This window comes from Misgurnus anguillicaudatus, chromosome 24 (genome assembly GCF_027580225.2).
Source record: "Misgurnus anguillicaudatus chromosome 24, ASM2758022v2, whole genome shotgun sequence".
NCBI lineage: Eukaryota > Metazoa > Chordata > Actinopteri > Cypriniformes > Cobitidae > Misgurnus > Misgurnus anguillicaudatus.
In genome coordinates, this window is record NC_073360.2 from 48,671,326 (window position 1) to 49,175,597 (window position 504,272).

Consider the following 504,272-nt stretch of genomic DNA (forward strand, 5'->3'; position numbering starts at 1 on the left):
GGAAGTGAATAGCTCCAGCTAGTATACTGCTCCCAATAAATGACAAAATAACGCGAACATTTTCCTGTTTGTGTGTTGTGGTTTGTGTGGTCACACCGTGTACAAATAACAAGGTGGTATGAGAGACAGCGGTCTTTTGGCAGTATACATGCTGGGAACTATATTCTCAGAAGGCGAAGCACTGCTACTGGGTGGAGTGATTTGCTCACAGCACACGAGAAGCCCCTGGTGAGGAGCAGAGAGTTCGGTCAGAGTTGTGCAAATCACTCCACCCAGTAGCAGTGCTTCGCCTTCTGAGAGTGTGGTTCCCGGTGTGTATACTGTTAAAAGATAGCTGTGTCTCATAAGACCTTGTTTTTTGTACACGGTGTGAATATACAAATCACACCACATAAATAGGAAAATGTTCGCGTTATTTTGTCACTTATTGGGAGCAGTATACTAGCTGGAGCCATGCATTTCCAGTCTTTGTGCTAAGCTAAGCTAGCGGGGGCTGCGTCAGACAGAGTTACAGCACGCACGGAGATGAGAGAGGTATGTATGGACTTATCTAACTCTGGGGGAGACGGTGAATAAGCTAAATTCCCAAAATGTGGGCGTGTTCCTTTAAAAAGTTAAGGGTGTCCACCAAAAAAATAATTCTCACAGTAACTGTATTTTCAAAACAGACAGTTTATCTGTGTAATACAAATTAAGATATTTAAAAGTTCTCAGCTGTTTTGATCCAAACAATGTAGATGAAAGGCAACCAACATTGAGGATACACAAAGATAAAAGCATGAGTGTAATCCATTTGACCCATGAGATTAAATTCAAGTCTTCTGAAGCAATACAATCACTTTACTCTTTATAAATATAAAATGCAGTTGTAACACTCAATTTAAAATCACATAAAATAAATAAGGCCGTAAAGTGAAACCTAATTTGTCTATACATTATGGCAATGGTGATTAATGCAATTCTATGCTAAAAGATATGACATTTTGTATGTGATGTTGATGTACACTAAAATGTGTTATGATTTGATACTGTAGTTAATAAATCTCATAAGTGACCATATTTGTTCAGAACACTTGAATTAAAACACGCGTAACGTGGATTACATTAAAGGACAAGTTCGGCCTTTTTACACTTAAAGGCCTGTTTTCAGATTGTTTATGATGAAATAGAACGGTTTTGACTGAAATTTCGACATATGCGGCTGCCCCGAGAATTTTCGGATGTTTCTGTTTTACCTCACAGCTCTACAATGGGTTTAATGGTGGAACAATCCTTCCTAAAATGCATTAAACTTTCGTTTACAAAGAAGTGAAACTCACCGAGTGGTCAGGGGTGTTCACTGGTATGCTCACACAAAAATCGCTGCAAAATATGCATTCCAACAGGTTTTATCGTAGTTTTTGCCAACTCCATTGACTTGTATTAGATGTGCTGTGAGGTATTACTCCGCGCCGGGAACTTTGTCTCTATTCTTGAAATGAGCAATGGCGGATTAGCGCCACCACCTGGGCTGGAGTGTCTATTATCCAAGCTCTAAGCAGAAGAATATACGGGTGTGAGGCGTTTGGAAAAATAGGTCCACAAGTTAACAACGAATGCTAAAACAGCTGTTGGAAAGCATCTCCCGCAGCGAATCCCGTGTGAGCACACCAGCGAACACCCCCGACCACTCGGTGAGTTTCACTTCTTTGTAAACGAAAGTTTAATGCATTTTAGGAAGGATTGTTCCAGTGCACCATTAAACCCATTGTAGAGCTGTGAGGTGACACAGAAACAGCCAAAAATTCTCGGGGCAGCTCCATATGTCGAAATTTCAGTCAAAACCGTTCTATTTCATCATAAACAATCTGAAAACAGGCCTTTAAGTGTAAAAAGGCCGAACTTGTCCTTTAAAGGTGAATGGTAACCAAAAAGTTCCATCAATGTATATACATAAACAGCTGATAACTTTCTGCAATATCGGTGTTCTAAAAATGAACAAATCAATCAAGTTTGGAATGACATTATGATGTATAAATGCCAATTTTCTGTTTCAGCTTGACTACCCCTTTAATGACCTTTAAAAAAATAATGAATTTAGTTCCATAATGCTAGTGCTATGGTGATGAAGGTCTAATTGCAGAAAATGCTTAACCCATTAACAACATATACTTAAGTTTACTAGAATCTCCAGCCAGCCCCCGATTTAAAGGAATACTCCAACGTTTTTTAATATTTCACTATGTTCTTACCTCAACTTAGACGAATTAATACATATCTATCTTTTTTCAATGCGTGCACTGTACAGCACGTCGTGAATGTGTTAGCATTTAGCCTAGCCCCATTCATTCCTATGGTTCCAAACAGGGATGCATTTAGAAGCCACCAAACACTTCAGTGTTTTCCCTATTTAAATACTGTTACATGAGGAGTTACACCAGTAAGTATGGTGCCACAAAATAAAACGTTTGTTTGGTACCAAAGGAATGAATGGGGCTAGGTTAAATGCTAACACATTCACAAGGCGCTGTACAGTGCATGCATTGAAAAAAAGGTATGTATTAATTCGTCTAAGTTGAGGTAAGAACATAGGAAAATATTGAAAAAACGGTGGAGTATTCCTTTAATATCCCTGTATCAACCCGTTCATAAATTCAAAAATGCCTTTTGCTCAAATGGGATAAAACATAAAATACCACATACCACACACAACGACGCAAGGCGTGCTGGGCAGTTGATCAACTTCAGATGGCAGACACGTCTCACCAACCATCACGAACATCTTGGCCTGATCTTCACTGAAATGTTTCAGAAGCAGCATCACACATCCAGGAAGATAAGGATCTAGATGCTTCGCTTTGGCACTTTCAATGCCTTCTCCGATGCCCTCCATTTTGCTGTTCTTCTTGTCATGGGACATGAGATATGAAATTACTCTTTCACATTTACTTGAGATGGCTCCTTTGTCAACATCCATATCTGTTAGCTCTTTGAAGTGGACCATTATCCCGCACTTCTCAAACAGATATGGCCACTCTTTTACCAAAACAGGGATTTCCATTCTACTTATGTCGCTTCTCTGAGTGTAGAAAGTAGCCAGCATTTTTTCTTTAATACTTTTGGTGTTCTTGCTTTTGTTTTTGTGCATGTTCTTTAATTCTTCTTGTGCACATTTCTGAGTCTCCTCAGTTTCACCCAGTGGCAGCCGTTTTGGTTGCCAATTTGTGCACCCATATGTGTCCACTCTTCTTTTCTTGGAAGGTGGGTCTTCTCCGTCACTTGTGCTGGACGTCTATCTTCTCAGGTAAAGTGAGGTTTTCCCTCTTTTCATGTTGTCAAGTCTAGCCTGCAGCTGCTTGGTAAGGGAGTCATAGCCACTACCAACAACTTGATCTTCAATAACATCTCTAAATGACAGAGGATATCTTAAAACAATCTTCCTGGCAATTTCACAGAGATGTTTCTTCCCTGGTGCAGGGCAGATGGTTAGAATCTCTCCTAACATCAGGCGAATCATTTCACGTCTTTCACGTCCTGTTGGCCGCTCTTTATTTTCAAGCTTTCTGGTAAGTTCTGACGGCATTTTACTCCAGGGCATCTCAAAATTGAAGTGCCAGTTGTTATCCACTGGAGTGTTTCTATGAGGAGTTGAGAGTTCACTTGAGCTTGAGGAAGACTGTGGAGAGTTGGAATGATCTGTACTGTATTCACCTGAAGAGGGCAGAAAAACATATTTCAAAATACTTCATTAAATGTTAGCATTCACTACTGGCCTATGACCAGAAGACATGCCAGAACTCTAGTACATTTTTGATGGAGTGTGATAAAACGACAAAAAAAAAACAGCTACTGTATGTGAAACACTAATCTATTCTACCAGGCTTAAGATCGAATTTAAATGATAACGCATTTTCATTTGTAATATTTATACATCACAGTCTAACCCTAAGCCTGAACAATGCAATATCCCTTTATTGTGTTGTTCAGGCTTGCTTGTCTCAGATCAAATGACAGTAATAATTAGAAAATACGCTGTGATATTTTAATTAAGCCAAAACATTTTCATCACACATACTTGTAGATGGATGGTCTCTGCATGGCATTGTTCCTGTGTGTGTGCTTAACAATCTTTCTGGCTCAGCTCTGGTAGGCAGATGAGGAATCTCTTTGGCATCCTTTTCAGCTGGACAGAAGACAATAGGATTTAGGCCTGCAAAATCTTTCAAAATCACTTTGCAAAACTCAAATCCAACTGATCCATTATGTTGTGAGGATATAATATGTGTTTACAACTTACAATTAAGTATACTTACAGAAAGCTTTAAATGTCGCAATCAATTTTCGAGCTTCAATTGGCCTGAGGGTATTAACAAGATCTGCCTCCTGGACATATTTTAAATCTTCAACGGTTTCCACACCCAGGGTCTGAAGAGCCTCTAACAGCAGGTCATTTGAACTTGAATTTGGCAGCACAGAGTAAATGAAGTCAGAAAGACCACTGTCTACATCATCCATCACTAAGAAAAGATAGTCAGACATTGTAATTCAGTGTTAGCCCCAAAAAAATATCTAAAGTGCAATTCAGCCCAAAAGGAAAATGTAATGTATTCTTCATTTCTTAGCTTCAGAGGCAGCCATTTCATGATCAGCTTTAAACATTAGCCTCATGTGTGTGTAGATTTGTTTCTGCATCTGTGTGAAGTGGTGACCGTTTTATCACTAGCTGTTTTTAACTACATAAAAATATGTATGGAACTCTGTTATTGAAAGTTAAATTCTAGCATGTAATTTCAAGCATTTAAGGACCTCTTCAGCCATACTCAAGTCCTGCACAGTCTACTGTACTCATCCTTACATTACCTAGTGCTCACACAGTCACAACTCAGCATTAAATTCCCTACTCAATATCTACTTTGCTATGTTTGAGAGAAATTACTCGAGTTCCACAAAAAGCATAAGCAGGCAATGGATAGTAATCCAACAAGAGCTCTCCATTTATGCACATCATGCCTCCACATGCTGTGTGAATTTCATACAGTCCAAGCTCAGGTAAATACTGTGAGTAGTTGTTATCCGGGGGTATCTGTCAAAATTTGATTGATTTATGACCCCTTTGACAAGGGGGCGGGACTTTCAATCAAAAGCTGTACAATCTGTCTAGGTTTGAGAATCGTATATCAAGGGCTTTAGACAGCGAGTATCCGGACCGCGCGTGTTTTACGATGTGTCAATCAGCTCGTTGTTTTTCCTGTGTGTGTGTGTGTGTTTTGTCAAGCGAATGTTTTATTGCTGTCAAAAATAAGTTTATAGTTTTAGACTGTCCAGGTTCTGTCACTTTTTATGACCGCGGTCTCTCTTTTCCCATCCGTACTCACCAGCCGTCAGCCCCCACTGCGTATCTCACAGAGGGGTCCGGTGTTCAGCGGACCTGTGTGCTGATTTAGACGAAAATCCGCACATTTCAAACCAAACAAAATCCTAGCCGCTTCATGAGATCCGCGAGTCCCCCCACGACCCCCGCTCACCACGCCCAGGCGCATCAAAGCTCGATCACCGGTGGTGATAGAGAACGAGCCGAGCGCGCGCCCACATCCGTCGTTCCAAAATAAACGCAATAAATGCAATTCTGTCCGCTGTTGCAAAATAAAGATTTATTTTAGATTTAGGGGTTTCTTGAACCAAGTCTCTGATTAAAACATGTGAATGCGCGCACCGACGGTGACAGAGAACTTACGCTGATGCGCACTTATATCTGACCTTAATAAACTTTTAAATATTTTAATACGTTTTCATCCCATCTTCAGGGTTTGTTTTTATTAATGTCTACTTAAAACCATGTGTGAATATGTGTATATTATACAACGAATCTTATCATGTATGCTCTGACAAAATAAAGCATTATTTTAGATTTTGGGTGGTGCGGACACATATTTGTGGCAAGTGCTGTTGAATATAGACGTTCGTTTTGTCGGGGGTTTCTTTGAAGTCAATGGGGAATCGGACATTTTGGATGTATCTGGTTGAAATTGGATCTGGTGTTTTCTATTGGTCTGTTTCTTTGGTGTCTGATCAGACACGGTGTTTCGTGGGCTGGTTTGTGGGGGTCTGTGTGCGTGTGAGATAATTCACAGCAGGGGCGGATTGTAAACTAGTTAGAGACTTTTAAAACCATGATGGTAAAATGTAATATGGTCCACTCTGAAGAAAAGTAAAGGTTTATTTTAGATTTAGGGAATTCTTGAACCAAGTCTCTGATTAAAACTTTTGAGTGTAACGTCACAAATATTTAATATATTCCGTATACGTGTATAGTTTAACCATTCCCTTATGCCATAACCTTAGGCGCCGTCAATACTTCATTCTTTAGACTAAAGATAATTTATTTTAACCTAAATAAAAGTTCATTCGCACCACGAAGTCCGCGAGTCCCCTCCAAAGGTCGACCACCGGCGGCGACAGAGAACGCGTCGGCTGTACGTTCATATATTTCGTTAAGAAACTTTTAAACGATTAAAGACATATTCATAGCATCTTCAGGGTTTGTTTTTATTATTGGCTTCTTAAAACCATGTGTGAATATGTGTATATTATAACGAATCTTATATTGTATGCTCTGACAAAAACAAAGCACCATTTTAGACTTTAAGTGAAGTGGCAGCGCGTATTTTATAGCCTACTGTTTAATATAAACGTTTGTTTTGTCAAAAGTTTCTTTAAAGCCACGCAAAAATCAAATATTTTGCATCTGTCTGGTTGGACTTGGATCTGCTGTTGTCTATTTGGCTGTTTTTCTCATCGGTCAGCTTGCAGAGGCTGCTCTTGTGATCGTGTGTGTGTGTGTGTGTGTGTGTGTGTGTGTGTGTGTGTGTGTGTCAGCGAGGCAATTCACAGCAGGAGAGGGTTGTAAACTAGTGAGTTAGACACTTTTAAAACGTGTTGGTAAAATGTAATATAGACCGCTCTGACAAAAACTAAAGGTTTATTATAGATTTAGCAATTTCTTAAACAAAGTCTCTGATTAAAACATATGCGCGCACCGGCAGTGGCGGAGAGCTTGCGCTGGTGCGCTCTTGTATCTGCCGTTGGCAACCTTTTAGACGTTTTGGGACATTTGGGTCCCTCTTGTGGTTTGAGTTCATTAATGTCACCTAACATCCAAGTGTGTACATGTGTATTTACGATAAATGTAACACGGTACGCATTGTCAAAATAAAAGGTTTCTTAAACATGGTATTCCAGTGCGTGTTTTTTGTCTTGCGAGTGCTCGTCATATTTGTTGATGTGGGGGAAGTTTGGTGTCTGGGGCGTTCGGTTTCTGGACGGTTGGTTTTTGCCGGTGGTCTCTCATTCTCGCCGCCCGTTGTCGCCCGCCCGGTGGCCCCCGGTGTGTCTGGGCGGTGGTGGTGTTCGGCGGCCCGTGTTGTTCCTGGAGCTCCGTGTTGGTAAAATAAGTGTAATACAGCCCATTGACAAAAAGTAAAAGGTTTATTTTAGATTTAAGGTGGTCCACCAGCGCCTTTATGGCAAACACTTCAGGTTCTAAAAGTTTGTAACACCAGGAATTTGTTTAATGAAATATACAGTACATGTATAAGCAATGCACCCGAGTCCATAATCTCCGGACGGGTCGCCAATATTCTTTTCTTTAGACCAAAGGGTATTTATTTTAACATAAATAAAAGTTTATTTGCATCACGAACGTCGAGAAACTGTTCATGCACCGCAATCTATTGTTCACGCGCATTAAAGGTTGATCACCGGTGATGACCAGAGAACGAACCGGGTGTGTGTTCATATAAACTTAATAAATGTAATTCTGTCCGCTCTGGCAAAATAAAAGTTTATTTTAGATTTAGCCATTTCTTTAACCAAGTCTCTGATTAAAACAAGTTACTTTTGCTTAGGGCAATAGGCACATGCACACACATATCTGTGGTATTAAAAATAAGGTTTTTAAAGTTTAAGAAATTTAAACCTTGTACCTTGTCGCGTTCGTGTCTGTGTGCGTGTCCGTGTCAGTTTATGTATGTGTGTGTTATGCGATCGTAGAGTAGGGCGGGGGATGTGAGAGACTGTGAGGGTGTGTGTATGTGTGTGTGTGTGTGTGTGTGTGTGTGTGTGTGTGTGTGTGTGTGTGTGTGTGGTTATCACGTGGTGGGGGTCCCAAATGATCAATGGCAGGATTTTTATGTGACGGACAGGCCCTAGGTCAGCCTGTGGGGTTAGATACAACTTAGGTTAACATCTATCAACGCATAATAAGCAAACATGAAATTATATTATACCTATGCATTGTTACTCATGTACACACTTGCATATTTTTCTTAAACAAACTTTTGCTTTTCAAACTTAGTCAGTCTTCAGACTTTTGTCTCTTCACACATTTGTTCAAAGTTTTTCTTCGCTAGTGTCAACCCGTGTCTGAGATTTTGTAAACTCATGTACATACTTGTGTATTTTTCTTAAACAAACTTTTGCTTTTCAAACTTAGTCAGTCTTCAGACTTTTGTCTCTTCATACATTTGTTCAAAGTTTTTCTTCGCTAGGGCCAAATCCTGTTTGAGATTTTTTTTTGTAAACTCATGTACACACTTGTGTATTTTTCTTAAACAAACTTTTGCTTTTCAAACTTAGTCAGTCTTCAGACTTTTGTCTCTTCACACATTTGTTCAAAGTTTTTCTTCGCTAGTGTCAACCCGTGTCTGAGATTTTGTAAACTCATGTACATACTTGTGTATTTTTCTTAAACAAACTTTTGCTTTTCAAACTTAGTCAGTCTTCAGACTTTTGTCTCTTCATACATTTGTTCAAAGTTTTTCTTCGCTAGTGTCAACCCATGTCTGAGATTTTTTGTAAACTCATCAGATGTACATACTTGTGTATTTTTCTTAAACAAACTTTTGCTTTTCAAACTTAGACAGTCTTCAGACTTTTGTCTCTTCACACATTTGTTCAAAGTTTTTCATCGCTAGTGTCAACCCGTGTCTGAGATTTTGTAAACTCATCAGATGTACACACTTGTGTATTTTTCTTAAACAAACTTTTTTTATTTCAAGCTTAGACAGGCTTCAGACTTTTGTCTTTTCATACATTTGTTCATAGTTTTTCTTCGCTAGTGTCAAATTGTGTTTTTTTTTTTTTGTAAACTCATCAGATGTACATACTTGTGTATTTTTCTTAAACTTTTGCTTTTCAAACTTGGGCAGTCTTCAGACTTGTTCTTAGTTCTATCTGCTCAGACAATATTTTGCTTTCATCAATCGTCTTGTTTTCTTTGTAAGCGACATCATATATCTGTGATTGTTTTGTGAATACAGATTGTTTCATTTCTATAGTTTATGCAACATTTTGGCAAACTCTTAAAATTAGTGCTAGATGATTAAAACAACAGCGCAAAGTATGTTTTAGATTTACTTACTAAATCTTTCACGACGAAACAACGATGATAGCATTATGTCTGAATCTGTAAACTTGTAACACCACCAACAGCTCGATGCACACAACGAAGACCGCAAAACAACAAAGAGTGATTATATTAAGATGAAATAGTTTGGACATGCAGCCTTAAAATGGTACCAATAGATTAAAAACATTGCCAATTTGTAGATGCTTGCATCTTAATATAATCACTCTTTATTATTTTGCAGTCTTCGTTATGTACATCGAGCTATTGGTGGTGTTACAAGTTTACAGATTCAGACATAATGCTATCATCGTTGTTTCGTCGTGAAAGATTTAGTAAGTAAATCTAAAACATACTTTGCGCTGTTGTTTTAATCATCTAGCACTAATTTTAAGAGTTTGCCAAAATGTTGCATAAACTATAGAAATGAAACAATCTGTATTCACAAAAACAATCACAGATATATGATGTCGCTTACAAAGAAAACAAGACGCTTGATGAAAGCAAAACAATGTCTGAGCAGATAGAACCAAGAACAAGTCCGAAGACTGCCCAAGCCCGAAAAGCAAAAGTCCAAGAAAAACACACAAGTATGTACATCTGATGAGTTTACAAAAAAAAAAAACACAATTTGACACTAGCGAAGAAAAACTATGAACAAATGTATGAAAAGACAAAAGTCTGAAGCCTGTCTAAGCTTGAAATAAAAAAAGTTTGTTTAAGAAAAATACACAAGTGTGTACATCTGATGAGTTTACAAAATCTCAGACACGGGTTGACACTAGCGATGAAAAACTTTGAACAAATGTGTGAAGAGACAAAAGTCTGAAGACTGTCTAAGTTTGAAAAGCAAAAGTTTGTTTAAGAAAAATACACAAGTATGTACATCTGATGAGTTTACAAAAAATCTCAGACATGGGTTGACACTAGCGAAGAAAAACTTTGAACAAATGTATGAAGAGACAAAAGTATGAAGACTGTCTAAGTTTGAAAAGCAAAAGTTTAAGAAAAATACACAAGTGTGTACATGAGTTTACAAAAAAATCTCAAACAGGATTTGGCCCTAGCGAAGAAAAACTTTGAACAAATGTGTGAAGAGACAAAAGTCTGAAGACTGTCTAAGTTTGAAAAGCAAAAGTTTAAGAAAAATACACAAGTATGTACATGAGTTTACAAAATCTCAGACACGGGTTGACACTAGCGAAGAAAAACTTTGAACAAATGTATGAAGAGACAAAAGTCTGAAGACTGTCTAAGTTTGAAAAGCAAAAGTTTGTTTAAGAAAAATACACACGTATCTACATGAGTTTACAAAAAATCCCAAACAGGATTCGACACTAGCGAAGAAAAAACCCCGAACAAATGTATGAAGAGACAAAAGTCCGAAGACTGACTAAGTTTGAAAAGCAAAAGTTTGTTTAAGAAAAATACACAAGTGTGTACATAAGTTTACGTAATCTCAGACACGGGTTGACACTAGCGAAGAAAAGCTTTGAACAAATGTGTGAAGAGACAAAAGTCTGAAGACTGACTAACTTTGAAAAGCAAAAGTTTAAGAAAAATACACAAGTGTGTACATGAGTTTACAAAAAAAAAATCTCAAACAGGATTTGGCCCTAGCGAAGAAAAACTTTGAACAAATGTGTGAAGAGACAAAAGTCTGAAGACTAAGTTTGAAAAGCAAAAGTTTGTTTAAGAAAAATATGCAAGTGTGTACATGAGTTTACAAAAAAAAATCTCAAACAGGATTTGACACTAGCGAAGAAAAACTTAGAACAAATGTGTGAAGAGACAAAAGTCTGAAGACTGACTAAGTTTGAAAAGCAACAGTTTGTTTAAGAAAAATATGCAAGTGTGTACATGAGTTTACAAAAAAAAAAAATCTCAAACAGGATTTGACACTAGCGAAGAAAAACTTTGAACATATGTATGAAGAGACAAAAGTATGAAGACTGTCTAAGTTTGAAAAGCATAAGTTTAAGAAAAATACACAAGTGTGTACATGAGTTTACAAAAAAAAAATCTCAAACAGGATTTGACACTAGCGAAGAAAAACATTGAACAAATGTGTGAAGAGACAAAAGTCTGAAGACTGACTAAGTTTGAAAAGCAAAAGTTTGTTTAAGAAAAATATGCAAGTGTGTACATGAGTTTACAAAAAAAAATCTCAAACAGGATTTGACACTAGCGAAAAAAAACTTTGAACAAATGTATGAAAAGACAAAAGTATGAAGACTGTCTAAGTTTGAAAAGCAAAAGTTTAAGAAAAATACACAAGTGTGTACATGAGTTTACAAAAAAATCTCAAACAGGATTTGGCCCTAGCGAAGAAAAACTTTGAACAAATGTGTGAAGAGACAAAAGTCTGAAGACTGACTAAGTTTGAAAAGCAAAAGTTTGTTTAAGAAAAATACACTAGTGTGTACATGAGTTTACAAAAAAAATCTCAAACAGGATTTGGCCCTAGCGAAGAAAAACTTTGAACAAATGTATGAAGAGACAAAAGTCTGAAGACTGACTAAGTTTGAAAAGCAAAAGTTTGTTTAAGAAAAATACACAAGTATGTACATGAGTTTACAAAATCTCAGACACGGGTTGACACTAGCGAAGAAAAACTTTGAACAAATGTGTGAAGAGACAAAAGTCTGAAGACTGACTAAGTTTGAAAAGCAAAAGTTTGTTTAAGAAAAATACACAAGTGTGTACATGAGTTTACAAAAAAAATCTCAAACAGGATTTGGCCCTAGCGAAGAAAAACTTTGAACAAATGTATGAAGAGACAAAAGTCTGAAGACTGACTAAGTTTGAAAAGCAAAAGTTTGTTTAAGAAAAATACACAAGTATGTACATGAGTTTACAAAATCTCAGACACGGGTTGACACTAGCGAAGAAAAACTTTGAACAAATGTGTGAAGAGACAAAAGTCTGAAGACTGACTAAGTTTGAAAAGCAAAAGTTTGTTTAAGAAAAATACACAAGTGTGTACATGAGTTTACAAAAAAAATCTCAAACAGGATTTGGCCCTAGCGAAGAAAAACTTTGAACAAATGTATGAAGAGACAAAAGTCTGAAGACTGACTAAGTTTGAAAAGCAAAAGTTTGTTTAAGAAAAATACACAAGTATGTACATGAGTTTACAAAATCTCAGACACGGGTTGACACTAGCGAAGAAAAACTTTGAACAAATGTGTGAAGAGACAAAAGTCTGAAGACTGACTAAGTTTGAAAAGCAAAAGTTTGTTTAAGAAAAATATGCAAGTGTGTACATGAGTAACAATGCATAGGTATAATATAATTTCATGTTTGCTTATTATGCGTTGATAGATGTTAACCTAAGTTGTATCTAACCCCACAGGCTGACCTAGGGCCTGTCCGTCACATAAAAATCCTGCCATTGATCATTTGGGACCCCCACCACGTGATAACCACACACACACACACACACACACACACACACACACACACACACACACACACATACACACACCCTCACAGTCTCTCACATCCCCCGCCCTACTCTACGATCGCATAACACACACATACATAAACTGACACGGACACGCACACAGACACGAACGCGACACGGTACGGCTCATATGACATTAGATATAAGTTTACTCAGACACCTCTAAAATGTTTGATTTTTTTCAAATGTTTAAATTTCTTAAACTTTAAAAACCTTATTTTTAATACCACAGATATGTGTGTGCATGTGCCTATTGCCCTAAGCAAAAGTAACTTGTTTTAATCAGAGACTTGGTTAAAGAAATGGCTAAATCTAAAATAAACTTTTATTTTGCCAGAGCGGACAGAATTACATTTATTAAGTTTATATGAACACACACCCGGTTCGTTCTCTGGTCATCACCGGTGATCGACCTTTAATGCGCGTGAACAATAGATTGCGGTGCATGAACAGTTTCTCGGCGTTCGTGATGCAAATAAACTTTTATTTATGTTAAAATAAATACCCTTTAGTCTAAAGAAAAGAGTATTGGCGACCCGTCCGGAGATTATGGACTCGGGTGCATTGCTTATACATGTACTGTATATTTCATTAAACAAATTCCTGGTGTTACAAACTCTTAGAACCTGAAGTGTTTTCCATAAAGGCGCTGGTGGACCACCTTAAATCTAAAATAAACCTTTTACTTTTTGTCAATGGGCTGTATTACACTTATTTTACCAACACGGAGTTTTAGGAACAATACAGGCCGCTGAACACCACCGCTGTTCAGACACACTGGGGGCTACTGGGTGGGTGATAACGGGTGGTAAGAATGAGAGACCGCTGGTAAAAACCGTCCGTCCAGAAACTGGACGTCCAAGACATCAAACTTTTTTCACATCAATAAATATGACGAGCACTCGCAAGACAAAAAACACGCACTGGAATACCATGTTTAAGAAACCTTTTATTTTGACAATGCGTACCGTGTTACATTTATCGTAAATACACATGTACACACTTGGATGTTAGGTGACATTAATGAATTCAAACCATAAGAGGGACTTAAATGTCTTAAAACGTTTAAAAGGTTGTTAACGGCAGATATAAGAGCGCATCAGCGTAAGTTCTCCGTCACTGTCGGTGCGCGCATATGTTTTAATCAGAGACTTTGTTTAAGAAATTGCTAAATCTATAATAAACCTTTAGTTTTTGTCAGAGCGGTCTATATTACATTTTACCAACACGTTTTAAAAGTGTCTAACTCACTAGTTTACAACCCTCTCCTGCTGTGAATTGCCTCGCTGACACACACACACACACACACACACACACACACACACACACACACACACACACGATCATAAGAGCAGCTTCTGTAAGCTGACTGATCAGAAAAATAGTTAAATAGATAATAGCAGATTTAAGTTTAACCAGATACATGTAAAATATTTGATTTTTGCGTGACTTTAAAGAAACTTTTGACAAAACAAACGTTTATATTAAACGGTAGGCTATAAAATACGCGCTGCCACTTCACTTAAAGTCTAAAATAATAATTTTTTTTCGTCAGAGCATACAATATAAGATTCGTTATAATATACACATATTCACACATGGTTTTAAGAAGCCAATAATAAAAACAAACCCTGAAGATGCTATGAATATGTCTTTAATCGTTTAAAAGTTTCTTAACGAAATATATGAACGTACAGCCGACGCGTTCTCTGTCACCGTCGGTGATCGACCTTTAGAAAAGACTCACGGACTTCGTGATGCGAATAAACTTTTATTTAGGTTAAAATAAATTATCTTTAGTCTAAAGAATGAAGTATTGACGGCGCCTAAGGTTATGGCATAAGGGAATGGTTAAACTATACACGTATACGGAATATATTAAATATTTGTGACGTTACACTCAAAAGTTTTAACCCTCTAGGCGCCACGGTCGACTTTTGTCGACAAGATGCGTCACTGAATGTAACTGCCGATTTTGTCACATAGGGTGTCAAATTTCGTTCATCCTCCCCTTCCACTAGATGGCAGACATGTCATACTTTATACCCGACTCAGAAAAACATCATGCTTCTATACAAACTATTAGAGCAAGAGCGCATTGAAGTGCGCAACAGCAAAGCTAGTGTGCAAGTGAGTCATTTTATCAGAGCGATAACCTCAGCGAGTTTTTTCAATACATGATCATATAATGGCATTAAAAAAGCTTACCTGCAATGAAGTATTGGGTCTTATATTCGCTGACAATGATTATGAAGGGGAATATCTGCCTTCAGAAGATGCTGGTGATTCATTTGGTGACCACGATTCAGACGCGCCCCTGCTTTGCAATCGTGCGGCTGGACAAAGTGAAAGTGTAGCTAAGTTATACACCAAGCACATGATGAATCCTTTGCCCAATGTCAGTGGTGGGAATGTTACACGGGGTCGGAGAATTCATCGGGTTAGCGGGCGTGTTACAGGTGTGGGGAATGAGGCTGGAGGTAATATGCGCGTCCAGTCTTTTTACCGTGCAAGCAATGTAGAGCGAGCTGCGTCTTCCCGACGGGCCCTGGGAGTCTGTCGGGCGAGCGGACGACTTCCAGTGCTCCGTCCCGTGCACACAATCACGGCGACAGTAAAGGCAATAGTCCAAGCTGTGCAAATTCTCTCCACTCGGGGCGCATGCGAGGAAGATCTGATGGGTCGTTCGCGAACGAGCGGCTCTAAGAGCTGATTCTTTGTAGCGAACGAGCAGAGCCGAATCTTCAGACGCATGCAGGGGAGCCGGCTCTTCTAAGGGAGCCGAGCCAGAAGAGCCGAATCTATGAAAAGAGCCGGACTGCCATCACTAAAATGTAGAGCCAGTGCTTGAGCCGAAAGAGCCGAATCAAAGAGCCGTAGCAGGAGCAGAGGCGGAGTTACATTACACGGGGCAGAGGAGCCATTATGCATAACGTTAGTCTATCGGCGCGCAGATCAGTTTGTTTACTACCTACTATTTACCTGAGCATTCAGTATTGTGCAATATAGCATACAGAAGGTGAGGGACATTTTGGGGGGAAAGAAGTGCTGCATTTTATCATTCAAACATGTGACTTTTCATGAAAATTCAAGATGGCTGCCACATATGACGTCATAATATGCAAATTTAATGATTAAATTTAATTAATTTTTATTTCCCTCCATAAAGTGTTTCATCCTTAATATTTCTCTAATTTACAGAAAGTCTCTATCTCTTATCACGTTTAAGATATAGCCTTTTGAAAGTAACATGTCAAAATTAAATGTTTTAGGAAAAAACCTCTGGCGCCTAAAGGGTTAATCAGAGACTTGGTTCAAGAATTCCCTAAATCTAAAATAAACCTTTACTTTTCTTCAGAGTGGACCGTATTACATTTTACCATCACGGTTTTAAAAGTCTCTAACTAGTTTACAATCCGCCCCTGCTGTGAATTATCTCACACGCACACAGACCCTCACAAATCAGCTTCTGAAACATTGTGTCTGATCAGATACTAAAGAAATAGACCAATAGAAAATATCAGATTTAAGTTTAACCAGATACATCTAAAATGTTTGATTCCTTATTGACTTTAAAGAAACTTTTGACAAAACGAACGTTTATATTCAACAGTATTTGCCATAAATATGTGTCCGCACCACCTAAAATCTAAAATAATGCTTTATTTTGTCAGAGCATACATGATAAGATTCGTTGTATAATATACACATATTCACACATGGTTTTAAGTAGACATTAATAAAAACAAACCCTGAAGATGGGATGAAAACGTATTAAAATATTTAAAAGTTTATTAAGGTCAGATATAAGTGCGCATCAGCGTAAGTTCTCTGTCACCGTCGGTGCGCGCATTCACATGTTTTAATCAGAGACTTGGTTCAAGAAACCCCTAAATCTAAAATAAATCTTTATTTTGCAACAGCGGACAGAATTACATTTATTACGTTTATTTTAAAACGACAGATATGAACGCGCACTCGGCTCGTTCTCTATCACCACCGGTGATCGAGCTTTAATACGCCTGAACATAGTGAGCGGGGGTCGTGAAAAGACTCACGGATCTCATGAAGCGGCTAAAATTTTTTTTAGTTTAAAATATACAGATTTTCGTCTAAATCAGCACACAGGTCCGCTGAACACCGGACCCCTCTGTGAGATACGCAGTGGGGGCTGACGGCTGGTGAGTACGGATGGGAAAAGAGAGACCGCGGTCATAAAAAGTGACAGAACCTGGACAGTCTAAAACTATAAACTTATTTTTGACAGCAATAAAACATTCGCTTGACAAAACACACACACACACACACACACACACACACACACAGGAAAAACAACGAGCCGACCGACACACCGCAAAACACGCGCGGTCCGGATATTTGCTGTCTAAAGCCCTTGATATACGATTCTCAAACCTAGACAGATTGTACAGCTTTTGATTGATAGTCCTGCCCCCTTGTCAAAGGGGTCATAAATCAATCAAATTTTGACAGATACCCCCGGATAACAACTACTACTGTGAACCATGAGGAGTTACAAGGAAGTGCACATTTTGATCCATTATTAGCATAAGTTCGATTTGTGCAAACTCTGTTGACACGCCAGGACCTATGCAAAGAAACAATCCCTTTCTGTATAGAGTGCCTTTCCACTGTATCTCAGTAGATGCTTCAAGAGCACACTGATCAGGCAAGCTTGCTTCTACTGCACTGCGTACTGCATCACTGTACAACTCTGCATGGAAAGGGGTGGATTGTTTCACTTGCAAAGTAGGAGCAAAGACAGAACTTGAGTTTAGATATGTTTGCAGAAGTTGGTGGTTATTTGCAAGTGTCTGGCACACATTTTTAAAATTCTGTGTTCTTCTCACACATCTTTTGAAATAGGAATGCTTGCTTTCGAATCTCATAGTCCACAATCTTATGAGTGGGCCAAACTTGAGAATCAAAGCAGGGTAGTGGCCCATGTAATGGTGCTTTGGTTTGAGTTTATGATCAGGAAACATCTCCTTTCTTGTTTCTAAATACTCCACAATGAGAACATTGAGCAAAGCAACTTGAGAGTGAGATATTTTAGGGGCAGATATTAATTCCACAAGTTCTTTTAGCTGGACTGTCAGCTGCCATATCGGATCATCTGTTTCGGCAATCTTTTCACCTATTATAATAGGAAGAAGCCTCAAGAGAGACCAGTTTTCTGCTGCCTGGCCACCTATTTTAACTCCCTTTTCAACAACCTCTGAAGGAGTAGAACTGGCATCAGATCCCTGATAGCTGAACTGCCTGATTCTCAGGTTTAGCTGACTGTAAGTAAAGAATTTCTTTACCTTCACAAAGTGCTTGATGTACATGGCCAAGTCATATGCCACAACTCCTTCAAACACATCATGTCCAATACAAGGTGGGAGGCCAGGCTGGCTGACATGAAAGTAAGTGAGGGAATTGAAAACCGAATCAAATTTTACACCCCTGAATTCTGTCAGGGCACCACTTCTTATCTGTTGTACTGCCTCATTGTAGTTTAACACTGTTCGAGGTGGTGCACCTTTTTGGAAATCATGGAACTCACTTCTAGTTACCAGGCAATATCTACAGAAGTAAGTGGATGTACTGAAGTTCTCTGTGAAACCTCCAATGTTGTGAGACCCCAAATTATCTCCAGCAATGCAAAAAACTGATGCCTTAACAACATGCCCAGATATCACAAGCCCATTTGTCTCCAACTCCTTGATATCTGAAAGCAGTGTGGAGAACACTTTGTCGTGGCCAAAATATTTAAAGTGTTCTTCCCTACACAAAAGCACAAGCTGCAAGTTTTCAACACTGGAACGATAAAATGGGTCAAGGTTGGCCAGTGTAAAGTAAACCCCAAGTATCTTGTATTTTTTTTTTGCTGACCCAAGAGGATTAACAACCTCGAAGGCATCTTGATACAGTATGAGCTTTATACTTATACCCGACTCCCTAAACAGTGCATTACTCTTGTAAACAGATCCATCTCTCACATCACTTAGAACATGTGCAGAAGTGTCATCTTCATGCTTTGTACATTCTTTCCACACAATTGGGTCTTTTAGCAAAGCCTGCAAAGTCTCTTTTATTGGGATATACTGAGCAAATTGTTCCTTTCTATTATGATCTGTGCCTAAACTAATAGTTTGAGGATGCACATAAGAGAAGTTTGTCTGAAAATATTGCCTTCTCAAATACCCAGAAGAGAGTGCAGGGCTACAGGATGCATGCAAGCTAGAATCATTTAAACTTGCCAGAACATCTTTTATTTCTGACTCTGTCAGTCTTGTATTAGCTTGGAGGACACCTTTAAGCTGATTTCTTGTGTACTGGTGACACACATCACTGAGACTATCTACTTGTTCCACAATCATCTGAATAGTGGATGAAGGTACAAGGTATTTGGCCTGTAACTTCATGTAAAACATACACAAATTTCTCATATATAGCCCTTTCATATCTGGTGGGTCCAGGATATCCTCAGGCTCGTCAATGCTTACATCTGACGGACTTTGAGCAACATCAAAAGACTGGCTTGGCACAGAATCAACAAGATACATAGCTGACACGTGCACAGATGCAGCTTTTTCATGATTTCTAGAAATGTGTGCCGTAAAAGAGGACCTCAATGAAAAGGCTTTGCCACAGCCTTTAAATGGGCACTTCACCTCTTCTTTCTTTGAAACATGCAACTTTAAATGACCTAAAAGATCTTTCAGATCAATGCATTGTTTCTGGCAATGTGGCTTTTCACATTTCAGACCCTGTACGGTTTCACATTGTGACACAGATGACCGCCTATGTTGGCGCAACATATGACTTTTAAAGGAATTATACTTGATAAACTTTGATTTGCACCCAATTACACAACAGGCATATTCACCATGTGCTTCATTTGTGTGTAATTTTTGATGATTTACATACCCTTTCACTGTTTCCATAGAAATGCCACATGTAGGACATGTGAAAGCTTTTAGAACACTTGCCATATTGCAAACTTACTTAATGTTTGAGCTTGAAGGCTTCTGACTGATCTCAGTTCCAGAAGTTCCAGATAGCTATTGTTCCAATTCCTGGTATTGAATCAAAAAACTGAAAAAGAAATGAAAAAAATTAGTTTGCATAATGTTTGTGCAAAATTACATTACAAAAATTGTAATACAGCAACATTAATTTTCTTTATTTACTTGAGTCTCAGATTCAGTCACAAAAAATATGTAATTTAGGCATTTCTGAAACAGTCACTCAGTGTTAAGCCTTTAGAAATTGAAATAAAGTGTGTTTGTTTCTTAAACCTTTACAATGTGACTATCTAGCACCACACTACGAGTATTTTCCTTATGTTATTTTAGCTGTAGAGTGCTATATTAATTACACTAAATTTGCTGACTTTTTTTGAGAATCGTGGATGCTTTTGCTAGAGAGTGCTGTTAGTGTACCATTTGAAACCAAAGTCAACGTTGACTTATCACTTTAACCCAAACAAGTATCTTTTTCTAATAATTTTGACCATGTTTTGGGCCAGTTAATGCGCAGCATATTTGAAAGCTGTCGCTAGCAGTGGTCAACTTTAGTTAGCTAAATTTTGTAGTTAGCCAGCCACGTGCCACACAGTCACGGCCACAAAAATACAAGCCAGCACAAAGGTAATGTTCTCATAAATGCAACGTTAAATTGCGTTCAGGTAAATTAATTTTAACACAAAGCTAAACTGCATCTGCAACCTAACTAATGCAACATCTGACATACATTACTTGTTTTGTTTTCGGTCGTCAGTCTTAATGTATACTCTAGCTATGTCAGTACTGCGTTGAATTTTTGAATGTGTCAGTAAATATTTTCGATGTTACCTCTCACAAGTGTTGCTTCGTCGAAAACAGCAGAGTAGTTCACCAGCGCGCCGCCGTCTTCATCATGTCGCGCGCTTCTTCCTGCGTGCGCCACCAACGTAGCAGAGGTGTCAATTCTGATTGGCTTAAATAATTATTGCCGTGAAAATGATTCGCTGAACACAGAGGTTTTTGATTTGTCTTTTGCATTGGTTTTTGTAGCTTATTATTTAAATTGCAACGGTCTTTTTTTTTAAACAGCTAAACTTACCATACCAACTTTATTTGTTAAGCACTATACAACAACCAAAGTTGTCCAAAGTGCTGTACAGAAAAATAAACATAAGTACAATAAACACGCACTAGGGATGCCACAATTCTCAATACAATATTGAACCGGTCGGTTCGACCCCCACGGTTCAATTCACGCATGTGATTTGCGGTTTTTCGGTTTATCCATTCAAATCTGTCCGTTTTATATTCCCTGTACTTCAGTTAGTGTGTTGCGTGCCCGCATGATCTGCGCGCTGGGATATAAAACTTAAACGCCTTCCAGCGAGTTGATATCCAGTCACTATGCACTAGCTGCTTTAACTGCTTGCAATGCTGGTGTCAGATTTCATTCGCGCAGTCACATGGTGATCACGAGCAGAAAAATCCGACAACAAATAAAAGCAGCATTACTGTCTTTTAATTCTGTGGTGTGGATTAATTATTTGCGCGAGTAGATTACATGATACAACATCAATGTAAAGATGCAAATTCGCGCGGGGCAATGCGAATGACCCAAATTGGCTTTTTTTGCCGCAAACGCGCGTTATTTGCCTCAAACACGTCTTCCGCGGAAAGTTCAACTCCAGAAGAGAATTTGCATGATGCTAAAAGTAATCTTGAGTAAGGAACGCATTTTTGGTTTCTACAGACAGCATGATGTTGGACTTAACAGTAGTGCATTAAGGTATAGCCATCAAAGTTTTATTTACTCAGTACAGGTATAAAATGGCCAATTTATGTTTACATGTGTTTATTTTGTAAATGTAAGAATTCACGTGTTCCCCAGTTTGATTAGGATATCATTTTTATATATCTTTATTTAATAATATCTTATATTATTTTATCAATACACTAGAAATGTGTATACACTAGAAGTGTGTTTTTTCATTTACATAAAATAAAGAGATTTGCAATTAAAACTAGTTTTTTGCTTCTTATCATCTCACTGTTCCTGTTACCTAAGCATAGAAAAATTTAAAACGATTTAATAGGCCAAGTCCCCTGCTAAAAAAACAGCATAGACCAGCATAATTCCCATGCTGGTCCATGCTGGTTTGTTGCTGGTTTAGCTGGTGGTCACCAGCATATCAGCACCAAAACACACCATATGCTGGTCTTGTTGGTATGACGAGCATGGGATGCTGGTGCTGGTGCAGGCGCTGGTTCTGGTTTGTTGCTGGTTTGTGGTCACCAGAAAACCAGCACCAAAACACAACACATGCTGGTATGCTGTTTTTTTTAGCAAGGTCATGAGAACCGAAACCGAACCGAAAACCGTGGACAAGAATCGAAAATTGTATTGATCCGTGGACTAACTGTATTGTTGCATCACTAATACACACACAATAAAAGCATTCAAAGTAACAAATTAAAACAAGCAAATAAAGTCGACATCTTACTAGGTCTCAAAAGCCAAAGAGAAAATATGGGTTTTAAGACTGGTTTAAAAAAAAAAGAAGAGGCCTGCAGCTGCTTAACACAAGTATATACTTTTAACTAGGATATCTAAATTTTTAACAGATCACTGATAATCTGTGACAAGCTAAGGGGTGTCAGAAATTAACACAGTTGTTACAGTATTTCATGTGTTAAAAGAGGCCAGCAGGTTAATAAAAAAAACTTTATTTTTACAGTTAGTTTTGTTAAAATTATCATTGAAATCTGTTTAAAAAACAGATATATACTGTATTCCATTTATACAAAGTTTCTCTGTTTAATTACATTACACATGTCAATTAACTGTTTTTTTTTTTGTAATTTTAATAAAACATTTCTGTAATTTAAAAAAACAGGGAAAACACAGTAAAATGTATTGGCAAAAACTGTAAAAAAATATATTTTTTTTTACAGTGTATAGTACAACAAACAACTAGAATTTGTGTTCTATAGAAACAACAATGCATTAGGAACAATTACAAATCAGGAAATGCAAACAGGATCATCTATAAGAATGTTAAACACATGCTAACTGGCTGCTAAGCCACTAGCAAGTGAGGTTAACAGCTGGAGTCCTTGCATGAACAATGCAGTCAACTCAGAAAGAGTTTTACCTGCAAACCCAGATTGCTTACATCTGCCCTTAGAAAGTGATTTCCTACATTTCAAATAATAAGGTGGAGGTCTGCCCCTGCCCAGTGACCAGCATTTCTCCTCTGTATGGCCTATTTTATGACAGGAACTACAAAGCCTGTTCATTTTACCATCGGGTTTGTAGCTTGGTTCTCCTGGAGCTTCTGGAGGTCTGTGACTCTCTAATGCTTCATTCACATCATGCGGTTCTGTTCCAGCATGTTGATGCATCACCCCAATTGCTGAAATAGGAACACTTTTCTGGGTTCTGGAAAATACATTCTCTTTAGTACAAGTAGCATCTTTTTTAGTCCCATTGCTGTTAAGCGTTTGGGGAGACTTAGTGTCTCGCACAATTAGTTTAGCCCTTACATCTGCAATAATGTCTTTATACTTCTCACACTGTTTATCCAGGGCTAACTGCTCAGATGATAGTTGATCTATCTGAGTTTGAAGATTTTGGATCTTTGCCTCTGACTTTTTTAATTCAGCGTTTTTGGTTCTCAATTCATCACTTTTAGCATTCAAGACTGAGTCAAAAATTGCATTATTTTTACGTAGCTGCTTGCACTTCATGAAATTCAAAGCCTCAATTGTTTCAGCATGTTTGGTTTTTCTTTGTTCACTACCAACTGTGTGCCACCATGTAAGAATATCATCAGTGGTAGCATTGTAATTCAAACCCTTTTTATATAATTTAGAAAGTGTAGGTTCAACTTTCTCGCTCCATAAAGCAAACAATATATCATTACTTAAATTAATCCCTTCCATCCCTGAGGAGACAATCTGAAATAATCTCTACTGTAAAATGATGATAGAACTATTTAAGGTCCTTCTCATTTCTGTTCCATACAAATCATGCAAATGGAGATTTTACTAACCATGCCATGAAACAATGAAAACAGACTTACCCACTGTGTGGTCAGAAGGTCTTTAACACATTCACAGGATAAACTGTGATAAAGTCCTCATTCAGTTGATCAAACAAAGTACAACTCAGAAAACTCACTGCAAGGGATCCCGGGATTCGGCCCCAAAACTTGTAAGTTACCAATACCATTCTGATGCTGATCATAATTTATAAAATTATTATTATATTTATTTAGAATTAATTATATTCACATAGGGAATAAGGTGTAATTCTGAAGGTGCTAAGGCAGTTCCATACAGCTGGGCATAGAGGCATTCTCCTTCTAACTTAAGTTAAAGTTAGAGGTTTCTCCAAAACACATTGAAAATAAGAGGATCCATCTATGTTTTAGGTTGAGGTTACTCCATCTAACCTTAAAACGGGGAGGCAATTACTCCAGAAATATTTTCAATAGAGGCAATTCTCCTAATCTATGCCCCCTTCAATACATTTAACTTAAACCCTGCAAATATAATAAAGATTTGACAAGTTTTAGAATGAATAAAGATTAACAATTTATTTTGCCAGGCAGGTTACACTTAAATCAATCATTTGGTTATTCAAATCAACCAATTACAAATATATCAAAACATTCATTAAAAGATCAGCCTAGAAAATGAAACAGTATACATAAAACACAATCATACCTGGCAATTCAAGACACACAGCAGTGTGGGAAGATCTGACTACAGAATGCTTCCATTATGTTTTAATACACACACAAAGTGTGGGAGCTTCTGGGTACAGAATGGCTCCCAGAATGTTTTGCCAGGCCACCTTTTATACACAGCTTGAGAAAACTACCAAAATCTAGTTTGACCTGTACCAAGTGATACTAAAGAACACCTGGTCAAACTAGCCAGGAGTATCTTAGCAACTGGTCAAACTAGCCAGAAATATCATGGCAAAACCCCACCTCTACAAGAAATGCATCTTCTATCCAAAGTTCTAAAACCTTAATCCATCTGATCTTAGACTTATAGAAATTAGACCTTTTTACTCATCGCACCATGACCTTTAAAATAATACTAAACATTAATATAAAATTACAATCTTAGAACCACAAAATATGTATACATTACATCATATATTTCAGCAGAAACTCAGTGATATGAGCCTAAAGGCTAACAGTGCAAAAGCCTTTGTGATGAAGAGATTAGGAGCACCAAGAGTTTCATGTCTGTAACCAGTTCCACCTAAGAGTCAAATTTGGGTTAGCAACACCACTTGAGGTTTAATTGTTTTATAGTGTTTCTTCATAAATAAAATTAAAGTTGATTATTTAATATCCAGTATTACATTATATATGATGTTTGTTAATGGGGTTTGTTTGATAGGTCGACACCTCTATAGTTATGCACACTTGACTAGATGTTCATCTTAAACTCTTTTTATAACAACTTGGTTTTTATTTCATGTTTTAAGCATTATTTATCAAATCATCAGAATACAGACAGAAATAACAACACAAACACAATATATACACAACAGATAAACACAAAGTACAGATGATAAATGATACAGATGAAGATTAGAAAGAAGAAGAGAAAGTCAACTCTTAAAATCTGATGGACACTTCACACAACTCTCTGTCGAGCTTTGACATTGTTGCTGTTTCTCTTTATTTACACGACTGTCAACCTCCAGGACTTTTAAAATAAAGCATCACCTTCATTTTCTTACTGTTTGTGTGTGAACTCATAAAACTGTCAGTGTGTCATTATATTATACTACATACATATCAATACATTCATCTCTTACATTGACATCAAATATTCAGAGGAAATAGATGAAATGTGTTTTTGTATTGTTGTAGCTCATGTGTATGTGATAAACAGATTGTTGACATGTTTATTATGTTGAAGATTTCATTTCTATCACTGACTGACAGCACTAATAGTTTGTTTTTCTATCTCTTCATCTGACACTGATGATGATCTCATATCTGATTGACTTTCTTTTTTATTTTTATTCAGGACTGATCCACAGATGATGGTATAGATGTTTGATCTTCAGTATGATTTGATGGTGAATAAGACGACACAATAGTGACATCACTTCCTCTTAACCGTATGAGTTGATTATTCAGTACAGGATCTGATCTGTGACTTTATCCAAATCTGACTTTGAAGTGTTGGAGGTAAATCTTCATCCTAACTCAGCTTCTGTCTACACATTTCCTATAAGAGCGATTTATCAGTCAGTGTAAGAGGAGCAAGAAATCTCATAGGATCATAAACTGAAGTAAATACTGACAAGATTCCTCTTCTTCTACACTGTTGGGGTTTTTAACTTCATCTTAAACTGAAATGTGTTCAAGTTCAGCACAACATTGAAGACTCGCAGCTCATTTATCTCTAAATCCAAATATTGGACGTCTTTGCTTTTGTGTTCTTCAGGATCTGACTGCAGGACTTTTTGATGATTATCTGATCAATTACAAAAAAGTTGAGACACTGAATGAAATATAAATAAAATCACAAAGTTTTATAAAATGATAACCTTGACATTTCAGGTTTGGTCTATCGCTGTTGATTATCTGTCAGATGCTTTCTGAACGGCAGAGTCGAACTGCGCCATCTAGTGGACAAACACAAACTTTATAATAAATTTACAATAAAACACAACACATTATATGCCTAATTCAAAATAAATGCAAAAACAGAACAGTAAATTCATACTCAGTGAACAGTACATTAGGTCATTATTATAATTTGTACAATCTTGAGGTAAAATCCTGGGGCCTCATTTATCAACATTGCGTAGAAAATGTTCTATATTTGTACCTACGAATGAAATTTAGTATGTGTGTAAGTAAAAAAAATCGGGATTTATCAAACGTGCGCACGTGGTTTGTATGCACATCAGTAAGTAATCCTTGATGATAAATTCCATTTGTTCTTAAGCACCATGCTCGTGCACGTTGATGGTCATTTGCATTCCGAAACACCTCGAATGAAGCATATATGGTGACAACACGTCCCGTTATAAGTCACGTGGTTGTGCTTTTTCCCTCACCGCAATAATGGCAAAGAGAGCGAAAAAGAGAAACTTTACAGACACAGAAACTTGGATGAGGTTAAATCCTTATAACACATACTGTTTGGTTCACTTAATGCGCGAGGAATGACTAACAAAAGAAAACAAATCTGCATGGGAACATGTTACCAGTGAGTTTAATTACGTTGGGTACAATATGAGAACACTCCTAGAAATAAAAAGTGGTTTGACATTAAATTAAAAAACGCGTCACAGCACACCAACGTGAAATCAGTGCAAATGGAGGAGGACAGACAATGACAGAACTTTCCACCTTGGACAGCAGCATATAACCAGCATCAACGGCGCGATCTGAAACGCCCTCCCGGCGGATAGATGATTTCCCAAGTCTTCCAATAACGCAAGATAAGTCATTGCACTGCATTGTCAGCGCTTCATTTATAGTGGTAGACACCAATTTGACAACAAATCACAAATAAATCATTAACTTCAACAATGGTTTGCTGTTCCTATACACAAATCATTTTAGCACCTGCTTGTGGATAATAAATACACACTTCTTTACACACTGGGGATGATTCTGTGTAGTATCACTATTCTAGCACTAGATGCTCTGCGTACGGATACTCAGAGATGTGCGTATATTTACACACATTTCTACATATAAGTGCAATTTGATAAATTCCACACTTTGCGTAAAACTGTTCCTACGCACACTTCTGTGCATACGCACGCTTAATAAATGAGGCCCCTGAACTCCATCAAAGACGTCTGAACGTCAGGTGTTGTTCTAAAAATGACCACTTGAGGCGCTTTGGAGGCATTTATGCGCTTTGGTTGCTACAATACTAGCTATAGTATTTTACAAGCTTGATAGCATTGTTTGTCTCGTGAATATACAGCATAAATTGGTGACAAGGATAAAGTATGTGAGAGGAGGAAGACTAGATGAGTATAAAGCAGAAAATGAGTCCTGGGGTCCGTTCTTCGTACGTGGATTACTCGGTTAGCTGGATTTGATTGTTGATGATTTGGCTTGATCTTGGATTATTTGGTTCTTCAAAGCTCATCCTAGAGTTGCTGTCATAGCAACCGGTCCATAAGATTAAACCTGCTCGGGAGCAGACTTATTTCATGTAAACAAGATTAGTTTGTACCTTTTTAAGCGGATGTGATACGGAAAGTCTGACGCAGTTGTGTATTCTCCATTATACGAGAAATACGAGAAGAGCTTTTCAAATTCAACACGTAATTAAAAAGGATCGATTAAATCTTTTAGCGATGTTATTTAACAAATATATAATATAACAAATATATTTTTTCTGTGCTTGTGCGACTTGTTTTTGTTTAACAAATTTGATTATCATTAAATGAATGACAAGACAAACATGCTGATCGCTTTCATTTTAAATGTATTTAAATTGTCATTAATAAAAACAGCAATCAATCATACCCAGCACTAATATATGTTATAATATGTACAATAAAGAATATTACTCGGTGTGAAATAAGTTTCCTTTGAATAAACTCATCTCTGATTTTAGTTTTGTCTTTAGATTGTCAAGTAGGCTTAAGGGTTCTTTTAGTAATTTCTATCTGTTATATAAACTCTGAATACAAAGATGTTACTCTGTCCCTTTCCTGTGACAAAAATGACAATAACCAAATAAGTTTTTTGCACATATTTTCACATACACTGTAATAAATTTGCTGTAATTATGCAGCTGGTTGCCAGTAACTTACTGTTGAAGATAAAAACTGAAAATGTTTCATGTTCATTTACAGGGCCGGTTTTTGCTATGGGCAATGTGGGCGAACGCCCAGGGCGCAATCTATGTGAGGGCGCACGGGCGCCCTAAAAAAAAAATATCAAAACCGCTCATTTCTATGTCAAGTTAGTGCTCGTACCATGAGAAACACAGTTGTGTGCGTTTCAGAAAAGGCATGGGTGAGGGGGGCGGGGAATCAACTTGCGACTGCAAGTCCCTCGCTCGCCTTAAGGGGGGCGAGTGAGGGTTTGACTGATCCCAGGCCAGAGGCCACAAACTGCTGCGTCTGCTTCCAAATAAATTGTATTTTTCATTCCTAAAATTAACATAGACATATACCTACGAACATGTAATTAATTGGGTTATGTGAAAAAAATTCTGTAGAGTCATCTAACTTACGCGACTCACGTCACGTGACTCCGGTTGATTGACGGGTAAAACGGACGTTGTTGTTGGCAAAATGTAATGCAAAGTTAATGATGTCGAGTCTTCATCTTCATCATCATGGATCAAATTAAAAGACCAAAGTAGCCATCTTGCCCGGTTCAGGAAAAGAAGATGAGGAGAAACGGTCAAAAGATAAAGGTATGCCGATTGCTGTGACGTGAGTGACAGTAGGAAATAGGCTATTTATATTAGCCTCGCACTCTTGCTAATATGTTGCTATTAGCCACAGAATACGACTGTATTTGGTTTTAGTTTTGCTGAACTAGCAACTATTAGAATTGAGGCATCATGCCATACAACTAAATTCACTCGATAGGCAACACAGTCTAGACCTCCTGACTGTGTAATTTTTTATTGCTTTACGCTATATGTGTCAACTTAAATAACTTCTAATATACATTGACATGGCATTTTGTAAGCTACAGTGATATAGCTTTTTAAATAATTTGCAGTGTATGCTTAGTTTATAGGATGTTAACAAATACTAATAAAATGTGTGTTATGGTCATTTTAATTGGGTAACTGATGCATGTGTGAAATAAGTAACTTACATAATTGTATCTTAATTGTAAATTCAGGGGCACTTCTGAAATATTTTAGAGCTAGAGCACCCACTGGCCAAAATGAGGAGTCAGATACTTCCACAGCAGCAACTGTGTGTGTGTGTGTGTGTGTGTGTGTGTGTGTGTGTGTGTGTGTGTGTGTGTGTGTGTGTGTGTGTGTGTGTGTGTGCATGAGTGGGTGTTTATACTGTATTACATGTTTTTCTCTGTTCTTGCTACCTTTTTGTATTTAAGATTATATATAACAAAATAATACATGTTGGTGGCGGGGTTTGGGGGTAATTCTTTTTTTTCTGGGGGCGGCCAATGGATGGTTCGCCCAGGGCGTAAATCTAGCCAGGACCGCCACTGTTCATTTAACTTTGAAAAAACTCTTGCCAGTAAATAATATGAATGTAAAATCTACAATAAGTTACTGGCAGCTAGTTGCCAGTAATACCCAGTAATACTGTAATTTCTACAGAATTTTTTTACAGTGTATATTTATCTTCTTTACTTCACTTTTCTGTGCAGATGCAGGACTTTCAGTTAATGTGGATTCCTGCTAATATTCTTGTAGTCAGAAATCAGTTATATAAGAATAATGCAATTAAAGTAAACTTATTTAACCACTTGCATAAAGTTTCTCTAAAGGACTGTCATCTGAGAGGATTTCTTTAATGTTGTGTGCATTGCTCAGAAAGAGTTGCTCTTTATAATCTTTTGATGTATAATAACATTTACATTCTGTTACTGCACATCATACTTCAATTAACACATTCTTGAGAACTGCTAAAAGTGTTGGTGTATTATCTACAACTGCACAAAATAGAGGACAACACAATCGTATAGTACACTACAATTCAAATTTTATTAATCAGCAATCAAAGTGTTGCATTGGCTGTGGGTTTAAGAAAGAGCAGCTGCCTCCAGAGATGATCTGTACAATCAATCAGTTTAAAGACATCACTCCTGCCAGCACATCACATGAAGATGCAGGACCACCACCTGTTTTTATTCTGCTTTTTAAGTTGCTGTTACAAACAGACAAAATAGCATTTAACTGTTTTTAAAAGAGACTTAAAGTACTTTAGGAGCATCAAAGTTTAAATCAAGCATATAAAGATTTCAAGATGATATTTTTACAGAATATTTTACATTATTTATGGTGATTTATGTACAAAAGTAGCTTTAACTGGGATTCTAAATTCAGTGTCATAAAAAGTTCACAACCTCTCATCAATAGCTCTCAGACTGCAGGGGTTAAAAATGGGCGTGTTCATGGCCATTGCAACAACCGGCCAATCACAGCATTGCTGATCAGTGTTTCTACTATCGATATGCATTGACTTTTCATGCAGTGCACAAACGCGCAGTCATCTCAGATAATTAAATCCTGCCATACTAATCATCAACAGCAGTGGTGTTCAAAGAACCGGATAAGCGAGATATAATTAGCGAGATCTAAACATCTCAGATGTCTCATTTGATCGTGGATGTATTAATCGACGTATGAAGAACGGACCCCAGGACTCTTCTACTATAAACTCATGCTGTTGTAATAGATGCAGTATGAAGTTTATCAATGTCTTACTGAAATAGACAAAGACAGATGAAAGCAGATGTTGCTCTTTCAGTATTGATGATATCACGAGCTATGTGATCCCAAGTGGATTTCAGATTTGTCTTTTTTGGTCGACATACTGCATTATCTGAATGTGGATCTGCAGGGGAAGTTAAAGATGGTGCCTGACCTGGTGCAGTGTTTTCACATTTATCAACAAACTCAAAATGCATCTACAAAAGAGTTAACAGATTTTCCATCTTTGTTGAAGTGTACAAGCAGCAGAGGTTGTAAACAAGTGTACTGCACTGTATGCAACACTGCTTGAAAATCTCAAACAGAGTTTTGAGGACAGATTCTCATCAACACATTCACTGCTGAATCATTGTTTAAAAGTCCCTTTAGTGGAAGATGAAGCAGTATCTCAGCTTAAAATGATTGAACTTTCTGAGTATGACAGACTTAAACGTGTTCTAAGGGAAGAAACTTTGGAGTTTTGGAAATATCTCAATGTTAAAAGGCAGCACTAAAACTATTGTCTATGTTTGGGTCAACTTACATCTGTGAATCACTTTTTTCAACACCGAAACAAGTGAAATCAAAGCATGGCTCTGTCCTGACTAACACACATGTGAAAGAATTACTACAAACTGAATACAAGCCAAACTTATCAAAGATTGTGGAAAACAAGGAATGTCAGGTCTCCCACTGAGTCAAGTAAAAAGGGAAAGGCTGATACAAACATTCAAATCCATGAAAACTATTGTGTATGTAATTACAAATTCTAATAAGCAATTAATTGTAAAGTCCTTGTGAGAGACATTTGTTGTGTGGCTCTTTGAAGTAAATGTTACTTTTTTTGGCTCATCATGCTGAAAAGCTGAACTCCTGGCACTCCTGGCATTGTGTTGTCCCGTGTGAAAGGAACAAATGACTCGGAGGACCCGAAGATGCGACAGGTGAACTAATCAATTCTCTTTCCGGCACAGAACCAATACATGTCACGCAGGCACACAAAATGAATGAATCACTCTGCAAGACAATTCATTCCTGAGTCATACTAAAGATTCGTTCAAATTGAAGGAATCGTTCATGGACGACCCATCACTAGACGACAGGCTGTACAGCAGCTTTGAGGAAAATGAAAGTTTAAACTGTCAAAACTTTAAAACGCATGCAAACAACACACTTTCAGCATAAGGATGCAATTATCCCTGATAGCTATGTGTTGTATATGCTGCTTGATGGGGATGTGAAGACACGTTGCGTTGTTAGGACCAGAGAATGTCCTCATAGAAAATACACACATCTCTGTAGAAATCCAAATTGTCCACGGATCTGGGGACTAGGGTGGACATTCATGCCAGTTCCACCCGACACGTCCCGAACATGTTTTCGGGTACGTTCTCCAGAAGTTGCGTTGGTCGACCACATACGTCATCAAGGTTTAATATTTCAGGTTCAATTTCAGAAAAGCAACCGTAACATTTCAAGGTAAGAATGAAACTACAATGATTGTATGTCTTTGAAAGAAATAAATCTTTATTTTCTAATGTATTTTAACTGAAATGTGAGAACTTCGATGAAGTATGCGATCGTATCCGGAAAACGCACCCGAAATCCTGTTCAGGATGTGTCCGGCGAAACTGGCACGAATGGCCACCCATCTAGCAATGGCAGCGTTGGCTTAATTAGAGGACATTTTCAATGGACGAATCCGGAGAGAATGAATTTTTAGGGATCATAATAATTTTCTGGCCCACGATGATAACTGGCTTATTTCAGATTTCCAAGGGCTATACTCTTGGAGCTCTGCGCTGAGTTGGGTCAGAATTTGGAAATAGAGACCGTGAGGAGCCACGCATTACACGTACCTTTAAAGGTGCTAACTCAACTTGGTTTCCTGGTAACTGGTTATTTCTAAAGAGAACTGGCAGACCGCTCAGGAATAAGCCAGTCGTGTTTGAGCAGTGCAATGCCAGCTGTATGGGACGGGATGGGACGTAATTTGGAGGCTGTTATAAGGCCCTGGCAAGGTTTCCCACATCATACTGGCCTGAGGAGTGCTGCACAATGTCGCGCACAAGCATGGCACACCCATTAGTGAGGTGGGGGCACCACCAGATGACCCTGACCCAGGACCAGTATATGTGCAGCACATTCAACAAGCTTTTCAGGATCATCAACATGTAAGTGCAACAAATAGTACTCAAATAGTTCATTTGTTGACCAATTCCTTTAATGAATTGCTTATTTCTGTGCTTATATATGATGTTTGTTTGATAGGCCGACACCTCTATAGTTATGCACACTTGACTAGATCTTCATCTTAAACTCTTTTTATAACAACTTGGTTTTTATTTCATGTTTTAAGCATTATTTATCAAATCATCAGAATACAGACAGAAATAACAACACAAACACAATATATAAGCAACAGATAAACACAAAGTACAGATGATAAATGATAGAGATGAAGATTAGAAAAAAGAAGAGAAAGTCAACTCTTAAAATCTGATGGACACTTCACACAACTCTCTGTCGAGCTTTGACATTGATGCTGTTTCTCTTTATTTACACGACTGTCAACCTCCAGGACTTTTAAAATAAAGCATCACCTTCATTTTCTTACTGTTTGTGTGTGAACTCATAAAACTGTCAGTGTGTCATTATATTATACTACATACATATCAATACATTCATCTCTTACATTGACATCAAATATTCAGAGGAAATAGATGAAATGTGTTTTTGTATTGTTGTAGCTCATGTGTATGTGATAAACAGATTGTTGACATGTTTATTATGTTGAAGATTTCATTTCTATCACTGACTGACAGAACTAATAGTTTGTTTTTCTATCTCTTCATCTGACACTGACGATGATCTCATATCTGATTGACTTTCTCTTTCATTTTTAGGACTGATTTCAATAAAAAGATGTAAAGATGTCTGATCTTCAGTATGATCTGCTGGTGAATAAGAAAACACAATAGTGACATCACTTCCTCTTAACTGTATGAGTTGATTATTCAGTACAGGATCTGATCTGTGACTTTATCTAAATCTGACTTTGAAGTGTTGGAGGTAAATCTTCATCCTAACTCAGCTTCTGTCTGCACATTTCCGGTGAAGGCTTTTGATGTGAGCACTGATAACAAAGATCTGAGACCTACTACAAATAAAACAAACATAAAACTATGCTTACTATAGTTAAGTCATGCTTGATTTTTTTAAGGACAATTCATCTCATGTGCATTACATCTCATGGTGCTTTCATTCTTCAATCATTCATGTCAGTACAGTCTGCACGCAAGCGACATCTCGTGGACTTTGTTTGTATTGCATCAAATGAGTCATTCTGGACCAAACCTGAACTCAAAAGTAATATTTAATACATTTATAAACTGATGATTTTACCTTCTGCTGATGTAAAACATTTCTGTTAGTGTTGATGTAAAACTAAGAGTAAACACAAGGTGTCAGAATTTATGTGTGAAACAGGTCGAGTCATTCACTGTCTCTCTTTCATCTTTCTCTGAATATCTCTCTCTCTCTGTGACATGAAATAAACATATTCAATAATCTAAACTTTACTGATATTAATTGTACAGACATCAGTTGTATGTCGTCCTGATTACAGTGATGACCGTAAAGATGAAATGAGCATAATTTACAGTTTTAATACAGTGACATAAAGTTTAATAAAATGATAAACTTGACATTTCAGCTTTGGTCTATCGCTGTTGATTATCTGTCAGACGCTTTCTGAACGACAGAGTCAAACTGCGCCATCTAGTGGACAAACACAAACTTTGTACTATAGTAAATACTGACTTTAATTAAATAGTCCTAACTGATTTACACAGCACTTTATTTCATTATATTAATATTAAAACAATCAAATACCTGAACAGTCTGTGAACAATCATCCAGAATTCTCTCAGTTAGACTCCTGAAGATTGTGTCATGGGTGGTCTCATCAAGGAAAGGTCGAGATTGAAACGGGGGTCACTATCATTTTAGGCAATCCATGTGTGCTAAAACACAGTCTCATTTTCATGATGGTAGTTTGTGAAGTTGTTACAGGATAAATTTCCAACCATTTGGAATGAGAATCTGCCAAAATCTTTCTCAAGGGTCCTGTATAATCCACATGTGTGACCAGCAGACATCAGATGATCACAGACAGAACGCTCGTGTCGATGGTGCCGGCCGGTGATCAGACCCACACTCTGTGTCTGAGCTGTGATACGAGACAGAGCTGTGATCAGACCTCATATCTGATCATGTGACAGTCTTTGTGTCTGTAATGTCTCTCCTTACACACTTACGCGCTACAACCTGCAGGTTAAGGACACAGGTGCTCTTTCCTATGATGTTTGACGCAGTGCACTGATACAGGCCGGATGTGCTGGTGATGATGTTTCTCAGTGTCCCTGCATCTGATCTGAGAACAGCACCATCAGTTATCTTATACATTTCATTCATCTGCACATTCAACACACACTTTAGATTTCAGTGGAGAAAATAAAGAAACTGTGCATAATGTTTCTATTGTCTATGACACACTGCAGAATAACTGTAATAACACAAATGTCCTGTAGGTGGCAGTGGAGGCGGAGTTTTCCTTTACATCTTTTAATGTTTAATGTCTGATAATTATTCTGAAAAGTAAAGTTTTCAACCATACTGATATTGGACATTATTTACCCTGCTTTTATAAACACACTTTCATATTTTGCTCTTGTAGATATACAGTAATATATAATACAGTTCTGAAGGAAACACCATAGTATTACAATCTGAGTAATATATGGAGTAATATATTTAGCATATAGTAAGACACAAAACTCTAATTTCATATCCATTATCAGCAATAGGTATCACCATAAAGAAAATTAACCATGGTTTTATTAAACATGTTTTTAGAAGATTAGTTGATTTTTTATTAGTTGATATTTATATTACCATAGTAATTTACAGTTGTAATATAGTGACATAAAGTTTAACAAATTAATAAAATGATAAACTTGACATTTCAGCTTTGGTCTATCGCTGTTGATTATCTGTCAGACGCTTTCTGAACGGCAGAGTCAAACTGCGTCATCTAGTGGACAAACACAAACTTTATAATAAATGACTCTGCAGCTTCATAATATTGCATACAGTGGATATAAGTTTAGTTCAACTCAAAGTGTTTTGTGCTCTTTCATGAAGGAGAACACCTCACACATTAATACTGAGAGGAAACTATATGATTTAATATTTGTGTGCATTTTGTTTGTTGTTGTTTCAAGCTGCGTCATTAAGCCTGATTTATTTAAGTTAAGTGAGCATTAATTACATTCGCAAATCATGAGCACATTACAACAATTGGCGATTAACTAAGAATAATAGTCAAGTTTATAATTGTTAATATTCTGAAATAAGACAGTCTTGATGACGTATACAGTATTATGCTGCAGCAGCCCTAACTCAGCTTCCCACCTCCGCCATGATGATAGGATGAATAAGCGGATTCCACTCCACACCGATCATCAAACGGATTAATATAAGGTTTATAAAAACACATTCAGTTATTGTCGCGTGTCTAATTGATGTTAAAGCTGGAGGATTTTCAGAGTGTGAATTGTAAATGCAGGTGTGTCGAGAAGCTTCACATCTTCTAGGTATGTGACAAAATGACGTAATACGCATGAGCGGTTTGTTCCCACGGCTGTGTTCCTAGCAGGTATTCAGCGCCAGACGCATTGGTGACTTAGGAAATCTGTCATATCTTTGCTTTGTGAATACCTCTAAAGCCCATATACTAGTGACATAAATTACTTCCTCACGTTGATTCTCACGTTCGAATTTCCAAGATAGCTGTCGTAAGAAGAAAGTTATAAGCGAAGCAAAATTTCTCTCATGTTTGGCGTTGAAATCCTCTATGAAGGCGAGTATTTTTTTGTTTCAAACCAAATACTTTTGATAGAATATACATTTAACTTAAATTAGGTAAAGTTTGGGATTGATTGTAACATTCGCATGTGCTTTTTTAAGATCCGCGAGTGACGTTGTTGTCAAAAGCAGAATCGCCCATTCAATCATATTGGCTTCCAAAACTTCTCCGTTTTCATCAATCCGTGCATTATTTTTCAAAGTAATCATACAGAACGAAGGATTAGAATCTCTAGATTACATTATTGGCATAATTCTGTCAAACATATAAATAAATACATGCATGCAACATGCATGCATTTATTGATTTATTAATGATAAATAACATAATCATCAGTTAATGTATTAATAATATCTGACCATTTAAATTGCTCGCCAGCATTATTAGTCAATTAAGAAATATTAAAGAAACAATGAAATGTTTCTTTAATATATAAAAATATAGCTTTTACTTGAGAGGGCTTTGATTTCATATGTAAGGGATAATGTAGAGGCAGCCGGTAGTTATTGGGAAACAAGCCCCGACAGTGTGATCAGGACCCGACGCGAAGCGGAGGGTCCTGTATCACACTGAAGGGGCCCACCTCCCAACAACTACCCGCTGCCTCCACATTATCCCGCTTATTACACGGCTACTTGCCACATAAGAAATAAAACTGGACATGAATATGAATTTGAAACATTTTATTGGCATATTTGTTTTAAATTAACATTTTTATCCTTCCGCGAAACTTTGCACATTTGCATAAAATGATCGCAATACCTTATTAAGATCCTTATTAAGAATCTTCATACTTGTCTCCATTTTTCTCTTTTAGCCAGTCTTTGAGAAGTTTTAATGCCCATTCTGTATTTTTTTGTGTGTTGGCTTCGTAGCTGTCATGCTCTATTTTGTCAAGTTCAGTCTCAGTAAGCTGTCTGTCTCTTGTCGTGTTTGTCGAGTGTTTGTCACAAGATGGCGCCAAATAGACAGTAATCTGTATTGATGTTTATTGGCGCGGAGCGATTTTACTCGTGCAAGTAGTCCGGCTATGCGTTATTATTTTGGAGCGGTTATTATTCGAAAAGAACGAACCTGCAAATGTCTCAACTGACCAATCAGAATCAAGCATTCCAGAGAGCCGTGTAATAAGGAAAGATGTGCGTGGATTGATGCTCTCGGTTTCATTAATTAGTGGTTAATCAAAAATAATAACATTTATTTATATATCTTTTAAAAAGATGTCATCTTGTTGGGCTTTTAATTACCTACAATGTGGCGTTTGAATTATGCAAATAGACCAAGAAATGAGAAAGTTATGATATTTTAAAGTGTTTGGTCAAGCGGAAGAGGTCACAGTTTTTCATAGTTTTATCGTTTTAATTGGGTACAAAAATGCCCCATAATTTTCGAGTTAAAAAATTACATAACTTTCTTAATAATTATCCGATTTTAATAGTTTAAAAACCATGTTAAAGTTCTTTTTATTATCTATCATATGGCTATAATTATATATGAATTTTCTAGTATTTATATTTTTTTGTCACATACCTACATCTTCCTTTTCAGGACCGATTTATTATTTATTTGATAACGTTTACGTTAGTTATTTTAGCGTTATTTATCGAATGTTTTGGCTGTCTGTGACTCTTAACTTAATTTGTGTTAATATTGTGTTAATGTGGTAATGTTGTGTAACGTTATTTGAGGTGACGCAGCAATTTCAACACTCACTCATTCATTCATCTGAATTATAATATCTGTTTATTCACTTTGATTTGAAGTTTATTTTGTGTCTGAAAGTTATTTTCATTCAGTATCAGTTGTGGAGATCAGACTGATCAGATTCATCTCTGCAGCTTCATCATGGATCAAACACAAACATCAACACATGAAGATTCTTGCAGGTACTTTATAGAAACACTTTATTACACAACATTTATATTATAGGGGAATATTTAAGTGTTTTTTACGAAGGAGGATTAGGGCCAAAAATAAAAAATAAAACCATCTCGAGATTAAATAAGTCATTAAAATGCGAGAATAAAGTCATCATTTAACGAGAAAAAAGTCAGAATAAATATAATTTCGAATTTAAGGAGAATAAAGTCGTTATTTAACGAGAATAAAGTCGCAGATCTGCAAAGCAGATACCAAATTACATACCTGTCTTATTAATAAAACAATATGAAGGATATGTGCTTAGAAAGGCAATTTTATGGAATCTCCCTCATATAAAAGACAATATGGGGGGAGATAATGTGAACGAACAAAATTAGGTGCACACCTTAATAAAACAGACATGCAATGAACAGAATATCTTATGAATAAAGGGTTTTGTTAATTGGGTATGGTAAACCCTTACGAAATTAACCATGATTTTAATGTGGTAAAAGTATAGTAACCATGGTTTTTGGTGTATTGATTACTATTAGCAAAACCATGGTTTTACTACACTAGCCATGGTTTAAAGTCGCCATGAAACGGAAGTAGCGATTGCCTTATTTTCCCTGTGGTGACGTATATTTGAATGAAACGGCTTTTGAGATGAAATAAGGCAGGGCTGGATTTGAATTTGTCCATCGAGATCTGATTGGATCGTTTGAAGTTGGGTCGTATTGCTAATCGCTGCGATCCTCTCCCGGACCCCGCCCACCTGCCATACTTTAGACCGGAAGTGAAGAGAGATCGTTTTGAGGAGGGGAGGAGAAATGCAATGAGTAGGCTATGTTTCATTTTAGGCTTGTTCTCATGAAAGCAAAATCTTTACTAAGTGCAGACCCTTTATAACCCTAAAAGACAACATCAACATTGAATACACAGTAATATTCAGCAAACATTTTATTAATAAAACATTCTGTGTACAAGCAAAAGATCCCAGAATAAGAACACAAACCGCTAAAGTGCATGTTTGTTTCCTTGAATGAAAACGAGCAATTCTGGGCTTTTCTGCGTGACATGCTTATTAATAATATATTATAGTGTGCAGTGAATTTAGTGTATTTATATCACTGTCTTAATGCAGTAAACAACGTAAAGAATAGGCCTAAACTGAATTGACTTACTGAATTAACGACTTTATTCTCGAAATTATTTTATTCTGACTTTTTTCTCGTTAAAAATGACTTTATTCTCGCATTTTAATGACTTTAATTTCGAGATGGTTTTATTATTTTTATTTTAGCTTGGCCCTAATACTCCTTCGTAGTTTTTAATTATGATCATCTTCAAAAAAAAATAACAGTAATGTAAAGTATTAAATCTGTTGTGTGTTATAGTTCAGATCATCAGAAGAGATCAGATCCAGAGTTCAGTTGTGTGTCTATGAAGAGTGATGCGTCTATGAATCGGCCAATAAACTTTAAGAATGAATCAACATCTCCTGCTGTCAGGTATAAAACACTCTGAAACATGATTAAAGCTTTTATATGATGATTTGTTTTGTTAAAGAGATGATAAATTATTCTTGTGATTGTGTTTAGTAAATGTTATCTTCGTTATTGAACAGCACATGTTCACATAGAGACACATCTGTACAAGTTCTCTGTTGAATTGTTTAACTGGATTATTGTTGTGTGTTATAGTTCAGATCATCAGAAGAGAAAGAGATCAAATCCAAAGTTCAGTTGTGTGTCTATGAAGAGTGATCGGTCTATGGGTCTGCCAAGGAACTTTAAGAATGGATCAACATCTCCTGCTGTCAGGTATAAAACACTCTGAAACATGATTATAGCTTTTATATGAAGATGTGTTTTGATAAAGAGATGATAAATTATTCTTGTGATTGTGTAGAAAATGTTATCAGAGATCAGATCCAGAGTTCAGTTGTGTGTCTATGAAGAGTGAACGGTCAATGGGTCTGCCAAGGAACTTTAAGAATGGATCAACATCTCCTGCTGTCAGGTATAAAACACTCTGAAACATGTGATTATAGCTTTTATATGAAGATGTGTTTTGTTAAAGAGATGATAAATTATTCTTGTGATTGTGTAGAAAAGGTTATCAGAGATCAGATCCAGAGTTCAGTTGTGTGTCTATGAAGAGTGAACGGTCTATGGTTCTGCCAAGGAACTTTAAGAATGGATCAACATATTCTGGTGTCAGGTATAAAACACTCTGAAACATGATTATAGCTTTTATATGAAGATGTGTTTTGTTAAAGAGATGATAAATTATTCTTGTGATTGTGTAGAAAAGGTTATCAGAGATCAGATCCAGAGATCAGTTGTGTGTCTATGAAGAGTAACAGGTCTATGGATCTACCAAGGAACTTTAAGAATGAATCAACATATTCTGGTGTCAGGTATAAAACACTCTGAAACATGATTATAGCTTTTATATGAAGATGTGTTTTGATAAAGAGATGATAAATTATTCTTGTGATTGTGTAGAAAATGTTATCAGAGATCAGATCCAGAGTTCAGTTGTGTGTCTATGAAGAGTGATCGGTCTATGAATCCGCCAAGGAACTTTAAGAATGGATCAACATCTCCTGCTGTCAGGTATAAAACACTCTGAAACATGTGATTATAGCTTTTATATGAAGATGTGTTTTGTTAAAGAGATGATAAATTATTCTTGTGATTGTGTAGAAAATGTTATCAGAGATCAGATCCAGAGATCAGTTGTGTGTCTATGAAGAGTGACGCGTCTATGGATCTACCAAGGAACTTTAAGAATGAATCAACATATTCTGGTGTCAGGTATAAAACACTCTGAAACATGATTATAGCTTTTATATGAAGATGTGTTTTGATAAAGAGATGATAAATTATTCTTGTGATTGTGTAGAAAATGTTATCAGAGATCAGATCCAGAGTTCAGTTGTTTGTCTATGAAGAGTGATCAGTCTATGGATCCACCAAGGAACTTTAAGAATGGATCAACATTTCCTTCTGTCAGGTATAAAACACTGTGAAACATGATTATAGCTTTTATATGAAGATGTGTTTTGTTAAAGAGATGATAAATTATTATTGTGATTGTGTAGAAAATGTTATCAGAGATCAGATCCAGAGTTCAGCTGTGTGTCTATGAAGAGTGACGCGTCTATGGATCCACCAAGGAACTTTAAGAATGAATCAACATATCCTGGTGTCAGGTATAAAACACTCTGAAACATGATTATAGCTTTTATATGAAGATGTGTTTTGTTAAAGAGATGATAAATTATTCTTGTGATTGTGTAGAAAATGTTATCAGAGATCAGATCCAGAGTACAGCTGTGTGTTTATGAAGAGTGAACGGTCTATGGGTCTGCCAAGGAACTTTAAGAATGGATCAACATATCCTGCTGTCAGGTATAAAACACTCTGAAACATGTGATTATAGCTTTTATATGATGATGTGTGTAACGAGCGTAAACCGGTTAAATCCAAATGCTGGTTTTATTGAAGGGTAATCCACAATACAGGCAAGGGTCATACACCAGGCAACCAACATCAAAGGCAATCCAAAATCAGTAGTCAATAATCCAGGCGTGGGTCAGGGCAGGCAGAAAACAATCACAGAACAATAAACAGGCACAGGTCAAAACACAAGGCAGAACAGATTAAAGGGATAGTTCGCCAAAAATGATATTAAACCCAAGATTTACTCACCCCCAAGCTGTCCGAGTTGCATATGTCCATCGTTTTTCAGACAAACACATTTTCGGATATTTTATAAAATGTTTTAGATCTTTCAGTTGATTAAATGTAATGTTACGGGGTCCAGCAATAGTCCACGGCCTTCAAGTCCAAAAAAAGTGCATCCATCCTTCACAAATTAAATCCAAACGGCTCCAGGATGATAAACAAAGGTCTTCTGAGGGTAATCTGCGCGGTGTTGTTGTAGAAATACCCATATTTAAAACTTTATTAACGAAAATAAATACCTTCCGGTAGCGCCACCATCTTAGTCGCATCCGCATTCAGGAGAGAGTATTAGTGTAGTGTACGCACTTTTCTTAGTGACATATTACAAATTCGGAGGACGGGGGAACAGAGCAGCAGCAGAGTACTCCCAAAAGTGCTATTACGCCATAAAATATAGTTCCTCTTTTAAATCCGCTTAGAAAAGCGCTACGTTTTATTTTGTACCACCAAACTTGCTCGTATAACTACTCGTCTTAAATAGGAAAAACGTTGATGTGTTTGGTCACTTCTAACTTTATCTCTGTTTGATACCATTGAATGAATGGGGCTAAGCTATATGCTATCGAAGAACACAGCGCGCTCCAGCACTTACGTGCACGCACACAGATGATAGAGGGATGTATCAACAATTCTTAGTTAAGGTAATAACATATTTTAATATTGAAAATGAGTAGACTATTCCTTTAACAGCCGACAACTCTGATTTGTGTGCCAAGTGTTAGGTTAATCTAAGCACGCCAAGAGCCCTAAATATGCCTGAAATAAAAGTAAAATTTGACAGGTTGCCATGGGAACAACGTTTGAGATATTAAAAATTCCTTCGCAATTTATCATCTACTATGCCCCGGCATCATGTTGCCCACTTTTGGTGTCAATTCCATGATTTTTCTAGAAGGAGTATTTAAAAGAACATCGCATGGAACTGTCAAAAAAATCCAGCTTTGTGACTGACACACTTCCTGTTGCCTGGCGGTGGCGCTATACCCGGGAGTCACAATAGGCACATCGATGCGATCGGAATCTTCAGACGAACAAACACCCCACGTGTCATTAAAATAAGACATTTTTTGCCTTAGATATTAAACACTTCCTGTTTCTCTGATTTCGCCATAAGTTTGTCGCCTCGCCATGACAGAACCGTTCGAGATATCAAAAATCCCTTCGCAGTTTAGCAAGTACAATTTCTCGGCATCATGATCACCACGTTTTGGTGTCAATCCCATGAATCCCCTAGAAGGAGTATTCAAAAGTTCACTGTATGCATTTTTGAAACCATCCAAAATGGCCGACTTCCTGTTGGGCGGAGCTAATAGGTTTGATGGTGAAAGTTGTTCGGGTCGATGGGATCTATATGCGTACCAACTCTCGTACATGTGCGTACATGTTTGCCCGATTTGTGCACCAGTATTTTTTTTGCATTACAGGGGGCGCTACAGAGCCCTACTGCCACGCCTGTGTTCCAGCATTTGCCCGGTCCTAATGGCCGACGACTTTGAGGTCTGTGCCAAATTTCTGTTGTTTTCGAGCATGTTAAGGCACCCAAAGTGCATGCCAAGTGCTTAAATATGGCTGAAAATGAAGGTAAAGTTTGACGTGTTGCCATGGGAGCAGCATTCGAGATATCAAAAATCCCTTCGCAATTTAGTCCAATGTCTCAGCATCATGTTCACCATGATTGGTGTCAATCGTATTAATTCCCTAGGAGAAGTATTTAAAAGTTCATAACTGACACACTTCCTGGCGCCTGGTGGTGGCCAGTGTTTGTCAAGTTACTTCGAAATAGTAATTAGTTACTGATTACTGATTACGTCCCTAAGAAAGTAATCCAGTCACTTCACTGATTACTTATTTTCAAAAGTAATTAGTTACTTTACTAGTTACTTTACTAATTACGTTTCAAAAACATGATGCACGACCTGAATATGCTACAGTATAAAGCAACAGGTAAAAACCTTAAGCTTCTTCTGTTGCATCTCCAAGGCAACATTAGTCTTTTATAAACCTGGGTTGCTGTCATGAAACATTTAACGATTACCCTTACCTGAGAGAACCATTTAAGGGATTATACTGTATGCAACACCCTTAAATTATTCTCTTACAGTAGGTAAGGGGAATTTACCCCTTAAGTGTCATACTTAAGGGAAAAACTTATGCGACCGGGCCAAGACCTTTCTGCCTAATTCTATTCTTTCTGCATATTCCATCATCTAAAATTGAATCAAATGAAACATTCTCTGCTTAACCTCTCGACACGCACTAATTCGTTTTTTTTTAAGCCTGCTAACAATATCTATATAGCTGACTGTCTACAAACATTAATAATATTAATATCAACATTACTATACATCGTTTAAAAGGTCTACGGGTTTAGCATCAGTGTATGGTCTCTGTTTTGAGATACATATGCTCTAGTCTAGCATAATAAATGTAGTATTTTGTTACAGAAGTCCAGATGACAACATACAAAATATAAACGGGACTTCTTACCTTATAACGATCGCGAGTCGAATCCGGTCTGTTTCAGATATGTGAATAACCCATGAAATCAGTCTAATAAAATTCATCAAATGACAATTTTTGTCCACAAATGCGTATAATCCATGAAATATAGTAGTCTGTTGTTTACATCAGATTACGCGTGAACGTGTATGAAATGGAGCCGCAGCGGTCACGTCAGCTTATCCACAAATGCATATAATCCATGAAATACAGATATATAGTCTGTTGTTTTACATCAGATTTCACCTGAACGTGTATGAGATGGAGCCGCAGCGGTCATGTCAGCTGGGGGTTCAGATTTTTTTCAGTAAGTTTCGCATTCCTGTGCCAGCTTGCTAGGTGTTTACTTAGATTTGAGGTGGAATTTTTCGCCGTGGATAAAAGTTTTATTCCTACGCAGAGTGTACAGCGGACGCTGATGTTTTTGTCACCTTTAACTGGGTTAAACTCAAAGTAATGTCGGTACTTCCAAGCATTAAACGCTGCATAGTCTTGTTCTCTTCCGCGCTCCATATTGTCTTCTCACGTTCAACAATACACTGACTGACGGCGCGGCGCTCATACGTCATTGTCACTCGACTCGCCTCACGACACGAGAGAGTCTCACGAAGCAAGATTAAAAAATAACGCAGTAACGCAGCATGCTAACGGGGAAGTAACAGTAATCTAATTACTGGTTTTGCAATTGTAATCCCTTACTTTACTCGTTACTTGAAAAAAGTAATCGGATTACAGTAACGCGTTACTTCAAAGTTACTGCCCATTACTGGTGGTGGCGCTATACCCGGGAGTCATAATAGGCACATCGATGCGATCGGAATCTTCAGACGAACAAACACCCCGCATAGCATCCCAATAAGACATTTTTTGGCTTGGATATTAGACACTTCCTGTTTCTCTAAATTCACCATGACTTTGTCGCCTCGCCATGGCAGAACCGTTTGAGATATCAAAAATCAATTTAGCAAGTCGCATTTTAGCAAGTCCAATGTCTTGACATCATGATCACCACAATTGGTGTCAATCCCATGAATCCCCTAGAAGGAGTATATAAAAGTTCATCGCATGCATTTTTTAAACAATCCAAAATGGCTGACTTCCTGTTGGGCGGGGCTAAAATGTTAGAGGGCGAAAGTTGTTCGGGTCGATGAGATCTATATGTGTACCAACTCTCGTACATGTGCGTACATGTTTGCCCGATCTGTGCACCAATGGGTTTTTTTTGCATTACAGGGGGCACTACAGAGCCCCTGTGCCATGCCCGTGTTCCAGCCTTTGCCCGTTCGCAATGACGGACGACTCTAGTGTCTGTGCCAAATTTCAAGAGTTTTCGAGTATGTTAAGGCACCCAAAATGCCCAAAAGTGTTAAAAAATAAATAAAATAAATTTGAGCGAAACCAATAGGGCTTCGCACCTTTTCGCACCTCCTCGGTGCTCGGGCCCTAAATAATAATCTGAGCAAAAACAATAGGGCTTCGCACCTTTCGGTGCAGGCCATTCTGGCCTGCTCCTCGGTGCTCGGGCCCTAAATATAGCTGCGAGCAGCGATGGCGGGCCCTCGCACGTTTTTTTACCGCTACACGGTGCCTCCGAGAAAACGATGCACGGTGGGCAAGTGCATCAAGTGGGTAAATATGGGTGGACTATTTATGTTGTTACTGACCCATTTGGGGACTGTAGGTAAAAGAAACCCCACATTTTGGACAAATTGGGGCGCTAATGAGTGACTTAAGAAGCACACCTATGTCTGACCTGTTTGTCAACACTTAACAGTCGCCAACTCTGATGTATGTGCCAAATTTGAAGTTAATCTAAGCACGCCAAGACCCTTAACCCTCTGGGGTCGGACCCTTTTTGGACACAGTCAGAGGTTCTGACATGCTCTCACATTTGGTCTTTTTTCAGTTGCTTTAAAACACATTAATGGCTAATATCACATAACACTGTATTCAGCACAAACTGTGCTATAATAATATGCAAGATAAATGTATGTACATGTTTGTATTTTTAAGTAAATGATGTTTATGCGTGGTTAGTAAAAAAAAGAAAACATCAAGTTGCTGAAATAAGGCCAAGAAACACATCCTAAACATTTGTTAACAAGCAAAAAAGTTATCTACTCTTGTAGAGTAGAGAATTTGCTACAAAAAGATGTAAAAACCATTTAACCCACTCATTCACATGAAAAAATACATTGATTTAACTTTTGTAAGACACTTTTTGCTGTGTAAAGGCAATATGCAAGGGAGGGTCAATGGTCATGAATATTGATGTATTTCACACGTGAGGAGACCCAACCCCCTAATGGCTCAGTGAGGAATGTTGGGACAAAAGAACTGTGACTGTGGGGAGACTTAAAGAGAAAATCTTTTGCTTGTAGTTTAAAAAAAAAAAGGTTAAAATAAAGTACAAAATACTTTTTTAGTAAAATAAAAGTCTTATAGGGTTGCAAAAAATGCTAAAAACATGAACAATACAATAGATTTAAGAAGCTTTATTGTAATTATAAATGAAGAAGCTTCATTGTAATTATAAATAATAAAGTAACAATATGTATACATGTAACAATATTCTATATGACCAGTACAATATGGCTCTAATTAAAAGAAAAGGATTCTAAATGTCAGCTGTGAAAGTTTGGTGTGCATCTAAAAATACTTCCAAATATTAAAAAATAAGGTATACATTTGTAAACCATCACACACTGTAACTCTTTGGGAATGGAGTTAAATGTTGTCGTCCCATTGTTCAAAACGTGCGAGTACCAGACGAAGTTGGTGTTGCAGACACATTCCTGAAAACATATCTTAATTAATATCATGTATTTTCAAAGTACAAAGCAACACATCAGTATTACTAATATTGAGAACTTTTTTTAATAATTAATAGGGGTGACCCCGAATAGTTGAAGATTCGATGCATCGGAGAAGCCGGATTCGACTACCAATCTCACAGTCGTTTCTACATTTAAAAGACAAAGCTGGCAATTCTGGCAATACTTTCGTTTTTTATTAATTTCTTTATTTTATTTATAAATCACTCTGGGTTATCTGATGTATCTATTTGGCTTGTGTTTTGTTTTCGTGCACTTGAGGCATTTTGCACATTTGTTCTGCACGTTGTTACTTCTGACCTTATTTTATTTAAAAAATGTATTTATTATAAACGTAAATTCTGATATAATTTAAGTCTGTACATTTTGGATTGTTTTTCGTTCTATCGATGTTGCGCTATTTCGTTCTGGCCATGTTTGCGCATGCTCTGCGTCTCATATTTAGAAGTTCATCGAACGAAACATTACAAAACGGATGTTTTTCGACGGGTATAAGTTTTAAAATGTATTTAAAACCGAGTGGTTATCTATTATGGTCGGTGTTCACTTTCAAATGATAGCAAAGAGATTCCTGAAATAATATCATCAGGTCTTTCTGTATCTAAAGTGAATACAGAGATGATCAAAGTCAAAGCAAGCAAGCATTTCTGTGCTAAACAATAACGCGTAGTGTCTATAAAATCATTAATTTCAGGGTTTATCTTGTTAAAAATTAACGTTTAATGAATTGTATACAAAGCTTAGTTTTTATCATTTACAGTAACAATCACAAATGATTTGTCATTTGTCTTTTTTTTTGGTCATGGCTTTGACGCGCTTAATCTCCAAATTAAATAAAAATACTAAATTGTAGCCGGGGTTTCCAAGGCAGGATCACCTTTGTTATTTTTTAGGTTTAGTTCTCAAAATGTTTTTTTGTGTGATGTTCTGTAGATCGTGGCATTAAAATGTTATGAGGAATAATTAAACAAATGTTGCCTTACATTTTACCTTAAAAAAAAATATATATATATATATATATATATATATATATATATATATATATATATAAATGCATCCACAGTCAAATATATACTGTTATATAACTCAGGCAGTAAAGCAGAAAATAATTGGGTACAGAGATGCGCTGTATATGTTTGTTAACGGGCCATTACCGGACATATTTATAGCTAAAAATTAACACATGACATATCTCCGGGCACATTTACAGCACATCAATACTAGGCTACATCGAAACATTTACACCCGAACAGATACATGCATATTTGCGCATGATGACAATCTCCGGGCACATTTACTGTTATCATGTAAGCAACATGTCAGTAATACAAATATTGTGAATGCATAAGTTCTATGTTTATGCGTAGTTTTATGCATTAAAAAAAATCAAGCAACACATCAGTAATACTAATATTGAGAAGAAAAAAACCGGTAAATGTAACTTACACTTTATGAATTTCGGGTTCGTTTCTGCATGCCCCCGTGCGAGTAAATGACGATGAAGCCACGTTACTAAAAAAAAAAAAAACATTATTTGTATCATGTATTTTCGGAAAATACAGATATGTTTATATATATACATCTTGTATTTTCCAATTTACTACGCAAAACATCAGTAAAAGTCTACTAATAAAACAGAAAAGCCCGCAAATGTGACTTACCCAGTATGAATGTCCGCCGCATTTCTGCAAATGCCCGCTGAAGAGGAGAGTGATGCTGCCACACAAAAGTTTTTAATAATTAATATAATGTAATCTTCACAGTAACAAACTTATAAAGCAATACTAAGGCGGTAAAGCATAGTTGAGATAAGATAATTGGGTACATAGATGCGGTATATCTTTGTTAACGGGCCATTACCGGACATATTTATGGCTAAACATTAACACATTACGTATCTCCGGACACATTTACAGCACATCGATACTACATCGATACATTTACACCCGAACAGATAGTCGCGTAAACAAGACTTGTTGAGGCATAAACACTAGTCAAAATATATTCTAGTGATATTGTTTTATGACATATTGTATATTCACATCACACCATACAATCATACTGTTTAACGCATGACATATCTCCGGGCTCATGTACAGCACAATGTTACACCCGAGCAAATAAAGAAGCCTTATTGATAATTCGGCATGGACACTATAGTTATAGTAGTGATATTGCTTTATAACATATTCACATTACACTAATCAGCATACGGTTTAATGTAAGAACTATCATTTTAATGTAAACAAGTTGCCAATTACGAGACGTTTCTATAAAGTCATTATGAATATCTGCGTGCAAATAGTCAGTATACAGTATATAAAAGTTTACATCACACAACATTTCAACAAATGTAGGTAAAACTTACTCTTCAGAAATTATATCCTCAGCTGGATCAAGTCGCTCTTCAAAATACAAACGTTCATCGTCGGAGTCCTGCTCTTCGTCTGAAGAAACAATGAACTCTTCCTCGCTGTCCAGGAGCATCTGTATAGCTTCCTCACCTGTAAAGCGTGTCATCTTCCCAGCGCGTTGATAAGTGAATGAAACTATCAAAACTCGCTGCTTCTTAAAGCATTGTTTGGGGGCGTTGATCTTGTTTGCATAGCCCGCATCAGGTAATTTCCATATGAATGGCGCGCACATGGTAGGTGGGATTACATTAGCGCTAATGAGGTCGAGCCAGAAAAACTGTACCTCTCTTTACTTACATGTTGATTACACAAACAGACAATGAGTTCTTCAGATTTTAATTACATCATGTAAAAGTAGACATTTCAGGCTTTCTTTAGACATATGTATCATGTTCGTGTGACAAGTATTGGCGGAGTTATCAGTTCATGTTTGAAACGTGTTTGAGGAAAATGGTCAAGGAGACAGAGATGTCGAAATGCACTCCCTGTTTATTTTCTTTATTTGCCAAAAGCACACAGTTTTGTTGTTATTATGAAGGCACTCACATTAAAGTAGAGACTTCACAGTTTCGAATGATGTATTACATGTATGTGTATGATTATGAATGACGGAGTATTTTAAGTGGATGTCACAGGAAACAGGAAAAAATGCGTCAAACGCGGCCCCGCGTTTTTGGACCCCAGGGGGTTAAATATGCCTGAAATAAAAGTAAAGTTTGATACATTGCCATGGGAACAGTGTTCGAGATGTCAAAAATTCCTTCGCAATTTAGCATCTACAATGTCTCAGCATCATGTTGACCACTTCTGGAGTCAATCACATGTTGTGGAATTTTAGCCGCATCAAATAATACTCACTAAGAGTGAAAGTCAAGGATCACACAGACACACTGTCGACAGAATTTTCTTTGTCTGAATTTAATATTCTGCAGAATAGGCTCTCACTCCCTGGTGCTAGAAGCCCCAAGAGCCCCGATTAGAACGTTGAACACACATTTATAGTAAGATGCTGAAACACGTACAATCATCTGTTTCTACGTCATCTAGAAGATAACCTTCAGTTTGTTAAACATCTTATCATATAGGACTGCACATGATGGTACATGATGTTTAAGTTCTTGGACATTGTACTTTGCTGAAAAGACAGAAAGAGCATAATTCTGTACGTTAGCAGAAAAACATGATCTCCATATGAATCACAATTTATGAGCTTATGATTGTAATTAAAAAATTAAAAATATGATGAAAAATAAAACACATTTATTTAAAAGTTTACCGCATCCAACTGTAAGGCTTAAATATGCCTTTAAAATAAGAGTAAAGTTTGACAGATTACCATGGGAACGGCTTTCGAGATATCAAAAATCCCTTCGCAATTTATCATCTACAATGTCTCGGCGTCATGTTGATCACTTTTGGTGTCAATCGCATGAATATCCTAGAAGGAGTATTTAAAAGAACATCGGATGGAACTGTCAAAAAAATCCACCTTTGTGACTGACACACTTCCTGGCGCCTGGTGGTGGCGCTATACCCGAGACTCACATTAGGCACATCGATGTGATCGGAATCTTCAGATGAACAAACACCCCGCTTGGCATCACAATAACAACTTTTTCACCTTAGATATCAGATAATTCCTGTTTCTCTGATTTCGCCACAAATTTGTCGCCTCGCCATGGCAGAACCGTTCGAGATATCAAAAATCCCATCGCGATTTAGCAAGTACAATGTCTCGACATTACGTTCACCACGTTTTGTGTCAATCCCATGAATCCTCTAGGAGGAGTATTTAAAAGTTCACTGCATGCATTTTTTAAACAATCCAAAATGGCCGACTTCCTGATGGGCGGAGCTTTAATGTTAGAGGGCGAAAGTTGTTCGGGTCGGTGTTTGTTTTTGCATTACAGGGGGCGCTACAGAGCTCCCCTGCCATGCCCATGTTCCAGCCTTTGCCCGGTCCTAATGGCCGATGACTCTGATATCTGTGCCAAATTTCAAGAGTTTTCGAGTATGTTAAGGCACCCAAATTGCTCCAAAATGTAAAAAAAATTTAAAAAAAAATAAAAATAATAATCCGAGCAAAAACAATAGGGCTTCGCACCTTTCGGTGCAGGCCATTCTGGCCTGCTCCTCGGTGCTCGGGCCCTTATAATAAATATAGCTGCAAGCAGCGATGGCGGGCCCTCGCACGTTTTTTTACCGCTACACGGTGCCTCCGAGAAAACGATGCACGGTGGGCATGTTTATCAAGTGGGTAAATATCAGTGGACTATTTCATGTTGCTACTGATCCATTTAGGTACTGTAGGTAAAAGAAACCCCACATTTTAGATAAACTGGGGCGCTAGTGAGACACTAAATAGACACGCCTTTATCTGACGTTTTTGTCAACACTTAAAGGCGGAGTCCATGATGTTTGAAAGCCAATGTTGATGTTTGAAATCACCTAAACAAACACGCCCCTACCCCAATAGAATCTGGACCTTCTGTTGATAGACCCGCCCCACACATACGCAACCGGCATTTGATTTGATTTGATTGGCTATAAGTGTGTTTTGGTAGTCGGCCCGTCTCCTTTTCCAACGCGTTTTTCAAACATCGTTGACTCCGCCTTTAACAGCCGACAACTCTGATGTCTGTGCCAAATTTAAATTTAATCTAAGCATGCCAAGAGCCTTAAATATGCCTGAAATAAAAGTAAAATTTGACGCGTTGCCATGGAAACAGCGTTCGAGATGTCAAAAATTCCTTTGCAATTTAGCATCTACAATGTCTCAACATTATGTTGACCACTTTTGGTGTCAATCGCATGAATCCCATACGAGGAGTATTTAAAAGAACATCACATGGAACTGTCAAAAAAATCAACCTTTGTGACTGCAACACTTCCTGGCGCCTGGTGGTGGAGCTATATCCGAGACTCACAATAGGCACATCGATGCGATCGGAATCTTCAGACAAACAACCCCCCCGCTTGGCATCACAATAAGAAATTTTTTGCCTTAGATATTAGACACTTCCTGTTTCTCTGATTTTGCCACAACTTTGTCGCCTCGCCATGGCAGAACCGTTCAAGATATCAAAAATCCCTTCGCAATTTAGCAAGTACAATGTCTCGACATCATGATCACCACGTTTGGTGTCATTCGCATGAATCCCCTAGGAGGAGTATTTAAAAGTTAAATGCATGCATTTTTAAAACAATAAATACTGCAAATGGATCCTCAGCCTCACGGTGCATCATTACAGAAACAATGCAAATTAAAACTGCAAGCAGTGATGGAAGGGCCCTCGCACACATGACACCGCCCGCCGTGGCATAAGAAAGGGAACAGTAGTAAAGAGGCATTTAAGCATGTAAACATAGATGAACCATTTAAAAGTGTAGTATAATGTGCCACATTTCCTGTTGCTAATTACAAATGACAGCGAGGTAGCATCGTGTAAGATAGCATGAGAGAGAGAGAGAGAGTGAGCGAGTGTGTGTGAGTATGAGTGAGTGTGTGTGAGTATGAGTGACTACATGTAAATATTGGCACGTAGATGTGTTCAGTCCAGGACTCTTATCAATCATGTGAAGTTTGGGACAAATCCGACATTGCATTATCATTGTAAACATGTTACTTCCTGTTACCAGCTGGTGGCGCTATGACCATAACTGACTATTGGCATCATAAGTGACTATCAGTGATGGGAGTAACGCGTTACAAAGTAACTGTAACTGTAACTCCACTACTTTTAGCAGTAACGAGCATGTAACAAAGAATTTTTTTAAATCAAGTAACGCAATTACAATTACTGAAATTTAAATGAGTTCGTTACTCGCGTTACTCTATTTTGTAAAAAATAGACAAGACATATCTGACGTCGCAGGACCGTAGTTGGCGGCGTAATGAATCATTACACTTCATAATAGCTGACAGTGCATTTAGAAAGAACATGAAAAATCTAAACGGGACAACATACCTTTGTTTAAAAATTGTGCGCAAGTCATAATCCATCCGTTCTCATGTTTGTAAATTATCTTCACCAAGCAATCGTGACAAGCAGTATGACATCAACTTGCATTTGTAGTCCACAAAGGTAATAAATCTAAGAAATGTTCATATATTCTTAGATGTTTATATCGGCTTCATGGAAGAGAACGATCCGCGATTGTTGTTTCCACTAAAATATTCACACTGCGCTGTACACCGTGTTAAAACTCCATAGTATGTGTGAGCTCGCTTTTAGTTTTAGTTTCAGTCTCTCTCTCAAAACAATCCACGTAGCCTACTCCGTTTTCTGATTAAATATCTTCCTTTAATCCTGTGTATCATTTAAATCCAACAGAAAACAAACAATATATGACCAAAGAGCGCAGTCCCTGTGTTCCAATGCAAGGGCTGCACCCTACTAAGCATGCGATAAAATGTGAACACTCGGCCTTTCAAGGCGCTCAGAAGTTTGCGAAGAGAACTGAAATGAGACGGTCTAACCTTCGGAGGACCCATAATTTGCCTCATCTGCTGCACGCGCCTGTCAGCAGGACACAGCGGAGACGTTTCTAACTTATAAAAAATTAATATGAAATCAGAAAAATTATAATTTATTTTAGAAAATATGACATGTTGACACAATTGTCTCCAAATTTTTAAAGAGACACTACACAATTTTAACACATTATATATTTTTGTAAACATGCAGAATATTTGTCTAAATGGTCTAAATGATATACATAAATAAACTAAGTTTACATATTAAGATAATTTCTAACAAAAATATTCAAAGGTTGAATCTAAAGCAAAATAGGCTCCTACAATAGCCCATCCATATCATTTTATTGTTTGACTGTTCAGTACTGTTCATATTTACATTTAAAAAGCAGACATAAAAGTAACTTAAAAGTTACTTTTCTAAGTAACTAATTATTTTTGATATACAGTAACTGGTACAGTAATTCAGTTACTTTTAAAAGAAGTAACTAGTAACTGTTTTCAGTAACTTGCCCAACACTGGTGACTATTGACATGTAGATGTGTTCAGTCCAGGACTATATTAATCATGTGAAGTTAGGGAAAGATAGGACATTGCATAATCAGTGTAAACATGTCACTTCCTGTTGCCAGCTGGTGGCGCTATAACCATAAGTGACTATTGACATGTAGATGTGTTCAGTCCAGGACTCTTATTAATCATGTGAAGTTTGGGACAGATCAGACATTGCATAATCATTGTAAACATGTCACTTCCTGTTGCCAGCTGGTGGCGCTATAACCATAAGTGACTATTGACATGTATATGTGTTCAGGTCAGGACTCTTATCAATCATGTGAAGTTTGGGACAGATCGGACACTGTATGCCTGAGTTCCAGCAACCTGTTTCATAGCGAAACATCAAACTTTGGCTGGCCGAAACAGACACAAATTTTAATATAGAATCAAATCCTTCGCAATTTATCATCTACTATGCCTCAGCATCATGTTGACCACTTTTGGTGTCAATTGCATGATTTTTCTAGAAGGAGTATTTAAAAGAACATTGCCTGGGACTGTCAAAAAAATCCAGCTTTGTAAATGACACACTTCCTGCCGCCTGGTGGTGGCGCTATACCCGGGAGTCACAATAGGCGCATTGATGCGATCGGAATCTTCAGACGAACAAACACCCCGTGTGTCATCACAATAAGATATTTTTTGCCATAGATATTAGACACTTCCTGTTTCTCTGATTTCACCATGACTTTGCCGCTTCGCCATGGCAACACCGTTCGAGATATCAAAAATCCCTTCGCAATTTAGTAAGTCCAATGTCTTGACATCATGATCACCACGTTTGGTGTCATTTGCATGAATCCCCTAGGAGGAGTATTCAAAAGTTCACCGCATGCATTTTTTAAACAATCCAAAATGGCGGACTTCCTGTTGGGCAGAGCTAAAATGTTAAAGGGCGAAATTTGTTCGGGTCGATGAGATCTATATGTGTACCAACTTTCGTAAATGTGCGTACATGTTTGCCCGATCTGCGCACTCCTGTTTGTTTTTGCATTACAGGGGGCGCTACAGAGCCCCCGTGCCACCCCCGTATTCCAGCCTTTGCCCGTTCGCAATGACGGACGACTCTGACGTCTGTGCCAAATAAATAAGTAAAATATAGCTGCAAGCAGCGATGGCGGGCCCTCACACGTTTTTTTTTCGCTACACGGTGCGTCCGAGAAAATGATGCACGGTGGGCAAGGGCCTCAAGTGGGTAAATATCAGTGGGCTATTTAATGTTGTTACTGACCCATTTGGGGACTGTAGGTAAAAGAAACCACACATTTTAGACAAACGGGGGCGCTAGTGAGACACTAAATAGACACGCCTTTCTCTGACCTTTTTGTCAACACTTAACAGCCGACAACTCTGATGTGTGTGCCAAATTTGAAGTTAATCTAAACACGCCAAGAGCCTTTTAAAAAGCCTTAAATAAAAGTAAAGTTTGACGCGTTGCCATGGGAACAGCGTTCGAGATGTCAAAAATTCCTTCGCAATTTATCATCTACAATGTCTCGTCATCATGTTGACCACTTTTGGTGTCAATCGAATGAATATTCTAAAAGGAGTATTTAAAAGTTCACTGCATGGAACTGAAAGGCTTCAAAATGCCTTTAAAATGAAAGTAAAGTTTGACACGTTGCCATGGGAACAGCGTTCGAGATATCAAAAATCCCTTTGCAATTTATCATCTACAATGTCTCGGCATCATGTTGACCACTTTTGGTGTCAATTGAATTAATATCCTAGAAGGAGTATTTAAAAGAACATCGGATGGAACTGTCAAGAAAATCCACCTTTGTGACTGACACACTTCCTGGCGCCTGGTGGTGGCGCTATACCCGAGACTCACAATAGGCACATCGATGCGATCGGAATCTTCAGACGAACAAACACCTCGCATGTCATCACAATAAGACATTTTTTTGCCTTAGATATTAGACACTTCCTGTTTCTCTGATTTCGCCGTGACTTTGCCGCTTCGCCATTGCAACACCGTTCGAGATATCAAAAATCCCTTCGCAATTTAGCAAGTCCACTGTCTTGACATCATGATCACCACGTTTGGTGTCATTTGCATGAATCCCCTAGGAGGAGTATTCAAAAGTTCACTGCATGCATTTTTTAAACAATCCAAAATCGCGGACTTCCTGTTGGTCGGAGCCAAAATTTTAGAGGGCGAAAGTTGTTCGGGTCGATGAGATCTATATGTGTACCAACTCTCGTACATGTGCATATATGTTTGCACGATCTGTGCATCAATGTTTTTTTTTCATTACAGGGGGCGCTACAGAGCCCCTGTGCCACGCCTGTGTTCTAGCCTTTGTCTGTTCGCAATGACGGACGACTCTAACGTCTGTGCCAAATTTCAAGAGTTTTCGAGTATGTTAAGGCACCCAAAATGCCCAAAAGTGTTAAAAAAAAAAATAATAATAATAATAATAAATATAGCTGCAAGCAGCAATGGCGGGCCCTCGCACGTTATTTTACCGCTACACGGTGCCTTCGAGAAAACGATGCACGGTGGGCATGTGCATCAAGTGGGTAAATATCAGTGGACTATTTCATGTTGCTGCTGATCCATTTAGGTACTGTAGGTAAAAGAAACCCCACATTTTAGACAAACAGGGCGCTAGTGAGCCACGAAATAGACACGCCTTTATCTGACGTTTTTGTCAACACTTAACAGCTGACAACTCTGATGTGTGTGCCAAATATAAAGTTCAACTAAGCACGCCAAGAGCCTTAAACATGCCTGAAATAAAAGTAAAGTTTGCGGCATTGCCATGGGAACAGCGTTCGAGATATCAAAAATCCCTTCCCAATTTAGCGTCTACAATGTCTCAGCATCATGTTGACCACTTCTCGTGTCAATCGCATGAATCCCATACGAGGAGTATTTAAAGGTTCACAGCATGTAAGAGTCAGCCTTAAATATGCTGGAAAGTGAAAGCAAAGTTTGACGCGTTGCCATGGGAACAGCGTTTGAGATATCAAAAATCCCTTCGCAATTTATCATCTACAATGTCTCACCATTATGTTGACCACTTCTGAAGTCAATCACATTATTTCCTCAGGAGGAGTATTTAAAAGTTTACCGCATGCAGATGTAAGGTTTAAATATGCCTTAAAAACGAAAGTAAAGTTTGACAGGTTGCCATGGGAACAGCGTTTGAGATATAAAAAATCCCTTCGCAATTTATCATCTACAATGTCTCTGCATCATGTTGACCACTTTTGGTAACAATCGCATGAAAATCCTAGAAGGAGTATTTAAAAGAACATCGCATGGAACTGTGAAAAAAATCACCTTTGTGACTGACACACTTCCTGGCGCCTGGTGGTGGCGCTATACCTGGGAGTCACAATAGGCACATCGATGCGATCGGAATCTTTAGACGAACAAACTTCCCGCATGGCATCACAATAAGATATTTTTTGCATCAGATATTAGACACTTCCTGTTTCTCTGATTTCGCCACAACTTTGTCGCCTCGCCATGGCAGAACCGTTCGAGATATCAAAAATCCCTTCGCAATTTAGCAAGTCCAATGTCTCGACATCATGTTCACCACTTTTGGTGTCAATCGCATTCATCCTATAGGAGGAGTATTCAAAAGTGCACCGCATGCATTTTTTAAACAATCCAAAATGGTGGACTTCCTGTTGGGCGGAGCTAAAATGTTAGAGGGCGAAAGTTGTTCGGGTCGATGAGATCTATATGTGTACCAACTTTCGTAAATGTGCGTACATGTTTGCACGATCTGCGCACTACTGTTTGTTTTTGCATTACAGGGGGCGCTACAGAGCCCCCGTGCCACGCCCGTGTTCCAGCCTTTGTCTGTTCGCAATGACGGACGACTCTAACGTCTGTGCCAAATTTCAAGAGTTTTCGAGTATGTTAAGGCACCCAAAATGCCCAAAAGTGTTAAAAAAAATAAAAATAAAAATAAAAAAAATATATAGCTGCAAGCAGCAATGGCGGGCCCTCGCACGTTTATTTACCGCTACACGGTGCGTCCAAGAAAACGATGCACGGTGGGCAAGGGCAACAAGTGGGTAAAATATCAGTGGGATATTTTATGTTGTTTCTGCACTGTAAAATGTAATAGCTGAGCTTACTAAAAAGATTAAGTAAACTTAACTTATTTAATTAAGTTTGTTAACCTTACTTAGTTTAACTAAGTAATCCCAACTTTTTTCTATGCAAACTCAAGTCAACTTGATTAAACTTAACAGATTAATTTAGCTCAACTTAAAATTTCAAGTATTTTCAAAAAGGATGACTGCACAGTAGGTGGCAGTAATGCTCCCAAGGAGTAAGTGGTGGCTTAACTGAGTGGTTAACTGAAGAAGACGACAACAGCACATGGTCAGATGAGAGCATGAGGAGGTAAGTTTGTGCTTATATATCATTTTTTAATTGCTACGTTTTTATCGCAATATTACAATCACAGTTTGTAAACAGTAATATTTTGTCGGTAATAATAAAACTGATGCATGCTATTTGATCACAATTAGCAATCCAACAACTGCTAATCATGTAATGTTTAAAGATAAACATTTTCGTTCAACAGACATAAGTAACTAATATGCAGAGGTAGATTAAGTAAAAATGTAATTATATAAAAAGTTAGTTAAAGTTAAGCCTTATAGTAATAACTGCTTGAGTAAAAGTAAAAGTATGCAATGGAAAAACTGCTTAAGTAGTGAGTTCATAATTCGTGTTGGTGTGGTTTATAATAATAAACTACATGAAAATGCTTAGAACTGCTTATAAAAGGTAAAATAGCACATTTAAAGTAGGTGCTTTCAAAATTGTTACTCAAGTCAATGTAATGCAGTAAGCATGTTTCTACCCACCTCTGGAGAAAAAAACATTAATAATGTCATACCTTAAAATGCCAAGTTATGTTAAATAAGAGATGTGCTGTATAAAAAGTTTTAAGTTTATAGAGTGAATGCTAAAAATGTTGTTTTTACAATTGCTTTTTAGTATCTATTAATCAATATACTATGTTAATTGTATATTATTATTATTTAGCAGGAGCTTGTTTCTTTGAAGAGAGCGCATACCCTTCATGGAAAGTCAGGTAATTAACACACATTTTATTTAGGGCATGTCAAAACTTTTTAAATCTTGATATGTTGTTTCTTTTGTTATCCTTCTTTCATATAGTAACGTTACTGTGGAGTACAACCAAGTCGCAAGCAAAAACCTCAAGCAAGAATTGTTCTCATCCCTTGCTAAACATTCTTGAGTATCTAATAGTAAGTATTTTTGTTTGTTTGTTTTAAATAGTTTAAGTCCATTTGCTAACTTTTAAGTAATCTGTTCTCACTTTTGATCTCAATGTTTTATGTATTATTTGTCAGAACATCACTGATGTCACTGCACGGTGGATGGTAGTTCTCGGTGGTCTTGCTATCCTTCTTGCGGAAGACACTACAGACTTCCTTAAAACAAAGATGGTTAGTATTCTTCTCGTTTAATCAATATGAGATGTCCTTATTTTTGTGTTAGCATTTAGTTAGCATTATTAAAGAAATAATGTGTAAATAGAAGATAATTAAAGGCACCAAGGCACATCCTTTTGTCCCACAATTCTATGCGTGAGCATGCTCAGGATTGGTCGAGCCTGGTTGAGTTCGATAAAATAAAATGGTGGGCAAGAAAGCAACTGAGCACACATTTAGTGTAAATAAAGTAATATTTTCACTTTTGGTTGCATTTCTAGCGAGAAATTTGTATTGTAGTTTTGAACTCTTTCCCCGCCATTGAGTTATTCCGTCAATTAAGAGAATCAATAACTTCTGATAAATGCTGTGAATAAATTAAAACATAATTTATTTGCCAGGTAAAGGTTTTATGCCAATTACATAACCAATTTAAATTCATTATAAAGAAAGCAAAACATTAAATATTCAAAGATCAGTCTGAGATGTATACCTGACAGTAGCGAAATACCTCAACATGACACTATGGGTTTTGGTTTATCGCATTATGAGTGAACAAAGCTTAATACAGGTGTTAACAGTGTGTAAACCGTTTTGAGCTGTCCACTTTCGACTACATTCAGATGTATTCAAAACAGATTAGAACCGCTTAAACACGCTGTAACCCGTATGCTGGAAATAAATTTGACAGGTACAGTTTAATAATACACTAAATTAAATCAAATGTCTTTTAATAACATATGATGTTATAGTTACAAATGATTAAACCAAATAGTGTGTTTGTGACATTTGAACGTCTTGTCTTAAAACTGAAAATAAACAGGTGTTCCTGTATTTGTTAAAAATAAGCTAATAAAATAGTTCAAATAAATATTTAATGTTGCTTACCTTATGAGTAAAATAGCCACATAATAAGTGGGATAATGCACAGACAGCAGGTTGTTATCATGAAATAAGCCCCTTCAGTTTGATACAAGACCCTCTGCTTGACACAGAGTCCTGATCACACTGTTGGGGATTATTTCTGGAAAAACAACCTGCTGCCTATACAATATACCTTACTTATAGAAGAGTTTTCTAACAAGATATTATTAATTAAATATGTTCCAAGGATGTTTTTGCACCACCAGGAAAGAAGCTTCTGCTGAAAGGTCCAAATTATTATTGGCAATTCCAACCGAAGCACTGTTACAAATTTAAGTGTCACTTCAAAAACTAGTAACATCACCTTGAACAGTTTAAATTTTTAAATGACACATCCACTTTGCATTTGTATTATGAGAATGTATATTAATATTGTGTTTCTATCTTATTAGGACAGTGATGGTGACCCACCTAAACTATCAATAGGAATTCTCAGTCTGGTGCCGGAGGACAGACACATTTCTCCACATGGTTTACTCCAATAATTTGGTAGGGTGTCACAGCCATGGATGGACTTGAGAAAGTATCACATGCCATGTGTTTATTTTTTGGACTGATCGTTGTTTTAAATATGGAATACCTCTTCACAGCTTATTTTGAGTTGATTCACAGGGTTTTTCTTTCCCTGGGGCACAAATCACTAAAGTCAAAACTGCCATCACTACAAAACATACTAATGTGAAGTAGTGTGTTTTGTGTGAAACAAGTCCGTGTTACTGTAGATCTGTTGCATTTTGGGGTTTTTATTTTTCGTCAAGCTGGATACAAGTTCCAGAAAAACTCAACTTTAATTGCTGCAAAACTTTGATGTTTTAGTTAAGCTGTATTTTGCGTGTTTCTGATGGCAGAAACAAGATTGTTACTGTAGGTCTGTTGATGCAATTTGTGATTTTTTTATCAGTCACATGACAACCTGGATACAAAACCAAAACTGCAGTCACAAAAAAAAAACTAGTTTTGAATTTGTTTGTCAAGGTGTGTTCATTGTGTTTGTAATAACAGAAACAAGACTGTCTTAAGTCTATTGTTGCATTTTGGGTATCCAGATTGATGGGTGACTGAACACAAACCCCTTTCGTGTGTGTGTGTGTGTGTGTGTGTGTGTGTGTGTGTGTGTGTGTGTGTGTGTGTGCGTGCGTGCGACAAAAATGTTTTACAATGTACACTGTTAACATGTTTCAAATAAATGTTTTAACCTCATTTTGTTGCTTTTTGGCTTTACTAATTTTTGTTAGTTCAGCTTACTTACAAATGTAAGGCAATCAGTTTCCTTATATTTACAAGTAAAGTGAACAATAAAAAGAAGTTATATCAACTAATGATTTTAAGTAAAGAGTACTTAACTTTACTTGATTAATAAGTTTAGTCTACTTGTACTGTTAAGTTTTGACAACTTAAAATCAATAGTCTACCTTACTTGATGAATAAGTTTAGGCTACAAATAATATAAAGTTTTGCCAACTTAAAAGCAATACACTAACTTACTTAAAATTATGAGGCAATCAGTTTCCTCACTTTTTTAAGTAAACTCAACTTATTACATTTTACAGTGTGAGCCATTTGGGGACTGTAGGTAAAAGAAACCCCACATTTTAGACAAACAGGGGCACTAGTGAGCCACTTAAGAGATACACCTATGTCTGACCTTTTTGTCAACACTTAACAGCCGAAAACTCTGATGTGTGCAGAGATGTATAGTAACGAAGTAGAACTACTTCACTACTGTACTTAAGTACTAATAGGCAGTATCTGTACTCTACTGAAGTATTATTTTTTTCTCCTACTTCCACTTTTACTTCAGTACATATTTTCGATGAGTTTAATACTTTTACTCCAATACATTTTTTATGTGCTGCATAGTTACTCGTTACACTCAAATGTTACGAATCATTCCAAACCTACATTATCACTGCCGGAGCGGTGATACACATTAGAAACACACACAGATTGTGGTCTAAACCAATAGGAGATAGTGAAGAGCGGACCCCTCCCTCCCTCTCACTCACAAATATGAGCCGCAGTTGTGGACAAATGTGAAGTGAAGAGAGAACCAAAGTGCACGAGAGAGACCGATAGAGAGAGAGAATTCGCGAGAAAGGGCGAGTGTGCGCGAAAGAAGGAAACCTAAATACATTGAAACATCTTGTACCTTTACCTATTACCATTACATCGACTAATATTTTATTAATTCTGAATTCTCTATTGCCATATTAGTTAAATTAATCTGAACATTCCTGTCCTTGTACTCCTGCTACAGCCAAAGCAATTGTGAGTGTCCTTTAGCTTAAACATTTGAAATAATATAAACAATATTATATTCAAACTTTTGACTGTTTTCTTTAATAACCACATTACACAATACTTGTACTTTTATTTTCAGTACTTGAGTAGTATATTTTAAAATAAACTACTTGCAACACTTAAGTACAAAACATGTTTAATACTTCAGTACTTCCACTTAAGTGGTGTGCTCACTTTTTTGATAGAGCACTTGTACTTTTACTCAAGTCTGGGTCCCTAGTACTTTATACATCTCTGGATGTGTGTGCCAAATTTAAAGTTCAACTAAGCACGCCAAGAGCCTTAAACATGCCTGAAATTAAAGTAAAGTTTGACGCTTTGCCATGAGAACAGCGTTCGAGATGTCTAAAATTCCTTCGCAATTTATCATCTACAATGTCTCGGCATCATGTTGACCACTTCTGGTGTCAATCGCATGAATCCCATACGAGGAGTATTTAAAGGTTCACAGCATGTAACTGTCAGCCTTAAATATGTGTAAAAATGAAAGTAAAGTTTGATGCATTGCCATGGGAACAGCGTTTGAGATATCATAATCCCTTCGCAATTTATCATCTACAATGTCTCGGCATCATGTTGACCACTTCTCGTGTCAATCGCATGAAAATCCTAGAAGGAGTATTTAAAAGTTAACTGTATGAAAGGCTTAAATATGCCTTTAAAATGAAAGTAAAGTTTGACAGGTTGCCATGGGAACAGCGTTTGAGATATCAAAAATCCCATCATCTACAATGTCTCGGCATCATGTTGACCACTTCTCGTGTAAATCGCATGAAAATCCTAGAAGGAGTATTTAAAAGTTAACTATATGGAACTGAAAGGCTTAAATATGCCTTTAAAATGAAAGTAAAGTTTGACGCGTTGCCATGGGAACAGCGTTTGAGATATCAAAAATCCCTTCGCAATTTATCATCTACTTTTCTAAGTAACTAATTATTTTTGATATACAGTAACTGGTACAGTAATTCAGTTACTTTTAAAAGAAGTAACTAGTAACTGTTTTCAGTAACTTGCCCAACACTGGGTAAATATCAGTGGACTATTTCATGTTGTTACTGACCCATTTAGGTACTGTAGGTAAAAGAAACCCCACATTTTAGACAAACAGGGCGCTAGTGAGCCACGAAATAGACACGCCTTTATCTGACGTTTTTGTCAACACTTAACAGCTGACAACTCTGATGTGTGTGCCAAATATAAAGTTCAACTAAGCACGCCAAGAGCCTTAAACATGCCTGAAATAAAAGTAAAGTTTGCGGCATTGCCATGGGAACAGCGTTCGAGATATCAAAAATCCCTTCCCAATTTAGCGTCTACAATGTCTCAGCATCATGTTGACCACTTCTCGTGTCAATCGCATGAATCCCATACGAGGAGTATTTAAAGGTTCACAGCATGTAAGAGTCAGCCTTAAATATGCTGGAAAGTGAAAGCAAAGTTTGACGCGTTGCCATGGGAACAGCGTTTGAGATATCAAAAATCCCTTCGCAATTTATCATCTACAATGTCTCACCATTATGTTGACCACTTCTGAAGTCAATCACATTATTTCCTCAGGAGGAGTATTTAAAAGTTTACCGCATGCAGATGTAAGGTTTAAATATGCCTTAAAAACGAAAGTAAAGTTTGACAGGTTGCCATGGGAACAGCGTTTGAGATATAAAAAATCCCTTCGCAATTTATCATCTACAATGTCTCTGCATCATGTTGACCACTTTTGGTAACAATCGCATGAAAATCCTAGAAGGAGTATTTAAAAGAACATCGCATGGAACTGTGAAAAAAATCACCTTTGTGACTGACACACTTCCTGGCGCCTGGTGGTGGCGCTATACCTGGGAGTCACAATAGGCACATCGATGCGATCGGAATCTTTAGACGAACAAACTTCCCGCATGGCATCACAATAAGATATTTTTTGCATCAGATATTAGACACTTCCTGTTTCTCTGATTTCGCCACAACTTTGTCGCCTCGCCATGGCAGAACCGTTCGAGATATCAAAAATCCCTTCGCAATTTAGCAAGTCCAATGTCTCGACATCATGTTCACCACTTTTGGTGTCAATCGCATTCATCCTATAGGAGGAGTATTCAAAAGTGCACCGCATGCATTTTTTAAACAATCCAAAATGGTGGACTTCCTGTTGGGCGGAGCTAAAATGTTAGAGGGCGAAAGTTGTTCGGGTCGATGAGATCTATATGTGTACCAACTTTCGTAAATGTGCGTACATGTTTGCACGATCTGCGCACTACTGTTTGTTTTTGCATTACAGGGGGCGCTACAGAGCCCCCGTGCCACGCCCGTGTTCCAGCCTTTGTCTGTTCGCAATGACGGACGACTCTAACGTCTGTGCCAAATTTCAAGAGTTTTCGAGTATGTTAAGGCACCCAAAATGCCCAAAAGTGTTAAAAAAAATAAAAATAAAAATAAAAAAAATATATAGCTGCAAGCAGCAATGGCGGGCCCTCGCACGTTTATTTACCGCTACACGGTGCGTCCAAGAAAACGATGCACGGTGGGCAAGGGCAACAAGTGGGTAAAATATCAGTGGGATATTTTATGTTGTTTCTGAGCCATTTGGGGACTGTAGGTAAAAGAAACCCCACATTTTAGACAAACAGGGGCACTAGTGAGCCACTTAAGAGATACACCTATGTCTGACCTTTTTGTCAACACTTAACAGCCGAAAACTCTGATGTGTGCAGAGATGTATAGTAACGAAGTAGAACTACTTCACTACTGTACTTAAGTACTAATAGGCAGTATCTGTACTCTACTGAAGTATTATTTTTTTCTCCTACTTCCACTTTTACTTCAGTACATATTTTCGATGAGTTTAATACTTTTACTCCAATACATTTTTTATGTGCTGCATAGTTACTCGTTACACTCAAATGTTACGAATCATTCCAAACCTACATTATCACTGCCGGAGCGGTGATACACATTAGAAACACACACAGATTGTGGTCTAAACCAATAGGAGATAGTGAAGAGCGGACCCCTCCCTCCCTCTCACTCACAAATATGAGCCGCAGTTGTGGACAAATGTGAAGTGAAGAGAGAACCAAAGTGCACGAGAGAGACCGATAGAGAGAGAGAATTCGCGAGAAAGGGCGAGTGTGCGCGAAAGAAGGAAACCTAAATACATTGAAACATCTTGTACCTTTACCTATTACCATTACATCGACTAATATTTTATTAATTCTGAATTCTCTATTGCCATATTAGTTAAATTAATCTGAACATTCCTGTCCTTGTACTCCTGCTACAGCCAAAGCAATTGTGAGTGTCCTTTAGCTTAAACATTTGAAATAATATAAACAATATTATATTCAAACTTTTGACTGTTTTCTTTAATAACCACATTACACAATACTTGTACTTTTATTTTCAGTACTTGAGTAGTATATTTTAAAATAAACTACTTGCAACACTTAAGTACAAAACATGTTTAATACTTCAGTACTTCCACTTAAGTGGTGTGCTCACTTTTTTGATAGAGCACTTGTACTTTTACTCAAGTCTGGGTCCCTAGTACTTTATACATCTCTGGATGTGTGTGCCAAATTTAAAGTTCAACTAAGCACGCCAAGAGCCTTAAACATGCCTGAAATTAAAGTAAAGTTTGACGCTTTGCCATGAGAACAGCGTTCGAGATGTCTAAAATTCCTTCGCAATTTATCATCTACAATGTCTCGGCATCATGTTGACCACTTCTGGTGTCAATCGCATGAATCCCATACGAGGAGTATTTAAAGGTTCACAGCATGTAACTGTCAGCCTTAAATATGTGTAAAAATGAAAGTAAAGTTTGATGCATTGCCATGGGAACAGCGTTTGAGATATCATAATCCCTTCGCAATTTATCATCTACAATGTCTCGGCATCATGTTGACCACTTCTCGTGTCAATCGCATGAAAATCCTCGAAGTAGTATTTAAAAGTTAACTGTATGAAAGGCTTAAATATTCCTTTAAAATGAAAGTAAAGTTTGACAGGTTGCCATGGGAACAGCGTTTGAGATATCAAAAATCCCTTCGCAATTTATCATCTACAATGTCCCGGCATCATGTTGACCACTTCTCGTGTAAATCGCATGAAAATCCTAGAAGGAGTATTTAAAAGTTAACTATATGGAACTGAAAGGCTTAAATATGCCTTTAAAATGAAAGTAAAGTTTGACGCGTTGCCATGGGAACAGCGTTTGAGATATCAAAAATCCCTTCGCAATTTATCATCTACAATGTCTCGGCATCATGGTGACCACTTTTGGTGTCAATCGCATGAAAATCCTAGAAGGAGTATTTAAAAGAACATTGCATGGAACTTTCAAAAAAATCCAGCTTTGTGACTGACACACTTCCTGGCGCCTGGTGGTGGCGCTATACCCGAGACTCACAATAGGCACATCGATGCGATCGGAATCTTCAGACGAACAAACACCCCGCGTGTCATTACAATAAGACATTTTTTGCTTTAGATATTAGACACTTCCTGTTTCTCTGATTTCGCCACAACTTTGTCGGCTCGCCATGGCAGAACCGTTCGAGATATCAAAAATCCCTTCGCAATTTAGCAAGTCCAATGTCTTGACATCATGTTCACCACTTTTGGTGTCAATCGCATGCATCCTCTAGGAGGAGTATTCAAAAGTTCAACGCATGCATTTTTTAAACAATCCAAAATAGCTGACTTCCTGTTGGGCGGAGCTTAAATGTTAGAGGGCGAAAGTTGTTCGGGTCGATGAGATCTATATGCGTACCAACTCTCGTACATGTGCGTACATGTTTGCACGATCTGTGCATCAATGTTTTATTTTGCATTACAGGGGGCGCTACAGAGCCCCCGTGCCACGCCCGTGTTCCAGCCTTTGCCCGTTTGCAATGACGGACGACTCTGACGTCTGTGCCAAATTTCAAGAGTTTTCGAGTATGTTAAGGCACCCAAAATGCCCAAAAGTGTTAAAAAAAAAAAATAAATAAATAAATAAATAAATAAATTCGAGCAAAACCAATAGGGCTTCGCACCTTTCGGTGCAGGCCATTCTGGCCTGCTCCTCGGTGCTCGGGCCCTAATAAAAATAAAAATAATAATCCGAGCAAAAACAATAGGGCTTCGCACCTTTCGGTGCAGGCCATTCTGGCCTGCTCCTCGGTGCTCGGGCCCTAATAATAATCCGAGCAAAAACAATAGGGCTTCGCACCTTTCGGTGCAGGCCATTCTGGCCTGCTCCTCGGTGCTCGGGCCCTAAATATAGCTGCAAGCAGCGATGGCGGGCCCTCGCACGTTTTTTTACCGCTACACGGTGCCTCAGAGAAAACGATGCACGGTGGGCATGTGCATCAAGTGGGTAAATATCAGTGGACTATTTCATGTTGTTACTGACCCATTTAGGTACTGTAGGTAAAAGAAACCCCACATTTTAGACAAACGTGGGCGCTAGTGAGCCACTAAATAGACACGCCTTTATCTGACGTTTTTGTCAACACTTAACAGCCGACAACTCTGATGTGTGTGCCAAATTTAAAGTTAATCTACCCACGCCAAGAGCCTTATGCCAGAAATAAAAGTAAAGTTTGACGCGTTGCCATGGGAATAGCGTTCGAGATGTCAAAAATTCCTTCGCAATTTAGCGTCCACAATGTCTCAGCATCATGTTGACCACTTCTGGTGTCAATCGCATGGATCCTATACGAGGAGTATTTAAAGGTTCACAGCATGTAACTGTCAGTCTTAAATATGTGTAAAAATGAAAGTAAAGTTTGACACGTTGCCATGGCAACACAGTTTGAGATATCAAAAATCCCTTTGCAATTTAGCATCTACAATGTCTCGCCATTATGTTGACCACTTCTGGTGTCAATCACATTATTTCCCTAGAAGGAGTATTTAAAAGTTCACTGCATGCAACTGAAAGGCTTAAATATGCCTTTAAAATGAAAGTAAAGTTTGACGTATTGCCATGGGAACAGCGTTCGAGATATCAAAAATCCCTTCGCAATTTATCATCTACAATGTCTCGGCATTATGTTGACCACTTTTGGTGTCAATCGCATGGATATCCTAGAAGGAGTATTTAAAAGAACATCGCATGGAACTGTAAAAAAATCCACTTTTGTGAATGACATACTTCCTGGCGCCTGGTGGTGGCGCTATACCCATGAGTCACAATTGGCACATCAATGCGATCGGAATCTTCAGACGAACAAACACCATGCGTGTCTTCACAATACGACATTTTTTGCCTTAGATACAAGACACTTCCTGTTTCTCTGATTTCGCCATGACTTTGTCGCTTCGCCATGGCAGAACCGTTCGAGATATCAAAAATCCCTTCGCAATTTAGCAAGTCCAATGTCTCGACATCATGTTCACCACGTTTGGTGTCATTTGCATGAATCCTCTAGGAGGAGTATTTAAAAGTTCACTGCATGCATTTTTTAAACAATCCAAAATGGCCGACTTCCTGTTGGGCGGAGCTAAAATGTTAGAGGGTGAAAGTTGTTCAGGTCGATGAGATCTATATGCGTACCAACTTTCGTACATGTGCGTACATGTTTGCCTGATCTGTGCCCCAATGTTTGTTTTTGCATTACAGGGGGCGCTACAGAGCCCCCCTGCCACGCCCGTGTTTCAGCCTTTGCCCAGACCTGATGGCTGACGACTCTGACGTCTGTGCCAAATTTCAAGAATTTTTGAGTATGTTTAGGCACCCAAAGTGCCCAAAAATGTTAAAAAAAAAAATAATAATAATAATAATAAAAAATATAGCTGCAAGCAGCAATGGCGGGCCCTCGCACGTTTTTTTACCGCTAAACGGTGCGTCCGAGAAAACGATGCACGGTGGGCAAGGGCATCAAGTGGGTAAAATATCAGTGGGCTATTTAATGTTGTTTCTGAGCCATTTGGGGACTGTAGGTAAAAGAAACCCCACATTTTAGACAAACAGGGGCACTAGTGAGCCACTTAAGAGACACGCCTATGTCTGACCTTTTTGTCAACACTTAACAGCCGACAACTCTGATGTGTGTGCCAAATTTAAAGTTCAACTAAGCACGCCAAGAGCCTTAAACATGCCTGAAATTAAAGTAAAGTTTGACGCATTGCCATGGGAACAGCGTTCGAGATGTCAAAAATTCCTTCGCAATTTATCATCTACAATGTCTCGGCATCATCTTGACCACTTCTCGTGTCAATCGCATGAAAATCCTAGAAGGAGTATTTAAAAGTTAACTGTATGCAACTGAAAGGCTTAAATATGCCTTTAAAATGAAAGTAAAGTTTGACAGGTTGCCATGGGAACAGCGTTTGAGATATCAAAAATCCCTTCGCAATTTATCATCTACAATGTCTCGGCATCATCTTGACCACTTCTCGTGTCAATCGCATGAAAATCCTAGAAGGAGTATTTAAAAGTTAACTGTATGCAACTGAAAGGCTTAAATATGCCTTTAAAATGAAAGTAAAGTTTGACAGGTTGCCATGGGAACAGCGTTTGAGATATCAAAAATCCCTCCGCAATTTATCATCTACAATGTCTCAGCATCATGTTGACCACTTTTGGTGTCACTTGCATGAATATTCTAGAAGGAGTATTTAAAAGAACATCGCATGCAACTGTCAAAAAAATCCACCTTTGTGACTGTCACACTTCCTGGCGCCTGCTGGTGGCGCTATACCCGGGAGTCACAATAGGCACATCGATGCGATCGGAATCTTTAGATGAACAAACACCCCGCGTGTCATTACAATAAGACATTTTTTGCCTTAGATATTAGACACTTCCTGTTTCTCTGATTTCGCCATAAATTTGTCGGCTCGCCATGGCAGAACCGTTCGAGATATCAAAAATCCCTTCGCAATTTAGCAAGTCCAATGTCTCGACATCATGTTCACCACTTTTGGTGTCAATCGCATGATTCCTCTAGGAGGAGTATTTAAAAGTTCAACGCATGCATTTTTTAAACGATCCAAAATAGCTGACTTCCTGTTGGGCGGAGCTTAAATGTTAGAGGGCGAAAGTTGTTCGGGTCGATGAGATCTATATGCGTACCAACTCTCATACATGTGCGTACATTTTTGCCCGATCTGTGCCCCAATGTTTGTTTTTGCATTACAGGGGGCGCTACAGAGCTCCCTTGCCACGCCCGTGGTCCAGCCTTTGCCCGGACCTGATGGCCGACGACTCTGACGTCTGTGCCAAATTTCAAGACTTTTCGAGTATGTTTAGGCACCCAAAGTGCCCAAAAGTGTTAAAAAAAAATAATAATAATAAAAATAATAATAAAAAAAATAATAATCCGAGCAAAAACAATAGGGCTTCGCACCTTTCGGTGCAGGCCATTCTGGCCTGCTCCTCGGTGCTCGGGCCCTAATAATAAATTTCAGCAAAAACAATAGGGCTTCGCACCTTTCGGTGCAGGCCATTCTGGCCTGCTCCTCGGTGCTCGGGCCCTAATAAAAAAAATATAGCTGCAAGCAGCAATGGCGGGCCCTCGCACGTTTTTTTACCGCTACACGGTGCGTTTGAGAAAACGATGCACGGTGGGCAAGGGCATCAAGTGGGTAAAATATCAGTGGGCTATTTAATGTTGTTTCTGAGCCATTTGGGGACTGTAGGTAAAAGAAAACCCACATTTTAGACAAACAGGGGCACTAGTGAGCCACTTAAGAGACACGCCTTTATCTGACCTTTTTGTGCACACTTAACAGCCGAAAACTCTGATGTGTGTGCCAAATTTAAAGTTCAACTAAGCACGCCAAGAGCCTTAAACATGCCTGAAAATAAAGTAAAGTTTGACGTGTTGCCATGGGAACAGCGTTCGAGATATCAAAAATCCCTTCGCAATTTATCATCTACAATGTCTTTGCATTATGTTGACCACTTCTGGAGTCAATCGCATGAAAATCCTAGAAGGAGTATTTAAAAGTTAACTGTATGCAACTGAAAGGCTTAAACATGCTTTTAAAATGAAAGTAAAGTTTGATGCGTTGCCATGGGAATAGCGTTTGAGATATCAAAAATCCCTTCGCAATTTATCATCTACAATGTCTCGGCATCATGTTGACCACTTTTGGTGTCAATCGCATGAAAATGCTAGGAGTATTTAAAAGAACATTGCATGGAACTTTCAAAAAATCCAGCTTTGTGACTGACACACTTCCTGGCACCTGCCGGTGGCGCTATACCCGGGAGTCACAATAGGCACATCGATGCGATCGGAATCTTCAGATGAACAAACACCCCGCGTGTCATCACAATGAAACATTTTTTGCCTTAGATATTAGACACTTCCTTTTTCTCTGATTTCGCCACAACTTTGTTGGCTCGCCATGGCAGAACCATTCAAGATATCAAAAATCCCTTCGCAATTTAGCAAGTCCAATGTCTCGACATCATGTTCACCACTTTTGGTGTCAATCGCATGCATCCTCTAGGAAGAGTATTCAAAAGTTCAACGCATGCGTTTTTTAAACAATCCAAAATAGCTGACTTCCTGTTGGGCGGAGCTTAAATGTTAGAGGGCAAAAGTTGTTCGGGTCGATGAGATCTATATGCGTACCAACTTTCGTACATGTGCATAAATTTTTGCCCGATCTGTGCCCCAATGTTTGTTTTTGCATTACAGGGGGCGCTACAGAGCTCCCTTGCCACGCCCGTGGTCCAGCCTTTGCCCGGACCTGAAGGCCGACGACTCTGACGTCCGTGACAAATTTCAAGAGTTTTCGAGTATGTTAAGGCACCCAAAGTGGCCAAAAGTGTTAAAAAAAATAATAAAAAAATATATAGCTGCAAGCAGCAATGGCGGGCCCTCGCACGTTTATTTACCGCTACACGGTGCCTCCGAGAAAACGATGCACGGTGGGCAAGTGCATCAAGTGGGTAAATATCGGTGGACTATTTTATGATGTTACTGACCCTTTTGGGGACTGTAGGTAAAAGAAACCCAACATTTTAGACAAATGGGGGCGCTAGTGAGCCACTTAAGAGTCATGCCTATGTCTGACCTGTTTGTCCACATTTAACAGCCGAAAACTCTGATGTGTGTGCCAAATTTAAAGTTCAACTAAGCACGCCAAGAGCCTTAAACATGCCTGAAATTAAAGTAAAGTTTGACGCGTTGCCATGGGAACAGCGTTCGAGATGTCAAAAGTTCCTTCGCAATTTATCATCTACAATGTCTCGGCATCATGTTGACCACTTCTGGAGTCAAACACATTATTTCCTCAGGAGGAGTATTTAAACGTTTACCGCACGTGGATGTAAGGTTTAAATATGCCTTAAAAATGAAAGTGAAGTTTCACAGGTTGCCATGGGAACAGCGTTTGAGATATCAAGAATCCCTTCGCAATTTATCATCTACAATGTCTTGGCATCATGTTGAGCACTTCTCGTGTCAATCCCATGAAAATCCTAGGAGTAGTATTTAAAAGAACATTGCATGGAACTGTCAAAAAAATCCAGCTTTGTGACTGACACACTTCCTGGCGCCTGGTGGTGGCGCTATACCCGGGAGTCACAATAGGCACATCGATGCGATCGGAATCTTCAGACGAACAAAAAACCCGCGTGTCATCACAATAAGAAATTTTTTGCCTTAGATATTAGACACTTCCTATTTCTCTGAATTCGCCATAAATTTGTCGCCTCGCCATGGCAACACCGTTCGAGATATCAAAAATCCCTTCGCAATTTAGCAAGTCCAATGTCTCGACATCATGTTCACCACGTTTGGTGTCAATCGCATGCATCCTCTAGGAGGAGTATTTAAAAGTTCAACGCATGCATTTTTTAAACAATCCAAAATAGCCGACTTCCTGTTGGGCGGAGCTTAAATGTTAGAGGGCGAAAGTTGTTCGGGTCGATGAGATCTATATGCATACAAACTCTCATACATGTGCATAAATTTTTGCCCGATCTGTGCCCCAATGTTTGTTTTTGCATTACAGGGGGCGCTACAGAGCTCCCCTACCACGCCCGTGTTTCAGCCTTTGCATGAGCGTAGTGTTATGGGACGCTGACATGTGTGCCAAGTTTCAAGAGTTTTCGAGTATGTTAAGGCACCCAAATTAGCTCAAGTGTTGAAAAAAATAAAAAATATATAGCTGCAAGCAGTGATGGCGGGCCCTCGCACGTTATTTTCCCGCTATAATATGCCTCCGAGAAAACGATGCATGGTGGGCAAGTGGATCAAGTGGGTAAATATCAGTGGGCTATTTAATGTTGTTACTGACCCATTTAGAGACTGTAGGTAAAAAAAACACATTTTAGACAAACAGGGGCGCTAGTGAGCCACTTAATAGACACGCCTTTATCTGACCTTTTTGTTCACACTTAACAGCCAACAACTCTGATGTGTGTGCCAAGTTTTAGGTTAATCTAAGCACGCCAAGAGCCCTAAATATGCCTGAAATAAAAGTAAAATTTGACGCGTTGCCATGGGAACAACGTTTGAGGTATTAAAAATTCCTTCGCAATTTATCATCAACAATGTCTCAGCATCATGTTGACCAATTTTGGTGTCAATCTCATAAAAATCCTAGAAGGAGTATTTAAAAGAACATCGCATGGAACTGTCAAAAAATCCACCTTTGTGACTGACATACTTCCTGGCGCCTGGTGGTGGCGCTATACCCGGGAGTCACAATAGGCACATTGATGCGATCAGAATCTTCAGACGTACAAACACCCCGTGTGTCATCACAATAAGACATTTTTTACCTTAGATATCAGACACTTCTTGTTTCTCTGATTTCGCCATGAATTTGTCGCCTCGCCATGACAGAACCGTTCGAGATATCAAAAATCCCTTCGCAAATTAGCAAGAACAATGTCTCGCCATCATGTTCACCACGTTTGGTGTCAATCCCATGAATCCCCTAGAAGGAGTACAGTGTTTCCGCTATATACATTCAACCGTGGCGGCCCGCCATGCCTAAAACATCCCCGCCACGCCTGCGGTTGTGGATAGAAGGGATACAGCAAATGAAATCTCGCTGGATGACCACTGTTTTAATCTTATCCTTCAACCAAACCCAACTCTAAACACAAAATTTCCCATGATTGTAGGATGTATTTGTATCTCATTTAGCCAGAGCCGCTGTTTTCATCCTAATAATCCTACCTCCAAATCTAATTATTAACTTTTCGGCATTTGCTGTATCCCTTCTAGACAAAACCCACGGCGGCAGCTCGCAAAAAAGCTACATAAATGTCCGCTCTGCCAGACTGGCTGTCTTAGAAATAAATTCCTTTCTGGATTCGCGTTGTTAACTCATTTATAAATAAATCTCCTAAAGTATCATAATTTCTTCCATGGGTTTAGTTTAATGAAAAATAGATTTAAATCAACAGAGGATGATTAGGCTACGTCTCTGTTTTGAGAAATAATAATAAAATAAATAAGCCTATACGAAATATGTTACACTTAAATAATAATTAAATTGACAAAACGAATAAAAAAGTATTTGAGTTTCTGTTTTTTTTGTGACGCGCTGACCAAAGCAGCAGAAAGCACGTCATGTTTTTAATGATTTTAAGTAAGCACAAAGTTTTCTCCTTATTGTGAGTTTACACAAATAAAAATACATAATTTGAAGTTTCGAATATTGTTTTACTTTTATCTTTATGACTATAAATTTAGGGTAATTTAAGGTGCAAGGTCATCACGCATTTGATGTTCAACGCGGACGCAGCGCAGGGCTGCGAGAAAAGACATGATTAAACTTTCGATTTAACATATAACAAGTTTTTGGACATTCATTTGGAATCACTGTACTCAGTCATATTATCAACTTATCTGGTCATTAGTTATTCAGAATAAGCGCAGTAGCGCGCTGCTGACCGCTCAGCTGTCAATCAATCTTCTGTGCTTTAGATCGACACTCACAAAGTTTCACATTAAATGATATGATATTTGTCCAAAAACAAAAGGCTAAATACTGAATACTACTTATATGCGACTGCAAGACATTAATAGTCGAATCTGTTTGTAAGGAAACTTACATTATTCCCGTGGAAGAGAAGAACGTTGGTAATAGAAACTTGAGGCAGACGGTGAGACTGTTTTATCTGTTTTCAGACGAAACAGCAGGGTCGGGGTACCCGCGGGATTTGATCTAACGGGTGTAATAATATACTATTTGCGTGTCATTTGTGTTGTAGATGCAGGTCGGGACTCAATAGACAAGAGTAAAATGCGGGTCTAACATCCAAGACCAAAATTCGACTCGTTTTTAAATGGCCCCGTGCTTTGTGTTTAAGATCTGTCTGAAGACCGTTAAAGGTTTCTATTCAACTGCGCGATTTGCGGTGTGACCGGCTCGGGGTCTTTATGTCAAATGGTCCGGACCGGGTGTGAAATAAAATTGCTGCTGATGGATGTTCGGTCAATCACAGTGGTGCGGATTATCAAACAGGACTGTGCGTGAGTTTGCAACAGCTCTGTAACGCTAAACACGAGCACAACTTGCAATGCACACTACGTTACATTAAAACTACAATGAAATATCCGAACTACATTAAAACTACAATGAAATATCCGAACTACGTACGTAGCTATGTAACGTTTTTTAAGAAAATACATTTTAGATCAAACATAGAAAAGCAATATGCTATACATATGAGGAAAAGTAAATGACAGCATGAAAATGATAAAAAATACATGTTAGTTTACTGTAGCCTATATTCTACTTTAAAAAAAAAAGTACATTTATAATAATCATGGGCGCCCCCTGCCGCCACAGCTGAAAAAAATCCTAGAGGAAACACTGGAGTATATAAAAGTTCACCGTATGCATTTTTGAAACCATCCAAAATGGCCGACTTCCTGTTGGGCGGAGCTAATAGGTTTGATTGTGAAAGCTGTTCGGGTCGATGGGATCTATATACTTACCAACTCTCGTACATGTGCGTACATGTTTGCCCGATTTGTGCACCAATAGTTTTTTTGCATTATAGGGGGCGCTACAGAGCTCTACTGCCACGCCCGTGTTCCAGCGTTTGCCCGGTCCTAATGGCCGACGACTTTGAGGTCTGTGCCAAATTCCTGGTGTTTTCGAGCATGTTAAGGCACCCAAAGTGCATGCCAAGTGCTTAAATATGCCTGAAAATGAAAGTAAAATTTGACGTGTTGCTATGGGAGCAGCATTCGAGATATCAAAAATCTCTTCGCAATTTATCATCTACAATGCCTCAGCATCATGTTGACCACTTTTGGTGTCAATCGCATGAAAATCCTAGGGGGAGTATTTAAAAGTTCACCGCATGCAACTGTCAAAAAATCCACCTTTTGTGACTGCCACACTTCCTGGTGCCTGTTGGTGGCGCTATACCCGAAACTCACAATAGGCACATCGATGCGATCGGAATCCTTGGCCGAACATACACAATGCGTTTCATCCCAATAAGACATTTTTTGCTTTAGATATTAGACACTTCCTGTTTCTCTGAATTCGCCATAAATTTGTCGCCTTGCCATGGCAACACCGTTCGAGATATCAAAAATCCCTTCGCAATTTAGCAAGTCCAATGTCTCAGCATCATGTTCACCACGATTGGTGTCAATCGTATGAATTCCCTAGGAAAAGTATTTAAAAGTTCTTGACTGACACACTTCCTGGCGCCTGGTGGTGGCGCTATACCCGGGAGTCACAATAGGCACATCGATGCGATCGGAATCTTCAGAAGAACAAACACACCGCATTGCATCACAATAAGACTTTTTTTGCCTTAGATATTAGACACTTCCTGTTTTTCTGAATTCGCCATGACTTTGTCGCCTCGCCATGGCAGAACCGTTCGAGATATCAAAAATCCCTTCGCAATTTAGCAAGTCCAATGTCTTGACATCATGTTCACCACGTTTGGTGTCAATCCCATGAATCCCCTAGAAGGAGTATTTAAAAGTTCACTGCATGCATTTTTTAAACAATCCAAAATGGCTGACTTCCTGTTGGGCGGAGCTAAAATGTTAGAGGGCGAAAGTTGTTCGGATCGATGAGATCTATATGCGTACCAACTCTCGTACATGTGCGTACATGTTTGCACGATCTGTGCACCAATGTTTTTTCTTGCATTACAGGGGGCGCTACAGAGCCCCTGTGCCACGCCCGTGTTCCAGCCTTTGCCCGTTCGCAATGACGGACGACTCTGATGGCTGTGCCAAATTTCAAGAGTTTTCGAGTATGTTAAGGCACCCAAAATGCCCAAAAGTGTTAAAAAAAAAAAAAAAAATAATAATAAATTCGAGCAAAAACAATAGGGCTTCGCACCTTTCGGTGCAGGCCATTCTGGCCTGCTCCTCGGTGCTCGGGCCCTAAATATAGCTGCAAGCAGCAATGGCGGGCCCTCGCACGTTTTTTTACCGCTACACGGTGCGTCCGAGAAAACGATGCACGGTGGGCAATGGCATCAAGTGGGTAAAATATCAGTGGGCTATTTAATGTTGTTTCTGAGCCATTTGGGGACTGTAGGTAAAAGAAACCCCACATTTTAGACAAACAGGGGCACTAGTGAGCCACTTAAGAGACACGCCTTTATCTGACCTTTTTGTCAACACTTAACAGCCGAAAACTCTGATATGTGTGCCAAATTTAAAGTTCAACTAAGCACGCCAAGAGCCTTAAACATGCCTGAAATTAAAGTAAAGTTTGACACGTTGCCATGGGAACAGCGTTCGAGATATCAAAAATCCCTTCGCAATTTATCATCTACAATGTCTCAACATCATGTTGACCACTTTTGGTGTCAAACGCAGGAATATTCTAGAAGGAGTATTTAAAAGAACATCGCATGCAACTGTCAAAAAATCCACCTTTGTGACTGTCACACTTCCTGGCGCCTGGTGGTGGCGCTATACCCGGGAGTCACAATAGGCACATCGATGCGATCGGAATCTTCAGACAAACAAACACCCCGCGTGTCATCACAATAAGACATTTTTTGCCTTAGATATTAGACACTTCCTGTTTCTCTGATTTCGCCATGACTTTGTGGCTTCGCCATGGCAGAACCGTTCGAGATATCAAAAATCCCTTCGCAATGACAATGACTCGACATCATGATCACCACGTTTTGTGTCAATCCCATGTATTCCCCTAGGAGGAGTATTCAAAAGTTCACCCCATGCATTTTTTAAACAATCCAAAATGGCCGACTTCCTGTTGGGCGGAGCTAAAAGGTTAGAGTGCGAAAGTTGTTCAGGTCGATGAGATCTATATGTGTACCAACTTTCATGCATGTGCGAACATTTTTGCCCGATCTGTGCCCCCAATGTTTGTTTTTGCATTACAGGGGGCGCTACAGAGCCCCCATGCCACGCCCGTGTTCCAGCCTTTGCCCAGACCTGATGGCCGACGACTCTGACGTCTGTGTCAAATTTCAAGAGTTTTCGAGTATGTTTAGGCACCCAAAATGCCCAAAAGTGTTAAAAAAAAATAATAATAATAATAAAAATAATAATAATCCGAGCAAAAACAATAGGGCTTCGCACCTTTCGGTGCAGGCCATTCTGGCCTGCTCCTCGGTGCTCGGGCCCTAATAAATTCGAGCAAAACCAATAGGGCTTCGCACCTTTCGGTGCAGGCCATTCTGGCCTGCTCCTCGGTGCTCGGGCCCTAAATAAATATAGCTGCAAGCAGCAATGGCGGGCCCTCGCACGTTTATTTACCGCTACACGGTGCGTCCGAGAAAACGATGCACGGTGGGCAAGTGCATCAAGTGGGTAAATATCAGTGGACTATTTTATGTTGCTACTGACCCATTTGGGGACTGTAGGTAAAGGAAACCCCACATTTTAGACAAACGGGGGCGCTAGTGAGCCACTTAAGAGACACGCCTTTATCTGACCTTTTTGTCAACACTTAACAGCCAACAACTCTGATGTGTGTGCCAACTTTTAGGTTAATCTAAGCACGCCAAGAGCCCTAAATATGCCTGAAATAAAAGTAAAGTTTGGGGCGTTGCCATGGGAACAGCGTTCAAGATATCAAAAATCCCTTCGCAATTTATCATCTACAATGTCTCAGCATGATGTTGACCACTTTTGGTGTCAATCGCATGAAAATCTTAGGAGGAGTATTTAAAAGTTCACCACATGCAACTGTCAAAAAATCCACCTTTTGTGACTGCAACACTTCCTGGTGCCTGTTGGTGGCGCTATACCGGAGACTCACAATAGGCACATCGATGCGATCGGAATCCTTGGCCGAACATACACACTGCGTTTCATCCCAATAAGACATTTTTTGCTCTAGATATTAGACACTTCCTGTTTCTCTGAATTCGCCATAAATTTGACGGCTCGCCATGGCAACACCGTTCGAGATATCAAAAATCCCTTCGCAATTTGGCAAGGCCAATGTCTCAGCATCATGTTCACCACGGTTGGTGTCAATCGTATGAATTTTCTAGGAGAAGTATTTAAAAGTACAAGACTGACACACTTCCTGGCGCCTGGTGGTGGCGCTATAGCCGAGCCTCACAATAGGCACATCGATGCGATCGGAATCTTTAGACGAACAAACTTCCCGCATGGCATCACAATAAGACATTTTTTGCCTTAGATATTAGACACTTCCTGTTTCTCTGATTTCGCCACAACTTTGTCGGCTCGCCATGGCAGAACCGTTTGAGATATCAAAAATCCCTTCGCAATTTAGCAAGTCCAATGTCTCGACATCATGTTCACCACTTTTGGTGTCAATCGCATGCATCCTCTAGGAGGAGTATTTAAAAGTTCAACGCATGCATTTTTTAAACAATCCAAAATGGCCGACTTCCTGTTGGGCGGAGCTTAAATGTTAGAGGGCGAAAGTTGTTCGGGTCGATGAGCTCTATATGCGTACCAACTTTCGTACATGTGTGTACATGTTTGCACTATCTGTGCGTCAATGTTTTTTTTTTGCATTACAGGGGGCGCTACAGAGCCCCCGTGCCACGCCCGTGTTCCAGCCTTTGCCCGTTCGCAATGACGGACGACTCTGACGTTTGTGCCAAATTTCAAGAGTTTTCGAGTATGTTAAGGCACCCAAAATGCCCAAAAGTGTTAAAAAAAATAAAAAATAAAATAATAAATATAGCTGCAAGCAGCAATGGCGGGCCCTCGCACGTTTTTTTACCGCTACACGGTGCCTCAGAGAAAACGATGCACGGTTTGCAAATGCATCAAGTGGGTAAATATCAGTGGACTATTTTATGTTGTTACTGACCCATTTGGGGACTGTAGGTAAAAGAAACCCCACATTTTAGACAAACGGGGCCGCTAGTGAGCCGCTTAAAAGACACGCCTTTATCTGAGCTTTTTGTGCACACTTAACAGCCGACAAATCTGATGTATGTGCTAACTTTTAGGTTAATCTAAGCACGCCAAGAGCCCTAAATATGCCTGAAATAAAAGTAAAGTTTGGGGCGTTGCCATGGGAACAGCGTTTGAGATATCAAAAATCCCTTCGCAATTTATCATCTACAATGTCTCAGCCTCATGTTGACCACTTTTGGTGTCAACTACATGATTTTTCTAGAAGAAGTATTTAAAAGTTCACTGCATGCAACTGTAAGGCTTAAATATGCCTTTAAAATGAAAGTAAAGTTTGACGCGATGCCATGGGAACAACGTTCGAGATATCAAAAATCCCTCCGCAATTTATCATCTACAATGTCTCAGCAATCATGTTGACCACTTTTGGTGTCACTTGCATGAATATTCTAGAAGGAGTATTTAAAAGAACATCGCATGCAACTGTCAAAAAAATCCACCTTTGTGACTGTCACACTTCCTGGCGCCTGGTGGTGGCGCTATACCCGGGAGTCACAATAGGCACATCAATGCGATCGGAATCTTCAGACAAACAAACACCCCGCGTGTCATTACAATAAGACATTTTTTGCCTTAGATATTAGACACTTCCTGTTTCTCTGATTTCGCCATAAATTTGTCGCCTCGCCATGGCAGAACTGTTCAAGGTATCAAACATCCCTTCACAATTTAGCAAGTCCAATGTCTCGACATCATGTTCACCACATTTAGTGTCAATCGCATGCATCCTCTAGGAGGAGTATTTAAAAGTTCAACGCATGCATTTTTTAAACAATCCAAAATAGCTGACTTCCTGTTGGGCGGAGCTTAAATGTTAGAGGGCGAAAGTTGTTCGGGTCGATGAGATCTATATGCGTACCAACTCTCATACATGTGCGTACATTTTTGCCCGATCTGTGCCCCAATGTTTGTTTTTGCATTACAGGGGGCGCTACAGAGCTCCCTTGCCACGCCCGTGGTCCAGCCTTTGCCCGGACCTGATGGCCGACGACTCTGACGTCTGTGCCAAATTTCAAGACTTTTCGAGTATGTTTAGGCACCCAAAGTGCCCAAAAGTGTTAAAAAAAAATAATAATAATAAAAATAATAATAAAAAAAATAATAATCCGAGCAAAAACAATAGGGCTTCGCACCTTTCGGTGCAGGCCATTCTGGCCTGCTCCTCGGTGCTCGGGCCCTAATAAATTCGAGCAAAAACAATAGGGCTTCGCACCTTTCGGTGCAGGCCATTCTGGCCTGCTCCTCGGTGCTCGGGCCCTAAATATAGCTGCAAGCAGCGATGGCGGGCCCTCGCACGTTATTTTACCGCTACGCGGTGCCTCCGAGAAAACGATGCACGGTGGGCATGTGCATCAAGTGGGTAAATATCAGTGGACTATTTCATGTTGCTACTGACCAATTTGGGTACTGTAGGTAAAAGAAACCCCACATTTTAGACAAACGGGGGCGCTAGTGAGCCACTAAATAGACACGCCTTTATCTGACCTTTTTGTCAACACTTAACAGCCAACAACTCTGATGTGTGTGCCAAATTTGAAGTTAATCTAAACACGCCAAGAGCCTTAAATATGCCTGAAATAAATGTAAAGTTTGACGCGTTGCCATGGGAACAGCGTTCGAGATGTCAAAAATTCCTTCGCAATTTAGCGTCTACAATGTCTCAGCATCATGTTGACCACTTCTGGAGTCAATCACATTATTTCCCTAGAAGGAGTATTTAAAAGTTCACTGCATGCAACTGTAAGGCTTAAATATGCCTTTAAAATGAGAGTAAAGTTTGACACGTTGCCATGGGAACAGCCTTCAAGATATCAAAAATCCCTTCGCAATTTATCATCTACAATGTCTCAGTATCATGTTGACCACTTTTGGTGTCAATCGCATGAATATCCTAGAAGGAGTATTTAAAAGAACATTGGATGGAACAGTCAAATAAATCAACCTTTATGACTGCAACACTTCCTGGCGCCTGGTGGTGGCGCTATACCCGGGAGTCACAATAGGCACATCGATGCGATCGGAATCTTCAGACGAACAAACACCCCGTGTGTCATCACAATAAGACATTTTTTGCCTTAGATATTAGACACTTCCTGTTTCTCTGATTTCGCCATGAATTTGTCGCCTCGCCATGGCAGAACCGTTCGAGATATCAAAAATCCCTTCGCAATTTAGCAAGTACAATGTCTTGACATCATGATCACCACGTTTGGTGTCAATCCCATTAATCCACTAGGAGGAGTATTTAAAAGTTCACCGCATGCATTTTTTAAACAAGCCAAAATGGCCGACTTCCTGTTGGGCGGAGCTAATATGTTAGAGTACGAAAGTTGTTCGGGTCGATGAGATCTATATGCGTACCAACTTTCGTACATGTGCGTGCATGTTTGTCCGATCTATGCACCAATGGTTTTTTTTCCATTACAGGGGGCGCTACAGAGCCCCCCTGCTACGCCCGTGTTCCAGCCTTTGGTTTTCTGCGATGACGGACGACTCTGACATCTGTGCCAAATTTCAAGAGTTTTCGAGTATGTTAAGGCACTCAAAATTCCCAAAAGTGTTGAAAAAAAAAACTAAATATAGCTGCAAGCAGCGATGGCGGGCCCTCGCACGTTTTTTTACCGCTACACGGTGCCTCCGAAAAAACGATGCACGGTGGGCAAGGGCATCAAGTGGATAAATATCAGTGGACTATTTCATGTTGCTACTGATCCATTTAGGTACTGTAGGTAAAAGAAACCCCACATTTTAGACAAACGGGGGCGCTAGTGAGACACTAAATAGACACACCTTTATCTGACCTTTTTGTCAACACTTAACAGCCGACAACTCTGATGTGTGTGCCAAATTTAAATTTAATCTAAGCACGCCAAGAGCCTTAAATATGCCTGAAATAAAAGTAAAGTTTGACGTGTTGCCATGGGAACAGCGTTCGAGATGTCAAAAATCCTTCGCAATTTAGCATCTACAATGTCTCAGCGTCATGTTGACCACTTCTGGTGTCAATAACATTATTTACCTAGAAAGAGTATTTAAAAAAAAATCGCATGCAACTGTAATGCTTAACACTCTGGGGTCGACGGTGGCGCGGGCGCCGCAAACTCTTTATTTTTCAATCACTCCGCAAAGAGAGTTAGATAACTCTGCTGATTTTGGTCATACAGATATGATTTATACATCATTTAAAACGTTAAAGTGTCTAGTTTTTTTTCTGTCCACTCTCAATAAAAACAGAATGTTGTGCTTTTCGCAAAATTAGGAAAATAAACATGATGCGTGTTTTGTTCTCTCTCCCTCAGTGAAGTCCTTTCAGAAACACGTCAGAAAAATTAACTGTAACTTAAGGAATACTTCTCATATAAACAAAAGATACATATCGACATAATGCTTGGAATGTCTGCTTTTGGAAGATGTAAGTGAAATCGAAATCAAATATTTTAATTCGTTGTTAACTGTGTTAGAAGAGGGAGATGTACCATCTTTCTCGTGTTCCTGCATTATCTATAATGAGCCACGCCCCGCTCCATTGAAGAGAAGAGATCATCCATATTCATTAGTCAACCCCAGTCAATGGAGACTCCGTCTCTGGAGCCATTCAGTGCTGTGTTGAGTTTTAATCCAAGTGTTGGTGACATGACATCTACTTGTTTACTCAGACTGTAACTTAAGTTATCTCCAGACGCGAGTGTGTGTGCTTCATCAAACAGACGCGATTGACGTCCAAACGCACACACAAATACCTCATATTTGACGCGCTTTGTGGTATCATTATAAGATATGCGATTGTACACATCACATCTACTTGTTTACTCGCGCCTAAAGTTATCTCCAAACAGACGCGAGTGCGTGTGCTTCGTCAGTGACGCGATGTCCAAACGCACACACAAACACGATGCCTCATATTTGACGCGCTTTGTGGGATTCTTATAAAAGGTGCCATTGCAAACATCACATCTACTTGTTTACTCGCGCATAAAGTTATCTCCAAAAAGACGCGAGTGTGTGCTTCGTCAGTGTGACGGGATCGAGGTCCAAACGCACACAAAAACACAAGATGCCTCATATTTGACGCGCTTTGTGGTAAAATAATAAAGTATGCTCTCTCGCCTGTAAATACAAGTCATCTCCAGGCGCTTATGTTTTCTTTGTGCTTCCGTCAGACGCGGTTGACGGCCAAACACACACACAAACACACAATGCCTCATATTTGACGCACTTTTGTATTAAGACGGATCTAAACACATCTAAAACCCTGTTTGTTCGCGTATATCTCTGCACGGTAAGTTTATTTAACGCAGGACCACGCATGGGAAGGCATTTATTTTGTGTTGCTTTCACAAACAAACACGTAACAAGGCGTCGTCTCATTAGCCTATGCAGCTCATTATGCAAGTGTTTTGTTCTTCAGCTGTCAATCACAGACTATTCAAGAGCTTCCAGCCTCCTTGCATATTGCCTTCCTAACCAAAAAGTGACTTTGAAATTGTAAATCAATATTATTGTCTTATGTAAATGAGTAAGCAGAATGATTTTCACATCATTTTAAAGAAAAAACTCTAGACTACTAGATCCTGTTTTGAAAAGTCTTGGGAAAACATGTTTAGTATGAGTTTTTTTGACTTATATCAGTCACTTAAAGGGATACTTCACCGATTTAGCATTCAGCTTTGTATCTGTAGAAACCCGGCAGTATTACTGAATGACCATGTTTCCCTCCCTCATTTCCCCCTGAGAGGAGAGATATCTGCATTTTGGTTCTGCAAAAAAGTCCTTCGATGATGTAATATGACGATTTTTGCATCATCGGAGGACTTTTTTGCAGAACCAAAATGCAGATATCTCTCCTCTCAGGGGGAAATAATGGAGGGAAACATGGTCATTCAGTAATACTGCCGGGTTTCTACAGATACAAAGCTGAATGCTAAATCGGTGAAGTATCCCTTTAAAAATTTAGCTTTTTCAAAAACCACGCATAAACATTTTTCTCTCAAAAATACAAACATGTACATACATGTTGATCATATAATATAGTAGCCCAGTTTGTGCTGAACACAGTGTTATAAGACTTTTGCCATTATTATGTTTTTAAGCAACTGAAAAAAGCACAAATGTCAGTGCATGTCAAAACTTCTCCAGGGCCCTAAAAACCCCTTAGACCCCAGAGGGTTAAATAAGCCTTTAAAATGAAAGTAAAATTTGTCGCGTTGCCATAGGAACAACATTCGAGATATCAAAAATCCCTTCGCAATTTATCATCTACAATGTCTCAGCATCATGTTGACCACTTTTGGTGTCAATCGCATGAATATCCTAGAAGGAGTATTTAAAAGTTCACTGCATGAAACTGTAAGGCTAAATATGCCTTTAAAATGAAAGTAAAGTTTGACAGGTTGCCATGGGAACAGCGTTCGAGATATCAAAAATCCCTTCGCAATTTATCATCTACTATGCCTCAGCATCATGTTGACCACTTTTGGTGTCAATTGCATGATTTTTCTAGAAGGAGTACTTAAAAGAACATTGCCTGGAACTGTAAAAAAAATCCAGCTTTGTAAATGACACACTTCCTGCCGCCTGGTGGTGGCGCTATACCCAGGAGTCACAATAGGCGCATCGATGCGATCGGAATCTTCAGACGAACAAATACCCCGCATGGCATCACAATAAGATATTTTTTGCCATAGATATTAGACACTTCCTGTTTCTCTGATTTCACCATGACTTTGCCGCTTCGCCATGGCAACACCGTTCGAGATATCAAAAATCCCTTCGCAATTTAGCAAGTCCAATGTCTTGACATCATGATCACCACGTTTGGTGTCATTTGCATGAATCCCCTAGGAGGAGTATTTAAAAGTTCACGGCATGCATTTTTTAAACAATCCAAAATGGCGGACTTCCTGTTGGGCGGAGCTAAAATGTTAGAGGGCGAAAGTTGTTCGGGTCGATGAGATCTATATGTGTACCAACTTTCGTAAATGTGCGTACATGTTTGCCCGATCTGCGCACTCCTGTTTGTTTTTGCATTACAGGGGGCGCTACAGAGCCCCCGTGCCACGCCCGTGTTCCAGCCTTTGCCCGTTCGCAATGACGGACGACTCTGACGTCTGTGCCAAATTTCAAGAGTTTTCGAGTATGTTAAGGCACCCAAAATGCCCAAAAGTGTTAAAAAATAAAATAAAAGTAATAATAAAAAAAAAAAAAAAAAAAAAAAAGAATAAATCCGAGCAAAAACAATAGGGCTTCGCACCTTTCGGTGCAGGCCATTCTGGTCTGCTCCTCGGTGCTCGGGCCCTAATAATAAAAATATAGCTGCAAGCAGCAATGGCGGGCCCTCGCACGTTTTTTACCGCTACACTGTGCCTCCGAGAAAGCGACGCAAAGTGGGAACGTGCATCAAGTGGGTAAATATCAGTGGACTATTTCATGTTGCTACTGACCAATTTGGGTACTCTATGTAAAAGAAACCCCACATTTTAGACAAACGGGGGCGCTAGTGAGCCACTAAATAGACACGCCTTTATCTGACCTTTTTGTCAACACTTAACAGCCGACAACTCTCATGTGTGTGCCAAGTTTAAAGTTAATCTAAGCACGCAAAGAGCCTTAAACATGCCTGAAATTAAAGTAAAGTTTGAAGCGTTGCCATGGCAACAGCGTTCGAGATGTCAAACATTCCTTCGCAATTTAGCATCTACTATGTCTCAGCATCCTGTTGACCACTTTTGGTGTCAATCGCATAAACATTCTAGGAGGAGTATTTAAAAGAACATCACATGGAACTGTCAAAAAAATCAACCTTTGTGACTGCAACACTTCCTGGCGCCTGGTGGTGGCGCTATACCCGAGACTTACAATAGGCACATCGATGCGATCGGAATCTTCAGACGAACAAACACCCCGCGTGTCATCACTATAAGACATTTTTTGCCTTAGATATTAGACACTTTTTGTTTCTCTGATTTCGCCATGACTTTGCCGCTTCGCCATTGCAACACCGTTCGAGATATCAAAAATCCCTTCGCAATTTAGCAAGTCCAATGTCTTGACATCATGATCACCACGTTTGGTGTCATTTGCTTGAATCCCCTAGGAGGAGTATTCAAAAGTTCACCGCATGCATTTTTTAAACAATCCAAAATGGCGGACTTCCTGTTGGGCGGAGCTAAAATGTTAGAGGGCGAAAGTTGTTCTGGTCGATGAGATCTATATGTGTACCAACTTTCGTAAATGTGCGTACATGTTTGCCCGATCTGCGCACTACTGTTTGTTTTTGCATTACAGGGGGCGCTACAGAGCCCCCGTGCCACGCCCGTGTTCCAGCCTTTGTCTATTCGCAATGACGGACGAATCTAACGTCTGTGCCAAATTTCAAGAGTTTTCGAGTATGTTAAGGCACCCAAAATGCCCAAAAGTGTTAAAAAAAATAAAAATAAAAAATATAGCTGCAAGCAGCGATGGCGGGCCCTCGCACGTTTTTTTACCGCTACACGGTGCGTCCGAGAAAACGATGCACGGTGGGCAAGGGCATCAAGTGGGTAAATACAGTGGGCTATTTCATGTTGTTACTGACCCATTTGGGTACTGTAGGTAAAAGAAACCCCACATTTTAGACAAACGGGGGCGCTAGTGAGCCACTAGATAGACACGCCTTTATCTGACCTTTTTGTCAACACTTAACAGCCGACAACTCTGATGTGTTTACCAAAATATGCCTGAAATAAAAGTGAAGTTTGACGCGTTGCCATGGCAACAGCGTTCGAGCTGTCAAAAATCCCTTCGCAATTTATCATCTACAATGTCTCGGCATCATGTTGACCACTTTTGGTGTCAATCGCATAAACATTCTAGGAGGAGTATTTAAAAGAACATCACATGGAACTGTCAAAAAAATCAACCTTTGTGACTGCAACACTTCCTGGCGCCTGGTGGTGGCGCTATACCCGAGACTCACAATAGGCACATCGATGCGATCAGAATCTTCAGACGAACAAACACCCCGTGTGTCATCACAATAAGACATTTTTTACCTTAGATATTAGACACTTCCTGTTTCTCTGATTTCGCCATGAATTTGTCGCCTCACCATGACAGAACCGTTCGAGATATCAAAAATCCCTTCGCAATTTAGCAAGAAAAATGTCTCGGCATCATGTTCACCACGTTTGGTGTCAATCCAATGAATCCCCTAGAAGGAGTATTCAAAAGTTCACCGTATGCATTTTTGAAACCATCCAAAATGCCCGACTTCCTGTTGGGCGGAGCTAATAGGTTTGATTGTGAAAGTTGTTCGGGTCGATGGGATCTATATACGTACCAACTCTCGTACATGTGCGTACATGTTTGCCCGATTTGTGCACCAATAATTTTTTTGCATTATAGGGGGCGCAACAGAGCCCTACTGCCACGCCCGTTTTCCAGCGTTTGCCCGGTCCTAATGGCCGATGACTTTGAGGTCTGTACCAAATTCCCAGTGTTTTCGAGCATGTTAAGGCACCCAAAGTGCATGCCAAGTGCTTAAATATGCCTGAAAATGAAAGTAAAATTTGACGTGTTGCCATGGGAGCAGCGTTCAAGATATCAAAAATCCCTTCGCAATTTATCATCTACAATGTCTCGGCATCATGTTGACCACTTTTGGTGTCAATCGCATAAAAATCCTAGGAGGAGTATTTAAAAGTTCACCGCATGCAACTGTCAAAAAATCCACCTTTTGTGACTGTCACACTTCCTGTTGCCTGTTGGTGGCGCTATACCCGAGACTCACAATAGGCACATCGATGCGATCGGAATCATTGGCCGAACATACACACTGCGTTTCATCCCAATAAGACATTTTTTGCTTTAGATATTAGACACTTCCTGTTTCTCTGAATTCGCCATGAATTTGTCGCCTCGCCATGGCAACACCGTTCGAGATATCAAAAATCCTTTCGCAATTGAGCAAGTCCAATGTCTCAGCATCATCTTCACCACGTTTGGTGTCAATCGTATGAATTCCCTAGGAGAAGTATTTAAAAGTTCATGACTGACACACTTCCTGGCACCTGGTGGTGGTGCTCTACCCGGGAGTCACAATAGGCACATCGATGCGATCTGCATCTTCAGATGAACAAACACCCCACATGGCATCCGAATAAGATATTTTTTGCCTTAGATATTAGACACTTCCTGTTTCTCTAAATTCGCCATGACTTTGTCACCTCGCCATGGCAAAACCGTTCGAGATATCAAAAATCCCTTTGCGCAATTTAGCAAGAGCAATGTCTCGGCATCATGATCACCACGTTTGGTGTCCATCCAATGAATCCCCTAGGAGGAGTATTTAAAAGTTCACCGCATGCATTTTTTAAACAATCCAAAATTGCAGACTTCCTGTTGGGCGGAGCTAAAATGTTAGAGGGCGAAAGTTGTTCGGGTTGATGAGATCTATATGCGTACCAACTCTCGTACATGTGCGTACATATTTGCCCGATCTGTGCACCAATGTTTTTTTTTGCATTACAGGGGGCGCTACAGAGCCCCTGTGCCACGCCCGTGTTCCAGCCTTTGCCCGTTCGCAATGACGGACGACTTTGACGTCTGTGCCAAATTTCAAGAGTTTTCAAGTATGTTTAGGCACCCAAAATGCCCAAAAGTGTTAAAAAAAAAATAATAAATATAGCTGCAAGCAGCGATGGCGGGCCCTCGCACGTTTTTTTACCGCTACACGGTGCCTCCGAGAAAACGATGCACGGTGGGCATGTGCATCAAGTGGGTAAATATCAGTGGACTATTTCATGTTGCTACTGATCCATTTAGGTACTGTAGGTAAAAGAAACCCCACATTTTAGACAAATGGGGGCGCTAGTGAGACACTAAATAGACACGCCTTTATCTGACGTTTTTGTCAACACTTAACAGCCGACAACTCTGATGTGTTTGCCAAATTTAACTTTAATCTAAGCACGCCAAGAGCCTTAAATATGCCTGAAATAAAAGTAAAGTTTGACGTGTTGCCATGGGAACAGCGTTCGAGATGTCAAAAATTCCTTCGCAATTTAGCATCTACAATGTCTCAGCATCATGTTGACCACTTTTGGTGTCAATTGCATGAATATCCTAGAAGGAGTATTTAAAAGTTCACTGCATGAAACTGTAAGGCTTAAATATGCCTTTAAAATGAAAGTAAAGTTTGACACGTTGCCATGGGAACAGCGTTCGAGATATCAAAAATCCCTTCGCAATTTATCATCTACAATGTCTCTTCATCATGTTGACCTCTTTTGGTGTCAATTGCATGATTTTTCTAGAAGGAGTATTTAAAAGAACATTGCATGGAACTGTCAAAAAAATCCAGCTTTGTAACTGACACACTTCCTGCCGCCTGGTGGTGGCGCTATACCCGGGAGTCACAATAGGCGCATCGATGCGATCGGAATCTTCAGACGAACAAACACCCCGCATGGCATCACAATAAGATATTTTTTGCCATAGATATTAGACACTTCCTGTTTCTCTGATTTCGCCATGACTTTGCCGCTTCGCCATGGCAACACCGTTCGAGATATCAAAAATCCCTTCGCAATTTAGCAAGTCCAATGTCTTGACATCATGATCACCACTTTTGGTGTCATTTGCATGAATCCCCTAGGAGGAGTATTCAAAAGTTCACCGCATGCATTTTTTAAACAATCCAAAATGGCGGACTTCCTGTTGGGCGGAGCTAAAATGTTAGAGGGCGAAAGTTGTTCGGGTCGATGAGATCTATATGTGTACCAACTTTCGTAAATGTGCGTACATGTTTGCCCGATCTGCGCACTACTGTTTGTTTTTGCATTACAGGGGGCGCTACAGAGCCCCCGTGCCACGCCCGTGTTCTAGCCTTTGTCTGTTCGCAATGACGGACGACTCTAACGTCTGTGCCAAATTTCAAGAGTTTTCGAGTATGTTAAGGCACCCAAAATGCCCAAAAGTGTTAAAAAAAATAAAAATAATAAAAAAAATAAAAATAAAAATAAAAAAAAAAAAATAATAAATTCGAGCAAAAACAATAGGGCTTCGCACCTTTCGGTGCAGGCCATTCTGGCCTGCTCCTCGGTGCTCGGGCCCTAATAATAAAAAAAAAAAAAATAATAATAAATCCGAGCAAAAACAATAGGGCTTCGCACCTTTCGGTGCAGGCCATTCTGGCCTGCTCCTCGGTGCTCGGGCCCTAAAAATAATAATAAATTCGAGCAAAAACAATAGGGCTTCGCACCTTTCCTCCTCGGTGCTCGGGCCCTAATAATAACTCCTTGAAGAACAATAGGGTCCTCACACCCCGGTGTGCTCGGGCCCTAAATAGCCGACTTCCAGTTGGGCGGAGCTAATAGGTTAGAGGGCGAAAGTTGTTCTGGTCGATGAGATCTATATGTGTACCAACTTTCGTAAATGTGCGTACATGTTTGCACGATCTGTGCACAATTGTTTTTTTTTTGCATTACAGGGGGTGCTACAGAGCTCCCGTGCCACGCCCGTGTTCAAGCCTTTACCCGTTCGCAATGACGGACGACTCTGACGTCTGTGCCAAATTGCAAGAGTTTTCGAGTATGTTAAGGCACTTAAAATGCCCAAAAGTGTAAAAAAAAAGAATAATTCGAGCAAAACCAATAGGGCTTCGCACCTACGGTGCAGGCCATTCTGGCCTGCTCCTCGGTGCTCGGGCCCTAATTAGGCTATATAACAAGAAGCTAACAAATCTTATGATGTGGTGATGTGGCGGAGCAGTGAATCTAAATAACCCTCGAGCCGGTGGACAAAAACAACCTGTCAAAAAACTCTTAAATACTTCAATTAGTCTGCGATCTTTATTGCCAAAACAATCAGAAATGCATACAAATTAATTTTCATGTATATTCTACATTAAAGTCTGTAAAAGACAGTAAAGGTGAAGTGAAAAAGCCCTGTGGTGGCACATTAAACCTTTCCCTGCCAGTGTTTTTTAAAAGTTGCCAGCCAGAACCAGCATTTTTAATGATTTAATGCCTTCTAGAAAATGTTCTTCTTTAAATGATGTTTTATTAACGTAGTTCGTGAGGAGCACGTCAAATAAACCACTTAAGTACTTCCAGCCGTCTATAATCAGTAATCAACAGATACTCTAGTACCACCAGATGTCCTCAATCAGTAATCATCATATCTACCCAATCAGGACAAAGGCAAGCCATATATAAGTCACAGTTTGACTCTGCAAAGATCCTCTGCAGTCTTCAGAAGCTCTAGACCATGGGTCTCCAAACTTTTTGTTAGCAAGGGCTACCACAATGGATAAAACAGTCTGGAGGGTAACTTTTTGATTTAGTCTACTCAAAATTTTTTGTTTTACTTGTTAATATGTTTTAGTATTGTTTAAAATGTTAACATGCATAATCCAATCCAAGCTAATATAGAAAATATGTAATAAATAAATATTACAATTGTCTATTAATAGAATGTGCTTAGACCCTTGCTCTAGAGTAGATGTTACAGTCTCCAGCACGGCCGGATCATGCTATGGATCATCAGCAACAGCCATCGGCAACGCATGGCAACCTCTCAGCGTGAGCATGGCTCCGCTAGCGGCTCAGACCCAGGATCCTTCTCATTCTAATCATGTTCTGACTGAAAACTGTAGAGCGAGGCTGCCATCGCTACCGGCACAGGCCCGGACACCCTATTTTCTTCCTCAGCTTCCTCCTTCCATTATTCGCCATTCCAAAGCGTGAGCATGTCTCCGCTAGTGGAACAGGCTTCTTCTTCTAATCCTGTCCTCTAGCTGTGGCCTGACCGAAAACTATAGCGTGAGGCTGCCTCCGCTACCGGTACAGGCCTGGACCCCCATATACTTCTCTTCCTCCTTCCATTATTCGCCATTCCTAAGCATGAGCATGTCTCCGCTAGTGGAACAGGCTTCTCCTTCTAATCCTGTCCTATGGCTGTGGCCTGACCGAACACTGTAGCGTGAGGCTGCCTCCGCTACCGGTACAGGCCCAGACGCCCTATATTCTTCTCTTCCTCAGCTTTCTTCCATTATTTGCCATTCCTAAGCGCGAGCATGTCTCCGCTAGTGGAACAGGCTTCTCCTTCTAATCCTGTCCTATGGCTGTGGCCTGACCGAACACTGTAGCGTGAGGCTGCCTCCGCTACCGGTACAGGCCCAGACGCCCTATATTCTTCCCTTCCTCAGCTTCCTTCCATTATTCGCCATTCCTAAGCGTGAGCATGTCTCCGCTAGTGGAACAGGCTTCTCCTTCTAATCCTGTCCTCTGGCTGTGGCCTGACCGAACACTGTAGCGTGAGGCTGCCTCCGCTACCGGTACAGGCCCGGACGCCATATATTCGTCTTCTCTTCCTCAGCTCCCTTCTTCTATTGTCTTGCCCCCCCAAGTGAGAGCCTATCTCTGCTTGGTGGAATTTGTATAAAGTGTGTAGTATGTTTTCACCAGCAGGTGGTGCCATATCTAGGCTTTTCTAGTGCTTAGAAACAGTGAATCATTGTTGAAGCAATTAGATTCGAAGCTTCGCTTTACCATCAGTATTCATTGCCCGGCCTCAAGCACTGTTTAAACCCGGCTACGTTGAAAGCATCCCATCCCCAAATACTATTTGTGATGACTAATGATGTCTGTTTAGTTTGTGAACGAATCATTATCTTGAACTGGTTCTTTAAGGCAAACAAGTTAAAACCGTTCTCCAATTTGGACTGAATCGTTTTAAACATTTGTGTCTCCAAACAGCAACGATCCAGAAGTTACTCACTTTCAGACCTGCTCAACAGCCACCCCGACTCGAAATAAGACAATATTCCCATGCATAATCTGTATTCACCATACATCTTGGGCATGCATGTAACGAATAGTAAATGTTCAACATCAGTACGCTTCCATGCTGATACCATTTTGCATAAACTGAGGAGATGACTGACGGGCAAAATGTAAGTTTATTTAACATTAACATAAAATTTATCAAAAATCGCACAATATCAGCCAGTGGTCTGTTATATTAAACAGGGTTTTCATTAAAACATGTAACAAGGTGTTAACCCTAATGGCACAGGTACACCTCGAAGACGTCTATTTGATGTCTGCGTTTACATCTGCAAGACGTATTTAGATTTTTTGCTCATTTGCAACGCGTCTCTGAGACGTTTCCTATAAGATGTCATATCGACATGTTGAAGATGCATGCAAGACGTTTTTTAATTTAGAATGCATATAAAGCAGCTCATTCTTAAACCTTTGTAAGATGTTTTACACACCAGATGTGTTCCAGATCTCCAGATCTTTAACAGACATCTTGCAAACGTACCTATCTGGGAAATGTCATACGTACACGCATTCAACTTACTGTCATATAAAGATTATATTTTAGTTACTTAAACACGGCTTTTGATAAACGCTATCCAAGATTTTCTCTTCACTATTATAACATTGATCAAGTTGTAACCCTGATCAAAAACATCAGTCGTGGTGCTCGGCTGGCAAAGTAGGTATCACCTGTGCATTTAAAAGTGATGCTCAGTCATCTGGATTCATGGGATAGAGAATTTTTACTTGCCTGCAAAGATACCAGAGATTTTTTATATGTTTCTAGAAGCATTTGATGGGTTCTCCTTAACAACTTTGCAATTCCTACGTCGTTTACCTTTTAGATGATTTATTAAACATCTCGATCCCAGACTGCATTGGCTTGATGCTTAACCTGCAGCCACAACTTCATCCATCCATGATTTACAGCAGAACCGGACATGATAGCTTTTAAAAACAATATACAATTATCAACCTTGCGTGTGTGTATATATTGAGGTCGCGCACTTGCTCGTCCATGCATGCTTTGAATCTGTCATTCAGCGCCTGGAAGATCGTTTTCAAGTTTCATCTATCTTATTAACTTTTTAACACCAATCAAGTTCCAAACTTTATCTCTTAATAACCCCTTTTAACATTAAGCAAGTCCTGCATTTTATTTTCAAAACAAAAATTACGCAGTGGAATCGCCGGTGTTGGATGTATGCTGCTGGTGTTTATAAGAGTGCCACCAGACCTAGTAGTGGTGCCCGTGTGTGCGCTGGCGGAGTGGATTTGACGCTGGTGATTTTGCTGTGTTCAGATTCAAACAATTTTGAGATCGTTACGAATACAAATACAAACTCCGCTGCTCACCCCTAGTCCACATGCACTGACCATAAAACATAATACAATATACCATACAATACAAACTATACAAGTACACAAAACATTTATAATTTATAAATATCATTATTATCATTATTATTAACCAACATCAATTCAAAAGTCTGATCGACGTAGATACGAGGATTTCTTAAAGCAACTAAATTTACACACAGCCAGCTATATTGTATACTCAATAAATTTCCTGCTGCAACAATTATGTTTTCCCTGTTCCCGCAGAAGTTTAGTTTTTCAACCGCCGCAGTGATGTTTCCTATGCTCTAACGGAGGGTCAGTTTTTTCCACTGCTGCGGTAGTGATGCTTGCTCTTACCGCTTCCACATCAAAAAAGCGCACCAAACTCTTATCAGCAAACCAACTCTAACCCGTTCGATTGTCGGAGGGGCTTAGCCATACGATCGCAGGGAGTATTGAACTCTCTTAGAATGGTGCTAGAGCCCTCCCAATTGGTAATAACTTAACGTATTCAAGTCTACATCCACAGGGGGTTACCCGTCCAATCCCAGCGAGTATTGAACTCCCGTCAGACGGCGCAAAAGCCCTCCCAATCTAAAATAACCAAACATTCACCTCGTTGTCAGCAAGGAATTACCATCTAACCGCAGTGTGTATCGACCTCCCGTCGGACGCCGCAAAGCTCTCCAAATCTAAAATAACCAAATGTACATCTCATCGACAGCGGGGGCTTACCCATCCGATCACCGTGAGTACTGAAGACCTGTCAAATGACATAAAAGTCCACAAAAGCTAAAATAACAAAACATCCATCATGTCATCATCGAGGGCTTACCCGTCCGATCGCAGTGAGTATTGATCTCACGTTGTACGCCGCTTAGCACTGTTAATCTAACATTACCAAATGTTTCAAAAATAACAAATGGACTCAAAGGCAGTATTCTTAATTATAATTCCGCTTTACTAAAGATGCTAGTTCATAATGGAACTTAAAAATACCACCAACATGTTTCAGCCTACATCCAGGCCTTCAAATGTACCAAATGTACACCTTATAGTCAGCAGGGGCTTAACCGCCTGATCACATTGAGTACTGAAGTCCTGACAGACGCCGCAAAAGTCCACCAAATCAAAAATAACCAAACATCCACCTCGTCATCAGCGATGGCTTACCCGTCCGATCGCAGTGAGTATTGAACTCCCGTCGGACGCCGCAAAGCCCTCCAAATCTAAAATAACCAAATGTATCTAAAATACCAAAAGGACAGCAAGGCACTCTTCTTAATTATAAATCCGCTTTAATAAAGGTGCTAGTTCATAATGGAACCTAAAAATACCACCAACATGTTTCGGCCTACATCTAGGCCTTCAAATGTACTAAATGTACACCTTATAGTCAGCAGGGGCTTAACCGCCTGATCACATTGAGTACTGAAGTCCTGCCAGACGCTGCAAAGTACTCAAAATCGAAAATAATCAAACATCCACCTCGTCATCAGCGATGGCTTACGATCGCAGCGAGTATTGAACTCCCGTCGGATGCCGCAAAGCCCTCCAAATCTAAAATAACCAAATGTATCAAAAAATAACAAAAGGACACCAAGGCACTCTTCTTAATTATAAAACCGATTTAATAAAGGTGCTAGTTCATAATGGAACCTAAAAATACCACCAACATGTTTCGGCCTACATCTAGGCCTTCAAATGTACTAAATGTACACCTTATAGTCAGCAGGGGCTTAACCGCCTGATCACATTGAGTACTGAAGTCCTGCCAGACGCCGCAAACTCCACCAAATCGAAAATAATCAAACATCCACCTCGTCATCAGCGATGGCTTACCCGTCCGATCGCAGCGAGTATTGAACTCCCGTCGGACGGGTTCCGATCGCAGCGAGTATTGAACTCCCGTCGGATGCCGCAAAGCCCTCCCACATAAATTGTCCACCTCATCGCCAATGGAGGACTTACCCATCCGATCGCAGTGAGTATTGAACTCCCGTCGGATGGGTTCCGATCACAGTGAGTATTGAACTCCCGTCGGATGCCGCAAAGCCTTTCTAATACAAATCGTCCACGTCATCGACAAACGGGGTCTCACCCGTCCGATCGCAGCGAGTATTGAACTCCCGTCGGACGGGTTCTGATCGCAGCGAGTATTGAACTCCCGTCGGATGCCGCAAAGACCTCCTGATATAATTTGCATACCTAATCATCAGTGAGGGCTTACTCGTCCGATCGCAGCGAGTATTGAACTACCGTCGGACGGGTTCCGATCACAGTGAGTATTGAACTCCCGTTGGCTGCTGCAAGACCCTCCCACTATAAGACATTCACCCCATCATCAGTAAGGGCTTACTCGTCCGATCGCAGTGAGTATTGAACTCCCGTCGGACGAGTTCCGATCGCAGCGAGTATTGAACTCCCGTCGGATGCCGCAAAGCCCTCCTGATATAAATTGCCAACCTTATCATCAGTGAGGGCTTACTCGTCCGATCGCAGCGAGTACTGAACTCGCGTAGGACGGGTTCCGATCACAGTGAGTATTGAACTCCCGTCGGATGCTGCAAGACCCTCCCAATTTAATTCATTCACCCCATCATCAGTGAGGGCTTACTCGTCCGATCGCAGCGAGTATTGAACTCCCGTCGGATGGCTCTGATTTCAGCGAGTATTGAACTCCCGTCGGAGGCCACAAAAAGCCCTCCAAATATAAACCGTCCACATAATTTTCAACCGAGGCTTTCCTGTACAATCACAATGAGTATTGAACTTCCGTCAGACGGTTCCAATCGCAGCGAGTATTGAACTCCCATCGGATGCATAGCAAACACAGCCAACATCAGCCTCATCATTTCTATTTTTTGGGGGGTACAGTTCCCGGCTGCTGTCCGAATAAGTTAATTTTGCTTTTTGGGGGGATACTCTGCGTTCGGGCCCATTTCCGAGCTCAGAGCCCTCTCCCCGGACAGCACGCCAAATACGTTTACTAATTTAATCTTACCAACTTATTTGTAAGTGTGAACTCGTGAAATGATTTTTATTAACGTAGTTCGGGAGGAGCACGTCAAATAAACCACTTAAGTACTTCCAGCTGTCTATAATCAGTAATCAACAGATACTCTAGTACCACCAGATGTCCTCAATCAGTAATCATCATATCTACCCAATCAGGACAAAGGCAAGCCATATATAAGTCACAGTTTGACTCTGCAAAGATCCTCTGCAGTCTTCAGAATCCCTCCACCACCCCATCACCTCTCACTCACCAGGTTAATTCCTAAACTGGGGGGGGGATACTCTGCGTTCGGGCCCATTTCCGAGCTCAGAGCCCTCTCCCCGGACAGCACGCCAAATACGTTTACTAATTTAATCTTACCAACTTATTTGTAAGTGTGAACTCGTGAAATATATAAAGACTACCTTCTACCTCCTACCTTCATTTGTTCTCTTTTTATCTCCTCTCATATATGGGTGGGTTTCATCTAGGGTTGTCACGATTAGGTTTTTTGCCCTCGAGTCCGAGTCATTTGATTTTGAGTATCTGCCGATACCGAGTCCCGATCGGATACTTCTATAATACATAAAAAAAGAATAAAGAAGAGCGATAAAACAGAACCATGATGTTCCTTATGTCATGCCGCACGCATTGCTGTTTCTGTGTGGAGTCAAGAGTCTAACTCTGTGCCACAGCATAACTATTGATGTGTTAAAAAATAATTCATATATACTATATATGTACAGGGGTAATATTGGGATTTGTTTTGTGGGGAGGCTCTGTTAGGAGGGAGGGTTCGAGGGGTAACATGTTTAATCCTGATGACAGCAAAGCCACTGGTGTGTTTCAATGACATTTTGGACCTCTGACAGGATTTTATAAGTTTCAGCTTTAAAGCTGTGCCACATGTTGACCCAAACTTTAAAACCTGAACTTTAAATTATGCAAATCTATGAGTCTTGACACCCTATATGCATTTGGTGCACATGTCATTATGCACAATTGATCAAACTTTGAAGAAAGTTATAAGACTCAACCTCCTTGACTAATTCTAGGCATAAGATAGGCTACTCAAAAAGACTCAATTAACAAGAAAAACAACATACTGATTCAGCAATATGTCTTATGAATTAGCCAAAGAGATTCCCTAAGCTGGTTAGCTGTTAGTTAAACAATCACTATAGTTCGGTTGTAATTGATTTGTAAAATCAAAATACATTATTTTATTAAACTATACAATAAGTTGTATCCGGTTATCTAGTTAACATATTGTAATAAGATGATTGACATGCTATACATACTTTAATACTTTGTTTCTAGACTTCTATTAAGTTTTTTCGACATATGCACCATTCTTACCTCTCTCTCCATCTCTCATCTCTACAATGTGTAATGTGATCCTCCTGCGCGAATGTGCGTTCTTGAGGTTCTGAGCGAGACACAGAGCTGCATACTGATGTAGATTAACTGAGCACATCGTGACAAAAACGATCAACGCGTCGTTTAAATGAGCGGTAAAAACCCGGTTTTGTCGTGGGTGCACCGCATGCACGAGTGTGTGAAGCCTATGAATGAAAACACATCATTATTCGTGTCAGTTCACACGCACCAGCGCAGCGCGTATACTGGCTCGGAGCACAGCGAGACCTTCAGTATGTGTGCCGGGGCTTAGCCCCGGACAGTCCTGGACCAATTTAAACCCTGCACATGTATCCGAATCCTGATCGGAAGGTAAATAGGAGTCTGAAACCACGTGATCGGGGCCGATTTCCGATCACGTGATCGGATCGGGTCTGAACTGTTTGGGGAGAGGGGTTGCTTCCTGGTTGCATAAGTTGGGTAGGAGCGCCATATGGTGGATAATAATGGTATTGCTGGAAAAAACTCATAATTGGCAGGGAAGCAATTTCTCTTAATTGATGAGTTAACTTGCCAATGGCTGCGAAAGGGTTAAAAACAAACATTTGAATACCATTTCTTCCATTCAAATTATTATTGCAGATTAAATATTCAACCATTTGTGCAAATCCCTAATTCACAGCAGTGTAAAAACTGTAAAGCTAATAAAGTTACGTGAAAATCCACTAAAAGTAAAATGTAAAGAAATTATTGATTCTCATTCTTGCCATCCAGACGAATAACAGAACCTGACTGTAAGAGGAGGAAGATTGAACAATCTGATAATAAACCACAAGACTTCAATGAAAACATGAATCCTCATTTCAGGTAAATTATAGGATTTTATTTTATTTAGTAGAAAATGTTGACCTTTTCTATTTTGCATAAATGTAACATTTTACAAACCATTAAAAGTCCTGTGTCTTATGATACAAACATTTTGTTCTATACATTTTTACTCTTACAGGTATTTGTGTAATAATCTGGTGTTTATATTTTACAGTCATGACTCTGATCTTACTGAAGTCCTGAACACATTCAGATCAAATCTGAGGAAGAAGTTTGAGTGTTTGTATGAGGTAACATCAAATAAGAGAAACCCAACACTACTGAATGAGATCTACACAGAGCTCTACATCACAGAGAGTGAAAGTGGAGAGATCAGTAATGAACATGAGGTGAGACAGATTGAGACACAATCCAGAAGAACAACAACAGAGGAGACACCAATCAAATGTAATGACATCTTTAAACCTTTACCTGAACAAGACAAACACATCAGAAGTGTGCTGACAAAGGGAGTCGCTGGCATTGGAAAAACAGTCTCTGTACAGAAGTTCATTCTGGACTGGGCTGAAGAGAAAGAGAATCAGGACGTCCACCTCATATTTCCACTTCCTTTCAGAGAGATCAATTTGATGAAGAACAAAACACTCAGTCTTTTAGATCTTCTTCATCTTTTCTTCCCACAAACAAAAGAAATTAACATATCTAGTAAAAGATATAAAGTGTTGTTCATCTTTGATGGTTTGGATGAGTGTCGTCTGTCTCTGGATTTTCACAGCAGTGTGAGGTTGTGTGATGTAAGTGAATCAACCTCAGTGGACGTGATGCTGACAAACCTCATCAAGGGGAATCTGTTTCCCTCTGCTCTCATCTGGATCACCTCCAGACCAGCAGCAGCTGATCTCATCCCCTCTGAGTGTGTTGATCGAGTCACAGAGGTACGAGGCTTCAGTGATCCACAGAAGGAGGAATACTTCAGGAAGAGAATCAGTGATAAGAGTCTGTCTGATCAAATCATCTCACACCTGAAGTCATCCAGGAGTCTCTACATCATGTGTCACATCCCAGTCTTCTGCTGGATTTCAGTCACTGTTCTAGAGAGAATGTTGAGTGAAGCAGAGAGAAGAGAGATCCCCAAGACTCTCACTCAAATGTACACACACTTCCTGATCATTCAGACAAACATCAAACATCAGAAGGACTATGAGAAGAAAGATGAAGACATGATCTTCAAACTGGGGAAACTGGCTTTTAAGCAGCTTGTGAAAGGCAATCTGATCTTCTATGATGAAGACCTGAGAGAGTGTGACATTGATGTAGCAGAAGCATCAGTGTACTCAGGATTGTGTACTCAGATCTTCAGAGAGGAGTTTGGTTTGTATCAGGGGAAAGTTTACTGCTTTGTTCATCTCAGCATCCAGGAACATCTAGCAGCTCTTTATGCTCACATCTCCTTCACAAACAACAACAGAAATGTGTTTGATGAAAATCAGTTTTCAAAGGTTTTAGGCAGAATAAAACGTACATCAAGAGAGTATTTATTAATCAATTTGCATCATCAAGCTGTAGATGAATCTTTAAAGAGTAAAAATGGACATCTGGATCTTTTCCTGCGTTTTCTTCTGGGTCTTTCACTGGAGTCCAATCAGATTCTCTTACAGGATCTACTGACACAGATGAGAAGATGCTCCTACAAGAAAGAGAAAACTGTTGTGTACATTAAACAGAAGTTGAATAAGAATCTGTCTCCAGAGAAATCCATCAATCTGATTCACTGTCTGAATGAACTGGGTGATGATTCACTGCTGCAGGAGATTCAAGATTATGTGAAATCTTCATCAGTAGGAGAGACAAAACTCTCCTCTTCACAGTGGGCAGCTTTAGTTTTTGTGTTGTTGATGTCTGAGCAGCATTTGGATGAACTTAATCTAAATAAATTTATTGGAGATAAAAATACAGCAGATGAAGTTCTTGTGAAACTGCAGCCTGTGATTAAAGAAACCAAAAAACTTCAGTAAGTAAAACTAACAACAATCACATGACTGTCTACATAGTGTTACTTTAATATGTAGTTTTCCATGTAAGATTGGCTTAAGGCTCCCACATGAGGTTTAAAAGTGCAACAGTGCAATTGTGTTGCTTTAATACAATTAATTGAATTATTTTATGATTTTATTTAACAGCAGTCAATCTCAAAAAAGTTTCCAACGTTCTGCCAACATAAAGTCTGTGTGGGTCCTAACACCCCAGTCTTTCGGATGAGACGTTAAACCGAGGTCCTGACTCTCTGTGGTTGTTAAAAATCATGACATTCAAAAAAGAGCAGGGGTGTGCCCCGGCATCCTGGCCAAAACTTGCCCATTGGCCTACTAATCATCCCAATATATACTAATTGTCTATATCACTCTGTCTCCTCTCCAATAAGCTGGTGTGTGGTGGGTGTTCTGATGTAATTTGGCTGCCGTTGCATCATCCAGGTAGATGCTGTACATTGGTGGCGGTTGAGGAGATTCCCCCATTCATATGTAAAGCACTTTGAGGTCTGCAGACAAAGTGTTATATAAATGTAACAAATTATTATTATTATAATTAGTATATTAATTTAAAACTCCGTCTGACGGTAGTGACAGTGGCCTCATTACAACATACAATTCCAAAATGTATACCACTCAAGTCAATGGCTTCTTGCTTAAACTTTATGTAAATATTTGGTGCAAAAATAACAATCCTGAGCACTGTGATGAAAAAATATCAAATCATAACTGGTGACAAAAACCAATAGATGAGTTGTTCACATTAGCCATCTTGTTTCCGCTATGTTGCTAGCTACTTCAGACCTTTTCTTAAAAATTATACATTTATTTCATAATCTAATCTAATATTTTTTATACAAAGATGACGGTGTTGACATGTTATAGTTGTCACAGTAGCAGTGTCCAAAAATATGAAGAAGTTTAAGAGAAAATAACAAACATACAGGAGCTTGAGTGATCTTGAAGCATTCAATAGAGCTGAAGGTTTGAAAATGGGGTCCTCAGGAATGCAGTTGACTCTGTAGTTGTCTGATTTTATTGCTTTTTATAAATATCTGACGGTGGTGACGAATATGTGGGACACATTTTGAGCAATCACAAAATAATAGTAAATATTGTTCAAAACTCACTGTTTGTAGTTTTTAATACATATTACAACCTTTCATGTGGTAGATATATTATTCAATTCAATTATTACTTTTGGCTTTTTTAATCAAGTTGAAATGATTATCTCTTAACCGAGGACAGTTGATTTTGTAGGCAATGTGCCAGCATATAATCATTAAATTTTTATATATTTCTAATTAAAATATTTATAATATTCAGAAATGCTCTCTCCGAACTCTGATTGGAACAAACCCGAACCTCACTGTCTGCTGAACTTGCGCAGAAACATAAAATATAACCAGCTTTGTTTTAAAACTAAACATTTATACTATTTTAGCACAAATTATGAGCTTATTGACGATTTTTTATAATTCTTGACATAATGCGTCTCTGTCCACAGCACATTTCAAAACATTTTAATTCATAAAAATAAATCATGAGAACATGAACTCATCACTGCATTTGCAGGAATTGTAAAAACTTTTTTCTTATTAACTCATGAAGCAGCCTAACGCAATATTTTTACTCTAATAGTTTATCTTTCCCCACACATATGAGCTGTTATCATGCACAACGAAAAAACACGCAAGAATTAAATCTTGAATGGCAAAACTATATATATGTTAAACATTAAACATAAATATGAACAATGTATTGATTGCAAAGTTAAACCATTACAGTAGAAACTGTTTTAATGCTGCTTTTAAAGTAATAACATTAACTTTACACCGCGATGCTGAGCTACAGTGAAATGATAGAAAAGTCAGATGCATTATGTGTTAGTCACTTATTCTCATTTGGGCAAACTGGACGCGCCCGCGCCTCGCTAAACGCCTCATCGGCATTTATCATGTGTAACTTCCGCCATTCTCAATGGTGTGACTGGGACACTAACTCTGCTTGTCATCATAAACAGATAATCAGATTGTGATGTTTATTCCCGCTTTATTAATATGCGGCTGCTGAATATGCTGCATTTCATTGTTTCGACACACAGCTCCATAACCATCTCGCAAGTGTTGATAGGCTGGTGTAACCGGATCTGTAACCAATCAGATAGCGCCGTGGGCGGGACATTGATCAAGTCTTCAGAGTGGTGAATACAGAGAGGCTGCGCGGCAGCTGTATCAGAGTCAGCCAAGGTAGCGCATTTTAAAACAAAATTGACTTTAATCAAACCACGGATCCGTGATAAGTTTTGCGATCCGTCTCGCCACTAGTGTAGTAGCACTGATCACTTTGAGGGGGGGATAAATTTATCCCCACCGGGGATAAAAATAATTAAGCAGAGGCAGTGATACATTGACCAGAAAGGGGGAAATCCCCCCCCCCCGGCAAATCGCACCCTGCATATAACTCATAACCAGATGACACAGCAGCATACATACTTGTATCTTTTCTCCTCATCTTTGCCCTTTTCTAACTTTGGCACCTTATGGTTTAAGCCTTTTTTTTCTCACCAGTAATTCAGTTTGTGTTTATTACATCTCCTGTTCTCCCTCTTTATCTGGCGTCGTCATTGGAAGCTGTGACTTGATGCAAACTAACCCCACACCTCCTTCTCGTACTTCTGAGTGACTGACAGCTCTTCTCTGAGCAAACACTCCAAAGTCTTGAATAGATGAATTGATCGCATGGTGGTGACAATGATATGATTTGACGCGAGCTACAGATGAGCAAATTAAAATCCGCATTCCATTTGCTTGTCGTGCCGGAGATTGCGGCTCAAGGTTGCTTAACTACAAAACGGCGCGCGTTTAAGAGGGAAGTAGCACCTTGACACGCATTTAACATGCGTTTTTACATGTGACATGTGAACGGCCACGGGACGCCGTAATGTATCGAAATATCGGATTTGGATATTTGTTTAGAAACCATATCACCGTTATCGAAAAAATATTATACTGCAACATATATTGATATTGAATTATTGTCCAGTCCTACTCTATCATTTACATAAGCAAATAAGTCTATAAAACAGTTGTTGTTTTAAACATTGTGTTAACATTAAAACATGACATTGTCATAACGTTAGAAAATAGTAGGATCTAACATTCATCTACATTCAGACAACACAGAAACGTTCTTAAACGTCAAGAAAACTGGACACTTTTTATGTTGGCAGAACGTTTTTGGGAACTTTCAGGAAACGTTCCTGGAACTTTTCGCTGTTAGCTGAGAGTCACACAACATCTTGTCCATTATGAACACAAACACTTGAGGAAATAAGATCAAGTATTCAGTGTGAGTCATGAACTCAATACAGATTTATGAAGAAATGTTCATGTGGTTTAGGACATCTAACACTAATAGTCAGCTGTGTGATTAATTTATTTGACATTTAAACACACAGTGTCTCAGTTACTGAGGGATTGAAAGAGGAACATTACATGAAGAGATGGAGGTTAGAGATTTGTGGACAAACTTTGTAGTTGTGCATTATTTTCATAAAGTCTCTGTTCTCTACAGGTTGAGTTATTGTGGTATCACAGATGAAGGTTGTGTTGCTCTGACTTCAGCTCTGAGATCAAACCCATCACACCTGAGAGATCTGGATCTGTCTTATAATAAACTCACAGGTTCAGGAGTGAAGCTGATCTCTGATGTACTGAAGAATCCTGACTGTAAACTGAAGACACTGAAGTAAGATTGTGATCTGATGTTCAGACAGAAATCACATATAGATTATAGTAAGACTATATAGAGATCATAATATCTGTAATGGATTTATAGACACTAGTCAACATTGAAAGTGGATCATAAAAGTTAATCTTATGGTGTTTTCAGACCTGTAGATCGATTGCTTTGTTTTGGGTTAAATGGCTGCAATTTTGGTTCAGTTCACATACACAAGGCAATATTTCCAAATGAATCAGACTCTGTTAATACAAGTCATGTTTGTGTAAAGTTCCTTTAATTGCGCAGAGTGCATCTGTTTATTAGGGCCCGAGCACCGAGGAGCAGGCCAGAATGGCCTGCACCGAAAGGTGCGAAGCCCTATTGTTTTTGCTCGAATTTATTATTATTAGGGCCCGAGCACCGAGGAGCAGGCCAGAATGGCCTGCACCGAAAGGTGCGAAGCCCTATTGTTTTTGCTCGAATTTATTATTATTATTATATTTTTTTTTTAATTATTAGGGCCCGAGCACCGAGGAGCAGGCCACAATGGCCTGCACCGAAAGGTGCGAAGCCCTATTGTTTTTGCTCGGATTATTATTTTTTAGGGCCCGAGCACCGAGGAGCAGGCCAGAATGGCCTGCACCGAAAGGTGCGAAGCCCTATTGTTTTTGCTCGGATTATTATTTTTAGGGCCCGAGCACCGAGGAGCAGGCCAGAATGGCCTGCACCGAAAGGTGCGAAGCCCTATTGTTTTTGCTCGGATTATTATTAGGGCCCGAGCACCGAGTAGCAGGCCTGAATGGCCTGCACCTAAAGGTGCTAAGCCCTATTGTTTTCCTTAGGATTATTAGGGCCCGTGCACCGAGGAGCAGGCCAGAATGGCCTGCACCGAAAGGTGCGAAGCCCTATTGATTTTGCTCGAATTTATTATTTTTTTTTTTATTATTTTTTTTTTTTATTATTATTTTTTTTAACACTTTTGGGCATTTTGGGTGCCTTAACATACTCGAAAACTCTTGAAATTTGGCACAGACGTCAGAGTCGTCCGTCATTGCGAATGGGCAAAGGCTGGAACACGGGCGTGGCACGGGGGCTCTGTAGCGCCCCCTGTAATGCAAAAACAAACAGGAGTGCGCAGATCGGGCAAACATGTACGCACATTTACGAAAGTTGGTACACATATAGATCTCATCGACCCGAACAACTTTCGCCCTCTAACATTTTAGCTCCGCCCAACAGGAAGTCCGCCATTTTGGATTGTTTAAAAAATGCATGCCGTGAACTTTTGAATACTCCTCCTAGGGGATTCATGCAAATGACACCAAACGTGGTGATCATGATGTCAAGACATTGGACTTGCTAAATTGCGAAGGGATTTTTGATATCTCGAACGGTGTTGCCATGGCGAAGCGGCAAAGTCATGGTGAAATCAGAGAAACAGGAAGTGTCTAATATCTATGGCAAAAAATATCTTATTGTGATGACACACGGGGTGTTTGTTCGTCTGAAGATTCCGATCGCATCGATGCGCCTATTGTGACTCCTGGGTATAGCGCCACCACCAGGCGGCAGGAAGTGTGTCATTTACAAAGCTGGATTTTTTTTGACAGTTCCAGGCAATGTTCTTTTAAGTACTCCTTCTAGAAAAATAATGCAATTGACACCAAAAGTGGTCAACATGATGCCAAGGCATAGTAGATGATAAATTGCGAAGGGATTTTTGATATCTCGAACGCTGTTCCCATGGCAACCTGTCAAACTTTACTTTCATTTTAAAGGCATATTTAAGCCTTACAGTTTCATGCAGTGAACTTTTAAATACTCCTTCTAGGATATTCATGCGATTGACACCAAAAGTGGTCAACATGATGCTGAGACATTGTAGATGATAAATTGCGAAGGGATTTTTGATATCTCGAATGTTGTTCCCATGGCAACGCGACAAATTTTACTTTCATTTTAAAGGCTTATTTAAGCATTACAGTTGCATGCGATGTTTTTTAAATACTCTTTCTAGGTAAATAATGTTATTGACACCAAAAGTGGTCAACATGATGCCAAGGCATAGTAGATGATAAATTGCGAAGGGATTTTTGATATCTCGAACGCTGTTCCCATGGCAACCTGTCAAACTTTACTTTCATTTTAAAGGCATATTTAAGCCTTACAGTTTCATGCAGTGAACTTTTAAATACTCCTTCTAGGATATTCATGCGATTGACACCAAAAGTGGTCAACATGACGCTGAGACATTGTAGATGCTAAATTGCGAAGGATTTTTGACATCTCGAACGCTGTTCCCATGGCAACACGTCAAACTTTACTTTTATTTCAGGCATATTTAAGGCTCTTGACGTGCTTAGATTAAATTTAAATTTGGCACACACATCAGAGTTGTCGGCTGTTAAGTGTTGACAAAAAGGTCAGATAAAGGTGTGTCTATTTAGTGTCTCACTAGCGCCCCCGTTTTTCTAAAATGTGGGGTTTCTTTTACCTACAGTACCTAAATGGATCAGTAGCAACATGAAATAGTCCACTGATATTTACCCACTTGATGCCCTTGCCCACCGTGCATCGTTTTTTCGGAGGCACCGTGTAGCGGTAAAAAAACGTGCGAGGGCCCGCCATCGCTGCTTGCAGCTATATTTATTTTATTTTTTTTTATTTTTTATTTTTTTTAACACTTTTGACCACTTTGGGTGCCTTAACATACTCGAAAACTCTTGAAATTTGGCACACACGTCAGAGTCGTCGGCCATCAGGTCCGGGCAAAGGCTGGACCACGGGCGTGGCAAGGGAGCTCTGTAGCGCCCCCTGCAATGCAAAAACAAACATTGGGGCACAGATTGTGCAAACATGTACACACATGTACGAGAGTTAGTACGCTTATAGATCTCATCGACCCGAACAACTTTCGCCCTCTAACATTTAAGCTCCGCCCAACAGGAAGTCAGCTATTCTGGATTGTTTAAAAAATGCATGCGTTGAACTTTTGAATACTCCTCCTAGAGGATGCATGCGATTGACACCAAAAGTGGTGAACATGATGTCGAGACATTGGACTTGCTAAATTGCGAAGGGATTTTTGATATCTCGAACAGTTCTGCCATGGCGAGCCGACAAAGTTGTGGCGAAATCAGAGAAACAGGAAGTGTCTAATATCTAAGGCAAAAAATGTCTTATTGTAATGATACGCGGGGTGTTTGTTCATCTGAAGATTCCGATCGCATCGATGTGCCTATTGTGACTCCCGGGTATAGCGCCACCACCAGGCACCAGGAAGTGTGTCAGTCACAAAGCTGGATTTTTTTGAAAGTTCCATGCAATGTTCTTTTAAATACTCCTTCTAGGATTTTCATGCGATTGACACCAAAAGTGGTCACCATGATGCCGAGACATTGTAGATGATAAATTGCGAAGGGATTTTTGATATCTCAAATGCTGTTCCCATGGCAACCTGTCAAACTTTACTTTCATTTAAAGGCATATTTAAGCCTTTCAGTTGCATACAGTTAACTTTTAAATACTCATTCTAGGATTTTCATGCGATTGACACGAGAAGTGGTCAACATGATGCCGAGACATTGTAGATGATAAATTGCGAAGGGATTTTTGATATCTCGAACGCTGTTACCATGGCAATGCATCAAACTTTACTTTCATTTTTACACATATTTAAGGCTGACAGTTACATGCTGTGAACCTTTAAATACTCCTCGTATGGGATTCATACGATTGACACCAAAAGTGGTCAACATGATGCCGAGACATTGTAGATGATAAATTGCGAAGGAATTTTTGACATCTCGAACGCTGTTTCCATGGCAATGCGTCAAACTTTACTTTAATTTCAGGCATGTTTAAGGCTCTTGGCGTGGTTAGTTGAACTTTAAATTTGGCACACACATCAGAGTTTTCGGCTGTTAAGTGTTGACAAAAACGTCAGATAAAGGCGTGTCTATTTAGTGGCTGACTAGCACCCCCGTTTGTCTAAAATATGGGGTTTCTTTTACCTACAGTACCTAAATGGGGCAGTAGCAACATGAAATAGTCCACTGATATTTACCCACTTGATGCACATGCCCACCGTGCATCATTTTCTCGGAGGCACCGTGTAGCGGTAAAAAACGTGCGAGGGCCCGCCATCGCTGCTTGCAGCTATATTTTTTATTTTTTTTTTTTTTATTTTTTTTATTTTTCAACACTTTTGGACATTTTGGGGGCCTTAACATACTCGAAAACTCTTGAAATTTGGCACAGACATCAGAGTCGTCCGTGATCGCCGAAAGCCAAAGGCTGGAACACGGGCGTGGCACGGGGGCTCTGTAGCGCCCCCTGTAATGCAAAAACAAACAGGAGTGCACAGATCGGGCAAACATGTACGCACATTTACGAAAGTTGGTATACATATAGATCTCATCGACCCGAACAACTTTCGCCCTCTAACATTTTAGCTCCGCCCAACAGGAAGTCCGCCATTTTGGATTGTTTAAAAAATGCATGCGGTGAACTTTTGAATACTCCTCCTAGGGGATTCATGCAAATGACACCAAACGTGGTGATCATGATGTCAAGACATTGGACTTGCTAAATTGCGAAGGGATTTTTGATATCTCAAACGGTGTTGCCATGGCGAAGCGGCAAAGTCATGGCGAAATCTGAGAAACAGGAAGTGTCTAATATCTAAGGCAAAAAATGTCTTATAGTGATGACACGCGGGGTGTTTGTTCGTCTGAAGATTCCGATCGCATCGATGTGCCTATTGTAAGTCTCGGGTATAGCGCCACCACCAGGCGCCAGGAAGTGTTGCAGTCACAAAGGTTGATTTTTTTGACAGTTCCATGTGATGTTCTTTTAAAGACTCGTCCTAGAATGTTTATGCGATTGACACCAAAAGTGGTCAACATGATGCCAAGACATAGTAGATGATAAATTGCGAAGGGATTTTTGATATCTCAAACGCTGTTCCCATGGCAACGCGTCAAACTTTTTACTTTCATTTTAAAGGCTTATTTAAGCCTGACAGTCGCATGCAATGTTCTTTTTAATACTCCTTCTAGGGAAATAATGCAATTCACACCAGAAGTTGTCAACATGATGCTGAGACATTGTAGACGCTAAATTGCGAAGGAATTTTTGACATCTCTAACGCTGTTCCCATGGCAACGTGTCAAACTTTACTTTCATTTTTACACATATTTAAGACTGACAGTTACATGCTGTGAACTTTTGAATACTCCTTGTATGGGATTCATGCGATTGACACCAAAAGTGGTCAACATCATGCTGAGACATTGTAGATGCTAAATTGCGAAGGAATTTTTGACATCTCGAACGCTGTTCCCATGGCAACGCGTCAAACTTTACTTTCATTTCAGGCATATTTAAGGCTCTTGGCGTGCTTAGATTAAATTTAAATTTGGCACACACATCAGAGTTGTCGGCTGTTAAGTGTTGACAAAAAGGTCAGATAAAGGCGTGTCTCTTAAGTGGCTCACTAGTTCCCCCGTTTGTCTAAAATGTGGGGTTTCTTTTACCTACAGTCCCCAAATGGGTTAGTAGCAACATGAAATACTCCACTGATATTTACCCACTTGATGCACATGCCCACCGTGCATCGTTTTCTCGGACGCACCGTGTAGCGGTAAACAAACGTGCGAGGGCCCGCCATCGCTGCTTGCAGCTATATTTATTTATTTATTTTTTTTATTTTTTTTTTTTTTTATTTTTTTTTTCAACACTTTTGGGAATTTTGAGTGCCTTAACATACTCGAAAACTCTTGAAATTTGGCACAGATGTCAGAGTCGTCCGTCATCGCAGAAAACCAAAGGCTGGAACACGGGCGTGGCAGGGGGGCTCTGTAGCGCCCCCTGTAATGAAAAAAAAAAACATTGGTGCACAGATCAGACAAACATGTACGCACATGTACGAAAGTTGGTACACGTATAGATCTCATCGACCCGAACAACTTTCGTACTCTAACATATTAGCTCCGCCAAACAGGAAGTCGGCCATTTTGGATTGTTTAAAAAATGCATGCGGTGAACTTTTAAATACTCCTCCTAGTGGATTAATGGGAATGACACCAAACGTGGTGATCATGAAGCTGAGACATTGTACTTGCTAAATTGCGAAGGGATTTTTGATATCTTGAACGGTTTTGTCATGGCGAGGCGACAAATTCATGGCGAAATCAGAGAAACAGGAAGTGTCTAATATCTATGGCAAAAAATATCTTATTGTGATGCCATGCGGGGTGTTTGTTCGTCTGATGATTCCGCTCGCATTGATGCGCCTATTGTGACTCCCGGGTATAGCGCCACCCCCAGGCTGCAGGAAGTGTGTCAGTTACAAAGCTGGATTTTTTTGACAGTTCCATGCAATGTTCTTTTAAATACTCCTTCTAGGATTTTCATGCGATTGACACCAAAAGTAATCAACATGATGCCGAGACATTGTAGATGATAAATTGCGAAGGGATTTTTGATATCTCAAACGCTGTTTCCATGGCAACCTGTCAAACTTTACTTTCATTTTTACACATATTTAAGGCTGACAGTTACATGCTGTGAATCTTTAAATACTCCTCGTATGGGATTCATGCGATTGACACCAGAAATGGTCAACATGATGCCGAGACATTGTAGATGATAAATTGCGAAGGAATTTTTGACATCTCGAACGTTGCTCCCATGGCAACGCGTCAAACTTTACTTTAATTTCAGGCATGTTTAAGGCTCTTGGCGTGCTTAGTTGAACTTTAAATTTGGCACACACATGAGAGTTTTCGTCTGTTAAGTGTTGACAAAAAGGTCAGATAAAGGTGTGTCTATTTAGTGTCTAACTAGCGCCCCCATTTGTATAAAATGTGGGGTTTCTTTTACCTACAGTCCCCAAATGGGTCAGTAACAACATTAAATAGCCCACTGATATTTACCCACTTGAGGCCCTTGCCCACCGTGCATCGTTTTCTCGGACGCACCGTGTAGCGGAAAAAAAGCGTGCGAGGGCCCGCCATCGCTGCTTGCAGCTATATTTATTATTTTTTAGGGCCCGAGCACCGAGGAGCAGGCCAGAATGGCCTGCACCGAAAGGTGCGAAGCCCTATTGTTTTTGCTCGGATTATTATTAGGGCCCGAGCACCAAGGAGCAGGCCAGAATGGCCTGCACCGAAAGGTGCGAAGCCCTATTGTTTTTGCTCGGATTATTATTTTTATTATTATTATTTTTTTTTTTTTTTTTTTTTACGTTTCGGGGCAATTTGGGGGCCTTAACATACTCAAAAACTCTTGAAATTTTGCACAGACGTCAGAGTCGTTGGCCATCAGGTTCGGGCAAAGGCCGGACCACGGGCGTGGCAAGGGAGCTCTGTAGCGCCCCCTGTAATTCAAAAACAAACATTGGGGCACAGATCAGGCAAAAATGTACGCACATGTACGAGAGTTGGTACACATATAGAACTCATTGACCCGAACAACTTTCGCCCTTAAACCTATTAGTTCCGCCCAACAGGAAGTCAGCAATTTTTGATTGTTTCAAAAACACATGTGATGAACTTTTAAATACTCCTCCTAGGGGATTTATGCGATTGACACCAAACGCGGTGAACATGATGTCAAGACATTGGACTTGCTAAATTGCGAAGGGATTTTTGATATCTCGAACGGTGTTGCTATGGCGAAGCGGCAAAGTCATGGCGAAATCAGAGAAACAGGAAGTGTCTAATATCTAAGGCAAAAAATGTCTTATAGTGATGACACGTGGGGTGTTTGTTCGTCTGAAGATTCCGATCGCATCGATTTGCCTATTGTAAGTCTCGGGTATAGCGCCACCACCAGGCGCCAGGAAGTGTTGCAGTCACAAAGGTTGATTTTTTTGACAGTTCCATGTGATGTTCTTTTAAATACTCCTCCTAGGATTTTCATGCGATTGACACGAGAAGTGGTCAACATAATGCAGAGACATTGTAGATGATAAATTGCGAAGGGATTTTTGATATCTCAAACGCTGTTCCCATGGCAATGCATCAAACTTTACTTTCATTTTTACACATATTTAAGGCTGACAGTTACATGCTGTGAACCTTTAAATACTCCTCGTATGGGATTCATGCGATTGACACCAGAAGTGGTCGACATGATTCCGAGACATTGTAGATGATAAATTGCGAAGGAATTTTTGACATCTCGAACGCTGTTCCCATGGCAACGCGTCAAACTTTACTTTAATTTCAGGCATATTTAAGGCTCTTGGCGTGCTTAGTTTAAGTTTAAAGTTGGCACACACATCAGAGTTTTCGACTGTTAAGTGTTGACAAAAAGGTCAGACATAGGCGTGTCTCTTAAGTGGCTCACTAGTGCCCCTGTTTGTCTAAAATGTGGGGTTTCTTTTACCTACAGTCCCCAAATGGCTCAGAAACAACATTAAATAGCCCACTGATATTTTACCCACTTGATGCCCTTGCCCGCCGTGCATCATTTTCTCTAACGCACCGTGTAGCGGTAAAAAAACGTGCGAGGGCCCGCCATTGCTGCTTGCAGCTATATTTAGGGCCCGAGCACCGAGGAGCAGGCCAGAATGGCCTGCACCGAAAGGTGCGAAGCCCTATTGTTTTTGCTCGAATTTATTATTTTTTTTTTATTTTTATTTTTATTTTTATTTTTTTTAACACTTTTGGGCATTTTGGGTGCCTTAACATACTCGAAAACTCTTGAAATTTGGCACAGCCGTCAGAGTCGTCCGTCATTGCGAACGGGCAAAGGCTGGAACACGGGCGTGGCACAGGGGCTCTGTAGCGCCCCCTGTAATGCAAGAAAAAACATTGGTGCACAGATCGTGCAAACATGTACGCACATGTACGAGAGTTGGTACGCATATAGATCTCATCGATCCGAACAACTTTCGCCCTCTAACATTTTAGCTCCGCCCAACAGGAAGTCAGCCATTTTGGATTGTTTAAAAAATGCATGCAGTGAACTTTTAAATACTCCTTCTAGGGGATTCATGGGATTGACACCAAACGTGGTGATCATGATGTCAAGACATTGGACTTGCTAAATTGCGAAGGGATTTTTGATATCTCGAACGGTTCTGCCATGGCGAGGCGACAAAGTCATGGCGAATTCAGAAAAACAGGAAGTGTCTAATATCTAAGGCAAAAAAAGTCTTATTGTGATGCCATGCGGAGTGTTTGTTCTTCTGAAGATTCCGATTGCATTAATGTGCCTATTGTGACTCCCGGGTATAGCGCCACCACCAGGCGCCAGGAAGTGTGTCAGTCATGAACTTTTAAATACTTCTCCTAGGGAATTCATACGATTGACACCAAACGTGGTGAAGATGATGCTGAGACATTGGACTTGCTAAATTGCGAAGGGATTTTTGATTTCTCGAACGGTGTTGCCATGGCGAGGCCACAAATTTATGGCGAATTCAGAGAAACAGGAAGTGTCTAATATCTAAAGCAAAAAATTTCTTATTGGGATGAAACGCAGTGTGTATGTTCGGCCAAGGATTCCGATCGCATCGATGTGCATATTGTGAGTTTTGGGTATAGCGCCACCAACAGGCACCAGGAAGTGTGGCAGTCACAAAAGGTGGATTTTTGACAGTTCCATGCGATGTTCTTTTAAATACTCCTCCTAGGATTTTCATGCGATTGACACCAAAAGTGGTCAACATGATGCTGAGGCATTGTAGATGATAAATTGCGAAGGGATTTTTGATATCTCGAATGCTGCTCCCATGGCAACACGTAAAATTTTACTTTCATTTTCAGGCATATTTAAGCACTTGGCATGCACTTTGGGTGCCTTAACATGCTCGAAAACACCGGGAATTTGGCACAGACCTCAGAGTCATTGGCCATTAGGACCGGGCAAATGCTGGAACACGGGCGTGGCGGTAGTGCTCTGTAGCGCCCCCTATAATGCAAAAAAATTATTGGTGCACAAATCGGGCAAACATGTAAACACATGTACGAGAGTTGGTACGTATATAGATCCCATCGACCGAACAGCTTTCACAATCAAACCTATTAGCTCCGCCCAACAGGAAGTCGGCCATTTTAGATGGTTTCAAAAATGCATACGGTGAACTTTTGAATACTCCTTCTAGGGGATTCATGGGATTGACACCAAACGTGGTGAACATGATGCCGAGACATTGTACTTGCTAATTTGCGAAGGGATTTTTGATATCTCGAACGGTTCTGTCATGGCGAGGCGACAAATTCATTGCGAAATCAGAGAAACAAGAAGTGTCTAATATCTAAGGTAAAAAATGTCTTATTGTGATGACACACGGGGTGTTTGTTCGTCTGAAGATTCTGATCGCATCGATGTGCCTATTGTGAGTCTCGGGTATAGCGCCACTACCAGGCGCCAAGAAGTGTTGCAGACACAAATGTTGATTTTTTTGACAGTTCCATGTGATGTTCTTTTAAATACTCCTCCTAGAATGTTTATGCGATTGACACTAAAAGTGGTCAACATGATGCTGAGACATTGTAGATGCTAAATTGCGAAGGATTTTTTGACATCTCGAACGCTGTTGCCATGGCAACGCTTCAAACTTTACTTTAATTTCAGGCATATTTAAGGCTCATGGCGTGCTTAGATTAACTTTGATGTGTGTGCCAAATTTAGAGTTGTCGGCTGTTAAGTGTTGACAAAAAGGTCAGATAAAGGCGTGTCTATTAAGTGGCTCACTAGTGCCCCCGTTTGTCTAAAATGTGGGGTTTCTTTTACCTACAGTACCCAAATTGGTCAGTAGCAACATGAAATAGTCCACTGATATTTACCCACTTGATGCACGTGCCCACCGTGCATCGTTTTCTCGGAGGCACCGTGTAGCGTTAAAAAAACGTGCGAGGGCCCGCCATCGCTGCTTGCAGCTATATTTTTTATTATTATTATTATTTTTTTTTTCAACACTTTTGGACTTTTTGAGTGCCTTAACATACTCGAAAACTCTTGAAATTTGGCACAGACGTCAGAGTCGTCCGTCATCGCAGAAATCCAAAGGCTGGAACACGGGCGTGGCACGGGGGCTCTGTAGCGCCCCCTGTAATTTAAAAACAAACATTGGGGCACAGATCGGGCAAAAATTTACGCACATGTACGAGAGTTGGTACACATATAGATCTCATCGACCCGAACAACTTTCGCCCTCTAACATTTAAGCTCCGCCCAACAGGAAGTCGGCTATTTTGGATTGTTTAAAAAATGCATGCGGTGAACTTTTGAATACTCCTTCTAGGGGATTCATGGGATTGACACCAAACGTGGTGATCATGATTTCGAGACATTGTACTTGCTAAATTGCGAAGGGATTTTTGATATCTCGAACGGTTCTGCCATGGCGAAGCGACAAAGTCATGGCGAAATCAGAGAAACAGAAAGTGTCTAATATCTAAGGCAAAACATTTCTTATTGTGATGCCATGCGGGGTGTTTGTTCGTCTGAAGATTCCGATCGCATCGATGTGCCTATTGTGACTCCCGGGTATAGCGCCACCACCAGGCGCCAGTCACAAAGCTGGATTTTTTTGAAAGTTCCATGCAATGTTCTTTTAAATACTCCTTCTAGGATTTTCATATGATTGACACCAAAAGTGGTCACCATGATGCCGAGACATTGTAGATGATAAATTGCGAAGGGATTTTTGATATCTCAAACGCTGTTCCCATGGCAACCTGTCAAACTTTACTTTCATTTTAAAGGCATATTTAAGCCTTTTAGTTGCATACAGTTAACTTTTAAATACTCCTTCTAGGATTTTCATGCGATTGACACGAGAAGTGGTCAACATAATGCAGAGACATTGTAGATGATAAATTGCGAAGGGATTTTTGATATCTCAAACGCTGTTCCCATGGCAATGCATCAAACTTTACTTTCATTTTTACACATATTTAAGGCTGACAGTTACATGCTGTGAACCTTTAAATACTCCTCGTATGGGATTCATGCGATTGACACCAGAAGTGGTCGACATGATTCCGAGACATTGTAGATGATAAATTGCGAAGGAATTTTTGACATCTCGAACGCTGTTCCCATGGCAACGCGTCAAACTTTACTTTAATTTCAGGCATATTTAAGGCTCTTGGCGTGCTTAGTTTAAGTTTAAAGTTGGCACACACATCAGAGTTTTCGACTGTTAAGTGTTGACAAAAAGGTCAGACATAGGCGTGTCTCTTAAGTGGCTCACTAGTGCCCCTGTTTGTCTAAAATGTGGGGTTTCTTTTACCTACAGTCCCCAAATGGCTCAGAAACAACATTAAATAGCCCACTGATATTTTACCCACTTGATGCCCTTGCCCGCCGTGCATCATTTTCTCTAACGCACCGTGTAGCGGTAAAAAAACGTGCGAGGGCCCGCCATTGCTGCTTGCAGCTATATTTTTTATTATTATTATTATTATTTTTTTTCAACACTTTTGGACTTTTTGAGTGCCTTAACATACTCGAAAACTCTTGAAATTTGGCACAGACGTCAGAGTCGTCCGTCATCGCAGAAATCCAAAGGCTGGAACACGGGCGTGGCACGGGGGCTCTGTAGCGCCCCCTGTAATTTAAAAACAAACATTGGGGCACAGATCGGGCAAAAATTTACGCACATGTACGAGAGTTGGTACACATATAGATCTCATCGACCCGAACAACTTTCGCCCTCTAACATTTAAGCTCCGCCCAACAGGAAGTCGGCTATTTTGGATTGTTTAAAAAATGCATGCGGTGAACTTTTGAATACTCCTTCTAGGGGATTCATGGGATTGACACCAAACGTGGTGATCATGATTTCGAGACATTGTACTTGCTAAATTGCGAAGGGATTTTTGATATCTCGAACGGTTCTGCCATGGCGAAGCGACAAAGTCATGGCGAAATCAGAGAAACAGAAAGTGTCTAATATCTAAGGCAAAACATTTCTTATTGTGATGCCATGCGGGGTGTTTGTTCGTCTGAAGATTCCGATCGCATCGATGTGCCTATTGTGACTCCCGGGTATAGCGCCACCACCAGGCGCCAGTCACAAAGCTGGATTTTTTTGAAAGTTCCATGCAATGTTCTTTTAAATACTCCTTCTAGGATTTTCATATGATTGACACCAAAAGTGGTCACCATGATGCCGAGACATTGTAGATGATAAATTGCGAAGGGATTTTTGATATCTCAAACGCTGTTCCCATGGCAACCTGTCAAACTTTACTTTCATTTTAAAGGCATATTTAAGCCTTTTAGTTGCATACAGTTAACTTTTAAATACTCCTTCTAGGATTTTCATGCGATTGACACGAGAAGTGGTCAACATGATGCAGAGACATTGTAGATGATAAATTGCGAAGGAATTTTTGATATCTTGAACGCTGTTCCCATGGCAATGCATCAAACTTTACTTTCATTTTTACAAATATTTAAGGCTGACAGTTACATGCTTTGAACCTTTAAATACTCCTCGTATGGGATTCATGCGATTGACACCAAACGTGGTCAACATGATGCCGAGACATTGGAGATGATAAAATGCGAAGGGATTTTTGAAATTTCGAACGCTGTCGCCATGGCAACGGATCAAAGTTTACTATTATTTCAGGAATATTTAAGCCTCTTGGCATGCTTAGTTGAACTTTAAATTTGGCACACACATCAGAGTTGTCGGCTGTTAAGTGTTGACAAAAAGGTCAGACATAGGCGTGTCTCTTAAGTGGCTCACTAGTGCCCCTGTTTGTCTAAAATGTGGGGTTTCTTTTACCTACAGTCCCCAAATGGCTCAGAAACAACATTAAATAGCCCACTGATATTTTATCCACTTGATGCCCTTGCCCGCCGTGCATCGTTTTCTCGGACGCACCGTGTAGCGGTAAAAAAACGTGCGAGGGCCCGCCATCGCTGCTTGCAGCTATATTTTAATTTTTTTTTTTTAACACTTTTGGGCACTTTGGGTGCCTTAACATACTCGAAAACTCTTGAAATTTGGCACAAACGTCAGAGTCGTCGGCCATTAGGACTGGGCAAAGGCTGGAACACGGGCGTGGCACGGGGGCTCTGTAGCGCCCCCTGTAATGCAAAAACAAACAGGAGTTCGCAGATCGGGCAAACATGTACGCACATTTACGAAAGTTGGTACACATATAGATCTCATCGACCCGAACAACTTTCGCCCTCTAACATTTTAGCTCCGCCCAACAGGAAGTCTGCCATTTTGGATTGTTTAAAAAATGCATGCCGTGAACTTTTGAATACTCCTCCTAGGGGATTCATGCAAATGACACCAAACGTGGTGATCATGATGTCAAGACATTGGACTTGCTAAATTGCGAAGGGATTTTTGATATCTCGAACGGTGTTGCCATGGCGAAGCGGCAAAGTCATGGCGAAATCAGAGAAACAGGAAGTGTCTAATATCTATGGCACAAAATATCTTATTGTGATGCCATGCGGGGTGTTTGTTCGTCTGAAGATTCCGATCGCTTTGATGTGCCTATTGTGACTCCCGGGTATAGCGCCACCACCAGGCGGCAGGAAGTGTGTCAGTTACAAAGCTGGATTTTTTTGACAGTTCCATGTGATGTTCTTTTAAATACTCCTTCTAGAAAAATCTTGCAATTGACACCAAAAGTGGTCAACATGATGCCGAGGCATAGTAGATGATAAATTGCGAAGGGATTTTTGATATCTTCAACGCTGTTCCCATGGCAACGTGTCAAACTTTACTCTCGTTTTAAAGGCATATTTAAGCCTTACAGTTGTATGCAGTGAACTTTAAAATACTCCTTCAAGGTTTTTCATGCGATTGACACCAAAAGTGGTCAACATGATGCCGAGACATTGTAGATGATAAATTGCGAAGGGATTTTTGATATCTTGAATGCTGTTCCCATGGCAACGTGTCAAACTTTACTCTCGTTTTAAAGGCATATTTAAGCCTTACAGTTGTATGCAGTGAACTTTTAAATACTCCTTCAAGGTTTTTCATGCGATTGACACCAAAAGTGGTCAACATGATGCCGAGACATTGTAGATGATAAATTGCGAAGGGATTTTTGATATCTTGAACGCTGCTCCCATGGCAATGCCCCAAACTTTACTTTTATTTCAGGCATATTTAGTGCTCTTGACATGCTTAGAATAACCTAAAAGTTGGCACACACATCAGAGTTGTCTGCTGTTAAGTGTGGACAAAAAGGTCAGACATAGGCGTGTCTCTTAAGTGGCTCACTAGCGCCCCCGTTTGTCTAAAATGGGTCAGTAACAACATAAAATAGTCCACTGATATTTACCTACTTGATGCACTTGCCCACCCTGCATCGTTTTCTCCGAGGCACCGTGTAGCGGTATATAAACGTGCGAGGGCCCGCCATTGCTGCTTGCAGCTATATTTATTTTTATTAGGGCCCGAGCACCGAGGAGCAGGCCAGAATGGCCTGCACCGAAAGGTGCAAAGCCCTATTGGTTTTGCTCGAATTTATTATTATTTTTTTATTTTTTATTTTTATTTTTTTTAACACTTTTGGGCATTTTGGGTGCCTTAACATACTCGAAAACTCTTGAAATTTGGCACAGACGTCAGAGTCGTCCGTCATTGCAGAAATCCAAAGGCTGGAACACGGGCGTGGCACGGGGGCTCTGTAGCGCCCCCTGTAATTCAAAAACAAACATTGGGGCACAGATCGGGCAAAAATTTACGCACATGTACGAGAGTTGGTACACATATAGATCTCATCGACCCGAACAACTTTCGCCCTCTAACATTTAAGCTCCGCCCAACAGGAAGTCAGCTATTTTGGATTGTTTAAAAAATGCATGCGTTGAACTTTTGAATACTCCTCCTAGAGGAATCATGCGATTGACACCAAAAGTGGTGAACATGATGTCCAGACATTGGACTTGCTAAATTGCGAAGGGATTTTTGATATCTCGAACGGTTCTGCCATGGCGAGCCGACAAAGTTGTGGCGAAATCAGAGAAACAGGAAGTGTCTAATATCTAAGGCAAAAAATGTCTTATTGTAATGACACGCGGGGTGTTTGTTCATCTGAAGATTCCGATCGCATCGATGTGCCTATTGTGACTCCCGGGTATAGCGCCACCAGCAGGCGCCAGGAAGTGTGTCAGTCACAAAGCTGGATTTTTTTGAAAGTTCCATGCAATGTTCTTTTAAATACTCCTTCTAGGATTTTCATACGATTGACACCAAAAGTGGTCACCATGATGCCGCGCCATTGTAGATGATAAATTGCGAAGGGATTTTTGATATCTCAAACGGTATTCCCATGGCAACGCGTCAAACTTTACTTTCATTTTAAAGGCATATTTAAGCCTTTCAGTTTTATACAGTTAACTTTTAAATACTCCTTCTAGGATTTTCATGCGATTGACACGAGAAGTGGTCAACATGATGCCGAGACACTGTAGATGATAAATTGCGAAGGGATTTTTGATATCTCAAACGCTGTTCCCATGGCAACCTGTCAAACTTTACTTTCATTTTAGAGGCATATTTAAGCCTTTCAGTTGCATACAGTTAACTTTTAAATACTCCTTCTAGGATTTTCATGCGATTGACACAAGAAGTGGTCAACATGATGCCGAGACATTGTAGATGATAAATTGCGAAGGGATTTTTGATATATCAAACGCGGTTCCCATGGCAACACGTCAAACTTTACTTTCATTTTAAAGGCATATTTAAGCCCTTCAGTTGCATGCAGTGAACTTTTCAATACTCCTTCTAGGATATTCATGCGATTGACACCAAACGTGGTCAACATGGTGCTGAGACATTGTAGATGATAAATTGCGAAGGGATTGTTGACATCTCGAACGCTGTTGCCATGGCAATGCATCAAAGTTTACTATTATTTCAGGAATATTTAAGCCTCTTGGCATGCTTAGATTAACTTCAAATTTGGCACACACATCAGAGTTGTCAACTGTTAAGTGTTGACAAACAGGTCAGACATAGGTGTGCCTCTTAAGTTGCTCACTAGTGCCCCCGTTTGTCCAAAATGTGAGGTTTCTTTTACTTACAGTCCCTAATTGTGTAAGTAACAACATAAATAGTCCACCGATATTTACCCACTTGATGCACTTGCCCACCGTGCATCGTTTTCTCGGAGGCACCGTGTAGCGGTAAAAAAACGTGCGAGGGCCCGCCATCGCTGCTTGCAGCTATATTTAGGGCCCGAGCACCGAGGAGCAGGCCAGAATGGCCTGCACCGAAAGGTGCGCAGCCCTATTGTTTTTGCTCGGATTATTATTTTTATTATTAGGGCCCGAGCACCGAGGAGCAGGCCAGAATGGCCTGCACCGAAAGGTGCGAAGCCCTATTGTTTTTGCTCGAATTTATTATTATTATTATTTTTTTTTTTTTTTTTTTTTTTTAACACTTTTGGGGATTTTGGGTGCCTTAACATACTCGAAAACTCTTGAAATTTGGCACAGACGTCATAGTCGTCCGTCATTGCAGAAAACCAAAGGCTGGACAACGGGCGTGGCACAGGGGCTCTGTAGCGCCCCCTGTAATGCAAGAAGAAACCATTGATGCACAGATCGGGCAAAAATGTACGCACATGTACGAGAATTGGTACGCTTATAGATCTCATCAACCCGAACAACTTTCGCCCTCTAACATTTAAGCTCCGCCCAACAGGAAGTCGGCTATTTTGCATTGTTTAAAAAATGCATGCAGTGAACTTTTAAATACTCCTCCTAGGGGATTCATGCGAATGACACCAAACGTGGTGATCATGATGTCGAGACATTGTACTTGCTAAATTGCGAAGGGATTTTTGATATCTCGAACGGTTCTGCCATGGCGAGGCGACAAAGTTGTGGCGAAATCAGAGAAACAGGAAGTGTCTAATGTCTAAGGCAAAAAAATTCTTATTGTTATGCCAAGCGGGGCGTTTGTTCGTCTGAAGATTCCAATCGCATCGATGTGCCTATTGTGAGTCTCAGGTATAGCGCCACCACCAGGCGCCAGGAAGTGTGTCAGTCATGAACTTTTAAATACTTCTCCTAGGGAATTCATACAATTGACACCAAACGTGGTGAACATGATGCTGAGACATTGGACTTGCTAAATTGCGAAGGGATTTTTGATATCTCGAACGGTGTTGCCATGGCGAGGCGACAAATTGATGGCGAATTCAGAGAAACAGGAAGTGTCTAATATCTTAAGCAAAAAATGTCTTATTGGGATAAAAACGCAGTATGTATGTTCGGCCAAGGATTCCGATCGCATCGATGTGCCTATTGTGAGTCTCGGGTATAGCGCCACCAACAGGCACCAGGAAGTGTGGCAGTCACATAAGGTGGATTTTTTGACAGTTCCATGCAATGTTCTTTTAAATACTCCTCCTAGAATGTTTATGCGATTGACACCAAAAGTGGTCAACATGATGCTGAGGCATTGTAGATGATAAATTGCGAAGGGATTTTTGATATCTCGAATGCTGCTCCCATGGCAACACGTCAAACTTTACTTTCATTTTCAGGGATATTTAAGCACTTGGCATGCACTTTGGGTACCTTAACATGCTCGAAAACACCGGAAATTTGGCACAGACCTCAAAGTCGTCGGCCATTAGGACTGGGCAAACGCTGGAACACGGTTGTGTGGCAGTAGGGCTCTGTAGCGCCCCCTGTAATGCAAAAAAATATTGGTGCACAAATCGGGCAAACATGTACGCACATGTACGAAAGTTGGTACGTATATAGATCTCATCGACCCGAACAACTTTCACAATCAAACCTATTAGCTCCGCCCCACAGGAAGTCAGCCATTTTGGATGGTTTCAAAAATGCATACTGTGAACTTTTGAATACTCCTTCTAGGGGATTCATGGGATTGACACCAAACGTGGTGATCATGATGTCGAGACATTGTTCTTGCTAAATTGCGAAGGGATTTTTGATATCTCGAACGGTTCTGCCATGGCGAGGCGACAAATTCATGGCGAAATCAGAGAAACAGGAAGTGTCTAATATCTAAGGTAAAAAATGTCTTTTTATGATGACACACGGGGTGTTTGTTCGTCTGAAGATTCTGATCGCATCGATGTGCCTATTGTGAGTCTCGGGTATAGCGCCACCACCAGGCGCCAGGAAGTGTTGCAGTCACAAAGGTTGATTTTTTTGACAGTTCCATGTGATGTTTTTTTAAATACTTCTCTTAGAATTTTTTTGTGATTGACACCAAAAGTGGTCAACATGATGCTGAGACATTGTAGATGCTAAATTGCGAAGGAATTTTTGACATCTCGAACGCTGTTGCCATGGCAATGCTTTAAACTTTACTTTAATTTCAGGCATGTTTAAGGCTCTTTGCGTGCTTAGATTAACTTTAAATTTGGCACACACATGAGAGTTGTCGGCTGTTAAGTGTTGACAAAAAGGTCAGATAAAGGCGTGTCTATTTAGTGGCTCACTAGCGCCCCCGTTTGTCTAAAATGTGGGGTTTCTTTTACCTACAGTACCCAAATTGGTCAGTAGCAACATGAAATAGTCCACTGATATTTACCCACTTGATGCACGTGCCCACTTTGCGTCGTTTCTCGGAGGCACCGTGTAGCGGTAAAAAAACGTGCGAGTGCCCGCCATTGCTGCTTGCAGCTATATTTATTATTATTTTTTTGTTTTGTTTTTATTTTTTTAACACTTTTGGACTTTTTGGGTGCCTTAACATACTCGAAAACTCTTGAAATTTGGCACAGACGTCAAAGTCGTCCGTCATCGCAGAAATCCAAAGGTTGGAACACGGGCGTGGCACGGGGGCTCTGTAGCGCCCCCTGTAATGCAAAAAAAAACATTGATGCACAGATCGGCCAAAAATGTACGCACATTTACGAAAGTTGGTACACATATAGATCTCATCGACCCGAACAACTTTCGCCCTCTAACATTTTAGCTCCGCCCAACAGGAAGTCCGCCATTTTGGATTGTTTAAAAAATGCATGCGGTGAACTTTTGAATACTCCTCCTAGGGGATTCATGCAAATGACACCAAACGTGGTGATCATGATGTCAAGACATTGGTCTTGCTAAATTGCGAAGGGATTTTTGATATCTCGAACGGTGTTGCCATGGCGAAGCGGCAAAGTCATGGGGAAATCAGAGAAACAGGAAGTGTCTAATATCTAAGGCAAAAAATGTCTTATAGTGATGACACGCAGGGTGTTTGTTCGTCTGAAGATTCCGATCGCATCGATGTGCCTATTGTAAGTCTCGGGTATAGCGCCACCACCAGGCGCCAGGAAGTGTTGCAGTCACAAAGGTTGATTTTTTTGACAGTTCCATGTGATGTTCTTTTAAATACTCCTCCTAAACTGTTTATGCGATTGACACCAAAAGTGTTCAACATGATGCCAAGACATAGTAGATGATAAATTGCGAAGGGATTTTTGATATCTCGAACAGTTCTGCCATGGCGAGCCGACAAAGTTGTGGCGAAATCAGAGAAACAGGAAGTGTCTAATATCTAAGGCAAAAAATGTCTTATTGTAATGACACGCGGGGTGTTTGTTCATCTGTTCCCATGACAACGCGTCAAACTTTACTTTCAGTTTAAGGCATATTTAAGCCCTTCAGTTGCATGCAGTGAACTTTTCAATACTCCTTCTAGGATATTCATGCGATTGACACCAAACGTGGTCAACATGATGCTGAGACATTGGAGATGATAAAATGCGAAGGGATTTTTGACATCTCGAACGCTGTTGCCATGGCAACGCATCCAAGTTTACTATTATTTCAGGAATATTTAAGCCTCTTGGCATGCTTAGATTTACTTGAAATTTGGCACACACATCAGAGTTGTCAACTGTTAAGTGTTGACAAACAGGTCAGACATAGGTGTGCCTCTTAAGTCGCTCACTAGTGCCCCCGTTTGTCCAAAATGTGGGGTTTCTTTTACCTACAGTCCCTAATTGTGTAAGTAACAACATAAATAGTCCACCGATATTTACCCACTTGATGCACTTGCCCACCGTGCATCGTTTTCTCGGAGGCACCGTGTAGCGGTAAAAAAACGTGCGAGGGCCCGCCATCGCTGCTTGCAGCTATATTTAGGGCCCGAGCACCGAGGAGCAGGCCAGAATGGCCTGCACCGAAAGGTGCGAAGCCCTATTGTTTTTGCTCGGATTATTATTAGGGCCCGAGCACCGAGGAGCAGGCCAGAATGGCCTGCACCGAAGGTGCGAAGCCCTATTGTTTTTGCTCGAATTTATTATTTTTTTTTTTATTTTTATTTTTTTTTTATTATTTTTATTTTTTTTAACACTTTTGGACTTTTTGGGGGCCTTAACATACTCGAAAACTCTTGAAATTTGGCACAGACGTCAGAGTCGTCCGTCATCGCAGAAATCCAAAGGCTGGAACACGGGCGTGGCACGGGGGCTCTGTAGCGCCCCCTGTAATGCAAAAAAAAACATTGATGCACAGATCGTGCAAATATGTACGCACATGTACGAGAGTTGGTACGCATATAGATCTCATCGACCCGAACAACTTTCGCCCTCTGACATTTAAGCTCCGCCCAACAGGAAGTCAGCTATTTTGGATTGTTTAAAAAATGCATGCGTTGAACTTTTGAATACTCCTCCTAGAGGATGCATACGATTGACACCAAAAGTGGTGAACATGATGTCGAGACATTGGACTTGCTAAATTGCGAAGGGATTTTTGATATCTCGAACGGTTCTGCCATGGCGAGCCGACAAAGTTGTGGCGAAATCAGAGAAACAGGAAGTGTCTAATATCTAAGGCAAAAAATGTCTTATTGTAATGACACGCGGGGTGTTTGTTCGTCTGAAGATTCCGATCGCATCGATGTGCCTATTGTGACTCCCGGGTATAGCGCCACCAGCAGGCGCCAGGAAGTGTGTCAGTCACAAAGCTGGATTTTTTTGAAAGTTCCATGCAATGTTTTTTTAAATACTCCTCCTAGGATTTTCATGCGATTGACACCAAAAGTGGTCACCATGATGCCGAGACATTGTAGATGATAAATTGCGAAGGGATTTTTGATATCTCAAACGCTGTTCCCATGGCAACGCGTCAAACTTTACTTTCATTTTAAAGGAATATTTAAGCCTTTCAGTTCCATACAGTTAACTTTTAAATACTCCTTCTAGGATTTTCATGCGATTTACACGAGAAGTGGTCAACATGATGCCGAGACATTGTAGATGATAAATTGGGAAGGGATTTTTGATATCTCGAACCCTGTTGCCATGGCAATGCATCAAAATTTACTTTCATTTTTACACATATTTAAGGCTGACAGTTACATGCTGTGAACCTTTAAATACTCCTCGTATGGGATTCATGCGATTTGACACCAGAAGTGGTCAACATGATGCCGTGACATTGTAGATGATAAATTGCGAAGGAATTTTTGACATCTCGAACGCCGTTCCCATGGCAACGCATCAAACTTTACTTTAATTTCAGGCATGTTTAAGGCTCTTGGCGTGCTTAGTTGAACTTTAAATTTGGCACACACATCAGAGATTTCAGCTGTTAAGTGTTGACAAAAAGGTCAGACATAGGTGGTCTCTTAAGTGGCTCACTAGTGCCCCTGTTTGTCTAAAATGTGGGGTTTATTTTGCCTACAGTCCCCAAATGGCTCAGAAACAACATTAAATAGCCCACTGATATTTTACCCACTTGATGCCCTTGCCCACCGTGCATTGTTTCTCGGACGCACCGTGTAGCGGTAAAAAAACGTGCGAGGGCCCGCCATCGCTGCTTGCAGCTATATTTAGGGCCCGAGCACCGAGGAGCAGGCCAGAATGGCCTGCACCGTAGGTGCGAAGCCCTATTGTTTTTGCTCGGATTATTATTTTTATTATTTTTTTTTTTATTTTTTTTTTACGTTTCGGGGCAATTTGGGGGCCTTAACATACTCAAAAACTCTTGAAATTTTGCACAGACGTCAGAGTCGTTGGCCATCAGGTTTGGGCAAAGGCTGGACCACGGGCGTGGCAAGGGAGCTCTGTAGCGCCCCCTGTAATGCAAAAACAAACATTGGGGCACAGATCGGGCAAAAATGTACGCACATGTACAAGAGTTGGTACGCATATAGATCTCATCGACCCGAACAACTTTCGCACTCTAACATTTAAGCTCCGCCCAACAGGAAGTCGGCTATTTTGGATTGTTTCAAAAATGCATGTGGTGAACTTTTAAATACTCCTCCTAGAGGATTCATGGGATTGACACCAAACGTGGTGATAATGATGTCGAGACATTGTACTTGCTAAATTGCGAAGGGATTTTTGATATCTCGAACGGTGCCGCCGTGGCGAGTCAACAAAGTTGTGGCAAAATCAGAGAAACAGGAAGTGTCTAACATCTAAGGCAAAAAAGTTCTTATTGTGATGCCAAGCGGGGTGTTTGTTCGCCTGAAGATTCCGATCGCATCGATGTGCTTATTGTGAGTCTCGGGTATAGCGCCACCACCAGGCGCCAGGAAGTGTGTCAGTCACAAAGGTGGATTTTTTTTACTGTTCCATCCGATGTTCTTTTAAATACTCCTTCTAGGATATTCATGCGATTGACACCAAAAGTGGTCAACATGATGCTAAGACATTGTAGATGATAAATTGCGAAGGGATTTTTGATATCTCAAACGCTGTTCCCATGGCAACGCGTCAAACTTTTTACTTTCATTTTAAAGGCTTATTTAAGCCTGACAGTCGCATGCAATGTTCTTTTTAATACTCCTTCTAGGGAAATAATGCAATTCACACCAGAAGTTGTCAACATGATGCTGAGACATTGTAGACGCTAAATTGCGAAGGGATTTTTGATATCTCGAACGCTGTTCCCATGGCAACGCCCCAAACTTGACTTTTATTTCAGGCATATTTAGGGCTCTTGGCGTGCTTAGATTAACCTAAAAGTCGGCACACACATCAGAGTTGTCGGCTGTTAAGTGTGCACAAACAGGTCAGACATAGGCGTGTCTCTTAAGTGGCTCACTAGCGCCCCCGTTTGTCTAAAATATGGGGTTTCTTTTACCTACAGTCCCCAAATGGCTCAGTAGCAACATTAAATAGCCCACTGATATTTACCCACTTGATGCCCTTGCCCACCGTGCATCGTTTTCTCGGACGCACCGTGTAGCGGTAAAAAAACGTGCGAGGGCCCGCCATTGCTGCTTGCAGCTATATTTTTTATTATGATTATTATTATTTTTTTTTTGTTTTTATTTTTTTTAACACTTTTGGACTTTTTGGGTGCCTTAACATACTCAAAAACTCTTGAAATTTGGCACAGACGTCAAAGTCGTCCGTCATCGCAGAAATCCAAAGGTTGGAACACGGGCGTGGCACGGGGGCTTTGTAGCGCCCCCTGTAATGCAAAAAAAAACATTGATGCACAGATCGGCCAAAAATGTACGCACATTTACGAAAGTTGGTACACATATAGATCTCATCGACCCGAACAACTTTCGCCCTCTAACATTTTAGCTCTGCCCAACAGGAAGTCCGCCATTTTGGATTGTTTAAAAAATGCATGCGGTGAACTTTTGAATACTCCTCCTAGGGGATTCATGCAAATGACACCAAACGTGGTGATCATGATGTCAAGACATTGGTCTTGCTAAATTGCGAAGGGATTTTTGATATCTCGAACGGTGTTGCCATGGCGAAGCGGCAAAGTCATGGGGAAATCAGAGAAACAGGAAGTGTCTAATATCTAAGGCAAAAAATGTCTTATAGTGATGACACGCGGGGTGTTTGTTCGTCTGAAGATTCCGATCGCATCGATCTGCCTATTGTAAGTCTCGGGTATAGCGCCACCACCAGGCGCCAGGAAGTGTTGCAGTCACAAAGGTTGATTTTTTTGACAGTTCCATGTGATGTTCTTTTAAATACTCCTCCTAAACTGTTTATGCGATTGACACCAAAAGTGTTCAACATGATGCCAAGACATAGTAGATGATAAATTGCGAAGGGATTTTTGATATTTCGAACGTTGTTCCCATGACAACGCGTCAAACTTTACTTTCAGTTTAAGGCATATTTAAGCCCTTCAGTTGCATGCAGTGAACTTTTCAATACTCCTTCTAGGATATTCATGCGATTGACACCAAACGTGGTCAACATGATGCTGAGACATTGGAGATGATAAAATGCGAAGGGATTTTTGACATCTCGAACGCTGTTGCCATGGCAACGCATCCAAGTTTACTATTATTTCAGGAATATTTAAGCCTCTTGGCATGCTTAGATTTACTTGAAATTTGGCACACACATCAGAGTTGTCAACTGTTAAGTGTTGACAAACAGGTCAGACATAGGTGTGCCTCTTAAGTCGCTCACTAGCGCCCCTGTTTGTCCAAAATGTGGGGTTTCTTTTACCTACAGTCCCCAATTGGGTCAGTAACAACATAAATAGTCCACTGATATTTACCCACTTGATGCATTTGCCCACCGTGCATTGTTTTCTTGGAGGCACCGTGTAGCGGTAAAAAAACGTGCGAGGGCCCGCCATCGCTGCTTGCAGCTATATTTTTTATTATTATTTTTTTTATTATTTTTTTTTTACGTTTCGGGGCAATTTGGGGGCCTTAACATACTCAAAAACTCTTGAAATTTTGCACAGACGTCAGAGTCGTTGGCCATCAGGTTTGGGCAAAGGCTGGACCACGGGCGTGGCAAGGGAGCTCTGTAGCGCCCCCTGTAATGCAAAAACAAACATTGGGGCACAGATCGGGCAAAAATGTACGCACATGTACGAGAGTTGGTACGCATATAGATCTCATCGACCCAAACAACTTTCGCACTCTAACATTTAAGCTCCGCCCAACAGGAAGTCGGCTATTTTGGATTGTTTCAAAAATGCATGTGGTGAACTTTTAAATACTCCTCCTAGAGGATTCATGGGATTGACACCAAACGTGGTGATCATGATGTCGAGACATTGTACTTGCTAAATTGCGAAGGGATTTTTGATATCTCGAACGGTGCCGCCGTGGCGAGTCGACAAAGTTGTGGCAAAATCAGAGAAACAGGAAGTGTCTAATATCTAAGGCAAAAAAGTTCTTATTGTGATGCCAAGCGGGGTGTTTGTTCGCCTGAAGATTCCGATCGCATCGATGTGCTTATTGTGAGTCTCGGGTATAGCGCCACCACCAGGCGCCAGGAAGTGTGTCAGTCACAAAGGTGGATTTTTTTGACTGTTCCATCCGATGTTCTTTTAAATACTCCTTCTAGGATATTCATGCGATTGACACCAAAAGTGGTCAACATGATGCTAAGACATTGTAGATGATAAATTGCGAAGGGACTTTTGATATCTCAAACGCTGTTCCCATGGCAACGCGTCAAACTTTTTACTTTCATTTTAAAGGCTTATTTAAGCCTGACAGTTGCATGCAATGTTCTTTTAAATACTCCTTCTAGGGAAATAATGCGATTCACACCAGAAGTTGTCAACATGATGCTGAGACATTGTAGACGCTAAATTGCGATGGGATTTTTGATATCTCGAACGCTGTTCCCATGGCAATGCCCCAAACTTGACTTTTATTTCAGGCATATTTAGGGCTCTTGGCGTGCTTAGATTAACCTAAAAGTCGGCACACACATCAGAGTTGTCGGCTGTTAAGTGTGCACAAACAGGTCAGACATAGGCGTGTCTCTTAAGTGGCTCACTAGCGCCCCCGTTTGTCTAAAATATGGGGTTCCTTTTACCTACAGTCCCCAAATGGCTCAGTAGCAACATTAAATAGCCCACTGATATTTACCCACTTGATGCCCTTGCCCACCGTGCATCGTTTTCTCGGACGCACCGTGTAGCGGTAAAAAAACGTGCGAGGGCCCGCCATTGCTGCTTGCAGCTATATTTATTTTTTATTTTTTTTTTCAACACTTTTGGACTTTTTGAGTGCCTTAACATACTCGAAAACTCTTGAAATTTGGCACAGACGTCAGAGTCGTCCGTCATCGCAGAAATCCAAAGGCTGGAACACGGGCGTGGCACGGGGGCTCTGTAGCGCCCCCTGTAATGCAAAAAAAAACATTGACGCACAGATCGGGCAAATATGTACGCACATGTATGAGAGTTGGTACGCATATAGAGCTCATCGACCCGAACAACTTTCGCCCTCTAACATTTAAGCTCCGCCCAACAGGAAGTCGGCCATTTTGGATTGTTTAAAAAATGCATGCTTTGAACTTTTAAATACTCCTCCTAGAGGATGCATGCGATTGACACCAAAAGTGGTGAACATGATGTCAAGATATTGTACTTGCTAAATTGCGAAGGGATTTTTGATATCTCGAACGGTTCTGCCATGGCGAGGTGACAAAGTCATGGCGAATTTAGAGAAACAGGAAGTGTCTAATATCTAAGCCAAAAAATGTCTTATTGTGATGCCATGCGGGGTGTTTGTTTGTCTGATGATTCCGATCGCATCGATGTGCCTATTGTGACTCTTGGGTATAGCGCCACCACCAGGCGCCAGGAAGTGTGTCAGTCATGAACTTTTAAATACTTCTCCTAGAGAATTCATACGATTGACACCAAACCTGGTGAAGATGATGCTGAGACATTGGACTTGCTAAATTGCGAAGGGATTTTTGATATCTCGAACGATGTTGCCATGGCGAGGCGACAAATTTATGGCGAATTCAGAGAAACAGGAAGTGTCTAATATCTAAAGCAAAAAATGTCTTATTGGGATGAAACGCAGTGTGTATGTTCGGCCAAGGATTCCGATCGCATCGATGTGCCTATTGTGAGTCTCGGGTATAGCGCTCCACCAACAGGCGCCAGGAAGTGTGACAGTCACAAAAGGTGGATTTTTTGACAGTTGCATGCGGTGAACTTTTAAATACTCCTCCTAGGATTTTCATGCGATTGACACCAAAAGTGGTCAACATGATGCTGAGACATTGTAGATGATAAATTGCGAAGGGATTTTTGATATCTCGAATGCTGCTCCATTGGCAACACGTCAAATTTTACTTTCATTTTCAGGCATATTTAAGCACTTGGCATGCACTTTGGGTGCCTTAACATGCTCGAAAACACCGGGAATTTGGCACAGACCTCAAAGTCATCGGCCATTAGGACTGGGCAAACGCTGGAACATGGCCGTGGCAGTAGGGCTCTGTAGCGCCCCCTATAATGCAAAAAAATTATTGGTGCACAAATCGGGCAAACATGTACGCACATGTACGAGAGTTGATACGTATATAGATCCCATCGACACGAACAACTTTCACAATCAAACCTATTAGCTCCGCCCAACAGGAAGTCGGCCATTTTGGATGGTTTCAAAAATGCATACGGTGAACTTTTGAATACTCCTAGGGGATTCATGGGATTGACACCAAACGTGGTGAACATGATGCCGAGACATTGTTCTTGCTAAATTGTGAAGGGATTTTTAATATCTCGAACGGTTCTGTCATGGCGAGGCGACAAATTCATGGCGAAATCAGAGAAACAGGAAGTGTCTAATATCTAAGGTAAAAAATATCTTATTGTGATGCCATGCGGGGTGTTTGTTCGTCTGACGATTATGATCGCATCGATGTGCCTATTGTGAGTCTCGGGTATAGCGCCACCACCAGGCGCCAGGAAGTGTTGCAGTCACAAAGGTTGATTTTTTTGACAGTTCCATGTGATGTTCTTTTAAATACTCCTCCTAGAATGTTTATGCGATTGACACTAAAAGTGGTAAACATGATGCAGAGACATTGTAGATGCTAAATTGCGAAGGAATTTTTGACATCTCGAATGCTGTTGCCATGGCAACGCTTCAAACTTTACTTTAATTTCAGGCATATTTAAGGCTCATGGCGTGCTTAGATTAACTTTAAATTTGGCACACACATGAGAGTTGTCGGCTGTTAAGTGTTGACAAAAAGGTCAGATAAAGGCGTGTCTATTTAGTGTCTCACTAGCGCCCCCGTTTGTCTAAAATGTGGGGTTTCTTTTACCTACAGAACCCAAATTGGTCAGTAGCAACATGAAATAGTCCACTTATATTTACCCACTTGATGCACGTGTCCACCGTGCATTGTTTTCTCGGAGAGACCGTGTAGCGGTAAAAAAACGTGCGAGGGCCCGCCATCGCTGCTTGCAGCTATATTATTAGGGCCCGAGCACACTAGTGTGAGGACCCTATTGTTTTTGCTTCGTTTATTATTATTATTATTATTATTATTATTATTCTCCGAAATGGATCGCATTTTTGAGGGGCGAAACACACTCGAAAACTCATGAAATTTTGCACACACATCAGAAGTGGCGAAAATTTACATGTGGCATAGGCGCCATAAGTGGGCGTGTAGAAATGGCTCGATAGCGCCACCTGCAAAATTTCAAAAGAACAGCCCCCCACTACGAAAAACGTACAGATACGAAATTTGGTAGGATCATCTATCACCCCAAGACCTACAAAAAAGTCTCTTGGAGCTGAGCTCTAAACCCCACAGGAAGTCGGGCATTTTGAATTTTTGCTGTGATTTCTGTGCAAATTTTGTCATTTCCAGGCTTCGTACTTTAACGAACTCCTCCTAGAGATTTTATCAGATCGTCATCATATTTGGTCAGTCTAATCTAAAGGCCTTTGCGATGTTAAATTGCGGAGCTTTTGACTTTTCGTTGGAGGGTGTGTCCGTGGCGGCCTGACAAAGTTCAGCGTTTTCGCCATGAAACAGGAAGTGGTTCTAACTCAGGCATTCAATGTCCAATCTGCCACACACTTCACACATTTGATAAGAATCTTGGCCTGAACACATTTCAATGCCAATATTCAGCTTCAGTCATAGCGCCACCTAGAGGTAGCAGGAAATGCCATGTTTTATGCTGTGATTTACTGCTCTTAGAGATTTAATAAAATCATCATCATATTTGGTCAGACTGATTTTAAGCCCTTTGGCGATTATAAATTGCGAAGATCTTGACTTTTCGTTGAAGGGCGTGTCCGTGGCAGCCTGGCAAAATGTGATGTTTCGCCATGAAACAGGAAGCTGTTGTAATTCATACATACATGGTCCGATCTGCCCCTGACTTCACAATTTTCATAAGGGTCCCGGCCTGAACACGTCAATATAACAATAATCAGGTACAGTCATAGCGCCACCTACTGCACACAGGCGTTGTGGCACATAAATTTTCCTTTGAATATCCACCTATATTTACCCACTTTAATTCTTATCCCCCTGGTTCACTGCTTTACTAATGCCATAGGGTAGCGGTGCACATGCGTGCGAGGGCCCTTCCATCGCTGCTTGCAGCTTTAATTAAAGTTGTGGTGAAATCAGAGAAACAGGAAGTGTCTGATATCTAAGGCAAAAAATGTCTTATAGTGATGACACGCGGGGTGTTTGTTCGTCTGAACATTCCGATCGCATCGATGTGCCTATTGTGAGTCTCGGGTATAGCGCCACCACCAGGCGCAAGGAAGTGTTGCAGTCACAAAGGTTGATTTTTTTGACAGTTCCATGTGATGTTCTTTTAAATACTCCTCCTAGAATGTTTATGCGATTGACACCAAAAGTGGTCAACATGATGCCGAGACATAGTAGATGATAAATTGCGAAGGGATTTTTGATATCCTGAACGCTGTTACCATGGCAACGCGACAAACTTTACTTTCATTTTAAAGGCATATTGAAGCCTTACAGTTGCATGCAGTGAACTTTTAAATACTCCTTCTAGAATATTCATGCGATTGACTCCAAAAGTGGTCAACATGATGTAGAGACATTGTAGATGCTAAATTGCGAAGGAATTTTTGGAATCTCGAACGCTGTTGCCATGGCAACGCTTCAAACTTTACTTTAATTTCAGGCATATTTAAGGCTCTTGGCGTGCTTAGATTACCTTTAAATTTGGCACACACATCAGAGTTGTCGGCTGTTAAGTGTTGACAAAAAGGTCAAATAAAGGCGTGTCTATTTTGTGGCTCACTAGCGCCCCCGTTTATCTAAATTTGGGGTTTCTTTTACCTACAGTACCCAAATTGGTCAGTAGCAACATGAAATAGTCCACTGATATTTACCCACTTGATGCACATGCCCACTTTGCGTCGTTTTCTCGGAGGCACCGTGTAGCGGTAAAAAAATGTGCGAGGGCCCGCCATCGCTGCTTGCAGCTATATTTTTTTTTATTCTGCTTAAATTGTCCATCAGGATGGACAGAGAGCAGCTTTACGGGATTATTGTGTGGGTTTTGTGGTAAGTGCCCCGCAGAGTCTTAAAAGTCTTGAAAAAGTATTGAATTTCATTTTCCCATATTAAGGCCTTAAAAGGTATTGAATTTCACCTCAAAGTCTTTAATTTTTCACGGAGGTCTTAATTTTTCAAATGATCAATAGATTTATATGCTGTTAATTCAGACACAAAACTTGCGTGCACAAAAACCACACGCGAGCGATAAATACGAGCGCAAAACACTATCCATGTTCGGAAAAGCATCTTAGTGAGCGCGCAGAACACTATTCGCGAGCGGGAAACCATTCTCGCGTGTTCACAGAACACTAATCGCGTGCTGAAAAACGTCCTCCCGAGAGCGCACCTCTGTTCAAAGCGCACAAATGCAGCCTCAGAAGTTCGCGACGAGAACTGAAGTGAGACGGTCTTACCTTCGGAGGACCCATAATTGGCGCCACCAGCTGCACGCGCCCACCGCGCCTGTCAGCAGGACACAGCTGAGACGTGTCTGACTTATTAAAATAAATATGAATCTTATGAGTTAATTTATTTTAGAAATATGACATGTTGATGTATATTAAACTATTCAACAGTATACCAAATGAATCAACCTTACAAATATATGCAACATAAAAAGAATATTTTTCTGCAATGGTTCTGCAAAAAAGTCCTCCGATGATGCAAAAATCGTCATATTACATCATCGGAGGACTTTTTTGCAGAACCAAAATGCAGATATCTCTCCTCTCAGGGGGAAATGAGGGAGGGAAACATGGTCATTTAGTAATACTGCCGGGTTTCTACAGATACAAAGCTGAATGCTAAATCGGTGAAGTATCCCTTTAACTAAGAATTGTTGATACATCCCTCTATCATCTGTGTGCGTGCACGTAAGCACTGGAGCGCGCTGCGACACTTCGATAGCATTTAGCTTAGCCCCATTCATTCAATGCTACCATTTAGAGATAAAGTTAGAAGTGACCAAACACATCAACGTTTTTCCTATTTAAGACGAGTAGTTATACGAGCAAGTTTGGTGGTACAAAATAAAACGTAGCGCTTTTCTAAGCGGATTTAAAAGAGGAGCTACATTTTATGGCGTAATAGCACTTTTGGGAGTACTTCGACTCGCCGCAGTAACACCCTCCCTCTCCCATTATGAGAGGTAGAAGGGGAGCGAACTTTTCAGGCGAGTCAAAGTACTCCCAAAAGTGCTATTACGCCATAAAATATAGTTCCTCTTTTAAATCCGCTTAGAAAAGCGATATTTTGTACCACCAAACTTGCTCGTATCCGCTCCGGATCTGTGCCGAAGTCAACAGCTCTGGCGCTGATCCGGTGCGGATCCGGCCCAGAGTCGTCTGCTGTCTGGGTAAGTTAGTCTATTTTCGTTATCACACGATGATTGACATTTTGTCACATGAAACATCTCTCTCCAAACAGGCTTAATAATTTTATAAGCAACTGCTTTGCAACCATAGTAAGCTTAAGCTTACCTAAACCTAGGGAACTGTTGTTGACTTTTAGATCTTTTAAATAATAATTATTACACTTGGTATTTCATGTTGTTTTGCAGTCATTTTATTGTAATTTTAGATTTCAGCATTTGCTTATTTACAGGGAACCATTTTCTTTTTTCTTTTTTTGACCACGGAGGGCTGGTGGTCTATGAAATTTCCCGGTAGATTTTTGGGTCCCACTCCGCCCCTGCCCCACGGTTAACAGTCACATCTTCTGAGTACACACAAAACCATTATCTCTACTAGATTTCTGAAGTTTAATGGTAAGATATAATGCATTATTTTCATTACAATACACACATGAAAAGTCCTCGTGAAACCTGCTTGGCACACCTGCTGGGGATCTGGTGAAGCAATATCAAAATGTATTACAATGTATTGTTTTGTAGTCCTTAAAATAAGCAGTGGTGTCTTAAGACCTTGTGGTGCCCTCGACCCACCTCACAAATGATCATGCAAGAATCCACTTAATAATTTATAAGATTTTGTAAGAATGAGCAATTATTTCATTTCACAAGGAAACTATCAATATAAACATGTCACTTTTGTAGAACTGAACACAAAACACAACTCTTTAATCTGTCATATAACAACATCTGTACTTAATGTGCAACTACTCAGTGCTGTAATGATACATTGATGTACTGAACAACACAAACAAAACAATTGCAGTGATAGGGGCCAGTCACACCAAAAGCGCTTTCAACACTTGCAAACGCAAGTTTAAAAAAAAAGAGCAGTGCGACGTGGCTTTTCATATTGCCAAGCAACCACTGAGTCAGCTGTCTTGTCAATCAAATATTGAAGCGTGAGCGCTCTTTTGCTGTTAACTGTCATTTTAGCAGAAACTTTAAAAAGAGGGCGCTTGCTCTGACCTTGTTTGAGGGTGAGAGGTACACAAACACGCAGGAGAGAGTGAGCGAGTGGAGTCCGGTTCTTCAAAGCAACTGTAAACTTCCCTCGCCACAACGTAAGGCCCGCATCTCCCCTCATTCGATTGGACAATGGAAAGACGCGAATGACGTCGGACGCTTCTCCGCTCTCAGCGCTCCTTCAAAAACGTGTGTGCGGCAGGCGACAAAAAAACGCAAGGCGCTCGGCGCGCATAAACAGCGCGCCAACGTGCCCTGCCCATAGAATATCATTCAAAAAAGGCGCCTGCAACTGCCATAAACGCTTTTGGTGTGACTGGCCCCATATTATGCACAAATTCTCAAACAATTTACAATTGCAGTTTTCTGGATTTTGACCAAGCAAACTGGCATATGATGTCTTCAAAATCTATGTCCCTAACCAGTTCAGATTCAATGACAAGCAGGGAAAGTGCAGAAAGACGTTTCTGTGTCATTGTTGTCCTAAGTTCATTTTTCACTTGCTTTAGAGTGGATAAAGACCTCTCTCCTTCACAGTTAGATACTGACAAAGTTAAATACAGTATAAGTGCAACAAAAACATTAGGAAATGTTGTCTTTAGTCCATTCTGATCAACAATTTGATTTTCAATTCTGCTTTTTCATTGCAATCTGCTGCAATACCTACACTGTAAAAAGATGCCGTAGAATTTACAGTATTACTGGCAGCTGGATGCCAGTAACTTACTGTAAATTTAAATTTGTTATTTACTGACAACAGTTTGTTCAAAGTTAAATGAACATTAAACATTAACAAGTCTTTGTCTTACAGAATAAAAATATAAAAAACAGCCTCATGCAAAGCATTCTGGGAACCAAAAATCATCATCAACCTTTTTCTGGGTTTTTCATTCAGGTTTTGTTTCCCAGAATGCTTTGCTTAAGGCTGTTATTTTAGTTTTATTCTGAAAAGATACAGACTTGCTAATGTTTAATTTTCATTTAACTTTGAACAAACTGTTGCAGGTAATTAACATAAATTTAAATCTACAGTAAGTTACTGGCATCCAGCTGCCAGTAATACTGTAAATTCTACGGAATCTTTTTACAGTGTAGCTTTGAAAGTAGAAGCCCAGGCAAATAATGACAAAGTGTATAGAGTACAACTATTCTACAGATTATTTTAAAAATAATTGTGGTGACAAAAACACATGTTGTATGTGAGTACAGTACACTCAAAATGTTCTGTTATCCTTCATTGTGCAGGTCAGAAAATGAGAGGCATTTTAGATACTAATAAAGAGTTTTTCATTCTCCACCATATGCATTTATTAGGCACATCTACCCTCGCTTGTCATTTCTTGCCCTCTTTACAAAAAAGCTGTGATTTTTTTTACCTGGCTTTAAGTGTCTGATTAACTGACGTCTCATGTGTTCAGTGTTGTATGCTACAGATCAGTAGTTTCAATCGTTTATTAAAAGTAATCGGTTCAGATGAGTCATTAGTTTGCGTATTTAGCGGGAATAGACGCGTTGTAATCCCAGCTGGACATCGGGAAACATTTCTGTAAAGGAGACGGAAAACATTTTCTCGCTGGATGCGCATTAGCGTGCACGAGAGAGGGAGAGAAAGCACGAGCAGATACTGTCCGTTTCCATATGCGAAGGTTGCATATGCAACGTCATCAAGCCTGATTTATTTAAGTTAACTGAGCATTACATTCGCAAGTCATACGCATATTACACCTATTTACTATAAACGAAGAATAATATTTAACTTTATAATTGTTAATATTCTGAAACAAGTCTTGATGATGTATGCAACCTGGAAATGCGACCTCCGAAGGCTGCAGCGTTCGCATTCAGACACGCCCACTCTAGCAGTGTGCGCGTGCGGAGCACTTCTCGTTCTCTCATGCAATCATCAAGATTATCACTATAATTACATTACAAAAAGAGTTTGGCGGGACAAAAATTAGTTTTGGTGGCTGCTATAAAAATCTATATAGGAAATAACCTGCAAAAAATAAAACTTATAATAACAATAAAATAATTTGTAACCTATCGCGGGCCAGATGAAATGAGGGCGCTGGCCAGATTTGGCCCGCGGGCCTTGAGTTTGACACCCCTGATCTATGCTGTTCACGCCAACGAGATTCAAAGAATGAGCATCACAGGGCGTAAATTAAAGGGTTTCACATTTTCAGGTGTGCTTGAAGTTTGTTATATTTACCGGACATATTCCTCGCATTATCGTAGCTTTGTCCACGACAATTTGACAAGTCCAACCCCAAGTCTGGCACCATTTTTCGTACACACTCAGCAAGGCTTTCACCTGTGTGGCTATGGATGGGATTAAATCCAAGGAATCTTTTTAACTTCTCTTCCCTCAGCATTAACAAATCTAAAGATAAATGTCAACTGATCAACATGGGAGAGGTCTGGTGTTGAATCTACAATTATGGAAAAAGATTTGGCCTGTTGGATTTAAGCTGCTATTATGTTCTTAGTTTTTTTGTCCATTAACGATATAAACTCTTCACAGATTCAAGACAACAAATAGGAGGGCTTACCTTAACCCTTCTGTCCATGCTTCTTTAAAGGGGCGTGAATTTGTTGATTTTATTGTTTTATACTGTTGTCCGGTGTCTACCCAGCCAACATTGCAAGGTGGGGCCCATGTGGGCCCCATATGGGCTTCCTATGTGGGCCCTATATGGGTTTGTCCATGGGTTCCACTATGGCCCCACGTGGGTTGCCCGCATGAATTTGATATAGAAACTGAGTGGGGCTTAAGTGGGGCCCAGCTGGGCAACACACATGGGGCCCATGTGGGCCCTATATGGGCCCCATATGGGCTTCCAATGTGGGCTGTACATGGGTTTGTCCATGGGTTCCACTGTGGCCCCACCTGGGTTGCCCACATGAATTTGATATAGAAACTGAGTGGGGCCTATGTGTATGGAGCGAGATATGCGTCTTTACCACATGCGATAAATTAAATGATCCGAGAGAAATAAAACCACTCGAAAGAAAAAGTTATCACACCGACAGCAAAGAAGCACCTCATGAGAAAAAAAAGAACATCTGAGAGAAAAAGTCCTCATACCAACAGCAAAAAACAACAATATCTGAGACTAAAAAAAGTTTTGAGAGAAAGTATTTTCTCATGATAGAACATAAAAAATATAAATTTGAATTTTTTTTAATTATTTCTGAGAAAAAAAATCTCTCAAGTATATGTTTTTTGCTATTAGTGTGAAAACATTTTCTCTAAAAAAAAAAGTGTTTCTATCAAAACGCTTTTCTTTGCTCTCGATGCAATTTCTTGCTCTTGTATCAGGATTTTGCTTTCTCTGTGGGGGTTGTGTCATGGGCGGGGCCACGTTCCTATTGGCCGGTCGGGTGGGCATCGGCTTGTCTTGGGAGTCGGGCTGAATCGTTGCACCGTTGTTCGGTTCACCTAGGTAGATGCCGTCTCTGCTTTTAGTTGAGCATGGACACTCTAATGTTTGAGTAAGATGATGACACACAACTCGATGGATAGCTGGCTGAGCAAGTTCACAGCACTGAAGATTAAACATTAAAAAATGAAATGGTACTCTTGTTCATGAATGAATGTGTATTGTATTATTGGCTTGCTAATCGCTAATTAGCCATCATGCTAGGTAAACTTGCAAATGCCAAATAAATGTTTTGATTCACTCCTTATTTAGTGAGTAGTGATCTAGTTTCTACCTTTGCACTTGCTAGCCTCAAAGCACCTGAAGAGTAACTGCTTGTTCATCATATACAACCTCCTGTATAACTTTCAACCAAGTGTGCATGGAGGAAGTACACGCCTAGCTGCCGCAGCGCGGGGGGCCACACACGTCGGGGCTACGGTGACCACAGTCTCGATGTCGTACGTGCCAGTGGTGGTATATCATAACTTAAATGTGTTTTTTTGTTTTCATAAAAATATTAACATTGATACCATTATAATAAGATAGCTGCTATTGAAATCAGTGTGAACAGATGCACTCAGTCTCTCAATATCACAACTTAAGTGGTCATATTGAATACACAGCTATGACAATAATAAATAGGGCAACAAAGTAATAATAATAATAATAATTTGTTACACTTATTTAGCGCTTTTCTGCAACACTCAAAGCGCTTTACATATAAAAGGGAGAATAATAATAATTTGTTACACTTATTTAGCGCTTTTCTGCAACACTCAAAGCGCTTTACATATAAAAGGGAGAATCTCCTCAGCCACCACCACAAAAAATAAGCTTTGGAGGAACTTGTGAGATGTGAACCATATTTTTATTAACTTATTAAATTAACAGATCCATAACTTAGTAATTATAGATTAAACATATGCTTTGATACTCAAAAAAGTATTGGGGAAAAAATACTCGAGTCTCACGCATTCACAGTGAATAATTATTCACAGAAATAATAATTATTATTTTAACACATTGTTTTGTGTTAAACTATTCAACACATTATGTGTTATTTCGTATTGATTTTGAGTTCATGTAAATAAAACACTAGATGTGTTGTCCTTATAAGAAAGATATCTAAATTTAACACATTCGTTTTAAGAGTGTATGTAAAATACGGGACAAATCGCGTCCCGTATTGATTTGATACGCGTCATTTTGCCTGTAAATACGGGACGATTCCGTGTTTCACGGGACGGGTGGCATTGCCACCTTCCATGCACACTAACGTTGGTTGAAAGTTTAACAGGAGGTTGTATATGATGAACAAGCAGTTACTCTTCAGGTGCTTTGAGGATAGCAAGTGCAAAGGTAGAAACTAGATCACTACTCACTAAATAAGGAGTGAATCAAAACATCCATTTGGCATTTGCAAGTTTACCTAGCATGATGGCTAATTAGCGATTAGCAAGCTAATAATTTAATACACATTCATTCATGAATAAGAGTACCATTTCATTTTTTAATGTTTAATCTTCAGTGCTGTGAACTTGCTCAGCCAGCTATCCATCGAGTTGTGTGTCATCATCTTACTCAAACATTAGAGTGTCCGTTCTCAACTAAAAGCAGAGACGGCATCTATCTAGGTGAACCGAACAACGGTGTAATGATTCAGTGCGATTCCCAAGACAAGACGATGCTCACCCGACTGGCCAATAGGAACGTGGCCCCGCCCATGACACAATTTTCACAGAGAAAGCCAAATCCTGACACGAGAGCAAGAAATTGCATCGAGAGCAAAGAAAAGCGTTTTGATAGAAACATTTTTTTTTTTAGAGAAAATGTTTTCACACTAATAGCAAAAAACTTATACTTGAGAGATTTTTTTTTCAGAAATAATTTTAAAAATTTCAAATTTATATTTTTTATGTTCTACATACTTTTTTTGTCTCAAATATTATTATTTTTTGCTATTGGTATGAAAACTTTTTCTCTCAAATATTCTTTTTTTTCTCATGAAATGCTTCTTTGCTATCAGTGTGATAACTTTTTCTTTCAAATAGTTTTATTTCTCTCAGATCATTTAATTTATCGCATGTAATAAAGACGCATATCTCGCTCCATATATGTGGGGCCCACGTAGGCAACACAAATAGGGCCCATATTGCACCCACGTAATGAAGCCCACGTTACATATCAGGGCCCAGAATGGATTTTTAATGGGTACTGGACTGGTCCCTTATTATGAAATAATTATACTTTTAATGCTTAAATGTAATTTACTTAAATAATATATTTTTTTTAAATTTAAAACCGATAAAATCAAATCATATCAGTTAGGTAAAAATAAGATTTAAGCATAAATATTAAACAGTTCATTCATCTGTAACATAACAAAACATGAAGGAGGTGCAATATGAGAAATCAAATTAAAAAACTGTAAAGGTTCAATATATCAAAATACTTCATTGTCAATTTATAACAATACAATGCTAAAATAATCATGAACATTTCAAAACTGCTAAGGCAGGTAATGACTAACAATTTAACATAACACTTAAAATAAGCATTGAAAGAAGTCAAACTCTTAAAATACTTCGAACTCAAAAACAACACAAACATTGCTCACTCTTCTGGAGATGGTCTTCTGATCATCAATTAATCTTTGCTCCAACGTTTTATGAAGAACTTCCAAAGCATCCACAGCCAAACTCATTAAATGTCCTTGCACGTCTGCTTTGATTCATCCCTGTGCAATCCGTAAAAACACAAAAGACCATTATGATTGCTACAAAAAAGATGGCGCCGCTGTGTTTGGCTTGCCACTTGCTCCTCTGTTTTCTCATGTTTGTTTTTACTAACGTATCGTCGCTTATTGTTTATGATCGCACCACGCTGCTGGAATTGCGTTTCACAACTAATCGCATCTGAAATGTCCAGTCCTTTAAAACACCACCACCGCCACTGTTGACATCTATTCCACCTTTCCTGAGACGCACTGTCTGTTTGCTACCAGGCAGTAAGCGCCGCAAAAGACGCGGTCGGAGAGGCGGGTTACATGTCAGGCTGAGGACTCACCTGGATTTTCCATCGCCGGGATGTAAAGATCACTCAGGATTTGGCAATGCTGGAAGATCGCGGGAATGCTACCGGTGGCTCTGTCCGGTTAGCTCCAACGGTGACGTTCCATCTTGGTGTACCCGGCGCGTTAAAACATCCACCCGGGGTTGTGTTCAAGAAAACCTCCGTCCAATTCCTCGTGTGACATCGTCGCCTGTCAACTTAAATACGTTCCGTATGGCACTTTGTAACACCAGATCGCTTAATAACAAAACTTTTGTCCTTAATGATGTCATCTCCTCTCATAATCTGGATTTGTTTTTCCTCACTGAAACCTGGCTTCCCCCAGGTGACGTCAGTGCCTTTTCGGAACTCCTCCCCTCTGGTTACCTTTACCTAAACACCCCGCGGCAAACGGGTAGGGGCGGGGGGATAGCCACTACACATAGACAGTCCCTGAAGTGCCGCCAACTGTCCACTAGAGGGTTCCTCAGCTTTGAGTTACAAGTATTTGTGCTCACTCTACCCTTTCCTATTTTATGCGCAGTAATCTATCGGCCGCCCAGATTAAATAAGGATTTTTTAATTGAGTTCTCAGAGTTTTTGACAGAGTTTTTGGCAAAGTTTGACAATATTCTAATTTGTGGTGACTTTAACATTCATGTTTGCTGCCCCTCTGATAAATTTGCTAATGATTTTAAGGCACTTTTAGACTCATTAGATCTGGCTCAGTCCATTTCCTGTCCCACTCATAGGTTAGGTCACACTCTAGACCTTATTATCTCTCGTGGGGTGGTTGTGTTAAATTATGAGGTCATGGATTTTCCCATCTCTGACCACTCTCTCATACGGTTTGACATTTGTGCTGTTACTCCAACACCAACATCTACTGCCCATCATCGTCGTCGCATTATTACCTCATCTACAGTCGATGACTTTGTTGCTGCCATCTCTGTTTCTGACCTCGCCTCTTTTGCTGAATTAGCATCGTCTCTGTGTCCTGACCTTTTACTCTCCTCCTTCCATACCATCTGTTCCCAGATCATGGATACTGTTGCGCCCTATAAGGTGAAGTCGACCAATGGTCCGTTGGACCCCTGGCTCAATGATACAACTCGGGCTCTGAGGCGCCAGTGTAGACGGGCTGAGCGAAAATGGAAGAAGGATAGGCTGCAGGTGTCATTGTAAATGTTTAGAGACAGTCTTGCCACCTATCAGAGTGCACTGAAGGAAGCTAAAGGACAGTACCTTTCTACTCTCATCAATAGCAACAGTCACCGCCCTGGAATTTTGTTCAGCACTATTAATTCTGTCATAAATCCGGTGCCTGTCACTTTGAATGATGTCTCTGAACACACATGTAATGCATTTAAAGACTATTTCTTGAACAAGGTCTGGTCTGTCAGGCAAACCATTACACAAGTTCACACTGTTGCCATGTCTTCTCGTGCGGCGCAATGTGTGCTAGAGAACTTCGATCCTGTTACTCTTGTGGACCTCAAAAAAGCAGTCCAAGAGTTGAAGCCTACCACCTGCCTGCTAGACGCTGTTCCTGCTAAGATTTTGAAGGAGGCTGTTGACACCATAGGTCCCTTCCTTGTCTTCTTCATAAACAGCTGTTTCACTGTGGGAACTGTTCCCGCTGCACTCAAGCACGCTATTGTAAGACCGTTGCTTAAGAAGCCCAACCTTGATCCCTCCATACCATCCAACTTCCGTCCTATATCTAACCTTCCATTCCTCTCTAAAGTGATGGAGAAGCTCGTTTATGCACAGCTTCAGTCTCACCTTCAACTGCACGGCATTGGTGATACATTTCAGTCTGGTTTTAGGTCTAGACATAGCACAGAATCAGCGTTACTGAGGGTCCAAAATGACATTCTTCGAGCCCTGGATACTAAGAGCTCTATGGTTTTGGTGTTATTGGACCTAACAGCTGCATTTGACACCGTGGATCATGCCATCCTCATTTCTCGTCTCCAACATGTTGTTGGACTACAGGGAGTAGTGCTAGACTGGTTTTCATCATACCTATCTAACAGAACTTTTTCAGTAATGTTAAATGACTATTCTTCCTCGGTTGCTCCTCTATCATCTGGTGTGCCTCAAGGATCTATTCTCGGTCCTATATTGCTCTCACTCTATATGCTGCCACTTGGTGCAGTCATCTCTAAGCACAACATTCAGTTTCATTTCTATGCAGATGACCTCCAGATTTATCTTCCTGTGACTCTGAGTGATTGTTCTGCACTGGACCCTCTCCATAATTGCATTCAGGATATCAAACAGTGGCTTTCCCAGAACTTCCTTCATCTGAATGAAGAAAAGACTGAGTACATCCTGTTTAGCCCGGATTCACCCAGTACCCTGCTTAATTTTGGTCCTCTAACACCTCAGTTTGCACCTTCCGTTCGTAACCTGGGTGTTATTTTTGACAATAATTTGCATTTTGATAAGCAGATTAGTGCATTAGTGAAGGCAGTTTTTACCAGCTAAGACTTCTCAGTAAGGTCAAATCATTCTTATCCCGAGCTGATCTTGAAAAGGCTATTCATGCCTTCATCAGCTCGAGGATAGACTACTGTAATGCTCTTTACACTGGACTTAATCAATCACTCCTCAATCGGCTTCAAATGGTGCAAAACGCGGCAGCACGTCTTCTCACGGACACTTCCAAACGTTCCCACATAACTCCTGTCCTCCGCTCACTTCACTGGCTTCCTGTGCGGTTTCGGGTGGAGTATAAGGTCTTGTTGTTTGTGTTCAAAGTCATCAATGATCTGGCACCAGCCTACCTTGCTGAACTAATAACAGTCTATCAACCATCCAGAACTCTTCGCTCCTCAGAACATACCTCTCTGATTATCCCTAAATTTAAATATAAAAAGTTTGGAGGCCGGTCATTTGCAGTCCAGGGACCACAGCTGTGGAACGCACTTCCAGCACATTTACAAAGCATCTCTGTGCTGAGTGTTTTTAAATCACAGCTGAAAACATATTTATTCTTACAAGCTTTTAACACGTAGCCTTTGTTTCTATTGCTATTTTATGTATAGTGTGTTGTTATATTTTATTGTCTATCGTTGTTATAGTTTATTATCCATTGATGCATTTTATTATCTACTGTTGATGTTTTTACTGGAAAGCGCCTTGTGCTCCTTTTGGTTGTTGTAAGGCGCTCTATAAATAAAATTTGATTGATTGATTGATTGAACTCAGGATAAATTACAAGTGTAACAGTTGTGAGAGACTCCTGCTGCTCCGATAGAAACCGTATCCTTGCGCCTGAGCGGAAATTCTTGTAGTTTAAATGTTTATCATCTTTATAGTTGTAATTTTAAAAGTCTGCCTATTTTAGCAAAGATTATTTAAAATATGATATTATATTATGTGATAAAAAATTAAAAACATTTGAAGCAGGACTACTTTGTCAAGCGTAATGTGTCGTAGCAGTGAGCAGATCGTAATGAGGTCTCCTTATATGAAACACCTGACTCCACTAATCAGACTCCTTTCAGAATGTTTGAAACATTTCTTTAATTAACACACTTATCAAACTGATGAACTTTCTGACATTTCTTATTTTCACTCATGCTCAGCTGTGCAAATTAAAATTAATAATTGGCAGGTAAACATTATAAATATCACAATTAAATGTAAACAATAATGCATTTTTATTTAAAATGTTTTATACTGATCATATCCTATCTGTGATATTATTTGCTTTTTGTATAAAAGTGACTATAAACCAAAAGTAATAATTTTAAGAGTTTAAATGTATATAAAATGTATTTTAAGCATAAAATGTTTTGCCCACATAGGTGCCATGAGGGCCCCACATTATTATTCCACATGGGCGAACCTATATGGGGCCCACATAGGGAAACCACATGGGACCCACATAGTCAACCCACATGGGACCCACATATATTGCCAATGTTAAGCCCATGGCCACATGAAACCCATGTTGCCCATGTGGGGCCCACATATCAATGTTAATTAAATGTAAAAAATAATGCATTTTTATTGAAAATGTTTTATACTGATCAAATCATATCTGTTATATTATTTGCTATTTGTTTAAAAGTGACAATCAACCAAAAGTTATTATTTTAAGATTGTAAATGTATAAAGATATATTTCAAGCATACATTTTTTTTGCCCACATAGGTGCCATGAGGGCCCCACATTATTATCCCACATGGGCAAACCTATATGGGGCCCACATAGGAAACCCACATGGGACCCACATATATTACCCATGTGAAGCCCATGCCCACATGTAACCCATGCTGCCCAGATGGGACCCACGTGGGGCCCACATGTGAATGTTGGCTGGGTACTTATGATGTTTGCGTGGTTTTTACTAGGGATGGATGAGTACAGCATTATCTGTATCTGTACTCGGAGTGGGTGTGGCCTAACCCGGAAGTAGGCGGAGTTTGTCTTGAAATGGGCGGGGCTTTAGCCGGTATGTTATTTTAAGCATGCAATTAATATATGGGTTGATCAGAAATTGTTATATTTCTGTATCACTGATCATAAGAGGGAGAGAGAGAGTGTTTGTTTGTGTGTGTAGCTTAATTTGTAATATTATTTATTATTTATACCACTACTACCTTTATATTTTATGAAATACAGCAAAAAGTGTCAGACACTCAGTGCGTAAAGTAAAAAAAAACTGGTTAAAGCCAGCTGATGGTTAAAACGAAAAAACTTAGATGACTGGCAGAGAGAGGAAGAGAGAGGGAGAGTGTGTGTAGCTTAATTAATTTGTAATATTTATAACACTAACTTTAACTTACTACCTTTATTTTTTATGAAATACAGCAAAAAAGTGTCAGAGAGAAAAAACTGACAAGAGAGAGAGAGAGAGAGAGAGTAGCTTAAATTAATTTGTAATATTTATATTATAGCTTAATACCTTTATTTTTGTATGTAATACAGCAAAGACGTGCCAGACACTCAGTGTCTAGTTACTGGTTAGAGACATCTGAAGGTTTAAAAAAGAAAAAAATTCTCAGACAGGCAGAGACGCGATGCGAGTTGCATTCACGTCTGAACGAACCCACGTTTACCAGAACTCTGCTGGTTAGTATGTATTAACGTTACAACCCGAAGTAAAAAGCTGAAGAAACCCTAAACGTTAATGGAAAAGAACCGTGAACCCGAGTGACTGAGGGAGAGAGGCAGAAAGCTGTTCTGTGTGTGAGTGTGCAAAGCGGGACACAGTGGTTAGAGAAAGCTCCCAGCTGAAGGTTTAAAAAAAGAAAAAAAATATCCGACAGGCAGAGACGCGATGCGCGTCGCATTCACGTCTGAACGAACCCACGTTTACCAGAACTCTGCTGGTTAGTACGTATTTGAACGTTACAACCCGAAGTAAAAAGCTAAAGAAACCCTAAACTTTAACGGAAAAGAACCGCGAACCCGAGTGACTGAGGGAGAGAGACAGAGAGCTTTTCTGTTTGTGAATGAGCAGAGCGGAGCTGCGGAACACACAGCAACACAATAGGGCTTGGGCGCCGCGTTGCATTCTGGGACGTCGCAGCCATGTTGGTGGCCTCGCGAATGTAAACATACAGCAAGTTGAACGAGGAGATGCGGCGGAGTTGGGAGAATTAAAAGAAAGAAAAAAGATCTTAAAATCCGGAAAAGGATGTGGAATTTACTGGGATACGTTAAACAGGGAAGCAGGGACCGGTATGTGGACAAAATCGGAACTATTAACGTTTAGGATCCATATGAAAAAAGAGTTAATAAAGAGCCTTTTAAGATAACAGCGTGGTTGTTGTGAGAGCACGATTTCACGCCAATCTGTAAGCAAAGTCACGTATGACCTAGCTTCACAAGTAGCTTAGTGAATGCAGCAGTTTTTGCTGTCAGCAGAGGGATAGCAACAGAAAGATGAATGTTGAAATTTTACCGTATTTTGGGCGAGTAAACCGGGACAGTTCCCTTATGTTCAATGTTGACTTAAGCTATATAAATTAATATTCAGATGTTATACTGCACTGTCGTATATATAAATGTCATTTATATGTCATGTATACACATTACTGAGGGGTTGAGGTTAATGTTTGGTTTCCGATATTGAATAAAACATAATGAAGTTTTCTGTAATCTGTCATTTTTAATGTAAATTACTTTTAATGTGTTACTTTATTATTAATACAGCAACGGTTTACCATGGTTGAAAAAATAACGACAAATTAATTAAATTAAGATACACAATTGAGAGAAAGTATGTCTATAAACAGAGCGCAGCATGGAGCGCAGCAGTAAAGGAGGCAACCAACATGGCCGCCACGACAAGTAATGACGTCACGACGCCCAAGCCCTATACATATGTATTTGTGTAGGGGAGGGGCGGCGCTGTTACTACTAGCCTATCACAGAACGCTGACACAATCAGCTACCCAATGATGATTTTCATTTAATCCGAGCACAGATATTGACTCGTATAATACTCGTACTCGGCAGAAGTGCTTTATCCGTACCGGATACTCGTTTCAGCCGAGTATCCGGCTCATCTCTAGTTTTTACATTCAAAAACATCAAAAGCAATAAGCAGTAGGCTATTTTGTAACATGGATTAGTGGCTGTCTGGAGAAATGGTTCGTTTGAAGGGGCGGGCTGAACAGAATACCTGGACATAACGGCCACTGCTATGATTGGACAGCTTCATTCCCCGTCATTACATTGTGGGGAAATGTTTTAAAAACATTAATCTGTAAAAATAGCAGCTGAACACAAATATGTTTAAGCCACAAAAGATTCTGGGTGCTAAAGATGATACACATAAATGACAATACGTATAGTAAAGTAGAAACAAAACTTTAAACGCAACTCGCCTAAATTACCGTATACAACACAGTAAGCGCGCATCAGAATCTAAACTGCGGCTGATAAATCCTTCTTTATCACTAACTTTGTATATTTCTATTGTTATATTACAGTCGTATTGTTAAGTGTTGCACCTTTATTAATCGTTTAATGTTTTTAGTACATTAAAACAGTCAAACAAACGTGTTTGTTACAACAGACATATCAAGCGATCTCTTCTAACAAAGCAATAGTGAAACGCAGTAACTTAAATAAACTTACTGTGTATACTGCTGTGTCATTTTCGTCAGATCCAATATTAGTGGTGTTTTTAATCACAGTCTCTCTGCAAATCCAGCATCGACTTCTTTACAAATGAATGAGTGTACACAAAACACTCGAGGTGGAACTTCTTCAAAAGCAAACTTTATCCACACATTCCTAATGTTGAGCCTCTGTTATCCAGCGTCTGTGTTCTTCCCATAGACCGTTCTTCCACAACCGAAAATGCGTTTCCATGGTTACTTCAGATCACCGCGTCAAAATAAGATCAATCTTCAGATCAGTCTCTCAGAAAAAAATTATTTAAAAGTCATTTTGTTTACATTTGGCAATCTTTAAAGACATGTTTACTTATTGTTGAGATACACGTGTGTCACGCAAAGCTGTGGGAGGGGCTACAAAAGTGGTCGTTGTATTTGGCTATGGGGAGGTGCTTCAATTCTACTTTGACGTCATATTTTTCCGAATTCCACACTCGCTTGTAATACTGGCTTGGTGCCAAAAACTGTTATAATTCAGTGGCACGGACGTTTTTAGTTCTGAAACTTGCAGGATGTTCATTTAAGTACGATGACCTCTTATATAACAAATTATCAAGTTAAAATTGAGTATTTGATTCACCGCTCCTTTAAATGTTCTTGTATAAAGGGGTCAAACTCTGCAATTAGTGCAGTGTGGTGATCCTAGTTTTTCTCATGCCCTCAAAACAGAAGCCCCCTTTCTCCCAAAAACAGCTACTACACACCTCAATACCTCCTTCCAGTAGTTTTGTTCGGCCTTCATCTGCCAGCAAATCAAAGCATCGACTACATATATTTGTTTTGCTCTGTTTATTAAAGCAAGCATGTTACGTCAGTGATCCGCACTCTTTTCGTGGTCAGATATCTTCTCATGATGTTTCCAGTCACAGAAGCCTGTAATAAATGTATGATTTTGTGAGGAGAAAAGTTTGCATGAATAGCAATAAACCAATCCAGTTGACGGAGAGTACCGTGTTTTCTGGACTATAAGTCGCACTGGAGTATAAGTCGCACCGATCAAAAACGTGTCAGTTTGAACAGCAAACTGTCGATTGTTTGTTTCATCATCCACCTCAGTCTGGGTGTAGAAGCTTAAGTCTAGCTGTTGGTTGATTGTTTCTGGATGCTTTGGCTCATCAGGCGCACTTCTGTTTATTCGATCGGTGGTGTCTCTGTCGCTTATTGATTGCTCAACAGAGCATAAATTTGCATCATTGTTAGTGCTGCTAACAGACTGCTCGGCACCAGCGCGAAAAAAACTGCATATTTGTGGGATTTTGTGTAAAGTGGCTTAATGTACTTTTTCTTTTAGCTTTCGGCTGTCTGCCAATCATTTTCCAGATAGCTGTTGTGCGTGTCACGCTTACTTTGTAGATGAGCAACTTTCGTCTTAAAGAGCAAGTACTTTTGTAATTTTATAAAATATTTTTATTGCTGGTTTCAGTTGGTGCCCCTAAGACTTTGGTGCCCCGGGCACTCACCCAGTTTGCCCATATGGTTAATCTGCTCCTGAAAATAAGTTACTGGGACACAAAAGAAAGTCTGCTGTCCATAACTTCTCAGCTGGAACAAATGCTTTGATGGTCACATACGCTCATAATTAAGTCAAAATGTCCATTGGCATATATAAATGTATATAAAAAGGTTTTGTGTAAAGTGAAAAGTTTAGGGAAAAAGTGTTTTAGGACGTATGAATCCATTACTATAGGCTTGTAAGTTTAAGTGACAGCTGTAACTTATATGTTAATCATAAAACAATCTGCTTCTTAATGTTATTTTTATTTGTCAGTTATTTCATTTGTTTCTCTGTTCTTATTTTATCACTTACTGATTACTTGATTATTTAATTACTTGAGAACTTTTTACTATTCATTAATATTAGACAAGCATTTATGTTATCTTAGTGGTCACTTCTGATTGAAGGCAATCCTTTATTCCGCTGATTTAACTCCTTTGGGATAGAATAAAATTGTAGTTCGGGGTTCCTCTAATGCCTGTTATTACCGCCAACAGCACAACATGTCCCGGGCATATTGTAATCTTGTTGTGAACCTCCTGGAAGTATTTATTGATCTTCATCTGGTAGTTGTGGCTGCTGTGATCATAGACTAAAGCAGTCTGCCCCTGCCGTGTTCACATATGACTAAACAAACTGAACCAAGAAGAAAAAGCAGCAGGTTCTGAAACAAAGACTCATGTCTGAAAACACCCTAAGATGTCCGCAGACAAATATTGTTTAAAATTCAAAGACAACATTTATAAAAAGTTTTGGTCCACTTTAAATGTTGAATGGTGAATTTTAATTTAATCTCAGTAATGTACTTGATAACTGAAGCTGATTTTATTCAACATTCATCACAACACTTTAACTCTTACTGAAAGTCACAAACATAAAACATTACAATTTAATTATGATGAGAAAAGAGTAAAATCATTCAGAAATAAAAACATAGGAGAAAAAGTCTGATGAGAAAAATCTGTTTTTATTACTGTATTAAAAAATAAATCACACAGTTAATATAAACATACATTGATGAAGTTAATTTCCTTGTAAATCTCACTGATGTGTTTCAGTAAAACACAAACACATAAATTAAACTAAAATGAAAATATCCATGAACACTGAATGATGACAGGAAGAGAAACAAATTCAACTCACTGTAGATTTGATCTTTGTGTGAACAAACTGTGTGTCTCTGTTCTATACAGGTTGTTTAGTTGTGGTATCACAGATGAAGGTTGTTTTGCTCTGACTTCAGCTCTGAGATCAAACCCATCACACCTGACACATCTGGATCTGTTTGATAATAATCTAAGTGATTCAGGAGTGAAGCTGATCTCTGATGTACTGAAGAATCCTGACTGTAAACTGAAGATACTGAAGTAAGATCATCTCTCTGATAGTCACACATGTACTGAGGTTTAGTTAAACATAAACTGTATGAAAAAAACACATTCAATTATAAAGGATTTGATCAGTAAGCAGATACATCAGCAGTCTCATGACTAATTATGAGACATCAATACGTCATCAAAGTACTGCAGTGTTTCACCACAACACAACCTGTGATAAAAACTGAGATAAAGCTTAAAATTAAAACAAATTCTCCTCCAATTAAAATGATTGATGTTGTGTTGTTAGATTTCCCCTGCACACCTGACTGACTTAAGTTACATAACCAGTGCATCTATAGACAACACACACAAGACATTTATCCTCACCGGGTGTCAATAGAAGACAAACACTCAAGAGTCACACAACATCTTGTCCGGTTTGGCTAACATGTGAAAGCAGCGTTGTTTCAAGCTCCCGCAGCAGTAATATCTTTTCTCTTTAAACCCCGAAAACCGAGACTTGAAGTATCAACATTAAAACTTTGAACATCCTAGAAAAATGTCAAAAGCTTCAAAAGCGGCGAAAAAGACTGAAGCAGATGTCTGTTCTACGGACAGCAGCACAACGCTAGCCACCATTGCTAATATGCTAGAAGATCACAGAGCTAGTATTGCGGCCGACTTCAAAGCAACATTCGATGCTCTGGAAGCGAGACTTGACAAAATGCAAACAACGATAACAGAACATGGTCAGCGAATGAATTCGTTGGAATCCCACGCTGAGCTGCAAGCCCAACGAATTCAAGCACTGGAGGAGAGGTGTCTCGCATTAGCGGATAACAACGCTAAGCTAACAGCGAAGACTATCGATCTTGAAAGCCGCAGCCGCAGAAATAATATCGCAGGGGAACGAGTTAAATATCGAGCAATGATGACCGAACTTTACAACCTCGCTTTACGGCCAGCGCTCCTTTTCCCGGCTCGTTTACAGATCACTCTGGAGAACGGAGCGAAGAAGAGATTCTCATCCCCTGAAGAAGCCACCACCTTTGCGGCCAAAAATCAGCAGGCCCCGAGGCCTCTATAGTTTGACTGCTATTCTACCCACGACATTTGTGGACCATGTTAACCTAGCTAGATCTCTTACGGGAGGAGCTGTGCTCGTATTGAGATGTAAGGTCTTGTTGATCGATGGATCGATGTTTATCACTTAAATACTATACTGGTCTAACCATACATCTGGCTCAGCGGTTTCAAGATACAATATTGTTGTGTATTACACTACACTTTATTCTAATTTGAAGTTAAAGTAAGTAAAAGCCTATATTATTTTATTTCATGTTTAAGTTACAACGATCTCAAGCTACTATATGGTTATAAATGATTATTTTGAGTGGAACGGTAGTAAACATGCAGTTCACTCGATGTTAATCGAGATTAATATCCAATATATTATTTTTTCACTCTACATTTACATTTACCTTTTTGTTTGTTTTGTTTTATTGCTTACAAATCATTTATTTGATATCCAGCGGGTTCAGAAGCTAAGATTCTTATTTAAAGTTACTCAAAGACAACAATATTTTATATTATTTTATCTTATATTTAAGTTAGAAGGTTGTCAAGCTAATATATGGCTACAAACAATTACTATGATGTAAAGGGGTTCTAAACCTGCTGCTCACTCAATGGTTAATTGATTCATACCCTTATTATTATTATTATTTTATTTTATTTATTTTTTAATTCTACATTTGTTTAATGTTCTTTAATTATTATTATTACTATATATATATATATTGTGTTTTTTTTTTATCCTAAATCATTTTGTGACTTTTGAATCACACCATGGCATTTAGTTTATCTTGATATCTATTCATGCTATATAACCGTTATGAAAACATGTTTACGGTTCACGTTCATTACACTAGGGGTCCCAATTGGCTCTTTACGCTGCGGGAGCTGGGACAAATAAGGGGAATAGGAAAGATAACGCAGAAAGGGAAGTATGACTACTTGGGTTTAGTTCTGATGCATGGGATAGGGGAAAAGGGATGGGGAGGGATATATTCACTTGATTTTCTTTATTTTGTGTTTTGTAATATGTGTGTACTTATTTTGTACTGGGCTATTTTTGTACAGAAGATCCTACTTGCGGTTCGCTGCTTGCTCCTTGAGACTGTTCTGACAACCTTACCACGGGAAGTTGAACCATGGCTAATGTAACTAAGGGGGGGGGCTGCTGGCGGACAGACTGTGAGGATTAGCTCACTAAACACTGGTGGGTTAAATGCTGTAATTAAACGCACAAAAGTTATGACACATATCAAAAACCTAAATGCAGACATAATGTTTCTTCAGGAGACACATTTATGTAACTCTGACCATGGAAAATTAAATAGACCTTTTTCATTCACGGTTCAATGTAAAATCTAGGGGCACGGCTATTTTAATCCGGAAAAATGTCCATTTCACCTCAGATAAAGTAATGACAGATTCAAACGGTCGATATGTTATTGTTACTGGTACGCTATATGAAAAGCAGGTAATCCTGGTATCTGTCTATGCTCCCAATTGGGATGACCATAACTTTGTGAGTTCGTTGTTTGCTACCATCCCAAATTTAGATTCTCACCTTTTGATAATGGGAGGAGACATGAACTGTGTGATAGATGCAACATTGGACAGGTCTAGTACACGGTCAACCTCAATCATGAAAATGTCCCAAGCCTTTTCCACGTTTATGAGTCAATATGGACTGGTAGACCCATGGCGATTTTCACATCCGTCTGTAAGACAGTATTCTTTCTTCTCCCATGCACATCGTTCATTCTCGCGCATAGACTATTTCTTGATAGATAAAAAGCTTTGTAACGTCCATATCGCCACGCCGCCAGAGGGAGCCCTCGCAGGAGTACTGACGGGGCGCCGCCTCTGCTTCTCTTCCTGTTTCCTGTTTGTCCCTACTTAAGACTCAAGCTAGCCTAGGGCTAGCGCGAAGTATTGCCAGCTTACCCCTGCATACCGAGCGTTTACTGAGTATTATTCTGACTGCCTGTTGATATTGACCATCTGCCTGTTTACCTGTTTCTCTGCTTTTGGATTTACCCTTTGTATTGTTTGCCTGGTTTGGACTGCCTATCTGTGTTTGATCTGCCTGCCTGTACTTTGATTACTCTTCTGCCTACGTCTTGGATTTGTTTGCCAGATTGGTTTGTTTTAATAAACACCGCAAAATGGATCCCAGTGTTTCTGAGCCATCATTACAGAATACTTCGCCTACCATCGATCCAGCGGATGTTACCAATCTGAGGGCTGCATATGAACATCAAAGCAGTCTCCTGCAGGGTTTCCAGGAACAACTCACACGCCTGCAGTCTGTGAACGATCACCTCACCGGTTATATACAAACCCATATTCAGGCCTTACCCTCCACATCTGCTAATCGGGTGAGTGTATCTAAACCAAATAAGTTTGACGGTACTGCTGAACACGTAAGAGGTTTCCTTCGTCAACTTGATATTTATTTCGATGCTCATGAGAGTGAAAATTTGTCTGATGTGACCATGTGTTCCATAATGTTCTCTTTGCTGACTGGTAAAGCGGTCGAGTGGGCAGCCGCTGTTTGGGACACAGATCAGCGTATCCGCACGTCATATTCATACTTCGTCCAACAACTTAAAGAAGTATTTGAATATCCAGCTGGGGGAAGAAGTGCTTCATCACGGATCATTCATATGTCACAAAATCATCGCCCCGTAGCGGAATACGCCATTGAATTTCGCACGCTTGCAGCTCAAAGCGGTTGGAATGAAAAATCGCTCAAAGACGTATTTCAGAACAGTCTGGATCTTGAACTCCAAGCAGAGCTGGCATGTAAAGGTGAGAACCTGAATTTTTCTGACTTTGTTACTCTGGCAGTCCATATTGATAACCTGATGAGAAATGTACCGACTAAAACTAAGCCCGGGAATACATCCTGTAATACAAAACATTCTCATGTTGGTATTAACGATGCTGTAGAGCCTATGCAGGTGGGGTTTGCACCACTCACTACTGAGGAACGACGACGTAGACGTATATTTAATTTATGCTTCTATTGTGGAGGACCTGGCCATCGTATTGATTCCTGTCCAGCCAAGAAACCCCGCCACACCAGCCCGGTAAACCAATTTCAAAACCTCCCTTCTTGTTATGATATGTGTTCACAACCAGTAACTATCATCCACAATAAGGAGACCATGTTATTCACAGCTTTGATTGACTCAGGCTCTGCATTAAATCTCATTCATGAGGGTATTGTCAATAAATTTCTGATTCCTGTTATTCCATGCCAACCTCCATTGAGTATCTCTGATGTGAATAATGTACCTATTGGAAATGGTATTACTCACCAGACTGTTCCTCTCACTTTGCAAGTTGGTTCACTTCACCTAGAGACTGTCACCCTGTATGTAATCTCTTCACCTCGGTATGACATCATCTTGGGACATCCTTGGCTGGTCGCGCACGACCCTAAGATAAACTGGAGAACTGGAGAGATACTACAATGGTCATCTCGTTGTATGGAAACCTGCATTAAGCCTCTAAGGCCCAAGCCCTGTCTATCTACCAACGTAGAAAGCCCTACTGGTAAGAACGTTCAGATTCCTGATGTATACTCTGAATATGCTGAAGTGTTTAGCAAAACCAAAGCTACTGAATTACCCCCACATAGACCTTGGGATTGTGCAATCGAATTGTTACCCAATGCTATGCCTCCTAAGTGTAAAGTTTACCCCCTGTCTCAACCTGAAACCCGCGCCATGGAGGATTACATATCTGAAGCACTACGTAACGGCTTTATTCGGACATCGACCTCCCCTGCTGCAGCTGGCTTCTTTTTTGTAGAGAAGAAGGATGGTGGTCTAAGACCTTGCATCGACTATAGAGGTTTGAACAATATTACTGTAAAATTTCCCTATCCCTTACCCCTTGTACCTTCTGCTTTAGAACAACTCAGAGAAGCCAGAATTTACACCAAATTGGACCTACGTAGTGCATACAATCTGGTTCGTATCCGTGAAGGTGATGAATGGAAGACTGCATTCCACACCACTAGAGGGCACTATGAATACCTCGTGATGCCGTATGGTCTCTCTAACTCTCCCGCCGTCTTCCAGTCATTCATAAATGAAGTTTTCCGTGACCTCCTGAATCAGTATGTTATTGCTTACATAGACGATATTTTGATTTATTCCAAGAATATGGAGGACCATGTCTGTCATCTGAAAGAAGTCCTGTCTCGCCTCCTCCAGAACAAGTTATACATTAAAGCAGAGAAATGTGAATTTCATGTCTTGAGAACTAGCTTCCTGGGCTATAACATTAGTTCACAGGGTGTTGAGATGGACATGACCAAAGTCAAAGCAGTCACAGAATGGCCTCAACCCCGCACTATTAAGGATCTACAGCGATTCCTAGGATTTGCCAACTTCTACCGTCGGTTCATCCGCAACTACAGTACTGTAGCAGCTCCCCTGACTTCCCTACTGAAAGGAAAACCCAAGAAACTCCTCTGGAACTCACCTGCCGAGCAAGCTTTTCAGAAACTTAAAACCTGTTTCACCACCGCCCCGATCCTGAAACATCCTGACCCTGAAAAACAGTTCATCGTAGAGGTTGATGCATCAGATACCGGAGTAGGAGCTGTTCTGTCACAACGTCACGGTCCAGAAAATAAGGTATACCCTTGTGCCTACTATTCTAGGAAACTCACCCAGGCAGAAAGAAACTATGATGTGGGCAACAAAGAACTTCTTTCTATAAAGGCAGCCCTGGAAGAATGGAGGCATTGGCTTGAGGGGGCGAAGCATCATATTGTAATCCTGACAGATCATAGAAACCTTGAGTACGTGAAGGGAGCTCAGAGACTGAACGTACGCCAGGCCAGATGGTCCCTATTTTTCACCCGTTTCAATTTTTCTATCACCTACAGACCAGGACACAAGAATGGTAAAGCAGATGCTCTGTCCAGATATCACGACCCCGCTCCAGTTGACCGCTCACCTGTCCCGATTATCCCACCTTCTCATATCATAGCCCCGATCGCATGGGATATCATGCAAGAAATCACCCAAGAACACCTGAATGACCCTGTTCCACCTGAATGTCCTCCTGAGAAAACTTACATTCCTCTAACTCTACGGCCCCAAATTATGCAATGGGTACATACCTCACTCAGTTCAGGACACCCAGGTATTACCCGCACCACAGCTTTAGTCCAGACATCCTTCTGGTGGCCCACCCTGAATCATGATGTATCCCAGTTTGTAAAATCTTGTCGAGTGTGTGCCCAATCCAAGACACCTAAAGAACTACCCTTCGGTCTTCTCAAACACTTACCTATACCACAACGTCCCTGGTCCCATCTCAGCATTGATTTCATTACTGATCTGCCCCGATCTAATGATTATACAGCCATCTTGGTGATTATAGATCGATTTTCTAAATCCTGCCGACTTGTACCCCTCAAAGGTTTACCCACTGCCATGGAAACCGCCGAAGCTATGTTTCACCATGTGTTCAGAAATTATGGAATACCCGAAGACATCGTCTCTGACCGTGGAACTCAGTTCACCTCTCAGGTTTGGAAAGCATTTTGTAATAATCTGGACATAAATGTAAGCTTAACATCTGGTTATCATCCCCAGTCAAACGGCCAAGTGGAAAGATTAAACCAAGAGGTTGGACGCTACTTGAGGTCCTATTGTACACGTGAACAGCATCGCTGGTCAGAATTCCTGCCTTGGGCCGAGTACGCACAGAACTCATTAAGACACTCCTCCACCAATCTTACCCCCTTCCAGTGTGTACTCGGCTATCAGCCCCCCATGTTCCCTTGGTCAGGAGAGCCTTCTGATGTTCCGGCCGTGGACGACTGGATTAGAAGAAGTGGAGAGGTCTGGGAAAGCGCTCATGTTCGGCTCCAGAGGGCTATCCGCAACCAGGAATTCAACGCCAACCATCACAGACGTCCTCATCCCCCGTACCAGCCTGGTCAAAGGGTCTGGCTCTCCACTCGGGACCTAAAACTCCAGTTGCCATCCAAGAAGCTGAGTCCGAGGTACGTAGGACCTTTCCGAATCATTAGACAAATCAATGATGTTACATACCAGTTAGAACTCCCTGTTAATTATCGTATTTCTCCCTCTTTCCATGTTTCCCTGCTGAAACCTTACCATGCGGAGTACGACCCCAACGCCGAGCCTCCTGAGCCACCTCCTCCTCTCGACGTTGCTGGGGAACCGGCATACGCCGTGAGAGAGTTGTTGGACTCGAGGCGGCGCGGGGGTCGTCTCCAGTATCTGGTCGATTGGGATGGCTATGGCCCTGAGGAAAGGTCCTGGGTAGCCTCGGACGACATTCTGGATCCCAACCTCATCGAGGATTTCCATCGAGCCAGACCTGACCGTCCTGCACCACGCCCTAGAGGAAGGCCCCGTAGAGCGCCAGGAGGCGCTCCTAGAGGGGGGGATTCTGTAACGTCCATACCGCCACGCCGCCAGAGGGAGCCCTCGCCGGAGTACTGACGGGGCGCCGCCTCTGCTTCTCTTCCTGTTTCCTGTTTGTCCCTACTTAAGACTCAAGCTAGCCTAGGGCTAGCGCGAAGTATTGCCAGCTTACCCCTGCATACCGAGCGTTTTCTGAGTAATTATTCTGAATGCCTGATATTGACCATCTGCCTGTTTACCTGTTTCTCTGCTTTTGGATTTACCCTTTGTATTGGTTGCCTGGTTTGGACTGCCTATCTGTGTTTGATCTGCCTGCCTGTACTTTGATTACTCTTCTGCCTAACGTCTTGGATTTGTTTGCCAGATTGGTTTGTTTTAATAACACCACAAAATGGATCCCAGCGTTTCTGAGCCCTCATTACAAGCTTATTCCAGCGACCATCTCCACTCAGTACCTTCCCATAACAGTGTCAGATCATGCCACTGTGATCTTGGACCTTCACTTTAGTAGGAAACCAAAAGGATTCAGACATTGGAGGCTAGACCCGCTCTCGCTGGCAGATGCCAACTTTTGCAAACATATTTCGGAATCGATCACTTTCTTCTGTGAAACTAATAAGAATGATGAAACTTCCCCATCTATACTATGGGATACTCTCAAAGCTTACATAAGGGGTAAAATTATTTCTTTCACATCACATACAAATAAACTGCGCAGATCTCGGCAGAAGGAGCTGGAGGAAGCTATTGCAGATCTAGATAACTCGCTCTCGTCCGTAAATTCACCAGATTTATATAAAGAAAGAATAAGACTCCAAACAGATCTTGATCTTCTTCTCACTTTTGAGGCTGAGCAGCTTCTCCTTCGCTCTCGGGGGTTAGTATACGAACATGGTGACAAAGCAGGACGCCTTTTGGCCCATCAGCTGAAAGCAAAAGCAGCGTCAAACCAAATTACCCAGATAATCGATGATTCAAACTCAATAACCAACAATCCGGACAAAATAAATGACACCTTTAGATCATTCTTTTCCCAATTATATACATCAGAGTCCCTCACAGATGATAACCAACTAAATAACTTCTTTGATAAATTGGACTTACCTAAAGTGTCACCTGAGGACAATCAGAAACTAGACGCCGCTCTCACTCTCTCAGAAATTAAAGAAGCGATAAACTCAATGAACTGTGGCAAATCCCCAGGCCCTGACGGATATCCGGTCGAGTTTTATAAGAAATTCTCAGATCAGCTAGCCCCACTACTACTGGAAATGTTTAATTACTCATTTAATCAAGGCACCCTGCCGCCCACGCTTATGCAAGCTTCCATCTTTCTGATTTATAAGAAGGGAAAAGACCCACTGAGCTGTGCTTCTTACCGACCAATATCACTCCTTCCGGTAGATGTTAAAATACTCGCAAAAATCTTAGCTCGGCGATTGGAATCTGTCATGCCCAAGATAATTTCAGAGGACCAGACGGGATTTATAGGGGGAAGACACTCATACTCTAACATAAGAAGGCTTCTCGGCGTCATCCTCTCCCCATCTTCTTCTAAAGTCCCAGAGGCAATAATATCTCTTGATGCCGAGAAGGCCTTCGACAGGGTGGAATGGGCCTATCTCTTCTTCTCCCTGAGACAGTTTGGTTTTAATACTAACTTAATTTCATGGGTCAGATTACTTTACTCCTCTCCCTGCGCCTCAGTGTGCACAAATAACCAACGCTCTACTCCGTTTCCCCTTTTTAGGGAACACGGCAGGGATGCCCACTATCCCCGTTGTTATTTGCGCTAGCGATTGAACCATTATCAGTGGCTCTAAAAATGGAGGAGGGACTTGAGGGGATTGAAAGATGGGGCATAAAGCATCAAGTTTCGTTATATGCAGATGATCTGCTTCTCTATTTAAGTAACCCATTGGCAAGCATCCCACGTATTCTAACTTTGCTGGATTCTTTTGGTCGTTTGTCGGGATATAAGCTAAATATCTCTAAAAGTGAATACTTCCCAATCAACCAATTAGCTGTAGCCATATCGCCATCAACTATACCGTTCAAAATAGCCAACGCAGGATTTAAATACCTTGGCATTACAGTTACACAATCCTTGCGAACAATTTGAGAAAAAATTTTTACTTCATTAACAATGACGGTCAAGTCCGATTTACAAAGATGGAATTATCTTCCGTTATCCTTGGCCGGTAGAATACAAATTATAAAAATGAATGTGTTACCAAGATACTTGTATGTTTTTCAGTGTCTCCCCATCTTTCTCCCCAAGTCCTTTTTCACAGCTATAAATGATATTATTTCATCATTTATTTGGGCTGGTAAACGGCCACGGGCAAGCCGTACACTGCTTTGCAGGGATAGATCAGCTGGAGGACTTGGCCTACCCAATCTAATTGGCTACTACTGGGCAGCCAACATGCATAAGATATTATCTTGGTTTTCATCACCTCAATCCAGTTGGTGCCAGAGTGAGTCAGCCTCCTGGTCTTCGTCGCTGCTAGCTTTAACATGTAGCACCTTACCCTTCTCCCCCTCAAGCTTCACCTCTAATCCGGTTGTTGTTGGAACTCTAAAAATTTGGACGCAAATAAGACGCCACTTTGGATGGCTTACCCCCCCTTTAAAAACTCCTATTTGCAACAATCACCTGTTCATTCCAGCAAAGACTGACTCACGATTTTTAGTGTTAGGAAACAAAGGGCTGCGTAGTTTGGGAGATCTGTACATTGATGGTATATTCGCAAGTTTCAATCAATTAACCTCTGCCTTCAATCTACACAAATCAGACTTTTCCCGATACTTCCAGTTGCGGGACTTTGCGAAAACACACGCCACATCATTCCCACAGATACCAACACCCAGCGGGATAGACCTGGCCCTTAAGGCTAAAAACCTGTCAAAGGGCCACATCTCCTTTCTCTATAATTTAACTTCCTTAAACAGTGAATCTATTTTAAATAAGATCAAGATGAATTGGGAGTCAGAACTACAATTAAATCTTTCTGAAGAATTCTGGGAGGGAGCCATGGAAGTTGTTAACTCGTCATCCAGCTGTGCTAGATTGTCACTAATACAATTTAAAGTCTTCCACAGATTACATTATAGTAAAGACAAATTATCAAAGCTCTTTCCAGACAAAATTGATGAGAATTGTAGTAGATGCTCGCAGACTCCATGCAATCTTACCCACATGTTTTGGGCATGCCCCAAGTTGTCTGAATTCTGGCGATTATTTTTTTAAACAATTTCGGATATACTAGGCATAATTGTAACCCCAACCCCACATATCGCCATTTTCGGCAAGCCCCCAGACGACCTCCTTACAACTACCATTCAAAATAATGTAATTGCCTTCGCTTCCCTTATTGCTCGTAAGAGAATTTTGTTATTGTGGAAGTCCCCTCAACCACCATTAATAAAAGTCTGGTTACACGACATCTTAGGTCTTCTGAAACTGGAGAAAATCAAATTCTCACTTAGAGGGTCATCTAGCAAGTTTTACACTCATTGGAGACCACTACTTGATTATTTAGATAAATTGCCAGCTGGGGAAGTCTCCTTGTAGAGTCTCTATATGGTTATATATGTATGCTGCTTCCTCAGTTCCATTCCGCCAGCGGCAGAAATCCCCCCAAGATCTAGACACTTCAACATAGCAAATAATTTGCTCTGATGTCTGAGGAGTAAGCAGCAACTATTTGACATTTACTTTGTACAATTAAGGATTAGTACTAGCAACTTGCACTAGTATTGGTAACTACTACTATGTACTAATTGTAAGAATTATAATTTTTAATTACATCGGTATATTTAAATTAGGGCTGTCAAAAGATTAATCGCGATTAATCGCATCCAAAATAAAAGTTTGTGTTTACATAACATATGTGTGTGTACTGTGTCTAAATATTATGTATATATAAATACACACACATTCATGTATATATTTAAGAAATATTTGCATTTAAATACTGTATATACATTTATATAACTTATATTATATAAATATAAATATTTTATATATAAATATAACACATTTTTCTTAAATATATACATAATTGGGTGTGTTTTTATATATAAATAATAATTATACACCGTACACACACATATGTTATGTTAACACAAACTTTTATTTTGGATGCGATTAATCGCGATTAATCTTTTGACAGCCCTAATTTAAATGTATGTATATGTATAATGAGTACATAATTATTTTTATTACTGGTAGTTATTATTATTTATTATTATTATTATTATTATTTTTATTTTTATTATTTTTTTACGTACAAGTGAATTATGGGTCTGGGGTGGGTAGGGAGAGGACGGGAGGGAGGGAGGGGATGTTGTTAAGTTTAAAAAACAAAAACAAAAGACATTGTATTTTTGTATGCACCTTATGTTTGTACTTTTTGCATTTGATAAATAAAAGTTATTAAAAAAAAAAGAGTCACACAACATCTTGTCCATTATGAACACTAGGGGTGTGAAAAATTATTCTTCAATGCATCGTGATGCGGACGTGGAAGATACTGAATCAATTTACAAATGTCAAGAATTGATTCTTAAAAGTTATTTTACAAAATAATAACGCGACATTATCAGAACCAAAAGGCAGAACTCAACTGCGGGAAGGGTGCTGCACACGGACAGCTTGAGAGCGCGCACCACACGAGCACCCACAGCGGAGCTTACACGAGTAGTAGAGAAATAAAAAAACAAATACAAATACATTGACTAATTCTAAACTGCAAGAAAAAATACATGTTGGGATGATCTTCCTCTGCCTTGTCTCTGTTCAGTGAGATGTAGAAAATGTAGTTTTGTGTTTCTTTGATGAAATCTTTGCTGATATCATTGTGTATGAAAAGTTTTTCTCCTCGTCGTGTTGTTTTTATAAAGATGATTAAAACAATGATCCATCATTGACACTGACACACACATTAATAATGTTTTTATAGATTGAGTGAAATTGATCTTTAAACACTGTAACATCTTTAAATGTAAGATCAGAGTTATGTTATCTCCAGCTGATATTCCTCCTGTAATAGAGGAAGATTTTTACATCAAATACCTGATGAGAATTACAAGTGTGAGTCATGAACTCAATACAGATTTATGAAGAAATGTTCATGTGGTTTAGAACATCTAACACTAATAGTCAGATGTGTGATGGATTTATTTGACATTTAAACACACAGTGTCTCAGTTACTGAGGGATTGAAAGAGGAACATTACATGAAGAGATGGAGCTTGGAGATTTGTGAACAAACTTTGTAGTTTAGCATAATTCACATAAAGTCTCTGTTCTCTACAGGTTGAGTTATTGTTATATCACAGATGAAGGTTGTGTTGCTCTGACTTCAGCTCTGAGATCAAACCCATCACACCTGAGAGATCTGGATCTGTCTCATAATAAACTCTCAGTTTCAGGAGTGAAGCTGATCTCTGATCTAAAAGATGATCCACATTATAAACTACAGACAGTACGGTGAGTAGAGCTCATTTAAATAAATGTTTAAAGTAAACTCATGCAGTGTCATTTAAATCCTAGAATATAAATATTAGAAATAAATGTAAATTGATCTGCTGCTGTTATAGGCTGTGTATCCTTTAAAGCTATGGTCTACGATTTCAAAGATTGTTCATTATTAATAACCTCGTTTAGATGCTGGTTATGGTTCTACAGTAACATCCTAACAATATGAAGAGAAAAAAGAATTTTAAAAATCCATTCAGTCTATTAGGTGTATGGTAGCAGATAAGTTGACCAATGTAAACTGTCCGGCCGGACAGCTTACATTGGTTAACTGCTCTCATCCAATCCCTGCTACATTTGAAAATCCACCTCGTGCTCACGTCTCCACCCCATCGCACACCACCCCGCCCCTCTCCTGCCTGCGAGATGAAATTTGTGTCAGTGTATGGTAGCTAGCGAAGCAGCAACATCTCACTAATTGAAAAAAAAACTAAACGACAGCAGCAAGCAGCCCCTGCTTGTCCCTACAGTAAAGGTTGGAAGAAAAAGGAAGTCTGTGGAAGAAAGAGCAGAGGTTAAAAAAAATTGAAAAACGCCGGAGTCTAAGTAGAATCAATATATGGTCCGCCATTGACCGTTGGAAAACCGACGCCGACACGGCAGACTTTTGTTGAACAGGTACGCACTTATTTATACTTTTATTGTGTGAGGTGTTACATAAATATCTTTTTATGAGTCTGACAACATGCTGATGGTCGGCATCGGAATGTTAGCCGTTTAGCATCGCGTATCACGGGTCAAAATAATTATATTTACAAAGATTGTGTGAGGTGTTACATAAATATGATATTATCAGTCTGACAACATGCCCATGCTGCCGGTCGGCATTGGAATGTTAGCCGTTTAGCATCGCGTATCACGGGTCAAAGTAATTATATTTATAAAGTAATTTCTTGAAGCTCAGGAGGGGAAATGTATGCCAAACGTTGTTGTGAAAGTAAATAACGTCAATTACAATCATAATTGTAATTGTTCATTCCTTCAAGCCTTTGTGTTTTCTGCTCAGTAAATCTCTGTTCTGATGTTTACTACCAGTGATCACAGCTTGAATGAGTGACGTTGTTCAGGTGGTTTCCCCGTGGGAGGGATCAGGTAGCACAGAGGGGCGGGATGAGTTTTTTAAAACTTACTAACCATCTCAGGCTTTCTCGACCGATTTTCAACATCGTAGACTACAGCTTTAAGCCCAACAAACAGAAAATATGAAGTGTACATGAACAACACTTGATGCTTTGTCAGATCAACACAATAAGAATTCAACACAATGTCTGAGTCTGTTTATTAACTGTGATGTTGAGTTTGTTCACTCCAGGATTTAATACTGTGATCTTACTCTTCTTACACATTATATATGATGTTTGTTAATGGGGTTTGTTTGATAGGCCGACACCTCTATAGTTATGCACACTTAACTAGATGTTCATCTTAAACTCTTTTTACAATAACTTGGTTTTTATTTCATGTTTTAATAATTATTTATCAAATCATCAGAATACAGACAGAAATAACAACACAAACACAATATATACACAACAGATGAACACAAAGTACAGATGATAAATGATAGAGATGAAGATTAGAAAAAAGAAGAGAAAGTCAACTCTTAAAATCTGATGGACACTTCACACAACTCTCTGTCGAGCTTTGACATTGATGCTGTTTCTCTTTATTTACATGACTGTCAACCTCCAGGACTTTTAAAATAAAGCATCACCTTCATTTTCTTACTGTTTGTGTGTGAACTCATAAAACTGTCAGTGTGTCATTATATTATACTACATACATATCAATACATTCATCTCTTACATTGACATCAAATATTCAGAGGAAATAGATGAATTGTGTTTTTGTATTGTTGTAGCTCATGTGTATGTGATAAACAGATTGTTGACATGTTTATTATGTTGAAGATTTCATTTCTATCACTGACTGACAGCACTAATAGTTTGTTTTTCTATCTCTTCATCTGACACTGATCATGATCTCATATCTGATTGACTTTCTCTTTCAATTTTTTTCAGGATTGGTGGACAGTGTGCAGTGGTAAAGATGTGAAGATGTCTGATCTTCAGTATGATCTGATGTTGAATAAGAAGACACAATAGTGACATCACTTCCTCTTAATCGTATGAGTTGATTATTCAGTACAGGATCTGATCTGTGACTTTATCTAAATCTGACTTTGAAGTGTTGGAGGTAAATCTTCATCCTAACTCAGCTTCTGTCTACACATTTCCTATAAGAGCGATTTATCAGTCAGTGTAAGAGGAGCAAGAAATCTCATAGGATCATAAACTGAAGTAAATACTGACAAGATTCCTCTTCTTCTACACTGTTGGGGTTTTTAACTTCATCTTAAACTGAAATGTGTTCAAGTTCAGCACAACATTGAAGACTCGCAGCTCATTTATCTCTAAATCCAAATATTGGACGTCTTTGCTTTTGTGTTCTTCAGGATCTGACTGCAGGACTTTTTGATGATTATGTGATCAATTACAAAAAAGTTGAGACACTGAATGAAATGTAAATAAAATCACAATGCAATCATTTTTAAATCTTATAAACACAGAAAACAAATCAAATGTTTCATCTGATATTACTGATATTAATTGTGCAGGCTTCAGTTGTATCTTGCTCTGATTACAGTTTTATTGATGACCGTAAAGATGAAATAAGCGTAATTTACAGTTTTAATGCAGTGACATAAAGTTTAATAAAATGATAAACTTGAGGCGCTTATGTGCTTTGGTTTCTACAAAAATAACGTAAGAAAAGTGTCATAGGAGCCGTGTGACAAGGAATAGGTTTTTCAGGCAAGTGACACTGAGATGTGGAGGCACGAGGATGTGAGAAGAGGCCTAATGGTGGATGCAGGAGAAACTTCACACATCATCACAAACATCACAAAGTTTCAGAGGTTTGACAACAGTTTCCAGGCAGATATACACTGTGTGGAATTGGCTGATGGCACAAGGTTCAACAGGGTCGCCAAGCATAGAGGAGACACAGCAGTATGTTTGGTGGACAACACTGGACGATGTTTCAAAACAACACTAAGAAACGCGCTGTATATCCCAACATATCCACAGGACATCTTCTCTGTGAAGGCAGCCACCTCGACCGGAGCAACGGTGATCTTCAGAGAAGGAAAGAATGTTCTGCTACACAAAGACGACACTGAATTCCCCAAACACGTGCATAACAAACTGTACTATTTACACACAATAGACAATGAATGTGATGATCAATGTAAAAAATGTTATGACTTGCAGACGTGTTCTAATATATAATTGATAGAAGAAGTACTACCGGTTACTGCATTAACATGAACAAAAATGATCCATTAATCTCATGAAGACTAAAAGACAGTCTACTGTTACACTGTCCACATGTGAAGCTGAGTTTATGACATTAACTGTGACTGTACACGAGTGTTAGAAAACATTGATGGACTGAAATATGAATAATTATTTTTGTGAGCCAGCCAATCACATTGCAGAGTGTTTGTCATGTGACCTAATCAGTCACTGAATGAATGCAGATGTTTCTGTTTAAATAAAGTACGCCAGTCAAAATGAGAAACTGGTTGATGTGAAGTTTGACTTCTGCATTTGAAAGCTGTGGCTGTGAACCCAAATCATGTGATTCAGGGAGATCTCCATACAAGTGATACAAGTGAAATCCTGGATGTTTTGTTTGAGAAAAATACTGCAGTAACCATAGTAAATATTATTGAAGTAGGCTACTACCAGGGGCGATTCTAGGATTTTCATTTTAGGGGGGCTCAGCCCCCAGTAAGGGTATGATTAAAAAAATATTATTTAACTATTAGGTTGTATACTACTAACCTTATTGCAATCCACTATTCCATTGTATTCCCTGTGTGTCATATATGGGACTAGAAAATGTTCATTTGGGAATGGAGATTTTTTTACAATGAAGACTTCCTGATTCATTATTCACTGTGTAAATACACGTACACATTTCCAGTACAAACACATTATTTTACTGTTTGCATTTCTATGCTCACATAGAAACCTTAGCCAAGGATTTTTTTGACAAAATAAACTTTTAACCAGAAAATAAGATAAATGTGTGTGTTAACATAAATGTAAACATAAACCGGATTTGCTAATCTTATAGGTTAATATTATTAGTTGATAGCCACTGTGTTAATCTGGGAATTATAAAGATCTAAAATATAGAAAAGGGGAATGACCAACAAGTGATCTACCTTAATACTGAGTTGTCAAGATGCATTATGATGTGGTTTTCAGGACAGGGTTTAGATTAAGCCAGGACAAGGCCTTAGTTATATTATGATGTTTATGTAGTTTTTACGAGCATACCTTACAAAAATAGTACAGGTGTGCATCTTGAGACAAAACAATGTGACTGATGTATTTTAAGATATGTTAGTGCAAGCTACTTTTAGTTAAGAACTAAAACTCAAACAGGCATTTTAGTCTTGAACTAGACTTAAGCCCTGTTTGGGAAACAGCCCCTATGTCTATACTGTAGGTCAGGGGTCTCCAACCTTTTAATAAGCAAGGGCTACCACAATGGATAAAACTATCTGGATGGGTACTTACTACTTTCTGATATAGTTTAATCAAAACTTTTTTCCTTTACTTGTTGTTTTATTTTCTTTTACTTGTTGATACGTACGGAGCCCTTCTGATGACATGGTAAAATTTTTTTTTAAATCGTGGCCACGTTTTAGGAATTCGTTCCCTCGTTTAAGCTAAATCGTGCGCACGATTTAGTAATTCGTTCCCTCGTTTAAGCTAAATCGTGCGCACAATTTAGTAATTCGTTCCCTCGATTAAGTTAAATCGTGCCCACATTTTATTAACTCGTTCCCTCGATTAAGTTAAGTCGTGCTCACGTTTTATGAATAAGTGCCCAGAATTTCATCCAAACCATCGAAATAGTGACGCTTATCGCAGCTCAATGCATTAATACATTGCTATTAAGTATAAAATTCATACACCTTAGGCTCGTGTATATATACAGTTTTATTCCTTCCCAGAATTTCATAAAAAATATTGGGACATAACGTGAGCTAACGCATTGATACAGTGCTATATAAGAATCAAATTCATACATCTTGGGTCCCAAACCGTTTTATTCATTCCTGCCCGGAATAATAAAAAATAAACCATCGGGGCATTAACATGAAGCTTAACGCATAAATACAGTATGTAAAGATCAAGATTGATCTATATACCTTATTAATGAGCCATATTTCATATACAGTTTTATTAATTCCTGTGCAGAATAAAAAAAACTTAACACAACCGACATTAACATGACGCTTAATGCAAAATCACTTTATTAATAAGTCACATAGTCCGTTTTATTTATTCCTGCACAGAATTAAAAAACATACATACAGTGCTATAAGGATCAAATTCATACACCTTGGGTCTTATAAAGTTTTATTAATTCGTGCCCAGTGGGCCATTAAAAAGTAGGGAAATTAATGTGACGCCTAACGCATTAATACAGTCAGGGGCGGAGTGGGACCAAAAAATCTATCGGGAAATTTCGTATACCACCGGCCCTCCGTGGTAAAAAAAAAGGTCTTGTATTTAAACTAGGGTATACAAATCGTAATCAATCTGCAAAAAAAAAAAAAACATTTTCATAATAATAATAAAATCATTAAATCATGGATAATTTTCCTAAATGAGTAACTATACAAAATTATACCTGTTCGAAAGACGGAGTTGCGCACCTGTCAATCAGCTATTACAGAGCCAGGCCAGAGATGAACGTGTTCATGAATAATGTGTGCATCTTTGAATAACTTTAAATATAATTTTTGTCATATAAAGTTTTGATAGATAATAACGTTTTTTCCACTGTTATTGCTCATTTACCTCAGAGTTTATTTCAGTTATTTTGCTGTTTTTCCGGTAATAATAATACAATTTACATGCCAATCCTGCTTCCTTGTCTTTTTATTAATTTCATTATGTTGTTATTTGAAGTTATGTGGATATTTATTGCCATATAAGACGTTCATTGCTGTTATGTACTCTCGACTAATATTTAAATCATATGCGGAATAATGTGTGCATCTTTGAATAACTGCAATAATACAGTTCCTTTGAAAATAATTTTTGTCAAAGTTTTGAGAAATAATAATGTTGTGAGGATATTGCCATATTGCAGTTGAATACTCTCGTTTATAATTTGAAAATCACTTAGTAGAAAATATATAATGTGATACTGCAAAGTTACCCTTCTTATTTGTATTTATTATTTAGCCATATGGAGACAAACCTTTGCAAATGTGCTGATTTGATCCATTCATGTACTGACCACAAGCTACAGATTTTAAACATCCTTAATCCACACTTTCTATCAAATAGTCTATCTGCTTGATGGATCAATCCGACCGCATATGTACTGCAATAAACAAGCATTCAGCGGCGCGGCTTTTTACATCAAAGGCCGACAGACTATGCCATTTGGGGAGGAGCCGTTCAATGATCCCCATATATTTTTAAAAATCCCTATGGTTGGACCTGCCGAACAGGTTGAGCACTTTTATGTTAAGCAAAGAGGCTGCACAGTTTGACCAGCGATGCTAATGCATGCTAATGCATTAAATACAGTAAAAGATCAAAATCAGTATTAATAAGACATATTCTGTTTTATTTATTCCTGCCCATATATTGTCCCAACATATTGGGACATTACCGTGACGCAGGAATTAATTAAACTAAATAATTCAGGGGCTTAAATATCACTAAAATAAAATAACTTAATAAAATCTCTTTATGTCACTTGGGTGATTTTTTAGTTGGACAAACCAAAATAAATGACAAAATTAATAACTGCGTCACGTTAATGTCCCAATATGTTTTTTAATTCTGTGCAGGAATATGTGACTTATTAATAAAGTGATTTTGATCTTAAAAGCACTGTATTTAATGCATTAGCATGCATTAAGCGTCATGTTAATGTCCTAAAGGTTGTGTTGGGGTTTTTTTTGTTCTGCACAGGAATTAATAAAACTGTATATGAAGTATGGCTCATTAATAAGGCATATAGATTAATCTTGATCTTTAAATAGCACTGTGTTTGTGCGTTAAGGGTCATGTTGATTTCCCGATTATTGTTTTTTTTTTTTTGTTCCGGGCAGGAATTAATAAAACGGTTTAAGACCCAAGATGTATGAATTTGATCCTTATATAGCACTGTATCAATGCGTTAGCTCACGTTATGTCCCAATATATTTTATGAAATTCTGTGAAGGAGTTAATAAACTGTATTTATACAGAAGCCATAAGGTGTATGAATTTTATACTTAATAGCAATGTATTAATGCATTGAGCTGCAATAAGCGTCACTATTCCGATGATTTTAATGAAATTCTTGGCAGGAATTTATAAAACTGCATTAAGTATGCGTCATTAATAATGGCTAGAGTGAATTTGATCTTGTTAGCGTTGTGTTAATGTCCAGATGGTTTAAATGAAATTCTGGGCACTAATTTATAGAACGTGGCCACGATTTAACTTAATCGAGGGAACGAGTTAATAAAACGTGGGCACGATTTGGCTTAGGCGAGGGAACGAATTACTAGAAGGTGCCCACGATTTGGCTTAGACGAGGGAGCGAGTTGCTGGATGGTGCGCACGATTTGGCTTAGACGAGGGAACGAATTACTAAAAAGTTCGCACGATTTAATAATTCGTGGGAACGAATTGCTAATTCGTGGCCACGATTTAAAAAAAAAGTTTTACCATGTCATCAGAAGGGCTCCGTACTCCATAATACTATCTATAACCACAACACCAGATAGGTTGTGGCTCTACATAACATTAAAATCATGTACTTGCATTAAATAGGTAAACCTTAATTTTTACTAAATAAAATAAAAATATACTATTTGAACATCTTAATGGATATTAGGTTAGGTTTAAGTTGAATCAGCGCCCACAGGATATTTAGGGGTGTGTGTGGCTTAGTAGTTATCACGTGGTAGGGAGGTCAAGCGTCCAACACCACAGGGTTTGTGAATCGGACCAGGTCATGCACAGACGAGACACTCTTCTTCTGAACACAGGAACTTTACCAAAAACTTAACCCGGATTAACACAACACAGAACAATTTTGAGCAATTGTGGCGGATTCGCAAACCCCAGAGGCCTGTTTTAGGTTTTCCGGAAACTGTGGACCCTATTTGACCAAATTAAGGCGCGATCCTTTTGTTGCTGCGAAGGTGTCCGAATTCGCAAACTATCAAACGCTGTGCGGCAGAAACTGTGGACACTATTTGCACAAATTAATACACAATCCTTTTGTTGCCGCGAAGGTGATCGAACTCAGAAACAAACAATCAAACCCGGTGCAAAAGTTGTCTACGACACTACGGATTCTTGAAAAAGATGACACAAAGATCATTCGAACGACTTCGCAATGGCCAGATGGGGTATGTGTATGGTACCGACCTTTTTAAAGATATGCTTAAAAAGAACTACAAGCGGGAGATGACCAATCTACTATGTACTGTGATATACAAAGATGCCAATGTCTGCCTGCCTCCAAATTATTGCGAAGCTAATGCCGAGCGTGTAACCAGACTCAAGGAAAAAACAGATGGTGTGAAAAGTATAGATGACTCTCTCAATAACATGGTTCAGATGGCGGTTCAGGCCAAAGAGGAACCCTGTGTGATTATTAGAAAGGTCCTAGAGATATTTTATGAATGTGACGAGGTCGAGTTTTACATTGTCAACATCATGCTCATGTCGACATTTGTAATTGATGTATGCGTTGATATGCTTGTAAAGAAACGAGAAATTAATGTATGTGAAATCACAGAAAATGCCGTAGATTTCATGTTTGAAAAGGGTCATGGTTCATGCATGCTCCTTCTATGGTATTTAGACAACATCATAACCCTTAATGATGATTAAAAACCAAGCGTGTGTGCCAGTGGCACCTCTTACGCAAATTTTTACATGACCTGTTTTTAGTTTTTCGAAAGTCTAAAGCTGTTTTATTTTTTTACTCACCATAAAGATTGTCAACCAATGTTCAACAACAACTGTGTACTTTAACAATGTTGTAGTAGTTTCAATGTATTGTCACTGGGGTTTTCTGCTTATGTTTCTTGTATGTTTTGCTGTACCGATTTCATAAAAACAAAAAAATATACATGGATTCTTTGTCTTAATGTCTGCATTGTTACCATTAGATGCACTCATTAGAACATTTAGACATCTTGTATAGACAATGTGTGACATTGGTCATTCTTCAAATGTTTTTGCGACTCCGCACAGAGAAACGTGAAACATTAATAGAAATTACATGTCTCTACTTCACACGTCTTTCAGCAGCATAAAAATAAAGTCAGCAGTGTTAGTATGGAAAGCTAAAACCCACAGGCACAACCTGATCCTAATTCTGTAATTTTGTTACTCGACGTCTGTCACATGGGCAATGATCACCTACTCCATGCCTCTACGAATCCTGACAGAGTTTTGGCTTCATATACATACCACACCAAATCTAAACCATGGTAAACCTAAATATTTGCCTGCCAAGATCTCTATTTTTCTGACATGAGCACAAAAGATGATGGGGTAAACATCAAACATCACACCCTTTTTAGCTACCGAAAGGTTTTTTTTTTTTGTTTATTTTTGTTTAACTCAACACATTATTTTATGCACACAGAAATTGTCAGATTTTACGTTTTCAGGTTTCATGTGCACATCACATTGCGATTACAATCACAACTAGTTCTCTGATTTATCAATAATAACTCCAAATGTTGTTTTGTGTGTTTGCTCTGATTTCATAAAACATCCATTTACATTCAAAACCTATGGGTTCTTTCTCTTAATGTCATCAATTATTTCATTTATATCCTCAACACCAAAATGTTTTAGAGTGTGCAAACTGTTTTACTTCGGTTTAAACACGTTGTTTGATTTCGGTCTAGATTTGATAGAAAACTTCAGAATACGCCGGTGTGTTAACATTTACAAGAATGATGAAACATTTACTTTTAAGTGACCACCAAAAGTAAGCGTTGGGGTGACAAAAACTTATGGTTGTTTGGAGAAGATATGAACGCAGAGAAACTATTCTAGCATAACCATCTTTAACCTAAATTTTTATATGGGTCCTGATTTTTAAAAACAGTAAGATATACCCTGTGTTTCTAACACACAGTTCTAAGCATATCACAAGCCTGAATGTTTAGAAACATAAAAACTTTTTTGAAGACCTCACACAATAGTGATTTCATAGTTTGTATAAACGACATGTCGTGTATGCAGGGGTTTGTTGGTGTATTTTAGACACAAAGCTGTTTATTTTAATCTTTAAACAAATGTGTATGACAAAAGTTGTTCTGACTGAACTGACACTAAGGAACAAAACTAGGTAGACACACTTCAACACAATATTGGTACCGATTTTAAATGTGTCCAAACTATTTCAAACAGTACCAAGTTGTAGATGTCGAAGGTTTTTAACAAACAAATGTCACAAGGTGACGATCTTTTTGGGCGGAACCAAAAGTCGGGAAACTTTGGTTCCGCCCGGATGTTTCCGCCCAGACCGGGAAGAGGAAACACCGGACATCCGGTAGCGTCGTGAGGGCTGTAATCAGCCAAACCAAGCGCAGCTGTGGGCGGTTAAGAGAACGCCGGTTGATTGGAGGACTACAGCACACAGAGGAGTATTTAAGAGCAGTGTAAATCTCAGTTTGTTGCGTAGTCTGTGAGTTGAGGTGCGGAGCTGTGCTCGTCCGATACACATTGGCAGTTGGTTGTACTTTCTCTCTCTCTCATAGTTCTCAGTGGATGTTACAGTAAGAGAAAACCCTGTGGGTAAAAGAAAACATTGGTAATTGTGACACGTTTGGAGTAACTAAGGAAGAAGGAAACGAAACAGTTTGCAAACCATTTACCAAGAGGACCGCTGTGAGTATTGGCTCTGGATTTAACTGAAGTGTAACTACTAACCTGTGTATTATTGAACGCCTCCAGGAAGAGGAAGGCGGCCCTACCCCTGATCTAGCGCGGTAGGTGAGCCGCAGGAATAGTTGAATTCAGTGGCCATAGCAGCAGAACTAAATACTCCGGCCGTAGTGCCATCGCCCCCATCCGACCCCAGCGAAGTGGAGGACGTCGGGCGTCTCGTGTGTACACTTGTAGTGTGGTGGGTGAGTCCATGTAATTTGAAAACCTTTCACGTTGAAGTGGTGCTGTGTATTTGCCGTGGGTTGCTGTGCAAGTGCTGTGTGTCTTGTCAGACGTACCCCGCATCAACCCTTCTACTGAGGAAGAGACGGAGAGGCTGACGGTCGTGAGAACATTCATTCATTCATTCATTGTATGCTGTGTGCGAAGTGAAGTGTGAAGTGACGTTGTGGGCTTGTGGGAGTCGCCCCCGTCTGTGTGTCGACAGTTTCAGAGTGTGGCGGGGAAGACTTGGATGCTGGTAGGGCGTGTGTGAGTACAACCACGAGCCTGTATATTGCTACTTTACCTGTGTGTTCTACCTTGTGGCAGAGTGAGAGGCGAAGGAGTTCCGCCGCCCCGTGGTCTCTACAAAGGGGCGCCCCTGTCCGTTATTCGATCGGCCTACAGGCATTGAGGATAGGGCAGCGCTCGGCCCGGTGAGACGGTGTGACGGTTCGCCCCCTGCTGATCAGTGCATTCGCCGAGAGGGTTTTGGCCCCCGGCGCCCCCTGGGAAACCATCGCCGTTCGCCTTTCTGTGCAGGCCAGCTGTCGTAAGCCCGCCCCCGTGCATTGTCGACCAGAACGCCGTATAGCGAGCTGAGGAAGAGCTGCACATACTCAGAGCTGTAAACAGCAGAAAGGTGAGAAGTATCCAAGTTGCACTAACTGTGTTGTTGTGTCCAAGCTGCCTGTAAAGGAAGAGAGAATGAACTGTGGACAGTTATACATACTCAGAGCTGTAAACAGCAGCGAGGTGAGAAGTATCCAAGTTGCACTAACTGTGTTGTTGTGCCCAAGCTGCCTGTAAAGGAAGAGAGAACGAGAGTGAACGTCAGGAGAACGAACTGTGGACAGTTATACATACTCGGAACTGTAAACAGCAGAGAGGTGAGAAGTATCCAAGTTGCACTAACTGTGTTGTTGTGTCCAAGCCGCCTGTGAAGAAAGAGAGAACGAGAGTAAACGTCAGGAGACAGACTGCGGACAGTCATACATACCCAGAGCTGTAAACAGCAGAGAGGTGAGAAGTATCCAAGTTGCACTAACTGTGTCGTTGTGTCCAGGCTGCCTGTGAAGAGAGAGAAAAGACAGGAGTGAATGTCAGGAGGGTGAACTGCGGAAAAACCATACTTACCGAGAGCTATAAGCAAGCAGACAGGTGAGGACGATCCAAGTCCAGTTTTAAACGAGTCTTCGTGTCCCAGTCGTAGCCTGTGGAGAGAAAAATAAAGTGGAGTGAGCAGTGAAGTATCTGCCCAACGTGACACAGGTACAGCAGTTGGAGAGAGAGATAAACCCCAAGTTCACACTATTTTGTCTTTGCCTCCAGGAAGGAAGAGGAGGGCGCCACGGATAGCGGAGTTGGCAGGAGCCTGTGTTTCCCGACTTTCCCTCCCCATACCCCTTGTCACCAGTCCCCCCCCCGGAACCCCCGTTGCCTTCTTCCCCTTCTTGCCACCTCCCTGTGCCGTGGCCTGCCTGGAAGGCAGAGAAGAAGGTTTAGTTTTAATTGCCCTTTCCCCATTCCCCCAGTCATTTTAAATATTTAAATAAAGTTTGTTTTAATACTTACCTGCTCTCGTGTTGTCTGGTCATTGGGTTGGCTTTGGGGACCTCCTCGAGGTGGAAGTTGAGAAGGGGCGTGGCTTTAGTTATTTACAGCCAGCCCCTAGCCGTGACACAAACACACATTACTGTTTTGTCTTGGCGTGTTTCATCGTGTCGATGTTGTTGCACACAACAGACTTGCAACTTTGTTAAAAGGGATAACTAAATAAAAACCTAATCAATCTTTATTATGTTGCTACTAATGATTTTACAACTTTACAGCTTCAAACATTTTGCTATCTTCACTGTTTCGATGTAAAAGATTAAGCAAATCTAAAATATAATTCACAGTGTTGCTACGTCCCATTAATCTTCTAGCAACAATTTTTCAAGAGATTACAAACATGTATGATGTACTAACTGTCAGGGGATCTGAGATATTATTTTCTGAAGTAATTAAAAAAGTTATCTAGTGCTTACTGCACAATAACTTAAGCAATAATGTTAAATAACCTATAGAAATTAAACAAACCTAATTACAAAGGCACTGACATAAGGTTTACACTTACAAAAACACGCAGATGTGGTAATTCTATGTGGTACATGTTTTTTTATTTCTCATCAAGTAAAAGAAATACATCATATGTCATCAATGTATCATAGAAACATCATTTCATATAAATATAATTTCACAAACAGCAATTTGATCATTACTTGATATTGTAATCAGACACAAACCACATAGGTACACATGCATAATATGTCAGGCAACAGGTCTAGAGTTTTTAACTTTTTGTCATCAAGTTGCAACAGAAGTATCACGACGTTTGATTTTATGATCTTAAAACCAACAGTCTGAGGAATTGATACACGCAAAGTGTATTGCTCAGATTATCGTTACACTGCAGCCGTACAGAGTTGTGAGGAAAGACCAGTTGTGATATCCTCGGATCCATGCAGAACTCATCCATGAGTTGTCAGCATGCATTGCAGGAGCTTTCTTGAGGGCACATGTCCATCGGAACATCATCAGACATTACTGTAACCATACAAAGGGTGTTGTTGTTGTAAGGTGTAGCATTGTCATCAGGCATTGCTGGGGCCTTCTTGAGGGCACAAGTCCAGCTGTAGGTACTCTCATCTTCATAATGCTCTGGTGTGGGTAGCGCAAATGTGCTGGTGTAGCAGTAGGAGTCCATAGTTTCTTGAAATCTGTTAAGCGAATGTGTTGAATGATCCAAACTGGGACCGTTTTAATGACTGTAACAGGTAGGCGGGTGCATGGGGTCCTGGAGTTGGGGACATACCTCTCTGGGTGTAACAACATCACTTTAAACATCTGCGTGTTTTGTAAGTGTAAACCTTATGTCAGTGCCTTTGTAATTAGGTTTGTTTCGTTTCTATAGGTTATTTAACATTTGTCAACCTCTTTATCGCTTAAGTTACTGTGCAGTAAGCACTAGATAACTTTTTTAATTACTTCAGAAAATAATATCTCAGATCCCCTGACAGTTAGTACATCATACATGTTTGTAATCTCTTGAAAAATTGTTGCTAGAAGATTAATGGGACGTAGCAACACTGTGAATTATATTTTAGATTTGCTTAATCTTTCACATCGAAACAGTGAAGATAGCAAAATGTTTGAAGCTGTAAAGTTGTAAAATCATTAGTAGCAACATAATAAAGATTGATTAGGTTTTTATTTAGTTATCCCTTTTAACATAAAGTTGCAAGTCTGTTGTGTGCAACAACATCGACACGATGAAACACGCCAAGACAAAACAGTAATGTGTGTTTGTTTGTTAAAAACCTTCGACATCTACAACTTGGTACTGTTTGAAATAGTTTGGACACATTTAAAATTGGTACCAATATTGTGTTGAAGTGTGTCTACCTAGTTTTGTTCCTTAGTGTCAGTTCAGTCAGAACAACTTTTGTCATACACATTTGTTTAAAGATTAAAATAAACAGCTTTGTGTCTAAAATACACCAACAAACCCCTGCATACACGACATGTCGTTTATACAAACTATGAAATCACTATTGTGTGAGGTCTTCAAAAAAGTTTTTATGTTTCTAAACATTCAGGCTTGTGATATGCTTAGAACTGTGTGTTAGAAACACAGGGTATATCTTACTGTTTTTAAAAATCAGGACCCATATAAAAATTTAGGTTAAAGATGGTTATGCTAGAATAGTTTCTCTGCGTTCATATCTTCTCCAAACAACCATAAGTTTTTGTCACCCCAACGCTTATTTTTGGTGGTCACTTAAAAATAAATGTTTCATCATTCTTGTAAATGTTAACACACCGGCGTATTCTGAAGTTTTCTATAAAATCTAGACCGAAATCAAACAACGTGTTTAAACCGAAGTAAAACAGTTTGCACACTCTAAAACATTTTGGTGTTGAGGATATAAATGAAATAATTGATGACATTAAGAGAAAGAACCCATAGGTTTTGAATGTAAATGGATGTTTTATGAAATCAGAGCAAACACACAAAACAACATTTGGAGTTATTATTGATAAATCAGAGAACTAGTTGTGATTGTAATCGCAATGTGATGTGCACATGAAACCTGAAAACGTAAAATCTGACAATTTCTGTGTGCATAAAATAATGTGTTGAGTTAAACAAAAATAAACAAACAAAAAAAACCTTTCGGTAGCTAAAAAGGGTGTGATGTTTGATGTTTACCCCATCATCTTTTGTGCTCATGTCAGAAAAATAGAGATCTTGGCAGGCAAATATTTAGGTTTACCATGGTTTAGATTTGGTGTGGTATGTATATGAAGCCAAAACTCTGTCAGGATTCGTAGAGGCATGGAGTAGGTGATCATTGCCCATGTGACAGACGTCGAGTAACAAAATTACAGAATTAGGATCAGGTTGTGCCTATGGGTTTTAGCTTTCCATACTAACACTGCTGACTTTATTTTTACGCTGCTGAAAGACGTGTTATGGTAGAGAAATTTTGAGTGTTTTATCTTACAGATTAGTATTATGTTTTATATGGTATGCTTTTAATGTGTTTCATGGTTAAGGTCTACATGAATTAAGTTTTAAGTCTCTCTGTTGCTTGAACATGAATGTGTAGGTCCACAGCTGGGCCTGGAGGAGATAAGGGTGTCCATGGTAAGGATAGCATATACACTGTAAAAAATCCAATTAATGAAATGTTGGAAGGGCAAAAATGTATAAGTTAAACCAATTTTCTTGTTTGGGCTTAGTTGAGTAGACATATTATTTTAAGTCTAGATAAATCTGTGTTTAAAACATTAAGTGAATGGTTATTTTCAAATTCAGTCAACATTCAGAATGGCTATGTTGACTGAACTAATTAAGACAAATCTGGTCAATATGTGGACTTATGACAGCTATGTCATAAAATCTAATTTTAAGAGTTGTTCAGGCGTGAATGTATGTGCTTTAAGTTTAAATATGCGGTCGGTTAATATAGATAGCGTCTATTTAAAAATGTGCTCGGACACTTTCGGACGGAGAAGAGCTCCAGAAAATCACAGACACTTAAGCGCTCACACCCCGCCCAGCGCAGCCTCTCCTCTGCAAGCCCATCAGAAATCGACTGCTGGCTCTGATATCTCTGTGGCGTTTAAACATGCGATTTAATTCATTTTAATTTCTTATACTTAATAATTAAAGTTTATTATTAAATCATATTTTAGGTTTGCACTTAAATGATATCGCTGTTGAATGATATTTCATATCTTTCACATTTGTTATAACTGGGCTGCGTACTGCCTGCGAATTTGAACTTTAGAGCTGAAGGTGCGAGTGGAGAAATAGTCCCAATATCATAACAATCTTAAAACTTCTAAATATACCCGTTTGTGTACCCGTGTGTGTACCCGTGTGCGTGCGCGTGTGCATGTATGTATGTATGTATGGGCGTGCGTCTGTGTATTTTGAATTTAAAATGTTTTAACTCGGAAGGATCTGGATCACAGGTCATTTCATCTGAGATCAATCCGCACGCAACAGCTGGAATCACTTACTGTTTCACACAAGTCAGCCGTTTCCTCAAGTTCACGTCAGGTAAGTGTTTGTAATTAAATGTTAATTTTAGAATAAATTAATTGGCAAAGACGCAAATACTCGACGTTTTTGTAATTATATTTTTGTAAAGATATATTAGAAGTGTGTTATGTTATGTGACCGAAGTAAAGTGGAGCTATTTTAGTTAAGATAAAAAGCCTGGATATAGGGTTTGGTTTACCGGACAGAGTTTAGAACTCTGTCTTTATTATAATTGGGACATTTTTACAAACAAACCTTATATAATACAATACTGGCGTGCATTTTGAGACAAAACAATAGCACTCATATGTTAAGAGATGTCAGTATTTAGTCAGTGAAAAGCCCTGTCCGAGAAAACCGCCCAATAGTGTTTAATTATGTGTGATGTCTGAGGGAAATTTGGCCTAACATTAACGTTATTTAGGGAATAACGTCTTTCACCGTCAAGCTTTATTATATTAAACATGTTATTTATGTATGTGTGTGTGTTTATATTCCTCTGTTTATCAAACCAGAGCGGAGATGATGTGAGAGGCTGACCAGAAGGAAACATAGCGAGACAGTCTCCTAAATGGCCCTGGAGATGTTCTGACTGACTTTGGAGGCTTTTTGGACTGTTTTATGCCCTCTATTTAAAGAAGACTTAATTCTGTATGTTCAGCCTGTATGATAAGTGAATAAAAAGCTTTTGTTTTTATGTGACTGAAGTTAATTATTTTGTTTACAACACCAGCATAAATTATTTGATAAATAATTTTAAAATGTTATAAAAAAAACCAAATAATAAATATTAATTGAAGTAACACATAAAACATTGAGTGAATACTTAAATTTTAATTGACAGAGTCTTTGTTGTAAGTTTTTAAAGATTCAACTGATTAAAACATTTTAGTTGAATGAACTATAAAGCTAGTTGAGCAAACATACTTTTTTATATTTGAGTCAAGTTTGGGCCAACTAAAAAACATCAATCCAGGAAACACTTTGGAGACAGAAATTGAGTGAACGTAAAATTTCTGTGGAACTAGTTACTAAAAAATAATTCATTGAGCCAACAATTTATTTTTTACAGTGTAGTTGATGTGTTAGAGAACAAAGACACTGAGCTTTACCACCCATGGGAGGATTTATGTACCAGCTTGGAATGTTATAGAGATAAAGCCACAGCATCACCAAGTTGTCATGAGTTATGAGAAGGAGCTAAGGGGCCTGAAGGTTTTGAGTGCTGGGCATTGGGACAGTACAGAGTGAAAGAAAGGCAGGACTACTGGACCACTATATAATATACTGAAAAACTCAGAACGGGGTCATTGTCATTATCATTTTACCAGGTGTACACCCTATGACCAGTATTGTGTTTCAAGCTGTCTGACACAATTATTTAATAAAATACTTTGAAGAGAATTTTACATCTCAACCGTCTCTGATTCTCCTGAAAAAATCCACGACATTATTGGCGCTGCGAGCAGGGTTACAAGAGAGAACATTGGACAACCGAGTGGGATCGTTTAGAGGCCGTTCACAGTCGGGGGGGAGATGTTCTCCAACCTGAGTCGATTGTTTTGTCTTTGTGGGTGTTAAACTGCTAAGGCTGGCCAGCCGCTTGCTTCTTAAATTAAGGTAAGCAAAGCGTTATAGCATTTTTTCACCTACATTGATGAGATTTTCGACTCTGTTTGGAAAACACAGACAGCCCGGCGTTTTCATTTGAATTCCTGAATTCTCTCTGTAACTCATAAACTAACTAGTATTGCGATTAATGAGAAGGGACTTGTGGATGATATTACAAGATAAATTATCTCTAATAGGGAAACCTGGTCTTCCGAGTAAAGTGTACTCTTATCTGAGGGTCAAGAGGACCCAGCTGTGAAACAGTTGATGGAAATTAATATTAACATAGCCAAGAGGGCGTTGACTGTTAATAGCCAAGAGGGCATTTAATTATACTAAATTTTGCTGATTTTATGGACTCAAACAAAAAAATAAATTTTGAAACTAAATTTTGTAAAGCCAGTGGGTTGATTTAAATAGATTATCTGAGATGAGTACGGATATATCTTTTTAAAGGAAAGAAAACCAGTGGGTTTGACTGTTAGTTGTTTTTTGATGTAACTGGTTAAGTTACGAAACAAAAGTGAGATAAGAGAGAGATTTTTGTTGAGAGAGAACCAGTGGGTTGCTTAAATGAGTATTTGAGAGTAATTTATCGATGAACTTTGATACTATAAATTGCTCTGTGAAACAAATATGAAGAGTTTGCATAGTTTGGGTACCAAGGTGCTTAGAACGTGAAAAAGAGGGTGAGCGAGAGAGACTGGAGTGCGGGAAAAACCAGTGGGTTGCTTGAGTGAGTGTTTATGAGTGCCTCTATCGATGAACTGTGATACTATAAAGAAGCTCACTGATATGGACACTGTGTTTAAGGGTGCTTTATCGATGAACTGTGATACTATAAAGTATTCTTTGAGTTGAACACAGTGTTTAAGGGTAATTTATCGATGAACTATGATACTATAAATTGCTCTATCAAATAAACACGGGAGAGACAAGGGAAAAGCTTCTGTCCAACTTAAAGTTAAGAAAGTGTTTATTAATTGTTGCATGGTAAGGACTTACCATAAGTGAATAGTTTTAAAAACGTCCCTAAAAAGCATTTCTGCATCTTATTCAACTCATATGAAAATTTTAATTTTGAAAGTTAGGGGTAAGAGTTATCCTGTGTGATAAATATTGTCCGTGATGGAATGGCAGTTGTTACTGAAAACATTGAATTTGGGTGGAACCTGAAATCTTTATCTAATATTGAAAAGTAACTATTGAGTGTATTTGATTTAACAAAAGAATTAAGGAAGGTTAATAATTAAAACAGAAGAATCTGAGATCAATACAGTTACGTCTGCATTTAAAATAGCACAATTAATCAGAGGGATCTTTTTTGTTAGTTTTAGTTGGCCTGAGATAAGAAGTTTTTCCAGTTGTAAGATTTATGTGTCAAAGACAATTGTGGGATATAAAGAACTGAGCATTGTAAGTGCTAAGTTTAAATTTGAATCAAATCTTAAAAGTGGTTGTGTGACAAATAAAGTGATTGGTGAAGAGGAGATCATTTACATACTTGTGGGACCCTTTGTGATTTATTCCAGTCGCCTGACTGGAACATTTTATAGTTCAGAAAAGTGCATTGATTTATTGTTAAATAAATAAAGTAAACAACCATTCAGTGTAACATGGAAGCAGCAACAAAAGAATTAGAGTGTGCTATCACTGTGGCCCCGGTAGAATGGTGTAACTTACAAGACAAAGGCTTTGATGGTAAAGCATTGGCTAAGTGGTGTAATGATCTAAAATGGTATACCAGAAGTAACAAATATAAGAAAGGAGAGCAGCCTCCCTTTCACTGGCCAGAACAGGGAACATGGAATAAAGAAAAAACAAAGAGTATGAAAATTTGGATGACTAATTACATAGCTAATCAGGAGTTGAAAGCAAAGAAGGATGGAAAGAAAGAAAAGAGGAAAGCTTTGTTAGATGGAATGGAATTATGGGAAAAAGCTAGAGGTTGCTGGAGTAAGGAAGCTGAAAGAGTGATGGCTGATAGAGAAGAGGTCAGAGCTCAAGAGCTGGCAAAGCACAACGAAAGAATAGAAAAGACAAGATTGCTAGAACAGCCATTAGAAACTGCAAACCAATTACCTGTGGTAACTACAACAGTTAAGCCACCGCCCTATGCACCGCCCACTGCCCCGGCCTCCCTCAATCCATGCCATCCCTCTACCACGCACACAATCACCCCTCCCTTCACCACTCTCTCTGAAAGTCACCCTCCCTTCACTGCTCTCACTCCAGCCCCAACCACCCCTGTTGCTTCACCAAATGCTAGTACACTGTATCCAGTTATTAAAGGAACTATGCAGCTTAAAGGGGAATTAGAAGTTGAGGGAAATTTGGAACTGTATGATGAGATAAATAGAGGAAAGGAAGGATCAATCAGTGAACAAAGTCAGGCAGCAGGAGGAGCTAGTAAGTATACCAGGACTCAGCTAGAACATCTGGATCGACTAATTGAACAGAGAGCAAAGGAAATAACAGAATTAACTAAAGATGTGAAGTATTTGGGTTTAGCAGGGCTATCGCAGGACAGAGAGCTGGCTAAAAGATTACAAGAGGAAGAAAGGATGATTTTGGAGCAAGAAGGAAGGATAGCAAGAGAGAAAAAGAAAGGGTGCTTAAACAACAAAAGGTTAGGGCAGTGCATGCTATGGAACAAATAAAGCGAGAAACTGACGACTGGCTAAATATGAAAATGATACAAGAGTACCCAGCTTCTAAAGGTGGTATAGATATGACAAAAATGTCAGGACCTGATGGATTAAGAACTTACAGAGATAAGATGTTGGTAGAGGAGAGAAACAGAGATTTGGAGTATAGGGACACATTAGCTTTAGAATTTGACCCAATAGAGGAAAGATCTCCATTATTGAAAAGTACCCCTAGAGATGGAATGAATGAGCAAGGTGTGAGTGTATTTCCGTTGCGTATTGAAGGAAAAACAGCTGTGTATGTTCCATGGGCTCATAGGGATTTAGAGAATATAATAAATTTGTTGCCAAGTTTAAGAGAGGGTGCTGGTACCTGGATTGCTGCGTTAGGGAAAGAGACGCAAGGTACAAGATTGGGGGTGGGTGACATAAAAGCATTACTGGCAAAAATTACTAGTTTAAGAGAAATGGAGGATGTGTTGTGGTTAGCAGGTATGGGACAGAGTGCGGTTTCGTATGATTTTGATGGTCAGGCTCTTGACTATTACAGAGGCAGACTTTGGGGTGCATTGACAACTGAGTTTCCTGTCAAGTTTGACAGCACCAAACTGACCCCCGCTGCACTGGGTCAGGAGGACTGTGCACTGTGGATTGCTAAAAACATGCAAATTTGGAGAGGGCAAGGCCTGAGAAAAGATCCTACTGACCAAAGAGACTTTGAAACCAGACTTTTCAGAAAGGAACTGCTGGAAGCACTGCCAGTGTCTGTGCAAAACAAACTGAGTGACACCCCAGGGCTAGATGCAATGCCACACAGCCAGTGGGTGGAGATCCTGAAACACCATGCTTCCAAACACCAGAAACACGAAAGAGAATTAGAGCAACAAGCTAAAGAGACTGAACGAAAGCTGGCTCAAGTTAGTATGGAGGTAAAGAAAAGAAACAACGATATCAGTAAGGACCCCAGGGGAACCTATGTAGTGGGATGGGCAGGGTAATATGAGTCAGCGAGCCACTCTCAGGGCGAAATGGTCGCAACACACCCTCCTAACAAGTATGAACAGGTAGCTGATCTGCAAAAACAAGCTGCGGATCAAACCCAAAATCTGAACCCATGGCAGCACCCCCAGGGCGCAGCCCCATATCAACCAGTAGTTGTTAATGTAATGGCACCGAGTGGAGAGATTAGAGGAATTCGTTTTTAAAGATGGCAAAGGGGCAGAAGAAGAGGATATTTTCAGAACAGGACATCTGCTGATATGGGTACATATTTCGGGCAAAACAATGTTTGCTGGGGATGTGGGGAGAATACTCATGCTAGGCGTGACTGTCCAACAAACCCATGGAAGCAATAGGGGTGTTCGGAGGGTCCCATTAACCAACAGGTAGCATTATCCAAAAATGATTGGGAAGAACCTAAATTAACTTGCATAATTAATTGAGTGAAAATTTAATGTTTAATTGAAACAATGGGATTTTCTGGAAAACCTATGGAAATGTGTGTGTGAGAACCAATTATGGTTCAGATAGAAGGAAAAACTGTTGTAAATCCATTTCTGATGGCACCTCAGGTTCCAATCACATTAATTGGAAGGGATATTTGTGTAAATTAGATGCTACTATCAAAACCACACCACAGGGATTAACATTGCAGTGTTTAACCAAAATATCTAAACAGGAACTAACCCATTTAATTAGACCAGAAGTATATTGCATAGGGAGCTAGGCAGGTATCTAATTCCATTAGAAATGACTGAGACAGGTGTACATCAGAAGCAAATCATTTTACAGGATAGCAGCACAAAGGAGCAGGTAATTGCTTTGTTTAACCAATTGATAGAAGATAAGCTAGTTATCCCCAGAGATGAGAGGGAGTATGCTTGCAATATGTATATGATATTTTGATAGCACATAACAACAGAGAGGTGTTTGAGAAATTAACCAAACAAGTTTGAAGCAGACTGTATGATATGCGGTTAAAAGTATCAAAATAAAAGATTATATTGGCTAAAACCAGTGTATAATACCTGAACAGAGTAATCTATGAAGAGCAAAAACAAATTTGTGAAAAACACCACAGAACCATGCTTGACTATCTATAGCAAAACACAGTGAAGCAGATGATGGCATTTTAGGGAGCCACGGGGTGTTGTAGTTCATACCAGAGTTAATACCAGAATATGCCAGTAGGGTAAAGTAATTTAGGGAATTTAAATGTGTAGGATTAAAAATATAGGAATTTATTACTTCGTCACAACCCCCATTTCCATACTGTACCATCTGCATTCCGGTGCTTACTGATAGTGATCACAGACTGTTGTCACAGCTGTTTCTTCAATACAGTGGGGGTTAAAGGTGTGGTCTTCTGATTGGTCAGTTTGAATGTATGATGTTAGGTTTAGTCACATGGTCAAGGGATAGAAAATAAAGGTCTTGATTTTCATGAGCTCTGGGCCTTTGCATTTTAGCTTTTGCCTTTGCATTGGTCTTTTCCCCTTTCCTTTCCTTCTTCACCTAAGTTCTGGGGTTCGGGCCATTAGGCCTAGATTTCAGTTCTCAAGTGTGAATCTCTTTCTTCTAAACTTTCTTTCTCTGTTCTCTATCTTATTAGGTAATATCTCACATACATTGGAAACAGTCAATTGTTTGTATTATTTACCATTTCATGCATTTATAGTGTAACCATTTCAACTGTAACTCTAAGTCAGTACTGTAATTAAACCTTTTCATTTACAAATCTGTTGTTTAGTTTTGATTTAAGGTTAACACTTAAATGCTCCATATTGCAATACAATATATTCGTACTCTAGCAACGCTCTCAGACATATTGTGTCCGAAACCGGGGAACGATTGCAGTTTTATTCTCCTTCCGAAACCTGAGATCCCTTACAGTTTGGTGCCGAAACCCGGGATCCCTTGCAGTGAGTTTTCTGAGTTGTACTTTGTTTGATCAACTGAATGAGGACTTTATCACAGATTATCCTGTAAATGTGTTAAAGACCTTCTGACCACATAGTGGGTAAGTCTGTTTTCATTGTTTCATGGCATGGTTAGTAAAATCTCCATTTGCATGAATTGTATGAAACAGAAATTAGAAGGACCCTAAATAGTCCTATTATCATTGTACAGTAGAGATTATTTCAGATGATCTCCTCAGGGATGGAAGGGATTAATTTAAGTAATGATATATTGTTTGCTTTATGGAGTGAGAAAGTTGAACCTACACTTTCTAAATTATATAAAAAGGGTTTGAATTACAACGCTACCACTGATGATATTCTCACTTGGTGGCACACAGTTGGTAGTGAACAAAGAAAATCCAAACATGCTGAAACAATTGAGGCTTTGAATTTCATGACGTGCAAGCAGCTACGTAAAAATAATGCAATTTTTGACTCAGTCTTGAATGCTAAAAGTGATGAATTGAGAACCAAAAACGCTGAATTACAAAAGTCAGAGGCAAAGATCCAAAATCTTCAAACTCAGATAGATCAACTATCATCTGAGCAGTTAGCCCTGGCTAAACAGTGTGAGAAGTATAAAGACATTATTGCAGATGTAAAGGCAAAACTAATTGTGCGAGACACTAAGTCTCCCCTAACGCTTAACAGCTATGGGACTAAAAATGATGCTACTTGTACTAAAGAGAATGTATTTTCCAGAACCCAGAAAAGTGTTCCTATTTCAGCGATTGGGGTGATGCATCAACATGCTGGAACAGAACCGCATGGTGTGAATGAAGCATTAGAGAGTCACAGACCTCCTAAAGCTCCAGTAGAACCAAGCTACAGACCCGGTGGCAAAATGAACAGGCTTTGTAGTTCCTGTCATAAAATAGGCCATGCAGAGGAGAAATGCTGGTCACTGGGCAGGGGCAGACCTCCACCTTATTATTTGAAATGTAGGAAATCATTTTCTAAGGGCAGATATAAACAATCTGGTTTTGCAGGTAAAACCATTACTGAGTTAACTGCATTGTTTATGCAAGGACTCCAGCTGTTGACCTCACTTGCTAGTGGCTTAGCAGCCAGTTAGCATGTGTTTAACATTCTCATAGATGATCCTGTTTGCATTTCCTGATTTGTAATTGTTCGTAATGCATTGTTGTTTCTATAGAACACAAATTCTAGTTGTTTGTTGTACTATATGTACACATAGGCTAATGAAGTTAATTTCTTAAAACACTTGACTGTTTCCATTGTAAGTGTTGGACAAAACATTTAAGTGAGAGGTTGTTGAAGCTACCTGTATTCTAGACCAGTTGTCTTGTGTTAATGGAATAACTTTTGCTCTTGAAATTGTCTACCAGTTTCAAGTTGTATGTGTTACTATGTTGAAAGATTTGTCTCCTATGTGGTAAACTCTGCTATTCCCTGTATAGCTGCAGTCAGACCCTAAAAAGGAGCACAAAAATGCCATGTGGCTACAATGTGTTAATTGCATTAATGAAAATGTTTTACCTCACAACAGGATCCAGTAGCACTTTTACCATGCTTCCTAACTAAAAACACGGCTGTGAGAAGATTAGAGTCAGATCACAAACAATTTGCCTCACTTTAGTCATTTTCAAAATGTGGTTTTAAGCATCTGTTTTGGTTTCTTTTCAAAAAGTTTGATTAGTTTTGTCCCAAATATTGAAATCTTGATAAAGAGTAATTTTCTATGTGTAATAATTTCATTAATTTTGTTATTATGTTTTACATTTAATTTGCTTTTTATGCAAGACATTTAAAAACCATCATGTTCTTTGTTATCATTTTGTTCATTTCATTTATAATGGTTATAATGGGACATTAAGTTACACTGAATATATTGTTGTTGTTACTCCTACTGACAAAGTGTTATTTACATGTTTCCAAAACCAATGTAAGAGCTTTTTTTAGTTTTTCTTTTATTCTCAGCTTGACCATGTTTTAATGTATTTGACAGGGATTTTAGGCTGAAGACCAATCTGACCATTTAAAACTTCAGTGACAAATGCCATATGCTTTGCTGTTGTTGTGTGCCATTTGCTTGAATCACAGGATACCTGCTGTTTTACATCTTGGGTGGTGCCTCAAAGAGAAGGACAAAAGTGAAACCCCCTTCAGGGCCTGTTCTTGTGAAAGTGTGAAGTATCGATGGAAATCTGCATGATTACGAAAGGTGCAATTCCATTCGATGAAGCCTTTCATGCAGGGCTGTAAGGAGAAGGACATCTTCAAGTCTCATCAACCAGCAACCAGTTTGGACAATAAGTCTGAAGATGACCACTGCACACAACTGAAAGCATAATCTTATGAACTGTGTCATCATGGGTCTTCTTACGTGTGGCCCACGCTGCCAAAGGGCGGATTTGTAGGATTAAAAATATAGGAATTTATTACTTTGTCACAACCCCCATTTCCATACTGTACCATCTGGATTCCTGTGCCTACTGATAGTGATAACAGACTATTGTCACAGCTGTTTATCCAATACAGTGGGGGTTAAAGGTGTGGTCTTCTGATTGGTCAGTTTGAATGTATGATGTTAGGTTTAGTCACATGGTCAAGGGAAAGAGAATATAGGTCTTGGTTTTCATGAGATCTGGGCTTTTGCCTTTTGGCATTTGCCATTTGCTTTCTGCCCTCTGCTGCTTTTCTTCTTTACCTGAGTTCTTGGGTTTAGGCCATTAGGCCCAGATTCCAGTTCTTAATGGTCATTCTCTTTCTTCTAAACTTTCTTTCTTTCTCTATCTTATCAGGTAATATCTCACATACATTGGAAACAGTTAATTGTTTATATTAAGTACCATTTCATGCATTTATAGTGTAACCATTTAAATTGTAACTTTAAGTCAGTACTGTTCTTAAACCTTTTCATTTACAAATCTGTTGTTTAGTTTTGATTTAATGTTAATACTTAAAGGCGCAAAAGAGGATGTTTCCGCCGACTGAGAATCCAAAGACCGTTACTGAGTTTTTTAAATAAGCGCATGCGTAAGAACAGCCCCCCTCCTTCACAGCTCATTTCTAGGGAACGCCTTCCAAAAGTCGTGCACGAGTATTTGAACACGAGTGTTTGTTTACCACTGGCATATGCTGTGTCGCGTCAGTGGATTAATTATGTGAAATGATATGATAATAAACACATAAGACGTAAAGTTAGATCAGTCGACGCTACTCCCATTTCAACTAGCATGTAGCAGACTGGTCACTGCCTTACAACTACAGTACAAGAACAACGTCGATATACCTGAATAACAGTACAACAATAATTATTCCACAAAGAAAGAATAATCACTGTTACCTGTCGAGGAGAATTTTTGCGAACTGTGCGTGTGTCTTGACACCTCTCTGTTCCTTTATTGCTCTCCAGCGTTGAAATGTTTCTCCAATAATGACTCTGGTTACATTACGACGTTATTCTGACAATTTTCTCCTCTTCTCTGCGACTTAAAAAGTCTTTCTTTTACGTCCTCCATCGGGTTTCTTCTCTTTCATGATGCAAATTCGAGGAGGAAATCAGGAGCTTTTCGGAGTTTCATGCACTATGCGCATGCGTCACTCGTGTAAAGTTACTGGAGCGTGCACGTCTCTCACAAGGAACGTAATGGCAGTGATTGACAAGCCAGAGGGCCAATGATGATTGCGATGATTGCGTAAACGATTGGCTGATGTTTTTAAGGCCCTACCTTATGAACAGATGACATATATTAATTTTATTACTTTCAATGCACCTAATAAATAGTCTTTTATCATTTAGTAAAGACAGTTTCAAGTAATATTGTAAAAATTTATTAAACAAACATCCTCTTTTCCACCTTTAAACGCTACATATTGCAATTCAATATATTTATATTCTAGCAATGCTCTCCCACATATTTTGCTATTATAACTGCACTTATTTCCGTCGTTGGTATAGGTTGCAGAAGGGTGATAATTGACAAGAAATACACAGTTTTATGATATCTTGCTGTTAACATTTCTCAGTCATTTCGGCGTTCCTACAGACTGAACCACTGTAGTGAATCCACCCTTACAAAATGTATACCTTATTTTTTATATTTGGAAGTATTTTTAGATGCACACCAAACTTTCACAGCTGACCATTTAGAATCCTTTTCTTTTAATTAGAGCCATATTGTACTGGTCATATAGAATATTGTTACATGTATACATATTGTTACTTTATTATTTATAATTACAATGAAGCTTCTTCATTTATAATTATAATAAAGCTTCTTAAATCTATTGTATTGTTCGTGTTTTTAGCATTTTTTTGCAAGCCTATAAGACTTTTATTTTACTAAAAAAGTATTTTGTACTTTATTTTAACCTATTTTTTTTTTACTACAAGCAAAAGATTTTCTCTTTAAGTCTCCCCACAGTCACAGTTCTTTTGTCCCAACATTCCTCACTGAGCCATTAGGGGGTTGGGTCTCCTCAGGTGTGAAACACATCAATATTCATGACCATTGACCCTCCCTTGCATATTGCCTTTACACAGCAAAAAGTGTCTTACAAAAGTTAAATCAATGTATTTGTTCATGTGAATGAGTGGGTTAAATGGTTTTTACATCTTTTTGTAGCAAATTCTCTACTCTACAAGAGTAGATAACTTTTTTGCTTGTTAACAAATGTTTAGGATGTGTTTCTTGGCCTTATTTCAGCAACTTTTTGTTTTTTGTTTTTACTAACCACGCATAAACATCATTTACTTAAAAATACAAACATGTACATACATTTATCTTACATATTATTATAGCACAGTTTGTGCTGAATACAGTGTTATGTGATATTGGCCATTAATGTGTTTTAAAGCAACTGAAAAAAGACCAAATGTGAGAGCATGTCAGAACCTCTGACTGTGTCCAAAAAGGGTCCGACCCCAGAGGGTTAAGTGGCTTAATGTACTTTTTTTGGCTATGCCACTTAGCTGCTGCTGATCATTTTCCAAAAAGCTGTTGTGCGTGTCACACTTACTTAGTAGATGAACAACTTACGTCTTAAAGAGCAAGTACTTTTGTAATTTTATAAAATATTTTTTATTGCTGGTTTTAGTTGGTGCCTCTAAGACTTTGGTGCTCCTGGGCACTCCCCCAGTTTGCCCTTATGGTTAATCTTCTCCTGAAAATAAGTTGCTGGGACACAAAAGAAAGTCTGCTGTCCATAACATCTCAGCAGGAACAAACGTGCACATGCAGAACTGTGATCTTTCAGGCTTTGATGATCACATACGCTCATAATTAAGTCAAAATGTCCATTGGCGTATATAAATGTATATAAAAAGGTTATGTGTAAAGTGAAAAGTTTAGGAAAAAAGTGTTTTAGGGCGTATGAATCCATTACTATAGGCTTGTAAGTACAAGTGACAGCTGTAACTTATATGTTACTATTCATTAATATTAGGCCAGCATTTATGTTATTGTCACGGCCGGGGGCGGACCCAAGATAGCTAACAGGCCACGCCCCTCTCTACTTTCCACCTCGAGGAGGTTCCCAAGACCACCCCAATGACCAGACAGACGAGCAGGGTTTAAATTGGGCCGGGGCTGTCCGGGGCTAAGCTCCGGCACATAGGCTGAAGGTCTCGCTCTGCTCTAGCCAGTTTACCCGCTGTGCTGGTGCGTGTGAATTTGCTGGGCTGGGCTAGTGCATGTGCACTGACGCGAAGGGACTAAGGTGTTTCCATTCATTATGGGGCATACTCACCAACGCAAATTCAATGATTTGCGCGAGTAGATTACATACAAAGTCAATGCAAAGACGCAATCAGACGCGTCCCCGCACGGGGCGATGCAAATGACGCGAATTGGGCGGCGCAATTGCCGCAGAAACACGCGCTTTTCCTTTTAAACGCGTCTTCGCGCAAGTTATACAACTCGAGCGAATAAACTCAGGAACTTCAAGAACGGCTTTCACACAGGATCATTTGACATTGTAGAGACAGAGAGAGAGAGAGAGCGTGAGAGAGAGAGAGAGAGGGGGGGGTAATAATGGTGCCCACGTTGAGGAAACTTAATAGAAGACTAGAAACGTGTTAAGGACTAAAGTATGTATGTCACTCATCTAATTACAGTATGTTATCTGGATAACACTGCATATAACTCATTGTATAGTTTAATACATTTATGTATTTTGATTACACAAATCAAACCTTACGATTGTTTTAGTTGCTGACCAGCATAGGGAATCTCTATTGCTAATTTATTAGACATGTTGATAAAACAGTACTGTGTGTTGTACTTTTTCTTGTTAATTTAATCTTTTTGGGTAGCCTATCTTATGAATATAGAATTATTCAAGGAGGTTGATTCCTTTTACTTCATTTAAAGTTTGATCAATTGTGCATAATGACATGTGCAACAAATGGATATAGGGTGTCAAACTCATAGATTTGCATAATTTAAAATTCAGACACTCTTTATAAAATATTTGTGGTCTATCTCTGGCACAGATTTAAAGTTGAAACTTATCAAATCCTATCAGAGGTCCAGAATGTCATTAAGGGGTAACATGTTTAATACTGATGACAGAAAAGCCACTGGTGTGTTTTAAAGTACCCTCCCCGCAGAGCCCCCCCACATAACAAATCCCAATTTAACCCCTGCAGACGAGTATACTATAATTAAAATGTATCTTTATTAAATAGTTAAAAGAAAAGGGGAAAAGGGAAAAAAAGGGGAAGGGCAGTTTAAAACAATCTTCTTCTCGCCTCCAGGACGAGTTGGACTAGGGGACGGGGGCCAGGAATCTTCTCCTATGCTGTTCTTGAACTCGTGGCGCCCTCCGCTTCCTCCTGGAGGCAAAATAGGGAGAACACAATTAATGTTTGGCCCAGCACTGAGTCACACTTTGTCTGACCGTTGTTTCTGTCTCTCTGTCCCTCTCGCCCTCAGGTAAGCTACTCCCGGGACCTGGTCCGTCCTTCACTTAGGGATCTACGTTGGAGCGAAGGTAAGTATATCTCCCGGCTGACACTGTACAGTCTTCTCCGAGGCGCTGCTGTAAACACAGGTAGGTTGTACACATACACAGGTAGGTTACTCACAAGACTTGGGCCTTTGGTTCACTCCAAGATGTACGTGGATACAGAGGTAAGGAGTTCTCACTACAGACACTGTTCGGTCCTCCTCGAGGCATTGCTACAAACACAGGTAGGTTACACACTACACAGGTAGGTTACTCACAAGACTTGGGTCTTCGGTTCACTCCAAAGCATACGTGGAGACAGAGGTAAGGGGTTCTCACTACTGACACTGTTCGGTCCTCTTCGAGGCGTTGCTGCAAACACAGGTAGGTTACACACTACACAGGTAGGTTACTCACAAGACTTGGGCCTTTGGTTCACTCCAAGGCATGCGTGGAGACAGAGGTAAGGGGTTCCCACTACTGACACTGTTCGGTCCTCTTCGAGGCGTTGCTGCAAACACAGGTAGGTTACACACTACACAGGTAGGTTACTCACAAGACCTGGGCCTTTGGTTCACTCCAAGGCATGCGTGGAGACAGAGGTAAGGGGTTCTCACTACTGACACTGTTCGGTCCTCTTCGAGGCATTGCTACAAACACAGGTAGGTTACACACTACACAGGTAGGTTACTCACAAGACTTGGGCCTTTGGTTCACTTCTCCAGGCAGCGGACTTTCACCACAACGGTCGCACACTGTATGCCTTCACCTGTCTGCCAAAGCTTCGTAGGTGTCGTGGGGACTGCAAGGTCGGGCGCCGCAGAGCCGAACGCTTCCCAAGCTCCCCCTCCTTGTCAATGACAGGGGGTCTTCAACTGGGGCGAACTCTCGACGAGGCTCCGCGCACACACCGAGTTCTTCTAGACAGACACAACTTCGACCCTCAATCCGTACAATGTACCTTGGCCGTTGTTCACTTTGATGTGCAGTTGGGTTACACCGCTGCCCGCGTTCCAGGTTGACGTGAGCTCTAGCCGACACTCAGGGGGTTAAGGTAGTAATTGGTTTCCTCTCATATGGCTTGGGCCTCAACGTGCTGTTACGTCTCACAATCTGCACGGGGCCAGGGCGGCTTCGGTTACTGTAAACACAGCACACACACAGCAAGCTTAGTGAAAACACACGATGAAAGTCACAACTCACCACAGCACTCTGCACACACACTCCGCGTGAAGTTAAGACTTGGCCGTCTAGGCCTCGGCTCCTCGAGAGACGGGTTGGGCGTTGTACTCGCCAGAGAGAGAGAAAAGAATTCACACGTGAATATGTTCAGCAACACCCCTGTTGTCTCCTGGTTACTCCTTCGGCTCACCTACGCTTCCGTTATCCGCAGGGCCGTGAATGATGGAGAGTTTCGTCTACAGATCTCCCAGTTGGTGTTCCACAATACACGTACAGCACGCCCACGTTTCTCCTCGTAGTGGGGCCGGTAACCTTCAACACACTCACAAAATACACCGGTAACTCTTCTTCTGAATAGCGCATAGAATTTGCTTAGATTGTTACTCACGCTTTGTTGTCAAAAAGTCTCCCCATTCGTACATCCAATGTCTTCGTGTGCTCTTCTCCACATCCAAATCACACAATAACTTCCTTACCCAGACGTCTCCAACCTCTCGTCTTCCCTAAGTGATCAATGTGAGTCAACCCAGCCGATCTCCACCGTACCAACAAGCGCAAGCAACGTACTCACAAAGTACACAAAACAGCCCACATCTGATGTCTTCAAAGGTCTTTATATACTCAACCTTCTCTCCTTATCGGCCTATCAGCAATCGCTGTGTTAATCGCCCTCACCTGTACGATATCGGGCTTGATTTGGTGTTCGGGGAAACCCCGGGAATTCCGGTGTTTGGAGTCAGTCGTCAGGGCGGAACCTTCGCCGGGCGGAACCGATCTTGCACACTTTTGGTTCCGCCCTCACAGATCGTCACCTGACATCATCTTAGTGGTCACTTCTGATTGAAGGCAATCCTTTATTCCGCTGATTTAACTCCTTTGGAATTGAATACAAGTGTAGTTCGGGGTTCCTCTAACGACTGTTGTTACCAGCAACCAGGGGCGCCGTAAGGGGGGGGGGGTGGCATTGATTCTAAAGGCCCATGAAATTTTTGGGGCCTCAGCCAAGGACTGTGCCACACACACAATCCCCTTAAGCTGAGCCCTCTTAGCTCTGCCCCGTCTTTACTCTGCGTTTAGCACCTTCTTTAATCCACGGTCTCACAATGCGCGTGAACTTCAGAAGAGAACAAGGTGTGTGTATTTAATGCTAATTTCTATGATATCTGCATATGTGCACTTCCTTACTTTAAATGCAGTTTACACAATGTGACGCTGAAGCAATACAATGCAGTTTTCTTTCTACTGTAAAGTCTTCGCTCTGTTCACCCCAGTTTAAAAAAACACAAAGTGATTTACGTTCCCTGTTTTGTGTTATGATTCTAACGCGAAGTCAGCCCTTATAAGCTGTTTTAATTAACGTAGCCCATATAACCTAATTAACATAAACTAGAAATGCGATCGGTTACACACTCCAATGTTTTGTAACGCAATATGCCAAGGAAGGATTTTTAGGCAGTCGAGAATCAAGTTGATTGTGATAAAACAGAAATGAAATGAAGGCTAAACTAGTCCAGTAATGTATATTAAAGCTTCTCAACTTGCAACAGCTTTAAGAAATCAATCTGTCGTAATCTGTTATAGTTGTTGTAGTTTGTTAGAGAGATGGAGACGTTTATCTACAGTTGTCCTTCATTTCATTTTAGAGTCCTGCTGATTAATAAACAGTCTGAAGAATCATTTACGTTAAGAATATAGCTGTTTTCTCGAGTTCACGTTAATGATCTGTTGTTATTTTTGCTTTAGTGTAGCTGCTGGTGTGTGAAACCTGTTCTTCACCTTATAAATAATGCTAATAATTACAATACAAGCGTTGGTCAAGCATTTTTGACCCAGTCTTATTTGAGGCATAAGGTAACTGTATAGAAAAGATGCATTGTTGTTGTTCGCCATTTTTAAATGTTACAATGTTATTGGTGTGTGTAACAGCTCAAGTATACAGTATGTCACTGAGACTGTCTCTGAATATCAGACTAAAGCCTCAAATCTTGTTGTAAGATAAAAAGCATCACAGTTTAATTTCAAGCATTAATTTCACTATGATTTCAATCGCTGACATGACATTACTCAGTCAACATTAAATATATCAAGTTCATATTTTGACAAAATGTTCTTTACATTATGTAGGATGATTTTATGTAGGAAACAGTAAATCACAAAGATATACTTCATCTGTGTTTTCACAGGCATGGTCACAATTATCTTTAATTATATGTTTAATAATGTTGCATTTTCTCTGATTATTTGATTACTGTACTGTATTTTTCAATTACATTTACATTGCACAATAAATTATCTTAGCTGCAGACATTGTAAGTATCTATAAATACTGTTAATTGTGGTCAAAACAATAGCAAAAGAAATAGTTCTGTATTATTAAATTGCAGACAAAGATTTTGAATAGCTACAGTAGGTTGGATTGTATGTTTGGTGCAAAATGGGTATGGTGGGGGCCCGACCTCATATTCTTTCATAGGGCCCAAAATTGCTAGCGGCACCCCTGCTGCCAACAGCGCAACATATCTCGGGCATATTGTAATCTTGTTGTGAACCTCCTGGGAGTGTTTTATTGATCTTCATATGGTAGTTGTGACTGCTGTGACCATAGACTGAAGCCGTCCACCCCTGCCATGTCCACATATGCCTAAACAAACTGAACCAAGAAGAAAAAGCAGCAGGTTCTGAAACATAGACTCAGGTCTGAAAACACCCTAAGATGTCCTCAGACAAGAATTGTTCAAAATTCAAAGACAACATTTATAAAAAGTTTGAAATGTTGAATGGTGTATTTTAATTTAATCTCAGTAATGTATTTGATAACTGAAGCTGATTTTATTCAACATTCATCACATCACTTTAACTCTTACTGAAAGTCGCAAACATAAAACATTAAAATTGAGTTATGATGAGAAAAAAAAGGAAAAAACTAAAATCATTCAGAAATAAAAACATAAGAGAAAATTTAGTGATGTCTGATGAGAGAAATCTGATTTCATTACTGTATAAAAAATAAATCACACAGTTAATATAAACATAAACTGATGAAGTTCATTTTCTTGTAAATCTCACTGATGTGTTTCAGTAAAACACAAACACACATAAATGAAACTAAAATGAAAATGTCCATAAACACTAAATGATGACAGGAAGAGAAACAAATTCAACTCACTGTAGATTTGATCTGTGTGTGAACAAACTGTGTGTCTCTGTTCTCTACAGGTTGTGGAGTTGTGATATCACAGATGAAGGTTGTGTTGCTCTGACTTCAGCTCTGAGATCAAACCCATCACACCTGACACATCTGGATCTGTCTTATAATAATCTAAGAGATTCAGGAGTGAAGCTGATCTCTGATGTACTGAAGAATCCTGACTGTAAACTGGAGAGACTGTGGTAAGATCATCTCTCTGATAGTCACACATGTACTGAGGTTTAGTTAAACATAAACTGTATGAAAAAAAACACACTAAAATGTAAAGTATCTGGGCCCGGTTCCCCCGATAACGTTCACTCTTAGCGCGCTAAGAAGACTCAAAAAGATATATCTTACCAAAGTTGTTTGTGTTCCTAAGTGTGTTCCCCGAAGTGTCTCTTAGGAAGCTTCTTAACACGCTGCCTCTAAGTTCGGCGTAACAATGTCGCTGTCCCAAGTGAAGGTGCTGAATTATTTGCGATCGATCGCTCAGGGATCGATTTTCCACTTCACGCAAAGGTGCATTACAATGTTAAGAAAGACAACACGTTATATACAAATGGAACATAACTCAAACTATTCCAGTAACATTTATTTTAACATGGTTTAAGTTATCCGTAAAATAGACTAATAATTAAGTTATCAAATTGTCAGTAATATAGACGAAGCGGGTATCCCTCGCTAATCATCCACCCTCCTTATCCCGTGTGCCACTTGTGCCGCTTCTTGACATGGGTTTAACGACTTTTAAAAATTATGTAATACACTTTTATACTAATGGTAAGGTACTTAACAATCAGAATTGATTGGCAAGCAGCTGCAGTTACTTCTGTTTAATGCGGTATTGCTTACCATTAATGTTTTCAATAAAAAGCAACCTAGTTAGATAGAGAATATGGTCTGAGAAGATCCAGCAGCTCCATAATGAGTTGTCTTGGGAGGCAATTTTGTTTTTTTAATTTAGCCACGTCAGGCAAAATGTCAAAAGGTTTAAGGGTTGCCGAATAAAAAAAATTTTTCAGGGTTACCGGTGTTGTGTGGAAGTCTGTTCCCTATGTTTCCCTTTAGTGTAGTGTTTTTATAGCGTTTTTATCACATTATACGTTTATTCTTTATATACATTGAAAGTTTTAATGGCTACTGAGATGTATATGTGTGCATTTATGTAATGTATCTTGACTGTTTTTGATTGTAAGTCAATTATTTTTACAGTATGAATCATATTATATGTATAATATATATTTATTATGTATGGAAACATAACAGTTTTAAAACAAACAGTAGAGAAAAAAGAGCTATATGTTAAAAGGCATAAAACTGTCAAATATGAAATATAAAAAAATTGTATAATAGAATACATGATATTATTGCTTTTTAGTATAACCAATTGAAATCTTTAATCTTTCTAAATAAATTATAAATGTAACGTGATGAAAACGCTATAAACATAGAGGGAACAGACTTCAATGAGGAACAAACACCGGCGCCGTCTTTGATTCATTAGTTCTGATACCAAATAAAGTCAACTGCATAAATAGTCCTGTATTCATTGCAAACATATTTTATTAAGTCTTAAAATGTCCATAACATAAAATCATTGTCAACATACCATAGTTTGACTTGTACTGCGCTGCACTGATTTCTAAAGACTGCGGCACAGTGGCGGCGATAGCGTTTTGCCCTCAAACAACGCTAAGAGAGAGCTTACGAATGGTCCAGACCAACCTTACGAAAGTGTGACTTACAGAAGATATACTTAGCGTACGAACGTTTTGGGAATTGTGCCATAGAGTTAAGAGAGAGGTTAAGAAATAGTTTAAGAACTACTTAGCGATAAGAATGCTTTGGGGAACTGGGCCCTGATCAGTAAGCAGATACATCAGCAGTCTCATGAATAATTATGATGTTGTGTTGTTAGATTTCCCCTACACACCTGACTGACTTAAGTTACATAACCGTGTAGACAACACACACAAGACATTTATCCTCACCAGGTGTCCACATTTTGTCCATTATATAAAAAATGAAAAACTATGAAAATTTTTTTATTCTTTGATGCATCATGATGTGGACGATTCTGAATCAATTCACAAATGTCAAGAATTGATTCTTAAAAGTTATTTTACAAAATAATAACGTGACGTTATCAGAACCAAAAGGCGTAACTCAACTGCAGGAGGGTTGCTGCACACGGACAGCTTGAGAGAGCGCACCGCACGAGCACGAGCACCCACAGCGGAGCTTACACGAGCAGAAGAGAAAGAAAAAACAAATACATCTAGCCCTATTTGACTGCAAGAAAACAAAATACATGTTGGGATGATCTTCATCTGCCTTTTCTCTGTTCAGTGAGCGTCAGGAAGAAACAGCGCCTTTCATTTACAGACTCATCTGATGTGCTAATAGCGTTTCCAAAAACCTGCCACTTAATGTTTAGATCTAGATAAGAACATGAATATACTTCTGTAAAAATATGAACATCATTTGTTATTCAGACGGAGGCGCTGGGTGCGCTGCATTAGATAAATACAGTAATACTGCCAAAATCACTGTGTATAATGATGATGATTAGACGATATGTCAGTTACAGTTACATATCGATATGCTGGTTAACATATTAATTATATATGTTGATTCTGAATCGATTCATGAGGGTCCAAATGACTCCCACCCCTAATGAAAACAAACACTTGAGGAAATAAGATCATGTGTTCAACCTGACAGACTCCAGTCAATGTCTTTGAATAGATTTAATCCGGCTGAATCCTCCTCATCAGAAAGAATACAAAAGTTTATATAGGGTAGATACATGACAAAGTCACATCATTTATCTCTAATATGATTTATTCTTCATATCTGCAATTCAGAAACTCCTCTCTGTTACCATGCAGACAAAACCAAATTTAACTTTCTTGATGACCTCAACTTGAACAAGTCATGGGGTTTAAATTGAAATCATTTAACCACACGTACTTCATCTATTTCAACACATTTTGTTGTCAAAAGCATACAGTACAAATGTTCAAACCTGTAAGTAAAAGACATGTTAGTTATAATTAGTTATGATTCATTTCAATTTCCTTCACAACGTGCAACAAAACTCCTCTGTTAAAATGTCAGAAAATGTAGTTTGGTGTTTCTTTGATGAAATCTTTGCTGATATTATTGTGTATGAAGAGTTTTTCTCCTCGTCGTGTTGTTTTTATAAAGATGATTAAAAACATTGATCCATCATTGACACTGACACACACATTAATAATGTTTTTATAGATTGAGTGAAATTGATCTTTAAATGCTGTAACATCTTTAAATGTAAGATCAGAGTTATGTTATCTCCAGCTCATATTCCTCCTGTAATAGAGGAAGATTTTTACATCAAATACCTGATGAGAATTACAAGTGTGAGTCATGAACTCAATACAGATTTATGAAGAAATGTTCATGTGGTTTAGGACATCTAACACTAATAGTCAGCTGTGTGATGGATTTATTTGACATTTAAACACACAGTGTCTCAGTTACTGAGGGATTGAAAGAGGAACATTACATGAAGAGATGGAGGTTAGAGATTTGTGAACAAACTTTGTAGTTTTGTATAATTCACATAAAGTCTCTGTTCTCTACAGGTTGATGAGGTGTAATATCACAGATGAAGGTTGTGTTGCTCTGACTTCAGCTCTGAGATCAAACCCATCACACCTGAGAGATCTGAATCTGAGATGGAATAATCTCACATATTCAGGAGTGAAGCTGATCTCTGATCTAAAAGATGATCCACATTATAAACTACAGACAGTACGGTGAGTAGAGCTCATTTAAATAAATGTTTAAAGTAAACTCATGCAGTGTAATTTAAATCCTAGAATATAAATATTAGAAATAAATGTAAATTGATCTGCTGCTGTTATAGGCTGTGTATCCTTTAAACCCAACAAACAGAAAATATGAAGTGTACATGAACAACACTTGATGCTTTGTCAGATCAACACAATAAGAATTCAATCCAATGTCTGAGTCTGTTTACTAACTGTGATGTTGAGTTTGTTCACTCCAGGATTTAATACTGTGATCTTACTCTTCTTACACATTATATATGATGTTTGTTAATGGGGTTTGTTTGATAGGCCGACACCTCTATAGTTATGCACACTTGACTAGATGTTCATCTTAAACTCTTTTTATAACAACTTGGTTTTTATTTCATGTTTTAAGCATTATTTATCAAATCATCAGAATACAGACAGAAATAACAACACAAACACAATATATACACAACAGATCAACACAAAGTACAGATGATAAATGATAGAGATGAAGATTAGAAAAAAGAAGAGAAAGTCAACTCTTAAAATCTGATGGACACTTCACACAACTCTCTGTCGAGCTTTGACATTGATGCTGTTTCTCTTTATTTACACGACTGTCAACCTCCAGGACTTTTAAAATAAAGCATCACCTTCATTTTCTTACTGTTTGTGTGTGAACTCATAAAACTGTCAGTGTGTCATTATATTATACTACATACATATCAATACATTCATCTCTTACATTGACATCAAATATTCAGAGGAAATAGATGAAATGTGTTTTTGTATTGTTGTAGCTCATGTGTATGTGATAAACAGATTGTTGACATGTTTATTATGTTGAAGATTTCATTTCTATCACTGACTGACAGCACTAATAGTTTGTTTTTCTATCTCTTCATCTGACACTGATGATGATCTCATATCTGATTGACTTTCTCTTTCATTTTTAGGATTTATGAAGCAGAGGATGTAAAGATGTCTGTCTGATCTTCAGTATGATCTGATGGTGAATAAGAAGACACAATAGTGACATCACTTCCTCTTAACTGTATGAGTTGATTATTCAGTACAGGATCTGATCTGTGACTTTATCTAAATCTGACTTTGAAGTGTTGGAGGTAAATCTTCATCCTAACTCAGCTTCTGTCTACACATTTCCTATAAGAGCGATTTATCAGTCAGTGTAAGAGGAGCAAGAAATCTCATAGGATCATAAACTGAAGTAAATACTGACAAGATTCCTCTTCTTCTACACTGTTGGGGTTTTTAACTTCATCTTAAACTGAAATGTGTTCAAGTTCAGCACAACATTGAAGACTCGCAGCTCATTTATCTCTAAATCCAAATATTGGACGTCTTTGCTTTTGTGTTCTTCAGGATCTGACTGCAGGACTTTTTGATGATTATGTGATCAATTACAAAAAAGTTCAGACACTGAATGAAATGTAAATAAAATCACAATGCAATCATTTTTAAATCTTATAAACAAAGAAAACAAATGTTTCATCTGATATTACTGATATTAATTGTGTTGTATGTCGTCCTGATTGCAGTCCTACTGATGACCGTAAAGATGAAATGAGAGTAATTTACAGTTTAAAAATTATAAACTTGACATTTCAGCTTTGGTCTATCGCTGTTGATTATCTGTCAGACGCTTTCTGAATGGCAGAGTCAAAGTTCTAGTGGACAAACACAAACTTTATAATAAATTTACAATAAAACACAACACATTCTATGCACAATTCAAAATAAATGTAAAAACAAAACTCATAGGTAGTGAACAGTGAATAAACGAAAACTAAACACAAATAGATGATGAAACTGAACAAAGAAGAAATCCTGCCAGAGAGAGGAAAAGTTCAGGTTATTTAAGTGATTATGTTTGTAGTTTTCAAGGTGATGTAGCTGACATTGATTATTATTACAAACTTGTATGAAATGAACCTCAAACATACAAAGAAGCTGAAACATCAGAGAAGACAGATGAGTGAGTTAAGATTATAGATGAAGAGATGAAGTCATTAAAGTAAAGTGTAACGTTAACCTTGACCAGTCTACATGAAGATAAAGAATTAAGTGCTATTAAGAAAAACAGTGATGAACAGACAAACACAAAGCACGATATGATGTCAAAGGTTAAAGTCAAGAGAGAGGTGTGAACCATGACGAGACTTTTACTACAACTGCCAGTATGACGAGATACTGAAACAGAAAACAGTTCAGGAAAATATGATTGTTCATCAAATGGATGTAAAGACAGCATATTTACATAAGGGTTCTTTAACCAATAACACAGTTGATTGTTGTAATAATAATAATAAAAGCCACCGATCAAGGCGCCATACTGGCATCCCTTTAAACATTTAAATTAATAAGAAATTATCTAACAATAAAGTCACTGTTTTTAAAGTCTCTTACACCTATGCTTTGTTTTTATATAAATCGTGAATTTTAACTGCTTTAAACAGTAAATAAATGACTGTACATTCATGTTCATTACAGTAGTGAATATATCAGATCATAAATCTGAAGTCTAAATAAAGTTTGAAATATGCAAATACAAGTGTATAAGTAAGTTATTCATAAACTGTTATGTAAATGTGTTTTATTTGTACACTAAGTAAACAATTTACAGATTTTGTTAATGTTATTTTGTTAGGCCTATCCTATGCAAATCCGATTGTAAATAAACAGTTTTAAACAATCATGTGTGCATTACAACATGTGCATCAGACACAGTCACCTTAAAGATTTCTATATATCGCTTATCATGCTCGAAAAGGACAAATAAGCTTATAAAACAAGTTGAAATTAATTGTTTTGAATGCAAGTCAATGACGCCCCCTGTCGGTTGGGCAAACCAAACACTTTTTGAGGCTTTAACTAGTATACCACTAAAGTTAAGGTCAATCCAGTCAATTTTTAATATTTAGTTATTCCATTGTGCTGGCATTGAAACGGTTAATAAGTGTAGACACTGAAATGCATTATTTTCTATAAATGTCATTTAGTCATTTCATTGTTATTTAACAAATTTGACTTTGACTGCAAAAAAAAAAAAAACTGCAAAAGTGCATATCAAGCTTTTTTTTCAAAATCCTCCTCTTTTAAGAAAATATAATTTCTAAAGACGGAACTGGAAACATTGCAAATAATGAAAGTCAGAATGTGAAAATAAAGAAACTAAACCCACACATTGGTGGCGCTGTGATTCTGAAACATACAGTACGGGTTGGTTCATTTTTACTTGATTCATTTCCTTAAAGGGGACATTTCACAAATACATATTTGGTGTCCTCAGCGTGCATATGTGAAGTTTTAGCTCAAAATACCCCACAGATCATTTATTATAACATGTTAAAATTTACACTTTGTAGGTGTGAGCAAAAATGTGTGTCCTTTAAAATGCAAATGAGCTGATCTGGTGACCCAATTATAGCACTTAAACATGCAAAAAGTCAGATTTTTATGATATGTCCCCTTTAACAATGTTTAACTTTGGAGTCTAACACCACAATAAAGTAAATCTGCCAGTTGGGATAAAAAATTGATTGATATATAAAATGTTTAAAGAATAGCCTAAATATTGCTCTTTTTAAAATAATGCATGTTTAGGTATTGTTATTGTTGAACACGACAAACACAAGTTTAAAAACTGAGATATGGGCCGGGGTCTCCAACCCTTTTTGTGATCAATGGATAAAGCAAACTGGAGGGCTACTTTTTGATATAATCTACTCAGAACTTGTTCATATGTTTTATCATTGTTTAAAATGTTAACATACATAAAAAGCATCATGTTGGAGACCACTGGTCTGAAGTGATGTATTTCATTGTGTTTAAAAGCACATCAGGAAGTTTTAGGCGGTCATCTCACAGCATGAATAATAACATGGAAACTTAAAAGCTACATCGAGTGCAGAAATACACAAGTTTGCAACCACTTATCCGTCGAGTATTGATGTGTGTTCACAAGTGTTTTTGACCGCTCATCCTGAACTTCTCCAGTTTGTTTCCATGTTGTGATCCTGAAAGACAGAACCCGTGGCATTGATCTGAAAGAGACACTGATGGCTGTTGTTGAGAAAGCAGATCTGCAGTAATCAAAACTATCATCTGTCGGAGCTTCAGTCATGTTGGGGTCTGAGAAGGTCTTATAGGACTGTGTAAAGCTAATGACTGTTTTGCTGAATTTTGGAAGTTTCATTGTATAATCCAATAAAGAGCACTTGGTGTCTAAAAAGCTGAACTTGGATCACATCATGGAATCTGTGCTAGAAATTGTCAATTTTATACGCGCACATGCTCTGAATCACAGGCACTTCAACAATCTCATTGCCAGGGCTGTGCACAGATCTTTGGAGGAGGACGCTGCCAAATGTGGCAAGCTTATTTATTTATTTATTTTATTTAGCTGACGCTTTTATCCAAAGTGACTTACAATTGCTGTATATGTCAGAGGTCGCACAGCTCTGGAGCAACTAGGGGTTAAATGTCTTGCTCAGGGACACAATGGTGTGTCACAGAGGATTTCAACCCAGGTCTCTCACACTAAAGGCGTGTGTCTTATCCACTGCACCATCACCACACCATAATTACCAATTTATTATCAAGAGGACAAACACAAGTGGTAAGAGGCAAAGAGAGATAGGTCTAATAATGATAGCATTTGCAACTTAATTATTCGGCTTATACTGTTGTCTACTTGAAGAGTTTGGTTCCAAAACGCAAAAAACGCCATTTTTGAAAAAAATGAGTTACTGCCAGAATCAGTATTATATCAGGTCAGTATTATAAAGTAAATTCTCAATTTTATGCAAAATCCAATTTCCGCAGTGTTATTCTGTCATCTTTTCTCCCTTTTTTCCCAAAATGCAATAAACGCCACTCCCCCTTTTCTACAGAATGCCATAAATCCACTCCTCCACAGATTACAGCGCACCTCACGCAATGTAAACAAAGAATGGCGGCGCGCTGAGTACACCTAGGAATCCTAGTTTTCCTCATCTACTTTGTACTTCGTGATCACCAAACAAACAAAAACAAAATAATACTTTAATAGCATTGATAAACCTGTGATGGTTTTCTGTGACGGGAAAGAAACGTAAGCCATCAACATGTAATAATTTACGCAGAGGAACTCAGGAGACCGGTGCTTGTTTGGCCGGGCCGACAGCATCAAGTTACTGTCAGGATAACACATTGACCCCAGAGGATCTTATGAAAAACTTTCCATAATTTTACTCAAAGTCAACGAAAATCGAGCAGGACCAAAACATTTTACAGCTGATCGCTTTGAAAAACGTTAAGCGACGACGTCAAGTATAACCGATGACTTCTTAATATCACAAAGTAAGTGTTTTGATTAAGGACATTAATGTTTATATTTTTAATTAGTGTGTACAACTAGTCAACTAAATGAATATAACATGGCAAAGATGAATGCACATTTATATAGGCGATTGATTCAATAGATTTATAGCATTTTGAATAAAAACTTGTCATGGATTTATTGCATTTTGTGGAAAAAAATAATCCGTTTTTATAATAAATCTTTGAAAATCAAGTTATGGATTTGAATTTTTTATGTTTTTATAACCTAAAGATGCTGTGTGAAAGTTTGTAACAGAAAATAGTTGTTTTCATCTTGTCACTTTCTTGGTATAGAAAACACGTTTTTACCAAAATTTGTCAAAATGGATTTATTGCGATTGGGAACCAAACTCTTCACTTATTCACAAGCAAAATATAAAATTTAATGGAAATATTAGCCTTCTGTGTATATATCACCCAATATATGACGATTCATAGACTTTGCAAATATTATGCAGTTTAATATTGATAACAAAACTCAAGCTTGATCTGTGTATGCAGTAAAATTACTTTATTATTTTATTTTAATTACTAATAATTTTTTGTAGTGAATAAGTATATTATTATTTCATTATTATTTAACCTTTACATTATTTGTTGAATCATGGTATTATTAAAACTACACAAAAGTAAGAGCTGAACTGTTGCTTCATTTATCCAATTTGGCAAAAGTGCTAATTTGGAATTCCACCATGTAAAAATTGGTCCGGTCTTGGGCCTGAAACTCCCGGGCTGAAAAGTGGCCCCACTCCGGCCCCCGGGAAAACACCATGGCAATATTTCATCTCTCAACAAATCTTCAAGGTCATGTTTAATAATTGTGCGATATGTTAATAAAGTAACTATTGCAACAGGTGTGTGTGTGTGTGTGTGTGTGTGTGTGTGTGTGTGTGTGTGTGTGTGTGTGTCTGTGTTTGTGTGTTTGCTTTAGTGCTATGTGTCAAGTTTAAATTATGTCGTCTTAGTAGTAAAAAACATGTACATATTGGGCCGATGCTTTTATCTATGGGACTTGCATTGAATTTAAGATATACGTTTTATTAGTGTTTATTTTCTTAGGGAATCAAAGCCAAATCCTTTGATTTGTTGATACTTACATGAAAGAAGACAGTTTGAACAAAGTATCTGAAAAAGGTCTTTACACATTGACTGTGCTGCGATAAAGCAACAAACTGTCCCTTCAAATCAAAGACAAAATAATTGTTCACCTTGAGCAATATCACACCTGACAGATGGGTGTCGCTGATCAGGACTGCATTTTACAGCTGTACACCTGTGGTGCCATAACCCACTTTCAGATGTCCAGCTTATTATTTGTTTTTATTTAATTTATTACATATTTCATAAAATCTTTTCTATTTTTATATACATTTAGCTATATTATATTCATTTCATTCATTTCATCTAGTTTTTCTATTTTGTATTATATTTTTTATTCTTATGTTTGAGCTGCTCGCTAGTACGGTTTAAACTCACTAGTTTAGGCTGTAATCAGCCGTGAACAAATCATCTGTAACTCTGATAAGAGCAAATGAAATCAAGTTGATTGTGATGATGAAGAGCCACCTGATCTCATTGGGATCTTCCTCATATTTGTTTTTATTTCTCCAGTAGAAGAGCGTGACCAGCAGACATCAGATGATCACAGCCAGAACGCTCGTGTCGATGGTGCCGGCCGGTGATCAGACCCACACTCTGTGTCTGAGCTGTGATACGAGACAGAGCTGTGATCAGACCTCATATCTGATCATGTGACAGTCTTTGTGTCTGTAATGTCTCTCCTTACACACTTACGTGCTACAACCTGCAGGTTAAGGACACAGGTGCTCTTTCCTATGATGTTTGACGCAGTGCACTGATACAGGCCGGATGTGCTGGTGCTGATGTTTCTCAGTGTCCCTGCATCTGATCTGAGAACAGCACCATCAGTTATCTTATACATTTAATTCATCTACACATTCAACACACACTTTAGATTTCAGTGGAGAAAATAAAGAAACTGTGAATAATGTTTCTATTGTCCATGACACACTGCAGAATAACTGTAATAACACAAATGTCCTGTAGGTGGCAGTGGAGGCGGAGTTTTCTTTACATCTTTTAATGTTTAATGTCTGATAATTATCGTGATATTTTGTCTTTTTATTCAATGAAATGTTTATGTTAGCACAATTATATTTTATCTACAATTAATCTTTTAAACTAAAAGTGTGTGTTTTTTAAGACCTCGCTGTGTTTATTAAATCAAACACTTGATAAAGTTCACACTATGATAAATACATGAATGTAAATGTAGTTCACACAAATAATAAAATATCACTTAGTCTACATTATATTAAACTCATATGACTTTATTAGACTTACATTAGTTAAACAAAAGAGGAGTAATTTTGATTTGAGTTTAATTATTGTTAATGCTGATGTGCTCTTTGTTTCATGCAGTGAATGTAAACATATTGACTCACATTAATGATTAAGTCTCGTTTATAAATTAAATCTGTAATCAGATGTTTAATGTTTGTTTACTGTCAGCAGAGGGAGAAACACCTCAAACACTTCCTCATACAATAGTGACGTCACAGATGAAAGTGAAAGTAAATTGTTTCGTGTTTATCTTCCGCCATTTTAAACAGGTAGAGTTGATTTCTTAACATATCGATGATCAAAGTGATTAATATAACATGTATAAACAGCTTTACAGGTATTTTTGTGTGTGTAGTTGATGTAAAAGTTGTAGTATTTTGAGAAAGTGAATCCAGTCAGATTGTGATGACAGCGAGTGTTCAGTGGCCGGTTGCATAAAACTTTAAGACTAGTCTTAAAAGTTAGTCATTAATTTTTTTTCTTCAAGACTGATCATAACTGTTTTAAGTATGTTACATAAATAGGTAGATTGGTATAATTTAAATCCAAATAATACGACTCTTTTAAATTCAATCATTTCTTATCTTAAAATTACTGTCAACAAGTTGATCTATGAATATTTACAGTCGTGGAAAACATTAAGAGACTCCAACATTATTTTCAGTTTTCTGAATTTACTGTTTATAGGTTTGTCTTTAAGTGAAATCATCATTTATGTTATGTTTTAAACATAAATCAAGATGAGATTAATTTTTAATCAACACAATATTAATGTTTTCATTTATATTTCAGGAAGAGTTTAAAGATGAATATTTGATGAATAACTCAGATGTTTAATGACATCTTTCATGTTTCTTGCTATGAGTTCAGTCTTTTACATTGTTGTTCAGGTGAGATCAGACACTTTTTACTTCATCATTCATAGTTTATATAAATCTTTATTCATTTATATTTTTGTTTCTTATCTTAATATTAGGGTCAGTTATTTAAAGTTTTCTTATCATAATTCTTAATTTAATTTGTGTTAATTTTGTGTTAATGTGAGGAAATGTTGTGTTGACGCAGTTGTTTCTTCAACACTCAGGATTCATGTATCTGAATTATAATGTCTGTTTATTCACTTTGATTTTAAGTTTATTTTGTGTCTGAATGTTATTTTCATTCAGTATCAGTTGTGGAGATCAGATTGATCAGATTCACCTCTGCAGCTTCATCATGGATCAAACACAAACATCTCCAGGATGCAGGTACTTTAAATAGAAACACTTTAAAATATTAAAATAATACAAATCAAATAAATAACCTTTATTATTATTAATAACCTTTTAAATAAACTTATATGAAAATATTATTTTTATAGGTATTATTTACTATAATGGCTTATTTTTATAATGAGCATCTACAAAAAATATTTGTAATGTTATTTTAATTGTTGAATCTGTTGTGTGTTATAGTTCAGATCATCAGAAGAGATCAGATTCAGAGTTCAGTTGTGTGTCTATGAAGAGTGATGCGTCTATGAAACATCCAATATACTTTAAGAGTGAAGATACACGGCCTGATAGAAGGTATATAAAAAAACTCTGAAACATGATTATAACTTTTTTGCAAAAAATATTATTTTTCTTGTCTATTATACTTGTGTATGTTTATGGGCAGAAAATGTTATCTTCAGGGCTTGACTTTAACTTCTTGGCTCACCAGTCAAAGTGGCTAATTGTTTTCCAAAGTTACTAGCCACTGGCCATAATTTTGTTGCTGGTAAAATAAATTTTATATGATTAAACTTGGCACCCAAAAATGACTGTAATTTGAGTAATTTTACTTAGTTTAGCTAGATTAAATGCAGATTGACTTTCAAATGCAGACTGACCACCCAAATTCAGACTACATTTATAAGCTGGTATAAACCAGGTGTATCAGTAGATCATATATTTAGGTGCATAAAAACATGCTAGAAATTAAGGCATAAATAGATTAACTTTGAATGAATATATTAAAAGTGGAGTGGGGCTGTAGAAGATTAACTGAAAAGATAAACACATAAACCCTCGCCAACACTTACAATATTTATTAACAACAGCAGTAAATACTGTAAATTGTGTTGGCTGCAGGGAGTGCTCATGGGAGTTGTAGTTTCCCAGGATCGCATTGTGCATTGTTTAGAATTTCGCATACTACAATTAAAAAAATATTCGACCTGCCAAAGTGGCATGTGGGGTATCAGAAATCTACCCTCACTTGGCAGATTGGCGGGTGTTAATGTCAAGCCCTGGTTATTTTTATTATACAGTACATATTCACACAAAGAGACACATCTGTGCAAGGCAAGCACTCAGTTTTTGTATTAACAGGGCCAATAAAAAGATCATTATTTGCTTTTTAATAAAAAATGAATTTTATAAATATGCGTATCTATACTACTGATGAACTTATTTAGACTTAGTTGTCTTGTACATCAGTTCAGAGGATTAACTGTAATCTGTTGTGTGTTATAGATCAGATCATCAGAAGAGATCAGATTCAGAGTTCAGTTGTGTGTCTATGAAGAGTGATGCGTCTATGCTTGAGCCAATAACATTTAAGAGTGAAGAAACACAGCCTGCACACAGGTATACAATATCTTTGAAAACTATGATTGTAGTTTAACATTTTTTTTACAATCCTGTATTTTGTCAAAGAGATGAGAAATTATTCTTCATTATCAGACATATTCATGCAAAGAGACACATAAAATTTACAGTTTTTGTATTAAAATCTCTCCACTTGCTGTAATTGTTTACATTGAAATGTATAAATATGCTGCGTGTGCGTGCACTTTAGATTCAAGTAGATTTGATTGGCTCTCATTGGTTTATCGTTCATCAGTTAGAAAAAATCGCTCTGCAAGTGATCACAATGATACTTTTACTTGTATCTTTATCGTTATAGTTGTGGTGTAAACTCCACTATTCTCTTTAAAATCAAATGATTTTTAAAACTATATTTTTTATAGTTATAGTTATAATGGGAACCGCCCTTTAAGTGATTCTTCATTTTCATTCTTGCCATCCAGACGAATCATAACAGAACCCGACTGTAAGGGGAGGAAGATTGAGCAATTTGGGAATAAACTACAAGACTTCAATAAAAACATGAGTCCTCATTTCAAGTAAATCATAGGATTTTAATTTATTTTTAGAGACTAAGAAAAGTTGACCACATGATACTTAAAAAAAATTTCCATCCATATTTATATGTCCCTGTGTTTTGTGATGCAAAAACAACATTTTGCTCTGTACTTTTTAACTCAAACTTGTGTTCTTATCTAATATATTACTTTTAATTTCAGTCATGACTCTGATCCTGCTGAAGTCCTGAACACATTCAGATCAAATCTGAGGAAGAAGTTTGAGTGTTTGTATGAGGTAACATCAAATAAGAGAAACCCAACACTACTGAATGAGATCTACACAGAGCTCTACATCACAGAGAGTGAAAGTGGAGAGATCAGTAATGAACATGAGGTGAGACAGATTGAGACACAATCCAGAAGAACAACAACAGAGGAGACACCAATCAAATGTAATGACATCTTTAAACCTTTACCTGAACAAGACAAACACATCAGAAGTGTGCTGACAAAGGGAGTCGCTGGCATTGGAAAAACAGTCTCTGTACAGAAGTTCATTCTGGACTGGGCTGAAGAGAAAGAGAATCAGGACGTCCACCTCATATTTCCACTTCCTTTCAGAGAGATCAATTTGATGAAGAACAAAACACTCAGTCTTTTAGATCTTCTTCATCTTTTCTTCCCACAAACAAAAGAAATGGAAATCTTCAGTGATGAATATAAAGTGTTGTTCATCTTTGATGGTTTGGATGAGTGTCGTCTGTCTCTGGATTTTCACAGCAGTGTGAGGTTGTGTGATGTAAGTGAATCAACCTCAGTGGACGTGATGCTGACAAACCTCATCAAGGGGAATCTGTTTCCTTCTGCTCTCATCTGGATCACCTCCAGACCAGCAGCAGCTGATCTCATCCCCTCTGAGTGTGTTGATCGAGTCACAGAGGTACGAGGCTTCACTGATCCACAGAAGGAGGAATACTTCAGGAAGAGAATCAGTGATGAGAGTCTGTCTGATCAAATCATCTCACACCTGAAGTCATCCAGGAGTCTCTACATCATGTGTCACATCCCAGTCTTCTGCTGGATTTCAGTCACTGTTCTAGAGAGAATGTTGAGTGAAGCAGAGAAAAGAAAAGAGATCCCCAAGACTCTCACTCAAATGTACACACACTTCCTGATCATTCAGACAAACATCAAACATCAGAAGGACTATGAGAAGAAAGATGAAGACATGATCTTCAAACTGGGGAAACTGGCTTTTGAGCAGCTTGTGAAAGGCAATCTGATCTTCTATGATGAAGACCTGAGAGAGTGTGACATTGATGTAGCAGAAGCATCAGTGTACTCAGGATTGTGTACTCAGATCTTCAGAGAGGAGTTTGGTTTGTATCAGGGGAAAGTTTACTGCTTTGTTCATCTCAGCATCCATGAACATCTAGCAGCTCTTTATGCTCACATCTCCTTCACAAACAACAACAGATACGTGTTTAAACAAAGTACTAAACCAGTTCATTTTTCAGAATTTCCGCACAAATTGAAATCATCAGAATGGGATTCATTATCTGAGTTACATCATCGAGCTGTAGATGAATCTTTACAGAGTAAGAATGGACATCTGGATCTTTTCCTGCGTTTTCTTCTGGGTCTTTCACTGGAGTCCAATCAGATTCTCTTACAGGATCTACTGACACAGATGAGAAGATGCTCCTACAAGAAAGAGAAAACTGTTAAGTACATTAAACAGAAGATGAATGAGAATCTGTCTACAGAGAAATCCATCAATCTGATTCACTGTCTGAATGAACTGGGTGATGATTCACTGCTGCAGGAGATTCAACATTATGTGAGATCTTCATCAGTAGGAAAGACCAAACTCTCCTCTTCACAGTGGGCAGCTTTAGTTTTTGTGTTGTTGATGTCTGAGCAGCATTTGGATGAACTTGATCTAAATAAATTTATTGGAGATAAAAATAAAGCAGATGAAGTTCTTGTGAGACTGCAGCTTGTGATTAAAGAAACCAAAAAACTCAAGTAAGTAAAACTAACAACAATCACATGACTGTTTACATATTAAAGCAACACTATGTAGTTTTTCATGTAAAATTTGATTACGGCTCCCACATAAGGTTGAAAAGCGCAACAAAACAATTAATTTAATTATTTTATGATTTTATTTTGAATTCTTACTTTGGGAGAATCTTTCCTAACAAAAGTCATTTTCTTAATGTTGTACATAAATCAGCAGTCAATCTTAAAAAAGTTCCCAACATTCTGCCAACATAAAAAGTGTCCAGTTTTCTTGACGTTATAAGAACGTTTCTGTGTTGTCTGAACGTTAGATGAATGTTACATTCTACCATTTTCAAACGTTATGACAATTTCATGTTTTAATTTTTACACAATGTTTAAAACAACAACTTATCTACCAACTGCTACAGAATTACACTAACTTTACATTACCATAACAAATGTGTTTTATATACACAAAGTTAACACAACCAGGGAAGAACTAGTAAACCAAAAGTCAAGGGTCAAGAGTTCAACTAAAACAAACACTAATCAACACAATGGTGACTTTAAATGAAACAAATCATCAACATCTAAACCTAATAAGTGAATTGTGTTTTCTACAGCAATATTTTTACAGAACATTCAGAAATAATGTTTTATGGAGTGGTTTCACAGATAGGGATTAGCTTAAACCAGGACTAGGCCTTAGTTTAATTATGAAATATAAAAAAATTTAACAAACACACTTTGCTAAAAAACATTACTTGTGTGCATTTTGAGACAAACAAAGGGCACTGATGCATTTTTAAATATGTCCGTGCAAGTTGTTTTCAGTTTGGACAGCTATTACATTTACTTTAGTCTAGGACTAGTCTAATCCCTGTCTGGGAAACCACCCCTATAAATTTTAAAATAATAAAATGCAATGTTTCTCTATCATATGGCTGGACGTTATGGCCAAAAATTTTATCACGATATACTTCTCCATTTCGGTCGGTACGGTATAAATCCGATGACGGTATGCATATTAAAAAAGCCTCAGGAAAAACTGCCACGAATGCCTGCAATGGATGTCTGAACCAAAAACAAACCTCTGAAAAAAACTGGGCCACCGGGTTGTGTTTGTGTTTTGATATATTATGGATTTATTCAGTCATAGTATTGACTTTCATAGTTCCATCTGTGTTAGTCTATAGTTTTGATCAATTTGCTATTATAGTAATATGTGGAGAAAATATAAGTCAACGTGACCCTAAAATTATTGTAGTATTTAATGTTACATAAAGTAAGAAAAATAAAAATTACTGATCTACTTGTAATTGCTTAGCAAGCTAGATAGTGAAAAATTATACATTTATTTCATGATCTAATCTAATACTTTTTATACAAAGATGACGGTGTTGACATGTTATGGTTGTCACAGTAGCAGTGTCCAAAAATATGAAGACGTTTAAGAGAAAATATCAAACATACAGGAGCTTGAGTGATCTTGAAGCATGCAGAAGAGCTGAAGGTTTGAAAATGGGGTCCTCAGGAATGCATATAACATTGATTCTTTTTCTTCATAAAAATAATATTTATTTCCAACAGAATTAGCACTTTTCTTAGTGGGACATGTTTTTGCCAAAGTTTCAAGAATCAGTGATTTGATACTAGACATTTAATTATATTATACATATAACTCATAACCAGGTGACACAGCAGCATACATACTTGTATCTTTTCTCCTCATCTTTATTCTTTTCTTACCTTGGCACTTTATGGCTTAAGCTTATTTTTTCTCACCAGTAATTTAGTTTGTGTTTATTACATCTGTTCTCTCTCTCTATATGATGTCGTCATTGGAAGCTGTGACTTGATGCGAACTGACCCCACACCTCCTTCTCATACTTCTGAGTGACTGACAGCTCTTCTCTGAGCAAACACTCCAAAGTCCCGAAAATATTAATTGATCGTGTAACCTCTTTGTAATGTCTTCTGCCTAATATAACCTCCCGGACACCATCAGGATTGTGGTAACAGCAGGTTTATTCCACATCTGCATTTATGACAAACAGAGTAGAATAGTCATCTCATGTGGACAAACAGCATGCTCTGTCTTAGGGAAGGTCCTCCATTGCTTTTTGAATTACCCATAAGAACTCTTAAAGCTCCAAACAAAAGTAAAGTACAGTTTGACACATTGATCGTATTGTGGATTTAAACTTATATAAACAAAATGATATTAAAACACACCAAATCTTCCCTCTTAATCTTACAAGGAGTGAAAAACGTAAAATACTGTATTTACACAGATTTCCTACAGTTACCTTTCCATTTTATGTTATATTAACAGTTATGTGTAAACAATCATATAACTTCATTACCAGTGTTGGGTAAGTTACTCAAAAAAGTAATCCACTACAAATTACAAATTACTACTTTAAAATTGTAACTTGATTACATTACTGATTACTACATGCAAAAAGTAATCTAATTACTAATTACTTTACTTTTAAGTTACTTTGACAACATCAAATCTAAAAAACTACAAAGATAAACCCAAACGCAGTGTTAATGTGAAAATGTTTCTTGTAACATTTGAAAACAGTAATGACTACAGTGCATATTTGAATGCTTAAAGCTATTTTTGGTGTGATTTTGCCCCCTCCTAAAATTACTGGTCATATAGTGATCCAGAAATATTTGTAGCTTTTATAATAAGTTACAGATGTTTAACATTTCTCATTAAACATTCTACATTCATTGTCTGTCTGTCTGTCTGTCTGTCTGTCTGTCTGTCTGTCTGTCTGTCTGTCTATCTGTCTATCTGTCTATCTGTCTATCTGTCTATCTTTCTATCTTTCTTCTACATTCATTCGCGGTCACGGAGACAGAAACTAGTTTTAACACGTTGTCGCATTCGCGAGGGCTTTTTGGTCAAGTTAAAGAATGTTAATATTCATGTTAGTTCGTTAAATATAACAATTAAAAGTTGTTTTGGTAATTGTTTAAATAAATGTATGATTACTTAATGCAGTGCACGCACTGAGTTCATGATAAAATAACATAGTTAAATAATGTTAACAAATAAAACCTTATTGTACATTAGTGATTTAAAAACACACCTGTACGATCGCTTCTGGCAAACCAGATGTCATCGCGCAAAGCCCACTCTGAAATGCCAAGGTTTTGGACATGTATTGTCTGTATTCCACTTGAGGGATCAACCACCGCTCACATATTTGCTTGCGTCTCCGACGAGTGAGTAAAGCATATGCTCGTTAACTGACGCTGCGTGCATGCTCGTTAACAGACGTTGCCGTGCAATGGCAAAACGTCATTTTAAAATACATTTTAATTAATTTTTCAACACTTAATTTGTAACGCTAGGGACGTAATTTTGTTGTCATTGGTAACTGTAATCAAATTACATACATTTAAAATGTAAAGCGTTACGTTACTGCGTTATCAGGAAAAGTAATTAGAGTACAGTAATGCGTTACACAGTAACGCGTTATACCCAACTCTGTTCATTACAATTCAACATACAGGAGGCAGACAAACAACAGAAAATACCTGGATCTTATGTTCAAACATTACAACACTTTATAACAACATATGGTAATTAGGGGTGTAACGGTACGTGTATTCGAACCGGACCGTTTCGGTTCAGGGTTTTCGGCACGGTGCACACGTGCACCGAAAGGCCGAATGCAATCTTTTGTGTGCGCCTGTGCGGAACATAATATGTGCGTTTCCACACGAACATATTAAGTGGCGGAAGTCTCCGCAACAGCTGTTTTATCGTAGTTATTGTCCAACTCCATTGACTTGTATTAGATGTGCTGTGAGGTACGGTATTACTCCGCCACCGGAAACATTGTTTCTATTCTTGCAATTGGCAAAGGTGGATTATCGCCACCAACTGGGCTGGAGTGTCTATTATTCAAGCTGTCAACGGAAGAATATACGGGTGTGAAGCGTTTGGAGAAATAGGTCCACAAGTTTACAACGAATGCTAAAACACCTGTTGGAAAGCATCTTTTGCAGCGATTTTTGTGTGAGCATATCAGTGAAAACCCCTGACCAATCGCTGAGTTTCACGTCTTTGTAAACGAAAGTTTAATGCATTTTAGGAAGTATTGTTCCTGTGCACCTATACAGCCATTGTAGAGGTGGGGGGTAATACAATAAACACACGAAAGTTTTCGGGCCAGCATCATATGTCCAAATTTCAGTCAAAACCATTCTATTTCATCATAAACAATCTGAAAACAGGGCTTTAAGTGTAAAATACCGAACTTGTCCTTTAACTACAAGACACCACATGTTTAAGAGGGAAGTAGCCCCTTGACCTGTGTTTAACATGCGTTTTTACATTTGACGTGAACGGCCACAGGACGCCGTAATGTATCGAAATATCGGAAATGTGTTTAGAAACCATATCACCCTTATCGAAAAATATTATACTGCGAGATATATTGATATTGAATTATTGTCCAGTCCTACTCTATCATTTACATAACAAGCAAATAAGTCTATAAAACAGTTGTTGTTTTAAACATTGTGTGAACATTAAAACATGACATTGACATAACGTTTGAAAATGGTAGAATGTAACATTCATCTAACGTTCAGACAACCCAAAAACATTCTTATAACATCAAGAAAACTGAACACTTTTTATGTTGGCAGAACATTTTTGGGAACTTTCAGGGAACGTTCTTAGAACTTTTCTCTGTTAGCTGAGAGTCAGACAACATCTTGTTCATTATGAACACAAACACTTGAGGAAATAAGATCAAGTATTCAGTGTGAGTCATGAACTCAATACAGATTTATGAAGAAATGTTCATGTGGTTTAGGACATCTAACACTAATAGTCAGCTGTGTGATGGATTTATTTGACATTTAAACACATAGTGTCTCAGTTACTGAGGGATTGAAAGAGGAACATTACATGAAGAGATGGAGGTTAGAGATTTGTGTTTGTAGTTTTGGATAATTCACATAAAGTCTCTGTTCTTTACAGGTTGTGGAGGTGTGATATCACAGATAAGGGTTGTGTTGCTCTGACTTCAGCTCTGAGATCAAACCCATCACATCTGAGAGAACTGGATCTGTCTCAGAATATACTCACAGATTCAGGAATGAAGCTGATCTCTGATGTACTGAAGAATCCTGACTGTAAACTAAAGATACTGTGGTAAGATTGTGATCTGATGTTCAGACAGAAATTACATATAGATTATAGTGAGACTATATAGAGATCATAACATCTGTAATGGATTTATAGACACTAGTCAACATTGAAAGTGGAACATAAAAGTTAATTTTAGGGTGTTTTCAGACCTTTAGATCGATTGCTTTGTTTTGAAACCGGGGATTACATGGCTACAATGTTGGTTCAGTTCACATACACAAGGCAATATTTCCAAATGAAGCAGACTTTGTTAATTCAAGTCATGTGTGTGTAAACTTTCCTTTAATTGCTCAGAGTGCATCTGTTTATTTTCTGTGATTCTGCTTAAATTGTCTGTCAGGATTAGAGCCCGAAGCCATTTGTTTTGAGAATAATGGCTGGCTGAAAGTTATAAAGTTATTGGCTGGCTAGCCGGCTCAGCCAAAACCTAAATGACTGCTGCAGCCGCCAAACTTTTCATAGCTGCAAATGACTGAAGCTGCCACTACATGTCTACAGATGTATATGTTATACTGATTAACTAGATCTCAATCTTTCCAGGTAATGAGAAAATGAGACTGAGAAAAACTGTAATATAAACACACACTGTTATCAGTATTATTTTGGATAAAGTTTTGCACATTTCACTTTAATGTACACTGAATCATGCGTTGTGAATTAGCAATGTGGAAACGATGGTTTGTTACTGCAGTTATATCACGTTCAGTGCTAAAAATCTCTTTGTTCCAGAATATTTGGTTCATAACATCAATCTTTGATTCAGGTTTGTGCAACCGTGCCCTGAAGATTTAACAAAAGTCTGGGTAGGTCTAAGTTAACTCTTTCCCCGCCATTGACGAGATATCTCGTCAATTAAGAGAAAACGCTTCCCCGCCAATGACGAGATTTTCCGTCTTTCCGCAATACCGCTATTATCCACCAGGTGGCGCCCTTCCGCAACTTTTTAAACCCGGAAGTATTGCCCTATGGCAAGCTGCTGCATGTCCGTGTCTGTTTTAAAGATCGCTCTGAATGGGATCTCTATGAAAAGTCCGTCACAAACATGGAATTATCTCTGCTTTTTGATCAAAATGTGGTGTTTTTGCAGAAACCTACCCATATTCAAAAGCTGATTACCAAAGAACTACTAAAGGTAGGAAGAAACGTTTTTTTTTTTGTTTGAAAGCAGAGGGTCTGTTCTTTCATTTGGTATATTGTATGTTTATATATCTGAAGGAGAACATTTTCTGGAAGGCATTAAACTTTGGTGAAAATCATGAAAAATGCTGGCGCTGGCTGGCAACTTTTTTTAAAAATGCCTCCGGAGGTCGCATTTTTACGCTGCATACGTCATCAAGACTGTGCTGTTATGAAACCAGTCGGAAAATAGATCTCGTGTATTGGTTTATATATTTTGTGTGTGTATGTCTCTATGTGATAGAATTATTATTTGATGCAAATAATTCTAGCCGGCTCGGCCAAACTTTATCAGCTCAATTTGGCTTAGGAAATTATTGGCTGGCGGCAGCTGAACTTCTAAATTGTGTAAATGGCGGCACCTGGCGGCGGCTTCGGGGTCTAGTCAGGATGGACAGAGAGCAGCTTTATGAGTTTATTGTGTGGCTTTTTTGTAAGTGTGGTTATATTACTTCATTTGTTTAAGTAGGAATCAAAACTTGTGTGGGACAACATTCTTATCATGAATCTATGTGGAGAAGAGCAATTAAAAGCTGTTATTAATAGGAACAGGTGCACTTTCGTGTGAAATGGTGTTGACGTGCTCACCAGAATTCATATACAAAAGCTATCAGGTATGTTCATGGTTAATTAAGGAATTCATGGGTACCAAAGACAAAGAATAAACTTCTGCCATGACCGCCACCATATTTGTGTCCGTCTTGGCAGTGAACACATATCTAATACACTAAATGATCACATTTATTAGTTTAATTGAGGGCTTACCAGAGACAAAATACTGATTTTACAATCTGGAGTTAGATGTCGGCTGCCAGTCAGTTCCTACAGTTGTTCACAATCGCAGAAGAGCGCAAAATCAACAAAATGCTGAATTTTTGTGATTCTGCATTTTTTGTCATATTCTGTATTAAATATTTCCAGAAATTAAAAATGTCTGATAAAAATAAATAAAATATAATATCTGTCATTATAAATAGAGTAGACAACTTGGTGAATATTTTTGGCTTTAATTTACTAACGTGAATAAACGTCTCGGTTACGTATGTAACCCTCGTTCCCTGAAGGAGGGAACGGAGACGTCACGTCGTGACCGACGAATTGGGAACTCGCTTAGAGAGACCAATCTGCTTCGAATACTACTAAAACGCCAATGAACTTGGCATTGAGATATTTGCATAATGCTGGCGCCGCCCCGCCAGGTGCGTATATAAGCCACAGGTGCAAATGTAGAAATCAGCTTCTTTTTCGCTGAGAAAGCCGGAAAGTGTGACCGGCCGATAAACAGCAGGGAGCAGCCCTGTGGCGACGGGACGTGACGTCTCCGTTCCCTCCTTCAGGGAACGAGGGTTACATACGTAACCGAGACGTTCCCTTTCAGTCGGTCACTACGACGTCACGTTGTGACCGACGAATTGGGAATCCCTACCAAAACGCCACTGAGGGCTGACCTCTTCCAGTGTCTGCGTAAAGCCCTCCGGTTCCACTTAAGGATAAGGAGAATTAGGTTTTAAGGCAGAAGGCCGGGCACTAGATGTTCCTTTAACCCACAGTAGTGCCAGCGACTGGGAAGCGCCCTATCTGAGCGGTATAGGGACGCTGCGGAAGCCTCCGCCCCGTTAAGGGCTATTGGTGGGCGAAAGTCAACCGTAGTTGAGGTATAAATGACAGCCGTGGCTGTGTAAGCAAAGCAGTGCTCTGCTGAGGGAAACGTGGGCTAGTAGGATTAACCCCACGGAAAAATACTCACAAAGGAACCCGGTGGGACGCAATGTGGATGCCCGAGCCAAACACAGGTTCGCGAGGATGCAGCTAGTGAAAGGCTGGCAGCGGATGCTCCGCAACATCAGGCTTCCAAGGCAGCGGAGGAAGGCAAAACAAATTATTACGCATTTTTGCCTCGATGGCCTTCCATACTAAGCTCAGTTTGGAGCAGCAGTCGGAGGCTGCAAGCCGACCTGCGAGCCTGTTCCCTGTGCTTCCCCTAACGAGGAAAGGACACGAGAGGAGACAGGATCGACACGAACACTGTAAAATCTAATGAACGTATGAGGTGTCGCCCAACCAGCAGCTCTGCAGATGTCTGTTAGCGAGGAACCACGAGCGAGTGCCCAACAGAGAATGCATATAAATCCCTTACTCTCTTCACGGAGGCCAATGCTAGCAGGGTCAGAGTTTTCATTGACAAAAGCTTCAGACTCGCAGACTGCAAAGGCTCGAACGCGGTACCTGTAGTAGGGCTTCAGCACCATGGACAGGTCTCGGAGGAATAGAGGGAGGGCGCGAGGGGTTTAGCCTGCGAGCGCCTCTTAAAATCTAATAACCAAATCATGCTGGCCAACTTATCTGCCGTTAATAAGTAAGTGATGAGCAGAAATAGCGGCGATATCAACTTTAATAGTGGAGGGTGACAGCCTACCATCTAACCTATGTTGAAGTTATATAAAAGCACAATGTAAAGCATTCTCTGGGGTCCTCGCGTTGCGAAGAGCACCAGGTGACGAAAAGGGCTTCATTTAAGCGCGTAAGCCCGTCTTGTGGACGGTGCTCGTACCGCGTCGATGGTGTTAGATACCGCTTGCGATAAATCACCTAAACCTTGCGCGCACTCAACGACCATACATGGAAATCCCACAGGTCGGGGCGCGGGTGCCAAATGTGCCCCTTCCTTGAGAAAGAAAGTCCTTCCTCCGGGGAATTCGCCAGGGAGGGGCTGTCGCGAGGAGCATTAACTCTGAAAACCAATTCCTGGTCGTCCAGTACGGGGCGACTAATAAAAGGCTCTACTCGTCCTGCCTGACTTTGCACAGTGTCTGTGCGATTAAGCTCACTGGAGTGAATGCGTATTTGCGCGTCCCCGCGGCCAGCTGTGTGCCAACGCATCCACGCCGAGGCTGCCCTCGGTAGTGAATAAAACAGGCGACAGTGGGTATCGTCCGGTGACGCCAATAGATATATCTGCGCACGACCGAACTTCTTCCAAATTAGCTGAACCGTCTGGGGGTGGAGTCGCCATTCGCCGGTGCGCGCAGCTCGGGAAAGCGCGTCAGCCGCTGTATTGAGCGTACCCGGGATGTGAATGGCACGAAGGGACCTCAGATGCTTCTGACTCCAAAGGAGGAGATGACGAGCGAGATGCGACAGGTGACGAGAGCGCAAAAACCGCCTTAACGGTAAATAACGCAACAGTCGCAATGTTGTCGGTGTCGGCTAATACATCCTTCCCTCGCATCTCCATAGCGGAGCGTACAAGTCCCAGATATACAGCGCACCGCTCGCAGCAGTTGGGGTGCTATGCACACCCCTGAGACTGCAAGCCCGTCATACGTGGCTGCTCATCCCGTGCTGGGGGCATCGTATGTGCTACAGAATGCCAGGAGACCCGACTCAGTGGCATATCTTGCTATAAGAAATGCTGGGTCTGCCACGGGGTAAAATTGAAATGACACGCAGGTGTAATGGTTACACAGTGTATGCCGTTGCGCCACGCTCTCCTCGAGACTCGATCGTAAAACCAATGCTGAAGCGGTCTCATATGAAGCAGCTCGAGCAGTGTCACAGCCGCAGCATGCTGTCATATGTCCAGGAGCTTCTGAAGTTGTTTCAGAGAGACCGCGTACTTCCCTCGATTTAAACCGAGGCAAGTCAGAACTGACTGGTTGCGCGCTCTTGTAAAACACGCCAATAAATCGACCGAGTCTATTTCCATACTGAGAAAAAGATCCTCTGCACGGGGCAAAGTTACTCCTTTCCCAGCTGACCTGATGACTTAAACGAGCGAGATGCTGAAGCATTAAATCTCTGTGTTCGCGCACGTCTGCCAAGAACGAGCCATTATAGTTGACGTAAATATAAGCAGAATGCGAACAACGCTCTCTCTCTGAGATTTTAATGCCATGACTAGCACTTTCATGGAGACACGGGGAGAGAGAGACAGCTCGAATGGTGTACTTGGTATTAATATGCCCACCCCATGACGCAGAGCGAATAAACGGTCTAAGGCGAGGGGAGATTGACACATGAAGTACACGTCTACAGGTCTAAGGCTGCAAACCGATCTGAATATTGAAATACGAGCCTCGGCGTATCATCCTAAAGGATCACATTTGTAGAGCCGGTGCGTAAATAAATCGGTCGTAACTCACCGCATATTTTGAGTAATATGAGATAAAGGCTGGAAAAAACCTTATCATCATTCTCGGTAAGAGGGACCGGCTCGAAATGTCCTTCGCCAGCAGGACATCGACTTTTGCACGCAGTACATGTGCATCGGACGCTTTCACTATAGTGAAACGAATGCCCGTAGAATTTAAACTCCCGATTTTCACGGGAAGCGGCTAAGCGGGCGGGGCGAGCTGCTGACGACCGGTTCCCATGCGCTGCCGAGATGGGGTCCAAGGAGGGGAACAGAGGTGGCCGCCGCAGGACGCCGACGGTGAGAGGCAGACTGAGGAGCCGGCGTGGTGAACCAAGGGCAGCTCTCTTTTGCCGGGGCATGACCTAGGAGATCGCCTCAGTCTGCGCAGCGGAGCTGTACGACTCCACGGGCTCGCCGAAGAGGCCGGTCTGTGAGACAGGAGCATTCAAGAAGTTGTTCTCGTCTGCGTCCGTCATGTAAGCCAGACATAGCCAAAGGTGGCGATCTTGAACACTGTGGTGGACATCGCACGACTGAAGGTCGCGGCTTCCCTCATAAACCTCTAAAGCCTTCGCTTGGTGAACCTGCAGTGACGTTATTACGTGCAGGGCTGAAGCCGCGTCTCCGCATGCCTGATGGGCAGCGCCCGTAACCGGACGACTGTCTATACAAACACGGGTTGGGTGGTCCCTCCAGGAACGCAGCTGCATCGCAACCCCCCGCTCTACTGAAGGGATCCCCGTCCTTAGCGGCTCCGTTGGTGAGGGAGGTGAGGGGTGAAAGCTGAACGGCCGAGACGGCCGCAAATCACGTCAGCTCTTCGTGTGCCGTCGGGAAAGGCAGGAGGTGAGGACCGTAGAGGCCCGGGCAGCTCCGAAATACCAATCATATGGGCGGGACGGTTCGGGCGGAGAGGGATTAACCCCTCCAACTCTACCGTTTCTGCCGCTCGAGCGGGCACGGCCGCCATCTCCGGGACGACTCCGCCTCGGAGGGAAAAGATGGGCACCCCTCTGATGCTGCAGAAGTGACGGGACCAGAAGGAGGTCCAATGGATTCGGCAGAAATCGCAGAACACGACTCTGCAGTCTCCACCGGAGCCTCAACTGGCTTAGAATGAGAAGGCCGGTAGGTGAAGGACGCATCCTCCGTCCTACTCAGCGTAGTGATGCGAAGAGCGTCCTGCGAGCGCTTGACAGCCGCACCATGGCGGTGTTCAGCACTGCAAAGGCGCGGACGTCGTTCCCATAGAAACGACAGTCGGCTCCGCAACCCAAGAGAGTTATGCTCTCACAGAGAGAACAAAAGCTCTCCACGAACGCAGCCTCGGAGTGCTCGATGCGCAAGCACGAAGACAGCGCTCGTGACCGTCACTGGACTCCCTGTACTTCTCGCACCCAAGATCGCACGGAGGAAAAGCTATCCTGAAAAGGACGCTGATCTCCGAATATACGAGAGAGTGGCTGTCTTTAAAAAGACACAGAGCTCTCACGTATCACTCTTTAGGGAAATCACTCTTTTGGTGCTCAGCTGATGATGCGCACAGGGAGAGGCAACGCACACACTAAACTCAAAACAAAAAATATGCAGAGCAGTGGAATACTGCGAGCGTCCGCTGTGTCAGTACTGCTTGTCAATCAACTTCAGCAACCGTTCCCAGAAGAGCAGAAAGTAGCTTCTCAGTAGCAGATACTGCCAGCTTTCGAAGCGATAAAAAGCTGATTTCTACATTTGCACCTGTGGCTTATATACGCACCTGGCGGGGCGGCGCCAGCATTATGCAAATATCTCAATGCCAAGTTCATTGGCGTTTTAGTAGTATTCGAAGCAGATTGGTCTCTCTAAGCGAGTTCCCAATTCGTCGGTCACGACGTGACGTCGTAGTGACCAACTGAAAGGGAACAATCCCTCTCATAGCACGCTGTATCCTGTTACCATAACAGCCCTGCACCCCACAGTTAACAGTGAATCACATCTTCTGAGTACACATAAAACCATTATCTCTACTAGATTTATGAAGTTTAATGGTAAGATATAATGTATTATCTGGTGAAACAATATCAAAATGTATTACAATGTATTGTTTTGTAGTTCTTAAAATAAGCAGTGGCGTATTAAGACCTTGTGGTGACCCCGACCCACCTCACAAATGATCATGCAAGAATCCACTTAATAATTTAAAAGATTTTGTAAGAATGAGCAATTATTACATTTCACAAGGAAACTATCAATATAAACATGTCACTTTTGTAAAATTGAACACAAAAAACAACTCTTTAATCTGACATATAACAACATCTGTAGTTAATGTGCAACTACTCAGTGGTGTAATGCTATATTGCTTGTACTGAACAACACAAACAAAACAATTGCAGTGATGCACAAATTCTCAAACAATTTACAATTGCACTTTTCTGGATTTTGACCAAGCAAACTGGCATATGATGTCTTTAAAATCTATGTCTTTAACCAGTTCAGATTCAATGACAAGCAGGGAAAGTGCAGAAAGACGTTTCTGTGTCATTGTTGTCCAAAGTTCATTTTTCACTCGCTTTAGAGTAGATAAAGACCTCTCTCCTTCACAGTTAGATACTGACAAAGTTAAATACAGTATTAGTGCAACAAAAACATTAGGAAATGTTGTCCTTACTTCATTCTGATCAACAATTTACAGCAGCTCTGCAGGTGAGATCTTGTCTTTGCTAAAATGTTTGAACTGAATCAATTCATCAGTCAAAGTTTTATTTTGGTCCACTGGATAAGTGATGACAGTTTATCAGCCCTTATACACAATTCACTTTCTGTACAGTCATTACAAAAGAGAACACCAAAAAGATCATAGACCTCTTTGTAAGCATTAATATGTTTAGTCAGGCATGATTAAGTCTGTCCAAAATGACATAATATGCCTCGACCTTAAATCTCTGACTTACATCAGTAAATAATACTTCATCTTCATCAGATGACTCATCCACAAACTGCTTTCTCTTTCATTTGCAGCAAACATTATATTGATAAGTCTGAGTAACACCGAGAGCACGATCAGATTCATCTACCTCAACAAACTGCTCTCGTAGTGTCAACATAAAAGTGTAATGACTGCAATAGTTCAACAGCAGTGGATAAGTCCATGTTGCCTTTTTGCAGATGTACGCTTGTTGCCTTAAATCTGCTTAACACCCGGTTCCACAGTGTAGTCATTATAGTCGTTTCCATATTATTTATCTTACCAGCGAGTGCGGCAGCATTACGTCTTGTGTCTGCTTTTTCATTGCAATCTGAAGCAATTTTTGCAAGCGCTTTTCTAATTGCATTGTAGTTGACAATTTGACAAGTCCAACGCCAAGTCTTGCACCATTTTTAGTACACACTCAGTAAGGCTTGCACCTGTGTGGCTATAGATGGGCTCAAATCAAAGGAATCTTTTTAACTTCTCTTCCCTCCGCATTAAAGCAACACCAAAGAGTTTTTTTACCTTAAAATAATGCTTCCAAAACAGTTGCAGTGGTTCATCCACTCTAAACAGGGTGAACAGCACTTTCACATTCGCTTTGCAGCCCTCTATCGGCCAAAACCGCACTAAAGAAGTTTCCAACCGTCGGGTAGCGGTCCTGTAGTCCCAACACTACAAAAACTTGCTTTACGGCAGACCTACAATCCAATCAGAGCCAGCTATGCCTCAGTATTTATGACAGTGGGTAATGGACAATTACGCTTCTAACCTGTAGGGGAAGCAAAGAGCCAAAACTCTTTGGTGTTGCTTTAACAAATCTAAAGATAAATGTCAACTGATCAACATGGGAGAGGTCTGGTCTTGGCCTCGATATTTGTTTTGCTCGGTTTATTAAAGCAAGCATGTTACGTCAGTGATCTGCACTCTTTTCGTGGTCGGATATCCTCTCAGGATGTTTGCAGTCACAGAAGCCTGTAATAAATGTATGATTTTGTGAGGAGAAAAGTTTGCATGAATAGCAATAAACCAATCCAGTTGACGGGGAGTTCAGTAGCCATTCCTTAGGAACAATTAAGTTGTTTTGGGGACGAGACTGTAATAATTAATTTATAAGAGAACGTGTTCTTCCCCCATTCCACAATCTCGTACAGATGTTGGATATTTGGCAGACTGATTCTGATAGACTGCAGCTCCACGTTGTTTACTCTTAACTCACTTTTTCTGTGATGAACCCCCACAAGGCCAGATCACCAGGAACAGCAAACCATTGATTGTCCGTTTCATCATCCACCTCAGTCTGGGAGCTCAGAACAGAGCATAAATTTACATCATCATTAGTGCTGCTAACAGACTGCTCAGCACCAGCGTGAAAAAAAATGCATATTTGTGGGATTTTGTGTAAAGTGGCTTAATGTACTTTTTTTTGGCTATGCCACTTAGCTGCTGCCGATCATTTTCCAAAAAGCTGTTGTGCACGTCACGCTTACTTAGTAGATGAACAACTTACGTCTTAAAGAGCAAGTACTTTTGTAATTTCATAAAATATTTTTTTATTGCTGGTTTCAGTTGGTGTCCCTAAGACTTTGGTGCCCCTCAGCACTCGCCCAGTTTGCCCATATGTTTAATCTGCTCCTGAAAATATGTTGCTGGGACACAAAAGAAAGTCTGCTGTCCATAACATCTCAGTGTGAACAAACGTGCACATGCAGAGCTGTGATCTTTCAGGCTTTGACGGTCACATAAGCTCATAATTAAGTACAAATGTCTAATTGGCGTATATAAATGTGTATAAAAAGGTTGTGTGTAAAGTGAAAAGTTTAGGAAAAAAGTGTTTTAGGGCGTATGAATCCATTACTATAGGCTTGTAAGTATAAGTGACAGCTGTAACTTATATGTTACTATTCATTAATATTAGACAAGCATTTATATTATCTTAGTGGTCACTTCTGATTGAAGGCAATCCTTTATTCAGCTGATTTAACACCTTTGGAATTGAGTACAAGTGTAATTCGGGGTTCCTCTAACGACTGTTGTTACCGGCAACCAGGGGCGCCGTAAGGGGGGGGGGTGATTCTAAGGGCCCATGAAATTTTTGGGGCCTCAGCCAAGGACTGTGCCGCACACACAATCCCTTAAGCTGAGCCCTCTTAGCTCTGCCCCGTCTTTACTCTGTGTTTTAGCACGTTCTTTAATCCATGGTCTCACAATGCACCTGAACTTCAGAAGAGAACAAGGTGTGTGTATTTAATGCTAATTTCTATGATATCTGCATATGTGCACTTCCTTACTATAAATGCAGTTTACACAATGTGACGCTGGAGCAATACAATGCAGTTTTCTTTCCACTGTAAAGTCTTCGCTCTGTTCAACCCAGTTTAAAAAAACACAAGGGGATTTACGTTCCCTGTTTTATGTTATGATTCTAACGTGAAGTCAGCCCTTATAAGCTGTTTTAATTAACGTAGCCCATATAACTTAATTAACATAAACTAGAAATGCTAGCGGTTACACACTCCAATGTTTTGTAACGCAATATGCCAATGAAGGATTTTTAGGCAGTCAAGAATCGAGTTGATTGTGATAAAACAGAAATGCAACAAAGGCTAAACTAGTCCAGTTATGTATATTAAAGCTTCTCACCTTGCAACAGGTTTAAGAAATCAATCTGTCGTAATCTGCTATAGTTGTTGTAGTTTGTTAGAGAGATGGAGACGTTTATCTACAGTTGTTCTTCATTTCATTTTAGAGTCCTGTCGATTAATAAAGAAGAATCATTTATGTTAAGAGTAAAGCTGTTTTCTTAAGTTCACAGTTTTAATGATCTGTTGTTATTTTTGCTTTAGTGTAGCTGCTGGTGTGTGAAACCTGTTCTTTACCTTATAAATAATGCTAATAATTATAATACAAGTTTTCGTCAAGCATTTTTGACCCAGTCTTATTTGAGGCATAAGGTAACTGTATAGAAAAGATGCATTGTTATTGTTCGCCATTTTTAAATGTTACAATGTTATTGGTGTGTGTAACAGCTCAAGTATACAGTATGTCACTGAGACTGCCTATAAACACAGCCGGATTAACGCAAAGGCAAACTAGGCACGTGCGCCTAGGGCCCGATTGGCGGGATGGGGCCCAGACAGAGGGGGACATTTTTTTTTTACAAATGTCCCATCTACAATTTCGTCGCTGTCGGGCGGAATCCTATTATCTTTAAAACCATTATTTTTCAGGAAATTAAAAAAACGCCGTATTTTTAAGTTATTAAACATTGTATCGTTAAAGACGAGCTTTATGACTCGGGAGCAGGGAGATACGAACTTATGCTCTCATTGATAAGAATGGTACGGACACAGACGTCGCCGCTGCCAGCAGTGTTCAACAAATACTGCGGTCACATTGAGCCTTGTGACAAGAGACGATGGCGATGCCTCAATAGTTAACCAAAGCCGGCTGTAGTTGCATACAATCTTACTAAACTCGATTTTAAAGGTTTACAATCTATAAGTGATGCAATACAAAACACGATGAGCGGACTATGCTGTCTAATAAGTGGAAATGAATCTGCTCGCAAACTTACCTTCGTGGCTCACGGGCTTCCTTCTGCACAGAAGCATTACAGCTATCGAGTTTTAATAAATGTACTTAAACCTAACTATTTTCACTTGTTAGTGCCTAAAAAACAGAAGTGTTATATTAATTAAACAGCCATTTTATCTCCAATAAATAAAACCTTTACTTGTGTTTTACATGCACAAAATAATTTAATGGTGGTATCCAAAACATTCAATTTAATTCAAGTATTATATTAGATACATTTTAAAACTTCAATGCATGTATGATAAGCCTATGATACGTAAATATTTAAAATACATCAATAACTGATATCATAGGTTAACACAGATAAAATCATAGTTAAGTCTTTCTTTATTAAGCGCATTACTGAGTGTATTTGTGTTTGTGAGTTTATGACTGTTGTTGTCTGAGGTGGTGACTCGGATGGGGACGCCAGTCATCAGAATGCTTGATTTTCAAGTTCATCGTTTCACTCTGTACCTGACAGAGTTCCTTTAAGGACACAGACATGGTTGCTGCAAAAAATAAATCCCTGCCGCCAACAGCACAACATATCCCAGGAAAATTGTAATCTTGTTGTGAACCTCTTGGGAGTGTTTTATTGATCTTCATCTGGTAGTTGTGGCTGCTGTGACCATAGACTAAAGCAGTCCGCCCCTATCGTGTTCACATATGACTAAACAAACTGAACCAAGAAGAAAAAGCAGCAGGTTCTGAAACATAGACTCAGGTCTGAAAACACCCTATGATGTCCTCAGACAATTATTGTTCAAAATTCAAAGACAACATTTATAAAACGTTTTGGTTCACTTTAAATGTTAAATAGTGAATTTTAATTTAATCTCAGTAATGTATTTGATAACTGAAGCTGATTTTATTCAACATTCATCACAACACTTTAACTCTTACTGAAAGTCACAAACATAAAACTTTAAAATTGAATTATGAACAAAAGTAAAAAACAAAAATCATTCAGAAATAAAAACATAAGAGAAAATGTAGTGATGTCTGATGAGAGAAATCTGATTTCATTACTGTATAAAAAATCAATCACACAGTTAATATAAACATAAACTGATGAAGTTAATTTACTTGTAAATCTCACTGATGTGATTCAGTAAAACACAAACACACATAAATGAAACTAAAATGAAAATGTTCATAAACACTAAATGATGACAGGAAGAGAAAAAATTCAACTCACTGTAGATTTGATCTGTGTGAACAAACTGTGTGTCTCTGTTCTCTACAGGTTGTTTAGTTGTGATGTCACAGATGAAGGTTGTGCAGCTTTGACTTCAGCTCTGAGATCAAACCCATCACATCTGAGAGATCTGGATCTGTCTAATAATAATCTAAGAGATTCAGGAGTGAAGCGGCTCTCTGATGTACTGAAGAATCCAAACTGTGAACTGGAGACACTGAGGTAAGATCATCTCTCTGATAGTCACACATGTACTGAGGTTTAGTTAAACATAAACTGTATGAAAAAAAAAACACACTTAAATGTACTGTAAAGTATCTGGGCCCGGTTCCCCGATAACGTTAAAGCAACACTATGTAGTTTCCATGTAAAAATGACTTACAGCTCCCCCATGTGGTTGAAAAGCGCAACAGTGCCTGGTATCAGGCACTCTTCTGCAGGCAGGGGGAGGGGCGGGGCTGTGCGCTCTACCCTCCACCGCCACTTTCAGAGTGTGCTTGAAGCAGCTAGGAGGCTGCTCAGGTTACAGCAACAGTACAATTTGTCCAGTTAAAAGTTGTTCTATCACTGAAATAATTTTAGAGACATTATTTAAAGGTAAAAAAAACTACATAGTGTTGCTTTAACTCTTAGCACGCTAAGAAGACTCAAAAAGATATATCTTACCAAAGTTGTTTGTGTTCCTAAGTGTGTTCCCCGAAGTGTCTCTATTAGGAAGCTTCTTAACACGCTGCCTCTAAGTTCGACATAACAATGTCGCTGTCCCAAGTGAAGGTGCTGAATTATTTGCGATCGATCACTCAGGGATCGATTTTCCACTTCACGCAAAGGTACATTACAATGTTAAGAAAGACAACGCGTTATATACAAATGGAACATTACTCAAACTATTCCAGTAACATTTATTTTAACATAGTTTAAGTTATCAGTAAAATAGACTAATAATTAAGTTATCAAATTGTCAGTAATATAGACGAAAGGGTATCCCTCTCTAATCATCCACCCTCTTAATCCCGTTGTGCCACTTGTGCCACTTCTTGACATGAGTTTAACGACTTTTAAAAATGATGTTTTACACTTTTATACTAATGGTAAGGTACTTAACAATCAGAATTGATTGGCAAGCAGGTGCAGTTACTTCTGTTTAATGTGGTATTGCTTACCATTAATGTTTTCAATAAAAAGCAACCTAGTTAGATAGAGAATATGGTCTGAGAAGATCCAGCAGCTCCATAATGAGTTGTCTTGGGAGGCAATTTTTTTTTTTATTTAGCCACGTCAGGCAAAATGTCAAAAGGTTTAAGGGTTGCCGAATAAAACAAATTGTTTCGGAGTTACCGGTGTTGTGTGGAAGTCTGTTCCCTATGTTTCCCTTTAGTGTTTTTATAGCGTTTTATCACATTATACGTTTATTCTTTATATACATTGAAAGTTTTAATGGCTACTGAGATGTATATGTGTGCATTTATGTAATATGTGTATCTTGACTGTTTTTGATTGTAAGTCAATTATTTTTACAGTATGAATCATATTATATGTATAATATATATTTATTATGTATGGAAACATAACAGTTTTAAAACAAACAGTAGGGGTGGCACAGTGGCTCACTGGGTAGCACTGTTGCCTCACAGCAAGAAGGTTCCTGGTTCGAGCCCCGGTTAGGACAGGTGGCCTTTCTGTGTGGAGTTCCCTGTCCCTGTTCTCCCTGTGTCAGCGTGGGTTTACTCCGGTTTCCACAAGCCAAAAACACGCAAGTTAGGCAAATTGGAGATACCAAATTGTCCCTCCCCCAACTTGTGTATAAATCAACTTGTCTGAATAAACTTGTGTATGGATTACCTGGTTCTCGCCATGAATATAGCCGTAGATGCTGGAATGGCGTTAAGAAATAAAGGTAGAAGATAGGGCTGTCACTTTTGTGAAAAAATCATTTTCGATTTTTAATATATAAGTGTTCATTGAATCGATTGTAAAATCGATTTTCCATGTCTAAAAAAGACGTTTCCATTTAACGCCAAATAACAGACAAATGCAAAGAGAGCGCCTGAAATGCACAAGTCAGCAATATTTCTTATTCATTGTCATTAAGTTTCGTGCAGAATAAAAAACAGCAACAGTAGTGCAACATTCTCTAAAAAAATATGCAGAGTGGACTGCTGCCATAAATGAAAAACATTACTGCAGGTTCAACCGGCTGCTCTTATGATTTAGGCAATTCAAAAATTATTTTAAATAATGATTCGATCCATTTCAAACAACTGTTCAAATATGAAACTTTAAATAGACTTACTTGAAGTTGAGAACATGCTGTGTATTTTTTTTATTAAACGTAACCGACACTTAGGCGGCACTAGGCAGGCATAATGAAATGCGCAAAAAGACTAGGGCCATTACAAATTATTGGTCAGGAAAACAAGTCGATCAACATTTAAGGGGTCAAGAGCAGAGCGCTTTTCATTCACTATATGTCCATCTGTTGAGAAGACGCACTCCAACCGCACTGATGTCCCAGGAAAACTCGGGTACTTCGTTGCCAGCTGCGTATTTCGTACTGCCAATCTTCCATCACAAAAGCGGGTCGCTGTCAGCTCGCAAGGGTGGCTCCTTGTCATAACTCATCATCTCCTGTAAGGTCACAATTTCGACGCTGTCTCGTGTTGCACAGGTTTATTGACGTTGTCCTCCATTTTCTTTGCAAAACATTAGATACAGCGATTGAAAGCGTGAAACTACAGGTGCGTAAAATTGCTGGGTATTTTCTGTCTAGCTTTCGCACACCTACTGCACTTTCGGGATTCTTTATTTTCTTTTTCTGCTTGTTTGTGAGTTTTGTTACATCTATATTTTAACTGCTTAATTCTTTTAAAATTAATAGTGTACATATTTGGTTAAAATCGATTGCCTATTTTCGTTTTCGAAACGTTTTTTGGTTGGTCCGATCGATTGTGCAATCGATTTTCGAACGAAAAGTGACAGCCCTAGTAGAAGAAGAAGAAAACAAACAGTAGAGAAAAAAGAGCTATATGTTAAAAGGCATAAAACTGTCAAATATGAAATATTTAAAAAATTGTATAATAGAATACATGATATTATTGCTTTTTAGTATAACCAATTGAAATCTTTAATCTTTCTAAATAAATTATAAATGTAACGTGATGAAAATGCTATAAACATAGAGGGAACAGACTTCAATGAGGAACAAACACCGGCGCCGTCTTTGATTCATTAGTTCTGATACCAAATAAAGTCAAATGTATAAATAGTCCTGTATCCATTGCAAACATACTTTATTAAGTCTTAAAATGTCCATAACATAAAATCATTGTCAGCATACCATAGTTTGACTTGTACTGCGCTGTGCTGATTTCTAAAGACGGCACAGTGGCGGCGATAGCGTTTTGTGCTCAAACAACGCTAAGAGAGAGCTTACGAATGGTCCAGACCAACCTTACGAAAGTGTGACTTACAGAAGATATACTTAGCGTACGAACGTTTTGGGAATCGTGCCATAGAGTTAAGAAAGAGGTTAAGAAATAGGTTAAGAACTACTTTGGGGAACTGGGCCCTGATCAGTAAGCAGATACATCAGCAGTCTCATGAATAATTATGATGTTGTGTTGTTAGATTTCCCCTACACACCTGACCGACCCAAGCCACACAACCGCGTAGACAACACACACAAGACATCCATCCTCACCGGGTGTCCACAGAAGACAAACACCGAAGAGTCACACAACATCTTGTCCACTATATGAAAAATGGAAAAAAAAATGAAAAACTATGAAAAAAACATTATTCTTTGATGCATCATGAAGTGGACGATTCTGAATCAATTCACAAATGTCAAGAATTGATTCTTAAAAGTTATTTTACAAAATAATAACATGCCAAAAGGCGTAACTCAACTGCAGGAGGGGTGCTGCACACGGACAGCTTGAGAGCGCGCACCGCACGAGCACCCACAGCGGAGCTTACACGAGCAGAAGAGAAAGAAAAAACAAATACATCTAGCCCTACTTGACTAATTCTAAACTGCAAGAAATCAAAATACATGTTGGGATGATCTTCATCTGCCTCTTCTCTGTTCAGTGAGCAGCAGGAAGAAACAGCGCCTTTCATTTACAGACTCATCTGATGTGCTAATAGTGTTTCCAAAAACCTGCCGCTAAATGTTTAGATATAGATAAGAACATGAATATACTTCTGTAAAAATATGCACATCATTTGTTATTCAGACGGAGGCGCTGTGTGCGCTGCATTAGATAAATACAGTAATACTGCCAAAATCACTGTGTATAATGATGATGATAGACGATATGTCAGTTACAGTTACATATCGATATGCTGGTTAACATATTAATAATATATGTCGATTCTGAATCGATTCATGAGGGTCCAAACGATTCCCACCCCTAATAAAGACAAACACTTGAGGAAATGAGATCATGTGTTCAACCTGACAGACTCCAGTCAATGTCTTTGAATATGATTTAATCATGACTGAATCCTCCTGTGCTACGACTTTGCGTGGAGTCGAATGGCGGCGTGCGGTGTAGCAGGTGCTGTCTCACTGCCATCCAGCTCTAAAATATCTCAAAGTTCATCTCTGAAAAAGCGATACCGGGAAAGAAATGTTGCATCTAAAGACAATGTTCTTTATGGCAAGATTACTATGTTAATCGTCATCTATATTGTTGCTCTTTTTGCCAATTTAGTGCGGCCGTGCTTCAATGCACTCGACCGACGCACGGGAAATGAGAGCAGTAACAAACATTTTGATTCCTCTTTGTTCTGTGGATATAAGCCTATTAACATATGGTTGCCTGATGGACAATTTGTTTTATATCGCAATGTTCTCAACAACGGAAAACTGGCTATCCAAAATACTACTTCAAATAAGATTATTTCACACAAGGCCCCGCAACTCCTGAGGAAATTTTCTGGATATCTGTTACTCTCCCTTCTGCTTGCGGGAGATGTTCATCTTAATCCCGGGCCTGTTGAGAGAGATGTGGGTTCAAGTCGTCGAGCGGCATGTGCCAAGATTGACAGGCAATATCCTGGGTTGGAAAATAGGAGTATGTCGGGGTATGAATTTACCATCTCAGCCAGCAATTTACATACTACTGAATCGGCCACTCTGGGTGAGTTTCCAGCTGACTGTACTTCACTACCAGCAGTGATTTTGCCGAGCGCTGTGTTGCCTTGCGTGAATAATCATGTGCAAAAATTAACAAACTGTGCATTACCAAACAATTTAAAACGTAAGATAAATCCTGCAATTGTGAAACATCGGGGTATTAAACTTTTCCGCACTGTAAACCAGGCTCGCATGTTGTGGGATTTTCAGGCTAAACCAAGTGGATTATTGGGAGGACATTTAAATATCAGAAGTGCAATTCCTAAAGAGGATCAACTGCAACATCTCTTATATGAGTCAAATCTGGATTTCCTTTGCTTGACAGAAACATGGCTTCATGAAAGCTCCCCGGCAGACATATTAGAAGTCCATGGTTACAATATGTTTAGACGAGACAGAAATGTTGGTCGGGGTGGCGGAGTATTGTTTTATGTAAAGGATAGTATAAATTGTACGCAAATTCACCTGTCATGTGTTGATGACTTGGAATGCATTGTGCTTAAACTAACTCTCTCAACTCAAATGTCTTTAATTCTGATTGGAATATATAGACCACCGTCCACGAAAATTGTTTTTTATGATAAATTGAATGTTCTTTTAAAGGAATGTGATACTAAAAAGGAGGTTGTTTTATTAGGAGATTTTAATATAAATTGGAGTGATAAAATTAAAAGGAAAGAGTTAAAACGTGTTAAAGTAATTTTGAATTGCAACAGGTAATTGAAGGACCTACGAGGATAACTAGTTCATCAGAGACACTTATTGATTTGGCTTTTACAAATAGACCAGAAAGAATAAGAAAATCTTACAATTTGGTTACAGGGTTATCTGACCACAATATGATCCTGATTGTAAGAAAACTACCTAAATCGGCATTAAATGTATCAACTTATACAAAGTCAAATCAGTATGGAATGCCTAAAAGTCAGTTACCTAATCTTGAACATGCAATAAAAAAAATCAATTGGAATGAACATCTTACTCATAAAAGTGTTGATGAAAATTGTAAATCTCTCATCGGAAAACTTGAAACAATTATACATAGTTTCATGAGAAAAATTAAAATTAAACCTGGTAAAAGAAACCATCTACCTTGGATAAATGAGACCATAAGGTCACTAATGAAACAGAGGGACAGTACCCTTAAGATGGCTCTCAAGAATAAATTGGTTCATGAGAGACGTTTGTATACCACATTGAGGAATAAGGTTTTAAAAAAACTTAGGCAGGCAAAAGCAACATTTTTTATTGATGCTATTAGTGAAGCTAAGGGAAATACAAAAGAAATCTGGAAAAATTTAAAAAAATTATCAGGGAAATCATGCACCATCAATAAACCAATAAAATTGAATATAGATGGAAATGTAACTCATGAGCCAATTAAAGTGGCAGCAGCATTTAATTGTTATTTTATTAATTCTATAAATGCTTTATCTCAGAATATTACCAGTTCAAATTACTTTCTCACTCCTTTAGATACAGGTGCCCCCATTATGACTTTTAGAGAAGTGACAAATCTTAAAGTGAACTCAATCATCTCTTCTCTTAATGGCTCAAGGGCAAAAAATATATATGGGATGGATACAGCATTTATAAAAACCCATAAGGAGGCACTTATTCCATCTATTGCGAAAATTATAAATTGGTCAATTACTGAAGGAGTATTTCCCAGTTCCTGGAAAACTGCAATAATAACACCAGTATTTAAATCTGGTGATCATAGTGTCATCAGCAACTATCGACCAATAAGCATTCTTCCAGCAGTTTCCAAAATTGCAGAAAAATTTATATCGGAACAGATTACAATACATTTAAATGCAGGCTCCTTCCCATTACATCCGATGCAATTTGGATTTAGGAAATATCATTCTACGGAAACGGCTAATGTCTTTCTGCTGGAAAATATAAAGGCTAAATTGGAGAAGGGTGGGGTGGTCGGAGCTGTTTTTCTTGATCTAAAAAAAGCTTTTGATCTGGTTAATCATGACATTTTAATTAATAAGCTATCAAAATTTAATTTTTCATCGGATGTTATTAAGTGGTTAAAATCATATGTTACAGATAGAAAACAATGTGTTCGTGTGGATAATAACATATCCCAAATAACTGACATTAATTTGGGTGTACCGCAAGGTTCCATTTTGGGTCCCCTGTTATTTAGTTTATATATCAATGACCTACCTGAGGTCTGTCCACCTACTGTCACCTGTCAGATGTATGCTGATGACACTGTCATATATTTACATGCTACAAATAAGAGGCAAGCTGCAGAAGAGCTATCAGCTGCAATGATTAATATCTCCAATTGGTTAGTAAATTCGTGTCTTCACCTTAATACTGATAAAACAGTTTGTATGTTTTTTTCAAAATCTACAAACAGAGATCCAGACCCAGATGTCATAGTAGCAGGGAATAGACTTCCAGTGGTCCAAGAGCTCAAATATTTGGGAATAATATTAGATTCACGTCTTACATTTAAAACACAGGTAAAAAAGGTCGTAAATAAAATCAAATTTAATTTGGCAAATTTTAGACACATTAGGAATAATTTAACTACAGAGGCTTCAAAGTTATATACTAATGCTATGATTTTATCACATATGAACTACTGTCTTACCAGTTGGACACAGATAGGTCGAACCACATTACGACCAGTTGAAATACTTTATAAACGAGCTTTGAAAACGTTGGATAAAAAGTTAAATTCATATCACCATTGTAAAATCTTAGTTAAATATGAACTGTTAAATTGGGAAAACATGATTAAGTTTGCGGATATCTTACTTGTATATAAAATTTTTCATGGTATGGCCCCCCCTCCGCTCAATAAATTTATCCAACAAAATTTAAATACATCCACTAGAGCGTCTGTAAGAGGGGATTGTAAAATACCATGTAGAAAAAGTAGTTTTGGACAGTCAGCTTTCTCTTTTCGAGCAGCTCATACATGGAATACCATACCCACAGAACTAAGGAATAACAGATCTATTAAATCATTCTCTAAAACCATAAAACATTGGTTATTATCAAATCAATTATGCTGCCATGATACTGAATAACATATTTTCTCATTTAGTGGTGTCTCTGGTATGCATATATGTTGTTGATGTATTCAAATGTATGTGTTTATGCTGTGATCTGTGTCTACTGTGTATAATATTTGCGAATAGTAGTGTTATTCTTACTTATTTTTATCTATAGCTTTCTTATTGATATGTATTTATTGTATTGTTGTAATGTATTTACTGCTTTTTTTTATTTTTCGTAACCATCAACCTGCTAGGGACTGCAGATGAAAATTAGCCTGTATGGCTAAATCTGGCACATTTACATTTTGGACTCTGTCCTTTTGTTGATTAATGTGCGTTGTCCCTTTTAAATAAATAAATCAAATCAAATCCTCATCAGAAAGAATACAAGAGTTTATATAGATACATGACAAAGTCACATCATTTATCTCTAATATGATTTATTCTTCACATATTCAATTCAGAAACTCCTCTCTGTTATCATGCAGACAAAACCAAATGTAACTTTCTTGATGACCTCAGCTTTAACAAGTCATGGGGTTTTAAATTGAAATCATATAACCACACATACTTCCTCTATTTCAACACATTTTATTGTCAAAAGCATACAGTACAAATGTTCAAACCTGTAAGGAAAAGACATGTTAGTTATAATTAATTATGATTCATTTCAGTTTCCTTCACAACATGCAACAAAACTCCTCTGTTAAAATGTCAGAAAATGTAGTTTGGTGTTTTTTTGATGAAATCTTTGCTGATATTATTGTGTATGAAGAGTTTTTCTCCTCGTCGTGTTGTTTTTATAAAGATGATTAAAAACATTGATCCATCATTGATACTGACACACACATTAATAATGTTTTTATAGATTGAGTGAAATTGATCTTTAAACACTGTAACATCTTTAAATGTAAGATCAGAGTTATGTTATCTCCAGCTGATATTCCTCCTGTAATAGAGGAAGATTTTTACATCAAATACCTGATGAGAATTACAAGTGTGAGTCATGAACTCAATACAGATTTATGAAGAAATGTTCATGTGGTTTAGGACATCTAACACTAATAGTCAGCTGTGTGATGGATTTATTTGACATTTAAACACACAGTGTCTCAGTTACTGAGGGATTGAAAGAGGAACATTACATGAAGAGATGGAGGTTAGAGATTTGTGAAAAAAACTTTGTAGTTTTTCATCCTTCACATAAAGTCTCTGTTCTCTACAGGTTGTGTTATTGTAATATCACAGATAAAGGTTGTGTTGCTCTGACTTCAGCTCTGAGATCAAACCCATCACACCTGAGAGAACTGAATCTGTCTGGGAATAATCTCACACATTCAGGAGTGAAGCTGATCTCTAAACTAAAAGATGATCCACATTATAAACTAGAGACATTATGGTGAGTAGATAAATGTTTAAAGTAAACTCATGCAGTGTAATTTAAATCCTAGAATATAAATATCAGAAATAAATGTAAATTGATCTGCTGCTGTTATAGGCTGTGTATCCTTTAAACCCAACAAACAGAAAATATGAAGTGTACATGAACAACACTTGATGCTTTGTCAGATCAACACAATAGGAATTCAATCCAATGTCTGAGTCTGTTTACTAACTGTGATGTTGAGTTTATTCACTACAGGATTTAATACTGTGATCTTACTCTTCTTACACATTATATATGATGCAGTAGCGGAGTGGCCATCGGGAGAGTCGGGACATTTCCCAGTGGGCCGGTAGTGTTTTGAGGCTACGAGGGCCGGTCTGATAATAGTTACACATTGCAAGTTATATAGCAACCCCGTCTGGCGGCCTGATGTGCGGCCGTTTCCCTCTGGTCAAACTGCAGCCTCTTTGCTCAACACAGTAGGCTATATAAAAGTGCTCAACCTGTTCGGCAGGTCCAACCATGTTTTTAAAAAATATAGGGGGATTATTGAACGGCCCCTCTCCAAATTGCATAGCCTGTCGGCCTTTGATGTGAAAAGCCGCGTCGCCGAATGCTTGTTTATTTAGTACATATTCGGTCGGATTGATCCATCAAGCGGAGACTATTTGATAGAAAGTGTGGATTAAGGATGTTTAAAATCTCTAGCCTGGTGGTCAGTACTTGAATGGATAAAATCAGCACATTTGCAAAGGTTTATCTCCATATGGCTATAAATCATAAATAAAATTTAGAAGGGTAACTTTGCAGTATCACATTTTATATTTCCTACTATTAGATTTCTATTAGATTTCCATATTAGTAGACGAGAGTATTCAACTGAAATATATAAATATCCTCACAACATTATTATTTCTCAAAACTTTGACAAAAAATATTTTCAAATTAACTGTATTCTTACAGTTATTCAAAGATGCACACATTATTCCGGATATGATTTGAATATTAGACGATATAATATAACGACAATGAACGTCTCATATATTATATTTAAAGGAAATATTCTTACAGTTATTCAAAGATGCACAAATTATTCCATATTACTCCCGTTTTTGAGCACATTCATCTCTGGTCAGTGGTCTCGGTCTGTTATGTAATAGCTGATTGAGGTGCGCATCTCCGTCTTTCAACCAGGTATCATTTTGTATAGTTACTCATTTAGGAAAATTAGCCATGATTTAATGATTTCATTAATAGTGCTTGGGCGCCGCGTTGCATTCTGGGCAGTGTTGGGGTTAGTTACTCAAAAAAGTAATATATTACTTATTACATATTACTCTCAAAAATAGTAATGCCTTACTTTACTTTATTACTCCCTGGAGCAAGTAACTAGTTATATTACTAGTTATATTACTAGTTACATTTTTTTCTGGACAAGAATGTTTATTTGGCCAAGCCACGGCCAAGAAAACATCCAAACACAAAACTCCCAAATCAATAAAAAGTTACAATTTTATTAGATTAAATTTGATAACAATTTACTCATTCAAAATACAGGGATGACAACAGGTTGCAATTATTTTTAGATGGACACCTTTAAATGGACAGCTGATGAAATAATGACGGTTCACAATAAATTATTTCCTGATTAAGACTTCCAAGAGTTCTGTATTCTTAGCAGGGGGATACCATGATGTTAGTGCACATTATTTACCCACCCACTATACACAGCAATGCACAGCAAATTCATCCAACACCCAAACATATAAATATATCAATTTAACACCGCAAAGTAATAAATACACAATCAATTCAATAAATATCATTAAAATCACTCAAGCTAAAGACACAGCCTTCGTCAATTACGGTAAAATTGATATACAAAATTGATGGGATAAACAACCTGCACGCAACCCGTGTTTACATACAAACAAACAATGAAATGAGTGCCGGGAGACCGTGGCATAACCTCACATTCATCAAGGTCTCCACGGCGAGAAAACCCACCGTAAATACACCACATTTTAATACAACATAAAAATTACTGCTGGCTTCCTTACCCGCTACCGGACGTGGGGCACAGCGTTCGGAGAAACATTAAAGAGTGTGCACTTCACCGTCAGGTTATTTTCCTTCCGTTGAACATAATAAAATAATGACTGAATCTCCTCCCGTCGAAACTAGCGAACCTTCCTCTGAAAAAAAGCTTGCCGTTGTTGACGCTTCCATTTTCCCGATCTGTCTTTGAGTGTGCCGCTCTGCTGCAGGCTGCCGGGTGTCGACCAATCGGTGATGGTAAATGATACCTCATGCCAAACTTAGACCAATCACTGTTCTATTTACGCCCTCCTCCACTTCCCTTTTGTTCTCTGTGTTGTGTGCCTTTGTGTGATGAAGGTGCTACTGGCGAATGTAACGCAAGTAACTAGCTCGGGAAAACTGTAATAATATTACCATTTTCAGACGGGTAATGCGTTACACTACTAGTTACTGAAAAAAGTAATATTATTACAGTAACGCGTTACTTTGTAACGCGTTACACCCAACACTGATTCTGGGACGTCGCGGCCATGTTGGTGGCCTCGCGAATGTAAACATACAGCAAGTTGAACGAGGAGAAGTGGCGGAGTTGGGAGAATTAAAAGAAAGAAAAAAGATGTTAAAATCCGGAAAAGGATGTGGAATTTACTGGGATACGTTAAACAGGGAAGCAGGGACTGGTATGTGGACAAAATCGGAACTATTAACGATTAGGATCCATATGAAAAAAGAGTTAATAAAGAGCCTTTTAAGATAACAGCGTGGTTGTTGTGAGAGCACGATTTCACGCCAATCTGTAAGCAAAGTCACGTATGACCTAGCTTCACAAGTAGCTTAGTTAATGCAGCAGTTTTTTCTGTCAGCAGAGGGATAGCAACAGAAAGATGAATGTTGAAATTTTCCCGTATTTTGGGCGAGTAAACCGGGACAGTTCCCTTATGTTCAATGTTGACTTAAGCTATATAAATTAATATTCAGATGTTATACTTCACTGTCGTATATATAAATGTCATTTATATGTCATGTATACACATTACTGAGGGGTTGAGGTTAATGTTTGGTTTCCGATATTGAATAAAACATAATGAAGTTTTCTGTAATCTGTCATTTTTAATGTAAATTACTTTTAATGTGTTACTTTATTATTAATACAGCAACGGTTTACCATGGTTGAAAAATAACGACAAATTAATTAAATTAAGACACACAATTGAGAGAAAGTATGTCTATAAACAGAGCGCAGCATGGAGCGCAGCAGTAAAGGAGGCAACCAACATGGCCGCCACGACAAGTAATGACGTCACAACGCCCAAGCCCTATATTATGAAAATGTTTTTTTTTTTGGGCAAATTGATTACGATTTGTTTTACCCTAGTTTTACTACAAATAGGCTACGAGACATTTTTTTTTTACCACGGAGGGCCGGTGATATACGAAATATCCCGGTAGATTTTTTGGTCCCACTCCACCCCTGATATGATGTTTGTTAATGGGGTTTGTTTGATTGGCCGACACCTCTATAGTTATGCACACTTGACTAGATGTTCATCTTAAACTCTTTTTATAACAACTTGGTTTTTATTTCATGTTTTAAGCTTTATTTATCAAATCATCAGAATACAGACTGTAGAAATAACAACACAAACACAATATATACACAACAGATAAACACAAAGTACAGATGATAGAGATGAAGATTAGAAAAAAGAAGAGAAAGTCAACTCTTAAAATCTGATGGACACTTCACACAACTCTCTGTCGAGCTTTGACATTGATGCTGTTTCTCTTTATTTACACGACTGTCAACCTCCAGGACTTTTAAAATAAAGCATCACCTTCATTTTCTTACTGTTTGTGTGTGAACTCATAAAACTGTCAGTGTGTCATTATATTATACTACATACATATCAATACATTCATCTCTTACATTGACATCAAATATTCAGAGGAAATAGATGAAATGTGTTTTTGTATTGTTGTAGCTCATGTGTATGTGATAAACAGATTGTTGACATGTTTATTATGTTGAAGATTTCATTTCTATCACTGACTGACAGCACTAATAGTTTGTTTTTCTATCTCTTCATCTGACACTGATGATGATCTCATATCTGATTAACTTTCTCTTTCATTTTTATTCAGGACGTATGGACAGAGACAGTAAAGATGTCTGATCTTCAGTATGATCTGATGATGAATAAGAAGACACAATAGTGACATCACTTCCTCTTAACTGTATGAGTTGATTATTCAGTACAGGATCTGATCTGTGACTTTATCTAAATCTGACTTTGAAGTGTTGGAGGTAAATCTTCATCCTAACTCAGCTTCTGTCTACACATTTCCTATAAGAGCGATTTATCAGTCAGTGTAAGAGGAGCAAGAAATCTCATAGGATCATAAACTGAAGTAAATACTGACAAGATTCCTCTTCTTCTACACTGTTGGGGTTTTTAACTTCATCTTAAACTGAAATGTGTTCAAGTTCAGCACAACATTGAAGACTCGCAGCTCATTTATCTCTAAATCCAAATATTGGACGTCTTTGCTTTTGTCTTCTACAGGATCTGACTGCAGGACTTTTTGATGATTATGAGATCAATTACAAAAAAGTTCAGACACTGAATGAAATGTAAATAAAATCACAATGCAATCATTTTTCAATCTTATAAACACAGAAAACAAATATGAGCAAATGAACTTTATAAGAATAAAATCAGGTCAATTTAAATGTGATGTCATGAAGATGTGTGAATAAAGTTGTGTCAGGGTCATGTTTATCTCCTCTTCTTTTAACAACAGTCTGTATACATCTGTGAACTGAGGAGAGCCGTTGATGAACTTTTAGGAGAGGAATGTTGTCCCATACATGTCTGATACTGGATTCTAACTGTTTACTGAGTTTTCTTTGTTGTATTTTTCACTTCAAATGTTGGTCAGATGGTTTTCAGATCTGGACTGTGTTCAGGGGCCTCATTTATAAAGCGTTTTTACGCACAGATTTGATCTTAGACCGTGCGTACGCTTAAATCCACTCAAATGCTCAGATTTATAAAACTTGTCTTTGACGTGGAAAAGTACTTACCTCCACGTCAGGTTCCGAGTTGACGTACGCACGTTTCCTTGTGGCAATATTGCAGTACTGCAGGTAGGCATATTCGAAACTTTTGTTTTGTACCTTTTGTGGTCAACATACAGAAATTTTTTTTTTATTTGTTTTGGAGTTGTCCTTATTAAAAAAAAAATTGGTTAGATTTGTGCTCTTTTGTTAGAATTCATATATTTAGCTTAAGACTTTGTTTGGAAAATATTTAAGTAGTTTTTTTCTCTTATGATATCTTATTACATAAGAAATATTATTTGATTAATGTGTTACTTTTGTTTGCAACGTTTATTATAAATAAATGTAAATATGGTGATTATAAACCATTATTCCGTATTTTTTTTATTAGAAGTTAAGCAATAGGCTACCTAAAATCTATTAATAATCTGATAATCTAGAAAGCTGCTAAATGTATTAATATATGTCAGCATTTCCATGTTTTTATTAAATTATTTTTCTCTTTCATCCCCTGGCTAATGTAAAAAAAGCGTTGAATATGTTTGATAAAAACTAAATAAATATTCGAAACTTTTACAGCGTCAACATCATCTGTATTAGAGCTTAGATCGGGCACAAAAACCGTAACCGAAGCTCCTGCACGTTGTGTCCGAGCCCAGCGCGACCGACACATTACCGACAATGTTTTAATAGTGCGCCGTGACGTTCTCAACTACAATTCAGAGTTGTTTGAATTACAGAAATCTGTTTAGAATTATCTTAATGACCTAATGCAACAAGGACGAAGCATGTAAACTGCACTGTTTGTTTATTCAGAATAGAAACCTAAAAACATGCAACAATGATGCACACAGAAAATGCGGAAAGGCATACTACTCCAAAATAATTTTACCAGGTTTTAGAATATATTTTAAAACAAAATATGTTGGCCTATTTTGATATTTTAAAATGTAGGCCTATTCTAATGCAAAAAGATGGCGCCCAAGCTATATGTTCATGAAACGATTTTCTAGTTCGTCATCTTTCAAAAAATATTTAAAAATATAGCAAAATTGTTTCGCGGTGTTTAACGCACATGTAAATGTTACAGAACATGTGCTTTATTGAATGAAAGTAAAACCGATCGAATTTAATGATTAAAACGACGTGAAAGGAACTAAATTGTGAAGCCTCGATGTATCCTACAAAAAGGGACATGCAACATTTAAGAGTGATGGGTATTTCAAAAATTAATATAAATTATTCCCATGCATCGATTTTAATGTTAAACATCTGTAAATCCAAATTAATCCATATGGAATATATTCCGACAGTTTAAGATACGATCTTTGAATTTTAAAGCCGAAAATATCTTATTTTAACACCGCCGCGCAGGAGGCATGGCAAACTGAAACAAAACTTTAAAGACACAAATATTACGTTTAGCCTATACGTGTAAAACTATATTAAAATGAAACTCGTGAACGGAAAGATCCACTAATAATCGCCTTAACTTGAGTGATGTCAATAAAGTTTCCATGTTAGAATTTAGAAATATTAAAAACTTAAGCAAACGACAACAAATATGTTTTCTTACCACTCGCCATTGTAGCAGTCAGAGAATTTGGCCTTTGAAAATTTAATATTTATATGCTAATGAATTAAATTAGGGGCGTTTAGAAGGCGGAGTTCTAAGAGCATTCAGCTGCGCACAACTTTAAGATCATTTGCGATTTATAAACCGCACATCTGGAAAAGAGGCGTACGCACGGTTTTTTGTGCGTAAGCTCCTTTTCTCTGAATCACACTTACGATCATTTCAGAAATGGTCTTAGATGAAATGTAGGATAGTTCCTACGTCGCACTTTTATAAATGAGGCCCCAGGACTCTTCTACTATAAACTCATGCTGTTGTAATAGATGCAGTATGAAGTTTATCAATGTCTTACTGAAATAGACAAAGACAGATGAAAGGAGATGTTGCTCTTTTAGTATTGATGAGGTCTTTCCAGATGTGAAAGCTGCTCATTTAGACACTAATCCTCCTCCATACCAACAGAGATGAAGGCTTTTGATGTGAGCACTGATAACAATACAGATGATCTCTTTCCTCTTTAATTTCCAAACTTTGATTTGTCTGATCACAGAACAGGTTTGTCTCAGTCCATATGAAATCAATCATTTCTGGATCTGTTTTCATTGGGCTTCTTATTTGCATGATAAAGCTTTAAGCAGCATTTGTGGATGATAAAGTGAATTGTGTTAACAGACAGTGATTTCTGGAGGTGTTTCTGATCTCATGCAGTGATTTTCAGGACTGAATCAAGTCTGTGTTTCATTCAGTGAGGACATCACAGACATCTAATATTGATTTTACTCCCTCACACACAGAGATTGTTTGAATATTTTGATGATATTATTAGTAGATCAGTGTCCTCCCTTCATAATGTTTTAAAACACCTGATTCAACTCACCAGACTCCTTCCAGAATGATTGAAATGTCTCATTAATGACAACATCAACAAGATGATGAGCTAAATCTGCTGTTTTATCTGCTTTGTGCTCTGTTATATTTGTTAAGATTTTTACAGCATTTATTAATGTTAGTTAATATTAGTTAATACATAACCTGATGCTTTTCTACACTGTTCGTTTGCATTTACAAATGTTAACCAAACATTTGACTTTATAAATGTATTAAACATCAAAATTAACTAAATGCTGCAGAAGTAATGTTAATTTATTATAAAATAAATATTGAAATATTCAGTAAACAGAAGATTGATTTAATTGATGTTTGACGCAGTGCACTGATACAGGCCGGATGTGCTGGTGCTGATGTTTCTCAGTGTCCCTGCATCTGATCTGAGAACAGCACCATCAGTTATCTTATACATTTCATTCATCTGCACATTCAACACACACTTTAGATTTCAGTGGAGAAAATAAAGAAACTGTGAATAATGTTTCTATGACACACTGCAGAATAACTGTAATAACACAAATGTCCTGTAGGTGGCAGTGGAGGCGGAGTTTTCTTTACATCTTTTAATGTTTAATGTCTGATAATTATCCTGAAAAGTAAAGTTTTCAATCATACTGATATTTCAGATGTTACTACTGTACTATAGGTATACATGGACATTCATATTTACCCTGCTTTTATAAACACACTTTCATATTTTGCTCTTATATCAGTAGATATACAGTTATCTATATATATAATATACAGTTCTGAAAAAAACATCATAGTATTACAATCGGAGTAATAAATGGAGGAGGGCTCTTGCAACATTGATCAGTTTTGTATCATTTCGCTGCTCAGGAGATCTGGCAACTCTCTGGCTTGACCTGGCCAATGCCTATGGGTCTATTCCACACAAGCTCGTCAAAATCGCACTGGTAAGACAGCATGTTCCTGTCAAGATTTGCAACCTCATCATGGATTACTACGACAACTTCAGTGCGCGAGTCTCTTCAGGGCAAATTACATCCTCCTGGCATCAACTTGAAAAGGGGATAATCACCGGCTGCACAATCTCCGTATCTCTCTTCTCACTGGCTATGAACATGATTGTAAAGTCGGCCGAGGTGGAATGCAGAGGGCCCAAGTCAAGATCTGGGACCTGTCAGCCCCCTATAAGAGCCTTAATGGATGACTTAACAGTGATGACAACATCAGTTCCAGGGTGCAGATGGCTCCTCCAGGGGCTTGAACGGCTCATCTCCTGGGCAAGAATGAGCTTCAAGCCTACTAAGTCCAGGTCTCTGGTCTTAATGAAGGGTAAAGTGTCCGACCGTTTCCGCTTTGCCCCGGGAGAGACCATGATTCCATCGGTGACTGAAAAACCAGTCAAGAGCCTGGGGAAGATCTTTGATAGCTCCCTGAAGGACTCAGCTGCCATAAAACAAACCAAGCGCGACCTGACTACCTGGCTCACAGTGATTGACAGATCCCGGAAAATTTAGATCCTGGATCTAGCAGCACGGAGTCTTGCCAAGAATACTCTGGCCCCTGCTAGTCTATGAGGTACCAACATCAACAGTCGAGGATCTAGAGAAGTCTATTAGCCAGTTCCTCAGAAAATGGCTGGGGCTCCCTCGGTCCTTGAGCAGCATTGCCCTGTATAGCCATTCCACCAAGCTGCATCTTCCTTTGAGTGGACTAACAGAGGAGTTCAAAGTCACCTGCTCCAGAAAGGTGTTGATGTACAGGGACTCCAGAGACAGAAAAGTCGCAGCAGCAGGAATTCTTGTGGGGGGCAGGAAGCAGTCACTAAAGCAGAGGCTTGACTAAGGCACAAAACGATGGTGGGCTCAGTGGCAACGATACGAGCGGGTCTTGGTTGTTTTCCCAAGCCACGTTACGATCTGGCTCGTGGAAAAGAGAGGCGCAGATTGATTCAGGACGAGATTCGAGCAGAGGTAGAGGAAGAACGCTATACCAAAATGGCTGGCATGTCCAAACAAGGAGCGTGGACCAGGTGGGAACATGTACATCCACACAGAATAACCTGGGCAGAGATCTGGAAAGCAGAGCCATTTCGGATCAAGTTTCTTGTCCAATCTGTCTATGATGTCCTCCCAAGCCCAATTGTGTGATATCCATCAACTTATTGATTCTTTTTTCGTTTTACTATAACAATTACAGGTAAGAAGCTATTACATTTCCAAAATCTTACTAACTTATGTTACTGAGGTAATCTAATAGGGCTAGTTCATCAAGGTTTTCAGCTAGTATACAGGATGGTGTATCGGTCAGGAAACAGAAATAAAGACGAGGAAATGTATTTTCTTCTTTTAACTGTATTGAGTTTCAGAACATTTCAATATCCAGTATTGTCATTATAGTCTGATAAAAAGGCAAATAAATCACCATTAGGTACTGACATTTAAACAGTTACTTACTTTAATTGCTATGCAATGTAAATAATAAATCCACACATATAATACAAATCAGGATCATCAAACATAAATATCTCAATAAACATTAATATGCCCCTTTAAACATAATCTACAATTACATAAACAGGGAAATGACTCTTAATATAAGGAGCTTCATCTATCTTACTGACCAGTATACATGAAACTGTATTAAAATGGTTTACAGAAGGAAAATAGCGACATCCTCTGGCCAGACAAGGCTACTACACCAACAGCTCGCACATGGTCTCCTCAGCACGATATTAAATCTTTTTAACTCAATATTATGAATGTTACTACATAACTTATCAGGGACGGACTGGGGCTAAAAAATAGCCCTGGACTTTTTCCCAAATAGGCCCATCATCCGGCCATTCGCCCCTAGCCGTGCGCAACAGACACAAGGATGTCCTGGCTGTGTTGATAGGCAATGAATCAACTATGATCCCAAATGTGACCAGTAGAGGGAACTACCGAGTTATATGACTATGGTGTATGTTGAAAGATAAGGAGAGTAAAAAATAAGAGTGAGTTCAGAGAATGTAATGCTGGTGAATATTGGTTTGTACATTAAAGTTTGAGCACAAGCTCATTGTGGATTAAAATCAAGTCTCATCTTTTAAGACACAAATAACACATGGTACCAGGAGTAAACCGACTTTGTCAAGTCTCAGTTCAGCTAGTAAAATGGATGTTTTGAAGCCACTGGAGGGACTAAAATTTGTGGGTAACGTAGATAGCAACTGGCGATCGTTTAAGCAGAGAGACTGTGTCATGCAAGTGAATTAGCACAACAGCACGCAAAGACGTTTAATGAAGCAAATGTCACTGCTGTACATGACAGTGCCAAGGTTGCAGTAGTCAAAAATAAAATAAAAAATCATGCACCACAAAAGAATAACAGAGAAGATGCAGCAACATACTCCTGCAACCGTTGTGGTAACAGACATGAGCCCCGGCAGTGCCCTGCCTATGGCAAAAGATGCTCAAAGTGCAGAGGAAAAAATCACTTTGCAAGAAAGTGCTTAACAAAGGACAAATCAAAGTCAGTGAGAGTAGTTGAAGAAACTGACCTAAGTGAGACTTTCTTTGTTGGCATGGTGTCATGTAACGATATCAAAAATGATACCACAGAAGAAAATGTTAGCCACTTAGAAAATGATGATACATGGATTGTGTCATTGCCAATTAATGGCACGTTAGTAGCACTAAGAATTGACACAGGCGCACAAGCAAACTTGATCAGCATGACAGAAATAAAGGCCATGAAAGAAAAGCCTAAAATAATCAAGAAAACAATGAAACTGAAAGACTATAACGGAAAGGACATAGAAAGCAAAGGTCAGTGTAGACTGAAAGTGACAATAAAGGACAAAAGCCACAATGTACTGTTCTCTGTTGTACCTGAGGGCCGGGAGTCACTGCTCGGTGGTGTTTCCTCAAAGAAATGCGGCACAGGGATTCTGGCAAATCAAATTGGACGAAGAAAGCTCAAGATACTGTACTTTCAATACGCCTTTTGGGAGGTATCGATTCCTGAGAATGCCATTTGGAATAATCTCAGCATCTGGGACCTCATTTATCAACATTGCGTAGAAAATGTTCTGTATTTGTACCTACGAATGAAATTTAGAATGTGCCTAAGTACAAAAAAATCGGGATTTATCAAACGTGCGCACGTGGTTCGTACGCACATCAGTAAGTAATCCTTGATGATAAATCCCACTTGTTCTTAAGCACCATGCTCGTGCACGTTCATGTTCATTTGCATTTCGAAACGCCTCCAATGAACCATATATGGTGACAACACCTCCCGTTATAAGTCACGTGGTTGTCCTTTTTCCCTCATCGCAATAATGACAAAGAGAGCATAAAAGAGAAACTTTACAGACGCAGAAATTGAGTTACTGGTGGATGAGGTTAAATCCTAATAACACATCCTGTTTGGTTCTCTTAGTATGGGAGGAATGACTAACAAAAGAAAACAAATCTGCATGGGAACATGTTACCAGTGAGTTTAATTCCGTTGGGTATGAGAACACTTTTAGAAATAAAAAAGTCGTTTGACATTAAATTATCAGCAAAAAAAAAAAAAAAAAACGCGTCACAGCATACCGACGTGAAACGAGTGCAACTGGAGGAGGACAGACAACTTTCCACCTTGGACAGCAGCATATATAACCAGCATCATTGGCGCGATCTTTGAAAACGCGCTACCGGCGGAATGGATTATTTGCCAAGTCTTCCAATAACACAAGATAAGCCATTGCACTGTGTCAAACATTTGTCGGAGACTTCATTAATACAAATCACATGTAGAGCTTTCACAGATACATACATATCACAAATAAATCATTATATTTATTTGCTGTTACAATACTGACATTAATCATTTTTAACATCTGCTTGTGGATAATAAATAGACACTTCTTTACTCCCTGGAACAGGGTCCTGTGTAGTATCGCTATTCTACCACGAGATGCTCTGCGTACGCATACTCAGAGGTGTGCGTATATTTACACACATTTCTAAGTATAAGTGCAATTTGATAAATTCCACACTTTGCGTAAAACTGTTCCTACGCACACTTTACGCACACTTCTGTGCGTACGCACGTTTGATAAATGAGGCCCAAGAAATCTATCATCGAGCAATGGACAACATGCTGGAGGGCCTAGAAGGGGTTCGTTGCTATGTAGATGATGTGGTGATCTGGGGATCCAGTCTAATAGAGCACAATGAAAGACTGACAAAAGTGCTTCAAAGGGTGCGTGAAAATGGACTAAAATTCTAAAATTAAATCGTGAAAAGTGCCAATTCGGTGTGCAAGAAATAAAATTTCTTGGAGACAAACTTTCTTTTCAAGGTATAAAGCCAGATCAAGAGAAAATAAAAGCCATTTTAAGCATGCCGCACCCCACAGACAGAAAAGGTGTGCTCAGAATAATGGGAATGATCAATTTTATTGGAAAGTTCATACCCAACCTATCAGTGAAAATATCAGCACTGAGAGAACTTCTCCATGACTCCAAAGAGTTCAAGTGGACATCGAGAAATGAGCGAGAATGGAATGCTCTAAAGGTCACACTGACAAATGCACCTGTGCTTGCGTATTATGATCCCAACAAAAGACTGAAGATTTCAACAGATGCATCGAAGGACGGACTTGGAGCTGTCTTGTTGCAGGCAGAAGGGGACAGCTGGAAGCCAGTTGCTTACGCTTCTAGGTCCATGACTGAGACTGAGACAAGATATGCTCAAATAGAGAAGGAATGTCTTGGATTAGCTTATGGACTACAGAAATTTCATTGTTATGTCTATGGGCTTCCTACATTCACAGTTGAGACAGATCATCGTCCTCTTGTGTCAATTATCAAGAAAAGTCTTAATGAGATGTCACCAAGGATTCAGCGGCTCATCATGAAACTGCAAAGGTATGATTTTGATCTTAAGTACACACCAGGCAAACATTTAGTGCTGGCAGATGCGCTGTCCCGAGCGCCAGAGAGGAGTTCTGCATGCTCCACTGAAAAAGAAATTGAGAATTATGTCAACATGGTTGTTGAGTCTCTACCTGTATCTCAGGTCAAAGCAAATTAAATTTGTGAAGAAACAGCTAAGGACAAGGAGCTACAAACAGTGATGGAATACATCCATGGTGGCTGGCCCAAGGGGTTCTGTCCAAAATATTATCACATGAGATCAGAGCTTAGTGTGGCAAATGGACTGCTATTGAGAGACTGTAGAATTGTCATTCCACACAGCCTGAGGCCAGAGATACTTCATAGGTTACACGAGGGACACCTAGGCATCGAAAAATGTAAAAGAAGAGCCAGGACCGCTGTGTACTGGCCCGGAATCAACAAAGATATTGAAAACATGCTAGGAAAATGTGAGACGTGTAACAAGAACCAGAGCAAACAGGCAAGGGAGCTTATGCTGGTCCAAGAACTACCGACTGCTCCTTGGGAGAAAGTTGGTACAGATTTGTTCCACTGTAATGGCAAAGACTATCTGATAGTGATAGATTACTACTCCAATTTTCCTGAAATAGCTCTTCTCACAAGTGCAACCTCCACCAGTGTCATTACACATGTCAAGTCTATTTTTGCCCGACATGGGATACCAAAGACTGTAGTGAGTGACAATGGTCCCTGTTATAGCAGCAAGGAATGGCAGCAGTTTGCGAGACAATATGGATTTACCCATATAACTTCAAGTCCACAGCATGCACAGGCAAATGGCAAAGCTGAAAAGGGAGTGCATATCATCAAACAGCTCCTTAAAAAGTCCACAGACAGCAAGTCGGATCCTTATTTAGCTCTACTAAGCTACAGAACAGCCCCGCTTGAATGTGGTTTATCCCCAGCAGAACTGTTGATGAATCGCAAGTTACGCACAACCCTGCCTTGCTATTCAGACATCAAAGGAAATGCAGAGGTACAGACAAAACTGGAGAATTTGAAATGGAAACAAAAACAGTATTATGACAAGGCAACCAAAACCCTCAGACCACTTCAAAGATGATGTGGTGCGTATCCAAGACCAGGATGCGTGGCACCGAAAAGCTACTGTTCTTCAGGAGATTGGACCGAGATCATATGAAGTAAGGACTGAGGAGGGTCATGTGCTCAGACGGAACCGTCGTCACCTTCTCAGAACCAAAGAGACTTTCAAAGAAACGGAATGTGAAGATGAAGATGGAATTGCTCCTGTGTCACATGCAGAAACAGCACCAGACCTGAAATCAAATGAATGTGTACATGTGGACACAAATGATGGTCACGTAGGGTCACAGGTCTTGAGAAGATCTGAGCGTCAAGTCAAAAGACCAGTCAGACTCGATTTGTAAATGAATGGACTGAATACGTAATGTTCTAATTGTGTGTTTAAAAAATAATTCTTTGAAACTGGTTGTTCACAATCCCAGTGTAATATAAATATACATATTGAGGCATGTTCAGTTCAGCTTTAAAGAAAGGGGGATGGTTTGATAGGCAATGAATCACATGTGATACTAAATGTGACCAGTAGAGGGAACTACCGTGTTATAAGACTATGGGGCATGTTAAAAATATAAAGGAGTAAAATAAGAGTTCAGAGAATGTTATGCTGGTGAATGGATCGTACATTAAAGTTTGAGCACAAGCTCATTAAGGATTAAAAAGAACAAGTCTCATTTTTAAAGAGAAATAACACACTGGCTAGGTTATTTAATATTTTGTCAATGTCATACACTTTGATGTATAATAAGGCTGTGAAATAATGAAAATGGCTAGCCCCTATTAATTTTGTCTGTAAAGCTTTCACAAAACAAGGAAAAACTGCACACTGATGGAGGAAAGTGCAAGCTAGGATTTTTTGGTTAAATTAATATTTTGACAATTATTTAGCCCCATTTCATGTATATTAGCACGTTTAGAGTGGTAGCAATGCATTACTGATATTTTCTTGTTTAATTCAATACCTTTATTGTAGCAGAAAATGTGAGCTCCCTACAACCTCTCATATACAATAAAGTCAATGAAAGAAATGAAAACCAATGCAATACGATGAATGTCCACCCACAGACTGTTTTTAAATGCGGTTGGATAAATACTTTTTGCTTTGGTGTTTGTGTGTGTGTGATTTTGGTTAGATGACAGGTTACAGTTTGACAAGAGTTTACAGTTTGAGAAAAGCACGTGTTTTGACTTATTGCGACTGTACACAACACTCTGCAGTTTGAATGATGTCCCATATGAACAAAATGACAGAGTATAGCCTATGTATTGTTTTTACATTTTCACTGTTCAATTGCGCCTATGCCTCTCTCTCTCTCTCACACACACACTCACACACACACACACACACACACACACACACACACACACACACACACACACACACACACACACATACACACACAGGTAAGCGCACACACAGTCACATCACGTCTCTCTCTAACAGTAGTTGCGCATTACGTTGATTTTCACATGATTTGTATTTATTTTTATATCATGTACATTATATTATAATGTCACGTGTCCTGCTACTACTGGCACTTACATGACCTCTTGCTGGTGTGAAGTTAACTCTGTCTGTCCCTCATCATGACCAGGCTGTGGATGGTCAGGCTCGCGAATTCCGGAAATCCGTGGACCAATCATGGCCAGTAGGCCGCCTCTTCTTTCTCGTTTTTTTTTACAAGTAGCAGCATATAAGATTGTATTAGTGCCCCTGCTGTTGGCTATTCATATTGCGTTATTAGACATTTTGCAGACGGCTGGGCGACGGCCCTCCGTTGAACGGCCGCTCTGGACTTTTCCAGAACGCACAGATTGCCAATCCGTCCCTGTAACTTGTACATCAGAAGACTCACATCAGTTAACTTATTATTTCCTACAGTGTTTTACAGCATAAACATTGATCTATCGCTATAATCATTTAATTATAATCTCACTCATCATCACTGAGCACGTGTTAATGCAGGGAAATTACACAACATAGAAACATCAACACAACAAACAGTCACTTACTTTTCTTCATGAACTCAACACATGAATATTGAAAGCTGGATCATTTAAGGGACTGAAGAAGCTACACAACACGGTAGACTAAACTTCCTCTATCATAACCACATTATAAGAGTCTTAAAGTGACAGACACCCAGAAATGTCAGACCCTTTTATACTACTTAAGTGAATTAATTTGTTTTTAATTTTTAGGAAGAAGCAGTGAACATCAACCATGTTTGAAGCATTCGAGGAGGAGACAAAACTGCAGGAGAAAGAAGTGCAGAACATCAGAGAACATTCATCTTGAACATCTTGATGATAGCAGCACATTCAATAATACAGAAGCAGACACTGAAAGTCTTTATACTCACTAACTATTATAGTAGCTTTATGACAAATGCCTTATACATGTTTTAAGTATTACCTGCTCCCATACGATGCACTTCAGTTTTTAGGGAGGTTAGGCTGTGATGTTTGGAAATTGCAGTAATTTTTGGGTTTGTTTCTAATACCCAATAGTTGCCAGATGTTGTCCTGTCAGATATTCTTCTTCACGTGGTCCTGGAGGAGGGTGATGCTGTATTGTTAAATCTCTCTTTGGTTTGTTCCACATTCAAAAGTCTGGTGGACATTCACACTTCTGCTGGCTTGATGGTATTCATTTTCTTTTACATATTTGATTAAAGAGGTTTTAAAATGGTGCCATATCATTAAATTTCTCTGTTGACATGTCTGAATGTTTATCTTTGTAATGTTAACTAATATAATTATGCTCATTTCAATATACAGGTGTAACTAAATGGAGAAAAAAGTCTGAGCCATCGCAGGAATTTTAGAAAATGTTTACACTGCAGCCGACACTGCAATGAAGTGAACAATAACTGCTTACCAGGTGTGCAAATTAAGCATGAAATTGTGATCACTGTTAGGCAAAATGCAATAATATGTCTGTGCGTGCTTGTCCACTGTTAAGGTAATTTACCGTATGTATTAATGTCTCCATTTTCTTATGAATCTAGGCTATGTTGGAAGAGGAAAATGAGGAGAGATGCAAGTATTTTACTCTGAAAACACTCATCCAGGGTTAAGAAGTGATTGGTCATGATGCTGCAGGAGGAATAACTCTGTATAACACATCACTTCTGTTCTGAAAGTCTTGTAAATACCTCAGGATTGTTGTTTGTGATTCTGATTTCTGACATCTACTAGGAGCGCCCCTAATATTATGTTTATATATACAGTATATGACAAAGTTTCTTTGTTCTTTGTCTCCGAGCTCTTCTGCAAATCATGCACCAAAGGGTTCTGTATTTATTATGTTTTATATCTTAAGGACCACAATGGAAATAAGGCTCATGGGCTTTCTGTGTTTTTATCCTTTTGAACACTTCATGTTGAGTGTTGTTGTTTAATAAAGTATTCAATCAATCAAAATCTGTCTAATACATGTATCCAAAGCTCTCTACTCTAATTAACTTTTTAATACAAAACAGTATATGTCTCTTTGTGTGTGTGTGTGTGTGTGTGTGTGTGTGTGTGTGTGTGTGTGTGTGTCTGTTTCTTGAGTTACTTATGTAAAAAACAAGCAAAATAACATAAAGGTCATTGGTGAGATCTGTCTCTCTTTGTCATTTAGGCGTGTGTGTGTGTAGCCTGTATAATAAATATATAACATACAGTACATCTAGTAGTAAGTGCCTTATATAAATATGAATTCATTTATTTAGGTGTTTTTGTGCATATTTTTCATTATTTCACACAAACATTGATTTACACACATATGCATTCATACATAAATATTCAACTGGAATTTAACGTTTGGCCAAATTATCTTCATCTTTGTTTATATTCAATAAACCTTTTTAATCAGATAATCCTGACATTTATACATTTATACTTAACACCAGCAGCAGCACAGTAGGGACTTTGGACCGTACTTTGATCTCTTACTGCTTTAAGTCATAAACAGGTCTGTTTAACCTCTCGCCATTTTACACACCAGTTTTAATGTGTCTACATTCGTTGAAAGTCACTTACGTGTCCTTGTTCACTTTGAGTAGAAATAGGTTGACGAAGGTAAGTGTTACTTGACTCGATGATTCTAATAAAAATCACCTTTATAGTTAATAGTAAAGTTAAACTTTTATATTTATCTAAACAGTATCATCTATTATCGTTTTTAAACATGTCTAATATTTATTAAAGCTCAGGGACTGAATGGATTTTGCCAGAAGCAGTGCAGAGATTCACAGATTCAGACTTTGTGCTGATTTATAACTTTTATGTATCTTTTAAATTCTTTATAATTTCTATGTAAAGTTATTTAAATTACGCTATGTCAAGTCAATTTTATTTATTAAGCACTTTTCACAATTGTTCATTGTTTCAAAACAGCTTCAAATGAAATAGAAACTAAAACACACACAAAAAAGCATGCTTGTCTAGTAGGCCCTACTGAATCAGAGGTTTAGACTTTGTGTTGATTTATAAAAGTATTAAACCTATGATCATGATTATAATTAATAGATTCGTTCAGAGTCTTGGGAGGTGATCAGATTCATTAGATTCATTTAGAGTTTGTGGTGTTGATCAGATTCATCAGTGGAGATCAGACTGATATGACTGAATAATTCATGGCTGATTCACAAACATTCAGAGATGAAGATGATTCTCCAGGAGTCAGGTATTCTTAATTCATATCTGTATTAAATATTTTATCTAAACACAAGTGAATGACAAGTTACACACTTTCTTTCATATTTAAATTTGACATAAACATTTTTTTTAAACAGTCATTAATATAAATAACATTCTGCATGTTTATATGATCAATTAATTTGTAATTAGATCATCAAATAGCTGTAAATATCTGTCTTGATGCAAATTAAACTAAGAATGAAAACATCTACTGTATATTATCGTGTTATAGATCAGACCATCAGAAGAGATCAGACTCATCTCAGATCAGCTGTTTGTCTATGAAGAGTGACTGGTCTATGCAACATCCAATACAATTTCAGGACAGAGAAACATCACCTGGTCTGAGGTACAACAGCTGTCTCATGATTAGCAGGATATTTTAAAATGGACTTTTATGTATCTTTTAAATTCTTTGTAATTTCTGTGTAAAGTTATTTAAATGACGCTAACATTCAATGTTTAAGAATAATTAAAATAAATTAAACATTGAATGTTTCATGACTTTTAATGTAATCAAATGAGGAAAATATAGTTGATAGATGTTTTCTTTAATTAAAATTGACCAGTTTCTCTGATTGGATGTATTGCCGCGTCTCACCCGTCTTACCTCTTTAGCATATTTGTGACTTGATACTAGCAACGTGTTTTTTCACGACATTTCATGGATCGTGTAAAATATGGATATTTTAAAGGTAAGTTAACGTTGTTTAATTTACGTAAGCTTAAATGTGAAGTGTGGCTATAGACCGTTAACAGCATTACGACGTGATTTTGGTAAAGCGGCTTTTAGGACGCGGTGTGCGCTGCGCTATGAAACCCATTCATTTCAATGGCTTGCGCCGCGCAAGGGTGGTTTGTTGTTGCGTCGAGCAAAGCGCTAGCGCAGCAGCTTGCGCTCACGCCGCGGTCAAGTTCAAAATAGTTTTGCACATAGTTTGTAATCTTTTGCACTTTATACGGGAAATGAGCTGACAGTCTGTACTAGTTGTATGAGTGTGTGCTTGCACTGTATTTGTTGTTTTAATAACTTGTTTTTGCAAGTTGTTGTTGCTATTGCGTGCCCCCCATTGGAAGCCATGTGCCCCCCTGTTAGTTATGGTCTGACGCCGGCTCTGTAAACACAGTCTATGATGGAGTATGTGGAGGTATCATAGAATAATGCAATAAATAAAACCCCAAACTATATCCTTTAATCCTGTCCAGAAATACATGGAGTACATGATGGAGGCACTTAAAATTATTCCCTAATAGAATGATTGTAATCATATAATAATAATAATAAATATAGCTGCAAGCAGCGATACGGGGCCATGCACCATCAGCGCAATGAGCACCCAAAGCACAGCAAGAAAGATACAACGTATCAATCACCCAGGGCGCATTGAGAGATCAAGATCACAAAGCTCAGCAAAGAACCCAAAGCGTAGCAATGACAGAGCAGAACCACCGCAGTGCAGAGGAGCAACAAAAAACATGGCAAAAATAGAACATATGTGAACTACAGACAGGTCGAGAAGAATAGGTGAGAAAGAACAAAACTTTAATAGAAGAAATTAACAGCTGCCTCAGGCGGGATTCGAACCCATGAACTCAGGATCTCTATGCATACGACTTAGTAGATGCGCCACTCAGTAGAAATAAAGTGCAGCAGAAAAGAGCTTAAATGCCATACAAAGAATTCAGAAGTTATAAGCAGTTCCATAAGAACTGTTATAGTTTATAACCCCTAGGTGGCACTGTACTCTGATTCCCAGTTACCCTCAGGACATCATGCCGAAGCTCCCTACCGATTTTTGCGCCGATATATCCAATACTTCAAAAGTTATAGCAATTTATCACAAATTTCAAAATGGCGGTCGATCAAACCCGGCATAATACACATCCACAGATGCGGCATGAGCCAAGGAATCTGTAGACACCACAATCATAATTTTCTGACAAACAATTCAGAAGTCATGGGCAAAAACTGCCTATTTTCATATCTCATGACCCATAGGTGGCGCTGTCAGAAAAATTGGCATGGACCCCCATTTCATGGTCGACATAAAGTGTACCAACTTTCATTTCAATTGATTAAAGAATGACCGAGATACAGCTTCAGAACCAATTTTGCGTCAATCTCGTTAAGTTCACACATTTATTACTTTTGAATAAAGATAAATATCAAAATTCTGTTCACTCATTTCTATGCAGGTCACTCCAAAGATCACCTGTGCCAAATCTCATAACAATTGAACCAAATTTGAAGGAGGAGTAGCGAAAAAACGAAAAACTGTACATTTCAAAATAGCCGCTACTGTAATCGGAGGAGTCTTACTGTAAAGCAGTAATTCTTAAAGTGTGGTCCGCGGACCACTAGTGGTCCGCCAAACCCCCCCAGTGGTCCCCCAAAAGATAACCTAAACTAGGCAAGTGTTTATACAATTGTCACTTATTTAAATAGATTTTTAATGCACTTATAAAAATGCCATTGCCATTCTGTTTTAATAATGTAAAAATGGATCAGTGGCTAAACCAAAGAGGAGTCAAAAGAAAAGATCAAGCGTCAACTGAAAGCAGCTAAAATCCACAGATCTATTAGTTTTGTTATGTACTAGTTTTTGTTTCATGTGTAATTTCAGTGATTTTGGACATTAGGGGAACATTTTTTTTCAGCATTTTATTGTTACCATAGTTACAACCATAGACTTCATATACCCACCACCTCAGTTTTAAACTAATGGCTCTTTGGAATGACATTAAGTGGGACCTAGACTGTTATAGTATGTTTAATTGTATGTTTAATATGTTGTTCATATTAAGCTGCAACTCAAATTAAATAAAATTCATACTGTATAATAATTTCTGAACATAGCATTGCATTTGTGTTTAAAAAATTAGTTTTTGACTTGAAACAGTTGCATATTAAACTTAAATTTAGCTTATCCTTCATATTTGGTTGTTTTTTGGGGGCGTGTTAGAGTGGGATTCTGTTAGGTGGTCCTCAGAAAAAAAATAGAAAGATAAAGTGGTCCTTGGACAGAAAAAGTTTGAGAAACACTGCTGTAAAGTATCAAATTCAATAAGTGGGATGACAGCAATCACGTGTACTAAGTAGAATTTTCATAGATCTAATGGATCACCAGTTATAACCATTTGAACATTGAATTTTTGAGCAGATGGTGGCGCTATAGAGATTCTGCTAGAGACCCCATTTTTGGCCACATGACTATTTATGACCACCACTACAACTATGCCAAATTTCATCATTTTCCTACATACGGTTCATAGGGCTGCCATCAGGGCTGGACTGAGACAAAAAATTGGGCCTGGCATTTTGGCTCAGACCTGCCCACCACATAGGATCACAAATCTTTGTGCAATCTTGACTACCAATTCCATATAATGATTAAGTAGAAAAGTATAAGAGCTGACACATGACATTACAAAAATGTATGCACTGTAAAAGGCTTATGATAACACTGAGACCTGATAAATGTTACAATGAAGTCGCAGTCTCACGGCAGATCCACAAGTCCCATTACAGTGTGTGCAGAATATTTTGATCACTTTTGTTCTGAACACCTTTTAACAATTCAAAAGCACAGTAATTTTAATAATCATCATTCATTTTTGTATACATGTTTTCCTTTCATCCTATTTTATGACCTTGCTGCCCGAATCAGGATTTCTTGTATAATGGTCACACCTAAATTTTGCAATTTCCATGCATGGCATCTTTCTTATGGACATCATATAATGAATTTCCAGCGTGTGTGTTTGTTCATTTTTAATTATAAAAACAAATGTGCCTTTTAAATCTGCACATCTTAATTAAGGTGCTTTTTTCTCCAGCCAGTCATCATTAACAATAATGTATTACTTATAAATGCTGTATTTACATAATTAATGGTAGTTATTAAGATTAATTTGGTTTGGAATTAGTAAATATATTTGATAAAAACTGTGATCAAAAGTTTGATTTAGCTACATAATAATTCTGCACACAATGTATTTCATTGCAGTGTAATCACTGTCATTTTGCAAACAGCCATTGGTCTATCACTTGTGTTTTTGACTGCGTTTTATCAAGAGGATATCTAAAGACAGTGTTTTAAAAGCTGTTCTGCTTACCGCATGTCAACTCGCTTCTCAGACGCACACTGACGCTGCATGCTTCATAAAAAAGCCTGAAAAGTTGTGATTGGGCTAGCCAAAGGTCAAATAAAAAAGAACCAATGGGCTGCGGATTAGGTGTCTCCTGGGCTGGTCTGTCCGCAAAAAAAAAAAATACTCTAACTTTTTGGGAAAATGCAGTACATTGCCACCGTGCCTTTTAGCGCCATTAATGAATTACATGAAACAGAAACAAAGAAAGAAAGCAACGGCCCACGTTGCGTGATGTACAAGTATTACGGGCTGGTCAGACAAAAATAGTGTGAGACGTATGATACATTGTGTGAATGATACTCGTGGACTGCATCTGACACAAGCAACAGAGGGGAGGGGGCGGAGCCTGTTAAGAGATGATTGGGCCAGCTCAGTGTCAGGATGGAAAATGAACCAATGGGCTGCTGTCCCTGCTTTATGGGCCAGTTGTTGGCCAATTAAAAAAATCATATTATAGGCTATCCACCGGCCCCCAAGTGCGTCGGCCCACCGGGCATTTGCCCAGTATGCCAGATTATCAGTCCAGCCCTGGCTGCCATAGACTCCCAATTGGGGAAGATTAAGATTAAGAAGATTAAGAAGAATAATAATACTAACAGAAACAATAGGTGCCACAGCACCATAGGTACTTGGCCCCTAAATAATAATAATAATAATAATAGCACTAAAGTGAAGTAGCAATATCTGTAAGATTATAACTGGACAATAATAATGAAAGCAGTATTAATGAAAAGATTAAATTAAATTAATCAATCTATATTATCATTATTTATAAATGTGCTACTTTTCTTGATTACTGCAAAATGATTTTTAGAAACCTGGAGTGCTCTGACAAACATCTACAGCAGATTGGTTGAAACAGTCTTGCCTGCAATTGAATACATCAAAAACAGTAGCAATGTTTTTCACCAAGTCTAAGAATAATTTTAGTGTTGAGCCTGATGTTTTTGTGTCAGGGGAAAAGTTACAGATTGTGTCAGAGTACAAATATTTGGGGGTTTTAATTGATTCAAAGCTGTCTTTTAAATCACATGTAAAAAAGGTTTGTCGTATGATAAAATTCAACCTCAGTAATTTTAGATATATTCGCCATCAAATGTCCACACAGGCAGCAAAAATGTACATGCACTCCATGATTCTTTCTCACATCTTTTACTGTTTCCCCATTTGGTCACTAGCTAGTGTTACAGTTCTGAAACCACTGCAATCACTTTACAAACGAACTATAAAAATTCTGGATAAGAAACCAAATATTTTTCATTATTGTCCAATACTAGAAAAATATAGACTACTCAGTTGGGAAAACATGGTAAAATTTTCAAATCTATGTCTGGCTTATAAAATTATTCATGGTTTATCTTCCCCTCCCCTCCATCAGTTTATCAACATCCGAACAGCTGATTATAGTAGAACCAGAGGTGCAGTGAGGGGGGATTGTATCATTCCCCTTAGGAAAAGTGTTTTTGGTCAAACAGCTTTTTCTTTTCGAGCTGCTACTGAATGGAACCTTACTCCTATACACATCAGAAACATGAACACGTACACGACATTTAAGATCCAGTTAAAGAACTGGTTACTTAATAACCAGAGCTGTCAACATTAGCTTACTTCACTTTATGACCTTTTCTTGTTGCCCCCTGACGGTTTCTTGCTTGTGTGTGTGTATATGTTCATGTATTTGGCTAATGTTTGTTTGATTGTTGATTGTGTTTTTAATGAACATTCTTAGTTTAACAGTATTTTTAGTAAATATACTGAAGTTGTTTTATTGTTTTATTGTTATTTAAATATGTACTTTTATCATTTTTTTGTTTTTTTTGTTTTTAGGGTGACTATTACCATCTGTCTAGGGACTACAGGTGAAAAATAGCCATTTGGCTAACCCTGGCATATTGGCTTAAATGTCTATTAATATGCACTGTCCCTGTAATAAATAAATAAAAAAAAAAAAAAAAAAAAAAAAGAAGAGATCAGACTCATCTGAGATCAGCTGTGTGTCCATGAAGAGTAATCAGTCAATAACATTTCAGGACAGAGAAACATCACCTGGTCTGAGGTACAACAGCTCTGTATAGATAAAGATATGATAATATACTCAAATATGTGTTCACAAACTGTTGACTAGTCTATTAATATCAGATTGGCTGAATGTCTTCTGTTTAAGGTCAATAATATTGTTTGGATCAGACTCAGATCAATTAAGAGTGTATAAGAATCATCTTTTTATTTAATTAAGCAGATATCACTTACATGCCATTATTATTAGTTTACAACTTCTTTAATTTATATAATAGTATCATGCATCTGTTTACAGTTATCATTGTCATCAGAAAACATTCAGATCAAATCTGAGGAAAAAGTTTGAGTGTTTGTATGAGGTAACATCAAATGAGAGAAACCCAACACTACTGAATGAGATCTACACAGAGCTCTACATCACAGAGAGTGAAAGTGGAGAGATCAGTAATGAACATGAGGTGAGACAGATTGAGACACAATCCAGAAGAACAACAACAGAGGAGACACCAATCAAATGTAATGACATCTTTAAACCTTTACCTGAACAAGACAAACACATCAGAAGTGTGCTGACAAAGGGAGTCGCTGGCATTGGAAAAACAGTCTCTGTACAGAAGTTCATTCTGGACTGGGCTGAAGAGAAAGAGAATCAGGACGTCCACCTCATATTTCCACTTCCTTTCAGAGAGATCAATTTGATGAAGGATGAAACACTCAGTCTTTTAGATCTTCTTCATCGTTTCTTCCCACAAACAAAAGAAATTAACATATCTAGTAAAAAATATAAAGTGTTGTTCATCTTTGATGGTTTGGATGAGTGTCGTCGGTCTCTGGATTTTCACAGCAGTGTGAGGTTGTGTGATGTAAGTGAATCAACCTCAGTGGACGTGATGCTGACAAACCTCATCAAGGGGAATCTGTTTCCATCTGCTCTCATCTGGATCACCTCCAGACCAGCAGCAGCTGATCTCATCCCCTCTGAGTGTGTTGATCGAGTCACAGAGGTACGAGGCTTCACTGATCCACAGAAGGATGAATACTTCAGGAAGAGAATCAGTGATAAGAGACTGTCTGATCAAATCATCTCACACCTGAAGTCATCCAGGAGTCTCTACATCATGTGTCACATCCCAGTCTTCTGCTGGATTTCAGTCACTGTTCTAGAGAGAATGTTGAGTGAAGCAGAGAGAAGAGAGATCCCCAAGACTCTCACTCAAATGTACACACACTTCCTGATCATTCAGACAAACATCAAACATCAGAAGGACTATGAGAAGAAAGATGAAGACATGATCTTCAAACTGGGGAAACTGTCTTTTGAGCAGCTTGTGAAAGGCAATCTGATCTTCTATGATGAAGACCTGAGAGAGTGTGGCATTGATGTAGCAGAAGCATCAGTGTACTCAGGATTGTGTACTCAGATCTTCAGAGAGGAGTTTGGTTTGTATCAGGGGAAAGTTTACTGCTTTGTTCATCTCAGCATCCAGGAACATCTAGCAGCTCTTTATGCTCACATCTCCTGCACAAACAACAACAGATGTGTGTTCAAACCAGGTCGGTTTTCTATAACTTTCAAACAGGATTTATTATATGAGTTAAATCACCGAGCTGTAGATGAATCTTTAGAGAGTAAAAATGGACATCTGGATCTTTTCCTGCGTTTTCTTCTGGGTCTTTCACTGGAGTTCAATCAGATTCTCTTACAGGATCTACTGACACAGATGAGAAGATGCTCCTACAAGAAAGAGGAAACTGTTGAGTACATTAAACATAACATGACTGAGAAACTGTCTCCAGAGAAATCCATCAATCTGATTCACTGTCTGAATGAACTGGGTGATGATTCACTGGTGCAGGAGATTCAACGTTATGTGAGATCTTCATCAGTAGGAGAGACCAAACTCTCCTCTTCACAGTGGGCAGCTTTAGTTTTTGTGTTGTTGACGTCTGAGCAGCATTTGGATGAACTTGATCTAAAACCATTTATTGGAGATAAAAATACAGCAGATGAAGTTCTTGTGAGACTGCAGCTTATGATTAAAGAAACCAAAAAACTTCAGTAAGTAAAACTATCAACTATAACAATCACATGACTGTTTACATATTAAAGCAACACTATGTAGTTTTCCATGTTAGATTGGCTTACGGCTCCCCCATGAGGTTGAAAAGCGCAACAGTGCAATTGTGTTGCTTTAATACAATAAATTTAATTATTTTATGATTTTATTTTGAACTCTTACTTTGGAAGCATCTTTTCTAACAAAATTCATTTTCTTAATATTGTACATAAATCAGCAGTCAATCTCAAAAAAGTTCCCAACATTCTGCCAATATAAAAAGTGTCCAGTTTTCTTGACGTTATAAGAACGTTTCTGTGTTGTCTGAACGTTAGATGAATGTTACATTCTACCATTTTCAAACGTTATGACAATTTCATGTTTTAATTTTCACACAATGTTTAAAACAACAACTTATTTACCAACTGCTACAGAATTACACTAACTTTACATTACCATAACAAATGTGTTTTATATACACAAAGTTAACAGAACCCGGGAATAACTAGTAAACAAAAAGTCTAGGGTCAAGAGTCCAACTAAAACAAACACTAATCAATACCATGGTGACTTTAAATTAAACAAATCATCAACATCTAAACCTAATAAGTGAATTGTGTTTTCTACAGCAATATTTTTACAGAACAATCAGAAATAATGTTTTATGGGGTGGTTTCCCAGATAGGGATTAGCTTAAGCCAGGACTAGGCCTTAGTTTAATTATGAAATATAAATTGTTTTAACAAACACACCTTACTAAAAACATTACTTGTGTGCATTTTAAGGCAAAACAAAGGGCTTTGATGTCTTTTAAAATATGTCAGTGCAAGTTGTTTTCAGTTTGGACAGCTATTACATTTACTTTAGTCTAGGACTAGTCTAATCCCTGTCTGGGAAACCACCCCTATAAATTTTAAAATAATAAAATGCAATGTTTCTCTATCATATGGCTGGACGATATGGACAAAATTTTTATCATGATAAACTTCTTAATTTCGGGCGGTACGGTATAAATCTGATAACGGTATGCATATTAAAAAAGCTTTAGGAAAAACTGCCAAGAATGCCTGCAATGGATGTCTGAACCAAAAACAAACCTCTGAAAAAAAAATGTCCAATGAAACCTTCTCCTATAAAACTAAATCATATTTAAAATAAAAAAGCGATAAATATATTAATGTTCACTTTTAATTCGTGTTTATCCTTCATACAAAAAAGTTATATCACTGTCCAGTAAAACAAACTTTCAGGCTCAGCTGAATAATATTATAAGTGCACCCTGAATGTCAGTATAAATGCTGTAATGCAGGGGTCTCAAACTCAAACAGGCTTGGGGACATTTCTAGTTTGTGTTTATTACATCTCCTGTTCTCCCTCTCTATATGATGTCGTCATTGGAAGCTGTGACTTGATGCCAACTAACCCCACACCTCCTTCTCGTACTTCTGAGTGACTGACAGCTCTTCTCTGAGCAAACACTCCAAAGTCCCGAATAGATTAATTGATCGCATGGTGGTGACAATGATATGATTTGACGCAATCTATTTGCTTGTCGTCCCGGAGATTGCGGCTCATGGTTGCTTAAAGGACAAGTTCGGTATTTTACACTTAAAGCCCTGTTTTCAGATTGTTTATGGTGAAATAGAACGGTTTTGACTGAAATTTGGACATATGATGGTGGCCCGAGAATTTTCGGGTGTTTGTTGTTTCACCTCCCACCCTTACAATAGCTGCATAGGTGCACTGGAACAATCCTTCCTAAAAATGCATTAAACTTTCGTTTACACAGACGTGAAACTCACCGGCACATCCGGGAACTTGACTGTAAATTTCGTCACCGCCCCTTTTCGGGGGATAATAAAGCAGCGCTTCCATTGGCTTCCATTCAAAATAGCGGAACAAAGCAACGTTTTTACACAGCCGGCAGGCGTAAATAACTTATGAAATCACTCAGATTAAACATGTTGAGTATTTATCTGTCCATCCTGCCTGCCATAGAGCCCGAAAGGTACATTAACACATTTAATTTGGTCAATATAAAAACATGTCCCTTTCATTCTCACAGCGTCAAATTTTGTGTAACAACGCCATCCAGTGATTGCTGGAAATATTGCTAAGCCAGTTAGTTGTATGGCTGGACGGAAAAGTGCACTCATTACTCTAAATATAAAGACATAATAAATAAATACGACGTAACTTTCAAATACGAAGTAAAATCATTCACTTGCTTCCCTGTTGACTCGATGAGGTACGAGTAAATGTCCGGGTAAGACACCTCTAGCCAATAGGGAGCGTTGTTACACAAATTTGATGCTGGGAGAATGAAAGAGACATGTTTTTATATTGACCAAATTAAATATGTTAATTTATCTTTCGCGCTCTATAGCCGGCAGGGTGGACAGATAATTACTCAACATGTTTAATCTGAGTGATTTCATAAGTTATTTACGCCTGCCGGCTGTGTACGAAGGTTGCTTTGTTCCGCTATTTTGAATGGAAGCCAATGGAACGTCTAGTGCGATTTCCCCCAAAAATGGGCGTGAACCTGTTCAGAGACATTCTATGACGTTGCGCCGGTTGTGCGTATTGGCAAAGACGAATTATCGCCACCACCTGGGCTGGAGTGTCTATTATTCAAGCTCTCAATGGAAGAATGTATGGCTGTGAGGCGTTTGGAAAAATAGGTCCACAAGTTTACAACGAATGCTAAAACACCTGTTGGAAAGCATCTTTTGCAGCGATTTTTGTGTGAGCATATCAGTGAACACCCCTGACCATTCGGTGAGTTTAACGTTGTTGTAAACTCACCTGTTTAATGCATTTTAGGAATAATTGTTCCAGTGCACCATTAAACCCATTGTAGAGGTGTGAGGTGATACAAGAAACACCCAGAAATTCTCTGGCCAGCATCATATGTCCAAATTTCTGACAAAACCATTCTATTTCATCATAAACAATCTGAAAACAGGCCTTTAAGTGTAAAATTCCAAACTTGTCCTTTAACTACAAGACACCACACGTTAAAGAGGGAAGTAGCCTCTTGACCTGTGTTTAACATGCGTTTTTACATGTGACATGTAAACGGCCACAGGACGCCGTAATGTATCGAAATATTGGAAATGTGTTTAGAAACCATATCACTGTTATCGAAAAATATTATATAGCGAGATATATTGATATTGAATTATTGTCCAGTCCTACTCTATCATTTACATAACAAGCAAATAAGTCTATAAAACAGTTGTTGTTTTAAACATTGTGTGAACATTAAAACATGACATTAACATAACGTTTGAAAATGGTAGAATGTAACATTCATCTAACGTTCAGACAACACAGAAACATTCTTAGAACATCAAGAAAACTGAACACTTTTTATGTTGGCAGAACGTTTTTGGGGAACTTTCAGGGAACGTTCTTAGAACTTTTCTCTGTTAGCTGAGAGTCAAACAACATCTTGTCCATTATGAATACAAACACTTGAGGAAATAAGATCATGTATTCAGTGTGAGTCATGAACTCAATACAGATTTATGAAGAAATGTTCATGTGGTTTAGGACATCTAACACTAATAGTCAGCTGTGTGATGGATTTATTTGACATTTAAACACACAGTGTCTCAGTTACTGAGGGATTGAAAGAGGAACATTACATGAAGAGATGGAGGTTACAGATTTGTGTTTGTAGTTTTGCATAATTTACACAAAGTCTTTGTTCTTTACAGGTTGCAGTGGTGTGATATTACAGATGAAGGTTGTGTTGCGCTGACTTCAGCTCTGAGATCAAACCCATCACACCTGACACATCTGGATCTGTCTTATAATAAACTCACAGTTTCAGGAGTGAAGCTGATCTCTGATGTACTGAAGAATCCTGACTGTAAACTGAAGATACTGAGGTAAGTTTGTGATCTGATGTTCAGACAGAAATCACATATAGATTATAGTGAGACTATATAGAGATCATAACATCTGTAATGGATTTATAGACACTAGTCAACATTGAAAGTGGATCATAAAAGTTAATTTTAGGGTGTTTTCAGACCTGTAGATCGATTGATTTGTTTTGAAACTGGGGGTTACATGGCTACAATGTTGGTTCAGTTCGCATACACAAGGCAATATTTCCAAATTAATCAGACTTTGTTAATACAAATCATGTGTGTGTAAACTTTCCTTTAGTTGCTCAGAGTGCATCTGTTTATTTTCTGTTATTCAACTTAAATTGTCTGTCAGGATTAGAGCCCGAAGCCTGAGCCTGAGAATAATGGCTGGCTGATGAAGTTATTGACTGGCTAGCCGGCTCAGCCAAAACCTAAATGACTGCTGCAGCCGCCAAACTTTTCATAGCTGCAAATGGCTGAAGCTGCCACTACATAGCTCTTTTCACACACATATTCCGTAAGATACACGGCACAGGCATCCTGGAATTTTACGGGACCGCTTGATATTTTATTCATTCACACTGCCAAGTTAACCCGGCATATGTGATGGTCCCGGAAAGACACGTGACCTGTTGAAAGTCCCACCCTCTCTTCTACGCAGCGTCTGAAGTTTGCATATTATTAGGGATCGACCGATATGGATTTTACAGTGCCGATGCCGATACCGATTTTTGTTTCATCAGCCTTAGCCGATGACCGATACAGGCTGCCGATTTTCTTGAGCCGATATTTGGAGCCGATACTGGTTTTGCTCACTCAATTTACATCATAAAAATTATGTAAAAAATGGCATGTTGTTAAAAAGAGATGATTTATTGTAGTCTAGGACTAGTCTAATCCCTGTCCAGGAAACCGCCCCATAGAGATGAAAAAAAACCACTTTGTTCAGCTATGATCAGCTGTTAAGCCGAGCTTTCAATGTTGTCGTGAAAAGGTTGGTTGTTTTTAGTCACATGACCTGCAATCGCTTGCGGGTTCCAGCACTCTGTCTGTAAATTATGCCGGAAAAACCGGCAAACACGGCAGCCATGTATCGGCCGATGCCGATACGCATAAAACTCGCAAATATCGGCCCGATATATCGGCTGGCCGATATATCGGTCTATCACTACATATTATATATTATTTCTCTCTCCAGAAACAACTCGTGTGCATTTTTGTTTATGATAAGATTATAAAGGAGCGCGTGAACGCACAGTTCTATTCTGGTGAATGATCTCAGCTTCAGAGTGGATATTTGACGAGCTCCTTGATTTCTGCTTTGATACAGTTTTCAGACATTTCTCATCATGATTGTTTATATGCATTTAAAACCCGCATTTTGAGGAGCTGAACGATATTATCTTGTTGGGATGACTTGCGGGTATTTTCGTGTATTATAGCTCAAATGAGCATGTGACGCGATATTCTTTTATGCTGCTGAATGATCTCCGTTTCAACGCAGTAAGTAATAAGCTAACTTACCTGATATCTGCTTCAGTCCAGTTTGCTGACATTTCTCGTCGTGAATGTTGTAAATCACTCATTTTAAAGAGTTGAACCAACTTCATGTTGCCATGACAAGCGCGTCCTCACTACGGCACGTGCGTCATTGTTTATGCGTCTCATTTATCATTTTCTGATAACTGCTTCAATCTAGTTTGCAACATTTCTCTTGGTGAATGTTTATATGCATGTTATCTCGTTGTAAGGAGCTGAACCATAACTTGTGTTGTGATGATGACACGCGCGTCCTCACTTCGACACGCCCATTACGGCATTCTTGCGGCTTCTTGTTCACACAGAGGGTTACCGCGTATCTTACTAGGTCCTCTTTCCGGCAACGATCCCAGAAGATTAACAGAACGAGTTTTTGTTCACACAGACACTTGTCTGGCAATTTTACGGGTATTTTCTGGGACCAGAGGTCTGTGTGAATGGGGTTCATGTCTACAGATGTATATGTTATACTGATTAACTAGATCTCAATCTTTCCAGGTGATGAGAAAATGAGACTGAGAAAAACTGTAATATAAACACACACTGTTATCAGTATTATTTTGGACAAAGTTTTGCACATTTCACTTCAATGTACACTGAATCATGCGTCGTGAATTAGCAATGTGGAAACGATGGTTTGTTACTGCAGTTATATCACGTTCAGTGCTAAAAATCTCTCCGTTCCAGAATATTTGGTTCATAACATCAAACTTTGATTCAGGTTTGTGCAACCGTGCCCTGAAGATTTAACAAAAGTCTGGGTAGGTCTAAGTTAAAAAAAACGTAAGAAGGAATTAGGAAAGTATGTGAGAAGTGAGATCAAAATGACTTTGCTTGCTTTTTTCCGCCATTTAGATCAGTGTGAGAAAAAAATGCATCGCTTCTTCTATAGCAATTTTAATTGGTCGTCATCCCTGTGAGTCTCTGGCCGTTTCTCAATACAAAGACTGCAGCCTCCGGAGGTCGCATTTTTACGCTGCCTGTCTTATTTCAAAATATTAACAATTATAAAGTTTATTCTTAGTTAATCGTAAATATGCGTATGGCTTGCGAATATAATGCTCAGTTAACTTAAATAAACCAGACTTGATGACGTATGCAGCCTTCATATGCGACCTCCGCAGGCTGCAACCTTTGGATTGAGAAACGGCCTCTGTGTATCTTAGCAACGAGTGAGCACAAGACTGTGCTGTTATGAAACCAGTCGGAAAATAGATCTCGTGTTTTGGTTTATATATTTTGTGTGTGTATGCCTCTATGTGATAGAATTATTATTTGATGCAAATAATTCTAGCCGGCTCAGCCAAACTTTATCAGCTCAATTTGGCTTAGGAAATTATTGGCTGGCGGCAGCTGAACTTCTAAATGGTGGAAATGGCGGCGCCTGGTGAAGAAGTTTATTTTAATCCCAATCTACATGAATATGAGTTTACCATTATAATCACATGCAATTTGTTTACCATGAAGTTATGCATTATGTCATGTGTTATGCTGGGTGTGGGTCAGGAGTTTAAAAACATATGCCTTATGTATGTGGTAGGAGTTTAAAAGCCATCTGTGTGGATTTAAGAACAGCGGTGTGTATTCAGGTTTCATGGTAGTTTAAAGAGCCATCTGGAAAGGCACAAAGGGTTTTAGTATTAGCAAATAGCCCAGGGTCAAATAGGTCATGGGAAGGAGACAGTGGTCTGAGGACTGTCATGTGATTCTTCAAGTTACAAGCCTGAACAGAAACATATTGTTTAAGCATATGGAGGGGAGGGAACAAAGACCATATATATTTACCAAGCCTGGCTCAGAGGGTCAGACTGATTTGGAGAGTCCTCCCGGAACTCCACTCTGATTCTGGGAGGATTCACCAGGGTGGCCTCGGCTTCTTATTTTGTCCGGAAAATAAAAGTCTATCTCTTGAAATCAAAACCAAAGACTGAAGAGCGTTTCATTGGAGGAAAAGGAAAACCACAACATTTGGTGCCGAAACCCGGGATAGAAAAGAGCTGGACAGTCGCACCACCTGGGCGAACCTGACGAGCAACACAAACAGCGTATGGCCATATATAAGGTAAGCACTTTTTGCTTATTTATTAGGTTTGTGTTGTTGGCCAGACTTTGCTCAACGTGGTGAGAAATGTAAGCTCTTCTAAATTTAAGAACCATACCTGTGTGAACTGGGTTTTGATTTCAAGGGTACAATCTCTTATAAGGCATGCATGCATGAATCTGTATTAAGTTACTTTGGCTTTGATGATCAGGGTGAATTGAAACAGATTTTAAGTTAAGAGAACGCGAGTTTGTATGCAAGGTTGCATATGCTACGTTTGTCGGGGAAGTGTATAACGTAGAGGTTTAATTTGGTTTAATTTGAAGTTAAAAGTTTAAATCATTATGTCGAGGAAGTGGATTACTGATTGTTTAATTGGTTAATGTAAAAAAAAGGACACGCAAAAGTCGTTACGTCGGGGAAGTGCAGTGACTATTGTGTAATTATTTAATAATTTGTGTTTGAGTGTGTATGCAGCTGCAGTTTGTGTGTTAGTGAGAGAAATGTGAACTTGCATCTGGCAAGCAGGGAGAGACTTTCCCTTGGGCAGTTGGGCTGTTAAGGGAGGTGTGTCCTGTGAGTGTAGGGTGACTACTGTGTTAGAGTGTGGAAGAATGAGCCCTAAAAAATAAATAAATAAATAAATAAATGCTAATTGGTTATTACTGAAAAATGGTTGGGTTAACAATTTGGTTTATAGGTTATCAAACATACATTTGAAATTTAAGGTTTGGTAAAAACAATTGACACCAGATGGGACATCAAAAAGAGCACAGAACCTGAGACCACAGCTGGCTTTCTCAATGGACAATGCAATCAGGTGGCCACCTACAGAGATGAGCAGTTTTGCTTGTTAAAAGATTGTATTGTTCACCTGAGATGGCTCGTGGGGGTCAAATCACAAATGCTCTTCCAAATTTAAGAATAAAAAGGGGAAATTAAAGATTACTAGATTAAATGATAAGAATAAAGGGTTTCATTTTCAAAAGGAAGGTGTGCTAGGACAGATGATGGTTTATTGAGTGAATGAGTTTTATTTTTGTCGTTGAGTGGCTTGGATAAAGATTTAATGTTAAGTTGAGAAAATGCCTAAGAAGTTTCGCGAACCTGAGTGTTACCGTGTCGGGGCAGACACGTTGGGGTTCGGAGAGAAGAGTACTCAAATCCTGTAGGTCAGGTACGGTCTATGTGTTATTTGTCTTGTTCTTTTGAAACGCCCGGGCTGATTAGAGCTATTGTTTTTGTTTTATTTGTCATGTCGGATTGGTAAATTGTGTAAGTGAATCTTTTCCATGTCGACTGAAGTGTAGTGGAAAGATGAACTTGGCCAGGTAGTCTAGATAGAGTTGTGTTATTTTATTTGTGTGAGAATGCAATGTGTCTGTGATACAATGAGTCTGTGTGTGAATGTCTGAGATGGAAAGAGTGGGGGCTGAGGGAGCAGTGGGTGTGTCTTTCTCCTGTGGCTCTAAAGAGCCCACAGAGAGGTGTTGTGTTACAGGAGTGAAGATTGTTTAAAACTATAAAAAAAGGGGATAAAGTTTGAAAGTATGTGAATATGAGTATACGGATAAGAGACAGTTATAAATGCTGGGTATTAAAGATTAGAGTTGAAGACATTGTGGTTCTGAGGTATTGTAGCCAAAATATTAGTTATTACCAGGACCGGAGTGGGGCCATTTTTCAGCCCGGGAGTTTCAGACCCAAGACCGGCCCACTTTTTCCATAGTGTTATTCCAAATTAGCACTTTTTTCAAACTGGATAAATAAAAAGCAACAGTTCAGCTCTTACTATAGTTTCTATTAATATCATGGTTAAACAAATAAGGTAAAAGTTAAATAATATTTCACTTAAGATGAGAAACAAAAATATTCCTCTAAACTCTAAAAAAGGCTGTGTTATTTTTTTACCCATAATGGGTAAATATTGGACAGAACACATGCTGGGTTAAAAATAACCCAATTTTGGATTGTTGTTATGCAACCATGCATGGATTATAATAACCCAGCATTGGGTCAATTTTTAACCCAGCAGCGTGTTCTGTCCAATTTACCCATTATGGGTAAAAAATAATCCAGCCCTTTTTGGAGTCTATTCCACAAGAAAAGGTTGATAAATTATTAGCATTGCTAATGCGATGAGGGCTATGATTAATCAGATGCAAATAGAAATATAAAACCCAGTCCTAATTGAAAAAGAAAAGAATTTGACAAAAAAATTTTGAATCCAATATTGGGTAAATATATAGCATAACAAGTGATTTATAAGCTTTTTTTCGACTGGTCATTTTTGACCATTTTCAGCGGGGAACTGGCTTATCTGTTGCTCAGAAGCTGCTTGCATAATATTTGCAAAGTCTATGAATCGCCATGTATACACAAGGCTAATATTTTAACTAAAAAAAAAATGTTTGGCTTGTAAATAGTTTGACAACGGTAACGTTATTAGCCGAATTATTACGTTGCTAATGCTAATCATTACTAGGTAGGGCTGCACGATTCGGAGAAAAAAATCTAATTGCGATTTTTCTGATCAAAATTGCGATTCGCGATTTAAAGTGCGATTCATTAGTATATAATAAAAGAGGTACATCCAGGTTTGTTGTGGTGGTTTTAATAGCACCAAAGAAAGATGCTGTGCTACTGTTTATTTAAAACCTCTTAAACATTGTACCAAGTTGTCTGCAGGACTTTGCTATTCTGCAGACAAACTTTTTTTTAATCTAAGAACATTAAAAAAAAAAAAAAGTGTACATTTTTTTTTTGAAAGTTTTATTTAAAATAACATATAGGCCAATGTATTTTGGCTGTCACTACAACAATGCATCTGACAAGCAAATGTTTAGTTTTTTCTTTTAGTCAAAAGCCTATACTCCTCTTGTTTTACTTTTCAGGCATCTGTAATAAATGTAAATATATAAGTTATTAGAATCTATGATTTAACATAAGCAAAAAATACAAATAAAACACTGCACAGTCCTCACTGTAGGATTTTAAATGTGGAGCTGCAGAAGCTTGTTCAGTTAAGAGTAAGGACTGATTTTTATTTCTGGTGTGTAATAAACATTTCTGACACAGAAAGCACCAGGTTACTGTCACTTTAAGACACAAGAAAGCTTTAAAACTGCTCTGCTTCAATATACAGATAAACATCCAGCTGTTTATGTTCACTTAGACAAGAAAGAAAACTTAAGTTTAGTGATCACGCGTGTGCTGTCTGCTCTCTGTGTGCGCGCTTCATGAACCCTCATGCCTGTAAATATTCAAAGCGGTGCAGATGTGCGCGTGCAAGAAAGTATAATGTACCTGTTTCGTCTGCTGTGTTCCGGGCTTTAATGAAACCTGCTTATAGTCTGATGAGGCGCTTGTCATTGTTTGTGATGCATGACGAGAAACGGACGTATATACACCTTTCTTTCAGTCCAACATTACACAAAAGGGAAATGTTTTCACGCATTTCTGTCCTTTCATTTGCCGGTTAATGAGTTATAATGCGTTTTTAAAATGACTGAATCCAAATTCTGCCAACTTCATGACATTCCGCGTTGTGCAGTTAATTCCATTTGTATGCATTTCGCGATTCTGTCCGTGTTTTCCGCATCGCGGAAATCATATGGCCGTACACTTTGTTGAGGAGTTGAACTGCTGCTCGCGCTCATGTTTTCCAAATGGTGTGATGACGTGTAGTCAGCACCTCAGTGTTCATGCACTCTATTGGTCTAAACTGCAACAAACGTAAAATGCGCATGAAGCGAACTGTCAAAAACTGCGTACTAGATGATTGTTATTTTTAATAGTTTTGAATCGAAATAATCGCATTTCTTGCGATTCGAAAATCGCATCCATTCACATCGCGATTTCGGTTTAAAAACGATTAATCGTGCAGCCCTATTACTAGGCTTATTTCTCTTTAAGTTACCTGTTGTTGTCCTCTTGAAAATAAATCTGTAAGTTTGGCACATTTGGCAGCATCATCCTCTAATGGATTTTTTTCTTCAACCTGTTTTTTTACGCCCTCCTCCTCTCAGACGCGTATTGTTACGGTAGGGCCGGCCTAGTCTCAGCCGCAGACGTCACGCCCACAAACTTCAGTATTGAAGGTCTGGCTAGGGCCGGCGAGACTAGGGCCGGCCCAGCTTGGACGCGCTATGGACCGAACCAACTCTGTGGGAGGGGAGGGGAAAACTCCCTCACATGGTACAACCCATGCAGAGACTGCGCGCTGCAGTGTCAATGCTAAATGTATGAAGTGTCATTTAAGAGAAGATTCACTAACGTGACAAATGTAAAAAAAAAAAAAAACTTGACTGGCCCAAAAGTGAAGCGGCCCACCGGGAATTCTCCCGGTTCTCCCGATTACCCACCTGGTTATTACAGTGAAGTATACAGCTACTTCTAGAAATTAAATAATTCATTTAAAGGATTGATTAAAATAAAAAACAATGTGCTCAATAGGAAAAGATTGCTTGTCCAAAAAAGGACAGATGTTGGTGATGGTATTTGATTCTATTTGACAACACTACAAAATATTATAAAGGAAATTTTATTTTAAAGACACATTGGAAATCTAAGTAAATATTTGGAGAATACATAAATTGGACAAATAAAAACAATAAGTTTGTGAAGTGGTTAAATGAGAAATAATTATAAAATATAAGGTGTGTTATATTGCAAAGAAAAGATTATGGCAGTCACATTAATGAAAAAATAAGGATTAAACAACTGTTGTGTGGAGAATTAGAAAATAGAATAATTGGATGTTCAAATGAGGAAACATTTGATGTGGCATTGTGTGAGGAGAAATACAACTAAATAAAAATATAAACTAATGAAAGATAAGAGGAGATAATTAACAGACAAAGAAATGCTCAAAGGGAGAAAGAGAGAGAGAGAGAGAGAGAGAGGGAGGGGGAAGGTCAACTCCCATAGCTCGAGGGAATTGTGGGATTAAGCAAAATCTAGCAGAAATACAGAAGCGAAGCTTTGAAAGAAAAACAACAAATTAGAGAAAAAAAACAAGTTATTAAAGGTGGAAATAAAGAGAAAAATAAAAATGACACAGATAAATTATACAAAGATAAATTATTACAAAATGAGGAGGAGTCTTCATCTGATGATGGAAGGTGGTCACAAAATAAATTTTATTTTAAATCAAAAGGCAATATTTTGCGTGGGTCAAGCTGAAACCTTGTGGGCTGATCATTCCCATCCTTTGACATTCAAGAAAGTGAATAAAAGCTGGCGATGAAAAGACAATGGCAAAAACTGTGTGACATCAAAGTGTTGGAGTTGCAGAGAGAGGAGCAACTCATAAACTAAACTGTGGACACATCCTATATGAATGGGACTATATGAAGCAGTGAAGGGGGCACTGCACAATGTTCAGAAAAAAAAAGACTGAGTGGAGTCCAGAAAGACTCACAAAGACAATAATGTTCTTGGAGGCAAGAGAAACTGGACAACACTTCACTGGACACTGAACTTTTTCATCTTCATACGAGCCTTTGAGTGAAAAAGGGGAAAGAGTAAACAGCCGTTCAATGTTTAGCAAAAGACCCTGTTACTATAGGGACACAGACAATCTTTATGAGAAAATCAGCTAGACAAATTTAAAGGCTGATCAAGAACTTATGTTGTTAGGTGTGACTACCTGTTCTGAAATCAAATTAGACTCCTATTAATCTGACAGGAAGAAATGCATAATGAAAATTGTTTTTTTTTTGGTATCTACAAAGGAAGTTAGAACTAGAATGATGGTACTAAGCTAAAAAGCAAAAATAAATGGCATAGAACAGCTATGGCAGAAAGGAAAATAAAATAGATAAAAGAAATAAATTGAAAAAACACCATAGGATACTATAAAAGGTAAACAAGAAAAAGCTGTGAGAATAGAAAAAAGAAATAACTAATTATTGTAACAAACAAACGATTTAAGGAAATAAATCTAAATTGTATCTAGTCACGATTTAAGAGCAATTAATGACAAGAAAAGATTGATGATCCAAAAAATTACAGACTTTGCTTACAAGTGTTTCTTCATTTGATAAACATTTTTACTGTGAATTATGATTTGCATAAGAAGTAGATACTTGCATTTACGTATTTAATTATAAGGGAAAATATTATACAGGTTTAGAATGGATGAACTACTATTACAACATGCGGAAAGTTAATTTGGTTGATTAATGCTAAAAAGTTGATAAACTGATTGGTTGTCATTGAGTTATAGGGACACAGGAGAACAGTTGATTTTGCCAGCATGGACAAACAGATGTGGAAGCTAAAAAGGGCCTCAGAGTGTCAGGAGATCTTTTTAGATTGTATAAGAAGTGAGAAATCTCAGTCATAAATATTATTATCATAGATGTACATGGGGGAAATAAGTGGAATGAAAATAAATTATTTGATTCATGAGAAGAATAAAGATTTTGAGTTGAGATAAAAAGGGAAAAACGGATGTGGCGGGCAAGAGAGAAGAAAAATTTGACTATCATCTATAATCACAAAGGATGGTAGATAAAAAGGTATATAAAAGAAATCATCCTCAAAGCCATACTTAACAAAATGTGTGAAAATACTAATCATAACAGAACTTATGTTTTACCTAAACTAACAACCGTACACCTTTAACACTGCATGAAATATTCGCCGATAGACCTATGCGTATTGTAAAAACATCTGGAATTAAGTGTTATATGAACAAACTAATTGTCTATGTATTGAGTTATTTGTGTACAGAAAAAGCTGAAAGGAGTTGAGGAGGACATGAGACAACATGACTTGATGAGTGCGAGATGATCTAGCTTATCTGAGGGTCGAGAGGTCGGAGGAGGCCAAACACGGCCACAGGGGGCCTAACTGGGGGAGACAGGATGAGACCAGCCCCAGAAATGTCCAAGTGGGAGGAGCAGCCAATGTAGCAGAGCTCGTAGGAAGGAGAGAAGGAGAAAGAATGCCAATGATATGAAAGAAGAAAACATCAAAACCAAATCAAAGTTAAAGCAATTCAAGTATACCGACGGATGGAGAGCAAAGTTTTGAGCACCAAGAGGAAAAAGTGAAAAAGAGAAATTGTCAAAAGAAATTGAATTGAAAAATACGAAACTGATTACTACAGAAGATTTGCATTGCTACAGTCAATTAAAAAATGAAACTGATTACTACAGACGATTTGCATTGCTACAGTCAATTAAACTTCCTGGTGTAAAATTGCTATTCACTATTTCTTTTCTGGTTCGGATTTATTGAACAGCTGCAGGATGTCCGGTTAGAACATTAGGTCTCACACCAGTCTGTACTTATTGATTATTTATTCTTAATGGCATGTATGTGTGGTTCTGTAAACATAAACAAGATACAAATATAAATAAGCATAAGTATACATTCACAGATCTATAAACAGTATTTAAATCTTATAAGAAGCATATTAAATGTCACATAAAAGAAACAAATATAAACTAAGGTACATGAATACAACATTATTCACTGGCTATTTTAATACTGCCCGCGATATATTGCACGTTAACAGCGCAGACTGACAAGCCCGGGCATGTTCCAAGACACATGGTAATGGTATCATATATAACGATATAACATAAGAGCAGCCTTAATTACTTTCTTGATAAACAACACTGTATGATTATATATCATTAAAACAAGATATTTAAGTGACATTATACAGTAATATGCAAACCGAATTATTATTATGCATTCGAACGTAATGCCGCGATAGCACTCTTATTTATCTCTTAACCATATATTAATCACTAATATGCAGAAAATAGCCTACTTACAATCAGTTGCACGCACACACAATCCACAAAGTCCATTAATCATGATATTTCTAACTAAATTAACTGTATTAACTATCTACAGCGCATCTTTGCAGCCTCACTCGCTGATAACTTTTTTGCATAACTTAACCGCAACTTTGGATCAGTCCAACTCGCGAATAGAGGCAGGGGAGTTTGGAAGAGTCCACTTTGAGGGGTGTCCTTTTTTACACCTGGCGATGGACTTTTGCCTTAAACGAGGCCCAGTGAAAGATCTGCAATAATTTCAAAGGAACAGACTCTGAAAGAAAGACTGAAAACATAGAGACATTGAACAGAGAACTTAAGGTGGACATTTTATGGGAAACATCCCAAAGATAACAATGATACAAATGGGGAATATTTACAGTTAAGGAAATATATTTGCAAAACCAGATTTCAATAATGCAATAACATTTTCAAGTCCACATACTTTGGGGTGATAAATTCAACAAAAATTCTTATGGATTACGAGAAAAAGTTTAAGGTCAACTTATCTGGATAATATTTAGGTCTTTTGGGAAATTCTGAGTTTAAAAATACATCTGGTAGGCCACAATTTGGAAATTTGTGTCAATGGAAGTAAATAACAAAACACTAAAAATAAAAAAGGAGGGATAGATATTTCAGAATGGTACAGTAAAAATTCTGAATGGTACAGTAAGATTACAATCAAGAAAATATAAGCCTTATGGAATTATAGACTTAAGGAAATTAAATAGGAAATGTTTTAATAACAAGAATTTTGAATGAATCAACTAAGAAACCTCTAGATCTATTATGAATACATCAAAAAGTATAACTTAAGGTGTAAAAGTGAGAAGAGAAATGCTATTAAAAGAATAATATAATCAAATCAGAGCAACATATACAATGAAGGTATTGGAAGATCAAATAATATCGATTGGAGAATTATTTTGGATTGGTAGAAAAAGAAAATGCTTGACCACATTAGGAGGGAGAGAAAAAGTACTTAAATAGGATGGAGACAAGAAATCACTACAAAAGAAGGGTATTTAGAATCTTTATAAAAGGATGAACACAACAATTAATCATAAATTATATGTAGATTCTGTTAATCAACCAAATGGGTACCAAATTAGATTAAGGCATGAGATTAAGCTAAATAAGGAATTTAATAAAGTTTTGTCAGAATAAGAATACAAGAATAAATAAATTATGTACAGCACTACAATCAAAAAGTAGATTATTAAGTTTACAAATAAGGCATTAATTTATCTTAGGATAACAACTAGATGCAGCCATTAGAAAATACATGATAACATATACTGAATCAATTTAATTAAAGGTTAGGGGGTAAATGAGGCGTAGGTGTCTGGTTAGAGAACCAAATGGAAGTTAAAATATTAGGATGATGAAAAATTTACTTGAAATCAACAAGAATGTTATCAGGAATTACGTTACAAGACAGTAATGAATTTACAAATAGTAAATGAGAATTCAAGCACCTCTGATGAGGATGGAAAAAATTTCATTTAAATTGTTATCAAGAATTATTATGCATGCTTTACCATTTACTAGTTTATTTGAATTAATTACATTTATGTGTGTATTATGCAATCTTTAATTAGTTTATTATTGGTTATTTACATTTAATTGTTTTATTTGGAGTACTTTACTTTCATTTGTGTTGCAATCTTTACTTAGTATATTAGTGGTTCACATTTTATTGTGTTATTCGAGTTAATCTACATTTATTTGTGTTTTTGATGCCATCTTTACCTAGTTTTATTATTGGTTATTGCTCTTTACTTTGTTTATTTGAATTAACTTACATTTATACTTGTTTATTATACTTAATTTTTGAGTTTTTATGCTTCAATTTAGTATCAATTAGTTATATTTACTCGTTTTGAATTTGAATATTGAATCTTTAACATTTCTTTTGTGTTTATTATGCATACTTTACTTTTGTTTTTATTATTTTTTACTTGGATTCATTAACGTTGACTTTACATTTACGATGTTTTATCATATACTCTACATAGCTAAAATGATAACTGTAAGCGCAAAACCAATTGCGCACAAACTGTTTAGGGCTTAAGTTCTTTTACTTTTACATTCAAGTCAAAATGAGAATGGAAAGATGTTTGTCTTATTGTCCATAGTTCGAAGTGCAGTGGCATAATTTAGTAATTGGTAAGGTATAGTGGCTTTCTTTAGCCACAAGATATTAATAATTGAAACGCTGAATTATGAAACTGCACTCCGGATTAAAATAAACAGGAAAAGTGAGGCTAAATTAAGCCTCAGAGCGGGGATTATGAAGAAGTTTATTTTAATCCCAATCTACATCAATATGAGTTTACCATTATAATCACATGCAATTTGTTTACCATGTGTTATGCTGTGTGTGAGTCAGGAGTTTAAAAGCCATCTGTGTGGTGCATCATGTGTTAGGAAGTTATGCATGTTATGTGTTAGGCTGTGTGTGGATCAGGAGTTTGTTTGCCATGGGATTGCTATTGCAATCCAGCTGTGTGTAGTCATGTTTCAGGGCACAAAGGATTTTAGTATTAGCAAATAGCCAAGGGTCAAATAGGTCAAGGAAAGGAGACACTGGTCTGGTCTGGGGACTGTCATGTGATTCTTCAAGTTACAAGCCTGAACAGAAACATATTGTTAAAGCATATGGAGGGGAGGGACAAAGACCATATATATTTACCAAGCCTGGCTCAGAGGGTCAGACTGGTTTGGAGATTCCTCCCAGGCCGGCCAGACTGGTTCTGGGAGGATTAATCAGGGCGGCCTCGGCTTTTAATTTGTCCGGAAAATAAAAGTCTATCTCTTGAAATCAGAACCTAAGACTGAAGATTGTTTCATTTGAGGAAAAGGAAAACCACAACATGATCAGACCCACACTCTGTGTCTGAGCTGTGATACGAGACAGAGCTGTGATCAGACCTCATATCTTGATCATGTGACAGTCTTTGTGTCTGTAATGTCTCTCCTTACACACTTACGTGCTACAACCTGCAGGTTAAGGACACAGGTGCTCTTTCCTATGATGTTTGACGCAGTGCACTGATACAGGCCGGATGTGCTGCTGTTGATGTTTCTCAGTGTCCCTGCATCTGATCTGAGAACAGCACCATCAGTTATCTTATACATTTCATTCATCTGCACATTCAACACACACTTTAGATTTCAGTGGAGAAAATAAAGAAACTGTGAATAATGTTTCTATTGTCTATGACACACTGCAGAATAACTGTAATAACACAAATGTCCTGTAGGTGGCAGTGGAGGCGGAGTTTTCTTTACATATTTTAATGTTTAATGTCTGATAATTATCTTGATATTTTGTCTTTTTATTCAATGAAATGTTTATGTTAGCACAATTATATTTAATCTTTTAAACTAAAAGTGTGTGTTTTTTAAGACCTCGCTGTGTTTAATAAACCAAACACTTGATAAAGTTCACACTATGATAAATACATGAATGTAAATGTAGTTCACACAAATAATAAAATATCACTTAGTCTACATTATATTAAACTCATATGACTTTATTAGGTTTACATTAGTTAAACAAAAGAGGAGTAATTTTGATTTGAGTTGAATTATTGTTAATGCTGATGTGCTCTTTGTTTCATGCAGTGAATGTAAACATATTGACTCACATTAATGATTAAGTCTCGTTTATAAATTAAATCTGTTAAATTATTTGTAATCAGATGTTTAATGTTTGTTTACTGTCAGCAGAGGGAGAAACACCTCAAACACTTCCTCATACAATAGTGACGTCACAGATGAAAGTGAAAGTAAATTGTTTTGTGTTTATCTTCCGCCATTTTAAACAGGTAGAGTTGATTTCTTAACATATCGATGATCAAAGTGGTTATTATAACATGTATAAACAGCTTTACAGGTATTTTTGTGTGTGTAGTTCATGTAAAAGTTGTAGTATTTTGAGAAAGTGAATCCAGTCAGATTGTGATGACAGCGAGTGTTCAGGTGTGTTCAGGTGAGATGAGACGCTTTTTACTTCCTCATTCATAGTTTCTTTAAAGGACAGATTCACTCTTTTAAATTCAATCATTTCTTATCTTAAAATTACTGTCAATAAGTTGATCTATCAATATTTAAAGTCGTTGAAAACATTAAGAGACTCCAACATTATTTTCAGTTTTCTGAATTTACTGTTTATAAGTTTGTGTTTCAGTTAAATCATCATTTATGTTATGTTTCAATAATGTTAAGCATTTATTTGCAGAAATTTAAACAAAATGGTCAAAATAACAAAAAGATGTAATGGTTTTGAATATAAAGAAATCAAGATGACATTAATTTTTAAACAACACAATAGTAATGTTTTCACTTGTATTTCAGGAAGAGTTTAAAGATGAATATTTGATGAATAACTCACATTTTTATGACATCTTTCATGTTTCTTGATATAAGCTCAGTCTTTTATATTGTTATATATTTTCAGACAAAATTTCTTTAAAGATTTATTCATTTATATTTTTTATATAATTGTTTCTTAATATTAATATTAATAATCTTAATATTAGCATTATTTATTGAAAGTTTTGTGCTGTTTCTGATTCTTAATTTAAATTGTGTTAATTTTGTGTTGATGTATTGTTGTGTAGTTGTGTTGTTTCTTCAACACTCAGGATTAATTTATCTGAATTATAATGTCTGTTTATTCTCTTTGATTTTAAGTTTGTGTCTGAATGTTATTTTCATTCAGTATCAGTTGTGGAGATCAGATTGATCAGATTCACCTCTGCAGCTCCATCATGGATCAAACACAAACATCAACAAATGAAGATTTTTCTCCAGGATGCAGGTACTTTATAGAAACACTTTATTAAATAACAGTTATATTATAGGAACATACTTAAGTGTTATTTTTATCACAATCTTTGAAGAAAATATTAGTAATGTAAAGTATTAAATCTGTTGTGTGTTATAGTTCAGATCATCAGAAGAGATCAGATTCAGAGTTCAGTTGTGTGTCTATGAAGAGTGATGCGTCTATGAATCATCCAATAGAGTTTAAGAGTGAAGAGACAAGACCTGCACACAGGTATAAAATATCTTTACTACTATTATTTTAGTTTAACATTTTTTTTACAATCCTGTATTTTGTAAAAGAGATGAGAAATTATTCTTCATTATCAGACATATTCATGCAAAGAGACACATTAAATTTACAGTTTTTGTATTAAAATCTCCACACTTGCTGTAATTGTTTACATTGAAATGTATAAATATGCTGGCGTGTGCGTGCACTTTAGATTAAAGTAGATTTGATTGGCTCTCATTGGTTTATCGTTCATCGGTTAAAAAAAACTTTTACTTGTATCTTTATCGTTATAGTTGTGGTGTGAACTCCACCATTCTCTTTAAAATCAAAGGGTTTTTAAAACTATATTTTTTATAGTTATTGTTATAATGGGAACTGCCCTTTAAGTGATTCTTCATTTTCATTCTTGCCATCCAGACAAATCATAACAGAACCCGACTGTAAGGGGAGGAAGATTGAGCAATTTGGGAATAAACTACAAGACTTCAATAAAAACATGAGTCCTCATTTCAGGTAAATAATAGGATTTTAATTTATTTTTAGAGACTAAAAAAGGTTGACCACATGATACTTAAAAAAACATTTTCCATTCATATTTATGTCCCGTGTTTTGTGATGCAAAAACAACATTTTGCTCTGTACTTTTTAACTCAAACTTGTTCTTATCTAATATATTACTTTTAATTTACAGTCATGAGTCTAATCTTGCTGAAGTCCTGAACACATTCAGATCAAATCTGAGGAAGAAGTTTGAGTGTTTGTATGAGGTAACATCAAATAAGAGAAACCCAACACTACTGAATGAGATCTACACAGAGCTCTACATCACAGAGAGTGAAAGTGGAGAGATCAGTAATGAACATGAGGTGAGACAGATTGAGACACAATCCAGAAGAACAACAACAGAGGAGACACCAATCAAATGTAATGACATCTTTAAACCTTTACCTGAACAAGACAAACACATCAGAAGTGTGCTGACAAAGGGAGTCGCTGGCATTGGAAAAACAGTCTCTGTACAGAAGTTCATTCTGGACTGGGCTGAAGAGAAAGAGAATCAGGACGTCCACCTCATATTTCCACTTCCTTTCAGAGAGATCAATTTGATGAAGAACAAAACACTCAGTCTTTTAGATCTTCTTCATCTTTTCTTCCCACAAACAAAAGAAATGGAAATCTTCAGTGATGAATATAAAGTGTTGTTCATCTTTGATGGTTTGGATGAGTGTCGTCTGTCTCTGGATTTTCACAGCAGTGTGAGGTTGTGTGATGTAAGTGAATCAACCTCAGTGGACGTGATGCTGACAAACCTCATCAAGGGGAATCTGTTTCCCTCTGCTCTCATCTGGATCACCTCCAGACCAGCAGCAGCTGATCTCATCCCCTCTGAGTGTGTTGATCGAGTCACAGAGGTACGAGGCTTCACTGATCCACAGAAGGAGGAATACTTCAGGAAGAGAATCAGTAATTGGTGGCTGTCTGATCAAATCATCTCACACCTGAAGTCATCCAGGAGTCTCTACATCATGTGTCACATCCCAGTCTTCTGCTGGATTTCAGTCACTGTTCTAGAGAGAATGTTGAGTGAAGCAGAGAGAAGAGAGATCCCCAAGACTCTCACTCAAATGTACACACACTTCCTGATCATTCAGACAAACATCAAACATCAGAAGGACTATGAGAAGAAAGATGAAGACATGATCTTCAAACTGGGGAAACTGGCTTTTGAGCAGCTTGTGAAAGGCAATCTGATCTTCTATGATGAAGACCTGAGAGAGTGTGACATTGATGTAGCAGAAGCATCAGTGTACTCAGGATTGTGTACTCAGATCTTCAGAGAGGAGTTTGGTTTGTATCAGGGGAAAGTTTACTGCTTTGTTCATCTCAGCATCCAGGAACATCTAGCAGCTCTTTATGCTCACATCTCCTTCACAAACAACAACAGAAATGTGTTTGATGAAAATCAGTTTTCTAAAGTTTTGGGCAAAATAAAATACAAATCATTAAAAGATTATTTATTAATCAATTTACATCATCGAGCTGTAGATGAATCTTTACAGAGTAAGAATGGACATCTGGATCTTTTCCTGCGTTTTCTTCTGGGTCTTTCACTGGAGTCCAATCAGATTCTCTTACAGGATCTACTGACACAGATGAGAAGATGCTCCTACAAGAAAGAGAAAACTGTTAAGTACATTAAAGAGAAGATGAATGAGAATCTGTCTACAGAGAAATCCATCAATCTGATTCACTGTCTGAATGAACTGGGTGATGATTCACTGCTGCAGGAGATTCAACATTATGTGAGATCTTCATCAGTAGGAAAGACCAAACTCTCCTCTTCACAGTGGGCAGCTTTAGTTTTTGTGTTGTTGATGTCTGAGCAGCATTTGAATGAACTTGATCTAAAACCATTTATTGGATATGAAAATACAACAGATGAAGTTCTTGTGAAACTGCAGCTTGTGATTAAAGAAACCAAAAAACTCAAGTAAGTAAAACTAACAACAATCACATGACTGTTTACATATTAAAGCAACACTATGTAGTTTTCCATGTTAGATTGGCTTACAGCTCCCACATGAGTTTGAAAAGCGCAACAGTGCAATTGTGTTGCTTTAATACAATTAATTTAATTAGTTTATGATTTTATTTTGAACTCTTACTTTGGAAGAATCTTTTCTAACAAAAGTCATTTTCTTAATGTTGTACATAAATCAAAAGTCAATCTCAAAAAAGTTCCCAACATTCTGCCAATATAAAAAGTGTCCAGTTTTCTTGACGTTCTAAGAACGTTTCTGTGTTGTCTGAACGTTAGATGAATGTTACATTCTACCATTTTTACACGTTATGACAATTTCATGTTTTAATTTTCACACAATGTTTAAAACAACAACTTATCTACCAACTGCTACAGAATTACACTAACTTTACATTACCATAACAAATGTGTTTTATATACACAAAGTTAACACAACCAGACAAGAACTAGTAAACAAAAAGTCAAGGGTCAAGAGTCCAACTAAAACAAACACTAATCACAATAATGTTGACTTTAAATGAAACAAATCATCAACATCTAAACCTAATAAGTGAATTGTGTTTTCTACAGCAATATTTTTACAGAACATTCAGAAATAATGTTTTATGGGGTGGTTTCCTGGACAGTGATTAGCTTAAACCAGGACTAGGCCTTAGTTTAATTATGAAATATAAAAAAATTTAACAAACACACTTTGCTAAAAAACATTACTTGTGTGCATTTTAAGGCAAAACAAATGGCATTGATGTATTTTAAAATATGTCAGTGCAAGTTGTTTTCAGTTTGGACAGCTATTACATTTACTTTAGTCTAGGACTAGTCTAATCCCTGTCTGGGAAACCACCCCTATAAATTTTAAAATAATAAAATGCAATGTTTCTCTATCATATGGCTGGACGATATGGCCAAAATTTTTATCGCTGTATACTTCTTCATTTCGGTCGGTACGGTATAAATATGATAACGGTATGCATATTTTAAAAAGCCTCAGGAAAAATGGCCAAGAATGCCTGCAATGGATGTCTGAACCAAAAACAAATCTCTGAAATAAATTGGGCCACCGGGTTGTGTTTCTGTTTTGATATATTATGGATTTATTCAGTCATAGTATTGACTTTCATAGTTCCATCTGTGTTAGTCTATAGTTTTGTTCAATTAGCTATTATAGTAATATGTGGAGAAAATATAAGTCAACGTGACCCTAAAATTATTGTATTATTTAATGTTACATACTGTAAGAAAAATTAAAATTACTGATCTACTTGTAATTGCTTAGCAAGCTAGATAGTGAAAAATTATACATTTATTTCATGATCTAATCTAATATTTTTTATACAAAGATGACGGTGTTGACATGTTATGGTTGTCACAGTATTAGTGTCCAAAAATATGAAGAAGTTTAAGAGAAAATATCAAAGATACAGGAGCTTGAGTGATCTTGAAGCATGCAGTAGAGCTGAAGGTTTGAAAATGGGGTCCTCAGGAATGCAGTTGACTCTGTAGTTGTCTGATTTTATTGCTTTTTATAAATATCTGACGGTGGTGACGAATATGTGGGACACATTTTAAGCAATCACAAAATAATAGTAAATATTGTTCAAAACTCACTGTTTGTAGTTTTTAATACATATTACAATGTACTCTTTCATGTGGTAAATATATTATTTAATTCAATTATTACTTTTTTAATCAAGTTGAAATGATTATCTCTTAACCGAGGACAGCTGATTTTGTAGGCAATGGGCCAGCATATAATCATTAAATTAATAAAAAATAAAAATAAAAAAATAAAAAAACCTTAGATATGTGCAAAGGACCCTCTGATTATAACATTGATTCTTTTTCTTCATGAAAATGTTATTCATTTCCAACAGAATTAGCACTTTTCTTAGTGGGACATGTTTTTGCCAAAGTTTCAAGAGTCAGTGATTTGATACTAGACATTTAATTATATTATACATATAACTCATAACCAGGTAACACAGCAGCATACATACTTGTATCTTTTCTCCTCATCTTTATTCTTTTCTAACCTTGGCACTTTATGGCTTAAGCCTATTTTTTCTCACCAGTAATTTAGTGTGTGTTTATTACATCTCCTGTTCTCCCTCTCAATGTCGTCATTGGAAGCTGTGACTTGATGCAAACTAACCCCACACCTCCTTCTCATACTTCTGAGTGACTGACAGCTCTTCTTTGAGCAAACACTCCAATGTCACGAATAGATTAATTGATCGCATGGTGGTGACAATGATATGATTTGACGCAAGGTACAGATGAGCGAATTTAAATCCGCATTCCATTTGCTTGTCGTTTCGGAGATTGCGGCTCATTGTTGCTTAAAGGACAAGTTCAGTATTTTACACCTAAAGCCCTGTTTTCAGATTGTTTATGATAAAATAGAACGGTTTTGACTGAAATTTGGACATATGATGCTGGCCCGGGAATTTTCGGGTGTTTGTTGTATCACCTCCCACCTCTACAATGGGTGTATAGGTGCACTGAAACAATCCTTCCTAAAATGCATTAAACTTTCGTTTACAAAGACGTGAAACTCATCGAGTGGTCAGGGGTGTTCACTGATGTGCTCACACAGAAATCGCTGCAAAAGATGCTTTCCAACAGCTGTTTTATCGTAGTTATTGTCCAACTCCATTGACTTGTATTTGATGTGCTGTGATACGGTATTACTCCGCTGCCGGAAACGTTGTTTCTATTCTTGCAATTGGCAAAGGTGGATTATCGCCACCAACTGGGCTGGAGTGTCTATTATTCAAGCTCTCAGCAGAACAATGTACGGGTGTGAGGCGTTTGGAAAAATAGGTCCACAAGTTTACAACGAATGCTAAAACAGCTGTTGGAAAGCATCTTTTGCAGCGATTTTTGTGTGAGCATATCAGTGAACACCCCTGACCGCTCGCTGAGTTTCACGTCTTTGTAAACGAAAGTTTAATGCATTTTAGGAAGGATGGTTCCACTGCACTTGTACGGCCGTTGTAGAGGTGGGGGGTAATACAATAAACACCCGAAAATTCTCGGGCCAGCATCATATGTCAAAATTTCAGTCAAAACCGTTCTATTTCATCATAAACAATCTGAAAACAGGCCTTTAAGTGTAAAATACCCAACTTGTCCTTTAACTACAAGACACCACACGTTTAAGAGGGAAGTAGCCCCTTGACCTGTGTTTAACATGCGTTTTTACATGTGACATGTGAACGGCCACAGGACGCCGTAATGTATCGAAATATCGGAAATGTGTTTAGAAACCATATCACTGTTATCGAAAAATTATACTGCGAGATATATTGATATTAAATTATTGTCCAGTCCTACTCTATCATTTACATAACAAGCAAATAAGTCTATAAAACAGTTGTTGTTTTAAACATTGTGTGAACATTAAAACATGACATTGACATAATGTTTGAAAATGGTAGAATCTAACATTCATCTAACGTTCAGACATCCAAGAAACATTCTTAGAACATCAAGAAAACTGAACACTTTTTATGTTGGCAGAACGTTTTTGGGAACTTTCAGGGAACGTTCTTAGAACTTTTCTCTGTTAGCTGAGAGTCAAACAATATCTTGTCCATTATGAACACAAACACTTGAGGAAATAAGATCAAGTATTCAGTGTGAGCCATGAACTCAATACAGATTTATGAAGAAATGTTCATGTGGTTTAGGACATCTAACACTAATAGTCAGCTGTGTGATGGATTTATTTGACATTTAAACACACAGTGGCCCTAATTTATCAAAAGTGCGTACACCAAATTTCCAGCGTACACCTTGCGTACATCCCAAACCACGATGACTTTGAGATTTATCAATATGGACGTTGGCGTACGGCACGCTCAAATCCTACGCCAGCACAGGAGGTGGTGTACGCACATTTTGAGTTAGTGCAGAAATGCGCAAACACTTCCTAACACCACAAAACGCACTGACAAACTAAAATATATGATATATTATGACCCACTGTAAAAACATAGTAATTATAAACTTCAGTGTTTATTTTTATGCAACAATGTTCAATGTTTAATTTGTGAGACTTTACCAAAGCATTTGATTTGTATGCATATGTATTCCTTCAGTTGAGAGCCTGTGCGCTTTACCTGATGTTTCAGAGCGAGCATGTGAACGGAGCTTAGTGGGAGCGGAGCGTTGAGCAGTGCGGTAATATTACCGTCAAAGCGCTTTTCCGAAAATTCCGCTCCCTCAGCACCGCTCGTTGAACCCAGAACGCCCTTTGATAATTTGCTAGTTCGAGAATCTGTAAAAACGTCTAGCAATAAGTTATGGAATTCAAGCCTTATACATAAATGTAAATAAAAATCAAAGTTAAGATTGAGCAGGAAGAAAAAATTGAAAGGGACTGCGGAGAGACTGTAAAGAGTTAGCAAATATTCTTCCTGGAATCTGAAGCGGCACATTGCAAGAAAGCACAAGGATGTGCTACGAAAACATGGTAATGCAATAAAAGGTAAGCTAGTTACGTACCATTCGATGATAAATAAATACAGATGAGGTAAGGTAAAATGCTTGTGTTGAATGGAGCAGTAAATCTGATCATGATGACATGCGGACAAAATTATGGCCACAAATTATTTTTTATGCTACATTATGGACACTTCTTTTTCTTATTTAGTCTAAAGTATGGCCATACATTTAGAATTTGTTCCCAATATTCAATTCCTTGGAATTAATTATTATAATATTTCGTAATTACTATTACAATTATTATTACTTCAAATTATGAATTAGCCTAGTAAAACATGTGGATGTCGTGGAAACAAATTGTTAATTTGAATTATATCCGGAGCTCCGTATCAAACTGGATCTAAGACACAGCTAACAAACAACTGTATGTAAATACAGAACAACACACTACAAAAGTTACTACATCATTTTAAAATATTATTTAAAAAAAATTAACTGAACCATTAAGCAGACATAGAATTTAGATGTAGGCAACAGTAAATAATAATAATAATAAATTATTATTCTTCTAAATATCAATTAATAATAAAAATAATAAGAAGAATATTACAAATTGTCATCCAATTATTCATGTGTCTTTAATCCCACTCTTTTAACTCCCAAATAAAAATTTTTTGTTTCTTTTCACTTTTCACTTTTCACCGGATTCTCTTCTTTGCCGTCTTTCGTGTGTCAATGGCGTAAAATGAGGGCGTGGGGGAGGCGGAGACTTGAATTTATTAGGGCCCGAGCACACCGGGGTGTGAGGACCCTATTGTTCTTCAAGGAGTTATTATTATTTTTTTTTTTCTTTTTCTTCTCCGACTTCAGCGGGACTTTAGAGGGCCTAAACATACTCGAAAACTCATGAAATTTTGCACAGATGTCAAGAGTGATGAAAATTTACATGTGGTGTAAGCTTTAGAATTAGGCGTGGGAAAATGGCTCTATAGCGCCACCTACAAATTTTCAACGAAGCAGCCCTCGGACTGTGTTTGACGTACAATTACGAAATTCGGTACGCTTCTGTAGCATGACAAGACCTACAAAAAAGTCTCTTGGAGCGAAGCCGTAAACCAAACAGGAAGTCAGCTATTCTGAGTTATTTTTGTGATTTGGGCGCAGTTTTTGTCATTTCCAGGCGTCATACTTTAACTAACTCGTCCTACAGTTTTCGTCGGATCATCTTCATATTTGGTGAGTGTCATCTTAAGGCCTTTGTGATGCTAAATTGCGAAGGAATTGCCTCTACGTAAAAATTTGTGTCGGTTCTGGCCCGACAAAGTTTGATGTTTTCCAATGAAACAGGAAGTTGCTGGAACTCATGCATACAATGTCCGATCTGTCCCAAATTTCACATGATTGCTAAGAGTCCTGACCTGAACACATCTACATAACAATTTTTATTTATAGCCATAGCACCACCAGCTGGCAACCTGAAGGAACATGTTTTAGCGCCACTTTCAAATATTGAATGAAGCAGCCCTTGGACTGTGTTTAACTTACATGTACGAATTTCGGTATGCTCATGTATTATTACAAGCCCTACAAAAAAGTATCTTGGAGCAACGCCCTACACCAAACAGGAAGTCAGCTATTTTGAATTATTTCTCAGATTTAGGCTCAGTTTTTCTCATTTCCAGCAGTCATAGTTTAACTAACTCCTCCTACAGTTTTCGTCGGATTATCATCATATTTGGGGAGTCTCATCTTAAGGCGAAGAATTTGATTCTATGTTAAAATTTGTGTCTGTTCCGGCCCTCCAAAGTTTGAGGTTTCGCTATGAAACAGGTTGCTGGAACTCAGGCATACAGTGTCCGATCTGTCCCAAACTTTACATGATTGCTAAGAGTCCTGACCTGAACACATCTACATGTCAATAGTCACTTATGGCCATAGCGCCACCAGCTGGCAACAGGAAATTACATTTACAATGATTATGCAATGTCCCATCTGTCCCAAACTTCACATGATTAATAAGAGTCCTGGACTGAACACATCTACATGTCAATAGTCACTTATGGTTATAGCGCCACCAGCTGGCAACAGGAAGTGACATGTTTACACTGATTATGCAATGTCCGATCTTTCCCTAACTTCACATGATTAATAAGAGTCCTGGACTGAACACATCTACATGTCAATAGTCACTTATGGTCATAGCGCCACCAGCTGGCAACAGGAAGTGACATGTTTACAATGATTATGCAATGTCTGATCTGTCCCAAACTTCACATGATTAATAAGAGTCCTGGACTGAACACATCTACATGTCAATAGTCACTTATGGTTATAGCGCCACCAGCTGGAAACAGGAAGTGACATGTTTACACTGATTATGCAATGTCTGATCTTTCCCTAACTTTACATGATTAATATAGTCCTGGACTGAACACATCTACATGTCAATAGTCACCAGTGTTGGGCAAGTTACTGAAAATTAGTAATTAGTTACAGTTACTAGTTACTTCTTTTAAAAGTAACTGAATTACTGTACCAGTTACTGTATATCAAAAGTAATTAGTTACTTAGAAAAGTAACTTTTAAGTTACTTTTATGTCTGCTTTTTAAATGTAAATATGAACAGTACTGAACAGTCAAACAGTAAAATGATATGGATGGGCTATTTTACACGTAAGACTCTAATATATCACATACTGTAGGAGCCTATTTTGCTTTAGATTCAACCTTTGAATATTTTTGTTAGAAATTATCTTAATATGTAAACTTAGTTTATTTATGTATATCATTTAGACCATTTAGACAAATATTCTGCATGTTTACAAAAATATATAATGTATTAAAATTGTGTAGTGTCTCTTTAAAAACTTGGAGACAATTGTGTCAACATGTCATATTTTCTAAAATAAATTATAATTTTTCTGATTTCATATTTATTTTAATAAGTTAGAAACGTCTCTGCTGTGTCCTGCTGACAAGCGCGATGCGCGTGCAGCAGATGAGGCAAATTATGGGTCCTCCGAAGGTTAGACCGTCTCATTTCAGTTCTCTTCGCAAACTTCTGAGCGCCTTGAAAGGCCGAGTGTTCACCTTTTATCGCATGCTTAGTAGGGTGCAGCCCTTGCATTGGAACACAGGGACTGCGCTCTTTGGTCATATATTGTTTGTTTTCTGTTGGATTTAAATGATACACAGGATTAAAGGAAGATATTTAATCAGAAAACGGAGTAGGCTACGTGGATTGTTTTGTCGGACGGACACAGAGCGAGTGGATTGTTTTGTCAGACAGACACAGAGCGAGTGGATTGTTTGTTCGAATACGGAGAGACTAAAACTAAAAGCGAGCTCACACATACTATGGAGTTTTAACACGGGTGTACAGCGCAATGTGAATATTTTAGTGGAAACAACAATCGCGGATCGTTCTCTTCCATGAAGCTGATGTAAACATCAAATATATGAACATTTCTCAGATTTATTACTTTTGTGGACTACAAATGCAAGTTGATGTCATACTGCGATTGCTTGGTGAAGATAATTTACAAACATGAGAACGGATGGATTATGACTTGCGCACAATTTTTAAACAAAGGTATGTAGTCCCGTTTAGATTTTTCATGTTCATTCTATATGCACTGTCAGCTATGATGAAGTGTAATTAATCATTGCGCCGCCAACCACGGTCCTGCGACGTCAGATATGTCTTGTCTATTTTTTACAAAATAGAGTAACGCGAGTAACGAACTCATTTAAATTTCAGTAATTGTAATTGCGTTACTTGATTTAAAAAAATACTTCGTTTCATGCTCGTTACTGCTAAAAGTAGTGGAGTTACAGTTACAGTTACTTATGATGCCAATAGTCAGTTATGGTCATAGCGCCACCAGCTGGTAACAGGAAGTAACATGTTTACAATGATAATGCAATGTCGGATTTGTCCCAAACTTCACATGATTGATAAGAGTCCTGGATTGAACACATCTACGTGCCAATATTTACATGTAGTCACTCATACTCACACACACTCGCTCACTCTCTCACTCTCTCTCTCTCTCTCTCTCTCTCTCTCTCTCTCTCTCTCTCTCTCTCTCATGCTATCTTACACGATGCTACCTCGCTGTCATTTGTAATTAGCAACAGGAAATGTGGCACATTATACTACACTTTTAAATGGTTCACCTATGTTTACATGCTTAAATGCCTATTTACTACTGTTCCCTTTAATTCTTATGCCACAGCGTGGCGGTGTCATGTGTGCGAGGGCCCTTCCATCACTGCTTGCAGTTTTAATATGGGCTTGTTATTCTAATGACGATCGTTTTCGGCCGCAGCATTTATGAAGGGCAGATATTGCGTACACCTGAATATCAACGGTACGCACAGTTTCATAAATCAGGCGGTGAAAGGAGTGTAAGTATAATCTTACCCCAACATATACGCCCGTTTCTACGCAAGAATTATAAATGAGGGCCATTGTGTCTCAGTTACTGAGGGATTGAAAGAGGAACATTACATGAAGAGATGGAGGTTAGAGATTTGTGGACAAACTTTGTAGTTTTGTATAATCCACATAAAGTCTCCGTTCTCTACAGGTTGTATAGTTGTGGTATCACAGATGAAGGTTGTGTTGCTCTGACTTCAGCTCTGAGATCAAACCCATCACACCTGAGAGAACTGGATCTGTCTCGGAATAATAATCTCACAGATTCAGGAGTGAAGCTGATCTCTGATGTACTGAAGAATCCCGACTGTAAACTGATGATACTGTGGTAAGATTGTGATCTGATGCTCAGACTGAAATCACATATAGATTATAATGAGACTATATAGAGATCATAACATCTGTAATGGATTTATAGACACTAGTCAACATTGAAAGTGGATCATAAAAGTTCATCTTAGGTTGTTTTCAGACCTGTAGAACGATTGCTTTTAGGGATGTTAACAATGAATCGATCTTCGATTAATTGTCGATAAGAATTAAATCGATAAAACTTAACGATTGACGAAAGAGCAAGCACGTGTGTGCGGCGCCTGCGCAAAGCACATACACAGCCAGTAAAAAAATTAAACAAGCACGAAGAAGTTAAACTAGCCATGATCACAACGATGCTCGATCCCAAACACACACCTGGGCTTTTTAACCTCATTCGAGACGAGGCTGGCTGCTAACACAACGAAATGGCATCCGCTGTGGATCTGAGAGGGTCCGATGCCGAAAATCTAAACACAGTTAGGATACTGAAAGCAAAGACCCTTTTCAGGGAAGCCTGCAAGATTAGCATACTGTAGCCACGCTGCTATACACAGGAAAGGAGACTAGAAGCCGTTTTTAATGAACAGATTAAAATGTAATCTTAAATTCTGGCAAGAAACTGTTAAATGTAAACTGTAACTGACTGTCGTTACACTCTGAACGCACGCAACATATATCATTGATCATCATTATTGCTACACGCTAAACACTGTTGCGGGTTTTCTTCATAATATAAGCATCTTTGCTGAAAGTACGCCGCAGGTCTGAGCTGAGGTGACAACAGGAAAAGTGCTCTTCGTGTGCTTCTTGGATATAATTACAAACGGTGTATCAATGACTCGGAAAGCAAGGTGAACAACTAGAAAAATAACACTTGATGATAATGAAACTTTTATTTCGTCATGGATGCACAGACTTTCATCCGACTGTGCGGAGTGCCCATACGAGGCGGAGTTTACTGTGTCTATTATTCATTATATTTCATTACGAGATTCAATTGAAGATTTTTATCAAAACACCAACTACTGTACATTCAATCATTTCACAATCCCACTAGCATGTTATTTAGACAAAATAAAATCTTTTAATTCGTGTGAGGAAGCTGGCAAGCTTACGCACACATTTATGTCATTGGCTATATGCCACTGCTGTAAAGGCTTATTGCACTATTACTGTTAACGATTATTCGACTGATTGATCGTTAATTTAAATGAGCAAAATAGCATAATTTGACATCCCTAATTGCTTTGTTTTGAAACCGGGGATTACATGGCTACAATGTTGGTTCAGTTCGCATACACAAGACAATATTTCCAAATGAATCAGACTTTGTTAATACAAGTCATGTGTGTAAACTTTCCTTTAATTGCTCAGAGTGCATCTGTTTATTTTCTGTGATTCTGCTTAAATTGTCTGTCAGGATTAGAGCCCGAAGCCATTTGTTTTGAGAATAATGGCTGGCTGATGAAGTTATTGGCTGGCTAGCAGGCTCAGCCAAAACCTAAATGACTGCTGCAGCCAAACTTTTCATAGCTGCAAATGACTTTTGATGCATGTAACAGCTCAAGTACACAGTATGTCACTGAGACAGTCTCTGAAAATCAGACTAAAGCCTCAAATCTTTTTGTGAGATAAAAGCATCACAGTTTAATTTCAAGCATTAATTTCACTATGATTTCAATCGCTGACATGACATTACTCAGTCCACATTAAATATATCAAGTTCATATTTTCACAAAATGTTCTTTACATTATGATTTTATGTGGAAAACAGTAATACTCAAATAAATACATCATCTGGGTTTTTTACAGGCATGGTCACAATTATCTTTAATCTATGTTTAATAATGTTGCATTTTCTCTGATTATTTGATTAATGTACTGTATTTTTCGATTACATTTATAAATTATCTTAGCTGCAGACATTGTAAGTATCTATAAATACTGTTAATTGTAGTCAAAACAATAGCAAAAGAAATAGTTCTGTATTATTAAATTACAGACAAAGATTTTGAATAGCTACAGTAGGTTGGATTGTATGTTTGGTGCAAAATGGGTATGGTGGGGGCCCGACCTCATATTCTTTCATAGGGCCCAAAATTGCTAGCGGCCGCCAACAGCACAACATATCCCGGGCAAATTGTAATCTTGTTGTGAACCTCTTGGGAGTGTTTTATTGATCTTCATCTGGTAGTTGTGCTGTGATAGACTAAAGCAGTCCGCCCCTGCCGTGTTCACATATGACTAAACAAACTGAATCAAGAAGAAAAAGCAGCAGGTTCTGAAACATAGACTCATGTCTGAAAACACCCTAAGATGTCCTCAGACAAGTATTGTTCAAAATTCAAAGACAACATTTATAAAAAGTTTTGATCCACTTTAAATGTTGAATAGTGAATTTTATTTAAATCTCAGTAATGTATTTGATAACTGAAGCTGATTTTATTCAACATTCATCACAACACTTTAACTCTTACTGAATTTCACAAACATAAAACATTAAAATTGAATTATGATGTGAAAAGAAGTAAAAAACAAAAATCATTCAGAAATAAAAACATTAGTGAACATTTTGTGATGTCAGATGAGAGAAATCTGATTTCATTACTGTATAAAAAATAAATCACACTGTTAATATAAACATAAACTGATGAAGTTAATTTCCTTGTAAATCTCACTGATGTGTTTCAGTAAAACACAAACACACATAAATGAAACTAAAATGAAAATGTTCATAAACACTAAATGATGATAGGAAGAGAAACAAATTCAACTCACTGTAGATTTAATCTGTGTGTGAACAAACTGTGTGTCTCTGTTCTCTACAGGTTGTGGAGGTGTGATATCACAGATAAAGGTTGTGTTGCTCTGACTTCAGCTCTGAGATCAAACCCATCACACCTGAGAGATCTGAATATGTCTGCTAATAATCTAAGAGATTCAGTAGTGAAGCTGATCTCTGATGTACTGAAGAATCCTGACTATAAACTGGAGATACTGAGGTAAGATCATCTCTCTGATAGTCACACATGTACTGAGGTTTAGTTAAACATAAACTGTATGAAAAAAACACACTAAACTGTAAAGGATCTGGGCCGGTTCCCCGATAACGTTCACTCTTAGTGCGCTAAGAAGACTCAAAAAGATATATCTTACCAAAGTTGTTTTTGTTCCTAAGTGTATTCCCTGAAGTGTCTCTTAGGAAGCTTCTTAACACGCTGCTTCTAAGTTCTGCGTAACAATGTCGCTGTCCCAAGTGAAGGTGCTGAATTATTTGCGATCGATCGCTCAGGGATCGATTTTCCACTTCACGCAAAGATGCATTACAATGTTAAGAAAGACAACACGTTATATACAAATGGAACATTACTCAAACTATTCCAGTAACATTTATTTTAACATGGTTTAAGTTATCTGTAAAATAGACTAATTGTAGTGACTATTTTGTCTTGAGTTTGTTCTTTGTCACATTGATGTTGACTGGGGAAATCTTTGACGCTTGCTTGTTCCAATAAACCAAGAAAAATCCAAAAGAGTAAATGTGAAAGAGTAGGTGGGTTTTATTATAACAAAACAAATAATACAGATCCTTTATCTGTTAAATAAATTATAAAGAGAATGGCTTAAAGGGGCAGCAGTTCATTCAAACATTCCTGTGGCAAGGTCAAAAAGCTATGTGCTCCCAGTCAGCCACACCTCCACCTTGTCACCTTCCTATTTAATGTCCTTTTGACCTGTAGAGGGCACAAGTTCTCAAAAAATAGAACAATAAGGAAAACATTATTAGAATAAATCATTATGTGAAATGAAATGATTAAAAAATGGCTCCTACACAACCGGCCCCTAATTGTTTTGGTAAGCAAAACAATTATTAAATTAAATCAAACTAGGAGCTTTAAATAAATTATTTTACTTTTATGTGAGATATAAAACAAAAAAGAGAATACTAGACCATTGTCATCAGGTTTCTTTAGATCTTGTCTTCATCTCCTTCTAACATCAAGCATAACTTTGTGATTGGCCTTTCTAAGATATTGTTCTGTGTCTTGAGTTTCACAGAGCGTACAAGTCCTTTTTGGTCAGGGAAAACTTCTATAATTCTGCCCAGTATCCAAGAACCTCTTGGGGAAGTTGGATCCACCACCAATACAACATCTCCACACTGAAAGTTCCTTCTTTTAATGTTCCACTTTTGACGCTCTTGGAGTAGTGGCAGGTATTCCAGTGTCCAGCGTCTCCAAAAGAGGTTTGCCAATTATTGAACCTGCCTCCAGCGGCGTTTCGTGTACTGTTCGTTCTTATCAAATACACCTGGTGGAAGAGTTGGCTTGTTTTTGAGTAGCAGGAGATCATTCGGTGTAAGTGGGTGCAAATCTTGAGGGTCGGTGGAGACTGTTGTTATAGGGCGACTGTTTAAAATTGCCTCAACTTCACACAAGATCGTCTGGAGCCCCTCGTCATCTAAGGTTTGCTGTTTAAGAACAGAATAGAGAACTTGTCTGATGGATCTTATCAGCCTTTTCCATATGCCTCCGTGATGGGATGCACCTGGTGGGTTAAACGTCCAATTTATGCCCTTTTCTTTGAGTGTTTTCTGTATTTTGTCCTGGTTTACTGCCACAAAAGCCTTTTGCAGTTCCTTTTTTGCACCAACAAAGTTGGTTCCATTGTCTGACTGTAAGTGTTTCACTTGTCCCCGCCTAGAAATGAACCGCCTCACAGCGTTGATACATGAGCTTGTGTCTAAGGAGCTGGCCATTTCAATATGAACAGCTCTACTGGTCATGCAAGTGAATAGCACGCCATACCTTTTTACCAGTGCTCTTCCACGTTTAATTTGAAAAGGACCAAAGTAGTCGACCCCGGTGTTAGTAAAAGGGGGTGAGTAAGGTTGAAGTCTTTCCTGAGGTAGATCAGACATTTTTTGTTCTCCAACTTTGGCTCTGTATCTTCTGCACACAACACATTTGGTCAGAATCTTCCTGGCAGCTGAATTAGCATTTATTATCCAATATTTTTTGCGGAGTTCAGACAACATATGGCTTCTTCCCCCATGTCCTGTTGTTTTGTGCACATGCCTTAAAATAAGTGTGGATACATGCGAGTTCTTTGGTATTATGACAGGAAACTTTCTTTCTTCTCCTATGGTTGTTTTGCTCAATCTGCCTCCTACTCTTATCAACTCATCCTTTACATGAGGGTCCAGTTTGTACAAGGTACTTTTCTTCTTTAACTCAGGAGTCTTTGAGGTGAGCATTTTTATTTCATTTGGGAAGAATTGTGCTTGGGTAAATTGAACAATGGCAACTTCAGCTTTCTTCAGATCTTCAATACTTATTTGCTGTCCACCCACTGCGTAGTCAGGTAAGTCCTTCATCCTGCTTCTTGTAAGTATCTTGCTCCCATTCAATTTTCTCTTTTGCACCAGTGATTTTAAAGTTTCCTTGAGTTTCAGGTACCATGCAACTGCGAGAAGGAGTTTTGTCCAGTTAGAAAAATAAGTTATTAGCTTCTGTGTTGGGGTTTTCTTCCTTTAGGCAGGTTGCATTCACTGTGTACATTCTTTTTACTTCAGGGTCATTCAGGGGTAGTGAACTGTTTTCTTTGAAGCACCGGATTTGTTGTTCCGTTTTCTCTTTCCATAAAACATCTGGACCATGGAGCCATCTCTCGTTGTTAAGGAATTTGTCTGCGCTTTGCCCTCTTGTTGCATTATCTATGGGGTTGGAATTTGAATCAATGTAATTCCACTGAGATAACTTGGTGGCATCTCTTATTTCTGCAACTCGATTGGCCACAAATGTCCTGAATCTGGTATGTTCATTTGATATGTACTTTAGTACCGATTGACTATCTGTCCAGAACATGGAATGGTCTAAGTGCAATTGTAAGCTAGATCTCAGTAATTTGTCCATTCTAACAGCTAGGACTGTTGCGGCAAGTTCCAGTCTTGGAATTGTTATTCCTTTGAAAGGAGCTACACGCCCTTTCGCCATAACAAAAGTGACGTGAACTTTGTTGTTGTCATTCACAAGCCTCACATAGCTTACAGTCCCATAGCCTTGGTCACTTGCATCAGCAAAGTGGTGTAACTGTGCATGCTTTATTGGTCCAAATTCATTACTCATGAAGCACCGTTGCACTTTGAAGTTTGTGATTTGAGTTAAACCAGCTGTCCATTTTAACCATTGGTCACGTATGATGAGGGGTGCCTCTTCATCCCAGCCTAGATTCAGCTTATAGAGCTTCTGTAACAAGAATTTAGCTGTTAATGTGAAGGGGGTTAGGAAGCCAAGAGGATCGTAGATTGAACAGACCATTGACAACATTCCTCTTCTTGTAAGTGGTTGTGATTTTAGTTGAACATTAAAGGTAAAGTTATCTGTTTCAATGCACCATTGCAGACCTAAAGCCCTTTCAGTTGGAAGTTTGTCCTTGTCCAGATTGAGATCCATAATTTCTTTGGCTCTATCCTTCACACAAGTATGAGAGACAATACTTCTCTACTGTTCGTGGCCCACTTTGATAGATTAAAGCCTCCTCTTTGGCAGATGGATTTGACATCAGCAATTAGTTGCACTGCCTCCTGTACAGTGGGAACAGACTTCAACAGGTCATCTACATAAAAGTTATGCAGAACTGTATCAATTACCTCGAGCCTGAAGTGCTTTCTGTTGTCCTCTGCTGTTCTCCTTAGTGCATAACTCGCACAGCTTGGCGATGATGTTGCTCCAAACAGATGGACAGTCATCCTGTATTCCACAGGGGGTTGGGACACATCTCCTTCTGGCCACCACAGAAACCTCAGGAAGTCAGAATCACTGACTGGGACCTTCACTTGATGGAACATGGCTGTGATGTCCGCCATCAGTCCTATTGGCTCCTGGCGAAATCTGTTGAGTACACCTATAAGGCTATTGGTTAAATCGGGTCCTTTGAGTAGTTCTGCATTCAATGATTTTCCACAGAGAGATGCACCACAATCAAAAACTATTCTTAGCTTTCCTTTCTTTGGGTGATAAACTCCATGGTGGGGTAAATACCACACCTTTCCCTCCCTCGTCGGCTGTGCCTCTGGCACTTTTTCTGCATATCCATTACTGATCATGTCAGTCATGAATGTGACATATCCTAATTTGAATGACGGGTTCCTATTGAATTTCCTTTTTAGGCTCTGCAAGCGTTGCTCGGCAATACAACGGTTATTGGGAAGCATAGTATTGTCCTTTCTAAAAGGTAACTTGAGACTGTAATGTCCATTCACAATTGTGGCTGACTCATCTGCTATTTTCAAAAAACGCCTGTCCTCAATGGACATTTCCTTCACCTCCTCCGACAACCTTTCACTGAAATCCATGTTATACTGGGCAATCAGCATCTCATGCAGATTGTGTACAGATATGCGGTTGACTGAATGAGAGGGCATGACGTCGTTAGCCTTTGTTCCTAACGGACCATTCACTATCCATCCAAGCAATGTTCTCATAGCATATGGGCCGTCTCCTTCACTATTTACAATCTGCCATGGTTCCATGGCTTTGGGTGCATTTGTTCCTATCAGCAAATCAATATCTGCATCAATGGTATAAATTTGAATGTCTCTAAGGTAAGGCCATTTTGACAGAGTGCTCTGGTTGGGTATGTTTTTGGAACCTTTTGACACAGGAATCTTTGCTTGTGTGTATGTCTCAGGCAGAGTTAGGAATACATTGTTGTGAAGTCCACTTACTTCAAGTCCAGTGATTACATTGGTAGACACAGTTCGTTCCTGGCCCATTGTGCGCAGAAGAATGTTGGTTCTTTTTCCTTGTACATTTAGTTGGTGGATTAACTTATCTGTACAAAATGTGGCAGAACTGCCAGGGTCAAGAAATGCATAGGTATGTATTACTGTGGTACCTTTGTTTAATTTTACCTTCACAGGCACAATGGACATTAGACACTGTTCTTCACCGGCCCCAGTATGACTGCATGCTTCCAGAGATACTTGTCCTGTGTTCACCGTTTTTGGTTCCACATCCACTTCTATAGATGTTTCAGCCCCTTTGTTCTGCTCTACTTTTCCTATGTGCAGTATCGTAGGATGTGGCCTCTCACAAATAGTGCACGAGTGTTGCTGGGTGCAGTCCTTGCTTATATGGCCTGTAACAAGACATGCAAAGCAAATGCCTCTTTCTTTCAAAAATGATATTTTGTCAGTATGATGTTTCCTTTTGAACCAAGAGCAACTTCCTAATAGATGTACTCCTGAGCAAAACAGACAGTAGGGCTTATGTTGGACTATTGAAGCACTATTCCTCTGTTTGAGAGAAGTATTGACATCAACGGTTGTTGCGTTGGCTGTAAAGCTTTTGTTAGTGAATTTGGGTTTCATGGATATTGACTGTTTGGGCCTTACAATATGTGCTCTTTGTGCAGGATCTTGAATATCACCAAAGACAGGATCCGTCAAGATTTTAACCTGCCTTTCAATGAATTCAACTAAGGTTTTGAAAGTGGCCCTGCGCTTGGTTGATTCTTGAAATTGGCAAACTTCCACTCGCCATCTCTCTTTTAATTTGTAAGGCAATTTGCTGACCAATAATTTCAGATTGGACGCCAGATTTAACTCATCCATATATGCAATCTCCTTCATGGCGTTTAAACAACCCCTGAGATACAAGGCATAGGATTTCAGACTTCGGGAATCTTCTGCCCTAATTGGGTTCCATGACAAAGCCTTATTAATATATGCACTGGATATTTGGTATTCATTTCCAAAATGCTCCTGGAGCAGTTCTTTGGCCTTTGCAAAGCCTCTTTCGGGATTTAAGAAGAGACAAGTTTTAACTAACTCCCTAGACTGACCGGATGTATATTGCTCCAAATAATACAATTTATCCTTCGCAAGCTCAACTTTGCTTTCAATGTTGTGCTCAAATGACGTGATAAATGATCTGTATTCAATTGGGTCATTGTTAAATACCTTCATCTCCTTTCGTGGCAAAAATGATTTGTCCTGTTGCTTTATCAATGACGCCGTGATGTAATTTTGCCTCTGCAGAATATTGTAGAGCTGAGAAGTATCTTGTGGTGCTCCTCCAAGAGGTTCAAGTGGAACAATAGGTGTTTTTCCTGCCGGCCGTTGTCTTGCCTGATGCCGTGATGAAGGCTGAGTTTGCTGACTGATTTGGGAGGGCAGTGACTGATGAGAGATCATACCTGCTTGTGGTGGTTGTGTATGATATGTGCGTGGCTGCGTTGCTTGGACAGAGTACATTTGGTGAGACTGATCTGGCCAGGTCGGCTGCACCGATGGAAGAAAATAGGGCTGCGGCGGAAGAGCATAAGTTTTAAGTCTGACACTTGCATCGTAAATTCCTTGGGCATAACCTTTTTCTTCCTTTGGTTCACTCTCTTCACTCCCTTCACTCTCCTTTCCTATAAGTTCCTTTGTTTTTTTGTAATTTGAATGATTTTTTAAAATGTTCATTCGCTTCATCTCCCACTGAGACATTGCTACTACTCTTACTCTTACTCTTACTCTTACTCTTACTCAATATATTGAGTTTGGCACTAGCAGCATCCAATTCAGTTCTGAGGGCTAGCATTTCTTTTTGCTTCCTCAAATTTTCCTGTCTTTTAGCCAATTCTGCCTCTTCATTCTCTATGTCGTGTTTTTTTTTAAGAGCCGTTAATTTAATTTCTAACGCAGCCTTTTCAGCTGCCGCACGTCCTAAAGCAGAGGAGGCTACGGAAGTCTTTGATCCCCTATCTTCTGCTTTCTTGGAGAGCGTTGCAGAAACACTGTCATCTGGACTTATTTCACAATCTTCATTTTCATTTCCGTGTGCGCATAACCAATTGTCCACTTCTTGAAGGAATTTACTAATTATTTCTTTTTTAGGTTTATACCAGAAGTGATTATCTTCTCCGCGATCTTTCTCACTCAAAGCGTTCTGATACTCCTCATGTCTAGCTTCAAAATCATTCAATAAATCTCCGTATTTATCCATATGTTCGTTAACTTCTTTAACATTTGATTCCTCATTCCTTAACATGTCTTTGACAAAGTTCATTTTGCGTGTAAGCAGCGCAAGCTTCATCTTTCTTACTTTACGTAAAGCACTCGCGGTTTCGGCGCAAACATTTTCCATATCGGTAAGATTCTCCTCTACCTCTGTTTGCAACCCTGTTTCCTCTGGTTTTTCTGTTTGGTCAGCCATTGTTTTCACAAATCCAACACAAATAACATCCACTTAGTATTATCTTCACATCTTCATAAATTAGATTATTTCCTTTTATATTGTTGTTTTAAATCCAAAGGAGCGCATGCATAATTATAATAAAGCAACGCTTTCAAACTTCCTGTTTAGCCACTTTATCCGTATAAACTTGATTCAAACACAGTCCTAAATTCAAATGATATTTAGATATAACGAATTCTTCCAATATTTGGTTACTTAATCGTCTGTTCCTTGTGATTTAACAACTTAAAATAGCAGCGGCTTACCGCAACTTCGGCGTCTTTCACACGCGGCTTTGGCTTTCCTTTGTTCCTTTGTTCCTTTCCTTTATTGCTTGCGTAGCTTCGGAACTCATTCCAAATGATCCACACGGGTTTCAAGATCCATAAGCTAGCTTTTTGACTAATGTAGTGACTATTTTGTCTTGAGTTTGTTCTTTGTCACATTGATGTTGACTGGGGAAATCTTTGACGCTTGCTTGTTCCAATAAACCAAGAAAAATCCAAAAGAGTAAATGTGAAAGAGTAGGTGGGTTTTATTATTACAAAAATAATACAGATCCTTTATCTGTTAAATAAATTATAAAGAGAATGGCTTAAAGGGGCAGCAGTTCATTCAAACATTCCTGTGGCAAGTTCAAAAAGCTATGTGCTCCCAGTCAGCCACACCTCCACCTTGTCACCTTCCTATTTAATGTCCTTTTGACCTGTAGAGGGCACAAGTTCTCAAAAAATAGAACAATAAGGAAAACATTATTAGAATAAATCATTATGTGAAATGAAATGATTAAAAAATGGCTCCTACACTAATAATTTAGTTATCAAATTGTCAGTAATATAGACGAAGCGGGTATCCCTCTCTAGTCATCCACCATCCTTATCCCGTCGTGCCACTTGTGCCGCTTCTTGACATGGGTTTAACGACTTTTAAAATGTATGTTATACACTTTTATACTAATGGTTCTTATGGTAAGGTACTTCACAATCAGAATTGATTGGCAAGCAGCTGCAGTTACTTCTGTTTAATGTGGTATTGCTTACCATTAATGTTTTCAATAAAAAGCAACCTAGTAGATAGAGAATATGGTCTGAGAAGATCCAGCAGCTCCATAAGTTGTCTTGGGAGGCAATTTTTTTTTATTTAGCCACATCAGGCAAAATGTCAAAAGGTTTAAGGGTTGCCGAATAAAAAAAATTGTTTCGGAGTTACCGGTGTTGTGTGGAAGTCTGTTCCCTATGTTTCCCTTTAGTGTAGTGTTTTTATAGCATTTTATCACATTATATGTTTATTCTTTATATACATTGAAAGTTTTAATGGCTACTGAGATGTATATTTGTGCATTTATGTAATGTATCTTGACTGTTTTTGATTGTAAGTCAATTATGTTTACAGTATGAATCTTATTACGTATATGTATAATATATATTTATTATTAGGGGTGGCACGGTTCACAAAACCCTCGGTTCGGTTCGTATCACGGTTCTATGGTCACGGTTCTCGGTTCAGTACGGTTCTTGTTGTTATTTTTTCTTTTAATTTTTAACACTCCAGAAATGTATTATCTTATTAATGTATTAATTATCCATAATTTAGGATACAGTATTAAAAATGTAATCATGCACAAACTGAATTTGACTTTAAGCACATTATTGGGACCATCTCTGAGAAAAGCCAGGTGAGATTTTGATACAGCAAGAGGGAAGACATTGATGATTTCAACATGCTTTTTATTTATTTGGCAAAAAGAGAATATGTATTGCCATCTACATGAACTTATGTGCCTTTTTAGCACACAAAGATAACTTGCATTTATCAAAATGCCTACTTCAGTGTAGCTCTAAGATTTATTACTGAGAGGCTGCTTACATACTGCAGAGAGTATATGTGAACGAGAGAGAAACATAACGTTTATACCTGTTATATTTAAATAGGTCTCTTTTGTCCACTTTTGACCATTTCTGTCCTGATTACTTTAAGGGGCAGTTTATGAAATAAGATCGCGCAACTTTCACATGCTAGCAAAATGAAACTACGCGGAAATCAGCCGCTTTCGTTTTATCAATGAAAGGCTAAAAATAGCGCTGAATACAAAAAGACGTAAAACAGTGTTCATTACCTCAGATTAGATAAATGGTCGGAGAGAAGGCTGTCGCGTGTGGTTGTATCTATTGTTTTATTTCCGCTGTCATCATAGGTAACATGAAATAAAAAATGTTTCCACACACCAAACTTATACGACGCTGGCGCATACTCCAACTGCGGGCAGACTTCTTTTCTCTCCCTCTTGCCATTTCTACACGTAACATGACTGGCAGCACTCACTCTCCACAGCAGTCACCTCTTCTTTCGCGCTATTCGCGAAAGGGGAACACGCTATCTGGGGTCACATACAGGGCATGAGGCTACATTGCGCATGCCATGAACCTTTGAACCGTACGGCACACACGCGCTCCGAACCGAGACAAGCGAACCGAACGGTTCGGATTTTTTTCATGAACCGTGCCACCCCTATTTATTATGTATGGAAACATAACAGTTTTAAAACAAACAGTAGAGAAAAAAGAGCTATATGTTAAAAGGCATAAAACTGTCAAATATGAAATATTTAATAAATTGTATAATAGAATACAAAATATTATTGCTTTTTAGTATAACCAATTGAAATCTTTAATCTTTCTAAATAAATTATAAATGTCAATGAGGAACAAACACTGGCGCCGTCTTTGATTCATTAGTTCTGATACCAAATAAAGTCAACTGCATAAATAGTCCTGTATCCATTGCAAACATATTTTATTAAGTCTTAAAATGTCCATAACATAAAATCATTGTCAGCATACCATAGTTTGACTTGTACTGCACTGTGCTGATTTCTAAAGACTGCGGCGATAGCGTTTTGCTCTCAAACAACGCTAAGAGAGAGCTTACGAATGGTCCAGACCAACCTTACGAAAGTGTGACTTACAGAAGATATACTTAGCGTACGAACGTTTTGGGAATCGTGCCATAGAGTTAAGAGAGAGGTTAAGGAATAGGTTAAGAACTACTTAGCGATAAGAACGTTTTGGGGAACTGGGCCCTGATCAGTAAGCAGATACATCAGCAGTCTCATGAATAATTATGATGTTGTGTTGTTAGATTTCCCCTACACACCTGACTGACTTAAAGGGATAGTTTGCCCAAAAATGAAAATTCTGTCATCATTTACTCACCCTCATGTTGTTACAAACTTGCATAAATTTCTTTGCTCCGATGAACATGAAGGAAGATATTTTGAGAAATGTTTGTAACCAAATCGTTTGTGGACCCCATTCACTTCCATAGTAGGAAAAAATAATACTATGCAAGTAAATGGGGTCCACGAATGCTTTGGTTACAAACATTTCTTGAAATATCTTCCTTTGTGTTCATCAGAACAAAGAAATGTATACAGGTTTGTAACAACATGAGGGTGACTAAATGATGACAGAATTTTCATTTTTGGGTGAACTATCCCTTTAAGTTACATAACCGTGTAGACAACACACACAAGACATTTATCCTCACCGGGTGTCCACAGAAGACAAAAACACCGAAGAGTCACACAACATTTTGTCCATTATGAACACTGCATCATGATGTGGACGATTCTGAATCAATTCACAAATGTCAAGAATTGATTCTTAAAAGTTATTTTACAAAATAATAATGTGATGTTATCAGAACCAAAAGTCGTAACTCAACTGCGGGAGGAGTGCTGCACACGGACAGCTTGAGAGAGCGCACCGCACGAGCACCCACAGCGGAGCTTACATGAGTAGTAGAGAAAGAAAAAACAAATACATCTAACACTATTTGACTGCAAGAAAACAAAATACATGTTGGGATGATCTTCATCTGCCTTTTCTCTGTTCAGTGAGCGTCAGGAAGAAACAGCGCCTTTCATTTATGGACTCATCTGATGTGCTAATAGCGTTTCCAAAAACCTGACGCTAAATATTTAGATATAGATAAGAACATGAATATACTTCTGTAAAAATATGAACATCATTTTTTATTCAGACGGAGGCGCTGGGTGTGCTGCATTAGATAAATACAGTAATACTGCCAAAATCACTGTGTATAATGATGATGATTAGATGATATGTCAGTTACAGTTACATATTGAAATGCCGGTTAACATATTAATTATATATGTAGATTCTGAATCGATTCATGAGGGTCCAAACGATTCCCACCCCCAATGAACACAAACAGTTGAGCAAATAAGATCATGTGTTCAACCTGACAGACTCCAGTCAATGTCTTTGAATATAATTTAATCACGACTGAATCCTCCTCATCAGAAAGAATACAAGAGTTTATATATGATAGATACATGACAAAGTCACATCATTTATCTCTAATATGATTTATTCTTCATATCTGCAATTCAGAAACTCCTCTCTGTTACCATGTAGACAAAACCAAATTTTACTTTCTTGATGACCTCAACTTTAACAATTCATGGGGTTTAAATTGAAATCATTTAACCACACTTACTTTCTCTATTTCAACACATTTTGTTGTCAAAAGCATACAGTACAAATAGGGGTGGAACGGAACACAGAAGTCCCGGTTCGATTCGTACCTCGGTTCAGGCGCCACGGTTCGATTTACTTTCGGTACAATGGAGGGAAAAGCAAAACAAAAATGAAGAAGGCATTTTTTTAGTACTTAAGCTAATCTTAAAAACATAGGTGTCCTTATCAGTGTTTTTTCAGATGTCATGAATATGAACTGAAATGCATTTAACATACTATCTCGTATTTCAAAAATGTATACCTCTTTAAGTAATCTTGTACTCATCTTCCATACAAATATGGGTTCAAATGTATTACAAGTGTAACCTAAAGAACAAAAAAATAGGCTTGTAGGATGAATTAATAGGTATGTACGACTTCACGAGGGGCTGCAAGAAACGACAAGTGAATGACGTCAGAGTAACGCGAGAGCGATTTGAAATCAGCCTCCTCCGCAAGATTTCTCGCGGTACTCTGACGCTGATGGCGCTGCGTAAAGTTGAGCACGCTTAAAAAACTGAAAGCAGCTGAACTCGACAGAACTGCCCTGCGTATGCCTGTTGTATATAGCAGGACAATTTATCTCCTACTTCTCAGCGTGAGAAATACAAAGTGTGGCGTTTGAACTGACTGAAATGTGTTTTTGTCAAGGTGAATGCGTGAGACTTGAGAGCCCTGATTAGATGTATTTCCACTCACATACCTAACCACTGCTGAACAACGCCGACGCAAAGTCCTCGTCTTTTCCACCAATCTCTCGCCTGTACTGTTGTAACTGACTGGAAAACTGAAGTTTTGCCAAACTTGCGATCTTAAAGAAGCTGGCGGAACGTCTAACTCTTGTGAAACACCACTTCCCATCGCTGCTCACTGGACCGGCGTCGACGTGATAAAAAATGCAGAGTGCCAGAGAATGTAGACGGGCTAGAGCGCATACATAGGCGGAGCTCGGCTGCATTGGCGCCAATCAGAGCTTCAGAGCTAAAGCGGGGCAACAGATTAGCTGTCCATAAAGAACCCGCGTATCTAACAGTAGTTCCGCATTACATTAATTATTTTGCACGCAAGTTTTTTTATTTTCATACAGTGTATTCTCCGTTTAAATTCATGCACCGAACCGTGACCCCCGTACCGATTCGGTTCGAAATGAATACATGTATTGTTCCACCCCTAAGTACAAATGTTCAAACCTGTAAGTAAAAGACATGTTAGTTATAATTAGTTATGATTCATTTCAATTTCCTTCACAACGTGCAACAAAACTCCTCTGTTAAAATGTCAGAAAATGTAGTTTGGTGTTTCTTTGATGAAATCTTTGCTGATATTATTGTGTATGAAGAGTTTTTCTCCTCGTCTTGTTGTTTTTATAAAGATGATTAAAAACATTGATCCATCATTGACACTGACACACACATTAATAATGTTTTATAGATTGAGTGAAATTGATCTTTAAACACTGTAACATCTTTAAATGTAAGATCAGAGTTATGTTATCTCCAGCTGATATTTCTCCTGTAATAGAGGAAGATTTTTACATCAAATACCTGATGAGAATTACAAGTGTGAGTCATGAACTCAATACAGATTTATGAAGAAATGTTCATGTGGTTTAGGACATCTAACACTAATAGTCAGCTGTGTGATGGATTTATTTCACATTTAAACACACAGTGTCTCAGTTACTGAGGGATTGAAAGAGGAACATTACATGCAGAGATGGAGGTTAGAGATTTGTGTACAAACTTTGTAGTTTTGTATAATTCACATAAAGTCTCTGTTGTCTACAGGTTGTGTAAGTGTGATATCACAGATGAAGGTTGTGTTGCTCTGACTTCAGCTCTGGGATCAAACCCATCACACCTGATAGAACTGGATCTGTCTGGAAATAATCTAAGAGATTCAGGAGTGAAGCTGATCTCTGATGTAATGAAGAATCCTGACTGTAAACTGGAGATACTGAGGTAAGATTGTGATCTGATGTTCAGACAGAAATCACATATAGATTATAATGAGACTATATAGAGATCATAACATCTGTAATGGATTTATAGACACTAGTCAACATTGAAAGTGGATCATATAAGTTCATCTTAGGGTGTTTTCAGACCTGTAGATTGTTTGCTTTGTTTTGAAACCGGGGGTTAAATGGCTACAATGTTGGTTCAGTTCGCATACACAAGGCAATATTTCCAAATGAAGCAGACTTTGTTAATTCAAGTCATGTGTGTGTAAACTTTATTTTGATTGCTCAGAGTGCATCTGTTTATTTTCTGTGATTCTGCTTAAATTGTCTGTCAGGATTAGAGCCCGAAGCCATTTGTTTTGAGAATAATGTCTGGCTGATGAAGTTATTGGCTGGCTAGCCGGCTCAGCCAAAACCTAAATGACTGCTGCAGCTGCCAAACTTTTCATAGCTGCAAATGACTGAAGCTGCCACTACATGTCTACAGATGTATATGTTATACTGATTAACTAGATCTCAATCTTTCCAGGTAATGAGAAAATGAGATTGAGAAAAACTGTAATATAAACACACACTGTTATCAGTATTATTTTGGACAAAGTTTTGCACATTTCACTTCAATGTACACTGAATCATGCGTTGTGAATTAGCAATGTGGAAACGATGGTTTGTTACTGCAGTTATATCACGTTCAGTGCTAAAAATCTCTCCATTCCAGAATATTTGGTTCATAACATCAATCTTTGATTCAGGTTTGTGCAACCGTGCCCTGAAGATTTAACAAAAGTCTGGGTAGGTCTAAGTTAAAAAAAAAAATAAGTAGGAATTAGGAAAGTATGTGAGAAGTGAGATCAAAATGACCTTGCTTGCTTCTTTCCGCCATTTAGATCAGTGCGAGAAAAAAATGCATCGCTTCTTCTGTAGCAATTTTAATTGGTCGTCATCCCTGTGAGTCTCTGGCCATTTCCCAATCCGAAGACTGCAGCCTCCGGAGGTCGCATTTTTACGCTGCATACGTCATCAAGACTGTCTTATTTCAAAATATAATTAAATTAATCGTAAATTGTTGTAATATGCGTATGGCTTGCGAATGTAATGCTCAGTTAACTTAAATAAACCAGGCTTGATGACGTATGCAGCAGTCCCGGCGCCATGGGCGGGCTTTAGGGGGCCGGGCACGACCTGTGAGTCACCAGTGCCCGCCCTGGACGAGCCTGCGGTCTCCCTTCACCTGTTCATCAGCTCCATGTTTTAATCAATAGGCTACTGTTATTAATTAAAAGTTATTGTTTTGGACATATATCTCCTGAATAAAAAATAAAATGTGTTTGGTCTGATTTTAACAATTATTTATTTTAAACTTATTTGATTGGTTTGTCAATAGTGAGCGCGGAAATGTTTGGTTGTTTGCTAAGCGCGCCACCGCTTAACGTTAAGACACGATTTGTAGTGTGACTGACACGTTATGGTTCTGCTGTTATCTTTCAACTATTTTCGCTGCTGAAACAACAAAAACACAGTCAACATTGCGTCTAAAATGTAAGTGGCTTAATATTAATTACTTGTTTGTTGTTGTCATGAAATCTGTCACATTTTCAACTGTGATGTGATGCTGCTTATAACTGTATCATGTTATTAAAAACTCCACATTTTTACCGCAGTATGTTTAACCCACTTTGTTAACTCACTTTGTGTTTGCTGTGCTTATTTGTTTAACTTTGCCTTATTACATTATGCACTTTCTGTCGCCATTGAGACTAAAGGATGCAGAATCATTATCGTGTTTTGGTGATTGTTATTGGCGTTTTTAATCAGACTTGGCTACTTGTTCGGTCGGGCAAGTAAAATTCTCTTTCAATTGGCCTTTTAATGAATCAACTTGTCTCTGATATTAAGCGGACAAGCGTTGATGTCGAGCCCTGCGACGTGTTTTATTTGCATTTAGACTGCTTCAGTAGGCTGGTCCAATCTTTACGACTTCTCCGTTGTATTTCGTTAATGGAGAGGTATGTTAGGTATGTACGCTTTTTGTCAATTTAATTCATAATTAATGATATTATGCATTGCAGTGAGGTTGATCTCATTTGTGCCCCCCCTGAAAAAATGAAATGCCCGTCCGTGAATTTGTGTCTGGCGCCGGGTCTGGTATGTAGCCTGCATATGCGACCTCCGCAGACTGCAACCTTTGGATTGAGAAATGGCCTCTGTGTATTGTAGCAACGAGTGAGCACAAGACTGTGCTGTTATGAAACCAGTCGGAAAATAGATCTCGTGTATTGGTTTATATATTTTGTGTGTGTATGTCTCTATGTGATAGAATTATTATTTGATGCAAATAATTCTAGCCGGCTCAGCCAAACTTTATCAGCTCAATTTGGCTTAGGAAATTATTGGCTGGCGGCAGCTGAACTTCTAAATGGTGGAAATGGCGGCGCCTGGCGGGGGCTTCGGGGTCTAGTCAGGATGGACAGAGAGCAGCTTTACGGTATTATTGTGTGGTTTTTTTGTAAGTGTGGTTATATTACTTCATTTGTTTAAGTAGGAATCAAAACTTGGGTGGGACAACATTCTTACCATGAACCTATGTGGAGAAGAGCAATTAAAAGCTGTTTTTAATAGGAACAGATGCACTTTCGTGTTAAATTGCATTGACGTGCTCACCAGAATTCCTCTACAAAAAGCTAACAGGTATGTTCATGGTTAATTAAGCAATTCATGGGTACCAAAGACGACACTTCTGCCATGAGCGCCACCATATTTGTGTCCATCTTGGCAGTGAACACATATCTAATGCACTAAATGATCACATTTATTAGTTTAATTCAGGACTTACCAGAGACAAAATACTGATTTTACAATCTGGAGTTAGATGTCGGCTGCCAGTCAGTCTCTACAGTTGTTGGCAATCGCAGAAGAGTGCAAAATCAACAAAATGTTGAATTTTTGTGATTCTGCATTATTTGTCATATTCTGTATTAAATATTTCCAGAAATTAAAAATGTCTGATAAAAATAAATAAAATATAATATCTGTCATTATAAATAGAGTAGACAAGTTGGTGAATATTTCTGTCTTTAATTTACTAACGCGAATAATCAATCCCTCTCATAGCACGCTGTATTCTGTTATCATAACAGCCCTGCACCCCACAGTTAACAGTGAATCACATCTTCTGAGTACACATAAAACCATTATCTCTACTAGATTTATGAAGTTTAATGGTAAGATATAATGCATTATTTTCATGACGATACACACATGAAAGTCCTCGTAAAACCTGTTTGGCACACCTGCTGTCTCATATGCAAGGATCTGATGAAGCAATATCAAAATATATTACAATGTATTGTTTTGTAGTCCTTAAAATAAGCAGTGGTGTATTAAGACCTTGTGGTGCCCTCGACCCACCTCACAAATGATCACGCACGAATCCACTTAATAATTTATAAGATTTTGTAATAATTAGCAATTATTACATTTCACAAGAAAACTATCAATATAAACATGTCACTTTTGTAAAATTGAACACAAAACAACTCTTTAATCTGACATATAACAACATCTGTAGTTAATGTGCAACTACTCAGTGGTGTAATGCTACATTACTTGTACTGAACAACACAAACAAAACAATTGCAGTGATATTATGCACAAATTCTCAAACAAATTTACAATTGCACTTTTCTGGATTTTGACCAAGCAAACTGGCATATGATGTCTTAGAAATCTATGTCTTTAACCAGTTCAGATTCAATGACAAACAGGGAAAGTGCAGAAAGACGTTTCTGGGTCATTGTTGTCCTAAGTTCATGTTTCACTCGCTTTAGAGTAGATAAAGACCTCTCTCCTTCACAGTTAGATACTGACAAAGTTAAATACAGTATAAGTGTAACAAAAACATTAAGAAATGTTGTCTTTAGTCCATTCTGATCAACAATTTGCAGCAGCTTTGCAGGTGAGGTCTTTTCTTTACTAAAATATCTGAACTGAATCAGTTCATCAGTCAAAGTTTTATCTAAGTTCACTGGATAAGTGATGACAGTTTATCAGCCCTTATGCACAATTCACTTTCTGTACAGTCCTTACAAAAGAGAACACCAAAAAGATCATAGACCTCTTTGTAAGCATCAATACGTTTGGCCAGGCATGATTTTACTCTGTCCAATATTACATAATATCCCTCAACCTTAAATCTCTGACTTACATCAGTAAATAATACTTCATCTTCATCAGATGACTCATCTGCAAACCGTTTTCTCTTTCATTTGCGGCAAACATCATATTGATAAGTCTGAGTAACACCGAGAGCATGAACAGATTCATCTACCTCAGCAAACTGCTCTCGTAGTGCCAACATAAAAGTGAGTGCAATAGTTCGACAGCAGTGGATAAGTCCATGTCGCCTTTTTGCAGATGAATGCTTGTTGCTTTAAATCTGTTTAGCACCCGGTTTACAGTGTAGTTATTATCATCGTTTCCAGATTATTTATCTTACCAGCGAGTGCGGGAGTATCACGTCTTGTGTCTTGTTTTTCATTGCAATCTGTAGCAATTTTTGCAAGCGTTTTTCTAATTCCATTGTAGTTGACAATTTGACAAGTCCAACCCCAAGTCTCGCACCATTTTTAGTACACACTCAGCAAGGCTTGCACCTGTGTGGCTATGGATGGGCTCAAATTCAAGGAATCTTTTTAACTTCTCTTCCCTCAGCATTAACAAATCTAAAAATAAATGTCAACTGATCAACATGGGAGAGGTCTGGTGTTGGCCTCGATATTTGTTTTGCTCTGTTTATTAAAGCAAGCATGTTACGTCGGTGATCTGCACTCTTTTCATGGTCGGATATACTCTTAAAATGTTTCCAGTCACAGAAGCCTGTAATAAATGTATGATTTTGTGAGGAGAAAAGTTTGCATGAATAGAAATAAACCAATCCAGTTGACGGGAAGTACAGTTGCCATTCCTTAGGAACAATTTAGTTGTTTTGGAGACGAGACTGTAATAATTAATTTATAAGAGAAGGTGTTCTTCCCCCATTCCACAATCTTGTACAGATGTTGGATATTTGGCAGACCGATTCTGACAGCTTCACGTTGTATACTCTTCCCTCACTTTTTCTGTGATGAACCCCCACAAGGCCAGATCACCAGGAACAGCAAACCGTCGATTGTCCGTTTCATCATCCACCTCAGTCTGGGTGTAGGAGCTTATGTCTTGCTGTTGGTCGATTGTTTCTGGATGCTTCGGCTCATCAGGTGCACTTGTGTTTATTTGATCAGTGGTGTCTCCATCACTAATTGATTGCTTAACGGAGCATAAATTTACATCATTATTAGTGCTGCTAACAGACTGCTCGGCACCAGAGAAAAACCAGAGGCGCCGTAAAGGGGGGTGGGGGGGTTGATATGATTCTAAGGGCCCATGAAATTTTTGGGGCCTCAACCAAGGACTTTGCCGCACACACAATCCCCTTAAGCTGAGCCCTCTTAGCTCTGCGTCTTTAATCTGCGTTTAGGGCCTTCTTTAATCCACGGTCTCACAGTGCGCGTAAACTTCAGAAGAGAACAAGATGTGTGTATTTGATGCTAATTGCTATGATATCTATATGCACTTCCTTACTATAAATGCAGTTTACACAATGTGACGCTGGAGCAATACAATGCAGTTTTCTTTCCACTGTAAAGTCTTCGTGTCAGGAATGGCAGAAGACAGAACCCAATCGCAGACAGAATGGGGGAACAATGAACACTTTATTAAATAAAACTGAAAACAAAACCCACGAGGGGGCAAAAACAAGATATGACTAATGACAGACTAAACACCAAACTAGATAATAAACAGAGAACAAAACAACAAACGTAAAAGAATCTCTACAATGAACAAGACTTGACTTAACACTTGACTAGACTTTTTAACTGGAGAAATACAAACTCCACATAAACAGACGATCGAGCACAGGACAACAAACACAAGGGCATTAAATAGGGGAGCAAATCAAGAGGGGAACAGGTGACATTAATCAAACAATAATGGGATAATTAACGAGGAAACAAGGGGGCGGGGTCAGGAGACAAGACAGAAAGCACATGGCAAGCCCCAGGGGAACACTAAACACGAGACATGACAAACTGACTAACTGACAGACACCACCCGGCAGCAGAGGCAAGACAGGGGTTGAAACAGAGGGCGCTGCAGACGTCAGGGGCTGCAGCGGCGGCTGCGCAGACGGCAGGGGCTGCAGCGGCGGCTGCGCAGACGGCAGGGGCTGCAGCGGCGGCTGCGCAGACGGCAGGGGCTGCAGCGGCGGCTGCCCAGACGGCAGGGGCTGCAGCAGCGTCTGCGCAGACGACTGCGTTGAGGGCAGCGGCGGCTGGGCTGGCTGCGTTGAGGGCAGCGGCGGCTGGGCTGGCTGCGTTAAGGGGCAGCGGCGGTAGGGCTGGCAGCGTTGAGGGCAGCGGCGGTAGGGCTGGCTGCGTTGAGGGCAGCGGCGGCTGGGACTGTGGCTGAGGGTGCGCAGGCTGAGGCTGGGATGCCACAACCCCTTTCCTCCTTTTCTTCTTGCGCGGGCATGGCGCGGTGAGCGAGCTAGGTGGGGTGAGCGCTGTGGTGGGAGTGGCAAGCTCAGTAGAGGACCCCTCGGATGCCGACTCCCAGGATGTTCTCCGCTCGCGCTTCCCTCGGATGTCGGCGGACTGCGCAGGGCTCTCCGTCGCAGGAGTGGTGACCACTGGGTCCTCAAACATCAGAACCCCTACTGCAAGACCCTCCGGAATAGGAGGCAGGGGTGGAGGCGGTGCAGCCTTGGCCGAGACCCTGGACTTCGGCCGGTTTCCGACAAAGCGGATCATGTCCTCCAGTTCCAGTGGTTTCAGCATCCTCATCTCACTCGGCTTAAGAGGCTCATCGAGACATCGATTGAGGATGACCTTCAGCTCATCCTGGGTGAAGAAAGTGTCCTTCGCTGCCCGCCTGAAATCCTCCGCAAAGCTCAAGACATCGGCCTCCCTCTGGCGGAGACCGAATAAACGGTGAGCCTGGCGGGCTCGCTCAGCTGGGTCCATACTTGTCTGCTGGGTTCTTAGTGGCTCGATCGTTCTGTCAGGAATGGCAGAAGACAGAACCCAAGCGCAGACAGAATGGGGGAACAATGAACACTTTATTAAATTAAACTGAAAACAAAACCCACGAGGGGGCAAAAACAAGATATGACTAATGACAGACTAAACACCAAACTAGATAATAAACTTGACTGGACTGAAAACCAACAGAGAACAAAACAACAAACGTAAAAGAATCTCTACAATGAACAAGACTTGACTTAACACTTGACCAGTGTTGGGGTAGTTACTCAAAAAATGTAATTAGTTACTAGTTACTAGTTACTTCTTTAAATTGTAATGAGATTACTTTACTAGTTACTGCATTTGAAAAGTAACTTCACTACTTATTACTTTACTTTCCTTTTTCTTAATTTACCACATAGATACATGGACATGGTTTAGGCGGGGTCGGCTGATGATGAGTGACTACTTTAAATGACCGGCCAGCGCTCTACAATAACTTTTTGCACTGGTTGCACTGGTGCGCCTAACATTTTTTCTTAGGTGCACCAGCACAAAAGTTAGGTGCACCCTAATTTTTGACCCCATCGGATTTATAGTTCCCCCAAAAATTTAAATTCTGTATAATGTACTCACTCTCATGTTGTTACAAACCTGTATAAATGTCTTTGTTCTGGTGAACATGAATGAAAATATTTTGAGGAATGTTTGTAACCAAACGATTCATGAGCCCCATTCACTTCAATAGTATTATTTTTTCCTACTATAGAAGTGAATGGGGCTCATGCTTGGTTTGGTTATTAACATTTCTTAAAATATGTTGCTTCGTAAAGAAATTTATACAGGTTTGTAACAAAATGAGGGAGAGTTAATGATGACAGAATTTTTTTATTTTTGGGTGAACTGTCCCTTTAACACCGCAAGTTAGGCTATTTTATAATTTTCATGTTGTCATTCCATTTTCCTTATACGAGTCATGCACAGTCCTGTTTGATAACCCGCATCCGCGCAATTAAAATAACAGTTGACCCGTTATCCGACATCAGCATCAATTTATTTCATACCGTTTTACATAAAGTTTGCGACCGGCCGCACCGCAAATCGTGATGTAAGTAGAAACCTTTAAAGATCTTCATGCAGAACATTGACAAAAATAAGCACAGGACCATGACTGTTCAAATATATTATCATTTAATGTGAAACTTTGTGAGGGTCGGCAGATTGACAGCTGAGCGGACAGCAGTGTTTGAACACTCATAAGCGCTGCGCTTATATTTATTATTACCTTATAAATTGATGATATGATTGCAGTGATTCCAAAGGGATGTCCAAAAAAACTCAAGTAGAACGTTAAATGTTTAAAGTTTAATGTCTCTTTCTCGCTGCCCTGTGTAAACCCACGCGGGTGATGGCATGAAACGCGTGAGGAGCTTGCATTTTGCATTACCTTAAATTACCTTAAATTATGGTCATATAAATAAAAGTAAAACAACATTCAAAACTGTAATGTGTACATTTATTTATGTAAAGTAACACTCGCAATAATAACAAAAAATAACACTGCACTTGACTAGACTTTTTAACTGGAGAAATACAAACTCCACATAAACAGACGATCGAGCACAGGACAACAAACACAAGTGCATTAAATAGAGGAGCAAATCAAGAGGGGAACAGGTGACATTAATCAAACAATAATGGGATAATTAACGAGGAAACAAGGGGGCGGGGTCAGGAGACAAGACCATGTGCAAGCCAGTGCTTTCACACAAAACATGGGCATGTCATGATTCTGCCACAAGACTAGATTAAACACAAGATAAGCTGGCAGAACCATGACACTTCGCTCTGTTCACCCCAGTTTAAAAAAACAAAGTGATTTACGTTCCCTGTTTTATGTTATGATTGTAACGCGAAGTCAGCCCTTGTAAGCTGTTTTAATTCTCCAATGTTTTGTAATGCAATATGCCAAGGAAGTATTTTTAGGCAGTTGAGAATCGAGTTGATTGACAGAAATGCAACAAAGGCCAGTTATTAAAGCTTCTCATCTTGCAACACCTTTAAGAAATATAGCTTGAGTGACCGGATGGAATTCAAGCGTAGTTCAGGCAGACCACTGATCGCTAACTACTCCAGCTGACGCTCAGCTGCTTAATCACTCTCACCTGCTTTAATCAACAGTATTTAAGCAGTCAATCAGACGCTCTGTAGCTACTCTGTCGCACAGACAATTCCAGCTACTCTGTCGCACAGACAATTTCACTCTGTCGCACAGACAATTTCACTCTATCGCACAGACAATTTTACCGAGTCTGTCGCACAGACATTTGCATAGCAGATCGTAGACTGAGCCAGTACTCATGCGATCGATAGAATTTTATTCCTTACCCTTTTCGGAGTTACCATGGCTTGCTCGGAATCGGAAGATGTTGCAATACTCTCTGTGGAAGTGCCGGAAGACATCCATTCCGTACAGGTATTAAGATAATTTGTGCGTATATCTCCTGTCAAGCCCAAAGAACTTATGTTTCCGTGATCTTTGAACGCGCTTTTCAGTGCGTGAGCTTTGAGTTTGTACACGTATGCGCACTGGAAAAAGTTCACTTTAGCATCTTTGTTGCTCAAATAGTCTAAAATCGCTATGTCACTGTAAACAATAACTTTCTCATCAACAGTATAGCAGGATGTTCTATTAACAGCATTTCATGCAATATTTAGCAGTTTTACCATATTTACATTTACGTATTTACAGCAGTAGGCAGTAACGTTAGACAATGTGACTACAAGCAAGGAGTATGTCCGTCATTCGTTCCAATTCATTTCGATATAAATCGTTCAGGTCACCTTGCAGTGTCAGTGTATATATGTTGTTTTAATTGATTGCCTCAAAATTAGACAGTTATAGTTTTACAGCATTTCGTGTCTTACACTTGATTTAACGTCCCGAAGGCAGTCGTTCTACGCATCTTCAACAAGCATGTAAACTAACTAGCATAAGAAACCAGTGTTGCCAACTATTTTCAATGGAAAGTAGCTAAGCTTGCTTGGAAAGTCGCTAAATGTCACTAGATTACGTCATTGCGTCATTTGCATAACAGTGACGTCATCACGTCACATTTGCATTCTTACTACACTGGCTTACTACATTATTTCACGTTTCTCTTTCTCTCTGAACTGTCAAAAATGTTATTTTAAGACACATGAATGCTTCAAAATGTTTTCTTGTTTGTTTATCTGCTTATGTTCTCATAAAACGAAATGTGTGTATGTTCATGTGTATATGGCCAAACAGTCAGTTTCAAAACATACACTGATAAATGATGGGAAACGTTGTTTTGTAGGTAAATAGCCCATTAACGCGTCAGCTCCGTACAGTTTGTCTGTTCTAAATGCGCTGCTGCTCAGCTCCCTCAAGTACATTTATTTTATGTACAGTGATTCATTTTATTCAAAGACCATTTTATATTTATATCTTGCCATTAATGTAAGCCATCGCGGGATCCGCCTGCTCCGGCTTCCCGCATGCACGATTATGCCGCCTGGGCGCGGATAGATAACCACTTCTCCTGCACTGATTGCAACTGGGAGAGACTCTGCTCTGCTGTACAAGGACTAGACCGCCTGTGAATGCTTTGGGTCGGGGGTGGAGCCCACAGAAGCAGCGGTAGCTGCTCATTGAGAGAGTGTATGTCACGTATAAAGTCTCCAACAATGCCAAGATGTAAGAAACATCTTGCACGCGTTATCTTGTGTTGGGGGTCCGTTAATTAATGATTAACTAATGTCAGCCTCAGCTGTCCCTCATTTTATTTCTCTCCTCTGAACCTGCCTGTTCCAAATCTGATGAATATCAGGGAACCGCGTTCCCTTTTGAGGTATGCTACCCAACATGCCAGGAGCCGCGTACTCCGAGACAAGCAGTCTCTAGAAGTTATGCACTCAACTACGTTGTTGTGTTTGGGGGATACATGCAAAGGATGCATCTTAAAGGTGCAGTATGACAACCGAGCCCCTTGATTCCTCAGCCTTTGGCCAAATTCAGATATTTGTTATAATATATAAATATATTATATAATTTGGTATTCTTAAGTGGTCCTGACTGAAATATAGCTTGAGTGACCGGATGGAATTCAAGCGTAGTTCAGGCAGACCACTGATCGCTAACTACTCCAGCTGACGCTCAGCTGCTTAATCACTCTCACCTGCTTTAATCAACAGTATTTAAGCAGTCAATCAGACGCTCTGTAGCTACTCTGTCGCACAGACAATTTCACCCACCACCTCCCCTTCACCTCCAATATCTCAGTTTTCACAACCATTGCACCCCTTTTTAATTATTGTATTTGTAGCATACTAAAATGTTGGTTATGCGAGGCTGGGGGATACATGCAAAGGATGCATCTTAAAGGTGCAGTATGACAACCGAGCCCCTTGATTCCTCAGCCTTTGGCCAAATTCAGATATTTGTTATAATATATAAATATATTATATAATTTGGTATTCTTAAGTGGTCCTGACTGAAATCAATCTGTCGTAATCTGTTATAGTTGTTGTAGTTTATTAGAGAGATGGAGACGTTTATCTACAGTTGTCCTTCATTTCATTTTAGAGTCCTGTTGATTAATAAACAGTCTGAAGAATCATTTAATAACAGTATAGCTGTTTTCTCGAGTTCATGTTAATGATCTGTTGTTATTTTTGCTTTAGTGTAGCTGCTGGTGTGTGAAACTTGTTCTTCACCTTATAAATAATGCTAATAACTATAATACAAGCTTTGGTCAAGCATTTTTGACCCAGTCTTATTTGAGGCATAAGGTAACTGTATAGAAAAGATGCATTGTTGTTTTTCGCCATTTTTAAATGTTACAATGTTATTGGTGCGTGTAACAGCTGAAGTATACAGCATGTCACTGAGATGGTCTCTGAAAATCAGACTAAAGCCTCAAATCTTATTGTGAGATAAAAGCATCACAGTTTATTTTCAAGCATTAATTTCACTATGATTTCAATCGCTGACATGACATTACTCCGTCACTATTAAATATATCAAGTTCATATTTTCACAAAATGTTCTTTACATTATGTAGGATGATTTTATGTAGAAGACAGTAAATCACAAATAAATACTTCAGCTGGGTTTTCACAGGCATAGTCACAATTATCTTTAATCTATGTTTAATAATGTTGCATTTTCTCTGATTATTTGATTACTGTACTGTATTTTTCAATTACATTTACATTGCGCAATAAATTATCTTAGCTGCAGACATTGTAAGTATCTATAAATACTGTTAATTGTGGTCAAAACAATAGCAAAATAAATAGTTCTGTATTATTAAATTACAGACAAAGATTTTGAATAGCTACAGTAGGTTGGATTGTATGTTTGGTGCGAAATGGGTATGGTGGGGGCCCGACCTCATATTCTTTCATAGGGCCCAAAATTGCTAGCGGCACCCCTGCCGCCAACAGCACAACATATCCCGGGCATATTATAAACTTGTTGTGAACCTCCTGTGAGTGTTTTATTGATCTTCATCTGGTAGTTGTGTCTGCTGTGATCATAGACTAAAGCAGTCTGCCCCTGCTGTGTTCACATATGCCTTAACAAACTGAATCAAGGAGAAAAAGCAGCAGGTTCTGAAACATAGACTCATGTCTGAAAACACCCTAAGATGTCCTCAGACAAGTATTGTTCAAAATTCAAAGACAACATTTATAAAAAGTTTTGGTTCACTTTAAATGTTGAATAGTTTATTTAATCTCAGTAATGTATTTGATAACTGAAGCTAATTTTATTCAACATTCATCACAACACTTTAACTCTTACTGAAAGTCACAAACATAAAACATTAAAATTGAATCAAAAGTAAAAAACAAAAATCATTCAGAAATAAAAACATAAGAGAAAATTTTGTGATGTCTGATGAGAGAAATCTGATTTCATTACTGTATAAAAAAAATAAATCACACAGTTAATATAAACATAAACTGATGAAGTTCATTTACTTGTAAATCTCACTGATGTGTTTCAGGAAAACACAAACACACATAAATGAAACTAAAATGAAAATGTTCATAAACACTAAATGATGACAGAAGAGAAACAAATTCAACTCACTGTAGATTTGATCTGTGTGTGAACAAACTGTGTGTCTCTGTTCTCTACAGGTTGAGTGATTGTAATATCACAGATGAAGGTTGTGTTGCTCTGACTTCAGCTCTGAGATCAAACCCATCACACCTGAGAGAACTGGATCTGACCAGGAATTTTCTAACAGATTCAGGAGTGAAGCTGATCTCTGATGTACTGAAGGATCCTGACTGTAAACTGGAGAAACTGGAGTAAGATCATCTCTCTGATAGTCACACATGTACTGAGGTTTAGTTAAACATAAACTGTATGAAAAAGAAACACACACTAAAATGTAAAGGATATATAAAGTCAATTAGAGATCTGATCAGTAAGCAGATACATCAGCAGTATCATGAATAATTATGAGACATCGATACATCATCAAAGCACTGGGCGATATGGCAAAAAAAAGGTGAGCTTGAAAAAAATTCCATATTGACCGATAACGATATATATTTCGGTATAAGTTGTTAACGCTTCCAGCTTTAAAAGAGTTTGCCATTAAATTTAATTTTAATCTGTGTCTCATCATTTTTTTAGATAGCCAAACCACTTCCATATAACATAATTTGGGTTACCTTTTTTTGTCTACAATTTCATCATCTTTGGATAATAGCCTGAGGTTAACTTTACTTTCTTTGCCGCTTCCACTCATTGTTTTTTTTTGTTGTCGAGTTTGCTTTGCAAAGTGTGGTAGGAAATGGACTTTGTACTGACATGTATTACATATAGGCCGATGTATTTTGGTTGTCACTACAACATTGCTACTGACAAGCAACCAAATCTTTAATTTTTCCTCTTAATCATAAGACTATACTCATCTGGTTTCAGCAGACTACTGTCACTTTAAAGGTCTCGTTCTTTTTTATCCCATTTTTTAAACTTTAGTTAGTGTGTAATGTTGCTATAATAGCATAAATAATACCTGTAAAATAATAAAGCTCAAAGTTCACTGTCAGGCGATATATTTTCTTTAACAGAATTCCTCTTAAGCCTACAGCGAACGGCGGTTTGGACTACAGTCCTCTACTTCCTGCTTTAATGACATCAGTAGAACAGTTTTTTTGACTAAACTCCGCCCGCAGGAATAGGTCAGTCGCCAGCTAAGCTAACATCAAGCTAAGCTGCTATCAAATCACAAAACACTAAACAAACTACACAATCAGAACTCGTTATGTATTTCTGAAGGAGGGACTTCATAGAACAAGGAAGACAGCCTGTTTTGAGGACAGTAAAAAAACGGTGGTATACTGTGATAAGTAAATTGTCTGAGAAATACCGTGTTTTTTACACGTGAAACATGAACACATGTTATATTGCGCACTGTAAACACAATCAAAACTTCAAAAACACCGAAAGAACGGGATCTTTAGGACCCAAGACAGCTTTAATACTTCACTGCTTCAATATACTGATAAACATCTAGCTGTTTATGTTCACTTAAACAAGAAAGAAAACGTAGTTTAGTGATCACACGTGTGCTTTGTGTGCGCTTCGTTAGCTCTCGTGTCTGAGGAACATATACGAGCTATAGACGCTGGTAAACAGATGTCAAGCGAATCATGTTGTGGAAAAGTACAGCCGCACACTCATACAGTACAGTACATTCACTGCAGCAGTGGATCTGCTATTTTTCTTCATCTTTTCTAAAATTGTCCTCTAAATATAATTTTAAAGTGGTGTAAATATGTTCGCGCTCAATGTGGACACGGGAAGAAAGTATACTGTACCTTTTCTGTCTGCTATGTTCCTTAGCTTAATGCAATCTGCTTGCGCTCTAATAAGGCACTTGTCATTGTTTGCGATCCATGATGAGAAACGGATGTAAGTCCAACATTGAAAAAAAGTACTGATGTGCACGTGCACGCTGTTTCGCTGCTGTTGCATACTTCTGCTACTGTATGTGATTGGCTCTTGAATCAATCCATATCAAGTAAAAATGTTCAGAGCTTATCATCATTATTGATATAAATTTTATCATGATTTGATGTGATATCGTTTATCGGCCCAGCCCTAGTTTCACCACAACGCAACCTTTGAAGATAAAAACAGAGATTAAATCTTACAATTACATAACATTTTATTCTCCTCTAATTAAAATGAATGATGTTGTGTTGTTAGATTTCCCCTACACACCTGACTGACTTAAGTTACATAACCGATGCGTCTATAGACAACACAAACAAGACATTTATCCTCACCGGGTGTCCACAGAAGACAAACACTCAAGAGTCACACAACATCTTGTCCATTATGAACACAAACACTTGAGGAAATAAGATCATGTATTCAATCAAAACCTTATTGTAAAGTCTTACATAATTCAATACATACAACTTTTACTTCCTCTATTTTAACACATTTTATTGTCAAAAGCATACAGTACAAATGTTCAAACCTGTAAGGAAAAGACATGTTAGTTATAATTAGTTATACAACAGTTCTTTCTGGTTCTCGAATCTGATTGGCTAAGAGCTATACGATATTGTACTGATAACGGCACTGTAACCGCTTCACCTTTCGTATTATTCCGCCACCTAGTGAATGGAGGTCCTAAGCAGGCTCATCTCTGAATGGAAAAACACAGACGCGCTGTGTGAATCACTCTCCGTGTGTGTGTGTCTCATTAGTTTACTAGCTCATAAATCAGTCTGTGAATCCCCAATCAGAAGTATTATTCCGTCAAAGATCAGCGCTCTTGGATGTTACGTTAAAGTTAATGGGAGAAATGTCTTGTCACATCGTGTGGACGCTTAACACTTGGAAAGAGGAATATAAACACTCGTTTTTTTCTGGAGCTATATCTTTTATCAGAACGCGAAAACACCGTGGAACTGCAGGTAAGCCCCGCAGCTTTTAAATGTGGACATTGAGCATTTACTTTATCGTGACGTGACTATTAAAACATGTTATGAGATATCGCCACTGGTATATTTATAAGCAGCATGCAAAAACATCTCTCTGACACTTATAAAAAACCGTTTTGTATAGTACTGACAAGAACAAAGTTTAATAATAATAATCGAGTGCTCGTATCGCGTTAAGAATACATGAGAAAGCAATAGTAACGTTTCACAAGTATAGTTTTATTAACTTTTACCTCGCGCCAAAACAATAACAACACAAAAAAAACTAAATATGAATAAAAAAACAAGTACAAGTTTGATCATGACACCAAATACTGCTGATTTGATCTCATTTTGACGATCATCATAAACAAACAAGGCCAACATGAGAGCCGGGGAATCCCTTTCAGAAATGTAGCCCAGAGAGGGCGGTGGTCAGCGGGGCGAGTGAACACTGATGTCCGCTCATGCTTTGGTTCTCATTTGTACCGAATCTCACTAAGCAAACGTTCAAACAGGCGCTATCTTTACTAATCGACTGCAGATTTAAATATAATACAGATACATTCTCGACTGAACTAATCTTAAAACTACACTTTGTGACCAAGAAACAGTAATATAAAGAAACGGCTTTTCCGTCCATTGAGTTGTTATGAGCTTCAAAGCAGCCGAAAGTTTTACCTGTCATTCTGGCCGCCCTCAAATCCGTGGCGGAAGAAGTAGTTCTCAAACAAAGAGGCTTTTAAAATAACTCCGTTGTTGTTTTCTAGTTTTCATTTTTCAAACGTGTGCCGTCGAACTGTTGTATAAAAGCAATATCGCTCTCGGAGTCGTGTGATATAGCTCTATATCATCACGGCTGTGATTGCCTCCGGCACTCTGGCCTAATCACGCTATATCACACTCCTACTCGAGCGATATTGCTTAATTATGATTCATTTTAATTTCCTTCACATCGTGCAACAAAACTCCTCTGTTAAAATGTCAGAAAATGTAGTTTGGTGTTTCTTTGATGAAATCTTTGCTGATATTATTGTGTATGAAGAGTTTTTCTCCTCGTCGTGTTGTTTTTATAAAGATGATTAAAAACATTGATCCATCATTGACACTGACACACACATTAATAATGTTTTTATAGATTGAGTGAAATTGATCTTTAAACACTGTAACATCTTTAAATGTAAGATCAGAGTTATGTTATCTCCAGCTGATATTCCTCCTGTAATAGAGGAAGATTTTTACATCAAATACCTGATGAGAATTACAAGTGTGAGTCATGAACTCAATACAGATTTATGAAGAAATGTTCATGTGGTTTAGGACATCTAACACTAATAGTCAGCTGTGTGATGGATTTATTTGACATTTAAACACACAGTGTCTCAGTTACTGATGGATTGAAAGAGGAACATTACATGAAGAGATGGAGGTTACAGATTTGTGAACAAACTTTGTAGTTTTGCATAATTCACATAAAGTCTCTGTTCTCTACAGGTTGATGATGTGTAATATCACAGATGAAGGTTGTGTTGCTCTGACTTCAGCTCTGAGATCAAACCCATCACACCTGAGAGAACTGGATCTGTCTGATAATTATCTCACATATTCAGGAATGAAGCTGATCTTTGGTCTAAAAGATGATCCACATTATAAACTAGAGAGAGTATGGTGAGTAGAGCTCATTTAAATAAATGTTTAAAGTAAACTCATGTAGTGTCATTTAAATCCTAGTATATAAATATTAGAAATAAATGTATATTGATCTGCTGCTGTTATAGGCTGTGTATCCTTTAAACCCAACAAACAGAAAATATGAAGTGTACATGAACAACACTTGATGCTTTGTCAGATCAACACAATAAGAATTCAACACAATGTCTGAGTCTGTTTACTAACTGTGATGTTGAGTTTGTTCACTCCAGGATTTAATACTGTGATCTTACTCTTCTTACACATTATATATGATGTTTGTTAATGGGGTTTGTTTGATAGGCCGACACCTCTATAGTTATGCACACTTGACTAGATGTTCATCTTAAACTCTTTTTATAACTTGGTTTTTATTTCATGTTTTAAGCATTATTTATCAAATTATCAGAATACCAACAACAACACAAACACAATATATACACAACAGATAAATACAAAGTACAGATGATAAATGATAGAGATGAAGATTAGAAAAAAGAAGAGAAAGTCAACTCTTAAAATCTGATGGACACTTCACACAACTCTCTGTCGAGCTTTGACATTGATGCTGTTTCTCTTTATTTACACGACTGTCAACCTCCAGGACTTTTAAAATAAAGCATCACCTTCATTTTCTTACTGTTTGTGTGTGAACTCATAAAACTGTCAGTGTGTCATTATATTATACTACATACATATCAATACATTCATCTCTTACATTGACATCAAATATTCAGAGGAAATAGATGAAATGTGTTTTTGTATTGTTGTAGCTCATGTGTATGTGATAAACAGATTGTTGACATGTTTATTATGTTGAAGATTTCATTTCTATCACTGACTGACAGCACTAATAGTTTGTTTTTCTATCTCTTCATCTGACACTGATGATGATCTCATATCTAATTGACTTTCTCTTTCATTTTTATTTAGGACTTATAATCAGAGACTGTAAAGATGTCTGATCTTCAGTATGATCTGATGGTCTATAAGAAGACACAATAGTGACATCACTTCTTCTTAACCGTATGAGTTGATTATTCAGTGCAGGATCTGATCTGTGACTTTATTCAAATCTGACTTTGAAGTGTTGGAGGTAAATCTTCATCCTAACTCAGCTTCTGTCTACACATTTCCTATAAGAGCGATTTATCAGTCAGTGTAAGAGGAGCAAGAAATCTCATAGGATCATAAAGTGAAGTAAATACTGACAAGATTCCTCTTCTTCTACACTGTTGGGGTTTTTAACTTCATCTTAAACTGAAATGTGTTTAAGTTCAGCACAACATTGAAGACTCGCAGCTCATTTATCTCTAAATCCAAATATTGGACGTCTTTGCTTTTGTGTTCTTCAGGATCTGACTGCAGGACTTTTTGATGATTATGTGATCAATTACAAAAAAGTTGAGACACTGAATGAAATGTAAATAAAATCACAATGCAATCATTTTTAAATCTTATAAACACAGAAAACAAATCAAATGTTTCATCTGATATTACTGATATTAATTGTGCAGACATCAGTTGTATGTCGTCCTGATTACAGTCCTACTGATGACCGTAAAGATGAAATGAGAGTAATTTACAGTTTCAATACAGTGACATAAAGTTTAATAAAATGATAAACTTGACATTTCAGCTTTGGTTTATCGCTGTTGATTATCTGTCAGATGCTTTCTGAACGGCAGACTCAAACTGCGCGATCTAGTGGACAAACACAAACTTTATAATAGATTTACAATAAAACACAACACATTCTATGACTTATTCAAAATAAATGTAAACACAAAACAGTAAATTCATACTCAGTGAACAGTGTATAAGCGAAAACCAAACACAAATAGACAAAGGAGAAATCCTGCCAGAGAGAGGAAACGGTCAGATTATTTAAGTGATTATGTTTGTTGTTTTCAAGGTGATGTAGCTGACATTGATTATTATTACAAACTTGTATGCAATGAACCTCAAACATACAAAGAAGCTGAAACATCAGAGAAGACAGATGAGTGAGTTAAGATTATAGATGAAGAGATGAAGTCATTAAAGGAAAGTGTAACGTTTACTCTGACCAGTCTACATGAAGATAAAGAATTAGTGAGGGGTAAGTGTGTCTACACTATTAAGAAAAACAGTGATGAACAGACAAATACATGCACGATATGATGCCAAAGATTAAAGTCAAGAGAGAGGTGTGAACCATGATGAGACTTTTTCTACAACTGGCAGTATGACGAGATACTGAAACAGAAAACAGTTCAGAAAAATATGATTGTTCATCAAATGGATGTAAAGACAGCATATTTACATGAGCCAATAAAATGACATTTATATGAAACAACCAGAGGATTACGAGGTCAAATCTCAAAGTAATACAAAACTGATGTATAAACTAAAAAAATCACTGTATGGACAGCTGATATAATTGATAGAAGAAGTACTACAAGTTACTGCATTAACATGAACAAAAATGATCCATTAATCTCATGAAGACTAAAAGACAGTCTACTGTTACACTGTCCACATGTGAAGCTGAGTTTATGACATTAACTGTGACTGTACACGAGTGTTAGAAAACATTGATGGACTGAAATATCAATCTAGAGTTTATGAAGACAATCAGGGTGTCATAGCGTCAGCAAAAAATCCTGTAAACATGTGGACATTAAATGTCATTTTGTGAGGTCTGTGATAAAGGAGGACAGAATTAGTCTGAGATACTGTCCAACTGATGATATGATTGAAGATATACTAACAATACCAGCAACAAACATCATGAAATTTAACTCATTTATGTTTGCTGTATGAATTTTCTTCTGTTGAAATGATCAAATAGAAATGTGAGTGTTAAGATTTATAAGTATTGTGCTCTCATTTATATTTGATTTGTTTAGCTTTTATTTTTGTGAGCCAGCCAATCACATTGCAGAGTGTATGTCATGTGACCTAATCAGTGACTGAATAAATGCAGATGTTTCTGTTTAAATAAAGTACGCCAGTCAAAAAGGGAAACTGGTTGATGTGAAACAGTATTGTGTGTTGTCTGTGTAAGTTACTCTGTTAACAGTAAACTTGTGTATTTCTGCACTCCATGATCTTTTTATCACTTTGTAAAGTTAATTTCTAGGTCTATAAATATTGGGACAGAGACACATTTTGTGTTATTTTAGCTGTTCACAAAAACGTTTTCCAGTTACACTCATATAATAAGTAGAATAATAAGTAAGTAGAATTACAAGTAGAAATACACAAGTTATACAACACTGTATTAACAACCCATCCAACAAAACACTTAAACACTTTCCAATTTCCAACCATTTGGAATGAGAATCTCCCAAAATCTTTCCAAAAGGTCCTGTGTAATCCACATGTGTGACCAGCAGACATCAGATGATCACAGCCAGAACGCTCGTGTCGATGGTGCCGGCCGGTGATCAGACCCACACTCTGTGTCTGAGCTGTGATACGAGACAGAGCTGTGATCAGACCTCATATCTGATCATGTGACAGTCTTTGTGTCTGTAATGTCTCTCCTTACACACTTACGTGCTACAACCTGCAGGTTAAGGACACAGGTGCTCTTTCCTATGATGTTTGACGCAGTGCATTGATACAGGCCAGATGTGCTGGTGATGATGTTTCTCTGTGTCCCTGCATCTGATCTGAGAACAGCACCATCAGTTATCTTATACATTTCATTCATCTGCACATTCAACACACACTTTAGATTTCAGTGGAGAAAATAAAGAAACTGTGAATAATGTTTCTATTGTCTATCACACTGCAGAATAACTGTAATAACACAAATGTCCTGTAGGTGGCAGTGGAGGCGGAGTTTTCTTTACATCTTTTAATGTTTAATGTCTGATAATGATCTTGATATTTTGTCTTTTTATTCAATGACATTTTTATGTTAGCACAATTATATTTTATCTACAATTAATCTTTTAAACTAAAAGTGTGTGTTTTCTAAGATCTCGTTGTGTTTATTAAACCAAACACTTGATAAAGTTCACACTATGATAAATACATGAATGTAAATGTAGTTCACACAAATATTAAAATATCACTTAGTCTACATTATATTAAACTCATATGACTTTATTAGGCTTACATTAGTTCAACAAAAGAGGAGTAATTTTGATTTGAGTTTAATTATTGTTAATGCTGATGTGCTCTTTGTTTCATGCAGTGAATGTAAACATATTGACTCACATTAATGATTAAGTCTCGTTTATAAATTAAATCTGTTAAATTATTTGTAATCAGATGTTTAATGTTTGTTTACTGTCAGCAGAGGGAGAAACACCTCAAACACTTCCTCATACAATAGTGACGTCACAGATGAAAGTGAAAGTAAATTGTTTCGTGTTTATCTTCCGCCATTTTAAACAGGTAGAGTTGATTTCTTAACATATCGATGATTAAAGTGATTAATATAACATGTATAAACAGCTTTACATGTATTTTGTGTGTGTAGTTGATGTTAAAGTTGTAGTATTTTGAGAAAGTGAATCCAGTCAGATTGTGATGACAGCGCGTGTTCAGGTGTGTTCAGGTGAGATGAGACGCTTTTCACTTCCTCATTCATAGTTTCTTTAAAGGACAGATTCACTCTTTTAAATTCAATCATTTCTTATCTTAAAATTACTGTCAACAAGTTGATCTATCAATATTTACAGTCGTGGAAAACATTAAGAGACTCCAACATTATTTTCAGTTTTCTTTACTGTTTATAAGTTTGTTTTTAAGTAAACGATAATTTATGCTATTTTTCAATAATGTTAAACATTTATTTGCAGAAAATTTAAACAAAATGGTCACAATAACAAAAAGATGTAATGGTTTTGAATATAATCAAATCAAGATTACATTAATTTTTAATCAACACAATAGTAATGTTTTCACTTGTATTTCGGGAAGAGTTTAAAGATGAATATTTGATGAATAACTCAGATTTTTAATGACATCTTTTATGTTTCTTGCTATAAGCTCAGTCTTTTACATTGTTGTACGTTTTCATTCATAATTTATTTAAAGATTTATTAGTTTATATATATATATATATATTTCTTTTTTGCATTATTTATTGAAAGTTTTGCACTGTCTCTGATTCTTAATTTAATTTGTGTTAATATTGTGTTAATGTGTTAATGTTGTGTAGTTGTATTGATGACGCAGTTGTTTTTTCAACACGCAGGATTCATTTATCTGAATTATAATGTCTTTTTATTCACTTTGATTTTAAGTTTATTTTGTGTCTGAATGTTATTTTCATTCAGTATCAGTTGTGGAGATCAGATTGATCAGATTCACCTCTGCAGCTCCATCATGGATCAAACACAAACATCAACACATGAAGATTTTTCTCCAGGATGCAGGTACTTTATAGAAACACTTTATTACACAACAATTATATTATAGGAAAATATTTAAGTGTTGTTTTTAATTATGATAAACTTCAAAACATAACAGTAAGTAAGCAATAAGGTACGAGAGGCTGTGCTGTATCGTGAATAAGTAACGGCTGACGGGCGTTGTTTAGGCACACTGCAACCCCTTCAGCCGTTACTTATTCACGATACAGCACTTGCCTCGAGTACCTTATTGCTTTTATAAAACGGTTACCACACAATATTAAAGTAAAATCATATTAGTGCAACTTTCATGAAGTTAAAACAATAAAAGCATTCCTTCCGCTAGAAAAAATAGTCCCTGACTGCGAACAACAACATGAAAGCTCAAATAAAAACAACAAACTGTTCTGAGACCTTAGCCGTCAATACCAAGTACGCCAAACTCGGACTTGTGTCCTTCGTAGTTCGAACTTGCAAGTTCAGACTCGGAAGAACGAACTCCTGACGTGAAATGCATTCTGGGAAATTTCGCTGTCATAAGTCCACGCAAGTCTCCTCTGATGCATCCTCGATAAAATGGGCGGATCAAGAACACATCTGGGGATTTTATGTGAACTTGGGCTTGATGCGAACTTTGAATTGGAACAGTACTTGGGCCGCGACTGATGACGTTTCACAAGTCCACAAGAACGCAAGTACAGACAAGAATGCATTTTGAGAAACGGCCTTTGTCTCATTATATGTTTATGTGTTGCTAAGGGTGTTGCTAAGGGCGCAGTGATATTAACTGTTGGGTGAAGCGGTCATAGCAGTGTTTTATCGTGAATAAAGCACACCTATTGACCAATCAGAATCAAGGATTGGAACTAACCGTTTTATAATGTAATTTAAAGTATTAAATCTGTTGTGTGTTATAGTTCAGATCATCAGAAGAGATCAGATTCAGAGTTCAGTTGTGTGTCTATGAAGAGTGATTGGTCTATGGGTCATCCAATACACTTTAATAATGAAGAGACAAGACCCGCACACAGGTATAAAATAACTTTACTACTATTATTGTAGTTTGACATTTTTACACTTGTTTATTTTGTGAAAGAGATTAAAAATGATTCTTTATTATCAGACATATTAATGCAGAGAGATACATCTGTGTCTTTGTATTAAAATAGTGTAATTGAATAGATCATATGAAAGGTTGTATTAGTAAGTTACATTCACAACAGTGTAAAAACTGTAGAGTTAATAAAGTAATGTAAAAAATCTAACTAATATTAAAGTGTAAAGTGATTCTTGATTCTCATTCTTGCCGTTCAGACGAATCAGAACAGAATCTGACTGTCAATCTGAGAGTCAACTACAAGACTTCAATGAAAACATGAGTTCTTGTTTCAGGTAAATCATATAAGTTTTTGTTTAAACATTTTACAAACCATTATTATGTCATGTGTCTTAAGATGCAAACACAAACGTTAACTCTTTTTTACTCTTACAGGTATTTGTGTAATAATATGATATATTCATTTTTACTTTACAGTCATGAGTCTAATCTTGCTGAAGTCCTGAACACATTCAGATCAAATCTGAGGAAGAAGTTTGAGTGTTTGTATGAGGTAACATCAAATAAGAGAAACCCAACACTACTGAATGAGATCTACACAGAGCTCTACATCACAGAGAGTGAAAGTGGAGAGATCAGTAATGAACATGAGGTGAGACAGATTGAGACACAATCCAGAAGAACAACAACAGAGGAGACACCAATCAAATGTAATGACATCTTTAAACCTTTACCTGAACAAGACAAACACATCAGAAGTGTGCTGACAAAGGGAGTCGCTGGCATTGGAAAAACAGTCTCTGTACAGAAGTTCATTCTGGACTGGGCTGAAGAGAAAGAGAATCAGGACGTCCACCTCATATTTCCACTTCCTTTCAGAGAGATAAATTTGATTAAGAACAAAACACTCAGTCTTTTAGATCTTCTTCATCTTTTCTTCCCACAAACAAAAGAAATTAACATATCTAGTAAAAGATATAAAGTGTTGTTTATCTTTGATGGTTTGGATGAGTGTCGTCTGTCTCTGGATTTTCACAGCAGTGTGAGGTTGTGTGATGTAAGTGAATCAACCTCAGTGGACGTGATGCTGACAAACCTCATCAAGGGGAATCTGTTTCCCTCTGCTCTCATCTGGATCACCTCCAGACCAGCAGCAGCTGATCTCATCCCCTCTGAGTGTGTTGATCGAGTCACAGAGGTACGAGGCTTCAGTGATCCACAGAAGAAGGAATACTTCAGGAAGAGAATCAGAAATAAGAGACTGGCCAACAGAATCATCTCACACCTGAAGATATCCAGGAGTCTCTACATCATGTGTCACATCCCAGTCTTCTGCTGGATTTCAGTCACTGTTCTAGAGAGAATATTGAGTGAAGCAGAGAGAAGAGAGATCCCCAAGACTCTCACTCAAATGTACACACACTTCCTGATTATTCAGACAAACATCAAACATCAGAAGGACTATAGAAAGACTGATAAAGATAAAGAGATTATTTTCAAACTGGGTAAACTGGCTTTTGAGCAGCTTGTGAAAGGCAATCTGATCTTTTATGATGAAGACCTGAGAGAGTGTGGCATTGATGTAGCAGAAGCATCAGTGTACTCAGGATTGTGTACTCAGATCTTCAGAGAGGAGTTTGGTTTGTATCAGGGGAAAGTTTACTGCTTTGTTCATCTCAGCATCCAGGAACATCTAGCAGCTCTTTATGCTCACATCTCCTTCACAAACAACAACAGATATGTGTTTAAACCAGGTCGGTTTTCTATAACTTTAAAACAGGATTCATTATATGAGTTAAATCACCGAGCTGTAGATGAATCTTTGCAGAGTAAGAATGGACATCTGGATCTTTTCCTGCGTTTTCTTCTGGGTCTTTCACTGGAGTCCAATCAGATTCTCTTACAGGATCTACTGACACAGATGAGAAGATGCTCCTACAAGAAAGAGAAAACTGTTAAGTACATTAAAGAGAAGATGAATGAGAATCTGTCTACAGAGAAATCCATCAATCTGATTCACTGTCTGAATGAACTGGGTGATGATTCACTGCTGCAGGAGATTCAACATTATGTGACATCTTCATCAGTAGGAGAGACCAAACTCTCCTCTTCACAGTGGGCAGCTTTAGTTTTTGTGTTGTTGATGTCTGAGCAGCATTTGAATGAACTTGATCTAAAATCATTTATTGGAGATGCAAATACAGCAGAAGAAGTTCTTGTGAGACTGCAGCTTGTGATTAAAGAAACAAAAAAACTACAGTAAGTAAAACTAACAACAATCACATGACTGTTTACATATTAAAGCAACACTATGTAGTTTTCCATGTTAGATTAGCTTACGGCTCCCACATGAGTAATTAAAAGTGCAACAGTACCTGGTATCAGACACTCTTTTGCAGGTAGGGGAGGGGCGGGGCTGTGTTCTTCGACCCGATCAAGTGACTTATGATTTTGGCTGTAGCAGCTAGGAGGCTAATCAGGTTGCAGTAGAATTCATACAGGAGATGTTTAACCACTGAAATAATTTTAGAGACATTATTTAAAGGTCGAAAAAAATAGTGTTGCTTTAATACAATTAATCTAATTATTTTATGATTTTATTTTGAATTCTTACTTTGGGAGAATCTTTTCTAAAAGTCATTTTCCTAATGTTGTTAATAAATCAGCAGTCTCAAAAAAGTTCACAACGCTTCCAAAAACGTTCTGCAAACATAAAAAGTGTCCAGTTTTCTTGATTTTCTAAGAACGTTCTGTGTTGTCTGAACGTTCTACCATTTTTAAACGTTATGACAATGTCATGTTTTAATGTTCACACAATGTTTAAAACAACAACTGTTTTATAGACTTATTTGCTTGTTATGTAAATGATAGGGAAACATTGCATTTTATTGTTTTAAAACTGTTTTAAATAATAATGATATTATAAAACATTATTTCTGGATTTTCTGTAAAAATATTGCTGTAGAAAACACGGTTCACTTATAAGGGTTTAGATGTTAATGATTTGTTTCATTTAAATTCACCATTATTGTAATTAGTGCTTGTTTTAGTTGGACTCTTGACCCTTGACTTTTTGCTTGCTAGTTTTTCTCTGGTTGCATTACTTTGTGTGTATAAAGCACATTTGTTACAGTAATGATAAAGATTGTCATCTAATTAATTGATTAACTCATCAAAAGTGTATTTTCTGTCATTAATGTAAATGAGATCCAGCACTCACAACAGTTTGTCATTAAGGATTTTTAGAAGCTATGGACAAAAATTAACCGCTGTACATTTGGGACGTACAAACATCAAGAATCAGAGTATGAATCTCAACAACGGTGACAATTAAATGAAAAACTTTATGTTGCAATGCATGCTGGGTATCAGCAAATTACAAATCTCATTTAGGACTCCCAGCATGCACTGCGGCATGGATAATGAACTTTTTACTATTTTCTCTGTTACCATGGTTGAGATTCATACTCTGAGTCTTGATGTTTGTACGTCCCAAATATACAGCTGTTAAATTTTTGTCCAAAGTTTCTAAAACTTCTTAATGACAAACTGCTGTGAGTGCTGGATCTCATTTACATTAATGACTGAAAACAAACTTTTGATGAGTAAATCAATTAATTAGATGATGATCTTTATCATTATGTATGTACCAACAACCACAGAACTGCCCATTAACTTTACATTACCATAATAAATGTGTTTTATACACACAAAGTTAATACAACCAGGAAATAACTAGCAAGGAAAAAGTCAAGGGTCAAGAGTCTAACTAAAACAAACAAGGATCACCATCATGGTGCCTTTAAAGGTAGGGTATCACATTTTGAAAAATGCTAACGGTAGCCGCTTAGCAATGAAATCACAATCCCACCCTCCAGTCAAATCGCCATCCAAAGTCACTTCTCTTTCAAAACACATGAACACGCACAGATAAGACGGTCACATCTCATGTCTCATTCACCAGTGAGAAAACTTTGCAGTACAAATTGAATAACATTTCCAAAATAACCAACATAAACAACTGGTTTACATCAGAATTAGTTTAACCTGTTAACCCTCTTTCCATTTTCTGAACCCCCCCACAAAAACTGTCATAGCCAAACTAAAATAGATACAGTTTATGAAGTCTTTGCACTAAAAGCATAAGTTTGGTCTCATTTGAAAGCAGACACTTGGAAGTTTATTAAGAGGTGAAAATTAGTTCAAATTAGTCATAATGAAAAAAGTTGTTATAGAGAGCTTAAATTATACTTTTTTATTAACTCCACCAAACATGTATGAAATATTGTTATGAAAATCTAAATGAAACTGGCCTTGGAGCAATCTAGAAATGCTCTGCAGTTAAAGCCACAGGTCTGACCATGTTCTGTTTTAAATCTGAAGATGATACCTCTAAAACTCTGTATTTTATGAAATGTTTTTTAGACCCATGTCATGTAAATTTATTTAGAGAAAACAGCAAAAATGCTAAGCCAGTGTTTGTTTATTTATATCTCACAACATCCTTTCAGTTTATTGTCCTATTGCTCCGTGTTTTAAACAGACTCATTAAATAAGCATCCGGATGAGTCATTAACAACTTTTAGGGGCAGTTTCCCGGACAGGGATTAGACTAGTCCTAGACTAAAATAAATGTAATAGCTGTCCAAACTGAAAACAACTTACACTGACATATCTTAAAATACATCAGTGCTCTTTGTTTTGCCTCAACATGCACACAAGTAATGTTTTTAGTAAGGCATGTTTGTTAAAACTAGTTATATTTCCTAATTAAACTAAGGCCTAGTCCTGGCTTAAGCTAATCCATGTCCGCGAAACCGCCCCATAATGTTTATTTTATTATTATTATTAATAATTACTCATACATTCAATTTAGTGTTTTATTTCCTCCTTTCGTCTCAATTCACTTTCTTTTTATTAAATTCCTTTCTTACAAAAAGAAACTTACCTTAAAGAAGCTTTACCAGTCAAAATTATTCCTAGAAACACATATCTCATATCTCCAGACAGCAGATGTTTACAGAACAGCTAGTACGTTAGCTTAGCATGCCATCAAAAAACTACAAATAAAAGCATTTATAACAAAACTCACATTATAACATCAAAAGTCGTGTGCTTAAACAATCATGCGTGATCTGATGTGGCTTTGGATCATAAAATAAGACCGAAAATAAACAATTTTATGCTATTTATGCTGTTAGCGTTGCTCGATTAGCATAGCATTATAATATACAGTACTGTTATGAAAATAACAGACATAGCGTTAAAAATACAGACAAACCATATATAATCTTAATCGTGTTTATTGTCTCCATGGTTTTAAAACATCAAAACATCTTTATTTGCATGTTATTATAAAAACAGCGATCGATCGTTGCACGTCACTGTTCAAGTTCACGTCTGACTGACAGCTGCTGCTGAGCTCTGACGTCTTATTCTTTCTATGAAAGTTTCATATAAGACTTTCTTACTTTAGCGCCCTCCGGCTTCACGTATGAATGAAACAAACTGAGTGTGAATGACTGCAGACTCCAGCTTGCTCATATCGCCATGTTTGGAATAAAAATGGGTGAAATATTACCCCCCAGCAGAAATTTGAAGTAAACATATAAAATTGAAGTAATATTTCTCCAAATATGCATACTTTGAATTAAAAGCCCCGATAGATGTTGTTTTATCGAGTGCTTTCATGACGATCACGCAGGAGTATTTTTATCAATGAGTGCGGCTGATGGGGTATATTTCAAATTAAAGGTATGTACCGTTTTTCATTTTCATAACGCCTGACAAAAATGAAGAAATTACTGTTACTAGGATTCTCAGATTAAAATAAAGGTCAAAAACTAAATCTTAAATCAAAACACTTTTTAATGATGTATAGTTGTTTAATGTAAGTACATTTAAACTAACATTAATTTAAATTATGTAAATAAATAGCTCTTCAGTACACCCACGCCCTCGCGCAGGCTATCAGGTTCAAGCACACTTTCGGTTGTGTAGACGTAGTAACTATATCGTTACGCTAATCCGTAAACGAACACAAATTTCATAAGCAACACAACGTTTCATCAAAGTAGAATATCTGAATCCATCTCAATACAAACATATCGCGTACCTACCTTACCAAAAAAAAACAGTGTAACGACCCTTTCAGACCCTTTGCCTTCATGCAGCTGTTTCATCTCGTGGTAAAGCAGTAAAGTTACCGATGTTCATTTGGGTTTTTACTCTTTGCTGATCCAGCCAGTTTTTGCTGTTGTTGTTATAAAAGATGTCTTTAGTTTTGTGGCTTCTGTGCAGGTTGTCAATTCAGCAGAAAAGTTTGCGATCTCACTGTTTACAGACAGGAGACGCACGTGAACGCGCCGATGACGTATGGTGTCTCCGTGGACTCGATGCACGGTGGCATTTAAATTACGCTTAGGTATGAGGGACAAAAAAGGCAACATCCGTTCAGACTGTGATCTATGATTGGTTGAACATTTTTTGGTCCTACGCCTTTCACAGATGACATAAATTTCTACAAATAAATTTAAACAACTTAACATAGTGATTGCTATCAGGATGTGAGGAGACTTTTAACCAGCATAACTAAAAATGTTTCAGGATCAAATCTGTTACCCTACCGTTAAATCAAACAAATCATCAACATCTAAACCTAATAAGTGAATCTTGTTTTCTACAGCAATATTTTTACAGAACATTCAGAAATAATGTTTTATAAAATAATAAAATGCAATGTTTCTCTATCATTTGCATAACAAGCAAACACGTCTATAAAACAGTTGTTGTTTAAAACATTATGTGAACATTAAAACATGACATTTCATAACGTTAAAAATGGTAGAATGTAACATTCACTTATAATGTTCAGACAACCCAGAAACGTTCTCATAACACTTTTTATGTTGGCAGAATGTTTTTGGGAACTTTCAGGGAACTTTCTTAGAACTTTTCTCTGTTAGCTGAGAGTTAGACAACATCTTATGAACACAAACACTTGAGGAAATAAGATCATGATTTAATCAAAACCTTATTGTAAAGTCTTACATTATTCAATACACACAACTTTTACTTTCTCTATTTCAACACATTTTGTTGTCAAAGTATACAGTACAAATGTTCAAACCTGTAAGGAAAAGACTTGTTAATTAAAATTGGTTATGATTCATTTCAATTTCCTTCACAACGTGCAACAAAACTCCTCTGTTAAAATGTCAGAAAATGTAGTTTGGTGTTTCTTTGATGAAATCTTTGCTGATATTATTGTGTATGAAGAGTTTTTCTCCTCGTTGTGTTGTTTTTAGAAAGATGATTAAAAACATTGATCCATCATTGACACTGACACACATTAATAATGTTTTTAAAGATTGAGTGAAATTGATCTTTAAACACTGTAACATCTTTAAATGTAAGATCAGAGTTATGTTATCTCCAGCTGATATTCCTCCTGTAATAGAGGAAGATTTTTACATCAAATACCTGATGAGAATTACAAGTGTGAGTCATGAACTCAATACAGATTTATGAAGAAATGTTCATGTGGTTTAGGACATCTAACACTAATAGTCAGCTGTGTGATGGATTTATTTGACATTTAAACACACAGTGTCTCAGTTACTGAGGGATTGAAAGAGGAACATTACATGAAGGGATGGAGGTTACAGATTTGTGTCAAACTTTGTAGTTTTGCATTATTTACATAAAGTCTCTCTCTACAGGTTGAGGTGTTGTAATATCACAGATGAAGGTTTTGATGCTCTGACTTCAGCTCTAAGATCAAACCCATCACACCTGAGACATCTGGATCTGTCTTATAATGATGATCTAAGAGATTCAGGAGTGAAGCTGATCTCTGATGTACTGAAGAATCCTGACTGTAAACTGAAGATACTTAAGTAAGATCATCTCTCTGATAGTCACACATGTACTGAGGTTTAGTTATACATAAACTGTATGAAAAGAAACGCACACTAAAATGTAAAGGATATAAAAAGTCAATGAGAGATCAGGGGCCGTATTCACAAAGAATTTTAAAGCTAAAAGTAGCTCCTAACTGGCGAATTTAGGAGCAACTCCTAAAAATAATGGGTGTGTCATTCCTAACTTTAGGACTCCTAATTTTTTTTCCACTAAGAGTAATTCACGAAGGATTTTAGCCCTAAAAGTAGCATCTAAGTCTGGGACAGCTTAAAAGAAGTCGAGAGGACTCCTAACTCACTAAGACCTATTCACAAAGGATCACCAACTCAAAAGTATTGCCTATGTGACGGATGCAAAACTGAACACACGTGGGGGTTGTTTTTTTTGTTTTTATCCTTTGATAGAAAAATGAAATATAAATCAAAACCGGCTGGTGACCTGAGTATTGCAGACATTATAAAAGCCGCAGCAAAGACTCTCAAATCTGCTACATGTAATAAAACTTGTCTTTTTCACATAAAATACATGGTAACATCGTATAACATGAAACTGTAACTCAATATTACTTTGGCACATAACACAATATGTGATAAATCATAACCAGTAACAAGGAAAATGTCAAGGATTGCTAAATACCACTATTTAACATTTATATTGAAATAAACAGGAAAGCAACATACCTTTGATAGAAAAATGAAATATAAATCAAAACTGGCTGGTGACCTGAGTACTGCAGACATTATAAAAGCTAGAAGATAGAGAGTTCACATTCACTCAACTCATATCATAATTGTTCAATATATATTTTTGACACATATGAGGCCTACACATGTGACACACAATGAGGTTCAATACATTTCCACCCTAATAACTATTTTAACTAGGGATGCACCGAAATTTCGGTCGCCGAAAATTTCGGCCGAAAATGGCATTATCGGTTTCGGGCCAAAATAAAAAATCCAGCCGAAAATGTAAACCGAAAATGAATGTCAACCGCGCCCCTCCCATCTGTGCGCTAGCACTTGGGTTTCACTCACGGTGATCAGTCGTCTTCCACCCCTCCCCTTCGTGCTCAATAGTGCTGCAACGACGCGTCGACGTCATCGATTACGTCGACTACGCGACGCGTCACGCTGTTTACATTAATCTCGCGTAATGGCGGCTTCTGCTCCTGGCAGTGTTATCCTTACATTTATTTGTTTGTGTGCGCCACAAAATCAACAATGGTCGCAACATTTACATTTTTATTTCCATTTAAAACGGCTTCATTTATTGTTGTGAGCGCTTGGTGGTGCCTCTCTTATGCACGCTCTCTCTCTCTCTCTCTCTCTCTCTCTCTCTCACGCTCTCTCTCTCTCACGCTCTCTCTCTCTCACGCTCTCTCTCTCTCTCTCTTTCTGTGCGTGAAGCCCCTAGACAGCGCCTCTCATACATGACACTGAGTGAAAGAATTAAAAGTTGGACGTGTTTTCCATGCGGATTCCTCTGTGTACTTGCATTTTCACGTAAACGTCAGATGTTACTGACAGAGAAGATGACTGATTCGAGTTTATCATGAAAGGTTAGCACTGTTTTCTCACACACACTGGTTCTCTATGTGCTTGTGCGCGAGCTCTCTCTCTCTTATGCCCGCGCATGCCTTCTGTAGTAACTCTGTGTAATGGCAATTTTGTAATTTGCGCCGAATTGTCTGCGATGTCTCGTTTATAAATCAAGATTTTAGTAACTTAGTAGTTAAAGTAACAGCTGGTTGGATTAAACACAAGGTTATTGGGTCATGTTTAGTCACTATTTTAATAGTCTTTGGGGTGGTTTCCTGGACAGAGATTAGCTTAAGCCAGAACTAGACCTTAGTTTAATTAGGAAATATAATTAGTTTAAACAAACATGCCTTACTAAATACATTACTTGTGTGCATTTTGAGGACAAACTAAAGGCACTGATGTATTTAGGGATATGTCGGTGCAAGATGTTTTCGGTTTGGACGGCTCTTGTATTTATTTTAGTATAGGACTGGACTAATCCCTGTCTGGGAAAACGCCACTATATGTCTGACAACAGAACAGATAATATGTGAAAATAGCATTCAGTTGTGTTAAAATGCTAATTTCAGACCTTTTTTTTAAATGTTTGCAATTTCTTTATTGTTTATTAGATTTTTCCCACCTTTTTGCTGATCCAAAAAATAATCTGATCTATGCCTCAAAAACTGTAATGTGATCCGAACTGTGAGTTTTTTTTATTCGTCACACACCCCTAGTAAAGTTAGTACACAGTGATAGCCATAAATGCAATTGTACTAATAATTGGCATAATCATTTATTTCGGTGTTTCGGTTTCAGTTTTTCGGCCTTGGTTTACTTTTTTCGGTTTCGGCCAAGAATTTTCATTTCGGTGCATCCCTAATTTTAACAAAATAAATCTATTAGGTATATGTTCATATACATGTGTATGATCAATCACATCGAGGATGTTCACAAAAACCACATTATTTCCACAATTATTTCATTATGAGTTGGAGCCCTGAAAATTAGAGCCCGACCGATATGCGTTTTTTTGGGCCGATGCCGATACAGATATTAGGGAGTAAAAAAAAGACCGATAACGATATATCGGCCGATATCTTTATGTGTATATTATAGTTCAGTATGTACTACAGTATATTATACTACAGTACTGTACATAGAATACACTATATACTTCAACATAATATACTGTTTATGAATAAATACAATTAAATGCAATGATCACTCACAAATGTGGTGATCACTCACAAATGTGGTGATCCAACACTTATATTGATGTGACAAAGATATGTACTATAGGCAGAAGTTAACAATAAACTTTATTATCCAAAATGAGTCGGATATCAGTGCACTAAACAGTAAACTTGACTTATTATAAATAACTTTAAAACACAAAGATAACAAAATACATAAAACTTGCATCATTTGCAGTTTTGACAAGAATAACGTTATAAAGAGAAACTTATGAAGTCATTGATTATTAGCTTTACAGTAAGTTGTGTACTTCACAAATTAGTTAGCCACTCACCGTTACGAAGACAATGCTTGACGGAGCACATACTAATGTACGCTATGTTTAATGTTGTGCACAACGTTTTTATAACACAAACCCAGGGTTCCGTGCAAACTTTAGACTTTTATAAAACTAAAGCGTCTTCGCTCCGCCTCTTTTATTTAGCAAGGGTGTAGAGTTGTGCGAGCTTATTGAATCAATTGCTCTGACATTAGCATGTTAACTAACAACACAAGCAGCAGTAATCTCATATAGTGATATATAAGTGCACGGCTGCGCGTAGTTTAAACGTGTCATTTCTCCGTCTCGCGTCATTTCTCCCGCTTGCGTTTTAACTCGCAAGTCGACAAAGAGACGGATTAAAAACACCAAATGTAAACGGGAATGCGTCTCTCTTGTCCATTTATAATCCAATCGACCAAAGCGCGTCTTAATACCAGGTGTAAAAATGTTGTGAAGAAGACACTGCGTGACTGCAGCCACCTGAACTGAGAGACTGACTGACTGAACTGAAGTGAAGGGGGTGGGGGATTGGCTGGTGTCACTACAGTGAGTGACCTGGTTCAAAATTAGCAACCAGTAGGGCGCACTCTTCTGGACAAACAAGTACTTACTTCTTTCAAATGAATTTAATGTGTTCTGTAACAAACATTCATATCGGCGCATATCTGCGGCTTATACGCCGATACAGATATATATGCGACATGCTCATATCGGCCGATAAAATCGGCAAAACAATAAATCGGTCGGGCTCTACTGAAAATCAAACCTACCTGCAGCAAAGACTCTCAAATCTGCTACGGTAAGGGAAGCAAAGAGGGACAAAATACAATAAATGCAGTACCGTCACTGGCCACAGGAGGGGAGCCTCTGAGCACACAAACCATTATAATGCCTTATTTTATGGAATTCACACATCTAAACTCTTTAACTTAAATGTTCTTTTTCACCATGTTACACCTACATAACACTTGAAATCACACTTTAATGTAAGCATATTGTTTATGACATTTGTTTCATAATTCAATACATTCATGACAAGCAGGAAGTTTTTAGAATTACATGAAACAATAATGATATTATACAGTGGGGCAAAAAAGTATTTAGTCAGCTACCAATTGTTCAAGTTCTCACACTTAAAAAGATGAGAGAGGCCTGTAATTTTTGTCAAAGGTACACGTCAACTATGAGAGACAAAATGAGAAAAAAAATCCAGAAAATCACATTGTCTGATTTTTTAAGAATTTATTTGTAAATTATGGTGAAAAATAAGTATTTGGTCAATAACAAAAGTTTATGTCAATACTTTGTTATATACCCTTTGTTGGCAATGACAGAGATCAAACGTTTTCTGTAAGTCTCCACAAGGTTTTTACACACTGTTGCTGGTAGTTTGGCACATTCCTCCATGCAGATCTCCTCTAGAGCAGTGATGTTTTAGGGCTGTCGCTGGGCAACTCAGATTTTCAACTCCCTCCAAAGATTTTCTATGGGGTTGAGATCTGGAGACTGGCTAGGCCACTCCAGGACCTTGAAATTATTCTTACGAAACCACTCCTTCTTTGCCCGGGCGGTATGTTTGGGATCACTGCCATACTGAAAGACCCAGCCACGTTTCATCTTCAATGCCCTTGCTGACGAAAGGAGGTTTTGAGTCAAAATCTCACGATACATGGCCCCATTCATTCTTTCCTTAACTCGGATCAGTTGTCCTGGTCCCTTTGCAAAAAAACAGACCCAAAGCATGAGGTTTCCACCCCCATGCTTCACAGTAGGTATGGTGTTCTTTGAATGCAACTCAGCATCTTTCTCCTCCAAACACAAGAAGTTGAGTTTCTACCAAAAAGTTATGTTTTGGTTTCATCTGACCATATGACATTCTCCCACTCTTCTTCTGGATCATCCAAATGCTCTCTAGCAAACTTCAGACGGGTCCGGACATGTACTGGCTTAAGCAGGTGGACACATCTGGCACTGCAGGAATTGAGTCCCTGGCTGCATAGTGTGTTACTGATGGTAGCCTTTGTTACTTTGGTCCCAGCTCTCTGCAGGTTATTCACTAGGTCCTCCCTTGTGGTTCTGGGATTTTTGCTCACCATTCTGGTGATAATTTTTACCCTACGGGATGAGATCTTGCGTGGAGCCCCAGATCGAGGGAGATTATCAGTGTTCTTGTATGTCTTACATTTTCTAATAATTGCTCTCACAGTTGATTTCTTCACACCAAGCTGCTTACCTATTGCAGATTCAGTCTTCCCAGCCTGGTGCAGGTCTACAATTTTGTTTCTGGTGTCCTTTGACAGCTCTTTGGTCTTGGCCATAGTTGAGTTTGCATTCTGACTGTTTTAGGTTGTGCACGGGTGTCTTTTATACTGCTAACAAGTTCAAACAGGTGCCATTAATACAGGTAACAAGTGGAGGACAGAGGATCCTCTTAAAGAAGAAGTTACAGGTCTGTGAGAGAAAGAAATCTTGCTTTTTTGTTATTGACCAAATACTCACCTTCCACCACAAATCGCAAACAAACTCCCAAAAAATCAGACAATGTGATCCTCTGGATTTTTTTCCTCATTTTGTCTCTCATAGTTGAAGTCTACCTATGATGAAAATTACAGGCCCCTCTCATCTTTTTAAGTGGGAGAACTTGCACAATTGGTGGTTGACTAAATACTTTTTTGCCCCACTGTATATTTAATATTATAGGTCAACCTGTTGCCATGCTTGCCCGTTTAAAGGGGACAGAGAATGAAAAACCATTTTTACCTTGTCTTTGTTGAATAATGGTAGTCTACCCACATTTACAAACATACAAAAAGTGCAAAACATGCTAAACATCTCAGTCTCATATAAATTCCTCTTTTAGAAATGTCAGCCAGAAAACAGCCCAATCTGAAAAACTGATGCTTATGACATCACAGGCATCTAACTGCCCTTCCACTTTAAAATAATTGGCTACATTTTTTGAGTGGCAGCAAAGTCAGCCAATCAGTAATGAGATTGCAAGTTAAGCCAATAGGGGGAGCCAAATAGGTGCAAAACCACTTGTTTAAAATCTCCCACCCTAATAGAGCTATCTGAGAGAGGTTTTTAGGAAGCTTTTAAGGCATTACAGACCCAAACAAAAAAATTTTGTCTACATGTCACATCACAGAACAAGGATAAATACCCCGTTCAATCATTCTATGTCACCTTTAAAGGCTGCAATCTCAACCCTTGACTGCGATTGTAATGGATACCACCGCCTCTCGCAGTCGTCCAGGGTCCGTGACACAAGCGGGAATGCTGCATTGATGTGCAAACAAATCCTCTCCCATCAGTGATGCACCGGTTGATCCGAAATGAGCGGGTGTCTGCGGTCACTCGCGGTTACGAGTCATCCAAAAATATTTTTAACGATTTTCGGGTCGCGGTCGGTCGGGTCGTTTGAAATAAAGATGCCAGTTAACTATTTTAAACAATTACTACTTTTAAAAAATGCGGGTCAGGGAGCGGGTCAGGTACACTATTTTTAATTTTTTTGCGGTTCGAGTTGTGTGCGGGTTAGTTGAAAACGTTTGTCGGGTGCAGGGTGTGTGTCTTTGCATTTTAAGAATTACACTTCACTGGGGCCTGCTCAAACATGTCATTATATATGCGTTTCAATGATTTGCTGTTAACTGTCATATTAGCAGAAACTTTAAAAAGAGGGCACTTGCTCTGACCTTGTGTAACAATCAGCCCTATCGGTTGTGTCACAAAATATATAAAAGGGGTCAGATTTAACTGTGTGAGATTAAAAGAGTTAAAATAATGAGACAAACAAGTGATATCAACTTAAATAAGTGTATTTACAAACACAAGTAACTTAAAACAACACACTAAAACTCAAGATTGTTAAAAGAAAGGAATATAAAAACCAAACCTAAAAACAATCTAAAACCCATGGGCCGTATTCACAAAGATTTTTATCTTACCACTAAGAGTACTCCTAAATCGCACTAAAAGATTTTAGCTAGGAGTTTTCTTTTAAAAGTTACTCACAACGCCTTTCAGACCTACTTTTAGTAAGGAAAAATGATAACTCCTAAACTAAGAGTGAGTCTCTGTTGCTACGGGTGACGTCAATTCTCATGCACGAGCTGACTCGCAATGACTGGTTGTTAGATGGGCATAACACAGACACACCAAATCATGGAATTACATTGAAATATGTCTGTGTCCTACACAAAATAATAATAGTAGCTAATGCCATCGAAATGCATATATAAAAGAAAAGTCGTGAATGAAATTAAATTAAATCAAGGTAGCCTAATACCCAAATGAAAACCGTCATTTGCCTAATAATAAAAAAACGACATTGCATTAACACTTGCTTGATTAATTTACATAATATTAACCTAAATAGACTACTTAAAGCAAGATATGTTGCCCATATTGAAGAAGCCTAATTTAATATATAAATGACGGTGGATTATGAACTCGCCAAAACAGAAAAGAAAGCCCAACTGGACGCAGGATCAGTTACTGCTGCTGTCCCAGTTGGTGCTGGAAAAAAGAAACATAATAAAAGGGAAATTCGGCACTGAGATATCAAGCAAAACTAAGCTTGGGAGACAGTGATGCGCGGGTTAATGTACAAACCGGCACCCGACCAACGTTTTTAACTAACCCGCCCACAACTCAGACCGCAAAAAATAAAAAATAAATATACCGGACCCGCTCCCTGGCCCGCATTTTTTTTAAGTAGTTATTGCTTAAAATAGTTAACTGGCATTTTTATTTCAAACGACCCGACCGACCGCGACCCGAATATCATGAAAAATATATTTTTGGATGACTCATAACCGCAGGCACCCGCTCATTTCGGATCAACCCCGCCTATCACTGGGAGAGGATTTGTTTGCAGATCAATGCAGCATTCCCGCTTGTGTCGCGGACCCCGGACGACTGCGAGAGGCGGTGGTATGCATTACAATCGCAGTCAAGGGTTGAGATTGCAGCCTTTAAACGGGCAAGCATGGCAACAGGTTGGCATACAATATTAAATATTTAATATCATTATTGTTTCATGTAATTCTAAAAACTTCCTGCTTGTCATGAATGAATTATGAAACAAATGTCATAAACAATATGTTTACATTAAAGTGTCCTTTTAAGTATAGGCAATGCTTTTGAGTTGGTGAAACTGTCCATGTTAAGGAGGATCAGCACCTAAGGCATTTTAAGATCGTTTGTGAATAGGTCTTAGTGAGTTAGGAGTCCTCTCGACTTCTTTTAAGCTGTCCCAGACTTAGGTGCTACTTTTAGGGCTAAAATGCTTCGTGAATTACTTTTAGTGAAATAAATTAGGAGTCCTAAAGTTAGGAGTGAAACGCCCATTATTTTTAGGAGTTGCTCCTAAATTCGCCAGTTAGGAGCTACTTTTAGCCTTAAAATTCTTTGTGAATACGGCCCCATGTGTGCTAAAAGTACAAGTGTTCTCCCATGTATATATAATTATAGTGTAATTCACAAACGTTCTGGAAGGGTAAGTCCACAAAGAAAGAAACTCTGCAATCCAAACAGTTGTGTAGCTTTAGCATATGCTATCAATGTGCTTCTGCTGCTTCCCTTTATACTGGCATCGGTTTCCTGTCATGTGATTACTCACATGACAGGCAGCCCAAACAAAATAAAAGACATAAACACATAAAATAGCAAAAGGAATACAATAGCTAAGAAAACATGTAAACCTATTTTAAACTCAAATATACATAAAACCACAATATAATGTATAAAATGAGCGGTACAACATGTTTCTTGTGTGACGGTGTCACACTTGTTTGAGGGTGAGAGGTGCACAAACACGCAGGAGAGAGTGAGCGAGTGGAGTCTGGTTCTTCAAAGCAACTGTAAACGTCCCTCACCACAATGTAAGCCCCGCCTCTCCCCTCATTCGATTGGCCAATGGAAAGACGCGAATGACGTTGGGTGCTTCTCCCCTCTCAGCGCTCCGTTAAAAGCGCGTGCTGCGGCTGGCGTCAAAAACCGCAAAGCGCTCGGCGCGCATACACAGTGCCCAAACGCTCCCTGTCCATAGAATATCATTAAAAAAAGGCGCCTCCAACCAGAGGCGGTCTTACCATAGAGGCATAGGTAGGCGGCCGCCTGGGGCCCCCCACCAGCGGTCAAATTAGGGGGGCCCCAAACCAACCTAATAAATAGCCTACATAAATAAATAAAACCCTTATCATCACGAACCCTAACCCTAACACGGGGACTGGGAAAGTACACGAACAGAGACTTAAGACAAATATAAACGCGAAAATGGGGCTTTGGTAAGTCAACCGGCTAGTAATAGCCCTACATTGATAAAAATTATTTTGTGGTGAAGTAAATAATGTTACTACAGAAAAAAAACTAATGTAACCCTACAGGGCTCCAGACTGCGAGTAAATAGTCGCATTTTGCGAGTATTTTCCCTGCCTATGCCTATGATTTTTTATTAAATGTCGCACTGGCTGGACTGAAATTTAAATACAATTATATTAATATAATGCGCAGGCGATTACGTCTGCAACGCATTCAGTCACTCTTCCTGTTGTTGCCCGCTCCCCCGCTTTTCTATCAGCTCAGGTGCATATCACCTCTCTAAATCCGTCTCTTTTGTCCACTTTCGACCGCTTCTGCCCTGATTGTTTTTAGGGGTGGTCTATGGAGACTGCAGGCGAGAGCCCCTGCTTTCGTTTTCGGGAGAAATGACGGGTTTAAAATGATGCAAACTAATATTATGTGATGTCAGAGTCCGGTGTTGTAATTAACGATGCTGCACAGTGTTTTTATGTGTATGTAAGAGCTTTCTCTGATATTTCAGCGCAGTTGATGAAATAATCTCCACACAACCTCTACACGCTCGCAAAATGACACTAATAAAAGAGGCGGAGATCAGCTGCTTTAGTTTAAGTAATGAAAGCCTAAAAATAGCGCTGTACACTGCGTATTCACGCTAGAAGTCAGAAAAAACGTAATACATTGCACTGTAAAAAATTTGCTGTAATTTTGCAGCTGGTTGCCAGTAACTTACTGTAAAAGATAAAGTCTAAAAATGTTTCATGTTCATTTAACTTTGAACAAAATGTTGCCAGTAAATAACATAAATGTAAAATCTGCGGTAAGTTACTGGCAGCTAGTTGCCAGTAATACTCAGTAATACTGTAATTTTTACAGAAATTTTTTGCAGTGTGTGCTCAGTACCTCAGATTACAAGTCCTGGCCAAATTATATCTTCAGAGTGCATGGAGACATTTTGTAGTGATTACAGCACAAGAATGTGATTTCTTTACTCAAGTCTGTGTTAAAGTAGCCTAAAGCTTTTACAACAAAGTAATAAAAAGTTCATTGTAAGTTTAATAGTTTACAGTAAGGCAAATATATGTTAAAAATAATAAGTATGGTAAAGTAAAAAAAAATTATTAATGTATATAAAAAATTCAATTATTTGTATTTGTAATTAATTTGTTAATGCATTAAACTTGTTTGGACTTAGGTTTTAATGAATGATTAATGCATTAAACATGTTTGGACTTAGTTTCTCTCAAATGTTAGTCTGGAGCCCTGCTGATGTTATGTTGGGGATGTTTTCGTCCACTATGGGGTAGGGCTGGGCTGGTTTGGATTTTTTCTTACCGCGGTCGATAATCAATAAATTCCCGCTGTTTTGCGGTTTATTGGCAAGACAACGAGTTAAATAACATGCATGACTTATTTATGTTCAATAAACAATTACTTTTACAACAATTATTGCAAATTACTTAGGGAACATGTAAAGTGAATATTATTTCCTTCCACATTTCTTCAATTTCAACATTCAACAACTTGAACAATTAATATTATCAGTTAAAAAAAATGTTAACGCATTGTACGTGTCCACACTTACGTGCCTACAGACATTTCGCCACTTTTCTATCCTTAATTTGTGAATGGCCTGTAAATTACGCAAATTATTGCTGCCTTGACGGTCTGGTAAAATCATCATTTATGTATGAGATATCACTTGTACTGCATATGTGTCCATGCTTGAGTATAGATTGGAAGCTGCACGGAGATGCACGTGTGTGCGCAAAATGACACGGTCTGTCTCGCGCGCGCTCGGGCAGTCCGCGTCTGTCCTAGACACTTACCATAAACATCTGTCTTTTTCCACAAACGGAGAAAGAAGACGCAAAAGCAAAACTTTTTGAAATGTGTCCTGCTGTAGAAATGGTCACTGTGGTAGGCTAGATGAAAAAGAGACAATCTAACCTCTTTGGATATTAGGCTAATCCTCGGACTGATCGCGTGCTCTTGATGTTGCGTGACAATTTAATAATGTATGAAACCTGATTCTGTTGTTGATCTGTTGCAGCTGTTTGCATGTTCAAATTAAACAAAAAATTTTTATTGCTTAACCGAGTCACAGACAACGTCACCTGTATTTCTACTCAATGACAATTTAATATTAAAATCATATCAGTTAACGGTTAATGTTCTGTTAACAAGCTGCGGTTGTTTAAAAGCTGCGTGTATAACATCCCCATATATACACACAATTGCAGGCCAATGTTTCAAGTTTTTTTTTTTTGCGGTTATGACGGTGAGGAGCTCAGATCCGCGGCATGGGTCACGTGACCGCGGTATGGCGGTAATCCGGTTACCGCCCCAGGCCTACTATGGGGTGCTGTTGAGTCTTAATTTGGCCACAACTTTCAGCATATGGAATGATTTTTGGTGAAATCTTATGTTGACACATATTTTGGGAAAATGCTTTGAACATTTTTCAAAAACTCAACAATACACTGTGTTAAAATTCACAACCCTTTTGTTATGTTTGTGAAGAAAACATCAAAGAAAACATAGTTTTAATATAAAGTGATTGTAGACTGGATTTTTTAAAACCTTTTATCACAGTCTTGGGCATGTGAAAGATTAGTAACAACATTGGCTTTGATGCATTGCTAGTTTTTGTGCAGCATCAGATTTAAATTCTCCCTCATTTACTGTTCGTGGCTGTTTTTGCCCCATTGACTTATTCTCTATTGGTTTGTGTAGTGCTGCACTTTGTGTGACCTCTGCTTTCCATCTTCATTTTGGAGTAAAAATACCTTCGCCTAGGGCCCCCAATTTGCTAAATCCGCCACTGCCTGCAGCTGCCATAAACGCTTTTGGTGTGATTGGCCCCTTAGAAGGCTCGACACAACATGAAACTTTGCTTGAAGTATCACCTAGATCTCTACACATGAACACGAGCATTGAGAACATTGTTTGTGGACACAGAGTTTACTAAAAGAAAGGTTTTAAACAACTGACTAATTTATTTCTGACTGCTAATGAATGAATCTCATATGAGGCTCCTTTTTCAACTAGAAGGTCAAGATTGATTTGCACTTGCGACAAAACAATGAATTATCCGTGCATTTTTATGGAACTATGCTTTAGGAGCTATCCATCTTTACTCTCCTCCCTCCTTACATCACATTCGGAGATCGATTCATATTGACTGGCAAGAAGGCGGCGAACAGACGCCAAAACAACCAAAGTCAGTTGTTCAAAACCTTCTTTTTAGTAAAGTCTGTGTACACAAACAATGTTCTCAATGCTCGAGTTCACGTGTAGAGACACAGGTGATACTTCAAGCAAAGTTTCATGTTGTGTCAAGCCTTCTTAGTGTTGTAAAAATAGCTCACAAGTTCACAACATATATAAGGAATAGCTTTTAGTTCTTTTGTGACCACTTCAGGTACTCAAATGGTGGAAGACAAGTTTAAGATGTGAGTGACATCAGCTGATATTCATGAATAAAGCACACACACAAGACATTTATCCTCACCGGGTGTCCACAGAAGACGAACACTCAAGAGTCACACAACATCTTGTCCATTATGAACACAAACACTTGAGGAAATAAGATCATGTGTTCAACCTGACAGACTCCAATCAATGGCTCTCATTCACTAAGCATGAAATGTGTGTACAGACGTTTTAATAAACAAATCATGATTCAACAAAACCTTCATACTAGAATTTCTTCTACTGTAAATGTATGCAATAATCATGAACAAGACAAAAATAACCCTATATATCTGTGTTATATATTTTATACATATTTTCATTGTTTATGATTATTGCGTACGTGTGGTTTAAGTTGTTCTTACAATTTTGCATACATTTAGAAGAAATTTTAGTATGAATGTTTTTGTTGAATCATGATTTGTTTATCAATCAATCTTTATTACAGACTCGGGGTCCAGATAAAACAAAAACGCCTGTTATGAAAACGTCTGTACACACATTACACGCATACATTCGTGCATATGCATACTGAGACTCAGGGCCCTATTTTAACGCATTGTCTAAAGCGCACAGCGCAACGTCTAAATCGGCGTGTCCGAATCCACTTTTGCTAATTTAACAACGGGAAAAGGGGTTTGTGCGAAGAGCGCATGGTCTAAAAGGGTTGGTCCTATTTTTTAATTTGGTTGTAACCAGTGTTGGGTGGTACTAGTTACTAAGTAATTAGTTACTGTAATTAAATTACTTTTCACTTGAAAAAGTAAAGTAAGGGATTACTCTTATTTTTCTTGTAATCTAATTACAGTTACTTCTGATGTAACTAAATACTGTGTATGGACTCTAAAACAATTATGTATACTATAATAAATAGTGGATTTAACATGGTTTAAGTTTACAATTCTCACTATTAACTGGTTGATTTTTAGCATTAATATTAAAGAGATGCTGGCTGTTTATTAATACTTAATAGCACATATTAATGCCTGATTCTGCAAAACCTTATTCTACGTCCTTAACCCTCCCCATTTCTACCAATACTTAAAATTAACAACTTCTTTAGTATTAATAAGCAGTAGTTGGAGTGCATTGAGGCAAAAGTAGTTAATAGTTAGTTAAAAGAGAAAATTGGACCCTAAAGTGGGACCAGAATAATTGATGTACTTTTATATATTATTTCTTCGAGCCATTTCAAGCCTCTCCTTGTATCATGTACTAAATATGATTAAGAAAGTAATAAGTAATTAAATACTTTTTGAACAGAGTAATTTGTAAAGTAATCTAATTACATGATTGAAGATGTAATTAGTCACTAGTAATTAATTACTTTTTTTGAGTAACTTACCCAACACTGGTTGTAACGTGCAATAAACCAATGAGAGTCTCAGCTCTCATCTCCTTTAAAAGCCTGTTGCGCTGGTGCTATGTGTAATCCCTATTTAGATGACGGACTTTGTAAACTGAAAAACTAAGCAGAGGAAGAAGATCCCCAGTTTAAGATTAATGTTAAATAATTGTGTTGTTTTTCACTTGTATTGAAAATGTTATTTTTTTATTAAAACCCGTTTTCTTTTAGTCATGGAAGTAAAAAAGCAGGCTTTTAATTGCTTTAAATGTATGGCTATCCAATATCATCAAAAAATAATTTACAAGTATGTAAGAAAAGGTTTGTACTCTAAAAATACTTTTTTTGTTACAAACAGGAGATTTTAAAAAGAATTTACAAACGGCTCACTGCATGTTTCAGCACTTGGACAGCGTTTTTTAAGCATTACTTAAAAATGTTTCTCATCTCACCATATCCGCAGGTACAGAGTCATCATATACAATAAATCAGTGAGGTAGCATTTAAAAAAACATTTAAAAACAGATGCATTTGTTCAAAGTAAAGCATTTATTTACTTACCAGGCTACAGGTGAAGCAGCTCTTTGCGCCTTCTAACGTCTCATAATTACTCCTCATTTATGTCCAAGAGACTCAATAATAATCTTTTACATTCAATCCTTTAATCTTTCATATTTAAAAGCATGTTTGTGCTGCTGCGCATTCATGTACTTTGTGATAAGCAAACCAGCGTTGTCCTCCCGTTTATAGGCGCATATTACTAATGCGCTCTTTAAAGTGACACCATGTAATTTTTCAACCTTCATAATAAATTTTCAAGACCCTTGTGATAGTACCTCGACTTTAAATAGATTGAATGACATGTCTACCATAGCCTGACGGGGTCTGTATCACTTTTACTCGTATTTTAAAACTTAGGGTTTCTGGTAGTAACCAGAGCACAAAAAAAACTACAAAATTCGACTGCTTTACGGCATACGTCACTTCCTCCACACAATTTGTTTTTAACGTGAATTTTGCTGGAGGCTTACTTAAGGAATGTAGAGAGCAGCTTTTATTATGTGACTCTGCGGCACAGTCTTTAGTGTCACGGACCTATGACACGGGCGACCCGGGTTCGATTCCCCTGTAAGGCTTTTTTTTTATATAAACTCTTGATTCATACATAAATGCGATGTTCTTTATAAATGACGGCGATTATCTTGCATATAGTTCCCTGTATTCACATGCGGTGTTCGCGTATTTACCTTTCTTTTACTGTGTCTATGATATTTACATTACAATCCAGGATGCAATAGCAGTCAAACTTGCTCAAACTCACACAGTGTAAAACCAAACCCTATTCATTCACCAATCAGATCCGAGCGTTTCTCTCTTCTCTCTTCCTCATTTCCTGCGTTCCGCTGTCACTCGCGTGACGTATTACAAAGCGGCAGCCTTTAGGTCTGCTCGGACCACATCGGTTTACTTGGATTTGGAGCGACAGTTTTCACACAAAAGAGAGGAAAAACGAGCGCCATTGCGGAAAATCCTGGTGGCGAGGGAGAGAGAGAGACGATGCAACAATATTTGTTTGGGAAAAGGCAAAGAAATACGTCTGGTCGTTTCTCAATTGGAAGGCTGCAGCCTCCGGAGCTCAAATTTGCAGGCTGCATACGTCATCAAGCCTGGTTTATTAAGGTAAACTGAGCATTACATTCGCAAGTCATAAGCATACTGCAACAATTTACGATTAAATGAAGTTTATTTAACTAAGTTCGGGAGGAGCATGGTCATGTGATCCAACCAATCAGTGCAAAGAGGTGCCTATAAATTGCAGTCCCTCACCTCTGTCCCGTGACAGATTTTTTGCAGCATTTGGCCCCGCCCATGTGTCGTCACATCCGGTTTCGAGCGTTGTTGTGCGACGACATGCTTTCTCGGCCCGCCACTACTTACTCAGCAAGGATTAATTTCTTTCTACCTGAAAATTTGGGGGTATTAACCGACACTTTCCACTTCACACCAGGACGCCGAATCCTACTCTCGCCCCTGCCAGCGAGACGTCCGCCATTTTTTCGCCTCGGTTCCTATCCGGCCCAATCGAGCCGAATCATTAAACAGGGACTGATAAAAGCCTCGAAACGATCACTATTGAACTATATCTTTCGCGCAGGTTTAACGCTATGACTAAATGTCTCCTTTCAGACTACTAACCATTTCCCATTGAGCCTCTCGTACTCATCTAGCAAGCAAGGCCACCGGGCCCAAATTTCGCGCCCTCCAACTTCCACCGTACTCCGCCGAGTACCGGGTTTTTTCCTAATGCCTCTCACCACCGGTGGCAGGCGCTCGGCAGGTCCGGCCCGCGTCCTAGAGCGCCGGTTTCAATCAGTTCCCTCGCCCGCATAACAGTGGCTGCCGCTTCCATTTCACCAAATATTTCTGTTATATTCGCCAGCGTCGCAATCCGTTTTCCTCATCTGTATTTTTGTCCATAGGATGTTAACTTCAGGTGCTTCATAGCGTGAGGCTGCCTCCGCTAGCGGCTCAAGCACTGACGCTATTATCTCTCATTCCTCTGTTTTTAGTTCAACCTGTTCTAAATATCACCAAATATAACGGGAGATTGCCTCCGCAGACCACCGATCCTTATTCAGTACCTCCCCATGCAATCGTTTGAAACGCACGGATTATTAACACAGGGACCCAAAATAGTCATTGGTTTTTAATCGATATAATATATGCTTCCCTTTTTTATCGATATTTTCCTCCGCAACTCGGACTTCTCAATCTCAATGTAGACCGTGTTGATTTTTCTTTCCACGTTACTCTTAAAGTATTGTACTTACATCCTTCGTTTTGTATTGATTTAGCTACTGTACAGAAATAATTTGCTCTGCTTTTCCCTCTAGTTGCAAACCTAATAAGCAACCGCTCACGCTTTCATCACAACGGCAGACTTTTGCGCTATCACCACCGGCCCGAATCATACTTTTAAATCAAATCTGTCAGTCAGTTCTGTAGTTTTTCAAGTCGTGCGATCTCACATTTGCCATTATGTAAGTTATCTAGAAGCAGTGTCTCCAGCTGCTGGTGATACGCTACCAGGCGCGGACCTAACTCGCTTATTACACACTATTTTAGAATATATTGCGTTTTCTCGTCACAGACCCCCAATACGAACTTACTTTAATGGTTTTTCCCGCTATTAAGACGATAATTTACTGCCGACACGTGCCTCTATCGTGCCCGGCGTTAAAGTGTCGGCTCGTATGTCCTTCTACAGGACTGTGTTTTGTTCCCTAAGAAGTGCACTAACTAGCTCCATCCTTGCCGCCGACGTTAAAAGCTGTTCCTTGTTCGCGTCATACCCTGATGGATATACAGCTTACCAGGGTTTTTCAGCACCCTCAGCAGCGCGCTTCGCATGTTTCCTTCACGTTAGGGGGTTATTTATTTCAAAATCTAACTCTATATTCGTCACCTGCCAGTCGATTCGTTCTTTTGTAGTCGATGGTGGAGCTATGACGCTGATTTTACCATTTAAATGATGTCTGACATTAATCATTGCTTAATTCTGTCCCAGGATCCCTGCATACTCGAAATATATTATTCCAATCTGCCTCTGCAGATCCCGAGCTGTTTAAATCATATGCCGCACAAGGTAATCTCTTAATCTTCCTTTAAGCGTTTTTCCTATTTTTAACCAGCCCGTAAAATAAAAACCTGCAAGTATAGACCATGGGAAAGTTGACATTAGTCTAATACCCTGATTCGCAGCATTCATTTAACGCCCGCTGGCGTAGTATAGGCTACCGCATTCAATTCCGCATCACGGTTTATTTAACTTGTGGGGAAATCAGTCGCAAAAAAGTTGGGTTTTCGGTTTTATTTAATGTAACTATGCAATTCCCATATTCGCTGAAAAATCTCAATCTAACCATCCGATGCTTTTCCAGCAGATCTCCCTCACAGTTCAAAAAGTTTAAAGATCCTGGCATTTTGGCATCGCTGAGTGCAAATCATGGACCCATCCACCTCCTTCGGGTTTCTGGGTTTTAAGCTATATTTCGGTCATATAGCGTTGTCGTATTTAATCTCCTTAGCCAGTTTTGTTTTAAATGTAAACTCCTCTCATCTAAAATTTTGTTCTGTCCTACATGCTGCTCTGGTAGCATTCTAAATAAAATTGAAAACGCTCAAATTTTCTAAATTTGTCAACGAAACACTGCGCCCCCTCGCTATGCTTTTACGATGGTCTTCGGAATCAAATTTAACTGCCACGCATGTGCCAGGGAGCAAATCGTATTAATTTTTTTTTTCCATCACCGGTAGTTAGCCTGCCGGCATCAGAACTGGATGCAAGTCCATCCCTAGTAAGTCATCATACAAAACCGTTTTTACAAAGTCACCAGGTAAAATCTTGATACCTCGATTTATATTCAGAGACATTTACCCTATCCTCCAAAGGTATTATTCAACGGTAAATCATTTAACCATGAAATCTTTTTTTTTTCTCTACACTGTAAAAATCTAATTGTTGGCCCAATGAATTATTTTTTAGTAACTAAGAAAATTGGTTTAACATATATATATATATATATTTTTTTTGCCCGTCCAACATTTCATTAATTGGATTTTTACAGTGTAAGGAAACCACACCTGGAACTAATTAATTTGCTCGTTTCCAACACCTGAGCATTCCCGCTGTTAGTAATCACATTCGCGTGTTCACATGTCAATTCAATCGTGTTTTTTCTAATTGCTCAGCGCTTGCATATCAGCTCTTATTTCACGTAAATTTCTATCAGCATTTGCTGCTTGTCTAAACCTCATTATATTGTCATTAAATAACAATAGTTTTCTTTTTAAGCTCTGCTATTTGCATTACTGCACATTTCCCCCAATCAGAAACTATGCAAAGTTTCTTTCTTCTGTTTATTCGTCTTGCCCCTTCAAAGTGCTGGGTGAGCCCCATTTGACCGCAGGTGGGACCTACCCGTCTGGTGCTGTCAGCATTCCAGCTAAAGCTCCCGCAGACGCTGCGAGGGTCCTCCCTGTCAAACACTTAAATTCGATGCCCAGTTTTGCTCCAAAAAATTCACGCCTTTTAATATATGCACTCTTGTTTCGACTGCATATGGGGTCTACCTCTCCGATGCCATGGGCATTTCAGGTCAGTTTCCGGATTTTTCTTTGTTGGGCATCTCATTTATTCAACAGTTAAGTCATTCAGGCTAATTAAGTGGCATTAATTTTTATAATCTAATCTTTGGCAAACCTTCATCAGCTATAAACAACTCTAAAACTCTCACCCGCCATCAAAACTATATTTAGAAATAAGCCCATTCGCCCAAACTCCATGCCGCCCATTACAATTGACTTAATGTCTAGGTGCCTTTCCGCCTTTCGGCTCGGTCACCACTCTCTCTACCACTCCATCCATACTGCCCGCACGCTGGACGCAGTGTTCATTTTGTGTTTTTTGCTTTTTAAACTGTTCAGGATTTGCAGTCATCTAAAATTTCAGTCCAATCATCTACCCTACAACTTCTGATTAAAAAGTTCTAAAACCTTGATACAATCTCGTTTTTCTTCAAACAAAGCAAGACTTTCAAATTTAAGAAGGGGCACTTTCTATTTTCAGTTTACCGAACCCCATCCAATTATATAATTCGCTACTAAATTACCTGCAGTACAGACGATCCTGGTCGAAACTTGTTTTGATCCTCTTTTTATCGACAACCGAATTTAATTGGCTACGAGATTTTGGTAAAATTTGTTTTAATCCAGTCTGATATCCAAGCAATTAAATTTTCATTCAGCTAATTCATTCAGCATCAGTGCCCCAACCACTCCCGCTCCAAACGGCCTCTCTAATCAACAAACTAAGGCCCTCAGTTGCCGGATGTCAGAATCATTCAAATTCTACATTAGATTCAACCACTTGCATATCAGAAAATCTCGTGTACGCCTAGTTTGTTTGATTTGCTTCACCTGCACATTCATTAAAATGAATAAATAATTATATGTATATTTATCTGCGTGCGTTTATACTTGCGAGAATACACTGTATGTACAGTATTCGTATATATTTTTTCCCAGCATTTTTTTTCACACACAGTTGCACTCTACCGTGCACGTTGTTGTATGGGCTCCCCGTTTGTATGCAGTGCGGGATTTTCTTTCACCAATTTAAGTTTCGCCCCTTCAAATCGCTGGTCGAGCCCCATCACTCATAATTTTCTTACCTTTATATTTTCATGTTGAATTTGCAACAGGACCTACCCATCATTTGACTGCTGGTGGGGCTTTCCCGTCCGATGCTGCGAGCATCTCAGACAATGCCCCCGTCGGATGCTGCGAGAGCCCTCCCAGTCAAACCACTAGTTTTCCCACCGCTTTCTATAGGTCTTTACGCTTACACTTTTTGGGGGCTGTTTTTTCTGGCTGCTGTCTGTCATTTATGTGGCATTTTTGGGGAGTACTCTGGGTTCGGGCTAAAATTCCGAGCTCGGAGCCCTCTCCTCGGACAGCACGCCAAATATGCTTTATCTCATTCCCTATCGATTACATGTTAATGCGAACTCGTGAACTAAGTATAATAGTCAACTTTATAATTGTTAATATTGTGAAATAAGACAGTCTTGATGACGTATACAGCTTAGAAATACGACATCTGGAGGCTGCAACCTTCAGATTGAGAAATGGCTTCTGCCATGACGAGTTCCTCATCAGAAAGTTGTAACATGACTTCGTTTCTCCCTGTTGTTTCAAAATGTTGATCGTTTAGCGTTTTAAATGTTTAGTTTTTAGTTTAGTTTTAAGGTTGGCCAGTTCCTTTCCTTTGCGACAGTGCTGCGGCGCTTGTGGGCTCTAGGGGCGCTAGAAGTGAAAAATACATGTCTAGCACCCCCTAGTGGCCAAAAAGTTTCATGGTGTGCCTTTAAATAACATAAAACACATTGTGCCATTGACTTTAGACTTTAGACCAGGTTTTTGTTGGTCAATGGCGTAGTCTATTTTAGTTGCCTAAAAATAGCAACGCGCCAACAATGCGCCTGAACACACCTCGTTTTCAGACCAGAACGCCCATGGGCACAAAAGCGGGCGCAAATGCATTTGCTATTTAAACAACGTGGTGCTAAACGTGAAAATGATAATTGCGCAGGGTTGAAACTAGCAAAAGACACTTGCATCGCGCATTGCGCCGGGTGTAAGATAGAGCCCTCAATGTCTTTGAATATGATTTATTCACGACCGAATCCTCCTCCTCATCAGAAAGAATACAAGAGTTTATATAGGATAGATACAAGACAAAGTCACATCATTTATCTCTAATATGATTTATTCTTCACATATTCAATTCAGAAACTCCTCTCTGTTATCATGCAGACAAAACCAAATGTAACTTTCTTGATGACCTCAGCTTTAACAAGTCATGGGGTTTTAAATTGAAATCATATAACCACACATACTTCCTCTATTTCAACACATTTTATTGTCAAAAGCATACAGTACAAATGTTCAAACCTGTAAGGAAAAGACATGTTAGTTATAATTAGTTATCATTCATTTCAATTTCCTTCACAACGTGCAACAAAACTCCTCTGTTAAAATGTCAGAAAATGTAGTTTGGTGTTTCTTTGATGAAATCTTTGCTGATATTATTGTGTATGAAGAGTTTTTCTCCTCGTCGTGTTGTTTTTATAAAGATGATTAAAAACATTGATCCATCATTGACACTGACACACACATTAATAATGTTTTTATAGATTGAGTGAAATTGATCTTTAAACACTGTAACATCTTTAAATGTAAGATCAGAGTTATGTTATCTCCAGCTGATATTCCTTCTGTAATAGAGGAAGATTTTTACATCAAATACCTGATGAGAATTACAAGTGTGAGTCATGAACTCAATACAGATTTATGAAGAAATGTTCATGTGGTTTAGGACATCTAACACTAATAGTCAGCTGTGTGATGGATTTATTTGACATTTAAACACACAGTGTGTCAGTTACTGAGGGATTGAAAGAGGAACATTACATGAAGAGATGGAGGTTACAGATTTGTGTCAAACTTTGTAGTTTTGCATCATTCACATAAAGTCTCTGTTCTCTACAGGTTGAGTTATTGTGATATCACAGATGAAGGTTGTGTTGCTCTGACTTCAGCTCTGAGATCAAACCCATCACACCTGAGACATCTGGATCTATCTTATAATAATCTAACAGATTCAGGAGTGAAGCTGATCTCTTATCTAAAAGATGATCCACATTATAAACTAGAGACAATACGGTGAGTAGAGCTCATTTAAATAAATGTTTAAAGTAAACTCATGCAGTGTCATTTAAATCCTAGAATATAAATATTAGAAATAAATGTAAATTGATCTGCTGCTGTTATAGTCTGTGTATCTTTTAAACCCAACAAACAGAAAATATGAAGTGTACATGAACAACACTTGATGCTTTGTCAGATCAACACAATAAGAATTCAATCCAATGTCTGAGTCTGTTTACTAACTGTGATGTTGAGTTTGTTCACTCCAGGATTTAATACTGTGATCTTACTCTTCTTACACATTATATATGATGTTTGTTAATGGGGTTTGTTTGATAGGCCGACACCTCTATAGTTATGCACACTTGACTAGATGTTCATCTTAAACTCTTTTTATAACAACTTGGTTTTTATTTCATGTTTTAAGCATTATTTATCAAATCATCAGAATACAGACAGAAATAACAACACAAACACAATATATACACAACAGATAAACACATAGTACAGATGATAAATGATAGAGATGAAGATTAGAAAAAAGAAGAGAAAGTCAACTCTTAAAATCTGATGGACACTTCACACAACTCTCTGTCGAGCTTTGACATTGATGCTGTTTCTCTTTATTTACACGACTGTCAACCTCCAGGACTTTTCAAATAAAGCATCACCTTCATTTTCTTACTGTTTGTGTGTGAACTCATAAAACTGTCAGTGTGTCATTATATTATACTACATACATATCAATACATTCATCTCTTACATTGACATCAAATATTCAGAGGAAATAGATGAAATGTGTTTTTGTATTGTTGTAGCTCATGTGTATGTGATAAACAGATTGTTGACATGTTTATTATGTTGAAGATTTCATTTCTATCACTGACTGACAGCACTAATAGTTTGTTTTTCTATCTCTTCATCTGACACTGATGATGATCTCATATCTGATTGACTTTCTCTTTCAATTTTATTCAGGACTCATGGTCAGATTAGGATTTAAAGATGTCTGATCTTCAGTATGATCTGATGGTGAATAAGAAGACACAATAGTGACATCACTTCCTCTTAACCGTATGAGTTGATTATTCAGTAGCCTACAGGATCTGATCTGTGACTTTATCCAAATCTGACTTTTTATATTTGATGTGATGAAGACGTGTGAATAAAGTTGTGACAGGGTCATGTTTATCTCCTCTTCTTTTAACAACAGTCTGTATAGATCTCGGAACTGAGGATGTTTGTCAGATGGTTTTCAGATCTGGATTGTGCTCAGGACTCTTCTACTATAAACTCATGCTGTTGTAATAGATGCAGTATGAAGTTTACCAATGTCTAACTGAAATAGACAAAAGACAGATGAAAGCAGATGTTGCTCTTTCAGTATTGATGAGGTCTTTCAAGATGTGAAAGCTGCTCATTTAGACGCTAATCCTCCTCCATACCAACAGAGATGAAGGCTTTTGATGTGAGCACTGATAACAAAGACCTACTACAAATAAAACAAACATAAAACTATGCTAACTATAGTTAAGTCATGCTTGATTTTCTTAAGGACAATTCATCTCATGTGCATTACATCTCATGGTGCTTTCATTCTTCACTCATTCATGTCAGTACAGTCTGCACACCAGCGACATCTCGTGGACTTTGATTGTATTGCATCAAATGAGTCATTCTGGACCAAACCTGAACTCAAAAGTAATATTTAATACATTTATAAACTGATGATTTTACCCCTGCTGATGTAAAACATTTCTGTTAGTGTTGATGTAAAACTAAGAGTAAACACAAGCTGTCAGAATTTATGTGTGAAACAGGTCGAGTCATTCACTGTCTCTCTTTCATCTTTCTCTCAATCTCTCTCTCTCTCTCTGTGACATGAAATAAACATATTCAATAATCTAAACTTTACTGATATTAATTGTGCAGACATCAGTTGTATGTCGCTTACAGTCCTACTGATGACTGTAAAGATGAAATGAGCGTAATTTACAGTTTTAATACAGTGACAAAGTTTAATAAAATGATAAACTTGACATTTCAGCTTTGGTCTATCGCTGTTGATTATTTGTCAGACGCTTTCTGAACGGCAGAGTCAAACTGCGCCATCTAGTGGACAAACACAAAGTTTATAATACATTTACAATTAAACACACGTTAACCCTGACTAGTCTACATGAAGGTAAAGAATTAGTGAGGAGTAAGTGGGTCTACACTATTAAGAAAAACAGTGATGAACAGACAAATACAAAGCACGATATGATGTCAAAGGTTAAAGTCAAGAGAGAGGTGTGAACCATGACGAGACTTTTACTACAACCAGACTTTTACTATGACGAGATACTGGAACAGAAAACAGTTCAGGAAAATATGATTGTTCATCAAATGGATGTAAAGACAGCATATTTACATGCGCCAATAGAATGACATTTATATGAAATAACCGGGTTATGAGGTCTACCTCTCCGATGCCATGGGCATTTCAGGTCAGTTTCCGGATTTTTCTTTGTTGGGCATCTCATTTATTCAACAGTTAAGTCATTCAGGCTAATTAAGTGGCATTAATTTTTATAATCTAATCTTTGGCAAACCTTCATCAGCTATAAACAACTCTAAAACTCTCACCCGCCATCAAAACTATATTTAGAAATAAGCCCATTCGCCCAAACTCCATGCCGCCCATTACAATTGACTTAATGTCTAGGTGCCTTTCCGCCTTTTGGCTCGGTCACCACTCTCTCTACCACTCCATCCATACTGCCCGCACGCTGGACGCAGTGTTCATTTTGTGTTTTTTGCTTTTTAAACTGTTCAGGATTTGCAGTCATCTAAAATTTCAGTCCAGTCATCTACCCTACAACTTCTGATTAAAAAGTTCTAAAACCTTGATACAATCTCGTTTTTCTTCAAACAAAGCAAGACTTTCAAATTTAAGAAGGGGCACTTTCTATTTTCAGTTTACCGAACCCCATCCAATTATATAATTCGCTACTAAATTACCTGCAGTACAGACGATCCTGGTCGAAACTTGTTTTGATCCTCTTTTTATCGACAACCGAATTTAATTGGCTACGAGATTTTGGTAAAATTTGTTTTAATCCAGTCTGATATCCAAGCAATTAAATTTTCATTCAGCTAATTCATTCAGCATCAGTGCCCCAACCACTCCCGCTCCAAACGGCCTCTCTAATCAACAAACTAAGGCCCTCAGTTGCCGGATGTCAGAATCATTCAAATTCTACATTAGATTCAACCACTTGCATATCAGAAAATCTTGTGTACGCCTAGTTTGTTTTGTTTGCTTCACCTGCACATTCATTAAAATGAATAAATAATTATATGTATATTTATCTGCGTGCGTTTATACTTGTGAGAATACACTGTATGTACAGTATTCGTATATATTTTTTCCCAGCATTTTTTTTCACACACAGTTGCACTCTACCGTGCACGTCGTTGTATGGGCTCCCCGTTTGTAGGCAGTGCGGGATTTTCTTCCACCAATTTAAGTTTCGCCCCTTCAAATCGCTGGTCGAGCCCCATCACTCATAATTTTCTTACCTTTATATTTTCATGTTGAATTTGCAACAGGACCTACCCATCATTTGACTGCTGGTGGGGCTTTCCCGTCCGATGCTGCGAGCATCTCAGACAATGCCCCCGTCGGATGCTGCGAGAGCCCTCCCAGTCAAACCACTAGTTTTCCCACCGCTTTCTATAGGTCTTTACGCTTACACTTTTTGGGGGCTGTTTTTTCTGGCTGCTGTCTGTCATTTATGTGGCATTTTTGGGGAGTACTCTGGGTTCGGGCTAAAATTCCGAGCTCGGAGCCCTCTCCTCGGACAGCACGCCAAATATGCTTTATCTCATTCCCTATCGATTACATGTTAATGCGAACTCGTGAACTAAGTATAATAGTCAACTTTATAATTGTTAATATTGTGAAATAAGACAGTCTTGATGACGTATACAGCTTAGAAATACGACATCTGGAGGCTGCAACCTTCAGATTGAGAAATGGCTTCTGCCACGACGAGTTCCTCATCAGAAAGTTGTAACATGACTGCGTTTCTCCCTGTTGTCTCAAAATGTTGATCGTTTAGCGTTTTAAATGTTTAGTTTTTAGTTTAGTTTTAAGGTTGGCCAGTTCCTTTCCTTTGCGACAGTGCTGCGGCGCTTGTGGGCTCTAGGGGCGCTAGAAGTGAAAAATACATGTCTAGCACCCCCTAGTGGCCAAAAAGTTTCATGGTGTGCCTTTAAATAACATAAAACACATTGTGCCATTGACTTTAGACTTTAGACCAGGTTTTTGTTGGTCAATGGCGTAGTCTATTTTAGTTGCCTAAAAATAGCAACGCGCCAACAATGCGCCTGAACACACCTCGTTTTCAGACCAGAACGCCCATGGGCACAAAAGCGGGCGCAAATGCATTTGCTATTTAAACAACGTGGTGCTAAACGTGAAAATGATAATTGCGCAGGGTTGAAACTAGCAAAAGACACTTGCATCGCGCATTGCGCCGGGTGTAAGATAGAGCCCTCAATGTCTTTGAATATGATTTATTCACGACCGAATCCTCCTCCTCATCAGAAAGAATACAAGAGTTTATATAGGATAGATACAAGACAAAGTCACATCATTTATCTCTAATATGATTTATTCTTCACATATTCAATTCAGAAACTCCTCTCTGTTATCATGCAGACAAAACCAAATGTAACTTTCTTGATGACCTCAGCTTTAACAAGTCATGGGGTTTTAAATTGAAATCATATAACCACACATACTTCCTCTATTTCAACACATTTTATTGTCAAAAGCATACAGTACAAATGTTCAAACCTGTAAGGAAAAGACATGTTAGTTATAATTAGTTATCATTCATTTCAATTTCCTTCACAACGTGCAACAAAACTCCTCTGTTAAAATGTCAGAAAATGTAGTTTGGTGTTTCTTTGATGAAATCTTTGCTGATATTATTGTGTATGAAGAGTTTTTCTCCTCGTCGTGTTGTTTTTATAAAGATGATTAAAAACATTGATCCATCATTGACACTGACACACACATTAATAATGTTTTTATAGATTGAGTGAAATTGATCTTTAAACACTGTAACATCTTTAAATGTAAGATCAGAGTTATGTTATCTCCAGCTGATATTCCTTCTGTAATAGAGGAAGATTTTTACATCAAATACCTGATGAGAATTACAAGTGTGAGTCATGAACTCAATACAGATTTAAGAAGAAATGTTCATGTGGTTTAGGACATCTAACACTAATAGTCAGCTGTGTGATGGATTTATTTGCCATTTAAACACACAGTGTCTCAGTTACTGAGGGATTGAAAGAGAAACATTACATGAAGAGATTGAGGTTACAGATTTGTGGACAAACTTTGTAGTTTTGCATCATTCACATAAAGTCTCTGTTCTCTACAGGTTGAGTGATTGTGATATCACAGATGAAGGTTGTGTTGCTCTGACTTCAGCTCTGAGATCAAACCCATCACACCTGAGAGAACTGGATCTGTCTCAGAATAATCTCACAGATTCAGGAGTGAAGCTGATCTCTGATCTAAAAGATGATCCACATTATAAACTACAGACAATACGGTGAGTAGAGCTCATTTAAATAAATGTTTAAAGTAAACTCATGCAGTGTCATTTAAATCCTAGAATATAAATATTAGAAATAAATGTAAATTGATCTGCTGCTGTTATAGTCTGTGTATCTTTTAAACCCAACAAACAGAAAATATGAAGTGTACATGAACAACACTTGATGCTTTGTCAGATCAACACAATAAGAATTCAATCCAATGTCTGAGTCTGTTTACTAACTGTGATGTTGAGTTTGTTCACTCCAGGATTTAATACTGTGATCTTACTCTTCTTACACATTATATATGATGTTTGTTAATGGGGTTTGTTTGATAGGCCGACACCTCTATAGTTATGCACACTTGACTAGATGTTCATCTTAAACTCTTTTTATAACAACTTGGTTTTTATTTAATGTTTTAAGCATTATTTATCAAATCATCAGAATACAGACAGAAATAACAACACAAACACAATATATACACAACAGATAAACACATAGTACAGATGATAAATGATAGAGATGAAGATTAGAAAAAAGAAGAGAAAGTCAACTCTTAAAATCTGATGGACACTTCACACAACTCTCTGTCGAGCTTTGACATTGATGCTGTTTCTCTTTATTTACACGACTGTCAACCTCCAGGACTTTTCAAATAAAGCATCACCTTCATTTTCTTACTGTTTGTGTGTGAACTCATAAAACTGTCAGTGTGTCATTATATTATACTACATACATATCAATACATTCATCTCTTACATTGACATCAAATATTCAGAGGAAATAGATGAAATGTGTTTTTGTATTGTTGTAGCTCATGTGTATGTGATAAACAGATTGTTGACATGTTTATTATGTTGAAGATTTCATTTCTATCACTGACTGACAGCACTAATAGTTTGTTTTTCTATCTCTTCATCTGACACTGATGATGATCTCATATCTGATTGACTTTCTCTTTCAATTTTATTCAGGACTCATGGTCAGATTAGGATATAAAGATGTCTGATCTTCAGTACGATCTGCTGGTGAATAAGAAGACACAATAGTGACATCACTTCCTCTTAACCGTATGAGTTGATTATTCAGTAGCCTACAGGATCTGATCTGTGACTTTATCCAAATCTGACTTTTTATATTTGATGTGATGAAGACGTGTGAATAAAGTTGTGACAGGGTCATGTTTATCTCCTCTTCTTTTAACAACAGTCTGTATAGATCTCGGAACTGAGGATGTTTGTCAGATGGTTTTCAGATCTGGACTGTGCTCAGGACTCTTCTACTATAAACTCATGCTGTTGTAATAGATGCAGTATGAAGTTTACCAATGTCTAACTGAAATAGACAAAAGACAGATGAAAGCAGATGTTGCTCTTTCAGTATTAATGAGGTCTTTCAAGATATGAAAGCTGCTTATTTAGACGCTAATCCTCCTCCATAACAACAGAGATGAAGGCTTTTGATGTGATCACTGATAACAAAGACCTACTACAAATAAAACAAACATAAAACTATGCTAACTGTAGTTAAGTCATGCTTGATTTTCTTAAGAACAATTCATCTCATGTGCATTACATCTCATGGTGCTTTTATTCTTCACTCATTCATGTCAGTACAGTCTGCACACCAGCGACATCTCGTGGACTTTGATTGTATTGCATCAAATGAGTCATTCTGGACCAAACCTGAACTCAAAAGTAATATTTAATACATTTATAAACTGATGATTTTACCCCTGCTGATGTAAAACATTTCTGTTAGTGTTGATGTAAAACTAAGAGTAAACACAAGCTGTCAGAATTTATGTGTGAAACAGGTCGAGTCATTCACTGTCTCTCTTTCATCTTTCTCTGAATCTCTCTCTCTCTCTCTGTGACATGAAATAAACATATTCAATAATCTAAACTTTACTGATATTAATTGTGCAGACATCAGTTGTATGTCGCTTACAGTCCTACTGATGACTGTAAAGATGAAATGAGCGTAATTTACAGTTTTAATACAGTGACAAAGTTTAATAAAATGATAAACTTGACATTTCAGCTTTGGTCTATCGCTGTTGATTATTTGTCAGACGCTTTCTGAACGGCAGAGTCAAACTGCGCCATCTAGTGGACAAACACAAAGTTTATAATACATTTACAATTAAACACACGTTAACCCTGACTAGTCTACATGAAGGTAAAGAATTAGTGAGGAGTAAGTGGGTCTACACTATTAAGAAAAACAGTGATGAACAGACAAATACAAAGCACGATATGATGTCAAAGGTTAAAGTCAAGAGAGAGGTGTGAACCATGACGAGACTTTTACTACAACCAGACTTTTACTATGACGAGATACTGGAACAGAAAACAGTTCAGGAAAATATGATTGTTCATCAAATGGATGTAAAGACAGCATATTTACATGCGCCAATAGAATGACATTTATATGAAATAACCGGGTTATGAGGTAAAATCTCAAAGTAATACAAAACTGATGTGTATAAACTGAAAAAATCACTGTATGGACAGCTGATATAATTGATAGAAGAAGTACTACAAGTTACTAGCCTGGGTGCCAGCCGATCTTAGCCCCGCCCACCACATTTGAAATACGGGGAAGATCGGTCTGGGGATTCACCGTTGAGGAGCTACTATGCGAATACCAAAACCGGCCGACGAATCAAATTGTGAGGGCGGGCCTTATACGATGATGGACAGATGATCAACAGTAACGTATCAACCACGTCACCAAAGAGCGCGTGTGTTCAATCTGTTTACAATGAAATGGCTGCCGCTGGTGAATTCAGATGTGTGGATTCTGACATTGAGTCTGTTCTAAAAGATATCGACAGAGCATTGATTTAAAAAGAGGAACAGAGAAACGTGATCAAGGCATTTGTTTATGTTTTCGCCGTCCTTTCTATGGAGGACAAAGTTAAAGAAGCAACTGAAATGGGTATCATGGCGATGCAACTCGGCGTGCACGACGAGATGGATATAATTAGCGGTCGTTGCCAACTTCTTTTCGGAAGCCTGGAATCGTGACTGCTGAATAAGTGGAGGGACATGCTAGGCTCCGATATTTTTCAAGCCAACGTAATGGGTAGCTATCATCGTGGATGAAGTTCACCTAACGTACAAATGGTAAGAGATAACGTTAGTCTTACTGTATGACTTAGTAAATACTTAATGTTGTGATATAAATGAAATGTTGTAAATATAGTAGGTGTTGATGTACCTTCGCTAACTCAGACTTAGTATAATTACAATGATGTTAGTATCATACCTGCAAACTAGTCGCTTTTCGGCGAAAATCGCCGTTTTGAATTGAAAAAGGTCATCCACGTGAATCATGTATATCCGAAGAGTTTTTGTTTTTTTTTGGGGGGGGGGTCTCAACTTCCCATAAACGGGAGTTTCAAAAACCTACGGTCTGCTTCACTAAAACAATAAAAGCTCTTTGGTCATCACGTGAGGTCATCACAGTGTGGTTAAGGTTAGGATAGCCGATTGGTCAATGGATGGGAGCTGAACAAATGGGGTTACGTGAAGGGCGGGTCTTTGCGTTGCCAGCAGCTTCTCTAAAAAGGCCTTGGCTGCATCAGCTTTCCCGCGGATTAAACTTTTCACGCTACCGCTACCCACCAGAGGCCGTTTAAGGAGGATAAATTCTGTGACGATACTTTAATGGACACTGACGTTGGTTTTGAGGCACTTTTGCTTGTCCGATTGCTGCAGGTTTTTGAAAATATAAGCCATTCTTGCTGCTCATAAAGGGTTTAAACATTGACATGCGCTCTTTTATATGTCAATGGCATTAATTAGGCGTCGTTTAAAGGTGGAAATCTTACTGTTCAGATGCATACTAGTTCAAGATAATTTGCGATTTATAGATTTCACATCTGAAAGAAAGGGGTACGCGCGTTTTCTGTGCGTGCGTTTGTTCTGTGAATCAAATCACATGCAGAGGTGTAAAGTACTTAAGTAAATGTACTTCGTTACTGTACTTAAGTATTTTTGGGGCTACTTTGTACTTGTACTGAGTATCAAAAATATAAGCAACTTTTACTCTCTACTCAATTACATTTTTGATTGGGTATTTGTACTCTTTACGCCACTTCATTTGAAATGACACTTAACGTTACTCGCTACATTGTTTATTCGTCAAATAAAAACGAGACGAAAGTGTCAGAGGGTGATGATAGAATCTGTGGTCGCGAGGTTAGACGCACACACACAACTGAGGGACTTCATGTGGTGCAGGGAAATCGTATGAAATCATAATGCGAGAGCGAATCAAATGCATATGAAGAAGTCTGGTCTCGCAGTACTTTGATGTCAAACGCTGAATGGCTTGCGTTGAGCCACCGTAGCGGGACATCTGCGTGCTGCGTATGTCATAAACTGTAGAGAAAAGTTAGCGTCTTATTTGAGAGAAGAGATAAAGCGCAAACATATGGATGCATATCACATTTGCTTCTGTCAAGGGACCCTTTGTTAAACATATGATGCTGCAATCAAAATAAAAGTGATGCGCGATTGCAGGAGGCCCATCCCGCACCTCAAAGGCAAGCACAAATGTTTTATATACTCTGATGCTACTTTATCAGCTAACCTGAGCTGGTTGATATAACTTACTATATAAGCCAAAATAAACCAGCGAGGTCCTGTACTGATTGCTCAAGTAACTTAAGTACATTGTAAGATTGATAATAAGTGTACAATTTCACTGTCTTCACATTTAATAAAGTATGCTGTAATGTATTTACTGTAAAGAGGGATGCATGACTGAAGAAATGTAGTGCACTTAATGTGAGATAGTGGTGTTACGTCTACTACATGTGTTTTCAATTAATCTTTCAAATGAACAACTTCACGTTTTTAATATGCAAATTTCTGTTACTGTATATTAACTGTAACAACCTACTGGACTCTAATACTGAAATTTTTGATATATTTAGATTATAACTTTTTTAGGATTGGCCTATGTAAGAATATTTGGTAACACTTTACAATAAGGTTGATTAGTTAACATTATTTAATGTATTAACTAACTTGAACAAACCATGAGCAATACATTTGTTACAGTATTTATTAATCTTTGTTAATGTTACTTAATAAAAATGTAAGCTTTAATTGTTTGTTCATGTTAGTTCAGAGTCTTGTTAACAAGATTTTAATAAAGTATTAGTAATTGTTGAAATTAACATTAACAAAGATTAATAAATGCTAAGTGCAGTTCATTATTAGTTCATGTTAACTAATGTAGCTAACTAATGTTAACTAATGAACCTTATTGTAAAGTTTTACCATATATTTATATCACAACAGTTAGGCTATATATTTGTCAGCATGGCACATTCAAGTACACAATGACACTAGACTAAAATTAAATGGGTTTAAATTAAATTTTATGTAGACTAAAATCTCATGGCATTTAGTTGAATAAAATTAGACTAAAACTAAATGAATTCAGATGACAAAAATAACTAAAACTAAATTAAATTTTAGTCAAAAGACTATGACTATGTTTAATCTGTGTTTGTTCTGCCAGGTCAAAATTTTGAGGTGTTTGATTTCTTTTCTATATTAGGAAGTAAAACCTCATAAACTTTCTTGGTTTTCACTGACCTACAATGTCTCTTTGTGTTGAGGACTAGTGCATCTTTGAGCCAACATTCAGTACGAGTAAAAATACTTAAGTACTTTTAAATTGGGTTACTTTAATACTTTTACTTAAGTTGTATTTAAATTGGTGACTTGTAATTTGTAGTGGAGTAAATTTTACAGTAAGGAATCTGTACTTTTACTCAAGTATGGCTTTCAGCTACTCTTTACACCTCTGATCACACGTACGCGTGTCACCATACTTACTCGTGTAACTACTCATGTAACAGTCTTGAAATAGGGAAAACATGGAAGTGTTTGGTGGCTTCTAAATTCATCCCTGTTTGGAGCCATAGGAATGAATGGGGCTAGGCTAAATGCTAACACATTCAAGTCAATGTACAAAGATTAAAAGTTCACCCATTGAAAAAAAGATAATTTACCATTCACCAGTTGTAAGGTTGTTTAATAGTGGTGTTAATAATGGTTGTTTTACCTGAAGAAAATTTTGTCTACCCTTATTTTCTTTTTCCGGGGGTGGGGGTGGGGGGGTTGCGGGCGCGTATACAATGTGTCACCTTTTTCAGCCCTTCTGAGTTTGCAGGTATGTAGTATCATTGTAGCGAAATTACTAGCAGTTCGGTCAGGCTGCTAAAGACGCCATTTCAACATCACACACTCCGTTGCTCTGATTGGTCGCATGTCTATCCAATTGAGTGCAGAGGCATTTTTCGGTTGAGACACGCCTCATAATTTTAGGTCAATGGAGCAGTATCAGACTCAAATTCTGACTAGAATTGAGTATGACAACGTCAGGCTAACAAGTTACTGCATTAACATGAACAAAAATGATCCATTAATCTCATGAAGATTAAAAGACAGTCTACTGTTACACTGTCCACATGTGAAACTGAGTTTATGACATTAACTGTGACTGTACACGAGTGTTAGAAAACATTGATGGACTGAAATATCAATCTAGAGTTTATGAAGACAATCAGGGTGTCATAGCGTCAGCAAAAAATCCTTTAAACATGTGGACATTAAATGTAATTTTGTGAGGTCTGTGATAAAGGAGGACAGAATTAGTCTGAGATACTGTCCAACTGATGATATGATTGAAGATATACTAACAAAACCAGCAACAAAGATCATGACATTTAACTCATTTATGTTTGATGTATGAATTTTCTTCTGTTGAAATGATCAAATAGAAATGTGGGTGTTAAGATTTATAAGTACACTGAAAAAAGTGTTTCATTGGATCAAAGTAAAACTTTGGCGTCAACTTGTTACAACTAATTACTTTACTTTTTATCAACCTAAAATTTTTACTTTGAACAGAATGAACTATCCATTACTTAGCCAAAGCAAAAAGTATCTTTGAATCAAATACATTTTTTAAGTTAATGAAATGTCAAAATATACTTTGTCTTAATGCATTAACGTAATTATTTTACTTTGTATTTGGTTGGATATTTGGTTAGATGTAAAGTAAAATAATTAGGTTAATGCATTAAGACAAAGTATATTTTGACATTTCATTAAACTTAAAAAATGTATTTGATTCAAAGATACTTTTTGCTTTGGCTAAGTAATGGATAGTTCATTCTGTTCAAAGTAAAAATTTTAGGTTGATAAAAAGTAAAGTAATTAGTTGTAACAAGTTGACGCAAAAGTTTTACTTTACATCTAACCAAATATCCAACCAAATACAATTTAAAATATTAATTTAATATAAAAAAAATTATTTACTTTCAAAATGTAATGGATAGTTCATTCTGTTCAAAGTAAAAATTTTAGGTTGATAAAAAGTAAAGTAATTAGTTGTAACAAGTTGACGCAAAAGTTTTACTTTACATCTAACCAAATATCCAACCAAATACAATTTAAAATATTAATTTAATATAAAAAAAATTTTTACTTTCAAAATGTGTAATTTTACCATCTGTCTAAGATGAATGACTTCAAGCATCAAACTTTTGACAATTTATTTTGTCATAATACACATGTTTGTACAAATACACACTGTCTAACAATGTAAACACATTATAATCATGACAATTTGTCATAAAACACTTCAACAATGTGTATAGTATTGTTATAAAAACACTTAATGTATAACAGTTTTTAGTATTTGTAGACACAGTGGATAAAATGTAAATTCTAAATAAGAATCAGTTATGGTTGATAGATAAACCATAAAACTTAATCAAGATAAAACAAATCAGGTTTAGTAAACAGTATTACAGTTAATGTTGTATAAAAGGCTAAAAAAAATTACCTTCAGTAGCTGGGTCAAAAGAAAAAAATGTACTCCTGCAGTTTTGAAGAGGGGTTCTGCACCCTTCGGCTCATCTGCTTACTGTCCACGTCCATGACATTTTTTTTGAAAGGCTTTAAAAGTTATATTTGAGTCCATCAGGATGTTTTAAGTTCAGTTCAAATGAGTCCAAACATGCACATGCAAAAGAGGGCAACTCATTTATTACTCCACACCGTCAATGAAAATGGAAATGTCCAGTGCAGGATTAAGAGCATCACTTTCACGGATCACAAAAAATTCCATGGTGGTCTTTTTGAATTCCCTCTCCGCTTCTTCCCTCTGGTCAGCCTAAAAACATACAAGAACAGAGACCAATTTAGGGACTGTGCATAGATATGTACACTAGATGTCGCCTTGGCTACGGCAGTTCATTGGACCGAATGCGTCAAACAGAGCCGCCATCTTAAAACAGGGGAATCCCGCATCAGCGTCATTGTAGGCAATGGTGTAACAGAAATAAAATCACCATAAATCGTCATGAACGCGATTTTCTTGGTTTTCTTTTGGTTAGTTTCAACAGTCAGACATTTATTTAGCATTTAGTACAGGAAAAAATAAAAGTTTTGATTTTATGAAAATGTACTTTTTCTAACTGTAATGCATAGTGCTAGTAGCCCTTTCATCCATGCGCAGCACAAAAGTCTGGCATCGTTCATGAATTCGAAGTACAGGCGGAAATAGCTGCTTTACCTAGCTACTTCCTATGACAAGACCCCTGTTCCAAGATGGCAGCGGTTTTGACGCATGCTCAGAGACCCAAGGCGACATCTAGTGTATATATCTATGGGGACTGTGGAGGAAGAAAACACCCCTTCATCTGAAAATGTATTACACAATTTTGTTTGCTTTCCTACTATGGAGGTCAATGTAGAGCCCAAACGTCTGTTGCTAACTTTTATTAAAATATCTTAATTTGTGTTCAGCGTAAAAATAAAATGTGTACGGTTTATTACAAGAGGAGAGTAAGTGATGACAAAATTTTCATTTTTTATTGCATGGACACAAAACCAATGCAGGTAAATGGGGGGGGGCTCTTAACAACATTCTTCAAAATATCAGCCTGTGTGATTTCTTCCACAGAACACAAAAGAATGTGTAAATAACACAATTACTTGAACTACTTTTAAAGGAATAGTCTACTCTTTTGCAAAATTAAACTATGTTATTACCTAAACCTAGACGAACAAACACACACCCATCTTTTTTCAATGCCTGCACTGTACAGCGCGCTGTGAATGTGCCAGCATTAAGCCTAGCCCCACTCATTCCCATGGTACCAAAAAAAGTTTTATTTTGTTGCACCATACTAACTGGTATAACTCCTCATGTAACAGTCTTTAAATAGGGAAAACATGGAAGTGTTTGGTGGCTTCCCTGTTTGGTACCATAGGAATGAATGGGGCTAGGCTAAATGCTAACACATTCACAACGCACTGTACAGTGCATGCATTGAAAAAAGATAGATATGTATTAATTCGTCTAAGTTGAGGTAATACCATAGTTTAATATGGCAAACGAGTAGACTATTCCTTTAAGCGATATAAATTTTTCCATGTTTTATTCACCATCAAGGCTTGAGAAGACCTCTGTTAAAGGAATAGTCTACTCATTTTCAATATTAAACTATGTTATTACCTTAACTAAGAAGAGTTGATACATCCCTCTATCATCTGTGTGCGTGCACGTAAGCGCTGGAGCGCGCTGCGACACTTTGATAGCATTTAGCTTAGCCCCATTCATTCAGTAAGTAAATTGCGAGTAAATTATAAGATGTTCATGACTTTCTTCAGTCAAAAATAAATTAAGGTTTTGATGAAAACATTCCAGGATTATTCTCCATATAGAAGACTTCAATAATGCCCAAATGGCTAAAGGTAAAAATGACAGTTTCAGTGCAGCTTCAAAGGGCTTTAAACTATACCAGATGAGGAATAAGTGTCTTATCAAAGAAATGATCGGCCGTTTAAAAAAAATACAACTGTATTTGGTTTATAGACACAAATGATCACCTTGCTTCAGCTTTCTGTATTCTTCAAAGAGCTTACGCTGTATGTCCTACGCCAGGGCTATTCAAATCTTACCCTGGAGGGCCGGAGCACTACAGAGTTTAGGTCCAACCCTAATCAAACTTACCCACCTGTGATTGTCTAGTGATCATGAGGATGTCACAGGTCGGAGAAACGGACCACCCGTCGCGGGTCACGCTCCTCCTACCTGTGACAGATTTGGCGTAGTCGGCAGTCCACCCCAGGTTGAGCGACCAAGGCCCCCCAATGGCCTACCACGTATTTAAAGACCCTACTCGATTTTACCTGTCACCAAGAAGAGCCCGTTCTAGGGACTAAAATTGTTTGGCAGGGGGGGATGTCACATAGTGACTATTATAGGGCGGAACCAAAAGCGACGAAGATTGGTTCTGCCCGAAGATGGTTTCCGCCCAGGCCGAACATTTCAAACACCAGTACTTCCTGGTTTCCAATGGCAACACAATCGGGGCTCTACGAGCCACAGGTGAGAAGAACTGAGGTGGTGATTTGTGACTGGAGGATGTGTGAAGATGGGACAGATAAATAGAGTGGCAGAAACACCAGAGAGAGGAGTTGATTTTCGGGGCGAGCTCCGCTCCGCCAAAGGTGGACCAGAACTCACACTTCCTTTGAAGAGTCTAGAGCGCCGTTGATCCGGGGATCGCTTTAAAAGCGAGCGGAAAGAGTGCGGGGCCAAGAGAGGCCAAAAGGAAGGAGTTATGGCTGTATATTACAGGAGCACCATGGAAAAAGTGCTTGTCTCTGCGATTGTTGTGTGGTGCATGGTCATGGAGACCGATCCGGTGTGGAAAGAGCGGAGGCCTGGGCGAAGTCTTTATAAGAAGAAACAGAGTAACATTGGAGAATACTCACCGGAGTTGTCGTCGAGGACAATCTACAGCGGCGGAAAAGCTGTAAACAGGAACAAGAACAGCAGAGAGTCATCATGGAGTGTGAGTAACAAGCTACGTTTATCACGAAGTATTAAGAAGAGTGCATTACCTGATGTGTGTTGTGAGTTTGATAATGTGGTATTGAAGAGGGTATATTACCTGACGTGTGTTGTGAGTCTAGCACACAGAGTTGTGGCCCCACTGTGGAGAGAAGCGTGGGTGAGCCGAGGAGTACAACTAGGAGTAAACACGGGAGGTCCGGCGTCCATCCTGTAGGCACTTTTCCCCCTCCACCGAGAATAACGCCCAAGCAACTCAGTCCTTAGTCACTTAAAGTGTGTGGAGTGTCGTGGGTGAGTACTTGTCTTCATTGTGCGTGTGTACACCTAAAGCTTGCAGTGTAGTGCTGTGCTTGTGTTGACAGGAGCCACTTCGAGGTCAGAGTCGTCGTGAGGAGATCACAGCACGTTGAGGCTAATGGAGCGTGGGTTAAAGGTAGTTCCCAATAGGATTTCCTCAGTATAAAGTGACGGATCCTTTTCCTGGCTCTGAAAGAGGGGAGTGGTGAAGTGTACCTGCATACCAGTGTGAGTAAACCATCTTGTAATTATTGTTCTTGGACGAAGGGTTACTGTTATAACGTCTTCATACGATAACCATCCTTGTGTGGAGCCTCTTCAAAGGTTCGCCCCTGCTCAGTATCTCGAACCGTAAGTGGAGGAGGAGCAAGGGAAGCGTTCGGCTCTGCACGACCATACCCGAAGTCGAATGCACCCTGTGTTGAACACCGCCCTGTAAGCCCACTGCCCCAGAGCGAAAGTTGTGTGGAATAACCATTGTGTTTGAGCGAGAAGTTAAAGTCCCAGCCACCTGTGTAACACTTACCTCTGCTTACAGCCACAAACCTGAGGAGGAACAGTTAAAGTCCCAGTCACCTGTGTCATTCTTATCTCTGCTTACAGCCACGAACCTGAGGAGGAAAAGTTCCCAGTCCCCTGTGTAATTCTTACCTCTGCTTACAGCCACGAACCCGAGGAGGAAAAGTTAAAGTTCCCAGTCACCTGTGTAATTCTTACCTCGGCTTACAGCCACGAACCTGAGGAGGAAAAGTTAAAGTCCCAGTCACCTGTGTAATTCTTAACTCTGCTTACAGCCACCAACCCGAACCCGAGGAGGAAAAGTTAAAGTTCCCAGTCACCTGTGTAATTCTTACCTCGGCTTACAGCCACGAACCTGAGGAGGAAAAGTTAAAGTTCCCAGTCACCTGTGTAATTCTTACCTCTGCTTATAGCCACGAACCCGAAACTGAGGAGGACAAGTTAAAGTTCCCAGTCACCTGTGTAATTCTTACCTCTGCTTATAGCCACGAACCCGAAACTGAGGAGGAAAAGTTAAAGTTCCCAGTCACCTGTGTAATTCTTACCTCGGCTTACAGGCACGAACCTGAGGAGGAAAAGTTAAAGTTCCCAGTCACCTGTGTAATTCTTACCTCTGCTTATAGCCACGAACCCGAAACTGAGGAGGAAAAGTTAAAGTTCCCAGTCACCTGTGTCATTCTTACCTCTGCTTACAGCCACGAACCTGAGGAGGAAAAGTTAAAGTTCCCAGTCACCTGTGTAATACCTGCCTCTGCCCACAGCAAAGGGCCCAGAGCCTCCTAAACACCCCCCCCTCTTGCTATGAAGGCCTGAGATTTTCTTTTTAAGTATTTAATTCCCCCTATTTACCCTTGTAAATCTTTAAATAAAAGTTGTTAGATTTTAATTCTTTGTCTGTCTGGTCATTGGGGTGTTTTGGGACCTTCTCGGGGTGGAAATAGGAGGAGCGTGACCCGCGACAGGGGCGGTCCGCTTCTTCGACCTGTGACAAGGATTGGCTTGCTCAGGTGTGTCTGATCAGGGTTGGAGCTAAACTCTGCAGTGCTCTGGCCCTCCAGGGTAAGATTTGAATAGCCCTGTCCTACGCCTTCCCTATTCTACTTACAGAAAAAACAGAACTGGTGTTGCGTGCGTTTGTTCCGTAAGTAGAATAAGAAAGGCGTAGGACATACAGCGTAAATTCTCTGAAGAATACTTCAGCCATTTGTGTGTAATTGAAGTCCACTATATATGGAGAATAATCCTGGAATGTTTTCATCAAAAACCTTAATCTCTTTTATTTAGTGAAGAAAGAAAGTCTTGAACATGAGTAAATTATGAGGAATGTTTAATTCAGAAGTGGGCTAATACTTTAATTGCTGTAGCGTGCATATGTAAGCGTTTAGCTTAGCCCCATTCATTCCTTAGGATCCAAACAGCATGCAGTAACACCATCATACCTGACTAGTCCCCCTTTTTTTAGAATTTGAGGGAGAGTTCTGATGATGTTACTGCGACCGAGGTCCGAGTGCTGCAAACTAAGTGCTCTTCTGCCATACAATATAGTTCTCACTTTTTATCCGCTTAGAAAATCACCAGGTTTTATTTTGTGCCACCATACTTACTCATGTAACTACTCATGTAACAGTCTTTAAATAGGGAAAACATGGAAGTGTTTGGTGGCTTCTAAATGTATCCCTGTTTGGAACCTAAGGTATGAATAGGGCTAGGCTAAATGCTAACACATTTACGACACACTGTACAAAGATTAAGTGTACTTATTGAAAAAAGATAGGGATGGATTAATTTGTCTAAGTTGAGGTAAGAACATAATAAAATATTGAAAAACTGTGTTGTTTAGAGATGCTCCGATCAGCATTTTTGGGGCCGATCACCGATTACCGATCACCAAAATCATGATCTGCCGATCGCCGATCAGTGCCGATCACAGAATGGCAGTGGAATGGGAATCTTTTATCTATAATCTAGCAGAGTTTGCATCATTTTAGAAATGAAATTAACTATAAATTAGGTGTATTATTGTTTTAATAAGAGAATCAAATAAATAAGCACAACAAATATTTCTTCTTGCAAAGAGAAATGTAATATGCCTTTAAAAAGGTTTATGTCTGTTAAAAGTAATTAAAATAAAACACTTCACAGTCTTACCTGTATGAATTAAATAAACACGCATTCGTATGAAGTACAACAGTTCTTCACTGATGAGCAGAGAGTAATTTTATTGAGAGATGAATTAGGATACTGTCGCTTTAAGACGTGGGAGAGATCGTTCTCTTCACATGCACTGATGACTGGCTGCTTTGTATGCGTGCGGCGGGTGTCCGCAAGAGCAGCTGTGAAGAAAATGGAAGTTTAAACCTTCAAAACTTTAAAACGAATGCAAGTAATAAACTTTCGGCATCAGGATGCAATTGTCCGCAATAAATTTGTGTTGTATACGTTGTTTGATAGGGATGTGAAGACGCATTGCGCTGAGGACCAGAGCGCGTCCTCATAGTCCGCAAACAAGAGCAGCTGTGAGGAAAATGGATGTTTAAACCTTCAAAACTTTAAAACGAATGCAAGTAATAAACTTTCGGCATGAGGATGCAATTGTCCGCGATAGATATGTGTTGTATACGCTGATGTGAAGACGCATTGCGCTGAGGACCAGAGCGCGTCCTCATAGTCCGCAAACAAGAGCAGCTGTGAGGAAAATGGATGTTTAAACCTTCAAAACGAATGCAAGTAATAAACTTTAGGCACGAGGATGCAATTGTCCGCGATAGATATGTGTTGTATACGCTGTTTGATAGGGATGTGAAGACGCATCGCGCGTCCTCATAGAAAATACGCATATCTCTGTTAAAGACAGAGAGGGAAATCCAAATCTGCACGTCACACATGAGCAACGGGTTACAAAATGCTCGCACTGTGTAAAATGGTCTCTAATTGCAGCCGTATCAGGAACGCTATGATGACAAAAGTAAACAGAAAAATCGGCTCATGAGATCGGCAAATTTAGCGAGTGCCGATCGCGTCATTTAATGTCGTTATCGGCCGATTACGATCGGCGGCCGATCGATCGGAGCATCACTAGTGTTGTTTTCCTTTAAAGGGATAGTTAACCTTAAAATGAAAATTCTGTCATCATTTACTCATCCTCATGTTTTTCTGAACCTGTATAAATGTATTTTTTCTGAAGAACACAAAAGAAGATATTTTGAGAAATGATGGTAAACACACAGCATAGTGTTCATTGACTTCTATAGTAGGAAAAATATTTTGAAAGTATTGTGATAAATGAAGAAAATATTTTGATAAATGATGGTAAGCACAGTTGACGTTACACATTAAATTCCATCATATGTTTTATTCCGACTATGGAAGTCAATGGTCACTATCTGCTGTGTGTTCACCATCATTTTTTTTCAAAATATCTTCTTTTGTGTTCATCAGCAAAAAGAAATTCGTGCAGGTTTAGAGCAACATGGGGATGAGTAGATGATGACAGATTTTTTTATCTTAAAGGTGCAGTGTGTAAATTTAAGCAGTATCTAGTGGTGAGGTTGCGAATTGCAACCAATGGCTCAGTTCATTGATCACTCCTCGCTTTTGAAATGCATAGAGAAGCTACGAACAACTTAATAAAAAAAGTTTGTCCGTTAAGGGCTTCTGTAGAAACATGGCGGCACAAAATGGCGGCTTCCATGTAAGGGGACCCTCTGTGTTTGTAGATAAAAACATCTCATTCTAAGGTATAATAAAAACATAACGGTTCATTGTGAAAGGTCTTTATACACCCCTGACAATATAGTTTTGTATATTATTTTGGATTTCTGTCGAGAGTTTCTTCTAAAAATTACACACTGCACCTTTAAGGTGAACTATCCCTTTAAGGCAAACATGGTTGGAGAAACTTTCAGTAGTTTGCATTGTCTACATTACCTGGTATTCTTTGATCAGACAGCTTGCATCTTCACCAAAGTACATGAATCAGGCACTTCAGCAGGCTTTCTCTTCTGATTTCTATGTCCAGACTCTACAAAATGTTCAAGATGTATTGTTTATTTTAGACCAAAATACTACTAAATTAATTGCCACAAGCAATTTTGTTCGCATCCAACCAATACCTGATCCATAACTTTAATAGTGTCCTTAGTTTTTCATGGAGGACTCCACCTTTGGTCCTAATAACATGAGAGCTCTGTCTGTCCAAAGAGGCCATAAATCTTGATTTTCAAGGTAAGATCGTGGTGCACATTTCTGCATTAATCTGAAAGTAAGAGAAACAGAAAATACACTTCTGAAAAAATTATTTCTAGAACTAGTTGTAAAAATAGATATACACAAAAAACATTTAATGAATATATAATTAGAGCATCTAAAACATTTTCAAAAGCACTACATCCTATGGTAAAAACTATGGTTAATTCAGTACAAGTCAAATTTTAACATTTTATAATAAAATAAATGCTTTTACCTCCTCTGGCAATCTTTCTTGCAGTTCTTGAACAGTAGGTTGGTTTTCCACAATCTCTTGTCTGCGTAAGGCAAACGTCTTTGTCATAATGTTTGCTGATGTCTATCCAGGGATGGGATATGATTGGCCTGAACAAATAATAGATAATTGCTAGACATTTACATGTTCACTACATCTTGTGACATAAACAAAAGTTTTTATTTAAAAAAAGAATACTGTGGAGATCATTTTGTTTGTATGGACCCTGTCAAGAACCGAAAGATTTTATGTTGGCTCGTCTCTGCACGTGTGCAGTTTTGAGTGCATGATTACACAGAAACGGAGCGCGAATTTCAAACAGCGCTTCCGGAAGGAGACGCAGTATAAACAGTCGCATTGCTCTATTGGCCAAATGCATTTTAATCGACTACAGTATGAGGCAAAGTAGCAAAACTGTCGCTAAAGTTTACACATCAAGAGTTCTGATCTTTGAAGGGCATAGAGACACATTCATCTGTATGAGTATAGAAACTGCTCACGTTAGCGCCTTTTTGCGGTGAAATTGCTTAAAATCACTTTGGTATTAACATCTGCAAGCCTTTAAAACACGTGCAAATGATTAAACGTCTCCTATTTTAATTTGCGCATTACTCCGCGAATCGCATGTGAGCCGAACCGTCATGCTCAATCAACTGCGATCCGACCGGTACACCACTAAGTAATACTAACCGTATGTAAAACAACAGTACAATCACACATGTATAATGGTAATAATACGCCAAAACGTATGTTTAAAATTACTTACCAATTTTCTTGAATCCCATTGTACCACGCGGAGTTCATCCATCGGTGCAGTGTATAACAAGATGGCGGAAAGCTGAACTTCAGCTGTACGTCGCGACGCACCAGCAGGATGACGTTACGCAAGTCACGTGACAATGGAAACTAATATTTTTAATTTAATTTACAGAAATGTATTTACTTTACACCAACAGGACTTACTTTTAATTTAAATCAAACACATTTTTTACATAAAACTGATGGCTGGACAGAAAATGTATTTTTTTGAGTTAGATCAAATATAAAAACTTCTTTAGAGTAATGACATGCGTTGTGCACTTTTTTCAGTGTATTGTGCTCTCATTTATATTTGATTTGTTTAACTTTTATTTTTGTGAGCCAGCCAATCACATTGCAGAGTGTATGTCATGTGACCTTATCAGTGACTGAATGAATTTTCATTTTCATGATTGTAGTTTGTGAAGTTGTTACAGGATAAATTTCCAACCATGAGAATCTACCAAAATCTTTCTCAAGGGTCCTGTATAATCCACATGTGTGACCAGCAGACATCAGATGATCAAAGCCAGAACGCTCGTGTCGATGGTGCCGGCCGGTGATCAGACCCACACTCTGTGTCTGAGCTGTGATACGAGACAGAGCTGTGATCAGACCTCATATCTGATCATGTGACAGTCTTTGTGTCTGTAATGTCTCTCCTTACACACTTACGTGCTACAGTGTCCCTGCATCTGATCTGAGAACATCACCATCACTTATACATTTCATTCATCTGCACATTCAACACACACTTTAGATTTCAGTGGAGAAAATAAAGAAACTGTGAATTCACGAGTTCACACTTACAAATAAGTTAAAAGAATTAAATTAGTAAACGTATTTGGCGTGCTGTCTGGGGAGAGGGCTCTGAGCAAGGAATGAGCCTGAAACACAGAGTATCCCCCCCCTCTTAAGGAAATAACTTGGTAAGTGAGAGGAGACGGGGTGGAGAAGGGGTACTGAAAGATGGGAAGGATTTTCAGTGAGTTCAACTGTGATTTATATATGGCTTGCTTTCGAGCTGATTGGGTGTATTGTTGATTACCGATTGAAAGCGGCTGGTGCCATTGACTACTGATTGAAAACAGCTGAAGTCACTTAGGTATTTTATTTGACATGTTCCTCCCAAACTTTGTTAATAAAACATCATTTCACGAGTTCACACTTACAAATAAGTTAAATGAATTAAATTAGTAAACGTATTTGGCGTGCTGTCCGGGGAGAGGGCTCTGAGCAAGGAATGAGCCTGAAACACAGAGTATCCCCCCAAAAGGCAAAATAGATTATCGGACAGCAGCCGGGAGCTGTGCCCCCCAAACGTAGAAATGATGAGGCTGATGTTTGCTGACAAGACGTCTGGAATTGGGAGTTTTGAGTCTGTTTCCGATGGAAGATTAATATATGCTGCGCTGTAGGATGGGTGAGCCTGCCACCTCCGATGAGCTGGACGATTTTGGAGGGGCTTTGCAGTGTCCGACGGGAGTACAATACTCGCTGCGATCGGACGTGTAAGCCCTGCTGGCGGTCGGATGGGTAATTTGATTAAATTATGTAAGGAGGCTTTTGTGGTGTCCGACGGGAGTTCGATGCTCACTGCGTTCGGGCGGGTAAGCCCCCCGTTGATGGTGGGCAATTAAATAATTTACATTAGAAGGCTTTCTAATGGAGCCCGACGGGAGTTCAATACTCGCTGCGACCGGGCAGTAAGCCCTCGCTGATGGTTTGTTTTACGTTTTGAATTTGGGAGGCTTCTGCGTCGTCAGACGGGAGTTCAATACTCGCTGCGATCGGACGTGTAGCCCCCCACTGGTAATGGGGAATTTGCTCATTTAGGAGGCTTAGTGGTGCCCGATGGGAGTTCAATACTCGCTGCGATCGGACAGGTAGCCTCGCTGGCAATTAGATAGGCGATTTGATTATTTATATTATGAGGCTTTCTAGTGGTGCCCGACGGGAGTTCAATACTCGCTGCGATCGGACAAGTAGCCTCGCTGGCGATGAAATGGGCAATGATCATTTATATTAGGAGGCTTTCTAGTGGTGCCCGACGGGAGTTCAATACTCGCTGCGATCGGACAGGTAGCCTCGCTGGCGATGAAATGGGCAATGATAATTTATATTAGGAGGCTTTCTAGTGGTGCCTGACGGGAGTTCAATACTCGCTGCGATCGGACAGGTAGCCTCGCTGGCGATGAAATGGGCAATGATAATTTATATTAGGAGGCTTTCTAGTGGTGCCCAACGGGAGTTCAATACTCACTGCGATCGGACAGGTAGCCTCGCTGGCAATGAGATGGGCAATGATAATTTATATTAGGAGGCTTTCTAGTGGTGCCCGACGGGAATTCAATACTCGCTGCGATCAGACAGGTAGCCTCGCTGGCGATGGGTGAGGAAATTTAATCATTTATATTAGAAGGCTTTCTGTTTGTTTCATATTGGGAGGGTTTTGCGAAATTTGACAGTAGTTCAATACTCGCTGCAATCGGATGGTTAGCCCCCCTTTTGTGATTGGAGTTAATTTAACTGATAAGGGTTTGGTGCTTCAGATGACCAACGCCCAAATGCTTGGATCTGCTGCCGCGAGAGTCCTTTTTGGGCAGCTGTGGTTGCAGCACCTATACGGAATGAGTGACCTGAAAGGTGTTCTGCTGGGATGCCCAATTGGATTATGACTAATTTTAAATGTTTTGAAACCAGAAGCGTGTGATCGGATGTTTTGCTTCGTTTATAAATTGGGTCTGAGGGGTCTTTACTTGTTAATTTCCTGAATTGAAGGTAGGATTTGAGAGTTTGGTAAGGTTGGATAGGTGAATGGAGGTTGAAAATATAAATGAAATGGCCTTTTTTGAATTTGTCTGTCTTCCTCTGTTTAATAAAGTAGGAGATAGTTTCATTGTCTACTAGGGATAGATCTGAAATTGTGGGATGAATCTTTGGGTTAAAATTTTAGGTCGTGGTGAGTTCCGAGGATCTGAGAAACCCGAAAAAGCAATAATAAACATAGCATCCAATGTGCGAGCTGTATTGATGGAATGGTAGCCTAGACGTAGGGTACGGATACATTTAGTAAGTAAGTCTAGTGTTAAAGGTTTAATAAGCAGTGATGTTTGTGAATTTGTTAGAGCAGGGGAGGGAGAGCCGAATATTAATTTATGGAAAAGTTGGATTCTGCAGATAGCCTTTAATGGAACTGATTTGTAGGTTTTTTGGTGTTGTTGAGGTAGGAGATAGACAATGTAATTGTGAGCAGTGAGAAATCTGGGAATGGAAGATTAAAAATTAAATGAAAGGTTTTAAAACATCTCCAGGTTGTTAGATATGATTGAAGAGTTCTGGTGAAAAAGGCTTGGAAAATTGAATTGAGAGAAGCGTCGAGTAATGTTCTCAAGGAATGGTTTACGGAAGATTAATTCCGAATAGTGAGGTACTGGCTAGGGCTGGGTTTCGATTCGAACTTCAAGAATCGATTAGATTCCGATTCTCCAGATATTGAATTGATTATCATTATTCGATTTGATTCGAACTGATCTGATCTGATCTTTGAGATCTAGATACGTGTTTTTGAAAAAGCATGAAATGGTGCCAGAAAGGGGTGGGCAGAATGACCAAAAATCTATTCCACGGAATGATTCAGTTTTACCAGTTTTAAAATATGGACAATTTAAAGTTAATAATGTTAAAGTGAAAATGCCCAGATGCTAACAACAGATTAAGTCTTCAAAGCAAAGAAATGCAAACGAAGTGCTGCATGGGGTGTAAAAAGCTCTTCTCGGTGCTCTTTGGATGCAATGGATAATTATAATCAATTTATAAGAAAAATCCAAGGCACTCGAATAGTGTAGAAATAGTTAAAAAGCCTTTATTTCACATGGCTTCATATTTAAAAACAGGTGACAAATACACCTACGCGTTGCGGCTAACAAGCCTTCGTCTATACAGATTAAGTCTTGATAGACAGAGTCTTGAGTTATTAATTTTATAGACTATTGAAGCTATAGTATGCATTGTATTTTGTATTTATGCAAACATTACATTAAAATAGGCAATATGTAAAATGAACAGATATAAGTATATGCACAAACCTACAGACAGGATAAATACCTGTATATGAGAGACGGATCTCTAGATATAGATATTATAAATATGGCAGGTGCTATGATGTTATGAAGTCTGTTTTAAGGTCTTAACGCTCTTTACTTTCTATTAGACCTTAACATTTGTGTCTCTTTCTTGTCTTTCTGATCAAAGATATTTGTACTATAAGCAAATCAGGCCTCAAACTACATCGCTCAATCGGCGCATGTGTCACTGATATAAACGAGAGTTTTGTCTTATCTTGCTTAAAGTTCAGAAACGTACAACTATTAGCATTATGTGCGAGAAGAACTCTTTATTTGGCGACCTGTTGCGCACGCCTCAAGAAACCTCTGACCATCAGAGTCCGGCTGCATGAGCACAGAGGGGGAGAGAGAGAGATTCGCTGCCAGACCCGCGGTGGATTCACTGGCACTTATTATAAAATAACACAAATAACTCGTTCATTTGTTATGAGTGGATTATTTTACATGTAGATCGCAGCTTTGAGCGCTTCTGGAGTTTTCAAAACAACCACTTTTGTGGAATACAGTTCAGTGTAGAAAAAAATGAGGTGGTCTTGTGCTCGCTGCTGCTGATGGAGTATGGGAAGCGAACGGGAAGGAGAGAAAGTGTTGAGGTGAAAAGTAGATGGGCTGGGCTTGCGCCTCTAGTGGAGGCATCATCGCGCTACCACTTGCCGTAGGCCCTGGCTGAGGAAAAGTGTTAAGGTTAGCTTCGTGAGAAGGACCGGCTAAAACTGTCCGGGCTCGCGGCTCTGGCGGAGGCAGCCTCACGTCAGGAGCCGCGGGCAATGAACAGTGGATATTGGCAGCAGGTTGCGTCTGCTCCGCCAACGGAGGCAGCCTCACGCTGACGGGGAGACGGTCACTGCTGGTGGCCGGTATATCCGGAGTGGAAGCCTGTGATGGAGAATAACCCGGAAAAGTTTTCCGGGCTCGCGGCTCTGGCGGAGGCAGCCTCACGTCAGGAGCCACGGACCGCAGCTGTTTAGTGGCAACAGTTCGCGCCTGCCCTGCCAGCGGAGGCAACCTCACGCTAGCGGAGCGACGGTTACTGTTGGTGGCTGGTAAATCCGGGCGAGAAGTGCTGGAAGCCCCTGCTGAATGACGTGGAGCAGCAGGTTGCGGTGTAGGCTAGCAGGTATTACTGGGGATCGACCCAGGCTTGCTGGGGGCTCGTACTCTTACCTGGAGGTCGACGGAGTTTTGGTCTTACTATTCTGAAAGATGCGAAGGATTTTCAGTGAGTTCAACTGTGATTTATATATGGCTTGCTTTCGAGCTGATTGGGTGTATTGTTGATTACCGATTGAAAGCAGCTGAAGTCACTTAGGTATTTTATTTGACATGTTCCTCCCGAACTTTGTTAATAAAACATCATTAATGTTTCTATTGTCTATGACACACTGCAGAATAACTGTAATAACACAAATGTCCTGTAGGTGGCAGTGGAGGCGGAGTTTTCTTTACATCTTTTAATGTTTAATGTCTGATAATTATCTTGATATTTTGTCTTTTTATTCAATGAAATGTTTATGTTAGCAGAATTATATTTTATCTACAATTAATCTTTTAAACTAAAAGTGTGCGTTTTTTTTAAGACCTCGCTGTGTTTATTAAACCAAACACTTGATAAATTTCACACTATGATAAATACATGAATGTAAATGTAGATCACACAAATAATAAAATATGACTTAGTCTACATTATATTAAACTCATATGACTTTATTAGACTTACATTAGTTAAACAAAAGAGGAGTAATTTTGATTTGAGTTTAATTATTGTTAATGCTGATGTGCTCTTTGTTTCATGCAGTGAGTGTAAACATATTGACTCACTGATTAAGTCTCGTTTATAAATTAAATCTGTTAAATTATTTGTAATCAGATGTTTAATGTTTGTTTACTGTCAGCAGAGGGAGAAACACCTCAAACACGTCCTTATACAATAGTGACGTCACAGATGAAAGTGAAAGTAAATTGTTTCATGTTTATCTTCCGCCATTTTAAACAGGTAGAGTTGATTTCTTAATATATCGATGATCAAAGTGATTAATATAACATGTATAAACAGCTTTACAGGTATTTTTGTGTGTGTAGTTGATGTAAAAGTTGTAGTATTTTGAGAAAGTGAATCCAGTCAGATTGTGATGACAGCGAGTGTTCAGGTGTGTTCAGGTGAGATGAGACGCTTTTTACTTCCTCATTCATAGTTTCTTTAAAGGACAGATTCACTCTTTTAATTCAATAATTTCTTATCTTAAAATTACTGTCAACAAGTTGATCTATCAATATTTACAGTCGAGGAAAACATTAAGAGACTTCAACATTATTTTCAGTTTTCTGAACTTACTGTTTATAGGTTTGTTTTTAAGTAAAATTATCATTTATGTTATGTTTTAAACATAAATCAAGATGACATTAATTTTTAATCAACACAATAGTAATGTTTTCACTTGTATTTCAGGAAGAGTTTAAAGACGAATATTTGATGAATAACTCAGATTTTTAATGACATCTTTCATGTTTCTTGCTATGAGCTTTTACATTGTTGTTCAGGTGAGATCAGACACTTTTTACTTCATCATTCATAGTTTCTATAAATCTTTATTCATTATATTATCATATATTTGTTTCTTATCTTAATATTAGCGTCATTTATTGAAAGTTTTCTTATCATAATTCTTAATTTAATTTGTGTTAATATTGTGTTAATGTGAGGCAATGTTGTGTTGACGCAGTTGTTTCTTCAACACTCAGGATTCATTTATCTGAATTATAATGTCTGTTTATTCACTTTGATTTGAAGTTTATTTTGTGTCTGAATGTTATTTTCATTCAGTATCAGTTGTGTAGATCAGATTTATCAGATTCACCTCTGCAGCTTCATCATGGATCAAACACAAACATCTCCAGGATGCAGGTACTTTATATAAACACTTTTAAGTATTAAAATAATACAAATCAATTAAATAACCTTTATTATTATTAATAACCTTTTAAATAAACTTATATGAAAATATTATTTTTAAAGGTATTATTTACTATTATGGCTCATTTTTATAATGAGCATCTACAAAAAATATTTGTAATGTTATTTTAATTGTTGAATCTGTTGTGTGTTATAGTTCAGATCATCAGAAGAGATCAGATTCAGAGTTCAGCTGTGTGTCTATGAAGAGTGATCGGTCTATGCCTGAGCCAATAACATTTAAGAGTGAAGAAACACAGCCTGCACACATCAGGTATACAATATCTTTGAAAACTATGATTGTAGTTTAACATTTTTTTACAATCCTGTATTTTGTCAAAGAGATGAGAAATTATTCTTCATTATCAGACATATTCATCCACAGAGACACATTAAATTTACAGTTTTTGTATTAAAATCTCTCAACTTGCTGTAATTATTTACATTGAAATGTATAAATATGCTGCGTGTGCGTGCACTTTAGATTCAAGTAGATTTGATTGGCTGTCATTGGTTTATCGTTCATCGATTAGAAAAAAATCGCTCCGCAAGTGATCACAACGGTACTTTTACTTGTATCTTTATCGTTATAGTTGTGGTGTGAACTCCACTATTCTCTTTAAAATCAAAGGATTTTTTAAACTTTTTTATAGTTATAGTTATAATGGGAACCGCCCTTTAAGTGATTCTTCATTTTCATTCTTACAATCCAGACGAATCATAACAGAACCCGACTGTAAGGGGAGGAAGATTGAGCAATTTGGGAATCAACTACAAGACTTCAATAAAAACATGAGTCCTCATTTCAGGTAAATAATAGGATTTTAATTTATTTTTAGAGACTAAAAAAGGTTGACCACATGATACTTAAAAAAAACATTTCCATCCATATTTATATGTCCCGTGTTTTGTGATGCAAAAACAACATTTTGCTCTTTTCTTTTTAAATCAAACTTGTGTTCTTATCTAATATATTACTTTTAATTTACAGTCATGACTCTGATCCTGCTGAAGTCCTGAACACATTCAGATCAAATCTGAGGAAGAAGTTTGAGTGTTTGTATGAAGTAACATCAAATAAGAGAAACCCAACACTACTGAATGAGATCTACACAGAGCTCTACATCACAGAGAGTGAAAGTGGAGAGATCAGTAATGAACATGAGGTGAGACAGATTGAGACACAATCCAGAAGAACAACAACAGAGGAGACACCAATCAAATGTAATGACATCTTTAAACCTTTACCTGAACAAGACAAACACATCAGAAGTGTGCTGACAAAGGGAGTCGCTGGCATTGGAAAAACAGTCTCTGTACAGAAGTTCATTCTGGACTGGGCTGAAGAGAAAGAGAATCAGGACGTCCACCTCATATTTCCACTTCCTTTCAGAGAGATCAATTTGATGAAGAACAAAACACTCAGTCTTTTAGATCTTCTTCATCTTTTCTTCCCAGAGACAAAAGAAATGGAAATCTTCAGTGATAAATATAAAGTGTTGTTCATCTTTGATGGTTTGGATGAGTGTCGTCTGTCTCTGGATTTTCACAGCAGTGTGAGGTTGTGTGATGTAAGTGAATCAACCTCAGTGGACGTGATGCTGACAAACCTCATCAAGGGGAATCTGTTTCCATCTGCTCTCATCTGGATCACCTCCAGACCAGCAGCAGCTGATCTCATCCCCTCTGAGTGTGTTGATCGAGTCACAGAGGTACGAGGATTCACTGATCCACAGAAGGAGGAATACTTCAGGAAGAGAATCAGTGATGAGAGTCTGTCTGATCAAATCATCTCACACCTGAAGTCATCCAGGAGTCTCTACATCATGTGTCACATCCCAGTCTTCTGCTGGATTTCAGTCACTGTTCTAGAGAGAATGTTGAGTGAAGCAGAGAGAAGAGAGATCCCCAAGACTCTCACTCAAATGTACACACACTTCCTGATCATTCAGACAAACATCAAACATCAGAAGGACTATGAGAAGAAAGATGAAGACATGATCTTCAAACTGGGGAAACTGGCTTTTGAGCAGCTTGTGAAAGGCAATCTGATCTTCTATGATGAAGACCTGAGAGAGTGTGACATTGATGTAGCAGAAGCATCAGTGTACTCAGGATTGTGTACTCAGATCTTCAGAGAGGAGTTTGGTTTGTATCAGGGGAAAGTTTACTGCTTTGTTCATCTCAGCATCCAGGAACATCTAGCAGCTCTTTATGCTCACATCTCCTTCACAAACAACTACAGAAATGTGTTTAAACCAGATCAGTTTTCTATAACTTTAAAACAGCCTTCATTATTTGAGTTACATCATCGAGCTGTAGATGAATCTTTACAGAGTAAGAATGGACATCTGGATCTTTTCCTGCGTTTTCTTCTGGGTCTTTCACTGGAGTCCAATCAGATTCTCTTACAGGATCTACTGACACAGATGAGAAGATGCTCCTACATGAAAGAGGAAACTGTTGAGTACATTAAACAGAAGATGAATGAGAATCTGTCTACAGAGAAATCCATCAATCTGATTCACTGTCTGAATGAACTGGGTGATGATTCACTGCTGCAGGAGATTCAACGTTATGTGACATTTTCATCAGTAGGACAGACCAAACTCTCCTCTTCACAGTGGGCAGCTTTAGTTTTTGTGTTGTTGATGTCTGAGCAGCATTTGGATGAACTTAATCTAAATAAATTTATTGGAGATAAAAATACAGCAGATGAAGTTCTTGTGAGACTGCAGCTTGTGATTAAAGAAACCAAAAAACTCAAGTAAGTAAAACTAACAACAATCACATGACTGTTTACATATTAAAGCAACACTATGTGGTTTTCAATGTTAGATTGGCTTACGGCTCCCACGTGAGGTTTAAAAGTGCAACAGTGCAATTGTGTTGCTTTAATACAATGAATTTAATTATTTTATGATTTTATTTTGAACTCTTACTTTGGAAGAATCTTTTCTAACAAAAGTCATTTTCTTAATGTTGTACATAAATCAGCAGTCAATCTCAAAAAAGTTCCCAACATTCTGACAGTATAAAAAGTGTTCAGTTTTCTTGACGTTCTAAGAATGTTTCTGTGTTGTCTGAACGTTGGATGGGTGTTGCATTCTGCCATTTTCAGGCGTTGTGGCAAATTCATGTTTTGGTTTTCACACAATGTTTAAAACAACAACTTATCTACCAACTGCTACAGAATTACACTAACTTTACATTACCATAACAAATGTGTTTTATATACACAAAGTTAACACAACCAGGGAATAACTAGCAAACAAAAAGTCAAGGGTCAAGAGTCCAACTAAAACAAACACTGATCAACACCATGGTGACTTTAAATGAAACAAATCATCAACATCTAAACATAATAAGTGAAACGTCTTTTCTACAGCAATATTTTTACTGAACATTCAGAAATAATGATTTATGGGGTGGTTTCCCAGACAGGGATTAGCTTAAGCCAGGACTAGCCCTTAGTTTAATTATGAAATATAAATTGTTTTAACAAACACACCTTACTAAAAACATTACTTGTGTGCATTTTAAGGCAAAACAAATGGCATTGATGTATTTTAAAATATGTCAGTGCAAGTTGTTTTCAGTTTGGACAGGTCTTACATTTACTTTAGTCTAGGACTAGTCTAATCCCTGTTTGGGAAACCACCTCTATAAATTTTTAAATAATAAAATGCAATGTTTCTCTATCATATGGCTGGACGATATGGGCAGAAATTTTATTGCGGTATACTTCTTCATTTCGGGCGATACAGTATAAATCCGATGGCGGTATGCATATTAAAAAAGCCTCAGAAAAAACTGCCAAGAATGCCTTCAATGGATGTCTGAACCAAAAACAAACCTCTGAAACCGGGTTGTGTTTCTGTTTTGATATATTACGGATTTATTCAGTCATAGTATTGACTTTCATAGTTCCATCTGTGTTAGTCTATAGTTTTGATCAATTTGCTATTATAGTAATATGTGGAGAAAATATTTTAAAGTGACCCTAAAATAATTGTAGTATTTAATGTTACATACTGTAAGAAAAATAAAAATTACTGATCTACTTGTAATTGCTTAGCAAGCTAGATAGTGAAAAATTATACATTTATTTCATGATCTAATCTAATATTTTTTATACAAAGATGACGGTGTTGACATGTTATGGTTGTCACAGTAGCAGTGTCCAAAAATATGAAGAAGTTTAAGAGAAAATATCAAACATACAGGAGCTTGAGTGATCTTGAAGCATGCAGTAGAGCTGAAGGTTTGAAAATGGGGTCCTCAGGAATGCAGTTGACCCTGTAGTTGTCTGATTTTATTGCTTTTTATAAATATCTGACGGTGGTGACGAATATGTGGGACACATTTTGAGCAATCACAAAATAATAGTAAATATTGTTCAAACTCACTGTTTGTAGTTTTAATACATATTACAATGTACTCTTGCATGTGGTAAATATATTATTCAATTCAATTATTACTTTTGGCTTTTTTAATCAATTTGAAATGATTATCTCTTAACCGAGGACAGCTGATTTTGTAGGCAATGGGCCAGCATATAATCATTAAAATAATAAAAAATAAAAATAAACCTATAAAAGAACCTTACATATGTGCAAAGGACCCCCTGATTATAACATTGATTCTTTTTCTTCATGAAAATGTTTTTAATTTCGAATAGAATTAGCACTTTTCTTAGTGGGACATGTTTTTGCCAAAGTTTCAAGAATCAGTGATTTGATACTAGACATTTAATTATATTATACATATTACTCATAACCAGATGACACAGCAGCATACATACTTGTATCTTTTCTCCTCATCTTTATTCTTTTCTAACCTTGGCACCTTATGGCTTAAGCCTATTTTTTCTCACCAGTAATTTAGTTTGTGTGCATTGAAAGCTGTGACTTGACACAAACTATAACCCCACACCTCCTTCTCATACTTCTGAGTGACTGACAGCTCTTCTCTGAACAAACACTACAAAGTCCCGAATAGATTAATTGATCGCATGGTGGTGTCAATGATATGATTTGGTGCGAGGTACAAATGAGCTAATTTAAATCCGCATTCCATTTGCTTGTCGTCCCGGAGATTGCGGCTCATGGTTGCTTAAAGGACAGGTTGGGTATTTTACACTTAAAGGCCTGTTTTCAGATTGTTTATGATAAAATAGAACGGTTTTGACTGAAATTTGGACATATGATGCTGGCCCGAGAATTTTTGTGTGTTTATTGTATTACCCCCCCACCTCTACAATGGCTGCATAGGTGCACTGGAACAATCCTTCCTAAAATGCATAAAACGTTCGTTTACAAAGACGTGAAACTCAGCGAGTGGTCAGGGGTGTTCACTGATATGCTCACACAAAAATCGGTGCAAAAGACGCTTTCCAACAGGTTTTATCTGAGTTTTTGTCCAACTCCATTGACTTGTATTAGATGTGCTGTGAGGTATTACTCCGCGCCAGGAACTTTGTTTCTATTCTTGCAATTGGCAAAGGTGGATTATCGCCACCACCTGGGCTGGAGTGTCTATTATTCAAGCTCTAAGTGGAAGAATGTACGGGTGTGAGGCGTTTGAAAAAATAGGTCCACAAGTTAACAACGAATGCTAAAACAGCTGTTGGAAAGCATCTTTTGCGTCGTCATATCAGTGAACACCCCTGACCACTCGGTGAGTTTCACGTCTTTGTAAACGAAAGTTTAATGCATTTTAGGAAGGATTGTTCCAGTGCACTTATACAGCCATTGTAGAGGTGGGGGGTAATACAATAAACACCCGAAAGTTTTCGGGCCAGCATCATATGTCCAAATTTCAGTCAAAACTGTTCTATTTCATCATAAACAATCTGAAAACAGGCCTTTAAGTGTAAAATACCAAACTTGTCCTTTAACTACAAGACACCACACGTTTAAGAGGGAAGTAGCCCCTTGACCTGTGTTTAACATGCGTTTTTACATGTGACATGTGAACGGCCACAGGACGCCGTAATGTATCGAAATATTGGAAATGTGTCTAGAAACCATATCACTGTTATCGAAAAATTATACTGCGAGATATATTGATATTAAATTATTGTCCAGTCCTACTCTATCATTTACATAACAAGCAAATAAGTCTATAAAACAGTTGTTGTTTTAAACATTGTGTGAACATTAAAACATGACATTGACATAACGTTTGAAAATGGTAGAATCTAACATTCATCTAACATTCAGACAACCCAGAAACATTCTTAGAACGTCAAGAAAACTGGACGCTTTATGTTGGCAGAACGTTGGGAACTTTCAGGGAATGTTCTTAGAACTTTCTTTCTGTTAGCTGAGAGTCAAACAATATCTTGTCCATTATGAACACAAACACTTGAGGAAATAATATCAAGTATTCAGTGTGAGTCATGAACTCAATACAGATTTATGAAGAAATGTTCATGTGGTTTAGGACATCTAACACTAATAGTCAGCTGTGTGATGGATTTATTTGACATTTAAACACACAGTGTCTCAGTTACTGAGGGATTGAAAGAGGAACATTACATGAAGAGATGGAGGTTAGAGATTTGTGTTTGTAGTTTTGTATAATTCACATAAAGTCTCTGTTCTCTACAGGTTGTGGAGGTGTGATATCACAGATGAAGGTTGTGTTGCTCTGACTTCAGCTCTGAGATCAAACCCATCACACCTGAGAGATCTGGATCTGTCTGATAATAAACTCACAGATTCAGGAGTGAAGCTGATCTCTGATGTACTGAAGAATCCTGACTGTAAACTGAAGATATTGTGGTAAGATTGTGATCTGATGTTCAGACAGAAATCACATATAGATTATAGTGAGACTATATAGAGATCATAACATCTGTAATGGATTTATAGACACTAGTCAACATTGAAAGTGGATCATAAAAGTTAATCTTAGGGTGTTTTCAGACCTGTAGATCGATTGCTTTGTTTTGAAACCGGGGGTTAAATGGCTACAATGTTGGTTCAGTTCGCATAGGCCTACACAAGGCAATATTTCCAAATGAAGCAGACTTTGTTAATGTAAGTCACGTGTGTGTAAACTTTCCTTTAATTGCTCAGAGTGCATCTGTTTATTTTCTGTGATTCTGCTTAAATTGTCTGTCAGGATTAGAGCCTGAAGCCATTTGTTATGAGAATAATGGCTGGCTGATGAAGTTATTGGCTGGCTAGCCGGCTCAGACAAAACCTAAATGACTGCTGCAGCCGCCAAACTTTTCATAGCTGCAAATTGCTAAAGCTGCCACTACATGTCTACAGATGTATATGTTATACTGATTAACTAGATCTCCATCTTTCCAGGTAATGAGAAAATGAGACTGTAATATAAACACACACTGTTATCAGTATTATTTTGGACAAAGTTTTGCACATTTCACTTTAATATACACTGAAGCATGGGTCGTGAATTAGCAATGTGGAAACGATGGTTTGTTACTGCAGTTATATCACGTTCAGTGCTATAAATCTCTCCGTTCCAGAATATTTGGTTCATAACATCAATCTTTGATTCAGGTTTGTGCAACCGTGCCCTGAAGATTTAACAAAAGTCTGTGTAACCCAGGTTACCAGAGGATAGACGCAGAAAAAATTATTGTATATGTGGTAGATTAAAACTGAAGAGAAAACTACAGACAGTTAAAAATCCCACTTTAAATTAATATAATGTCTATATAAAATTTAGAAATATAAAAAAATATTGTTCATATTAGTTGTCCAATAACACGATCTTACCTGGTTAAGAGCGAATTGAATCGCGACCCCCGAGTTACGTCATACTACTTCCGTTTCCTTCGGTGTTCCACAACCGCAGAGAGCACGTGAAACTCTTCCCTTTTACTCCGTGAGTCTGAGACATTAGCGGATGCTATTGTTAATCCGGGGATTTTTATGCCCTAAGCTCAGGTATTTAAGACTAAAAAGTACTTGAATCTGTGATAATATGTTGATTTATAGAGAAATGAGCACCGTGTAAACGTTGTAATGACGCATGGTTTCGTGAGCTTGTTGGATTAATGTGATGACGCTATTTTAGCGATCGTAAAATGCTAACAAAAAAATTGTAAATATGTGATTTTTTTTAACGAAAGGCTGAGAGGGAGGCAAAGAGTATTTTTGAAGTGTGACATCTTCAAAAGTGTGTCATCTGGAAATTTCCTGGTTCTCCAGATGTGCACACGTGTTATTTTCCTTGGTGAGTTATTGAGTATTATATATATATTATATATATATATATATATATGTATATAGGTGTGTATTTGTTATAAAATGTTTTAAAGTTATGTTAAATGTGTTTATATGTGGAAAATACACTAAAATGTAAAGAGATGATGTGTATGTTTGAATATGTTAATATGCATTGAATAGCAAATATGGTGTTATATTGCATTTGAACATAAATGGTGATGTTATTGAATGAATGCAAGGATAAATAAGTGGCAGAGACATGTAAAAGTAAAACTGGTTTATTTGAAATGTATTGAAACTGAATATAATAGTACAACCCCAAAACAGAAAAAGTTGGGACACAGTAGAAATTGTGAGTAAAAAAGGAATGGAATAATTTTCAAATCTCATAAACTTATATTTTATTCACAATAGAATATAAATAACATATCAAATGTTGAAAGTGAGATGTTTTGAGGTGTCATGCCAAATATTGGCTCATTTATGATTTCATGAGAGCTACACATTCCAAAAAAAGTTAGGACAGGTCGCAATAAGAGGCCATAAAAGTTAAATGTACATACAAGGAACAGCTGGAGGAGGACCAATGTTTAGGAATAGGAATGTTGTCCCATTCTTGTCTAAAACAGGCTTCTAGTTGCTCAACTGTCTTAGGTCTTCTTTGTCGCATCTTCCTCTTTATGATGCACCAAATGTTTTCTATGGGTGAAAGATCTGGACTGCAGGCTGGCCATTTCAGTACTCGGATCCTTCTTCTACGCAGTCTTGATGTTGTAATTGATGCAGTATGTGGTCTGGCATTGTCATGTTGGAAAATGCAAGGTCTTCCCTGAAAGAGACGACGTCTGAATGGGATCATATGTATCTAGAACTTGGATAAACCTTTCAGCATTGATGGTGCCTTTCCAGATGTGTAAGCTGCCCATGCCACACGTACTCATGCAACCCCAAACCATCAGAAATGCAGGCTTCTGAACTGAGCGCTAATAACAACTTGGGTTGTCATTGTCCTCTTAAGTCCGGATGAAATGGCATCCCAGTTTTTCAAAAAGAACTTCAAATTTTGATTCGTCTGACCACAGAACAGTTTTCCACTTTGCCAAAGTCCATTTTAAATGAGCCTTGCACAGGGAAAACGCCTGTGCTTCTGGGTCATGTTTAGATATGGCTTCTTTTTTGACCAATAGAGTTTTAGCTGGCAACAGCGAATGACACGGTAGATTGTGTTCACTGACAATGTTTTCTGGAAGTATTCCAGAGCCCATGTTGTGATTTCCATTACAATAGCATTCCTGTATGTGATGCAGTGCTGTCTTAGGGCCCGAAGATCACGGGCATCTGGTATGGTTTTCCGGTCTTGACCCTTACGCACAGAGATTGTTCCAGATTCTCTGAATCTTTGAATGATATTATGCACTGTAGATGATGATAACTTCAATCTGATTGCAATTTTTCTCTGAGAAACTAAGAAAACTATTTTTCGCCGCAGCATTGGGGGAATTGGTGATTCTCTGCCCATCTTGACCTCTGAGAGACACTGCCACTCTGAGAGGCTCTTTTTATACCCAATCATGTTGCCAATTGACCTAATAAGTTGCAAATTGGTCTTTCAACTGTTCCTTATATGTACATTTAAATTTTCTGGCCTCTTATTGCTACCTGTCCCAACTTTTTTTGGAATGTGTAGCTCTCATGAAATCCAAAATGAGCCAATATTTGGCATGACATTTCAAAATATCTTACTTTCAACATTTGATATGTTATCTATATTCTACTGTGAATAACATATAAGTTTATGAGATTTGTAAATTAGTCCATTCCTTTTTTACTCACAATTTCTACTGTGTCCCAACTTTTTCTGTTTTGGGGTTGTATGTGCATCACATATTAATGATTTTTGTTTGGTCTTGTCATCAAGGCCAGGTTTTTTTTTTATTCCATTGTTACTTCTGGATGAGCTGTGTTGATGTTCAGCTGATTGGTGTACTTCTGATCTGATTGTGTGACCTGGACGGGACAGGGATTTTCCTCGAGTTGTGGATTTGTTCAACTCTTCCATGCGTGTGTAGCGGTAGGGTTGAGCTGGCGAGCCTGCCCATGAGATGAAACCTTTTCTTCTCTGAAAGGAGAAAAAAAAAATCAACCTTGAATTTATTCATCCTTCATCATCATTAACTGGTAGGATAAGCATTGCACACCATCACTTTTCCTTTAAGAAAACTGAAAAGAAAAGGAACTGATTTTCACTAAGGACTAAAGGTTTGGACTAGACTTTGAAATCTTACGTTCTCTTTTCTAAAGAGAAGTAATTTGGGTGTATTTTGAAGAATGTTTCTGACCTTTGAGATATTCAACCTGAGTGTATATTGTTAAATTTCATTATTCATTTATTGTACTTTTTGTTTTTGTTTTGTTTTCAGTGTTTAAAGTTACATATTTGAATTTGCAACAACTGGATATCAGCTTTGTAGAATAAGTGATTTTTTGTGAACAAACATTTTCTCATTTTGGCATTTAAAAAAGGGGTTTCATTTTACATTTCTTTATTTGTGTTTTACAAAAATACATACATATTTGTTCTCTCTTACCTCAAATACTGTGTCTGAGTCATTCACTGTGCTGCAACCTTTCCCTCTTTGGGCGAACCTGGTCTTTTGAAGGTCACTGGTCCATAGTTCGAATCAGGCTTGAGAAATTGTAAGCCGCATAGACAAAAAGGGCTACATCTGGGTAGGTCTAAGTTAAAAAAAAGTAAGTAGGAATTAGGAAAGTATGTGAGAAGTGAGATCAAAATTACCTTGCTTGCTTCTTTCCGCCATTTAGATCAGTGCGAGAAAAAAATGCATCGCTTCTTCTGTAGCAATTTTAATTGGTCGTCATCCCTGTGAGTCTCTGGCCGTTTCTCAATCTGAAGACTGCAGCCTCCGGAGGTTGCATTTCTACGCTGCATACGTCATCAAGACTGTCTTATTTCAGAATATTGAGAATTATAAAGTTGACTATTATTGTTAGTTAATCGTAAATTGTTGTAATATGCGTATGACTTGCGAATGTAATGCTCAGTAAACTGAAATGGACCAGGCTTGATGACGTATACAGACTGCAAATGCGACCTCCGCAGGCTGCAACCTTTGGACTGAGAAATGGCGTCTGTGTATCGTAGCAACGAGTGAGCACAAGACTATGCTGTTATGAAACCAGTCGGAAAATAGATCTTGTGTATTGGTTTATATATTTTGTGTGTGTATGTCTCCATGTGATAGAATTATTATTTGATGCAAATAATTCTAGCCGGCTCAGCCAAACTTTATCAGCTCAATTTGGCTTAGGAAATTATTGGCTGGCGGCAGCTGAACTTCTGAACTGGCTTCAGAAGTCTAGTCTAGTCAGGATGAACAGAGAGCAGCTTTACGGGATTATTGCTTTTTTGTATGTGTGGTTATATTACTTCATTTGTTTAAGTAGGAATCAAAACTTAGATGGGACAACATTCTTAACATGAATCTATGTGGAGAAGAGCAATTAAAAGCTGTTTTTAATAGGAACAGATGCACTTTGGTGTTAAATGGTGTTGACGTGCTCACCAGAATTCATCTACAAAAAGCTATCAGGTATGTTCATGGTTAATTAAGCAATTCATGGGTACCAAAGACGTCACTTCTGCCATGCCCGCCACCATATTTGTGTCCGTCTTGGCAGTGAACACATATCTAATGCTCTAAATGGTCACATTTATTAGTTTAATTGAGGGCTTACCAGAAACAAAATACTGACTTTAAAATCTGAAGTTAGATGTCGGCTGCCAGTCAGTCCATACAGTTGTTCGCGATCGCAGAAGAGCGCAAAATCAACAAAATTTAGAATTTTGGGGATTCTGCATTATTTGTCATATTCTGTATTAAATATTTCCAGAAATTAAAAATGTCTGATAAAAATAAATAAAATATAATATCTGTCATTATAAATAGAGTAGACAACTTGGTGAATATTTTTGGCTTTAATTTACTAACGTGAATAAACAATCCCTCTCATAGCACGCTGTATCCTGTTACCATAACAGCCCTGCACCCCACAGTTAACAGTGAATCACATCTTCTGAGTACACATAAAAACATTATCTCTACTATATTTATGAAGTTTAATGGTAAGATATAATGCATTATTTTCATTACGATACACACATGAAAAGTCCTTGTATAACCTGCTTGGCGCACCTGCTGTCTCATATGCAAGGATCTGGTGAAACAATATCAAAATGTATTACAATGCATTTTTTAAAATAAGCAGTGGTGTATTAAGACCTTGTGGTGCCCACGACCCACCTCACAAATGATCATGCAAGAATCCACTTAATAATTTATAAGATTTTGTAAGAATTAGCAATTATTACATTTCACAAGGAAACTATCAATATAAACATGTCACTTTTGTAAAACTGAACACAAAAAACAACTCTTTAATTTGACATATAACAACATCTGTAGTTAATGTGCAACTACTCAGTGGTGTAATGCTACATTGCTTGTACTGAACAACACAAACAAAACAATTGCAGTGATATTATGCACAAATTCTCAAACAATAAACAATTGCACTTTTCTGGATTTTGACCAAGCAAACTGGAATATGATGTCTTCAAAATCTATGTCCCTAACCAGTTCAGATTCAATGACAAGCAGGGAAAGTGCAGAAAGACATTGCTGGGTCATTGTTGTCCTAAGTTCATTTTTCACTCACTTTAGAGTAGATAAAGACCTCTCTCCTTCACAGTTAGATACTGACAAAGTTAAATACAGTATAAGTGCAACAAAAACATTAGGAAATGTTGTCTTTAGTTCATTCTGATCAACAATTTGCAGCAGCTCTGCAGGTGAGATCTTGTCTTTGATAAAATGTCTGAACTGAATCATTTCATCAGTCAAAGTTTTATTTAGGTCCACTGGATAAGTGAAGACAGTTTATCAGCCCTTATGTGCAATTCACTTTCTGTACAGTCCTTACAAAAGAGAACACCAAAAAGATCATAGACCTCTTTGTAAGCATCATTTGGCCAGGCATGATTTCAGTCTGTCCAAAATTACATAATATGCCTCGACCTTAAATCTCTGACTTACATCAGTAAATAATCCTTCATCAGATGACTCATCAGCAAACCGCTTTTTCTTTCGTTTGCAGCAAACATCATATTGATAAGTCTGAGTAACACTAAAAGCACGAGCAGATTCATCTACCTCAGCAAACTGCTCTCGTAGTGTCAACATAAAAGTGTAATGACTGCAATAGTTCAACAGCAGTGGATAAGACCATGTTGCCTTTTTGCAGATGAACGCTTGTTGCCTTAAATCTGTTTAACACCCGGTTCCACAGTGTAGTCATTATCATCGTTTCCAGATTATTTATCTTACCAGCGAGTGCGGCAGCATCACGTCTTGTGTCTGCTGTTTCATTACAATCTGCAGCAATTTTTGCAAGCGTTTTTCTAATCGCATTGTAGTTGACAATTTGACATGTCTAACCCCAAGTCTTGCACCATTTTTAGTAGACACTCAGCAAGGCTTGCACCTGTGTGACTATGGATGGGCTCAAGTCCAAGGAATCTTTTTAACTTCTCTTCCGTCAGCATTAACAAATCTAAAGATAAATGTCAACTGATCAACATGGGAGAGGTCTGGTCTTTGCCTCGATATTTGTTTTGCTCTGTTTATTAAAGCAAGCATGTTACGTCAGTGATCTGCACTCTTTTCATGGTCAGATATCCTCTCAAGATGTTTCCAGTCACAGAAGCCTGTAATAAATGTATGATTTTGTGAGGAGAAAAGTTTGCATGAATAGCAATAAACCAATCCAGTTGACAGGGAGTTCAGTAGCCATTCCTTAGGAACAATTTAGTTGTTTTGGGGACGAGACTGTAATAATTAATTTATAAGAGAACGTGTTCTTCCCCCATTCCACAATCTCGTACAGATGTTGGATATTTGGCAGACTGATTCTGATAGACTGCAGCCCCACGTTGTAAACTCTTCCCTCACTTTTTCTGTGATGAACCCCCACAAGACCAGATCACCAGGAACAGCAAACCGTCGATTGTCCGTTTCATCATCCATCTCAGTCTGGGTGTAGGAGCTTAAGTCTAGCTGTTGGTTGATTGTTTCTGGATGATTCAGCTCATCAGGTGCACTTCTGTTTATTTGATCAGTGGTGTCTCCGTCAGTAATTGATTACTCAACAGAGCATAAATTTGCGTCATCGTTAGTGCTGCTAACAGACTGCTCGGCACCAGCGCGAAAAAAACTGCATATTTGTGGGATTTTGTGTAAAGTGCCTTAATGTACTTTTTTTTGGCTATGTCACTTACCTGCTGCCGATCATTTTCCAAAAAGCTGTTGTGCACGTCACGCTTACTTAGTAGATGAACAACTTACGTCTTAAAGAGCAAGTACTTTTGTAATTTTATAAAATATTTTTTTTATTGCTTCTTTCAGTTAGTGCCCCTAAGACTTTGGTGCCCCTGAGCACTCGCCCAGTTTGCCCATATGGTTAATCTGCTCCTGAAAATAAGTTGCTGGGACACAAAAGAAAGTCTGCTGTCCATAACATCTCAGCGGGAACAAACGTGCACATGCAGAACTGTGATCTTTCAGGCTTTGACGGTCACATACGCTCATAATTAAGTCAAAATGTCCATTGGCGTATATAAATGTATATAAAAAGGTTCTGTGTAAAGTGAAAAGTTTAGGAAAAAAGTGTTTTAGGGCGTATGAATCCATTACTGTAGGCTTGTAAGTATAAGTGACAGCTGTAACTTATATGTTACTATTCATTAATATTAGGCCAGCATTTATGTTATCTTAGTGGTCACTTCTGATTGAAGGCAATCCTTTATTCCGCTGATTTAACTCCTTTGGAATTGAATACAAGTGTAGTTCGGGATTCCTCTAACGACTGTTGTTACCGGCAACCAGGGGCGCCGTAAGGGGGGGGTGATTCTAATGGCCCATTAAATTTTTGGGGCCTCAGCCAAGGACTGTGCCGCACACACAATCCCCTTAAGCTGAGCCCTCTTAGCTCCGCCCCGTCTTTAGTCTGTGTTTTAGCACCTTCTTTAATCCACAGTCTCACAGTGCGCGTGAACTTCAGAAGAGAACAAGGTGTGTGTATTTAATGCTAATTTCTATGATATCTGCATATGTGCACTTCCTTACTATAAATGCAGTTTACACAATGTGACGCTGGAGCAATACAATGCAGTTTTCTTTCCACTGTAAAGTATTCGCTCTGTTCACCTCAGTTTAAAAAAACACAAAGTGATTTACGTTCCCTGTTTTATGTTATGATTCTAACGCGAAGTCAGCCCTTATAAGCTGTTTTAATTAACGTAGCCCATATAACCTAATTAACATAAACTAGAAATGCGATCGGTTACACACTCCAATGTTTTGTAACGCAATATGCCAAGGAAGGATTTTTAGGCAGTTGAGAATCGAGTTGATTGTGATTAAACAGAAATGCAACTAAGGCTAAACTAGTCCAGTTATTAAAGCTTCTCAACTTGCAACAGCTTTAAGAAATCAATCTGTCGTAATCTGTTATAGTTGTTGTAGTTTGTTAGAGAGATGGAGACGTTTATCTACAGTTGTCCTTCATTTCATTTTAGAGTCCTGCTGATTAATAAACAGTCTGAAGAATCATTTACGTTAAGAGTATAGCTGTTTTCTTGAGTTCACGTTAATGATCTGTTGTTATTTTTGCTTTAGTGTAGCTGCTGGTGTGTGAAACCTGTTCTTCATCTTATAAATAATGCTAATAATTATAATACAAGCTTTGGTCAAGCATTTTTGACCCAGTCTTATTTGAGGCATAAGGTAACTGTATAGAAAAGATGCATTGTTGTTGTTCGCCATTTTTAAATGTTACAATGTTATTGGTGTGTGTAACAGCTGAAGTATACAGTATGTCACTGAGACTGCCTGTGAAAATCAGACTAAAGCCCCAAATCTTATTGTGAGATAAAAGCATCACAGTTTAATTTCAAGCATTAATTTCACTATGACTTCAATCGCTGACATGACATTACTCAGTCAACATTAAATATATCAAGTTCATATTTTCACAAAATGTTCTTTACATTATGTAGGATGATTTTATGTGGAAAACAGTAAATCACAAAGAAATACTTCAGCTGGGTTTTCACAGGCATGGTCACAATTATCTTTAATCTATGTTTAATAATGTTGCATTTTCTCTGATTATTTGATTAATGTACTGTATTTTTCAATTACATTTACATTGCGCAATAAATTATCTTAGCTGCAGACATTGTAAGTATCTATAAATACTGTTAATTGTGGTCAAAACAATAGCAAAAGAAATAGTTCTGTATTATTAAATTGCAGACAAAGATTTTGAATAGCTACAGTAGGTTGGATTGTATGTTTGGTGCAAAATGGGTATGGTGGGGGCCCGACCTCATATTCTTTCATAGGGCCCAAAATTGCTAGCGGCACCCCTGCCGCCAACAGCACAACATATCCCGGGCAAATTGTAATCTTGTTGTGAACCTCTTGGGAGTGTTTTATTGATCTTCATCTGGTAGTTGTGTCTGCTGTGATCATAGACTAAAGCAGTCCGCCCCTGCCGTGTTCACATATTAATAAACAAACTGAACCAAGGAGAAAAAGCAGCAGGTTCTGAAACATAGACTCATGTCTGAAAACACCCTAAGATGTCCTCAGACAAGTATTGTTCAAAATTCAAAGACAACATTTATAAAAAGTTTTGGCCCACTTTAAATGTTGAATAGTGTATTTTAATTTAATCTCAGTAATGTATTTCATAACTGAAGCTGATTTTATTCAACATTCATCACAACACTTTAACTCTTACTGAAAGTCACAAACATAAAACATTAAAATTGAATTATGAACAAAAGTAAAAAACAAAAATCATTCAGAAATAAAAACATAAGAGAAAATTTAGTGATGTCTGATGAGAGAAATCTGATTTCATTATTGTATAAAAAATAAATCACACAGTTAATATAAACATAAACTGATAAAGTTAATTTCCTTGTAAATCTCACTGATGTGTTTCAGTAAAACACAAACACACATAAATGAAACTAAAATGAAAATGTCCATAAACACTAAATGATGACAAGAAGAGAAACAAATTCAACTCACTCTAGATTTGATCTGTGTGTGAACAAACTGTGTGTCTCTGTTCTCTACAGGTTGAGTAAGTGTAATATCACAGATGAAGGTTGTGTTGCTCTGACTTCAGCTCTGAGATCAAACCCATCACACCTGACACATCTGGATCTGTCTCAGAATAATCTAAGAGATTCAGGAGTGAAGCTGATCTCTGATGTACTGAAGAATCCTGACTGTAAACTGGAGATACTGGAGTAAGATCATCTCTCTGATAGTCACACATGTACTGAGGTTTAGTTAAACATAAACTGTATGAAAAAAAACACACTAAACTGTAAAGGATCTGGGCCCAGTTCCCCGATAACGTTCACTCTTAGCGCGCTAAGAAGACTCAAAAAGATATATCTTACCAAAGTTGTTTGTGTTCCTAAGTGTGTTCTCCGAAGTGTCTCTTAGGAAGCATCTTAACACGCTGCCTCTAAGTTCGACGTAACAATGTCGCTGTCCCAAGTGAAGGTGCTGAATTATTTGCGATCGATCTCTCAGGGATCGATTTTCCACTTCACGAACAGGTGCATTACGACGTTAAGAAAGACAACACGTTATATACAAATGGAACATAACTCAAACTATTCCAGGAACATTTATTTTTAACATGGTTAAAATTATCTGTAAAATAGACTAATAATTAAGTTATCAACTTGTCAGTAATATAGACGAAGCGGGTATCCCTCTCTAATCATCCACCCTCCTTATCCCGTTGTGCCACTTGTGCCGTTTCTTGACATGGGTTTAACGACTTTTAAAAATGATGATATACACTTTTATACTAATGGTAAGGTACTTAACAATCAGAATTGATTGGCAAGCAGCTGCAGTTACTTCTGTTTAATGTGGTATTGCTTACCATTAATGTTTTCAATAAAAAGCAACCTAGTTAGATAGAGAATATGGTCTGAGAAGATCCAGCAGCTCCATAATGAGTTGTCTTGGGAGACATTTTTTTTTTAATTTAGCCACGTCAGGCAAAATGTCAAAAGGTTTAAGGGTTGACGAATAAAACAAATTGTTTCAGAGTTACCGGTGTTGTGTGGAAGTCTGTTCCCTATGTTTCCCTTTAGTGTAGTGTTTTTATAGCGTTTTTATTACATTATACGTTTATTCTTTATATACGTACATTGAAAGTTTTAATGGCTACTGAGATGTGTGTGCATTAATGTAATGTATCTTGACTGTTTTTGATTGTAAGTCAATAATTTTTACAGTATGAATCATATTATATGTATAATATATATTTATTTTGTATGGAAACATAACAGTTTTAAAACAAACAGTAGAGAAAAAAGAGCTATATGTTAAAAGACATAAAACTGTCAAATATGAAATATAAAAAAATTGTATAATAGAATACATGATATTATTGCTTTTTAGTATAACCAATTGAAATCTTTAATCTTTCTAAATAAATTATAAATGTAATGTGATGAAAACGCTATAAACATAGAGGGAACAGACTTCAATGAGGAACAAACACCGGCGCCGTCTTTGATTCATTAGTTCTGATACCAAATAAAGTCAACTGCATAAATAGTCCTGTATTCATTGCAAACATATTTTATTATAAGTCTTAAAATGTCCATAACATAAAATCATTGTCAACATACCATAGTTTGACTTGTACTGCGCTGTGCTGATTTCTAAAGACTGCTGCACAGTGGCGGCGATAGCGTTTTGTACTCAAACAACGCTAAGAGAGAGCTTACGAATGGTCCAGACCAACCTTACGAAAGTGTGACTTACAGAAGATATACTTAGCGTACGAACGTTTTGGGAATTGTGCCATAGAGTTAAGAGAGAGGTTAAGAACTACTTAAGCGATAAGAACATTTTGGGGAACTGGGCCCAGATCAGTAAGCAGATACATCAGCAGTCTCATGAATAATTATGATGTTGTGTTGTTAGATTTCCCCTACACACCTGACTGACTTAAGTTACATAACCGTGTAGACAACACACACAAGACATTTATCCTCACCGGGTGTCCACAGAAGACAAACACCGAAGAGTCACACAACATTTTGTCCATTATATGAAAAATATGAAAAAAATGTATTCTTTGATGCATCATGATGCAGATGTGGACGATTCTGAATTAATTCACAAATGTCAAGAATTGATACTTAAAAGTTATTTTACAAAATAATAATGTGATGTTATCAGAACCAAAAAGTGGAATTCAACTGCGGGAGGGGTGCTGTACACGGACAGCTTGAGAGCGTGCACCGCACGAGCACCCACAGCGGAGCTTACAGGAGCAGAAGAGAAAGAAAAAACAAATACATCTAGCCCTATTTGACTCATTCTAAACTGCAAGAAAACAAAATACATGTTGGGATGATCTTCATCTGCCTTTTCTCTGTTCAGTGAGCGGCAGGAAGAAACAGCGCCTTTCATTTACGGACTCATCTGATGTGCTAATAGTGTTTCCAAAAGCCTGCCGCTAAAAATGTTTAGATCTAGATATGAACATGAATATAAAATATGCACATAATTTGTTATTCAGACGAAGGCGCTGGGTGCGCTGCATTAGATAAATACAGTAATACTGCCAAAATCACTGTGTATAATGATGATGATTAGACGATATGTCAGTTACAGTTACATATTGATATGACAGTTAACATATTAATTATATATGTCGATTCTGAATCAATTCATGAGGGTCCAAACAATTCCCACCCCAATGAAAACAAACACTTGAGGAAATAAGATCATGTGTTCAACCTGACAGACTCCAGTCAATGTCTTTGAATATGATTTAATCATGAACGAATCCTCTTCATCAGAAAGAATATAAGAGTTTATATAGGATAGATACAGGACAAAGTCACATCATTTATCTCTAATATGATTATTCTTCATATCTGCAATTCAGAAACTCCTCTCTGTTACCATGCAGACAAAAACAAATTTAACTTTCTTGATGCCCTCAGCTTTAACAAGTCATGTGGTTTAAATTGAAATCATTTAACCACACGTACTTCATCTATTTCAACACATTTCATTGTCAAAAGCATACAGTACAAATGTTCAAACCTGTAAGGAAAAGACATGTTAGTTATAGTTATGATTCATTTCAATTTCCTTCACAACGTGCAACAAAACTCCTCTGTTAAAATGTCAGAAAATGTAGTTTGGTGTTTCTTTGATGAAATCTTTGCTGATATTATTGTGTATGAAGAGTTTTTCTCCTCGTCGTGTTGTTTTTATAAAGATGATTAAAAACATTGATCATTGACACTGACACACACATTAATAATGTTTTTATAGATTGAGTGAAATTGATCTTTAAACACTGTAACATCTTTAAATGTAAGATCAGAGTTATGTTATCTCCAGCTGATATTCCTCCTGTAATAGAGGAAGATTTTTACATCAAATACCTGATGAGAATTACAAGTGTGAGTCATGAACTCAATACAGATTTATGAAGAAATGTTCATGTGGTTTAGAACATCTAACACTAATAGTCAGCTGTGTGATGGATTTATTTGACATTTAAACACACAGTGTCTCAGTTACTGAGGGATTGAAAGAGGAACATTACATGAAGAGATGGAGGTTAGAGATTTGTGAACAAACTTTGTAGTTTTGTATTGTAACCGAGCGTTTAACTTCGGGTTCGCCTAAACTGAAATATAAGAAAATAAGAAACGGAGGCTTGTCGTCTGATCATTAACTCTTTTACTTTATTATTATTATTGCACCCCATCCAACGTGGTGCTCAACCCGGAACTCACATTGTACACTCACACCGTCCTCCAGTGCGCATGCCCACACGCCATCTACGGCGAGCCCCGAGGGGAAAAGGTATTGCACACAAATCACAATGCCAATGCACTCACCCTTATGCAACAAAAATATATTTCTCAATATATTACATGACAATATATTTAATGTGTCTCCATATATTGTGAAATTTACATAGTAATATATATCATGATATATTATATAAAAATATATTTAATATATGTAAGTGATATATTGCGATATATTGTACAATACTGCAATTATTGCCGTTTTCATATATTGATTAAATACATCTCATTATACTATTTAATATATCCCATAATATATTGGAAATATATGAAGTAATATATTGATGCATATATTCTAAATGTATGTAATATATTGAAGTATATATTGGCAATATAGTAATATGTTGATACATATATTCTAAATGTATGTAATAGATTGCAGTATATATTGGCAATATATGGAGTAATATGTTGATACATATATTCTATATGTATGTAATATAGTGCAGTATATATTGGCAATATATGGAGTAATATGTTGATACATATATTTTAAATGTATGTAATATATTGATACATATATTCTATATGTATGTAATATATTGCAGTATACATTGGCAATATATGGAGTAATATGTTGATACATATGTTCTATATTTATGTAATATATTGCAGTATATATTGGCAATATATGGAGTAATATGTTGATAAATATATTCTAAATGTATGTAATATATTGCAGTATATATTGGCAATATATGTAGTAATATGTTGATAAATATATTCTATATGTATGTAATATATTGCAGTATATATTGGCAATATATGGAGTAATATGTTGATACATATATCCTTTATGTATGTAATATATTGCAGTATATATTGGCAATATATGGAGTAATATGTTGATACATATATTCTTTATGTATGTAATATATTGCAGTATATATTGGCAATATATGGAGTAATATGTTGATACATATATTCTTTATGTATGTAATATATTGCAGTATATATTGGCAATATATGGAGTAATATGTTGATACATATATTCTTTATGTATGTAATATATTGCAGTATATATTGGCGATATATGGAGTAATATGTTGATGCATATATTCTTTATGTATGCAATATATTGCAGTATATTGTAAAATACATGAGTAATATGTTGATACATATATTCTATATATATGTAATTTATTGCAGAATATTGATAAATATAAATAATTGCCGCTTTTAATATATTGCACGTGAATATAATATATGTGTTTATATATCTCAAAATATATGCAATATTATATTTATAAATATCCGCCATATTGTATTCCGATTGATATGCAAAAATGTATTAACAATATATGTACAGATATAGTGTCACATGTATGTTTACTATATGGTAGAATATATTTTAAATAATATGTAAAATTATATAGAAATATATACATAAAAATATTTACACACATTTATACCACATATTAACACAGACTAATGGATAATCTATCAAAAGCCACCTTTATTTTCTTTAATCAGGCACACATACTAAAACTAATTTTAGGTAGAGAGCTAAACAGACCTATTACAACCACAAGAGGTTTTGCACATGGTCAGACAATGTGGTTTGCTTTACATTACATAAATGTCTTGCATTACATTAACATAAATTACATTTTAAAAGAGTGACATAAAACAGAAAATATACAAAATATAAATTAAAGCAATTTAAATTACCAAGGTCTATTTATTTCAAACTTTCAGCAGTGCCGTTATACAGTTAAAATACAATATAAACAAAATGCACAGACAATAATAGATAAATAAATAATAAACAAACTTTCAAGGAGCTTTGGCAATGTGTAAAAGCAAAGAAATAAAATGCCAAAAGAACAGGCCTTTATCCTGGCTAGGAGTCCATCTTGGCTCTTCACTGATTTAAATGACTTATATACCCATGCTTTTGCACTTCACCTGGTGTCTTAGCTCGCATATTCTACTGTTGATGGATTTTTTAACATCAGCTTCGGCCGTGGAAACTGGTTTAAAACAGCATCTGTGGAACAAAACAACAATGATTACTTTCTCCCTTCTCACTCCTTCCCCTCTGGTTCACAAAAATCTCTCCTGGAAGAGATGCAATCAAAACTGGAAAGCACCACTTCTGAAAACTATGTACCTTGTAAACTTGAAGTTTTTCCTGGGTTGAGAGCATGCCAACGATCAGTCTTCTTCTCGAGTTTTACTGGTGGTTAGCAAACAGCTTTTAGGTGCAGTACCGCCACCTACTGATTAGGAGTATGAGTTAGGACTATAGGTCAGGACCTATCAGCCTCCTTGTTGCTAGTCTCTCTTATGTGTCCTGTCCTCTCCTCGCGCCTGAATCTCAGCCTCCTACTCAAGCATTATGCTCCATCGCCTTTGGCATGCGTTCTGGTTGAAGCAGTCGGTGCTGAGTAGAGTACTGACAAACGTAGAAAATGAAAGAAATGTCTCTGCTGTTTCAATAAAACTGTTATTTGTGTAATGCAGATTTTTGTCTTCAATATTTTCTTTAGGCTATATGCCATGCATATTCATGAATATGCTGTAGTTGTTTATTTGGAAAGTAAAAATTGTTAAATCATATATACATACATACATACATACATACATACATAGCACATGCATATATTCATGGGCATTGCTAGATATAAAGCTCTACTGGGGCACAGGCCCCTCATTTTTTGCTGACTTTTTTTGAAAGCCTGCTGTGTGCAAGAAGTGTGCAACACTTCTATACAATGTCCTTTGCTTAACCCACTATTCTACAGTTCAACAGTTACTGCAAAAGATACATATATACAAGTATAATCTTTATTATACCTAACATTATTACACATTTCTTGAAACTATGCCTCATATTCTCAAAACAGTAAAGACAATTCCATAAAGTCACACACAATACTCCAAACATCATATTTTCAGGTCAAAATGAAGCTCTACACTCAAAACCATTCACTCTTACTGAAATACCAAACTTTTCCCTCAGACAACACACACAAGCTTTCAAAAACACACACACTACAACATAGTATTACACACTGGTGCAATCAATTCAAAACAATATATCCAAAACTGGTAAGTTGCTTGTGGTTCTCCCCCTCAAAAACCTTTTCACATGACCAAAAAGACACAATCAATGTATGCATTAGCACATTTTTATTCATTCATGTGCTATACACAGCACTACTATAATTTTTTTATTATTTCGCCTCAACATCCCGTCTTAGTTATGGGTCAGGCCAGAGAATCTCATTCACATCACAGGCTATATTGGTCCTAGCCAAACAGCCAGTGTTGGGGTAGTTACTCAAAAAATGTAATTAGTTACTAGTTACTAGTTACTTCTTTAAATTGTAATGAGATTACTTTACTAGTTACTGCATTTGAAAAGTAACTTCACTACTTATTACTTTACTTTCCCTTTTTCTTAATTTACCACATACGTAGATACAAGGACATGGTTTAGGCGGGGTCGGCTGATGATGAGTGACTACTTTAAATGACCGGCCAGGGCTCTAGACTAACTTTTTGCACTGGTGCGCCTAACATTTTTTCTTAGGTGCACCAGCACAAAAGTTAGGTGCACCCTAATTTTTGACCCCATCGGATTTATAGTTCGCCCAAAAATTAAAATTCTGTATAATTTACTCACTCTCATGTTGTTACAAACCTGTATAAATGTCTTTGTTCTGGTGAACATGAATGAAAATATTTTGAGGAATGTTTGTAACCAAACCATTCATGAGCCCCATTCACTTCAATAGTATTATTTTTTCCTACTGTAGAAGTGAATGGGGCTCATGGTTTGGTTATTAACATTTCTCAAAATATGTTGCTTCGTGTTTATCAGAACAAAGAAATTTATACAGGTTTGTAACAAAATGAGGGAGAGTTAATGATGACGGAATTTTTTATTTTTGGGTGAACTGTCCCTTTAACACCGCAAGTTAGGCTATTTTATAATTTTCATGTTGTCATTCCATTTTCCTTATACGAGTCATGCACAGTCCTGTTTGATAACCCGCATCCGCGCGATTAAAATAACAGTTGACCCGTTATCCGACATCAGCATCAATTTATTTCATACCCGTTTTACATAAAGACTGCGACCGGCCGCACCGCAAATCGTGATGTAAGTAGAAACCTTTAAAGATCTTCATGCAGAACATTGACAGAAATAAGCACAGGACCATGACTGTTCAAATATATTATCATTTAATGTGAAACTTTGTGAGGGTCGGCAGATTGACAGCTGAGCGGACAGCAGTGTTTGAACACTCATAAGCGCTGCGCTTATATTTATTATTACCTTATAAATAGATGATATGATTGCAGTGATTCCAAAGGGATGTCCAAAAAAACTAAAGTAGAATGTTAAATGTTTAAAGTTTAATGTCTCTTTCTCGCTGCCCTGTGTAAACCCACGCGGGTGAGGGCATGAAACGCGTGAGGAGCTTGCATTTTACATTACCTTAAATTACCGTAAATTATGGTCATACAACTAAAAGTAAAACAACATTCAAAACTGTAATGTGTACATTTATTTATGTAAAGTAACACTCGCAATAATAACAAAACATTGTGCTATTTTAAATAGGTAAAAAGTGTTTTGTGCTGCATCGGTTTGGGAGCACGTCACATAAAAAATAAACTCATATAGCCTATAGGCTACTTTTGAATTCGTTTTGTTGATTTGCTAATTATTTAAGTGAAACACATTTAATATAGGCTTATTTATTTTATTATTTTTTCACCAAAGAAAGACGTAATCATCACGTTCTATTCATTTTAATGCTTTTTGCGCATAAACTAAACCCTTGGGGGAATTATTTATAAATGAATCAACAACCCAAATCAAGGAATTAACTTATTTCTCTATTTAAGACAGTCTGGCAGGGCGGTAACAGCGATTCATCAAACACCGAAAAGTTTATAGGATTAGATTTGGAAGTAAGATTATGAAGAAAACAGCGGTCCTGACTCCTGGCTTTTTTCTATTAATTGGGCGCACGCGACATTGCTGTTCGGGTTACGTTCAAATAATTTCTTTAAAAGAATTATGCTCTGGCTCTGACTCGATTGAGGCTCATTACCTAATTCCGTCTTCGGGTTCGGACCTCTCGATCCCTGACCGGTAAGTTAAGCAGGATCTTTCGCCACAAGTGTTGTATTGCCATGCTGGGCTTACAAATGCTCAGACAGGTTGCTCATCGCGTTGTCAGCAGTTGAAAGACACTTGTCGTGTGGGCATAGTGTGCATTTCACACGAATATTTTTGTACTTTCGAGCAATACGCTGAAAGTAATGTGAATATCGCCCCAGTGGCTGAAACCCTCCGTCTTTATTTCCCGCTCCCCTTTGCACCAGCAGCTACGTCAAATCAATATCTATGGCAACGGCACACGTACAGGGACACGCATGCACGCACCACTTAAACAGACAGAACTTTACACCCAGGCATTCAGGCAAACACTGCTTGGGTAACGCAGGAAAGCGCGTTCCTATAGTCTAGTAAAGTAGTGTAGTTACCAATATTATTAGTGTAATGCGTTACTTTACTTCGTTACCCAAAAAAGTAATATAGTTACTGTAATCCGTTACTTTGTAACTCGTTACCCCCAACACTGCAAACAGCGAGGGTAAAATCCTCTTGCCTGATCCACCCTCTGCATTCATCTGCTGATATGTTTATCTGTATGGAAGGCAATTTGATGCATTTCTTTATTCCAGTAGCATAGTTCAACAGTTTATGCACACTAATTTAACTGTATAGAGCAGTCTTACTGTAAGTACACCTATCTGTTTTCCTCCCTGAAGCCTCTGAAGATTGAGGCATAAGTGAAGCGACTCAAATTAGGCTTTATTCGTTGCTCAGCCTCCATCATAGTCATACCATGGACCAGGACATGGTCAACTAGAGTGGCTTGAATTTCACCTTGAAATTGCTTGTCACCTTGCCCTTCATCTCCTTCCTCCTCTTTCACCACGTCCTCCTCCTCTTCCTCCTCCTTTACCACGTCCTCCTCCTTTCCCTTCTCCTCTCCCTCCTCCTATTCCTACTCCTCCTCCTCGACCTATTTCTTCATCATGTCCTCTCCCTTCACCTTCACCATGTCCTCTTTCTCCTCCTTCTACACGTCCTCCTTCTTTCCCTCCTCCTCTTCCTCTCCCTCCTCCTCTTCCTCCTCCTTCTCCTCGACCTATTCCTTCATTTCTCTGTGGATCCATTGTTTCAAAGCTCAATGAACAGATTCAGGCCCTTTTATGTATCTATTGAAGGATCTTATTGCTGTGTGTTCAATTTTGACTTTTAGTGTTTCCAGCTTGGTAATTGTTTGCTAAGCTGTGCTGACTTGAGTGAACAGTATTGAATGCTAGTGCTTTCCATATGACCAGATGGTGTAAGCACTGAGAAATGTAAGGATTTGTGAGTAGAGTTTTGAAGTAACAGTTCACCAAAACTGACTCATGTGTTAACCCAGGTGAAAAAGTAGTACACTTCCATAGTGTATTTAAAGTGCTTTATTTTCGCACACTAATTTTGTACTTAATATACTAAAAATTAATCTTTAGTACTTCTTAAGATGTTCTTGGGATCATCTTGGTGTACTTCACTGTGCTATTTTGAGACACCATGAATGTGAACTAAAATGTGCTAAAAATGAAATTAAAAATGTATTTAGGTACCACTTGTAGTAAACTTGAAACCCATCTTTGTATAAAAGTTGTGTTCAAGTTTAATACAAGTGTAAACTAAATAAAAAATTTTATACAGAGAGAGTATGTTAAAAGTGCATGTTAGTTCATATTCATGGTGCCTCAAAATAGCACAGTGAAGTACACTTAGATAATCTTAAGAACATCTTACATCTGTCTCAGCAACAATTCAATTCTACAGACTTGACAAGGTTTTCCTGAGATTTTTCCTCTAATGTTTCAGACCTGACCGGGTGAGGATGTAGTTTGACTTACCTCCTTAAAACTCATCATCTCTCTTGTCTGCTTCGCTTTCCCTGCTTTGCACAAAACATGTTCATCTAAAGAAGCCAATAATGATCGAGTCAAAATAAGATTATCATTATTATTTAGAAACTTACTTTAGTCTAGTCATGTTTTCATAAGCTAACTCGCGTGGCGTCACCTTTTGAATGTGGTTGTGTGCAGATGAACGCAAAGACGTGCATGGACATGGATACGTGTGTGCACGAGTCAATGCGACTGCTTCATCGCTTTTACAAGCGTAAATTGGGTAACTACATTGCATATAGATCCGTTTTTGCCGGGATTATCTTTGTATAGGAATACACTAGTTAACTGCTAAAATTTAAACTTGAGATTTACACCAGGACACAAAAGATTTACACTGGGGCATGTGCCCCAGTAAAAGGGATCTAGCGACGCCCCTGCATATATTGCAGTATATTAAATCATATAAAGACAAAATATTACATGGAAAAACACAGTGCCCTTTTTGGTCTTGGTTACAATATATTTTGTATCAATATATACATGTATGGTCTATTCATATACTGCAATATAATGGAAAATATACATATTAAATCCTATATATGGGAATATACTGCCTAATATATTACATGATATTTTCTATGCATATATTACAATATATTGGGAAATATAAATATTAAATCCGATATATGGGAATATATTGCCTAATATATTACATGATATTTTCCAATATACTGCAGTATATTTTTGTTGCATAAGGGCAGTCTCGTGTAAAACTCAATGAACTCCAACTTACTGGTTAAATCTGTTACATATGTCCCCCCCCTGACAAAATAAACGTCCACGTTTACATAAATGAAACATAAACCACATAAACATATGAGCAGTACAAATTACATAAACAAAACACCTTACATAAACCATATACAGCTGTGTAAAGTGCAAAATGAGTAAATTGTAAGGCATCTATCCATACTTTGATTTTTGTTTTCTTCAAACACTTTTTAAACAGTACAGTGCATTGAACAAACTCCCAAATAATTGTAAACCAGGAGCATACCACCACACTACCCAACAGGGCTAACAGTTATATCAATATATGACAAAATTCTTCAAATGGACAGGAGGTTTCAAAAGCCTTCCTGTTCTGCTCACATTTGGTTCTGGCTTGTTATCAAAACACTGTTTATCAGGTAAAACACTCAGGTCACTTTGAGGGAAAACACATTCTTCTCTACCTGGCATATCTACCTCCGATGAGGAGGATGTTGAGAAGGAATCAAACACATTTTCCAATGTCTGGTTTTGTGACAGAGAAGGAATAGGCAATGTGTAAGGCCGTAACCTATCATAGTGCACAACCTGCGCTCTCTCATCAGAGTCCAAAGGATTGACAATCTTATAAGTCAATCCAAGTTCACCACATGAGTCCATGACTTGAACAATTTTATAAGGTCCCTTCCAATGGGGCGCCAGTTTCATGCGGCTCTCCACAGGGTTGTTGAGCCACACCATGGCACCCACAGCATAAGGCTGGTGACGCACTCCTTCGTCATGATACATTTTCTGACGCTCATGAGCAGCCTCGCTATGCATGCGTGCACTGCTGAAGGCAGAGTCCAGCTTTTTTTGCAACAAAAAGACAAAATCAGTATGGGATCCAGTCATTTGTGGGTCAAGTGCACGAGTCGGTAATATAACATCAGCAGGCACTCGTGCCTCCCGGCCATGGGTCAAAAAGTAAGGTGTGAAATGAGTGCTGGAGTGAGGCGATGTGTTGTAAGCAAAAGCGACATGTTTCACATACTCATCCCATTCTCCTCCATGGGTTAGCAGTGTCTTAGCCAACTGGTCAATCAATGTCCTGTTAAAGCGCTCAACCATACCGTCCGACTTCGGGTGGTAGGGAGTGGTGCGGGTCTTTTTGATGTTTAGCCATTGGCAGAGGCTCTGAATCACCTCTGCCTCGAACTGCCGGCCCTGATCGGAATGCAACGTTTCTGGAATACCATGAATCAAAATATAATCCTCAACGAGGCAGCGCGCAACAGTTACGGCTGTCTGGTTAGGCAATGCATACAAATTGACAAATTTTGTGAAATAGTCCTCAACCACTAACACATACCGATTTCCCTTAGTGGTCACCGGCAGCTCTAGAATGTCCATAGCCACCCTCTCAAAAGGACGGACTGTTTGGGAACCGCCCATAGGTGCTCGATGGGATGGAACAGGACCTCGACGTGTCTGACATGCTGTGCACTGCTCGCACCATGCCTTGATGTCCCTGTACATGGAAGGCCAGTAACAGAATTTTCTCGCCTGTTCCCACACACGTTCAGAAGAGAAATGGGCAGAGGCTGGGGTCCCATGCAGCTGTAACAGAATATCAGGAGTCATAGCACTGGGTACAACAATTTGCAATATAGTATCACCAGTGAGCGAACAGATTACAGAGCGACACAACAATCCATCAATAATTGAGAGGCGACTGAACTCCGTCCAAAGTTTTTTCAAACACTGAGAGGCACCTCTTAACTGTCTCCTGGGAGGCCTTTGTGACTGCTCTGCCCAATTCAAAACAATTCTAATGTCAGGATCAGCCTGCTGCGAGGCCCTAATGTCCAGTGTATTGAAAGACAGAGCGTTCATGGAAATAGTATCTGAATCAGGAAAGTCAGGTAGGTGTGCGGCAGTCTTTTCCCTTGGAGACCTAACAACTGTAGAGGGACATGACTTGTCACTACTCGGCTGACCTGAACTCACCACATTGACTTCTGACATCCAATTACTACTCGACTTTGTGCCCACCGGGTCGGGTGTTTCCGGGCGACGAGACAGTGCGTCCGCATTCTTGTGTTGATTCCCTTCCTTGTGAATGATGACCCAGTTCAGTGGGTCGAGTTCCATAATCCATCGTCCTCTCCGTCCTGTTGGGTCGTCCTCAATAGACATACGGCGCAGGGCCAACAGGGGTCGATGGTCTGTGATAATGGTAAAAGAAGAAAGTCCAATGTAATGCCTGAATTCTCTTACTGCCCACACAATGGTCCACAGCTCCCGATCGAAAGTAGACCAGCGCCTCTGTGTGGCGTTTAATGCCCGGCTAGCATAGGCTACAACATGCTCCAAGCCGTCTCTATCCTGTGCGAGCACAGCACCGACAGCCAGATTGGATGCATCTGTGTGGACTTTAAATGGCACATTGAAGTCAGGCAGAATCACAATAGGCTCAGATGACAACACATTTTTCAAGAAATTAAAAGATTTGTCACATTCGGAAGACCACACAAAGTGCACGTTCTTACCAACAAGCTGATTCAGTGGAGCAGCATATTTTGAAAAGTCTCTGACAAAACGTCTGTAATAGGAACACAGTCCCACAAACGCCCTGACCTCAGACGGAGATTGAGGAACTGGCCAGTTGCGAACCTTTTCTGTGTTCCTAGGATCAGGCTGGAGTCCCTTTTGAGAAATAACATGACCCAGAAAAATTACATGATCTCTGGCCAGGTGGCATTTTTTTGGGTGAAGTCTTAGGCCGGCAGACTGATTTCTCGAAAACACTTCTTGTAAACTGGACAAGTGTTCGTCAAAAGTTTTGTTGTAAATCAGAATATCATCCAGATACACCATGCAGACGTGCCATGAGAGCCCCCTGAGGACTAACTCCATCAAACGTTGGAATGTAGCAGGAGAGTTCGAGAGGCCCATTGGCATGGATCGCCATTGATAGAGTCCCTGTCCTGTGGTAAATGCAGTTTTTTCCCTGTCTTCCTCAGCAACCTCTACCTGCCAGTATCCGTTAGAAAAGTCTAAAGTGCTGAACCACACAGCTCCTGCCAACGCGTCCAGGGTATCGTCTACACGAGGTAGGGGATGAGAGTCTTTCACCGTCACACTATTTAGGCATCTGTAGTCAATACAGAAACGCCAGGAGCCACATTTCTTTTTAACTAAAACTACTGGTGATGCCCAAGGGCTGCAGCTCTCCTCGATGACACCATCTGCTAGCAGACCCGCCACTTGTCTCTATCTCAGCACGTTTCTCAGGGGACACGCGGTATGGGCGCTGTTTGATAGGAGCCTGCTCACCTGTTCTGATGTGATGTTTAATCAGTTTGCACTTTCCAGAATTTTTCTCGGAGGAGCTGAAGATGTCATTGTAGTTTAGCAGTAATTCAGAAAGTGCCATTCTTTCAAACTCTGAAATTGGTGACTTATCCAGTGATACAGGGGGTGTCACTCCTGTTGTTGATGTCGCAGCTACATCGACCGGAGTCATAAGCAACTGAATATCAGCGCCATCAACAGGGTAAAACTCGCCCAAGTGCATACCTTGTTTCAATGAAATGTCCTGTCCAGTAGGATTCAAAATCCGAGCTTTTGTTAGTCCATTTTTAACCGTGGTCACTGTATGAGCCACCACTAAATTGGATGAATCTGCCACATTAGGTTCCAAGTAGCCATCAAAGTCATTCAGCATTTGAGCCACATAAGGTGAAGAAACTTTAACAGGTACAACTGACTCACTGAGGGGAGGTAAGGAAATTGTAGTTGCCATGGACACATTGCAGCAGAAGGGAACAAAGTCTTTGCTGGTAAGGAGAGGAACTGAAATGTCCCACAGTTGTAACTTTGCCCTACTGAGGTCCAGTAAGGCATGATTCTTCAACAGAAAGTCCCACCCCAACAGCACTGTCTGAGTGGTTTCTCTTACTACATGAAATATATGTTGCCATGACTCAGTTCCTAGCTGAAATGTCATTGTAATGGTGCCTAGCGTATCCAGCATCTGTCCATTAACGGCACGAGCCGCCACATAATCCTTCTTCAATGGGCGATTGCGTAGTGCTGGGATGGACATGCGAAAATCAGCACTAATGAGAGACACGCTGGAACCAGAGTCCACTAAAATTTGAACCTCTACACCCTCAATCACTCCCTTCACGTATGACACCATCAGGCCTGGGCCAGTGTTCGTGGCTTCATTAGAATCTTTGAAAATAGAGTTACTGACATTTGTGTTGTCTATTTGAGGGCCCTTAATCAACATAGCTGGTGTTTGGGCCGTAACATCAGCTACAGTCCGTTTCCCGGCCCATTATGTCGCTCTCCTGCACCGGGAGACATGAAACGTACTCCGCGCTTTCTCGAGTCATCCTCATAGCTGTTCCGTCTGCGAGGACTAGGGCTTGGACTGCGTCTAGGAGGGTACCGCATAGAGTATGAGTCGTTAACATCACCATAATCCGTACCTGACTTATACCTGTCGCTGTGTTTTACCCACTGTCTCTCAGGTGAACGACCTCTCTGTGACTGGCATCCACGGCCCCCACAGCAGCACTGACACAGTCCATTAGATTGAGAGCGGCTCCATTGCCAGTCCTCCATTGTTTTAGAATTCACTTTGGCATTCAGTTTTTGGTTCTCATCTCCTAATTGCCTCAATTGTATCCTCATGTCCCTCATTTCGTCTGCCAATCTTTCTACTGCTCTGTATAGTCCAGCATTGTCTCTTCCAGATCCAGAATTAATAGCAGCCACTGCCCCTTCGTCACCATCACTATGAGCGGCATTTACGGCCATATAATCAGTCTTAATTACATCTCTAGCATTTTCACACCGACCTGCAATTATGACGGCCTCCTCTAAATCCGTAGCTCCTTGTTCATGGCATTTAGTTCTGAGCACCGGATCCAGGCCAGCCAAGAAACGACGAAATTTTTCTTCCTTTTGAGCTTTCTCACCATATTCGGGAAAAGCATCGTCAACCAGCCTGCTAATCTCAGCCGCATACACTTCCAAACTTTCTCGCGGAGCTCGGGGCCGAGCTGAAAGACTGGCTCTGAAGCGATCCATAAACTGTCTTTGCCTGAATGCCTCTTTGAGTTTATCTTTAACAGCTGTATAATCCGACTGAACAGCACCAGGGAGGCTGTCCCACAGCAGAAACGCCGCACTGGTCAAACGTGTCGGTAGAATTCTCGCCAGTTCATAATTGTAGGATGCAGTGCCATCATCCTCAGTGAGCGCTCTGACCGCAACCTCAAACTGACGAGCCCAGCATAGAAAACTCTGCTTTTCATCACCGGAGAACGGCGGCGGTAACTCAATCCGAACGTGTCTGCTGCTCTTGTCACGGTCACGTCTCGGATAAATATCAAACTCCTCCTTGCACCACATAATGTTTTCGGTGGTATGAACTTGCACGCGCACCCTAACTTTCTAGAACTTTGAAAGCTACGCTAACTATTAAAACATCCGTCGCAACACTGTACCACGCGAGTGCAACAAATAAACAAAACCGCTGCCACCAGTGTAACCGAGTGTTTAACTTCGGGTTCGCCTAAACTGAAATATAAGAAAATAAGAAACGGAGGCTTGTCGTCTGATCATTAACTCTTTTACTTTATTATTATTATTGCACCCCATCCAACGTGGTGCTCAACCCGGAACTCACATTGTACACTCACACCGTCCTCCAGTGCGCATGCCCACACGCCATCTACGGCGAGCCCCGAGGGGAAAAGGTATTGCACACAAATCACAATGCCAATGCGCTCAGTCTCGTGTAAAACTCAATGAACTCCAACTTACTGGTTAAATCTGTTACAGTATCATTCAAATAAAGTCTCTGTTCTCTACAGGTTGAGTTGGTGTGATATCACAGATGAAGGTTGTGTTGCTCTGACTTCAGCTCTGAGATCAAACCCATCACACCTGAGAGAACTGGATCTGAGCTGGAATAAACTCACAGATTCAGGAGTGAAGCTGATCTCTGATCTAAAAGATGATCCACATTATAAACTACAGACAGTATGGTGAGTAGAGCTCATTTGAATAAATGTTTAAAGTAAACTCATACAGTGTAATTTAAATCCTAGAATATAAATATTAGAAATAAATGTAAATTGATGTGCTGCTGTTATAGGCTGTGTATCCTTTAAACCAAACAAACAGAAAATATGAAGTGTACATAAACAACACTTGATGCTTTGTCAGATCAACACAATAAGAATTCAATCCAATGTCTGAGTCTGTTTACTAACTGTGATGTTGAGTTTGTTCAGGATTTAATACTGTGATCTTACTCTTCTTACACATTATATATGATGTTTGTTAATGGGGTTTGTTTGATAGGCCGACATCTCTATAGTTATGCACACTTGACTAGATGTTCATCTTAAAGTCTTTTTATAACAACTTGGTTTCATGTTTTAAGCATTATTTATCAAATCATCAGAATACAGACAGAAATAACAATACAAACACAATATATACACAACAGATAAACACAAAGTACAGATGATAAATGATAGAGATGAAGATTAGAAAAAAGAAGAGAGAGTCAACTCTTAAAATCTGATGGACACTTCACACAACTCTCTGTCGAGCTTTGACATTGATGCTGTTTCTCTTTATTTACACGACTGTCAACCTCCAGGACTTTTAAAATAAAGCATCACCTTCATTTTCTTACTGTTTGTGTGTGAACTCATAAAACTGTCAGTGTGTCATTATATTATACTACATACATATCAATACATTCATCTCTTACATTGACATCAAATATTCAGAGGAAATAGATGAAATGTGTTTTTGTATTGTTGTAGCTCATGTGTATGTGATAAACAGATTGTTGACATGTTTATTATGTTGAAGATTTCATTTCTATCACTGACTCACAGCACTAATAGTTTGTGTTTCTATCTCTTTATCTGACACTGATGATGATCTGATATCTGATTGTCTTTCCGTTTCATTTTTAGGCCTTACAGACGATGATTAAAGATGTAAAGATGTCTGTCTGATCTTCAGTATGATCTGATGGTGAATAAGAAGACACAATAGTGACATCACTTCCTCTTAATCGTATGAGTTGATTATTCAGTACAGGATCTGATCTGTGACTTTATCTAAATCTGACTTTGAAGTGTTGGAGGTAAATCTTCATCCTAACTCAGCTTCTGTCTACACATTTCCTATAAGAGCGATTTATCAGTCAGTGTAAGAGGAGCAAGAAATCTCATAGGATCATAAACTGAAGTAAATACTGACAAGATTCCTCTTCTTCTACACTGTTGGGGTTTTTAACTTCATCTTAAACTGAAATGTGTTCAAGTTCAGCACAACATTGAAGACTCGCAGCTCATTTATCTCTAAATCCAAATATTGGACGTCTTTGCTTTTGTGTTCTTCAGGATCTGACTGCAGGACTTTTTGATGATTATGAGATCAATTACAAAAAAGTTCAGACACTGAATGAAATAAAATAAAATCACAAAGTTTAATAAGATGATAAACTTGACATTTCAGCTTTGGTCTATCACTGTTGATTATCTGTCAGACGCTTTCTGTACTGCAGAGTCAAACTGCGCCATCTAGTGGACAAACACAAACTTTATAATAAATTTACAATAAAACACAACACTTTCTATGCCTAATTCAAAATAAATGCAAAAACAGAACAGTAAATTCATACTCAGTGAACAGTACATTAGGTCATTATTATAATTTGTACAATCTTGAGGTAAAATCCTGGGGCCTCATTTATCAACATTGCGTAGACAATTTTCTATATCTGTACCTACGAATGAGGTTAAATCCTTATAACACATACTGTTTGGTTCACTTAATGCGCGAGGAATGACTAACAAAAGAAAACAGATCTGCATGGGAACATGTTACAGTGAGTTTAATTACGTTGGGTACAGTAGAGAACACTCCTAGAAATAAAAAGTGGTTTGACATTAAATTAAAAAAACGCGTCACAGCACACCAATGTGAAATCAGTGCAAATGGAGGAGGACAGACAATGACAGAACTTTCCACCTTGGACAGCAGCATATAACCAGCATCAACGGCGCGGTCTGAAACGCGCTCCCGGCGGATGGATGATTTCCCAAGTCTTCCAATAACGCAAGATAAGTCATTGCACTGCATTGTCAGCGCTTAATTTATAGTGGTAGACACCAATTTGACGACAAATCACAAATCATTAACTTCAACAATGGTTTGCTGTTACTATACACAAATCATTTTAGCACCTGCTTGTGGATAATAAATACACACTTCTTTACACACTGGGGATGATTCTGTGTAGTATCGCTATTCTAGCACTAGATGCTCTGCGTACGGATACTCAGAGATGTGCATATATTTACACACATTTCTACATATAAGTGCAATTTGATAAATTACACACTTTGCGTAAAACTGTTCCTACACACACTTTACGCACACTTCTGTGTGTACGCACGCTTTATAAATGAGGCCCCTGAACTCCATCAAAGACGTCTGAACGTCAGGTGTTGTTCTAAAAATGACCACTTGAGGCGCTTTGGAGGCGTTTATGTGCTTTGGTTTTTACAATACTAGTATTTTACAAACTTGATATCATTGTTTGCTTCGTGAATATACAGCATAAATTGGCGATGAGGATAAAGTATGTGAGAGGAGGAAGACTAGATGAATATAAAGCAGAATATGAGTCCTGGGGTCCGTTATTCGTACGTGGATTACTCGGTTAGCTGGATTTGATTGTTGATGATTTGGCTTGATCTTGGATTATTTGGTTCTTCAAAGCTCATCCTAGAGTTGCTGTCATAGCAACCGGTCCATAAGATTAAACCTGCTCAGGAGCAGACTTATTTCATGTAAACAAGATTAGTTTGTACCTTTTTAAGCGGATGTGATACGGAAAGTCTGACGCAGTTGTGTATTCTCCATTATAAGAGAAATACGAGAAGAGCTTTTCAAATTCAACACGTAATAAAGAGTATAGATTAAATCTTTTAGCGATGTTATTTAAAAAATATATAATATAACAAATATATTTTTTCTGTGCTTGTGCGACTTGTTTTTGTTTAACAGATTTGATTATCATTAAATGAATGACAAGACAAACATGTTGATCAATTTCATTTTACATTTATTTAAATTTTCATTAATAAAAACAGCAATCAATCATACCCAGCACTAATAGATGTTATAATATGTACAATAAAGAATATTACTCGGTGTGAAATAAGTTTCCTTTGAATAAACTCATCTCCGATTTTAGTTTTGTCTTTAGATTGTCAAGTAGGCTTAAGGGTTCTTTTAGTAATTTCTATCTGTTATATAAACTCTGAATACAAAGATGTTCCTCTGTCTCTTTCCTGTGACAAAAATTCCAATAACCAAATAAGGTTTTTTAACATATTTTGAAACATCTTTATATTTACTACAATTTTCTGTGCAGACTCAGCAGATGCAGGACTTTCAGTTAATGTGGATTCCTGCTAATATTGCTGCAGTCAGAAATCAGTTATATGAGAATAATGCAATTGAAGTAAAGTTATTTAGTCACTTGCTGGTTCTTTCTCTAAAAGACTGTCATCTGAGAGGATTTCTTTACTGTCGTGTGCATTGCTCAGAAACAGTTGCACTTTATAATCTTTTGATGTAGAATAACATTTACATTCACTTACTGCACATCATACTTCATTTAACACATTATTGAGAACTGCTAAAAGTGTTGGAGATATAATTAGCGAGATCTAAACATCTCAGATGTCTCATTTGATCGTGGATGTATTAATTGACGTACGAAGAACAGACCCCAGGACTCTTCTACTATAAACTCATGCTGCTGTAATAGATGCAGTATGAAGTTTATTAATGTCTTACTGAAATAGACAAAGACAGATGAAAGCAGATGTTGCTCTTTCAGTATTGATGATATCCCGAGCTATGTGATCCCAAGTGGATTTCAGATTTGTCTTTTTGGTCGACATACTGCATTATCTGAATGTGGATCTGCAGGGGAAGTTAAAGATGGTGTCTGACCTGGTGCAGTGTTTTCACATTTATCAACAAACTCAAAATGCATCTACAAAAGAGTTAACAGATTTTCCATCTTTGTTGAAGTGTACAAGCAGCAGAGGTTGTAAACAAGTGTACTGCACTGTATGCAACACTGCTTGAAAATCTCAAACAGAGTTTTGAGGACAGATTCTCATCAACACATTCACTGCTGAATCATTGTTTAAAAGCTCCTTTAGTAGAAGATGAAGCAGCATCTCAGCTTGAAATGATTGAACTTTCTGAGGATGACAGACTTAAACATGTTCTAAGGGAAGAAACTTTGGAGTTTTGGAAATATCTCAATGTTAAAAGGCAGCACTAAAACTATTGTCTATGTTTGGGTCAACTTACATCTGTGAATCACTTTTTTCAACACCGAAACAAGTGAAATCAAAGCATGGCTCTGTCCTGACTAACACACATGTGAAAGAATTACTACAAACTGAAAACAAGCCAGACTTATCAAAGATTGTGGAAAACAAGGAATGTCAGGTCTCCCACTGAGTCAAGTAAAAAGGGAAAGGCTGATACAAACATTCAAAACCATGAAAACTATTGTGTATGTAATTACAAATTCTAATAAGCAATTAATTGTAAAAGTCCTTGTGAGAGACATTTGTTGTGTGGCTCTTTGAAGTAAATGTTCCTTTTTTTGGCTCATCATGCTGAAAAGGTTCGCCACTCCTGGCACTCCTGGCATTGTGTTGTCCCGTGTGAAAGGAACAAATGACTCGGAGGACCCGAAGATGCGACAGGTGAACTAATCAATTCTCGTTCCGGCACAGAACCAATACATGTCACGCAGGCACACAAAATGAATGAATCACTCTGTGAGACAACTCGTTCCCGAGTCATACTAAAGATTCGTTCAAATTGAAGGAATCGTTCATGGACGACCCATCACTAGACGACAAGCTGTACAGCAGCTTTGAGGAAAATGAAAGTTTAAACTGTCAAAACTTTAAAACGCATGCAAACAACACACTTTCAACATAAGGATGCAATTATCCCTGATAGCTATGTGTTGTATATGCTGTTTGATGGGGATGTGAAGACACGTTGCGTTGTTAGGACCGGAGAGTGTCCTCATAGAAAATACACACGTCTCTGTAGATATCCAATTTGTCCACGGATCTGGGGCCTAGGGTGGCCATTCATGCCAGTTCCGCCCGACACGTCCCGAACATGTTTTGCGTTGGTCGACCACATACGTCATCAAGGTTTAATATTTCGGGTTCAATTTCAGAAAAGCAACCGTTACATTTCAAGGTAAGAATGAAACTACAATGATTGTATGTCTTAAAAGAAATAAATCTTCTAATGTATTTTAACTGAAATGTGAGAACTTCGATGAAGTATGCGATCGTATCCGGAAAACGCACCCGAAATCCTGTTCAGGATGTGTCCGGCGAAACTGGCACGAATGGCCACCCGTCTAGCAATGGCAGCGTTGGCTTAATTAGAGGACATTTTCAATGGACGAATCCGAAGAGAATGAATTTTTAGGTACCACAATAATTTTCTGGCCCACGATGATGACTGGCTTATTTCAGATTTCCAAGGGCTAAACTCTTGGAGCTCTGCGCTGAGTTGGGTCAGAATTTGGAAATAGAGACAGTGAGGAGCCACGCATTACACGTACCTTTACAGGTGCTTACTACACTTGGTTTCCTGGTAACTGGTTTTTTCTAAAGAGAACTGGCAGACCGCTCAGGAAGAAGCCAGTCGTGTTTGAGCAGTGCAATGCCAGCTGTATGGGACGGGACGGGACACAATTTGGAGGCTGTTATAAGGCCCTGACAAGGTTTCCCACATCATACTGGCCTGAGGAGTGCTGCACAATGTCGCGCACAAGCATGGCACACCCATTGGTGAGGTGGGGGCACCACCAGATGACCCTGACCCAGGACCAGTATATGTGCAGCACATTCAACAAGCTTTTCAGGACCATCAACATGTAAGTGCAACAAATAGTACTCAAATAGTTCATTTGTTGACCAATTCCTTTAATGAATTGCTTATTTCTGTGCTTATATATGATGTTTGTTAATGGGGTTTGTTTGATAGGCCGACACCTCTATAGTTATGCACACTTGACTAGATGTTCATCTTAAACTCTTTTTATAACAACTTGGTTTTTATTTCATGTTTTAAGCATTATTTATCAAATCATCAGAATACAGACAGAAATAACAACACAAACACAATATATACACAACAGATAAACACAAAGTACAGATGATAAATGATAGAGATGAAGATTAGAAAAAAGAAGAGAAAGTCAACTCTTAAAATCTGATGGACACTTCACACAACTCTCTGTCGAGCTTTGACATTGATGATGTTTCTCTTTATTTACACGACTGTCAACCTCCAGGACTTTTAAAATAAAGCATCACCTTCATTTTCTTACTGTTTGTGTGTGAACTCATAAAACTGTCAGTGTGTCATTATATTATACTACATACATATCAATACATTCATCTCTTACATTGACATCAAATATTCAGAGGAAATAGATGAAATGTGTTTTTGTATTGTTGTAGCTCATGTGTATGTGATAAACAGATTGTTGACATGTTTATTATGTTGAAGATTTCATTTCTATCACTGACTGACAGCACTAATAGTTTGTTTTTCTGTCTCTTCATCTGACACTGATGATGATCTCATATCTGATTGACTTTCTCTTTCATTTTTATTCAGGGTTTATGAACAGAGACAGTAAAGATGTCTGATCTTCAGTATGATCTGATGTTGAATAAGAAGACACAATAGTGACATCACTTCCTCTTAACTGTATGAGTTGATTATTCAGTACAGGATCTGATCTGTCACTTTATCCAAATCTGACTTTGAAGTGTTGGAGGTAAATTCTCATCCTAACTCAGCTTCTGTCTACACATTTCCAGTGAAGACTTTTGATGTGAGCACTGATAACAAAGATCTGAGACCTACTACAAATAAAACAAACATAAATCTATGCTAACTATAGTTAAGTCATGCTTGATTTTCTTAAGGACAATTCATCTCATGTGCATTACATCTCATGGTGCTTTCATTCTTCACTCATTCATGTCAGTACAGTCTGCACACCAGCGACATCTCGTGGACTTTGAATGTATTGCATCAAATGAGTCATTCTGGACCAAACCCGAACTCAAAAGTAATATTTAATACATTTATAAACTGATGATTTTACCTTCTGCTGATGTAAAACATTTCTGTTAGTGTTGATGTAAAACTAAGAGTAAACACAAGCTGTCAGAATTTATGTGTGAAACAGGTCGAGTCATTCACTGTCTCTCTTTAATCTTTCTCTAAATCTCTCTCTCTCTCTCTCTCTGACATGAAATAAACATATTCAATAATCTAAACTTTACTGATATTAGTTGTGCAGACATCAGTTGTATGTCGCTTACTGATGACTGATGACCGTAAAGATGAAATGAGAGTAATTTACAGTTTCAATAGAGTGACATAAAGTTTAATAAAATGATAAACTTGACATTTCAGCTTTCGTCTATCACTGTTGATTATCTGTCAGACGCTTTCTGAACGGCAGAGTCAAACTTCTAGTGGACAAACACAAACTTTGTACTATAGTAAATACTGACTTTAATTAAATAGGCCTAACTGATTTACACAGCACTTTATTTCATTATATTAATATGAAAACAATCAAATACCTGAACAGTCTGTGAACAATCATCCAGAATTCTCTCAGTTAGACTTCTGAAGATTGTGTCATGGGTGGTCTCATCAAGGAAAGCTAGAGATTTGAAACGGGGGTCACTATCATTTTAGGCGATCCATGTGTGCTAAAACATAGTTTCATTTTCATGATGGTAGTTTGTGAAGTTGTTACAGGATAAATTTCAAACCATTTGGAATGAGAATCTACCAAAATCTTTCTCAAGGGTCCTGTATAATCCACATGTGTGACCAGCAGACATCAGATGATCACAGCCAGAACGCTCGTGTCGATGGTGCCGGCCGGTGATCAGACCCACACTCTGTGTCTGAGCTGTGATACGAGACAGAGCTGTGATCAGACCTCATATCTCATCATGTGACAGTCTTTGTGTCTGTAATGTCTCTCCTTACACACTTACGTGCTACAACCTGCAGGTTAAGGACACAGGTGCTCTTTCCTATGATGTTTGACGCAGTGCACTGATACAGGCCGGATGTGCTGGTGCTGATGTTTCTCAGTGTCCCTGCATCTGATCTGAGAACAGCACCATCAGTTATCTTATACATTTCATTCATCTGCACATTCAACACACACTTTAGATTTCAGTGGAGAAAATAAAGAAACTGTGAATAATGTTTCTATTGTCTATGACACACTGCAGAATAACTGTAATAACACAAATGTCCTGTAGGTGGCAGTGGAGGGGGAGTTTTCTTTACATCTTTTAATGTCTGATAATTATCCTGAAAAGTAAAGTTTTCAACCATACTTATATTTAAGATGTCAATATTTTGTTTAAATACCCATGAAAATTTGTTAAGGATTTATTTTATTATTTTCTTTAGTTAACAAAGTGCAAATCATTCTCTGAATCTCTCTCTCTCGTATATCTAGTTTCTCTGTCACATGAAATAAACATATTCAATAATCTAAACTTTGTAATGTTATTTACAGTTTTAATACAGTAACATAAAGTTTTATAAAATGATAAACTTCACATTTCAGCTTTGGTCTATCGCTGTGGTTTGCACAATAACAGCAGGACTTATTGAAAATACAAACTGATTATCTGTCAGACGCTTTCTGAACGGCAGAGTCAAACTGCGCCATCTAGTGGACAAACACAAACTTTATAATAAATGACTAATATAAGTTTAGTTCAACTCAACTTTTGTGCTCTTTCATGAAGGAGAAAACCTCACACATTAACATTGAGAGGTAACTAAACTACTATATCGTCCTAACACAGCAGTTAAAGTATACATACTGTCATTCATAATGAGTAAAACAGGTCAGTCTGATAAAATAGGTAAAAACAGGTCAAACACATCCAAAATAGATTAAATTTGTCTAGTTCAGAATATAACAAACTCGTTATTTGTAATATGTTGTGTTTCTCTTACTCAAGTATGAAAGAGTGTTTGTGTTTTGTGATGGTTGTGAGTTTGTGATGTGAAGTTGTACACAGTTATTTTATCTTGTGAAACATTTCTCTGTTCTGTCACATTCATTAGATGGTAAACACATCTTAAAGATCTCTCTATAATAAATCACTAAATGTGTCTCTATCAGCTCAACTGAAGAAGTCTTTTCATGCAGTTTAATGAGAACTTCCTCGCACTATGATAAATACATGAATGTTAACGTAAAACACAAAAATAATGAAAAATCACTTGCATTACACCAAACCCATATGACTTTACTCCTTTAGTGGAAGAAAAGAGGAGAATTTTAGATTTCAGTTTAATCATTGTTGATGTTGATGAGTTTTGTTTCATGAGTGAAAGTAAACACACAAATGTTAAAACAATACATTAATGATTTCTCCTCGTTTCTAAATTAAATCTGTTAAATTAGTTGTAATAATGTTTGTATAATGTAACGCTGTAATGCTCGTTTAATACCAGCAGAGGGAGAAAAACATCAAATGATTGATCGTCTTGTCGGTGACGTCACATGTTTAAAGTGAAAGTAAAAGTATCTTCCGCCATTTTAAACATGTAGGGTGAATTCCTAAGATACCGATCATCAAACGGATTAATATAAGTTTAATGAAAGCAGATTCATGTATTGTCTGGTGTGTAGTTGCTGTTAAAGCTGGAGGATTTTGAGGACGTGAATCCAGACAGATTGTAAGTTCAGGTGTCAAGAGACGCTTTTCACTTCTTGTTTCTCTAAAAGGACCGATTTATTATTTTATATTTATTTAATAGTTTCTTTAAAAAAAAAACTTAATAGCGTTATTTATTAAATGTTTTGCGCTGTCTGTGACTCTTAACGATATTTATGTTAACATTGTGTTCATGTGAGGTAATTTGGGTGTTCACGGTTTGGTCCGTTATCCGGATGCGCGGCCATGTTGGAGATACTCGGATGTAACATCATGGATTGCATGGTTAAAGTAGTATTTAAGAAGTTGTACTACTAATTTATGATGTCGTAACCACAGAAAAAGTTTGTGGAAGTTGCTAAATCATACAGAGAAGGACTTGGTAAGTTAAGCAGGAAAGGGCGCAATATAAACTACATTTATTAGGCTGTAAAGATCCGTGCGAGCTTTTTGGTCGTGGACTGAGAATGTTGACAACATTTGTGTTTGTTCTTCCCATTTCTTAATATCTTAACTAACTTTGTAGTGTAATAGTATGCACTCCTGTTGATATTTGCGTTGCTGTTTGTAAAAATACTTTTTTGTAAAATGTTACTTCTAATATTTATTTCTAAAGTGGCCCTATATTCAAGATGTCCGGATAAGAAATAACATCTGTGGGTTGGGAAAAACAAGCACCTTCTTTCCTCTGATTTTTGCACTCTTCTAATTTGTAATAATTTTTGGCAGTCTGTAGTAATCTGAATGTTTTTCCTGGTCCGACCGATTAGTACAGCCCAGAACATGACAGTAATTAACAATTTTCAGCAGCAAAAATCTGCGAGGTCCTTTCGGTTTAATGGCATTGTTTACGCTCAGTATCGCAAATAAGGCCGACTTCCGGATTGATGAAGTGCCTGTTGATGACGCAGTTGTTTTTTCATTTATCTGAATTAGGGTTGCACGATTTGGGTAATTTTTCCCATTGCGGTTATTTATGCTAATATTGCGATGTGCGGTTGCGGTTATGATAAATGGTATCATGAGTCAACTTGATGGTTTTTAAGGAAAATCCACACACAGTTAAGGGATAATGCTAAAATGTGTATTTGTAAAACTAGAAATATTTTCGTATTGCCACGTGATGTAGCAACTGCTCAGTGTCAGTAATCCTAAATCCAAAATACCGCCATACAACAGACGTAGAGTTTTTTTCAGCTACCAGATCACTGTCAATCTCCTCTGCATCCATCTTCGCTCTGGTATTTCCGTGGTGCGCACACACAAGTTACAACGCACGCCACACACGTGCATGCCACAAGTGCATGACACACGTGCACTGCCTTTTTTGTTCGTTTTTCTTTCTTTTTTTAAACAGCAAGGAAAATCATCAAACTGTTATCAGAAAGTTTGTGTCAACAAGTCCACACATTTATTTATTTAATATAATTGCAACATTTTGCTGTCATATAATAGCACAGGCTGACATCACGATTGCGATTGCGATGCGATTAATTGTGCAGCACTAATCTGAATTATCTGAATTATAATGTCTGTTTATTCACTTTGATTTTAAGTTTGTGTCTGAATGTTATTTTCATTCAGTATCAGTTGTGGAGATCCGATTGATCATGTTAGAAAGGCTGCGTTCTGTGCGCATGCGCACTTTTCCATTAGTGGTCGTCAGGGAGATTTATTCAGCAGCAGATGCGAGCGGGACTGTATGTGTGCAAAGTGTGCGTGAATACGCAAAAGTAAGTTATCTGTCTTTTCAGTAGATAATCAATGTTAGTTCAGGAGTTTGTAAAGTATTCATTCAATGTTATTCTGCATCTGAGATATAAGTATTTGTTGTTATTTAAGCCGTTTGGTCGCGGGCTTTTGACAATATGTAAATGTGCCAATTATGTTCAGTATTACTTGTTATTATTGTATATATCTGGTAAGCATCGTTTGATTTGTATGTATATATGTGTGATTATCACATTAATAATGTAAATGCTTGCCATTTTATCTTTATCTAAGCAATATTTGTGGTTTATATTCAGTTCGTTTAATTTACCTCAGAAATAAGTTTCGGTATCAGTGTTTTGCCGTTTCTGACCAAAAGGTGGTAGTATTGAGTAATAATTATAATGCCTGTATGTTCATTTCTGTAAATTATTCTCATTTAGAGGTTTTATTGAGAGATTTACAACTGTTGTGAAATAATGTCTGTGCAATAATACTTAAGAAACATTTGTTAATATATATATATCTTTATTTCTTTCCTTTAGACCACACATAAACACACATAAAACTCCTTACTTGTGACCTGTAATTCTGTGCACTGCTGTGTTGTGGAATACTGAAAATGACAAATTAAAACCCTATTGCATGAAACTAAAGGAATTCAGTGTGTTCTAACCGACACCCCATAAAGGAAAGCTAATTTAAAACTTCACCTTACATAGAGAAGAACCTTTTTCAGTCCTGCTATCGAACAAATGGTCCTTCGAGCCGGATATGGCATTTCTTATGGACAAAGAATTCATTAGTAGCAACATGCAACTAGAAGATAAGTCTGCTCAGATAGTAAGACCCAAACGTCAGGTCAATCTTCCTACCTACCTTCAAGACTATGATCTCACGACTGGGCGTCGTAGATCAGTAAACCAGCCAGTATTTCCTCACACAACACAGCATGCACAAGGGTTTGGAGAGGTTGCGAACAATGTCTCTTCACATTCGACCAGAGGATCAAGTCCTATAAGTCAAGCTCCATGGGAGACAGTGGATAACTGGTCTGTCCATTCCGAAGGAGAACTTCCTGTCCCAGATCTGGGTGACACTGAACAGCATCATCCTAGTCCTACTTATGCTTCAGTACGACCATACCCTCCTCAGTTTTCTCCTTATCACAGACCATGGGAAGAACAGCAGTCTACTCCGCTGCCACAGACTTTCCATACTAATCAGCGTAGGTCATCTCTGCATCGTGAAGCTGTACCTTACCATCCAGAGTCTACATTGTATTCTACAGTGCCTCGTCCAGCTTATGGGCAACAGCATCAGATGAGCAGCATAACAGCACCCACTGTGAAGCCATACCATCCCCCCTTTACCTCTACGGATGGCTTTTCTTTCAGTCATAATCAGCAGTCTGCTTATCTAAGTCCGCCCAACCCAGCAGAGGAAAGAACAGTGGATCATCGAAGTGACTCTGGAATGATAGACCTCATTGGAAAGATGATTGGTGAACTTAACGTAATGAAAGATCATATCTTGGCTGATACATCTCATAAATCATATGTTCATTCTGCTCAATCTGGTGGGCATACTTACCAGCATCCATCTCTCCTGCGGCAGTCTGGAAACATCAGTCTTACTTCTCATCCAGTAGGATTTCAAACTACGCCTGGTCCTTACACCACCAATCCTGATCCATACTGGCATTCGAGAACATCATTAAAACCCACAATTGAGACCTTTGATAATCCTAAGCAGGTGTATCATCAGTCAAAACATCCTACTTGGCCGCAGTCACCTCAAAAAGCTCACTGCACTACCAATGTAATTCCTGTCAGACAAGAGACCACATACCGAGGTCCAACGCCAACCATACCTAACTTCTGTACTAAAGATCCTAGCGAGTTTACTCGGTTGAAGATAGCGCTTGAGAACCTTTTACCACCAGATGCCACTGAGCTGTTCCGGTACCAAATCCTGTTAGATCATCTAAAGCTAGATGAAGCACGTCTGGTGGCAGATTCCTACCTCAATTCTCCATTTCCATACTCTGATACCATGACTGCTCTGAATGAAAGGTTTGGCCAGCCGCACAAATTGGCTCTCAAGAAAATCGCCAAAGTGATGGACTCCCCAGATATCCGACGTGGAGATACTGAGGCCTTTGATAAGTTCGCTCTGCAAATAAGGGCTCTTGTTGGTATGTTGGAGACTCTTGGAGATGAAGGCGAAGCAGAACTTCGATGTGGGTCACATGTCGAGAGACTGTTGAGTAAGTTACCTGCAGAAATGAGATCAGGATTTCGTAGACAGATGTACCACCGCCCTGGGTCTGTGTATAATCTCCGTGAATTTTCTGAGTGGCTCCAGTATGAGGCCTGGTGTCAAAGCAGCGAGTCGCAGATCAGTTATAAGAGCCAAAGAACAGAGCAGAGAACAGAACGTAGGCGAGAATCCAAACCTACTGCCCGTTCAGCCACCATACTTCATGGAGCAGATGACACTGTCACTCCAGCACCGGCCCAAGTCAAACAAGTTAAAGTGGAGAAGCTCAAAGCCCCAATTAAAGCCTTCTGCCCTTTCTGTGATAAAGATGATCATTATCTCAGTCAGTGTGCTACCTTTAAGTCCTTTGATAAACAGCAAATGATTGACTGGATCCGAACGAACCATCGCTGCTGGCGTTGTGGACGTGGACACCAGGCAGCTCAGTGTACCCTCAAGAAGCCTTGTAGCATATGTAATGGGAAACACTTGCAAATCTTGCACGAAGTCAACACAAAGAGTACAGGAGAGGGTTCCTGCCTGGTTAGCTCAACCGCTGAGACATTGTACTTGGATAGACCCACTGACAACAGACGTGTTCTCCTAAAGGTCATAAATGTTCTGCTGCGCTATGGAGGCAAGACACTTAACACTTATGCTGTCATGGACGATGGGTCTGAGCGCACTATTCTCCTTCCTGATGCTGCCCGTGAGCTGGACATACAAGGCCAAGCTGAAAACATAGCATTGCGGACCATCCGACAAGAGGTGAAAACCATCAGTGGTACTTCAGTTAACTTCCACATATCACCTGCCACTCAACCACAGAAGACCTTCAAGATTAATGCAGCATTTACTGCAAAAACCCTTGGTCTGGCTGATCACTCGTATCCCGTGAGTTTGCTGGAGAAATATAAGTACCTTAAAGACATCCCTCTGCAGACCTTTGAAAGAGTGAGTCCTTTACTTCTAATCGGGGCTGATAATACTCACCTTATCACACCGATCGCACCTGTCCGAATTGGTACACCTGATGGTCCAGCAGCTATAAAGACGAGGCTTGGATGGACACTCCAGGGACCTGCCAAGATTCTGGAGAACCAGTTACAACCACAACAGTGCCTTTTCCTGTCTCTGACCCCTGCTGAACTCCAACTCAGAAGAGATGTTGAAAGATTATGGCAGCTTGATGTTTTACCTTTCCGCTGTGAAAAGCAGGTGACAAGGTCCAGAGAGGACCAAGAAGCCATAAATCTTCTAGAGACCAAGACAACACGTGTGGAGGTGAATGGAATCCTACGTTATGCAACACCTTTATTGCGTAGAAAGGATTCACCCTTCTTTTGTGCCCCCAAAGAGGCTGTGGTGCCAAGTCTCCGGAGTATGGAACGCCGACTAGCTCAAAATCCAGTGAAAGCAGCTGTGTACAATGCTGAGGTTGAGAAGTTAGTACAGAATGGCGCAGTTACCAAACTCACACCTGGTGAAAACAGTATGACAGGGGAGACCTGGTATATTCCACACCATCTGGTAAACCACAATGACAAGGATCGTATTGTGTTCAATTGCTCTTTCCGATACAAGGGACTGAACCTTAATGATTCTTTGATGCCTGGTCCAACCTTAAGCCCCTCACTCCTGGGTGTTTTACTGCGTTTCAGGGAGCACTGTGTAGCCATTAGTGGCGATATACGTGGAATGTTCCACCAAGTCCTACTCTTACCTGAGGATAAGCCCCTCCTGCGCTTTCTGTGGCGTGACATGACAAGAGACAACCCACCTGACATTTATCAATGGCAAGTACTGCCATTTGGAACTACGTGCAGTCCCTGCTGTGCATCCTTTGCCCTTCAAAGACATGTTTCATCGCACAGCACACCAGATGAAGATGTGAGGCATTCTGTTGACCACTGTTTCTATGTAGATAACTGTCTGCAGAGCTTTCCATCTGCTCAAGAAGCACGGCAGTTACTGGACAAACTTCGGGAGCTGTTAGCATCTGGAGGATTTGACATCCGTCAGTGGGCCAGCAATGTGCAAGAGGTTATCAGTCATTTGCCACCAGAGGCCAGATCATCCAAGCTAGAGCTGTGGCTCTCACATGATAAATCGGACCCACATGAATCAACATTGGGACTGAATTGGAACTGTGAGATAGACCATCTGTGTTACAAGCACAGACCTGTCACTTACAATGCTTTGACGATGCGGAACATTTATCGTGTGTTAGAAAGTCAATATGACCCCCTTGGTGCCATTATTCCTTTCACAACACGGGCTAAGGTCATTGTTCAACAGCTCTGGGCTAAGAATAGGAACTGGGACGATTCACAACTTCCTGAGGAGCTTCAGAAGGCATGGAAAGTGTGGGAAGCTGAACTTCAATACCTGCCTCAAGTAACACTACCAAGAAGCTATACGCCAGCCAGCATGGATAACCCTGAAGTCAATCGGGAAATACATATCTTCACTGATGCTTCTGAGAAAGCTTACGGAGCAGTAGCGTATCTTCGCTCAGAGGATCCATGTGGAAGTATTTATCTTTCCTTCCTTCTGGCCCGATCACGTGTAGCTCCACGTAAGCAGTGTTCAATTCCCAGGCTTGAGTTGTGTGCCGCTCTTATAGGAGCTCAGCTGGCTAAGCTGACTGAAAATGAGCTCACCTTGAAGATTCAGAAGGTCACTTTCTGGACAGATTCAACAACCGTCCTTCATTGGTTACATTCCGAATCCTGCCGCTTCAAGGTGTTTGTGGGCACTAGGGTGGCAGAGATTCAAGAACTAACTGACCTTAAAGCATGGCATTACGTTGACTCTGCCAGGAACCCTGCGGATGATCTTACCCGTGGTAAGAGCCTGAAAGAACTTACTGAGCGTAATCGGTGGACCCATGGACCTGAATTCCTCCTCCAACCTCAGAGTAATTGGCCATCACCACCAATAACCCACAGTCTAGTACCTGAGGACACCACAGAATTAAAGCACAGTGTATTCTGTGGCATTAATAACTCAGCACCAACAACAGCAGATGGTAGTAAGTTTAGCAGCTGGAAGGACTTAGTCAAAACAGTAGCAGAAGAGCTGACAGCAATAAGAAGGGCCCAAATGGACAGCTTTCCAGAGGACTATCAGCTGTTAAAGGCCGGTAAGCCTGTCCCTACCAACAGCCGTCTACTTTGCCTCTCCCCAGAATTTGATCTAGACAACAATCTAATACGAGTAGGGGGACGTTTGAGACGCATAGAAGGCATTGATCCAAGTACAGTACACCCTATTGTGTTGGATTCCCATCACCCTTACACTCAGCTACTTATCAAAGACTACGATACTCGCCTTCGTCATCCGGGACCGGAACGAGTCTTTGCTGAACTTCGCCGGAAGGTGTGGATCTTAAAGGGCAGAGAAGCTGTAAGGAAACACCAAAGAACCTGCCACGAATGCTGCAAATGGAGGTCAAAGCCTGCCTCCCAGAAAATGGCTGATCTCCCTCCACCAAGGCTCCGTTTGTTCAAGCCTGCCTTCCATTCAACTGGAATGGACTGTTTTGGACCTTTCTCGGTCAAGGTGGGACGTCGGACAGAAAAACGATGGGGGCTTCTATTTAAGTGTATGACCACTCGGGCTGTGCACCTCGAGGTTTTAACATCAATGGACACTGATGCCTTTCTCATGGCACTGCGACGGTTCATTGGACGTCGTGGGAAACCAGCAGAGTTGTACTCAGATCAGGGCACCAACTTCCGAGGGGGTAACACAGAGCTCAAAGAAGCCTTCAGTCAGCTCAGTGATGATTTACAGCAGCAGTTGGCACAGCAGCAGATCAGCTTCCATTTTAACCCTCCATCTGCTCCACACTTCGGAGGAGTGTGGGAACGAGAGATTCGTTCGGTTAAAGCTGCACTTTATACAACTCTGGGATCAGAAATGGTGTCTGAAGAAGTACTTCGAACTGTCCTCATTGAAATAGAGGCCATTCTGAACTCCAAACCACTGGGGTATGTTTCAGCAGACATCGCGGATGTAGATCCAGTCACCCCAAACTACCTTCTGATGGGGCGGCCAGATAGTTCCCTCCCCCAAGTCACATATCCAGTGTCTGAGCTGCTGGGAAGACGGAGATGGAGACATTCCCAAGTATTGTCTGATAGGTTCTGGACAGCATTTATAAAGTACTATTTGCCCGAACTGCAAGCCAGAAGAAAGTGGCATAATTCAGCAACAGACATTCAACCTGGAATGGTGGTTATGGTTGTTGACCCTCAGTTACCCCGTTCATTCTGGCAGATCGGAAAAGTAGTAAAGGTCTTTCCCGGAGCTGATGGTCGAGTGCGTACGGCTGAGGTACAGATAAAGGACAGAGTCTATGCAAGACCCATTGCTCGCTTAATTGTTCTGCCAGAGATTCGAGATGAAGAGGATGATAACCACACTGGAAATTAATGGTAGTTCATGTGGTGTCAGCCTTTCAATGGTGCAAATTTGAAACCAAATTTGGGGGCGGCTGTGTTAGAAAGGCTGCGTTCTGTGCGCATGCGCACTTTTCCATTAGTGGTCGTCAGGGAGATTTATTCAGCAGCAGATGCGAGCGGGACTGTATGTGTGCAAAGTGTGCGTGAATACGCAAAAGTAAGTTATCTGTCTTTTCAGTAGATAATCAATGTTAGTTCAGGAGTTTGTAAAGTATTCATTCAATGTTATTCTGCATCTGAGATATAAGTATTTGTTGTTATTTAAGCCGTTTGGTCGCGGGCTTTTGACAATATGTAAATGTGCCAATTATGTTCAGTATTACTTGTTATTATTGTATATATCTGGTAAGCATCGTTTGATTTGTATGTATATATGTGTGATTATCACATTAATAATGTAAATGCTTGCCATTTTATCTTTATCTAAGCAATATTTGTGGTTTATATTCAGTTCGTTTAATTTACCTCAGAAATAAGTTTCGGTATCAGTGTTTTGCCGTTTCTGACCAAAAGGTGGTAGTATTGAGTAATAATTATAATGCCTGTATGTTCATTTCTGTAAATTATTCTCATTTAGAGGTTTTATTGAGAGATTTACAACTGTTGTGAAATAATGTCTGTGCAATAATACTTAAGAAACATTTGTTAATATATATATATCTTTATTTCTTTCCTTTAGACCACACATAAACACACATAAAACTCCTTACTTGTGACCTGTAATTCTGTGCACTGCTGTGCTGTGGAATACTGAAAATGACAAATTAAACCCTATTGCATGAAACTAAAGGAATTCAGTGTGTTCTAACCGACACCCCATAAAGGAAAGCTAACTTAAAACTTCACCTTACATAGAGAAGAACCTTTTTCAGTCCTGCTATAGAACAGATCAGATTCACCTCTGCAGCTCCATCATGGATCAAACACAAACATCTACACATGAAGATTTTTCTCCAGGATGCAGGTACTTTATAGAAACACTTTATTACACAACAATTATTATAGGAAAATATTTAAGTGTTGTTTTTAATTATGTTCATCTTAAAAAATATTAGTAATGTAATTTAAAGTATTAAATCTGTTGTTATAGTTCAGTTTATCAGAAGAGATCAGATCAGTTCAGCTGTGTTTCTATAAAGGGTGATGTGTCTATGAATCCAGCATTGTACTTTAATGATGGATTCACATCTCCTGCTCTCGGGTATAAAAGCACAACATGTGATTATAGAGGGCTCTAGAATGCAACCTAATTTCTCAATGGTGTGACATATATAAAATCTTAGGTCGCACCGGTGCAACCAGCCGTTTAAAGGAAAAAGAGTCTTTCCACAATTCTGCAAGTCTCTCTGTGGTTCAACAACAGACACACATTAGGCCCATGTTGTGGTCTAAACCAATCAGAGATGATGAAAGGCAGACCCCTCCCTCTGATTGGCTGAAGTCCAGATATTCCTGTATGTGTGTGTATGTTTGAATACTGCGTGTGTGCTGTAGTCAGACAGAGGTCAGTCGCCCAGGCCTGTCAGATAAACAAAGTGGATGTAGCCGCGGATGATGAGAGAAGATAAAAAGAACGATTGACAACTTTTTTGTCAAGAATGTTAAGTTAAGGACTGACCTGTCTGAAGATCATAACCAATGCTCAGACATGGACCAGTCAACCTCCCGCCATATCAGCGGCTGGTCCGAAGACGACATTAGGTAATGAGACACATACAATCGAGGCTGAGACAGTTCTTATGTAATCCATGATTCGCTTTGTTCACTCATTTATAAATAATTCCCCATCCTAATTTTCCCCAAGGGTTAAGTTTCATGCACAAATAGCATTAAAATCTATAGAACATGATGATTACGTCTTTCTTTAGTGAAAAAATAATAAAATAATAAACCCTACACAAAATGTGTTTTACTTAAAGGTATTGCAGAGGATTTTCTTTTTCCGGGTGGATCATCAAGACTTGGTCCTCCTAGTTGTCAATCAGGAGTGTTGCCCAATAGCATTTTTTTTTTAAAAGTGGAGAATGCGGAGAAAATCCTCCGCTACACCTTTAAATAATTAGCAAATTAACAAAACAATTTCAAAAGTAGCCTAGCTTATTTAAGTTTGTTATTTTTTGTGACATGCTCCAAAACCGATGCAGCACAAAACAATGTTTTTTATTTTAAAAGTACAATATTTTGTTATTATTGTGATTGTACACAAATAAAATTACACAATTTACAGTTTTGAATGTTGTTTTACTTTAATCTGTATTACCATAATTTAAGGTAATTTAAGGTGCAAGCTCATCTTGCATATCACTGGTGCGGGTTTACGGAAGGCAGGATGACAAGAAAGAGACATTAAGGTTTTTATTTAACATATTATTGACTTTTTGTACATCCCTTTGGAATCACTGCACTCATATCATCAAGTTATGAGGTAATTCTAAATTTAAATATAAGTGCAGCGCTTATGAGTGCTCAAACACTGCTGACCGCTCAGCTGTCAATCTGCCGACATTTACAAAGTTTTACATTAAATGATAAGATATTTGTCCAATCCTGACCCTGTGCTTATTTCTGTTCATGCTCTTTCTGAAGATTGTTAAAGGTTTCTACTTACTGCCTCTACTGATTTGTGGTGTGGCTGCGTCATCTTTGTCAAACTTTCCTCAAAATATCTTCAGTCGTGTTCATCAGAACAAAGACATTTTTACAGGTTTATAGCAACATGAGAGTGAGAAAATGATGACAGGTTTGGGTGAACTTTAAATATGATGCGGTCAAAAATTAGGGTACAACTAACTTTTGCAAAATTTAGTCTAGAGCCCTGTTGTAGCTTTTATATGAAGATGTGTTTTGTAAAAGAGATTATTAAAGAAATTATTCTTGTGATTGTGTTTAGTAAATGTTATCTTTATTATTATACAGCACATGTTCACATAGAGAGACACATCTGTACAAACACATTTAAATTGTTTAACTGGATTATTGTTGTGTGTTATAGTTCAGTTCATCAGAAGAGATCAGATTCAGAGTTCAGTTGTGTGTCTATGAAGAGTGATGCGTCTATAAATCGGCCAATAACCTTTAATTATGGCTTCACATCTCCTGCTGTCAGGTATAAAACACTGTGAAACATGATTATAGCTTTTATATGATGATGTGTTTTGTAAAAGAGATGATAAATTATTCTTGTGATTGTGTTTAGTAAATGTTATCTTCATTATTATACAGCACATCTTCACATAGAGAGACACATCTGTACAAGTTCTCTGTAAAATTGTTTAACTGGATTATTGTTGTGTGTTATAGTTCAGATCATCAGAAGAGATCAGATCCAGAGATCAGTTGTGTGTCTATGAAGAGTGATCGGTCTATGGATTGGCCAATATACTTTAAGAATGAATCAACATCTCCTGCTGTCAGGTATAAAACACTCTGAAACATGATTATAGCTTTTATATAATGATGTGTTTTGTTAAAGAGATGATAAATTATTCTTGTGATTGTGTTTAGTAAATGTTATCTTCATTATTATACAGCACATCTTCACATAGAGAGACACACATCTGTACAAACACTCAGTTACAGTCTTTATATTAAAATAGTGTAAATTAGTGCTGCCTCACGATTAGTCGCGACTAATCGTTTGCAGAATAAAAGTTTTTGTTTACAAAATACATGTTGGTGTACTGTGTATAACAATTATGTATAAATAAATACATACACATGCATGTATAATTTAAAGAAAAAAATATATTTATATAATAAATATTTATATTTATATATATATATATATAATATAAATTATATAAGTATATAAAACTTTATATACACATGCAAATATTTCTTAAATATATACATGCATGTGTGTGTTTGAATTTTACATAATTATTATACACAGTACACCAACATATATTATGTAAACAAAAACTTTTATTCTGCAAACGATTAGTCGCGACTAATCGTGAGGCAGCACTAGTGTAAATGAAAAAGTCATATGAAAGTTTTTATTAGTAGGTTACTTGCAAAGTAGGATTGGGCATTTTACAGCGATATAAGATTTGTATATTTATATATTTAAAGGTCACATATTTTTAGGCTTTCTAGAGTTTTATTTTAGATTATGATGTCCTTAAGAATATATATTTGCTGTTTAAGTACCAAAACAATCTCTATATATTTTTTACAGCTCCTCTTTCAGGAGCTCTGCTAAAAACAGGTCGTTTTGGCATGTAATAGTAATATTCATGAGCCTCTCTTCTGATAGGCTTGTTATTTTATGAGTGAAATACGCAGTTGAAATAAAGTTACCCATGGAATTACACTAAGTGTTAGTTTCTGGACACTAAATGTTAGGTTAGTAAACCAATAGACACAGAGACTAAGAGATTTTAACCTTACCATGTTTAACTCAATAAACAAACAGACACCAAAAGGGCTTGTGTCTGTAAGAATACAAACAACGTCTGATTTCCAACAGATATTCTATCAAAACCGGTGGCTACCAAAGACTTTAACATTACAAAACAACACTTTAGCATCTAGTTAGCAAACACGTTAGCATGGTATAACTGTTTACAATATATAATTTCAGTTTTCTCTGGCTCCATAATGTTACTTAAAAGTTAGGACTGCTGATAAATCGAAGGCGATTGTCTTGGGCTCCTCGTCAGTAAAGCCGGTTCATTGATTAGTAGTAAATCACCATGAGCTGCTTTCAGAAGCGGCAGCAGGTTCTGAGCTTTACTACTAACAACGAGATTCGCGTGACAATCGCGTGCAAGTTATCGTGCAGCCCTGCTTAATATGTGTTTACTTACGGGTTGTGGATTTAAGGTCGGATCCAACAAAGGACTGCAACATCTTTGATGAGTAGATTTAGGGCTGCACGATAATGAGAAAATATGCGATATGCGATAGCTCTGTTGGTGGGTGCGATGGCGATATGCCTTGCGATATGTCTTACTTAGAGAAATTATTTTTTTATTTGCTTTTATTTTAGCATTTAGATATGCAATGAAATAAAGAGGTAAAGCATATTCTAAAGATGTAATTAAACGATGCTATACATGTGACAAAAAACTAGTAATGTGTGACCATAACGTAGTACTTTGATTTATTGAATATTTATATTAATTTCATAAATCCAACCACTCCAAACTCTCTTTCCTTTCTCTTTGACATGAACAAAGCTGAATGAACTTGTGAATATGACCCCCTTTAAAGGGATTTATTAACATTGTGAGAGGTGTAGAAAGACTAACTTTATACAATAAAATGTATAGTATATTAATGATAGACAATGCAGGTCTATGGATTATAAATAGGTCTAAAGATTATAAAGTTGATAGGTTTGTCTAGAAGCAGTAAAAGTGCCTCTCTTTCTATTCCTCTGTTGCAGATTAAAAGAGCTTAATCCGTCATTATTTTAGATTCAAAAGTATACTCTATATAAAGTATGTAGATTCAGCTTACATAATGACTGTTTGACAGTTTAAGCTGCTCGTTCAGTACAATGGGCTTGGCATTAACGTTGGTTATTTGCTACCATCTTTGTAGCAAACATTTTAGATATAAAAAGACGGTTCACTGATAATAATACCATAAACATGGGAGAAAGCGAGTGCAGCGCGTGGCCGTGACTTTATATAAACAAGAGTCAGTTTTCATCGCCATAGAAACCGGAGGTACGCTTGACACTGCACATGCGCTATAGTGCGTTAGCGCTGACTGACTCTTCACGGCCGTCTCTGATCGACTTGTGTTTAAACAGACCCGGTACCTGAAGTAATTAAAATGGGACCGACTCGGACCCGACTGACCTTTCTAATTATAGACTCGTGTCCTTCCGTGAAGACCTCTAATGGATAAAACTGATCAAGTTCAGGAACATGGAAGGATACAATGTGACAGCTTTGTGTCGCACCTAATTCATCGAGAAACAGAAAGCACGCGAACGCACAGCGAACTCATCAGAAAAGACACAACGTGCTCGCACGCATAATGTCATTATCACGGACAAAAAAAAGACAAAATTTGATGCTAAATATACGTGGGCAGCTGTTAATATACTTGAGAGAGCCGCCCAAGTAAAGTAAGTGTGTGGGAACCACCTTCTGATTGGTGTAATTTGGACGATCTATGCATGCAACACACAAATGATAGACACGTAAAATAAATGCAAGTTATCGCAGCTCCCTGCGATATGCATATCGCTTACACAGTTATCGCGATGGCGATACATTTTCGATATATCGTGCAGCCCTAAGTAGATTCCTGGACAAACCTGAACTGCCACACCGAAGCAGTCACTTGTGAAATGTTTAGAACAGACGGCTAAAGTCGAACTAGTTGAGGAATTTCTAATTAAATGAATATTAGCCATTGTTCTCGTATATTAATGTTTTTCAGAAGCCTTTGCAATGATTTACTGCCCTCCAAAGGCTAAGTGCAGTATCTACGCAAACACTGAAACTGAGAAAAATGGCTTTAAAGTTTTTTACACCAGCCAGTCAAACATGTTACTGCAATTTTGGCACACACATTTCTCTGAAATGGGACAAAATTTAACCAGGAGACTTTGTCACAAGACACAACAGATCTCACAAAGCCCATTTTAACCCTTAACTCAATTTTGACCAAATGCGTAGTTACTGCACTTTCGCTTTGTAGGGCAGTTTAGTTTCCTGACATCCATCAATTGAACAGCATTTTCTCACGTGGAGTGATGGAGTTTGTTTAGGAACAAGGGGGTGGGGCAGTGGATGGTGGACAGTGCTCGGGGTGGAGACTGAAGGCGGCGACTGTCTCACGGTGACGTAGCAAATTCACGGAAGTACAAACGAACCGTTTTAACTCACAGCTACTTCAAGCAGGCTGTGTGAATTTGACTCTTAAATGACTGTTTTGAAACTTATATGGTACTTACATAGCCCCTAGACCTCAGTTATCATGAAAAAAGCCACAAAATTTCACTTTTGACCATATGTGACCTTTAAATGACGTTTTTATGTATTTTTAATAGGAATGTCATGATTCTCCAAATCCTCGATTCAATTACATTTTTGATTCTAAGGTCACGGTCCAATTCGACAGGTTGCTATGCCATTTTTAGACTAGACTTTCATGAAATATAATATCTGACCTTGAACCCGTAGAGTCGTGCTGCCAGTGTAAACATTCGGTACACGCACAAACCTGATAAAATAAAACTTCCTGTCAGTACTTTGCACCTTAAAAACACGCTTTTATTACCGTGAGCTTATACCCCAATAAGTCATGCTTAAATGCTGTTTTCATAACTCTTAAGCAACTGAAATAAGTTGTTGTGAAACTTAAACAGATCTCAGTTCAGAGAAACGTTCTGCTGTGCACTCGTGCTATGTTCTGATTGAGTTCAGCTGAAGGTGGGAGGGGCTTGCTGTTTTTTTGTTTTCCATGTAAAGAGCAGCTTGCGTGGTGTCTCCTGCATCTGCTATGCTATCTTTTGACTGGCTGTAGCTAGCGAAGTTAGATGAGGTTGACTCGTAGTACTCAACATGTGTGTTTTTTCTAAAATATGTATCCAGGACGCCGCTGTCCATATACGATACAAAGCTTGGGTGGTTGGTTCACCACATAAACTAATTGTGTCATAGGAGCAGGCTTCACTCAGTTTCTTATTTATTTTTGAGAGTGCTTGGCCAAAACTGTAATAATCCCAAAGAAGAAAATGCTGCACACAAACACGTACACCGCGCAATTTATTTTACTCCACAGACGCGCCGGCTCAGCGCCTGTGCTCGTGAGCCGAAACCCGTCTGTGAAACAAACAAAACAAGTACATCTCTTCCCCGGGACCATTCACCACACAAACGTTTATATCCTGATCTGATGCAGATATTTCATAGGCACAGAGCGAGAGTACTGGCACTACTAGTCCGTCCAAGCTTGCGCCAGTCCTACCTCCTCTACCCCTCCCGGGCTTCTGGCCGCAGGTCTTCGCTGTATTGTATTGTATTGAAGTCTGCCTCGCTCCATATCGTCTGTTAGCTTAGCCTAGCATAAAGATTGCGGCTGATTGTTTATTTTCGGGTATGTTCCTGTATTTTCGTATGTCCCACCCACTGATCTGTAATAGGTCTGTAGCGTGAGTGGGTCCCACCCATATCCCCCACCTTAAAAAAAAATGAGGAATGAGTGTTTGTAGTCTTACACCCTCGACAAAGATACAGCAGTTCCTTCTTTCAATGACGCAAAATGACGATTTTTACATCATTGAAAGAAGGAAGTGCAACACTGAAATCTGTATATCTCCCGTCTCAGGGGAAACTGAGGGAATGATGCACGACCATTCAAATACATGACTGGGTATCTAATGATACAAAGCTTAATGCAAATCGGTGAAGTGTCCCTTTAATTATATTTTTTTTCCACAATTTCATAGAAGGCTTATAATTAGGAAATATCCACAACAAGATAAGCTTATATTCTGAATATATGTGTTTTTAAGTTGAAAACATTGTTTTCATTCTTAAAAAAATCGCCTGCAGATAAATAACGTTAAAACCTCACACGGAGCGAATGCTGAGTCAAATCCTTGGTGTTTTAAAGTCGGTCGTTAGTATGAATTCAGTTCTGTTTGATCTTACAGAAACCCCAAGCGAAGTTCAAAGTTTAAGGACTTGACATAAAGTACACTATCATCATTTAAACGGACTCCAAACACAAAATAAGAGCCTGTGGTGAATGAAAAAACATAACAGACTGCACAGTCAGCATATGAGTATCTTCTTTATTTAGATTGACATGTTTTTGTGAAGAAAGACAGCCATATTTAATCTACCTGCTCCGGTGAAAGTTCTTCATTTTACAATAATGTCAGCTGCAGGGAAAACTCTGCTTTATTCAGCAATAATTAACAACAGACATTTCTAACATAATAAATTAATTTCAGATAATTTTACAAATAACCAGGGCTGTTCTTAAGTCGTACCTTAAGCTGTACCTTATCGTTAATACGTGTTTCCTGAACTGTTCTTAGTTACGTATGTAAGGACCCACCCACTGGCCCAACGACGGAATCCAATGGCGTGGTGAAGGGATCACGTGTTATTTCCGTCCGTAGCGTTTCTAGAAGAATAATTCCATATCAGGGTTAAATTAATTTCTTTGATCTCTGTGTTTAAATGATAGTCTGACTGCAATTTTAATATAATAAGAATTTAGTGTATTATTCCAATTATCTGTTGATCATAATTTAGATATTTGATTATTTATAAATTCCCATAGTCTTAGTTATTCGTTCATTAGGGACCCAAAATTGCACAGGATATACGTCGGCCGTTGCGTATATATCTCACGGACACAAAATTGCCAGTTCTGATCCTAGTCAGAGGTTGCCGGGTAAACTAATATTTTTATGTCTGGCCGCCCCATTCTTGCTCCGATCATGAAAATACTTACTTTAGTCACGATCATGCAACTTGCTAAGTCAGGTGATAGACATAAATCTGAGAGTCCTGGTGAATGTGCTCCATGCTCCATTCAACATCAAAACACCAGTGTGATCATGTCCTGACATACTTATTTTGTGGTAATACCAGACTCCTTTTAAAGGGAAACTTCAACCATTTGCATTAAGCTTTGTATCGTTAGAACCCCAGTCATGTTTTTGAATGGTTGTGCATCATTCCTTCAGTTTCTCCTGAGACGGGAGAAATACTGATTTCAGTGAGGCACTTCATTGAAAAAAGGAATTCCTGTATCTCTATTCAGTGCTATATGGGGAGGCTGCAGACCTGGAGCCGGTAGATCTACGCCCCTGGCAGTTTTGCGCCCCTGTTGCTTCTCATGCGTCCAGTAGGGGGAGAGGGAAATACATCTAGGATACTAGTCTTTTTTATACAACCGTTTATGAGCACTGTTTATTAATATTACACATTTAAACGAAAAATTTATAAACTTACAGTGTACACTGCAGTCTGCACACTACGGAAAAATCCATATAGTCCAGGTCTGGTCATCTTGGTTTTTATTATTTGAGATAAAAATAAGGATCATGGGTTTAAATAGTTGCATTATGATACGAGTGTATATTAGTGTGTTTTCCTATGGCATTTGAAATCGATTGGACCCGGAAGCTGCGCATGATGACGTCACACTTATTTTTTTTTATATAAATTTATTTATAAACTGTTTTTATATACAAAGAGACTTACTGATATATGATGTTGTGATTTTATATTAAGTTACATTTAGGTGTTTACCATATCTAGGCCATTAGACATAAAGTACTGTATAATCATATGGATCCTAAATGAAATATCTGCTGTACGATTCACAATAGGTTGTCATACAGCTACAAAACATGTCCTACATAGCATTTTATGAAGACAAACACAATGTAACTTTTCTAAAATTTCAAGGGTCATTTAAAAGAAAGAGACAATATTGTGGATCACAAAAAATTGTATTACTGTAACACCATGACTTGGTTATTTCTTAACCCATGACTCCTGTAGATGACTCTCCTATGGTTTGCCACTCTTCTTTGAATGTTTTTTTTATCCTGCTGTCAAATACTCTCGCTCACTGATAAAAAATAAATAAAGCAAAGGTTGAATAGTGTTCATACCTGCAAACTAGTCGCTTTTCGGCGAAAATCGCCGTTTTGAATTGAAAAAGGTCATCCACGTGAATCATGTAGATCCGAAGAGTTTTTGTTTTTTTTGGGGGGGGGGTCTAAACTTCCCATAAACGGGAGTTTCAAAAACCTACTGCGGTCTGTTTCACAAAAACAATAAAAGCTCTTTGGTCATCACGTGAGGTCATCACAGTGTGGTTAAGGTTAGGATAGCCGATTGGTCAATGGATGGGAGCTGAACAAATGGGGTTACGTGAAGGGCGGGTCTTTGCGTTGCCAGCAGCTTCTATTAAAAGGCCTTGGCTGCATCAGCTTTCCCGCGGATTAAACTTTTCACGCTACCGCTACTGACACTGACGTTTGTTTTGAGGTTAGTTTTGAGGCACTTTGAGGCACTTTTGCTTGTCCGATTGCTGCAGGTTTTTGAAAATATAAGCCATTCTTGCTGCTCATAAAGGGTTTAAACATTGACATGCGCTCTTTTATATGTCAATGGCATTAATTAGGCATCGTTTAAAGGTGGAAATCTTACTGTTCAGATGCATACTAGTTCAAGATAATTTGCGATTTATAGATTTCACATCTGAAAGAAAGGGGTAACGTTAAGCGCGTTTTCTGTGCGTGCGTTTGTTCTGTGAATCACACGCAGAGGTGTAAAGTACTTAAGTAAATGTACTTTGTTACTGTACTTAAGTTTTTTTTTGGCTACTTTGTACTTGTACTGAGTATCAAAAATATAACCAACTTTTACTCTCTACTCAATTACATTTTTGATTGGGTATTTGTACTCTTTACTCCACTACATTTGAAATGACACTTAACGTTACTCGCTACATTGTTTATTTGTCAAATAAAAACGAGACGAAAGTGTCAGAGGGTAATGATGGATAGAATCTGTGGTCGCGAGGTTAGACGCACACACACACAACTGAGGGACTTCATGTGGCGCCACGCAGGGCAATCGTATGATATCAAAGTACTGCGAGAGCGAATCAAATGCATATGGAGAAGTCTGGTCTCGCGGTACTTTGGTGTCATACGCTGAATGGCTTGCGTTGAGCCACCGTAGCGGGACAGCCACCTGAGTTACTCAGGCAATCCTGTACTGATTGCCTGAGTAACTTAAGTACATTATAAGATTGATAATAAGTGTACAATTTCACTGTCCTCACATTTAATCAAGTATGCTGTCATGTATTTACTGTAAAGAGGGATGCATGACTGAAGAAATGTAGTGCACTTAATGTGAGATAGTGGTGTTACGTCTACTACATGTGTTTTCAATTAATCTTTCAAATGAACAACTTCACGTTTTTAATATGCAAATTTCTGTTACTGTATATTAACTGTAACAACCTAAGTTACTGGACTCTAATACTGGAATTTTTTATATATTTAGATTATAACTTTTTTAGGATAGGCCTATGTAAGAATATTTGGTAACACTTTACAATAAGGTTGATAAGTTAACATTAGTTAATGTATTAACCAACTTGAACAAACCATGAGCAATACATTTGTTACAGCATTTATTCATCTTTGTTAATGTTACTTAATACAAATTTAAGCTTTAATTGTTTGTTCATGTTAGTTCAGAGTGCATTAACTAATGTTAACAAGATTTTAATAAAGTATTAGTAATTGTTGAAATTAACATTAACAAAGATTAATAAATGCTGTATAAATGCAGTTCATTATTAGTTCATGTTAACTAATGTAGCTAACTAATGTTAACTAATGAACCTTATTGTAAACGGTTACCATATTTATATAACAATAGTAAGGGGGGGGGGGGGGGGTTGCGGGCGCGTATACAATGTGTCACCTTTTTCAGCCCTTCTGAGTTTGCAGGTATGAGTGTTAGAAACAATGGTTACTTATAATTAATGGCAGGATATCGCATCAATCGTTTATAAATAATAAATGTATCATTATAATAAAAATCAACAACAATAACTTTAGCAGATTATTTAACACACTTCAATTCGTATCGCTTCAAGAAGGTCTGCTGCTATCATACGGTCTGCTGTTCTGAGATATCAGTGTTTCTCAACCCTGGTCCTCAAGGACCCCCTTCCAGAATGTTTTAGATGTCTCCTTATTTAACACACCTGATTTAAATTATTAGCTTGTTGGGGAGACATTCTGCAAGGAGTCTGATGAGTTAGTTCAGGTGTTTTAAATTAGGAGACATCTAAAACTTTCTGGAAGGGGGTCCTTGAGGACCAGGGTTGAGAAACACTGTGATATATGACTAGGCTCATATACTAATATACAGCCTCCCCCTACTGGACGCACGAGGAACAACAGGGGCGTAAAACTGTCAGGGGCGTAAAACTGCCAGGGGCGTAGATCTACCGACTCCAGGTCTGCAGCCTCCCCCTACTCGTTCAGTGTGAAAGACTACAGACACTCATTCCTCATTTTTCCAAGGTGGGGGCTATGGGTGTGACCCACTCACGCTACAGACCTATCACAGATCAGTGGGTGGGACTTACAAACACAGACGAAAAAAAAAGATCAGCCGCCATCTTTATGCTAAGCTAAGCTAAACAGAAGTTGTGGAGCGAGCCAGAATTCATGTTACAATAACAGTGGAAGTTAATCAATATTACATGGAAGAGGGTGATTTTGCAAGCGTGATGCTCTAATCCGCTGTTCATTGCAACTTTATGAGCCACAATACAGCAAAGCGCTCAGGCAGATGTAGGAACAGAAGCCCGAGGAGAAGCCGGAGCCTGGGCGTCGGCTGGGTAGAGGAGCCGGGGGAAGACACCGCAACCATCGGCCTCTGCTGCGTAGAGAAGCTTGGACAGACTACTGACTGTATTCTCGCTGTGTGCTTGCTTTATTACATTTCTGCATCAGATAAGGATATGGACGATTGTTTTTGTGAAGGTTTCTAGGCAAGAGAGCAACTTCCGCGTGTTTGGACATGTTTATTTCACAGACGCGTTTCGGCTTACGAGCAGACGCGCTGCGGAGTATATGAGCATGGACAGACTCGCGCTGTGTGCTTTAGGGTTAACATTTCTCCATCAGATAAGGATATAAACGTTTGTTTTGTTAATGTTTCTGGGCACGTGCTTATTTCAAAGACGTGTTTCGGCTTACAAGTACAAGCTCCAAGAGCTAAGGCAGCGCGTCTGTGGAGATATTATGCAGGGGACGCGTTTGTGTGGAGGATGCAGGGATAAACGGACGTCTGACTAAAGTGAGTGTTTATATTTTCTTTGTTATACTAACGTGGCATTTATGTACACAATAGCATATCTGAGCGGTGTTTTTTATGTCTATATTGTGAGAGCAGTGAGGCCAATAATAACACAGATGTAATTACAGTAAACAAGAGACAAAAAGAAAATTGGTTAAACTGAATAAACATTTAATATGCATACCCCTTTTTAAGTAACTTACTTGAAAAGACATTTGTACTGGGGATCTGAAACCACACGCTACTATTTGAGTAAGACTTTGCTACACACCAGGCCAGAGTGTTGTTGTGTGTAACACAACGTAACATCATGTTTAAAAGTAAGTCATGATTGGTGTCTGTCAGACACTGTGGTGGTGGCTATTTTCTTTGTTTTACTAACGTGGCATTTATGTACATAATAGCATGTCTGAGCCGTGTTCCGATTAATGGGAGTGGCTTGCAGAGCTGTGCATTGTGGTGCATAGTGGGAGTTGTAGTTTTTCATACAAATGTGCTCTAAAGTCACGTTCTGGCTTTTCTCTGTCAAATAGGCACAAAATTCTAAATTTATGTTACATTTCGACTACAAATATGACCCACTGTCCATAAAGATTAATGTTCTTATCGGTGAAATGGCCCTTTAATCTACTGGAAATAATAATTTCTGAAAGAATTAAAATAAATTAATACAATTTCTGAATCATTTAGATGGAACAAATGTAACCATTTATAATACTGTCGTGGATTTTTTTCAGGAGACTCCGAGACGGTTGTAAAATTATCTTGGATCAACAATGGTCCAATAGCCCTGCCTTTCTTTCACTCTGTACTGTCCCAATGCTCTGCAAACTTCTGCCTTTAGGCCCCTTAGCTCCTCATGACTCATGACAAACTGGTTGTGCTGTGGCTTTATCTCTATAACATTCCAAGCTGGTACATAAATCCTCCCATTGGTGGTAAAACTCAGTGTCTTTGTTCTCTAACACATCATACAATTATTTCGCTATCCTTACCAAGGGCACCCTTATCTCCTCCAGGCCCAGCTGTGGAACTACACATTCATGTGCAAGACCTTATCCATGAAAACACATTAAAAGCATATCATATAAAACATTTTTACTAAACTGTAAGATAAAACACTCAAAATTTCTCTACCATATATCCCCCCTTCGGAAACTAAATGTTTTCGATAACCACCCTGCAAATACGACTGCTGATACCAGAGAAGCCGGGCTAGGTACTTTAAAGAAAGAAAACATATAAAAGAATAAAATACCCCTGACAATTAGGGCCAGACCCTCAGTCACTTTTCTAGTTTTAGTAGTCATTTCACACGGGTTATCCTTTAAATGATAATTAACAACCTTTAAAAAAGAGTAATGATTAACAACATGTAAAAAATAACATAACATTCAATTTTAGATCAAAAGCAAGCATATCATCTTTGCAAAAAATTATTTTCACTTTCTGGTAAGACGGATGTTTTACCTCCACCCCCAGGAGATTCCTGGACCATCAGTCACTAACCAGGCTTGTTACACTGTCATCACACCGTGGACAGTGATGCTTAAAACCATCCCTTTCCCTATTTTACACACACTTCAGGTTTGCAACTTGCATTACTAATAAAAGATTATAACTTATAATAATAAATGCAAAAGATAATACCTTGTTAATAAATGATAACAAATGCAAAAAAATATAAATGCGGGGGCGGCAGTGGCCTAGTGGTTCATCAAGGTTGTCTACAAACCGGAAGGTTAGTGGTTCAATCCCCGGCTCCACCTGACCAAGTGTCAAGGTGTCCTTGAGCAAGACACCTAACCCCAGCTGCTCCCGACGAGCTGGCTGGCACCTTGCATGGCAGACACCGCCGTCGGTGTATGAATGGGTGAATGTGAGGCTAATTGTAAAGTGCTTTGGATGGCCATAGGTCTGTTAAAAGCGCTATATAAATGCAGTCCATTTACCATAAATGTTAATAAAAAATAATAAATGCATTAGTATAGGTGACACCCTATGTCCAGTTTAACATGACCAATAACATAATGATTCTCACATGAGAGTGTTTTGCTCTGGTGGACACTCCACACAGAGTCTTTCTAAGAAACATGAATTCTATATGTATATGTGTAGGGTGCATCTTCCAGCTTTCGACGGTCTTCAACCCATGCTACTCTACGTGTGCAGAGGGCCGTGTGAGGGAGGAGGGTACTAGAGCCTCGTTGGTTTCCCATCACACATGGATGTTGTCCTCAAATTTATCTCCCTCGTCGTCCTCATTAATTTGTACCAGTTGGTACATTATCTTACCCATTCCTTTGTCGATTAGTTTTCTCAATCAAACCTCTGATACATGGAAAAATTTGTCATTGGCAGGGAAGCGATTTTCTTTATTGATGAGTTAACTTGTCAATGGCGGCAAAAGAGTTAAAAACAAACATTCCAATAGTATTTGTTGTATTCAAATTATAACTGCAGATTGAATATTCAACCATTCATGCACATCCATAATTCACATCAGTGTAAAAACTGTAAAGATAATAAAGTTATGTGAAAATTCCACTAATATTAAAGTGTAAAGAAATTCTTGATTCTCATTCTTGCCATCCAGACGAATAACAGAACCTGACTGTAAGAGGAAGAAGATTGAACAATCTGATAATAAACCACCAGACTTCAATGAAAACATGAGTCCTCATTTCAGGTGAATTATAGGATTTGGTTTTATTTAGTAGTAAACAGGGCCTGAAGTTAACTTTTTTTGACTACCAGCCACTGTGGCAGGTGGATTATAATTGTTTTTTTACATTTTTCCAGCCATTTTTTTTTGTCTGTATAATGAACGATAACACTGTGTTTATTGTATGAATTAAATATTTTAAAAAATGTAGAGCTACAAAAGTGATTTTCTCTTTGTCTTGGGTTGTTTGATTAACATTAATGACACAGACTTAAGTATGTTAATTGAGGTTACTGTTACTGGCAGACTTCACTGAAATGTAAAAAACCCAACAACGAATGAATCACTCAATTCAAATTGGCTACCCACCAATGTGGCCGGTAGATTGACAGTGTTACCCGCCAGTGTTGCAAAATTCAACCGCATTTGGAGCGTGGTCAGGTGTTAATTTCAGTCCCTGGTAGAAAATGCTAAAAAATTTTGATATTTTCTACTTTACCTAAATGTAACATTTTACAAACCATTAAGAGTCCTGTGTCTTATGATACAAACATTTTGTTCTATACATTTTTACTCTTACAGGTATTTGTGTAATAATCTGATATATTAATTTTTAATTTACAGTCATGACTCTGATCTTACTGAAGTCCTGAACACATTCAGATCAAATCTGAGGAAGAAGTTTGAGTGTTTGTATGAGGTAACATCAAATAAGAGAAACCCAACACTACTGAATGAGATCTACACAGAGCTCTACATCACAGAGAGTGAAAGTGGAGAGATCAGTAATGAACATGAGGTGAGACAGATTGAGACACAATCCAGAAGAACAACAACAGAGGAGACACCAATCAAATGTAATGACATCTTTAAACCTTTACCTGAACAAGACAAACACATCAGAAGTGTGCTGACAAAAGGAGTCGCTGGCGTTGGAAAAACAGTCTCTGTACAGAAGTTCATTCTGGACTGGGCTGAAGAGAAAGAGAATCAGGACGTCCACCTCATATTTCCACTTCCTTTCAGAGAGATCAATTTGATGAAGAACAAAACACTCAGTCTTTTAGATCTTCTTCATCTTTTCTTCCCACAAACAAAAGAAATGGAAATCTTCAGTGATAAACATAAAGTGTTGTTCATCTTTGATGGTTTGGATGAGTGTCATCTGTCTCTGGATTTTCACAGCAGTGTGAGGTTGTGTGATGTAAGTGAATCAACCTCAGTGGACGTGATGCTGACAAACCTCATCAAGGGGAATCTGTTTCCATCTGCTCTCATCTGGATCACCTCCAGACCAGCAGCAGCTGATCTCATCCCCTCTGAGTGTGTTGATCGAGTCACAGAGGTACGAGGCTTCAGTGATCCACAGAAGGAGGAATACTTCAGGAAGAGAATCAGTGATGAGAGTCTGTCTGATCAAATCATCTCACACCTGAAGTCATCCAGGAGTCTCTACATCATGTGTCACATCCCAGTCTTCTGCTGGATTTCAGTCACTGTTCTAGAGAGAATGTTGAGTGAAGCAGAGAGAAGAGAGATCCCCAAGACTCTCACTGAAATGTACACACACTTCCTGATCATTCAGACAAACATCAAACATCAGAAGGATTATAGAAAGACTGAAAGATAAAGAGATTATTTTCAAACTGGGTAAACTGGCTTTTGAGCAGCTTGTGAAAGGCAATCTGATCTTCTATGATGAAGACCTGAGAGAGTGTGACATTGATGTAGCAGAAGCATCAGTGTACTCAGGATTGTGTACTCAGATCTTCAGAGAGGAGTTTGGTTTGTATCAGGGGAAAGTTTACTGCTTTGTTCATCTCAGCATCCAGGAACATCTAGCAGCTCTTTATGCTCACATATCCTTCACAATCAACAAAATAAATTTGTTTAAATCAGTTTGGTTTTCTATAAATTCAGAACAGGATTCATTATCTGAGTTCCATCAGCGAGCTGTAAATGAATCTTTAAAGAGTAAGAATGGACATCTGGATCTTTTCCTGCGTTTTCTTCTGGGTCTTTCACTGGAGTCCAATCAGATTCTCTTACAGGATCTACTGACACAGATGAGAAGATGCTCCTACAAGAAAGAGAAAACTGTTGAGTACATTAAACAGAAGATGAATGAGAATCTGTCTCCAGAGAAATCCATCAATCTGATTCACTGTCTGAATGAACTGGGTGATGATTCACTGCTGCAGGAGATTCAACATTATGTGACATCTTCATCAGTAGGAAAGACCAAACTCTCCTCTTCACAGTGGGCAGCTTTAGTTTTTGTGTTGTTGATGTCTGAGCAGCATTTGAATGAACTTGATCTAAGTAAATTTATTGGAGATAAAAATACATTAGATGAAGTTCTTGTGAGACTGCAGCTTGTGATTAAAGAAACAAAAAAACTGAAGTAAGTAAAACTAACAACAATCACATGACTGTTTTCATATTAAAGCAACACTATGTAGTTTTCCATGTAAGATTTGATTATGGCTCCCACATGAGGTTAAAAAGCGCAACAGTGCAATTGTGTTGCTTTAATACAATTAATTTAATTACTTTATGATTTTATTTTGAACTCTTACTTTGGAAGAATCTTTTCTAACAAAAGTCATTTTCTTAATGTTGTACATAAATTAGCAGTCAATCTTAAAAAACTTCCCAACATTCTGCCAATATAAACAGTGTTCAGTTTTCTTGACGTTCTAAGAACGTTTCTGTTTTGTCTGAACGTCAGATGAATGTTACATTCTACCATTTTCAAACATTATGACAATTTCATGTTTTAATTTTCACACAATGTTTAAGACAACTTATCTACCAACTGTACCCTACACTACGAATTACACTAACTTTACATTAGCATAACAAATATGTTTTATACACACAAAGTTAACACAACTAGGGAATAATTAGCAAGCAAAAAGTCAAGGGTCAAGGGTCCAACTAAAACAAACACTAATCACCACCTTTAATGAAACTTAAATGAAACAAATCATCAACATCTAAACCTAATAAGTGAATCTTGTTTTCTACAGCAATATTTTTACAGAACATTCAGAAATAATGTTTTATGGGGTGGTTTCCCAGATAGGGATTAGCTTAAGCCAGGACTAGGCCTTAGTTTAATTATGAAGTATAAATTGTTTTAACAAACACACCTTACTAAAAACATTACTGTCAGTGCAAGTTGTTTTCAGTTTGGACAGCTATTACATTTACTTTAGTCTAGGACTAGTCTAATCCCTGTCTGGGAAACCACCCCTATAAATTTTAAAAGAATAAAATGCAATGTTTCTCTATTATATGGCTGGGCGATATGGCCAACAATTTTATCACAATATACTTCTCCATTTCGGGCGGTACAGTATAAATCCGATAACGGTATGCATATTAAAAAAGCCTCAGAAAAAAATTGCCAAGAATGCCTGCAATGGATGTCTGAACCAAAAAAACAAACCTCTGAAAAAAATTGGCCAATGAAACCTCTTATAAAACTATATCATATTTAAAATAAAAAAGGGATAAATATATTAATGTTCACCTTTAATTCGTGTTTATCCTTCATACAAAAAAGTGATATCACTGTCCAGTAAAACAAACTTTCAGGCTCAGCTTAATAATATTATAAGTGCACCCTGAATGTCAGTCAGTATAAATGCTGTAATGCAGGGGTCTCAAACTCAAACAGGCTTGGGGACATTTCTGAGATCGACATCTCATAGGAGGGACGAAGAGCTATTTTAACATTAAACAGCACCATTATTCATTTTACATTTATAAACTATTAAGTATTTTTTGCCACTGGGTTGTGTTTCTGTTTTGATATTTTATATTATGGATTTATTCAGTCATAGTATTGACTTTCGTAGTTCCATCTGTGTTAGTCTATAGTTTTGTTCAATTAGCTATTATAGTAATATGTGGAGAAAATATAAGTCAACGTGACCCTAAAATAATTGTAGTATTTAATGTTACATACTGTAAGAAAAATAAAAATTACTGATCTACTTGTAATTGCTTAGCAAGCTAGATAGTGAAAAATGATACATTAATTTATAATCTAATCTAATATTTTTTATACAAAGATGACGGTGTTGACATGTTATGGTTGTCACAGTAGTAGTGTCCAAAAATATGAAGAAGTTTAAGAGAAAATAGCAAACATACAGGAGCTTGAGTGATCTTGAAGCATGCAGAAGAGCTGAAGGTTTGAAAATGGGGTCCTCAGGAATGCAGTTGACCCTGTAGTTGCAGGGGGGCAGGGTTTCATATTTTATTGAAGCAGCCCTGGGCACCGCCATTAGCTAGCGGACCCCCACCTGCTCTTAGCATTTCATTGACTCCCATTCATTTTGGCGTCACTTTGACCGTGAATAACTTTACATCTGAGGCGTTTAAAGACTCAATTTGTGCATCAATTATTTCTAAAGAAACACGAAAATGTTTAAAAGGCTCCATTACCTTGTATCTTATGTTATGGCCCAGTAGAAGCAGTTTTAGTAAAACTATGCTAACGATTGCGTCATAACCACGCGACTCTCTGTCGCACAGTAGAGAATTTACCGTATGGACAGGAGGAGAAGCGCATGTAGAACATGGCGTACTGGCGTTAAACTTTAAAATAAATAAATACTATGCAAAACGACAAAGTAATTAATCAGAATATTAAATATACTTAATACAAAATGTACTCCTGTTCACGCTCGCCGTTTCTGCAAGATACGGTGGGTGATTCAAATTTCTCTTGGCACAGCTATTAGAAGACTTACAATTGTCAGACAGGTTGCTCACGTCACCAAGCTCAGTTTGAGTCTGCGCAGTACGCTCGACCCCCCCGGAAGTGTGAGCTTCTAATTGGCTTCACTTGTCTCCGTTGAATCCAACGGGGTCGCTGTGTCCATTTCTTTTACTGTCTATGTGTAGTTGTCTGATTTTATTGCTTTTTATAAATATCTGACGGTGGTGACGAATATGTGGGACACATTTTAAGCAATCACAAAATAATAGTAAATATTGTTCAAAACTCACTGTTTGTAGTTTTTAATACATTTTACAATATACTCTTTCATGTGGTAAATATATTATTCAATTCAATTATTACTTTTGTCTTTTTTAATCAAGTTGAAATGATTATCTCTTAACCGTGGACAGCTGATTTTGTAGGCAATGGGCCAACATATAATCATTAAATTAATAAAAATAAAAGAACCTATAAAAGAACCTTACATATGTGCAAAGGACCCCCTGATTATAACATTGATTCTTTTTCTTCATGAAAATGTTATTAATTTCCAACAGAATTAGCACTTTTCTTAGTGGGACATGTTTCAAGAATCAATGATTTGATAGACATTTAATTATATTATACATATAACTCATAACCAGATGACACAGCAGCATACATACTTGTATCTTTGCTCCTCATCTTTATTCTTTTCTAACCTTGGCACCTTATGGCTTAAGCCTATTTTTTTCTCACCAGTAATTTAGTTTGTGTTTATTACATCTCCTGTTCTCCCTCTCTATATGATGTCGTCATTGGAAGCTGTGACTTGATGCAAACTAAACCCACACCTCCTTCTCATACTTCTGAGTGACTGACAGCTCTTCTCTGAGCAAACACTCCAAAGTCCCGAATAGATTAATTGATCGCATGGTGGTGACAATGATATGATTTGACGTGAGGTACAGATGAGAGAATTTAAATCCCCATTCCATTTGCTTGTCGTCCCGGAGATTGCGGCTCATGGTTGCTTAATGGACAAGTTCGGTATTTTACACTTAAAGCCCTGTTTTCAGATTGTTTATGATGAAATAGAACCGTTTTGACTGAAATTTGGACATATGATGCTGGCCCGAGAATTTTCGGGTGTTTGTGTTTCACCTCCCACCTCTACAATGGGTTTATAGGTGCACAGCAACAATCCTTCCTAAAATACATTAAACTTTCGTTTACAAAGACGTGAAACTCACCGAGTGGTCAGGGGTGTTCACTGATATGCTCACACAAAAATCGCTGCAAAAGATGCTTTCCAACAGCTGTTTTATCGTAGTTATTGTCCAACTCCATTGACTTGTATTAGATGTGCTGTGAGGTACGGTATTACTCCGCGCCGGGAACGCTGTTTCTATTATTGCAATTGGCAAAGGCGGATTATCGCCACCAACCGTGCTGTAGTGTCTATTATTCAAGCTCTCAAGAAGAATATATGGCTGTGAGGCGTTTGGAAAAATAGGTCCACAAGTTTACAACGAATGCTAAAACACCTGTTAGAAAGCATCTTTTGCAGCGATTTTTGTGTGAGCATATCAGTGAACACCCCTGACCACTCGCTGAGTTTCACTTCTTCGTAAACGAAAGTTTAATGCATTTTTGGAAGGGATTGTTCCAGTGCATCATTAAACCCATTGTAGAGGTGGGGGGTAATACAATAAACACCCGAAAGTTTTCGGGCCAGCATCATATGTCCAAATTTCTGTCAAAACCGTTCTATTTCTTCATCAAACAATCTGAAAACAGGCATTTTAGTGTAAAATACCGAACTTGTCCTTTAACTACAAGACACCACACGTTTAAGAGGGAAGTAGCCCCTTGACATGTGTTTAACATGCGTTTTTACATGTGACATGTGAACGGCCACAGGACGCCGTAATGTATCGAAATATTGGAAATGTGTTTAGAAACCATATCACTGTTATCGAAAAATATTATACTCTGCGAGATATATTGATATTGAATTATTGTCCAGTCCTACTCTATCATTTACATAACAAGCAAATAAGTATATAAAACATTTGTTGTTTTAAACATTGTGTGAACATTAAAACATGACATTGACATCACTTTTTATGTTGGCAGAACGTTTTTGGGAACTTTCAGGGAACGTTCTTAGAACTTTTTTCTGTTAGCTGAGAGTCAAACAATATCTTGTCAATTATGAACACAAACACTTGAGGAAATAAGATCAAGTATTCAGTGTGAGTCATGAACTCGATACAGATTTATGAAGAAATGTTGATGTGGTTTAGGACATCTAACACTAATAGTCAGCTGTGTGATGGATTTATTTGACATTTAAACACACAGTGTCTCAGTTACTGAGGGATTGAAAGAGGAACATTACATGAAGAGATGGAGGTTAGAGATTTGTGTTTGTAGTTTTGGATAATTCACACAAAGTCTCTGTTCTCTACAGGTTGAGTGAGTGTAATATCACAGATAAAGGTTGTGTTGCTCTGACTTCAGCTCTGAGATCAAACCCATCGCATCTCAGGGATCTGGATCTGACTCTGAATAATCTCACAGATTCAGGAGTGAAGCTGATCTCTGATGTACTGAAGAATCCTGACTGTAAACTGAAGATACTGAGGTAACATTGTGATCTGATGCTCAGACAGAAATTACATATAGATTATAGTGAGACTATATAGAGATCATAACATCTGTAATGGATTTATAGACACTAGTCAACATTGAAAGTGGAACATAAAAGTTAATTTTAGGGTGTTTTCAGACCTTTAGATCGATTGCTTTGTTTTGAAACCGGGGGTTAAATGGCTACAATGTTGGTTCAGTTCACATACACAAGACAATATTTCTAAATGAAGCAGACTTTGTTAATACAAGTCATGTGTGTGTAAATTTTCCTTTAATTGCTCAGAGTGCATCTGTTTATTTTCTGTGATTCTGCTTAAATTGTCTGTCAGGATTAGAGCCCGAAGCCATTTGTTTTGAGAATAATGGCTGGCTGATGAAGGTATTGGCTGGCTAGCCGGCTCAGCCAAAACCTAAATGACTAGCCTGGGTGCCAGCCGATCTTAGCCCCGCACACAACATTTTGAGAAACGGGAAGATCGGTCTGTGGTTTCACCGTTGAGGAGCTACTATGCGAGTCCCAAAACTGGCCGACGAATCAAATTGTCAGGGCGGGCTTTATACGATGATGGACAGATGATCAACAGTAACAACCACGTCACCAAAGAGCGCGTGTGTTCAATCTGTTTACAATGAAATGGCTGCCGCTGGAGAATTCAGATGTGTGGATTCTGACATTGAGTCTGTTCTAAAAGATATCGACAGAGCATTGATTTAAAAAGAGGAACAGAGAAACGCGATCAAGGCATTTGTTTATGTTTTCGCCGTCCTTCCTACGGGATTTGGCAAAAGTTGGTCGCACTTATGGAGGACAAAGTTAAAGAAGCAACTGAAATGGGTATCACAGCGATGCAACTCGGCGTGCACGACGAGATGTATATAATTAGCGGTCGTTGCCAGCTTCTTTTCGGAAGCCTGATATCGTGACTGCTGAATAAGTGGAGGGACATGCTAGGCTCCGATATTTTTCAAGCCAATGTAATGGGTAGCTATCTTCGTGGATGAAGTTCACCTAACGTACAAATGGTAAGAGATAGTCTTACTGTATGACTTAGTAAATACTTAATGTTGTGATATAAATGAAATGTTGTAAACATAGTAGGTGTTGATGTACGTTCGCTAACTCAGACTTAGTATAATCACAATGATGTTAGTATCATTGTAGCGAAATTACTAGCAGTTCGGTCAGGCTGCAAAAGATGACATTTCAACATACGTCACACACTCCGTTGCTCTGATTGGTCGTAGGTGTAATGATGCACCTTGAGGCTGAGGATCCATTTGCAGTCTTTATTGTCTCTCAATATAAAACAGAACAGGTTAAACACCAACAGTATAATGCAAGGGACAGGCAAACTCGTAGTCGTTAAACAGGCAGGAAATCAAGGCAGGCAGCAAACACTCGTAATAATGGGTAAACAGATCAAAGTCACAAACCAGAATATAAACAGACAGGATAAACGCTCAGAAATGACAGCCGTGGCAAATCAAGACTTCGCACTGAATGAAAGTCCTAGTGGAGTTTAAGTAGGGTTCATAATGAGGTACAGGTGGAGTGTAATCAGTCCCGGTATGTGGAATCATGGGAAATGAAGTCCGAAATGAGCATTAAAACTCGGGGGATGGCTCCCTCTGGTGGCGATCGGAGGACGAGGCGGGCGCCTCGTTCATCACAGAGCCCCCCCCCTGCGAGCGGCTCCCGAAGCGAGGATGCGTGCAACGCCGAGGTCTTCCACGAGGTCGAGGAGCTGGCTTGTCTGGATGATTCCGATGGAACTCGTCGGTGAGTGAAGGGTCAAGGATGTCCCTCGCCCTTACCCAAGAGCGTTCCTCTGGACCATACCCCTCCCAGTCGACCAGATACTCTAGGTAGCCCCCTCGGCGTCTGGAATCGAGGATGTCATGGACCTGGTACGCCTCCTCGCCGCCGACCAGCAGGGGCGGTGGACCCGATGGACCGGCAGCCTCATCCTGATCTCCTCTCGGACCACCAGCGGGTTTTAAAAGAGAAACATGAAAAGTGGGAGAGATTCGGTAAGTAGAAGGTAAATCCAATCGATATGAAACAGGGTTTATTTGTCTAATAATTTTGAATGGACCCACATACCTGGGACTGAGTTTCTTGCAGGGTAGACGGAGGCGGATATCACGGGTGGACAACCAGACCCACTGGCCAGGTTGATAGTCAGGATGAGCTCTGCGGCGTCGATCAGCTTGAAGTTTTTGCTTGCGTATAGCTCTCTGTAAAGGATGATAAGCTTCGGTCCACGTCTCCTCACATCTCTGAACCCAGTCATTAACAGCAGGCAGATCTGAGGGATTTCCTGACCATGGAAAGAGTGGAGGTTGATAGCCAAGGATACACATGAAAGGGGAGATACCTGTAGCTGGTTTGACGAGTGAGTTCTGAGCATATTCCGCCCACATGAGGTACCGACTCCAGTCTGCTTGATTTTGATGACAGTATGAACGGAGGAAGCGAGTGATCTCTTGATTCAGCCTTTCTGTCTGACCATTGGCTTGTGGATGGTAGCCGGAAGTTAAACTGATATTGATGTTAAGTTGTTTGAAGAATGCTGACCAGACTCTGGATGTGAATTGAGGACCTCGATCTGAAACAATGTCTTCGGGTAGACCATAGAATCTAAAAACTTGGTTACATAAGGTTTCGGCTGTTTCAAAAGCAGTGGGGAGTTTGGGGAGTGGTATTAAACGGCATGCTTTAGAGAAACGATCAACGACAGTGAGAATTACAGTGTTGTTGTTGGATTTGGGTAGATCGGTGATGAAATCAATGGCTATGTGAGACCAGGGTCTTTGTGGAATTGGAAGGGGTTGTAAGAGTCCTGCTGGAGCTTGATGGGAGGATTTGGAAATGTTGCAAATGTTACAGTTCTTGACAAATTCACAGACATCGTGACTTAATGTAGGCCACCAGAACGTGTTTTGCGTACCTGTAATGCCAGGATGACCGATGCTGGGTGAAGAGTGAATCTGTTCAATAAGGGTTGGTCGGAGACCCTCTGGGACATACGTTTTTGTTGGTGGACAATCGTCCGGAGGTGGAGAAAGAGCATTGGCTTGATTGATTTCGGTGATGATATCCCACTGAATTGGAGCAATGATATGGGTTTCAGGAATGATAGATTCTGTGGCGGTTGGTTCACTGGGTTCTGGATAGAGACGAGATAGGGCATCTGCCTTGGTATTTTTGGAGCCAGGTCTGTAAGTGACGGTAAATTGGAAACGTGTAAAGAACATTGCCCACCTGGCCTGTCGGGTGTTCATACGCTTGGCGGAGCGCAGATATTCTAGGTTCTTGTGGTCTGTGAGTACTGTAAAAGGATGTTGTGCGCCCTCCAACCAATGTCGCCATTCTTCGAAAGCTGCTTTCATGGCCAATAACTCTCGATCCCCTACATCATAGTTTCGTTCTGTTGGAGACAATTTGCGTGAGAAGTAAGCACATGGAAACATTTTATTACTTGGACCTTGACGTTGAGACAGAACGGCTCCGATTCCTGTGTTGGATGCGTCAACTTCTACCGTAAAAGGTTGAGTGGGATCAGGATGGTGGAGTATAGGTGCTGTAGTGAAAGATTCTTTGAGTCGTTGAAAGGCCATTAGCGCTGTGGGGGACCAGGATAAGCGGGTAGAACCTTTCTTCGTCATGGAGGTTAAAGGTGCGGCAATGGTACTGTAGTCTCTGATGAATCGTCGATAAAAGTTGGCAAAGCCAAGGAAACGTTGAAGCTCCTTAATGGTTTTGGGTTGAGGCCAGGTGAGAACGTACCTTGGTGTCATCCATAGCTACCCCCTCTGCAGAGATGATGTATCCTAAAAAGGAAGTAGATGTTTGGTGGAACTCACATTTCTCAGCTTTGGCATAGAGTTGATATTGGATCAGACGTTTTAAGACTGCCCTCACATGCTGAATGTGTTCTTCAAGGGTTTCTGAATGAATGAGAATGTCGTCGATATACACAATGACCCAGCGATCCAGCATATCCCGGAAAACATCGTTTATGAAGGATTGAAACACTGACGGACTGTTAGATAGCCCGAAGGGCATCACCAAATATTCATAGTGTCCAGACTGTGTAGAGAAAGCCGTCTTCCACTCATCGCCCTCCTTGATGCGAATGAGATTGTAAGCGTTTCGAAGATCCAATTTGGTGAAGTATCTCGCCTTTCTGAGTTGCTCCAGGGCTGATGGTACAAGAGGTAAAGGATAGCGAAACTTAACTGTAATTTCGTTCAAAGCCCGGTAATCAATGCACGGACGTAGTCCACCGTCCTTCTTCGTCACAAACAAGAAGCCAGAGGAAGCAGGTGAAACAGAGTGTCGAATAAATCCCTTCTCCAGCTCCTCCTCGATGTATTTTTTCATAGCTTCGGATTCTGGTTGTGATAAGGGGAAAATTCGACCCTTGGGTGGCGTGGTGTTGGGCAGAAGTTCGATGGAGCAGTCATTTGGACGATGTGGTGGTAAACTGGTAGCTTTAGCTTTGCTGAATGCTTCAGATAAATCATGATAAACTTCAGGGAGACCAGGTATTTCAGAAGGCTGTGGAGACGTTATGGTGGAAAATACTTGGAGTGGTACCTCAGTGGGTTGACAGTGTAGAGAGCAGGAACTATCCCAGTGAACAATCTGGTGATCCTTCCAGGAGATTACCGGATTGTGAAGCTGTAGCCAGGGCAGACCCAGAATGAGAGAGTGATGTGGAGAGGAGATAATATGGAATCGTATTACTTCTTGGTGATCTGAACCTATCTGTAAACTGATATCGTCTGTGGTGAACTGAACTCTCCCCTCTCCTAAGGGACGACCGTCTATCGCCTCCACTGCCAAGTGAGAGAGACATTCGGTTAATGGAACATCATGCAATTTAGCGAACTTTTCAGACATGAAATTTCCTGCTGCACCTGAGTCAATGAGTGCCAGGGTCTCAATCGTTCTCCCCTGTATCATTAATTGAACATGGATTTGCACAGTATTTTGAGAACGTGAAGTGAAAATATTGGAACTCACCAACGTATTACGTTTGTTGGGTGGTCGGGTGGGGCAGGTGGATAGCAGATGTCCCGGTTTACCACAGTACAGGCAGAGTTGGTTGTGAATACGGCGCTCTCTCTCTTCAGGAGTAAGATGTGTATACCCAAGTTGCATAGGTTCCGTAGATTCTGTCGGTTGGGGCTGTACTGGTGAACGACGGGTTCTGATTAAATTATCAATCTGAATGGACAGGTCAATGAATGCGGATAAATCTCTCCCCTCATCACGGCAAGCCAGCTCTGATTGTAACTCACGGTTAAGTCCCTTGCGATAAATCAACTTCAGTGGTTTCTCCTCCCAGCCTGCTTGAGCCGCGAGAGTGCGGAAAGCTAATGCGTAGTCTGCAGCAGAACGATTTCCTTGAGAAATTTGTAGTAAACGCTCCTCTGCGCTCTCTCCTCCAACGCTGTGTTCGAATACACTGCGAAACTGAGCAAGGAAATGGTTAAATGAGGGAAACATTGATCCATCTTCCTTCCAAACAGCGGTAGCCCAATCCAACGCCTTACCGGTGAGTAAGGAGCAAACAAAAGCAATTCTACTGTCATCAGTGGGATAGAGTGATTGTTGTTGTGTGACAAAGAGAGAGCATTGCATCAGAAAACCCTTACATTTTCCGGGATCGCCATTAAACTTGTCCGGGAGAGCTAGGCGAGGGTTAGCATTCATAGTGGTTGTAGTGAGAGGAGGCGGAGCTGGAGTAGCAGCGGTAGGATTAGCTGTGAGAGAAATACCTCTTAAACTCTGCAAAGCAGTGACTAATTCCTCCGTGATGTTGGTAAGTCGTGCCAGTTGTTGTTGGTGGCCTGCTAACTGTTGTGCTTGAGCAGAGAGTTCCATGGTAAGCTGAGAGACAGACGCTGGATCACTGTTTGGCGAAGTCTTCTGTAATGATGCACCGTGAGGCTGAGGATCCATTTGCAGTCTTTATTGTCTCTCAATATAAAACAGAACAGGTTAAACACCAACAGTATAATGCAAGGGACAGGCAAACTCGTAGTCGTTAAACAGGCAGGAAATCAAGGCAGGCAGCAAACACTCGTAATAATGGGTAAACAGATCAAAGTCACAAACCAGAATATAAACAGACAGGGTAAACGCTCAGAGATGACAGCCGTGGCAAATCAAGACTTCGCACTGAATGAAAGTCCTAGTGGAGTTTAAGTAGGGTTCATAATGAGGTACAGGTGGAGTGTAATCAGTCCCGGTATGTGGAATCATGGGAAATGAAGTCCGAAATGAGCATTAAAACTCAGGGGATGGCTCCCTCTGGTGGCGATCGGAGGACGAGGCGGGCGCCTCGTTCATCACAGTAGGTCTATCCAATTGAGTGGAGAGGCATTTTTCGGTTGAGACACGCCTCATAATTTTAGCTCAATGGAGCGGTATCAGACTCAAATTCTGACTAGAATTGAGTATGACAACGTCAGGCTACTAAATGACTGCTGCAGCCGCCAAACTTTTCATAGCTGCAAATGACTGAAGCTGCCACTACATGTCTACAGATGTATATGTTATACTGATTAACTAGATCTCAATCTTTCCAGGTAATGAGAAAATGAGACTGAGAAAAACTGTAATATAAACACACACTGTTATCAGTATTATTTTGGACAAAGTTTTGCACATTTCACTTCAATGTACACTGAATCATGCGTCGTGAATTAGCAATGTGGAAACGATGGTTTGTTACTGCAGTTATATCACGTTCAGTGCTAAAAATCTCTCCGTACCAGAATATTTGGTTCATAACATCAATCTTTGATTCAGGTTTGTGCAACCGTGCCCTGAAGATTTAACAAAAGTCTGGGTAGGTCTAAGTAAAAAAAAAAAAAAGTAAGTAGGAATTAGGAAAGTATGTGTGTATGGGGTTGGGATGATTCTAAGGGCCCATGAAATTTTTGGGGCCTCAGCCAAGGACTGTGCCGCACACACAATCCCCTTAAGCTGAGCCCTCTTAGCTCTGCCCCGTCTTTACTAAAGCAATAAACCCCAAGAAGCAGTGTCTTTGCTGCTTCGAGGGGGTTTATTGGGTTTATAAAACGGTTACTTAATATGCATAACGTTAGAGGGATTTTATAAAATAAAACACAAATAAGTTGTAATTATATTAGTACAAATATTACTCTTCCGCCAAACAAAGTAGTTCCTCAGAATCAAGTGTGGCTGCAACAAAGCGCAGTTCACAAACAACACAGACGCAGCAAAGACACAATGAAAATATGATTTAAGACTGTGGTGTTTATTTTATAAATCAACATTCATCTAAAATATACATTAACATTTATATCGTGCAACTGTTGAAGTGATGATCAAATATGCTTGGAAGCATGCTGAACTCTTTCCCCGTCAGCGTTTTTTTTTTTTTATTGCCACCCAGTTTTAGTTTAATGCCTTGCAGAAAAATTATCTTCTTTAAATAAACATAAAATATCAAATGAAAGAACAGACCATCCGCTTTCAAAAAAAAAAAAAACGTTTCATCCTACCTTCATTTGTTCTCTTATCACCTCTCAATTTTTTTTAGCTAAAAGCGGAGATAATTCCATTTTTGTGAAGAACTTATGTAAGAGATCAGATTCAAAGCCATCAAAACTTACACGCTGTGTTTTCAGTGTTGAGTGAATGCGTCAGTGTTTAAGTTGGGTAAGATCGCCACCCAGTGGATAATAGCGGACGTATGAACTTGAGTTATAAACTCCTCAGACAACGTTTTCTCTAAATCGACGAGATGACTCAACAATATTTATTGACAGTTATCTGGATATCGCCATTAATTGTGCAATTGTAGACAAATTAAAAATATGATTAAAGACTGTGATGTTTATTTTCATAAATCAGTACGCAGCAACAGTGTCACAGTGATACTTATGTAATGCGGTCTGAACCGTGGTTTACCGGGGTATTTTATTACGGCTTAGAACGCGTTTCAACCAATCAGAATGAAGAACCAGAACTGCCCGTTTTATAATCTGCGTTTTAGCACCTTCTTTAATCCACGGTCTCACAGTGCAGTGAACTTCAGAAGAGAACAAGGTGTGTGTATTTAATGCTAATTTCTATGATATCTGCATATGTGCACTTCCTTACTATAAATGCTGTTTACACAATGTGACGCTGGAGCAATACAATGTAGTTTTCTTTCCACTGTAAAGTCATCGCTCTGTTCACCCCAGTTTAAAAAAACACAAAGTGATTTACGTTCCCTGTTTTGTGTTATGATTCTAACGCGAAGTCAGCCCTTATAAGCTGTTTTAATTAACGTAGCCCGTATAACCTAATTAACATAAACTAGAAATGATATCGGTTACCAGAGCCGGACAGTAACGGAGTACATTTACTTGAGTACAGTACTTAAGTACAATTTTGAGGGATCTGTACTTTACTCGAGTATCATTTTTGGGGACTACTCATGACTTTACTCAAGTACATTTGGGAGGCAAATATTTTACTCTTTATTCAAGTACATTTCTATCCATAACCATGAGTACCGGTTACTTCTTCTAAAAAAAAGGAAAAAAGAAAAATCTAAGAAACCCTCGATTTGTTGTCCCTTTTCTCAAACGTGATTGGATTGTGCAGGCACCACTGATTGGGACAGCCTATCAGCTATCACCTTCAGCTTTCGCCAAAGTCCCAATAGTCAGATTTAGATAGAAGAAACCATGGACGAAACAAAGGATGAAGACACAGCAGGTCCATCCCGGGAATGTGACAACCCGTGGCTCCACCTCGCCAGACTATTTTAATTTTTTAAACAAGTTAATGATAGTTTTCGCTTTAAGTGTTTGCTGTGTTTACCAAAACCGCTTACAAAAATTCAACCCCTTGAGAGCGGCAGGGATTACTGGTGATCCCGGATTATTGTTTTTCAAAATTAATTACTCGTCAAAACATCACACACTTACTTGATCTGGACAAACTCAGCATCACAAGACAGGTTTAAGACTCCATCTTCGACATTTGACCACTGTTTGTGATTAAACTGGTTTGCAGTGACATTAATTTCTTCATTTATGCCAGGAGTGCAAAATAAATAATCTGTAACGTTCGTTATTTTGAATAGAAATCATCACTCATAAAACATTCATTCTCGTCTTCTTCAGATTTGACCTCAGAGCTCTATCATTTGCTGTACAGCTGTCAATCATCTCACGTGGTTCAATGTGCACTGTGGCAGTAGTAATGCAAAATTTAAAAATGTACTCTTGATACTCAAGTACTTTTAAAAACAAGTACTTTTTACTTTTACTTAAGTAGACATCTGACTGCAGTACTTTTACTTGTACTTGAGTAAAATTTAGCAAGGGGTAACTGTACTCTTACTCAAGTAATGAAGCTATGTACTCTGTCCGCCTCTGATCAGAACAGTACTGAGAGGAAGACGATCACATGCAATGATTTTGCTATGACGTATTAAATGTTCCTTGGCTGTTATTTGGTTTTTTTGGCCAAAGAATGTGAGCTAGAAAGACGTATCACGTCAAATGTGTAAACGTATAACACAGATGTGAAATACAGGTTAATACGTTAATTTATTTAAGGTTATTATAATTATTACTTTAACATAAACTTATAAGGAAAGTTTTGGATTATGTGGACTTGTTAATTCATACCTATTTTATTAGTTATAATAAACACCTTCCAAAGATCTGTGACGACTAGGCAATCCAAAACTTTTGGAAATACCATACTGTAACATAATTTAGTAACAATAATGTAATGAAACATTTCTTTTTTTTTTTTTTTAACTGTAATCACGTTCGATGGCTCCAAACGGTTTGTAATAGCCTATTCATGTCTCCAGTGCCTCTGAAAATGTATCATTATTACCCACGAAAGTGGTATAAAAAATATGGTCACTTGTATGCTGACGACCACAGATTTTCCCTCTGAAGCTGGAGGTCACGGTTGCCATAAAGAGGGTCTTGTCTATATAGTGATGGATGGATGATCCCTTTTCCAAGCACATCTGTATTGCTTCTGTTGCTTGGTCGGACTACAGAACTTCGTCCCTGTGTGGAACGCGCATCATTTCATCATGCTCTTTTAAAGCCCATCCGAGGATCGTACGAATTCAGCCTCACATTATAACCATACCACCCGCCGAGGTTGTGGCTGCTGCGGACTATAATAACAATAGAGGAAGTTTAACGTCATCCTTAAGCTAGCGTGCTTTAAATGCTCCGCTGTTATTCGATCTGGACCACATGCTTTATTTTCAGCTAATTTCTCACAAGACAGGTTTAAGACTCCATCTTCGACATCTTCGCTAGCTTAAGGATTTCTGTGCTACTAGCTTTGTGTTTTACAGGTTTTTTAATCCATGGTGTGTTACCTGATTCCATGATAACAGTGTTACTAGTGCCAGTAATAAAGGATAAAACGGGTAAAATATCTGGGACAGAAAACTATAGGCCAATTGCATTGGCAAGTGTGATCTCAAAAGTGTTTGAGCAAATTCTCATGGACAGGCTCAAAGAGTATCTAACAACTACGGATAATCAATTTGGTTTCAAAAGTAAGCATGGTACTGATTTATGCATATATTCTTTAAAAGAGGTGGTTAGTAAGTATAATGGTCATAATTCCACAGTGTTTTTGTGTTGTTTAGACGCATCTAAAGCGTTTGATCGAATCAATCATAAGAAGTTATTTATAAAATTGCAAGAAAGAGGGGTTTCCCCATATTTGATAAGAATTTTACATTCTTGGTATATACATCAAACCTTACAAATTCAATGGGGGAATAATGTATCAGAACCTTTTTTTATGACGAATGGAGTACGGCAAGGGGGTATATTGTCACCTCTTCTTTTTAATCTGTACATGGATGGTCTCTCTGTGGAGTTAAATGATTGTAAGACTGGTTGTGTAATAGGTGATAGTCTTATCAACCATTTGATGTATGCTGATGATATAGTAATTATGTCTCCATATAGTGCAGGATTGCAACAGCTGCTTCGTGTGTGTTCGAGGTATGGGATGCAGTATGATATTAAATTTAATGCTAAAAAGAGTGTAGTTATGATTGTTAAAACCAAAGAGGACCTTAAGCAAAATTTTCCTTCTTTCTATATAGATAATCAAGTTTTAAATGTGGTAACTAAAGTTAAATATTTGGGACACATCATCAGAAATGATTTAAGTGATGATGATGATGTGCAGCGGCAGTGCTGTAAGCTGTACGGACAAGCTAATATGCTGGCACGTAAATTTTATATGTGTACAGATGATATTAAAATAGCTCTGTTTAGGACATATTGTAATTCTCTTTATACAGCTCATCTGTGGTGTAACTATACCAATGCTAAAATGAGGAAGCTCCAAGTTGCATTTAACGATGCGCTGAGAATCCTGCTCAAGCTTCCAAGGTGGACGAGTGCAAGCCAACTGTTTGTATCAAATAATGTATCCACCTTGAATGCTGTGTTAAGGAAGTATATTTATAGCTTCATGTGTAGGCTGAGGGACTCGAAAAACAGTATTATACGTCGTGTGTTAAACAATGTTAAACTGAGTGACACGAGGTATAACTCCCGTTTCTGGAAGCACTGGAGCAAAAGCCTGTATGTTTTTTGAAATGTCTTTTTTTTTCTTTCCTTTCTTGTGTGTATTGTTTTTAAATAAGTATGTTTGTATGTCTTTTTGATATGGACCTATGTGTCTGGAATAAAGAATAATAATAATAATATCACCATGGACAAGTGTCAGGGTGCGTGCAGCAGGGAGAGGTGACTGGAAACTTGGATTACAATGATCATGGAACTTTAAATACAAAAACAATAAACAGGCAGACTGGCATGATAAACACACATCACATAATACTCTATTAAACTGAGAACCGACAAAGAACAGGGGAAAACAGGAGAACTAAATAGTGGACCTGATGAAGGTGAGGTGATTAAAGACAAAACACAGGCGAGGGAGCGTGGAGGATCATGGGAAATGGAGTCGTTGGGGAATGAATAGGAAAACAGGCAGGATGACAGGATCGTGGCAACAAGACCCTCCTTATGGCCACCCGACCTCCAGCTGCAGAGGAAAAATCTGTGGTCATCAACATACCAGTATGACCAACCATATTTTTATGCCACTCTCGTTGGTAATACTAATATGGTGCATTTAAATTTCAGTGATTTCAGTTAAATAAAAAACTTTATTAAGTAATGTTACAGTGTTGTATTTCCAAAAGTTTTGGATTGCCTAGTAGTCACAAATCTTTGGAAGGTGTTTATTATAACTAATAAAATAGGTATGAATTAACAAGTCCACATAATCCAAAACTTTCCTTATAAGTTCATGTTAAAGTAATACTTATAAGGTAACGTTAAATAAATTGACATATTTATTAGCCTGTATTTCACATCTGTGTTATACGTATAGGCTACACATTTGACATGATACATGGCTTTCTATCTCACATACTTTGGCCAAAATACCAAATAATATAGCCTACATTAAATATGTCATGGCAAAATCATTGCATGTGATCGTCTTCCTGTCAGTACTGCATTTACATGTATGGTCTGAAAATTGAATTGTGAAGCGTTACACGAACCGTTGTTGTTCGCCATTTTTAAATGTTACAATGTTATTGGTGCGTGTAACAGCTCAAGTATACAGTATGTCACTGAGACGGTCTCTGAAAATCAGACTAAAGCCTCAAATCTTATTGTGAGATAAAAAGCATCACAGTTTAATTTCAAGCATTAATTTCACTATGATTTCAATCGCTGACATGACATTACTCAGTCAATATTGAATATGTCAAGTTTATATTTTCACAAAATGTTCTTTACATTATGTAGGATGATTTTAAGTGGAAAACAGTAAATCACAAAGAAATACTTCAGCTGGGTTTTTTACAGGCATGGTCACAATTATCTTTAATCTGTTTAATAATGTTGCATTTTCTCTGATTATTTGATTACTGTACTGTATTTTTCAATTACATTTACATTGCGCAATAAATTATCTTAGCTGCAGACATTGTAAGTATCTATAAATACTGATATTGTGGTCATAACAGACCAAGATTTTGAATACCTACAGTAGGTTGGATTGTATGTTTGGTGCGAAATGGGTATGGTGGGCAGAGTATGTGAGCGGTGCGGAGTGGGAGCGGAGCGAGGAGTGGAGTGGCGTAATTTTGCCAGGAGCGTTTTTTTTTATGTCGGAGCGTTGTGATTTTCTCTCGCTCCAAAAACGCTCCACTATCGCTCAATTACGAGTCAGGACTCGTCAGACTCCGGACCAAACCACTGTGAAAAAACCGGAGGGGGACTTAAAATGTTTCTTAAAATATTTTGCATTCGTTTGCATTTGTATTGTTGTCTTACTAGTACTTTCACAAACTTATAATTTATATACGCGACACTGGGAAACTACAACTCCCATGAGCACTCTGAGCGCAACGCACAGAGACCGTTTGTTGAGACGCGCGCGCGATCAGCAGAGCGTTGCGGACCAAAGCGCCACCTTCCAGAGAGCGCGCGAGAGCTGATGGATTTGCGAATGTACAAGAGGACGCAGTCTGAGCGCATACACACTTCGGGAAATATAGAACAATTGCATGGAAGTGATTGAAGAGATATAAATTGCGTGCACACTCTCAGGGCAAGAGCGGATAGAAATTCAGTGCAAGTGCTTGGCACCTGCGACTCAGCAAAAGCTCGTTTTTAGTTTTTCATTTCATTTTTTTTTAATGCAGCATTGGAGATATAGCTTTAATAAAAAATGTGTTCAACCAGCCAGCATTTGTTTTGTTCAGATTCAGAATAGTTCTAGTATTAATATAAAAGTTGGCTTAAAGTGAAGGCAGTAGACTATCTATATTTTTTCGTTTGGCTATTTGTCTAAATTAATAATTTAGTTTGTGATTTATTTCTTTTATTTAATATAATGTTTTTCGTTTGATAATTTATTTTATATGAGGTTTTTCATTTAATCATTTATTTAATTTCAACACATTTTTTTTGTTTTGCTTTAAAAGTGAGCTAAATGATAGCTTAATTTGGGCTAATATTAGCTATTTCAGTATGTGATGTTCTTCAGTTAATAACTGCATATAAAATAAAAAATATGTTCAACCAGCCAGCATTTGTTTTGTTCAGAATAGTTCTGTAATTAATAGCCTATAAAAGTTGGCATAAAGTGAAAGCAGTAGCCCTATATTTTTTCGTTTGGCTATTTGTTTACATTAATATTTCAGTTTGTGATTTCTTTCTTTGATTTAATGTAATGTTTTTCGTTTTATTATTTATTTTATATGAGGTTTTTCATTTAATAATTTATTTAATTTCAACACATTTTTTGTTTTGCTTTGTTTAAAAGTGAGCTAAATAATAGCCTAATTTCGGCTAATATTAGCTACTGTTCTTCTCTTATTACTGCATATTCGTTGTTGTTGTTTTTTTTTTAAATAAAAATTTGCCGTAGAGCGAAAACGGAGCGATACGTAAGTAAGGACGGCGCGGGGAGTGAGCGAGGAGCGGAAAATTGTATACCCAGAGCGGAGTAATTATGAAATGCTTTGAGCGCGGAGCGCAAATTCTTTCCACTCCACTCCGCTCACATACTCTGATGGTGGGTGCCCGACCTCATATTCTTTCATAGGGCCCAAAATTGCTAGCGGCACCCCTGCCGCCAACAGAACAACATATCCCGGGCAAATTGTAATCTTGTTGTGAACCTCTTGGGAGTGTTTTATTGATCTTCATCTGGTAGTTGTGTCTGCTGTGATCATAGACTAAAGCAGTCCACCCCTGCCGTGTTCACATATGACTAAACAAACTGAACCAAAGAGAAAAAGCAGCAGGTTCTGAAACATAGACTCAGGTCTGAAAACACCCAAAGATGTCCTCAGACAAGTATTGTTCAAAATTCCAAGACAACATTTATAAAAAGTTTTGGTCCACTTTAAATGTTGAATGATGAATTTTAATTTAATCTCAGTAATGTATTTGATAACTGAAGCTGATTTTATTCAACATTCATCACAACACTTTAACTCTTACTGAAAATCACAAACATAAAACATTAAAATTGAATTATGAACAAAAGTTACAAACAAAAATCATTCAGAAATAAAAACATAAGAGAAAATTTTGTGATGTCTGATGAGAGAAATCTGATTTCATTGCTGTA

The 504,272-nt window shown here is 38.5% G+C and overlaps 7 protein-coding genes and 3 long non-coding RNA genes across 11 annotated transcripts; 7 read left to right on the forward strand and 3 right to left on the reverse strand.

The window, feature by feature from the left end:
* Window positions 1-3,271: 3,271 nt before the first annotated feature.
* On the reverse strand, window positions 3,272-22,799 carry LOC129431990 (uncharacterized). The gene is made up of 4 exons (XM_073863423.1): window positions 19,860-22,799; window positions 4,293-4,496; window positions 4,055-4,162; window positions 3,272-3,690 (listed from the first exon to the last, which is right to left on the reverse strand). Coding segments are annotated over exons 1-4 (732 nt in total). The 5' UTR covers window positions 19,861-22,799.
* Window positions 22,800-40,526: 17,727 nt separating this feature from the next.
* Window positions 40,527-301,754, forward strand: LOC141361726 (protein NLRC3-like). The gene is made up of 8 exons (XM_073863424.1): window positions 40,527-40,576; window positions 40,769-40,888; window positions 40,977-41,087; window positions 41,178-41,288; window positions 41,377-41,487; window positions 41,576-41,686; window positions 102,868-102,960; window positions 299,951-301,754. The coding sequence occupies exons 1-8, from the start codon at window positions 40,527-40,529 to the stop codon at window positions 301,752-301,754; spliced, it is 2,511 nt and encodes an 836-aa protein (XP_073719525.1).
* On the reverse strand, window positions 47,800-51,220 carry LOC129434318 (uncharacterized). 2 transcript variants are annotated; one of them, XR_012367442.1, is made up of 4 exons: window positions 50,522-51,220; window positions 49,815-49,869; window positions 49,600-49,665; window positions 47,800-48,114 (listed from the first exon to the last, which is right to left on the reverse strand). It is a non-coding gene; the product is annotated as an uncharacterized lncRNA (long non-coding RNA). The 2 variants fall into 2 exon arrangements; XR_012367441.1 differs by having other exon boundaries at window positions 49,815-51,220.
* Window positions 59,674-63,111, forward strand: LOC129432226 (uncharacterized). Its single transcript, XR_012367440.1, has 5 exons — window positions 59,674-59,978; window positions 60,630-60,678; window positions 60,765-60,856; window positions 60,962-61,057; window positions 62,359-63,111. It is a non-coding gene; the product is annotated as an uncharacterized lncRNA (long non-coding RNA).
* On the forward strand, window positions 219,163-251,516 carry LOC129437412 (protein NLRC3-like). The gene is made up of 8 exons (XM_073862483.1): window positions 219,163-219,489; window positions 219,766-219,846; window positions 220,054-220,167; window positions 221,098-221,211; window positions 221,655-221,750; window positions 221,931-223,739; window positions 241,990-242,163; window positions 251,339-251,516. The coding sequence occupies exons 2-8, from the start codon at window positions 219,815-219,817 to the stop codon at window positions 251,514-251,516; spliced, it is 2,517 nt and encodes an 838-aa protein (XP_073718584.1). The 5' UTR covers window positions 219,163-219,489; window positions 219,766-219,814.
* Window positions 301,755-352,229: 50,475 nt separating the features above from the next.
* On the forward strand, window positions 352,230-359,781 carry LOC141361727 (protein NLRC3-like). The gene is made up of 2 exons (XM_073863425.1): window positions 352,230-354,138; window positions 359,601-359,781. The coding sequence occupies exons 1-2, from the start codon at window positions 352,265-352,267 to the stop codon at window positions 359,779-359,781; spliced, it is 2,055 nt and encodes a 684-aa protein (XP_073719526.1). The 5' UTR covers window positions 352,230-352,264.
* Window positions 359,782-395,274: 35,493 nt separating this feature from the next.
* Window positions 395,275-405,132, reverse strand: LOC129453698 (uncharacterized). Its single transcript, XR_012367438.1, has 5 exons — window positions 404,812-405,132; window positions 404,028-404,155; window positions 403,678-403,820; window positions 403,493-403,586; window positions 395,275-396,055 (listed from the first exon to the last, which is right to left on the reverse strand). It is a non-coding gene; the product is annotated as an uncharacterized lncRNA (long non-coding RNA).
* Window positions 405,133-411,786: 6,654 nt separating this feature from the next.
* LOC129437209 (protein NLRC3-like) lies at window positions 411,787-414,691 on the forward strand. Its single transcript, XM_073863426.1, has 4 exons — window positions 411,787-411,872; window positions 412,078-412,194; window positions 412,634-412,729; window positions 412,912-414,691. The coding sequence occupies exons 1-4, from the start codon at window positions 411,841-411,843 to the stop codon at window positions 414,689-414,691; spliced, it is 2,025 nt and encodes a 674-aa protein (XP_073719527.1). The 5' UTR covers window positions 411,787-411,840.
* Window positions 414,692-458,366: 43,675 nt separating this feature from the next.
* LOC129451810 (uncharacterized) lies at window positions 458,367-463,653 on the forward strand. The gene is made up of 3 exons (XM_073863043.1): window positions 458,367-458,490; window positions 459,013-463,577; window positions 463,649-463,653. Exons 2-3 carry the CDS (start codon window positions 459,242-459,244, stop codon window positions 463,651-463,653), a joined length of 4,341 nt encoding a protein of 1,446 aa, XP_073719144.1. The 5' UTR covers window positions 458,367-458,490; window positions 459,013-459,241.
* A 159-nt stretch (window positions 463,654-463,812) lies between these two features.
* On the forward strand, window positions 463,813-466,082 carry LOC141361609 (uncharacterized). Its single transcript, XM_073863159.1, has 2 exons — window positions 463,813-465,355; window positions 465,878-466,082. Exon 1 carries the CDS (start codon window positions 463,835-463,837, stop codon window positions 465,167-465,169), a length of 1,335 nt encoding a protein of 444 aa, XP_073719260.1. The 5' UTR covers window positions 463,813-463,834; the 3' UTR covers window positions 465,170-465,355; window positions 465,878-466,082.
* The last annotated feature ends 38,190 nt before the right edge of the window (window positions 466,083-504,272 follow it).

Coding starts and splice junctions, on each gene's coding strand:
- LOC129431990 (XM_073863423.1), bottom strand. Junction 4,163..4,292: donor TGCGACATTTAAAGCTTTCT/GTAAGTATACTT, acceptor TCTTCTGTCCAG/CTGAAAAGGATGCCAAAGAG. Junction 3,691..4,054: donor CAGAGACCATCCATCTACAA/GTATGTGTGATG, acceptor TGCCCTCTTCAG/GTGAATACAGTACAGATCAT.
- LOC141361726 (XM_073863424.1), top strand. CDS start 40,527: ATGAATCGGCCAATAAACTTTAAGAATGAATCAACATCTCCTGCTGTC. Junction 41,088..41,177: donor TCAACATCTCCTGCTGTCAG/GTATAAAACACT, acceptor GTGATTGTGTAG/AAAAGGTTATCAGAGATCAG. Junction 102,961..299,950: donor AACATGAATCCTCATTTCAG/GTAAATTATAGG, acceptor TTTAATTTACAG/TCATGAGTCTAATCTTGCTG.
- LOC129437412 (XM_073862483.1), top strand. CDS start 219,815: ATGGATCAAACACAAACATCTCCAGGATGCAG. Junction 219,847..220,053: donor CAAACATCTCCAGGATGCAG/GTACTTTAAATA, acceptor TGTGTGTTATAG/TTCAGATCATCAGAAGAGAT. Junction 223,740..241,989: donor AAAGAAACCAAAAAACTCAA/GTAAGTAAAACT, acceptor TGTTCTCTACAG/GTTGTTTAGTTGTGATGTCA.
- LOC141361727 (XM_073863425.1), top strand. CDS start 352,265: ATGTGTCTTAAGATGCAAACACAAACGTTAACTCTTTTTTACTCTTAC. Junction 354,139..359,600: donor AAAGAAACAAAAAAACTACA/GTAAGTAAAACT, acceptor CTCTCTCTACAG/GTTGAGGTGTTGTAATATCA.
- LOC129437209 (XM_073863426.1), top strand. CDS start 411,841: ATGGATCAAACACAAACATCTCCAGGATGCAG. Junction 411,873..412,077: donor CAAACATCTCCAGGATGCAG/GTACTTTATATA, acceptor TGTGTGTTATAG/TTCAGATCATCAGAAGAGAT. Junction 412,195..412,633: donor ACACAGCCTGCACACATCAG/GTATACAATATC, acceptor CTTACAATCCAG/ACGAATCATAACAGAACCCG.
- LOC129451810 (XM_073863043.1), top strand. CDS start 459,242: ATGGCATTTCTTATGGACAAAGAATTCATTAGTAGCAACATGCAACTA.
- LOC141361609 (XM_073863159.1), top strand. CDS start 463,835: ATGGACAGCTTTCCAGAGGACTATCAGCTGTTAAAGGCCGGTAAGCCT.